The sequence below is a fragment of the Lepus europaeus genome, chromosome 10 (genome assembly GCF_033115175.1).
Source record: "Lepus europaeus isolate LE1 chromosome 10, mLepTim1.pri, whole genome shotgun sequence".
Lineage (NCBI taxonomy): Eukaryota > Metazoa > Chordata > Mammalia > Lagomorpha > Leporidae > Lepus > Lepus europaeus.
In genome coordinates this window covers 31,697,744-32,274,459 of record NC_084836.1, presented here as the reverse complement: position 1 = coordinate 32,274,459, position 576,716 = coordinate 31,697,744, and the positions used below count along the sequence as shown (strand labels likewise).

The 576,716-nt window shown below is 40.5% G+C and overlaps 1 long non-coding RNA gene and 2 pseudogenes across 3 annotated transcripts; 1 reads left to right on the top strand and 2 right to left on the bottom strand.

Annotated features, from left to right (window-relative positions):
* Positions 1-84,642: 84,642 nt before the first annotated feature.
* LOC133768007 (protein lin-28 homolog A-like) lies at positions 84,643-86,145 on the top strand (annotated as a pseudogene).
* A 67,219-nt stretch (positions 86,146-153,364) lies between these two features.
* Positions 153,365-524,443, bottom strand: LOC133767603 (uncharacterized). 3 transcript variants are annotated; one of them, XR_009866897.1, is made up of 8 exons: positions 524,402-524,443; positions 523,194-523,273; positions 428,725-428,947; positions 428,499-428,643; positions 365,090-365,216; positions 158,982-159,123; positions 156,505-156,630; positions 153,365-154,900 (listed from the first exon to the last, which is right to left on the bottom strand). It is a non-coding gene; the product is annotated as an uncharacterized LOC133767603 (long non-coding RNA). The 3 variants fall into 3 exon arrangements; XR_009866899.1 differs by having other exon boundaries at positions 428,824-428,947; XR_009866898.1 differs by lacking the exon at positions 365,090-365,216.
* Positions 422,854-424,340, bottom strand: LOC133767430 (Y-box-binding protein 1-like; annotated as a pseudogene).
* Positions 524,444-576,716: the final 52,273 nt, after the last annotated feature.

Below are 576,716 nucleotides of genomic sequence, written 5' to 3'. Positions count from 1 at the left end.
CCAGTACCCATATGGGATGCCGGTGCTTCAGGCCAGGGCGTTAACCCTCTGTGCCACAGTGTCGGCAACCATTAGCCAATTTTAATCATTCGTGTTTCTCAAGAAAACCAACCATTTCATTGAGATTTTATATTTGCTTGTAAGCATAATGTAGATAATCTTAAAAACCTTAAATTTTATTTTCAGCTGTTTGCATAGTTTCTTTCTTATTTTTCAAAGATTTCTTTATTTGAAAGTCAGAGTTAGAGAGGAAGAGGCACAGAGAGAGGTCTTCCGTTTACTGATTCATTCCCCAGATGGCCACAGCGGCCCAGGCTGAGTCAGGCCAAAGCCAGGAGCCTCTTCAGAGTCTCTTTCTGGGTGCAAGACTCAAAGCACTTAGGCCATCTTACACTGCTTTCTGAGGTCCATTAGCAGGGACCTGGATTGGAAGTGGAGCACTCAAGACTCAAACTGGTGCCCCAAAAGGATGCCAGCATTGCAAGTGGCGGCTTTATCTGCTACACCACAACGCTAGTCCACCTTTCTTATTTTTAAAGTTATTATTTCCTCATCCTTAGATTTATTGTTTGTTCATCCTTAAATCTGAGAGATTAATCAATTTTACTGTGTTTCTTTCAAAATACCAGCTGTGTATTTTAAATTTATCTTTTGTTTGCATTTTAACTTTTGCTTTTGTGTTTGTTATGGCTTCTGCTTACTTTCCTTGGGCCATTTTTTCTTTTTAAAAATTATTGAATTACATACTGTTTTTTCTGCTAGTTTTTTTTCTACTTTAAAATAACAGACTATGAATACTATTAATACTAGTTAATCTTTAATAGCATGAAATTATAATTAGTTTACTGTATTTCTTAGATTTGATGTGTGGCATTTTCATTTTTAATTTTTAAGAAGCTTTTTATTGATAAAATAACGTGAATTTTTAAATCTATAAGCAACTGAATTTTAAAACTATTAAGTTAGGGGCCAGTGTTGGGCATAGAAGGTAAAACCCCCACATGTAATGCCACATCCCATATGGATGCCAAGTCATGTCCTGGCTGCTAGACTTCTGATCCAGATCCTTGCTAAGGCCCTGGGAAAAGCAGCAGAAGATGAGACATGTGCGTGGGCCACTGCTACTTTTGTGGAAGACCTGGAAGAAGCTCCTGGGTTCTGCCTGGCCCAGCACTGGCTGTTGCAACCATCTGGGGAGTAAACCAGCAGATGGAAGATCTCTGTTTGTCTCTCCTTGTCTCTCTGTAATGGCTTTCACATAAATGAAAATTAAGAAAAATATTACTAAACCTATGTAAAATTTTTATTTTATAAAATATATAATTTTTTGCCACCAAACACTTGATCATTGTTTATAATTCTGATACTTGAGATGTAGGTATATTTTTAGCTGCTAAAATAGCATAATATTGAAATATGTTTTATTTGTAATTTAGTAGCAGATTTTCTCTATATTCTGATTTAAATTTTGTTCATGTAGACTGGTAATGGATGGTAGAATTTTATATTGTCATTGTGTTCATATTTACTTCTCTTATGTCTAAAATTGTTTTTTGAGTGTATTTTGGTACTATATTGATCTATAGTCACGAATCTATTATTCACTCCTCAGTTTAGATGTTGCCTTTAATCAATCAAGTGTGACCTTAATTTAATGATGTTTGCCATATGCTTGACTTTGAGCAATGTCAATATTGTTATTTCTGCTTTATTTGGAAGTACAATTGTTTACTACTATACTTCTTGGACTTTTAGGATCATTCTTCCAAATTATAGTAGGAGTGTTTTTCCTTTTAGTTTAATGAGTTTTCTCCATGCTTAATATAACTCATTCACTGAAGAACAAAAATGCTACCATGAGTGCAAGCTTTTCACATGCTAGGTTATTAAACATGCCATTTCTGAATATACCTAGACCTTGATTTCAATCTCGGCACCTTTCCAACTGTTTTCCTGTCAACAGCCTAATATTTTGGATTTTGATTAATTAAAAGATTAATATTGGGGGGAATAGTTAATTAAAAACATTTACTCACAAAAGTCCTTTGGTTCTTTGACCATTTTCTTCTTGGTCTTGAAGTAAAACAACCTTCATGACAAAATTTCTTACTGTTTTCTTTTCATGCATGTGTGAAAAATGACCATTTTGGAAGCTAAAGAACTCCTAGTGTCTTGAAATAAAAAGAAGGAAACACCCTTGAAAGGCAAGAGCTGCCCTGAAAACACAGAAGGATTAAGATGGGAGTTAACAGCTTATCCTACCCCCATCTGCTTTCCAAATGTGTGGATCACCCATTGAGGTCTGCATAATGGAAAACAAGTGGGCAAGAAGGGAGGCTGAGTTTTGATTGGAAAACCTGTATTACACTTGTCAGTAAGAGCTGTAACCAGGCCAACCATTGAGAGAGGCTATTTCTTTTCCTTATTTCCAAGTTGCGGCTATTTAATTGGATTTTTCCTTTTTCTTTTCTTTCCTTTCTTTCTTTTACAACTTGATCAATGGTCATGTGATTTCTCAGTACTAAATCAATTCTATGTTTAATTTTTCTGTCTAAATTGGAAGAAATATGATACAGATCTTCCTTAACTAATCCATATATGGGAGGTATTCTCTGTGCAACCTATAACATGCTTTGGTTTAATTCTTAATGGGTTTCACGTTCACTCTAAGAAGCTTCCTCAGGTGAGCCAGAGATTCAAGTTCTCCAACATGACAACAAGAAAGCATTGACTCATTCTAGCATTTCATCCCTTGCTAGCTCTTAGGTCTTTGTTTTTGACCTTTTGGGACTCTCTTGCCAGACTAGTCTTATTCATAGGACAACTAAAGAGGGATGATTGTCCTAAAGAATCACAAAAGAAATGATTTTATTAGAAAATACCCACAGTTTTTGTGTATGGCTAATTTTACTTACATTTAATATACTCTTACTGGTAAACAAAATTTTAGACCAATGTCCTCAGATTTTAATTTCCTAGAAATTGTCCGTATCTCCTAACAACCTAGAGTTGAATGTTTCTCAAGGCTGTGTTGGAGCTGAACTACGGATAAAGGATGACATTCCTGTCATTACTAAAGCTCTGTGTGTAGAGAGAGGTCACAGAATGATAGAGTGAGCTTCAGAAAATAGACATAGGTCACACATAGAATGAGATGGTGTCAGGAAAACAATTAGCAACAGCAGCACAGGATCATTACGTTGGAACTTAAAAACATACAGCTAAGAGCTCTTCAAGGATCTGAAGAAAATACCAGAGCCGAGACATAGAATTAGTGTGCTTGTTACAGAAATGATGAGAGATCTTGTTTGACATCATTTCAGGTTTGTTGACCATTAATGTTCACTTGTCTCAAATTGCTTAGTTTCTAGCAATGTGGTGTTAATTAGGCCAAGGTCACAGGTTTGATCTCTGGGTGGGTTAGCCGGTGTAGTGTGTCGGTTCAGACAGCAGTAGGGCTTTCCAAAGGCATACCTTCCAGTACCATAACTGTGTTTATTAGGCAAAATACTTCGGAGAAATTTGTTAAATTCTCTGAGCCTTGAAGTTCCACATTTGCAACCCAGAGGAAATAGTCCCTTATTTTTCTATATAGGAGTGTGAAGGACAGGGGGATGAGGTGGCTGTATGTTCTCTAAAATCCTAAACAGTGGGGTGAGCACCTGGCTTAGCCATTGAGACCCCAGTTGGGACACCTACATTGCATATCGGAGGTCCTGGGTTCAAGTCCCAGCTCTGCTCCCAATTCCAGCTTCCTGCTAATACACTCCTAGAGGGGCACAAAGTGATGACCCAAGTGAGTGGGTTCCTGCACACACATGGGAGATGTGCATCCCTGCTGAATCGGTGCTGGGCCATTCCAGGTATGTGGGAAGTGAACCAGTGGTTGTAAGTGAGCAATCACTCGCTCGCTCTCTCTCTCGTGTGTGTGTCCAGAACTACCTCTGCCAACTCGCTCTGCCTTTCAAAAAGAAAAAAGCAGTCATAAACCACTTTATGTTGCTAACAAGTTCAATGTTTGATTCATTAAATCTCTGGAAAATGACACAAATGTAAATTATGATTAGCACTATCCTAGTCATTCATGACAATTTTCTTGTAAACCATGCCTTTAATTTAGAAGGATGACCAACTCAGTTTATCTCGGACTTGATCGAGTTTCAGTGTGAAAATTCACAGCTTTCTCAGAAACTCTGTTCTGGGCAAACGGGGGTGTTGGTCATACTACAGTGAATAGAAGACCATAGTTCATAGCATATCTAATTTTCAGCTCTGTGGTGGTTTTCCTCTTGAATAGCATGTTCATTAACATATTCAACATAACTTTTGGAGTCCCCATAATGCAACTGTACTTGTTGAGGCAATGAGCATATGACTATAAACAACAACAACAACAACAAACTTTTCTCTACCCTTAGAGAAAAGCCATTGTATTCCGTGAGAGAGAAATTAAAATTGAGTAAGCTTGCGAATAAGAATATAGTTACAAGTTGGAAAAAATGAACTGAAGAAAGAGCAAGTGTCTATAAGATGCCATAGAAGATAAGACCATCTTTCTGGAAGGGAAGAGGGGACCATGATACATAACACTGAGGTGTGAGGGGTTCAGAAGGGTCAGCTGGAGAAATGTAGGAGTGTGGTGCTGGTGGGCAGAGGAAGTCACAGATGAAGGTTGGGTTTTCCTTCTCCATTTTGCAACCTTGGTATAGCACAGTACCTGGCATAAAGTGGGAAGGTGCTCAGGAGTAATTTGTTGAATGAATAAATGAATGAATGATTCCAGGAGTACTAGTCTTAATATTTAGTAAGTAATTCTAGAGTTTCAGATTTCTGACCCTGTAATGGGAGGGAGATTTGGGGGGCATAGCCACTTCGACTGTTGTTCCCTACATCACACTGATAGGAGGGAGAGTCTTCTGTCTTTACCATCCTTAACACTGTGAATGACCCGAGGATTTGGACACCCTACCCTAAGCCAGCTCTGTTGGTTGGCTGCCTTGAAGGCCTGACCTGGATGTCCCATAGCTTACTAGGACATATCACTCTGACCACAACTCTGGCTAGTGATAAAAAAGCCTTTTTTTTTTTTCATTTTAAGGAATGAACAGATTTTGTACACTGATACTATGCTATGATTAATATCATTCTATTTTATTTCCCCCTGCGTTTTTGCCTTGTACACCAAAAATTGTAGATTTTCTATTACAAGTGTGATTTCTGGTCTATTAAACATGTTATCCTTGTAATTAAAGAAAAAGTTGCAACTCCATGCTCCTATCTGTCTTGAAATCATTTTCCATTTATTATGTAATATTTCGTTACTCATTACCTTATACCTTTCAATGCCAGGCTTACTTCTGGACTTCTGTAAAGTGTGATGGGACCTCTTTAAATTGTCGCCATTTCTTTCTCTGCTTCTCTTTGGATAATCAGTACAGTTTGGCAGTTATGTGTACATATGGCATGAAGCACCTGAAGCACATGATTGATATTTGTTTTTACTTTTTATTAAGTTCCTCTTCTCAATCTTCGCTCTTACCTCTGCCTGATACGCTGGTACCAACTATGTCAATATTTGCTAAGTAAAAATATGCTTTCAGTTGATATGAAATAAAAATGAAATCTTGAATAGAAGCAGAGCATTAAACTTGGGGAAAAATAGGTGAGGCCTCTAATGGATAAAATGTAGATGCAGACCTTTTTGCAGCACAGAGTTTAGCAAGAGACTGGTAACTGAGATAGAGGAAATGATGGCCATGAATAAGTCAGCAGTCTCACTTATCACAAGAGAAGGAAGTTGCCAAGTCTATAAGAGGACTTGAAATCGGGTCAAATTGTTCCAGTAGTTCTGGAGTGCTCCTGTTTGAATTTATCTTAGAATTAAAACTGGCAAATCTTAGATTCGCAGAAAGAGCAAGTGTTATTGTACCTCTTGGTGACATTCCCCTTGAGCCTGCCTCCCCAGTGGACTAGCATCTACAGGAGCTGAATTACTCTGTGCAGGCAGGTGCCAGCAGCAGTAATTGAAAGGGTGGAGTTAACAAAACCGTAGGCTCTAACGTCTTGGAGGTCAGCATATGGGTTATTCCCTCTAATTTGCCTGTGCATCTAATCATATCGGGTGCCTGTGCACCTAATAACTGAAGTGTATGCTGCAGTCAGATGATAATATCTAAGAGTGGAAAATTTTGTCTTAATTTTGCTTTTATAGATTGCAAGAAATGCTGGAGTAGCTCCTTCTTGCTTGGATTGCTAACTTTGCTGATAGGTGGCTGGGACAGTCCCTTTAGTTACAGCTTAATTTACAATCTCTGCAGGCCTCCAGATCTTTCATGCCATAGGATTAGGACTTTCTTTGAGAAAAGAAACAAAGGATCCAGAAAACAATTAAGGAAATGGCACAAGGAAGTCCTTACCTATCAATAATTACTAGAATGTAAACAGATTAAATTCCCTAATCAAGAGGCAGAATGGCTGAACAGACTAGAAAATAAAAAGACCCAGCTATACTCCTATGCTGTCTACAATAGACTCAACACAGAAAGTGAAGGGATGGAAAAAGATATTCCATGCAAGTGGAAAGTTAAAGCAGAGTTGTATATATTTAAATCAGGATTAAAACTTTCTACTGCATTGTGGAGATTTTCTTTCCACAATATGCACTTCTCTAATATATGATTATATTTTATAATAAGCAAACATTACATATTTTGAACATTTCTCAAAATATTAGGTATTTTTTAAATTGTAGACTGCATATGGAGCAATTAATGAGCTTGCATTATTATAAAGAGAACTAGATTTTTACAGACAGGAATTTATCACTAGGGAATAATTTTTTGGACTAACCTATGATTCTGCAATGTTTTGCAGCCATCTTTTACTCTTTCCTCCTTTTGAAGAACTCCTATTTAGGAAAAGTCTTGACACTATCTGATAATAAGGTATTTTTCCATTGTTTATTAACTTCACATACACAAATCAAACTCTGGAAAGCATGAGATATCTAGAGTTGCCGTTAAATTGCCATAGTTCTAGCCAATGGTAAGAAACAGTCCCATGACACATGTCAACAAGTATTTTTAGTTGGATATCTGGGTACAAAAATAATTTCAGTAAATGTATTGTGTCATTTTAAATTCTCTTAAGGAAAAAAGTATTCTATACAAGCAGCCATATTATTTTAAATAATACTCTTACTTAATCTGACATCATTTTAGAGCCCACAAACTATCATCAGCCAGTTATATTTTTCCATGAATTAGATTAGAATTACATGTTGGGCATGTAAGGTGTAAGAGCACAGGATGAAGGAGCAAGAACGTCCTGAGGTGAGAAGGAGCACCGCTGATCCAAGAGGCTTGTTGTTTTGAGAGATCAGATGTAACCACAGGAAAAAAAAAATACATCCATTTAGAAGGCAGTAAGAGCACAAGTAGACAAACTAAATACCTACCTAATTGCCATGAGCATTGAGAATAAAGCAGACTAGAGTAAATGAAATTTAACTGGACATATTTCCTAGAGTATGTTCTTAATCTCCAAATTTCCCTTTGTGACTATCTCAGCTAAAACTGGCCTCCTGGGGATTGGGCTATTATTGCTCTCCGGATTCCTTGACAGGTCTGATAACTCAGTCTGGCTTGGTGGCCAAGGGCTTCAGTGTGAGTCGAGTGACTTCATTTTGGTTTGGGCTTCTGCGGCTAGAGCAGAAGCTCAGTCTAAACCAATAGCTGCCTCTAAATTTACCAGAAGAAAACACTGATGCACTCCTCCCATCTGGTATTGCGGATCTCATATTGATACGGAGTTCAGTTGTGTTCAACCATGATGCAGCCACCAATGGACTGAATATTACTCTTTTAGCACTATAAAAGTGACTATAAATATGCTAAACATCATTTGACCAACTGCTTACTTTCCCCACTTCATTAGAGAAGAAAATTACCCCATTCATAGAATGTTTAATTTCCTTTTCTACAGAGCCAATTACTAAAGCATAATCTTGCTGACAAGGAAAATTATTTCAGAACAATAGGAGGAAAACCACTAGCGTGCTATCTTAACTATTCTTACAAAATCAAGTTATAGGTCAAAAGTAGGGTAAATCATATCCCAGATGTCAGGAGAGATCAAGGCTTTTATACAATGATATCATGGGAAGGTGCTAGAAGGTGACCTGGGCTCAGACTTTGTCCTGCCTTTCTTGGCCACATGCCATGATGAGTTTAAGTAAAGTGATATCTGAAGTTAAGCTCACTTGTTTCTGATGTTCCTTTCTCTAATCGCCGGCCTCCTAGTTTTTGGTTGGTTATCAGTGTGCTCTGTGTGACAGCAAACTCTAATCATTTAGTGCGATTGATGGTAGTAGTTCCTGGGTGGGAACAGTTAAGAAAACAGACTTTGGAAAGGATAAGTAGTAAATTCCTGGGGGTTTCCAATTACAAACTGTGAACTCAGTTAAAATTTTCAACTTCTGTGAGCCCTAATGACCTCATCTGTAATTTGGGGTTAATGATTGAACCATGTTCGTAGGGTGGTGGGAATAGTTAAATGAGATAATGCACTTAAAATAGGATACATATATTAACTAAAAAATACCAAGTATGACAAGAGTACTTTAAAAAGTTCTTAGAAATGGAATTAAATGATAAGTTTGCTTTTTCGAAAATACTTTGTAGTTCTTGCATAGTTTTCTCATAATATGCATGTTCCTAAACTTTCTGAAGATCTCTTGTATGAACAGATAAATTTATTTGGGGGCAAAAATGTTAATCTTTTAATTACATTTTCTATGAACTTTTTGAAATAACCTTGTTTTAAGTTTGAAAAGCTATTCAAAGTTTCAGATATTTTGAATTTGTGTGTTACATGCCCATTTCTGTTAACCTTGAATGAAAAGTAAAATTCAGTGAGTTGGGGGGGGAGGGGTTGGAGCTGTGACTCAGCGGGTTAATGCCCTGGCCTGAAGCGCCAGCATCCCATATGGGGGCCGATTCTAGTCTCGGCTGCTCCTCTTCTTTTTTTTTTTTTTTTTCTTTTTTTTGACAGGCAGAGTGGACAGTGAGAGAGAGACAGAGAGAAAGGTCTTCCTTTTGCCGTTGGTTCACCCTCCAATGGCCGCCACGGTAGGCGCGCTGCGGCCGGCGCACCGCGCTGATCCGATGGCAGGAGCCAGGTGCTTCTCCTGGTCTCCCATGGGGTGCAGGGCCCAAGCACTTGGGCCATCCTCCACTGCACTCCCTGGCCACAGCAGAGAGTTGGCCTGGAAGATCAGCAACCGGGACAGGATCGGTGCCCCAACGGGGACTAGAACCCGGTGTGCCGGCGCCGCAAGGCGGAGGATTAGCCTAGTGAGCCGCGGCGCTGGTGGCTGCTCCTCCTCTGATCCAGCTCTCTGCTGTGGCCTGGGAAAGCAGTGGAGGATGGAAGAAGCTCCTGGCTCCTGGCTTTGTTTTTTTATTTTTAACTTTTATTTAATGAATATAAATTTCCAGTGTACAGCTTATGGATTACAATGGCTTCCCCCCCTCATAACTTCCCTCCCACCCGCAACCCTCCCCTCTCCCGCTCCCTCTCCCCTTCCATTCACACACATCTCCGCCCATTGCAGTCATCTGGGGAGTGAACCATCGGATGGAAGACCTCTCTCCCTCTCTCTGCATCTCCTATCTATGTGTAACTCTGACTTTTGAATACATAAATAATAAGTAAATAATAAATAAAAATAATCTTTAAAAAATTTAGTGAGTCAATAACAAGAGCCAGACATGCAGTCTAATTGCTATATAAACATGTATATACACTGAGATCCCAATTAACTAGAGTTGAACACCTGTGAAGTATTGAATCTCTACTAATTATTGGTAGAACAGTTGGATATATCAGAGTGTACTGTTGAGTAAATGATGTTTTCTTTCAGCTGATTCATTCAGGTGTCATTAAGATGGGCAGACAGGTTGTCACCCAACTTATAAGATTTCAAGATGGTGGTCATTTATTGCAAATGGCAAACTATAGACACTCTTAAAAATCAATGTGTGGGCTTTGTTGCTTTGCCAAATTATGTTACCCTGATGGATGCTTTTTTTCACTTTTTCTGTAACTTCCTTGTGCCTTTGACTTTGTCCTAAGGAGATGGTGCTCTTTTGCATTAGTGCCCTTACACCCCCACCCCCACCCCCCTGTGATTCCTTCAGGAACCACTTGTTGTTTTGGTAAAGGCAGTCCACAATCCTGACACAATTTTACAGATTGCATCAGGGTGATGGTTTCCTAAATGGTGTAGAGGACTGTAAATGCTACACAAGATAGATGACCAAAGTCTCTTGGGTGCTAGTTAGTATGAACATCGAAGGATGTCAGAGGCTGGTGATACAATTGGAATTCCTTCTATGCACCAGGTACTTTATACATGTTCTTTATTATTCACAACTACAACTCTGATTAGTTAAGTTGTATACAGTTTTATTTTGATGTGTGTTATTGAAAGTCATATAAATATAACTTGCCACAGATCACACAGAAAAATAATCAAGCAGGGTTTTGAATGCAAGTTAATTTTTTCAGAAAGTGTGATGTTTCCAACATACCATGGCAAATATGCACTCATGGATAAGCACCTTCCTAAATGTGTAACTTTAAAATAACTCTATAAAATAGCTATTACTATTCCCCAAAAAATGAACATAAGGAAACATTGTGAGAAGAGACATTTAATCTAAAAGCAGTTAAATGTTTCAAAGCCAAGTTTTAAAGTGAACCAAATGATAGATACTCAGCTAAAGAAGGGTTTTGTGCATTCGTTGGGAACTCTGTGCTACAGGCTTACTCTGCACCACACACTGAGCTGTGTGCTGGAGGTAGTGGAAAAGCAAAAGCCGGAATGGTCTTTGTATTCTGCAATCGGTGAAAGGAATGAATGTAAATTTAGGGGAAGGCTACCAGCTTCGCTGTTAGAAAGAAGATGTGGCTTGGGAAGCCTGAATCTCCTATTGGAGTACCTGGGCTCCCAATTCTAGCTTCCTGTTAACCCACACCGTGGCAGGCAGCTGATGGTGGCTTAAGAACTTGGACCCTTGCCGTGCACATGGGAGACATGGATTGAATTCCTGGCTCCTGGTCCTGGCCTGTCTCATCCTGGCTGTTGTAGGCATTTGGGTGAGTGAACAAGCAGATGGGAGACATCTCTCCCTCCCTCCCTCGCTTCTCTTTTTCTCTCACAAATAAAATTTTAAAAATTAAATTAAAATAAAATTTAAAAAAAACACAATGATTTCTAACAAATAAAATGAAATGAAAAATTGCATTTGATATATACTTACTATTTTCCATTTTTAAAGATTTATATATTTGAAAGGCAGAGTGAGACAGGGAGAGACATAGACCAAGGTCTTCCATCTGCTGGTTCACTGCCCAAATGGATGCAAAGACCAGACTGGGCCAGGTTGAGGATAGGTGCCTGGAACTTCAGGGTCTCCCAAGTGGGTAGCAAGGGCTCAAGCACTTGGGCCATTTCTGCTGCTTTTCCATGTACATTAGCAGAGAGATGGATTAGAAGGAGAGCAGCTTGGACTCCAATTGTCACTCTGATATGTGATGCCTACATCACTGATAGAAGTTCAACCTACTTACAAGAATGGAAGCTCTGTGATCATGCTTTAATGGCAAAGCATAGAGAACTATGATGGTTATAATACAGAGAGATGGGGGGCCAGCACTGTGGTGCAGTGGGTTAGAGCCCTGACCCTGGGTGCTGGTATCCCATATGGGCGCTGGTTCTAGTCATGGCTGCTCCACTTCGGATCCAGCTCTCTGCTGTGGCCTGGGAGAGCAGTAGAGGATGGTCCAAGTCCTTGGGCACCTGCACCCGTGTGGGAGACCTGGAGGAGGCTTGTGGCTCCTGGCTTCAGATCGGCGAAGCTCTGGCCATTGTGGCCATCTGAGGAGTGAACCAGCGGATGGAGGACTTCTCTCTCTACCTCTCTGTAACTCTGTCTTTTAAATAAATAAAATAAATCTTTAAAAACATACAGAGATATGGACAGACACTTGTTATAGGAGAACAAATTCAAAGTCACCATGAAAACCCAGGGTATGTTACACTGTTAAGTATATTTGAATAATCAGATTTCTCATGATGTAATAATGATACAGATATGCTCATATAATTGGGCTGTCTTTTTTAATCATAGTTAAATATTACTTAATTTCATTTGTGATTGACTAAAATAGCAAAATCGTGGCCTTTTTTTTTTTTTGTTTACAATTTTTAAAATGTGTGTTTGGGGCTGGCGTTGTGGTGTAGCAGGTAAAGCTGCCGCTTGGGATGCTGGTTTAAGTCCTGGCTGTTCCACTTCCAATCCAGCGCCCTGCTAATGGTCTGAGAAAAGCAGTAGAAATGGCCCAAATGCTTGGGCCTTTGTTAGCTTTTTGTGAAAACTCGAAGAAGCTCCTGGCTCCAGCCTGGCCCCAGAGCTGGCTGCTGCAGCCATCTGGGGAATGAACCAGCAGATGGAAAAGCTCGTCTCTCCCTCTTTCTCTAACTCTGACTTTCAAATAAATGAATCTTTTAAAATACGTGTTAACAACATTTTAAAAATGTTATAGACTTTTTGAGACCCATTAAACCAAAGTTTAGTGAGAAAAAACAATTACTTCCCAAAATCATTGCCTATGAATTCTGACAGTTTTGAGAAGCACTGTGAGGGGTGTGTGTGTGTGTAGAATGTTTTTTCCTCCTCTCATTTTTAGCTAAATGATCTTTATAGTCTTGATAAGTCTGATCTTCAGTTGTAGAGATGAGGGCTTATACCTGACACTCACCTGCAAAGATCTCCTTTCCTCATTTCGGGGTCACAGATTTGATTAAAAGGAAAATTGAAAACATATCTAACCTTGAAGTGATGTCTACAAGATTAAGGCAAGGCTACAGAACTCCAGCTTCCAGGGCACCAGCTCATTTCTGCTTTCACTGAGCAATCAGAATGCAAAATGGAAATGAAAATTATTTTGTTGATCATATATTTGCATTCTTATCAGCCCAGGATTGGAAGCAATTTTGTGTAAGACATACAGTAATACACTTTATACATGTATGGTCATAAAAATGTACATACAGGGAATCTTCAAAGTTATGGAAAATGCATTATGAAAACATGCATGGATTTCAAATTTTTGCTCCAAAATATATATATTAGTTCCATTTTCTGTGAACTTTCTGAAGCACCCATATATACATTTATAGCTGTATATGAACATATTATTTCATCTTTCTTTCTGAAGAACCATCAATCTAAAAAATGTTTTATTTCCATTTCTTAGTAGAGAATTGATACTTGTAACATACTTATTATATGAATTCTATAAAATGTGAGAAAAATCCAGTAGTTTATAATTCATGGCAGAGATAAATGATATTTTTCTATTTTTTATATTTCCTGATATTCATCTTGTTCCACCATATGTTCTATATAAATATACATAATACATACACATCTACTTGCCTTACAAATATAAGACAGTATTTTAAGATTTTATTTTTTTTGATATTTTTCAATCTTTTAACAGATGTAGAAACATCCAGTCATATCAATGTCCTGTATTGATTAATTAATATCTTAGTGATATTCATGAGTTTTCCACTTCTCACTGGTAAACACTGGTACAGTGCCATGGTAAACATCTTTATGGAAAAATCTGTAAGTCACTAATTTGAAACCAGAATTTTGATTTAGTTGCATAAAAATGTAATTATTGAAATACATGGGATAGAAAAAAAGGTTTCCCACATCCTCCCTTTCCATATATACACCTGACTTGAATTAGTCAAACAATGTACAAAATCAACAGGATCTTAAATGGAAATTATATAGCTACTGAGGATTTGACTTAGAGATGTATTTTCTTCCTTCCTTATACTGCCGAGGGTATAACTGATGTTACAAGAATACAAATAAAGCTGATTTGTTCTTGAACACTCTATGACTTCCATGAAATTACTACTAATATACTATACTGTCGAAAAATTAAGCTAGAACATGAGCAGTAGAGAATTGTTAATATTCCTGTGTTTTAATGATAAAGGCATAATGAATGCCAGCTTCATCTGTCCATCATTCTACATTCTCTTCTGTCTCTGTCATATTGTATGGACTAGGATTACTGACTTAGAAGTAATAGTTATTTCTCTGGTGTGGTGGTGTTTTGTGTGACTATAGATATAAATCTACAGTAAATTGTTCAATCTGCAAAAGTTACATTCAGGGAGATTCCAAAGTAAGTTTTGATATGTGTGACATTAGATAATTGAGAGCTGATTAACAAGAGCTCTGCCCCTCTTTGTTTACACATCTTTGATGGAATTAATATACTGGGCCAGGGTTAACAAGTGTTATAGGCCAAATAATGATAGCCTGAGGCAAGAGAAACTGGGAGCTGACGTCCTGACATTTATTTTCAAAATAGCTGAACATTTTCCAGGCACATTTTGTCAGTTCTACAGACAAAAGTTCTTCTGTTAGCCATCTAGAATGAAATTCTTCTCCACATGACATAATTGAAGATCCACCTTCAGACACTTTGAAAAAATAAAGACTTTAAAATGCAGACTAGCTTTCAGTGGCTCTGTTTTTACTTTATGAAGATAGTGAAGTTGAAATAAAAATAGTTCAGAATTGTTGTGAGTGTAAAAACTTATAGCTGCAGAATACATCACTTGTAAGATATTTAAAATTTTTGAATAAACTCCATGAGAAACTACTCATTTTTAAATATTCATGCTGTGCAATGTGTTAATATTTTATATTTTGTACTGATAAATTATCAGCTGGCAATAGCAGTTAAGAAAAAAGGTCACAGGGTTTAGACTTAAATAATTGACCTTTTTTAGCTGAGAGCAATCTTGAGACATTTAGATAGCAAACTAGAACAAAGGTTTTTCTAAAAGAGATCCTGGGGTATAGGCAGGGACATCCTAGCAGAGGGTCATATAAAGCACACAAGGGAAGATCAAGGGGTCTGTGCACTAGGCTGAGGGCCAAAGAGTCCATGAATGGCTTGGCCTTAATGAAGTCACAGCATCAGATTGTAAGGAGGGTGAGATGATACACACCTAGTAGGCGAGATAAACTAAGCAACTGGGACACTGTAGGTAAGAAAAATAATCAAAGGTTCTAAAATAGTTTAGAACAGAAGTAGAACTAATGCATGTCTAGATTTTTTAAATTTGTTAAAATGAGAAGTGGGATTTAGGGGCGCTTAAATGTTAAAATGGACACAGGATCCAAATAATTCTTTTGCATTTTGTATAACATAGACCAGATTTGCCTTGACTTTTTTATCATATAGCAAAAACCCCTTTTAAATACATTTTATTCTTTTAATTTACCAACAATCCTTACAGTATTGAAATTTACAGCAGAATTTGGATGAAGTATTGTAATCTATCAACTTGGGACAAGATAGAGAAATGATACATGTATCCTGGGACCTTTCCTAATACACATACTATTTAACCACTTACTTCCAGTGTAATTTTAAGTCATTTAGTGTATATTATTTAGTGAGCAATGTTTATTACCAGAAGAAAACATAACACAAAAAAAGCATATGTCCAATGAGCAGTACCCACTCCCTTTTTGTAAATTGATGTGATTTATTATCCTAATTTCTTTTATATTGACGATCACTTCTAAGTTTTTCTGTTCTTTTGGATTACTTTTAAAGCACAGCTATTTCCTAAGAAAAACCATGTGTGAATATAGACCTAAATGCAGGTATGTCTTTGATAAGTTCATTATTTGGCCCCTCCTTCATAATGTCCAGCACAAAATCATGACTGACAACTTTCTTGGTGACATCATCCCTTCATTAAAATCCCTTATGAAAAAACCTGTCCTTGAAGGCACCTCCATGAGCTTGGAAAAAAACCAAAAAGATTGTGATGCTTAAATAATGAAGCAAGGTCACCCTTTGCTTCCTTAGAAAATATTTTTATTACTCTGAAAGGAACTTTGGAATTAAATCAAAAAATGAATGCCAGTCCCTCCCTGTCTAGAAGTTGTATGTAGATTATTAATAAAGATTTGGCTGGTGTTAGTGAAATTAAAGTGAGGAATATACAATACCATTTCAATTTAATATCTATATAAGCTTTCATAAGTCATACATTAATATTTATTTGTATATCTTTAAGATTCTATTCCATTACATATGAATAGAGTAATAAGGCATTAAAAAGTGATCTAGCTTCAATAACTGTGGAAGAATCAGTAGATCGTAGTAAAAATGATTCAATCGTGTCTACTTACTCAGTCTTATTTTCAACAGTCTCCTTTTAATAGTATCAAGTATTTTGAAAATTACATTGTAATCATATACAAAGTAAAGTCACAATGCTACCAATTTAACTATTTCTAACTGCTATTACTTTTGATGTAATTTTTATTAGATGAATGTCTGGAAAATGTAAAATTTGTATGTATCCTATGTTAATGCAAAGTAAATTCACTGAAAATATTCCAGACAGTCAAAAACTAAAATCATTATTCTTGGAGAAAAAGGTACCCAGAGAGTTACAGAATTACTTATTTTCCCTCTTGCTCATTCTCTTCCTTTTGTTTTCACATAACTGTCTTCTCAATGACTGTCCTACTTTACTCTGGCTTTGAAAATTAGCTTCAGACACATTCCAAAATAATTCACTCAAATAATCATTAACAAATGTTACCCTATCCTGACCTTTCTGGTCAGACAGCCACCAAGAGATAAATGTTTTATGAGGTTTCACCTTTAAACGAGATTACATCTGCCCTCCAGGCAATTATAACTGTGGAATCCTTCTTTTTGAAAAAAATCTGTCTTCTTTGCATTGCAAGCCAAATAATTTATGTTAACTTAAAGGTTTTTCCAAACTCTGGTACCACCATAGCCCTGGTGTGATAATTCTCCATTGCCTGGTGTGATAATTGTCTATTTCAAAATATAAAGCTCAAAATTCCCCCTGACACAGCAGGAAGCTGGAAAAAGACATGTACTAGGACTTAGTCTTATTCACACAAACTCCTCACCTGTGTTTTGTGAATCTCAATTATACCCAAGTCTGTCTCTTGAGTTCCAAAGGGCATAGATCATATGAATCTTTCATTTTCTTCAAGGCATGTTTATTGTAGTGCTTTGCATAAATTAAATGTTCAGCTTTCATTGTCACGACTGGTATGAATTTTTCTGAATCTATGAACTGGGGTTATCTATTTAATTCTTATTTATCTGAAAGGTAGAGAGCTCTTCCATTGGCTGGTTTACTCCCCAAATGCCCACAACAGCCAGGGGTGGAACAGACCAATGCCGGGAGCTAGGAACTCAATTTGTGACTCCCATGGAGTTGACAGGGACCTGAGTATTCGAGACACAACCTGCTGCCTTCCAACATATACATTAGCAGGAAGCCAGAATCAGAAGTAGAACTGGTAGTTGAACTCGGGCACGCCAATATGGGAAGTGCGTATCTCAAGCTGTGTCTTAACTGCTATGACAAACACCCAGTACTGGAGTTAGAGATGTGTAATAAGATTGATGGAAGGGAGTCAAAGAGAACATAAAGTATTTAATTCAGATCTTGGTATACAAACAGAATAGTTTTGTTACCAAAAGCATGGCCCTTGTCCCCTATGCCAAATCAAAATAATAAGGACAAGGTCTGAGGATAAAGGAAAGACAATTTAACTTATTGATGAGTGAGGACAATAGCACACTTTGAGTCTCAAGATCTACTGTCCCACTGAATGTGAGTGTTTTGAGATTTTTAAAGAAGAGGGAGTTTGGTGAAACTGCAAAGCCACTGCAAGCTTCTGGGGTCCAGACTCAGTCTTGTCAGTGGACCCGTGGCAATGCATGCCTGCTTGCTTCTGTCCTGGTGGTCCTTGCCCTCCACAGGTGGTGAGATTAGACTTAGCCTGATCGGGTCATTCTGTTCTGTTTTTCCGTAACAGGTGTTGAGATAAGAAACAAGGCCAATGTGAGCCTTAGGACATGGGTAAGAGGGAAACCAACAATCCAGCCCTGAAAATCAAGAGGCTCCGCCTGAGCTGCCTTCACAAGGTTACCTGGTTTGGAATCTAATCTACAAGATCAGAGCAATTGCCTGCTTTACATTTAAACCTGGTTACATATTCCTCACTGTCAAGTATAACTTTCCATTTCTGTGGGACATTGGGAGACGACTTATCTCACTTCTTTAAGCTGAGTCCCGGCGTTAATGGAGATTTTCGAAGTGGAAAGTTTTCTGTCTCGTGATACAGTTAGTCTGTATACAATGCATTGATTTCACAGCAACAATGAAGGTAACAACACACCAGCATTTGTATACCTACAATGAAAGCCAGAAAAATTGATTTTTCACCAGAAACTTCGAGTTCCAAACCAGAAGTAGAGCCATTGATTAAGACTTAGTGTGAAATCAGACATAGCATTAATGTGGCTGGATATACCTTGAAGAGGTAGGGAGATGTTTCCAGAATTGTCAGTGATGTGTGTGTATCACTCTGTCTTAATCAAGGCACAGGTTTCCATTTGGGCAGCTGTAAGGACATCCAAAGCCATCCAGTTTTGGAGAACTGGTTTCTTCAGTGTGTAAACTTTGGTATTTAACAAGGGCAGTCCTCTGGCACTGCTGTTTGAAGACATTTTGACCATAATTGGCCAGGATTTCAGTGTGCCAAGTTATATTTTCCAACCAAATCTTTTGAACAAAGATGGCAGTGATTGTACCAGGGAACACAGATTGAGCCCATGGGTGAAGCAAGTTTGAGAAATTGGTAAGCTCTGTATTTTTCCCATCTTTCTAAAATCTGAGGAAGACCTAAATGATACCTTTCTATCTATCCCAGAGGAAGCCAAGGCCATCAGTATTCTTACCTTTCTTAGAATTGGTGGGACTGTTCACTCTCTTACCTCCTCTACAGTAGAAGGCACAGGTGAGGTCTTCGATTTTATCCCTCTGGGCCAAAGTATCTGGTGACAATGTTATTGCTTTCAAAGTTTCCTAGAGTTACTACTGCATATCCAACCTTTGACTTTTCTGGTCCATGAAGGTGTTTTTATCCATGAAGAGTTCCAGATCTGTAACCTGTAAATGGTCATCAGTCAGGTGCAGCCTGCTGGGACACACTTGCTTAATAACCTATGATCAGTCACCTATAGATTCCCCAGAGGGATCTGGGGGTAAGGTGGCTAGATTAAACAATGATACAGCTTTAGAGGAACACTTCAGATATCAAAAAGTAAGCCTTGGTGATTTCTGACCCCTAGGGCCGGAAGTGAGCCTGTGGCGTCTTGTCCCAGAAGTGGCAGCACAGCGAGCTGTGCGCGCTGCGATAGGCTGCCCGAGCGTGAACTCGCCTGTCTCCTGCAGCACATCTCACGGGGCTGTTACTTTCAGACATAGCAGCCAGCCTTAGGTAACAATGTCCAGATTTTTGAAATGTATACCATGAATCATTGTATATTTTCCAGATTTTGAGTCATTATTCCCAGTCCCAATCCTTTGGCAATTACTATCAGGCAATCCTGAATGAGAACCCTTCTTTATAACCTCTCAGCTTTACCTGATTTTGTTTAGGGTTGACGCCAGTGAGTGCATCTTGATTTTTATTCTGTTCTTGGGGTCAAGGTCTGTTTTTCTGAGCACCCTGTTGATCAGTCATCCTGTAGCTAGGTTTTATCTGTTCCTTGTTGCAAGATTGGATTTGGCCTGATTGTTGATCTGGTCCCACGTCAGGGGGGACGACTTGGTTGAGCAGCAGACACTGTCAATAACCCTTTCTGCCTCATCAGAGCAACAAAGAGGTTTTAGAGGGAGTGCTTCTTAGGCCAACGTTACCTGAAGTCCAGTGTGAACTTCGTCTGTGCTGTAGGTGCAAATCATCATCTCAAAGTGTCAGTCCAGCATTTTCCTGCTGGGAATTATGCTTCTGTAGAATTCTCATAGGCAATAGGCACTGCCAAAGAAGAGAAAATATTTAACAAAACCAAAAAGAACATAGCAAATCAAGTCTGCATCTTAAAAACAATGGACAGAATTAGAATCTAATAGTAGACTATGATCATCTACTTATGTAAGTCCAACAGGAAAAGCTGGTTGACAATTCAGTAACCTCAGACTCATAAAACTCTCAAATTTACCATGCATATAAATAACAGATTTATAATCTAAAAGCAGTTGTATTATACTTTATTGATCTTCTATTTCCTTTGGGTACAGTAACAAAAGTTGCCTTGCCTTTTAATAATCTTGGATTTGGAAAACTCAAAATTAAGAGGCCAATCGAAGACAGTTTTTTTTAAACTATAGTGACTGCTAATAAATGTCACTGCTGTGTACTCACTACCAGGCTAGGAACCCTTGAAGCCAGCTGTGCATAACTTTTAGATATGCCAATGTTTCCAACTGTAGCAACATTATGTTGCTGTTATGATGAGAAAAGATTCTTACTGAATGCATGCAAAAACTCAAATTGCCATGAAAAATCAAAAATCCTCATAAAAGTTTTTGAATCTTAGAGAAATTAAGTATGATGAGGGGAGGCACACACTTCTGTCTCTGTTTACAAAACTATACTTTACCAAAGCATTGCAAACCATAGCAAAACTTTTCCTGACCATAGAAGTTGAAACATTTAAATCAGAACAAGCAATATTTTAAATGAAAGACTTAGAAATCCACAGATTTCCAGTTTACTTAGTGTTATATAACTAATTTTTGTCTTGTTTTCTATTAGCCATTTTGTGGATTTTCCAGGCTTTGTTCTCCAGAATTTTGGACATTTTCATCTAGACTATTGATATTTTTAAAAGATTTATTTTATTTATTTGAAAGGCAGAGTTAGAGACAGAGAAATCTTCCATCTGCTGGTTCACTCCTCAAATGGCTACAATGACCCATGTTGAACTAGGCCAAAGCCAGGAGTCAGGAGCGAGTTTCTTCAGGTCTCCCACTTGGGTGCAGGGGCCTAAGCAGGTTGCTTTCCCAGGTACATTAACAAGGAGCTGTATTGGAAGTGGAACATCTAAATTGGAACTAGTGCCATTATCGGATGCCAGAGCTGCAGGCTCGGGCTTTAACCCACTGTGCCAAAGTGCTGGCCCTAAGTCCATTGACCTTAAAGCAGTCAAAAAACTATTATTCAAGAACATTTGTTAGTCTTCTCCATCAATCTGACTGCAAATATTTTCAGAGACGAATCAGAACTGTGAATGACAAGAGTTAAAATAGCCATGGTTAAAACAAACCTCAGACATTTAGGAGGGCCGATTACTTTCACTTCTTATGTTCATTGTTTTGGAAAATACACAAAGGGTTTGCAAAACTGTGCCCTTGAGGCCTCTGGGACTGTGATGGGAAGGACTGTGAAAGGCCTCTGGGTTCTCTTGTTAACAAGATAAGGGTCATAACTGATGACAGCACAACAAGACAACCAGAATTATACATTTTTATCATCTCTAGAACATCTCTAATAACTTACCTATATAAATAATTCCTAAAGTTCCATATCCTTTCCAGGCTTGCCAATGTTTTCCATATAATCTAAGGAGCCTAATTAGCTATCATCTCTATTACATGAGAGATCTATCCTTTGATAACTCCAGGGAACCAAGTGAAAAACCTCAAAGGCAAGCTTAGAATCTTGACTCTGAGGAACTCTATTAGAGATGCCAAAGGAACTTAGAATATTTGGTTAAAGTGAAATAATATCAATTTGTTTGATCAGAGTAGTTTAGCCAGTTACACACCAGATTTAATCATAGTTATAAACGGATCACTCATATTTCAAAATAATTATATTCAAAAAATAAATCTTCACTCCCTTAACACTCAGCTCTTTCCAATCAGAACTTAACAAAGACAGAAAAGAATGGTAGAGATTACCTTAATAACATACCACCTAGGCTCTTGAGATAGCCATTTAGTGTCCAATCCTACTAGAGTCCAAACTGGGAAGGAAAAGAAGTTATATGAACTGACTGTAAAATGAAGGACTGTACTCACCGGTTAACCACAAACTGTGAAAAGGAAAACTGTGGTTCAAATATGGTCAGAAGATTTAAAGAGAAGCAGATTAAAAGCTCAAAACTTTTTTGCAAACTTTTCACTAACAGAAAACATTAACAGAAGATCAGATTCTAATTTTATATTAATGTTCAATTTTTAGAAACTGCTGTAAACAATTTTTAGAACAGTCAACGTAATTATATTTTCCTTATAGTATTTATTCCTTTGAAGCCTTCTGTAACTTGCTCATACTTGCTACAACTTACTTAGACCAAATTGTATCCTATCTTTTCCTTACCAGGATAATCCAGTCATCTTGCTTTTCAACAAAAATTCTTACAAACAATGACCTTTTTTTATCCCCACCCCCATTCTTATTTTTCTCAATCTTCTTAAACAGGAAGCTTCTTTATTTTTTTCTCTCTGTTTATTGGTGTTTTTCTGTGTTTATTTCTTTTTTTTAAAAAAAGATCTGTTTATTTGAATGGCAGAGTTAGAGAGGAAGAGGCAGAGAGAGATCTTCCATCCGCTGGTTCATTCTCCAACTGGCTGCAATGGCTGGAGCTGTGCTGTTCCGAAGCTGGGAGCCTGGAGCTTCTTGGTCTCCCACATGGGATGCAGGAACCCAAGGATTTGGGGCACCTTTGACTGTTTTCCCAGGCCATAGAAGAGAGCAGGATTGGAAGTAGAGCCGCCGGGACTCAAACTGGTGCCCATATGGGATGCCAACACTGCAGGCGGCGGCTTTACCTGCTATGCCACAGTACCAGCCCATGTTTTCTTTTCTTTCTTTTTTTTTAAATATATTTACTCAATTATTTTTAATGATTTTATTTAGGTAACTTAAGAAGACTGACATATTAGGCAACACAGCCATCATTTAAAAGCTAAATCATTATGCCTAACATAAAGAATATTTCCATTTGGTCCCAAGTCAAATTTATTCATAATCCTAAACATCCAATAGACATACATATTACCCTGCCTGACCAGCAAACCCAAACACAAATGTTTTACCTGATGGAGTTACGAGATTGTATCTTTAACAATGTAGACACAGCATATCTATTACATGTCTTGCGAGACAGAAAACAAAGCCGTTTCCATTATAGCTTATTGCATTGTTTTTGTGACTCTTCTTCCACACTGTCAGTTTTATCAGGACTTTGGGGAATTACAATTGGATTTAGGAGATCAAGGGGAGCCCCTAGGCTGGCTAGCTGAATGGCTTGCCTGCTTATCTATTTACTTATTTTTAGAATTTATTACATAAACCATGCAGGATTACCATTTTTTCTTTTTTCTTTTAAAAAGGTTTGTTTATTTGGATGGCAGAGTTACAGGAAAAAAATCTTCTATCCACTGGTTTATTCCTCAAATGACTGCAACAGCCAGGGCTGGGCCAGGCCAAAGCCAGAAGCCTCTTCCAGGTCTCCCACATGGGTGCAGGGGCCCAAGCATTTGGATCATTTTACGCTACTGCTGCTTTCTCAGGCGCATTACTAGGGGGCTGTATTGAAAGTAGAGCAGCCGAAACTTGAACTGGCACCCATGTGGGGTGCTGGTGCTGCAGATGGCAGCTTAACTCACTAGCCCACCCATTTTTTTTCTTAGTCATATGCTTATATCTCTAAGTTGGCCAAAATTCTACCAAGGGGACTCTCAAGTGTAGAAATGGTGCATTTCCATCAAAGATAGAATAACACAACAATGAAAATAACAACAGCCATGCTATATAAGCCAATACTTAATGGATCATCACTGGCAAACATTTGAGGCAGGAGCTCCAGAACCATACAAACAAAGGGGAACAGAATCCATAGATGCCTGGAAACAGAACCATAGAGGAGTGAAAACCCTGGCACCAAATCAGAGGAGGAATCAGATCATAGCTCCCAGTCTCTCTCAACCATAATTACCACTAACAGCGGATGCTCTATAACATGATGGAAGAGTCATAACCATCCCAGATAGTGTAGAATTGGGGCTTGAGATGTGCATGTCTAGGAAATTACCCAAAGAACCATCTGATCAGTATTGTACTCCAGAAAGTGTTTACTTCAAGCAGATTGGGTACTATATCCTTTCAGGGAGAGAATAAGAGCTTCCTTGAAGCTAAAAGTAGCTCTGGTAGCTGCTGGAACTCACTCTGTGTCTCCCGAGGAAGTATCCCCTCCACAGGCAGGGGCCACAACACGAGTCAGGGAGGCTCCTCTCTGTTCCAGCAGCTTGACTGGGTAAACCCTGGTGCACTGCTGTGGCCACTTGCTCTGTTCACTGAAAGCCAGTAGCTGAGTGCACACTGTCAATGGTAGGAGCAGTCCTGCCCTGGTCACCAAAATGCATTGCTCAAAGTTCAGTCCCTGTCCTCGGTGCTGAATCAAAATAATGAGGATGAGACATGAGGGTAAAAGAATGAGAAAGTTTAATCTATCAATAGATGAGGGTGATAGCACACTTGCTGCATCTCAAGAACTTCTGTCCCACTGAATGCAGATGTTTTGGGTTTTTTAAGGAGGCAATGAGGAAGAGGGAACTAGTCTGGTGAAATCCAAAAGGAGCCACAAGCCTCTGTGTCTGGGTTCTCAGGCTTATCTCTAGATCAATGGCAATACATTCCCGTTCTGTATGGTCACGGTGGTCCATGAGCTCCACTGGCGGTGGGATTAGACTTACTGATTCTACTCTGGTTGATCTGAGAAAGAAGTTTAGGTAAAGCCCATGTGTGCCTTAGGACTTGGATAAAGGGATAATCCAGCAGTCCTGCCCTGAACTATCAACAAGATGCTCTGTGTGAGCTGCCATCACACTGTTTCCTGCTTGTAATCTAATCTATAAGAACAGAGCAACAGTTTTACTTTACATTTATACCTGGTTACAATTATGCTATTACTTCTGTTGTCGTTGTTATATCCCTCTTAAGCATGATCATAAATATCTACATCACCAAACCTTTCAGGAAACCCATTGTTAAGGCACCAGGAATAGAAAAAAAAGTTAGTGTAAGCTCTGGGCTCTGCCATATCAGTGTAAGAATTTATGAAAGTAATACTCATTTACAAAAAAACACTCATTTCTTTTCTCATAGTTTTGCAAGGCAGGGTGACCGGATTCTTTGTCCAGGAACACGGAAGACTAAAAGTATGGTAACTGTGTTGGGCTCTGCACTTAGAAGCATAGGGGAGAATCTTCTTCCAGGCTCATTCAGGATACTGGCAGAATTCAGTTCCTTGCAGCTATACAGCCGAGGTCCTTTTCCCTGCTGACTGTGATCTAGAGTTCACTTTCTGCACCTAGAGGTCACCCATGTTCATGTCATATGGCCTCCTCCAACTTCAAGGGCAGCAACAGTGCACTGAGGCCTTCTCATGATCTAAATCTTCCTGCCTATTCTGCCACTAGCCTGATATAATAATGTGATATAGGCTCACATAATTAGATTAGATCCTGTTGGATAAACTTCCTTGATTACATCTGCTATGTTGGGTCACGTAATCATGAGAGTATCACTAAGAGACAAAGGTAAAAGGAGCCATCTAGAATTCTTCCAACAGTCACCCTCACAATGTTGTATAGGATTGTGAAAGAAAGTTAACAAATTTGTGGAGACCCTTCAAGAAATATTTTAGCAATTTGAGCTAAGGTGCTAAAGTTCTAGCTATCTAATAATGATAGCTTGCTATATCCTAGGTCCTGTTTATAGTTTTAACTCATGGAGTCTGTACAATAACTTGATTCTGTAGGTGCCATTGTTACTTTCATTTGAAAGTTAAAGAAATTAAAGCTTAACAAAATTAGGAAACATGTTCAACTTTACGCAGTTTATGGCTTGTTATTTAGACCTAAACTGGTTCCAGAGCTGAGGATCTCAACCATTGTACAATCTCCCTTAGTTGTATGGCTGGAGACAATATAGCGAAAGTGAATTCTATGCAACAGTTGGTCTTTTGGTTCTGTTGAAATCATCTTCATGTCAGAAATTTCCACTCTGTTTTACTTTGTGCATGTAACATACACTCAATGTTTTATTTTGCTGGGTAGTTTTGATGTACGGTATCTATCCTACCTCTTTCATTTCTCACAATGCTAGAATTTTTTTCAATTTTAGGGAAAAGAAAGCTGAGGTTTCAGTTTCAAGCCTTGTTTCAGATCTCAGAGCCGTAGAATAGCAGAGACAGAATTTGAATGCCAACTTCCCTAACGTTGAAGAAATTTCTGCTTTGCTTCATGGTTAACTTCAAATCAGACATCAGAGAATAATGAAAGATTTAAAAAGCAGATGGGTATAGTAACTCTATGGGGTTCCAGTTCTACTACTTATCTCTGGCCTCAGTTTTTTAATTTTTAAATGGGAGGATATGACTTATTTTGTTGGACCTATAGTGAAAATGATGGCTTATTACAGGTAAAAGTTCTTAGAATAGTGTCTAGTACATGGTAAGTACTAGAAAGCTGTTAGCATTAGAAAGGTCTGAGAGAAACACATTGTATAGATAAGTATGAATTAGTTTTGTCTGTTCTTTGTGTTATTTGCAGGATTAAAAATGGGTGGTACTAGGGAATAGGGTTTGGTTGAATGATATAGTGATGTTTCTCAGAGGAACTGGTTAATTAGGCTAGTGGTAAGGAAAAACTTAATTTTGAGATGAGTTTTGAAAACCTGGAGGGCATATAGAAGAGGCAGAAGGTAAGAGGAAGGAAGCTCTGTATTAGGCCATTTGCGAGAAGGATCACAGAAGGCATCATTTAATTGGGACAAATTAGGTAGATCTTCCTGTTTGGATTGTGGAAGACAGTGAATAGCATATCGTAATTCATGTCAGGCTATAAAGGTTAAAGCAATGAACATATTGAAAGGAACGTCTATCTGTATCTGTTCATTCATCCAATTATTTATACATTTGATAAACTGTCCTATACCTCCAACATGTAAATTGTTAAAAAATGTGAAGGTAAATCATAAATCTTGCCTTCAAAGTACTGATAAGCTAATAGAGGAAGTAAGACATGCAAATATTTACAACTGAAAGTGGAACGTTGCATGAGTCACACTGGAGCATGAATGAATTTCTGATGACATTCAGAGGAGGGAGACATGGGTTGAAGCCAAGACGAAATGGGCAAAGTTGGTGGGAGTAATTGCAAACTGAAGAAAGGAAGTTGATGAAATGTTTGAAATAAGAATTGAAAGCTGGGGAGGGGTTATGCCTGGGCCCACTAGATGTGAGGGCAACCTCAAACCATCATAAAGACTTAACTGATAATGGAGTTTTTAAAAACACATAATAAAGACATTGGAAATGAGATGATTGAAGTTGATAACCAAATAGATTTTGGCATGAAGAAGAAAGAAGTAAAAATTAACTAAGGTGAGCTTCAATGACTAAGGAGTTGATGGATTAGCAGAAATACTGAACACAGAAGGAGAACATTGATAGGAAAAGTGATGGATTACTTTTTGCTTTGCATAAACTCTATTTTCCTTGTTAGAAACCTCAATTGTCTCTGGTGCAATACAGCCTGGTGAACTGGTGCTGTTGGTAGAACACTGTAGCTACTGCCAGCAGCAAAGCATAAGAAGAGATAGCACAGTAAGAGATGCGTGGCAGTGGACTTCTAGACCAGCAGTTTTCACAAGTGATCTGTGAGTTCTTCGGTTATATGGCAGTGCCTCAGAGGCATAGTGGCCGTGCAGTCTCTAAGTTAAAGGGGAAACAGTTAACGATTATGCCAGAGCAATGTTATAAACCAGGACTTTCCTAAGGCAACTGAGGCCCAGGTTGACTCTGCAGGCACCCAGGGAGGAGGTTGAAAGTAGTGGAGTCCTGGGCTATCCCACCTGCAGGGCTTCAGATTCTCTGTTCCAAGCAGAGCAGCTCTGCTCTCATCTGTGAGAGGCGTATAGTGACACAGAATATAGCATTTGAAAAGTAGTTTCGAGTGCCATAAGAAAGTTGTAAACCATTGGCCTAGACAAATATTTTAAGCTTCACAAACAAAAAGGTAGAAATAAAAGATGAATTTTTTTTCTGGGGGGAAAAAAGACTGCATTTTTTTCTCTTCTCTACTTTCCAAAGCAAGGGGTGTTAAAATATTATGGTGGCACGTGTATGTCTTAAATTGCAGCTGTATTTTTAAACAAACCATTTGTTGGTGATGCAACTGTGAAAGGCATCTAAAATTATCATGTCTATATTTGATTCATAGAATTGCAGGCTATAAACGAATGAGTAGATTCTTCCAGGCTCTGTTTAAAATTCACTTGTGACTTGTGACTTTGTAAGCCAGGTTTCATCCTAGATCACATTTTTTTTTCTAATGCTGTGAAAATGAACCATTTTAACAATAGCAGCAAATATGGTGTGAAAATCAGTTTCTGAGAGCCTAAGCTTCCTTTTATAGTTCAGTACTGTTGACAAGGAAGAAACATTGTCCATATAACATGTAAATGCCAATAAAAACACCTTAAAATATCCATTGTATATAATAAAAAATTCAACAAATTAGCTTGAAAAACTATTTTCTGCTATAATACAGAAAATTCTTGGAATTCTGATTTTTTTAACATCTAATTCCCAGCATCAGGTGTTTTTCTTACATGAAATTACATTGAAATTTGGAATTTGTATCACAAATTTCTTCATTTGCATCATTTTAACCCTTTATATTATATTTGATTGTTGAAATGACACTTGAAGTACAAATAATTTTATTAAACACTTTGGAGTTTTAAATTTTGGATTTCTAAAGAAATTAGAAACTTAAATTATGAAAATAATATTGTGCATATTTCTCCTTTTTCTATTTTGTCTTCTCATTTGAACATTCACTGAATTTGGTATGTGTTTGGGAACTGACCTGGATGGATTTTTCTTTTTCAAGTCTAACTATTGCAAAATATAAAAGTTCCTCTTTCCCAAAGTAACAGGCTTTTCATGGCAAGAGTTCTTGTCTAAATACTTTTGGTGAAATTTCCTTTTCTCATAACCTTAGCCCATGAATCAATATTCTCTCAGGTGAGTCAGGCTGTCTCTTCAAGCCAGAGAAACCATTCAGAGTTATGTTCATTCACAATGTAGGACTTCCTTATGTCAAGAAAACTATGGGGAGGTTTGAGAGTTAAGATCGTCTTTTTTTTTTTTTTCTTTTTGGTTAGTTGCACCAGTGGTTTATCAGTTTTGTTAATTTTGTCAAAAGAACAGTTCCTCATTACACTAATATTTCATAATGTTTTTTGTTTATTTCTTCTCTAATTTTAATTATTTCTTTCCTCCAACTAATTTTAGGTTTTGTTTTTCTAGGTTTGTGATATGCATTGATAGTTCATTTATTTGATACGTTTGTGATATCTTGATGAAGGAACTGATTGCTATAAGATTGCCTCTTAACACTGCATTTGTTTTATCTCATAAATTTTGATATGATATGTTATCGCCTTCATTTGTTTCCAGAAATTTTTTTATTTCTATTTTGATTTTTTCTTTTTTTATAGTTACTATTTTTTTTATTTAATAAATGTGAATTTACAAAGTGCAGCTTTTGTATTGTTGTGGCTTCCCCCCACCCCAACCTCCCTCCCTCCCGTGGCCCTCCCCTCTCCCACTCCCTCTCCCATCCTGCCCTTCATCGAGTTTCATTTTCAATTACCTTCTTATACTAAGATCAACTTAGTATATACTAAGCAAGGATTTCAACAGGCTGCACTCACACAACCGCACAAGGTATAGGGTATTGTTCGACTAGTAGTGTTCTTAAGTTTCATAGTAAAACACATTAAGGACAGAGGTCCTACGTGGGGAGCATGTACCCAGTGACTCCCGTTGTTGATTTAACAATTGGCACTCTTATTTATGACGTCAGCAATCACCCGAGACTCTTGGTATGAGCTGTCTAGGCTATGGAAGCCCCTTGAGTTCACAGACTCTGAACTTGTTTAGTCAAGGCCATGTCACAGTGGAGGTTCCTTCCTCCCTTCAGAGAAAGGCGCCTCTCTCCTTGTTGGCCTGTTTCTTCTGCTGGGGTCTTGTTCACCAGGATCTTTCATTTAGATTGTTTTTTGCCACCGTGTCATGGCTTTCCATGCCTGTGAGACCAGAGAGCTCTTTACTTCTGGAGAAGCTGGGAACTCTGGTGCCTGGCATTTTGTCTCTTTAAATGTGCCCCACTCCCTTGGAAATAGTTCCTCTGGGAAACTGCAAGGTTGCAGGCCATAGCACCTCCTCTGTGTGGGCCTCTTGGGCCTCTTCCCTTTCTCAGTCTTTGAGAATCAATCTTGGCATCTCAGAGCTCCCCCAGTGCTCTCTTGATTTCCTTCTCCCTCCATGGCTAATACTGATTACGTTTGCTTTGGCTCTGCTCAAATCATTGCGGCCACAACTGCAATGCCCGTTTGCCTACTAGAAATGAGGAAGGAGGAAATATATAGGCAAAACAGGCAGAACATACAGAATTTAACTTTTCCAATAAATTATCTTGGCATTAAGGCCATGGTCCATGAACAGCATTAGGAGGAGCGCAGACCCTATTTACAAAATAGGGAAAGTATTGGGGTACCCTGGCACTTATGGTCATTCGTGCAATGCATATACCATTACGCTTGCAGCCTTTAGCTGTCCTAGTACAGGTGCCTATGGGCTGCCTGCTGCTGCTTCAAAGTATGTACTCCAAATGCCCAATTCTTTTTCTCTTTCAAATTGGCAGCCACAGGACTTTTGATTCACCACTTCATAGTCTTCTTCAAAGTTGGTCCATGTGTTGTCCAGGTGCCCTACATTTTGAGAGCAGAGCTAGATTGTGCACATGCCCACAGTCAGAAGCATACAGCCTGTGTCCCTGCTGTCAAGGAGACATGACTTTTTCCACCAGAATTGTTGTCATTATTGACTCTCAGTATTATTAATAGAATTTTCCACTCTACAGCAATTAAGGCTTTAAAGCTTTTTTGCTCTATTATCCCATTTGATCCTCATGAGAACCCTGAAAACTAGGACACATGTGATTATCTATGCCCCCTATTGTCTTGATAAGAACCCTTAAAATGCAGTAGACTGACTGAAGACTTGTTGATAGAAATTTAAGTTGCTAAAAGCATACTCCAGATAGCCAGAATGAATTGTACCCGAGGCTTTCTGTCTTATTTCAGCTGAGGACGAATCATTGCATGGTACGTGAGGCATTCTCATTCTGTTCAGAGTATTATTGGAATTGTCACAGGTTTTGAAGGACATTAGTCATACACTACACCCCGAATCAGATGGTATCCCTTTAATGGCAGTTAACATCTTCCTGGAGAAGTTGGTGTCAGTGTATCTACTGTATCACTGTAATTTCTTTCCTTTCCTTTCTTCCTTTCATTTCTCTTCCTCTTTTTCTTGTCCTTTTCCTCTCCCACCCTCCTTCCCTTCTTACCCTCCCCTTCCTTTTCTCCCTCCCCTCCTCTCAAGAACATGCAAAAAAGACCATTTTCTACCTCCAGTGATCAAAAAGGGAAACATTGAGCAAAAAAAAAAAAAATTCACTTAAGAGCTCAAGGATTGGCATGAATTAACTTAACCAAATAAACAGCAAGTACTATACTTATGGATTTGGAGCTTAGTACATGGAATAGAATTTTTGTTTATTGGTCACACATTATGTGTCAGGTACTGTGATAAATTGTTGCATATATTTTGTCATTTAAACCTCAAAACCACGCTTTGAAATAGATACCAGTGCACTCAGTGAAACTGAATGTGTTTGCTAAAACCTTATAGCTAAAAAAATAAATGAGCCAGGATGAAAATCAGTTCTTGAGATACTCCAAGGTCAATACAGTATCATTTCAGCACTAGGTATGAAAAATGATTGAATTCAATATTTGAAGCGGGAGCATGGAACCTTAGAATAGAGAGTAGCTTCAGAGGCCTCCTTTAATGCAAAATGCTACCCTCTAAAATTCTCAGTTTCCCTTAGAACAGATCTAGTATGGGGGTTAGATTACTTTCTTTCAAAGTTCTTCTGTGGTTTGAGCCAAATTATGCTTCTGTCTTTTTCTCTAGAGTGACCCTCTGTCCTCATTTTTTAAGGACAGTCTCGGTTTATATAATCTTGTTGTCCCCACAAACTCATTAATAATGTCTCCCTTTAACTTTCCTCCTTTTGGATGACAAATGTTACATCTACTCATTATGAGGCCACATAGATTTTGACAGTTTTCCAAAATGTTTCAGGAGAGTTATCACATCACATTTTTAAAGATTTGTTTACTTCAAAGTTACAGAGAGGAAGAAACAGAGAGGGAGAGAGCTTCCATCTACTGGTGTACTCCCCCAAATGGCTGGGTCAGGCCAAAGCCAAGAGTCTGGAATTCCATCAGGGTCCCCCAAGTGGATGGCAGGGGCCCAAGCACTTTGGCCATATTGTGCTGCCTTCCCAGGCACATTAGCAGGGAGCTGGATCAGAAATGGAGCATCTGGGACACAAACCAGCACCTATATGGATGCCAACATTGCCACAAAGCCGGCCCTGACATCACTTGTTTTTTCTATGTAGGCTAAATATCCTTGATTGTTTTTTTTTATTTATTTATCTGAAAGGGAGAGTTATGGGGGCTGGGGGGAAGAGTGAGTGAATCTTCCATCTGCTAGTTCATTCCCCAAATGGCCACGACCAGGGCTGGGCCACACCAAAGCCAGGAGCCAGGAGTTTATCTTGGAAGTGGAGAAGCTGGCACATGAACTGGCACCTCTATGGGATGCTGATATTGCAGGCAGCAGCTTCACCTGCTGCACCACAGTGCTGGCCCCTCCTCGTTGATCTTTACCACAAATAACACAGATGCAAATTTCTCTCAGTTCCCACACACTTAGGACCATGGGCCCCTGGATGTTTTTAACTGAGTTGTTCTTAAACTAGGCTTCATAGACACTTGGGGTGTCCATGGATAGGATTTGAAGTTTGACGTGACATACCACATGTTAAAGTTTGTGTTTGCGTCCTCAGGCTGCTGTAGCAAAGTACTACACCAGATCGCCCAAATCCATACGTATTCGTGACCTTACAATGCTGGAGGGCAGGAGTCTGCAATTGCAGGGTACACAGGGCTGCTCCTCTGGAGGCTCTGAGGCTGAATCGGTTCCGTGCTTCTCTGCAGACGTCCTTGGCATTCCCTGGCTCACGACAGTGTTCCTCTGGTCTCTGCCTCCACCAGAGCCTGATGTTCTCTCTGCCTCTCCTTTTCCATCAGTTCTTAGATGAACATTCAGCATTGGAGTTACAGCCCTCCCCTTATTCAAGATGACCTCATCTCAGTATCCTAAACTTAATCACATCTATAAAGATTCTAAGGTCACATTCATAGGTGGTGGAAGGTGAGACTGGGATATATCTTATGGAAGGACTCCATTCAATCCACTACAAGTATGCATGCAAGCAACCCATAGGTGGTATTATCCCACAGAAATATCTGTGCTCTCCCCAAAAATATAATAACCGCTAAGCCAATTTGTCATTTATTTGGAATACAATAATTCAGAAATCTTCAAGGGCAGTTTTTGCTAAAGCTGCAGTACCTTATCCAAGGTAGGCATTTATAAATATTTAACAAGTGATTGACTTGAATGAATTGATTATTTTGTGGAACAATTACCTCTGGGCGCCGGATTCTATCCCGGTTTCTCCTCTTCCAGGCCAGCTCTCTGCTATGGCCCAGGAAGGCAGTGGAGGATGGCCCAAGTCCTTGGGCCCTGCACCCGCATGGGAGACCAGGAGGAAGCACCTGGCTCCTGGCTTCAGATCAGCTCAGCGCGCCAGCTGTAGCGGCCATTTGGGGGGTGAACCAATGGAAAAGGAAAACCTTTCTCTGTAACTCTGCCTGTCAAAAAAAATTTGCATTTCTTATAGAAGCCATATATATGGATATATGAATTTCTGAAGGGCAAATGATAATTGAAATTGAACTGGTTTGTGATTATACCTGCTTGGAGTCACATGTACCTTTCAGGCAGCAGAACAATAGGAGAATCCTCTTGCAAGTGAGACTTAGTACTCTCCAATTTATGTGGTTTAGACAGAAAATTACAAATGAGATTTGCCTTTGCAAAACAGATTAGGTTTGCTGGAAAGTCTGGATTCCATGAGAAACAGGCATCTCTCTCTCTCCCTCTCTCTCTCTCTCTTACTTAAATCTCTGTGAGCATAAGCCACAGATACTTTGGGCTCCTTTGTTATTTTTTAAAGTTTTGAGAAGAAGTATTTAATGCTGCTGTTCCATTACACAGCAAGGACCTTGGGTAAAATATCACTCCTGGGTCCAGCATTGTAGTGTAGCAGGGAAAGCAGCAGCATGCAACACTGGCTTCCCATATGGGTTCCGGTTCACATGCTGGCTGCTCCACTTCCGATCCAGCTCCCTGTTGATGGCCCAGGAAAGCAGCAGCAGATGGCCCAAGTGAAGACTAACGATAAGACTCCCTGGCCTTGGCCTGGCCCAGAGCTGGCTGTTGAAGCCATCTGGGGAGTGAACCAGCAGATGGAAGATCAATCAGTGTCTCTCCTTCCTTCTCCTTCTGTAACTCTTTCAAATAGAACTAAATCTTTAAAGAGCAAATCACTCCTTTTGATGGAGCCTATGTAGTCAACTTCTTCTCTAATTTCCATACCCATCCACCCTCACTTTCCCCCTAATGTAATCCCTTTTCAAAACCTCATCCTGCACTTAGCTTAGATCCCCAAGCTAAGTCGTCTTTTTTTTTTTTAACTTATTTGTTGAATTCTTTACTTAGAGGAGAGCTAAACTTATGATTATAAAATAAACTGAAAGTGTGTCATTGTAAAAATTAAAAGAATGAGAAAGGAAGAAGGGCAGGAGTGTGGGCAGAGGGGCGATGGGGCGGGAAGCATCACTATGCTCCTAAATCTGTATATATCAATACAGGAAATTCATTCACCTTCTATAAACAAAAATATATTAAAATCCATCAGAAACCTTTCCTATAATTCATGGTATGTTTCAAATTTGCACAACCTCAGAATGATGGCAATGCCTATAGACTTTCCTTTTAAAATGATGAATTAGCACTTTTGTCCCAACAAGCGAAGCTGGGATAGTTCTGGTAAAAACATTCAACAGACAGTTCCACCCCAATTCACCCTGCTCTGCACGAGACATCCTTTAGACTGGGCGTGGAGTATTGTGTCTCCAGTATCCAAGACTGCTCTGTTGAAACGAGACTGAAAAGAAACCTGACTTCAGTAATTCATTTTTTTCTCTGATATTTAATAGTTTGTCTTCAGGAAAACTGGATTTGAGAAAAAATAATTTCAGTTTTTTCTCCTACAGAGGAAGATCAGGAAAGGTAGAAATAAGGGCAGAGTAGCTATTTTAGCCTCAGTTATCAAGGAATTCTTGCCCCTCTCCTGATAATGTTATAAAATTTCTTTTTTTAAATTTATTTGACAGAGATATAGACAGTGAGAGGGAGAGACCAAGAGAAAGGTCTTCCTTCCGTTGGTTCACTCCCCAAATGGCTGCTATGGCTGGTGCTGTGCCTATCCAAAGCCAGGAGCCAGGTGCTTCCTCCTGGTCTCCCATGCGGGTGCAGGGACCCAAGCACTTGGGCCATCCTCTGCTGCCCTCCTGGGCCACAGCAGAGAGCTGGACTGGAAAAGTAGCAACCGGGACTAGAACCCAGCGCCCATATGGGATGCCGGCGCCACAGGTGGAGGATTAACCAAGTGAGCCACGGCACCAACCCTGCTTTAATTTATTCTTAAAAGTTTGCCAGGCATGCACACACATACAGAGATACAGAGGAAGTTCTTCCATCCATTGGTTCACTCCCCAATTTCCATGACCTTTTGGAAGACCCCTACCTAGTATTCCTGTGGGAAGAAGAGCATTGCCGAGGGGGAAGAGGTTCCTGCATTTCTCGGGATTCATTTCCTCACACCTCCAGAACAAGATCTAGGTAAGGCAAAGCCCCCAAAGCAGGCTCTGCCACATGACCAGAAGTCTTCCTTCATCTTGGTGGGCAATGCTGACTGGGGCTGAGGGCCACGTTGTAGTCCTCACTGACTTTTCAGCAAGCCCCGGAATGTGTCCCTGCACCCTCTGAGCCTTAAGCTGTCCATTGGAAGTGTCACATCCCTCAAACTGCCCAGCTGGGCAGGGGCCCAAGGGGAAGGACCCAAGGTCTCTGAGGTGGTGATACCTTACAGAGATGGCTGTAAGAGTTAGTAGAATGACTGACCAACGTGGGGAACAAATTGTGTTTCTTCTCCGCTCTCCCCACTCCCCTACCTTTTAATCTTTTTGCTTCCTATGTCTTGGCTGCAGAGGCCTTTGCTCACTGATAAGGCCTCCTTTAGAGATGGACAATGAACTTATTTTATCATGAACTAGAGGGTGGCTACTACAGATGACATGCTAGACCACATGAGGCTACCAAAGGCTTACCACAGTAGAGGTTAAGTTTCTTTTATCTTGACGTGGCACTCTGCCCTCAGGCAGTGAGAAGGTTCACAAATGTGAGCTCTGGTGGTTTTGATCATCCCAGGAGCTCACAGAATGGAAGACAGGCTACGGGAAGCTGTTCCAGATACGATCCTTGCTCTATGGGAGTCTGGGATCGGCTCTGGGCCTTGGCTTTGTAAACATTATTCACCACCTCAAGAGCTGTGATTTTAGGAGTCGGATAGATGGTGCGTGGGAAAGCATTGAGTGCCACTTTCCAGGGAGAGTGGGAGAAGAAATTTCTGGAGATGACCTGGGATTGCTCATCTGTCCTGTGTGCTATTCTACCCCTCTCCAGAAGAGTAGGAGAGTCAAGCTCAGAATAGGTTTCCACATGGTTGGGGCAGAGGGAGTGAGATTGCAGAAAGAGAGGATGTGAAGTGGGCCAGCTGAGACATAATTTACCCTCACAAGTCTGCCCAAGGCCTGTCCAGCTACCACTTGTGGTTTTTTTTTTTTTTTTTAAGTGGGTATTGTACAGGGTTTGGAATGGCGACTTCCTCACTCAGCTCTAAATCCTCAGGCTCCAGTCCCCACATTTTGGTGGGCAAATGGAAGAATGCTCTTAGGGCAGGTGCAAGGCATGCCCCTGCTTGTCTTGATGGAACTCCCAAATAAGATGGATGTAAAATTCCTTAATGTTTATACCCTTCTGCCAAGGTTCCTATTGTTTGTTTAGATGTATGGCTACAATTCAACAATTCTATGAATTCCATTTAGTCCAAGTATCCGACAGATGAAATAAATATTGTTGTGGACTTGAATGCCAGGGCCGAGGGCAGAGTTTCCAGAGCCCTACCTGGACTCCTTTTCAAGTGGCGGGATTGTTTCCCTGTGGGTCATTCTTCTAAGTGCAATGTTCTTGTTCAAATCAGTTCCCCTCCCCTCCTTGGGTTAATCCAGAGTTACAAAGAAAACTTTACTGACATTGCCTTTTTTAGTGACTCCCTACATTAGCACCATCCTTGATAGGATTCCTGTTCCTCATCCTATTCTGGGGAACCAGAATGCTAAGTCTGATAAGTTGTAATGAAAGGGCCTCCAGATTTAAAAATAGTCTTTACGCTCTGCAGAGTTCCCTGAATCTCTTCCTTTGCCTGTGAGGATGGCTTCCTTTCTTATTTTCTATCAACAAATTGGCCCTCTGAAATTAAGTCTTACTGGTCCTGTTACATTAATTTTAAGACACAGTTTGACAGAGCTCACCAGGATGTTAATAATCCTGACTATTTGAGCAAGTTGTTATAGAAAATGCTTGTGAAAAGCTACTTGGCAGTCTAATAAAAATTAAATTGTCTGAACTTTATCACTTTTCAGCAATGCAGTTATAATAGATTTCTTTAGTTATTCCTGGATTCATCTGTAAGAAAAATAAGGAGTGCCAATTTAGGGAATTAAGTACCTACTGGATGGGTTTGTTGAGAGAAGTTACAAAAAAAATTCCAATAAACATCTGGGAGAGACTTATTTTTCCCAGCTGCATTGTTCTATGGAAGTAGCTAGAACTTTATAAATACTGGGTCATGCCACAGTGAACCATGAAAGCATTAGAAGGCAGGAGCCAGGAACTCAGTCTGGGTCTCCCAAGTGGGTAGCACCTGCCAGCTTACCACCTGCCAGCATGTGTATTAGCGTGAAGCTAAACTCCTGTGTTTTGGCAAAAATATTGTCTCACTGTGTATACATTCTTACAAACTAATTCTTTTAAATGATTTTTGATCTAATTATAAGCTTATTTTAATTTTACTTAGTTTCTGACTAGCTATTTCTGTAAACATTATAACACCAGAGGCTGGTCCCCTGTGGGATGTAGGGAGAAGGACATGAGTTTCCACCCAGTTCAGTGGGAAGTAATGCCTAGGTTCAACCCTCTTACAAGATATGCTTTATCTACTCTGATATTGTGGCTGTGTAACAAATGCCCCACTGCTTAGTGGATTAAGACAGTAAACTTCTGTTATCTCACATCTTCTGTGGATCCCAGGAGTCTGGGAATGGCTTAGCTCAGTGCATCTGTCTCAAGGACTCACCCAAAGATGCAATCAAGTACGTTACCAAGAGCTGTGGTCTCATCTGAAGTTTCAACTGAAACTGCTTCACAATGGAAGCCTCACCTAGATCCTGGCCCTGTGGCCTCTCTCTGAGGCTACTTAGTGTTTTCCATCAAAGTGAGAAAATAAGAGAGGATCAAATTCAGTCATTTCTCGTATAATCTTTGAAGTGGTATCCCATGCCATAGTCTCCTTAGAATCCTTTTACTAGGCTCAGGCCACAGTCAAAGTCGGTGGGGGCAGGGCAGGGGGAGGAGATCATCCAAGAGTGCTTTGGGCAGTGATCATTGGCATCGATCTGAGAGCATGCCTGCCATACTTGCTACTACCGTAAGCTGTAAGTCCCAAGGAATACATGAACACAAGGAAAGATAAGAATCTGGAGTGCAAGAAAAAAAAATTAATACAAAGAGCTTATTCCACAAGAAAAACATCTAATATATCAGAACAAGGGTTCAAAATAAGGTTAGTATCATTAGAGGAGTAAAGGAAGGTCTTGGTAATAGGAAGTAGCAAACATTTACTAGAGAACTTCAAAAATTTCATGGAAAATGTGTATTATGAAAATATCCAAGAATTTCAAATCCTTTTCACTTGAATACATTTATCTTTTAATTCCATTTCCCATAAACTTTTTAAGAAAAGTTTTATTTAATATAAATTTCAGAAGTACAACTTTTGGATTATAGCAGTTTTTCCCCCATAACCACCCTCCCACCCACAAACCATCCCACCTCTTACTCCCTCTCCCATCCCAATCTTAAGATTCATTTTTAATTATCTTTATATACAAAAGGTCAACTCAGTATATACTAAATAAAGATTTCAAAGGTTTGCACCCACACAGACACACAAAGTATAAAATACTGTTTGAATATTAGTTTTACCATTAATTTGCATAGTATAACACGTTAAGGGCAGAGATCCTACATGGGGAGTAGGACTCCCGTTGTTGATTTAATAGTTAACACTTTTATTTATGTCGTAATTACCTGAGGCTCTTGTCATGAGCTGCCAAGGCTATGGAAGCCTTTTGAGTTCACCAACTCCGACCTTATTTAAACAAGGTCATAGTCAAAGTGGAAGTTCTCTCCTCCCTTCAGAGAAAGGTACCTCCTTCTTTGATGGCCCATTCTTTACACTGGGATCTCACTCCCAGAGATCTTTCATTTAGGTCATTTTTTTTCCAGAGTGTCTTGGCTTTCCATGCCTGAGAAACTCTCAACCCATAAACTTTTTAAAGTACTCTTGTATAGAAAGGGCTAGTTGATTTTGAAAGGTTTGATAGTTGAAAAAAATATCACATAGGATGTATATCAAAATGGATACAGCTAAAATTGAATATTGATGGAAGGAGCTATCAAATGACATTACGAAATGACAAGAATGGGAAACAAAAGGAGCTCAGGCAATTTTAAAAAGGTGTCCATGCATTGTAGTTTAGCCTAGAGGCTAAGGAGCCAGTTAAGGTACTCACATCCCACATTGGAACACCTGGGTTCAGTTCTCAGCTCCAGCTCCTCCTCAGTGCAGACTCTGGGAGGTGATAGTGAGGACTCAAGTACTGGAGTCCCTGCTGTACATGGAGGAGACCCGGATTAAGCTTCCACATTCTGTGTCTGGCCCTGGCCATTGCAAGCATTGGGAGACTGAACCAGTAGAAGTGAGCTCTCTCTGTGTCTCTTTTTCTCTCTGTTTTCCTGCCTTTCAAGAAAATGATTAACAATTTAAAAATAAAAATTTCACTAGTCCAAGTGATCAATCTCAGTTCACAGTTGATGGCTCTGATAGGTCTAAGAGCCAAAGGGATCACACAAACAAGACTAGTGTCTGCTAATACTAACTGATAGAATCAAAAAGGGAGAGAATGATCCAACATGGGAAGTGGAAGACACAGCAGACTCATAGAATGGCAGATGTCCTAAATAGCACTCTGGCTTCAGAATCAGCCCTTAAGGCATTCGGATCTGGCTGAAGAGCCCATGAGAGTATTTTAGGCATGGAAAGCCAAGACACCCTGGGGGGGAAAAAAAAAAAAAACTAAATGAAAGATCTCTGCGAGTGAGATCCCAGTGGAAAGAACGGGGCCATCAAAAAAGGAGGTACCTTTCTCTGAAAGGAGAAGAGAACTTCCACTTTGACTATGACCCTGTCGGAATAAGATCGAAGTCGGCGAACCTTAAAGGTTTCCATAGCCTTGGCAACTCATGACTAGAGCCTAGGGAGATTACTGATGCCATAAATAAGAGTGTCAAATTGTTAAGTCAGCAACAGGAGTCACTGTGTACTTTCGTCTCATGTGGGATCTGTCCTTAATGTGTTGTCTAATGTGAAGTGATGCTATAACTAGTACTAAAATAGTATTTTTACACTTTGTGTTTCTGTGTGGGTGCAAACTGATGAAATCTTTACTTAGTATATACTGAATTGATCTTCTGTATATAAAGATAATTGAAAATGAAAAAAAAAACCTGTGTTAAATTGGAAAATGCATAGAAAATTAATTTTTAAAAATATCATGTAGGATCTCTGTCCTTAATGTGCTGTACACTGTTATTTAATGCTATAACTAGTATTCCAACAGTATTTTTCACTTTGTGTTGCTATGTGGGGGCAAACTGTTGAAATCTTTGCTTAATATATACTGTACTGATCTTCTATTTATAAAGAGAATTGAAAATGAATCTTGATGCAAATGGAAGGGGAGAGGGAGCGGGAGAGGGGAGGGTTGCGGGTGGGAGGGAAGTTATGGGGGGGGGGGGGGAAGCCATTGTAATCCATAAGCTGTACACTGGAAATTTATATTCATTAAATAAAAGTTAAAAAAAAATAAAAATTTCAAGAAGTATCCATATTTGAATAAGAAAGTATAAATAGAATAAATATTTGAAGACACAACAATTAAGAATTCCCCTGAATTGTTTCTAAAAATTAACATACAGTGTTTCTGTAGCCCTTCTGATGGGTCTATAAACCATTTAAAACTTCGTAATTAATGCTTGTGCTCTGACACGAGCTAAAAAGAATTTTGCTCTTTATAACTTACCATAGCTAACATTATGTTACCAGTGGAATACAATAGAATTTATAACTTTAAAATCAGTAAAAGAAAAATAACCTATCCAGTGGAAGAGAGCGGAAAATGGAACACAGAAAGCACAAAACAAGATGGAAGAAATGACACAATTCTTGAAATAACAGAGTATATGAAAGACATGAACTTGCGTCACTAGAAAGAGCTATGTAGCAGTGTATGAAATTACATGTGCATGCACCTTGTCATCTAGAAATCTTACTCCATGGAGCATATAACAAATGTCACACTGATAGAGAAGCACATAGAAGAATGTGTGTCACAGTATGGTTTGAGTGTCTAGAGATATAAAAATACATGGTAGCTTGAAAATCAATCTTGAAGAATGGGATGGAGAGGGAGTGAGAGATGGAATAGTTGTGGCTGGGTGGGAGGTTTTGGAGGGAAAAGCTGCTATAATCCAAAAGTTACTTTCGAAATTTATATTTATTAAATAAAAGTTGAAAAAAAAATACATGGTAGTTATAATTTTGGCACTCAGAAGCAAGAATTTGATTTTTTTTTTAAAGATCACCATTTTTTTTTTTTAATTTGACAGGTAGAGTTATACACAGAGACAGAGAGAAAGGTCTTCCTTCCGTTGGTTCACCCCCAAAATGGCCGCCATGAAGCCAGGAACCAGGTGCCTCCTCCTGGTCTCCCATGCAGGTGCAGGGCCCGAGCACTTGGGCCATCCTCCACTGCCTTTCTGGGCCACAGCAGAGAGCTGGACTGAAAGAGGAGCAACCGGGACTGGAACCCGGAGCCCATACAGGATGCTGGCACTGCAGGTGAAGGATTAACCAAGTGAGCCATGGCACTGGCCCAAGAACTAGATTTTCAGACGAGATCGGGCGCGTTCAGGATGGTATGGCCGTAGACCAAGAACTAGATTTTCAAAGAACAATATAGATGGATCTTAAAAACAGAATTTTTAAAAAGTAGATCTATAGTATAATTCCGATATTGATATAAATTTAAAAGAACTTAGATAAAACTATGCTAAATGACAAATAATAAAGCAGCATATTTGTAATAGCATATTGTCATGGTTATCTATTACTGAATGTTTATTACTGAATAACAAACTATACCAAAACATAATGACCTAAAACAATAGCCATTCATTATCTCACAGTTGTGTGGGCCAGGGATTTGGGCGAGGATCCGTTGATAGACTCTTCTCTTAAAAAAAAAAGATTTATTTATTTGAAAGGCAGGGTGACCAAAAAAAGAGGGGGGGGGAGAGAGAGAGATCAACCTTCCATTTACTGGTTCACTTGCCAAGTGGCCCCAACAGCCAGAGCCTAACCAGGCCAAAGCTAGGAGCCAGGAATTTCACCCAGGTATCCCACCTGGGTGGCAGGCACCCAAACACTCAGGCTATCATCTACTGCTCTCCCAGACCATCACCAGGGAGCTAGATCAGAAGCAGAGCAGCTGGGACACAAACTGGCATCGGTATAGGATGCCAGCCTCCCAGGTGGGGACTGTTACCCACAATACCACAATGCCAGCCCCAATTCTCTTCTGCTACAAAGCACTGACTAGGGTCACTAACTGGTGTTTGTAGTGGAAAAGCTGATCTGCCGCAGACATGTTGGTTGCACTCACCTGCTTAGTGTCTAGGCAGAGATGGTTAAGGGACTGGACTGAATGGGGCCTGTTCAGTAGAGTGGTTGCAGCATTGCTGTTTTGGGGGAGGTGGACATCTTACATGAGGTTTCAGGACTCCCAGAGATCATGTTTCAAGGGGCCGAGAATAGATGCTGCCAGTTTCTTAAGACCTGGACTCTGAAATTAGCAGATTGTCAGTTCTGCTATATCATTCTCCAAAGCATTCACAGTATAAGAATGAAGGAAAAGTACTTAGGTTAGGGGACAAAGGAGAAAATAAAATAATACAAAGTTAGAGGGGCTTGTGTATGTAAATGATGATGTATGCTATGGACTTCAAAATATCTATTGGAGGGAAGAACAATTTTAAAAAGTTATAGTAATTCCTGTCTTAAAATAGCGAGCTGTATCTTTGTGTCATTCTAGGGCTATATTAATTGTATTTAAAATTGTATCCACTTATAAATTTATTTGCATACTTAAATTTGTAGTTATTCTCTTTATAATGCCATTGAAGAAAATGTTCTGTTTTCATTTTCATATTTTTCCATTTGGAAAATTTGAGTCACTTAGAGGAAGTGTGAAAGATTTGTATATGAGTACATGTGTGAATAGTATGGGTGTGACCTGGAATTTCTTGTTCCTGAATTGTAGACTTGGCATAAAAATCTGCCAAGGTTGCTTCAGGGTGAGACTCTACCAGCTGTTGAAAGGCAAGAAAAGCTTCCCATTTCTACTTTAATTTTTATATACCATTTTGGAATTTGGCTATAAAATTCAATGTTTCTAGTTCCCTAAGTCTAAAGAGATAGCTCTTGTATTTCAGAAATAAAGTTTAAGGCTTTAAATGTCAAATGTGGACAAAGTTATCAAGTAGAAACATTTATTTCTATTGTTTGCATGTTCATATCTAAGGAAGAAAACTGTGGAAAAGTTGAACAAGATTTTAAAGCAAGGCCATCTGTGAATTAAATCAACAAAGTAAGTGGGAATTTGTTCATCAATAATTTGTCAGTTATTGCATGCTCAGTCTCTTAGAAAGAAGGGAAATGAAATTGCCTCTCACAGTCAAGCAGTTAGGCCCACACCAGGGAGCTATGAAAAGATACTTTGAAGAGGAAAAAAATGAAATCTGCATATGCAAAATTGGACTATAAAAAACTGAAAATATCAATGTAGTGAAAAAGACATGCCATTCAGCTGGGAGTTGGTCAGATGCAAAAGCACAGAGAAAGGAGGCCCACAAAGGCTGACATAAGAACATGGTGAAAGAGGAAGCAGCAAATTATAGTGAATAGCATGTCTTTAGCATGTGTGTCCTTGATTAATAAGAGCCATGATATAAAGTTGAAAATCTTAGTCATGTATCAAAGCAAAACTATACAATCTTACATGATTAAACTTAGGAAGAACTTCAGAGGCATCTGGTCTACCTTTTCCTTAAAATAATTTCCTTCCAGGAGCATCCAGGGTATTTTTGAGCAGCTTTGGTTTTTGTTCTTTGGCTAACAGGCTGGCTATCCATTCCTCTTTGGAACCAAAATGTCAATGTGCCATCATTTCTGTTAATTCACTTCTGGTCCACCGAAAAACAATATATAAAAAAAATCTGCTACTTACTCACTAGATAGATTCTTTTCATAGATGAGGAAGTAGTTTGTGTAGACAGATTTTGGAAGCAGAGGTTATTTCCAGAAATGTACCTGGAATCTATTTGGATGGGCACTTGGGGGAGAATGGGTTAATTCTCTGGCACTGACTAGCTTTTTCATTGATCTTTTCCTTGTGCCACATGTTATGGCAATGTAGGAAGGCACTAGTGTTGATGAAGTGTTAAGGATCCACCCCACCACAGAAGGTTATATCAGCCTAATCGTCATTTGTTTGCCATCAACTCCATTAGAAACATGGTACGACCTGTTTTTCATAACCATGTCATGTGATTCCTATAACATGTCTTTGAGTCAATTTTATGGTCAGACAGTTTTAGCGATGTTAAGGAACTTGTCCATAGCTATAATTTGAAGGTTGGGTTTGAACACAGGTCCACCTGGCTCCAAACGTTAGGGATCGCATTGGCTGCCATGGCAACATTCTCCTCCTCAGGGTCTTTGCACTAATGCTTGCCTCTCCTCTCACTTTGTACTTGCATCCTCCCACAATCTCCTAATTCTTTTCTTCATGTAAAATCTATTACAGTTCATGTTTTTAAAATGCATGTATTCATTATATATTCATTGTAGAAAAATTAGGTAACATAAACACTGAAAACAAAATAAAACTTGATTGAACCCGAATTCTACTACACACTAATAATCATTATTGGCATCTGTGATACTGATACAACTTTGAATTGATTCCATTTTAAAAAATATATTAATAAGTGATATAATATTTTTAATAATTCTACTTATTTATTTGCGAACCAGAGAGAGAGAGAGACAGAGACAGATAGGGCTCCCATCTGTAGGATCACTGTGAGAAGCCGAAGCAAGGGCCAGGAACCCAACTCGGTTATTTCATTTGTGGCGGCCAGGACTCAACTGCCTTAGCCATCACTTGCTGCCTTGCAAGTGTGCATTAGCAGGAATGTGTGATCAGAAGCAGGGCTGGGACTTAGACCAGGCACCTTGATATGGGATGGAAGCATCCCATGGGGTGGCTCAACAGCCTCCTAACTCCAGCTTCATGCTAATTCAGACCCCCTAGGCAACAGTAATGGTTCCAATGGTTAGGTTCCTGCCACCCATGCAGGAGACCTGAACTGGGTTCACAGTTCTCAGTTTCGGCCTGACCCACACAGCCTCACCTATTGCTAGAACTGGGGAGTGAACCAGGGGATGGAAGCACAGGCTCTCTCTGACTCCTCTGGCTCATTCGCTCTCTACCTTGCGAATGAATAAATATAAATAAGTATAGTAAATACATAAGGAGGTAAAACTCTTATAGTTGGGTAAATATCTAATTATTTATTCACTTCTTTCAAAGTAGTTCTGTTATAGGTTGATTTTTGTGAAGATTTTTTCTGAAGTATTTATCTGAAAGGCAGAGTTACAGAGACAGAGACACAGAGAGACCTTCTGTATGCTGGTTCACTCCCCAAATGACTGTAATAGCCAGAGCTGGGCCAGGCTGAAGCCAGGGATCTGAAATTTCATCCAGGTCTCCCACATGGGGGACAGGAACCCAAGTGCCTGCACCATCTTCCACTGCTTCCCCAGGTCCATTAGCAAGGGAAATGGATCAGCTGGGACTTGAACCAGTGCTCATTTGCAATGTTGGTGTTACAAGTGGTGACTTACCCTGCTACACCATGGTGCTGGCCCCTGAGGATTCCTTTATGTTAACAGATACTCCAGTCATTTGAGAATTTAGATATGTATATATGATAGAAAAGATGTGTGGTGGTATTTTTATCTTCTAATTAGGTAAAAAAAAACTCACTTATTTTGTATAAGTAGAGATTATGCTTGTACAAAAATCTTTTTTTGGTTAGCATGCAACAGTAAATAGAGCATTAATTAAGAATTAATGCTTTTTAGCCCAGTGTATCTTAAATTATTAGCTTTTATTTTCTATTTAAAGTTACATACTGTGCAACACTTTTCAACCTCTTAATTTTTAATTGTGCTATATCAGATCTTTTATAAGCAAAGCACTATTCTGGAACAACACTGAAACATATAGCTCTAAATTTAGAAATGATATGTACTATAGAAATATAATACGAGCTGCAATGGAAGTCACATTTGCACTTTAAATTTTCTAGTACCTCTACCTTCATTAAAACAGTAAAATTAAGCAGATGGAATAACCAATTTTAATAGTATATTTTATTATAACACAATGTATTCAAAATATTATGCCCGGGGGCTGATGTTGTGGCCTAGTGGGACTGGCATCCTGTGTGGGCACCGATTTAGTCCCAGCTGGTGTGCTCAGAGAGCAGCTGAGGATGGCTCGGGTGCTTGGACCCCTACACTCTCACTGGGGACTTGATGGAGGCTCCTCCTGGCTTTGGCCTGGCCCAGCCGTGGCTGTTGTTGCCATCTGGGGAGTGCACCAGCGGATGGAGGACCTCTCTCTGTATCTCGCTCTGTAACTCTGCCTTTCAAATTATATATATATATATATATATATATATATATATACATACACATACATATGCACACACATATATGTATATACATATATGTGTGTGCATATGTATATATATTTATGTATAAAATGCCAATCTGTGAATAGAAACAAATCTGTGCTAACCTTGAATTTAAATCTAGTGTATGTTTTGCACTTACAGCACATATGAATTTGCAATGAACTATATTTCAAGTTCTCAATAGCTATATAAGGCTAGTGCCTACTATAATGGGATCGTCAAAAGTCAAGGAATGTGTGTCATGAAAAAAATTATGCACAGATTCCAAAACATTTTTGTACCAATCACACATCTTTAATTTATTTTCCATGAACTTTTTGAAGAGCCCTTGAATATTAGAAGGAGTAGTTCTAGACATTAACTATTGTGATAATAACTATCCACTCAAGTGTGTTTGTGTGTGTGTGTGTGTGTGTGTGTGAAGACCTGGGGCTCACACTGTGCCACAGCAAGCTAAGTTGCTACCTGCAATGCCAGCATCCCATAAGGGTGCCTGTTCAAGTCCCAGCTGCTCCACTTCCAATCTGTCTCCCTGCTAGTGTGTCTGGGAAAGCAGCAGGGGATGGCCTGAGTGCTTGAGTCCCTGCCTCCCACATGGTAGACCAGATGAAGTTCCAGGCTCCTGGCTTCAGCCTGCCCCAGCCCCTACCATTGTGGCCATTTGGGGAGTGAACCAGCTGGTAGAAGAGCTTTCTGTCTCACCCTCTGTAAATCTGCCTTTCAAATAAATAAGTCCTTAAAGAAAATACAAACTTGTGAAGACTAATAATAGATTTTTGAACCTAATCAAATTTGACTTCAAACATCTAGAGGAAAGCAATGATTTATCCTGTTTTACCATGGATATGCATTTATGAGAAAAATGGCTGTAGTTAGAAGTCCAAGATAAGGCCAAGATAAACAGAAGAGTTGCTAATTGGTCTCTGACGAATTAACCTACATAATGAGTTAGCAACTAAGTCTAGTGCCAAATTCGTAGGTTTTTTTTTTCCCCACATGTTATTTGATTAATTGGAATTACAAAGCTTTCTTTAAATATTCTGCTCTGATTCACCCAGCTACTCCTAGATACATTGCCAGTAGGATACTCAAAGACTTTGGTAAACTGATTGTGTGGGTTTACCATTTTTAGTTAGGAAACAACAGCTTGGCAAAGATATGGTGTATAATACAAAGATATGGTGTATAAATAGAAGACCTGAAGAATGTAACAGCCTAAGGATTTCACTGGATTTTTCATTTCATCAGAAAGACACCTGAGGACTGGATGGAGGGCAATGGGGAAGTGAGCATTTGGTTTTATTATGGGACTCAGTGGTTTCATTGATAGGATTTATAATTCTTTACTATTTACTCAAATGATGACACATTTCTTGTGGTAACTCAGTGTGCCTTTTATTCATCTTTGTATCTATATATTTGGGAAGGAATGAATAATGTAAATAATTCATATTGTGATGAACACAAATCTTATACATTAAAGATCTGACTTCCAATAATGAAGATGGAAAGATTAAAAAAAAAAAAGATGGACACACACACATAAACACAATCCCGCTCAAGGGAGAGAAAGTAATATGAGAATAATGCTCCAAATATTCCCTCCCTAAAAAACACATTCCCCAGAGAAAAGGATAAAAACTGATTTCAATTGAAAAATGTTTATAGTCAGACTGTGCACAAAGTTGGTGTTCTGATGTTAAACAAGTCCATACATGATTCAGACTGAACTGCTTGACTTAATCATGTATAGCTTTATATAAGGTTTTTTTTCTTTTAAGAAAGCTAGAATATTTCACTGAGAATATTTCAGAGCCTTGGGTTTAACATAATCAAACAAGTTATTAAAATTGTTTCATCTCTGATGAAACCAAAATACTAAAGCACCAACATTAATGAGAGCATTTTCCTTAATAGAGAAGTTGAGGCATATTTATTTACTATTTATTACACTGTTTATCCATAACAAACATTTCTCTGCTATTTAGCTCATTAAGAAAAATGTGATTTGATTTTTATCCTGCACACATTAAGCTGCTGCTCCCACTTATTTCAGATGATGAAAGATCATGTCTACTGGCTGGCTGAAGCAAATGAATCTTTCATTTTTATGTTTTATAGTTACAGCTTTATGATTAGAGGAAGAGAAAGAAATAGGAAAACACAAAACACTATCTTGCAGGGCTCAAAGGGAAAATAGCTCTTAAAATCCAGGAACAGAAATTTTAGAACAAAATGTTAAATTATAAGGAATTTAGAAGTAATGTAAATACTTAGGAATCATAAAACAGAGTGTTGGTTGTATTTCGTTTTGTTGCTGGTAAAGATGTTATATTTTAGTAGTTTTTCATTCTCTTTTTTTTTCTTTCTCTGTGTATGATCTATATAGTACACACCAAAGATACAGTTTGCAAATTATCTTTTACGAATAGTTCTGCTAAAATGTTACTTCAAGTTGTACAAAATAATGACTTTAAATTTGGAATGCAAAATAAGCGATCACTTATACAATTTCGTGCTGCAGAACAATACTATCATTAAGTACTCTGAGGGAAAAAAAGACTGCATGGTAAAATTCTCAAGAAAAGCTACATTTATATCTCTCTTGGGGATTTGCAATAGATTTTTCCACATTAAGATTCATATAAATCCTTCAGTAAAAACTTTGTATAACCTAATATTCCCCAAATTTGTTTTAAAAAGAAAGACTTATTTTAAACTTAACATCTTGGAGAGCAATTAAGGAAAACTTATTTCGGGAAATGCTACTGTAGACCCATATTACTTACATGGGTTATAGCTTCAGACCTTTGTGAATTCCAACTTTATAAAACCCAGAAATGAACAAATTAAGCAACAAATGTTTGGGGATAAACTAGACTAGCTAAATAATTTGCTCATCAAAACCAGCATCACAGCCCGTGAGATTCAAATCTGCTCCAGATGTTTTCATTATGAGATGTTTGTTTCTATGTGTGTCTATATACCCAAACAGCCTTATGGTGATAATGTATCTTATTTTCATTATAATTTTCTGTATCATGGGGTTTTTGTGGTAGCTCATAAATGGTTGAAACTGTAAATGATGAATCTACAATGGTCAAATACAAGAGATATAGCGTAGTGACTAAATAACTACATGAAATAGCTATTTAACATTTCTATTTCTTGGTTTCCACATCTATAACTTGGATTATAATAATTCCTACCTGGTAGAGTTCCTATAAAATCTAAAGCAGTTAATACTTGCTAAGTTTCTGTCACATAGTAAATACTACCCACATATTGCTAAATTAAAATCTTTTCTCCATTGTCTTATGCCCTAATGTAAGAAGGCATTGATTTGGATTTTGTACAATATGGAAAGCAGTTCTCTCCCCATATGTTTTAGGAACAGATGGGGTGTGGCAAGAGAAAGAAGTCGAAAGAATATCTGTCTTAGCTGTTACAGCAAATGTGATTGCTCCATATCCACTAATTTAAAATGGTTTTTTTATCTGTTGGATTTGGGTTTATTTGTTTGAATGCAAGTTATCTTAAGACCATCTGCAACAGAATAAAAGCTGGGATTCCTAAGCTGCCACTTAGATGACTGAAATAAGAACCAAAATCTGATAGAAGCAGGCATGGTGATGCCCTGTGATGTTAAGCTATCCTTTGGTATGCCTGCCTCTCATATTGGGGTGCCTAGGTCCAAGTCCTTGCTCCACTTCTGATCCAGCTTCCTGCTGATGTGCCTGGGAAGGCAGTAGATGATGACCAAAGTCCTTGGGTTCCTCCCACCACATCAGAGACCCAAAGGAGTTCTTGGCCCCTGGCTGTAACCCGGCACAGCCCTGGCTGTGGCAGGCATTTGGAGAGTAAACCAGCAGATGGAAAATATTTATTTGTGTCTTTTCTTCTTCCTCTGTCACTGCATTTCAAATAAACAAACTTCTAGCCTATTCACTCCATCCCTTCGTGCAAGTAACCAATACTGAAAAACAATGGCTTAACTAATTAAGGCAGATCCTTTGAGCAATGAGAAGTCTCACAGCATGCAGGTAACTCTGTTTGTCTATCTCAGGGTATGAGCTTCTTCATCTTTCTACTCAGCTGTCCCAATCAGTTTTGGGTTACACTGCCACTGTCCACCCTTACTTGCAGGGAAGGTTGGCCTCAGAAGTTGGCTTATAGTAACTTATAAATATTTGTTGAAGGGCCAGTGTTGTGGTGTAGAGGGTAAAGCCATCATTTGCAACACCAGCATCCTATATGGACACAGGTTTAAGTCTCAGCTACTCCACTTCCAACCCAGTTCCCCTGCTAATGGTCTAGGAAAAGCAGTATAAGGTGAACCAAGTGCTTGTCTCCCTAACACCCACATGGGACACCTAGAAGAAGCTCCTAGATTCTGCTCCTGCCTGGATCAGTACTGGACATTGCAGCCACTTGGGGAGTGACCCAGTGGATGGAAGATCTCTCTCTCTTTCTCTCTCTGTAACTCTGACTTTCAACTAAGTAAAAATAAATCTTAAAATTTGAATAAAATATTGAATGAATAAGTGAATATATAAAAAATTGAAAAAAGAAATGAGCATATGAATGATAGAGAATCTTTTGCATGAAATAATATCTTCACTTTGTTCTTTCCCACTTAGAACAACATCTGTCATATACTTAGGAAGCCATTATATTATAAAATTATTTGTTTATTTTGAAAACAGGGCAAGCAGGTAAGCAAGAGAGCACACCATCATCCACAGATTAATTCCGCAAATGCCAGCAGCAGCTGGGGCTGGGCCAGGATGAAGTCCAGAGCTAAGAACTCAATCCAGGGCTCTCACCTGAGTGTCAGGGACCTAACTAATTGAACCATCACCTCTTGTTTCCCAGGATGCACATTAACTAGAAGCTAGAATTGGACATATAGCTAGAACTTGAACCCAGTACTCCCCTATGAGATGCAGGAATCTGAACTGGTAGGCCCAATAATGACCTTATATTGTGAAATTAAATGAAAGGAGAAAGATAGTACAAAGCCAAGTATACAAAACATATGTGAGTTCCTCTGGTTGAGAACCCATGTTTATTATCTGTCTTGCTTCACCCCATGAAAGGCTTGGCTTGGAGCAGGTTTTGGATAAATGCTGAATGAATTAACATTGAATTAAACAGGAAAATAGGAAATGTTAAGGAGTTACCAGGCTGTTTTGCTCTCTTAAAATTCCAAGCAGTATATTATTAATGTCATTGTTCAGAGTGAATAATTTTAGGGTATAATGGATAGGCAATTAACAGTAACAGTAATTATTGCTCAAAATGATACTATGTAGGAAGCTAGTATTTTTAACCTCTTCTAAGAAAATGAGGTAACTGCGTTGATCATTAATGCTTAAGCTTTGCATCTTATAGCCACACATATGACATATGACCATAGAATTGTGAGGAATAATTTCATAGCTACCTACTACTAGTATCTAGCTATAGAAAACGCTGCCTTCACCAGAAGTGTATTTTGTAAGGAATTTTGTCAATAAAATGAAGAGGTATTCTTTCTAATTTGTATGTATCCCACATATTTATACTGTGAATATTAAAATGATGGATCTCAATTTTCTCTATAAAATCTGGTTTGGGGCAAGAAAAGGCTAAGACTTGGCCTTTTTGTAAAATAATAGTGATGAGAGGCTGGTTTTATGTGTAGGGAAGATGTGTTCTCAATGAACACATCTAGGGATAAAACTGGGATCTGTAGGTCTCACAGTATCTATTGTTGCAATCAAGAAAGCAGAGGATGGATTGAGAAAAAAGCTTGCCTTTTTTATACTCAATGAGTAGTAGAAAGAAGAAAATAAAGCTCAGAAGTAGAAAGTCAATCCTTCCTCTCTTTTCTGGAGGGGACTGAAAGCAATGTGGGTGCTAGAAGTTAAGGGGAAGGGTGAGGCAGATGCTCTTCCCTGTCGCCTATTTTGGGACACTGGAGAGAACCACCTTGGTGGTGGTCATTGCAGTAACCCGGCATGGCAGCCTTCACTTTCTTGAGGATCAGAGTTGCCAAGTCACCCTCAGTTCCACGTATCCAGACCCTGAGGCGGGGGCCACTGTAACCAGGCTGAAGAGGGTATAAGAGAACAGCCAGGTCAGTGAACCAAGTGCAAGGTCCTGCAGAGACTCGGCGGCTGTTTCTGGCCATGTTTACTTATGGGGCCAAGAGGAACAGAGAAGGGAGTAAAGGAAGAGGCAGAGGATATCGTACCTGAGAAATCCTGTTATTTACCTCCTACAAGCCTCTCCCCTCCTGTGCCATGACTCTCAAGGCAATGTCAGCCAGCACAGAGCATCTGTAACCAACTAAGAGAACACTTGTTAAAGACACTGTTTACATTTTTGAATCATACAAAGTATTCCATTTGGATTATTTATCTTCTCTGCCAAGCCAATCAGCTTGAGAGGTTCAGGAGCAATATTACTTATTGTCTCTGAAGATTTAATTCTGGTAGGAATTAAATTAGCAACCTTCAAACCACCCTACATACTGTGCCACTCCCCACACCCCACACACTCAGGTTTACATAATACACTACTTTCAAATGTCAAGGCAGAAAAATATAAAAGTATAGGGAACACTACCAGATTTAAATTTCACCAGGAATAATCCTGATCAGGAAGTGTGCATTTATGGATCCGCTGTGCACAGAAAAGTAAACTCTGTCCTGAATTGGGTAAAGATTTGGAACACCAAGAGAGCACTAACACTACCTACTTGGGTACCTACTTATGAGTTAAAAGCTGTTACTTTTTTTGACCTTTTTGCTTTCTAGTGGCTGCTAAAGGGAGCTTAGGCTGGAGTGGAATAGAAAGATTTTGATGGGAATAGATTCATCTGAATTACATTTCAGTTCTATACTCTGTATCCTCAATGAATTAATATCTTCAAGGAGTTAATCTTGCTAAACAAACTCGCTTAAAAATACACCTGTAATAGTGGTGGTGCTTACTGATCTGTCAAGCACTACATGGAAGATTGTTAGTTCAGAGCAGAGTTCAGAATTGGGGAAGGCTCTTAAAGATTATATAGTACTTGATCAGAAGAAACATGTGGAAAAGTGTATAGTGGACATTCTTGACCGTGCATGTAGCATTTGCAAAATGCTGGTTTTGGAGTGTCTTGGAAATTGTAGCACTGTAGTTGGGCATAGTAGGAAATAACAGAAGGGAGATAGATGTAGATCAAACTAGTGCTTAAAAGTTAGAGGAGTTTATTGTTTTGGAGAGAAATGCTGAGTATTCATGTACTTCCTTGGGCATGGGAGTAGCACTTGGAACAGAGTTGCAGGTATGCTTACCTTTGTTGCGTAAGAAATGAAGGCAGAGGGGCAGACAAGTGGCAGGAATGTGAGAAGAGTGCTGTAGAGCTCAGTATTTGGGATAGGGACAGAAGCAATGAAAACAAAGGAAAATGAAGGGAGTTAAATTAATTAACAATGCAATGGCAGGTTAAATAGGGTGACTGTTAGCCCTGCTTTCCACCCAGTTTATATCTGCTGTATTTAATAGGATTATTGATAGGATTCCTTTTACTTGGATGATAAATGATATAGTCATCTCATGTACATAGAACAACAGTTCCTAGCTCAGGCAGCTGTGATGATGAAATTGCTTTGCAGCACCCTGAACGTGGAAGATGGCCATCCACCCAGAATGGGGAAGAATTTTATGTTGGACCTGTCTAGAGGGAGGAGAAAGATTTCAGAGTGTAAATGCTGGAGACAGTTGAGATAAAAGACAAACAGAGCTACATTCTAAAACTTTGATTTTGCAGTTATCTGGATACTTCTTTGTAAAAGCTAGTTTGTGGCAAGCTCTGCATTTTGATTCTGAATATGAGGCAATGAATTGAACAGGAATATTAACATCTAACACAATCTCCTGTAAATCAAGTATATCATCAAAGACATGGAAGACTACTGTCCAGAGTAAATTTGCAGTAAAACTTTGACTGAAGGAGTCCCATACTTGCCTCAGTCTACCATTCCAGCCACATAGAACTATTCCCTTTCATACATATTTACCCGTATCCCAGCTAATGTAGTCCCTGTCTAGAATTGAGGTTGGTTGCGCTCTCTTCTTGGCACTTGCCTCTGTTAACACAACCTGTTCCCAACCTCATGTCCCACCAAAAGCCTTACCCTGGCTTCTCCCACTGCCCCTTTTCTGCTTCAATAATTCCTTAATTTCTAACTTCATCTTGAAGACTTTTTCACAACACCAACACACAACACATACACATACATAGTAACCTATGATCTCATAGCATTTAATGGCTTTACCACTAATTCAGTTCTCATGTGTTTGCTTTATGCCATTCATTTTTCTATAGTCTTGTATATTCTGCCACTCTCATTTAGCTCTTAATGTACATATATTTAATATCCTCCAGGTTATATGTCCTCCAATGGTGAGGCTACGATATTTGTATACCTGACAGCTCTTGACTTGGTGTTATTCCATTATTTCTCAACAACAAACAGAACATTTTAATTCTTTATATGTTGGTGAGTGAATTCAAATCCTAATACTATTACTAATGCACTTTAAGGAAGTTAATTTTTATTTTAACCTATGTTAATTGTATCCCTTACCATACTTAGTAGAATCATAATAATATTGACACAAAATATGACTTACTGTCGTAAGGAAGACTTTTTTTCTGGAAGTATTATAGTACTATTCATTAAATTTAAAAATCTTATTTAATGTGTTATTTAATGTCATAGAGTACAGTGTAATAAAGTAAAGAGAAAACATTCAATTTCCAAATTTAGAACACATATATCACCAAATTAACAAGGAAATGATTGGGTTCACATTTTCAAGGTGGCAATAGCACTGGGTCAGGGTGTTATTTCCTTTCCTATTCCTTCTAAATGTATCAGTGAGACTTAATTACTTAGTCACTAAACAAATGTAAGATCTTTGTCTCTCTGCAAAATCTGCTGTTACAAATGGACTAGCGGCCTCATAAGTTGTTATATAGAATGTCATCTCTCTATAACATGGGAGTTTTACATAGAAATTGTGTTTATGATTAATTTATGATGAATTTTTTTCATTTTTATTTAATGAATATAAATTTCCAAAGTACAGCTTATGGATTACAATGGCTTTTTCCCCCCTATAACTTCCCTCCCACCTGCAGCCCTCCCATCTCCTGCTCCTTCTCCCATTCCGTTTACATCAAGATTCATTTTCAATTCTCTTTATATACAGGGGATCAATTTAGTATATATTAAGTAAAGAGATGAATGTTTATAATGCATTGAAAGCCAGGATTTGGACCATAATATATATTATTCATATCATTGAGAAGTTAACTACTGTGGAATTCCATTTGAATTTTCAGATATCTCTCAAATTCTGAATGTAAATATTTCTTGTATCATCCTTTTTTAAAAGATTTATTTATTTGAAAGGCAGAGAGAGAGAGAGACAGACAGATAAAGAAATAAAGGCAGAAAGAGATCTTTTATCTGTGGTTCACTCCCCAAATGCCCACAATACCCTTGTTTGCATCAGGCTGAAGCCAGGAACCCAGAACTCAATCTGGATCTCTGATGTGAGTTCCAGCAACCCAAGTCCTAGAACAATCACCTGCTGCCTCCTAAGGTGTGCATTATCAGGACACTCGAATCAGAAGTACAGCTGGAACTTGAACCCAGGCAGTATGATATGGGATGCAGGCATGCCAAAACAGATTCTTAACTGCAGCGCTACATACCTGCCCTACATCATCTGTTTAAGCTTCAGAATATAGAGTGTATCATGGGCAATAGCATAGATTGATCAAAAAATTAACCTTCCCGAGTTCATCAACTGCATCTTCCTTCAGAGTAAATGTAACTTACTGAGCATTTATCCATCTCCTCCAGAAACATGAGTAATGTTCTTAGATTTTTAATTTGTACTTAGTGTGTATGTTAAAAAGCCTGTGTAAATAGCTAGAAATTAAATGAGTAGACATGTGTTCTTGAAATTCAAATTGTGGCATGGGAAAATATTTTTACTATAATAAATGCATCTCTGATGTCTTCGGGGGAAATTGAATAGTATTTTATTGACTAAGATCAAACAATCTCTAATTAACACCCAAAGGCACAAAGTAAAATTGCAGCAAGTAGAGGCAGCATTGGGTTGCAACACATAGAGAGGCACTATTCTGGTATATGCCCAGACATTTCCTTGAGGAGCTTTATGTAAGGAAATAAATAATTTTCCTCCCTTCAGGAAGTGCCCGGGCATATACTAGGAGAATATTTACTGTAAATCCATCACAGCAGGGCACTGTATGGCAAAGTCTTATCTGCCTTTCCCTACCGTCTCTGAGTTTGTTTCTTCATATATTTGAAGTCTTCAACAAATCCTCAAATAACTAGAAAACAAAAAAATAAGCAGTTCAGTTTAGGAGAAAAGAACTGATTTTTTTTTTCTCTGCAACTTTTTATAAATTATTTATAAAATCTTTCAATCCATTATCTACATTAGCAAGTACAATATCCTGAATATGCATGAGTCCTTTGGGGCATGAGCCTTACAGTCTAAATATTTTATTCTCCTACATGCAAGCCATCAAGATGTTTCCATTCCCTGCTGGCTAAAATGCACAAGTCTGGCCCTTTGATGGAAGTGCTTCCTGCAGGATCTGACTCCAGCCTGCATTTCCTGTGACTGCCCACCACAGGCCTTAGAAACTTGGGCCTTACACAATTTCCTTCAATTCCTGAGTGTGCCTTGCGTTCCCCATTTCTATGGCTCCGCCCATGGAGCTCGAGTGATTTCTCAGACTACAAATCCATTGTTTGTCTTTCTAAACCCTTCAGTGGCTTCACTGTTATTGCCTGAAAGCCTTCCTGCACCTGCCCTGTCTACCTTGGTAGCACCATTGTAGCTCTTGCCACCTCCATGGTGTATGTGTAAACCACATTCATCTTCAGACGTAGCTGATTACCCCTTGGACCCATTCAATATGGCATTGCCTTTGTGTCTTTAAAAGTTTCCTCCTCCTCTATACGCTACTTAGACAAGTTAGCTCTGCTGTCATCCTGCAAGTTTAACTTAAATGTCACTTCCTCAGGAAGAACCCTGCTTCCCCCTTTTCCTCCATCCTCAAGTTCATTCTCTTACCAAACATTGTCCCTGTACTTCTAAAAGGCAAAGGACCTGTGGTTAACCCTTCAAATTCCCCACTAGAAAAAAGATGCACAGGACAGAAACCTCATCTCTCTCTGTACACTCTTGCACTACAGGTCAAAGAATGTGGCAGGTCAAGGAGACTTCAGTGATTGACCCATATAGTTGTTGTATACATTTTCATCCCCTGGAGAAATAATCATTTTCCAAGATACAACTCCACCGTTACCTTTTTAGAGAAACTACTCACGCTAACCCCTTTATAATTTGGGTCTACTTTTTGGCCAGAAGCACATTATAAACAGGTTATCATGTGCTGTGATAGGCTTCACATGCATCATGCAGGCTATTTGTTTTCATGTCAATCTCCTTCAATCTGTATCTTTGAGTACGTGGATTGTGATTCGTTCACTTCACATTACAAGAACCTAGTCTGGTGTATATAGGCAATGAACAGTCAAAAGCTATGCTAACTAATAAATAAGTTCTTTAGTTTCTCAATCTTATCAGCAATTCTTTCTCTTTGAGAAAATGGAATAAAAGAGGAGAGAAAACAATGGTAATGGATGATTTGCATTTAGTTGGAGCTTTGTCACTAAGTGACCAATGGAAAAAAGCTTCTCGAAATTCAGCTTCCTTATCTACTTGGGGACTTCCAAAAACTCAAGGAGATTTTTCATTATCTTCAATTCCTTTTTCCATGAACTTTGTGAAGCTTCCCTTACTAAGCAAGGAAGATGCCATTGATAATTTCTGAAGTTTATTCTAGGATTTAAAAAACTGTAGCTCAATAGTAAATTTAGGAGTTGGCATTTGGTTAAGAAGTCACTTGGGATGCCCACGCCAGAGTGCCTGTGTTCAAGTCCCAGCTCTGCTCATGATTTCACCTTCCTGCTGATACATATCGTAGGATGAAGTAGGTAATAGCTACTGCCTAGTAATAATAGCTGGGTTAATAATAATAATAATAATAGAAGTAGTAGTAGTAGTAGTAGATGGTGGGTTCCTGCCACCTACGTGGAAGACCTACATTGCATTTGGGGCTCCTGGTTTGGGCCTGGCTGAGCCTCAGCTGTTACAGGCATTTTGGGAGTAAACCATCAGATGGAAGATTGGTCTGTTTCTGTCTCTGCTCATCAAATAAATAAAGTAATAAGTTATTTTAAAAATTAAGAAGTATAGAATATAAGACTGATAAATATACACGATGTATTTCAACTTTTGTAACTCAATTCTTAACAATTAGTTTATATTTTTCCTAGCTTTATTGAGATATGGTTGGAAAATTGTGTATATATTTAAGGTGTTTTTTTTATTAAATATTTGATTGATTGACTTGCAAGGCAGAGTGAAAGAGACAGAAGTCTTCCATCCATTGGTTCACTTCCCATACGGCTACAACATTCAAGGTTAGGCCAAACTAAAACCAGCAGCCAGGAACTCCTTCTAGGTCTCTCACATGTGTGTCAGGAAATGAAGCATTTAGGTCATCATTTGCTATCTCCAGGGACATTATGAGGGAGCTGGATAGGAAGTATGGAGCAGCCTAGACTCAAGCTAGGCACTATACCATGAAATGTGGGTGTCCCAAGCAGTGGCTTAATCTGCTGCACACAATGCCCACTTTGAAAAAAAGTTTACTTTTTAAAAGCCCCTTTTTAGAGGAACATTTAGGGGAAAGAATTGATCGTTTGGAATTTGAGGATTACTTGAATAAAACAAGTCAGCACAATTCTCAGAAAAATCAGTATATATTAAAGTACTGAATTAAACAGTGGAGTAAAAAAAAATGGGTACTTCTGGTTTCCAGTGTGGCTTGTAAGAAGTTTGGAGGTCACTACTCCATCCTAACAACAAATAAAGAGCTGAACAAATTGAAAATTCAACTACTCTTCTTAGATTTCTAGTAAGTTCACAGGGCAAAATGCTGCCCCCAAATAGGAGACAGTCATGAATAAGGAGAACTGAAGCTTACCCAAGCAGAAATGAATGAGAAAAATCTGCAACGTAATTGATGGGTTGCCTGGGGGCTCTGTGTGGGTAGGTCTGAGAGTTAAGATCTTCTGGAGAGTCAGCTACAGGGGGCCCTCACACTTTCAGGAGTTTACCTCATGTAGTTTTATGAGAATTTTACAGTGAGTATTGGGGGAAATATTGTGACTTCCAGTAGAGGAAAAATAAAAAATCATTTTAAAATTTTTATTGATTTTATTTATTTGATAGTCAGATAGAGACAGAGAGCTCTGATCCTCTGATTCAGTCTTCAAATGCCTGAAACTGATGGGGCTGTTCCAGGCCAAGACCAGGAGTCCCAAACTCAAACAGTGTCAGCTAAGACACTTGTGTCCCACATCAGAGTATCTGATTTGAATTCTCAGCTCTGGCTCCTGATTACAGCTTCCTGCTAAGGTAGACCCTGGATTTTGGCTTCCACCATCCATGTGGGAGACCCAGACTGAGTGCTCTGCTCTCAGCTTAGCTGACCTGAACCAACAGGTTGGAGCTCTCTCTCTCTCTCTCTATATATATATATATATAGAGAGAGAGAGAGAGAGAGATCTCCTCCCTACCTTCATTCCTCCCTCCCTCTCAAATGAATAAAGATATGGTAGGTAGAAATCCAACTATATCAATAATCACTTTGAATGCCTATATCCATTGTGCACCAATTAAAAGAGATTACCAAAGTTAATAAAAAAGAAAACCCAACTGTATATTATCTGTAGGAAACTCAGTTTAAATATAAAGACTCATATAGATGAAACCTGAATGTTGAGAAGAATAGATAATGCTAAAACTGATAGAAGCAAAGTGCTGTATGGATTTCAAGCAGAATAGACTTCAGAATAAGCATAATTATCAGGAATAGAAAAGGAATTACATAATGATAAAGGGTCCAGTTTTCCAAGAAGATATAACCATCCTTAATGTGCACATGCCTATAATATACAGCAAAATGCATGATAGAAAAACTGGTAGAGAAGTCTGAATCTACTGCCAGCGTTGTAGACTTCAATGTGCTTCTATCAGAAATGCATGTAGCCAGCAGGTAGGACATCAGTGAGGACACAGTTAACTGAACCAACACCAATCAGCTGGACACAGTGGACATTTTCGGATCACATCATCTAAGAACAGGAGAATGTACATTCCTTTCAAGTTCACGTGGAACATTCACTAAGATCACATTCTTGGTCATAAAGCATACCTAAACAAATTAAAAATATAATACATACACTGCTTTCAGACAATAGTGAAATTAAACCAGAAATTAATAACAGAAACCTAGAAAATATCAAAATACTTGGAAATTAAATTACTACAATTCTAAATAACACATGGGTAAAGGAAAAACAGAAACTAAGCAATATTTTGAACTAAATGACAAAACACAGCTTATCAAAAGTTGTAGTATGCAAATTTATAGCATTGGCTGCAAATATAAAATCAATCATAAATTATTCATCTTAGGATCCTAGTAACATAAAAGTCAAATATAAACTAAGCAGAAACAAAGAAAAATTAGAATGCAAATCAATGACATTGAAAATGAAATAGAGAACGTCAATGAAACTGAGATGGTTCTTTGAAAAGGTTAATGAAATGATTAAGCTCCCACACAAGCTAAGAAAAAATAGAGCATAACTTATTAATATTGGATGGAGAAGATCATTACAGTTCCCATGAACATGAAATGGATAACAAATGAATACTCTACACAACTATTTTCACAAACTTGATGTAATTGAAAAAGACCAATCACTTGAAAGACATAATCTGCCAAAACTCACACAAGAAGAAATGGACAATTTAATGGGCCTATATTTGCTGAAGAAATTGAACAGAATTCCAAACAAAAAGCAATAGACTCATATGGGTTCACAGGTGAATTCTACAAAACATGTAAGGAAGAAATCATGCAAATCCTCCATAATTCCTTTCAGGAGATGGAAGCAAAAGGAATACTTTTTAACTCTAGTGTCAAAACCAAGTATGTTGTAAGAATACAAAAGTATATCCCAGTGTCCCTCATGAACATAAATGCAAGTATTCTCAACAAAATATTGGTAAATCAAAGATGTCAAAAATTATATGCATAAGCAAGTACATTTGTCCTATGTATGCAAACATGGTTCAACTTTTGAAAATTGATTAATATACCACATTTATACACTGAAAGTCATAGAATCATATCAATAGATGCAGAAAGAACATTTGACAAAATCCAACACTCATTCATGATTCTAAGAAGATCTCAGTGAATGAATAGAGAACTCCTTTAATTTTATAAAGAATCTCTACAAAAATGCTATGACTAGCATCATACTTAATGATGAAAAACTTGAGGATTTCCCATTAAGATCCAGGAACAAGGCAAAATGTCGCCATTCACTGTTACTTTTTTTTTTTTTTTTTTTTTTTGGACAGGCAGAATGGACAGTGAGAGAGACAGAGAGAAAGGTCTTCCTTTACCGTTGGTTCACCCTCCAATGGCCGCTGCAGCCGGCGCACCGCGCTGATCCGAAGGCAGGAGCCAGGTGCTTACTCCTGGTCTCCCATGCAGGTGCAGGGCCCAAGCACTTGGGCCATCCTCCACTTCACTCCAGGCCACAGCAGAGAGCTGGCCTGGAGGAGGGGCAACCGGGACAGAATCCGGCACCCCGACCGGGACTAGAACCCCGTGTGACGGCACCACAGGCAGAGGATTAGCCTGTTGAGCCATGGCGCCGGCCCACTGTTACTTTCTAACATCACAGTGGAAGCCTGGCTGATGCAATAAAGCAGGAAATGAAATGAAATTGTATAGAAAAGAATCTTCTGGAAGGAATAAGTGATCACAGCAAGATTGTAGGATACAAGCTTAATAGTGTGATCGGAAGTTAATTGCTCTCATACAACAGAAAAGAGCAAGTGGAATTTGAAATTAAAAACATTACTATTTTCATTAACAACTCTCAAAGTGAAATACTTACATATGAATCTAGCAAATTATATACAAGATTTATTGAGGAAAATACAAAATTCTGATGCCAGAAACCAAGAACTAAGTAAATGGATATGTCTCCATGTTCATGGAAAGGAAGACTGAGTACTGTCAACATGTCAGTTATTCATAATATGTTCTATAGATTCTATACACTATCATTCTTGTCAAGATTATTTGGTAAATGTATACAAACTGATTCTAAAGGTTTTTTTTGGTCACAATTGCTTTATGCAATTGTCTTTTTTAATTTTTTTTAAACTTTATTTAATGAATATAAATTTCCAAAGTACAGCTTATGGATTACAATGCCCCCCCCCCATAACTTCCCTCCCACCCGCAACCCTCCCCTTTCCCGCTCCCTCTCCCCTTCCATTCACGTCAGGATTCATTTTCAATTCTCTTTATATACAGAAGATCAGTTTAGCATATATTAAGTAAAGATTTCAACAGTTTGCCCCCACATAGTGAAAAAATACTGTTGGAGTACTAGTTATAGCATTAAATAACAGTGTACAGCACATTAAAGACAGAGATCCTACATGATATTTTTTAAAAATTGGAAAAAAAAAACCTAGTGTTAAATTGGAAATTGAATCTAAAGTTAATGTGTCAAGGTAAAAGACCAAGAATAGCTAAACAATATTGAAAAAGAACAAAGGAGACTGATACAACCTGGCAAGATTTATCTTATAGCTAATAGTAATCGGGGAAAAAAAATAGACAAATTGACGATTGGTTCCATGGATTAGAAAACGCAGAAACAGACCCACATGAATAGAATCAGTTGATCTTTGAAAAAGGAACAAGCCCAATAAAATTGAAAAAAGTCTTTTTATCAATGTTGCAGGAATAACTGGAAATTCACAAGCAAAAAAAATTAATCTAGACATGGACCTTACATCTTTCCAAAAACTAACAAAAATGTATTACATATCTAAATGTAAAATATAGTTCCAAGAAGATAACATGAAAAAAATCTAAATGACCTTTAGTTTGGAGATAACTACTTAAGCAGAGTATCAAAGGCACAATCCATGAAAAGAACAATTAACAAGCTGAACATCATCAAAATAAAATTTATGCTTTGAGAAATGCTCTGTAAAATGATTGAAATGACAAGTCACAGACCAGAATAAAAAATTTGCAGAAGACATATTTGCTGAAGAATTTTTAACACAGACAACCTGATTTTAAAAATAGCCAAAGATGGCCAGCGCCGTGGCTTAACAGGCTAATCCTCCACCTTGCGGTGCCAGCACACCGGGTTCTAGTCCTGGTTGGGGCGCCAGATTCTATCTCAGTTGCCCCCTTCCAGGCCAGCTCTCTGCTATGGCCTGGGAAGGCAGTGGAGGATGGCCCAAGTGCTTGGGTCCTGCACCCGCATGGGAGACCAGGAGAAGCACCTGGTTCCTGGCTTCGGATCAGCGCGATGTGCCGGCTGCAGCGGCCATTGGAGGATGAACCAACGGCAAAAAGGAAGACCTTTCTCTCTGTCTCTGTCTCTGTCTCTGTCTCTCTCTCTCTCTCTCACTATCCACTCTGCCTGTCAAAAGCAGCAGAAACCTTAAAAAAAAAAATTGCCAAAGACCTTAGGAGACACCTTACCACAGAACATATATAAATTGGCAAATAAGCATATTATTAGATTCTCCCCATAACCTGTCCTTGGGAAAATGTAAATTAAGATAAGGAAGATAGCCAAAATCCAGAACACTGACAATCTCAAATGCTAACAAGAATGTGAGCGACACAATTTTTATTCATTGCTGGTGGAAATGCCAAGTGATATATGTTTTGGAAGATAATTTTATAGTTTCTTGAAAAACTAAAAATGTTCTTACTGCACACTTCAGAAATCATTCTCCTTGCCAAAGGAGTTGAAAATTTGTCCATATAAAAGCCTTCATATGTATGTTTATAGCAGCTTTATTCATAATTGCCAAAACTTGAAGGGAACCAAAATGTCCTAGAGTGTAACATTCTAAAATTGGAATGGATAAACAAGCTGTGGCTCATCTAAACAATGGAATATTATTCAATGCTGTAAAGAAATGAGCCATCAAGCCATGAGGAAAACTTAAATGCACATTGCTGTGTGAAATCTGAAAATGGTACATGCTATGATTCCAATTATGTAACATTCTAGAAAAGACCAAACTATGGAGTAAGTAAAAAGATGAGTGATTTCCAGAGGTTAAGAATGGGATGGGTGGCAGGAATGAATGTCTGGAGCGTGGAAGATTTTTAGGACAGTGGAATAACTCTGTATGACACCATAATGGTGGTCATATGTCATTTACAGGTATCCAGTCCTATAGAATGTACAATACCACCAGTGAACGCTCATGTAAACTCTGGTATTTGAATGATAACAATGTGTAAATGTAGTTCCTCCATTGTAACAAACGTACTACCACCCAGGTGGCAGATGTTGGTAATGGGAGAGGCAACATGGATATGGTAGCAAAGTGTACCTGGGAAATCTCTGCACTCTCCTTTCAATTTTGCTTAAAACTGCTCCAAAAATAAACTATCAAAAAAGAGAAGACATGGCTCCCTACCCTTTAAGACCTAACGATCTCATGGGAGAAGTAGATATCTAAATGAGTAAATGAAAAGTAATAGCTATAGGAATTACTATGGAGCAGACATGGTTCAAAGAACTGTACAATCATTACTTTTCATTCTTCAAAACGTGCCTAGGAAGATGGTATATTTAGCCTTCTTCTGATAAATAAATGATGCGAAAACAAGTTGCTGTCTTGCAAGAAGTTGCAGTGGTGAGGTATGAACCTAAGCAGTCTGGCTCCAGAAGCTCTGCCCTTCAGTATCATACTGCAAGGCATCATCTTTGCCCACACATCAGTGTGACACATGAAAGAATGGATGCATGCAAAAGTGCATAAAATATTAGAGTAGTGTTGAGACAGTAGTGCTGGGAGAAGGTGTGGGTGAAGGGTAAGCACCTGAGACCAGAGACAGTAACATACATGGAAGAATGAACCGGAAATGCGCTCTCTCTCCCATAACCTGCCACGTGACTGTGGACCAGTTACTTAACCTGAGTCTGAAATTTCATCTTTAAAATGAAGACAAGAAACCTACTTTATAATTATACATCTGTAATCCAAAAATAAAAATTTCAAAGTGTTACAAATCTGAAATTTTGGGAGTGCAGTGGAGGATGGCCCAGGTGCTTGGGCCCTGCACCCAAGTGGGAGATCAGGAAGAAGCACCTGGCTCTTGGCTTCAGATCGGTGCAGTGCCAGCTGTGGCGGCCATTTGGGAAGTGAACCAATGGAAGGAAGACCTTTCTCTCTGTTTCTCTCTCTCACTGTCTAACTCTACCTGTCAAATAAAAAATCTGAATTTTTTTTGAGCTTCAGTATAACATATCATAAAACTAGACTCTTGCATGAAATATTTCTAAAAATTATGTAAAATTGCTTTTAGGCTATGTGTATAAGGCGTTATATGAAACAAGTAAATTTTATGTTTAGGCTTTGGCTTCATCCCCGAGATATCTCATTATGTGTATGCAAAAATCCAAAATCAGAAAAAAAACTTAACACTTCCGATCACAAATATTTCAGATGGGGGCTACTTAATAGCCTGCATTGTGAAGATTAAATCATAAAATGAGAGATTACTTCAAAAAGTTTATATAAAAATAAGTTTATTTTGATACAAAGTAGTTGAAATCCATGCACCATATTTTAAAGATTTTTAAAAATTTTTATATGAAAGGCAGAGTTAGAACTTCTTTCCACTAGTTCATTCCCCAAATGGTCACAATGGCTGGAACTGGGCTGATTTGAAGCCAGGAGCCAGGAGCTTCCTCTGAGTCTCCCACAGGGGTGCAGGGGCCCAAGGACTTGGGCCATCTTCTGCTGCCTTCCCAGGCACATTAGCAGGGAGCTGGATCAAAAGTGGAGCATCCAGGACTTGAACCGTTGCCTGAATGGGATGCTGGTACCACAGGCAGCAGCCTTATGCACTGTACCACAGCACTAGCCCCGTGCACAAAATTTTAGTAATGTCTTTCCCATTAACTATTCTGAGACCCTCCACATATTTTCCCCAAATGGCTGCTACAACGTTCTGACTCTCACATGTGCTTCCAGACACTTGAAGTGAGATGGAGTCAATGTCTCCCCTCCAACCTGGCCAGGTCTCTAAGACTGCCTTGGCCAGGAGATTATTGTGGAAGTGCTGCTGTGTGCCTTTGAAGGCAAGTTATAAAAAATAATTCAGCTCCCAGCTGGCTGTTTCCTGACATGCTTGATCTTGAGACCCAGCCAGCCCAGGCCGATGGAGTCAGTCATATGACGAGGAACTGCGGCTCCTGGTCCTTACACCCTGGCCACCAAGAACTTCCCAGCACATGACTGAGTCACCTTGAAAGGAGATGCTTTGTATCTCAACTGAGCTGACACTGGTGTAGCAGAGCTCGGCCCCAATGGCAGATTCATGAACAAAATAAATAAACCCTTATTGCTTTAAGTCATTAAGTTGTGGTATGAAGCAAGAGATAACTGGGACTTTTAAATCAGATAATACATATACAGTACGTAAAACAGTGTGTGACTTATAACCCATGTTTAATTAAAGGTGGCTATTACAGTAGGGATGGTATAAAGTGGAGGTTGAGATCACAGATCGGGGAGTCAGACTGTCTGTGTTTAAATCCGAGATCTGCCACTTTTTAGCTAGGTAACAAGGTGAGTTGCTTAACAGCTGTAGGCCTCAGTTTCTCATTTGAAATGGAGATAATGACCGTGACCACTTCATAGGGTTTGTGGTCAGAGTTACGGGAGCTGTAGGTCTGCACATGGGCTGTGGCCCTCATCATGACCAAGCCTTTGTAGTAGAGGTTCCTGAGCCTCACCGCTCTGTGTGCAAGTCTCGGCTTCACTTGTCCAGCTTCTAGGAATATTTGACCTTCGAAGTTTGGACAGGCCTTTCAGGTGCTCCACAGACTGCACGTGGACACCTGGTTGATGCTTGCACTGGCCATGGCTTTGTTCCCGTAGAACTCTGCTATGTGCCCAGAGCCACAGTTAATGCGTCTGTCACTGCCACTGATGCACTGGACCTGTTCAAAACTCAAGATTCCAAGGGAGAGAAGGGCCTTTCATCTTACCCCCTCCGCCCCCCATACTCCCACCCATTCCTTCCCTCCCTTCCTTCGTTTCTTTATGTTTCCTTTCTTTTCCATATGCATGCACTGTCTTGAAGAGAGCTTAAAACAATGCTGCTTATGACTCAACATCATGCCAGGGTCCTGAGAATCTGTCCTTTCAAGTTTCACATGCAGGGGTGAGGATGAGCCATGCATCCATGGAGGTTGGTTTGGTCTGGCAGATAGCTAGAATGGGAGACTAGCCCGATGTCTTCAGTCGCCTCTCTCTGGCATCATCTGCTCTGCTGCTGCCTTAAGCTTGTTTCCCAAACTTGTTTTTGCTCAAGGTGAATTAACTCTAAAGGGATTTGCAAATCCTTCATGGAAAGAAATGTCTGGGGCCGACACTGTGGCGTAGCAGGTTAAGCCCCTGCCTGCGGCACAACCGGCATCCCATATAGGTACCTGTTTGAGTGCTGGTTATTCCCCTTCCGATCCAGCTCCCTACTAATACACCTGGGAAAGCAGTGGAAGATGGCCCGGAGGCTTGGGCCCCTGCCCCACCTAGGAAACCTAGAAGCTCCTGGCTCCTGGCTTTGGATCAGCCTAACTCTGACCTTTGTAGCTATTTGGGGCATGAACCAGCAGATGGAAGACCTTTCTCTCTGGCTCTCCCTCTCTCTATATAACTCTACTTCTCAAATAAATAAATCTTAAAAAAGAAATGTCTGGAGAATCCATTCCAGCATTTCAATGACATGATTTTCATTAAATCTCAGCAATATGTATACCCTTGGTTAAAGCTGGAATCTCTACTGTGTCAATGAATGAGAAAAAAAAAATCTCCATATTCTATGGACTCTGTATGTTTTTAAGGTTGGAGTATATTTAAATTTCTTACATTGTGATAATATCAATTTTAAAAAATTGATATTTTGTTTTATTTGAAAGACTAAGAGAGTGATAAAGAGCAACCTCCCATGTGCTGGTTCACTCCCCAAATGTTTGGCCTGGAGCTTGGAACTCAAACTTTTGAAGGTGTTAGGGAGCAGCAGATGAGCCAACGCATTCTGCCTCCCCACAGTGTGCACTTGCAGGAAGCTGGGATCAGAAGGGGAATCTACACTTGAAGTAGGCAGCCCAGTACAGGATGTGGATATTCTAAGCAATGTTCTAACTATCGTGCCCAAACACCTGCTGCCTATTATTCCTTTAAGCAAAGTGTAGTCTTACAATGCAGGAAGCAAATAAGCCAGTGGCCAAAAAAAAAAAAAAAAAAAAAAAAAAAAAAAAAAAAAAAGAAAAAACAGAAGTTGGCACTACCAGAAAGAGTGAATATACTGCCAAGAATGGCTGTAATAAAAGTCAGGAAATAGTCCCCAAGATAGTAAAAGCTCAGCCAGTTACTAGAACTTAACATGAAATATAGCCTTCCAGTTTGCGGAAAACTCTCTTAAGGTTTCTGGTATTTGAATGAAAATGTTCCCTGGTTTCATTGCATTTTAAAACTTCAGCTAAAACTCATTATAAAAAAAAAGTAGCCCAAAATTGACGTAGTGAAGATTAAATGTCCGGATAGTGTGCAATGCAGTTCACATTCAGTTTTGCCTTTCATGGCCATGGGCCATGACTCCATTCAACTTCATTCATTGATTGGCTCAATTAGTATTTATTGTGAACTCACCTTGTACAAGTCAGAAAAGTCACAGTTAAGGCATAATGAGGAAATACTAAAATACAGTGAAGCATAACAATAGATGAATCTACAAGAGAGATTAGAGGGGAAATGCTAATGTGCTTGGCTGAATGAGAGTTTTTTATGTACCAGACGCTGTTCTAAACACTTCATTGTATTAACGACGTTAGTCTTCATAGAAAATCTAGGAGATGGCTGCTATCACCATCTCCATTATACTGGCAGGGAAATTAAGGCAAAGAGAAGCCCAGGTACAAGCTCGTTTTTAAAGAACATTTTTGCTGTGTGACCTACATGGTAGTCAAGAGTAAGTGGTTTGCTCCCAGAATGACAGTTTTCTAGAGGAAGGCCCTAAAGGCAAGCACCTGGAAGAGACTGCATTAGAGCAGGGATCAGCAGTCTTTTTTCTGTAAAAGGCCAGATAATAAATATTTTAGCTTTAAGTGTTGGGTATTCCCTGTTGCAACTCAGCTCTGCTAGTGTAGTGCAAAAGCAGCCACCGGCAATATGTAAACAAATAAGCATGGCTGTGTTCTTTTTTTAAAAAAAGTATTACCGCATTTCTGTAAATTTATATATTTTTTAAAGATTTATTTATTTGAAAGGCAGAGTTACAGAGAGGCAGAGGCAAAGAGAGAAGTTTTCCATCTGCTGGTTTACTCCTCAAATGGCTGCAGTGGCCAGAGCTGGGCCAATTTGAAGCCAGAAGCTTCTTCTGGGTCTTCCCTGTGGGTGCAGGGCCCCAAGCACTTGGACCATCTACCACTGATTTTCCAGGCCATAGCAGAGAGTTGGATAGGACATAGAGCAACCAGGGCCCATATGGGATGCCAGCATCGCATGGTGGCTTTATCTGCCACACCACAGCAGTGGCCCCAGCATGGCTGTGTTCTTCAAAAAACAAACAAGCAAGCAAACAAAAACCCACAGCATTTATGGGCATTAAAATTTGGGTTCAATTTAATTTTCATACATTCTAAAAATCCTTTAGATTTTTTATTTTAACCTTTTTATTTTAACCTCTAATAACTTTTTTATTTTAACCTTTAATCTTTTTATTTTAACCTCTAATATGTAGAATTGTATCTACATGTCACATTGAATCTGTTAAAAATATTTTTATTTTAAATTAGTTTTATCAGGCAGAGGATTGGGCTTGGCTTGCCAAACTCTGATTTAGAGAATGTGGACCATAAATTTCGTTATAGGGTGAGTGGGAGTTTTCCAGGTAGAGGGCATTGTTGATGAAAGAAATAGCAGTTGGCAAAGACTTAAGTTGGTGAACAGGCATGACTCTCCTGAAGAGCAGTAAACAATGTCATTGGCATTTAGGGTTTGTTGAGAATTTGACCTTACTGTATAGGCAGTTGTGAAATATTGTAGAATGTATGATAAGATGATGTTTGCATTCTTGTAAAGTCCTCTTGAGATGGGAAACTCATGAGAATAATCCAAGGGAGATAGAAAGAAAACACTCAATTTTGTAGCTTAGCTACAGACTACACAGATGTGAACTGATCATCTTACCTCCATGGAATTGTCTATTTTCTCCACACACGTTACTGCCTTTTCTTGACTTTGGACCATTGTAGATGCTGTTCCTTTGTTCTGGATTTTTTCCCCTCTCTTTCATCTCCTAATTGCTTTCCATCCTTTAGATTTTGGTCTTGATGTCATTTCCCCAGATAAGCCTTTACTAACCCCTTAAATAAGTAGTCACAGCTTTGCGATCCATAACAATTGCACTTGCACTTCTCTGTAGCAATGACCACACCCAGGGCGTTTACCTCATGTCTGCTTTCTGTGCCAGACTGTAAGCCACATGTCCATCAACATAAGCCGCAGCCCAACACAATGCCTGCTTAAGAGTGGATACCCAGTGACTCTCTGCAGTGAACATGGATTGGGAAGAAAGGACATTCATGGAGCAGAATTGATTGGGAGTTTGTGACTGAATGACTGTAATGAGGGGCAAGAGAGGGTTAAAGATAATCCTTAGATTTTTGTGACACAATCGTTGGGGGTACAAGGAAACAACATAGAATGGAAGTCAGATCTGAAGCAGTGGTAGACATGTAGATTTGGAAGTACCTGTGGGACTTCTGAGGAGATACAGCAGGAGACGTTCTTTTCTGCTTCCCTCTTGGCTAAGATGATCATTTTTCACTTATGATTTGCCTGGTCATCATGATTTCTACTTCAAACTCTTTCCATCCAACATAGGCCAAGATTTAGAACTCATTTCCCAAACCGTTACTTCACTATGTTACCTCCTGCTTCAAAGACTGGTAGAAGGTAAATCTGAAGCCATGTTTTCTCAGCCTACAATGTAAGCCCCCTTCAACTGATTTCATTTCACCATTTTGGCCTTGTTTCCTATGACTTCCCAACATGAATCTTCCCTGGTCAAACTAGTCATTTTCCTCCACTTTCCCTGTTTCTCCTTATTTCTTCACTTGTTCAGCCCCTTCTTCCTGAAATTCTCTCTTTGGTTAATCTAACACTGTTTTCCACTAAAGGCGATCTCATTTGCATCCCTTCTTTGGAAGATTGAATATATGCTATGCTCCCTTCCTTGAATTTCCTACAGAAATTTCATGTGGAGTGGGGTTCTGATGACAATAATGCCATCCATTTCGGTGAAGTGTGAATCGGTCTATCCTGTGACCTTATGTCATCCATGCCACAGCCCTCTGAGGTAGTCACTTATTTTTTGAAATAGGGAGACTCTTAAACTTAGTATAATTTTCACCTCACCAAAGACACAATTGGTTAATAGTGGTTCAAGGTTTGACTACAAGCCCATACTCTACTATGTTGTAGAGAAGGAAGCATTTATTAATTTAGACTCATGAGATATGATTATCTCACTAAATTCTTTCTCCTAATGTGATGGGCTTTGGACTCAGAAGCCGATATTTTGACCTCCGTTTCCCAAGTGAGTAACACTGAGGGAGTCAAGGAGCCTTCCCTTGATCTTATCTGCTTGCCTAAAACACGTGAAAACAGACGGTTTTAAGTAAAAAACATAGACAATTATGTAATATACTAACACTTTAAAAATTATGAATCAGACATTATATAAGTATCATGGTTGTTATCTAAAAAGATCTTGAGTAGGATTTTAATGTAAATAAAAAATTCAAAACTCATAGATAAAAATGAAGCTAAGAGGATTAAGATATTTTCAGCTTAAACATTCATCAAAGAAAGTAATTTATGTATTCATTGAGCATTAGCAATGCTAATTGGATTCAGATGATTTTAAAAAAATGCTCAGTCTATGCTTTCCAGAAAATGTCTTTCCTAAGGCAAATATAGTATGTATTGTATATAATTCTGATTTTGTGTGTATGTGTGTGTGTCTACCTTGTCAATTTTCAGCATTTTGCTGGCCTAGCACCTGGTAAAGAATTGATGAATTGACTATATATGTGCATGTCCCTGGTTTCATCATTGGAGTGCTGGCAGCTAACTGATCTAACTGAAGCCTTATATGTCAATTAATTAATGAGGAAGGGAGAAAAGGATGAAGGAGAAGGAAGCAGGGAGAGGGGACAGGAAGGACAAGAGAAGGACAGAATACCTAGCGCTCTGTGTGAACGTTCAATTTCCCCTTGGCAAATATTCTCAACTGAAGACAGTTTTCAAATTCTAGCGTCACAACGATCATGTGTCTACAAGTCTTCCTGTTTTCCTGTGCGCAGATTTTAGCACCTCCTTACCTCCAGATCATCTTACCTAGGACTTTTTTCTAGTTCCTTTCTTTGTCCAGTTTGTACTTTAGCAGATTCATCTCCTAAATCAGTGACCAAGATCTTTATTTAATAGTCAAATAAAAATGCATTGAATAAATAATTGGGAGCACCATAGTAGCCAAATTTCAAGGTATGTTTCCCTGACTCTGAAAATATTTACATAAACCTTGGCAGGCAGCCCTAAACATGTGATCTAGAAAAAAAGAAGAGAGCTGTGACAACAGAGTCTTGATTTGGAACACTCTTCCTCTGCTTCCTCTATCTGCGGCTTTTGGTATATCACTCAGTTTCTATGAATCTTAGTATCTCATCTATAAAACCAAGTAATAAATTCTGCTTAGAATAGATTTGGAGGAAGGTTAGAAATGCTATGTAGAAAATATCTAGCATAATACCTGGCTTATGGAAGGAAAGCAAAGGTAGTATGCAAAAAGCATTTTTCAAGTATACAGATAATAAACCACCTAGTAATTTAGAAAAAAATATATACAATTAGCTACCAGCAGTGCCTGAGACCATGCTCAAGAGATAGAAAATATTGATCAATTGACTGAGCAGTAGATATTGAATACATTCTCAAAACACATGAAATGGTTAGTAAATATTAACTGGTGATGCACCTGTTTCTTTCTAAGCTTTGCATCTGATCCATTTTATTGATGGGAAGAGTGAAGTAGTGACACGTTGTGATGTTAAACATGGCCAGTCATACTACTGAAAAACCAGTCTGAGGATCTGAGAAAACCACTACATGTCACCCAACCTATTCAATAAGTGTGAGTAAATTCTTGTGAAATGATTTTATTACATATAGTTCTAATTGGGCTATTATTGTAAAATCATGTACATTCTGTGATATATCAACATTGTTAGGCCTGAGTAAAAAAAGAAAAGTGAGCACACACATAAGCTGGAAATTGACATAATAGAAGATTCTCAGACAACACTGCTCAACCTCACATGAATTCTGTGCAAGAAAGGTTGAGGGCAAAAAGTAATTTTTTCTCTTAGAAAATGACCCTTGCTCCCCAGAAAGAAAAAGCCATGTTTTGTATTTGCCTGTTTAGTGTGTATATGCATTTGACTACTGACTTCCTGAACACACTCTGAAAAATAGTGACTCTGGGAACTCATAATGAATACTAGAAATCATTCATTATTCATGAAATTATTTTAATGAAGATACTCAAAGGAATTCTTAAAGCATGTCTACTCCACTCAGACAATAGGCTACTTACCTTATAAAATCTTAAAAATCTCTCTTGCACGGCATTCAGATTGGTGCGACACCTGTGTGAAAGTGTTCCCGACCACAACTGTGTGCCCAGCATTGCTTCTGCTTGTGTGTGCTGGTTTTCACTTGGCCTGCTGCCTGTGCTCAGTGCAGTTCATCCTCATTGCAGTGCAAGCTATAGGATTGCTGAGCTTAAAACTCTGTCTTTAACTGGAAGGCTAAACCTGTCAGGGTTCTTTTTGTGACTCCAAACAGGGATAGATTACAGAAATGGAATAAAACAGATCTTATTGCACATGTTGGCTGCATTCCATTGGTGTTATATAGAGACCTCCAAATCCAGTCATAGGATTTCGATGAACTGAGCATTCACATATATTTGTTAGATCCTAGGCTTAGGCCACCTGAAAGTATCTGATATCTCTCTTTGGCAAGTTTACACATTTTCTTACAAATAGAATAGAGCTACTTTTCATTCCTTCTGCTATGTAAGTTCATGTGAGGATAGACATTCATTACCACACCTTTATGGAGATTTTAAAGGCTGTAGATGCATACCTTGTTCACAGGATTGATGGTATCAAATGTTTTTATAAGATGGATTTGTATTTATGTATGCCTTGATATTATAATTTGAATGCTTAAGCCACTGTTTTAGGTTTTCCCCAACCCTGAGTGACAATACCTGTGACCTGTCATGCCATATTGAGCTATAAAAATCTATAGTCATATTACAAGCTAGGAATGTGTGCTTGATATATTGTTTTCCTGGGAGCCTCAAAGGTTTAGCTAAGCTGTACCAATTGGTTTGCCATTCATACCTCTCTCTTTCCTTCTGTTTTTACTTCCCCCAACTCAAACATGACGTTGACTCCCATTGGTGAATAGTCAAGAATGTTTGCTTTTAGGAAAGTGGTTTCCAGTCTTTCACTTCCTTTCCCAACAAAATTTCACGTGTGTACAGCTTTATTCTAACGAGTCTTTCGAGGTTAATGGGGATAGAGTAAGGAAAAGCAGTTCCAGGACTGAAGAACTAAGAATTTTGAGGAAGTTGGCAAATCAAAAAACAAAAAGAAGCAAGCAGTTTTCTGCCCCATCACTTGCCTGAAACATCTGTAGTACAGACTATGACACCCAATCAGAAACAAAGCAGCAGCCCAGTGTCAGCGTCACTGGTACACGTACCTGTCCTCTGTTTAAGTCATCTTACCGAGGGCAGGGTAACTAGTCCCACTTGTGTCTTCATCTGAGAAGGTTTGTTGGGTGCTAGAGCTGAAAAATCTTGGAAAAGTTAAATGTGAAAAATGTAAATCTTTCCAAAAATCCAAAGCATTTCCTTGTGAATACTATTGTCTGCTTTGGAACTAGAATAAAGCAAATACATGAGCAATAAAAAGAACACTTGTAACAATATTAGTAATAATGGCACTGAGTAAAATGAGTTTGCTCCTTGCCAGTCTCTGTGCTAAGCATTTTGCATATACTTTCTCTTCTAGTCCTTATATCTGAGATATTATTTACATTTTACATATAAGAAAACTGAAAGACTGAGCAGCTAATTAGTAATAATTATAGTAATAATAGTAGTTAGACTAGTAACAACAATAGTAATAAATACTATTTTAAGGACTTCACATGTGGTACCTAATTTAGTCATCAATACTAAGTCAATATATGCCACAATGCTGGGCCCAAGTTTCTATAATTAGAAGCTCCACACAAGGAAACAAAGAAATTAAATATTCTTCCAAGGGCACTGTGAAAACAAATGATGGTGCCAAGGTTTGGACTTGGGTACCTAAGTGTTAGAATCAAGTTTTATGAGGATTTTGCTGCAGATCTCTCCAAAAGCAAAGTATAAACATTATAGACACTGCATATCAAAACCCAGCTTATGGCAGCTCCTCTTTAGTCAATTTCATTCATAGAACCAAGTGATGTAAAAGTGGATATGAGTACACCCCTGGTTGCTTATGCTCTCCAAACATGACATAAATGAGTCAGCTAAAGAGATCAACATATGTCAATTTTCTCAATTTCCATAGTTTCAGCATGGACAGTCACGCATTTCTGGAAACTCTTTAGTGTGGGACATGTGGTAATGGTAGTATGGATGATGAATGTTGCTTAATTTGATATTCCTAGTCCCACCCAGTTATCAATTCCAACTAGAAGTTACCAAGCAAAGAATTAAGTCATCCATCATAGAAAATCCAGCAAATACAAGGGTACTGAAAACATTCAAGGAAAAATGGAATCAAGTTTATTTTATTGCAAAGCAGTTTTGAAATACAGGCCTAGATTTTTTTTTCATAATATGAGGACTCCAGAAAGCTCATAGTAAATGTGGATTATGAAAACAAACTATACATTAGTTATATTTTTTCATTAAAATGAGCTTATCTTTGTTTTTGAAAGATTTTATTTATTTATTCAAAAGGTAGTTACAGAGAGGCAGAGAAAAAGAGAAGAGGGTGTGTCTTCCATCTGCTGGTTCACTCCTTAGATGGCCGCAATGGCCGGAGCTGCGCTGATCTGAAGCCAGGAGCCAGGAGCTTCCTCTGGGTCGCCCATGCAGATGCAGGGGCCCAAGCACTTGGATCATCTGCTGCCGCTTTCCCAGGCAATAGCAGAGAGCTGGATTGGAAGTTCAGGACTTAAATAGGTGCCCATATGGGATGCCGGCTGCTGCAGGTGGAGGTGTAACCCACTATGCCATAGTGCTGGCCCCTGAGCTTATCTTTTAATTCCATTTTCCCTAATTTTTTTTCTTTTTTTTTTAACTTTTATTTAATGAATATAAATTTCCAGTGTACAACTTATGGATTACAATGGCTTCCCCCCCCCCCATAACTTCCCTCCCACCCACAACCCTCCCCTCTCCCGCTCCCTCTCCCCTTCCATTTGCATCAAGATTCATTTTCAATTCTCTTTATATACAGAAGATCAATTTAGTATAAAGATTTCAACAGTTTGCACCCACATAGAAACACAAAGTGAAACATACTGTTTGAGTACTAGTTATAGCATTAAATCACAATGTACAGCACATTAAGGACAGAGATCCCACATGAGGAGCAACTGCACAGTGGCTCCTGTTGTTGACCCAACAAATTGACACTCTAGTTTATGGCGCCAGTAACCATCCTAGGCTGTCGTCATGAGTTGCCAAGGCTATGGAAGCCTTCCAAGTTTGCCGACTCTGATCATATTTAGACAAGGTCATAAAAGACAGAGTGAGGATAGTAACCAATGATCCTAAGAGTGGCATTTACCAGGTTTGAACAATTATACAGCATTAAGTGGGGAAGAGGACCATCAGTACACACAGGTTGGGAGTAGAGCCATTGGTGGTAGAGTAGAGGTTATGATTACAAAGGAATGAGGCCCAAGTGCACTAGACAGGGCCTAGAACAAAGGACAGAGTCATTATTAGAGGAGCTAAGAAAGGTGCTGTCTAAGCTACAATGAAGTTTTCTGATTGAGAGGCAAATAGAACCTGATAGAAGGGGCTTGATAATAATCTGGTGGGCTTTAGGCCTTGTAAATTCAGAGGCCCAGACCTATCTATCTCTTCACATGGGGTATATCCTAAGGGAGGTGTGAACCTCCTAGGGGAAGGCACTCTGTTGACTTTCATTACTTGGCTGGCCTGGGAGGAGAGCTGGCCAGGTAAAGGCAGGTGGCATCTCTAACAAGAAATTCACAGTTATATATGATCTGCTGCTCATAAAACTAAAGCGTTGTTGGTCCTGTGTTTAGCTGTCCTCCTATAGGTTCCTATGGACTTTTTCCAGCCACTTTTATTGTATTCAGTACTTTGGGATGGCTCTGTAAACAGATGAAGCCAATAATGTATTAACAGTACCCACTGAGAGAAAGTATGGTTAACTGAGGTTACTAAAAACAAAAAGCAATTCAAATCAATTGGCAATCTACAAAAAGAGTTAAAGATTTTAAAAGCTATTATTAAAATTGCTATATTGGTCTATTATGCTATATTATATGTGTGTGCATATTGTATGTCCACAAGGGGAAATTTTATTAAGAGTTTTATTTTAAATGGCTTATAGATAAGATTGTCCATAAATTTAAGCTGCTAAAATCAATCAAAGATACATTTTAATTTGTGTGACCTGAATCTCTGCATCATATCTTTTAAACTTGTTGGTAGAAAGAAACTAAAAACATTTTAGATGGTTGTGCTTAAGTTTACTGGCTAAACAAACTACACCATGTTAGATATTTAAGAGGTGTTTTCAAATACATGATTCTTAAAATTTATAGAAGGCATTGGACCTTCTGGTAAATGTTTTCTTAAGTTGTTATCTAATGGTTGAAACGGTTTGCTAAGTATTCATGTGATATTGCTATTGTCAGCAAGCGATCTAGGACTTGCTCCCTCATTTCTCTATTCTAAGCCCAACTTGTTCTTTCATTTCTCTATTCTCTTCAAGGTAGGAAACTAATTCTATTATGAAGGAATCAGTAGGATGCACAATTTAATCTTTAGACCTTATAAAAGAGATGGCTAACATTTTTCTGCAATAGCATAGCCAAAATAAGAACTCAAATAATAATCTCATAGCTAGATTCACTTCGCCAACAGCGAAGTATACAGTAAGTAGAAAAAAAACCTCCCTTTCAGACCAAAGGGAAAGAAAGTTTTAAAGTGAGAATATAATTTTCCTCATGGGCATTGTCTACCTTAGAAAAACTACTACAGAACATGCCTGTGACTATAGACTTGTAGTTCAGGCCACCGAAGATTAGAGATGGGACTTGGGCACTCCCTTGACTTGCATCCTCTGGTCTGCTTTAACACAAACCAGGAGGAAAAGAAAGCTCGGCATCAGAAGCAATGGGTGGCAGGCCTATTAATGGCTGATCTGTACAGTGATCTGCCCTCAAGGAGACCCAACAGGCCAGTCCACTGCAGTGGCTTTCAATGTGGTAAGCCTGGGCTTCAGCAGAAGTCAGCTTGTGAAGAGCCCTGGCAGCTCTGCCAAGAGTTGGATCACTGGAAATGGACCTGCCCTGGAGTCGAAGGATGCCCAGGTCAGAGCCACAGATCTTATTGGCTCCAAGCTGAAAAGCCCTTCACTCAGCCCAACTTCCAAAGTGACCACTGCAGCTGAGGGGATGGTCAAGTAGGGTCAGCAACATTGCAGGCAGAACTCTAAATTTCTTGTTAGAGATGCCACCTGGCATTTTCCCTAATTTTTAAAATAGCTTCATGCACATTTTTGATGAACTATTTGAAGACCTCTTAGATGTTTCAAAAGTTAACAACTTTGTGACTTTCAACACCCCATACTTTGATTCCCATCTAAATGGCATGAGATTTTGACTCATTGTCAAGCAATGACTCATTGTCAAACTGTGGAAAACTGTTGTCCAAAACAAAAATAATTATTGAGTGGTAATGTTTTACATTTTTGCAAATCTCTTTCACTTCCAATTTAAATATAGCTGGTTCTAATATCTGCTCTGCAGGCAGAATATGAGATGTTGTTTTGGTTGAATTTGACCTGTCTGTCATGCATCGGGCTGTGTGCTAGACAGCAGAAAGGTAAACAAATGTGATCCTTGTCTTCATGGATCCCAGCGTCCACTGAACACAGCCCAGCCATCCTGGTTACAGCAGTAACTTCATTCTTGTCCCTGTACAGCACTCTAAAGGGAAAGTAGACAAAAGCAAACATCAACAATTACTGTTGATAACAAGTATTCATATTTGTGTCAAGAATATAATGGACATACCATAATGGTTTTATTAATGATAATGCTAATAAGTAGTATCTGTTGTTCCAGATAACATGGTATAAACTTCACTGAGATTTTGCTTTCTCATCTAAATGGTATGAGAATACAGGATTCCTTTTCATCAAGAAAAAAATATATATCACATGTACCACTGGATTCTTTTGTTTTTTTAAACTTTTATTTAATGAATATAAATTTCCAAAGTATAGCTTATGGATTACAATGGCTCCCCCCCATAACTTCCCTCCCACCTGCAACCCTCCCCTTTCCTGCTCCCTCTCCCCTTCCATTCACATCAAGATTCATTTTCAATTCTCCTTATATACAGAAGATCAGTTTAGTATATATAAAGTAAAGATTTCAACAGTTTGCCCCCACATAGCAACACAAAGTGAAAAAATACTGTTGGAGTACTAGTTATAGCATTAAATAACAGTGTACAGCACATTAAGGACAGAGATCCTACATGATATTTTTTAAAAATTAATTTTCTATGCAATTTCCAATTTAACACCAGGTTTTTTTTTATTTTCAATTATCTTTATATACAGAAGATTGATTCAGTATATATTAAGTAAAGATTTCATCAGTTTGCACCCACACAAACACAAAGTGTAAAAATACTGTTTCAGTACTAGTTATAGTATCACTGCACATTAGACAACACTTTAAGGACAGATCCCACATGAGACCTAAGTACACAGTGACTCCTGTTGTTGACTTAACAATTTGACACTCTTGTTTATGGCATCAGTAATCTCCCTAGGCTCTAGTGATGAGTTGCCAAGGCTATGGAAGCCTTTAGGGTTCGCCGACTTTGATCTTATTGCAATAGGGTCATAGTCAAAGTGGAAGTTCTCTCCTTCCTTCAGAGAAAGGTACCTCCTTCTTTGATGGCCCCGTTCTTTCCACTGGGATCACACTCACTGAGATATTTCATTTGGGTCTTCTTTTTTTTTTTTTCTTTTGCCAGAGTGTCTTGGCTTTCCATGCCTAAAATATTCTCATGGGCTCTTCAGCCAGATCTGAATGCCTTAAGGGCTGATTCTGAGGCCAGAATGCTGTTTAGGACATCTGCCATTCTGTGAGTCTGCTGTGTATCCCACTGTACTGCTGGATTCTTACCAACTGTTTTCTTCTGCTGACGCACACGACAAAGGTAGCCCCCCAGCTCATCATTTGGGTCCCAAATGTTGTGACCTTCATTAAAGTATGGCCCAGGAGTCAGCAACATCTTTCTGCCCAGCGACCCACAGAATTGCCCTCTTCTCCCTGGACAGTCTGTGAGAATAGCATCTGCAATGAAATTTTTTATATTCCACAGGCATTAAAAATATGTTCTTATTTCTAGTCTTTGAGCAAGCCAGTCCTGGCAGCAAATGTTGGAAAACACAAAGATTCAATGGCGCATCTCCAAATGATGAGTCTGGCAGGGAAAAAGATGGGTACATTTAGCCATATCAGTAAAAATCCTTTGTAAACAAAGATCTACCATCCTGGAAAATGAAACTAAAATAACTTTAAAATAGTGCATGAAAATTCATATTATTTTAAAAGCAAAGCTAACTCACAGGTTCTCACAATAATCATTTTCTGAGTGCCCATTAGAGTCTGAACATGGCTCTAGGAGTTTGGAAGGCATATAAATCCATAAGACAAAATATGAAGTAGTTTTATGATCCAGTTTCTATAAGATGCAGAATAACCCTGACATGGAAGCCTTGAAGTAGGAACTGAACATGGTAGGAGAAGAAGAGCCTTCCAGGCAGAGCAAATGTCAAATGCAAAGGTAAGGGGATCAAATCCCTTTGATGTTCTGACTGCATCTCAGTGTTTTGTACTAAGGTAGAGCATGAGAGAGAGGGTCAAGAGGGAATACTGGAAAGACCCTCATAGCTTTTAGAGTTACTTTTGAAAAAAATCACTGTTGATAACAGGTATTCATATTTGTGTCAAGAATATAATGGGCATACTGTAATGGTTTTATTAATGATAATGCTAATATTTATTGAGGATTCACTGTTCCAGATTCTGTGCTATAAGCTTTCTCTGGTTGGTAAAATCCACCTATTACTGTGGAAAAATCTTTTCCAAAACAAAAATAGTTATTGAGTGGTAATGTTTTACATTTTTGCAGATTTTAATTTCCAATTTAAATATAGCTGTTACTAATACCTGCTTTGCATGCAGAATATGAGCGGCTTTGGTTGAATCTGACCTGCTTGTCATGCATCAGGCTGTGTGCTAGACAGCAGACAAATGTGATCCTTGTCTTATGGAGCCCAGCGTCCACTGAAGAACGCAGCCCAGCCATCCTGGTTACAGCAGTAACTTCATTCCTGTCCCTGTGCAGCGCTCTAAAGGGAAAGTAGACAATACAGTGAAAGTGTCTGACTGGGGGAATGGTCCAGGATGAATCTGAGATTGAGGGGTTTGCAGATAGGACCCCACAACATGACTTTGAGCAATAGAGAGAAGTACAGGGCCGATGCTGGGGCATGGCAGGAAAAGCCACCATCTGCGATGCTGGCATCCCATACAGGTGCCGGTTCCTGTCCTGGGTGCTCCACTTCCGATCCAGCTCCCTACTGATAACCCAGGGAAAGCAGCAGAAGATGTCACAAGTGTTTGGCCCACTGCCAACCATGGCCGGGGTGTGGGGGAGACCTAGATAAAGCTCCTGGCTCCTCGCTTCAGTGTGGCCCAGTCCTTTCTATTACAGCGATCTGGGGGATGAACCAGCAGATAGAGAACTCACTCTCTCTCTTGCTCTCTCTGTCTCTGTCTCTTCCTCTATCTCTGTAAGTCTGACTTTCAAAAAATGAAAAAATAGGTCTTTTTAATAAGTTTTTTTTAAAAAAGCATATCTTCATGGTGTTAATTTAAAATATGTACTTTTAAAAATTCATTATTAGTAAAATCACACTGAAACAATCAGCTAACAGATGGAAGCTCTGGACTCAGAACAGATTCTTGTCTATCAGTTACCAATTAGATGTTGTGAAAGCGTATTCCTAAGCCATGATGTGTCAAAGATTTGCAGTTTTTAAAGCAGCACTGTCAAGCTACAAAATTTATAGGCTTATGTAGGTTTTTTTTTTATTACTGACTTTGATTTATATGTCCCCAAAAGCACAGTTTAGAATTTTTCTCATTTTAGTTATTGTAGTCATGGGAGAAAATTGAAAACATAACATATTTTTACCTTCTTAAAATCATGTTAGAGTCTTTCAAGTGGGCCCAACTTTATTAATATATTCTCTCTGGGGCACCAAATGTTCTGCTGTCTTAGTGGCAGTAATAACAATGAAAGAGTGTGTTGGGATTTTGGATTCTAGTCAAGCGTCTTTCTGGATTCTGAACCAGGAGCTGGGAGTAAGTGAAGAGCCCTATAATGTTCAACTGGCAGGCACAGTGTAAACCAGGAGGTTAGGAAAGGTCTCTACGGCTTCCTCCCTCAGACCTAAACCGATGAGTCACTGGCATCAGCGCCTCGCCACGGCGGAGACCCAGCTTGCCTGGTAGGCCAGGGGCAGGGCCAGTTCCTGAGAAGCCCAGTGGTGCCCGAGCCCAGCGAGTCACATGACCCTCCCTCAGTTCACCTGTTGTACTTCCCTCCCGCTCCATCTCCATTTCCCCATCCCTCTTCTTTTCCTTCTGTGGGAGGGGGAGTGAACAGAAAGGCCTGAGGAAGGAACTTCGGAGAATGGAGAAAACATCTGTTCCCACCCATAGGGCAGAGCTAACCATCAGCTCTAGAAATGCATGTACGTAGGAGTGATTTCTGGTCTCGGATGCCTTTATTGTTTGTGTCTTTCATACTGAGTGTGCTTAATTTAGAAGTATAGGAATACAAAGGAATCTGTCCAAGAAGAATCTAATCACCTCTCTTCCCTCCGTGACTCCTAACCAGCACAGTGACTCTGTTCTGGCTTGAAAAGCTGACTTATTAATAAGCAATCTGGATTTCCAGAGTCATCTGCAAAACCAGCCCCAAAGATAATTTACTAAAAAAAAATAAAAATGAAAAGTTCAGTAGAGTACAGGGTATAAAGGGCTTTCTACCTATGTGTCCCCCAGCTTAGCAACCTTCTGAAAACAGCTTCTTCACATATACAGTCTAGGGGAAGGAAGATTAAATCGTAGCCCCCAAATCAAGCAAGCTCAATGAGAGAATACCCATGCAAGCACTATTCAAATAAAGCATTCACACAAGTGTTTGGCCCTTTCTCATTGATTACAACTTTATTTGAAAGTGAGGGCCTCTGGACTTCTCTGGGACCAGCACCTACCCAACTAGGGGCCTGGGGCCGCGGGCTCTGCGGACAACCACGGGCTCTGTTTCCAACCAGCAGTTTGCAGGCGGCTGCACCGCACCAATGTGGCGGAGAAGGCGCCTGAGGAAGCGCCGGAGGACGCGGCCCGGGCGGCGGACGAGCCGCAGCTGCTGCACAGGGCGGGTAACTGTAAGTGGTTCAACGTGCACATAGAGTTCAGCTTCCTGTCCATGATCGCCCACGCCGGGTTTGCGCTTGACCCCACCCCTTCCACCGTGGACATCTTTGTGCACCAGAGTAAGCTGCACATGGAGGGCTTCCGGAGCCTGAAGGACGGTGAAGCAGTGGAATTCACCTTCAAGAAGTCCGCCAAGGGCCTGGAATCCATCCGTGTCAGGGGGCCTGGTGGGGTGTTCTGTATTGGGAGTGAGAGGCGGCCAAAGGGAAGAGCATGCGAAAGTGCGGATCTAAAGGAGACAGGTGCTACGACTGTGGAGGTCTAGACCATCATGCCAAGGAGTGCAAGCTGCTACCCCAGCCCAAGAAGTGCCACTTCTGCCAGAGCATCAGCCATATGGTGGCCTCGTGCCCCCTGAAGGCCCAGCAGGCCCCCAGCTCCCAGGGAAAGCCAGCCTACTTCCGGGAGGATGAGGAGGCGATCCACAGCCCTGCCACGCTCCCCGAGGCCCAGAATTGAGCCGTGGTGGGTGGGGACTGGTTTTTTGGCTACCAGGAAGTTTCAAGGAGCAGGCATCAACTGCAGAGTGGAGAAAGCAGGGACAGGGTGGGTTGGGGGGGAGCTGGCATTGCCATGTATCCCAGGCTGGGGTTCACAGCATCACCCCTTTTTCCCTCTTGTCGGGAGGAAGGAGTGAGGCAGGGAATTCCAACCATGCTGTATCCAAATGCAATTAAGGGGCTTGGGGGGATATCACCCTGTAACCTGCATGCTTTATCTGAGGCCCCGCGTGCCAAATCTCTAGCTTTGGAAATTTGCCTGGATAGGGGAGGTTTTCCCTTGAAAATGGAATAATACTTCCCTCGCTGGGATGAGAAGATTGGTTGTGGGACCAGATTCCTGGACCCAACCCCCAAACCACTACATCCTGTGGGGGGGACTCTCTTGGGAATAAGGCAGGGTTTTCCACATCTTGTTTGCTCATAACTTGATCCTGGGACAGGGTGCTGGGAACTGTCCCAAGTGATGGGTTGTGACGATCAGCAAAAAGGGTGGCTGGGGAAACACTCACAGACCTGCTGCTCCTGAGCTCCCTCCTGACCCCATTCTGGGCCAATGTGATTTATTTTTTGCTCCCTTGGATAACTGCACCTTGGGTCCCACTTTGTCCAGGATGCTAACTGCACTAACTGTGTGCGAATGACGTATCTTGTGTGTTTGAACTGGGTTCAAATGTCTGAGTTTGTATTTTTGTATATTTTAATCAAAGGCCCTCATTCCTGCACTGTGTTCTCAGGTACATGAGCAGTCCCAGGGCTAAGTCCGCAGCAGCTCCAGGTCTGCACAGCAGGAAGGCTTGTTGTTGTTTTTATCACCATGGAGAGCAACTATTTGGAGTGCACAGCCTATTGAACTACCTCATTTTGCCAATTGGAGCTGGCTTTTTTGCCACAGTGTCCTCTTGAAACCCCCTCCACCTTGAAAATGTTTCAGGGAGATGAAGTGTTAATGGGGTTGCCCCCTGATTGAGCTCCTCCTCCCGGAAGATTGAAAATTAGTCTGGACAGGAAAAGATGGTGCAGAGAACTCAGACCAAGCCAGGTGAAAGGCCCAGAGAGGAAGCCATGGTCAGGACTGCCTGATCCTAGGACACAGGACTTTTGCTTCACTTAGCAGAGCCATCCTTCACCAGCCAGATTTAGGTGGGGCCCACTATGCACAACAGGGTGTGTGTGTGTGTGTGTGTGTGTGAGAGAGAAATGGGAGCTGGTAAGGATGAGTTGAAGACCAATACCCCTGTACCCATCCTGTGCTGTCCAGGGGTGAAACATGAAGCAAGGACTACACAATCCTTAACCTTCCCAAATTCTTGGCTTCCAGGGAGACCCATAAGTGAGGGCCTCGGTGGTGGTGTCTGGAGCCAGTGTCCTGCCCTGTGACTGTAATGATGACTGTGTCATGGTAACTAAAGGAGAAGGGAGTTTCATTTTCATGCTGAGAGATCACCACAAACCTACCTCACTGTGTTGAAACGGGACAAATGCAATAGAACGCATTGGGCGATGTGTGTCTGGTCCTGGGTTCCTGTCTCCCCCAGATGCTGCCCCCTTTAGTTATTGTATTTGTCTGGGCCTTGTAGGACTTCACTGTGTCTCTGAGTTGGTGATTGCTAGGTGGCCTAGTTTGTGTAAATATAATGTGTTGGTCTTTCTCCATGTTCTTCGGGGGTTTTATTGTTTACAAACTTCTTTCTGTTTTGAGAGAAAAATAGCCCAAGCATCTTTGATAGAAGGTACTGCACCAGTCAGAAGGATCTGAAACACAGGAGGCTCTCTTCTTGATGCAGGGATCTTAAACTGTCTTTTGTGTTCCCCTTCCCCTATCCTATTCTGGATTTTCTGTCCTTAAAATTTGACTCCTAACCTACCCTCTTCTCCATTCCCCCATCCACAAAAGGAAACCTGCACCCCCACACGTAAACATTTGATCCTGGGTGTCTCCACACATCTAAAGGATTCCTACAGAAATTCTGAACAAAATAGGGAGCCTCCACCCCTTGTTCCCAACCTCCTGGGTCAAGACCATTTCCTGATGTGACTCATGCCAAAGACTTAAGACACTGATGTATTTGGATGGGTCAGACCTCAATGTGTATCCTAAAGAAGAGAAGCTACTTGGCACCTTCTGTGTAGACACTGGGGTTTGGAGACAGAGAAGGGGACTATGAATGTACATCCAAGTCACTCAGGAACTTTTATGCAGGTGCAAGAAACTTATGTCAAAGTGGCCACAAGATTGTTTGATAGGAGACGGACGAATGTAACTCCATGTTTACTGCTAGAAACCAAAGCTTTGTGTGGAATCTTGAATTTATGGGAGGGAGGGTGAGTGGGAAAGCTTGTGTCTGTTCTGTCGCTGATCCCCTCCCCTCATTCCTGAACTGCAGAAGACTATGCCCCCTTGGGGTTTGGTGACCCCATCACTGGGGTGTGTGTATTTGAAGGTTGATTTTTGCTGTTCTGGGTTCCTCCTTTCCAATTTTCTAATTGCTTTGTAACACATATACTGACTCTCCCCATCCTTTCTCCTTTACCTGTGGAAATACAATGAATAAATAAAGACTTATTGGTACTGAAAAAAAAAGTAAGAAGTCCAATGTCACCATTTATGGTAGAGGATAAAATTTTTTCATTTTCCTTGCAGAATTTTCAGTAAAGTTTGTAGGGACAAATATGTCTAAGGATATTCCCATGTGTCTGCTCTCTCTCTATCCCTCTCTAGTTCCTTCTCTCTGTCTCTCCCTTCCTTCCTCTCCTTGTGAGGGAATTGTCTAAAGATGATGCTCTTCTGTGCCAAGTGATGGCATAATTTCAAAATTCCTTTGGGAATAGATTCTTTGTTGCATCTATTTATGAGGGAAAATGTTGTGTTATTTACAAAATGCTCAGTTAAGGCCTAATTTATCATCATTCAGCTTACCATCAGACTTAGAAATGCATGGACTAATCTGTGTATTTTCAGTTTAGGACTTACCTAAATTACTAATACCACTCCTAATTGAAGTTTTTTTTTAAAACAATCTGACACTGATTTATTACACATCAGATATCACTGCAAGGGAGGAATATATATAACAAAGTAAAGTAAACTCAAGTCCTAAGTCCTCAGGAAATGATTACCCTGCTTAATAAGTGCCATCATTTCTAAACATGCACACACTGAGTGTGTGTCTGAGAGAGGTGTGTGCATATAATTTTAGAAAATTTATTTTTAAAATATTTATTTTAAAATGTTACAGAGAAAAGGAAGGGGGGGAAAGCACGAGAGCGTGCTTCCATCTTCTGGTTCATTCCCCAGATGGCCAGAGTGGACAGGGCTGGGTCAGGCCAGAGCCAGGAGTGTCATGCAGGTCTCTGAAATGGATGGCAGGAGCCCAAGTCTGTGGGCCATCCTCTGCTGCCCTTCCCACGGAGCTGGATTGGAAGTGGAGCAGCCAGTACATGAACTGCAGTCCACATGGATTGCAGGCATTGTAGGTGACAGCTTAACCTACTGCACCACAACACTAGCCCCAGAAAATTCTTGTAGCTGTAACATTTTTGTATTTTCCTTAAAATGTCACTGTGATTTTAATATACTCCCAGTTTATTACGAGTTTCATAAATTCATTAATTGCACTTTAATTGTACAATTGTGATACTAGCTTAAAATTGAACCAATTTAATAAGGGAATATACACACAAGTGTTCTAATAAATCATCTCACATAAATATTGAATTAGTTATGCTTTATTACAGTATCATTTGAAGGTGATAAATAATTGTGCTTTAAAAGTAATTTATTTCTGTATTGAACTGGCTCTATCAGCTTTCCTTTATTCCTATTTCATCCTTCTTATCTTCTATTGCATCTTCCTCCTCCACTTTCTTAATTTTATTTCTTAAAATGATTTATTTATTTACTATTTATTTTAAAGGCAGAGAGTTGTAGGGAGAGAAGGAGGGAAAGAAAGAGGAAAGAGTGATCTTCCATCTTCTGGTTACTCCCCAAATGTTCCCAAAGGCCAGAGCTGGGTAAAACTGAAGTCAGGATCCAGGAACTCCAGCTTGGTCTTGCACAGGGGTGGCAGGAGCTCAAGTACTTGGGCCATCTTCTGCTGCTTTCTTAGGGGCATTAGTAGTGACCTCAATTAGAAATGGGACAGCCGGGGCCGGCACTGTGGCACAGCAGGTTAAAGCCGCTGCCTGCAGCGCCGGAGTCCCATATGGGCGACGGTTCAAGTTCCTGCTGCTCCACTTCAATCCAGCTCTCTGCTATGGGCTGGGAAAGCAGTGGAGGATGACCCAAGTGCTTGGGCCCCTGCACCCACGTGAGAGACCCAGAAGAGGCTCCTGGCTCCTGGCTTTGGATCAGCATAGCTCTGGCTGTTGCAGTCATTTGGGGAGTGGACCCATGGATGGAGGACCCCCCCCCCATCAATCTACCTCTCTCTGTAACCCTGTCTTTCAAGTAAATAAAATGGATCTTAAAAAAAAAAAAAAAAAAGAAATGGAACAGCCAGCACTAGAATTTGTGCTCATATGGGATGATGCTGTACCACAATGCCACCCTCTCCCCTATTTTTTAAAAGTCTTATTCTGTACATTTTCCTTCACTTTTGGTTAGATTGCATTAAATATTCAAAATACTAGGGAAAAAGGGCAGGCATATGAATATGAAGCTAACGAAAGTCAGTGTAGGTGTAGGAGGAAGAGGTGATGTGTTTCTCCATTGTCCCTAAACACTGCCTTCTGATTTTCATTCATAGAACCAATGAGTCTCAATCCTTGCAACAATAATAAGTTCTTCCTTTATAACAAGTTCACTTTTAGGAAGGAAGTGAATTCTCGTTTCTCAATTTTAATTATTGGTTAGTAGAGCCTGAGACACCACACACTATTGACTGATCTGCAGTATTTCTGAATAGAAAGTTGCTCCCAACTGAAAAATATTTTTTACTGTTTTCTCATGTAAGGATCTAGTCCAAAACTTTGGTAGTAGGGGAATTCTGCTTTTGTGCCTACCCAGAAAATAGCTCTAGCTTAATTACCAAGACAATTGCATTTCAGCATCCACAGCACCAATTAGTGCATTCAATATGGTCTTACTGCTTTGTAGCTCTTCCTCTCATGCTCTTCCACCCCGTCAGAGAGAGGCAGATGTTGCACTTTCCTATTGTGCATCACATCTGGATTGGGACAGGCTGGAAAATAATTAGTCTGGATATTTTGCCTCCATAATTTATCTTCTGTTCTCATTGCTGTGCTCCTAATGTGGATAATAGCTCTGTCAAATTCTTTGTATCTGTTTTCTTGTTTTACTTAATGGATTAAAAACCTCTGAGCTCTTATATGTATTTGTGAGGATTGTTCATAGCTGTTAAGGGTCTAGCGTACTGATGCTATCTGTTATATATAAAATGGAGCAGCATGGTATGCTTGTGTAATTTAAATAAATTCAATTACACATGTGCAGGGGCACAAAGAAAAGGAGATCAATTGAATTTATTCACTGTGCAGCATGAGTTCAGGGAGCTAAGAGTGGGAAATGAAAGACACAAATCCGTCACACCTCTGGTTATCACAGTTGCTGACTGCTGGAGTGTGAGCATGTTACATCACCAAGTACACTCTTCATTTTTTTAATAGATTTTATTTATTTGAGAGTTAGAGTTATAGACAGTGAGAGGGAGAGGCAGAGAGATCCTCTATCCACTGGTTCACTCCCCAAATGGCCACCGTGGCCGGAGCTGGACTGACCTGAACCCAGGAGTTTCTTCCAGGTCTCCTACGTGGGTGCAGGGGCCCAAGGACTTGGGCCATCTTCTACTGCTTTCCAAGGTCACAGCAGAGAGCTGGATCAGAAAAGGAGCAGCCGGGACTAGAAGTGGTGCCCATTACCACCTTCATTTTTAAACATATGGTAAATGTTTATTCTGTAACATAGTCCCTAAGTGCCTTCCATGCAAGGCAGCTCTAATTTGGTTCTTAACCAAAAAGAAGCAGAGCTCTGTTCTAAGGAGAGAGGAAAAATTGTTTTGGACCTTAATGAAAGATAGTACCATATTGTTCTTGAAGGTCATTTTCAGGGGCATTATTTTTATCTTTGTTTTAAAAACTAACTTTAAATCTCGTTCTCATGTGAGCTGCTTCTGTGCTGTAGATCCAGCACAGACTGAATCATAATTTAGCTTAATGTAATCCACAATTTTGTGATGTAGATGTGGAGAAAATCATTGACAGAGGGCAAGGAAGCTTTGTTGTTATAATTAAGGTGCTGGTGAATATTTCAGTTTCCATTTTATAGTCCAAGTAAGATGTTGGAGAGATCTGCTAAGTTGAGATGAGGCTCCAGTGCAAATCTGGAATCTGAATCAGGAGTACTTGGGATTTTGTTTGGTAAAAGTGCTAAGAATGAGTGCATGTGTTATAAATTCTATGGCTACTTACAGAAATTTAAGTTACTAGAGCCATATTATTTAATTGGACAAAGTATGTAAGTCTCCTTACTTTTCTGTTTTTCTCTTTTGCATTTTGTTACTAATTAATAATACTCAAATAATATACTGGAATAAGTATAAGAATTTAATTTGAATGTTACCGAGAAAAAACTTTTTAAAGAAAGTCCATTGTCATTTATTATTAAAATTTACTATTTACATATATTAATGAACTATGAAAAAATGTTAAGATACAACAGCAGTAGAGGTAAACATTGAACACTTTGTATATGATTGGCATTGTGATAAATGCTTGCCATACATAATGTATCTTAATGTTCAGAGCATGTTTATTTAGTAGGCATTATTTTTATTGGCCATCATTACCAATGAGAAGAGATATAAAGACATCTGATAATTTTTCTTAAAGCCACAACTAGGAAGTGTGAGCACTTCTCTCTAGTCCCAAAGCCAACTGGATGAACCACTAAACCATCCTGACACAGACAAGGAAATTAGACACTCAAATATAGTATATAAAATTTAGTGATGATGCCCATCCAATTAGAAAATAATCTGGTTCATCAGAAATGCTTGCAACCCATTACTTCAAGTCAGATATTGTTTTCATTCTTCAAAAAACTGTTAATTGTTTTCATTTTATTTGAAAGTCAGAGACTGCAGAAGGGTGGAGAAAGAAAAGAGAGAAGGGGAGGGGAGTGATCTCCCATCTGCTGGTTCATTTCCCCAAATGCTTGCAACATCCGGGGCTAGGCCAATACAAAGCCAGGAGCCCAGAAATCAACCCAGGACTCCTTGACTTGCAGCTACTCAATTACTTGAATCGCCATCTGCTGTCTCCCAGGGTACACATTAGTAGGAAGCTGGATTGGAAGACGAGGAGCTGGGACTCCAACTAGGCACACCCATAGGGTACACGGGCATCCCATGCAGGGTCTTAACTGCTGCACCAAATGCCTGCCCCTTGCTCTTTCATTCTTAGGCCCTGTCTCATATTCTTTCAGCCCTGCTGCTTTAAAAATCACCGTGGCCTTTGTTTCAGTCTTGCGTCCATCTGTTTTTGTTGCTGTGATTAGGAATGGTGTCAGCTTCTTCAGCTTCACAGTGAGACACCAGGGTTGCACTGCACTAGTGCAGAGATAGTGCGAGGAGGGGAGAAGGAAGTAGTTGTTAGTGCTGCCACCATTTTTTCTGACTCCATCAGTGGTCAAGTTGACTTGTTCCTAGAATAATGTGACTGCAATGGTGTATCATCTCGGAGCTCACTTCTTCACAGTTAAAAGAGTTGTCGATACTCTCGGCCTTCAAAGTTTCCTTGCTTTTGAGCTGTGGCACTCCGTTCTGTCTTCTAACTGACGGTGATAGTGAACTTTCCTGGCCAAGGTCTCAAATCATCACATTGTTCTTAAAGCACACGTGTACTTTATATTCTTCTCTCAGTACACCTAGCACGAACATTAGCCACCAATGACCATTTCCTCCTGCTTGGATCTGCTCTCTTCTCGGTCTCATTGTTGCCATAATATTTCTGCCATTCACTTTCTCTTCAGTCTTCCCATGCTCATCCTTTAATTAAATGCCTGCTAAATAAACATGCTCTGAAGATTAAGTTATCACATATTAAGGGGAGCATTTAAATCCAGTGCCAAGCACATACGAAGTATGTAATCAGTATTTATTATGACTGCTGTTGTTATTACATCTCTTTAAAATTAAGCCCCTTTTCAGTGTTCATTGACAAATAGATCTAAATGATAAGCTTTGGTTGACAATAAATAATGACAGACTATGTTAAAAAAAAAAAGTTAGTGAGGCCAGTGCCGCAGCTCAATAGGCTAATCCTCCACCTGCAGTGCCGGCACCCTGGGTTCTAGTCCCGGTCGGGGCGCCGGATTCTGTTCCGGCTGCTCCTTTTCCAGTCCAGCTCTCTGCTGTGGCCCGGGAGGGCAGTGGAGGATGGCCCAAGTACTTGGGCCCTGCACCTGCATGGAAGACCAGGAGGAAGCACCTGGCTCCTGGCTTCAGATCTGCACAGCGCCAGCCATGGTGGCCATTTGGGGGGTGAACCAATGGAAGGAAGACCTTTCTCTCTCTCTCTCTCTCTGTCTAACTCTGCCTGTCAAAAAATAAATAAAAATAAATAAATTAGTGAAACATTTTTCTCGATTTGTCATGCAAATTAAATTTTTGTACTTATATCCCAATATATTATTTGAATATTACTAATGTCCCTTTCGATAGATCACTTCGTACTCATCAAAGAATTGAATTAAGGAAGTCAGAACATTCTCTGCAAGTTGCCTAAAAGCATAGTAATATGAATAGGTATCTACATAACATTAGATCATGATAGTAGACAACTGTCATAGCTTTACATATTTACTTTTTATCATCAGAGTGTATTCTTTCTGGAAGGTGTCCGGCGCGTAATAAATCTTCCCAGGCAGATGAATCAATTAATTCACAAGCTTTTATTGGGATTCCGCTCCCGGGCAAGGTTCACCAGTCCCAACAGAGCGTGCGCCAGGGAAGTTGAGCGTCACAGGTTGGGAGGGCTCCTTTTATAGATACAGGGCGTGGGGGTTAAAGGTTGAGGCAGGTCTGATCCTCATTGGTTGACCTTTAGACACCCGTGGGGACCTTGACAAGGATTTTCTGTCCCTGGAAGTGTGGGTAGGGACTCTCCATTCCAGGAAGTGTAGACCTTCTCTCCTTGCAGATCCCAAAGCTACCACCTTCTACTTAAAAATTTCACTGTAAAATAGTACACCTACTCCTTCAGCAGTCTCATACATTTTGTTTTTATCAAGTTTCTTGATTGCATAAATTTCTCTTGTGCTTGACTAAATCTCGTGTCATTTTGTTCATCATGGCTTTTGGAGAAATAGGCTTGTGTGTGTGCGCATGTGTGTATGTGACACACATGTGCCATATCGACCAGATGTGTAGATTTTATCATCTACTTTTGGGTAAGTTCACGCTATGATATTTGCACAATGATGAAAGTTATCTAGTAATTTATTTCTCAGATTCTGTGTTGTTAAACAACATAGTACCATACTTTACTCCACTGCTACACCTGGCAGAATTCTACACATTAATAAGAAAGCTTCTCTTCTCCAAGTCTCCACTCTTCTAGGAGAACTTCCATGACTGAATTGAGTGACCTCTTTGGGCTTGTCTAGCCCCTAGGCCATGTTTACCCGTTGCAATCATAAGCACCTATTTATGTTGTAATTTCCAATGTATAGCACCCACCGTGAATGAAAACCACTTGAGAACAAGGATCTCAGTGCCTAGAACTGTGCTGCTTTATAATAACTGTGTAAATGAGTAGATGAACAGTAAGCAGATGTTTTAGTGAGCTTTTGATCACTGTATCAAAATACCTGACACAGGCTACAAATGAAGGAGAGCTTGATTTAACTCACAGATTTGGAGGTTCAGGACATGGTACCTGCATCAGCTCAGTTCTGGTGATGTCCCCAAAGTAGGTGGTGGATGGCAGATGGCAATGGTAGGCATATGCACTGGAGCAAGTTATCACAATTCAAGCCAGGAAGCAGAGATAGGAGGAGCCAGGCCAGTTGCTTTTTTTCTCATGAGAAATCAAAGAATTATATGTGAACTTCCTCAAGTTCCCAATGACCTAAGGACCTCCCACTAGGCCCCATCTCCTAAAGGTTCCAACCCTTATGAACCCAGCTGCAATCACGTGGACCCTTAGAGAATACTCAAATCATGCTGCAAATATATCACTGAACAATCAGCCATGCGTAGATTGAGTTTTTGGCTTATATACATATATAGGCATCCCTTCAATATCATGAGCAGCTTAGGCAGGAGAAAACATTTTAAAATAAAAAAGAGCAGAGTTTTTTGATAAAATAATTTAAAATCTTGAAAGTTTTTCAGTTCTCAAACTCATTTGATTGATGTTACACTTAAAATTAGGAAAAGGTTTGTATCAGAAAATGAGGGCATGCCCTTAGCTTTGCAAATTCATTTTCTTATTAAACCACAGACCCTTTGACTCTGGTTTACATATTCATTTTAATCTTAAAATAATGAAATTATACAAGAGATAGGTTGATAGTTCATGAAAATCTGGCTGCTCTGTGATAACTGATGAGGGGTTTCACAACAAACATCACAGTTGAGAAGTTGCTCGGACAGGCCCTGGTGCGTGTGGCCGGAGATCCTGGAACCGGGGACGACGGCGACCGCAGCAAGGGGAGAAGGAAAGGGTATGCTAGAGAGGGAGCAGCTTTCTCGTTAGAATAAGACAGTCTCCTGGTTTGTCCTGACGGCTGCTCACACACACACACACACACACGCACAGCCATTGTAACCTGTTAGTCCTTAGTTACTGTCCCAGTATGTTTTCTGTTCTACTAACAGAATACCTGAGAGTGGGTAATTGATAAAGGACACAGGTTTGTTTTGCTTATTGTTGTGCAAGCTGTGAAATCACAGGTTGGCGGCCACATCCGGTTGAGGGCCTTGTACAGCTCCCAGTCCTGGTGGGAAGCAGAAGGGCAAGTGAGCTCCTTTGCGGGAGAAGGAAAAGGAAGGAAGGTGAATTCTGTAATCGCTCATTATTTCCGGTGAAGATGCATTTATCCATTCACGCAGGCTCTGCCTCTTGACCCAGTCACTTGTCACTGTACTCTACCTCCCAGCACTGCCACAATGACAAGCAAATTTTAGCAGGAGTTCAGGAGGGAACAAGCAGTATTCAAACGATAGCCATTACCACATATTATTTCAGCGATCAAGATTCTTGGCAAAATCGAGTGCCAACCATAAAGAGAAAATTCACACACTGCAAGAGCCTCCTGTCTTCCTTCAATCTACTTTTCCTCCCTTCATATCTATTCTTAAGAAAGTCAGCGGGGCATTCTAAGAATTGAAGGCTGATCAGAGTCGCCTTCAAATCCTCCAGCATCTTCCCATTCTATTTGGGATAGAACCCCTGGTGCACAATCAGTCTCACTTTCTCAAAGATGTCCCTGAGCTATCACAGTGGGTGACTTCACTCTCACCTTTGCCACTACTTTCCAATGACCTTGACCTTTTTGGAAGTGCTCATCACCCTTATCACTTCCCCCATTAAAATATAAACCAGATAAAGATAAAGCATATATATATGTATATATATATATATGATTATTTTTATTACATTTCTCTTCCTTTTTTTTTTTTTTTTTTTTTGACAGGCAGAGTGGATAGCGAGAGAGAGAGACAGAGAGAAAGGTCTTCCTTTTTGCCACTGGTTCACCCTCCAATGGCCGCTGCGGCTAGCGCATTGCGCTGATCCGAAGCCAGGAGCCAGGTGCTTCTCCTGGTCTCCCATGCGGGTGCAGGGCCCAAGGACTTGGGCCATCCTCCACTGCCTTCCTGGGCCATAGCAGAGAGCTGGCCTGGAAGAGGGGCAACCGGGACAGAATCTGGCACCCCGACCGGGACTAGAACCTGGTGTGCCGGCGCCACAAGGTGGAGAATTAGCCTGTTGAGCCATGGCGCCGGCCTACATCTCTCTTAACTGGCACAGTGCCCAATGACTACTGGTGGTTAATAAATGTTTGTTGAAGGAATAAGCCATGTAATCAGGGGAAAGCTATAGATATAAATATAATTCCCCTATCAACTGAGGCTACTTGAAATGTTTTGTCATCAGTTGTTTTGGCAGGAACCAGGTGTTAATTGCTTAAACTGTGCTGGTAGCATCTTGACTCCTAACTAAAGAAGTTTCTTGTATCTTACAGGCACATTTGGCCATCTTTTTCCCCGTGTTAGTAAATATTCTTCATCTGAAAGCTTACATACACTGACAAATTTGAGATCATGTGAAATCACTCACCCTGGATGCTGCAAAGCTTCTGTATTCATGATTCTTCGGCTGATCTCAGAGGGATGTCAGTTTTCTTCTATTTTGTTGGCATTTTCTGACCACAGTGCACAATGTTCCCCACCTATCTGCTCCGTCATTCTGTTCAGTATTCCTAGTTTCTGATAGCATGTAGCCCCAAACCGTGGTCTCGTACTCACTTGAATACCAACTTCACCGGGGAAGTTTAGAGAGAATCTTGTCTCTGAAGATGTACTGAGAGAGTAGTACCCCTTAGCCAGCCTCCTACACACCATCCTCTCTTCAAGGCAGGAGTCTAGTTTCTTAAGAAGTTGCAACTCTCATCCTCAGTACCCAACCCTGTTCTTCTCATTTTGCGATTGTTGGCTGCCCACACATCTTTGTATCTTTGTTTCACACAACACCTGCCATTTTGATAAGATTTCTCTCCCCAACCTTGCCAGTCTTCGATAATCACTATCATCCATTTAGTTAAACTTTTTAAAGTTCCAAATATGGAAACATGACATTGAGCTTTTAAAATATGTTTGTCAATGATTTGTATTTCTTCCTTTGAAAAATATCTGTTCAGACTATATGGTCATTTTTAAATGGATCCTTTGTGGAGGTGTTTATTGTATTTTGAGTTCCTTATATATTCTGGATATCAATTCTTTTTTTGAAAAAAGATTTATTTATTTATTTGAAAGTCAGAGTTACACAGAGAGAGAGGAGAGGCAGAGAGAGACAGGGGTGGGGGGGGGGTCCTTCCATCCGATGGTTCACTCCCCAATTGGCTGCAATGGCCGTAACTGCGCCGATCCGAAGCCAGGAGCCAGGAGCTTCTTCGAGGTATCCCACACAGGTGCAGGAGCCCAAGGACTTGGGCCATCTTCTACTGCTTTCCCAGGCCATAGCTGAGAGCTGGATGGGAAGTGGAGCAGCTGGGTCTTGAACCAGCACCCATATGGGATGCTGGCGCTTCAGGCCGGGGCATTACCCTGTCAGGTGAGTAGTTGGCAATATTTTTTCCTATTCAGTTGGTTGACATTCATCTTTTTAAAAGCTGAAATGCTGATTGGGAAGTCAGTGTAAGGATTTGTCCCCTTCTGGGCTTCGTCATAGTGATCTGGTTGGTCAGCTTCCTGAGGGACCAATACTCAAGACCAACTGACTGAAGACTGTCAGTCTCTGCAGACTCCTTTGCTTGTGTGGGTCAGTTTCTAGAAAGAAAATGCAATGTCCTGCCTGGAGGGAGAAAGAGAACATAAGAGGGAAAAGGAGAAGTGCATCTCGGATGTGAGCTGCTATTTACACAGATTCTAGAGAATAAATAAACCTCCTGTTTTCAAATCCACTTGTGTCCTACCTCACTTTTGTGTGACCATTGTTGCCAGGTCCGGAGCTTTGCTGCATTTCCGCACTGCTACTAGCTTGCTGCATGGCTCCCACCATGCGGGTCAAAGCTTCAACTTTCTCTACTCTCTAAACTCAGTTACCACTTACCCATTTGACAGCTTCTCAAACTTCATCATCACTTTTCTTCTGGATATATTGTCCTTATTTGCTGTAATCATTTTTGACATCATTTTTTCATCAGTTAAATGTAGTTACATAGAAAACACATGAGTTTGGTCAATCCACCAGATTTTGTCATAACTTTATAACTTGATTCATTACAAGAGTTTCCTAAGGCTGGTGCTGCGGCTCACTTGGCTAATCCTCCACCTGCGGTGCCGGCACCCTGGGTTCTAGTCCTGGTTGGGGTGCTGGATTCTGTCCCGGCTGCTCCTCTTCCAGGCCAGCTCTCTGCTGTGGCCCGCAAGTACAGTGGAGGATGGCCCAAGTGCTTGGGCCTTGCACCCGCATGGGAGACCAGGAGGAAGCACCTGGCTCCTGGCTTCAGATGGGCGCAGCACGCCAGCCATAGCAGCCATTTGGAGGGTGAACCAACAGAAGGAAGACCTTTCTCTTTGTCTCTCTCTCTCACTGTCTAACTCTGCCTGCCAAGAAAAAAAAAGTTTCCTAGACTTACACCTATAAATTTACTTAATTCTTGGTATAGTAGGGTTCACTTAAAATATTCTGATTCCAAAAGTCAGTAATGAAAATCTCATATTTAATAATTTCCTCAAAGTAATGGTGTCACAGCACCATCATCACCTTTCCAGATCAAACTATGCATCCCACCATCATACCTGAAGCACTGAGAAACTAAATATACTTCTAAATAACCCATGGATCAAAGAGGCAATCCCAAAAGAAATAAAAACAAAAACAATGAACTGAATGAAAGTACAAGAGACTGCAATTAATTGGGGGTTGTACTTAATTTGTGGGGAAATTACACATAGCATTAAATTCTTGTGATCTAAAAGAGGAACAGACAGAAATTATCAATCTGAGATTACCACATCAGGAAACTAGAAAAAGAGCAAGATAAATACAAATCAAGCAGATGGAAGAACACAGTAAATATAGGGGCAGAAATCAGTGAAGCTGAAAACTGATAAACAATAGGGAAATCAATTAAACAAAAGCTATTTCTTTAAAAACATCAATAAAACTGGCAAAACTCTTGTAAGAGTGACAACAAGAGAAAGAAACATCTAACCAGTATCGGGAGTCAAATGGGATCCTGCTGCTATCAAGATGATGCTATGGGAACTGTATAAACAACGTTCCCCACATACATACATCTGAAAACATGCTCCTCACAAAGCACTATTCATCACAGTTTACCTCATAAGAATTAAATAATTTGACTATCCCAGCAACTATTAAGAAATTTGTGCTTATAATTTCATTTTTTTAAAGATTATTTTCTGAAAGGCAGAATGACAGTGAGAGGGAAGAGAGAGAGAGAGAGAAATTGTCCATCCCACTGGTTCACTCCCTAAATGTCTCAACAGCTAGGGTTGTACTTGGCTGAGCCAGGAGCTAGGAAGTCCATCTGGGTATCCAACATGAGTGGCAGGGGCCCAAATAGTTGTGCCATCTTCTGTTGATTTCCCAGGTGCATTAGTAGGGAGCCAGCTGGGAAGCCAAGCAGCTGGGACTGGAACCAGCACCACAAAATTGGATGCCAGTGTTGCAGGCAATGGCTTAACCATATTGATAATTTTAATCTCCCCCAAAAGAAATCCCTAGACTCAGACAGTTTCACTAAAGAATTCTAGCAAGCAGTCAATGAAGAAATAACACCAATTCCACACAATATTTTCCAGAAAATAGAAGAGGAGAAACATTTATCATTTAGTTTTTGAAACCAGTGTTGTTCTGAAAACAAAATCAGTGATAGTACAACAAAGAGAAATGAAATCATAAAAATCTTATAAATTCATATTCTCTGAAAATTGGAAATAATTCAAATACCCAATAACTAGTGAATAAATGAATTATCATATAAGCATACTTTGGAATAAATACTCAGAAATAAATAGGAACATTTTAATGGTATATACAATAACCTTGATGAATCTCAAACACTATAACCAATGAAATAAGCCAGACATAAACACTATGTGATGTATGTTTCCATGTATCTCCACTGGGAGATGGGATATACTGTAAAGGAAAGAGGGAAATTTTATTCAGGTGTCAGAAATATTCTACACCATGAAGTTCATGGTAGTTATGTGACTGTATTTAGTTTCAAAATCCATCAAACTATACATTGAATATCAATGAGTTGTATTGCATTTACATTACACTGTAGTTACCTACACAAATACACGCTATGTTCTTCTGATAGCAGTGTGTAGGGTGCATGGAGAGAAGACTAAAGGCAGAGAAGTCATCTATTAGGTCATACTTCTCCCAAAGTGGCACAGTTGTAGAGGGAATGGAGAACATGAAACAGGTATTAGAGATGTTTCAGAATTTGAACCATTCCATAGAATTTTCTAGCTCCTTGTCCTCTTCCCCTTCCTGATGTAACTAGGAAATCGATTTCTTCAGCTTTGTCTCAGGCACTCTGACCTCCTATGCAAGGAACACACAAGGAAGAAGGAGTGTGGATATCTACAGGCCTCACATGGCCTTTCTCAGCTCAAGGTGTGAGAAGGGGGAGGGAGTGAAGGTTGGACACGGTACCTGCAAGGTTTTTTCAAGTTACACTCACGTCACTCACCTGCCCCCTGGGAATTCTGGCACAGATTATGTAGTAAGGAGTGGGTTTGAAAATGTCCCTACACGATTGTGATTCCATCTCACTTTTGAAACAACACCAACATCCTTTTCCAAAGCTTGAGTTGAGAACCACTGATAGAAAATCTGATAAGAAATATCCAGGTGAAATAATAAGACACATTTTTAGATATGCTGGGCTTGTGGGGGCTCCAGTTGGCTTGTCCAGCAGGAAATTAAAAATGAAGATATGGAGCTCAGGAAATTGATGGGAAGGTGACATTGAAGTGGAAGCTTTCAGTAGAGGGAGGCTACTTTAAACCATAGGCGTCCACGAGATCATCAGGAAAAGCAAAATAAAATAAAATAAAATAAAGCTGAGGATTGAATCGAATAAATGATCTACAACAAAAGGAAGAAATAACTGCAAAAAGAAAAAGTTACAGTGATAAGAGGAGAGATTCAAAACTGTATAATAAAATTGAGAGAGAGCTAAACTCATGTAGTTAGGTGAACATATCTACAGGGCAAATCATTTGTACCTACATGAGCGTATTTAGAGGGTTTGACTCACATAGACTTCCATGACTTGCCAGGAAAGATCTCCTCTACTGACCTCTGTCAAGGTGAAAGATATCTGGAGGTTCATAAGAACCACATTGGACAGAGTTGAGTGTGTACTGTGAAAGAATTATGGTGCTTCAAAAGGACATACAAACAGATATTTATGTACTCAGCCCAATGTATATAATTCATTTCCCAGAATATGGCTGCTTATTTTTAAGAGAGAAAAACCTTGTCAGGTTCATATTCAGATGTCTGAATTTGAACTTCATTTTAATCTTAAACTGCTGTTATAGCATGTCCAAACCAGTTTATGAAGCATAACTTTGACAATTACATAATAGTTCCTATCAATCATTTCTTTTACAGTTGTTCAATCTCAAAATTATAATACATTCAGTAGCCTTTTCAGCTAAGTTGATTTATAGTTATTTGCTTATTCTTAGTTGTTAGAAAGGGAGAGAAAAAGGGAATATTTTCCATCTACTATTTCAGTCCCCAAATGTGCAGAACAGCCAAAGCTTGGTCCAGCTGAAGCCAGGATCCAGGAACTAAATCCAGGTCTCCCCCATGGATGGCAAGGATCCAACCACTTGAGCCATCACTGCTACCTCCCAAGGGTGCACATTAGGAAGCCTGAACCAACAGCAGAACCAGGACTTGAACTCAAGCATTGCAGTATGGGGTGCCAGTGTCCCAAGTGGCGTCTTAACCACAGCACCAAACATCTTCTCCCCAGTTAAGTGGAGCTAAGTAAAACTCAGGCTATCAAGAGTAAAAAAAACCTCTGGAAGCCCTTTTTTAAAGACTTATTTTTGGTTATTTGAAAGTCACAGTTACAGAAATACCAGGAGAGACAGAGACAGAGACAGAGGGAGAAAGATCGATCTTCTATCCTCTGGTTCACTCCCCACATGGCTGCAATGGCTAAGACTGGGCCAGACCAAAGCTAAGAGCCAGGAGCTTCCTTTGGGTCTCCCATGTAGGTGCAGGGGCCCAAGGACTTGGCCCATCTAGAAGCCTTTTTAATTGTGCATATATACTAGAGTCCAAATCATAAAGAATCATAAAGAACCAAAATCAAAAGAACCAGCCTGAATGATCTTCCTGGCCACACTGAAAGCATTAATATTCAATTCTGTCTAATAAACGTTTATGTAACACACAATGCCAGGCAGCATACTTGGTTAAAAAGAGAAAACGCCATCTCTTTCTCCAAGTAGCTCACACAGTTCTCTAGTGAGTAAAACAAATAACTCAGTAAGTTCATTATTTGAAGTTTGTTTCTTTGTCTTTATACATTTTTAGCTCTGTGAATTTGAAACAGTAAGTTTTTGTTTAAAGTCTGGTGCCACTAAGATGGCAAATATTATAACAAAAATAAAATTTTAAAATTTATTGATGATATCTCCCTTTATCTCTTTTCCATTTTCCTGATTGTTTCAGCTGTGTTTATTCTACTTGCTAGTTTCTAGAATATTTTCACCAAGTTTTAATTTATCTTCTTTTAATTTTTTGTTTTATAAGGATTATCTTTCTTCCTCTCCATAGTCTTATTATCATTTTGTGTACACTGTATGGCTCTTTCATACTTCTAAATTTTTTCCCTCTTTTAAGATTATCATCACATCAGGTAGAACTACATGAACTTATTATTCTTGTGTTTCTCTGCTGTGTTTTGTTCATGTTCCTTTCTTCTTACTTGCTTTCAGTCTAGTTTCTATCCCTCTCTTTTTCTGTCATGCATAGTTACTCTCTTTCTGAATATTACTGATGCTTGAATGGTGGTTGAGCCTTCTGAGCAGTCGGGATTTATTGCAAATACCATTCTCATCACATAAATTATTTTTTTCCACCCTGGGAGGAAATGCCCTCTTAGATTATTAAGTGTAGAAACCTGGACCTAAAAGTATTTTCTAAAAGTCTTCAAACTCTCTTTCCATGGGTTTATGTCCTTTGGAAAGGAAACCAAAAAATAGAATTGGCATATGGACCACCATGCTTTTTTTTCCTTCAATACTCTCTATTTTGTAATTCTTGGCTATGAAAATCAGCCTGACAGGACAGTCTAATTAAAAAAAATTCATATGCCCTTTGGAATGTGACAATTTCAGGAGTGTGGTAGGGTTTATTTGCAATATAAGATCCAGAGCAGCAAGTGTTGATACTAAACATGTTCTTTTCTCTCAATCTAGATGCGCTTTACAGTGTGACATTAGGAGTCATAGCAATTTCCTAGAGTTAATGAGGATTTTCTTTTTACTTGCCCATCATTTTTTTGTTATTTTTGATGATTTTTTAAAAGATTTATTTGAAAGAGATTGGTTTTCCATCCACTAGCTCACTCCCCAGATGGCTGCAATGGCCAGAGCGGTGCCAGTCAGAAGCCAGGAGCTTCTTCCAGGTCTCCCACATGGGTAGCAGAGGCCCAAGTACTTGGACCATCTTCTACTGCTATCTCAGATACACTAGCAGGGAACTGGAATAGGAAGTGGAGCATCTGGGACTTGAACTGGTGCCCATATGGGTTTGTGGCATCCCAGGCAGTGGCTTTACTCATTATGCCATGGTGCTGCCCTCTTTTGATAGGTTCTGAAGTAGAAAGATGAGTAAAATGCTTTCAATTCACTGCCTGAGTTATTTTCATTCTTCTATTTTTTATATTAATTTATTCCTAAACAGCAACCTTTTAGAATGCAGAAATGTTCATCTATTCTTCATCTTTTTGTCTTCTGCACTAAACATAGTGGATTATCAAAAACTATTTTTGAATTGAGCTGAATTTTAATTGATTTTCGTACATTATCTGCTATTGTTCATGAGGGAGACTGGGCAAGTACAGAGATACAGTATGTCTCAGGATATCAACACTTTCAGAAAGTGATATCCAAGCATTTGTGTTAGTTGAAAACAGGACCAACAACTTTTGGGGCAGAACTGTTGTAATTCAATTTCTAGTGCTTGTAATAAACTTCTTTCACTTCTAGGCAATTGGAAAATAGAAGCGTTAGAAGATATTTTATTCTGTTACATGAAAGTCTATTACTTCATGTCCACAACTACAAGAAATTAATGTAACATGTACTCATATATCTATATCACAGTCTTCAACATTTGTGATGGTTAACCCACTCACCTCTACAGGTGGTTCAGACATGCTGAAGATGTTGGAGAGTGCCTCTTTTGTCTGATGTATTAGGATTTCCAGAGATATAGAATAACATGATTCTGTTGTATACAACATATATATGTATATATGGAGAAACCTCCCCCCCCAAACACACACACAGAGAGACCAGACAGAGAGAGAGACAGACAGACAGACAATGCAGAGAGATTGAAATTTTAAAGAATTGACTTAAGTGATTGTAGGGATTGGCATGTCCAAAATCTGCAAGATGGAGAGTTGACATTTCAGTCTGATGTCTAAAAATAGACTGGAGCTACAATTCTGTCTCCCTTGAGTAGTCTTGTTTTTTTTGTTTGTTTGTTTGTTTTTTCCCTCTTAAAGCTTTCAACTGATTGGATGAGGTTCACCCACATTATAAAAGGTAATTTGCTTAAAGTGATTTAAATATTTATCAGACCTAAAAAAATTCCTTTCATTGCAACATCCAAAACTGGGTATACCATGGGTTAACCAAGTCAACACATAACATTAACTACCACACCTGGCATGCTTAGAATTGTAGATTAGCATCAAGAGACTTGGACCTAACTCAAGTGCCAGTGTGCCACATTAAGTGGCCAAGAGGCAGCTATACTATTTTATACTGCACAAATTGTCCCCAAGGGAGCAATACAGAAGTCAAAGTCTCAAGTGGTAGTCTCTGTTGTGCTATCCAGATTTCTTCTGCTGGACAAATATGTTATTGTGAAAGAAATTCTTGGTAGCTTAAGACTTTCAGAAAGTAGCACATTTATAGAAAATGGTAACATCACCACTGGCACTGAGCTGCCTTCTTTGTCCCAATTCCCGCACTTCACATGAGGGATAATTTGGAATTTATTTTTGTGTATGCTTTGGCTAAATTTTGCAATTTATAATGTTTCATAATCAACCTGCAAAAGGAGTCCCAATTTCACTTGAGTTGAATGAGGACTAAAATTCAAGCAACAAATACTAGGATTATCCTTCCATTTACACCCCCTTTGAAAAATGACTCCTTGCTGCCATATGAAGGGTTCTCTAAGCTTTAATCCTGAGCAGAGATTTAAAAGGATTAACATCAACCACCTTCCAGTAAACACACAAAATGCATTTTAACATCTAGTATTTCATCCTTGGTTGAGTACTTTGAAATTGTAATGCTGTGGCCACGTAAAAAGATGGGCTGGCATTGTCCATTACTGTCTTCCCAAGTTATTCGCCGTTCCCCACTGACCTTTTTTCAGCAAGTTTTTCAGATCTTTTGTTTCGGCTGCTGTTCTGCGTCTTGCTGACGTTAGTCAGTCAGATTTATGGTGCTGTGAGCAGGGGTTCCCACCATGCATGACATTATTACTAATGCTTCTCCCTTTAGCAACCTGTGTTTATAACTTAGCCATTTAGTTGCTTTGCCCAACTCTTTGAATTCCTAGGACTTACACCTCACTGGAATAGCACTTCTAATTGCCAAGGTACTTTGTAAAACACTTGACTCTATTTTCATGTACAGCTATTTTTAGAGCCAACGGTGGACTTGAACAGACCTGTTCCTTGATTGTTTATTTTTGCCCAGACATTTATTTGGAAGATGTTAGTTCTCTTTGGGCTTCTACATATGCCCCATTTGTTCATTCAATATCTTCTAGTGCACCAAATATGGACATGATCAGCGTGCTCACAGACGAACTGAAAGTTAACACTTTGTTATCATGAAAATAGTTGCAGTGCTGGTCTGTTAAATGTGACCTTTTGCTTTTAGCTCTCCCCAGTTATGTAGGATACTATTCCTGCCTTCCAGTGAACATGTATTTCTCATAACTTGTAAATGGATGGCAAAGATGGACACAGACAAGTATGAAATTATCCTGTTATATTTAAAAAATGATGACAGATGATAATGCCATGGCACAGTTTAATGGGCTATCACTGATACAGAAAGATTTGATGGACACTGAAAACATATCAGCTCCAATATTTCTCCCCATGGATCAGTACTGGAGCTTAAAATACCAACTGTTCATATAGCATTGTGTATTGGTTGACGTGATAAAAATATGTATTCAGAAACTACAAGGAGATGATTTTATCATGGGTGAATATATTAACTTTTATGCCCTGACTTCACAAAATATTCCACAATATCTTTGACTTCTTAAAATCATTTCAGTTACCTATCTAATTTTATGGAACTTATTACTCAAGTTCAAGTTTTTGTGTTTACCTTTATTATGTCTGCCATTCAATTTGACCATACAGTTCTCAAGGGTGAGGTGAGTGTCTGCAATTTCCTTTAATATGCCACATAGCAAAGTCAATAAATATTGTAGATGTGTAAAAAATGAGTATGTAAAAATGACTTCATTAAATTTGTTAACTTATCAGTTTAGCTAAGCAAAGTATACAGGTAAGTGTTGTTAAAGAAAGATATGGGCCGGTGCCGCGGCTCAACAGGCTAATCCTCAGCCTTGAGGCACTGGCACACCGGGTTCTAGTCCTGGTCGGGGCACCGGTCCTGTCCCGGTTGCCCCTCTTCCAGGCCAGCTCTCTGCTGTGGCCAGGGAGTGCAGTGGAGGATGGCCCAAGTGCTTGGGCCCTGCACCCCATGGGAGGCCAGGAGAAGCACCTGGCTCCTGCCATCGGATAAGCGCGGTGCGCCGGCCGCAGCGCGCCTACTGTGGCGGCCATTGGAGGGTGAACCAACGGCAAAAGGAAGACCTTTCTCTCTGTCTCTCTCTCACTGTCCACTCTGCCTGTCAAAAAAAAAAAAAAAGAAAGAAAGAAAGATATGGTTTGCTGTTATAAATTTAAGTTCACAAGAAAAGTGATAAAAATAATTGCTTGAGGTTGAACTTCTAGAATGGCAGAATGAGGTTCTTGCAAAAGATCCTCCATTAAAAACAAAGAAAATCATAGCAAAATTATTAAAATCATTTTAGAACTTTCAGAATTAAAATCAAAAGCATGCAGCAAAGTAGAGAATGTTTAAGGGAAACTCTTGAACTTTCGTAATGAAAGTGGGGTCTGTGACGATTTTTTTTGGAGATGCTCTTATCCCCAGCTGGCTCCATGGCATGGTCATAGCAGTGACAATTAGCAGCTTTGCAGCCTTCGAAAGTGTGTTTTGGAGCTCTTCAAAAAGTCCTACTCTCCAGAATGATGTCATTGTTTGACCAGACTTGAAGTTTCCTAGAAAAGCCTTATTTCCAGAGCATTTTTGTTCTTTAACCTGACTTCAAGATGTTTGGTCCAGTAAAAAAAAAAAAAAAGAAAAGAAAGAAACTCTATTTTCATGTCTTTGTCAAAAATGTGTACACTTAACTGCAATAGTTAATATGAAAACAATTAAGACGTTATCCAAAAATTTGAAAGGAAAATCTGTAGATTGATAGAATCCTAAGAGTTTTGAAAAGCTGGGATCTATTCCTGGATATCCAGAAGTCCAAGTGCAGGTACACTTGTGCACACACTCAGGAAAGATTAGGTGGAGCCACATTTACTTATTCATATCTCACTGACATTGGCAACTTGTGCAAGCAGGTAATGAAAGATAATGCAGACAGGTGAACTGGCTAAACTTTGCAAGTGTGCTTCCATGCACACTGACTCTCTTAGAAAATTGTGGAAGATTTATTGGATCAGAAAATATTTTGACCAAATCATTGACCAATAGGCTATAATGACTTAGGTCAAAACCTACAAACATGAGCTTACACATACAGACAATAGGGGCAGGCATTTGGCACAGAGGTTAAGACACTTCTTGGGATATTCATATCCCGTATCTGAGTGCTTGGTTTGAGTCTCAGCTCTTCAGATCCCAATCCGGCTTCCAGCTAATGGGCATCCTAGGAGCCAAGTGATGATGGTTCAAGTGTTCGGGTTCCCATGTGGGGACACATATTGAGTTCCAGCCATGCTCCTGGATTCAGTCTGGTCCAGCCATGGTTATTGCAGGCAGTAAACCAGCAGATGGAAGATCTCTCTCTCTCTCTTTCTCTCTCTCTCTCTCTCATAAGTAATCTTAAAAGATATATAGCTACATAATAATAAAAGGTGGAAATATTTTGGGCTTCAAGATAGTTACACTGGGCTGGCGCCATGGCTCACTTGCCTGCGGCGCCGGCACCCTGGGTTGTAGTCTTGGCTGGGGCACCGGGTTCTGTCCCAGTTGTTCCTCTTCCAGTCCAGCTCTCTGCTGTGGCCTGGGAAGGCAGTGGAGGATGGTCCAAGTGTGGGTCACTGTACCCGCATGGGAGACCGGGAGGAAGTACCCGGCTCCTGGCTTCGGATCAGCACAGCGCCAGCCGTAGCCGCCATTTGGGGAGTGAACCAACGGAAGGAAGACCTTTCTCTCTCTCTCTTACTGTCCATAACTCTCTCTCTGTCTCTTTCACTGTCTAACTCTGCCTGGTAAAAAAATTTAAAAATTAAAAAAATTTTTAAAAAGATAGTTAAACTAATTTCTGTGGTGATGCCTGTTTTTCTGATATAATTTTTCAATTCAAAATGATACCTAAAGTGTAAAAGCACATACCAGAAAATATGGAAAAGACTGAAAAGAAATGACCACAATTCCACAAATTTTGACTGATTTTAATAAATCTTCAATATACTTCTTTGTGACCAGATATATACATATGTAAGTATTTTTAGAATAAATTCTGGAGTCAGCACTGTGGTGCAGTGAGTAAAGCCACCATCTGCAGTGCTGCCGTCCCATATGGGCTCTGGTAAATTTCCGGCTGCTCCACTTCTAAACCAGCTCCCCACTAATGTGCCTGGGAAAACAGTGGAAGATGACCCAAGTGCTTTGGCCCCTGTACCCATTTGAGGGCTCCTGACTCTTGACTTTGACCTGGCCCAGTCCTAGCTGTTGCAGCCATTTGGGGAGTGGACTAGCAGATGGAAGATCTCTCTCTGTCTCTCCTTCTCTCTCTGTAATTCTAACTTTCAAATAAAATAAATCTTAAAAAAATTTTTAAAAAAATATGTTTCTAGAAATAAGGTTGTTAAAGCAATAGATATGCCCTTTAATTTTTTTGATAAATGAAAGCAAACTGTCTTCCAGAAATAATGAATCATATACCCCACCATCATATTATAAAAATCTGTTTACTGATTAAAGAATTTATTGGGGCTAGCATTGCGGTGTAGCGGGTAAAGCTACTACCTGCAACAGCAACATCCCATTTGAACACCAGTTAGTGTCCCAGCTACTCCACTTCCAATCCAGCTCCCTACTAATGTCCTGGGAAAAGCACTGGAAGATGGTTCAAGTGTTTGGGCCCTAGCCATTCACATGGTGAAACCTAGAAGAAGCTCCTGGCTCTTGGCTTTGGCCTGGCCCAGCCCTGGTCATCGCAGCCATCTAGGGAGTGAATCAGCAGATGGAAGATCTCTCTCTTTGTCTCTCTCTGTAACTCTGACTTTCAAATAAATCTTAAAAAAGGAATTTGTGATAGTCAACTGAATGGGCTATTCAGTAATTTAACTGTTATACTATAGTGGAATGTTCCAATCATTTGTTTAATAAAAATAAATTGTAGAATACCTGTTATGTCAAGACAGTACATAGGATGATTTTTATTTTAAAGATTTTATTTATTTGAGAGGGAGAGTTACAGATAGAGTGAGCAACAGAAAGAAAGGTCTTCCATCAGCTGGTTCACTCCCCAGTTGGCCACAATGGCCAGAGATGGGCCCATCCAAAACCAGTAGCCAGGACCTTCTCCAGGGTTTTCCACATGGGTGCAGGGGCCCAAGCACTTGGGCCATCTTCCACTGCTTTTCGAGGCCATAAGCAGAGAGCTGGATTGGAAGAGGAGCAACCGGGCGTGAATTGTGGGTACCGCAGATGGAGGCTTAGCATACTATGCCGCAGTGCCGGCCACCGTAGGATGATTTACAAATAAATATGACCTTTATTCTTCTGAACTATGCATCCTTATACCACTCTACTAAGTTTATGATGACTTTCTCCAAGTATATCCCTTTCTGCACATTTGGATTTTATAAAGAAACCCCAAAAGTGAGAATGCATTTTCTACCACTTCTAATGCCTGCAAACACTCTTCATTGGAAATCCTATGAATACTGACAAGACTCCAGAAGGCAAACACAGGAATGACTTGATTTGCTGAGACTAGGGTAAAGAAATTTGGTTCGTGCTTATTTTGAGAAAATCCCCAAATGAAAGGTGGCTTGATATATTCGTCTGGAGTGGAACAGTCATACACTTTCAGAGCTAAACTGATCTTAGAAATCTTCTTCTAACTCTTTGCGTTTTCTCCAGTTTGAGGACAAAATTTTTAAAGGTAATCCTTTTTATAGTCTCATGGCTGAAAATTTTAGGAAAGTAATTTAAATGATGAGAGTAACTAGAACTTGAAATTTTATTGAATATTCACTGTACTATGTTTCTGTGTTGAATGATTTATAGTCTGATAATTTTTGATCCTTAAAGAAATTTTATTCTGAATTACAGAAACTATTTTTTTTAACTTTTATTTAATGAATATAAATTTCCAGACAGCTTATGGATTACAATGGCTTCCCCCTCCCATAACTTCCCTCCCACCCGCAACCCTCCCCTCTCCCGCTCCCTCTCCCCTTCCATTTGCATCAAGATTCATTTTCAATTCTCTTTATATACAGAAGATCAATTTAGTATAAAGATTTCAACGGTTTGCACCCACATAGAAACACAAAGTGAAACATACTGTTTGAGTACTAGTTATAGCATTAAATCACAATGTACAGCACATTAAGGACAGAGATCCCACAGGAGGAGCAAGTGCACAGTGGCTCCTGTTGTTGACCCAACAAATTGACACTCTAGTTTATGGTGCCAGTAACTACCCTAGGCTGTCGTCATGAGTTGCCAAGGCTATGGAAGCCTTCCAAGTTTGCCGACTCTGATCATACTTAGACAAGTTCATAAAAGACAGAGTGAGGATAGTAACCAATGATCCTAAGAGTGGCATTTACCAGGTTTGAACAATTATACAGCATTAAGTGGAGAAGAGGACCATCAGTACACACAGGTTGGGAGTAGAGCCATTGGTGGTAGAGTAGAGGTTATGATTACAAAGGAATGAGGCCCAAGTGCACTAGACAGGGTCTAGAACAAAGGACAGAGTCATTATTAGAGGAGCTAAGAACTATAACATACACATCAAAATAATTTTACTTTTTCCTATCTAATTATTAACTGATTAAAAACTAAGACTAACATGTTACAACATTCAAATCTCTCCTTGTTGGTCTCTTCCAGGGAGAATGCAGGGAAGGTGAAAGAGCAGGCCCCAGTGGCCTTATTCTGACATTGTCCACACCATAAAAAAATCAGTACTTGGTTAGGGTCCACATGAATATTACAACTTCACATATCCCCTAAAGAATTTAGAAAAATAGCTTTGAAGAATCAAGATTCTTTTTTGGCTTTTGAAAGACATTTTCCTTTTATGTTTTGGTATAGACTTTGTGTCTTATAATTGAAAGTAGTAACTTAGAAGAGGGTTGGAGACCTCAATATGAATGAAATTTCACCATTGACCACTAGTAATAAGCAATAACACAGATAGTTACTTCCATGACTTGATTTACAACTTATGATGCAGTACTAAGGAAGCAAATCAACACCTAGTAAAGAAACATTTTTGGTCATCAAAGTCACTATACCTACATTTATCTGCATAAAACAATTGATTAACAGAAACTGCAAATAAAGTAAATCATTTTAAAAAGCAGTAGTAGGGAAGATCCTTGGTGCAGCCATTAAGACACAGATTGGAACAACTGTGTCCCATATCCAACTGCCTGGGTTCAAGTCTCAGTTCATCTGTTTCAGCTTGCTGCTGAAGTAATCCATGGGAGGCTGCAGGTGATGGCTTACCTACTTGGGTCCCCGTCATCCTTGTAAGAGACCTGTATTGAATTTCCAGCTCCTGGTTTCAGCCTGGTCTAGACCCAGCAGATTAGAATTATTGCTGTAAGTGTGTCTGTCTCTGTCTCTCTCTGTACTTCAAATAAATTTAGATATAAATAAACAAGAATTTTAAAATGTAATAAAAAGCAGTATGATACAGTAAACATTAAAAAACACTAAAATCTAAATAATGTTGTGATATCGCAAACTCTCCAGAAGATAAGTTTCACTTATTAAATCCTTAGTGAAGTAAGAATTGAATGGCCAAAGATCAAAACCTACAAAACCTTAAAGTAACATAAAAAATAACTCTTACTGGCTTCAGTATGGAAAAACCCTTACAGGCCAAGATTATTAGAGTACACAAATATGCCTCAGAAATATTAATGACCTCAGTTTTTCTTGCAAAGAACATGTCCTGTTGTAAAAAATAAGTAAATAAAGTGAAAAAAAATCTTAGAAATCATAGAGACCCAAACCTTGATTGTTTAATCTTGATGGGAACTTTGACAATATTTGCCAACAACCAGTCTTTGTCTTTACCAAATAAACCTTTTTTACATGAAATATCTAATATAAAAAAAGTGAAAAAGTCTTTGGCCTTATGGGAAGGAAGTTTCCAATATTATCTATTTACCTAAGTGTCCATTGCTACTAGTTACAATATGGCTCAATGAGAAGTGTCTTCAGGAAGTTTAACAAACATTGTTTTTGCTACTCATCTTATATTTGAATAACCATGTATTAGTGTTTTTCTGGGGTATTTACAGTAATCATTAGGCTATTTCTCAGACAATGGTATGATTGAACTCTTGGACTTCTTGTGGTTGAATAGTACCATATGACCAGTTCTGGTCAATGACTTATGAAGAAAAGTAATGTGTATAATTCCTGGACTAAGCATGTAATAGTTAATTTTGGATCTTCTGCAACTCTTTTTTTCCCAATAAACATTCCAGATGCTGTCTGCTCTTTCAACCTGGTTCCTTGAGCACCCACAATGACAATAGGAGGATGCAAGGGAAAACAGGTGCTAAAAAATATTATCAGTCATTTTTTATACAAAGTAGTGACACTGAGTTTATGCAAATTTGCTACATTTGGAAATAACCGATTATTTAGTCAGCTTCTCAAATAAAAGAATTATATCATTTCAAGAGTATATTCACTTAATTTTGCACACACTGATACTTTTTTTAAGGATTGTATTCAAGCTAATGATATAAAAGATAAAAGTGACCCAAATATAAAATATATAAATGTAATATAAAAGATAAAAGAGGCCGGCGCCGTGGCTCAACAGGCTAATCCTCCGCCTTGCGGCGCCGGCACACCGGGTTCTAGTCCCGGTCGGGGCACCGATCCTGTCCCGGTTGCCCCTCTTCCAGGCCAGCTCTCTGCTGTGGCCAGGGAGTGCAGTGGAGGATGGCCCAAGTTCTTGGGCCCTGCACCCCATGGGAGGCCAGGAGAAGCACCTGGCTCCTGCCATCGGAACAGCGCGGTGCGCCGGCCGCAGCGCGCTACCGCGGCGGCCATTGGAGGGTGAACCAACGGCAAAGGAAGACCTTTCTCTCTGTCTCTCTCTCTCTTTCACTGTCCACTCTGCCTGTCAAAAAAAAAAAAAAAAAGATAAAAGAGACACAAATATAGGTAGTTCACAATGCAAATAAAACAGAGGCTTTTATATTGTCCATTTAGTTTCAACTTCATGTGGTTCTCTGCTGGAACTTTCTGGTGATGATCTGCTCCTGTTCTGGCCATTGCTAAGGACTATTCCAACCATTGTTAAGGAATATTCTGTTTGTGGAAAATTTTGATTGCAGCAAATTAAAAAAAATACTAAGCAATATATCTGGGGTGAGTATAACTGGAAGGAACTCAAACTAATTTGAAGGACTGCTTCTTATCTGTATGGTTGAAGTGCAAATTCATTTCCAACATGCTTTTCTGTTTCTTAGGAAGTTGGTTAATTTTTAAATTAGTATAGGGAGTTGGTAGACATTCTTCTTCTAGTTCCCTTTCTCAGAACTCACCAAACAAAAACTAAATGAAAACAGAAGGAACTTTTATATTATCAATGGACCGAGAAACAGATACTAAAATACATAAACTACTACTTGCTAAAATACATATACTACTCTGGCCAAGTAAGTTGAAATTGGACCAAACTCTACAAAGCTGAAAACTGGCATATGATTTCTCAGTTTTTAAGAAGGAAACTCATTCTACCCAAAAATCTTCAGTCAAGTCAGGGGATTTTGAGGTGGCCTAGATCTTGGCAGTAGTAGGGAGCATCACTACATGAACTCAGTAGGACACGGGGTAAGAGAAAAGAATGTAGAGCCAAAAGAGAAACTGTTGGCTTCTCAATTTCATTGTCCATGGATTATAAACCGAGACAGAGGAAGCTTCCAAAGGAAAAGCAGGGTACATTCTGGAAGTGGGGCTGTAATTGCTATCAATTGCTAGTAGTATCAAAAATCCAGTGAGGGAAGGGCTCCCATATTGGAGCACCCCTACTTCCCATCCAAATTCCTGCTAACGCATCCTGGGAGGCAGCAAACGTGATTGGCCCAGCTCAAGTGCTTAGGCTCTGCCACCCACATAGGAGACCCAGATGGAATTCTAAGCTCCTGGCTTCAGTCCAGCCCTGCCCTGTCTGTTGCAGGAATTTGAGAAGTAAACCAGTATATGGAAGATCTATCTATCTCTCTCTTTCTCACACATGGACTAGCACCAATACAGGATGCTGGCATCACAAGCAACTGCTGTAGCTACTACGCCACAGCGCTGGCTCTCCGGTTACTCTCGATGACACCTTCATGCTCCATCCCATCAGGGCTGTTGTCTCTGGACCAGGAATTGTGACTACCAGATGGGATCCTTAGATACTTGCTAGAGTATTTTTGTCTTTTTTTTTTTTTATAAGAAAGTGTACCTGTTTTAAGTGCTCAGTTTTATACCTTTTGACAAATATATACACTAATGTAAATTCAACAAGATTCTGTGATATTTAGCAACTGATCATCTAACCTGCTCCTTGTGACTACTATTATGCTCCTTTTATTTTATTAATAAAATTTGTCTTTACTACAGTTTCAGATGGAAAAAAATTGAGTTGAATCTATAGATAAGTTGAGGGAAATCAACATCTTAATCATATTAAATCTTTCAATTCGTAAATGTGGCATATCTCTGCATTTACGTTGGTCTCCTTAATTTTAATTTTGGCAATGTTTTATGTTTTTTATTAGAAATATAGTTTATTTAACTGTAAATTATTGTGGTTTAATTTTTAATAAGACAGTAGCAACAACTGGGTTGCAAAGTTTCAGAAAATAGGCTGGCGCCGTGGCTCAACAGGCTAATCCTCCACCTTGCGGCGCCGGCACACCGGGTTCTAGTCCCGGTCGGGGCACCGATCCTGTCCCGGTTGCCCCTCTTCCAGGCCAGCTCTCTGCTGTGGCCAGGGAGTGCAGCAGAGGATGGCCCAAGTGCTTGGGCTCAGCACCCCATGGGAGACCAGGATAAGCACCTGGCTCCTGCCATCGGAACAGCGCGGTGCGCCGGCCGCAGCGCGCTACCGCGGCAGCCATTGGAGGGTGAACCAACGGCAAAAGGAAGACCTTTCTCTCTGTCTCTCTCTCTCACTGTCCACTCTGCCTGTCAAAAAAAAAAAAAAGTTTCAGAAAATAAAACAGTTTACTCTCTTGAGTTGGTACAAACTGGTCCCAGCATACCACTGGATGACTTGTTTTCAATTTGTTTTGTTTCGTATTTTAATATACATATTTCTAGTTGACAGTAAGAGGCATATCTATGGGGTACAGAATAAAATTTTAATACATGTATACCATGTGCAATGATTAGATCAAGGTGATTGGCATATCTATTACATCAGACATTTCTTCCTGTTGGAAATATTCAAAATCTTTCCTATTAGATATTTTGAAATATTTACTTCATTGTTGTCAAGGGTAGTTTTTCTACTGTGCCACTGGACATCAGAAGTTATTCCTCCTGTTCAATTATACAACTCTATTCATTCACCATTCTCTCTCCAACCCTCTCCCCACTTCCCCACTTACTTCCTAGGCCCTAGTAACCACCTATTCTATTCACTTCTCTGAGATCAGCTTTAGATTTCACATGTAACTATGAGCATGCAGAACTTCTCCTGTTGTGCCTGACTTATTTCACTTAACACAATGGCCTCCAGCTCCATCTATGTTGCTGCCGATGACAGAATTCCATTCTTGTTATGACTGAATAATATTTGATTGTTATATACAACATTGGGCACCTAGATTTATTCCCTATCTTGGTTGTTGTGACTAGCACTGCAATAAACCTGTGAGTACAAATGTGTCTTTGGCACACTGACTTCAGTTCCTTTAGATGTATATTCAGTAGTGGCATTGTGGACTGTGTGGTAGTTCTATTTCTGGTTTTCTGAGGAATCTCCATACTCTTTACCATAATGGCTGCACTAATTTACATTCCCAGCAATCAGTGTATAAGGGTCTCCTTTTCTCTGCATCTTCACTGGCATTTGCTATTTCTTATTTTTCTGATGATAATCGTTGCAGCTGGGATAAGGCTATAGCTATCTCAGTGTGGTTCTGATTTGCATGTCCCTGATGATTAGCGATGCTGTACATTTTTATATACTTGGTCATTTGTATACCTATTTTTTTTTTATTTTTGACAGGCAGAGTGGACAGTGAGAGAGAGAGAGAGACAGAGAGAAAGGTCTTCCTTTGCCGTTGGTTCACGCTGTTCCGATGGCAGGAGCCAGGTGCTTCTCCTGGTCTCCCATGGGGTGCAGGGCCCAAGCACTTGGGCCATCCTCCACTGCACTCCCTGGCCACAGCAGAGAGCTGGCCTGGAAGAGGGGCAACCGGGACAGGATCGGTGCCCCGACCGGGACTAGAACCCGGTGTGCCGGCGCCGCAAGGCAGAGGATTAGCCTGTTGAGCCACGGCGCCGGCTCATTTGTATACCTATTATGAGAGATGTCTATTCAAGTCACTCATTTTTAAATCATTATCTATAGTTTTGCTGTTGAGTTTGAGTTATGTTCTAGAAATTAATCTCTTGTTAGATGACTAGTTTAAGAATATTTTCTTCTATTTTGTAGGTTACCTATTATATATTTTTTATTCCTTTATTCCACAGTAGCTTTTCCCTTGGTATGATTCCCCTTGTCAAGTGTTTGCTTTTGTTGCCTATCATTTTGGGGATACTTCTAAAGTATCTTTGCTGAGACCAATGAGCTAGAGTATTTTCCCTATATCTTCTTCCAGTAGAATCAAAAGTTGGGTCCTAAATTTAAGTATTTGAGTAATTTTTAATTGATTTTTACATCTGAAGAGAAATAGGGTATAGTTACTTTCTCCTGCAAATGAAGATACGGTTTTCTTGTACATTGACTTTGCTTTCTCCAACGTATATACTTGCTGCCTTTGTCAAATCAGTTGACTATAAATATAAGGACTTATTTCTGGGTTCTATGATCAGTTCTACTGGTCTTTGTAGCTTTTTTAATGCTAGTACCATGCTGCTTTGGTTACTTCCAGCTTTGTAATTTTTTTTAAAGATTTATTTATTTGAAAGTCAGAGTTACACAGAGAGAAGGAGAGGCAGAGAGAAAGAGAGAGAGAGAGAGAGAGAGAGAGAGAGAGTGTGTGTGTCAGTCTTCCATCTGCTGGTTCACTCCCCAATTTGCCACAACAGCCAGAGCTGCGCTGATCTGAAGCCAGGAACTTCTTCTAGGTCTCCCACATGGGTGCAGGGGCCCAAGGACTTGGGCTATCTTCTACTGTTTTCCCAGGCCATAGAAGAGAGCTGGATCAGAAGTGGAGCAGCTGGGACTCTAACTGGTGCCCATATGGGATACTTGTACTGCAGGTGGTGGCTTTACCTGCTACACCACAACACTGGCCCCTGTGTTACCTTTTGAAGTTAGGTATTGTAATGCTTCCAGCTTTGTTTTTCTTGCTTAAGATTGCTTTGACAATTCAAGGTTTTTCATGTTGAACATGAACTTATGATTGTTTACTAGTTCTGTGAAGATAGTCATTGGTGTTTCAACAGGAATTACATTTAATTAGCCAATTGCTTTTCATAGTATGGACATTTTAACAATATTAATTTTTCTAATCCCTAAATTTGGAATGTCTTTCTATTTTTTGTGTCCTCTTCAATTTCTTTACTTAGCATTTTATAATTTTTATAATGATCATTTATTTCCTTGGTAAAACTTACTCCTTGTGAATGGGATGCTTTCTTGATTTCTTTCTCAGAAATTTCATAGTTTATAAAAAGCTGCCGATTTTTATGTGCTGACTTGCTATTCTACAAACTTACTGAAGTTGTTTCAAAGTTCTAACAGATATTTGGTGGAGTCTCTAGGTTTTTTCTATATATGAAATTGTATTTTCCACAAACAGATATATTTTGACTACCTCTTTTCCTTTCTGGATACCTTTTTACTTTCTCATGTCTAATTACTGTGGCTAAGACTTCCAGTACTATGTTGAATAAAAGTTGTAAAAGTGGACATCCTTGTCTTATTTCTGATCATAGAAAATAATTTCAGCTTTTCCTGTTCAGTATAATGTAGGCTATCGATTTTTCATCTATAACCCTTACAGTGTTGAGGTTATATTTAATTTTTTAAGAGTATGGGTTTTTTGTTTGTTCTACCTGAAAAGATGTTGAATTTTACTGAATGCCTCTCTGCAGTGTATTGAGCTGTTCACATGATTTTTTACTTCATTCTTCTGATAGTTTGAAAAGAACTATCAGGGCCGGCACTGTGGTGCAGTGGCTTAATGCCCTGGTCTGAAGCACCAGCATCCCATATGGGCTCCAGTTCAAGACTTGGCTGCTCCACTTCCAATCCAGCTCTCTGCTATGGCCTGGGAAAGCAGTAGAAGATAGCCCAAGCCCTTGGGACCCTGCACCTGCATGGGAGACCCAGAAGTAGCTCCTGGCTTCAGATTGGCGCAGCTCCAGCCATTATAGCCAATTGGGGAGTGAACCAGCAGATGGAAGACCTCCCTCTCTCCCTCCCTCCCTCCCTCCCTCTCTCTCTCTCTCTCTCTCTCTCTCTCTCTCTCTCTGCCTCTCCTCTCTCTGTGTAACTCTGACTTTCAAATAAACTAAAAAAAATTTAAAAACAAAAGAATTGTAGGCAGTTCTTTTAAAAAGTTTGGTACAATTCATCAGTGAAGCAGTCTAATCCTAGGATTTTCTTTTGGTGATTTATTACCTATTCAATTTTGTTACTTGCTATTTTTCTGTTGAGAGTTTCTGTGCCCTCGTGGCTCAATTATGGTAGATTGTATATGCCCAGAAATTTACCCATTTCTTTGTGGTTTTCCAATTTATTGGTGCATACTTTTTTATTATAGTCCATAATGATTCAAAATATTTCAGTGTCATCGGTTGTAATGTCTCCTTTTTCATCTGTGGTTTTATTTGTTTGGGTCTTTCCCCTTTCTTTGTTAGTCTAGATAAATCTTTGTTAATTTTATCTTTTCAAAACACCATCTCTTCATTGATCTTTTGTATTGTTTTTAATCCCATTTTTAATATAAAGAGAACATGTTTCATGTAGCTCATAGATACAATTGCAGGAATATAATGACATATTCCTTCCTCCATCCCTGCCTTCTTCCTCCCTCCTGCTTTCTTTCTCGTGAACTTTTGAGATAACATATTTTTAACTTACTTCATAGTCAAAAGTCTTAATACTCCATTAAACAAAGAGTTCAACAAGTAAAAAGACCCATGTTCAGCAGGAATATAGATAAGGGCTATAAACTAATAAATGAAAAGATGTCAATTTCACTCATAAACAGTACGTTTTCATGCTCTTTCCATATTAACTACCACATATCAAAGAAAAATGTAATATTTGTCTTTTGGGGTCTGGCTGTATTACTTTTTAGTAAATATTTTGTTAATTTATGCTTTGAGGTTGTAATTTCTTTCCTCTACTAATTTTAGGTATGAGTCATTCTTATTTTTTCAATGTTTTTTTTTAATATATATGTATATATTTTTTTGACAGGCAGAGTGGATAGTGAGAGAGAGAGAGAGAGACAGAGAGAAAGGCTTCCTTTTTGCCGTTGGTTCACCCTCCAATGGCCGCCACAGCCAGCGCACCACGCTGATCCGAAGCCAGGAGCCAGGTGCTTCTCCTGGTCTCCCATGCGGGTGCAGGGCCCAAGCACTTGGGCCATCCTCCACTGCCTTCCAGGGCCATAGCAGAGAGCTGGCCTGAAAGAGGGGCAACCGGGATAGAATCCGGCGCCCCAACCGGGACTAGAACCCGGTGTGCCGGCGCCACAAGGTGGAGGATTAGCCTGTTAAGCCACGGCACTGGCTATTTTTTCAATTTTCTTAAGTGCATAATTATTTATTGTGATTATTTATTTTGAAATCTATTTTTATATAGACACTATTATAAACTTCCATGTTAGTACTGCTTTTTCTCAATCCTATAGGCTTTGATATGTTGTATTTTCCTTTTCTGTCTTTGATTTCTTTGTTGACTTATTGGTTGTTTAATAGAATATTGTTTAACTCCCACGTATTTGTACAGTTTCTTAGATTTCCCTAAGTCTATGTCTAGTTTTATTTTTGTGTGGTCAGAGAAGATACATGCTACTATTTCATTTTTTGTTTGATTCACTGAGTCTTATTTTATGGCTTAATATATGATGTACCCTGGAGAATGTTCCATAGGCTAATTAGAAGAATGTGTATTCTGTGTCTGCTGGATGAAAAGCTCTGTAAATGTCTATTTGGATCACTTGGTCCAAATTATATTTTAACGCTGATAGTTTTGTTGAAATTTTGTCTGCGTGATGTGTCCATTGGTGAAATTGAGTGGAAAAATTCCTACCTATTATTATTTTAGAATCTACCTGTCCTTTTAGATTTAAAAATGATTACTTTCTATAATTGGGTACTCTAGTGTTGAGTTTATAAATATTTATAATTTTTTTTCTTGTTGAATTGACTCATTTATCATTTATCTCTTTTTAAGTTTTTAAAAATTGTCTCTTTTTTAACTTTTGTGTTTAAAGAGTTTAATTATTTGAAAGGCAGAGTTGAACAAAGAGAGGACAAGGCAGAAGAGAGATTGATTGATTGATTTTCCATTTGCTGGTTCTCTCCCCCAATAGATTGCAGTGACCAGAAACCAGCAACTACATCCAGGTCTCCCACTTGGGTGGTAGGGGCCCAGATACTTGTGTTTTCTCAGGCACATTAGCAGGGAGCTGATGGGAAATACATCACCTGGGACTTGAACCAGTGCTTGTATGAGATGCTGGCATCATAGATAGCAGTTTAACCTGCTGTGCCACAGTGCCAGCCCCTTCACATCTATTTTTTGAGACTGACTTATTTATCTGAAAGACAGAGTTGCAGAGGCAGAGAGAGAGAGAGAGAGAGAGAGAGAGAGAGAGAGAGAAGGGTGGAGGGAGAGGGGGGTCTTCCATTAGCTGGTTCACTCCCTAGATGGCCACAACCTCCAGAGCGGAGCCAATCCAAAGCCAGGAGCCTGGAGCTTCTTACAAGTCTCCCACGTTGGTGCAGGGGCCCAGGACTTGGGCCATCTTTCTCTGCTTTCCATTGCATAGCAGACAGCTGGATTAGAAGTGGAGCTGCCTGAACTTGAATAATTGCCCATATGGGATGCTGGCACTGCAGACGGTGGCTTTACCCACTATGCCACAGCATCAGCCCATGTATCTTTTTTATATTACATACATACAAATATTTCTGATGATTTTTGTTTTTCATTTGCATGACATTTTTTCCAAAGAAACCTTTTATTTAATGAATACAAATTTCATAAATACAAATTTAAGAATACAGTTATTCTTACCACCATACCTGCCCTCCCACCCATACTTCCATCCCATCCTCCTCCTCCCTTCCCCCTTCCCAGTCCCATTCTCCATTAAGATAAATTTTCAATTAACTTTGTACACAGAACAACTCTATACTAAATTAAGATTTCAACAATTTGTATGCACACACACACACACACAAACTGAGAACAAATTTTACAGTTAATTCTCATAATACAACTCATTAAAGACAGAGGTCCTACATGGGAAGTTAGTGCCCAGAGACTCCCTCGTGTTTGTTGATTTCTGTATGATAGCCATTCTAACTGGGGTGAGGTGAAACCTCATTGTGGTTTTGATTTGCATTTCGCTGATGGCTAGTGATCCTGAGCATTTTTTCATGTATCTGTTGGCCATTTGGATTTCCTCTTTTGAAAAATATTTAAGTCCTTAACTGGGTTGTTTGTTTTGTTGTTGTGAAGTTTCTTGATCTCTTTGTAGATTCTGTTTCTTAATCCTTTATCTGTTACATAGCTTGCAAATAATTTTTCCCATTGTGTCAGCTGCCTCGTCACTTTCCTCACTGTTTCCTTTGCAGTACAGAAACTTCTCATTTGATGTAATTCCATTTGTTAATTTTGGCTTTGATTGCCTGTACCTCTGGGGTCTTTTCCAAGAACTATGCCTGTGCCAATGTCTTGCAGGGTTTCTCTAATAATTTGATGATGTCAGGTCATAGATTTAGATCTTTAGGTGTAAGGTAAGGGTCCTGCTTCATACTTCATGTGGAAATCCAGTTTTTCCAGTACTATTTGTTGAATAGACTGTCCTTGCTCCAGGGATTGGTTTCAGCTCCTTGATCAAAACTACGTTGGTTTTAGATGCTTGGATTGATTTCTGTTCCATTGGTCTAGCCATCTGTTTCTCAGCCAGTACCAGGCTGTTTTGATTATAACTGCGATGTCGTATGTCTTGAAATCTGGTATTGCTTCCAGCTTGATTTTGTTGTACAAGATTGCTGTAGCTATTTGAGGTCTCCTGTGCCTCCATATGAATTTCAGCATCATTCTTCCTACAACTGAGAAGAATGTCTTTGGTATTTTGATTGGAATTGCATTGAATCTATAAATTGTTTTTCAAAGAATGGACATTTTGATGATATTGATTCTTCCAATCCATGAACATGGAAGATTTTTGTTGTTCTTTGTGTCTCCTTCTATTTCTTTCTTTAATGTTTTGTAATTCTCATCATATAAATCTTTGACATACTTGGTTAAATTTATTCCAAGGTATTTGGTTTATTTTAGCTATTGAGAATGGTATTAATCTTAGGAGTTCTTTCTTGGGGCCAGTGCTGTGGTGCAGTGGGTTAATTCCCTGTTCTGAAGCACCAGCATCCTATATGGGCACTGGTTCAAGACCCAGCTGCTCCACTTCCAATCCAGCTCTCTACTATGGCCTGGAAAAGCAGTAGAAGATGGCCCAAGTCCTTGGGCCCCTGCCCCCGCATGGGAGACTCGGAGGAAGCTCCTGGCTCCTGGCTTCGGATCGGCATAGCTCCAGCCGTTGTAGCCAATTGGGGAGTGAACCAGCGGATAGAAGACCTCTCTCTGCCTCTCCTCTCTCTGTAACTCTGACTTTCAAATAAATAAATAAATCTTAAAAAAAGTTTTTCTGAGTCGTGGCATTGTCTGTGTATACAAAGGCTGTTGATTTTTGTGTCTTGATTTTATATCCTGCTGCTTTACCAAACTCTTCTATGCATTCCAATAGCCTCTTGGTGGAGTCTTTTGGATCTCCTATATAGCATCATGTTATCTGCAAATAGGGATGTTTGACTTCCTCTTTACCAGTTTGAATCTCTTTCGTTTCTTTTTCTTGCCTAATGGCTCTAGCTAAAATTTCCAGGACAATATTGAATAGCAGTGGTGAGAGTGGGCATCCTTGTCTGGTTCCAGATCTCAGTGAGAAAGCTTCCAACTTTTTGCCATTCAGTAGGACACTGGCCATAGGTTTGTCATAAATTTCCTTGATTGTGTTGAGGAATGTTCTTCTATACCCAATTTGCTTAAAATTTTCATTATGAAAGGGTGTTGTATATTATTAAATGCTTTCTCTGCATCTATTGAGATAATCATATGGTTCTTGTGCTTCAATTTGTTAGCATGATGTATCACATTTCTTGATTTGCAGATATTGAATTATCCCTGCATAGCTGAGGTATATCCCACTTGGTCTGGGTGGATGATCTTTCTGACATGTTGTTGGATTTAATTGGGCAGAATTTTGTTGAGGATTTTTGCATATATGTTCATCAGGGAAATTGGTTGTAATTCTCTTTCTCTGTTGCATCTTTTTCAGCTTTTGTAATTAAGGTGATGCTTGCTTTTTAGAAAAGAATTAGGGAGGATTCCCTCTCTTTCAATTGTTTTGAATAACTTGAGAAGATTGGAGTGAGTTCTTTAAATGTCAGGTAGAATTCAGCAGTGAAGCCATCTTGTCCTGGGCTTTTCTTTGTTGGGAGGATCTTTATTACTGATTCAGTTTCCATTTTGGTTATGGGTATGTTTAGGTTTTCTGTGTCTTCATGGCTCAATTTAGTTAAGTTGTATGTGTCTAGAATCGATCCATTTCTTCTAGGTTTCCTAGTATGTTGGCATATAGCTCTTCGTAGTAATTTCTGATGATTCTTTTTATTTCTGTGGTATCTGTTGTTACATTTCCTTTTCACCTCTAATTTTATTGATTTGAGTCTTCTTTGTTTTTTTTGGTTAGTTGGGGCAATGGTGTGTCAATCTTGTTTATTTTTTTTCAAAAAACCAGGTCTTTGTTTTACTGATCTTTTGTAATTTTTTTTGTTTCAATTCTGTTGATCCCTTTTCTAATTTTAATTATTTCATTTCTCCTACTTTTGGGTCTGGTTTGCTGCAGTTTTTCTAGATCCTTGAGATACATTGATAGCTCATTTATATGGTGCCTTTCCACTTTCTTGATGTAGGCACCAATTGCTATAAACTTTCCTCTTAACACTGCTTTTGCTGTATCCCGTAAGTTTTGATATGTTGTATTGTCATCTTCATTTCTTTCCAGAAATTGTTCTATGTCTGTTTTGATTTCTATCACTTCTCGGCCTTTTGGCTGCGACCAAGTGTTTTGATTTCTTCTGTGATCCCTTGTTTGTTCAAGAGCATATTGTTAGTTTCTATGTGTTTGCATATGTTAATGGGATTCCTGAGTTGTTGATTTCCAGCTTCATTGCATTGTGATTTGAGTAGATGCATGGCATGATTTGATTTTTTTTTAATTTTCTGAGACTTGCTTTATGGCTTAGTATGTGGTCAATCCTAAAAAAAGTTCCATGCACTGCTGAGAAGAATGTATATTCTGCAACTGTAAGATGAAAAGTTCTGTAGATATCTTAGGACGATTTGGTCTCTGTGTTAATTAACTTGTTTCCTTGCTGATTTTCTGTTTGGTTGATCTGTCCATTGCTGAAATGGGGTACTGAAGTCTGGCATTACTGTTGTATTTGAGTCTATGTCTCCCTTTAGATCCCTTAACATTTTATGTTATTATAAATATTTTAATTTAGACATCTAATCTTCATTTCTAGTATTCAAGTCTAGCATTCAGCTGACTTTATGTTTTAACACATCCTCTGACCTTGCTAAATATACTCATTTCTTGTCCTTGTAGGATTCCAACTCTGCTTTATAAGAGTGCTTGGTATTGTCCCACAGGTCATTATATTCTGTATGTTGTTTTTAAAATTCTAGTGCTATATCTACATAGTCTAATTTTTGTTTATCCTATCCTATGAATTTTTTACTTCACATACCCTGCCTTTCATCTACATTTCATTTCCCTCTGATCTGTACCTTTCATTTCTCTCATCATTTCCTTTTCTTTACAAATCTCTAAGCATATTTGGCATATTTAGTACAGTTGTTTTAATGTCCTTATCTACTAGGCCATCATCTCAGACACATCTTCATCTATTTGTAGTTATTTTTCTTCTGCTTACACACTATAATGTCCTGCTTTTTTGCATGTGTAGTAATTTTTTTATTAATCACTAGATGCTGTGAAGTGACATGGGTTATCCTTCAAGCCGATGCCTTACTTTGTAGAGTGTGCTTTGTTCTGGTAGGCGGTTAACTTGCTTGATGATTAGTTTGATCCATTTAACTCATGTTGTAAACACTGTTAGGACACGTTTGAGTATCTTTCATGCCGGCATCCTTCAGTTCCTTTACCAAGGTATGACCCCTCTTAGGTCTCTACTGAATGGCTCAGTGGTAACTAACGATCTAGGCACAGGCTACTCAGAGGTGACATGTTTTCCCACATCATGCAAGATCTGAGAGTTGTACAGTATTGCCAGGCTTCATTGAGTTTTACCCTACACATGTACAATCTGCTACTCAGCAAGTGCTCCAGGGGCTCATTGATAATTTCTGAAGCTCATTTTTTAATAGCCCTTTCTTCTGTGAAATTCTTATAATTTACAATAATTTCATCCTTTTCTGATAATTGATGTTATTTTTTGACCCTAAAATATGTATATTATATATTTTGTTATATATGTATGTAATATATACTGTAAGTTTGTTTCATTGTATGTACTTTTTAAATGGCATCTTAAAATTTATTAGCATGAATGTCCTATTAGTTAAGTCCTTTACCATGGATAGAATTCAGGTCCTATAGCACATATTACCCATTGACTTTCAGTCTGTTTCAAGTACCTGGATTATCCTTGAGTGAATGACAGAAGCTGAAAAGTTGCAGGCTACTTTTTTCAGAATCCCTTGTAGGTCACGTTCCAAATGGGCTTAGTTTTCACTGAGCAGACATACTCATATATTGTGAATGCAGCCTGACACTTTCTCTGCTTCTGATAATGAGTAGTTTATAGAAGTATTTTGTTTTCTGAAATAGCAGTTACTGGGTCTATGCATGGTGTCTAGCTTCACAATACGTCGCATTTCTTGCCTAACTTCAGAATAGTCTCATTTCTAATGACTCAGCATTAAAGTTGCATGTTTAGCCCTTCCAATCATTTTGAAGGTCACAATTTCCTGTACTAGGTACTTTCTTATACTAGATAGAATACTTACTGTTATCTATAACTAAACACTGTGTGCAAAGGAATTCGGACTGCAAATTAAAGGCTGCATGTGACAAAACCTACATATTTGGCATTGGTGTAGCAATCACGCAGAGTATGGGAAAGACGCAGATGCTGCACACTGCGAAAACGATGACATTTGTTATTTCATAATAAAAACTAACACAGTTGTCCCCTGTGGTGCCTTGGAAGAATGAATACATTCTAACCACAGCTGTAGCATTTGGGGGAAATGAGAGAAATGATGAATAAGATCAGTTTATACTGACTGCTTTTTTCTTCTTTCTCTTTAAAACAAGTTTTGTTTTATTTATTTCCATTTTATTTAGAAGGCAGGGGGAAACAGACAGACATAGATCTTCCAACTATTGGTTCATTCCCCAAATGCCTGTACCAGCTGGGATTGGCCAGGGCCAATGTCAGGAGCATGGAACTCAATCTGGCTCTCCCGTATGGGTGACAGGGACCCAAGCATTTGAGGTGTCACCACTGTCTCCCATGGTGCATGTTAGCAGCAAGCTGGAACTGGAATCCAGGCACTCTGGTGTGGAATGCAGGCATCCCAAGTATCTCCACTGCTGGATCAAACACCTACCCCCTTTTTTCACTTTTAAACAAAATTCTGTAGGAATGTTCACAAACACAATCTAAATGTAGCCAGTCTACAAGCAGAGATGGAAGGAAATACAGTTCCAATCAAGAGAAGCCATCACTCTCGTTCTATAATCTAGGTTGTTTCGGGGTTATTAACAGGAATCCAAAGCAGCACACATAGCAAGAGATAAAAGTAAGAGGAGCCATAGAAGAAGGCCGAGAACTTGTTCTTGGGGAGGATTTTATCAACGCTGATGGTGACTAAGATTCTCATTTTCCAAATGAGACCTTTTAATTTGCTTATCCTGTTATGGGATATGTTTGGAGTAGCTTGCTTTTTATTGTAGCATACCATAACTGCATATGATCTACAGACACTTCAAGACTCACTGTGTGAGACTTTGGAACCATATATTGGAAGAGGTATGATGTGGCTGCACATGTCCGACAAAGGGTATGAGTGAATATTTTGGTAGGGGAAATGGTTAGACTGTGGGAGAGACTACCAGTTGTCCCACGAAATCAATTTCCCCCACTTGCTTAGGTTAGATTTTCAAATATGGTTGAGGACGTGATCTTTAAGAACAGTAAATAAATACTATGGTTTCCCTTGAACCTAGATGTGGCCATGTGACTGTGCATAAGTTCTGGCCAATGACACTTAAGTGGAGGTGATGAGAGGAACAATACAAAAGATGTTCTCAAAGTAGTGAGGGCATGTAGTCTCTTCCTTTCTTTCACTATCTTAAATATGGTTTAGGTGACTGGAACTGGAGCAATGACACTGGACCACAGGTTGCAGATGATGGACCAACAATATAGAAAGATCTCTGATGCTCAAGGGATCTTCATGCCAGGCATTTACATGAAGGAGAGACAAACTTCTTTTTTTTTTTGTTGACAGGCAGAGTGGACAGTGAGAGAGAAACAAACTTCTAACATGTTTAAACTATGTTATTTTGGGTTGCTCTATCAATGATAGCTGATACCATCCCTATCTTACCAAAAATGTTTTCCAGATTTTTAGTCCTACCAAAAAAGTGCTTCAACAAAAAGTGATGATTTTCTAGAAGTTCATGCATGCACATTTTATAAACAGTATTGGTTTAGATTCCTACAAGTGGAATTCTTGAGTAAATAATATGTGCTATTTTGATTTTGAAATATATTTCCTAATTGCCCTGCAGAAAGGCTTTGCAAATTTACGGCTCCACAAAGATTACATGAGAGGAACTGATTTTTTTTTCCTACCCTCCGTACCTCTATTCAGATTTTCACTGATTTTTAAATTGAATATATAACTTTCTAAATGAACAGATATTTTGGTATACATATCTTTGAATATAAGTCTGAGAATCTTTTTGTTAATGTAGCTTGGGACCATTTATTCTGTTCTTCTTTTTCTTGTTTATTTGTAGGAATTATTTATGCATTTGGATATTAATGATTTTTATGTAACTTTATGGTGTCTTTAATTAAAGAGATATTTATGTTTAGGCAAAAGTGACAATATTTTCCTTTTTGGCTTTTGAATTTTGTATCTTGGCTAAGAAACCTTTATCATCCTAAAGATTTTAACATTATTTTCTGTATTTTCTCTAATATACTTATCAATTAAAAGTGTGTAACTGTTTAATCCATCTGGAATGGATTTATGCAAAGTATGAAATAGGAGTATACCAATCCCTTCTTTTAAATAAATATACAATTTTCCAAGTGCCATTTATTTAATAGGATTCCTGCTTCTTACTGATTTGAAATATAAGCTTTGCTATGATGAAATTATAAAATTTGGTGCCACCGCTGTGGCACAGCAGGGTAATGCCCTGGCCTGAAGCGCCAGCATCCCATATGGGCGCTGGTTCTAGTCCTGGCTGCTCCACTTCTGATCCAGCTCTCTGCTATGGCCTGAAGCAGTAGAAGATGGCCTAAGTCCTTGGGCCCTTGCGCCCACGTGGGAGACCAGGAAGAAGCTCCTGACTCCTGGCTTTGGATCGGCTCAGCTCTGGCCATGGCAGCTAATTGGAGAGTGAACCAGCGGATGGAAGACTCACTGTCTCTCTCTCTCTGCCTCTCTCTGCCTCTCTCTTTCTCTCTCTCTGCCTCTTCTCTCTGTGTGTACCTGTGACTTTCAAATAAATAAATAAATCTTTTAAAAAAAAGAAATTCTGAAATTTGAACAGGCTGTTTCATGTTTATCCTGTTTTACAGATAATTTATTCCTGGGTCAATGTCATCCTTTGTAAATGCCTCAAGTTTGTAGGACATTGAGATGGCCAGATGATGCGTCCTTTTTGTTTCAAAATAAACTTTTGATGCAAATTTCCATCAGCTCAGTTGCAGTAAACTTTTTAAAATATTGCAGCTATCATGTAACTTTTAGAAAATAGTCTTTTAAAAAATGATTATATTAACTGTGATATTGACATTAAAAAAACTATGTACAGTGTACTTTAGAGAAAGGATACTGTACGAATGCATATAATGTCAATGTTTATATAAATATCTCTTTTGTCCATCCATTAACAACCCTTGAAAAGAATAACTTTTTCATTTTATTTTTCCAAAGAAAAGAAAATATTCCTCTCCCCAAGCCTTAGTTAGTTCCATATTTAGAAAAATAATTAATCCAACACCAATTCTCTTTGTCATAAATCCAGATGTTTTGTTGTATGTCAAATGAGTTACCAAATAGCAATGTCCTCAGTTTTCTTTAACAAGAAATGCAGAAATGAAAATTTCTGGTTTATTCTAAATCTGTTCAGTGAATATATTGGTAGTGTGAAATAATCGGCTACAGATATTGTGATTTAATATTTCTGTGGGTAAACTATGACCTTGAGTTTATATGGTTTTATACTAACGGGAGATGTGTATAGAATTGTTGGTAAAAGTCAGTGAGAAATACATACCCTGACTACTCTTTGTCTCCCATCACCTTTGTGATAGCCACAGGCTCTGTTCAGACAGCTCTGGTTGAACATGTGCTTTATTTCACACTATTGAGTCTTTTTATTCCTCACCATTGTGTGGGCCCAGAATGGTTGAAGTCAGAAAACCATCTGAACTTTGCTACATGCTAGAGCACAAAGTCACCTGTCATGACCTCTGAGAAGCTGAGCACAGGTCAATAATCCAAACCCATTCTTCCCTCAGGGGGATTCTGCCTTCCAATCTCTTACCACAGACTTGTTGGAAAGAGCTCAGTGCTGTTCACAGCAACTGAATTCCTAAAATGGAGCTCTTGTAATCCCAAAACAGCCTTAAAAGCTCAAAGACCTCAGAAACAGAGGGATTGATTAGCTTGACCAATATCACGTAGTGAGCAAGTGGGAAGGAAGAACAGTGTGATAGGAAGGACAGAAGGCAGGATGACTCCTGTGTACTATGGGGTCTGTCCTAATTACTGCTCCACTGCTGCTCAAAAGTACCAGAGAAAAGAACTTTGGAGAAGATGCCTTGTGGACGTAGAGCTACAAACAGGCTGCGTTCCTCTTCAGGACTGTGGCCATCACTAACTCCCTGTACTTCGGGTGTTATAATAACTAATTAAAAGATTTAAAAGTGACAATGTGATATGATTCAGGAAATATGTGAAGGCATTATAAAGTCTTATAAAACGTAAAAAAGTCCATAAATAATAATACAAAGATTCATCTTGGAAGTCTACATTCCAGAAGAGCACTTGTTTCCTGTGTACGTTTGAGTTTATCAATGACTGCTAATCTGAACCCACAAAGATTATCCAATACCAACAATGGAAACTGAATTTTCTCTTGGGAATAATCTGTGACTTTATATTCAGACAACCCTTAGGCAATCCCTATAGGGAATATCTCACATTAATTCAAGGTGAGGCAGACAGGTTCACCCTATACTTAGGATTTCCATGAGGTTTCAATAGGTTTCCTTTTTAAAAATATATTTAAATATCATTTTTAAAAATATTTTTATTTATATAAGTTGAACAAATATCATGTATTTCATATGTACAGATTTAGAAGCATAGTGATATTTCTTACCTACCTCCTTCCCATGCTCCTACTCTCTCTCCATTTTTTATTCTTTTATTTTTCCCATGACATACTTTCAATTTATTTTATGATCATAAGCTTAACCTTCTAAGAATTCAACAAATAGTAAAAACAAAACAAAACAAAACAAAAAAAAACTGTTCCTCAACAGTAGAGCTGTAAAAAATAATGAAATCAGAAAATGTAAATTTTGCTCATGTACATTACATTTTTTATATTCTGTTATCACAGTTCAGGGAAAACAAATGGTATTTGCCTTTTTTGGACTGGCTAATTATACTAAGTATAATTGTTTCTAATTGTATGCATTTTGTTGCAAAAGACAGGATTTCTTTTCTTTCTTTTTTTTTTTTTTTTTTTTTTTTTTTTTTTGACAGGCAGAGTGGATAGTGAGAGAGAGAAACAGAGAGAAAGGTCTTCCTTTTGCCGTTGGTTCACCCTCCAGTGGCCGGCACACTGCGCTGATCCAAAGCCAGAAGCCAGGTGTTTCTCCTGGTCTCCCATGCGGGTGCAGGGCCCACGGTCTTGGGCCATCCTCCACTGCACTCTCAGGCCACAGCAGAGAGCTGGCCTGGAAGAGGGGCAACCAGGACAGAATCCGGTGCCCCAACCGGGACTAGAACCTGGTGTGCCAGCGCCGCAAGGCGGAGAATTAGCCTATTGAGCCGAAGCACCGGCCTCTTTTCCTTTTTTAGGCTGAGTAGTATTCCATTGTATATACCACATTTTCTTTATCTAGTCATCAGTTGATGGACATCTGGGTTGATTCCATATCTTAGCTATTGTGAATTGAGCTGTAATAAACATGGAGGTACAGATCACTCTTTCATATGCTGATTTCATTTCATCTAAGTAAATTCCCAGGAGTGAGATGGCTGGGTCATATGGTAGATCTATTTTCAGATATCTGAGGAATCTCCATACTTTGTTCCACAATGGCTGGACCAGTTTACATTCCCACTAACAGTGGATCAGGGTACCTTTTCTCCCCACGTTTTCACCAGCATTTGTTGTTTGTTGATTTCTGTATGATGGCCATTCTAACTGGGGTGAGGTGAAACCTCATTGCAGTTTTGATTTGCATTTCCCTGATGGCTAGTGATCCTGAGCATTTTTTTTAATGTGTCTGTTGATCATTTGAATTACTTCTCTTGATAAATGTCTGTTCAAGTCCTTTGCCCATTTCTTAACTGGATTGTTTTGTTATCATTGAGTTTCTTGAGCTCTTTATTGATTCTGGATATTAATCATTTATCAGCTGCATAGTTTGCAAATATTTTCCCCGATTCTGTCTGGTTGCCTTTACATTTTGTTGAGTGTTTCCTTTGCAATACATAAGCTTCTTAGCTTTTTGTAATCCCATTTGTTTATTTTTGCTTCGATTGCCTTTGCTTCTGGGTTCTATCACAAGAAGTATTTGCCTATGGCAATATCTTGCAGAGTTTCCACAATGTTCTTTAGTAAATTGATTGTAATAGATCATAGATTTAGATCCTTCATCCATTTTGAGTTGATTTTTGTATAGGCTGAAGGGTAGAGGTCTTGCTTCATACTTCAGCACAGAGATCCAATTTTCCTGGCACCATTTGTTGAAGAGATTGTCCTTTTGCAGGGAATTGATTTTTAACTCCTTGGTCAAACATTAGTTTGTTGATTTCTGGGCTTTCTATTCTGCTCTATTGGTCTACATATCTATTTTTATGTAGGTACAAGGCTGTTTTCATTATAACTGTTCTGTAGTATGTCTTGAAATCTGGTATCGTGATACCTCCAGCTTTGTTTTTGTTGTTTAATATTGTTTTAGCTATTTGGGGTTTCTTGTGTTTCCATATGAATTTTAGCATCATTTTTTCTGAGAAGAATGCCATTGGTATTTTGAGTGGGATCACATTGAATCTTTAAATTGCTTTTGATAGTATGGACATTTTGATATTCTTCCAATCCACAAACATGGAAGATTTTTCCATTTTTTGTCTTCTATTTCTTTAATGTTTTGTAATTATAATTGCAGAGGTCTTTTAACTCACTGTAGAGATTTTTAAAATTTTGTAGCTACTATGAATAGGACTGATCTTACAATTTCTTTCTGTAGAGGTTTTTAATTTATGGCCTAAAACTTTAACATGATTTTAAAAAATAATCTATTGCTTAGAAATTTCTGCTCATAGATCCAATAGAAAATTGGGGAGCATGAGTCCAGCTAGGTCACTGCTTTATTTCGCTTTACTTAATAAGAAACATGCAGGCAGTTCATAATGGAAGAAACTTGGATTTCCAGACCTGTGTTGTGGTTCAGCAGGTTAAGCTGAAGCTTGCAACAACAGCATTCCATATTGGAGTGCCACTTCTAGCTCTGACAGCTGCACATCCAATCCACCTCCCTTCTAATGTGCCTGGGAGGGCAGAGGATGATGGCTCAAGAAATTGAGCCCCTGCCATCCACGTGGGAGACCCAAATGGAGGTTTTTAACAAGTTGATTTTGGTTAAATAAAAACTCATTAGTATGCACACCTCATGTAATTATTGTAGAAACCCACATGGTCAGGATCATAACACCCTTTTCCTAAAGGAAGTATTTATAGTAAAAATTCCCCTTTTGCCTTAGATACCTATGGGAAAGAAATGCTAAGTATTGCATTTGTTTTGGCTCAAAGGCAAATTGTGGGTAATCTGAATCTCTTTTCAGTTTCACAATTCTCTGTAGATTAGCTCTGTTTCCTCAGCAAATTGTCCTTGATCAAAATGGAAATTTGGCCAAAAAATGTGTTTGTATTTTCCACCAGTAAAATAATATTATCTAAATGTCCACTCTGTGGTATTCAGGCAACTATGCTTGTGTTCTACCACTTGTAGTTTGCGCTAGAACATGCATCAGGCTATAATATTTGGGCTGCTTCTGAGCTCATTCTTGGGTACTTTGTTCAGATCAAAAGCCACAGTGGGACTGAATTGGTCACAAATTACAAAAGAAAAAAACTCTCTTGGCAATATTTTAGCATAGTTCAGTACCACAACCAACTTCTGTAACCCAGCTAGGGAGCACTAGGGAGCAATGTGGTCCTTTATGTGACCTGGTAGCAAAAATAACCATTGAAAGAAATATCTCTTCTTTTGCATGTATGTAGGTCCTCTCTTCTGCTTTCTCCTCCACCTACGATTTTTTCTTCTTTCTGCTCTTTTCCTTCAATATTTTAAATATTTTTCTATTTTATCCTCCATATTAATTATTCCTTCTATATTTAAGTTCCTCCAAGGAGGAAACTATATACATTTAAAATATATAAATATATAAACATATATTCACAATATATATTTTTGAAGCCCTTCGTAATTCAGATGATTTAGAACAGAGATCCACCATTATTTTCTGAGCCAAGCTCTAAGCAAATTTTTCCAAGCGTATTACAGAGAGGAAGTAAGTTTTTAAAAGAGTTAAAGAACATTGTTAAACTTATGCAAATTAGGAAATTTTAGAGAAATATTGGATTTCTAGGACTGCAAATGACAGTCATTGAATAACTTCCATATACCAGGTATAAAATCATGCATTCCTTGTAAATCTGTTTTAGAATTATCTCCACATAACTTAGATAAATCAATATTTATTACTGAAATTTGCATTAACAACAAATCCTTTTTATTAATTTTTTTAATATAAGGGGAACAAATTTCATGTATTTCGCCTATACAATTTTAAGAGCATAATATTTCCCACCCTACCTTTACTCTCTCCTTCTTATTCCTTTCTTACTTTTAATTTTCATAAAACAAACCTGTTATTAAAGATTTACTTATTTATTTGAAAGGCAGAGTGAGAGAGGAGAGACTCCCTCACACAGACACACAGATATAGTCCATCTACTGATTCACTTCTCAAATGCCTGCAGCAGGTGGAAGGCAGGAACCAGGAACTCCATCAGGGTCTCCCATGCGGATGGCAGGAACCCATGTTCTTTGGTCATTATCCCAGGTGCTTTAGCAGGAAGCCGAATTGGAAGCACAGAGTAGCTGAATCTCAAACCAGCTCTCCCATAGGGGAATTAGGCATCCAAGAGACTGCTTAATCCATTGTTCCACAAAATCCAGCTCTATAAACATGCCCTATGCTAAGAAAAAACCCATTTATTTTACCAATGAAACATGACTTGGTACTGTCTCTCATAACAACATCAGACAAAGATATTTGGAGTGTGACATTTCTGATTAAAAGTTTAGCCTACTATTTATTGCTTGATAATTTCAGAGCAGGATCTGTGATGGAATATAGGTAGTATCATAGTTTGTATGATAAAATTGCTTAATTCTTTTGAAAGGCAGAGAGAAAAGGAGAGAGAGACCTTACGTTCTCTGATTCATTCCCCAAATGCATGCAACCAGCAAGACTGGACTAGGCCCAAGCTAGGAGCTGGGAACTTGGTCTAAATCTCACAAGTGGGTGGCAAGGACCCAACTTCTTGAGCAACTATCTGCGGACTCTCAGGGCCCACGGAGATATTGTTTAAAAAATTACAAACAACATAGGCTACTCTTGATTTGGCTTCACTGTTTTTTAATTAACTTAGTAGAAATGAGCTATAGAAGCTGACAGCTGGGAGCTTAAAGCCAACAGCCTCTTTTTAAACACCACTCCCATGATGATGATCTAGAAATGTGTGTCTCTGGCCTTGACTTCTCCCCTGACCTCGGTGTCTCATGTAATCAATTGCCAGACATCTCCACCTGCTTGCTAATCAGCCTCTGCAGTGCTGCACAACAGAAAAAAAATTCTTGATTCCCCACACCTGATTAATAAGGAAAAAAACTTTGTTCCAGTCTGGGTTCTCTGTCTCAATCAAGGGTCCCATCTTCTATAAAGGGTTTTCAAAATTTATGGGACATGCATACTGTGAAAGGGCTATGCATGGATTTAGAAATTATTTTGTGCCAAAATATATCCATCCCAACTTGTTATAACCAGGCTAAACAGGATGTAATGTATGTAGTGTGAGATACTAAGGAGGATAGTTTGAAAATAACCCCTCTTAGAACAACAGGAACTTTGCTAGAATTGAAGCAAGAACATCAGATTTATGGTGAAGCTTTGGGGGAAGAATACTGAAATCATGGATGCTTCATGAAAAGCCTGGGGGCAATGCCCAAAGAAATCAGCAGCTTACAAATGCATAAGGATCGAATGTCATGGCAACAGCGTTTTGGGATGCTCTGAGGTTTGCTTGTTGAGTTTCTGGAGGAACAAAGACTGATAACATTTGTTTCTTTGAAAGAGTGTCCTGAGAAGGTTAGCAAAGCTTAGAAGAGGACCATCCAAGAAGCTTCAGCAGAGTGTATTTCAACATCACAAAAATGGTCCTGCTCATCCTTTTCATCAAGAGAAATTATGTTAAGAGTTTCATTGAGAAATCCTTAGGCATCCACCTTTTAGTCCTTATTTGGTTCCTATTGACTTTTTTTCCCTAATCTTAAAATCTCTTGAAAGGGCAACCAGTCTTCTTGAGCTGGTAATATAAAAGCGCCTGTGTGAACATTGTTGAATTTCCCGGAGCCTCAGTTCTGCAGGGATGGACTAAATGGCTGGTATCCTCACCAACAGAAGTAACTTGTGTTGGGAGACAACATTGATTTTGCTTACTTTTATCTTTTAATTCCATTTTCCCTCTAAACATTTTGAAGTCCCCTCATATCTAATTTCTGAACTCAAAAGCTGGAGGGAGCCTTGGTTCCTTCCTTCCTCTTATCCCTTCCACCTAACCAAGTAATTCTAAATATTCCAAGCTACTTCTCTGATTATTCCACCTAATTCCATTCTCCCCACAACACCACAGCCTACCGCAGCTTCATTTCTATGATGGACTCCTGTTTCCAAGTTGTTTCCCCTCTTGCCTGCATCCCAGTCATCCAGCGGTCATTTTAAAACACCCACTGGGGGAGCCGGCACCGTGGCTCACTTGGCTAATCCTCCACCTACGGCGCCAGCATCCCATATGGGTGCCGGGTTCTAGTCCCAGCTGCTCCTCTTCCAGTCTAGCTCTCTACTAATGGCCTGGGAAAGTAATAGAGCATGGCCCAAGTGCTTGAGCCCCTGCACCCACTTGGGAGACCAGGAGGAAGCTCCTGGCTTCAGATCGGCGCAGCACCAGCCATGGCAGCCATTTGGAGAGTGAACCAGTGGAAGGAAGACCTGTCTCTCTCACTGTCTGTAACTCTACCTGTCAAATAAAAAACATAAAAACACCAAATCCCATCATTCTCGTGTTTAGAACCATTGAATGGCTTTTCATTGCAGTTCTAAGAAAATCCAAATGCTTCCCACAAGGTCCATCATCTGGATGCCGGCGTCTCCATCTGTGCTCCTTCACCCCACTCCCCACTTGTTTCTTACACTTTGTCCTAGCCTACATCTTTTCCGTCCCTGGAGGAACCAGGTTCTTTACCGATTTGCGATCCTTGAGCCTGCTGTTGCCTCTGCCTGGTGTGTCTCACATAGCTCTCCACATGGCTGATGCATACTCATTCTTAGGTTTCATCTTCAGTTCTCAGAAAGACTTTCTATGCGCACACAGAGCAGGTTATTTCTCTCTAATCTCCACACTCGCCCAGCAGCCTACTTGTTGTCTCTGTATTGCTTCCCACAACTGTAATTCTCCAGTTACTCATTAGCTTGCCTATGATCTCTCCAAGAGACTATAAACTGTGGGAGAATGACCCCTCCTGCTCTGTTCATGTCTACATACCCAGTGTCTATTACAGTGCCTTGTATGTGCAAGGCTACTTCCAAAAAAATTCATGTCGACTAGCCTTGTGGTGCAGCAGGTTAAGCCACCACCTGCATCCTATATAGGAGCTAGTTCACGTCCCAGATGCTCTCGTTCTGATCCAGCTCCCTGCTAATGCACCTGGGAAAGCAGTGGAGGATGACTCAAGTGCTTGGGCCCCTGCACCCACATGGGAGACCCAGGAGAAACTCCTGGCAGCTGGCTTCAACCTGGCTCAACACTGGCTGTTGCAGCCATTTGGGGAGTGAACCAGCAGATGGAAGCTTTCTCTCCCTCTCTGTAAGTCAGCCTTTCAAATAAATAAATAAGTAACTTTTAAAAAATTCATGGAAGATGGGTTTAAAAGATGAGTTTATTTTGCTTTTTAAAAAATTTGAAATCCATGCATAGTTTTTTCATAGGGTGAATATTTCATGAATTTTTTGAAGGTTTCCCATAGACATAGATGCTCACTCCCTTTTATTTGCTAAATAAATAAATTAAAAGGGGGAACACAGGAATTGCCAGGGGTTAGAAGTGAAATAGTCACAAATGACAGGATGTTATAAGACAAAGCCACTTTGAAGACGATCTGAGCAAACCTACTTAACCTTCCTGATAAGACAAACCAAAGGGCTCAAGTTGTCTAAGCGGAGGGAAACCAGTAGCTGGATTCTGGGTTTCCTCAAACAGTGGCTGGCAGTGCCTGCAGTAAATAAGCGGGTTACGAACTTGGTCCTTGATCAGGCTTTCCCTGGGTTGTGTTAGAATGAAGAAAACGAGATCCCTGTTCCACGTGGTTATGTATGTATGGCTCACCGTCCTCTCTGTGAGCGTTTCGTTCATGTGCTTCCTTCTTTCATGCCTTCCATGTCTTGTCTTCTATAAAATGCTACTTTTTTATTAAACTTTTATTTAATGAATATAAATTTCCAAAGTACAGCTTATGGGTTACAATGGCTTCCCCCCTCCCATAACTTCCCTCCCGCCCGCAACCCTCCCCTTTCCCGCTCCCTTTCCCCTTCCATTCATGTAAAGATTCATTTTCAATTCTCTTTGTATACAGAAGATCAGTTTAGTATATATTAGGTAAAGATTTCAACATTTTGCCCATATAGCAACACAAAGTGAAAAAACTACCATTGGATTACTAATTATAGCATTAAATAGCAATGTACAGCACATTAAAGACAGAGAACCTACATAATTTTTTTTCAAATTAATTAATTTTCTATGCCATTTCCATTTTAACACCAGGTTGTTTTTTTTTTTTTCATTTCCAATTCTCTTTATATACAGAGGATCACTTCAGTATATAATTAGTAAAGACCTCATCAGTTTGTGCCCACACAGAAACGCAAAGTATAAAAATACTGTTTCAGTACCAGTCATAGCATCACTTGGCTTTAGACGACACATTAGGGACAGATCCCACATGGGGTGTAAGTACACAGTGACTCCTGTTGCTGACTTAACAATTTGACACTCCTGTTCATGGCGTCAGTAATCTCCCTAGGCTCTAGTCATGAGTTGCCAGGGCTATGGAAGCCTTTAGAGTTCGCTGACTTTGATCTTATTCCAATAGGGTCATAGTCAAAGTGGAAGTTCTCTCCTCCCTTCGGAGAAGGGTACCTCCTTCTTTGATGGCCCCGTTCTTTCCACTGGGATCTCACTCACAGAGATCATTCATTTAGGTCTTTTTTTTTTTTCCCATGATATCTTGGCTTTCCATACCTGCTATACTCTCATGGGCTCTTCAGCCAGATCTGAATGCCTTGAGGGCTGATTCTGAGGCCAGAGTTTAGGACATCTGCCATTCTATGAGTCTGCTGTGTTTGGAACATGCTCAATCGGACTGGCCGCAAATGGTGGAGTTAGAAATGTGCCAGGGGATTCCAACACAATCCCATCAAGATGGCATGTACCAATGCCATTGCACTAGTCCAAGTGATCAATTTCAGCTCACAATTGATAGCTCTGATAGGTCTAAGAGTCAAAGAGATCACACAAACAAGGCAAGTATCTGCTAATACTAACTGATAGAATCAAAAAGGGAGAGAAAGATCCAACATGGGAAGTGGGATACACAGCAGACTCATAGAATGGCAGATGTCCTATAAAATGCTACTTTTATAACATGTAGTAGTTTTTATATGTTCCTTTGGCTAAAGAAAATGTTAGCAACTGTAGACCAATCTCTCCGTGACTCCGTTCCTCTGTTTTTCATTAAGAAGTTGAGTTTCCAAAATCTGAAAACCAAGCATCTCTAAACAAATCGAATCATTCTAAATAAGTGATCCAGTGGAGGCTAATCCTTTATTTCAGTCCTACTCCATTGAGGGATCCAATAAAACAGCTTGTTGCAATGTTTCATGACTTTCTCCATGCTTGTGCAAATGTGCTCCTGCATACACAGCTTTGATTTTAATTTAATATTAAGGATTTTATTATGCACAATATCTTAAAATTTGCTTTTTCCTTTAATAGTAAATCTAAAACAAGGCATCTAGCTCTGATTGTCTTCATTTAAGGTAATACAACAGATGCATGTGCCATCATGTATTCAGTTGTTTACCTACTGGGAGATGTTCTCAATTTTCCAGGATTTTCTTTTGTCCATTACAGATGGGCTGCTTCATTAGCTCTCTGTATTTATTTCCACAGATTAAGATCAGAATCTCCAACTCCATCTTCCCCCACATTGACACCTTTCTTCACATACTAGTGCTTTGGCTTCTTTCGGATACATTTTCAGTAGCAGTGCTGCTGGTGTATATACCTCTGATTTTAATCTGTTCCACTAAGTGTCAGCAATTTATCCGGCATGGCCCATCACTGTGTTTTGCTCCCAGACACAGATTTTGCTCTTTGAAACCCCTGCTGTTGGAGGTTTAGCCTTGCCCTCCAGAGCACACAAGCTATCATTAACTGTCTCTATTTCATTCTGCTATTTGTCACCTCGAGACAGGTTAGGGGCTGAATTACCCAAGGGACGATATATCTTCGGATGAAATGAAACTTTGCATCCAAGAAAATGCCCCTACCACATTCCCAACCAATTTCCCCACACAATACTTATATCATTGATGGCTTTCTTTGTCTTGAGTCAGTAAGGGTGTTACTGTACCCTGGGACTAAGGATTTGTGGAATATTTGATAAGGAATAGCCACATTCTCCATAAATAAGTTAATGTTTTCTTTTAATTTTAAATATTGATATAAAGTCTGAGATTTACCTTCAATGTCCTCTTTGAACACAAAAGATTTATACACATTATAAAACTGAGTAGTGTAACTACCCAGCTTTCCAGGTCATCTAAGTGTTCAATAACACGTTGATAACCTCACTCTTTTGGCAACCCACTATAATTCCCTCAAATCAGCCCTGATTAAGTTTACTTTCTGTAGAACAGGAATGGGGGATGTCCGTTCTGCAGGCTGCATAGGACCCAGGAAATCACTTGGTCTGGCCCTCCAAGGCAACTGCAGGTGGACTCGAAACTCAACAAATCTTTATCACACTAGTTTTTTTTTAAAGATTTATTTATTTGAAAGGCAGAGTTAGAGAGACAGAGACAGAGACAGAGACAGAGAGAGAGAGAGAGAGAGAGAGTCAGAGTCTTCCATTTGCTGGTTTACTCCCCAAATGGCTGCAGTGGCTGGAGCTGCGCTAATTGAAAGCCAGGAGCCAGGAGCTTCTTCTGTAGGTCTCTCTTGCAAGTTCAGGGTTCCAAGGGCTTGGGCCATCTTCTGCTTTCCCAAGCCATAGCAGAGAGCTGGATCAGAAGCGGAGCAGCCAGGACTCAATCCAGCACCCACTTGGGATGCCGACATTGCAGCATCACCCCACTAGCCCCAAGGCTAGTTTTAAGTTGATAACTTTATGTTCTGCAAGTGTTGTTATAAATATCCAAATGGACCTTGGCAGAAGAAAGGTTCCCCACCCCAGCTATAGAGGATCCTAGCAGACAGTTCATAAGCACTCTATAAAAAGCATTAGCTTTGTATCCCGAGATAGTAGTTTAGTGTTGACGTATGTTGCAAAGGAAGGCTAAATGATGAAGTCACTTGAAATACAGTCACCATGAACATCTATACCAATTTTAAATTGTGGGAAGTTTGCTTATTAAAAATGCATAAAACCAGCCAAGATCCTCGTCTAGTATTTTTGGTCTTCATGGTTAAGGAGGAGAGTGAGACATTGGAAACCTGACCTCTGCACCTTAGAGAGTAGAGGCTGGGACTGACTGATTCTAACTGCTTTGTGATCTCACAGATGATGTACATGCGCAGTCAATGAGGGTGAATTTGCTGCCAAGCCAACCGCAGCCTACAGTTCTTTATGACTCCTCAGGCTAAAGCCTCTAATTGATAACCTTTATGCCAGTCCCCAAAAATGTCAACTGCCTCTAGAGTGTCAGAATTAAATCACGAATCCACTTACAAACTAAAACCATCTGCCCTTTCTTTCCATAGGGGATTTCACTACAGAACTTCAGGAAGCTGTAGGTTTTCTGCCTTGAGAACAGAAACAGGATCATAATACGTCTTTTGGTGAACATTGCTAAGGGGTAACCTGCCTGGTATCTAGGACAGCAAAATTCTGATTGCTTTAGGGAACCCTGTAATTTCTCCTTTCACTCTGTATGTGCACACATATGCATGCAGACACATGCAGGCATGCATACCATGGGTCCACATAGAAAGAGAATAGTGAAGGTGACTTTCTGGCTACAGAAAAGGGGAAAATTACCTACAAGATAAACCTCCAATGAAGTATTTTGCAATATAACAAATGGATTGAAATTTTGACAAAAAAAATCACCATGGATTCTAAAATATTCAATGTGAGTGAAGTCTAATCAGAAATCTGCTCTTGTGTCAGTACAAGCTACAGAAGACAGCCAATTTTTTTTCTTATAAATGAATTTGAAGTTTGTTTGATTCTCTAAGTTAAATAGCTCCCATATTGGAGGAAGGTTTAAATGTTTACTTACTGTGAATAGTTAGGAAGTTTGCTTCATAAATGCTAATTCAGGAAAAGCAGTCTCTTATACAGAACGTGCTCAGGTTATATAAACAGTCTGTGCTGCATTTGGTATGGGGCAAATTAAGATATGAGTCTACTGGCAGCATTTTGTATAAACAATATATGTCAGGCAAAAGTTCAACAAACTGTGCTATTAATCTGCTGCCCAAATTCCTTAACTGCAAAAGTTCTTCAAATTGTTTTTTGTGTTTGCTAAGTGTTTTGTTAACATGGAAATATTTCTGCTTTACTTTCCTAAGAAGATCCACATTTGTTTTTTTTGTTTTTGTTTTTTTTTTTTTAAACTGGCTCACTTTGCCACACAAAGAAACTGCATTATTCTTTTTATGGCTTGAGTTAGTGTGCATAATGATAAAAATAATACATTTACATATCTACAGGATGCGTCAGGAATTAAATAAACCAGCTAGGTATCTGTTTTCTAAAGCATGACATAAAAACCCTAAAGGTAGATATTTCACTGAACTGGTGCATTGGATAGCATCAATTTTCTCTTCACAGGGAGCTGAGTATAAGTGGTTGGCTACACTTAAGAGTGAAAAGCAGTTTGTTTTTCTCATTTACTTACACTTAAAATATGTTCAGTCACCAAAATTTCTACAAAATGCAAGGGGTGCCCAAGTCCCATTTTTATTCCTGATTGGAATAGACAAGGAACTCCACTCGTACCTTAGCTAGGTATAATTTCCTTTTTCATCAGTGATGAGTTAAACACCACAGACTATTTTAAATTAACAGACTAAAACTAAGAAACTCATTTCAGATATTCAAAAAATATATGCAGAAAGTAGGAGAAATGATTATAGATTAAACAGCACTACTGTAATACAAAGTAGCAGTTCAGTTGAGCATGGCAATAATCGCTAAGGAAGGATCCAAAAGTAGATACAATCACTCCAGCTTAATCCCCCATTAAATAAAGAATTCAAGTAGCAAGTAGACAAACCACTGTTCCTCAAGAGTGTAGATAAGAGCTATAAACAGTAGATTATGAAAAAATTTTAAAGCATTTCATTATAAAAATTAAAAGAAAAATAAGAAAAGGAAGATGGTGAGGATGGCAGGAGGGTACAATGGGAAGTATCATTATGCTCTTAACACTGAAATACATGAAATTTGTTTCCTTTATAAAATTTTAAAAAGTAAAATAATTATGATATCTTAAAAAAGTACATATAACACACTCGAATATACATGTACAGCTATTACACTGTACCCCACTACTATATACAATTAAAATTTTACATAAAAATTTTTTGTTTTTGTTTTTTTGGTTTGTTTTTCTTTTCATTCAAAGACTGTAGTTCAGCAAGAAAATAGGCAAGGGCTATATACAATTACTCATTGAAATCTTTTTTGGAACCAATAAGCCTTTGACTATAATGCAACTTAAAATGTTATCTCAAAAAAAAGTTTAGAACACAAAATAAAAATGGAAAGATGTATAGAAATTTGTAACAACTAGAACTATTTGGAAATAAAAATCTGTGAAATAAAGCTTATTTAAAAAGTGTACATAACTCTTTTCCTCCTCCTAAGCAAATAAAGAGCAATCAATGATGACCCAGCCCATGCAATTTGGAGACAGACAGGTAGTTTTTGGGGGACATGGGTGGTGGCTATTGCATTCAGAAAGCAAGCAGCAATTTGCTTTGCAAGATGGGAAGTTAAACACGACTTAAATAATCCTAAATCCTTTCTTGGAAGGAATAGAGCCTCCCCCCTAATCATACCTGACAAATGACCTTGTTATCATGTCACAGAAAGGGTGACAGTCATGAGTGACTATTATTTAGATGATTTATAAGCGATCAACCTCAAATACTTCAACATGAAGCATATCTACTTGGTGTTCTTAAACTCTCCCATACCATCCTTCACATCAAATAAGGAGCTTTGAATGAATGGAGTACTTATGTTAAGTTCTATAAACACACTGTCACATTATCTTCCTCAGAGCTATTTGTGATAAAGATTACTATCTTAAATTGACACTGTGAAACATGTCCTCCTTCTCAGTGATATCATAATGCAATCAGCTGAGTAAAACAGAAACTGTTCTGCTCTTCCACATCTCTTTCACTGAATCAGCGACTAAGCCTTGTCAACTTCTCAGATGTGTCTGGAACTCCTCTTCATTAGCTGTCATTGCCAAGTACAAACTTTCACCATTTTTGATTCTTCAGGGTAATAGTTTAATTGGTTTTCCTATTTGTTTCCTTCCACTCTAATTCCTGTGCCAAACTGATATTTTTTCCCTTCCTCTTTCCCCCTCTTAGCAAGCTTCTCAGAATATTCTTCCTTGTAACTGCTGCCCGAGGTTTATCTGCACCAACAGAACCTGTATGTTCCATTAATATGAAACAAATTGAAGCACAGATAGCTGGATGATTTTTCAATATTTATTGATTTATTTGAAAGGCAGTGTTACAGAAAGAGGAGGAGAAAGAGGCCTTCCATTTGCCAATTCACTCCCCAAATGGCCACAACAGTTGGTGCAGGGCCAGGTGGGGCTCCAGTCCATGCTCATATGGGATACCTGAGATGCAGGCTGAGGTTTTAGCCTCTGCATGACAATGCCAGTCCCTGGGTGCTTCTGTTAATAAACTCTCTTCCTAATACAAGTCTCAGAACCTACTTAGCTCAGTAATCATTCTCATTCTTACCTTCATTCACTCAGTCATTAATTTAATATTTATTGATGACTCCCCTTATGCCAGGAAATTCTTTCTGAATAATGATGTCAATGGATGGTAATGATGATAATAGATATAACTTTTGTTGACAGCATATGCAACAGTCTTATGAGGTAGGTATTCGTTTACATATTGCAAACAGGAGAAGCAAGGATACCACTGTCAAGACAAATATCTTGGATCTAAGCCTAGCATGGTGTGGGGCTTAGTAAGTGTAGGTTAAATTTGTTTAGATTTTAAAATTAGCTGTTATATAGCCAGGGCTGGCACCGTGGCTCACTTGGTTAATCCTCTGCCTGCGGTGCCGGTATTCCCATATGGGCACCGGGTTCTGGTCCCAGATGCTCCTCTTCCAGTCCAGCTCTCTGCTGTGGCCCAGGAGGGCAGTGGAGGATGGCCCAAGTGCTTGGGCCCCTGCACCCGCATGGGAGACTGGGGGGAGACACCTGGCTCCTGGCTTCAGATTGGCATAGCTTCGGCCATGGCAGCCGTTTAGGGGGTGAACCAATGGAGGGAGGACCTTTCTCTTTCACTAGCTCTGTCAAATGAAAAAAAAAAAAATAGCCATTATAGGAACCTTTATCACCTAACAAAGTGTACTAGAAATTATATAGCAGTGAGTTGTATACCTCTAGAGTCAGACATATGTAAGAACTGCAGTTTCTGCACCCAATAAACTATCTAACCTCAAATAAGTTATTTCTGTGAAACTCAGTTTAAAAGCTATAAACTAGAGACGAGAAGTATTTGAAAGAGCTGTTATATGAATTAAATATGAAAATACATGGATAATGCTTACTAAGCTATCTGAAAAGCATCAACTACTATAATGACTACAGAATAATATAATACAAGCCAATAGTAAGTTATTCAATGTGAAATGTTAAATTTTCTTGCTAAAATTTCCAATGGCATTATTTTCATATTGTTGCTATTTTTATTTTTGTGGGGACACCAATAAGTAGTACAGTATGGGAATGGCCACTATATAGGATTATCTACTGATTCCTCCAATTTTCATCATGGTAGTATTCAGATATATGAACTATGGGACTTAAGGAAAAATACCTGCTGACCACTGTCATAAAACATTTTAATGAAATGGGGCTAGTTTTAATGATTTCTATTATTTGTCCTTCATAAAATTGCTGCACCAGAAAGATTAACAATGAAGGTAATTACAAGTGGAGAAGTACGTTAATGTCACAGAAAACATTATTTGTGCCCTAACTCAAACATCTCAATTATCATTGAAATAAAGAGCAAAAATATCTTAAAACAATCCTAGAGAAAGTTCTCTCAGGGGAACGAGAACTTTACACATCCCTCACTATAAAAATGGAATTTCTGGAACTTAGTCTTTGGGCTAAAGGATCAATTACCCAGCGCAACATAAATTTGCCTGAGATGTCAATCAACTGCTATGTGGTTTCCATTGTGATGTTAGGAAGCAAAATGGTCCGCTGCCCAGAAGTCAGTATCGTGTGTGGTGGGTGAGTGAGCATGTGGCCCTTCTCCCTTTCCTCCCACCAGTTATTCTCAATTCTTCACTGGTGGTCAGTTTCCCAATGAGTAAATAAGGCATGCTTCTTGACCCACATTCCCCAAGCAAGGCAAATTTTAGAAAATGAAATATCAAATGTGCCAAAAAGAAATTATAGGAGGTTAGGAAGCCACAGAGAGTTGAGACGATGGGGCACTTAGCTGAAAAGCCACTGCAAGCGTTACTCAATCTTCTCTTTTAATAAACATTGTTAGGGTGGAAGTATTAAATATTGGGCCTCTCCAATAATTCCCAAGCAAATATATTGAGCCATTTGTGGTTTATAGTGTAGGACTTTATTTTGCTGTTTCATCTGTGTATGTTTCACTGTTGTGTTTCTTTTGGATAATCTTCCTTCCTCCTGGGAAACAAAATATTCTGCAATAACAAACACTGTCTGTGGTAAGTCCCTAAAACTCCAGCGCAACAGATTGCAAAGCCTGCTGCCCATTCCAAAAATGTTTGCATTGTTTCTCTCTTAAGCTGGTCGTTTTCATTTCTCCAGCTCTTATATCTGTTTTTTTCTGGTTACCCATCACCAATTGTTCCTTGTAAAAGATGTTTCACCATGCACAACAAATGTGTCCCCAAACAAAATCCAAAAACCTGGTCAACTTGACATCCCAGTAATATGAAAACTGTGCCCTTTTTCTCTTGCTGCTTTCCTTATGTTCAACTTTTAAAAAACATTTTCAGTGTATTTTTAATTGTGAAATATTTTGAACTCAAAATCTGTAGAGAAATACAACTATGTAGACCCTGTGTATCATTTTGGGTATACTAATCAGACGTTATTGCAGTTTTACTTAATAATTCTTATGAGAATACTGAACCCCCCCCCCAAATGAACTATTGGATCAAAACCAAGATGCTTCTGAAGAGATCTCTATAGTACCTACAGTTTTAAGTCATGTTATACCTGACTGAGAAGCAAGGGGGAGCAGAACGGAGTTGGACTGTGATGTTTACTCCAATATACATGGGGCAAGGTTTGATTCATGCTTATCATTCTGGCATCAGTATTGATACTACAGCATAATTCTCAAAGTATCTTAGTTTTCTATGTATACACATGTATATGTACATATACGTATATATTATGTGTGTGCATTTATTTATTTATTTAGGGAGACAAAGAAATCGGCAGGAAGATAGGCAGCATTCCCATCACTGGTTCCCCACCCAAATGCCCACAGTGGCTAGGTGAATGAAGTAGAGAAGTGGAAACTCAATATGAGTCTCCCACATTGGTGGCAGAGATCGAACAACTTGAGATGTGAGTGCTGCCTCCCAGCATCTGCATTAGCGGGAAGCTGGTGGTACCTGAAGTGGAAGTCAGGACTTGAAAGAGGCACTCTGGTGTGGGTACAAACACATTAACTGGCATCTTACTGCCTTAAATGCATGCCCCCAATATCCTGGTTTTGACAACAAATCATATGGTTACCTAATTGGTGGGTAATTTTCTGCCTAAAGAAAGAAGCTTCTGATTGATTCTGGCCATTTGTTATCATGGAGCAATGAGGAGTGCTTTTCAGGAGAAGCCAGATCTATACTTTAGGCCCAGTGTTCCAATAGTTATATTGGTGTTACTGCCTTATTTTCCTTGTGTTAATGTGTCTGAATGACACATTTCTTTGCATATTTCCATGTGCAGTTTTGCTTTTTTTTTTTTTTAACTTCTACAGTTGGGGAGCTTCTACACTACCTATTTGTTTGTTTCATCACTTGGGATATCTGACTCCTCTGAGATCTCCTGTGTATACCACAGTTCAGAAAATGCAGGTCCTGTTGGAATGCTTCTAAAGGAGGCACCCGTCATCAGTAAGAAACCGACCAAAGGATTGGGAACAGACTGAATGATAAACTCAGACCTAATAAGCTGATTGGCTACCATCTGCATTTAAATCACTTTCCATTGCTAAAAATACCATTCACTGAGTAACTGCTATGTTCCAGGCACTTGTCCAAGCTTTTAATCTACAATATCTTGATGCTATTCATCATGAAACTGAAGTGGAATTGGCACCATTATTTCAATGTTAAGTGAAATTAGATTAAAGTTCAGTAAATTTATGTGGTTTGACCAAGATCACACAGCTAATAAATGCTAATCCTGGATCAATCATTTAAGTTTGGCTCCAAATACTGTTTTCCATCCATTGTATTCAAATCCCTTGCTAAAGAAAAATTAGCAGCTTCAGCATGTAGCTTTTCCCTTTATATACATAGGCTGCCCCAAACTAACTTTTCTTTTCTGATGAACATAACCATAAGCAAAATAAATTCAAATAAACAACTGTTAGTAAATGACCACGGGGCCGGTGCCGTGGCTTAACAGGCTAATCCTCTGCCTTGCAGCACCAGCACACCGGGTTCTAGTCCCAGTTGGGGTGCCGGATTCTATCCCAGTTGCCCCTCTTCCAGGCCAGCTCTCTGCTATGGCCTAGGAAGGCAGTGGAGGATGGCCCAAGTTCTTGGGCTCTGCACCTGCATGGGAGACCAGGAGAAGCTCCTGGCTTCAGATCTGCACAATGCGCTGGCCGCAGTGGCCATTGTAGGGTGAACCAGTGGCAAAAAGGAAGACCTCTCTCTCTCTCTCACTATTCACTCTGCCTGTCAAAAAAAAAAAAAAAAATGACCACGGATGCCTTTCTAGCAATGTCAAGGTGGATACTTCTGAAAAACATGACCCTTTTACTGAAAATTTCAAATTGTAGATAACAATGAGACACATTTAGACAATCATGTACAACTGATTGTATTTGATTAGGTTCTTTAAAAGAATAGGATAAGATAGAGATTCCTATGCTGGTAATTCTTAAAGGAACTGCTACTATGGGAAAATTCTAAGGATACATGGAGAGCAAGATAAACAGCAAGACAAAGATGAGCTTTCACGATGTCTCATCTTCTGATATTTTTGGGAGTGCTGGAGCTTAGAGTGTATCACAGAGCTTCTCCCTGGCTAGAGGCAAGAGGGCTGAGCTATATCACACCTTGTAGCATCAGTGTATGGCTACCAGCCTCCCAGGAATTTCCTGGAGAAGTCATTCCCATCAATCAAGGTCATGCCTTCAAAAGACTCTAGTGTAAGTCCTTAGCAACTAATACATGATCAAGTAAATGGCAACTGTGGGGCAGTGGAGGTGAGAGGGGGAGTGGGAGGTAGAGTGATGGCAGTACCATGGACAGCGTCTATAACATCTGTCATGTAGCAGAGACCGAGGTAAATTTTTCTTTTCATTTAAAGACACTTTATTTTCTCTGCAAGGTAACATTTCCCTCCCTGAAAGAGAGGTTTTCAACGTTCACTATTTCTTAACGTCTTTTATTGTCTCCGGTGGCCAAATCATCTTTTCTTCCACCCATTTTAGTGTCAGGGATGTACATCACAGCTAAGTAACATGCCAAATGAAAAGACAGACTGTTATTCCTTCTCTTGAATCAGTATTTATTAAAAGACACAACAGTACAATAAGTCAGTCAGTCCCTTGGAGATTGTTATTCTTGGTTATGCCATATTTTACAAGTGAACGAATTACCATCCAACTCAGGGAAAATTATTCCCCATTTCTCTTAGGAAAGTTTTTTGAAAACTAATCCTACAAGAATGTATTTTATGGTTATCAAAAAAATAATGCTAACAGTTATACAACCTTCACTATGAAGAGTAGTTTGTTACATGCTTCATGAATTATCAAACATGCTTATTGTATCAATACGTGTTCAGCTTTGAGACTATTTGTAGTACTTAGAGCATATAAAAAGCAGCACTAGACTACTAAAGTTCACATTTGAGAAACAGATTTAATTATGCTACAATTTACCAATTTAACATTATAGCTAACATAGTATATTGATACCTTTCAAATGAATGCAACCTTTGATGTAGGTGTTTTGCTATGCCTCAGTGTCTGAGGATGAATTAATTAAGCTCTTTGGTAATGAAGATACTTCTTTTGTTGTTGTTGCATATTTTCGTGTTTAAATGTGAAGTTTTTACATCTTTACTATTGTTAAGCATAATTTGTTCAGTAGTTACAACATGGTTGTGAAGAAACTTGAACAGCCTCATTTATGTAGCTGCTTAAGTAAAAACATTTTGCGTTCTGTGTTCATATACTTTTAACCTGTATTTCTGTTTAAATACAAGAAATATTTAGGCCTTGTATCATTGATTAAATTAAGGAATGTATCATTCTGAAGAGATTTGTATTCTATAAATTAAAATTGGTTGAAACCAAAGAAAGACAAAAAATGCATGTTATAATGACCATGAGTTTTTAAAATTCATATTACAACTGATGCATAATTTTTTCCTCAATAGAAAGCAAAGAAGCAGATGGTCAATAAGTGCTTTTGCTATATTTTGACAAGCCAAAAAAAAAAAAAAAAGCCAACACAATCTGATCCAAAATATTTGTTTGTTTTTTTTTCAGATTGTCACCAAATGCCCTGCTAACATTAAACCTTTGAATTGGAGGTCAGCATGACTGCTGGAGATTCAGAAGCCATTGTGGAGACCTGACCATCTGCATTCAGTCTGTATTTGATGGTACAGGTAAAACAGATGCTTTTCACGAAGAGCAGATGGAGACAGCCTCTCAGTGGGAGAGTAGTTTGTATCATAACCCACTAAGGCTGAGGGATTTTTCTGATATTATTCACTTGTGGGATGCAAGAATTCTCACTTGAGATCTTTCCTTCCTGAAGCAACTTATTCAGATATTTCAGTTCTTGTCAAATAGATGCAGGGTTTTGGAGATACAATCTGCATGACAATGTTTTCAAGTGCAACCTTACAAATAAGCTTGATACCAATAACCTTTTAGATTTTAGTCCTTATCAAAGACTAAGAACATGTAACTTTCACTTCATGGAAATTTAGTTTCAGCTTTCTTATTCACTAGATGACCCACTGACTTTTAAAGGCAGTTTTGTGTATCCTCAGTGTCACAGTTTGGAAGAGTACCTGTAAAGCTTAAGAAGGAAAATAAAAATTTGTGTCATGATTCAAACACACTCTAAGAATCATCCCCTTAACTATGTAATTCCCATTTTAACATAACCCATAGAATACCAAGTTTCCAGTGAGTAGCTATATCTTCTGCTACAAGATTTGTTTCTCTTCATATTAATCTTAATAACCTTCATCCGTTCCATTATGATTTAGGGACAAATCCACATCCTCAGAATCAATCATATCAGTGCAGAAGGATGTGTGATTCTGGAGTTTCAATTGTTCACACCATAAAGGCATTTTGTATAGTTTTTCAAATTCAAAGTATAATATTTTGTTAGATTTCCAAGTTGCAAATGCCCTCCCCAAGTTTACAAATGGAAAACATTTTTATCAAAATGTAGATGTGGCTATTTAATAATAAAGTGAATACTACCACAATTTCCTTATTGAAGAAACTGGAGAATTTGAGATGCAGAAGCAACACAAGCCAGCTTTTCAGAAAGGGGAATCCTGTAGCTGAGATAGATGGATGGATTTTCTGAGAGCATCAAGGATGATAAACAGAACTCCTGGTTTGTCTGCCAGGCAGGTTTCTAATTTCATCCAATTTGTAATGTCTGTGGTTACAATGGGAAAGATGAGGGAACGAGGATCAAGAATTAGATGAGAAAGTAGATTTATTTATTTGAAAGTCAGAGTTACGCAGAGAGAGGGGTCTTCCATCCACTGGTTCATTCCAAAATTTGCCGCAATGGCTGGAGTTGCGCTGATCCAAAGCCAGGAGCTTCCTCCATGTCTCCCATGTGGGTGCAGGGGCCCAATGACCTGGGCCATCTTCTACTGCTTTCCCAGGCCATAGCAGAGAGCTGGATTGGAAGAGGAGCAGCTGGGACTAGAACCAGCGCCCATATGGGATACCAGCACTTAAGGCTAGGGTGTTAAACTTTCAGTATCAGTGCAGCAGGTTAATTTTTTAAAAGAATGAAGCTTGGTATGTCTACATAAAAACAGGTCAAAGTATCTGTGGTATAGAAATTAGTTTTGGCATAATGGTCAGGTTAAAATGGTCTTGTTATAAGGCTATGTAACCTAGATTAGAGAGAGGTGGTTTGGAAACCAAAATGATCTCTATCTTATCAACCTAACTAATCCTGTGTATTTGTACACAATGGAAATACATACTCTCATTTGGATTTTTGAAGACAAGTGTTCAATTCAAAGTGTAGCATGAGGTAGGAATTTTGTAGTTGATAACAATTATAATTATGGCTATTATAACTCTGAGAATAAAATATTCCAAGCATTCTCTGGCCAAAGTTTTCTTTAATCATGTTGTATCTGTTGCCTGGAATGCTCCCTTCTTACTGTTGTTCCTTCCTTTGGTGGTCTTCTATATTTTTTCATTCCAGCTTAGACATTATTCTTCCAGTAAGACTTCTCTGAGTACCAATGTGGAATACTGACTCCCTTCTATGATTCCTAGACTTATTGTCTACTCATAAAATATGTAGACTTCATTGTTTCAAGCATCATAATAAGTATTTTTGAATGATGTGTAGAAATTATTGGTGCCATAAAATATTGGCAGGCTGAAAGTAAACCAAATTATTAAGCAACTCACCCTAGGAACTGGTTCTGGGGAATTATTTTCCATTCTTGTATAGCTTCTCACATCTCATCTCGGCTTTCACGTTTGGTCATTGCCTTCCCAGTCTGGCATATGCCAGTTAACTCAGCTTCTTTGACCCTGTATGTCAAGCACCAAATGAATCATGGACCCCATTCAATAGTTACTCATAATCTCTCTAGATACAGCAAGATTTCCATCCTGTTCATTACTGCTTGCCACCATTGAGAGAGGTCCTGTCTATATTATCTATTCATCTGAATTATTTCCTATCATCTCATTTACTGTGATTTCTAAGATTTTTTTCTTTTGGCTTTTGATAAGTCATCCTGAAATGCCTGTGGTTTGCTAGATCCTTCTCAACCATGGTTGCCTTGTTCATATCTTCTGTCATTTTTTCCCTTTATTCCTGTAGTTGTTATATAAACTACTTCATAGAATTTTAACTCTTGGCATTGACTCATAATTCTTAATATATCCATTGAAATTGTGACTTTTTCTTTGCCATTTATACACAGAACTGTTTTTTATACAAGTAGTTGGTAATCAAATATCAAATTGATTGTGTGGAAGAAGATAGCCAAAATACCTTTTCCCATTTTTTATATTTCAGAATAGTTGAATTTACAAAACTAAGATTTTGAAGTAGTACTAGAGAGCTCCCATATACTGCTCGCCCATTTCCCCTATTAACATTTCATGCTAGTATATTTGTCACAATCAGTAAGTCAAACCCAGCTTCCCGTATTGTTTTTTATCCAAACTCCTTTTATCCCTCCAACCTCTAATAGTCAGCATTTTGTGTTCATATAGAGGTCTTCGAGGGAGAACATTCCCCGTTTGTCTTATTGTGTCTGACTTATTTCATGCAACATGATGTCCTCAAGTTCCATCCATTTTGCTGAAAATTATAATATTTCATACTTTTTATGTCTAAAGAGTATTCCACTGTGTATATATGCCACATTTTCTCTGTTCATTTAATGATGGACACCTTGGTTGATAGCGTATCTTGGCTATTGTGACTAGTGCTGTGATAAATGTGGTGGAGCAGGTATTATGATAAAATTACTTTGTCTTTTGGATATATAGATTGCTGGATCATATGGCAGGTCTATTTTTTTTCCTCACTGAGCACACTAATTTACATACCTACCAACAATGTATAAGAATTTCCTTTCTTCACATCTTTGACAGCGTTGATTACTGTCTTTTAGATAACACCCATTCTGACAGGGAAAAAGTGATATCTTATTGTGGTTTTCATTTTTCTGAGGACTAGTGATATGGAGTTTTTTTTTTTTTTCATACACTGCTTGGCCACTTGTGTTTCTTATTTTGAGTATGATGGTCTGTCTTGGTAGATTTGATACTTTGTCCATGAAAAAGAGGTGGAGTCTATCTTCCAGTAAATTTGAGCTGGTCTAGAACTTTATTTGACCAAATAATGCAGTGAAAATGATGATAGAGACCTTCTCAAGGAGAGTCTTGGAACACTACAGGGAAATCATCATCTGAAGAATCCTAACCTAGCCACTGAAGGATGCAAGATCTTATGGAGCAAGAAGAATCCTCTCTGCTGAGACCCCTAGACCAAATGGCTGACAGCCAACACCAACCACCATGAATCAAGGCAGCTCATACCATCTAGGCCTAGATGAGTTATCAGGTGTTCTCAGTAGCATGAATAACTCCAGGAGAGAACAGCTCACCCACAAAAATGTGAAGAAAAAAATTAAGGCACATCATATTGCTATGATTTGAACAGGACTTGACTGCATTAAATCCCAAGGTGTTATGTTGATGGCTAATGGATTAAGGGTACAGACTTGATCTAATCACAACTTCCATGCAGTGGACCTAGAGGGAGGTCTTCAGTGCACTGGGGACTTGCCCCTAGAACATAGTTCTCATGGAGGGTTGCTTCTTAAAGCCCAGTCAGTCTGCTTCTCGGATTATCATGATTGTCCATTTGGCTTCACTGGGTGCCTAGACAATGAACCCCCAAACTGATGGCTGCAATAAATATGCTTCCCTCTTGCATGGCTTCTCACAGGTAGTTTAATGAAAACAAAGCTAATAGATACTTTCACGGATTATAGATAACAGACATCACAATTTTCTAAAATAATTTGTATGTATTTTAATCAAATCCAGAAATAGATTATGGTATTCCTTAATTAATGTCTCACTCATTCAACATTTGTGGAATGTGTTAAAGTTCACAATGTACTTTTTTTATCTGTTCTTTCAATCCTGGCATTTACTCTGTCACAGCAGGTGTTATAGTCATTCTCGTTACCTGGACAAAGTTATTGTACTCTGCCTAACTATAAAAATGGCACATGGTAGTAGAGGCCAAGGTTAGGATTATGACTCAATACTCTTTTAAAATACATTGAGTTATTTGATCTGTTTCAGAGCAGGACAGACAGACCTCCCAACCACTGCTTTGCTCTCCAAGTACTTACAGCAGCCAGAGTTGGGTGGCAGGAATCCCAGAACTTGAGCCATCATCTGCTGCTTTCCAGAATGCACAGTAGCAGGGAGCTGGAATCGTAAGTGGAACTGGGACTCGATCCCAGGCAAATCAGCATAGGTATTTCAGCATGCCTAAACAAGATGTTATGATCAAGTCAGACATTTCAAAAATTATCCTCGTGTTCTTTAAGTAAACTTTATCTCTAAAGTTTCATTTTTAATCAAAATAATTGTTTGATGTTCAATAATGGCTTTGAACCATTAGCCATTTTATACCTTTTACCTTTGAATCATCCAGTCATATCTTGCCAAGGGCACTCAAAATTACATTTCACATTTTTTGTTTCAGGTTCAAAAGGCAATGTGTAACTAGGTATAGTGTTATTCCTTTCAGCAAAGAAATACATTGATTGTATCCTTTGCAAACTGGATTTTCCCCAAAAGACAAAATTTATTTCATATACATTTTTACTGCTATTTCACGTTACTACAAAATGGGATTCGGGGAACTCATTTGATTCTAACAAAATGATTATTTATGAAATATGAACATAGGCATCATTATAAATACTAACTTGGGGAAGGACATACTAAGAATGATATCTTAAGTAAATCTCAGGGGTCCAGCAGAACAGAACTTGTATTACTTTTGTAAAAAGTATTATCATAGCTTAACTTATCAGTGAAACATATTTCATTGTTTTATTGAAAGAGAATGAACTATTTGTTTCATCTATTCACATTTAGATAATACAGATCATATTGACTTAATATCTTATGTGCCTAGAATATTTCTTGTTACGTGTTTTCTGCTTAATCTTAATGCTCACTGTGTATGAGCTTGTTATCCCTGGTTTACAAACCAGGAGACTTAATTTAGAATTTCTAGTGCATGGACCTGTACTCTGTCAGGAACCCCAAGATGGATATTAAAATGACTTACATGAACTCTATGTAAAGGATTATATCAAGTTGAACAAATTTATGTAAAAGAGTATGATATCCATATTGCTGTCATCATTACATTTTTTCCAATGAAATCATTGGTCAAGTCAAAATGTTTTGGAGTAAAACTCTCTGAGAAATGACAAAACTTAATTCCGTTAGTAAGGCATATAATGGATCTTATATTGAGGAAGCTGCTGGCATTTACAGCCTGAGCCTGTGGCCGCTACCTCAGACTTGGGAAGAATGTCACTATAGAGTGACAAATTCCTGTGCTGAGGAGCAGTGTGCTAATTTCTAATAGAAATTAAGAAATCAAATGTTTTTATTTAAAGAGGTTCATTTATATTTAATTGAAATACATAATATTGAAATATATAATATTTACAATATTCTAAAATGTTGATGAGAACAGATAAATGATAACAGCTATTATTAACAAATATTGGATCACTTACACTTCATAATAAAAAACCTTTTTAAATGGGTGGTATATATATCTATATTTTCCAGTTGTAGAAATTAAAGCAAAAACACATTATGTCTTATGGTCAGATAGTAAATGACAAAATTAAACCTAGATAATCTGGTCTAACAAAATAAGTTATCTAACTTCTTTGCTGTTTGTAGACTCAAGATTCTGATGAGACAAACTTCATATTGTATATAAAGGATTTTGCAAATCATTATACATAACTCCAATGACAGTTACTGATTTGACTCAAAAAGCAAAAGAGTCAAGAGAGGGTTTAAAAGCACAGAGCAGGAAATTATGTGAACTTCTTATCCTGGGACTGTACCTACTAAACCAAAAAAAAAAACATTTTTGAAAAACAAGGAAAAGTATGAGACAGAAGACCATAGACTTTAAACATTTTTTGGGGTAATTTTCTGTGCTTCCTTCCTTCCAAGTGCTTATTAGATGCATGGTAGAAGGATATTTATGAGATTAATTGTAAGGCTAATTTAGATGGTGCTACTTTGAAGACCACAGTTAAGCATATAACTTGGAGTAATTTTTCTTTCTCATCTTTGCTTCCATAATAGTTTTTCTCTATCTTTCTTGTTTTATATGGCTTACTTTTCATAATGTTAGACTACTCACACCTATGAAAAGTTCATTCTACTAGTAGTAGCATCAGCCCTTCTGGATCAAATAGCAGTTGGATTTTATAAGTCCCTAAATAGCACAGGAAGTAAATACTAATGAAGTCACTTCTAAAACTTTATGGTTCAATAAAACCGTGTCATTTCAGAGGGATACAGCATTTGAATAATCATCATAACTGTGCGTTTGGAAGCCAAGGTAAGGCAAAAGAGTTTAGTATTTGGAATTAACATCCTTAATTCAACCACAACCACCTCTCCAACATGAGGCAAATTATTGAACAGTCAATCTCATTTTCTTCACCAGAAACTTGGGTTTAATGGATATATATATATATATATATATATGCAGATTTTTAGCCTCCTTTTTCTTCTTCTTGTTTCCATTTTCTGCTTCTTTCACCTCTGGATAACTGTCAGCGAGAACAAAAATACTTAGGCTTACAATGATATATAATATCTTAGAGACTTAATGATAGGTTTAGCCATAAGGGTACATTTCAATAGATGTCTTGAAAGAATTTAGTTGGCCTTTCCTTGTCTTCTGTGTATCTCTATTTTCATAAAAAATGACTATAGAATTGTGTAATAGGAAGTGAAATTCAAGAGAAAATAGATGAGTGCTTACAAATGATCAAAAGTTATAAGTACTCTACTATGAGACAACATGATCTCTGTTCTGATGACATTTATATTTGGGGGTAGGCAGGTACACAACATTCAGTTTCACTCCAATCTTGTTTAAAAGAAAGAGTACATATGGACTGATTAGTCAAAGAAAATCTATCCATAAATTTTTTATTTAAGGAAACTCTTAACCCTGGGAAGGAGTGAAATGTATAGATAGTGGGAAGAGGAATCATAGACAGAAAATGGCATGGTAAAGACATTAGGAGAGAATGATCTTGGCTTCTTTGGGGAACCAAAGATAATGTCAGTGAGGGATAGGAAAACAAAGAGTGATAAGCTATGAACTAGGGAAAAATCGTGTAGGGTTTTGGAGACTGTGTCAAGTTGTTTGAATTTTCTATGTGATGGGGAGCCCTTCGGAAGATTTTGACCAGGAGGGTGACAGATCCCATTTACAAATTTAAAAGGTAAATTTGGTGCTGTGTGAACAGTGGGTAAAGAATCAGGAAGGTATTTCTGTACTATAGAATAAATAGAGTAGTGATTTGGATTGAGTTGGACAGGAGAGAACTGAAGAACACATTTGTGACTCTATAATTAGAACTTTGGCAAATGTTTGAGGGTCACATGAATTCAGCATTGGACTTAGTAAAATGGAAATTATTATTAAACAGTCAAGCAAAATGTCAAATAGCCAATTCCATACATGATATTTGTTCGGGAGAGCAGCTAGGACTGTGGAGCATACAGATGGTTTGTAATGCTATTAACCTGCGAAGGTTCATCTAAGAGACTAAAGCTAGAAAAGTGGTAACACCAGAAAAACTCTAACATTTATTGTTGTAGAAGGAAAGCCAGGCAAGACACTCAATTAAATAGATATTTATAAATCAATATAAATCAGAGCTACATCAGCGTGGAAGGTCAGTATTATAAAAAAAAAACTGCTGAATTTTTAATGACTTTGTCAAATTGAGACAGTCTGTCTCTGATGAGTATTATTTTAAAAGCCTAGCACAAAACTTGAAATTCTGAAAAGGACTTGCAAAAGAAAAGGAAGGGAGAGATAAGAGTTCATGCAACTTCATTTCTACTCAGTAGAAAGACCCCCCAGGCCAATATTAATATCTTCTTCCTGACAGTTCTTAGATTGTCTGTTTCTTCTTACAAGCCAAAATATGGGAACAGAAGTTCTAGATCGTAATACATACGTCTAAGTAATACATAAAGCATGTAATCTTCTAAGTCATTAGAGTTGAACTTTAAAAATATATAATTACCCCATCAAGGTTCAACTGATGCCCTTACTGAAGTGATTGATTTCCTTTGGTTTTCCTATTGTGCAACCACTACCCATGTAAGAATGGAGACACATTCATAGCCTTAAAGGAGTGTCTTAGGACATCAAAGTCCCAAATAGATTCCTTCAGAAAATTGCTGACGAAATACAATTGTCTGGCACTGAGCAATCCACTTGAAAGAGAATTATATGCTGAACTCTGATAAGTATACTTAAGAACATCTTAGATTGAGTTAGACCATGAAGCATTGGCTTTGTAGACAAGCAAAGGTTGGTTAATTTTTGACCTCCATCATTTTTGGTAGTTTGATATTAGGCAAATTAAAGGATCTTTCTTTGTAAACCTCAGTTTCCTTTCCTGAATTAGGCATAATGATAATATCATCTACCTAAAAGGGTGCTGTGAGAATTAGATGATACAATGTGTGTGTTTTGAGGTTGGGGGGTGGGGAATGTCAACAGAAAGAATTGGTGCTGTATCTGATGTATTAAATAGATCATACTACAGGTGCTGGCACTGGGGCATAGTGGGTGAAGGTGGCCCAAGCACTTGGGCCTCTAAACCTATGTGGGAGATTCAGAAGAGGCTCTGTTGCAGCCATTTGGGAAGTGTACCAAGTGGATGGAAGATCTCTATCTGTAACTCTTTCAAATATTTAAAAAAAAAAACAGAAAAAAGATCATAATACAATATGAGTAAATAACATTTACCACAGGAGGTAGGGCTAACAGGACTCTTACAGGAAGTACACTGTGGCCCTTACCTAATGGGATTTGCCCCTCAGTCTCTCCCAGGCATTCTCCAACTCTCTCCAGGACCCAAACTAAGTAAGGAGTCTGGAAATTCATGGTTCCTTCCCCAACGTGCCTCAAACACCCTTGCCCCTTTAAATATCATGAATTCCACATGACATGCATATAATGGCTCTGTTTGACCATTCAGTTCTTGTCCCATCAAAATCAAATCTTTATACTCCTTTCTTGCCAATTTCTCAGCTTGTTCTGGTCAAGTCAGGCAGTCCCCTTTTTATACCCCACATCTATTGCTCAGACCTGCTCAATACCTTTACTTACATTGCCCAGAGCTTTCCCTTTCTCTCATTGTCCATTCAACAGAAAACCCTGCTAACACTAAATGCAGTGTGGTATCCTGGATTGGACCAGAGAGCAGAAAAAGTACACTCTTGGAAAAATAGGAGTAAAGTGCCAAGGTTAGTTTCAACTCTGCAAATATAACATGGTAATTCAAGAGAAGGCTATAGTAGAACTCTAATTTATATTGGTAGCTTTTCTCTAAAAATTATTCCAAAATAGTTCACACCCAAACCTTTCTTGACCACTTCCCTGCCTGTAACTCTTTGCCCCCTACTCCATTACTTGGATACATTGCTTAACCCTGTGCTTTAGTTTCTTCATCTGTAAAATTATGGGAATGTGCATAAGCCACAATTAAGAGGAGGCATAGGCTGAGAATTATGCTTGGTATGTAGTTGTGTACACATATGTGAGGGTTGGGGGGATGTGGTGATAGAGACCTGGGAAGCTAATGAATAACAAAGCTGGCATTTACTCTGAGGTTCAAGATTCTTCTCTTAACTTCTGTCGAAGACATTTGTATAGTCTACATAAGCAATGACTGCAAGGAAACAAATCTAGCAGCAGGAATTATCTCCAAGCTATGTCATTATGAGTGATTTTATATTTATATTCCTTTTCTTCATTTCACAAATGTTCTGCAACAACCCTTTATTCCTTGTGCTGAGGAATTAATAGTTATACACAGCAAATATGTACTAGTGGGTACCTCTTGAGACCGAGTAACATAAATGGTAAGGGCTCAGGAGTGTGCATGCATTTAAGAATAAAAAGCAGCTATCATAATAAAAAATCAAGGAGTATGTCTTCTGACCACAGGACAGGGCAAAACTTAGGGGACATAAGCAAAAACAAACCAAAAAACCCCTCTTTTTGTTACACTAGCCCTCTTTTTATTTTTAAATGAAGTCAAAACAGATTAAACTAGCCAAATTGTAATTCTTCACATAGTAGAGATTTTAGTACCTGTCCTAAAATATCAAATTCTGCCAAAAATATTTACTCAATGTCCACAGTTTGCTTGCTGATAGGCAATAAAAACCTAACAAGTAAATTGGCTGTGCCAAAAGTGCTGCTTCCACTCATGTTCGAACTGTAATAGTGCATCCTTTGTTCTAAAAATGTGTTCCCAATGAGCTTTTCAACTGTTACAGCACTGGGAGCAGCCATACTAACTTCAGCTACCCTCAGATATGAAAAAGAACAAAGGACAGACCACATTTGCAGGGGTCTGTCTTATGGAAAAGTGAAAAGAACAACAAAGATTCCATGGGAGGACAGAGATGCCATTCCCTGCTGTGGCCGGCTGGGCTGCAGTGCCAGCTTCAGACTGGAGCCACTATCTTAAGACAGGAAGAAATCGCCATGCATCCTACCACCTGCAGCTTTAGCCGAGCGAGAATTCCATAGTCAGCCAGGGACTTTCATTTCAGCCTTGGGAGTTGAATGGGGTCTGAGCCATGGCTTGGTTGCAGGGAGGGTAAACCACATTGCCTCCCTCCCCCACCTCTACCCCCGCAGAGCAGCAGACTGTGCTGAAAAAAAAAAAAAAAAAAAAAAAGGTCAGATCTGTGTTTCGCTGCTACCAGAAGTAACCAGAGTCAGGGCAATTTTGTGGGGTAGAGGATAGATCTGCATCCACAATTAGGGAAGTTTTTTTGGGCATTGCACCCAGAACTACACTTGCTCTATGTGAGCCAGGGGGTTCCCTTAGCTTGTAGGGAATAGCTCCAGCAGCAGCCCATAAAAAAATCTGTTCCACCCTGGGAGGTCTTGGAAATGACCCCACTGTATATGCAAACACTAAGACTCTATCAATTAGTTCCATTTTCTTCATCCCACTGCAATCAACCTAGTGGACCTTGGAAAGAACCTGCCTGCAGTCCACCTCGTTGGATTCTTGCCGGCCAGAACAAAATCTTGTGTACCCTGTAGTCACCCCACAGGACTGGAGCAGGGTTCAGTTCACAGCACTCAGTCGCAGAACTAGGGCTGTTAGCATTATAAACCACAGAACCAGCTGGACTCTCCTAGTAGGACCTGAGGAAGGGCTCATCCACCTCTCACCATCCTGGTGCCAGCAGTCAGTGCCACAAGCACCAGCATCACTCAGGCTTGCCAGTGGGATAGCCACCTTTGTCACCTTCAGCACCAAGAACAAGGCTTTGGTATTAGGCACGCTGGGTTTTGTGATAGCCAAAGTCTCTGTGAACTGAAGATACACATCTTAGGAAACCCACATTCACCTCAAAGTCAAACTTTGTCCCCATGAGCTGCAGATTAGACCACTGTGTCACTTACAGATACAACGGACATTGACTAAGACAAAAGAAATCACTCTTCCTACTCTCAAGGGCTCACCAAGAACCAAAGCAACAGGCCAAGTGAAACCTTGCATTCCATCAAAACAATAAACTCTATTCCAATAAAACCTACTCCATATTGAAGGGACAGATGTACAGATATCAATTTAGGAACAAAGCAGACATGATGAAGTAAAGTAATACGGTGACTCCAAAATAACAAAATAGTCTCCCAGACTTAGATCCTGAAATGAAGGAAATTATGAAATGCCAAAATAGAATTCAAAATAATGATTGTAAGGAAATTCAATGCAAGAGAATACAGACAGACAATATAGACATGGATAAAGAAATGAGGAAATCAATCAATGACCTGAATGAAAATCTTACTGGGGAAATAGAAATCATTAAGAAGAACCTAATAGAAGTTTTGGAGAGGAAATCATCAATCAGTGAAATAGACTACAATTGAGAGCTTTACCAGTAGATTAAACCAAATGAAGGAAAGAATCTCTAACACTGACGATAAGACTCTTGAAATAAAATAAAGGAAAAAAGTTAAAAAGAATGAAGAAAGTTTGTCATTTAATGGTATCCCACATTTCACACAAACTACTCATATTGTAGGTATTCCTGAAGGAGAAGAGAAGGGGAAAGCCATTGAGAACCAACTAAATGAAATAGTTGAAAATGTCTCAGGTCTTGAAAGAGACGTGGACATCCAGTTACAATCAGCTCAAAGGACCCCAAGCAGACTCAACCATAAAGAGTCATCATCAAGGCATAGTATAGTCAAATTTAACAGTTTAGGACAAGGAGAGAATCCTAAAGAAATTAAGGGAAAAGCATCATCATATATAAAGGAAAATCTGTTAGACTAGCATCAGACTTCTCAGCAGAACCCCTACAAGCCAAAGGAGAGGGGGATGATATAGTCAAGGTTTTAAAAGAAAAAGACTTTCAACAAAAAAACATATACAGCAAAGTTATCCTTTAAAAGGATAAATGAGTTATTTCTGAGATAAGCAAAAACAGAATTCACCACCAAATGAACTTAAATTCTGAAGAGCATCCTGGATTAGAAGTAAACATTATGAAAACACATGACAGTAGATATAATCAATCACCAGGTATAATCATCATTCAACAAAACAACAGGTATCAGTTCTTGACTTAGGTTGGCTGGATTTTTAAAAAATGACTAAATGCTGCCTATAAGAGATTCACTTTGCAAAGATATACACAGATTCTGAAAGTAAAGAGATGGAAAAGGATATACCAGGCAAATGGAAACTTCGCATGAGCAGCCTTTCTGATAGATAAAAATCAAAGACTATAAAAAGAGACAAAGGAGGATATTACATTTAGATAAAAGTCTTGATTTAATAAGCAGAGATAACAATCATAAATGTATATGCCCCCAACACAAGACCACCCAAACATATTCAGCAAATACTATTAGCCCTAAAGGGAAAGACAGACTTCAATACAGTAATAGTGGGTGACTTCAACAGAACATCCAGACAGAAAATCCACAAAGACACGCTGGAGTTGAAAGATACTCCAGAGCAAATGGGCTTAGCAGACATTGACAGGACATTTCACCCAACAGCTACAGAATACGCATTCTTCTCATCAACACATGGAACATTTTCTCAGATACACCATATATTAGGCTGCAAATCAAGTCTGAATAAATTTTTAAAAATTGAAGATCATACCATGTATCTTCTCAGACCACAGAGGAATAAAACTAGAAGTCAATAAGAACAATAGAACACTCATAAATACATGGAAATTAATCAAATTAAAAAGGAAATAAACAAGAATGAAAACTTCTCAAATTCTGTGGGGTACAGCAAAAGCAGTATTAAGATTGAAGTTTATATCATTAAGGTCTTAAAGAAATGTCTCAATGCTCCAATGATGTTTCTCTAAGACCTAGAAAGACAACAAATCAAAACTCAAAATCAGCGATAAGAAATAAGGATCAGAGCAGAAATAAGTGAAACTGAAACCAAAAAAACCCAAAAAGTTGGAAATTGGCTTTTTTGAGAAGATAAAACAAAATAGATAAACCTCCGTCAGAGTAAAAAGAAAAAAGACAAACTCCAGTAAATAAAATTAGAGTTGAAAAAGAAGACATTACAACTGATACCACTGAACTACAAAGGATAAGAAACTACTATGAAAAACTATATGCTAATAAACTGGAACACTTCCAAGAAATGTATACATTCCTAGATACAGATAACCTTCCGAGATTAAATCAACAAGAAACAGACAACCTAAACAGACCCCTAACCAGCAATGAGATGAAGCAGTACTCAAAAATCTTCTATCAAGGACAAGTCCAGGACTTAAGGCTTTACCACTGAATTCTACAACACATTTAAAGAGGAACTAACTCCAATGTTTTTCAAACTATTTGTAAATACTGAACACGATTAAATCCTGTCAAATTCTTTTTGAGGCCAGCACCACTTTGATACCAAAATCAAAGACATGGCATGAAAAGAAAATTGTAGGCCTAAGTCCTTGATTAACATAGATACAAAGATTCAACAAAATACTAGCAAATCCAAACCAAAACCATATCAAAAGGTTCATACGTCGTGATCAAGTGGGATATATCCCAGAAATGCAAAGGAGTTTCAAAATATGAAAGTTAATACCATAAGTCACATCAACCTAATGGAGAACAAAAATCCATATAATCATCTCAGTGGATGCAGAGGAAGTACTTGGTAAGATTCAACACCCCTTCATGATAAAAACACTCTACAATTTAGGTATAGAGGAACATAACTCAAAATTATAAAGGCAACATGACAAACCAGCGGCCAATATTGTACTGCATAGGGAAAAGCTGAAATAATTTCTCCTCAGATTAGAACAAGAAAAGGATGTTAGAACTGATAAGCCAATATGGCGAAGTAGCAGGTTACAAAATAAAACTGGGAGCTCCTTTTACACACTAGTGACTCACCAAAAGAGAAATAAAAAATGAAATTGCATGGTACTGGTACAGAAACAGATGGATAGACCAATGGAACAGAATAGAAACACCAGAAATCAATCCAAACATCTACAGCCAACTTATATTTGACCAAAGATCCAAATCTAATCCCTGGAATAAGGACAGTCTATTCAATAAATGGTGCTGGGAAAATTGGATTTCCACGTGCAGAAGCTTGAAGCAAGACCCATACCTTTCACCTTACACAAAAATTCACTCCACGTGGATTAAAGACTTAAATCTACGACCCGAAACCATCAAATTATTAGAGAGCATTGGAGAAACCCTGCAAGATATAGGCACAGGCAAAGACTTCCTGGAAAATACTCCAACAGCACAGGCAGTCAAAACCAAAATTAACATTTGGGATTGCATCAAATTGAGAAGTTTCTGTACTTCAAAAGAAACAGTCAGGAAAGTGAAGAGGCAACCAACAGAATGGGAAAAAATATTTGCAAACTATACTACAGATAAAGGATTGATAACCAGAATCCACAAAGAAATCAAGAAAATCCACAACAACAAAACAAACAACCCACTTAAGAGATGGGCCAAGGACCTCAACAGACATTTTTCAAAAGAGGAAATCCAAATGGCCAACAGACACATGAAAAAATGTTCAAGATCACTAGCAATCAGAGAAATGCAAATCAAAACCACAATGAGGTTTCACCTCACCCCGGTGAGAATGGCTCACATTCAGAAATCTACCAACAATAGATGCTGGAGAGGATGTGGGGAAAAAGGGACACTAACCCACTGTTGGTGGGAATGCAAACTGGTTAAGCCACTATGGAAGTCAGTCTGGAGATGCCTCAGAAACCTGAATATAACCCTACCATACAACCCAGCCATCCACTCCTTGGAATTTACCCAAAGGAAATTAATTTGGCAAACAAAAAAGCCATCTGCACATTAATGTTTATTGCAGCTCAATTCACAATAGGTAAGACCTGGAACCAACCCAAATGCCCATCAACAGTAGACTGGATAAAGAAATTATGGGACATGTACTCCATAGAATACTATACAGCAGTAAGAAACAACGAAACCCAGTCATTTGCAACAAGATGGAGCAATCTGGAAAACATCATGCTGAGTGAATTAAGCCAGTCCCAAAGAGAAAAATATCATTTGTTTTCCCTGATCGGTGACAACTGAGCGCCAAAGGGGAAACCTGTTAAGTGAAATGGACACTATAAGCAACAATGAACTGATCAGCTCCTGTCCTGACTTTAGATGTACAATGTAATACTTTATCCTTTTTAGTATTTATTATTGTTGTTGTTGTTCTAGTACTATTGGTTGAACTCAGTAATTAACACACAATTATTCTTAGGTGTTTAATTTTTAACTGAAAAGTGATCCCTGTTAAATCTAAGAGTGGAAAAAGAGAGGGAGGAGATGAACAATTTGGAACATGCTCAATCGGACTGGCCGCAAATGGTGGAGTTAGAAATGTGCCAGGGGATTCCAACACAATCCCATCAAGATGGCATGTACCAATGCCATCGCACTAGTCCAAGTGATCAATTTCAGCTCACAATTGATAGCTCTGATAGCTCTAAGAGTCAAAGAGATCACACAAACAAGACAAGTATCTGCTAATACTAACTGATAGAATCAAAAAGGGAGAGAAAGATCCAACATGGGAAGTGGGATACACAGCAGACTCATAGGATGACAGATGTCCTAAACAACACTCTGGCCTCAGAATCAGCCCTCAAGGCATTCAGATCTGGCTGAAGAGCCCATGAGAGTATAGCAGGCATGGAAAGCCAAGATATCATGGGAAAAAAAAAAAAAGACCTAAATGAATGATCTCTGTGAGTGAGATCCCAGTGGAAAGAACGGGGCCATCAAAGAAGGAGGTACCCTTCTCCGAAGGGAGGAGAGAACTTCCACTTTGACTATGACCCTATCGGAATAAGATCAAAGTCAGCGAACTCTAAAGGCTTCCATAGCCCTGGCAACTCATGACTAGAGCCTAGGGAGATTACTGACGCCATGAACAGGAGTGTCAAATTGTTAAATCAGCAACAGGAGTCACTGTGTACTTACACCCCATGTGGGATCTGTCCCTAATGTGTCGTCTAAAGCCAAGTGATGCTATAACTAGTACTGAAACAGTATTTTTATACTTTGCGTTTCTGTGTGGGCACAAACTGATGAGGTCTTTACTAATTATATACTGAAGTGATCTTCTGTATATAAAGAGAATTGGAAATGAAAAAAAAAAAAACCTGGTGTTAAAATGGAAATGGCATAGAAAATTAATTAATTTGAAAAAAAAATTATGTAGGATCTCTGTCTTTAATGTGCTGTACATTGCTATTTAATGCTATAATTAGTAATCCAATGGTAGTTTTTTCACTTTATGTTGCTATATGGGTAAAATGTTGAAATCTTTACCTAATATATACTAAACTGGTCTTCTGTATACAAAGAGAATTGAAAATGAATCTTTACATGAATGGAAGGGGAAAGGGAGCAGGAAAGGGGAGGGTTGCGGGCGGGAGGGAAGTTATGGGAGGGGGGAAGCCATTGTAACCCATAAGCTATACTTTGGAAATTTATATTCATTAAATAAAAGTTTAATAAAAAAAATTCCAATCACAATAGCCACAAAAAAATCTAATATTTTGGAATAAATTTAAGCAAAGAAGTGAAAGATCTCTACAATGAAAATTATCAAACATTGATAATGGAAATCATCCAGGATACAAAAAAAAGTGAAGATATTCTTCGCTCATGGATTGAAAGAATATCATTAAAATGTCTATACTACCTACTGCAGCAGATTCAATACAATCCCTATCAAAATACCAACTGCATTATTTATAGAATTAGAAAAAAATCGATGATAAAATTTATATGAAATCACAAAAGACCCAGCATAGCCAACATAATCCAGAGCAAGAAATATCAAGCACCACAATAGTTGACTTTAAAGTATGCTACAGGGGCCAGCGCTGTGGCGTAGCGGGTAAGGCCTCCTGCAGTGCCAGCATCCCATATGGACATTGGGTCAAGTCCCAGCTGCTCCACTTCCAATCCAGCTCTCTGCTATGCCCTGGGAAAGCGTGGAAGATGGCCCAAGTCCTTGGGTCCCTGCACCCATGTGGGAGACCCAGAAGAAGCTCCTGGCTCCTGATCAGCATAGTTCCAGCCATTGTGGCCATCTGGGATGTGAACCAGTGGATGGAAGACCTCTCTGTTACTCTGCCTTTCAAATAAATACATAAATCTTTTTTAAAAAAAAGTTGCTACAAAGCTATGATAATTAAAATGTGTGATACTGGCATAAAAATCAACATAGATCAATGGAACAGAAAGAAGCACAGAAATTAATCCACATACATACAGCCAACTAATTTTTTGACAAAAGTGCCCAGACTGTACATCAGAGAAAGGATAATTTCTTCAATAAATGATGCTGGCAAACTAGATATTCATAAATAGAAGATTGAAATTAGATCTCTACCTCTCACCATATTAAAAAGAAAACAACAACTTGAGATGAATCAAAGTCCTAAACTGAAGGCCTGAGACTATGAAGTTGCTAGAATAAAATGCAATGAAAACACTTCAAGACACTGGTGTCGTTGGTGACTTCTTACCTAAGAACCCCAAATCACAGGCAACGAAAGCAAAACAAGACAAATGGGATTATATCAAACTGAGATGCTTCTGCACAGCACAGAAAACAATCAGAGAGAGGAGACATCTAACAGAATGGGAAAAAAAGTATTTGTATGCAGCCTATCCAACAAAGAGCAATGGTGATATATTTATATAATACTACAGAACCATGTCAGAAAAATCTGAGCACCTATTAGGAAAATATAAATCTGTTAAGTAAGAGAGATCAGACGTAAATTACATAATGCCATTTATATGAAGTTCAAACTTCAGCAAAATTCCTAGAGGATACAAATCAGAATGATAGTCACTTTTTGGAGAACACCGAGAGTGCCTATAGGATGAGGAAAATGTTCCATCATTTGCCCAAGATGATATACCTACATTCAAATGAAGAAATTCATAGAGCAGTATATTTAATATTTGTGCACTTATATAAACTATACTTTATGTAAAAGGAAATAATTTATCACCTCTCTCAAGTTTATATGACCATGTCATATGTATTCGATAAAGACTAATGGAGCCAGAGTTTTAGATCAGTTTATTTTCAATATTCTTAATTATTTCATGTTGCTATTTGTAATTTTCTGAGTCATCCACAATTCTGTTTAGGACATAGCTTAAAAATTATGTATTAATTCCAAACATTCCTAAATTAGACATCAGGAAATAAAATCACAGGACTCATTTTCATTTTTATTCTGATTCTGCTTACTATGAATACAACTTAGAAAAATTAATGAAGGTGATATCTACTTCATGTAGTTGTTGAAAGAATTAAATAATATACCTAAAAGAATTTTTAAATCAAATAGTGATATATAAAATAGGAGTATAGTTGGAAGCACCCAATATTAATTCAGGAACATGAGCTCTAACATTAAGCAATAAAACAAAAACTGTCTTAGAAAAGAAATTAAGGCTATAATTTCTGTGTTCCCTGAGATTATTCAGAATTACTTAAAAAATATTTGGCATCCTTGCTTAGCTTCTGTCCAGCGACCCAACATGAGTTCACACAGCTGAGAATTTTCTGGAATTTTTCAGATCAACTCTGTTAACTTATCAGAGAACATATTTGCCCATTAAAAACAGTTCTTTCAGCCATGCAAAATACTTTGAGTAGGAATGTAAATCTACACCATACTGAAAATCAAATCAATTTTCTAAAGTAAATTCAGTAAAATGAAGTCTACATTAGCCAGTGTTTATAAGGAAAAGTAAAAGGAGTCAGATGAATATAAGAAATGTTTTCATCTTTCTTCATGTAGCTCTACAGTCGATGGGGACACAAAGGGTGTTCTGAGAGCTCCCGAATGTAAATATGTTAACTTTCATGTTTTAGGATATGAGCTATACCAAATGATTTTCTCGAGTTTCTTTCCAACTTAGCAAGTTCCTCAAGATATTTCAAATGGCTTCTGCCTCTATCACACTGAGATCATTTTCACCCAAATAACCTGTGACCCTCAATTGCTAGGTCCAATACACATATTCCTTACTTTGTGGTCCCACACTCTACTTGACTTTCATTCTATCAGTAGCAGCTACTTCTCAATGTCAAAAGGAATTTTACTTTGGCCCACCTGGTAGGATTTGGTGGCCTCCCTATCATCTGACTGCAAACATTATTACTAAGGCTGACTGTCAAGCCTCCGACTTCAGCCTCTAAAAATTATTGTTCAAGTGATTTTTCCATGCATGAAAATTGTTTGTGTATCTTGATTGGGATGGAATACATAACATTTTCCCTTAATGGAAAAGAAATTTTGTTCCTTAATTTAATGACTTTTTCACTTAGCACAGGATTTTCAAGAACAAATCAAAATTAAGGGATGGTCAGTTGTATTCTCATTACCTTCAAGATAAACTCTAAATTCCTTAATATGATTTGAAAAGTCCATGACCTAATTCCTGCTTCATCTGACACCAATCCTCACTTTATATTTCACCTTCTAGTCATATGCAACTTAGAAACTTGGAACCAGTTTGGGAGCTTCATCGTTTAAAAGCACTCACCTTGGCAGGATTAAGGCTAACATGATTAAGTATGTTCTCAAAGATTAAATATCTGGCATTTAATCCATGTTTTTAAATGAATACTTGAATTTGTGTAGCCAGCTATCCATTTATTAGATGTACCTGGCAGAGCCAAGCTGAAACAAAGTAAGGAAATGCTAAAAATTCAGGAAGACATTTTACACACACACACATTTTAAAAAGCATCTGCTCCTGGAATAAACTGCATCAACAAGTGACTACTCCCTTAACCATCATCTTGACCTCTTCCTAAAACCTCAGAGTTGTATTTTGATATAACAAGTTAGGATGTTTATGTGTTTTGTTATAATGATTACTTTCATTTGAAATTTGCACCGCAGCCCTTATTAGTTTCAAACTTGATCAAGTTGCTCATAAATGTTGATTTCTGAAGACCTGCGTCATTCATCCTCTGTCTTGTGGATTAGAAAGCTTACCTTATCTTTAATGTAGTATTTCTTATTTAACTGACACTAGTCTCTAGCACATTTGAATGGATACAGTAGCTATAGATTTCCTCAAAGGATCTTCTTGGATGAAATGGTATCAATCAGCTGGGCTGTAATAAGAACATCTTTCTGGCCACTTTGTACTGAATGGATGCAATGCACAAGAATGGAAGACCAAAAATTAGCATAAAAGCTATCAGAAAAAAATCCAAGTGAAATATAACAGTATCTAGTCAAGGCCAGTGGCAAGGATTTGGAGTGAAGTCGTTTATGAAGGTTTTAGAGCGAGTCAGTGAAATGTGCAAGACCAGGAAAGGAGAAGGTTCCTAGGGTAGGGAAGCAGAATAGGTAAGTAATCAAGGACTCTGTCCTGGACATATTGCTTGACTTGTCTATTAGACATGCAAGTAGAGATCTTTGGTCATCAATGGAGAGTTTGAGGAAGGAGATGTAACTTTGGAAGTGATTTCCGTATGTCAATGAAACTAGCCGAGATCCTAAGGGAAAGGATGCAGCTAGCCAAGAAAGCTTTCATATTCAGATCAGCCAGAAGAATTAAATGAGAAACAGTCCCCATGATGGATCAAATTCCCAAATAAAACAGGATTGTATTCCAGACTTCCTCCTTTTCAGCCTACTCTTGAAACATTTCTATACCATTTTCAAATGTCTTCAAGAATGAATGAGCCATAAATAAATGTTATGGGATGTATGCCTTTTTGCCATGCCAAATAGGAAGTTAAACATTCTTAGCTTCACCAATATCATGCAATCAGAATAGATATCTAGAAGTGGCCATAAGTAGCATATCAATCTGAATTTATCAGATTCAATATTATGTTTAGTAAAACAAAAAGTATTATCTATTTTGACATAAGAAGGATAATTCTAAGTGATTTCATTCCAAAAAAATTATTTCAGTTGTCTTCTAGGATATTTACTGGCAACATATTTTAAAAATATACAAGTTCTCTATTCAAAATAAGATGTTCTAGAGATTTCTACCTTCATGTATTTCTAGAAGACACATCCTTTGATATTCTGGAGCCAGAGCGCTTATTCAGTATTTTCACCAAAAACCTCAGGAACTTTGTTTTTAAATACTCCTAACTAGAACCTTAGTCTTAGCGATTCAGATTTGGTGAGTTTGTGAAGGAAGTGTTTTTGGAAATTTTACAAAAGTGATTTAGCTGCAGACCCCTAGATGGGAACAACTGATAGATAATAAATCCTTCTGGGGTTTCAAGGAAGTGAGCAGTTGAGCTCTAGAAAGGTTTGTAGAAAGCCTTTTTGCCCTGTTTGGCCTGCCTGCTTGCAATTCACCTATGAAAGTTAATTTGCATAAGAACACAAGTCTAGTTCTTTTTCATAACTTTGTCAAATATGAACTTAGCATTTCATCTAAAACAGGTAGATTGGGGCTGGTGTGATGGCATAGCCGCTAAAGCCACCTCACCTGTGACACTAGACTCCCATATGGGTGCTGTTTCATGTCCTAGCTGCTCCATTTCTGATAAAGCTCCTTGTTAATGCTCTGGAAAAGGCAGTGGAAGATGGCCCAAGTACTTAGGCTCCTGCACCCATGGGGGAGTCCTGGATTCTGCCCCTGGCTCCTGGCTTCAGCCCTGGCCTTTGCAACCATCTGGGGAGTAAACCAGCATATTGAAGACCTCTCTCTGAATTGCAAGTAAATAAATTATTTTTGAAAAAGCAGGTGGATTCCCTTTAATAATTAAGCATAACTATATGCACATATGGTGATGTCCATCTCAAGTTGATTACTCTTCTAGATGTGGATAAAATCTGTTCATCAATAAGTATACAACATGGACTATTCTGTATAAGTGCTATTCTCAGTCAGTCAAAGCTTCTGCTTGGATTAACAGAAAGCCAATTCCTGGACTGTATTACTTAAATTACTTTTTCCCCCTCAGTGGAAATAGCCTCAAAGAACCTAAATTTTAAACACTACACCCCTACATTTTAGGAAGATTTACATAAGGAGTAGATTATCTAATAAAATTGGACACTATCTACACACATAATTTCACTTCAAAGTGAAGACCTAGGGAAAATGTAATGAATATAAATGATACCCTTCATTTTATTTATAAAGAAAGTGATTCCTGCAAGGAACTACTGCAGGAAGTTGTTTGACACTACAGTAATCATCCTGAATCAAGGTTTTTTGGCTCAGCCTCTTCCAAAACCATGTGACCTTCATCCTTTATTCTTTGTTTTAATGGAAATGTAGGGACCCAAGTTGGCAGGAGTGCAGCCATTTTGGACTTGACCACCTTCTTACCCTTTAAGAAACTCTCAGATTCATCCCAAATGCTATGATAGGGTAAACAAAGTAGTTAAGATAACTACTTGTCCTGCCCTCTGGAATGTCCCTCATCTAATCCTGGAATGTTCGTGTTCCTTGAGAAAGTCGAGGACATTCCAGATTAACCACAGGCCACCTCTGTCTATAAAATCAGTTTTCTCCAGACTCAATGCAGGAACCCATTATAGAGCAGCCTCCGAAACCACACTTCTTTTCCTAAGTCTCCCCAGTAAGTTACACTCTATATAACCTTGAGTTTGCCCTCTTCCTTTGGTCTCACAGCATCTTGTGCTAGGTCTTGTACATCAGATTCTTCCAAAGTAGGTGGTATGCCACCTTCTATTGTACTCAAATTATTTCATATCTTTTTCAAAATGTGTTATTAATAAAATCTATCCTGGGTTCATTTGTTCATAAAATTAATATTTATTTTTAGTTTTTTGGAGATCATCTCCAATAAGTCTGATGTGATAACTGCCTACAGTAAATAATTCAAAACCTTTTTTTTTTAACTTTTTAAGATATATTTTCCATAGCAAGAGGTTTTCTTTTAGAATGTTATATTAATGGTCGAAGATCATGAGTGTCCTTTTATGATTTGAAATAGAACTTTGTGTGTCAATGCTTATCTGATTCTCATAACAAAGTTAAAGCTGCGCCTAATGACTTAGCTATTTTAGAGGAGGATTATTTATTTATTTGAAAGAGATTTCACCTGCTGATTCACTCATCAAATGCTGCCAAGAATGAGGGCTAAAGCTGGGAGTTCAATCCAGGTTTCCCACATGGGTAGCAGGAATGAAACTATATGAACCATCACTGCTGTCTTTAGAATATGCATTTGATGGGAAATTAGAACTAGAAGCCAAACCTGAACATCAAACTCAGGTCCTCTAGTATAGAACATGACATCCTAACCAACATCTTAACACTAGACCAAACATCTGACCTCAACATATGTTTTTACATACGTGAACTTGTGCAACCAAATATTCAGTTACCAGCTTTAGTTCTGACTGAGACTAGGAGACATGAGATAAAGAAATGCATCTCTCCAGATGCAAAAATAAACTACTGCCTGATATTCTCAGGAGCTCTCTGAAACCTTTTTTTTTCTAATTTGCAGGGAGATTAAGAGTCTTTGTTCTTGCCCTTTTACATGGGGCTCCAGACAGAAGAACCCTGGGATGTGTTGGGGTCAGCTACTTAACGTGAACTTTGACTTTTCTCTTTCCTGTGTTATTTATGTTTTTAAAATAATGTGTTAGGGGCAATGACAGGTACCAATTGACAAAAAGGTAGATACAAAGATCTAAGTGACAAGGGATGGTGGCCAGCATTTACTTGGCTGACAAACTGTGCCATGTCCCAAGAAATGAGTCTCTCGTAGTACTGTTTCTTTTGCATGTGGAGAGTTAGCCATTGTCTACTTCTTATGAGTGAAGTGCTTTATTTATAAATTTATTCATCCAGTAAGTTTTCTGTGGCAACACTGGATTGGAACCCAGGAAACCGGGTATTTGGGTTTGTTTTGGTGATATGGATTGCAGATAATTCATTTAAGTGCTGAAGGCCTCTCCCAACTCCAGAAGTCTACAAAGTTACTAATTTCTCCAAAGTACAGTATCAAGTGACTACAGAGATAAAGTTTTGGTTTATATAATCGTCTCTGATCTGGAGGAAAATAATTTGAAATCAACACACAAAAGTAAGAACAAGCTTTTTACAACACAAAGATAAACTTGGACATCATCTATTCACGTTTCTCATGTAATCATTCATAAAGATTTCTTTCATTACTACTCATTTCCTTAATTGCTTTTAGATAAGGACATCTGGGGGAGATGAGATCAAAATAATCATTGATGAATTTCCTTTAAAATAAATGTAAAATTTGCTTCCTGGTGTATCATACCCTAAGTGAGGTCATTTTTTCCAAGTTACCACACATCTTAACACAATGTATTTATTTATCTAAGATTATAATTGTGGAGTGCTCTCTAAATCTATAAATATTTAACAACATATTTCCCTACAGATGTTTAAGGAAAACAAACCTTTCCTTTCTCTAGCTCCCCGGTTCAATGAATCATATCTGTCCAGAGACATTTGGCCATCACGTGGCCCCAAGCCCAGGGAAATCTTTGTCTTAAAGGCAACACCAAAAAGAAATCAGAGCCCCAACTGAATTGTTATTATATTACCCCTAAAAATAACTTTCTATTATCCCTATTTTTCAAAGTATTAACCTTTATTTCCTTGTGGTTTACACACAGCTATGCTTCTTTTAAGTTTTGTATTTACCTTCCCAAAGCCATCCCTCTGCAAATCTTTCCTTATTCCAAAACTGGCAATAAGCCAAGTCCCACTTTTTTCTAACTTAATTTTTCCAGACTTCTTAATGGCTATGTCAGTTTCCTATCATTGTTCTCCTATAGGATTTCCTTAGTCTCCTCCTAATGCCTTTGGCGGGTACACATTTAGACGGACACTGGTGAAGGTGGGGAAAAGTCATCAGCACAGTCAGGAGAAGAGACTGATTCATCATGATGTCACTAAGCTGAAAAGCACATTTTAGTGGACTATTTTGGTAGCATGACTTGAGACTCAGAAGGTGCACGTTTTAGTACCCGGAAACGATTGCTTTTAAATGTCATTCCCAAGGTCAGGAAGGAAGCATGACATCACTGAGGAGCAGCTGCCGGAGGCTGTAAAAAGGGGCTTCAAGAAACTCCTGTGTTTAAAGGTACATTGACCGTGATCATCCCGTTGACGAAAACACAAGCACCCTGAGGCTTACGAGAAAATTCAGAAAAACTCAAGGAAAGGGAAGTTTGGAACTTTGTTTTAATAACCAGCAGAGTCTTAACCATTTCCAGAATACTTCCTACTAAGCATCATTGTTTTGTTTCCGTCTGTAAAGAAAGTGTTGCCCTTTTCTTCACCTGTGAGGTCAAGAGTGGTCCAGATTCCAAAGTGAACTCTAGGCAGGCAGAGAACACAGACACCAAGTTCACACACGCTGTGTCTTAAGTCACACGAGGATTTGGATGGAAAAGAAAAAAATATTGGCCAAAAACATGTTTTCCGTTCACACTATTTGTTGAACTCTTTACTTAGTGTAGGCTTAATCTTTTTTTTTTTTAAATTTGACAGAGTTAGACAGTAAGAGAGACAGAGAAAGGAGTTCCTTCCGTTGGTTTCACCACACAAATGGCCGCTACGGCCGATCCAAAGCCAGGAGCCAGGTGCTTCCTGCTGGTCTGCCATGCCGGTGCAGGGCCCAAGCACTTGGCCCATCTTCCACTACCCTCCTGGGCCACAGCAGAGAGCTGGCTGGAAGAAGAGCAACTGGGACTAGAACCCAGCGCCCATATGGGATGCTATAGGTGCCACAGGTGGAGGATTAACTAAGTGAGCCACAGTGCCTTCCCCAGGTTTAATCTTATGAGTATAAAGTTAACTGAAAATAGAGCTTTGTAAGGACCTCAATAGACATTTTTCAAAAGAGGAAATCCAAATGGCCAACAGACACATGAAAAAATGTTCAAGATCACTAGCAATCAGAGAAATGCAAATCAAAACCACAATGAGGTTTCACCTCACCCCGGTGAGAATGGCTCACATTCAGAAATCTACCAACAATAGATGCTGGAGAGGATGTGGGGAAAAAGGGACACTAACCCACTGTTGGTGGGAATGCAAACTGGTTACGCCACTATGGAAGTCTGTCTGGAGATGCCTCAGAAACCTGAATATAACCCTACCATACAACCCAGCCATCCACTCCTTGGAATTTACCCAAAGGAAATTAATTTGGCAAACAAAAAAGCCATCTGCACATTAATGTTTATTGCAGCTCAATTCACAATAGGTAAGACCTGGAACCAACCCAAATGCCCATCAACAGTAGACTGGATAAAGAAATTATGGGACATGTACTCTATAGAATACTATACAGCAGTAAGAAACAACGAAACCCGGTCATTTGCAACGAGATGGAGGAATCTGGAAAACATCATGCTGAGTGAATTAAGCCAGTCCCAAAGAGACAAATATCATTTGCTTTCCCTGATCGGTGACAACTGAGCACCAAAGGGGAAACCTGTTGAAGTGAAATGGACACTATAAGAAACAATGACCTGATCAGCTCTTGTCCTGACTCTTGATGTACAATGAAATACTTTATCCTTTTTAGTATTTTGTTGTTGTTGTTGTTCTAGTACTATTGGTTGAACTCTGTAATTAACACACAATTATTCTTAGGTGTTTAAATTTTAACTGAAAAGTGATCCCTCTTAAATTTAAGAGTGAGAAAAAGAGGGAGGAGATGTACAATTTGGGACATGCTCAATCGGACTTGCCCCAGATGGTGGAGTTGGAAACGTGCCAGGGGATTCCAATGCAATCCCATCAAGGTGGCATGTACCAATGCCATCTCACTAGTCCAAGTGATCAATTTCAGTTCACAATTGATGACTCTGATAGGTCTAAGAGTCAGAGGGATCACACAAACAAGACTAGTGTCTGCTAATACTAACTGATAGAATAAAAAAGGGAGAGAATGATCCATCATGGGAAGTGGGATACACAGCAGACTCATAGGATGGCAGATGTCCTAAATAGCACTCTTGCCTCAGAATCAGCCCTTAAGGCATTCAGATCTGGCTGAAGAGCCCATGAGAGTATTTTAGGCATGGAAAGCCAAGACACTCTGGGAAAAAAAAAAAAAGACCTAAATGAAAGATCTCTGTGAGTGAGATCCCAGTGGAAAGAATGGGGCCATCAAAGAAGGCAGTACCTCTCTCTGAAGGGAGGAGAGAACTTCCACTTTGACTATGACCCTGTGTGAATAAGATCGGAGTTGGTGAACCCTAAAGGCTTCCATAGCCTTGGCAACTCATGACTAGAGCCTAGGGAGATTACTGACGCCATAAACAAGAGTATCAAATTGTTAAGTCAGCAACAGGAGTCACTGTGTACTTACATCTCATGTGGGATCTGTCCTTAATGTGTTGTCCAATGTGCAGTGATGCTATAACTAGTACTGAAACAGTATTTTTACACTTTGTGTTTCTGTGTGGGTGCAAACTGATGAAATCTTTACTTAGTATATACTGAATCAATCTTCTGTATATAAAGATAATTGAAAATGAAAAACAGAAAACCTGGTGTTAAATTGAAAATTGCATAGAAAATTAATTTTTAAAAAATATATCATGTGGTATCTCTGTCCTTAATGTGCTGTACACTGTTATTTAATGCTATAACTAGTACTCCAACAGTGTTTTTTCACTTTGTGTCGCTATGTGGGGGCAAACTGTTGAAATCTTTGCTTGATATGTGCTAAACTGATCTTCTGTATATAAAGAGAATTGAAAATGAATCTTGATGTGAATGGAAGGGGAGAGGGAACGAGAAAGGGGAGGGTTGCAGGTGGGAGGGAAGTTGTGGGGGGGGAAGCCATTGTAATCAATAAGCTGTACTTTGGAAATTTGTATTCATTAAATAAAAGTTAAAAAAATAAAATTAAAAAAATAAAATAGAGCTTTGTAAAAAATAAGAATGGGATAGGAGAGGGAGGAGGAAGAACGTTGGAAGCATGGGAGGGAAGGGTAGAAAGTATCACTATGTTCCTGAATCTGTATAGCTTAATTAAAATTTTTAAAAATAAAGAATATTCACAAGACCTTTAAGGAATCCAAAGAGCTCAATGTTTCAGCATACTGTTAAGAGTTTTAGTCACTGCCAAGGAAGACAAAATTTTATTAGTGTGAGTCTCATTCCTTAAGACAAATAAAATTCATCTGTTTATTTTCATCTGGAATCTACATTAACTGCATGTTATCAATTAATGAACACTGATAATATATGCTGAGTACCAACAAAGATACTCATGAAATATGGTTGCTCTAAAACTTCAGTGTTGTTTAACATCCCATCTCATGGGTAGAGTATAATGGTTTCCTATTGCTCTGTCACAAATGACCACAAACTTACTTCTTTATAGTGAAAGGGTGAGAAGCAGAGAATCCAAGTGTCATCAGGACTTCCTTCCATCTAGAGATTTCAGGGGACATTCACGTTCTCTCATTTTTCTGTTTCTAAAGGCTGCTTGCACTTTTTGGCTCTTGACTCTCCATTTGAGTCTGTCATTCATCCCCTGCTCCTCCCTCTCATCTCTTCTGTGTCTCTCATAAGACATTTGTGATTACATCAGGACCACCTACATAATGCAGAATACCCTATCCATCTCAAAAATTCTTCTCAATAAATAAATTCCTTTATTTGAAAGACACAATGACAGGGGGAGGTTGGGGAGAGGGTTGAAGGGATGGGAGGAAGACAAAGCCAGGAGCCAAGAATTCTGTCCTGGTCTCCCACATGGGTGGCAGGGAAGCAAATACTTGGGCAATCTTCTGCTGCCTTCCCAGAAGCATTAGGAGGGAATTGGAACAGAAGTGGTACAGCCAGACTGGAACCATTGCTCCTTTATGGGACCCAAGAATCTCAAGTGGTGGTTTAACCCACTGTGCCACAATGCCAGCCCCTCATCTCAAAATCCTTAATCCATCCACAAAGTGGCTTTTGCCACTTAATAAGATTAGATTCACAGATTTGAGGGATTAAGATGTGGCTATCTTTGGGGACCATTTTCAATTTACAGTAAGATGGATTTACCCAGAAGTCCTGCAGTCTTACTGAAATAAGACAGTTAAAATTCAGCTAAGATATATTTATAACTAGGAGTAAAACAAAGGTTCTATATGGTGACAACATTCTAAAAAATGGTAACACTAGGAATTAATATATAACTGGAAAACTTACTATAGCAGTTAAACATCAATCTATCAACTTAAAGATAAAATGGTAAAGAAATGTGAAATGTAATGAATTCATGACTAATCATAGAGCTTATAATTTCAAGCTCTGATCTGATATAGACTTGGCTTGTTGTAATGAAGGAAGTAACCACCTATAGATGGATAAAGAAATTATAATATATACCATAGAATCCTATTCACCCACAAAAAGGAACCAAATGCATGCTACAACATGGATGAACCTTATAAACATGCTAGGTCAAGAAAGCCAGATACCACAGATCACATATATGATTCTTTTCACATTAAATTTCTAGAATAGACAATCCAAAGACACAGAAAACCTATCAGTGCCTGCCAGAGGGTGTTGGGTATAGAGACTAAGGAGTGATTACTCAGTAGATATAGGACATTTTGGGAGGATTATGAAAAAGTTTTGGAAGCAGAGAGTGATAGTTTTAACAGAATTGTGAATGCTCTAAATCCCATGGAATTGTATACTTTCAAATGGTTAATTATATGTTACATGAATTCCACATCCTGAACAAAAATTAAAAAGTAGAATCATCATGTTGAGATATCTTAACGGAGTTTATATAATCTGTTCAAAAGTAGAATCTAGAAGGACCAGAAGAAATATACAAATCATTCCTAAGAAATACTTCACCATATGATGAGTGATCTCTACTTTAATTTCAATTAAACCACAAATTAGCCATGTCACTTTGGGATAAATCACAGTATGTCTGGACTTCTCTATTCATAAACTGAGTAAATAAGATAATTTCTGAAATTGAACTTAAATTCTTTCATTCTGTATAATTTTTTTCTTTCAACACTGAACTAGTTTTTTAGGGTAATGAATAGTTTAAAAGAAATCTATGACCTGGGGCTGGCACTGTGGAGCAGAGGGTTAAAGCCCTGGCTTGAAGCGCCAGCATTCCATATGGGCACCAGTTTAAGTCCCGGCTGCTCCACTTCTGATCCATCTTTCTGCTATGGCCTGGGAAAACAGGGGAACATGGCCCAAGTGCTTGGGCCCCTGTACCCACATGGGAGACCCAGAGGAAGCTCCTAGCTTTGGATTGGCACAGCTCCAGCTGTTGCAGCCATCTGGGGAGTGAGCCAGCAGATGGAAGACCTCTCTATCTACCTTTCTCCCTGTCTCTCTCTGTAGCTCTGTCATTCAAATAAATAAATATAAATCTTAAAAGAAATCTATGACCCGACACCATCAAATTATTAGAGAACATCGGAGAAACCCTGCAAGATATAGGCACAGGCAAAGACTTCATGGAAAAAACCCCAGAGGCACAGGCAGTCAAAGCAAAAATTAACAATTGGGATTACATCAAACTGAGAAGTTTCTGTACTGCAAAATAAACAGGAAAGTGAAAAGGCAACTGACAGAATTATTTACGAACTATGCAACTGAAATTAAAGGATTAATAACCAGAATCTACAAAGAGATCAAGAAACTCCACAACAACAAAACAACCAACCCACTTAAGAGATGGGCCAAGGACCTAAACATTCATTTTTGAAAACAGGAAACCAAATGGCCAACAGACACATGAAAAAATGTTCAAGATCACTAGCAATCAGGGAAATGCAAATCAAAACCACAATGAGGTTTCACCTCACCCCGGTCAGAATGGCTTTCATTCAGAAATCAACAAAAAATGAATGCTGGCCAGGATGTGGGGAAAAAGGCACACTTATCCACTGTTGTTGTGGGAATGCAAACTGGTAAAGCCTCTATGGAAGACAGTTTGGAGATACCTCAGAAATCAAATATAGCCCTATCATATGACCCAGCCATCCCACTCCTTGGAATTTACCCAAGGGAAATTAAATCGGCAAATTAAAGAGCTGTCTGCACTTCCATGTTTATTACAGCTCAAGTCACAATAGCTAAGTCATGGAATCAACCTAAGTGCCCATCAATGGAAGACTGGATAAAGAAATTATGGGATATGCACTCTGTGGAGTACTACACAGCAGTAAAAAAAAAAAAATGAAATCCGGTCATTTGCAACAAAATGGAGGCATCTAGAAAACATACTGAGTAAAATAAGCCAGTCCCAAAGGGACAGATATAATATGTTCTCCCTTATCTGTGACAACTAACTGAGCACCAAAAAGGAAACCTGTTAAAGTGAAATGGACACTATGAGAAGCAATGACTTGATCAGCCCTTGTCCTGACTGTCGAGGAACAGCTTACAATTTTATCCTTTTTATTATTTTCTTTTTCTATTTAATACCATTGAACACTTTACTTAACAAAATTATTCTTAGGTGTTTAAGTCCAATTGAAAATTGGTCCCTGTTAAAAATAAGAGTGGGAATAAGGGAGGAGATGTACAGTTTGGCACACATTCCCTCACACATACCCCTAAGGGTAAAGCTAAAATCTTGCCATGGGACTCCAAATCCCACTAAGTTGGCAGGTACCAATACCATCTTACTAGTTACATTCATTGGTTTAAGTGCATAACTGATCATAAAGAATAACTGTCAAAGGGATCACATAAATAAGACCAAATGTCTGCTAATAATAGAATTAAAAAGGAGAGAATGATCCAACATGGGAAGCAGGTCACACAAATGCCCTAAACAGCACTCTGGCCTCAGAATCAGCCCTTAAGGCATTAGAATCTGGCTAAAAAGCCCATGAGAGTTTCTCGGGCATGGAAAGCCAAGACACTGGCCAAAAATGACCTACATGAAATATCTCTGAGTGAGATCCCAGTCAAAAGGAGGAGCCAAAGAAGATACCTTTCTCTGAAGGGAGGAGAAAAATTCCAATTTGATTGTGGCCCTGTCTAAATAATGTCAGAGTTTGTGGACTCAACAGGCTTCCATAGCCTTGGCAGCTCATGACAAGATCCTCAGGTGATCACTGACATCATATATAAGAATGTCTATTGTTAAATCAATAACGGAAGTCACTGTGTACTTGCTCCCCATGTAAGACCTCTGTCCTTAAAGAGTTGTACTATGAGAATTAACAGTAAAACTTGTCTTCAAACAGTACTCTATACTTTGTGTGTCTGTGTGGGTACAAACTGTTGAAATCTTTACTTAGTATAGAGTTGGTCTTCTGTATATAAAGATAGTTAAAAATAAATCTTAATGAAGAATGGGATGGAAGAGGGAGTAGGAGGTGGGATGGTTTCGGGGTGGGAGGGTGGGTATGGGGGGAAGAACCACTATAATCCAAAAGCTGCACCTATGAAATTTAAAAAAAAATTATAGTTGATAAGATTTTGGATCAACTGAAAATAAAAAAGTATGACTTTTAAAATCTCAAAAAAATTCTCTCTCCAGTTTACATCTAGTTTAGTTTAAAAACTGAATAGTTTATGGACAGTTTTTTTCTATAATCAGAGAGAAAGAGAAGAACACACAGAAAAAAATGTGTAGGGAGAAGAAAGTGTGGGCATCTTTGTTGCTATTATTATCTTCCCACTTTTAAGAAAGATCCTCTGAGGGAAGCACCCACTCTGATAGATGTTAAGTCTTCACTCGGGACACCAGTATCTCATAGCAGAGTCCTTCACTTTGAATCCAGTTTCCTGCTCATACACATCTAATGCACACCCTGAGAAGCAGAGGATGATGGATTAAGTACTTGGTTCCTCGGCACCCAAGAGAGACTAAATGGAGTTCCTGGTCCAGCTCTAACTGTCGTGGGCATTTAGGCAGTGAACCAGCAGATGGAAGACTGATCAATCAATCTCTACCTTTCAAATTATTTTTAATTTAAAAATGTGAGCTGTTACATCCATGTTTTAACATTAAAATATGACTAAACCTGCAATTATTATCACAGTAATCTGAATAACCAGTAATATTTTCAAAAGTTGTAACGAAAAGTTGTTTTAAATTTCACTAAATGTTAATCATGCTGAATTATTTGATCCTAAAGCAATAGGTCAACAAGATGTACTTTAGAAGATAGTCATTGCAGTATTACTTATATTTCTACATTGAAAGTTACCTCAAGGTCCCAAAAGAGGATTAGTTTAATAAAAAAAATCCTTTATCTTAAAAATTATAAATTATTAAAAATGAAATATTGTAAATGTGTTGATCTGAATAATATTTTATAGTATACTCTTCAGGGAAAAACAAAATCATATTGCATGCTGCTACATTAGATTTCTGAGATCTCAGCTTCTTTCTTCTTCAGAACATCAAGTTTACTCCCAACCCACATCCTAAAGTCTGTAACACCCTCCCCATGACTTCTTTACATGATTGGCATCTGCCCATTCATTCAGAATCAGCCAAATGGGCAGCTCTTCAGAAGGTGCTTCCCTGATCACCCAAAATAACACCTAAACTCTTTATTATGTCACCCTTTCGATTGTTTTTATATTAACTATCATTATCTAAAATTGTTTTGTTAATTTATCTGCTTAGCTCTTACTGTCTGGCTCTTTCCACTGGGATAAAAGGTCACAGAGAAGGCATTTTGCTGAGTGATCACCACCACCTTATGCTTAGGGTCTGAAATTGTATACAGCATTCATAGTAAATTCTCCATCAATGTGTTTTTAAAAAATAGACAATACGTACACCTGAGAAAATGTTTCTCAATATAAAATAATGAAATAATATTGGGTAGATGAGATTCTGTGTATTTTTCAAGTTTAGTATTTAAACATACTTCCAGGCCGGCGCCGTGGCTCAACAGGCTAATCCTCCACCTTGCGGCACCGGCACACCGGGTTCTAGCCCCGGTTGGGGCCCCAGATTCTATCCCGGTTGCCCCTCTTCCAGGCCAGCTCTCTGCTATGGCCTGGGAAGGCAGTGGAGGATGGCCCAAGTGCTTGGGCCCTGCACCCACATGGGAGACCAGGAGAAGCACCTGGCTCCTGGCTTCGGATCAGCAAAGTGCACCGGCTGCAGCGCGGCGGCCATTGGAGGGTGAACCAACGGCAAAAAGGAAGACCTTTCTCTTTGTCTCTCTCTCTCTCACTATCCACTCTGCCTGTCCAAAAAAAAAAAAATACTTCCTGTATTTTATGATAAGTTTAAGCTCTATTGGGGTGTTTGCCATAGTATTCGTTGTGACCCTGGTTGACTGTTATTCCACATCTAGTTTAAATATTAGTCTTGTAACCATAATTATTCATATTCCTTTTTAGATCTGCCCTCATTTATTTCACAAACAAGCAAAGTATTGCACAGCAACAACACACAGTAACTGGACTTCTCAATACGTCATGAACACCCCATTAGGTTGGTGCAGGAACTAAGTGAGACAATACTGGACTCAGGACAGTTCTCGATACATTATAAATCATACAATAAATTATTAGTTTTACTACCATTATCAGTGCCTTATAAATCTTCTAATTGATGTTGACTCCTGTTTTTTGTCCTTGGAGAAGAACAGAAACATGATTATTATGTATTCCCATTGTTCAGTTCTCATTCTCTCAAGGTCCTTTGCTTTAGCACTAGTATAGATTGGCATGAACAATGACATACTACTCTGACATCCAAAAGACATAGTAATGAGCTTATTAAGCACAGAGTTTAAAATATGGCAAGGCTGGGGCCAGCATTGTGGCATAGCAGGCAAAGTTGCCATCTGCATCCCACCTGGGCACAAGTTTGTGTCCCAGCTGCTCCATTTCTGTTCAGCCCCCTGATAATGGCCTGGGAAAGCAGCAGAAGATGGCCCAAGTGCTTGGGTACCTTCCACCCACATGGGAGACCAAGATAAAACTCCTGGCTACTCACTTTGTCCTGGCTCAGCCCTGGCCATAGCAGCCAGCTTGGAAGTAAATCAACTGATTGAAGAGTTCGCTGTCTCTCTAACTTTCAAATAAATTATATCTGTTTGGGGGGAGAGGGAGAGTATGGTCTGCTGTTATAGTAGAGCAGATAAAGCCACCACTTGCAATGCCAGCATCCCATATGGGCTCCAGTTGGTAACCCGGTTACTCCACTTTGGATCCAGCTCCCTGTTAATGGCCTGGGAAAGCTGTTGAAGATGGCTCAAGTACTTGTGCCTCTGCCATCCATGCCATAGACCCAGGTGAAGCTCCTGGCCCAGCCCTGGCCATTGTGGCAATCTGGGGAATGAACCAATGGGGAAAACCAATTGGTTTTCAAAACAAAAATCTTAAAAATATATAGCTAAGATATGTGACTCAGAGCACCCCGTCTACATATGTCCTGGTACGTGAATTCAGATACCTTTACTAGGAACCAAAATACCACTAGCCCATTGTTTGAACACTTTTTACCTGAATGAAAGAACCACTAAAACTCAGTATGTTTATATAGAGTTATAGACATGTATGGACCCATTTATCCTAGTTGATCGATAAGACATATAGAAAGGAAAAAAGCATTTTTCCTAAGATCATCCACTTAGTGTTAAAGTTTAGAGGGTAAGCCCAGCTCTAGACTCAGATCAAAGCTCATCACCATATAACTAGAACTCAATCTTTACCGGATACCTTGAGAATAAAAACAGAAAAAAAATTCAATTAGTTCAGCCAGTCACTTGGAAAAAGATCAATACCATGAGCTGTGTGACCTAAAAACCACTAAGCACATTATTATGAAATTTGTTAAGCGGCCAACATGATTCATTATGAAAACATAATAATGTTTAAGTGTTGGGGAAAAAACTTTGCAATTTCATTTCAGCATCTTCTGCTATACTTATTGTAATTTTTTCAGAGGTTAGACTTATTGCTTTCTTGACTCTGTTAAAATGCTCTATAAGTATACACCTATGGGCTTCAATGGTGGGTGACCATATGTCGCCCCTGTCCATTCATCACCAGTCTACAGGGAGTTCTTTTAAAAACTAACCTCAAACTCATCTTCTGAGTTGGTGGTCATCCTGAAAAGAAAATCCAGGGAATTTCATATTCCTGAGCTTTTCTCTGGGGCAATTATATTTGTAAGTAGGTCATTAAGAGCAAAGAGGTAGTTATGAAACATTATAATGAACATAATAGCATGCAATTAGCCAAGCAGACAACTTGCTCCTCCACCAAAGTACTCTGGCTCTTCTCATTAAGGAATTTGCTAGTGTGACTCTAACATCATAGTACACACTTAAAAGTACAGAATCTGTCCAAAGAAAGGGTCTCTAGGCATATCTATGACAGACAACACCGAGTTCTTACGTGATTTCAAACACTCAGTTGGCAAATTGAAGAGAAGCAAAATTCTGTAATTACTTTTTTTCTTGAACCAAGGCCAAATTCCGATTTTTGTCATTGAATAAATTCTGCAAGTATGTTCTTGGGCTCACGTTAGTATTTCCAGAGAATACTCCATTGTGACTATAGTTTCTCAGCTCACAAAAATATTTATGTATGCTGTTATAGACAAAACCACGGTAGTCTATTATTTTCTTGAATGTTTATAACCCTCTTACACAATATCGACCGCTGCAACTGAATTAGTTTCATTAAGGAAGCTGTGTCCTCTGTTCATTTTTGTTAATTTCATGCTTTTCCTTATGTATTTTCCCTACTGCAGACATCTTGAGTTGATCCTACATTTTTTGTAAGAAACAACATTTGTCAGTGTTGATTACTTTAGGTGATGGGGAAGACCTAGTTTCAACACAATATATTTTAATTCATAGCAGTTTCAAATGAAATCTCTCTAAATTTCTAAATTTCTAATCAGTATTTCCAATGAAGCCTTTTATTTCTGTGCAAAGGAAGAGAAAAGTTCTCTTAAGTATATTTATATGTAATCCAGTTTTGTAACACTCCATGCTAATTCCTGTTGAAGCAAAATGTTCAACATTCTTAATTGTATTAAAATGCTTGGCAAGTCAAGTTCCATGTTCCTCAATGGGGTATGACCATCACTGTTTGACATTTATGGGATTGAAATGTATCCATGGAATGCTTAAAGATTCATAATTATTTACAAAAGCTGAACTCATGTTAAGTATCAGGCAAAAATATAGTTCCTATGCAATCCATAGGGTGTTAGACGTTATTCAAAATTGCATCTTTTGTTGATGTGTAAGAGCAGACTCACAATTTTCCCAGGATATCACTTAAAAGTTACAACGAATCTACTGCTCAATACAAATTTAATGTGTACAACAAGCCAGTAACAGTGGTAGGCTAAGATATTACTTGGGATACCCACATTGCATATTAGTGTCCTAGGTTTGAGTCTCAACTGTGCTAATGATTCCAGCTTCCTATTAACATAACACTCTGGGAGGCTACTGGTGATGGCTCAAGTGTTTGGCCCCTTGCCACCTGTTTGGGAGACCTCAGTTTAATTCTTGGCTTCTGGCCTTATCCTGATCTAGCCCCAGGTGGTGTGGGCATTTGGGGAATGAACAAGCAGATGGGAGATATCTCTTTCCTTCTCTTGTCTTTTTTCCTCTCTATTCCTTTCAAATAATTTTTTAAAATTAAAAACTAAGGCAGAATCAAGAATTGACTAATTAAATTCTTTGTTTCATTATTTCTGAATAATTTGGACAGCATTATCAGGACAATAAAAAAGTGAAATGTGGGCACCACTCTCAGGTATGCATTTTAGGAAGGCCATATCAAGTGACAGAGAGGAAGCAGAAGGAAACACAAGGTACGCTGCAAAGCTGACAAGTACTGAATGCCACATCTGACAGACATGGGTAGTGTCAGGGAATGAACAGCTCCAAGAAGCACCGTTCCATTGAAAGTATGGTGCCCAGTACAAAGGGACATCAAGTTCATAGCCTAGAACTACTCCTTCTTCAGGGAAAACTAAAATACTTATTACTAGTTCCATTTTGGGGGAACTAGTTGCATTTTTGGAGATAAAGACATCTTGGCTTTTCATCACCAGGCGACTGGGGGCCACAAATGAAGATACACAAAAATACAGCCATGTGGAAAAAAAAGGGTGATGCAAAATACTAGAGAATATTTATAATTTTTTGGAATTATATTGTTAGTATTCCTGAAATTTAGGGACAATAAAATTATAGGACCAATTTGGTTTTATTAAAAAGGAAACATTCTAATTGAGTCCCATAAAAAAGATATATTCTTAGAAATGCATTATTTAGAGCCTCAATATTTCTGTTCAAGGGAAGAATTATTTCCATTTTATATATGAGGAAATCATGTTTCAAGAAGATGAAGTGGGTTGTCCAAGCTGTCTCAAGTTAATAGGATTAATGGCAGAAATGGGCTAGTATTAGTTCATCCCATTCAACCACAACTAAATGATTACTGTGTTCAAGGAACCATGAAAGGCACTGAAGATACAAAACTAAGATGTAGATTTCTGCTCTTCCCCATCTTCAGTGTGCTTCACGTTTGTATGCTTATTTCTCTGCTTTACCCCAGCTAGGCAAGGCAGTCCAATCCCAGGACAGCACAAAGGACCACTACCATCCCATACAGCAAGGGGGTCCACAGTTGTTTCACTCTGTGGTTGGCTCGTTGAATACCTGGCTAAGATAGGACTTGGCACAGGGTCCAATCACTCACATGATGATGCCCTCCAACCCACAGCTTCTCAGAAAAAAATTCCAAGTGTTTCTGGAGATTTTTATTGCACTGTTTCAATCACAATGCCTTGTATGACATCAAAGTTGCAATGAAAATTCATTAGGTAGATCTTGGGTTGCCCATCACTGATCTATCCTCTGAGAACAGAATGTAAACCTTACTATTTTTGCTGGGGTCTTTCCTTCAAATGGAAGCATGCCTAGTCAGGCATTGCTTCAAGTGAACAATGTGCAATATGTAAGAACTGGAAGGATTTTATATACACCTAAAATAAAAATCTTACTATGATCATAGCAAAGGCGTCATGTGATAAGATAAATACACCATCTCTTTAAAATTCACTCTACTTAAAAATTACTGAGATACAGCATCCCATATGAACACCAGTTCATGTCCCAGCTGCTTCTCTTCCAATCTAACTCTCTGCTCATGGTCTGGGAAAGCAGTGGAAGATGGCCCAAGTCCTGTGTCCCTGCACCCACTTAAGAGACCCAGAAGAAGCTCCCGTCTCCTGGCTTAAGATCAGCCCAGCTCTGGCCATTGCAGCCATTTGGGGAGTGAACCAGCAGATGGAAGACCTTTCTCTCTGTCTCTCCCTCTCACTGTCTATAATTCTGCCTCTCAACTAAATAAATAAAATCTTTAAACCAAAAAAAAAAAAAAAGTGACTGAGCTATAGCTAACAATTTTAAAGCAGGTTAATTTTTCAGCAAAGTAGATTTTAAATAGATCAAAGATTGTCAAGATTCAGCACCAGCCACAACATAAAATTAATTTTATAAAAGTAACCCACTGAAAAAATTTAAATAGCATTTTGGATTCAAGAACTTGTCACAGAATATGTCAGTGGCTTTTTTCTAAGAATGTAGTATAATAGAGAAACAAAATCAAGTTCTAGTTTTCATCTGGCAATCACTTTGTCCTCAGAGTCTGTGAAATACCAAGAAACTGAGGTTTAAAGCATAGACTTTCTGGGGCTAGGACGTACTAAAGTTAGCAAACTACGTCTTCATATCTTTGTAGCGAGAACCAAAAATGACAAAATCTGCTCTGTGATAATCTTTCACTTTTCCATTATTCCCTAAAGATCGAAATATCTGTCATTCTAGCAGTGCTCGGATCTTTTCACCCAAGTAAAACGAGGAAAATTATCTGTGTCCCAGTTTCCACTTTATAAAATTGTACCTGTCAATCAGACTCAACCCACTACCACAAATAAATTAATTGGATTTTACAAAATGAATTTAGTCTTTCAGATAAGAACCAATAAAAATATATGTAAAATTCCAACACAAATGTATCTTCAGGGTGTTCATACTGGAAATTCCTTCTGATCCTACATGGTAGGGCGTCAGACCAGTAAAAATCTAGTCAGAACGTTTCAAAGTAGCAGTGTTTTCTGGTTGATTTACCTTCATTGTCAGAACTAGCATTGGCTTTCATACTAAATCTTCTTGATTGTTTTAATATAGCTGTTACATCTTAAAACTTATTGCCAATGTTACAGTTATGACAACATTTAAAGAATGAGGAAAAACACTTAAAGTGTTAGATTGGTTAGATGTCTGAATCAATAATGCTAATGAGTAATTAAGGAACCCAGTAAAATGAAAGGAAAATAAGGAATTATATTCAGCTAAATTTTTCATATTCTATATTTGTAGTTACTTTTCTGAAAGATGTAGAATATGTACAAAGTCAGTTTGTGAAAAATTCAGGATGGGGAATTATCAGGTTTGCGACATGTACACGGCTCAGAAACAAAGAAAATATTCAGAAATTATATTTAAATAAAATTAAATATCTTTAGCTTTATTATATTAAGCATTAAATATAGTAAAGCTAAATGTATAGTAATATGGTAACTATAGTAAAGCTACAGCTTTGAGGAACTTTCTACTCTATCTTGAGAAAATGGGGTAAGAAATAGGAAAACAAACTTTGTATCAGCAGGTTACTTGGAGAGAGGTAACAGAAGTACATAAATACTCTTTGATTTACATCAGGTGACATCCTCTTAAGCACATCACAAGTTGAAAATATTATCAGACGGGACTGGCGCTGTGGCGTAGGGGGCTAAGCCTCTGCCTGCAGTGCCACATCCCATATGGGCACCAGTTCGAGTCCTGGCTGCTCCACTTCCAATCCAGCTCCCTGCTAATGGCATGGGAAAGCAGTAGAAGATGGCCCAAGTCCTTGGACCCCTGCACCCATGTGGGAGACCTGGAGGAAGCTCCTGGCTCCTGGCTCTGGATAGGTTCAGCTCTGGGGGTTGCGCCATTTGGGGAGTGAACCAGCGGATGCAAGACCTCCCTCTCTGTCTCTTCCTCTCTCTGTAACTCTCTCAAATTTAAAAAAAAAAAATTAAAAAAAAATCAGACAAAAATGCGTTTAATACAGCTAGCCTCCTAAACATAATAACAAAGTGACATAATACCAGAGACCTTTGGTTTTTTTACCCTCCTTTTAGCATGGTTGACCAGGAGCTATGGCTCATTGCCAATGCCCAGCATCACAGGAGTTTCCTAGTGCTTATTGCTAGCTGGGAGGCTGGAGGCAGAGGGTGGGGGGTGGGCAGCCAAAATTCAAAATGTGAAGTAGTGGGGCCAGCGCTGTAGTAAAGCCACCACCTGCAGTGCTGACATCCTCTGTGGGTACCAGTTCCAGTCCCAGCTGCTCCACTTTCAATCCAGTTCCCTGCTGATGCACCTGGAAAACCAGTGGATGGCCCCTCACCCATGTGGGAGATCAGGAAGAAGCTCCCAGCTTCCGATCGGCCCAGCTCCAACACTTGCAGCCACCTGAGTGAACTAGCAGATGGAGGATTCTCTCTCTCTGCCTTTCAAATAAATCTTTTTTTTTAAATGTGAAGTACTTCCAACTGAATATGTCTTTCTTTTGCACCATCATAAAGAAAAACAAAAAAAGTTGTAAGTATAAATGTAATATGTTGGGGACCATCTGTAGCTTAAATTTTAAAAGTTGTCACTAAAATATAAACAAATTTAAATGCTCAGCAAGTAAGCCTGCTTCAGTTTCACTACGTCATACACAGGTGGGATAGATTTAAATGTCAAAAATTTTAAGGCAGAAGTAAAACCCAAAATGCGAAAAACCAAACTTTCTAGCTGAGTACTATACGAGAGATGGAGTAGATGTTGGAAGCTGGGAGCATTAAGTAAGAAAAGAAAGTCAACACATAGTCAAGCCAAGTGTTAAAATACTGAAGTTGAGTTAACAGGTGAGTATTTATGCAATGATTGTTATGTGCTAGGTGCTTTCAGACATTATTTTATTGAAGAATAAATATACTAGGGGCAGCCATTTATCCTAGCAGCTAAGGTACCCATGTCTCACATCACAGCGCCTGGGTTTCATAACTGGTTCAGACTCCTGACTCCAGCTTTCTCCAAATATAGACCGAGGTAGGAAGCAGTGATGCCTCAAATTTTTAATTTCTATGGCACACCTAGGTTGAGTTTCTGACTCCTGACTCTAACCCCAGTCCAGCCCCAGCTGCTGCAGGCATTTGGAGAATGAACCAGTGAATGGGAACTAGGCTTGTCTGTGTCTTAATTTAAAAAAAAAAAAAAAGAATATGCTAAACTTCTGCTTTCAAGCATCAAAGTATTTCACAATATAAATTGTTTCTATTGTTCAAGTATAATGAGGACAACAAACTATTGTTGTTATTGAAAAGATAGTTAATCACAGTTCCCAAGAGAAGGGCACATACCATACCATATAAAGGGCCACACACCAGGGGTGGACAAAAAGCGAGAAGAAAACATGGCTAAGGTATAGGAATGTGCAAAGCAAGATAATATGGTTTGGGATTAGCGACTGAGTAATTCTGGGGGGATGTGGTGTGTAGGGGCTGTCTCTAGCTGTAAAGTGTCTGGTCCTGTGATGACTAGGGCAGGGGGATCATCTTGTGTAAGAGGCTGATAAAGGAGAAGCCTGGGGTATGGGTTTCGAGATAAGTTGGTTTGCGTAAGAAAAGATTGCTCTTAAATGTTTCTCATCTGTAGACATCAGCTAGCCCTAGAAAGACCAGTCCCTTCAGTACCATCAAGGCTCCAGATGTGAAAACATCAGGATAAAAAGGCATTCATAATACACAAACATTACATATTATAGTATTTCCCTTCCCACCAAAAACAACTACAAACTCAGACAATATATATAAAAGGATGGGGCCAGTGCAGTGGCACAGGTTAATCCTCCTCCTGCGGTACAGGCATCCCATATGGGCGCCAGTTCTAGTCCTGGCAGCTCCTCTTCTAATCCAACTCTCTGCTATGGCCTGGGAAAGCAGCAGAGGATGGCCCAAGTCCTTGGGCTCCTGCACCCACGTGGGAGTCCAGGAAGAAGCACCAGGATCCTAGCTTCCGATCGGCGCAGCTCCGGCCGTTGCAGCCATCTGGGGAGTGAACCAACGGAAGGAAGACCTCTCTCTGTCTCTCCCTCTCACTGTCTGTAACTCTACCTCTCAAATAAATAAAATCTTAATATATATATATATATATGTATATATATATATATATATATATATATATATATATATATATAAAATGACTTGATTAGCCATTGGATGACAATACAGGATTATGGTCTCCTGGGAAAATGGGAGCAAACAAGAGGAATCCCCAATCACACCAACATAATTCTTGGAGGCAATTTCCAGTCCGCAAGGCAAAGAAGGCAGCAGAGCCCTGCATTGCTGTTGAGTGAACAGAGTTATTTCAGAGTTTGGGAAGTCACATCTGTTAGAATTTGTGGAGCAGAATACTACAGTCAGAGAGAGAGATTATGAATGAGAGAGAACAAGAATGGTTAGTGAGAACACCTGCAAAGGGTTATCAAATCCATGGATGATCTGTTCATATATGGAGTCAAACTCCACGAGGCCGTAGGGAAAATATGGAGAGAATGAACGGTTCCTGGACATTGCTCAGGGATGGAATTCATTTACATTCACACCAGCTCCAGTAGAATAATCTCATCATACACAGGCCACAGGGTAGAGTAAGAAGAGGCCAACCAGAAAAATGGGGCTAATTTAGTCTTGGAGTAATTGCTATTCTGAGTAAATCTCAAAAGAAGTAAATAATTGATCTCAAGTAACCACATTTTAGAAGAAATTCCAATATGATTTAAGAATATGATAAAAAAAAAAAAACTACCATCTGACAAAGTAAGAGTCACAATGCCTGGCAAATAATCAAAAGCTACAAAGCATACAAAGTAGAAAAATAGAAAATCATAGAAAAAGCTAATTCAAAGAATCATGATCATAATGATAGTAATATAGTTAGCAGACAAGAACATTAAAACAGTCACCTTCAATAGCATAAAAATTCAGCAAAGTAGAAGAAATATGAACACAAGGAAGACATAGAAAAAAAGATCAAACTGAACTTGTAGAAATGAAAGTATACTTTAACAATCACTCGATAAAAACCAACTGCATATTACATACTGATGAAAAAATCAACAAACTTGAAGACATTAGAATTAATAATTTTGAAAATCAAGACTAAAGACATTACCATGACCATTGTCAAGTGTGTTATAATATCAAACCGTATGGCTTACAGGTATAGTTGGAGTTCCAGCAAGGAAGGTGAGTGAACAAAAAAAAAATTTAAGAAATGATGGAGATAAAAATTTTCCGAAAGTATGACAGTTATACATCCACATAGTCAAGAATCCCAAGAAAACCTAAGCAGAATAAATGTTTTGAAAATCATGTCAAGGCACATTACAAGAATATTTTTGAAGATAATTAACTCAAAGAAAAAGTTTTAAAACAGCTGTAGAAGAAATAAAATTATATTCAGCAGAAAAGACAAAATCAAATCAGACTCCTCATAAGAAATTATACAGGTTAGAAAACAGTGACAACCCAGAATACCTTACCCAAAATAAATTCTGTCAGAAAGTATTAAAAATAAACACTGCATTATGAAAAGTGTCAAAGAAATTATTTAGACAAACAGAAAATTATACCAGAAGGAAATTTGTGCATATACCACAAATGATTAATATGGGAAATCAAAAGATTTTAACTTTTTAAAAATTTCTTCAAAACTTAATTGATCACATAAATTCAAAACAACATTGTATGATTTATAGCATGTGACAGAAAAATGCAAGACGACTTTAGCACTAGGAATGGGAGTACAAAGTATAAATTTTCTGTTTTAACGTCCTTACAATATACACGAATGGTTGTAAATTTAAAGTTATACAGTGAGAGCTTAAATATATGCTGTAATCCTTGAGCAATCACCAAAAAATGGGCATAGTTAATAAGCTAATAATGGAATCTGAAAGAATCTAAGTAATCCAAAGAAAGAGGTAAAGAGGTAAAGAAATGTTAGGAAAAAACAGATGGAACTAGTACAAATATTAAGATTATAGATTTAAGCTCATCACATCAATACACAAATGTCAGTGGCTGAATATTTTTATTATAAGGAAGTCATTTTATTTGGGCAAGCCACCTTATCAATACACTGTCAAAAAGAAACTGGTACACAAAGGCATACATATATAGGGTAAATGTAAATAAAGATGTAGGATCCAGAATACAATGTAATTCAGAGTATAACAAGGAATGCTACTAGGGATAAAGAGTAACTTTATGATATTTGGGTCTATTAATCTAAAGAACATGAAATTCCTAAATATGCAAGCAATAACAAGGCTTTCAAAATAAATGGAGAATCCAATAAAATTAAAAGCAGTAACATGCATACTGATAGTCATAACTGCTAATGTCAAACCTAATCAATAACTCACAGTACAAAGAAATGGGAAATTGATAAGAGTATTGAAGATTTAGGAGCCATCATGGGACAGAGCTGGTACATGGATGAGACCACCAGCAACCTGCAGAGGCCCCACGACCCTAAACCTGGCCACTCAGCGGCCCTGGAGCATCGTTCTGGCTCGGGGAGCTCTACTGAAAGCTTGGTGCTATCAAGTAGGAGAATGATCCAGAATTAGAAAAGGTTCAAAGAGAGAATCCACTTCTGGAAAGACATCATAACCATACGCAAGGGTAAACTACCAGATTACTAAGAAAAGATGAAGGTATTTTATGAGAAGCAGTTACACCTGGAGGAAGACATCAGCTACAAGCTGGAGAGCAGCAGTAACTTGATGTGAGAGATGAGGAGGACAAGTGCATCTGGATTTCACAGAGAAAACAGACTTTGTCACTCTTCCTGTGGGAACTCATCACCACAGCACACTGGGTGAGCAGTACTATGTAGGAGTCATGCAGCTGTTCGTAGGAGAAACAGCATGGACAGTGTACGGGCAGCCAGCTGACCCTTCCGACCCTGCAGCCAGCAAAGCACTGCTCCTGGGGAGCCATCCCCTGCCTTGGAGAAGTCTAAAATACAATAACCAAGCAGAAAAATTCCCTTTTTTATCTTTGCTTTTATATTGTGCACATGAGGCTTGTTTATCTTTCCTTTGCAGGATTATTTGGTCACAATATTTCCTAATGAAAGAGGCTATCGCACTGACTTATTTTTACATGGGAGCAGTGTGGAAATGCAAACATGTCACCTTCATTTTCTCTAATTCAATCCAGGGTAATGGAAGAGGGGCCTGTGTTAGTGTGTGCATCTATCTTTAACCAAATGAATGTCATCTCCCAAAATGTCAGCTCACAAATGATCTGTCTGAGCAGGATGTCCTTCCTCCCTCCTCGATGCAGTAGCAGATACCTAACCTAATAGGAGTTCTCACATGAGCAGGCATGCTCTCCATTGCTGACACCAGTTCTTGTTCAAAATAATCTGTTAAAATAACAAAAAAGGATACAGAAGATACAGTATTATCTACCAAATTGACCGAACTGAGATTTCAGAACACTGTTCCCAACAAATGCAATATATTGTTTTCAAAAATGCATATAAAAATGTTCACCGAGATAGACTATAAATCTCAATATATTTAAAAAGACTAAAATCTTTCTAGTCTATTGCATGACTACAAGGACATAAAACTAGCAGTCAGTTAACAGAAAGACCTCTATAAGAGGCCTAAATATTTAGATATTGAAGAAGATATTTCTGTGGCAAGCAATTGGCCTAGTGGTTCATATGCCTGTTAAGACATTTGAGTCTCATATCTCAGGCCCTGGGTTGGGGACCTGACTCCAACTTCCTCCTAATGCAAACCCTGGGAAGTAGTGGTAACAGTTAAAGTAATTGGGTTTCTGCTGCACATGTGGGAAGCCTAGACTGAGTTCCCAGTGCTGACTTTGGCCTCAGCGTAGGCCCAACCCCAGCCATTGTAGGCATTTGGGAAGTACACCAATGGACAGAATGCCCCTGGCTGTTTCTCAATCTCTTAAATGGACAATAGTTGGATGATTTCATAAATTAATAGAGGATATTTCTGAACTTTTAGATCTAAGGGAAATATGAGAAATTAAAAATGATTTGAGGCCGGCGCCGCGGCTCACTAGGCTAATCCTCTGCCTTGCAGCGCCGGCACACCGGGTTCTAATCCCGGTCGGGGCACTGATCCTGTCCCGGTTGCCCCTCTTCCAGGCCAGCTCTCTGCTGTGGCCAGGGAGTGCAGTGGAGGATGGCCCAAGTGCTTGGGCCCTGCACCCGCATGGGAGACCAGGAGAAGCACCTGGCTCCTGCCATCGGATCAGCGCGGTGCGCCAGCCGCAGCGCGCTACCGCGGCGGCCACTGGAGGGTGAACCAACAGCAAAAAGGAAGACCTTTCTCTCTGTCTCTCTCTCACTGTCCACTCTGCCTGTCAAAAATTAAAAAAAATAAATTAAAAAAAATGATTTGAAATAAATGAAAATAAAAACAAAACAAAGTTTTTAACTAAAAATAAAAACAATACATTAAAAACTTTGGGGTAAAAATAAAGCAAAACATAGTGCAAATCTTATGACATTAAATATTTATTAGGAACTTAGGAATTAGAAAAGGAATGAATCCTCTCAGCTTCCAGTTTTAAGAAATTGGAAAAAGATGATCAACCCAGATAAGACACAAGGTAAGAAATAGTAAAGAGGGGCCAGCGCTGGGGCATAGTAGGTAAAAAAAGCCACAGCCTGAAGTGCCGGCATCCCATATGGGCACCAGTTTGAGTCCTGGCCACTCCACTTCTGATCCAGCTCTCTGCTATGGCCTGGGAAAGCAGTAGAGGATGGCCCAAGTCCTTGGGCCCCTGCACCCACGTGGGAGACCTGGAAAAAGCTCCAGGCTCCTGACTTCAGATCAGCCCACCTCTGACTGTTGTGGCCATTTGGGTGTGAACCAGCAGATGGAAGACCTCTCCTCTCTCTAGCTCTGCCTTTCAGATAAAATATTTTAAAAAATAAGAATTAAGAATATAAGTAAATAAAATAGAAAGTCAATAATAGAGCAAAATCAAAATAAACTGGCTTTCTGACAAATTCAATAAAATTGATAAATTCTATATGAAATGCTCAAGGAAAATTGTTATAAATTATAAGTACTAAAAATGAAAGAAAGGATCTCTTTACAGATTTTATAAATTTTTAAAATATAATGAAACACTTGATAGTAAAACATCACAACTAAAACAGAAATGGCTAAGTTCCTTCAAAGATATAAACTACCTGTGTTTACTCAAGGGAGGATAAAACAACAGATAACCTGGAGAGTCTTATGTCTACTGAAGAAAAATAGATCATATTATAAAATGTTAACAGAAGAACTCCAAGTCCAGATGATTTCTCTGCTGAATTCTACCTAACAGTCATGGACGAAGAAAAAATAGTAGTAAACATACAAAATCTTCCAGGAAACGAGAAGACACTACTTCACAGTTCACTTCATGATGCCAGTGTTATCCCAATACCAAAATCAGAGAAGAGATTACAACACTACGCTCATAAACTTCATAAACATGGCTGTGGATCCTTTCAAAATTTTTAGCAAATAAAATTTAGCAATATATGATAAAGGGCTGTCTGTCTTAAAAATGCTATGTTGGTTTAACTTCAAAATTACTGTAAATGTCTACTTTAAAGGACAGAATAAAAACATGGTAATTTTATAGATACAGAAATAACATTTGACAAAGTTTAAGACCCAATCAGATAAAAATGCTAAGGATGTTAGAAGTGAGCTTTTCACTCATGCTCAAAAAAATAAAAATAAAAAAATTAAAAATTAAAAGCTAACCCTGCAGCTGACATCATAGTAAATGGTGAAAAAAATTAATGCTTTCTCCTAATACTGGAAACAAGTCAAAGATTTCTTTTTTCTCTCCTATTATTCAATGTTGTGCCTGAGATCAACTAGTATAATATGCTATTAAAAAATCAAAGGAGCAGGTTGGGCCACTGCCTGCAATACTGGCATCCTATGTGGGTGCCAGTTCTGGTCTGGCTATTCCACTTCTGATCCAGCTCCCTGTAACGTGCCTGGGCAATCAGCAGAGGAGAGCCCAGTGCTTAGGCCCCTGCATCCAAGTGAGAGACCTAGATGAAGCTCCTGGCTTTGGCCTGGCCCAGCCCTGGTCATTGCAGCCATCAGGGGAGTTAACCAGCAGAAGGAAGACTTGTCTCTGCCTTTCCTTCTCTAACTTTGCCTTTCAAATAAATAAATAAATCTTTTTTAAAAATTTGAGAATAACTATTACCTAAGGATCTCTGAGATCTTCTAACATGAAATGTTAGATTAATGATACTTAAAATACTGTGAAGAAGTCTTAAAAAAAGAAACCTCAGAAATCATAAAAGGCAGACTATAAAAATGTGAGACAATAAAAAAATCACAGAATCAAAAAATTTAAAATGGGAAATAAAGAAGTTGAAATTTTGGGCACCATCTTTAGAATGTAGGACATTCAAATAAGAGAGAAGAGCAAAACTAAACTAGGGTTGGACTGGCACTGTGGCACAGCAGGTTGAAGCCCCAACCTGCAGTTCTAAGATCTCATATGGGTACTGGTTCAAGTCACAACTGCTCCTCTTCCAATCCTGCTCTCTGCTATGGCCTGGGAGAGCAGTAGAAGATGGCCCAAGTCCTTGGGCCCATGTACCCTCATGGAAGATCCAGATGAATCTCCTGGCCTTGAATCAGCTCAGCTCTGGCCGTTGCAGTCATTTGGGGAGTGAACTAGTGAACTAGTGCAATGGAAGATATCTCTCTCTCTCTCTCTCTCTCTCTCTCTCTCTCTCTCTCTGGCTCTACCTCTCTACCTCTTTCAAATAAATAAATCTTTTAAAAATTTTAAAAAGAAAACTAAATCAGGGAAACAGAGAAAAGGCAAAGTGAATGTGCGAGACCCAGATATTACCACTGAGTGACTGGTGTTTCTCTAAGTTTCTCTAAGCTCATTTTTTTTAAAGATTTATTTATTTGAAAGAGTTACAGAAGGAGGGAGAAACAGGAGGAGAGAGATCTTCCTCCTACTATTTCCCTCCCCTAATGGCCACAACTATTAGCACTGGGCAAGGCTGAAGCCAGGAGCTTCTTCCAGGTCTCCCATGTAGGTAGCAGGGGCCCAAACACTTGAGCCATCCTCTACTGCTTTTCCCAGCCTATCAGCAGGAGCTGGAGTGGATCAGCTGGGATAGGAACCAGTGCCCATAAGGAAGGCTGGCATCACAGGCAGTGGTTCACCTGCTATGCCGCAATACCAGCCCCAGTGCTCATTTTCTGGCATGTGAATTATGTATGGATCCCACAGGGAGAATGTGGATCCCGTGGTGTGGACAGTTCTTGCAATTCCCTGAAACAGGGCAGAAGAGAGGCAAAGCTTGAACAATGCCCGACTGTTTCACAGTTGAATGGGGTTTGTGAGTGTTTTAGAATTAAAGGCAAGAAATCACTGAAAAGCAAGCTTCAAATTCCACCAACCTGTGTGTAGAAACTAAAAGAATGGAATGGTTGGTTAGCCAAGGAGAAAAGATTTTCAAGAGTGGAAATAAACAATTTCAACATTGGATGTGGTGAAGGGAACGGTTAGGATGGAAGGGCACATTAACAAGATTATAAAGGAAAATGGGAAAATATTTTGTAAAGCGATTCCAAAGGAGGTCTATATTTCCAAAATAAAGATAATTGGTCTCAGGGATGAGCTCATTAAAAAGATCCTTAACAAGTTTCTGGAAATAGAAACCTCAGGATAGAGTGAAGAAGTCATGATGACTGTCTCATGTGAACTTGCAAAGCAGAGGTGAAGGGGAGGTAGGGAAGGGATTGGGGGAGGAGGCAGGACCAACAATAACATTTAATCTCGGAACGACTACAGTAAAAGACTTGTCACAATATGGGCACCAGGGACAGGTGAGGAAGCGGGAAGCCAGCCCGACAGCTACAGTGAGACAGCGTTCCCCAGTTCACATTGTTTCCTGTGGCACGTAGGCACATTGCATTCTCCCCACCCAGGGTTCGCAAGCTCACAACCCCCCAGCTCCTTCCCATCCCTCAGTGTTCTGTTGAGCCTCACCCAGACTCACTCACATGTGTTTGCCCCTTGCCACTTGTCATCCAGCCCTTGGTTTTGTAGACATTTCCTTCTTGGTTGTCACTTCTTTGGAGAAGACTTCCCAGGTGTGCTATGCCAATTCTGTTGGACATTTATGTTCTCAGATTGTAGCTGGAGCTTTAGACGTGCTATTCCTAACCCGCAGCCCTGTAAACACGCCGTACTCTTTATTTTGCAGATAGACACAGATAGGGCACAGGGAGCATTGTAAATTGCCTCAGGCCACACATTTGGTAATTGTTGCCAATGGAGCCCAGAACTCTGTGGCTCTAGAGGATGCGTTCTTATCCATGGCACTGGGCTACTTTTCTCACCTTGGCCCTAGTCTTCCACACTGTAATTATCATTATGACACCTCTGTGTTCCTTACTAGACTAAGAATTTTTCTAGGCTGGGAATAATTCCTCTTTGTCTAATGGCAGATACAGAACATAGTGTTTAATGTTTGATAATATATGAATGGGCAAATGAATGATATGAATTAATAACTGAGGAGTCTCCATGGTGAGCATGATAACAAAACAGAGGGTGTCAGTTATCGAACTACACAATAGGAGCAAGCCCGAAAATCCTACCTCGATGTTTAACGCTTTTTAAAAACCAATTTAAAAGTATACCACATAAATGTGATATATATATAGAGAGACAGACAGACATAGATATATAGATGTCAAACTCCAAAGCAATGTAAGCCACTCTCATTTTCCTGCCAGGGTGACTTGTTTTGACTCAGACCTTGGCAGAAGATTTCTCCTGCCATGCATGTGCCTACATTTGAACTCCACTATAAATGTGTCATTGGTTTTGACGATAACCGCTTTGAAGATTGACTTGGTATTTCTACATCTATGGAAATCCCAACGTAGCTCTAACTGACAGTGACAGCGGAGTGAATTACCGGGGCAATGAATCAGCAGATTAGGAAAATAGGGTGACATGATTTATTCAGGAAAACTAGCAATAGTCCTTCACTAGATTTGTCCCAATGGGCAACACACAGTAGAGTTCAGTAGTCATTATTTACAGTACTAACCTCCTCTTCCCCATTAAGAAAATTATATATGTTGACTTCTTGCTGTTCTCCATGGAGTTGTTATCTATTTCCCTGCCTTCTATTAATTTTTTTAGAAAAGCAGATAGATAGATTCTCCATCCACTGGTTCACTCCCCAAAAGCCCACAATCACCAGGGCTGGGCCAAGCTAAGCTGAGAAGCCAGAACTCCATGAAAGTCTCCCATGTGGGTGACAGAGACCTGTGTGCTTGAGCCATCGTCTGCTTCCTTGCAGGGTGCACAGTAGCAGGAAGCTATGTCAGAAGTAGAGAAGTTGGAACTCACACCAGGCACTCTGATATGGGATCGAGGCAGCCCAAGTACCAGTTAACTGCTGTATTGATTGCCTGTCCCTCCTCTGCTGTCAAAAAGACATCAGACTTGGCCATGAGACTTGCTTTAGTCAGTGACCTGGGAGTAGACATGCTGTTGGCTACACTGGAGCAGAAGCTATTGGAGACAGCACTTGCTTCTTCCAGCTCTCTTGCTTTTCCCTCACTGTTATGAAAATGACGCATCCCACACAGAGACTGAAATAAGAAGGCACACTGGAGTCACTATCCAACAGGATGTATAGCTCAAACTTGTGCAAGAAACAAATGCTTTTTTTGTGAAACTCCAAGATTCAGGGGTGTTTGTTACTGCATGAAATCTGACTAATAGATACGAATTTAAGGGAACTGAATGAGCATGATGGCCTGGTTTACCGAAGAGGGAAGACTGGACTGCTCCCCCTAGGACTGCATGGAATTTTGCCTTTGGGTCCCAAAGGAACACTCTGTATCAGAGTCTCAGAGGAATCACTGTAGCCCAGAACTTTATGCCCCTTCCAGAGCAAACTGACTTCCAGCTTCTTCCTTGTTCTCCAATGACAGTGCTCAGAAATCAAAACCAAAGCAAATGTAAAACCTCCTCCTTTCACACCTTACCCGAAAATGCCAACACATACCAATTTATGTAAGTAGAAACCAGGACTGACCATTGAAACCTATCCCACAAACAGCTGAATTCTGAACGGAGATGACAGACTCCTTTCCCTACCCCCTTTTTAATGGATGAGGAAACTGAATCCCAAAGTGATGGCTGTGGTAAGTTTCCCAAGTCAAAATTCAGTTATGGGCTAAGTGGTGCTCTCTCACATTCCTATGTTGAAGCCTTCTTCCTCAGTATGTCAGAAAGTGACTGTAGTTAGAGGCAGGGCTATGAAAGTGGTGACCAAGTTAAACTGAGGCAGCTAGGTTGAGCCCTGCTCCAATCGCACTGGTTTATCAGAAAAAAATCTGAATCCAGAGAAACGCCAAGGAAAGACCATATGAAGATGGCAAAAAGGTAGCCGTCTACCAGCCCAGGAGAAACACGGAGGAATCCTAACCTGCTGACAACTTGATTTTGGACTTCCAACCTCCAGAACGGTGAGAAAAGATATTTCTAGTTTTAAGCCACCCTGCCGGTGGTATTTTATTATGGCATTCTTGTCCAACTAATAGAGCCACAGCATTAGTAAGCAGCTGAAGTGAATTTCAAGTTTAATCTGCAAAGTGCAGAGCTTTGCTCTTTCTACACAGGTAATTGCCTGGACTTTCTTATCTAGTAATTTGTTATTTGTGTGTATTTATACATAGATGGCTGCCTACTGATAGTAATCCCTAACCAAGCCTTTCCTGGGCATGTACTGGGAGCCTGCAAGGGGATTTGCATGCAAACAGGCTGGCTCTTACTATGAGAAGCTAGTGAACTCATAAATAAGGGAAGCCAACTGTCCTTCCCAGTCCTACTCATGACTCCAGACAACGATTGACTCAAGTCAACGATCATGCGCTCACCTGAATGCCCCTTCTAAGATTTCCTATAGGGTACTGTGTTTATTTCTATCATTACTCACCATGTTTTGAATTATTTACACCTGTGCTTCTACTGGATACCAATTCCTCCCCCCCCCCCAAGATTTTATCTATTTGAGAGGCAGAGCCACAGGGAGAGGGAGAGACAGAGACAAATGGCTATAACAGCCAGAGCTGAGCCAACTCGAAGCAAGGAGTCTCCTCCAGGTCTCTCATGCCCATGCACTTGGACCATCTTCCACTGCTTTCCCAGGCCATAAGCAGAGAACTGGATAGGAAGAGCAGCAGCCAGGACAGGAACTGGCACCCACATAGGACGACAGCGCCACAGGCGGAGGCCCAGCCCACCCGGCCCTGTACCAGCCCCTACTGATTTCTTAGATATTAGCAACTGCTTTTCTTTTTGTTACTCTCATTACCTTGCAGAGTGCCTAGCACATTATAAGCACTACATATTTATGTTGTTTTTGAATTGATACTCTGTAGCTTTGTTACCTTTGAAAACTGTTGATAAAAGATGATCTCATGGTCTTGAAATTTTTCTTCATTAAATGTATTATCCTAGAGTGAAAAAAACTCTCCCTTGGAAGGAGCTAAGCCCACTTCATCATGTGCCAAACATTTTACAGCAATTTTCAGGAAATATTTGCAGAAATAAAAAAAGGTATGAGTCAGAACAAAAATCTTATTTTTACTGCATTTTTGCCATCTGCAGACTTTTTTTTAATACCAGTTTTATTTCCATGTAAAAATCTAAAATCACTTCTCCTAATTGGGAAACAAGGAGTTGGTGGAGGTAGACTCCCACCCTGACCCGTTAAGGTTAAAAGGAACGACATACATAAGGAGTCATCCTTTTATAAAAATTTGAATAAATAAATAGAGGTAAATATAAAGCACTCCTAAATTCTCCTTAGCTACCATAACCCCCTCTATCGATCACCCCATTTGTCTACTTCCCTTCACAGAAGGTATTCTTAAGTGCCCCATTCACTGCCTCCACTCAACCATCTCCTAGACTTTTTCCTCACTTCCAACTTCACCACTGTGCAGACACTTCTCTTATCAAGCTATCAAAGACTGTGTATGGCAAAACCCAAAGTGTACCTCACTACCTGCATCTTTCTCCACTTTTCAATGACTTTTGGCACAGCTGCCCAGTCCACTGTTCTCAAAATATCTTCTCTCTAGGCTTCTATTGTAGTCATGTCTCTTCCGGTTTCAAATAATAGGAACACAAATCAACCTAAACACAAAAGGAATTTATTGGCCCTTTTATCCAGGAAGCTCAAGGAATGATGCTACCTTAAGGCACCACTGGAACTAGAGGTTCAAACAATATTATCAGAAATCTGTTTATTTTTCTCTCTCTGCTCACATTCCCACTGCTATCTTGTTTGTTAGGAAGGTTCACAGCCCAAAGATGGCTATTGGCAGTTCTAGATTTATATCAACAATGCTTCTATTTACTGGTATCAGGCTAGAAGCCAGGCCTCTCCCCTGTGTCAGAAGTTATGGGAAGGCATCAGTTGAGCAAACCTGGTGTCATGTCTGATCTAGAAATTGGGGTGTGGGGAAGGTCTGTGTGTTAGGAGCATAAGCTCTATCTGAATTGCATGGGTTAAGATGCAAGAGAAGTATATTCAGCCTACAAGAAAAAAGGAAAGAAGAAGATAACACATACATGCTACATGCAAATAACACTCTTCTCTCCCTGTCTTTATGTCCCTGCCTGCTCTTTGTCAGTCTACATTTTTAACTTCGACTCTAAGAGTTGGAGGAACTCTAATCTTTGTTCAAAGACTTTTCTTCTCCATTCATTTCTTCTTCCTCCCTATTAACCAGGTTACTTCTAGAACCACAGCTTGAATTAGGAAGCTGATGACTGATAGATTTATCTCTATAAGCAATCTCTTCCATTGATAACAGATACAGACTTCTAACTGCTTATTTGACATGCTCACGTTGATATTTATGTGCATCTCATATTTAACATGGTGCTCCTGTCCCCCCAACCTTGTTTTCCCCCAAACCTATTCTTTTACACAGTTAACAGTTCTTTAAGTTGTATCAGATTCAGTGATTGGGATTTAGCAGCCTGCATTTTTGGATTACACAAAGTGTAGAAAATAACCTTATCTCCATGCTTTCCTTCCATATTCCCAGGTCTAGTTCATCAGCAAATCACACAATGCATCATTCCAAAATACATCTCAAGTCCATAATTTATTCATCCATCTATGTTGCCAACACCCTATAAAAGCCAGCCTAATTTCTCAGTCATATAACAGTAAAGACCTATTAAATTAAGTATATTTCTTGTTTCTACTCTGCTCCCTTCTCTAATCCAGTTTTCTACCCAGCAACTGGCTTGCTGTTTCTAAATTCTCATACCTCATCTCCTTACGTTTCCACCTGCTTGGCTATACTGGAGCCATGCTCACCTCCCCCTGTCCCTCCCATAGGCCAAACCATTTCTTTCCTACCACCAGGAATGTTCTTCTCCCAGCTCTTTGCATTTTCTAGTTCTTAGCTTAAATACCCTCTCTTTAGAAGTAACTTCCATTGCCTTTTATTCTAATGTGGCTACCATAACAAAATACCATAAACTGGGTGTCTTATGAACAGTAGAAACATATCTCAGTTCTGGAGGCTGGGAAGCTCAAGATCATGGCACTAACGATCTGGTCTCTGTAGAGTGCCTGTTTCTTGGTGTATATAAGAATTGCAAAGGGAGCAAGGGATCTCCGAGTCTCATTTCATAAGATCATTAGTACCATTCTTGAGGACTTTGCCCCTGTGACCTAATTCACTTAACTAAGTTCTTACCCTCAAATAGTAGCACATTGGGCAGAATGTTACACGATGTAGATTTGGAGGGAATATATCCAGTCTGTAGTATCATACTATCTAACTTTATTCATCTTTAACTCTCTAAATTCATCACCCAATGGAAAGAATGAGATCTCCACTGTTTTATGTATTGCTGAGTTGTCAGAACTTGGGCACTAAAAAACTATTTGGGTAAAGATTGCTACCTAATTCCCTCATAACATTTATTACAATTTGTCAATTCCTTTCTTTCTTACTTGTTTACTTGTCCAATGACTATTTCTTCCACTAGAATGCAATCTCTAAGAGGACATAGAGATCTCACTTATAATGCAGTATTTGATTTGGTAGACATTGTACTTAGTAGATATTTAATATATACTAGTTGAGTGAATAGTTGAATCAACGTTCATCAGTAATTGCTTCCTGAACTTCTGCAGAGACCATGACTACAAATGCTTTCTTCTTGACTCCCATTTGAAAAAAAGAAATTAAATCACATTAATTAGATCATAAAAGAGATACTTATGTGTTGGTCAATGTTTGCCAGTTTGAAATAGGGATCTGGTGTGTTAATCACTAACACTACATTTGGATATGATTAGGTGCGCATTCCATAGATGGGCATACAAAGACCTTTACAAGCAGATTCCTGCCTTCTTAGTCTCTACACTCTTGTACACACTCTGTGTGACTGTACTCCTGTAACACAACCTTCTACTGTTCCTTGGACTTGTACACATCAGTGCCTTTTTTCATTTTGTCTTTTGTTTTATGTCACACTTTCCTCCTTTCTCTTCCTAGAGAATTCCTATTTACCTTAAGCATCAATGTCTGTTGTACTGAAGCCTTCCTCACATTGTTTTTCCTCTTTGCTTTCATAATATTTTTACATATTTTTTAAATGATCATGGTGTTATACATATATATATATATATGTATCTTTCCTCTTACACGCTGAGATTCTCCAGTTCTGGATCCCTGGCTTATTTATTTTACTTTCAATAACTATGGTGTCATTGGCATATAGTTGGTATCAAGTATAATTGAATGAACAATTAGTGACTAAAATTTTATCCAAAATGGATGTTATTTGTCAGTCAAACTTGAAGAACATTGATTTATATTTTTACAACATTTATATTTTTTCAAGTGTTTCTATATCAAGTCCCTCATTTTGTCCTCATAGCATATATAATCAATTCTTTCCTATCAAAGTCAAGTCATTGATCCATGATCAGCAATAATTTTCATTAAAGAAAAAATCTTTGGTTTCTTAACCACAAAACCTTCCAACTGTACCATGCCTTTGTTTAACTTTGTTTCAAGACAGAATCATTAGCACTGCATTGATATTATAGTGATTCTAAAATGAAACTGGTTACCAAACAGGAAAAAATGTCTCAAATGGCATAGTAATCAAAGAAAAAAAATGTAGTTTTTGCTTACTAAATGAGCATTAAAATAACATTGTTATGGAAAGGTATTGCAAAATGAGTATTCTCTTTTACTTGTAAAAATAGCAAATGATTTAAAATATGCTTTGGAAATAATTTGGCTCTTTTTATTAAGAAACTTAGATTACTTAAACACCTCATAAACACTCTTCTTGGAAAAAACATATACATATATATGTATACATATACATATATACTTATATATATGATGGTAATAATATAAGGAATTATTTATTATAGATCATATAGCATTGTTTACAACAAGTAAAATTTTCTGAACCTAAATAATGCAACAATAAGGAATGGTTACAATATTTGAAGTGTGAAAGAATGTCACGGTGGCAATATAACATATACAACTCAATTTTAGTAACACAAAAATGCTTACTTTATAATGCTAATTTTTAGAAGATTTACTTGTTTATTTGAAAGGCCGAATGATAAACAGTAAGGGAGAGAAAGACCTTCCATCTGCTGGTTCATTCTTCAAATGGCTGCAATGGCCAGGGCTGGTTCTGGCAAAAGCCAGGAGCCCACAACCCTATCCAGATCTCCTACTTGGGTAGCAGAGGTTCAGCACTTGGGCCATCCTCCACTATTTCTCCAGGAGCATTAGCAGGGAGCCTAACTGGAAGCCAAGAGTCATTATTTGAACCAGTGCTCATATGGGATGCGAGCTTTGCAGGCGACAGCATAACCCAATATGCCACAATAGCAGCCCCATGATATTAATTTTTAGTAAGGTATAAAGTTATTTCATAATTCCATACTTCGAGAAATACTCATGGAAATGAAACGAAAGTACTTGAAGATACACATGGTATAGGGTATAGGGGAAAAAAAACTGATGTACAAAATATGCTATAAAGTATTACAGTGGCTTAACCACTACAACCACAACCAATTTTGAAATTTTAATCTCCCTTTGAGAAATTCATTTGCCCTTTGAAATTGCAGTTATTTCGATGGGAAAAAGATGGGTCAAATTATGAGTCTTACTCAGACACAAGGAGGCCTGAGGCCATGAAAGAAGCAGATAAGACTAATTTCCATGTTGCAGAAGACAAGCTTGTATTTTCCCAATGACCTAACATGACTCTCAGATTATAATTTTCCAACTGAATTACAGAACATTCTATGCCCCTTTCCTTGTAACATTGCCCTTTCTCTTACGCTTATAGGTCTCAAACCTCCTAAGCTTTCTATTTAGGTCAGCTTTGCAACTTTCCCATCACACAATAAAGTTTGTCAGTTTATTGAATTGAATTTACCTAACTCAATTCAATACTTAGCTAGTACATACCTAAAATCCAATAACAATGAAAAGCAACAGAGACTAATGATGAAAGCATATACTTACAAAGGTAGACATGTTGGCTATGCATTATATATTCCAAGATCAGTAAATTCAGGGAGGCCAGGTCTACAAAGGATGGATGAATCCAGGCTACATTGGTATCGACATGAAGGGCAGCAGGAATATGGGGCCAGTGAAAAAAGAGGTTGTGTGAGGGCTGGAGCACAAGTCCTGGGAGCCCACTGAGGCAAGGCTAAGTGTTTACCCTTAAGTTGCCAGACTGTTGAGGCAGAAGTGTTTCAACCTTCCAAGTTAGTATAGTTTTAAGAAGGTACACCAGCTACTATCTGCTGTAGACAGAGCATAACTGCCAAGATCACTTAGGAAAAGTGAGTTAGGAGAACAAAGCAATGGATTAGAAAATGATGAGTGGCCAGTGTAGTGGCACAACAGGTAAAACCACAGCCTGCATTGCCAGCATCCCATATGGGTGCCGGTTAGAGTCTCAGCTGCTCCACTTCTGATCCAGCTTCCTGCTAATGTACCTAGGAAAGCAGTGGAAGATGGCCCAAGTACATGGGCCCCTGCACCCACAGGGGAGACTCAGAGGAAGCTCCTGGCTTCATATCTGCCCAGCTGTAGCCTTTGCAGCCATTTGGGGAGTGAACCAGAGGATGAAAGATCTCTAAGGAAAAAAAAATCTTCTCATTTGCTGTGGAGAATTTTGTCCCTTTATCAAGAAGATAACATTTTATTGTAAAGCAAAAATAGAGGGTCTGGCACTGTAGCATAGTAGGTGAAGCCACTGCTTGCAGTGCCAGCATCCCATATGGATGCTGGTTCAAGACCCAGCTGCTCCGCTTCCGATCCAGCTCTGTGCTATGGCCTAGAAAAGCAGAAGATGACCCAAGTGCTTGGGCCCCCACACCCATGTAGGAGACCCAAAAGAAGCTCCTGGCTTCGGATCAGCACAGCTCCAGGCATTGTGGCCAATTTGGAAGTGAACGAGCGATGGAAGACCTCTCTCTCTCTCTGCTTCTCCTTCTCTGTGTAACTCTTTCAAAGATATAAATAAATCTTAAAAAAAAAGGATTGTTTTAGATATTCTTAAGTTTGAGTGAGAAAGTTTGAGTGAGAAAGGGTTATCTATGTGACACTAGTCAAAAGAAAGTTAGAAATATATCATGTAAGTGAGGGATTAAACTTACTGAAATAGAGTAACTTATAGCCAAATTCTAGGGAAGCCAATAGAGTGATCTGCAAGAAAATGAAAGCAGAAGAGAGATCTTGTAGAAGATGTCACAGAAAGCTCATATCAGGAGCATTTGGGTATTTGTTTATCTTTCTGGAACTGTCTTTCCACAGGTTCTGCAACTACCATGTCATTTCTTCTATAAATGGGGAAAATACCTACTTTTGAAATGGTTTGATTTTCACCAAACACATTGTAAAGGGCAATATATTTCAAAGTGTGATCCAAATTACAGCACTAGCTATTTAAAATTGTTATCTTTTTCTCTAGTTCTAGACCTGATGAGTCAGGATCAGATGGTGCCTAGGAATTTGCATTTTCCACAAACATACCAGAGCATTCCTGTGCGCACCAAAGTTCATGAGCCAGTGACCCAGAGCACAGCAGCAGAACCCTAGAAACATTTCCTTATCTCTCTTTGCACTGATGCCAATCAGTGTGCATTGCTTCCCTCTGCAGAGGGAGGCCTTCCTCAGCTTCACTGAGCATAGCGCTTTCTCGAGTTCCTAAATTCTTTTAAGCATTTCTACTGTGGTCCTGCTGGGGAGAGAGATTACTCAGTAAACCATCTTAGTTAATGTGTTTCAGGTAAACTTAGATAAATCAACTGGTTCATTCAAATGTTTTACTTTCTTTAGGAGTTTTCGGCTTCTTTGGTTTATTTGTTTTTTGACCATTAGCTTTTTTCTTAAGTTTCATCTTGGCACAAACTAACACATTTATTCTTCTGTTGTTCATAAAAGCAAGGCCAGTACCCAGAAGTTTGCATCACTACAATGAGATGACCTTATAGTTGCGTCATGTCTACCTGACTTTGAAAAAAATTGCCAGTGTTTAAGGTTTAAGGACTTTACTTACACACACACACACACACACCACCCAGTCTTAATGGAGATAACCTCATACTAACATAGCGGGGGGTGGGGGGTGGGGGGTGGATTTTTTTCCTACTAATATGGTAAATCACCAAAAGACATAATTCCTACTTAGAGGGAAAAAGATTTAAATTCAGATTTTTTGAGAGGTCATTAAGATGCATGAAACCATTCTGAGAGAAAGCATTGGGGAGATGGTGATTCAAATGTAGATATCCTCTTGAAGATTAAAACACTTTTTGAAACAGTATAGCAGGAGCTAAAGGGCAGTATTGAAATCACACATCCAGCTATGCCAGGAAATAATGTTAAGGGTTATTTTCTCACATCGATGCCCTGTAGCATGATCAGAGATGAGGTTACGCATTTCCAAATGGAGCCAGCGAGCTGCAGGATCCAGCGAGCTGCAGGATCCAGCATGTGGTACTAATGAGGCTCAGGTCAGGGTTCAGTTCCAAAACAAAATGGTTAGTGTGACAAGAGCAATGGCCTCACCAACCTAGGATTTCTATTTTCTGGTGTTTGCATGATGAATTTCTATGCCTTGTCACACACCAACCAAATCAGAATTTCTGGGAGTAGGACAAGGAATCTGTATTTTTGAAGAAGTTTGTAGATAACATTTTATACCAATTGGGATTTTGGAACCAATGACCTCAAAGGAACCACTCCAAGCTAGAGGTTACCCAGTGTGACAGCTTCCTGGTGTCTGCAGTTCAAAAATGCATAATCCTAACGTTGTGTCAATTGAGAATCCTCAGAATCTCCAGGGATTGTGTCCTTCTTCATTCATAGCTTGGATTCCTTTGGACAATCTATGGATTCTAGAATATTTCAACTTTTAACACAACATTTCATGCCTGGCCCCTAAAAATAGCCCTTCTCTCTGCCTTGTTTTATGGGCACTTCACTGAGCTTTGAAATATTGACTGACAGATTTCACCTTCCCCCACAAACACAAAGACACAAAGGAGAGAGCCCTCTTATCCTGGAAAATGAATATTGGTTGCAAGTTCCTCCCTGTGGAATTCTCAGCTCTGAACATCAGGATCTTTCACCCTTCCTGTACACAGTTCTGCTTCTGGAAGGGCTCTTGGCAGGTGGCCACCACATTTACAGACCCCAGAATCCGTCCCTGGCCAGGATCAGATGAAACAACAACACTGTGGTCCTGAGGACCATTGACTGAAACCAAACCACATGATCAATCTATGCCTCTGATGAGAATTGTTATTGAACAGAGCGGAGGGTTCGGAGGCCCTGTGAAAGTGATAGGAAAACAGCAGGTGTGTGAAATCAAAAGCCTAAAAAACTGGTAAATGGAGTGAAAAAACAGAACACAAGCCGAGTTCATGAATTTTTCATGTTCTAACCAGCTGTGCTGGTATAGAATATATACAATCTGACTGGGTCTGCTGTATTTCCAAGTCAAATAGGTAACAAAGAGCTCTCTGGGTTATACACAAATGCATTGAGATAGAGAAACTCAGTTCAAGACACAAAACAAAATTTAGGTTTGCTTTTCATTTTTAAACCAATGTGTATTTTCTCAGTTTAGCATTGGAAAAGCTCAATTTTAAGCTTTGTCTCACCTTTGATGCTTGACATTAACCTCCTTTCTGTCAGAAACTGGATGTGTGAACTCCTCACCAACACAATCTTCAGACCAAACCCAAATGGCTCAGCAAACACTTAAGTGCATATATCATACCCATTTCCGTTGTCATCCAGCATGCCAAATCCAAAGCCAATGAGATCTGAGATCTGCCTTTGCAAATTTTGACAGTACTTGAAATTTATCTACCACCCCATCTGTTACATATTAGGATATTTTTTTAAACATTGACCTTTTTGCAATAACTCCTGTTCTAAATATGCTACAAAAATGGAATGGGCCTGAGAAGAAGGGGCCAAAGCTGGCACACAATACAGTTCCACATTTTGGAAGGTGCCAGATATCTTTGCTTCTCGAGAGTCAATACTGGTGGCTGCCAACTAATGATGGCTTTTTGTTAACGTCACTGTGACGTCGAAGTGTACCCATGGGATCATTCTATTTTGTGTTTACTTCAGTGCACTGTTTAACTTTTTATTATAAAACAGATTTTATGTTAGGAGATTGTTCCCAACTGTAGGCCGATGAAAGAGTTCTTATTACAGTAAGATAGATTGAGCAAAGCTATGATGTTTGATAGATTACAAACATGCATTTCCCCTTGGCAATATGTTCAGTTTATGATAGGTTTGTTGGGATGCAACTCCATGGTAAGTCAAGGGACATGTGTACTTTTAAAACATCATCCTTTTCTGCATCACCTAAACATTAAAGGAGTTCTTGCTCTGTCATTAGAGCAAAATGATGGCATAAAATCATCTCGTTCCTGAATTCAGCACAGTCCTCAACTACAAAGAGAGGAGGTTGGTTACTGTCTTTTTGAGCCAGTCAGCCAAACGGTTTTACAAAGAGGAAACTGTGGGTAGATGAAAGTTGTGCCTATAAACTAGCTGTTACTGCAGTGCATTGTGGTTATATTATGTATGCCCAAAGGATAGAGAATTCAGGTGTGAAATGCCGTGGCAAGAGTTACAAGTTAAATAAGATCTGTATGTGGGGTTTTTCCTTTAGTGTGCTGCAACAACATGCCCGTGGCTCCAGGGAATTTCATGATTAAGTCAGAATGAAGCAGTCATCCCCCACGTTAAATGTAGCAGAGAAGAGGTTATTAAATATTTCTTGCCAATTAATTACCTGAGCTACGCCCTTTTTTCGCAGCTTAGGTTTCAGGGATGTGGGAGAATTGAAAACATCTAATTGCATCTAATTTGTTGCTGTAGTTTAATCATAAGCCTAAGCATTGTGCTGAGGTCTGTAATCTGTGTGAAGAATTTGCAAGGGGCTTCACTGTGACACCCCCAGAAAAGAATTTTTTTCTTTTTTTGCACAATAATCATCCCTGACCTTTGACCCACTTTTTTTGAAATTAGCAAATTACAAAAACCTATGCAATAGATGTAGTACAATTTGGAAGGCCTACTCTGTCTTTCCTTAGACACAGCGATTTTCTACACCTCCATCAACTTATTGGCCCAGATACCAAGAGAAATTCCTTCCCAAATAGGAACTAAAAGAGATTGAGGGTAATCATTCATTTGCATCTGGTCCATTTCACTGTGTTCTGTAGACCACTGTGTTACATCACCTGAGATCTGATTGCTTTGCCCAATCTTACCGACTTCTTGTTTTCCAGATCTCTAATTTAACCATTACATCCAAGTATCTTTATTTCCTACCTTCAAGATCGTCATCTTCTCAGATCTTCTCTATTTTCCTTCAGAGTTCTTAGCTCTAAAATCACACTATCAGGGCCATCATTGCTGCACAGCAGGTTAAGCCTCTGCCTGCAACACCAGCATCCCATATGGGATGTTCCACTTCTGATCCAGAACCCTACTAATGCACCTGGGAAAGCAGAAGATAGTTAAGTCCTCTTTCCTTATCCCTCCCCTCCACCTCTCCCTCTAACTCTTGCAGGTAAATAATATTTAAAATCAAATTATTTATATTTTTAATGTCAGCTATTTTTTGTCTTTTTTCTTTCACTGGAAACTCTAGAAAAGGAAGGATATTTGTCAGTATTGCTCACTGCTAGATTCCAATATCTATTACAGAGCCTGGTAGTGAGTTGTAAATATTGATGGATGATGGATGGATGGATGCCTCACATTTTCTAGGCTCTATCCTGGATTGTTCACATTCCTGAACAATTCCAGTGTAGTGTTTTCCATGTAAACCAAAATACATGCCCTATTTTAGGCACTTTGCCAAGGGATTTGAGTGTATAGTATAGGCAAAAAAAGGGGGGAATTAAAGAACTTAGAATCTGTCATGAAAGCTTAAGATGAACAATGAGAATGGTGGCAACTGAGGAAACATATTGAGGACCATGAATTTCAGGAGAGCAAGCTACTCATTAGAGTTGCCCCTAATGTTATTACCCCATACACATAGATTATGTTGAATTATATCAACTCCATGGTACATATAAATGCAGTCAATGAAGGATCATGTGTAAATAAGAAGAAAACAGCAACCATATGTTAAGACCAAAGCTTTATCTGGATATAAGCATACATATAAATACAGAAAGATGATGAATGGCTCTTGCAGCTAGAAAAAATTGTCAAGAGGATAATGCTCAATTTGATACAAAACTAAAGCTTAATGATGCTTATTAACCAATTCCAGGTCACACAGTGATAAATACACGACTATACTCAAATACATTCTGTTTTTACTATATTATTTTACTTTCAGTTCTGATTGAAAGTAAGTCAATTCAACAGCCTCAAGACCAGTGTTGAGAAGTATAGCCAAACAAGGATTCTTAAAGTTATCTGGAAGGCCAATAGATATAATGAAATTATGGGAAAAGCAATGTATAAGGAAGTGGTGGGCAAAGGGGTGCTCACACAGGGAAAATATGTTGAACACATTCAGCCTTGAAAGCGTGCCTAAGTTGAGCCATGAAGGACATTACAAACATGTACAAATCATACCAATATTGTTTTTCTTGATGAATCCATCATTTCTATTTCTAATGATAATCTCTTGCTCATTGTTTGCTACCAGTCACCCTTCTACTGGGAGTAGGCAGTCTTGCTGCTCAAAGTGTCAGGCAGGTAACATACATAATAGAGTCTGCCCAGCAGAGCACACCCTGTCTACATTAGTCAGCCTTCCACTAATCCCTGCTGATTCTTGCCACATGGGAATGCATGCCCCAAGTTGCCGGATTATCTTATTATTAAGGATAATTTTTAAGCATTCATTTTTACAGAGTGAGGAAGAGAAATCATTATATTCTTAGAATTGTGTCTATGAACTACATTAAATCTGTTCTCTTTGTATTAGTATCATTAACATGAGAATTGAGGAACATTGTGTTAATTATCAGGCATTTGCTCTGGCCCTGAGATTTAATGTATTAATAAATTCCTAAAAAAACTTTAACATATTATTAGATTTAATTAAGCACGATATACCAGAATGTGAATCAAATAAACAAACAAAACCTGCAGACATGGTTCTTTCCATGAGCTACCACTTTGAAATCTCAAGGTTACTCCCACTCTGCTGACTTTAATGTGTTCTGCACACTATGCCAGACCTGTCACCTCACGCTCTTACTCTAAAGTTGTCTGCTCTGCTAGTCACTCTAATGAGTTAACTCTGTTTAGATTTTTTATTATTATTATTTTATTTGATAGGCAGAGTTGAGACACAGATTCCACCAGCTGGTTCACTCCCTAAATGGTTGCAAAGGCTAGGACGTGGCCAGACCAAAGCCAAGAACTGGGAGCTTCTTCCAAGTCTCCCACATGGGTGCATTGGCCCAAGAACTTGGGCCATGCTCTGCTGTTTTCCCGGGAGCATTAGCAGGGAGATGGATCAGAAGTGGAGCAGCCAGGGCTGGAACTGGCACCAATATAGGATGGCTGCACTGCAGAGAGTGGCTTTACCCACTATGCCACAGCACCAGCCCCAATGAGTTAAGTCTTAAAGTCCTAGCCTAACTTTCAACCTTGTCAGTTCTTTAGTCTCTACCTACCCTGCCAGCATTATCTTCCTGACACCCTGTGAAGGTTAGTAGCTTTAGGCATCTAACAGAACATCCTACCCACAATTTTCCCAATAAATATTTGTACAATGATAGAACAAATGATTCTTTAAGGAGTACCATATTAGCAGGTCTGGGTATGGGAGTTAAGGGAAAATCGACATGCCAGATGGGATTTAAACTGGGCAGAATGTGGAATAAAGATCCTAAGAGTTCAGACACCATTCTATAGGCAAAATGTGTAGTGGAAAGCATAGAACATGAAGAATCAGAAGCCTGGGTTTAAATCTAGCTCTTCCATTTTTAAATTGTGTGACTAAGTCACTATTACTCAATTTAAATTTTGTTTATAAAGTGAAGGGGTTGGAGGGTTTTGCTTTTGTTGTAATTCGGTGAAAAGCAATGGAAGGGAGGGAGGTGTTCTCAAAATGCTCTACTTAGAGGAATTTGAGAAGCAGGCATTGGAGTTCAGCAGGTTAAGTCACTGCCTGAGACACCTGCATCCCACATTGGAGTACAGTTCAAGCTCCCCACTTCTGATCTAGCTTCCTGCTCGTGCATCCTGTAGGGCACCAGGGAATAGCTCAGGTGCTTGGCTGCTACCATCCACGTGGCAGACCCAGATGGAACTCCTGGCTTTTGCCTGGCCCAGCTCTAGCAGTTCTAACAGTTGTGAGCATCTGGGAAGTGAACAATCAGATGGAAGATCTGCGTGTGTGTGTGTGTATCCCTTTCTGTCATTCTGCCTTCGATAAATAAGTAAATCTAAGAAAAAGAGGAATTGGATAACCAAACAAGATGGGAAGAAAAATTAGTCTCAACGTAACAATATCATTTGATAGGTCATTCACTAGTCAAATTATTCAGTGACCAAGTTGGGTACGCAGGCAGCATAATAAAACAGAATGGGCCAGCACTGTGGTGCAGCAGGTTAACGCCTGGCCTGAAGTGCTGGCATCCCATATGGGCACCAGTTCAAGACCCAGCTGCTCCACTTCTGATCCAGCTCTCTGCTATGGCCTGGGAAAGCAGTAGAGGATGGCCCAAGTCCTTAGGCTTGCACCCACGTGGGAGACACAGAGGAAGCTCCTGGCTCCGGATCAGCACAGCTCGGCCGTTACGGTCAATTGGGGAGTGAACCATCGGATGGAAGACTTCTGTCTCTCTCTATCTGCCTCTCTTCTCTGTGTAGCTCTTTCAAATAAATAAATAAAATTTTTTAAAAAAGGAAAAAACAAGAGGAGGTGAGTAATTCATAAATAAAGATTTATAGGATTCGGTATGCAATTGGAGAGAGAAAAAGCAAAGGAAAGACAAAAGAACATTCTGGTTTTGAGTTTAGGAGACAAGGAATACCTTAAAAACAAAGACTAGTGTATGGTTAATCAATATTATGTTGAGATATTTGCTAATAATCATACATGATTAAATGAAAGCAATAAATGAAAAGGAAGCTGAAAATTGTAACCTTCATTACACCCCTGGAGAGCATTGCTAAGCAAAATAAAGGAATGGTCAGATCTTTCAACATGCTTCCATTGCTATCCAGGTTAGATAACATCTATTAATTAAGTATTCTCCAGATCTTTGTTTCAGTTATAAACACATCATTCCTGTAAGCCTAGGCAAACATGCCTGTCAGGTATACTTGGGGTTTTTCACATCAGAAAGCCATCAAAAACAAAATGTTGTAACTGCATAATTTTTTGGGGGGTGGGGGAGGAGGGGAAGGTAAGGTTTCCAGTTTCTTATAGCTGCTGACCCTTCTCCCTCCTCCAACCTCTACCTGACTTCTAACCAGCTGGATTCGAGTAGTGCTGTGGTTTGGATACGGCCTGAGTATTTACCCCAAGAGTTCTTTGTAGAAGCTTGGTACCCAAGGTATTGGACAGTTGTAGACCTCTAAGAGGTAGAGCCCAGTGAGAAGTCTTAAGGTCATTAGCGGTGCTGTAGTCGGGAGGCATTAAGGAAGTTCTTATGGAATCCTGATTTTGTTCTCCCAAAAGTGAGCTATTAAAGGGCAAGCCTGACCCGTGCATCATGTCTGGCTTCCTGTCTGGCCATGTGGTCTCTTTTGCTCACATGTGTTCCCACCATGAGGCTATCGACCTTAGGGCCCTCATCAGAGCTGAGCTGATGTCAAGGGCACACCCTGGAACCTCTACAACTGTAAGCTAAATAAACCTCTTTTCTTTATAAAGTCACCCTACCTTGGGTATAGTATAGTAATCGAAAATCTGCTAATACAGCAGCAAAAAAATTGTAAAGGGAAAACAAATGAGAGAAGACTTCTGAATTCAATGTTATTTTATAGTTTATGAAATCTTTGCTTAAGGTTCTCTGTAACTGCATTGTTCAATAGTCATTAGCCATATGTAGCCACTGAGCAACTGGAATGTGGTTCATCCACATTAAGATGTCACATAAAGTACAAAACCCACACAAGGTTTCTGACACTTTTAAAAAATATAAAATACGCTGTGAATAATTGTGTTTTATTTATGTCAAAATGATAGTTGAAATACATTGGATTAAACAAAATAATTTAAAATTTTACCTATATTTCCTTTAATTTTTCTTAACATGACTATGACAAAAATGTAAGTCACATGTACAGCTTATATTTATGGCTTATAGTATGGCTTACATTTCCTATCTACTGGATGGATTATTCAGAGTTGAGGGCCAATTTTCCTAAGGGAGATGCCATGCACAAAAATTTCCTAAAATTCTGTCAACCAAATCATTTCTGCCTTTGATTTCCTATCTAATGAATGCCCATAGCCTAGGGTCTAATATTACAATGAGAAAATGGGTATTGGTATCACACAGCAAGTTCTACTTTGAGCATTCTGAGTGTAGAGCAGCATACTCAGGGAGAATGTCTAAGAAGACATTGGAGGCCTTTGACTGACACTCAGGACTGAAGGCTGGCCTCAGATGTCTAAGTAAACAAAAGCAAAAAGGCAGAGGACCACCTAAGCTTATGTTTACATGCCCACACTTCCCCACACTGGACACTTGGCTGATCAATTAGTGTCCAATTGCAGAGGCTCATTTTCATGGTAAGAGCATGCGAATAAGGCTTTCTATCCCTCCGTATATACCACTGAACTGCTGTCAAATGCCAAGTGTTGCTTAGATGCTAAAGACACAACTAGGAACAGCGCGGTTGGGTTATATAAACAAAAACCATCCAGCCTGCAAAAACCTAGAATATTTACCATATGGCCCTTTACAGAAGAAAAGTTTTCCAATCCTTACATAGACTATTGTTGAATTTCAAATGCCAAAATTGCTATTGAACCAAGTTCAGGTGGGAATCTGAAGACAGTGCTATACCCATGAGTATTCTTCCTCTTGGCTAATCCTGAATCCACATTAGAACAGAATGAGCTTTGTTGTCAGTAACTACATTGTTCTTTAAGGACCTCCTTTATCTCAGAGACCTAAATGCTCAAGAAACTTGCCAGAATGGGACACTGAGCAGTGATAATCTACCTTCAGTTTTTAGCACTGGAAATTTAACAATATCTGAAAAATAGGCCATAGAGCACACACGGCAAAAGCTATTTTTGCCTGGCCAATTCCTGCCTTCACATTCAAAATCAAACTATGGCTTCAGCAGTTCTAGGAAGCCCTTCTAGAAGCACCCCTGGCACCTTTAAATATGTCTTCATGGAAGGCTCTCCTTAAGACCATGAGATCCTTAAGGGGTCATCTTTCTATTCTTGGCCCACAACACAGTGCTTAGCATGGCATACAAGAACAATACTTTTAAACCAATTAAACTGAACAGATGGGAATCAGGTAGACAAAGAAATCTTAGCTTGAGTTTTGCAGTGGTGCCAAACAAATTTGGAATCTTTTGTTGAAAAGCAGGGAATAAATACTAACTTTCCCAGATATTTTATTCTAACTACACCTCGTCACTTTTTGCACAGCTAACAAAATAATAATTAAGTCTGGCAAAGGTCAAGTATTTGCTGAGTACTCTGTGCAAGGCAAATGGCAGTAGACACAATTTCCTTCTGTCCTCTAATATAGCTTTTTCTCCTCCACTATTCCCTTGAGGTGAGTGAAGAGCATCGCTTATGCTGAGGAAGTGGGACCTTCCTTGAGTGGCATGGCCAGATGAAGGTGTGGACTGAACACTAGTAAGGGGCAGGAGACAATCAGGATCCACATCATGCAGCCTTCACCCAAGGAATCAGGGTAAAACTGCAGTTCCCCTAAGTTGGCTGGGTGAAGTGTGTAACAATTAATATTGGACCAACTGATTCAGATAAAAGCTTGTAATTAATGAATTATTAAGGCACACACTTTAGGAACACAGAAAAACCATCAGGCAAGCAGCATGCCCAGAAGCAATCTTTCAGTTATGTGGCTGTGCCTTAATGCAATGCTAATTTTTGAGGGCCTGTAATAGCACTGAAATGAATCACCATGAATTTATGAATGTGATTTTGCATCGCCCATTACACAAGCCCTCCCCTGGGGAAGTGAACTGTCCTGAGAGCAACTCCTAATAAGCAGAAATTAAGTGTTACTGTCCCTTGCCACTAGGAGGGGGAAAATAATGTATGTTAGGAGGGAGGGGAAGAAGGAATAGTTTTGCTGCACATAAATAGTATGAAGGGAGAAAGATGGGCATCTATTTTTAGTCTTTGTGGCCTGGGAAACCACATTCCCTGTGCTCAAAACCAGGAGCCCTCTTACACAATAAATAATTCAGAACCCCCACAATGAGTGCCTGGCTAGGAGAACCGCTTCCTGAAAGGTGCCTCTTCTGCTAATCTTAGAAAAAGCCATGGATCACCCTGCAGCTCAGACTGAACTCTTGCTTCCCACCTAAGGAATATGATCAAGGCCCTCAGCCAAGGTGCGTCAGGAGGAAACCAACACAATCCTGTCATTGTTTGTGTTATTCATAGCTTATTGTTTGAAAAAATTGGAAGTGACTGGACTCTTAGTGGCAAACTTAAAATCTTGTACATGAACTTGGCAGGCGCTTTTACTGCAGCAGATCTTAAAAACAAATTCAAGATATTGTATGCTGTTCAAGGGAAATATGGCACACCAGAAGGCTATTATTTCTGATATTCTTTTCTCCTGTGTCCCTCCAGTTTCTTTTTTGATATTGACCTGGAATAATTTTGATGAAAGGCCAGCCCAACTGGCTTTTTTTCAACTAACCCTCCATTTTTTCTACAGAAAATCCAATACACAATGCATAGAATAATGCAAAAACTATCAAATGTCATCTAATGCTACTTTGTGACTCAAGAGCAAGGAATCCATGCCAAGTCAACCAAAGCAACAATTTTGAGTAGAAGGCTTTATGTTTATTTCTCAAATCTCAGTCCATGATATCTCAAAATCTTTTAGAATGTGTTATCAATAAAGGACACTGATAAAAGTGACAGGAAACATGGACAAACTGGGGTTCCTCCAAGAAGTTCAAGTCACTCTAGCAGATGCATTTTAGTGTGGGGGAAGTTTGTGCAAACTTTCAAAACTATCAAAGGTCACTCACATCCACAACTGAATGCCAGCATGCTGTCCCATTATTTGCTGTATAATAGACATAAGATCAGATTCCTCTGGAGCCTGAAAATGCATGCCCCACCTGAAATGCCTCCAGAGATCTGCCAGTAGACTCCAGGTGTTCCTACCTGTTGCTTTCACTCTTCCACATGCCACCTTGAGAAGAACAAGCTGGAAATGTCCTTGTTTATACTTATATTTACTGGTTCTGCCAAATGCTTACTTGCCTCTAGGGGGCATTTCTAAAGCTTGCAAAGGAAAACCATTCAACTAGTATGGTTGTCAAATGAGATGGCTCAGGAGTAGGCATTAGAACTAATGATAAAAAAGGAAAAAAATTTTTTTCACTTTGGTCAAGTAAGTTTTTATTATCGTGAACAGAGAAAGGTCAAACTGTTTTTTAAATTGAATTCAACTGGGGGTGGGAAAAATTGACTTAATTTTTTAAAATTATTTTTCTGCGAGCCAACACTGTGGTATACTGGATAAAGCTGCCACCTGCAATGCTGGTATCCCATATGGGCGCCAGTTGAGTCCCAGCTACTCCACTTCCAATCCTGCTCTCTGCTATGGCCTAGGGAAAGCAGAAGATGGCCCAAGTCCTTGGGCCCCTGCACCCATGTAGGAGAGACCCAGAAGAAGCTCCTGGCTTTGGATTGATTCAGCTCTAGCTGTTGAGGCCATCTGGGGAGTGAACCAGCAGATGGAAGAACTCTTTCTCTCTCTCTCTCTCTGCCTCTCTGTAACTGCCTTTCAAATAAAGAAACCTTTAAAAAACATTAGTTTTCTGGATAGACTCTGATCTTTATTCTAGAATAAATGCCTCAGCAATAAATATCATGAAAATGACACTCAACATCTGACATCAATGGTAAGAATTACAAAGGTCCTATTAATTCATAGAATAGCATGGGAGAGACTCAGCTTTGATTGAGATAATCGCCTTCTATTTTTAAGGTGAGCATTCATTTAGAAAAGAAGGAAGGCATTGCAACACTCAGAAATTAACTGTTATATATCAAAAGAGCACTCTTTTGAATGGACTCTTCAAAACCCAGAATCAATGTTATGATTTAGTATTACTCCAACTTTATTATTCTCCAGGTTCTGTTACTCAATCTACCTATTAGTTCTATTGCATTCTCCACCATTTTTAACATCTTACTTTGTTCTTTTAACATACTTTATATTTCCACAATGCCTTTTATCTTCCAGTATATTGCAAACATCAATTAACTATGCTACCCAACATCCCTGTGTGGGTAGAAGTATCCTATTATCTTAATTTGGAAGCTGGGAAATATAGGTTAAGTGAGGTGAGGATACTCACCAAGCCCAGCTAGTGGCAAAGGCAGAAAGGGTCTCAGCACGTGATGCCTACTGATCTGCTTTACCTGAAAATGATGACCTCCCACTGCTAATCTTCTCATTGCTCTATATTATGTACAATGAGGACATCAATGCTGGTTCATGTGTGGAACGATGCAAATTTTCTCAGTGAAGTCACCTCTGCTTCTATGACAATCACAAAAAAAAATTTAAAGTTTTTTTTTTTTTTTTGAGAGGTAGAGTTACAGACAGACAGGGAGAGACAGATAAAAAGGTATCCCATCCATTGGTTCACTCCAAAAATGGCCTTAATGGCATGAGCAGGCAGATCAGAAGCCAGGAGCTTCTTTCAAGTCTCACACATGGTTGCAGGGACCCAAGCACGTGGGCCATCTTCTACTGCTTTCCCAGGCCATAGCAGAGAGATGGATCGGAAGTGGAGCAGCCAGACTCCAACCAGCGCCCATATGGGATGCCAGCGCAACAGGCAGAGAATTAAGCTACTGCACCACAGCACCAGCCCTACAAAAATTTTCATTGAGAAACTTTGATAACTCCTTCCAGTTGTATCAACCTTAACTTATTTCTCAACAAGCATCATAGTACCCAAAACTAATTGCTGACAACAAAATTGCTTTATTCAAAACTGTCACAGTCAAAAACAAATGATTTTTTTTTTACAGGCAGTTAGACAGTGAGAGAGACAGACAGAGAGAAAGGTCTTCCTTCCATTGGTTCACCCCCCAAATGGCTGCCACAGCCAGCATGCTGCGGCCGGCGTGCTGCGCTGATCCAAAGCCAGGAGCCAGGTCCTTCCTCCTGTCTCCTAGGCAGGTGCAGGGGCCAAGCACTTGGGCCATCCTCCACTGCCCTCCCAGGCCACAGCGGAGAGCTGGACTGGAAGAGGAGCAACCGGGACAGAATCTGGCATCCCAACCGGGACTAGAACCCGGGGTGCTGGCACCGCAGGCAGAGGATTAGCCAAGTGAGCTGTGGCACTGGCAAGAAATGAAGTTTTTCAAGCACCAGATGAATTAAAACTAACTTATGCTAATACTACTACTAATAAATAGCATTCATGGAGCACCTCTCAGGAGCTGGTACCTCTGTGCATTTTCTCATCTAGTGCTAACAAGTCCATGGAGTGGAGGGCTATTCTTATTTCCACTTAAGAAAGTTAAAGCACGTAGAGGTTGAAGTGAGTTGTCCAAGGTCAGATAAATAGTAAGCAAGACAGTGGGACTCAAATTCAGAATTCTGTCTCCAGAGTCCACACTCTGGACATCTTCACAGTAATGACCCCATTGTTGGGGTGAGATGTCTCTTCTCTTTTCTTCCACATTTGCAATTACACACACACTCTGACCCATGCAGTCAGTGAGAGCAAGCATTGCCTCTGCATCATACATGGCATTCAGGGGCTCTAAGGAACCAAAAAGTGAGACATACTCTTTCTCCTCAGTGATGGAATGCCTTTTCCTGGATGAGGGATTAATTTTTTAAAATACCTGTTGAAGTAAAATGGACACTATGAGAAACAGTGACTTGATCAGCCCTTGTCCTGACTGTTGATGTACAATTTAATACTTGATCCCTTTTAGCATTTTTTTTTTTGTTCTAGAACTATTGGTTGAACTCTGTAATTAACACACAATTATTCTTAGGTGTTTAAATTTTAACTGAAAAGGGATCCCTGTTAAATATAAGAGTGGGAATAAGAGAGGGAGGAGATGTACAATTTGGGACATGCTCAATCGGACTTGCCCCAAATGGTGGAGTTAGAAACGTGCCAGGGGATTCCAATACAATCCCATCAAGGTGGCATGTACCAATGCCATCTCACTAGTCCAAGTGATCAATTTCAGTTCACAATTGATCACACTGATAGGTCTAAGAGTCAGAGGGATCACACAAACAAGACTAGTGTCTGCTAATGCTAACTGATAGAATCACAAAGGGAGAGAATGATCCAGCATGGGAAGCAGGATACACAGCAGACTCATAGAATGGCAGATGTCCTAAATAGCATTCTGGCCTCAGAATCAGCCTTAAGGCATTCGAATCTGGCTGAAGAGCCCATGAGAGAAATGTAGGCATGGAAAGCCAAGACACTCTGGAAAGAAAAAAAAAGAAGACGACCTAAATGAAAGATCTCTGCGAGTGAGATCCCAGTGGAAAGAACGGGGCCATCAAAGAAGGAGGTACCTTTCTCTGAAGGGAGGAGAGAACTTCCACTTTGACTATGACCCTGTTGGAATAAGATTGGAGTAAGCTAACTCAAAAGGCTTCCATAGCCTTGGCAACTCATGACTAGAGCCTAGGGAGATTACTGACGCCATAAACAAGAGTGTCAAATTGTTAAGTCAACAACAGGAGTCACTGTGTACTTACTTCTCGTGTGGGATCTGTCCTTAATGTGTTGTCCAATGTGAAGTAATGCTATAACTAGTACTGAAACAGTATTTTACACTTTGTAATTCTGTGTGGGTGCAAACTGATGAAATCTTTACTTCATATATACTGAATCGACCTTCTGTATATAAAGAGAATTGAAAATGAATCTTGTGCTTGCTTCGGCAGCACATATACTAAAATGAATCTTGATGTGAATGGAATGGGAGAGGGAGTGGGTGATGGGAGGAGTGTGAGTGGGAGGGAAATTATGGGGGAGGAAAGCCATTATAATCCATAAACTGTACTTTGGGAATTTTTATTTACTAAATAAAAAAAAAAAGTAGGGCAAACCAAGAGATAGTGGGAATTTAAAAGTCCAAAGAGAAGTATGCTTTGAGCAGGAGTAACACAGTCAAAAGCCAGAATGGTCATGCGTGTTAAGTACTGAGATAACAATATGTTGGGAAATGGCAAGGAGACTTCCGTGTATGTAGATAATATTTCTATTAGTGATTCTATAAGTAAAAGATAATGCAGTTCAGTTGGGTAAATATCTACTGTTTAAACACTACAGAACTATGCAGGATGCTGACCTCTGCTCACAGTGTCATAAGCCTTCTCATGATGACACTTCAGGTTGCCAGTGACAGTCAACTAGAGCTGGCACAGGGGCTTCTACAAAGTCTCTTAACCTTCTATTCACTTCTATTCACAAAGAACATAACAACAGATTATCATAAAAATATATCTAGGAAAAGATTATGGGAAACATTCAAGTCTAACTGAGAGGGTTAAATTGTGATTTCAGAGATGCAACACTAGGATGGGGTTGACCTATTCAATAAGCAGCAAGATTGCTTATATTCTGTCCTTAGGAAAACATGTTTAATGAAAAATATGGAAGAAGGTTGGTTTGGGAGTACTACTGAGGAATGGAAACCAACACTGAGAGTGAAAACCAAGAGTTTTGTCAAAGTCAGGAGCCCTGTTTAATGATAGCTAGATAAGACAATGTGACTACAAGATCATACATTAATATAATTTATATGTTAATGTGTTAGGGTCAATTAGATTCTCATGTAATATCTATTTGGTAATTCTAGAGTTTGAGGTAGATAACTAAATAAAAAGAAAAAAATGTAAAAAAAAATTAAATTTCTGATTTTTCCACAAGAAAAAAAAATATTACTCCCATACTTTTAAATGTATTTCTTCTTGAAAAGCAGAAAGACACAGAGATACTGTCTATTCACTGTTCACTCCCCAACTGCCTGCAACAGTCCCATGTAGGCAGTCTGGCTTCCAGGGCCCTAACTCTTTGAGCCATAACCTGCTACCTGCCAGAGTACACTTTAGCAAGGAGCTGGAATCAGGAGCAGAGCTGAGACTTGAACTTGGGCTTTCTAGAATGCAGGCATCCCAGCCCTGTGTGCAATTTTTGAGGCAAGTTCGTATATAGCTTCCTTCCTTCAATCCCCTAAAAAAATTATACATAGTACCAGACACACAGTAATAAGTTTTGTTCAATTTGACTAGATTTGATGATTTCTTAGTTGCTACTAACGTCCCTCTAAAAGATCCAGAAATTCTGAGTGCTTTGTTTTTGTCACCTATAGGGACACTGGCAAATAGGAGGCCTCATGATTAAGTTCAAATTTCTGTGCCTCCTGGGAGCCCTGTGGCATCTGTGTGTGTGGGTAGGAAGGCCAGCGACACGGGCAAAGTTATCCAAACTGCACCAGCATAACTGAGGCCAGTGAGATGCATGGACTGTCGCTTCTTTCTTTTCCATTCCTCTATTTCAATGGCCGAAATAATTGCCATCTTTTATGGAGTCCTTATATTGACTTTGGCACTGTGGTCAGTACCTTACTTACACCTCCCCCGGAACCCTGTAACACAAGAGTATTATTCTCAAGTAGGAGAAAACCAAGCCAAAGAGGCATTAAACAACTTTCCAAGGATGGCACAACTCTAAGTACTGGCACAGACATCTGACCCGGTAATGGAACACCAGAACCCAGGAGTATAATCTGTCCATTATTGCCTCTCCACCCTCAGATTCCTGGGAAATATTCTACTGATGAAGACATTTATGCACAAAAGTCTTTTCTGCAATAGCATAGTAGTATGGGCGTTTTACAAATAGTATCTAAAACAAATACTAAAAAAAATAGCTTCTGAAAGAGCACCAGGTTGTCTTTTATAACAAAAGTCACTGGGCTGAGTTCTGTTTGTAGCTGGGGAGTGGATGCACCGAATCCCACAGCACGTGTGCAGAACGGGAGGGCAATTAGGTCACCTTGGCTGGCACCTCAGGAATGACCACACGCAGGACTGTGTGCATCTTCCATTCTGAAAATTGTTTCTAAACTCTTTATAAATAGAACTCACTTTCTGACACAGGTTTTTAATGAGAAGAGATGATTAAATTCTATATATCCAAGATTTGTGGGCTTAGTCAATTAGCAGCTAAAAGAGATGGCCTTTCGGGCACCAGGGGAGGTTTGCGCTCAGCCTTGGTTGTCTTTTTCCCTGAATAGCAATATCAGCTCCTGCGGTGCAGATGAAAGCTGCTTCAGGAGACAAAGGCACAGGAGTTGCTTCTTTTCTCCTACAGATGGAAGAAAAGGAACTGCAGAAATCCTTTGTAGTTAACTATTAAAATTGCGCATTCCTTTTGACTTTTTTTTTTTTTTAGCTTCTTTAACCTCAATCTCTCAGAGCAATCAAGCAATAAAATTCTCCCTGGGTGAGCAGCAAGCAGCAAGGTGGCTCACCTTCTTCCCTCTTCTGCTAAAGCCAGCATTGGCTACAACAGCTTAAAAGAGGACAAGCTTGCATTCACTCACCAAAAAGCTCTCAGGACTGCAATATGTTTTCCGTGTTGGTGTCTGACCTTGAAACACAAGGGATTCTTTAGGGTCTGTAGAAAAGCAGCGAAGTACAAGATGTCTACGCTGCTTCATCCCCTCTCCCAGGACCATGTCCACTGCTAGAAGCCTGAAAATTCGGATGGAATTACTTGGGGCAACAGAAGAGATGAGGAATAGGATACAAGTTGTGGAACACAGCACCAAATGCAAACAGCCAAGTGGAAAGGAAAATAGGGGAAGAAACAATACAGAACTTAGGAGAGGAGCAAGAATAGAAAAGGCAGAAAGAGAAGAGAATTAAGATACCTTGGATGGCAGTTCGCTTTTTTTTTTTTTTTTTGACAGTGAGAGAGAAAGAGAAAGGTCTTCCTTCCATTGGTTCACCCCCAAAATGACCACTACAGCCAGAGCTACGCGGTTCCGAAGCCAGGAGCCAGGTGCTTCTTCCTGGTCTCCGATGCGGGTACAGGGCCCAAGCACTTGGGCCCCTCCTCCACTGCCTTCCCGGGCCACAGCAGAGAGCTGGACTGGAAGAGAAGCAACCGGGACCAGAACCTGGCACCCATATGGGATGCCGGCGCCGCAAGGGAGGACTAACCAAGTGAGCCATGGTGCCAGCCCCGGCAGTTCGCTATTTTCAACAGTTTGTCCAGGCCAATAGGCCAAAAGATTGCTGTCCAGGAAACATGCTAAACCCTGGGAGTTCAAAGATGAGTGGAACATAACCCTAACCCTACAGAATTTGCAGTTAGAGAGATAAACACGTAGGATTAAATAAATATATACATACATTATTGTCACTCTTAGTGACATTGTTTCCTGTTGATATGGGACAAATCAGGGAGACAGGATTAGGCCCATAAGCTAGAGGGCATATCCCCTTGCTCCTCCGGGATCTCACCTGTATCCATCCACCTGTCAATCCAACTATGTAACCACTCCCCTTTTGGAAGTGAAGAAGATGCTGGAGAGTGCTGAATCCCCCCACCACGTGTTTTGCCTCTGCTGCCCACTGTCTCACCCACGCACCCTCTCACTTGCATTCTCTGGTCTGCTCCCTGGAGAAGGCTGGTTTGGAACTCCCCATTTACTTTGACCCACTCTCCCTTACAGAAGCCCCCATGTTCCTGTGTATTTCTCTTACTCTCTAAATCTGAAGCCTTACCTTGTTGCATGTCCTGTTTGAGCCAGTACTTAGAATTCTTAACTAAGTAAATAGCAAGAACCCAAAATATTACATTTTGGCTCAAGCTAACCCGTAACCCTCTCATTCCTCAAATGCAGCAAACTTGATTCTGTGCTCAGGATTTGCATTTATTTGCTTCTGCATGAAACGCTCTCCCTGTGGATCTCCACATGACTGGGTGCTTCCCATTAATCAGGTAGCATCTCCAACCAACCTTGGTGAGGCAGCACACTCAGCCCCTCTCTACACTAGCCCATTGTATCCTCTCCAGAGGTCATTTGAATTCTAAAATTTTTATTTCCCCACAGGTTTAAAATTCTATCTTCTTCCACTAGGACATACATTCCTCGAAGGAGGAGACTCAGTGAACAGTCATTGATAATATGTATGGATTATTTGATCAACAAATTGACATATTATAAAAGAGATAAGCATATAATCCCATGGTGCTACAAAGGGACAGGCAAACAATTCTATTGTAAGACTATTAATGAAAGCTTCCACAAGAGACGATTTGGTTATGACTGGTGTTGAATATTTTTTTTTAATTATTTTTTTGACAGGCAGAGTGGACAGTGAGAGAGAGACAGAGAGAAAGGTCTTCCTTTTGCCGTTGGTTCACCCTCCAATGGCCGCCGCAGTAGGCGCGCTGCGGCCGGCGCACCACGCTTATCCGATGGCAGGAGCCAGGTGCTTCTCCTGGTCTCCCATGGGGTGCAGGGCCCAAGCACTTGGGCCATCCTCCACTGCACTCCCTGGCCACAGCAGAGAGCTGGCCTGGAAGAGGGGCAACCGGGACAGGACCGGTGCCCCGATCGGGACTAGAACCCGGTGTGCCGGCGCCGCAAGGCGGAGGATTAGCCTAGTGAGCCGCGGCGCCGGCCCTGGTATTGAATATTTAAAGCTGAGGAAGTATTTACAAATGGGCAAGGGATGTGGAGCAGCCAGACTATGAATATATAGCGACTGGGCCATAGCACTACGCTGCTCATTCTCAGGAATGCATTGCATTTAGTGTGTCTGGAATAAGGGACAAGGCTGGAAGAACATAGCAATCACAACAGAGTAGCTGAAATCACCTGTTTTGAAATTAGACCTTCTGTGAATAAACCTTAGTTCTTTCATGGGTATTAGGTGACTGGAGGTAAATTATCAGTTGCCTCTGCACCTCAGCTCCTTCATCTGTGACATGGGAGTCCATTCAGCTCATGTCATATGTGCCTCATGGGATTCTTGGGAAGACAAAGTCAGAAAACACATGTGAAATATTTAAAATTACGTGCTCAGTAATGTACCTGTGATCATTAATGGCAGGTGGTGATGTGAAAAATAACATTATATGACAGCTCCATTTTTCTCAACACTATGTAGACTGATTAAAATAATACATGCTGGGCTGGCGCCGTGGCTTAACAGGCTAATCCTCCGCTTTGCGGCGCCGGCACACCGGGTTCTAGTCCCGGTTGGGGCGCTGGATTCTATCCCGGTTGCCCCTCTTCCAGGCCAGCTCTCTGCTATGGCCCAGGAAGGCAAAGGAGGATGGCCCAAGTGCTTGGGCCCTGCACCCGCATGGGAGACCAGGAGAAGCGCCTGGCTCCTGGCTTCGGATCAGCGAGATGCGCTGGCCGCAGCGGCCATTGGAGGGTGAACCAATGGCAAAAAGGAAGACCTTCCTCTCTGTCTCTTTCTCTCACTATCCACTCTGCCTGTCAAAAAAAAAATAATAATACATGCTTATGAAATAAGGAACTATCATCGTCTCCATCATGCAGATAAGGACACAGAGACAGGTTAAAAAATGTGCCCAAGGTCACACAGCAGTTAATAGCAAAGCTGGAATCTTAAACTAGGTAGTGAGGCATTTGATTCTGGCTCTTCACCACCTTTCTCAACAATTTATAGAGATCTTGGAAGGGATAATAAAGTCAAGAACACAAGAGGTTCACTAGAGGGTCTAGCTCACAAAAGGGTCTTCAAAAAGTTCGTGAAAAATAGAATGAAAACATTGTGCATGGTTTCAAAAAGTTTTTACAGCAAACTATGGATCTTTTAATGCCATTTCCCATGAACTTTTTGAAATAACTTCAGATTAAACAATACGTATTTTCTTTAATGTCTAGAAGATAATACAGCTAGAATTAGGACTGATTAATATTTAGCAAGTGCAGTTTTGAAGGATTTACGTGAAGACCCAACAGACCCCGGAGAAGACCATCGAGGAGCATTTCAGCAGTAATTGGCTGGGTGAATTACTGCTGCGTGGGCAGCTGAGAGGCCGAGCGGCCACAATCACAGGCTCGACCTTGGATTCTGATGGGAGGACTAACGACCTGTGCATTAATCTCTGCCCAGCTGCACTTCTCAATTAATTAATTTTTTTCAAAATTTAAGTCAATTAATTATAAAGTAGTGGATTGTCACTTCCAGCTGCCAATGTATATACATTACAAACCATAGCCAATTAGTTAGCTTATTCAGTCTTTCTTTGGAAACATACCATTTGCCTATTTACCTATGAATAAAGAGTTTATATATTACTATGTAGCAAATTCTGAAACTAGGTTTTTCTTTTGGGGACATTCATCATAAAAAGCACAGAATGACAGAGGGAAAGTGCCTTTTTAATCAAGTTAATTTTAAAAAATCTTTAAAAATATGATAAAAAAAGTTTTTAAAAATCAAGCAAAAACCCTAAAAATAATTCCATAATAAGATAGATGGCTTTAAAATACTATGGGAAGCCAGCCAAACACCTGGTGACCTGATGTTGTCAAGAGACTATTGACCTTGAGGAAGATGTTGTCAAAGCAGCAAAAAGGTGCACTCCACGTATCCCGTGGAAAGGGTTAGGCAGCTTTAACACCAGTGTCAAGAGATGTCTTTTCTTTCAGAAGGAAGTTATTGTTTTTGTCCCATCCGTCCTTTCTTCCCTTCTGTCTTAACAGAAGAGGTAGCCCCCTTATCCAAGGCTACAACCTCCATAGAGGCCGTTAATCTCCTTCCCTCCCTCTTCTTGAGACTTTGCTGCCTAAACAACTCCCTGTTTCCTTTCGTATTATCAATTCCTGCCTCTCCTGCTCCTTTCTCAGTTCTCCTGCTACTGAAATCAGGCTTCCTTATCACTTGGCACTGTCCCCATTGCTATATGCTTGCCAGTTTCTTCATGGCATGAAGCAGCTCCAGTCTCGTGTCCACTTCTACTACATGAAATCACTCTTGGAATATAAACTGTTGTACTCTGCGTGGACTCACCACCTTATCATAATTCACAAAATGCCTGTGCCACAGTAAATGCCGAACAAGTATTGGTGGTTATGGTTATTGTTCCTGTCATTTTGAGCAGTGGAATAGCATAGTATTTCAGGGTGTGTGATCTGAAATACGACACGACAGATCAAATCGCAGTTCTACCTCCTTTTAACTGTATGACTTTAACTGTATGACTTTAACTGTATGACTTTAACTGTATGACTTTAACTGTATGACTTCTTTGAAATTTTGGCTTCCTAAATATCAATTGTAGCCACCTAATAAAGTTAAGAGAAATAATTAAATGAGGTAAGGCATGTAAGTGCTAAGCACTCATCCAGAAAATGGATAAACTGTGTATTTACAAAGTATACTTGAGTATAACACTATAAGTGCACGTTTTAATTAATTCCTCTTCCTTCTGATAAGAACAAGGATTTCCCAGGGCTAGCATTGTAGTGTATTGGGTGAGCCACCACCTGTGATGCCAGTATCCGAAATGAGCACAGGTTTCAGTCCCAGCTGCTTCACTTCTGATCCAATTCCCTGCTAATGGTCTGGGAAAAGCAGAACATGGTCCAAGTGTTTGGGTCACTGACACACATGTAGGAGACTTGGAGGAAGCTCCTGGCTCCCAGCTTTGGCCTAGTTCAGCCCTATCCATTGCAGCCATCTGGAGAATCAAACAGTGGATAGATGATCTCTCTCATTCTCTGTCTCTCCCTCTTTCTGTAACTTAAATTTCAAATACATGAATCTTAAAAGAAAAAATAACAAACCAGAATTTCTCCATGTGGAATAACTGCTCAATGCTCAATTCAGCCTCTGACTGTAGAAGTGAAACATGTGACTCAAGTTCTGGCCAGTAAGATCACTGAATTCTCTTTTGGGCCACTTGACTGAAGCCTGACCAGTCAGAGCACCAAATCCCTTTCTGAGGTCACGTGATCCACCTTCACCAATCGACATAATCCTGCTGCTTTGTTTCAAATTCAGTTCACAAAAGGGATTATGCTAGGTTGTTTCCATCAGAAGGAATCTCAGGATTTTTGCACATATTATCAATAGAGAGGTTCTTTCTTATCCAAGAGGAAGTGATATGGAGGTTTTGGAACCATCTTGCCATCACAGGAGTCTGAGGGGGAAGTCAACCTGCATAGGGGAGCAGGGCTAATTCCAAATATTTGACATCATTCAAGTCCCTGAATCTAGCCATTTCTCAGACCATCCCTGTCTATGTCAATAAATTCATTCCTTGGTCAACACATTTATGTTTGGCTTAAGTTAGTTTGTATTTTCTGTCATTTGCAGCCAAACTTGGTGTAAATGCTTATTATGGCTTAGCACAGCTAACTGTAGAAGATAAAGACATCTCTTGCATGCCTTATTCTGGGGCTATTGTAGGGCTCAGTGATGCTCAAACTGTTGAACTGCTGGACACAGGTGAAAATATTGTTTATAGACCTGAAGAGGGAACTTCTACACCCAAGATTCTTATCTTGCTCACTTTTTAGTCACAAGTTGATGCAAAGGCCAACCTAAAATGATGACAGCAGAAAGCTGTCAAGAAAAATATTCCTTTGCCAGTCTGTAACTTCCCTGGGCTCAGGAAATTATTATTATTATTATTATTATTATTTTTGCAATTGACATCCCACCTCTTTTGCTGCTAAAGAAGAAAACAAATAGTTATTTAAAAGTACTTCGAGCAGAATAGATGACTATGTCAACAAGAAATTTCAAACAAAATAATACCTCCCTTGACAAAAGGAGAATTGCATGGTTCTGGTTTCAAAATTACTTTCTCGGTTACTTTTTTAAATTATCTTTCAGGATTATTTTTCTATAAAAGCAAGCTTTTCCCAAGTTTATAATGAAAACCAGTGGCATGAAAGAAGCAATGGAAAATTCACTTTCAGTCAACTTCTAAAATTTCTCTCATGGAAATTGATAGATAGCTATAAGGCGGTCTCATCTAGCTAACCTGTGGCTACAAACTCAGTAATTCTATGAAAGGAGACAAATTTCCATTCCCTCTGCTGGATATAAGGATGAAGCAGGAAGAAGAGGGAACCATGGAGGGGTAAAGAGAACAAGGGATTCAAAGAAAATATGTATTTAATTGAAAAACCTGGGGGTAGCTAAGGGGAGCTTGAAAGTGAGGCACATTCAACAATTTATCTGAACTGTTTATGTGGATCAAGGGTATTCAAACTAAATGTTAAAAATGTTATTTTGGCCAGCGCTGTGGCTTAACAGGCTAATCCTCCACCTTGCGGCGCCGGTACACCAGGTTCTAGTCCCGGTTGGGGCACCGGATTCTATCCCGGTTGCCCCTCTTCCAGGCCAGCTCTCTGCTATGGCCCAGGAAGGCAGTGGAGGATGGCCCAAGTCCTTGGGCGCTGCACCTGCATGGGAGACCAGGAGAAGCACCTGGCTCCTGGCTTCGGATCAGCGAGATGCGCCGGCCGCAGCGGCCATTGGAGGGTGAACCAATGGCAAAAAGGAAGACCTTTCTCTCTGTCTCTCTCTCTCACTGTCCACTCTGCCTGTCAAAAAAAAAAATTAAAAAAAAAATGTTATTTTGATGCAGATGGCAACAGAAACAAATTCTAAGAAAAACTCGGTGGCTCCAGCAAAGCCCTGTAGGCATATTCCTTTGCCTTCTGCCGCTTTTGCAGCACAGAGAACACAACAAAGAGTTGCTGGAGTCAACTCTGAAATCAGGCAGCCAGCGTAACTGCCACGGACAGGCCCCTCTGACATTTGGCACGTGCTCCAGGTCTAAGAGGGCTTTTGTTAGTGGAAGGGCTGCTGAGAAAAGTTGCTGCCTCTTCAAATAGGCATGTGCACCTGCTGCTCCTTGGAGTCTTTATTCATCAGGGCCTCTCTTTCTTGTGAAAACTGGCACTATTTTAATTATTTTTGCAAATTTTGCCCCCCATTAGCTATACCATGCTGAGATATAAAGGAGAAAAAAACAGCCTAATTTGAGGATTCATTAAGCAGCTGTTACTTATTTGATGCCGTTGATGCTGGAAATTTGCTGGTTCGCTGGATTGGTATAAGAAATAATAATATCCCAGCCAGACTGGGGTTTGGTTGTTTTACTCTGAGTTCAAGCCAGTAGAGAACATAGCCATTTCTCTGGAGGATAAAACATTTTTCTCTTCTCAGAAGGGCAGTCATTCAGTCAGTCAGTCAATAAATGTTATTGAAAATCTAGTCTATAAAAGTGTTCTTCGAATACCATCTAGTTGCCATTTCATGGACAAAGGTTTGCAGTGAGAAAATATTTTCTCTAGGATAAATGGAAAAAAGGCTAGGAGTTGGCCCATCTTAAAATGTTTTTTGATTTATAATCTATGTATTTACATTCTATCTTTTTGTTTTTCTTCCTAGATTTTAGCAAGGACAGAAGGGAAAGTAAGTAATTCTTGCAAACTGCAGTACAGCACAATATCATATCCACTCTGTCTGCTGTGTAGAAATTCACATGTGAGCCAAGAAGATAGCTTCTGGAATGTGTGAAATCAGACAACAACCCTTCACCACTACTCCAGAGTCCTGTTTGCCATGAGTACCCACAATCCCTGCTCAGGCAAACTTCCCCATTCCCTCTACATAAAGGCAGGGGAATTCTTTGCCAAAGAGTCAATCAGAAAACATTGCCCTCTGCCCCTCACTCAAGCTCTATGTGTCACAAATAAGTTGAGCAATAGTCTTTTTGGTCAATTTTTAAATGTTTAGTGAATGTTTATTTATTTTTGTACTATTTGAAAGGTAGGGACACAGGGCCAGCACTGTGGCATAGTTGGTAAAGTTACCCCTGCAGTGCAGGCAGTCCCAGCTGCTCCCCTTTCAATCTAGCTCCCTGCTAAGGTGCCTGGGAAAGCAGCCAAGGATGGCCCAAATCCTTGGGCCCCTGCACCCACATGGGAGACTGGGAAGAAGCTCCTGGCTCCTGGCTTTGCATCAACTCAGCTGCAGCCACTGCAGCAATTTGGAGAGTGAACCAGCGGATGGAAGATCTCTCTCTCTCTCTCTCTGCCCCTGCCTGTCTCTAATTCTGCCTTTCAAATAAATCAATCAATCTTGGAAAAAAAAAGAAAGGTAGACACACAAAGAGTGAGAGATGGAAATGTATCACTTACTGGTTCACTCCCAAATGCCCACACACCCAGGTCTGCAACAGGCCAAAATCAGGAGCTGGGAACTCAGTCCAGGTCTCCTACATGGGTGGTAGGAACCCAAATATTTGGGCCATCACCTAGTGCCTTCCAGGGTGCACGTTAGTGGGCAGTTGGTATCAGAGCAGCACTGGAAATTGAACCCCAGGACTCAAGTGGAATGGGAGAAACCCAAGTAATATCTTAACGGTTGGGTCAAATGTTTTTAACATTGATTGATTGATTGGTTGGTTGGTTGGATAAGGCAGAGTTACAGAGAGAAAGGGAGAGAAAGAGATCTTCCATCTCCTGGTTCATTTTCCAAATGGCCTCACCAGCCAAAACGGGGCCAGGCTAAAACCAGGAGCTAGGAATTTCATTTGGGTCTCCCATGTGGGTGTCAGGGTGTCAGCAGCATCTTCGGCTGCTTTCCCAGACATATGTTAGCAGAGAGCTGGATCAAAAGTGGAGCATCTGGGACATGAACCAGTGCTCATACGGAATACCATCATCCCAGGTAGAAGCTTAGGCAGCTATGCCACAATGTCAGTTCCTGGTCAATTTTTAAATGAAAAAGAAATCTAAGCCCTAAATGCCAGCTTTCTACAAATAGATTCATTAGTAAAGGAACAAATGGCATGAGGGAGCTGCCCAGGTAAAAGCTGAACCACACCCAGTGCATGTTCATTTTCCTCATAGGATTTTCCCTTCCATTTTCCACATCCACGAAGTGACCACCCCTGCAAAAGTCAGCGCAATGAGGATCAACCAGGAAGCTAGAACTCTCTCCATTGGTGAGAAATTGGCACCAACTACAAGCTGCAGGGGGAAAAAAAAAATTCTTCTACAGTTCCTGTCCCCAAAGTTCACTCCTGGCCACATTTTGTCTCTGAAGACAGAGAACTGAAATATTATTTGTTCTCATGAATTATCTTTTGTCCCTTTATTGAAATTCAGGAGATTAAAAATAACCGCTGCCCATTATCCCTTGCCTGTCAGCTCTACCTGGGTTGAGGTGGAGGGAAAGGACAGGAAGAGCTGCTACAGATGTTCAAGAGAAGAAAGCCCTTTTTGGAATGTGTTTGCATGACTCACAAAGAACAGTTATTCTTAGCTTTCCTGTCACAAGAGATAAAGCTCTTTGTCCTATAATACAGCCGTCTACTTAAAAGGAAAATTCAAGGTCCATTCAAAGCCACAGCCCAGTAATAAGCTCTCATTATAGTACCTGCCCCAAACCCCTGGAGTTATATTGTATCACTCTTTGCAAGGCTAGAATGTAATGCAAAATTTTCTTCTGCATGGCTTTTTAATTTGTCAAGGTTGTGCCACCTGGAAGAAACACAGGATTTCTTAATGTAGTACAGTGACTTTAATTCAGTTACAGGAATCATTCATTTAGGAGTATAATTTAATACAACTTAATATGCTATGTTATATTGAAAATGTACCACCTTTACAGATCACCTTGGTAGAATTGGATCTTATAATCAAACTTCAATTTAATATTGATCATGTTATGGATAAACCTATCTTGATTCTTGGAACCAATAAACCAATAACATTTTGAAGCAATTTTCTAAATGATAGCACCACTCATTGATGGATTAAGTAGTGAAAGGTCAATGGAAACTAAAAGGATTTTCTTGGAATTAAAACATATCTTCCTTCCAGTTTGCTCCTAAACTAACTTCTTGCATGTTCTCAGATTCCTCTCCTTTTGGAGATTTTCAACCCAACAATGCACATTTTTCCTACAGTCATTCTACCTAATATTTTTATTCTTTAAACATTCATTGCATGTTTTTTGTATACTTTGTGCCTGTTTTTATGCTAAGCATTATGAGGAAAATGATGGAAGTCCTCAACAAGCTCTTAGTCTAGAAGGGAAGACAAATAAGGAAAATGTTCTAATACATAGCACTAAGTTGCAGATGGGAAGCCCACAGGGTGCTGTGAACTTAAAGCACTGGTGTCCGGATTTGTCTTGGACCACAAGGTACCTTTAGGAAAGAATTCCAATGTAGATCACAGAAAAGTTGGGTGCCATATATCTGTTGAGCCCCAGGTGAGTAGGTGACAAGAAAGTGATCATTACATAAGCTCTTACTTCTCACTGAAAAACTGCCTCCCACCCACCCAAATCCTGCTCATCTCAGACCTCAGGAAGCCTTCCCTGACTACTTCTTTCCAATCTAATCCCAAACTCTGAACTGAGGACAGTTTCCTAACGTGCCTCCAGTATCACTCTGAATTTGTTTTTCTAGGATTTCTAACAGGGTCAAAACTGAGTAAATACACCAAAACACTTAGGAGCTTCCAAAATAAATTTTATATTGCCAACACTGGAATCCCTATATCACTGATCTGGGTTGGAGGGGAAGACATTTGCCAATTATCAATAATTCAGCCTCTTTCCATTTAAAATTTTCATTTTAAAAATTTTATTTATTTCAAAGGCATAATGACAGAGAGGGGCAAGTGGGAGGAGAGAGAGAGAGAGAGAGATCAATCTTCAATTTGCTAATTCACTCACCAAAAGGTCAAAACAGTCAAGACTAGGCCTGGCTAAACCAGGAATCTAGATCTGAAACTCCATTCGCATCTCCTATATGGGTGGCGGGTCCCTAGCACTTGGGCTATCTTCCGTTGCCTTCCCTGGCACATTAGCAGGGTGCAGGTTCACAAGCCAAGCAGCTGGGACTCAAATTGGCACTCAGCAGAGGCCTAACCCACTGTACCACAATGCCAACCCCTAAAGAAGTTTTCTTTACAAAAACTCTTCTGATGGGGCCAGTGCTGTGGCAAAGTAAGTTAAGTCACCACCTGCACAGCTAGCATTCCATATGGATGTGGTTCAAATCCTGGCTGCTCCCCTTCTAATCCAGCTCCATAATATGCCTGGGAAAGTAGTGGAAAATAGCCCTACTATAGACCTGGATGAAGTTTCTGACTCCTGACTTTGGCCTGGCCCAGCCCTGGCCTTTGTGGGCATCTGGGGAGTGAACCAGCTGCTAGAAGATTTCTTTACCTCTGCCTCTCCTCCTCTGTAACTCTGTCGTTCAAATAAATCAATCTTTTTAAAACTTTTAAACACTATTCTGGCAATTTATGGCTCGAGTTATCCATTAGGGCTCTCTTCCAGCCCAAGAAGGGGTTGCCCTCTCTCTATCTTCCCAAAGATGGTATCTTGGGGAAGGGGAATCTCATTTTGCTTATAGTTTCAGGGTAGAGCTCTCGTCCTCTTGTCCTCCAAGTGTACATCGGCCTTAAAGAGATGACTATCATCTCATCAGACAATCAGGTTCACCTACTGATATCCCCTAAGGAGTGGCTAATTCCTCTGCATCTTGAATTCTTCACTCTTGTTTTACAGTACAGTATTGAATACATATGAAGGTATATATATTATACATTATAATACATTATTATATGTTATATATATGTACTTACATATATATATATATATATATATCTCCATACACCAAATGATCCACCTACTCAATTTACCAATTACCCAGATGAATAAAAAATTTTTCCTGTCTTTTCCGTTACTGTGCTTTTCATGTTACCCAGATCTCTCCCTGCGCAGGGAGAACATAATCCTGAGTTCTGTTTTCATGACTCTCTTGCTTTCCTTTATAGTTTTACCATAAATGTTGGCATCCTCAAGCTTGTTGTTTAAATAAACATTATGTTCCTGAATTCATCCAAATTCCTGTGACTTTATTATTTTTTTCTTAAACACACAGTGTTTTGTTCCATAAAGATATCAGAATTTGTTTATAACTTCTGTTAATGGACATATGGTTAGATTCTAGATTTTTTTGTTGTTGCTATTTGTTTTTATATTTATAAACAGTATCTTCTACTTAACATATGCAAGAATTTTTCTACAATATGTACCAAAGTGTGAAATTTCTACAATACAATGTGTAAATTTCCATCCTTCTATAAAATTGTTAATATTTTCCCCAAAGTTATTATACTCACTAATAGTCCCACTATTAGTGCTCAGGTGTTCCAGTTATTCCTTCAGCAAAATGACATAGTTAAGCATTTTCCCAGTTGGTAAGCAAGAAATAACTTATTATGGTTTGATTTATAGTTCCCTGATTGCTAACAAGGATGAACATTATTGGCATTCATGATTCCCATTGTATAAAGTCAAGTTTTGTTTTTGTCTTTGCCAACTTTCCTTTCGTCACATTTTTGGAGGGTGGGGAGCAAAAGGATGGGTAGCAGCTCTTTCTCTCTCTAGTATACATCCATTTTGCATTTTATCTATTTTTTGTCAACACATTTTCAAATCTATGCCTTTTTGCATTTTTGTGGTATGTTTTCATAGATATAACCTGTACTTGTAAAACACTTAGCTTGCCCATATTTAAATTTGGTGGGAAAAATTTTAATGTTTTAATATGTATTTAACATATACAGTATATTATCTGTTAAATTTTTTATTGTTTTGACTTTCAAATTTAAATCCTTAATTCAGGGTATATAGCAAGATGCTAGCTGAATAAGATGCTTAGATGAACATTTATCCACAGACATATAAATTTGAACAGCTTTTCACATATCAAGTCACCTTCACAACCATCACTAACAATAGGTATGACACCATAATGCCTGGTTTTAGGGAAAATGTAAGAGGCATTGAAGAAAACAGGAAGGAAAGTGTTGTCTGCATTGCTGTTCCACCAACTCCAAGTAGCACAGAATGAACCACTTAAGAGAGAATGAATGAAGTTCAGATCTGTGACTTGAAACTCCCTATCAGGCCAGACAAAAGAAAAACCAGTGCTCATAGAGCCGCATGGCCCCTCCTCCCAGGCCCATATCTGCAGACTGAGATTTTTGATCTGCCTTTAGCCAAGAAATTTCCTCTATCACATCTCCTTCACCTTCTAATAGATAGCAGAGTAAGACTCCAGCCACAGGGAAGTAAAGGAGGAAAGGGAAACTGGGGCTTTGCCATGGAGCTCACAGCTGGAGCCTCTACAGTAAGTTCCAGTACCTGATAAAGACCAAAAGCCTCTATCCCCAGACAACCACAGAGAGTGATGCTATAGTTACCCCAATTTCAGGTGGAAACCTGTACCCCAATGTCACAGATTGTTTCTGCTGTATCTCTACCAGCCCTACATGGGCCAACCAGCCCCATATACACCTCTGAGATTGTACAGGGCCTGGTGACTACGAAACTTTAGTGTGGAACCCGAGTGTTGCCTGAGGAGCCAAGGACTGCCCAACACTTTTCCTCTCCTCTTGATTCACTAGCAAGGAACTACAGAACCGTGTCTTGAAACTTATGACTAGGATAATAAAAACCAACATTGGGCAAATCCAAGTATAGTCCTGTGACCCCAGTTGATTGGACTTACATTCCAGCAAATATGACTTTGCCTCAGGTTTTGAGTCCAAGATAACAGTAGACAGACCATAGCACCACAGCCTTTGGTCCTGCTCTCATGCTTCACTGATCTTTGTAGGCAGTGGGCTCTGGATGCCATCTAGCTTTATAGCACTGGTAGCCACAGGACTGGGAATAGGTACCTGCCCCAGACCTAGCAGGAAGTTTATAGAGACAGAATACCTCTTTTTGGAAGCTTGTCAAGTTCATTCTGAGAGGCATGCCGAGTAAAGATTTTGAGCAAATCTGAGCTCAGGGATCCTTTGGGACGGAGGCAATGACAGTATGTTGACATTGGACTTACGGCAATGTTCAGTGCTGAAGTAGCAGAGTAGCTACTGGCTCAGAGAAATTAAGTAGACTACTTAGATTTTCTAGAAGAACAACCACAAATGAAGCCATAAAATCATGGAGGGAAAGAGCATCCTTCAATGCACAGGTGGTATTATATGCCAACAAGTGTCAACAACTCTCAGGGAACTATGATATCATCCACCAAAAAAATAAGGTATTAGCAATCACCTACAGTATGACATCCTTAAATGCTTGAAGAATTCAAAACACTGTTTTAAGGAAACTCAACATAGAATGAAGGCAGAGAATTTAATACACTAACAGAAAAATTAGAAATCTTTCAACTGAACAGTATGCTAAGTGAAATTAAAAGCATAATAGAATGAATGGTTGGAATAGATTGAAAAGAACTATCAGTGAACTCAAGAATAGGCCATTTGAAGAAAGATCTCTGTGAGTGAGATCCCAGCAGAAAGAACAGGACAAAGAAGGCAGTACCTTTCGCTGAAGGGAGGAGAGAACTTCCACTTTGAATATGGCCTTGTCTAAACAATATCAGAACTGGTGAACTCAAGAGGATTCCATGGCCTTGGCAGCTCATGACAGGAGCCTCAGGTGATTACTGATGTCATAAACAAGAGTGTCAATTGTTAAATCAACAACAGGAATCACTGTGCACCTGCTCCCCATGTAGGACCTCTGTCCCTAATGTGTTGTACTATGCAAATTAATGGTAAAACTACTACCCAAACAGTACTCTACTTTGTGTGTATTTGTGGATGCAGTATGTTGAAATCTTTACTTAGTATATACTAAGTTGATCTTCTGTATATAAGGATAATTGAAAAAAAATCGTGATGAAGGATGGGATGGGAGAGGGAATGGGAGATGGAATGGTTGCTGGTGGGAGGGAGGTTATGGGGGGAAAGCTGCTATAATTCACAAGTTGTACTTTGGAAATTTATATTTCTTAAATAAATGTTTAAAAAAATGAAAAAAGGGAAAAAAAGGACATTTGAAAATGCAATTGGAAAAGAAAGTCAAGAAGAATGAAGAAAGCTTATGGGAACTTTGTGACAGCATAAAAATAGCAAATATCCAAGAATTTGAGGTTCAAGAGGAACTTGAGAATGTCAAATGGGTGGAAGAGATATTCAGAGATATAATAACAGAAAACTTCCCTAGAGAAAGTACAACTACCCAGACATAGGAATATCAGAAGTCACCAAATTCAACTCAGTCAAGTTTACATTAAGACATATTGTAATCGTGTTTTCGAAGATTAATGATAAGGAGAGAATTCTCAAAGTTGCAAGAGAAAAGGAACAAAGAACACATAAAAGAGTGCCAATTCAGCTGATTTTAGATTTCTCAGAGGAAACTTTTCAGGACAGGAGAGAGTGAGATAAAATTTTGTCAGTGCTGAAAGTGGAAAAAACTGCCAGCCAAGAACACTGTACTTAACATAACATGGGAAGGAAAGGAGTGCAAATGTAGACTTCTTTATCAGCATTTCTTATCCTTTTCCTGTTTTATTTCTTTTCCAACATTTATGATCAGTGTCAAATTGTTATCATTTTAAAATAGCTTGTTATGCACAACCAATAATGGTTTTTGTAAACCTCATGGTAACCATAATACAAAATTTATAAAAGAGTTACAAAAAATTAAGGAATTAAAACATCCAGGAAAGTAGGGGAGGGAGAGGGAGGAGAGGAAGATTAAAAAACTACAAACCAGGTATCAAAATGCTAATAGTAAGATATCACCTATCAATAATTACCTTAAATGGAAATCAAATAAATCATCCAATTAAAAGACACAGAGTGACTGCACAGTTGCATAATATAAAAATCAATGTACAGGAGGCATAACAGGGAAAGCCTCTGCCTGCAGTGCTGGCATCCCATATGGGTGCTGGTTTGAGACCTGGCTGCTCCACTTCCAATCCAGCTCTCTGCTATGTCCTGGGAAAGCAGTAGAAAATGGCCCAAGTCCTTGGGCCCCTGCACCTATGTGGGAGACCTGGAAGAAACTCCTGGCTCCTGGCTTCGGATCGGTAAAGTGCCGGCCATGGTGGCCATTTGGGGAGTGAACCAAGGGAAGGAAGACCTTTCTTTCTGTCTCTGTCTATAACTCTACCTGTCAAATTTATTTAAAAAAAAAAAAGGCCCAAGTTCTTGGGCCCCTGCACCTACGTAGGAGACCAGGAAGACTCTCCTGGCTTCAGATAGGCGCAGCTCTGGCCATTGCAGCCAACTGGGGAGTGAACCAATGGATGGAAGACTTCTCTCTCTCTCTCTCTGCCTCGCCTCTAACTCTGACTTTCAAATAAATAATCTTTAAAAAAAATAGAAATTGAAGACACAAAGAAATGGAAAGATATCAGATTTTCATTTATTAGAACAATCCATTTTGTAAAATGTCTGTACTACCCAAAGACGTTTACAGAGTCAATGTGGTTCCTATCAAAATACCAGTGACTTTTTTCACAGAATGAGAAATACTACTAAAATTGGTGAGGAACTACAAAAGATTCAGAATATCAAAACAATCTGGACTACAAGGAACAAAGCAGGAGGCTTACACTACCTGATTTTAAAAATGTATCACAAAGCGAGAAAGAGCGGCAAGATGGCGGAATAGGAAGGGAGCACACTGATAGTCTGGGAAGAGACAGTTTAATAAAAGTGGAGATACTGTAGGTTCAAGGAAGAGTAGGGGAAGAAACAGCAGAGGAAACTCTTCCAGAACTAGTGATTCATGGTGGACCTGCATGGAGAGTGTGGGAGCCCACGGCTCGGAACACCAGCAGCAGAATCAATGCACTAGCACTGGAACACGAGGTGAGCTGAACCTCAATAGCCTGAGACACCAGTGGGAAAGCGCAAAGAGGAGACTAGAGGGAACAAGGCTTGAAACCCCATGGGGAAAAGTTCACCAGGCTAACTACAAGAGAGAGGGGAAAAAAAAAGTGACCGATACGGACACGAGTTTCTCTCTCTCCGCTCACCCCTCAAAGGCAAGCAAGACAAAGAGCAGGCGCCATTTTGGACATACAAAATGAGCGGCGCGACCTCAGGGCTGCACCTGCCCTCAGCCAAGCAGAAAAACCTGACTCTGGGGGAAGGGGTGAAATAACAGGAGATTAGGACCTAGTGAATGTGTGGTGCTAATGAACTGAGACTGTAAAAAAGAGACGGTGGGTGAGAGAACTCACAAAATTCACATGAGTACTCTCCAGAGACACTACAATTCAGTAACCTTGGCAACCCAGTGGGAGACTGCAGGAGAATTTGAGCCCACACTCAGGGCAGCACAGATTCCCTGTGTGGTCCTTAGGAAAGAGCTTCCAATCTCTGGCTCCTGTGGGTATATCATTTGCCTGCTAACTACCTCCAATTCTGCTCAGCTATGCAGAATTACTTCCCTTCTGAATAAAAAAAAAAAAAGAGAGAGAGAGATTTACCATGCCTAACCTAGGAGTGTCACCGTTAGGAATACCCTTAACCCTGAGGAACCAAACAGAGCTCTCAGGCCACACCCATCTCAAGCCTCTACGGCTCCATCAAAAGCAGACAGTCCACTTAATACAGTCATAGTATAACAACAAAAAAACACCACAGTGAGGGAAGAATCCAAAGAATATCTCCACAATGCCAAGCAACAAACACAGAAACTGAGGAAACAAGAACAAGGAAGACATTATGGCACCCCCAAATGGACAAGATACACCAAGCCAAGCTTATGAAGATGAGATGGAAGAAATGCAAGATACAGATTTCAAAAAATTTATAATAAGAACAATTAGAAGTTTTCAAAAACAAATGCTTGAGGTACGGTATTCCTTACTGGACAGGATAGAAAATCTCTCTCATGAAAATGAAATATTAAGAAGGAATCAAAATGAAATTAAACAACTAGTAGAACATGAAGCTGTTAGAGTGACGAGAAATCATAATGAAATGAAGAACTCAATAGATCAAATGACAAACACATTAGAGAGCCTTAAAAACAGAGTCAGTGAAACAGAAGAGAATATCGGACTTAGAGCACAGGAAAGTATACAGTCAAACCAAAGAAAAGAGGAAATTAGAAATCTAAAAAATATTGTTGGGAATCTACAGGATACTATTAAAAAAACCAACATTTGGGTTTGAAGGCATGGAGAGAGACAAAGGATTAGAAGGCATTTTTAGTGAGATACTTGCAGAGAACTTCCCGGGTTTGGAGAAGGACAGAGACATCCTAGTACAGGAAGCTCATGGAACCCCTAGTAAACATGACCAAAAGAGATCCTCACCACGACATGTTGTAATCAAACTCACCACAGTGAAACATAAAGAAAAGATCCTAAAATGTGCGAGAGAGAAACGTCAGATTACTCTCAGAGGATCTCCAATTAGACTCAGAGCAGATTTCTCATCAGAAACCCTACAGGCTAGGAGGGAATGGCAAGACATAGCCCAGAGAAAAACTTCCAGCCCAGAATATTATATCCTGCAAAGCTCTCATTTGTGAATGAAGGTGAAATAAAGACCTTTCATAGCAAACAGAAATTGAAAGAATTTGTCGACACTCGTCCAGCCCTGCAAAAGATGCTTCAAGATGTGTTACACACAGAAACACAGAAACGTGGTCATCAATATCAAAGAAGGTAAAGGAAGGAAACCTCACAGCAAAAGATCACAGGAAGTTCAAAACATATAGTAGAAAATATCTTTTGGAAATGGCAGAGCAAAGTTACTACTTATCAATAGTCACACTGAACGTTAATGGCCTGAACTGTCCAGTTAAAAGACACCGATTGGCTGATTGGGTTAAGGAACAAAACCCATCTTTTTGCTGCTTACAAGAAACTCATCTTTCCAACAATGATGCATACAGACTGAAAGTGAATGGTTGGAAACAGATATACCATGCCAACAAAAATGAAAAAAAGAGCAGGTGTAGCCATCTTAATATCAGACAACATAACAGTGTTTGTGTTAAAGTTTAAGAGAGACAAAGAGGGGCACTATATAATGATTAAGGGACCCATTCAACAGGAAGATAAAATGATTATCAATGTATATGCACCTAATTACAGAGCACCAGTTTATTTAAAAGATTTGTTAAGGGGCTTAAAGGGAGACTTAGACTCCAATACAATAGTACTGGGAGACTTCAATACTCCACTCTCAGAAATAGACAGATCTACAGGACAGAAGATCAACAAGGAGATAGTAGATTCAAAAGACACTATAGCACAAATAGATCTAACATATCTACAGAACTTTTCATCCTGCACATAAAGTATTTACATTCTTCTCAGCAGTACATGGAACCTTCTCTAGGATTGACCACATACTAGGCCATAAAGCAAGTCTCAGCAAATTCAAAAGAATTAGAATCATACCATGCAGCTTCTCAGACCACAAAGGAATAAAATTGGAAATTGGCAACTCAGCAATCCCTAGAACATATGCAAACACATGGAGATTAAACAACATGCTCCTGAATGAATAATGGGTCATAGAAGAAATCAAAAGAGAAATCAAAAACTATCTGGAAGTAAATAAGGATAACAGCACAACATACCAAAACTTATGGGATACAGCAAAAGCAGTGTTAAGAGTAAAGTTTATAACAATAGGCGCCTACATCAAGTAATTGGAAAGGCACCAAATAAATGAGCTTTCAATGCATCTCAAGGATCTAGAAAATCCGCAGCAAACCAGACCCAAATCTAGTAGGAGAAGAGAAATAATTAAGATCAGAGAAGAAATCATCAGGATTGAATAAAAAAAATTACAAAAAATCAGCCAAACAAGGAGCTGGTTTTTTGAAAAAATAAACAAAATTGACACCTCATTGGCCCAACTAACTAAAAAATAAGAGAAAAGACTCAAATCAATAAAATCAGAGATGAAAACGGAAATGTAACAGACACCACAGGAATAAAAAAGAATCCTCAGAAATTACTACAAGGACTTGTATGCCAGCAAACAGGGAAATCTATCAGAAATGGACAGATTCCTGGACACAAACAAACTACCTAAATTGAGCCAGGAAAACATAGAAAACCTAAACAGACCCATAACTGAGACAGAAATTGAAACAGTAATAAAGGTCCTCCCAACAAAGAAAAGCCCAGGACCAGATGGCTTTGAAAAACCCAAGGGACTCTTACTCTGGTGTTTGGTGTGCTTTGTGACAAGTGTGGCTAAGAGCTAACTGCAGATCTTTTGCTTCTGTACACATTAGCTTTGCTTGCTAACGCCTAAGGATAAATCTTGTAACATTTTAGAAACTGGGATTTGAAAAGCCGGCACGCGTGGGAACAAGTGCTAGATGTCCCTTCCCCCAAGATAAGCTAACACACTCTAAGTTTCGAGTTCCTGAGAGTTTCGGTTCTCCGAATGTTTCGGTTTCCCCCAGAAAAGAAACTAATTGTAACTCCCGCCCTGGGCAGCCTCTCCCCATCTAAAAGGACCCAACGAGTACTCATGGCAACCTTTAAACTAGCCAGGCAAGCCGAAGCCCGTGAAATATGTTAATCTTGTGGGTTTTGCCTTTAAAAGTTGCTTGTAACTGAGGCTCGGGGCTTCTCTTCGCCTCAAGAGACAGGGAGCCCATTTGCGCAAACGCCTAATAAAAATCCTCTTGCTTTTGCATCTACTGGTCTGGAGTTTGGGTCTTTGGGCGACCACCCAAGTGCATTGGATTCCCAAACTTGGGGTCCTTCAGATTCACTGCTGAATTCTACCAGACATTTAAAGAACTAACTCCAATTCTTCTCAAACTATTCAGAACAATCGAAAAAGAGGGAATCCTCCAAAACTCTTTCTATGAAGCCAGCATCACCTTAATTCCTAAGCCTGAAAAAGATGCAGCTGAGAAAGAGAATTACAGACCAATATCCCTGATGAACATGGATGCAAAAATACTCAATAAAATTCTGGCCAATAGAATATAGCAACACATCAGAAAGATCATCCACCCAGACCAAGTGGGATTTATCCCTGGTATGCAGGGATGGTTCAATGTTTGCAAACCAATCAATGTGATACACCACATTAACAACCTGCAGAAGAAAAACCATTTGATTCTCTCAATAGATGCAGAGAAAGCACTTGATAAAATACAACACCCTTTCATGATGAAAACCCTAAGCAAACTGGGTATGGAAGGAACATTCCTCAATACAATCAAAGCAAGTTATGAAAAACCCACAGCCAACATCCTATTGAATGGGGAAGAGTTGGAAGCATTGCCCCTTAGATCTGGTACCAGACAGGGATGCCCACTCTCACCACTGCTATTCAATATAGTTCTGGAAGTTTTAGCCAGAGCTATTAGGCAAGAAAAAGAAATTAAAGGGATACAAATTAGGAAGGAAGAACTCAAACTATCCCTCTTTGCAGATGATATGATTCTTTATTTAGGGGATCCAAAGAACTCTACTAAGAGACTATTGGAACTCATAGAATAGTTTGTCAAAGTAGCAGGATATAAAATCAATGCACGAAAATCAACAGCCTTTGTATACACAGGCAATGCCACAGCTGAGAAAGAACTTCTAAGATCAATCCCATTTACAAAAGGGGAAACCTGTTGAAGTGAAATGAACACTATGAGATACAGTGACTTGATCAGCCCTTGTCCTGACTGTTGATGTACAATTTAATACTTGATCCCTTTTAGCATTTTTTTTTTGTTCTAGAACTATTGGTTGAACTCTGTAATTAACACACAATTATTTGTTGGTGTTTAAATTTTAACTGAAAAGTGATCCCTGTTAAATGTAAGAGTGGGAATAAGAGAGGGAGGAGATGTACAATTTGGGACATGCTTAATCGGACTTGCCCCAAATGGTGGAGTTAGAAACGTGTCAGGGGATTCCAATACAATCCCATCAAGATGGCATGTACCAATGCCATCTCACTAGTCCAAGTGATCAATTTCAGTTCACAATTGATCACACTGATAGGTCTAAGAGTCAGAGGGATCACACAAATAAGACTAGTGTCTGCTAATGCTAACTGATAGAATCACAAAGGGAGAGAATGATCCATCATGGGAAGCGGGATTCACAGCAGACTCATAGAATGGCAGATGTCCTAAACAGCACTCTGGCCTCAGAATCAGCCCTTAAGGCATTTGAATCTGGCTGTAGAGCCCATGAGAGTATTTTAGGCATGGAAAGCCAAGACACTCTGGGGGGGGGGGGAGAATACCTAAATGAGGGATCTCTGTGAGTGAGATCCCAGTGGAAAAAACAGGGCCATCGAAGAAGAAGGTACCTTTCTCTGAAGGGAGGAGAGAACTTCCAGCTTGACTATGACCTTGTCTAAATAAGATTGGAGTAAGCTAACTCAAAAGGCTTCCATAGCCTTGGCAACTCATGACTAGAGCCTAGGGAGATTACTGACACCATAAACAAGAGTGTCAAATTGTTAAGTCAACAACAGGAGTCACTGTGTACTTACTTCTCGTGTGGGATCTGTTGTCCAATGTGAAGTAATGCTATAACTAGTACTGAAACAGTATTTTACACTCTCTTTCTGTGTGGGTGCAAACTGATGAAATCTTTACTTAATATATACTAAATCGATCTTCTGTATATAAAGATAATTGAAAATGAATCTTGATGTGAATGGAATGGGAGAGGGAGTGGGTGATGGGAGGGTTGCAGGTGGGAGGGAAGTTATGTGGGGGGGGGGAGCCACTGTAATCCAAAAGCTGTATTTTGGAAATTTATATTTACTAAATAAAAGTTAAAATAAATGTATCACAAAGCTACAGGAAATTAAATGCAAAATATTGGCATAAAAACAAAGACCAATGGAACAGAATATAAACCCTAAGAATACACCTGTACATCTATAGTCAACTGATCTTTGTCAAAGATGCTAAAAACATGAAATGCAAAAAAAATTTTTCAATAATTGGGATAAGAAAATTGGATAGTCACATATGGAAGAATGAAACTAGACACCCTCTCTCTCACCATGGATTAAAGTCCTATATTTTAGCCCTGAAACTTTGAAATTACTGGAACAAAGGGGCATGCTTCCAGGCATTAGAATGAGCAAAAATTTTCTGCATGAAATACCAAAAGCAAGAATTAACCATGAGATTTCATCAAATCAAAGAGCTTCTTCTCACCCAAAGAAGCAACTAACACAATGAAGAGTTTGTTTACAGAATGGGCAAAAATTCTTACTAGGTTTGTCTCTGACAAAGGATTAGTAAACAGAACATAAGGAAGTCAAACATCTCAATGGCAAACTGCCAACTACTATTTAAAATTGGGGGGCAGTGGCCAGTCCTGTGGTGCTGTCGGTTGTTGTTGCTTGGGGTGCTAGCATCCCATTATCAGTGGAGTGTCAATTTGAGTCCTGGCTGCTGTATTTCCCATCCAGATCCTTGTTAACATGCCTGGGAAGGTGGAGAAGATAGCCCAAGTGTTTGGACCCCTGCTACCCATATGGAAGACCAGATTATAGTTCCTGCCTCCTAGCTTCATTCTGGCCCAGCCCCAGCTCTTAAGGCTATTTGGGGAATGAACCAGCAGTTGAAATCTCTCAATCTCTCTGATATCTCCCCCCTACCCCCGCCCACCCCATCTCTGTGGAAAGGAGTTAATCCACTACTTGTAATGCCAGCATCATATATCAGAGTGTGGGTTGGAGTCTCAGCTGCTCTGCTTCCAATTCAGCTCCCTGCCAATATGCCTACGTAGGCAGCAGAGGATGGTCCACACTTGGGCCCCTGCCACCCACCTGGAAAACTTGGCTGGAGTTCTAGGCTCCCAGCTTCAACATGGCCCAACCCTGGCCATTGTGGCCATTTGGGAAATGAACCAATGTTTTGAAGATTTCAGTCTCTATGTTTCTTTCTCTCACTCTGCCTTTCAAACAGATTTTTTTTTAAAAAAGGCAGTAGGTACAGAAATTGTGGCACAGAAGATTAACCTACCACAAAGGACATCCCTGGCCCATATATCAGAGTGATGGTTCGATTTCTGGCTGCTCTGCTTCTGATCCAACTTCCTCATAACATGCCTGCGAAGTCAAGAGACAATTGCCCTACTATCTGGGATCCTGCCCTTTACATGGGCTGTTACAGGCATTTGGGGAATAATCAAGCAATAGAAGATCTACTCCCTGTCCTCTTCCCTCTCCCTCACTCTAATAAATCTTGAACAAAATGGGGACAGATTTAAGCAGGTATTTTTCTTAAAGGAAGACATACCAACGACCAAAAGGAACATGAGAAAGCAGTCATCACTAACTCCAGGGAAATGCAAGTTAAAACCACACTGAGCTATTACCTTATTCCATTAAATTGGCCATTATCCAAAAAGACAAAAGATAGCAAGTGTTGTCTAGGATGTACAGAAAAAGAAACCTTCACAAACTATTAGCAGGTATGTCAATTACGATAGCCATTATGGAAAATAGTATGGAGGTTCTTCAAAGAAAACTAAAAATACAACTACCATATGATCCAGCAATCCCATTACTGGGTATATAACCAAGGGAAATCAAATCACTTTGTTTATTGCAGCACTCTTCACAGTAACCAAGAAACAGAACCAATGTAAGTACCAATGACAGGTGAATGGATCCAGAACATGTGGTACACAATGGAATACTCTATCAGAGATAATTTGTAACAATGTGGATGGAACTTGAAGTCATTCTATTAGGTGAAATAATGTAGTACAGAAATACCAATACCACATGATACCAATCATATGTAGAAGATTTAAAAAAAAAAGTTGATCTTATAGAACTTAAAGAGTATAATGGTTTTTACAAGAGACTAGGGAGACTTGGTGGGGAGAGTGGAAATGGATGGGCAAAGGTTGATTAATAGGTCCCTAAGTTATAGTTACATCAGAGTAAGAAGTTCTAGTGTTCTATTGCACAGCAGGGTTGATGGAACAAGGACTTGAGCCTCAGCCATTCTCCCTCATCGCCCAAAAGATAGATAAACACTGAAATGTATTCCTTGTCCTTGAATCTCAGTTGGGTCTCACACCATATTGCCTTCCTACCCCACCCTGCATTCTTTTCCAGGTTCCCAAGGCCCTGCCCAGTTCCAGGAATTCCCCTCTGCCTGCTACCCCGTACCTACCCCCCCCCCAGCCCCAGCCCTCCTTCTGCCACGTGTTCCATCATTGTGCACACGGGCAGTTGGTCACGCGGCTCTACAAATTTATTTTCTCTGAATAAATTCAGTCTGGCTGTAAATTCGTACACTGCCTCCTCTCTATTTTGCACTTCTTTTCCTATCAAGGGTGACTACGGAGAATGTACTATGTATCTCCCCTATCTCCTCCCCCACCCCTAGAAAAAAAGAATTTTGAATGTTCTTGAAGTAAGCAGGCATACAGGCTAAAACCCATTAGGTTTGTGAGCTGGAAGACCACGCCTTCGCCATGCCCCTGTGTGACCACACACCCTACCTGATACCCTCATCACGCCCCCAGGTGACATTTGGCTCTACCCGACCATACCTGAGCACCCACCTGCCCACAAGCCACTCCCCTGTGAAAAATATATAAAAGGCAAGGAGCATCCCAAAAGGCGCTCTGCCTCTGCATATAACTAGTACTCAAACAGTATTTTACACTTTGTTCTGTGTGGGTGCAAACTGATGAAATCTTTACTTAATATATACTAAATTGATCTTCTGTATATAAAGAGACTTGAAAATGAATCTTGATGTGAATGGAATGGGAGAGAGAGCGGGAGATGGGAGGGGTGCAGGTGGGTGGGAAGTTATAGGGGGGGAAAAGCCATTGTAATCCATAAACTACTTTGGAAATTTATATTTACTAAATAAAAGTTAAAAAAAAATTAACTTGCCAACTGTAACAAAAACACCTGTGGGGATTTTTCCAAAATATGATATTGAGGGTCTGAATTCAATGAAGTATTATCTCTCTCTATGCAAGTCTCTTTAGTATCTTTTAGCAAAAATTGTTTGCCTATTATGATCTGCTACATCCAAATATTTTATTTCTAGGTACTTAATATTTCAGGGGAATATTTAAAATGGCATATTATCATCACACTATTATTGTTCCTTTTCTAGTTGACTTTTTCATCTGACTTTGTACCCAATGACATTGCTAAACTTTGTTTCAAATGATTTTTAATTTTTATTTAAAGAGAACAGAGTTCATGTATCTCATATATATAGTTCTAAGCCCATAAGGATGCTTCCCACCAGTCCTCCATCTTTTTTCCCTTTTATTTTTTACAATACATACTTTCAACTCACTCTATAGACACAGGCTTAATCCTCTACTAAGTAGATAATTTAGCAAGTAACAAAGGCCAGTGTTCCACAGAAATGTAGACAAGGGCTGTGAACAATAATCAAATCAAGATGTCAATTTACTCATGATTTTTCTTCCTTTGCAGTCCTTATACCTTGTCCCTCTATTGTTTTCTCATTTCCTAGGAACAAAATTGAAGAGAATTGGTGCTGGAAAGTAGTCTTATTTATAATCCGAAGGGGAAACTATTTAATATATTACTATAAAATATTTTCTGAAGTTCAGTTAATCAGTTAAGAACTTTTTATTTTCATCAATGTTGAATTTTACCAAATATTTTTATATCTCCATTGAGAAAACACTTATCATTTAAACTTTTTTTGCATTAAGAACTACACAGTAATTGATTTTCTAATGTTAAAAAAGAATGACAGCACTCGAATACATTAACCTTTCAATATATTCTTGCATGCTTTGCTAATATTATCCACAGGATTTTTGTGGTCATGTCCACAAATAAGACACTTCTATAATTTTTGTTTCCATCCTGTGTCAGATTATGCTATCTAAGGTTAATTTCTCATTGGATTAGCTCTTGATAGTTTTTTGTTTCTCTTGTAGTCTCCACACTATTTTGGCTTAAGTTGACTGTTACAAAATGATGCTACTTGGACAAAACGGGCAGACAGAATGCAGTAGTCTTCCTGAAACCTTGTTGCTCAGATTTATAAATAAGTCTTCAGTGAAAGGCACCTCACCAAAGAGGACTGTAGGTATTTGCACATGTTGCTGATTGAAAGCACATTTTTTTTTTACAACCATGTTTCTACACCATTATAATGCCAGAAGTTCCAATAACCCAGATTAAGAGATTAACTACTAAGGCATAATACCACCTTTGGCATCCAACTTTCTAGATGGCAGGAGCAGGCTTAAGCTGCTCAGTTGCTTGAGGTATGTGTTATTCAACTTACTTGAGATGTGGCCAAATAGGATAATAGAAAAACAGGTCTGGAGCGAAGAGCTCACATCATGAGAAATGATGGCCTTGTAAAATAAGAGTCCACTCACCCAAATTGTGTTTTGTAGCCTCTTTCCAATGGGCATGTAAGTTGCAGTTATTGTTCACTTTCCCAGGATTAAAAGAAAATCACTCCCATCAAATATTAAAGTTTATTTTTATTGATTTGAAAGGCAGAAGGGGGGGAGGGGGAGAGAGAGGGGAAGAGAGAGAGGGAGAGAGAGGAGGGAAGGGAGGGAGAAGCGGAGAGAGAAGGAGAGAGAGAGAAGGAGGGGGGAGAGAGGGGGGATGGGGGTAAGAGAGGGGGGAGAGGGAGGAAAGAGAGAGGGGAGAGGGGGAAGAGAGAGGGGAGAGGGAGGAGGGGGAAGAGAGGGGGAAGGGAGGGGGGAGGGAGGGAGAGGGGGGAGAGGGGGGAGGGAGGGAGAGGGGAGAGTGGGGGAATCTTCTATGTGCTAGTCATACCCCAAATGCCTGCAACAGTCAGGACTGTAAAAGGTTGAAGCCATGAACCAGGAACACTATTCAGGGCTCCCATGTAGGTATCCTGAACACAAGTACTCAAACCATCAATTGCTGTCTCCTAGGAAGACGCTGGGTCAAAAGGAGAGTTTGGAGGCCAGCACTGTGGCATGGCAGGCTAAGGCTCTGCCTGTAGCACCAGTATCCCACATAGGCGATAGTTTTCGTCCTGGCACTCCACTTCTGATCCAGCTCTCTGCTGTGGCCTGGGAAAGCAGTGGAGGATGGCCCAAGTGCTTGGGCCTCCACACCCACGTGGGAGACCTGGAAGAAGCTCCTGGCTTTGGATCAACGCAGCTCTGGCTGTCGTGGCCATCTGGGGAGTGAACCAGCAGATGGAAGACCTTTCTCCCTGTCTTTTCCTCTTTTTGTAACTTTACCTCGCAAATAAATAAATCTTTAAAAATAAAAATTAAAAAAAAAAAGAGTTTGGACTCCATCTAGAGCACTCCAAAATGGGATGCAGTCATCCCAAGCAGTGAGCCACAAAGCTTGCCTAGGAATGCTTTTCTATGTGATAAATTTCCAAATCTTCATTCAAGAGAGAAACTATCATGAGACCTTGGGCTTTGAGTTTGATGCCGAGATTGGATGAGATATATAAGGTTTCCCCCATAAGGGTAGAAGTGGAGATATTTTGATGGTAAGAAAGAAGCAAACAAAATATTTTTTAAATCATAGTGACTGACAGTAGTTTATTTTATTTGAAAGATAGAAATCTTGGGGCCAGCACTGTGGCACAGCAGGTTAATGCCCTGGCCTGAAGCACTGGCATACCATATGGGCACCAGTTCGAGACCCAGTTGCTCCATTTCCCATCCAGCTCTCTGCTATGGCCTGGGAAAGCAGTGGAAGATGACCCAAGTCCTTGGGCCCCTGCACCCACATGGGAGACCTGGAGGAAGCTCCTGGCTCCTGTCTTCGGATCAGCACAGCTCTGGCTGTTGTGGCCAGTTGGGGAGTGAACCATCAGATGGAAGACTCTCTCTGCCTCTCCTTCTCTCTGTGTAACTCTTACTTTCAAATAAATAAATCTTTAAAAAAAAAGAGATCTTGTATCCATTGCATCTTTTCCCAAATGCCCACAATGGCCCATCCTACCCGGGCTGTGTCAAAACCAGGAGCCAACAATTCAGTCCATGCTTCCCAGGTGAATGGCAGATACTACTTCAACAATCGCCTGCTCCATTCAAGGGTACACATTAACAAAGGTGGCATCAGAAGAGGTTGTCAGATTCTATCCCAGGCACTCCGAGATGTGAGCCTCCCAAGCAGTATCTTAACTGCTACACCAAATGCTCACCCCACAGTCTATTTCTTTGTCATATATCTCAAAGCCAGTGACTCTGGCATTGAGTCTAGACTTGTTTTGAAAGTGTGTCAATTCTGTGTAGAAGCTTTAAGGTCAAATGAGTTTCCACCAGCTCTTGTTCTTCACCTCGCCCTTAAGAACAGGAACAGACTGGTCCCCACGGAGCTCCCTCAGCCTGGGTCTTGGAACAAGAAGATACATGGAGCAAAGCCACCAGCTAAAGCACCTTTGGGGCATAGTAGTAGCTGACTCACATTATATTGGATTGTTGTAATATACTGTGATTCACAGTTGTGTATTACTGCAGGAAAGCTGAATGAAGAGATGCTTAATTATTTTACATAATAACTTTGCCTAAACAAATTAAAGTTATAACATTTTCTGGGTAATGTATTAATTGCATTCCACTAAGTTGATCTGTAATGCATTCATAAACATTCAATTCTAAACTTGCTCTCATTTCCATTGATGTGAATTGTCCTGTGCCTAATTTAAATTTCCCTAATGTTCAAATATTTGGAATAGTTCTAGCTATTTTCTTCTTATTGATTTACTGATTTCTAAATCAATTGTAATTTAGTAAGAAAGCTAGTCCTTAGTATATTGATCCTTTGAAATGTATTGAAGTTTACATCAAGACCTAATTGGAATCAATTTCAATAAATATTCTAAGTACAGTGGAAAAGAATATATGTTCTCAGTTTTTACACATAGCCTTCAGGATATTTCTGTAAGGCCAAGAGCTGTGATTGTCATGTTCTTATCTTTTGTGTTTTTACTTGTTTTTTCTGTTGATTTATCATTACTGAACTCTAATAATTACTCCATGGTGAAGGAATCTAAACTGGAAGCATTCACTTCCCCTGTTCCATTTTCCTTGTGCTTTGGTGCACAGGTTGAGAATCAGGTAGATCAGTACAGTGGTGGGGATTGTCTCACTGGTCAGTGAATGGGAGCAAAAGACTCCAACAATTCCATGAACTTGGGATTAGAGAGGAAGGCAGAGGGCTAGTGCAAGGAGTGGAAAAGCACAGGGGACTGAGTCACCAGGGGAAGTGACATCACTGTTCCCTCTCCTCTTTGTAAAGGATGTTTCAGATGAAAAAGACCCCAAATTAAAAGACCTAGAGAGGCCGGCACTGTGGTGTAGCAGGTAAAACCGCCACCTGCAGTGCCAGCATCCCATATGGACACCAGTTCCAGTCCCAGCTGCTCTATTTCCAATCCAGCTCTCTACTATGGCCTGGGTAAGCAGTAGAAAATAGCTCAAGTCCTTAGGCTACTACACCTGCATGGGAGACCCAGTAGAAGCTCCTGGCTCCTGGTTTCAGATCGGCCCAGCTGATGGACTTGGGCCGTCTTCTGCTGCATTCCCAGGCCACAGCAGAGAGACGGATCTGAAGTGGAGCAGCCGGGACTTGAACCAGGGCCCATATGGGATGCCGGCACTGCAGGCAGCAGCTTTCACCAGTGTTGGCCCCTGCGCCACTACTGATCCAGCTACCTGCTAATGTGCCTGGAAAAGCAGCAAAACATGGCTCAAGAACTTAGGGCTCTGCACCCATATGGGAGACCTGGAAGAAACTCATGGCTCCTGGCTTTGGCCGGGCCCGGTTCTGGATGTTGTAGCCATTTGTGGAGTGAACCAGCACATGGAAGAATTGTCTGTTTCTGCCTCTTGATCTCTCTAATTCTGCCTTTCCAACAAATGGAATAAAAATCTTAAGAAATGAATTCCTTCTTTCCCATTCCCCACCACTTCTACTACATGACTCATTAGATGGAAGCCCAAAGTGGCAGGAGTCAGCAAGATGTGATAAAATTCATGGCAGATGCTCCCACTTCCTTACCTCTGCAAAGCTGCGTAAGACCTGCTCTCCCAGTACAGGCTGCAGTTCTCTGTGTGCACGGGGAGGCAGCCTGTTGCGTTTCCCCAACTCGACAATAAACCTTTTCCTTTAAAAAAAATTCATGGCAGAAATTTCTACACCTGCATTTTGCTTCTGAAAATTCTTTCTCAATGTTTTTCGCAGAGAAGAAGTGAAAAGTCTAATTCAAAATCCAAAACCAAACAATGGCTTATTGGATTTGTCCTCCCCTTGTAATGAATAAAAACAAAGAATATCTAGAACTAAAATTCTTTGCTTCACACCTGATAAATACTCTAGCTTAGTCACATGCTTATATGTGTTGTTTACATAGTATATTAGAGTCGTTCATCTATTGACTGTGTATCCCATTAGGCTCTAATCATCTTGAATATAAGAACTTTAACCTGTTGTTAACTGCTGCAACCCTAAAAGCACAATGCTTCATTATATGTCGTCAGAACTCAATATATATTTATTAAATGTATCAACAAGTCTTTGGAAAGGCCAATTCGCAATTTTATAGAAGTATGATGAAAAGAAGCAGAAGGGTAGGAATGTAGATGGTGGGAGCAGGAGAGACTGGGAAAGCATGGAGGAAGGCAGCAAACACTAACTGACCAAATCACAACACGAGTGTTCTGAAACCAAGTATCTCTTCAAGACGCAACTTTAGCAATGTGTCTATTTTATTTTCTAACTCTGACTCACCTAATGAAAAAAAAAAAATAGGGAGAAAAAAACCTAGAAGACTTTACTCAAAATATAAAGACGATGCTGGTGAAGATGCCAAAGCCAAACAAGCATACAAAAAACAAAAATACTCTGTACCCTGAGAGTGATTGATAAAGTACTTAGGTGCATTTTCCCATGTGCACCTGGGAAAGTTTAATCTAGAACAAGTATCTAGAAAAACTCTGCTAAGAGACCAGTTTGATGATAAATCATATTTAATCTAGGGCCGAGTTTGAGAGAGAGGAGATTGTTGAGAATACTGTTGGCCTATGCAAAGCACACACGCTTATGAGAACGCAGTACAGATCCGGACGTGTTCCCCCGTCCCTCCACCACCCACCACACTTCCCCCTCTAATTCCAATACTGCCAGTCAGACGCAGGAAGCAATCACATGTGTATCCTTCCTTGCTTCTCTCCTTTCCACTCTTCAGTCATTCACTGAACACCTACTATACACCAGGCACTATGGTGAATGTACAGATGAATGAGTCAGCCTCCACCTTCAAACCCTTTCCTGCACATTCAAAGACACAACTACACAGTAACAAAAAGGAAGGTACAATGTGTTACAGAACAAACGAGAAGCCAGTCAGAATGGGGCAGACAGAGGAAGGGTAGGGCGTATCCTAATGTTTGGCATACTAATTAATTTGGGCCTGTAAGAAAATGATTAATTTCCCTAATCAGAATACAAAAAACATCAGAAATACAATTAAGGTTACCAGTGAGTGCATTAGTTTCCTAGGGGAAAGGACAGTTGCAGTCTCAGTTTTTTGCACCTGTCAATTCTGTAAGATTTCCTCTTGATGATTACATAAGTTTATGTCATTGCAGTCAAGATAACATTATGTAGGTCCTATTAGTCAGACAATAACTAGTCAGATGCAGTCACTTTCCAAGCTGTTAGCATTTCCTTACTAACTTTTTCCTGTGATGTTCTGATATCACGAAGCAGGAAATGGGAAATATTTTAATCCCATAGGATTCTAGGGGCTCTGAGGTTGTCCCTTCATTAAGAAAAAGACATGATTATATTCAAGTTACATAAAATCCAAGTACAATTCAATTCTGTTTAGGTACAAACACTTCTCTACGGCATTTTCAATGTTGTTAATAAAGGCGTGAAGAGCTTTGTTCCTGTGTCACTCAGGAAAACTTCTAGGGGAATCTATCACTCTTTAATTAGAGTAAGAGCCAAAAGTTATTTCCAAACAATGAAGTTTACTCACTTCTTTATGGGAAAACGGGTTTAATTATTTTAGAGAATAAAACAATAAAATGCTCTTGAAACAATTGAGATGACTGACATGTTAATTCTTTAATGTTTGATACATCTTTTCAGTTTTGCAGTTATTACATTTATTGAATTTGCACAAGAGATATTTACTGAACACCCAAAGGCCTTTGTGAATGAAAAAAAAAAAAAAATCAATGTCTCCAAGGGTTACATAGTATCTTAGGTCCTAGGAACTACTGACACTCTAATCAAATATTGGTTGATTTGTTTTCTATTCCACGAAAACATATAATAAATATCTGTGTTATTTATAAAAACCCTTTCTAATATATAATGTGGGCCCTGTATTTAATATGAAACTCTAGCTTTTTTTAAAAAAATTGATATTCGTTTAGATGTTTTCCTTACCTTAATATATCTCAATTGTTTTAAGCATGTTATCTAAATAAAAATATTCAGATATTTTACACTCTTCTACTAAGTGTGCCTGAAATTCAGTGTGTATTTTACATATACAGCAGGCCTCAAGTCATGCTAGCCACATTTTGAGTATTCAGTTGCAATGTAGAACTAGCAGCTAGCATAGCAGACAGTTCAGGTAACAAATAAGAGATCCCTTTAAGAAGCTGCCTCAAACTTGTTTACAAGGGGATTGCTTTTGTTTTTAATTTACGTCAGTGAGTTTTAAATTATCTTGTTTATGGAGCGGAGAGTTCTTAATATAATAAGTTATCGCAAATACCAAGTGCAATGACTGTTTGGCCTTGCACAGAGGAAATGCTACACTCTCTGGGCTCCTGGACTTAAGGGTGGGGCCTTGTTATTCTGCAGAAGCAGCCAATGAAAGCAGTCAAGTCTGAATTCAGAGCCAGGAGGAAAATAATGCCCGAGCTGAACTTCATTGTTTGGATGAGGCGTTGGAGACTCACGCACAATCCAATCACAAACCGCTTTTACTGAGAACCTAACAAAGGTACCGTTACTCCCTGGAATTAGTAGTTTCAGTTACTCGAACCTGTTTTCAAACCACTAGCTAAAACATTCCAGGAGCTGTCAGTTTCATTTTAGGGAGAACTCAATGCCAACAATAAATCAAGTCCCTTTGTGGTAAGGATCACATCAGCCTTTAATGAATGCAAAATTGTTGGGAAACGATGAGTCGATGGGGATGAGGGAAATGTAACCTTCTGATCTCTGTGCTATGAATTTTTAAGCAAAGTCACCCTGGTAACTCAAGATATCAGAAAATACTGGAACATATAACAGAGGGGTCAGACCTAGGGACGTTGATTTATGTGAGCTGTGTGACAAGGAGCATTTAAATTCAAATTGTTGAGCTTTAAATCAATAATACCAGCCTATCTCTGGCCATTCTTATTTACACCTTCAAGTCTACCTGAGCCAGTATTTTTCATGCTCAAGATATTGTCTTCATTAGTTGTTCTATCTCTCATGTACTAAATATAAGCTTTAATATTCGGTCTTCCAGAAAAACAAAAACACTGCGTCCAAACAACAACTGGCTGCTGAAACACAACTTCAGCATCTAATTTTCAGCCATCCTCCTGGTGCTGCCTGGCTCATAGATTCAAGAATGGAACTTTGGAGATCAAAGATTCCAATGCATTCCAGTTTTCTAAGTGACAGTTCCTGATAGAATATTGGCGCAACATTGCTAAATTTTCCTGTGCCCTGAATAGAGCAGAATGTGAGAAAATTGCCAAAGTCATCTGCATGGTCCCCAGCGAGCCTTAATTAAATGCCAAAATCCAGAGGTCGTGTGCTAAGTAGGTAAAAGGTAAATGTCATTATCTCATCCACTTGGGGGACTCCCCAGGATTCTATGACACATTGGTCGTGTTTGAATTGTTATCAATGACAACACACAAAACAGAACCTTATGCAGCACAAGATGTCCTTCCAAGCGACAGGCAATGAGCAATTTGTAAAGTGAGGCCAGCCTTACACCAACCACTCTCCCTCACTAATTATTCCTCAAGCTTATTTCCCAATATGACTTCTCATTTCCATAACCTATTTTCCTCTTCACCTTTCTACCTCTCTGCTCTAGTTTTTAATTTTTTCCCTTTATTACTCTGTAATGTGAAAGTACATTATGTCCCTAGATAGCACATTTTATATATTCAGGTTAATATTAGTAGACTCAAACATTCGTCTTTAACCACCATTGATCCCTGAAGCAATCCTAAAATAGCAATCCATTTCAGCCGAACTCTAGTCTAGATGCAAAGCCAAGGATCCCTTAGCTATAAAAGGACTAGTCACTGTATTTCCTATTACTCATTTTAGAGACTACCAAACCTCAACTATATTCATAGTGTCAGAGAACATGTAATCAAAAAGACTATCTCTTCCTTTGCACTTATGGTGAACGGAATACTTAAGGAAGGTAGTATCCTTGAGCAGGGATCATGTTCTCAGGTTCAAGTCTCTAACTTGATATTGACTGTGGGATCATCCATCATTTATTTATTCAGCTTCACAAAACCTATGTTTATCTGTAAGTTGAGGATAATTACCTGCAATACCATCACAGGGAGAGTAAATGAGGTAATACACAGTTCCTTGCACATGATGATTCAAGAAACTAGTCGTGTTGTTATTAACAATACATTGGCATTATCATATGTAAGTGTTCACCAATTGGAAAACAGGTCTCCACAAAATCCATCTGTATCCAAACTATAGTCTCCAAAAATGATCAGAGGATAGATGTGTGGCTGGGAGTGCTCTTGGTTATCCCAGTTCAAATAGGAAACACAAAGAAACGCTCAATTTTTTCCCTTACTTGCCAGTTCAGTGCATTGAATTGAGTTGATGAGTCCTGAAAGTCTATGTTTATCAGTCATCTCCTCCATTATATCCTCTTGATATTTGCCAAGAAGGCTGAGCCATTGATCTTTAGAGGTCTTCAGAATTTTCCTCAGTTGGGATTTTGCTAATTGCATCCCTGCGGTGTTGTGAGGAGGGTCCTGGGTTATCTATTTTTTCTGTCAGTTGTTGGAGCTAAAGCATAATCACACTCAGATTTGATTTTATTGACAACCCTGCTGTATAGATGATGGTTCTATCATTATATCCAAGACATACTCTCTTTTTACAAACTGCCATTGCTGCCCAGGGTCTTGATCCCTAATGGGGATCAGTGGGGAGGGTGAAAAGATGTTGCCATTCTATTTCTCGGTTTTCCTCCAAACTTTCTAGAAAGAGAAAGTCTCCTAATCTATTATTTGGTTACTCAGCGACACAATATAAAAAAGCTAGGGTAAATGCTTAATCTACTCTTCTTTCCTATTTGTTTCCCCATTTTTAAAAATCATGAGGCGATTTTCTACCATTCTGGATTAAGTACATTTTGTTAATGGTGGTTTTCTTGTGTTTTTTGTCCCCCCCCCCCAAATATTATGAACTGGTGGTGCTGTAATCCAATTATCCCTGTGTCCTTGAGATTGTCATCCTTAGGCTACAATAAAGGAGATACAGATACACAATAGAAGATGTTATGTAAAAATCCTGCAGTCTTGAATTTAAATGAGACAATAGAACTCTTGATGTAATTCATCTTCAAAATAATTTCTAACTTTAGTCCAATGAAAATACCTAAAAACCATGATAATCACAAGGACAATAAACCCTCTATAACCCAGACTTTCATTCTGAAATACCATTTGGCACTAAAACAAAATTGCCTAGGATAAGAAATGTGCGAGAGGAGCTTGGTAGTTTGCCACATTAAGAAAGTCAAACACTGCTAAGATCATGTTAGAAGGATTCAGGAATCAACCTAAACATTCCACTGACAACAGATGAAACAACTGCAATTGAACTAGACAAAAAACATGTTCTGTAGTTGTTTGAACAATATGTTATATAAAGAACTATGTAATTGGTTAGTCATCATTTTATAGGCTTTATATTTGCCAATTTTTGTCCAAGTGTTTTTCAATTACTGGTTATGTAGCCATACATTGTAATATATATAAATAAAATTATATAAAAATTAATGTTGAAACAATGTGGCAATATATAATTTTTAAATCCATTTTTTAATGTAAGATTTATTATTTATGTTAATATAAAGAATAAATTTCATGTATTTCATTGATACAGTTCTAGGAAGATAACCCTACTTCCCTCTCTCCTGCTTTTCCTCCCCCCAAACACCCCCTTTTCCTCCCTTTTTTTTTTTAAACTTTTATTTAATGAATATGAATTTCCAAAGTACAGCTTATGGATTACAATGGCTTCCCCCCCCCCATAACTTCCCTCCCACCCGCAACCCTCCCCTTTCCCGCTCCCTCTCCCCTTCCATTCACATCAAGATTCATTTTCAATTCTCTTTATATACAGAAGATCGGTTTAGTATATATTAAGGAAAGATTTCAACAGTTAAATCCATTTTTGTCTGCTAAATATCCAGAGCCTCGAACATTGCTCATCATGCATTTGACACTCAGATACTAATTGAGTTAATGAATGAGTTTGATTGTCATTTACATGCTGATTACTTCCAAATTCAACACCTCCAACCTAAAACACTCATTGAGCTCTATATAGATATATTCTACTTCCCACAGTATGTCTTCATGTAGATGATCAAGGGAAACCTGTTATGAAATCAAAACTAAATATATGGCCCACATCTTCCTCATCTTCCTGTGTTCTCCTTTTCAAAGATTTCCATCACTATCCAAACAAGAAACTTAACCTATGCTTGATCCTTCTCTTTTACCTTCTGTATCTAATTAGACATTATTGATTCAGCTCAAAAACAGATTTTTAAACTTTTTCACTTAATACATTTTACCCAGTTATGGTTACCTTTTTTTTTGTTATTTCAATAGCTTTAACGCCTAATGATGTTGTACCTCCAAGTCCATTCTCCACACTACAATTCAAATAGCAAAAATGGAAATCTAATAGTATTGCTCCAATGGTTTTATAAAAAACACTGTAAAAGCCTTTAATGGTTTTGTATCATTCAGGATAGGATAAGCTAATGCTTCTATTCCAAAATCAAAATCTCAGTAACTTATGACAGAGATAATCTCTCATTCACACCTAGATCAAGAACTCTCATCACAATCCATATTGGGTCAGTTTCATGACTCTGTCATTACAGGGCTTCCACCGAATGCAGAGGTCCTCAGACAAACTCGCTATCTCAGTATATGTGTTAGTCTCCTATGGCTGCTATAACAAATTCCCACAGGCACAGTGACAGGACAACATGACATTATCCTATAGTTATGGAGATCAAGGACACACTGGGCTAAAAGCTAGCCCCCAGAAGTTAAGGGGAAACCATCCCACCCACCCAAGACTCACATAGATTCAGTGTAGCTTCAGAGCTAATACCCTAAAACCCGCACAGTTACAGGGTGCTGGCTGTGTGTTTGTCATATATTACCAGGTGTCAACTGGTTCCTTTTGTAGGTTCTAACAGATAATCTACCACGTTGCCTTTTGTAGCTTCTGGAGACTTCCTACAACCCTTAACTCAGGGCCCATTCCTCAGTCTGCATAGCCGGAAATACGTCCTCAAATCACATGGAATCTGTTCACCTTATTTAAGTAGATACACGAAAATGATAATTTAACAAATAGACAACTCAGGTTCTCTGTTTCCTCTCAACTACCACGCGAGATCTCTGAATGATTAAATCATCACACCTGATGTCTTGCCATTGCTTCCACCAGTGCCTCCGAATTATTAAAAAGTTGTAACCTTGGATGAACAGAAGTTGCCTCAAGTGCATATTTGGAAAAAATACTCATGGAACACACTTACATGCCACAAACCACGGGGTTGGTGTGTGATATAGATGGGAAAGCCACCCACCCATAACAGCAGTCATCCCATATGGGCACCAAGTTCAAATCCCAGCTGTTCCACTTCTGATCCACAGGTCCCTGCTAACGGCCTGAGGAAAGCAGAGGAAGATAGTCCAAGTGCTTGGGGCCCTATTACCCACGGGGAAAACCCAGATGAAGCTCCTGGGTTTCACTTGGCCCAACCCCAGCTGTTGCAGCCATCTACAGAGTGAACCGGCGATGGAAGACTACTGTGTCTCTGCTGGTCGGTTTTTTGGTCTCTCTCCAACTCTGACTTTCAGATGAATAAGTCTTAAAAAAAATCTCATAAGTCAGCCATATTTTTCAAAAATAATATTATAATAAGAATCTAATCTTATCAAATGTGGTTTTTAAACTAAAACTTCTAATTGGTACCAAATATCTGACCAATAAAAACAGAAAAATGTCAAAGTTACTCTTCCATCCTTATGGCCATCGACAAACTTTTGCTGTTTGGTAATAGAGTACAGTGGTTAGAGCTGTATAGATTCAAGTGCTGGCTCTATTCCTCCCAACTCTGTCTTCTGGTGCTCCTCTCAGGTCTTTAGTTCCTCCACGGGCAACATGGGAAGAGTAACTGTTCCTCACAGGCTCTCATTCTTATTAGATAAACCAGTTTAGTAAAACACCAACATGGTGCCTGATACAAAGGAAGCCAATAAACACTAAATACAAATTATTAGTGTATATTATCTATACTAACAAGTTTATCATGTATACTAATATGAGCTATGTAGTTACACTATAGTATAATTGAATGTTATAAAATCCTTATGGTATTCATATCCTATATACCTGTACTATGCAGATATTTATAGCTTACACACATTTTTATATAATTACATATAACATTATACTGTAATATATAGTCCCTTATTATATATGCAGTTGCCCCTCAGTATCTGTAGAATTGGTTCTAGGACTCCTCCAAGACACCAAAATCTATTATGCTCAAGTTCCTTATACAAAATGGTGTAATATTTGTAACTTTTGCACATCCTTCTGTCTACTTTTAGTCATCTCTAGACTACTTGTAATCCAATACCAAATTAATGCTATGTAAATAGTTTCCATACTGTATCTCTTAAGGAATGTGAAAAATAAAATTTGAATATTCATTGTCATGTATTATATAGTATTTATATATAGTACTATATATTATCTATGTAATTATAGTATATTCAATTTATAATATATATTACTATAGCTATAATAATTATGACTCTTCAATACTCCTGTATGAGGGTACTTCAAAAGGTCCCTCTCTCCCTCTCTTTCAAGTAAATATTTTTTTTAAAATGTGTAATTTTTTTTCATAATACACTTGTTTCATGAACTATTTGAAAACTGCTTATAGGCATACATCTCAAATGTACCAAAATATTTAATTCCATTTTCCATAAACTTTTTGAAGTGTCCTCATATCAGCTACTATGACAGGAAGAGGACCACCTGTCAATTTGACTCGAATTAGGTACTACCAGAATTAATGAAGCCGTAAATTCTAGAGGACTCTTTCATCCAGCGTCCTCCTTTCAACCCAAGCACAGGTGCAGTATGTTGTAGCCTTGTTCTTATATGAATGGGAATTGTTTTTTGCTCGAGACCACCACAGAGACAAGTCATTTTTTGCTGCTGGGAGTTGAGGAATCCACAGCATCTGAAAATGGACGTGTGAGTACAGCCCATTATTGGGTGTCTGTCCTTCACTCTCCAAGCTGCGCATCTGGCTGTGGCCATTTCTAGTCACAAAAGTGGAAAACTGGGCCTCTGCCCACACAGGCAGCTGACGTGGACTCCAACCCCTTCGCCTTACAGTCTTTCCTTGCATAGAAGCCCACAAAGGTGGACACAGGCATTTCTAAGGGACGCCAGCATTTTTTATAACCCCTCTCTTTACAAAGCGCAACTCCCCTGTGTCAAACCGCCACCCAAGATCCGCAGACTTGCAGGGGGAGGCTGATGAAAACTCCCCACCCTGAGGAAGAGTTAATGGCTAGATACATGGCAAGGCCATCACTTATCCCAAAATGTCACTTTCTTCATGATACAAAACTCTATCCACAAAAGACGCTTAGTATAAATAGGATAGTACTGGGAAAACAAAGGCCGAGCATCCTGAAGGCACAGCGTCTCCCAGGTTAGATACAGGGCCAACAGACCTAAAGCGCTGCACTGACTCCCATCTGCTGCACAAGAAGGACGACTAGTGGTCAAACAACATACTCCTCACCTAATTTCTCAGGTTCCGAATTCACGGAACCAGGTTTACAATTCATAGTGACTTCGTGTAGATTTATCACGGAGAAAAATAAGGCCATAAAAAGAAGTGAATTATTTGTTCAAGGTTTCCTGGAGATTACATGGTAGAACCAAGTATCCTTTGAATACATCACCTCTTAGTTGTCATTTTCTTTAGCTGTGAACACACGATGTAAAATACTTAGCTCACATAGCTTTGCTGTAGTTTGCAAGAATGTGGTTCTTGGTGCAAAGTGTAACCACTACGCTCGAAAAATGGTAACCTTGCAAATTATTCCTTCTAAAGAATTTTTGTAGAGATTTGCCTTAGCTTATGACTGGTTTTGAACCCTCTGAAAAGTAGTGATTTATATATTGATTGGGTTCATATGCACTGAAATTTTTTTCAATGGAATTACTGCAGAAGTAGCAGAGGAAGACTTGGAATGCTGGCCCAAGCCTAAGTTCCTCATTTTTCTATCCCCAGACTGAAACATCTCCAGAACCTGAAGATCAAAGCCTTTCATTCCTCCGGCCATGACTGAATGTTGACATTTTTGCCCGACTGTGTGTCTACAACTAAATGTGTAGCAACAAGTTCGTAATTCTTACCCAAATTTAATTGTGCTTTGCAAACTTGGAAGTAGGTAATGAGTATGTCTGGAGGTAATTGTTTTCAATTCAGAGCTGAAACAAAGACTTCTGCAAATCACCCCAGCATTTACTTTTCATCACTCTATCAATGTATTTAATTTTAACACAAAATGCTCCTGTGGGCAGAAGACTCCCACACAGGAGGAACATAAAATCTTCCAAGAGCTGATGAATATAATAGCACAGGACTAAAAAGGAAGAGTGTCTAAGAAATTTCCACTTAAAGGTGAACTGAATGAGCAGAATTAATAGCCAAGAAATGTGTGGAAGCTCAGAAAGCACAGGATTTCTGGCCTCCTACTCAAATTTAAGAGGTTCCAAACGTCATGATTTCTTGTATACACCCTGGCTCAATATTACTCCCCCCAGAAATTATACTCTGGTAAGACCAACACGTGAAAACATTTCAGAAGAGGAGTGCTTATACTCAACTTTGAAGACCGATCTCCTAAGATGTAAGCAGACAGGAGGCAAAGGACCGCCTCAGGAAAGGTCCATCGCGTGAGTGAAGTTCATGGCGGCAGCAGCACTGTAGCTCCGCCACTTCTGTAAGGGTATTTCATGGCATACTCCACTGAAAGCTTTTCCCTTATTTGAATTAGCAACCTCTGCCAAATCTGTCCAGCACAGAAGGAGCGAATGTTCTGCCACAGATGAAGCTGTGCAGATGCTAAGTGGTGGTGGTGTGCGCTTATTCAACACTCATTAAGCACATAGGGTGTACCATCAACTATGCTTGGTGTCGAAATCACTGCAGGTCTAATTTTTAAATTCCGAGATAGTGATATGTTCTCTGGTAATGCACATGTATCAATACTTTGGTATGTATCCAGGAACCAAACATTTATTGATAGGAATATTGTGTTCTGGTTTGCCTACCTAACACCTGTTGTATACCAATGGAATGATTAATACCATCCAGGTTTGGACAATAAATTATACAGTTATCCTATTTATTCAGCAATATACGTATGCTCTAAGAGATATGAGCGTGTGCCCTTACAGAGTTAAATATATAGTAGACAGCTGAATAAACATTTTAATATGTGTGTTAAGTGTTACATATTATAGATGTGGAGGTACTTCAAAAAAATCACGGGAAGACAAAATTAAAACTTACAGATTTTGATAATAAGTGCTGAAATCTATGCATATGTGGGTTCTTCAAAAAGTTCACGTTGTATTATAAAAAGCCTACACATGTATTTCACAACCTTTTGCACTAAAGTTGACAAAATTTAATTATATTTCCATGAACTTTCTGAAGTACCCTCCCATACACATCGAAGGTCCTCAAAGTTTATTCAAAATCTATCTGATCTGCACTGAGTGTAAGAAGTACTTTCAGAGTCCAAAGCACGTATGATAGGTAGTCTTATTTTCCCCTTAATGGTTAGCTAAGTAAAGAAAGAATGTTCCAAACCAAAAGAGGTATTGTTGCCAAGGCAGAGGAAAAAGTCTAAATTGTCAGGAACCAAAAGCAGTGGAAGCATCTAGAGCATCGCCTGCAAGCAGGGCAGGATGAACGTTGCAGCTGGATCATGAAGCAGCTCACGTGCCGATTTAAAGTCTGAATTCCAAACGTTAGGGAATTATTGATATCTGAAACACTGATTGCCTTAGCTACAGTGTGAAGCATCAAAAAGGAGGCAAGACTACAGCAAAATGTAAGCAGAAGTTTTGGGGTGGGTTTTATATAAAACATTATTAAATAAGCTTAATTTAGCTTGAGTTCCACCCCCCACCCTTTATCACTTTCTCTTGGAATAAATGTCATGACTGAATTCCAGCATCTTGGACCTTGAGAAAGGGGATGGCAATATAGTGAGCAAGCCATAAGTAATGAGGCTGGATTCCTATGAATTTGTATTTATCCTACTAGTTACAGTTCACCTACATTTGCACTACCATGTCCCTGGTTCTTTCCTTCCTCAGAATTCACTTATCACTCTAGAAGTACTTTTTTTATTGTAGTTTATTTATAAAAACAAGTTCATTTTGTGTTATATTGGTTACAGTACATACTAAACTGCTATACCAAAGAAACTCCAAACTACAGTGGTTCCAAAATCCTGTGGTTCAAGCAAGGAGTCAGGTGATAGGTGAACAATCCAGAGCAGATTTCTCTGTTCACAAGGCTACAGAGGATATATGTTCCTTTTCTTGTTGCTGCATTATCACCTTAACAGTCTTCATCATTGTTATTGACCCCCTAAAATATGATACTGGAATGTGGCCCGCTGAAAATCTTCCAAAAGTCCCATCTGGGTAGCCATATATATCGGAATTTGGGGTGCCATATGATATCACAATATGCTTAATAAATTTCCAGTATTAATAAGTCCATGTGGGTTCTTGCCTAATATTCAGAGAGGAATTCTGAATACTGGCATAAGTGAATGGGCAGCATGGTACATTTTAAGCTTTTATGTAGTGTGAAAGATGCATAGGAGAGTGAGGGCCCTGTCTAAAGGGGAGGTAAATCTGGGTTCATACCAAGTACCAGGAACCAGCCATGTGGAGGAACATCTAAGCCAGGAAGTATGGGCAGGTGGCTCAGGGGCCACAGCAAGCCCCATGCTGGCAAGAGGCCAAGGCAAGGAAGAGGCAGACACACCGTGTCCCAGACTTTTAATCCACTTCCAAAGGGGAATGGTTAATTAACCTGATTTCACAGGTGTGGCCAGGTAGGGGCATGAAGTCACACAGGGGCATGGTGAAGGTGTGGTCTTCCAGCTCACAAACCTAATCAATTTTAACCTGTATGCCTGCCTACATCATCATTGAAGCTGACATTTTTGCATTCTAGCCATTGGAGAGGGAAACAGACATGATGGTGGGCATGCCATTCCCTTTCACATTTAAGCATGAAGCGCTGAACTTATCCACACGATTCTGCCTACATCATATTGGGCAGAATTTCACTCACAGCTGTACCTAGCTTCAAGCGAAGCTGGAAAAATATTTAGCAACATGGCCATGTACTTTGCTAAATCTTAGTTAAGAGCTGTTCTGTTATTCAAAGAAGGGTAGATTGGATCCTTGAGCAATAATTAGTCACTTGCAGATTTTAAAACTTGATATAAATTGATACTGTACGTATCCTTTTGTATTTTTTATACTCAATAATACATTTAGATCTATATTGTTACATTAAATAGGTTTTAGTCTTTATAACAACTTTATAACAACTGCAGAGATCTCATAGGAGTAACCACATTTTATCCATTCATCTACTAATCGATATCCATTTATCTACAAATTCATCTACTATTGAGATATAAACATCTAGTAAATAAAAGCTATCTTCTCTCAGTGTTGAATCAGTTGAGAATCAGTTTTAGCACGTGGAAAATTACCTTTAAAAACTGGGAACCACCAAGTAAGTCATTTCAAAAATCCTAAGTACAGAGAGGCTCATAGGCCAAGTCAAGATGCTCAAGTCAGTTTTGTTTTTTTGAACTTTTATTTATTTTTTTTGACAGGCAGAGTGGACAGCGAGAGACAGAGAGAAAGGTCTTCCTTTGCCGTTGGTTCACCCTCCAATGGCCGCCGCAGCTGGCACATCACACTGATCCGAAGGCAGGAGCCAGGTGCTTCTCCTGGTCTCCCATGCGGGTGCAGGGCCCAAGCACTTGGGCCATCCTCCACTGCCTTCCCGGGTCACAGCAGAGAGCTGGCCTGGAAGAGGGGCAACCGGGACAGAGTCTGGCGCCCCAATCGGGACTAGAACCCGGTGTGCCAGCGCCACAAGGTGGAGGATTAGCCTATTGAGCCGTGGTGCTGGCCTATTTTTTTGAACTTTTATTTAATAAATTTCCAAAGTACAACTTTTGGGTTATAGTGAATTCCCCCCCCCCAATAACCTCCCTCCCACCCACAACCATCCCATCTCCCACCCCCTCTCCCATCCCATTCTTCATCAAGATTCATTTTCAATTATCTTTATACACAGAAGATCTACTTAGTATTTACTAAGTAAAGATTTCAACAGTTTGTACCCACAGACGCACAAAATATTCAGTACTGTTTTAGTAGTAGTTTTACCGTTAATTCACATAGTACAACACATTAAGGACAGAGATCCTACAAGTCACAGTTAAGTTACTATGAAAGGCAATAAGAGGCAAAAAAAAAAAAAAAAAGCTAGGAGTAGGTTAATATAGTTAAGACTGAACACTGGATGTGATCGCATGGAAAGGCCACATAAGCTGAATCCTGTCTGTGGCCTTTAGCCTTCGACACTGATGTAATTGTAAGGATCAGCACTGAGTTTTGAGCAAAGGGGCTCCAGAGATAGACTGAGCCAACAACACACACTCATTCTGTTGAGAAGCCTAGAGGCACTTAACCCGATGAGAAACCATAGATGTTCACAGCATTTCCCGACTTGCACACCATTCACTGCAGACAACATGGGCGGGGGGACCTACTGTCAACAATAGGCAGATGTTTGAGCATCCCATGGCTCTTAACTGCTTGCTGCTTGCTGCTTTGGGTGTATTGTGAACCCTGGAAAAAGCTGAACCTTTAGATCATTCGTGAAGCGCTAACTGGGCTTAAAATTCAAATTGGAGCCAAGAAGAAATTTGCTGACTATAGATCATACGTGTACTGAGCTATGATCTGTGTTTCTGGAAAAATTACTTCACAGCCTTCGTCCAGCCGTGTTCTTGTTGCAACTGTCTGGATAAATAGTCTGGAAAGCTCCCATTCCACCACTGGGACCTGGCCAAGGAACTGTGACTTGAGGTGCATTTTAAAGATTTTAAGGATTATCAATTAGGACTGAGCACTTTCCTGCAAGCTTGTTTCCCTCTCTTGCAACATGGGCAGGAACTTCGTCTATATAAATAGCTTCTGAGTTCCTTCTGAGCTCATTTTCATTTTATACTACAGTTTGAAAACTGCCTGATAGATCATCTCCCTTTTATTCTACATTCTTTTCTAGCAAATTTTCACTGTCAATGTCATCAATATTTGATGCTTCAGTGCCTCATGTATATTTAATGGATTATGAATATTTAGATCCTGGTGGTGCCTCTTCCCACTTGAGTTGAGCACTCTCCTGCTATATACACTTCATCCGTGTTTATCACGCCTTGCAGGTTACTAATTTACTTTTAGGATTGATTTTTTTTTTATTTTAAAGACAGTTACAGAGAGAGGTAGAGCACGCAAGAGGTCCTCCATTCACTGGTTCACTCCCCAAAAGACCACAACGGCCAGAGCTGAGCTGATCTGAAACCAGGAGCTTCTTCCGGGTCTCTCAAGTGGGTGCAGGGGCCCAAGGACTTGGGCCATCTTCCACTGCTTTCCCAGGCCACAGCAGAGAGCTGGATTGGAAGTGGAGCAGCCAGGACTCAAACCGGCACCCAAATGGGATGCCAGCGCTGCAGGCTGGGACTTCAACCCGCTGTGCCACAGTGCCAGCCCCACTAATTTACTAATTTAAGTTAGCCATTCCCTTTGTTTTTCTTGACCTCTATGGCAAAACTGAATATTCTAAGATGATATAGAAACATATATTAGGTTGAGGCAGGTATCCCTTAAAGGAATGGAGTCTTGACCACTAAGTTAATGACTTGGCTAAATGAAATAGTCAGACCTGTTTCTAAAGTGGACAATGAAGACACACCTCATTTCTTTTTCTGAAGCTATCATTAAGATAAGTCACTTTACCTTTCTACTTGGTAAGTGAAGGGAATATGAAGAGGACAGGAATGTTACACAGATGTGATCATTCACTGAAAAAGAAACATCCGGAGTGTGGAGTATTTCCCTTAAACTAGACTAGAATTACAGGTGAAGAGACAAATGTCACCACTGGCCGGCACCCGCGGCTCAATAGGCTAATCCTCCGCCTGCCATGCCAGCACCCCGGGTTCTAGTCCTGGTCGGGGCGCCGGATTCTGTCCCGGTTGCCCCTCTTCCAGGCCAGCTCTCTGCTGTGGCCAGGGAGTGCAGTGGAGGATGGCCCAAGTGCTTGAGCCCTGCACCCCATGGGAGACCAGGAGAAGCACCTGGCTCCTGGCTTCAGATCAGCATGGTGCGCCACCCACAGTGCGCCGGCCATTGAGCGGTGAACCAACGGCAAAGGAAGACCTTTCTCTCTGTCTCTCACTGTCCACTCTGCCTGTCAAAAACAAACAAACAAAAAATGTCACCACTATAATATACAAAGCTGGTATCAAGAAATAGATTCTACTTTCCAGAGACGTGGTTTCCATCATACTGAACCCCAGATTTAACCTAATTTATAGTTACAACTAAATCAAAACAAGCTTCACCTATGAGGGCAACACTTTGACCATTCAACTCACTCGTGATCTTGAGAGCAATTGGGAGCATGCCAATTCCCCAGAGATGGGCATGCCCAGATCCAGATCCCCTTTCAACAATCAGGTTATTCATTCCTCATGGGGAGGAGTGTGTGAGGATGGGTGGAAATTAAGCCTCTAGAGTAGAAGAATTATCTTCCTAGTAGTTTCTTGTAACCTACTGGGTCTAATCATTAAGCATATAATCAACAAGGAAGAAAGCATCATCGTATTAGAGTAGACCCTTTCCTACCTCTAAAAGGCCTCTTAATACCATCCACTACTCTTTTGAGTTCTTAGAACTCCTGACAATGAAGAACATCTCCAAAGTCAAGTGCAGAGTGTCCTCCAAAAAGTTTCTGAACATATCACAGCACATTAGTTACACTGACTCCAAGATCACTCCATACAAAGGCCAAAATTCACTATTTTATTTCCCATTAAAAATTTTGGCCAGTATATTTATCCATTATGATTCATGAGAAATTAAAATTCAATGATCAATGGTTTCAAAGTCAAAAAATCAAATGCTAGTGCCACAACTATTTGAAGTAGAAAGAAATGAAGAGAATCTAAAAGTCAACTCGCCTAGAGTTGTTGGTAGCTCTGGAAATGCACTCAGAGGAACTAAGTGTCTTCAACATCTCAATTTGAATTTTAATGATGTGCCTCACTTATTAAATGAACCAAGGGATTAATAAGCCATTATCCCAGCACCTGTCTCATACCTATAAGATTCAGGAAAAAAGTACCTCCCAAAGTAGTTACCCCAGGTAAAATTAGACTCCAAGCTGACTATCTTCATGATGTAGTCATGAACATAAACTTCTCAATGATATCTGAGGTAAGAAAAATTGACAGAAAAACTTGATTTGACCTCATCAGTATGCCAGTTCAGCAGTCTATGTGATACATTCAGTGTCTACAAACCGAATTCCAACTCAAATGGAAAAGACCTCCCAGCAGGTGTTTAATCTTGATCTATGAAGTTCCCAGTTTTTCTTAGAATCTAGCAGTGGGGAAGCTTGGTAGGGAAAAATCCATCCACGCATTTTTGTTGTTTGTCAAACTATGACATTTGAGACATCAAAGCCTTCTTACAATGCCTGGAAAATTTTTGGTGGCAGCCTTTGCATTTAATTTGCAAAGCCTTCTATTTTTGTCCAAAAATATCCAGTTACTTTTGTTTCATCTTTGACCTGTAATTTGAGGGTGGCCTCAGAAGCATAGCAAAAGACCCACTCAGTCTTGTGAACAGACATCATTCCAGTGTCCTCATGACATTTTTCTATTGCCACTTGCTATATAATTGCCCAAGTCTGCGATATTGGCCTCCAAGGGAAGATTTTCTCCACCACTCTGAATTTATTCATCCAGAGAATTTACCTTCAGCAGATCTCCAAATTGAAGCTGTTGCCCATTTCTGAATAGTGTGCCTGGGGCACAGCAAGGCCCAGTAACTTTAAGGATTCTTGGGAAATTGTCCATTCTCAGTATTTAAGTGTTATAGCCTTCAGTAGCATTTCTTTCCACTCAATGTGTGTGTGTATTCCAACAGTGGGATAATCCTCTAATATTTGCTTATTTTTTGATTATTTGATTTTAATTTGATTATTTAATTTGATTATTCTTCTTCATCTCTCAGGAAGGTTCTACCTGTTTTGTAAACTGTTTATCCTGATCCTTAATTTACTCCCTTCCTTCTCTACTTTCAAAAAGACCACAATTTTGCTGTCACCGAATGTCCTGTTTCTTTAAGCTAACTTTCATTTTTGGCTCAGATGCTCAGATTTCTAACACCTTCCTACAGAGTGTTTGGCATTTTTGCCAAAATTATCCACTGCTGAAAAACAGAAAAACCTTCTCTTTTACTTTTCTTCATTAAAGAATTGCAGCTAGAAGACTCCTTCAATCAGCCTTTAAGCTTATTCAAGGCTCAGTTCATTATTACACTATTACTCCTTTAATATTTCATCTTTGCTCTACTTCCCTTAGAACTTTTAACTCCCTAACTTTGTCAGGGCATGTTCCCTCTTAGACAAGCAATTCCTACATTCTGTATGTGAGAGCCTTGAAGTCCCAGTTTCCGCGTAATCATTATTTGACTGTGGTGCTGATTTTTCTCATTTTCTCATTGATATTTGTCCCAATTTTTCTACCTCTGCCATAGGGAGCAGTCTCATTCTTCAGAGATCCATTCTTTAAACTTCCGAAGGCAGACTTTGTTTAATAAAGCTTTTATTTAATATAAATTTCATAGGTACAGCTTTAGGAACATAGTGGTTCTTTCCCCCATACCCGCCTTCTCATCCTCACTCCTGTCCCACCTCCTACTCCCTCTCCCATTCTATTCTTCATTAAGATTCATTTTTAATTATCGTTATATACAGAAGACCAATTCTATACTAAGTAAAGATTTCACCAGTTTGCACCCACACAGACACACAAAGTATAAAGTACTGTTTGAAGACTAGTTTTACCGTTAATTCTCATAGTACAACTCATTAAGGACAGAGGTCCTACATGGGGAGCAAGTGCACAGTAACTTCTGTTGTTGATTTAACAATTGACACTTTTATTTATAATGTCAGTGATCACCCATGGCTCTTGTTAGGAGCTGCCAAGGATTTGGAAGCCTTCCGAGTCCACAAATTCTGTTAGTATTTAGACAGAGCCATAATCAAAGTGGAAGTTCTCTCCTCCCTTCAGAGAAGGGAAACTCCTTCTTTGATGGCCCCTTCTTTCCACCGGGATCTCACTCACAGAGATCCTTCATGTAGATCATTTTTTACCACAGGGTCTTGGCTTTCCATGCCTCAAATATTCTCATGGGCTTTTCAGCCAGATCTGAATACTTTAAGGTCTGATTGTGAGGCCAGAGTGCTGTTTAGGGCATTTATCATTAGTATGCTGTGTGGTCTGCTTCCCATGTTGGATCATTCTCTGTTTTTTAGTTCTATCTATTGTTATTAGCAGACACTTGGTGTTATTCATGTGATCCCTTTGACACTTGTTCCCATCTATATGATCAGTTACACACTTACAATGATCACTTTAACTAGCAAGATGGCATAAGTACCATCCAGCTTAATGGGATTTGGATTCCCATGGCAAGTTTCTAGCTTTACCCTTAGGGGTAAGTCCAAGGCAACCTTTCAAACTTAGTTCCTCTAAGTCTGGGATGTGAGACATCCACCTAGGGCTTCCTGTAGAAGCCTACTCTTAAAAGTCTAAGGCTCAAGAAGAAAAGTGGGAGAACTGCATTCCCAGGAGAGAGTTGGAGAAAGTCTGCAGTGGAAGTTCTACAGAAAGAAGAGAGACACCATGGAGCAGTACAGACCAGTACACACACACACAGCAGCAAGCAACGAGACCACCTGCTACTCCCACAGCTGGTGGCTAGAGACAACACCAGCTTCTGAGAGTGAGGCGAGAGCAGACTGCAGCAGCCCATGCCACAGCTAATGTTGCCTGAGGGAGAAGCTTGTGGACATTGAACCTGAGCCCGGCCTGGAGCCCTGGTGAGGAGCAGGGCACCCATCTAACTCGATGAAGGAAAAGCAGCCTTCGTTCTTCCCATCCCTCAACAAGGGCACCTGGGGATCAGCAGTGAAAAAGCGCTATCTTAACACCAGTAGAGGCCACAATGTTGTTTTCAGAGGGATAAATCTGCATTCCCCACTGACTGAGTCTGGCATGGAGTGCTCACAGGAGGCTGGGCACCCACTTACGATTGTGAGGCCCTCCCATCCCCCCACCCTATCACAGGCTACCGGGCTCAAACTGCCAAGGCAGAGCTCCCACAGGCTGCCGACTCTGGGAATGCCTCTGCTCTCTATGTATGGGGCAGGTTTGTAGGGCTTAGAGTAGATCTCCCTACCCTGTGACTGTGGGAGACTTGCATACCCTAAATGGGGGAATCCTTTGACTGAACGACAGGGTGTGTGGTATAACTGGGTCTCTGGGCAGTCACTGTATCTTGCTTCAGAGCCTCAGAACTTCCTGACTGCCTGGGTGGATCACTGCCGAAGGTTCCATGCTCAAACTAAGTACTGCAATGACCCTTCATGCTGTTCATATACCTATGGGGGTAAGGATGATAGCCACTGCAGGCTAATCCCAGGCACTAATCCCCTTGGAAGAGAAGAGGTGAGGCCGAGATTATGCCAGCAGACATGATTGTACTCTCCCCACCCTGCCCACAGAGAGGAGATCCTCCATGCCCACTTGGCCCCACCCTCAAGAACTGACCAGAGCTCTGTGGTCCTACTCAATACATGCCTCTCAATATCCACAAAAGAACAGAAACTCTACTAAGCCACAGAGGCATTGTTCATTCAGCAAAAAATCTCCCATGCCCATAGGCCTAGCATAGTATCTCCAAAGCATTGACTTTTCCATCCTGCCAGTACTAAGAGCCTCTCTATTCTTTTTTTTTTTTAAATTTTGAAAGTGGTACAGAGGAGGAGAGGAAAAGGCAGTGAGAGAGAGAGAGAGAGAGTATGTGAGAGAGAGAGAGAGAGTATGTGAGAGAGAGAGTATGTGAGAGAGAGAGTATGTGAGAGAGAGAGAGAGAGTATGTGAGAGAGTATGTGAGAGAGTATGTGAGAGAGTATGTGAGAGAGTATGTGAGAGAGAGAGAGTATGTGAGAGAGAGAGAGTATGTGAGAGAGTATGTGAGAGAGTATGTGAGAGAGTATGTGAGAGAGAGGGAGTATGTGAGAGTATGTGAGAGAGAGAGAGTATGTGAGAGTATGTGAGAGAGAGAGAGTATGTGAGAGTATGTGAGAGAGAGAGAGTATGTGAGAGTATGTGAGAGAGAGAGAGTATGTGAGAGTATGTGAGAGAGAGAGAGTATGTGAGAGTATGTGAGAGAGAGTATGTGAGAGTATGTGAGAGAGAGTATGTGAGAGAGTATGAGAGAGAGAGAGAGAGTATGAGAGAGAGAGAGAGAGTATGTGAGAGAGAGAGAGTATGTGAGAGAGAGAGTATGTGAGAGAGAGAGAGTATGTGAGAGAGTATGTGAGAGAGAGAGAGTATGTGAGAGTATGTGAGAGAGAGAGAGTATGTGAGAGAGAGAGAGAGTATGTGAGAGAGAGAGAGTATGTGAGAGTATGTGAGAGAGAGAGAGTATGTGAGAGTATGTGAGAGAGAGAGTATGTGAGAGTATGTGAGAGAGAGAGAGTATGTGAGAGTATGTGAGAGAGAGAGAGTATGTGAGAGTATGTGAGAGAGAGAGAGAATGTGAGAGTATGTGAGAGAGAGTATGTGAGAGTATGTGAGAGAGAGTATGTGAGAGAGTATGAGAGAGAGAGAGAGTATGAGAGAGAGAGAGAGAGTATGTGAGAGAGAGAGAGTATGTGAGAGAGAGAGTATGTGAGAGAGAGAGTATGTGAGAGAGTATGTGAGAGAGAGAGTATGTGAGAGAGAGAGAGTATGTGAGAGAGAGAGAGAGTATGTGAGAGAGAGAGAGTATGTGAGAGTATGTGAGAGAGAGAGAGTATGTGAGAGTATGTGAGAGAGAGAGAGTATGTGAGAGAGTATGTGAGAGTATGTGAGAGAGAGAGAGTATGTGAGAGTATGTGAGAGAGAGAGTATGTGAGAGTATGTGAGAGAGAGAGTATGTGAGAGAGAGAGAGAGTATGTGAGAGAGAGAGAGAGTATGTGAGAGAGAGAGAGAGTATGTGAGAGAGAGAGAGAGAGTATGTGAGAGCGAGAGAGAGTATGTGAGAGCGAGAGAGAGTATGTGAGAGCGAGAGAGTATGTGAGAGTATGTGAGAGAGAGAGAGTATGTGAGAGAGAGAGAGTATGTGAGAGTATGTGAGAGAGAGTATGTGAGAGTATGTGAGAGAGAGAGAGAGTATGTGAGAGAGAGAGAGTATGTGAGAGTAGGTGAGAGTATGTGAGAGAGAGAGAGTATGTGAGAGTATGTGAGAGAGAGAGTATGTGAGAGTATGTGAGAGAGAGAGAGTATGTGAGAGTATGTGAGAGAGAGAGAGAGTATGTGAGAGTATGTGAGAGAGAGAGAGTATGTGAGAGTATGTGAGAGAGAGAGAGAGTATGTGAGAGTATGTGAGAGAGAGAGAGTATGTGAGAGTATGTGAGAGAGAGAGAGAGTATGTGAGAGTATGTGAGGGGGGGAGTATGTGAGAGTATGTGAGGGGGGGAGTATGTGAGGGGGGGAGTATGTGAGGGGGGGAGTATGTGAGGGGGGGAGTATGTGAGGGGGGAGTATGTGAGGGGGAGAGTATGTGAGGGGGAGAGTATGTGAGGGGGAGAGTATGTGAGGGGGAGAGTATGTGAGGGGGAGAGTATGTGAGGGGGAGACAGGGAGAGGGAGACAGGGAGAGGGAGACAGGGAGAGGGAGACAGGGAGAGGGAGACAGGGAGAGGGAGACAGGGAGAGGGAGACAGGGAGAGGGAGAGGTCTTCCATCCATTGGTTCACTCCCCAGTTGGCTGCAACAGCCGGAGCTACCCTAATCCGAAGCCAGGAGCTTCTTCCCGGTGTCCCACATGGGTGCAGGGGCCCAAGGACTCGAGCCATCTTTCACTGCTTTCCCAGGCCACAGCAGAGAGCTGGATCGGAAGAGGAGCAGCTGAGTCTCAAACCAGCACCCATATGGGATGCCGGCACTGGAGTTCAGCAGCTTTACCCAGTATGCCACAGCACTGGCCCTGAGCCTCTCTATTCTCTATGTTCTTGGCTTCTCCGAATTATATTTCATTCTTTTTCCTCAATGTTGAGAATTAAGGATCCCAATAAACAGCATACAACTAGAGTGACCCATCTGAGAAATGAGGCAAAAGGAAGTAACAGGTGGACATCAAAATATCACCTTTTAACTATCAAGTTCTGAATTGGAGGATATGGGTTATATCTTTGGGTAAATATGCTTCCTACTTCTGAACTCTAAGACTTGAATTGTAGCTGGAGATTACTTAGGGCACTCCTCTCCTCTCAAACAGGGCAAGACCACCCATATATATATGTATATGTATATATAATAAAAAACCTTCTAGAAATGGGCAAAGCATGAAATGCACTTCTTGCACGATGACACACCCAAGAAAAAGAAAGAAGCAAAATCACGCAACTTCCTTTCCTTATATCAAACTCACCAATAATTTACACCTCTTCCTGTGGAGATGTTCACTAATTTATGTCCTTCTATTGGAGAAAGATATTATCATAGGGATTTTAACTTACTAAACAAGGTGTTGCTTTCAAGTTTCCCACTATTAAAAACAATACTGGGGACAATGCTGTGGCACAGCAGGTTAAGTCTCCCCTTGGGATGTCCACACCCCATATTTGAGTGCATGGCTACGTCAGACTTTCAATCCAGCTTCCTGCTAATGGGCCTGGGAGAGACATCAGGTGATAGTCAAGTACTTGGGTTCCTGCCACCCACATGGGAAACCTGGATGGAATTCCTGGTTCCAGACTTTAGCCTGGCCATAGCCCCAGGTATTGTGGAAATTTGGGGAGTGAACCAGCAGATGGAAGGTCTTTTTCTCCCCTGCTCCCTTCCTCTCAAATAAAAAAAAAAAAAACAGCTACAGGGGTGCCTGTGTGGCCCAGTGATTAGATGCCCACATTTTGGGGTTGGGTGGGGTGGTTTCCCCTTAGCTTCTGCGGGCTAGCACCACCAGCAGCCCATAAAATATCCACTGCCATCCTCAAAGATCTGGGTAAAGACCCCACTGTATCCTGCAACACCAGAACTTTAACAATTAGTTCCAATTTCCTTAACCTCACTGGAGTCTACCTGGTGGTCCTAGCAAAGAACCTACCCACATTGCACCTCTCTGGACTCATACCTGCTATAGCAAAATCTCCTGTACACCTTGCAGTCATCCTGTAGGGCTGGAGCAGTGTTCAGTTCACTTCCTCAAGTTCCAGGACTATGACTGTTGGTGTTACAAGCCACTGCAACAGTTGTACCCTCCTAGCAGGACCTGAGAAAGGGCTTATCTCTATCAAATAGTCTTAGAGTCACAGAAATTGGTGCCACAAGCCCAGCATCACTCATTCTTACCAGTGGGACAAGGGGACAGCCACCTTTGCCTTTCTCAGCACCAAGGACAAGGCCCTGACGATCACAATCACCAGGGTCACTCACATGGAATTCTCTGTGGATGGTGGATACACACCCTAGTAAACCCACATTCATCTTGAAGCCTTACTTCTAACCTTAAACCCACATTCATCTTGAAGCCTTACTTCTAACCCTATGAACTGCAGCAGACTAGGCAATTGTGTCACTTGTGGACCCAACTGACATCAATTAAAGCAAAAGAGGAGCCAGTGCTGTGGTGTAGTGGGTAAAGCCACCACCTGCAGTACCAGCATCCCATATGGGTGCCAGTTCAACACCCGGTTGCTCCTCTTCCAATCCAGCTCTCTGATATGGCCTGGGAAAGCAGTAGAAGATGGCTCAAGTGCTTGGGCCCCTGCACCTGCGTGGGAGACCTGGAAGAAGCTCCTGGCTCCTGGCTTTGGATTGACACAGCTCCGGCCATTGTGTCCAATTGGGGAGTGAACCAGTGGATGGAAGACCTCCGTCTGCCTCTCCTTCTCTGTGTAACTTCCTTTCAAATAAATTCAAAAAAAAAAAAAAAGAATCACTTTGATTATATATGGGTTCACCCAGGATCAAAGCAAAAGCAACAAGCCAAGTGATACCCTGCATTAAATCTAAACCATAAACTCTTTTCCAATAAAATCTAACCCCAGAAAAGGGAGAACTACACAAGATGTACAGATACCAATGTATGGACACAGGAGATATAAAGAAGCAAGGTAGCATGACACATCCAAAAGAAAACCATAGTTCTCCAGAATTAGATCCTGAACTGATTTCACAACAATTCAGAATAATGGCTGGAAAGAAATGCAGTGCAATGCAAGGAAACACAGATTAAACGAGGAAATTAATGAGATGAATCAAAATATTATCAGCAATCATTAATAACCAAATAGAAATTTCAGAAATGAATCTTCAATTACTGAAATCAAAAGTATGATTGAGGACTTTAACAGAATAGATCAAATGAAGCAAAGAATTTCTAACCTCAAGGATAAGACTCAAACTCAAAAGCTTCTTTGTAAAGGAAGCTATCGATAGTGAAGAGACATCCAACAGAATGGGAAATATTTGCAACTTCCCTATCCAACAAAAGATTAATATACAGAATGTATCAGCAACTTAAACTCAACAACACATCCAGTTAAGAAATGGGCAAAGGACCTCAAGAGACAGTTCTCTAATGAAGAAATACAAATGGCCATGAAATAGATAAAACAAATGCTCAACATCATTGGCCACCAGAGAAATGCAAATCAAAACTACAATGAGTTATCGCCTTACTCCTGTCAAAATGGCTAAAATCCAAGACAGAGATTAACAAATGCTGGTGAGTAGGCAGAGAAAGGGGAATACTTATATTCTGTTAGTAGGAGTGTAAATTAGCCCAACCATTGTAGAAGACAGTATGTAGTTTTTTTAGAAATTAGACTCCCAACATGATCTAGCAATGCCACTTCTGAGTATATACCCTAAAGACATGAACACATTGCATCAGAGAGATAACCTGCACCACCATGTTTATAGCAGCACTGTTCACAATAGCCAAAATATGGAATCAACCAAAGTTTCCATCATCAGATGAATGGATAAAGAAAATATGGCATATATATACAACAGATTATTCAGCTATAAAAATTAATGAAATTCTACCATTTGCAGGAAAATGGATACAACTGGAGGACATCACGTTGACTGAACTAAGTTGAACACAGAAAGACAATTACTGCATGATCTCCCTTAATATGGGGGAGCCGAAGTTAAATGAGAAAAATTTAAAAAAGCCCATGTGTATCAGTATTGCTGAAAATACAGTTCTGTCAAATTTTGTTTCATACCTTTGTCAGATCAAAAGTTAAAAATGTTATACTAATGTAGTTTTAATGTAGTGATTACTTTGAAACTCATTGTATGTGGGTGAAATGATAATCTTTCCATTTGATTATTATTTATAGCCCTTGCCTGTGTTTACACTGAACTAGGATCTTTTTGATTTATTACTTGTTGAACTCTGGGTGGAGCATTAATCCCTTGATGGTAATGTAAATTAAAAATTAGTGGAAAGAAAGAAGATAGGAGGGGACAAGGGAGGAAGGAAGTATCATATTCTTAGAATTCTATCTATGATCCTAAACAGCACTCTAGCCTCAAAATCAGCCCTTAAGGCATTCAGATCTGGCTGAAAAGCCCATGAGAGTATTTCAGGCATGGAAAGCCAAGACACTCAGGCCAAAAAACAAAAAAACAAAAACAAACAAAACAAAAAACAAAAAACAACCCTAAATGAAAGATCTCTGCGAGTAAGATCACAGTGGAAAGAACAGTCATCAAAGAAGGAGGTACCTTTCTCTGAAGGGAGGAGAGAACATCCACTTTGACTATGACCTTGTCTAAATAAGATCAGAGTCGGCGAACTCAAAAGGCCTCTATAGCCTTGGCAACTCATGACAAGAGCCTAGGGTGATTACTGACTCCATAAACAAGAGTGTCAATTTGTTAAGTCAACAACAGGAGTCACTGTGCACTTACTCCTCATGTAGGATCTGTCCTAAATGTGCTGTACATTGTGATTTAATGCTATAGCTAGTACTCAAACAGTATGTTACACTTTGTGTTTCTGTGTGGGTGCATATTGTTTACTTAATACATGCTAAACTGATCTTCTGTATATAATGAGAATTGAAAATGAATCTTGATGTGAATGGAAGGGGAGCAGGAATGGGAGAGGGGAGAGTTTCAGGCGGGAGGGAAGTTAAGGGAGGGGGAAGCCATTGCAATCCATAAGCTGTACTTTGGAAATTTATATTCATTAAATAAAACTTAAAAAAAAGAATTTTATCTATGAACTATATTGATTCTATTAAAAATTCAAAATTTTTAAAAAATGGCTTCCTGTGTTTCCTTTTTTATTGCTGAACTTTCATTTTTATTCTTCATTCTTATTTCTTTCCATGATTCCCATATTTTTGTTCATGAGTACTTATACTAAGATTTTTTCATTTTAGAATTCTGAACACAAATTTAAAAGCTGTGATATTTATTTTAATCGTCTCTCCTTTTTTGTGTTTTTCTATTTTTCTTCCTATGCTACATTTTTTGGTTTCTTTCTTAGGGCAGGAAGTAGGGGAAGAATAGAGTTCTACTGTCCTGTGAACTATTTCTTTTCCCACACCTAACCTATTAAATACATCAATCAGATTTTAAACGTCAGCCAGAAAATTTCACAGGATTGAGAAGCTTTATATACTTTTAAAGATTTATTTAATTTTCAAGGCAGAATTACAGAGAGGCATAAACAGAGCTGGGGGAAGTGGGAGTCTTTTATCCCCTGGTTCACTCCCCAAATGGCCACAACAACCAGAGCTGAGCCAATCTGAAGACAGGAGCCAGGAGTTTCTTCCAGGTCTCCCACGTGGGTGCAGGGACCCCAGAACTTAGGCCATCTCCTACTGCTTTCCCAGGCCATCACAGAGAGCTGGACCAGAAGTGGAGCAGCTGAGATTTGAACTGGTGCCCACATGGGATGTCCGTACTGCAGGCGGCAGCTTTACCTGCTACACCACAGCACCAGCCCCAAAAAACTTTATATTGAATGCATGCCTTGCAACCAACTTTATAAACATCCCCTTTTGACTTAAATGCTTCAACCTTCTACAGTTACACGACCTTTTGTCTAGTGCTTTCAATTCTTCACTCACTCAACCTCTCCTCATATTCTCTAATACCCAAGGAGTCTCTAATATCCTAAGGAGTTCATCTCTGTCCCCTGACTCACTGCATCCTTTCTGAAAAGCAGCCTTGAAGTCAACTCAACTCTTGGAGGACAGTTTCATGGCCATCCCCCTACTCCCGAGCAGCATCTCAAACATTCTCTTAACACAATGGCATTCCTGCTGTGGGGTGGTCAACAGCAAATTGATCTGAGCTTGACCAATAGTAAGGTCATCCCAGTGCTAACAAAGGAGAAGTCCTAAGTCTGAACAAGTTTGTTAAACTGTTCTGCTACTAATGAAAATGTTATATATTTCTTCCATAATGGTGTACCTACTAACTTTTCTTAGATAAGTTTCTAGATGTAGAATCACTAGGTACAAGTGAAACCATCGCTTAAGGTTTTTCACAAAGTAACCCTCTAATATAACAATCTCTCTGAATTCCATAGGCAGTATCATTTATTTACAGGTTTTTTTTTTTTTTCATGAACTAGAACCACTCAGCATCAGATAGCGACAGCACCTTAGAGATTATTACTCTCAACAGATGGGAAAAAAGGACTGTTCATAGGCTATTTTTTTGACAGGCAGAGTGGATAGTGAGAGAGAGACAGAGAGAAAGGTTTTCCTTTGCCGTTGGTTCATCCCACAATGGCTGCCGCGGCTGGCACACCACGCTGATCTGAAGCCAGGAGCCAGGTGCTTCTCCTGGTCTCCCATGCGGGTGCAGGGCCCAAGCACTTGGGCCATCCTCCACTGCCTTCCCGGGCCACAGCAGAGAGCTGGCCTGGAAGAGGGGCAACCAGGAGAGAATCCGGCACCCCGACCGGGACTAGAACCCGGGGTGCCAGCTCCGCAGGCAGAGGATTAGCCTAGTGAGCCGCAGCACCGGCCTGTTCATAGGCTATTGAACATTTTTGTTCCATGGGCAGAGCCCACCCAAACCCATGTCACACACATCACACTTGTCTCCATGGGTTAAAAGCAATACCTCTGGGGTAGGTATTTGGCCTGGCAACTAAAATATCTCTTAGGATGCCCACATCTGCTATCAGGATGTTTGAGTTCAAAGTCCAAATCTGCTCCCAATTTCAGCTTCTTTCCAGTGTGCTTCCTGGCAGGTAACAGGTCACAACTGATACACTTGGGTTCCGCACACCCATGTGTGAGACCAGGATTGAGTTCCAAGCTTAGGCTTGGCCCAACCTGTGCCACTGTAGGCATTTGGGTGTGAACCCGTGATTAGGAGCTCTCTATACCTCTCTCTCAAATAATTTTTAAAGAGGCATAATGTCTATAGGAACATCTGTAGTATGCAAAGATACTTATTTGCCAGTTATTCCATATGGAATGCTGTTTTCATCATCATAGATCGCCAACGAACCAGAAAAAGTCACTGTCTTCAAATCTTTGTCTATGTGGAGGGGACAACCATACTCATACAAACAGCACTTAATACAGTCTCAGCTTTCAATGACCATACATTTTTAGCACTAGGAAAATAGAAGCAAATAGTTTTCCCTTATAATACTTTATTATGCGTATTTATATTCTAGTTCCAACTCTTAAATTTATTTCCTAGAAGTTGTATTCATGCATTTTTCACTACTGTAATAAAATACACGAGGCATGCTATCATAACCAAGAAAGGATGTTCATTAGCTCATAGTTATGGAGGTTCAAAGGCATGGCACTGGCTTAGCTCTGGTGAGGGGCCGCCTAGCTAGGTAGCAGATTGCATCCTAGCAGGAACACTGTGCAAGAGATTTCACCCCAAGGCAGGACATCAGAAAGGCTAGAGTCCCACAGTCCTCTCTGAGGACACACCCTGAAGGACCCTAGGACCTACAGTTAGGCTCCACCTCGTAAAGGTCCAGAACTCTACCACCACACTGAGGATCAAGTCTCCAACACCGAAACCCCTGGGGAACCAAACCCTTCCAAGCCATAGCAGTTGTGGTTTGCCCTACTGGGTAAGTTTCCCTTATCTGACATGCTTGGTACCAGAAGTATTTCTAATTATAGCACTTTTAAGGTATTTGAGTATTTGCATAGATTGTACAAGTTGAGCATTCCCTGATTGGATTTTTGATGAAGGAAGTCCACCTATACTAGTAATTGTTATATGCAGGAGCCGGCGCTGTGGTGCAGCAGGTAAAGCAGCTGCCTACAGTGCCAGCATCCCATGTGGGCACCATATCAGGTCCCAGCTGCTCCACTTCTGATCCAGCTCTCTGCTGTGGCCTGAGAAAGCAGTAGAAGGTGGCCCAAGTCCTTGGGCCCCTGCACCCATGTGGGATACCTCAAAGCAGCTCCTGGCTTCAGATTGGTGCAGCTCTGGCTATTGCAGCCAAATGGGGAATGAACCAGAGGATAGAAGACCTCTCTTGCTCTCTTGCTCTCTTGCTCTCCTGTTCTCTTCTCTTTAACTCTTTCAAATAAATAAATCTTTGGAAAAAAAAAAGTAATTGTTATATCCATTGTGAATCTACCTCCCAATAAACTCTACTTCAAATAGGAAGCTGACTTTTTAAACACAACATCCATTCCACCCAAAAATCATCTCTGTGGGGTAGCTGATAATGTTATAGTGGTCAACCATGTGCTTTTTATTAAAGCAATGACTTTCATAGTTATGAAGGCTTGTTATAAACCAGATAAAGCAAATCTGACTGCATCTCACATTTCAACGTGGTCAGATCAAAGATTTCACAATGAGCATCTCTGTGGGTCTCACACAGTAGTATAGAAATTGCCAACACAAGTTTTTTAAAGGTACATAAAGGAGTAAAAATGCTTTAAAACTGGTGGGTTTTAAAGTGGGGAAAAAAACAGTGCATATAACTTATATAGACCTTGACATCAATTTCAGCTTCTTGCCAATGTGAAGTGTTAGATACATTTCCATCTTCCTTGTCCTTTTCCTTTAATCTGGAGCTGCCTGGAAGGCAGGTTTCCCCAACTGACCCAGAGTACCCCTCACCTCAAGGATGTGCTCACTGGAAAGGTAGATACCAGTTGAACATTCTAACTGGGAGTTACTGATATTTGTATTTCAACTCTTGCAGTTGCAATAGTTGTAAAATATGCTACTTCCTTTCTTGTGAGGACGAACAGCCTTTCTGAACACAATTGTGTCTGTCTTTGATGCTTCTGAAGTTTGGTGCCTCGGGGACATCCTGAGAAACAAGTTTTCTTTAAGCCAGACCATAGCTATGAAGGTGTGGGAAGCTGGCCTTGACCGAATCCTTTATACTGGATTGTTTTCTCAGGTTTGCCTGTGTTCTTTACAAAGAGGCACACACAGAGTCAACTGTTTACAGGCAATAAATCATGGTCCATTTAAACCGAGTATTTCGTAAGACCAAGTTATTCTGGACTCTATTCTTTTTAGCTTCTATTCCGTCACAGGCATCACCTTTGTTAAGGAATTAGCCCGTCTAATCTCAGCCACCCACTTCTCTCCTAATATGGCCATTTGCTTTGCAAAAGTAGAGCCTAGACTCAACTATGGGTATTATTCACACACATCCATCTTTGCTGAAAAGAAACTAACAGCTCAATGAGCATGTACTTCTTAGGCCTTTTGAACATATCAAAGATTCTATTAAATATTTGCCGTCTGCCTGGCACTAAGCCACTAGATAAACAATTTAGTCCAACCAACATTTATCAAATTCTAACCTAACCTACCCCAGCAAACACTTACCATTTATTCTGTGTCTGAGGGAACTGAGACATTAAATTGCAGGCCAGTTCTATAGCCTTAACGGGCTGTATCCCCTGGACAAGAGAAACCAAGTGGATCAATAGTCCGAGTCCAGGCACGGCTTTATTGCTTATCTGTAGGGATGTACCAAAATCCATCCAAAAGCAACTTCTCTCCTCCCTGATACAAAATTCCTACCAAGTCCACCCTCCTAGAATGGTCAATAAACACACACCCCTTGAATTTATCTGTTTCTCTAATTAAATTGTATGCTGCAACCATCACAAGTGTTTGCCTGATGAATCAGTAGAGCTGTTTGAATAAGATTACCTCTAGAAGATCCTGCTACAATGTTACTTGAGAAGTGAGAGGAACTGTAAGGCTCACAGCCCTGTCTTTCTCCCACTACAATTTGGAATGTTTAACATCTCACAGCCTGAGAACCACATGATGCCTGTTTGTCATTTGAATCCATATCTTCCCCATAACAGACACATCAACTATTTCCAAAGGCTGGAATAAGAGACCACCATGGGCAAAAACTGACACAAACCAATTCTCTTCTTCACCTTCTAGTCTCCTGCCAAAGGTTTTCAAATTCTTTAAAACCAATGGACAGAGGAGCAATCTATTTAGCCAAGTCACGGGATGGACACTTCCCCTGTATAAGGTATAGTTTTAAGATTCTATTCATTTTATGGAAAATCCTGGTAATAATTTAGGAATGAAGATACTGGTCTCACTCTACCCCTCAGAAACATGGAGGCCCAGAGAATGCTTTACTCGCTTCCAGAGAGCAAGCTAGAGAGTCAGGCTTTAAACCCAAGACTGGCTGACCCCAAAGTACTTTGCACTTTGTCATTTGGGATCAATGCCTTTTCTAAACCTAGTGTAAGCTGTACCTTGACAACTTTGTATCATGACCTTGAGTTTTGTTCCTGCCAATGAATCTTTTAGGATCTAATATCTCCTTCGCCAGCATGCTAGTAACTATTTTTTCAGGAGAAAAATAAGTGCTAGAGAAATGAATTGACCTGCTCATGTCCAGTGGGCAGCCTGTTGCAGCCCCAGGACCAGAGCCAGGTTCCATTACCCTCTCCCAGATGGTTTAACCATTCACATCCTTATCCTTGCCTCCCAGGTCCTGATCTTTCTGGCTTCTGAGTGCCATTTTCCCTCGGTTCCTTTCATTCTTGGAATACTGGAAATACCAGCTCCCTTCCACTTGTGTACACATACAGTCCTTCTCTCCACCTGGGCTCCCCTTGGCCTCTTTACACCCCACACTTGTGAACCTGGATAACACAACTCAGCCTTAAGTTCCTGGTTGAGATGTCACTTCCTAAGAGTGGCCTCCCTTTACCCCCTTCCCCAGTCCCATGCATAGCATTGCCAGACAAAATGTACCAAGTTTCAGATAAATAATGAATGACCTTTCTGTAGGTCTCAAATATTGTATGAGAAATAGTTACAGAAGCCAATTATATACCTTAAGTCAAATCCAACCACTGTCCTGTATTTTTATCTGCCTAGTACATCAACTTTACAAACACTTCTTCCAGGTAAGATCTGTTTCTCTTATTTAACACTTGAGAATACCATGGGCTTCTCCCTCACAAAACTTGACAAAATTCTAGTAAAGATTTTTATCATTCTTTATTTACAAGTGGCCTTTATGGCACTCTGGACTCCAGTTTTCTTGACTATGCCTGCTTCGATAGCCTCTGTTTTCCCTGCATTTAGCAGAGTGTGTGCCACATAGTCAGTGTCCACTGCATAGCTGCTTCCCAAAAAGGGAGGGAGAAAGAGTAAGCGGGGGAGGTGATGGGGAAATACCAAGTATTCCTGTTAGCATTGGGAGAGCTCACACTGGTATGTGTTTAACATCACAATAGGAATAAGTCACTGTAGTTATTTATCGAACTAGGACCCAGGATCGCTCATATGTACAATACCTTCATTCCTCCTCCATTCTCTCTCTCCCTCCCCTCACCTCACCCTACGGTCTATTCACCCCTGTTCATATATTTGGATTTTATTTTTAAGGGACAAAAGGAATTTTGATGCAGAGATACAATGCTTTGTAAATATTTTGTTTCTTCATGATCAGAGCTCTCCAATGAACTCTGGCACCTGCATTTGGGATGATTGCATATGAAGAGGTTCAGTCCATTTGGGTGCTAAAAAACCTACCATAGACTTGTCTTATAAAGAACAACACTTATTTCTCGTAGTTATGGAGACCAAGAAGACCGAAGAGTAAGGCACCAACAGATTCAGTGTCTGAGATCCTGCTCCCCACTTCATAGATAGTAGCTTCTTACTGTGTCTACACACAGTGGAAAGACAAACTCCAGTGGCCTATTTTACAAATGTGCCAATTCCATTCCAGAGGGCTCTGCTCACTTTCGAACACTCCCAATTTGGGGGTTAAAGCTTTAGCATATAGATTTTTGGGAGGATACAAACATTCATATGTAAAAATAGACACCCTCGAATTTTCCCTCTGGACTCATTTGTTCACATTCCAGAGTTGTGACCTAGAAACTCTCCCCTCCTCTCTACACAGCTAATTTCTTTCTGTTGGAAAGCAAGGTTTGGCTTGCATTCTCCCTTCAAGGGGAAAAAGAGGCAAATATCAACTCCTCTATGAGCTCCAAGTTTCATATTTTCATGGTTCCTTTTCTGTGGTACCAACCCCACTGCACGTGCAGGTAACACTAGACTCTCACTGTGTTGCTTTATTAGGAGTTGGAGCATGGCAAGACAGCTTTCGCAGAATTTTATATTTATGTATTACGCATATATCATACACACGCCTACATACATAATATGTATACAAACATACACATATTATAGAAGGCTGGCTTGTTAAGCTGACTTGTTAGCTTTCAAGTAGGGTAACATCACAAGCCCTTCACAGCTGACATCTAATTTGCTATGCACCAGGCTAAGAAGGTTGTGTGGATTGGTACGATTCTATTTCCTGTTCAGACACTTGGAAGTCAGAAGTCACAGTCAACCAAACTGTCCAGAGGCAACATGGCGAGACCTCAGGCACGTGTCAAGCAGCATTTTCCAAGGAGTCCCACTTATGACAGAGTAGCAAAAGATGCCATTCTCCATAGTTCTATACAGAATCCAAACAACTCTGGTTACTTAACATGGGATAATGGCAGCACCACCAACGCTGCCAGTTCAAAGTAGCCATTTCCATGGAGCTTAATGAGCAATGGACCTGGACAAGTGGGAGCCAGTTCATAAGAGGAAGAGCTAAAAGGCAAAGGAGCCGACTATAGCAGAATATGTAGGCACATAAAGGAAATGAGGATTCTGGGGGTGGGGCCAACTTGAGGCAAACCATCTTACAGTCTTAAAAGGGAAGTGCAACAATAAATAAATAGGAAGTTTAAAGAAGTTTAAAGTTTCCCTGTGTGAGGAAAGCTCAGGAGAACTCCTTCTACTTGAGCTATTGGCAAAAATACAATATCTAGCATTTTCTAGGTATTCTTCCTACCATCTTCAGGTTTAGTCCGTTGAAGTTACCTAATTACGAAGAACAATTCTCTCTTCACAACTAGATTGGCAGGAGATTGGGTCATGTTTTTCCTCCATATCCTCTGAAATTTCAAAGCAAACTCAACTCCACTAAACTAGAACCTACAGATATATTACTTTTCTTGCATATTTTAAACCACCACTTCCCTCTGGAATTTATCTATTAGCCAAATCTATTCATGTATAATCTCTAATCCTTTCACTGCCTGATTTTCTCCTCCCTGCCTCCGGCACACACGATAAGTTTGCCAAAACAAATACAATTACCATTACTCTCTCACATAACCAAACCAAGATGCCTCAAGAGAATCTGGGCTTTTTTTTTAAATTGGGAGAGAGATTCCAAGAGACTAATGCAGCAAGAAAAAAAAAAATAGGAGAATGCCCACTAAAATCGAATGTTACTGTTCCAATTACACCTTGAGCTGCCCATTTCCCTTTTGTCCACCTGGGAGGCCAAATACAGTCAGTAATTCCTCTATTGTTTCCCTCAGGCCCAGCCCCAACTCAGCTTAAGAAGTTAATTGACTCCATGGCAATCAGGAAAACAAAGTCCAAGGAAGACTTGGCAAAGTTCAACCCAACAGAAGCTGTGCCAAGCAAACACCAGGTATTTGCAAAAGCCTTTTCTTCTGCTCAGCGACTTCCTGTGTACATTTTCCTAGAACAGTGATCTCTTCACCTCCTCCAGTACTCTTCCTGTGTCCCATTGCAAATGGACCTTCAGTATTATAGATTGCAAAACTCTGATCTACACAACATTAGCATCGGCTGAAACATGTGAATGTATACTCCATGTTGGAAAAGTGATTCTATGATCAAAGATAATGAGAAACGCAGTCTTGGGAGGTTCACAAGGCATTTTAGCCCACTGAGCAATCTGAAGAGACTTTCAGAAAAAAAAAAAATTGCCCAACTTCACAGTGTCCATACTAACTAGATCCATAGAACTCTTCTGTTCCAGATATTTTCAGAGATTTTACCCTGAGGTATCTTATTCACTTCCTCTATCTGCTGTAACAAAGTCTCACAGACCTGGTGACTTACCATGGTAGGTATTTATCTCCCATGGTTCTAGAGGCCAGAAGTTCAACACTAAGGAGTCAGCGAGGCTATACCTTCTTCCAAAGCTCTAGGAAAGAGTCCCTTCACTTCTTCCAGCTACCAAGGGCTCCAGGTGTTCTTTGGCTGGTGGTTGCACTGCTGCCATCTTGGCCTTGTCTTCCGTTTCTCTCCACTTATCACAGTACATGCAACTACAGTTAGAGTCCTCCCAGGTAATCCAGGATAGATTCCTCCTTTTGAGTTCTACATAAGGTAATATTTACTCTTATAAAAGGAGGCAATATTCACAGCTTCCAGGAATTAGGATCTAGATAAACTTTTAAAATGTTTTGTTTGAAAGTCAGTAACAGAGATAATGAAAGTGACAGTATCTTCCATCTGTAAATTCATTCCCCAAATGCCCACATGGCTTAAGGCTGGGCTAGGCTCAAGATAGGAGTCCAGAACTCAGTTGAGGTCTCCCACATGGATGTCAGGGACGCAAGACCTTGAGCCATCATTTATTGCCTCCCAAGATGGGCATCAGCAGGAAACTGGATCAGAACTGGAGGCAGGGGCTGGCACTGTGGCACAGCGGGTAAAGCCACTGCCTGCAGTGCCAGCATCCCATGTGGGCGTCGGTTCAAGTTCCAGCTGCTCCACTTCTGATTCAGCTCTCTGCTGTGGCCTGGGAAGGCAGTGGAAGACGGCCCAGGTCCTTGGGCACCTTCACCCGCATGGGAGAACCAGAGGAGGCTCCTGGCTTCAGTTCAGCTCAGCTCTGGCTGTTGCGTCCAATTGGGGAGTGAACCTGTGGATGGAAGATTCTCTCTCTCACTCTCTGCAATTCTGACTTTCAAATAAATAAATCTTAAAAGGAAAAAAAAAAAAACTGGAGGCAGGACCCAATCCTAGGCACTCTGATGTGGGATACCAGTGTCCCAAAAAGCAGTTTAACCTGTTGTACCACATCACCTACCCCTTGAACACACATTTGGGATAACCACCATTCAAACAAATTCCTAATGTTCATTGAAAAGCATTAAAATGTTACCCTATCAAGTTAATTCTATTCAGTGATCATCCCATGACTTTGATCATAAAATGATTCAATTCCTGGTTATTATCCTTCAGCAATTCATGTCCCAACCTGGGAGACAGATATGACGGTGGATATATACAATGTACAATGACAGGTGCAACATGAGAATTATCAAAGCAGAATGGAGAAGTGGATTAGCTCTTCCTGGCAAACGGAGATTTGCAGAGGAGGAGACTGTTTAGCTGGTATATGAATGAGGACTAGACATTCCACCAGTCAAAAGAAGGGATTTCCACGTTGAGGGAATACTATAGTCAAGCATACATGGCATGCTGCTTTGGGAAATTTGTGAAGATCATCTCAGTACCTGGTACTCAGCACTGGTGAATGCTTTTCCTGGAAAGAAAAGGAGGGGAGCAGGAGCTCGGTCTATAGATACAGACAGACAAGAGACAGAACGCACTGGACACTGCTTGCTATGTCCCTCTGCTCAGTTTGGGCCTCATCTCAGGTCAAAGACAATGGAAAACCATTACAAAGTTGTAATCCTCTGTGAACAATTATTAGCAGGACTGTTCATGCTTGATCAAATATATACAAGTAGAAAGGCTCAAAATTCCTATTTGAACATGTACTTTAGATTTGTATTTTAATGGCAAGATTTGCTAGTATAAAGTGACAGAACAAGAGAAAAGTAATAGTGTTCAACAATCTCCATCGAGACAACCATATCTGTGGCTGCTTAGAAGCAGCACCTTGCCTTCAGGATATTTGATGAGCATCTGAAAGCCTCATCACCACACATCACAAATTTTTTCCTTTGAGAGCCTGAGGCCCATATTTCTTCAGATCCATACACCTTAGATGTGAGCACCCACTAGCCTAGAACTAGCACAATGATATAGCTCATCTACTATGAGAAATGGACAGTGACTTACAACTTTGCACCAAGTATAGGTACGATCAAGGAGTGTGAATTTGTCTTTGTGTGTTCATATGAACACAAAACAGGGCTGGGATAGAAGAGTCTAGCAAAGCTTTTGTAGGAATGTTTTGGAAAATTAAAGATTGATTGACGTCAAATAGTTATTTTGAGAAAAAAAATGTAGTCAGTAGCTAGATGGCTGTTTGAATGTTTAAAAATAACACATGGAGCCGGCGCCATGGCTTGCTTGGTTAATCCTCCGCCTGCAGCACTGACATCCCATGTGGGCGCCGGGTTCTAGTCCTGGTTGCTCCTCTTCCAGTCCAGCTCTCTGCTGTGACCCAGGAGGGTAGTGGAGGATGGCCCAAGTGCTTGGGCCATGCACCTGCATGGGAGACCAGGAGGAAGCTCCTGGCTTTGGACCAGCGCAGCTCCGGCTGCAGCAGCCAATTGGGGAGTGAACCAACAGAAGAAAGACCTTTCTCTCTGTATAACTTTCAAATAAATTTTAAAAATTAAAATAATACACACATACACTTCCCTAATAATTGAGGAGCAATTGCAAAAATTGAATGGGGCTTCATTTTTTGGCCACTGCCTCAACACATGCCTGCAAAAGCCTCATTGATCAGTGCTCTTCCCAGTGTTGAGAGTCCAGCACTTGAAGCAGCCCCCATTAGAAGCCCTCTTACTTGTGAGGGGCTCCTCCTGGACTAAGGGCCTCATGTGAATGACATAGGCATGTTGACGGAGGCTGTACTGTGGAATGATCGCCAACCCCTGCTAACAGTGAAGCCTTTCTCTCACGATCTTCATCTTCAAGGGCTGGGAGTTCACCAAGTTGGATTTTGCTGTGACTCACACAGCTCAATGTCTATGGAGATGACCGAGTTTTCTCACAAGGCTCCTTGCTAGACTGTTGGAGTCTCAGTTCCAATTTTGCTTCCTCACACAGGTCTTTACCCCATTTACAATAGCCTTCCCTCATCCCCACACGTCCGCCTCGGCACTCAGTGCCTTCCCCAAGCGCCTCCTCTCAGACCCTGATGCCCTGCTCATTCACGTTTCCATGTGTTCATTCTCACTTTCGTATCGTTCACTACAATGGTAAATTCCCTGAGCCTAGGAACTGCTCTGTCTTGTGCAATGTCCTGTCTCTAACACATACAAAGCACCTAGCATAGTTGTTCGTCCATAAATATTTCTTCAGTCAGTGAATCCATGAAGGGTGAAGTAAAGGAATAAATGAACTGTTCAAGAGGCCAAAAAAAAAAAAAAATCAATGATACCAGGCAGTAAAAGGTCGTGAATTATTCCCTCTTAGGATATGGATTAATCAGTGCCAAATGAGTCACTCAGCACAGGAGAACATTAGAGGTAAATGGTCACCAGTGGAGTGAACACTCCTACATGAACTTTTCAAGAGTTCCTCCCAGTAACTTGAACATTGACAAATGTCCACATTCTGGACATTTGGAATTTTTCATACAAAGAAAACCCAGATGTGATTTCCATGATGCAAATAAAATTACTTTTTCTTCTTACTTGCAAAAATGACCGACTAATCAGTATTGCTTAACTCTGTTTTTCATACTTATTAAAACTTGAACAGAGTACATTCTAAATTGATGGCCCTAATAAACAGGGAAGCAGTCAGCACTTCGAAATATGCCCAAGTTTCTGACCCAGAGGAATTAGTCTCTAGGAGACTGACATTTTTGAGTGACTGCTTTAGCATTTAACCACAGCTGCAGATCAAAGCTACACAAGGGAGAATTAAAGAAATGGCAATCCTGCCCTGGGGAAGGTAACTTATTCCAAAGAAAATTCTAGAAGATTATACATAACATAGTTTATGGGTATCCCAAACATGAAATGGTGGCTAGTTGAAGCCGGTAAAGATTAAACAAAAGCAAAGTCATACAAGATGTATTTCATTAGTATTTTTAAGAGATACTATGTCCCTTTGATACTGTTTAAAGCCACTCAGACCCTCTCTCCTCCTCACAGGCCCAGTGGCTGCTATACTCCTGACCAAGTACAACAACTTGAGACAATCATACCAGGAAATCAAGCATCTTGTTTATAGATTTTCTGCAAGACATTTCATGACTTCCATGCATCGTTTTGGCAAAATTAAGGTATGTCAACTGTTGGTATTTGCTGGGATTTGAGTAAATCTGAAGATAAACATATTCTGTATCAAAACATGGAGAGGTCTATAGTCTAGAACCTCAGGATTCTGCACTTTGCACTCTTCAATACAGTCTTTCTAATGAGCGCATTCATCAAGACAAAAGAAGGCATGCTTATCAACTTTGCAGAGAGCAAGCTAGAATGATTTCTGGGGTTATCGGAATTCAGAAAACAATCCAATGCTTTAGCTCAGGAAAAATGTTGAGCTGCAGGGTTAAAGAATAGAAAAATTCTGACCAGGCAGTGGTTGTTAGAAATAATGACAGTTCTAATTGACAGAAAATTTGATATGAATTAGAAACAGGGTTTCCAGAAAGCATCTCACATTCATAACTATTAACAGAATAGATAAATCCATAGAGGCAGAACACAGATTACCCCAACTGTAGGGGAGGGGACAGCATAGGAAATTGCTTAATAGGTAGTTTTACTTTGAAACGTAAATGTATAGAGATAGGTGGTGTTTACACTGGATTTTTTTACTTTTAAATGGTTCATTTTATGTGAATTCAGTTTCAATAGATGATTTTTTTTGGATGATTTTTTAATATCATGGATAATCCTTCTATCATAAATAGCATGCTGCAGCCAGCAGGTGGTGCTGAAGTTTCAGTTGTTGCAGTCTCTGTTCATCCCAAGCAAATAAAAAGAGGTAGCTAGCAAAATTAACCAGTGCTTCTAAATTCCCCCTAGAAATTACTTGCAACCAAACTGAACATACAGCGATTATCAGAAGTCACCCATGAGAATACTTAAGAAGTGTAACTGTCCTTGCCGTTTAGCTCACAAAGAGAAGTTTTATAAGCAGACAGGCCTGGTTTCTAATGCAATTCTACCATCTGCCAACTGTGCATCCTTGAGCTGCTCTCTCTTCTATAAAACATTGATCATAATACCTACCTCTGAAGGTTGTTGTGACAGTTATGGATAACGCATTTGTCACATGCATTGCAGAACATTTATTTTACAATAAGTACTAAATAAGCTAACTATTCTAACGAGTAACAAACAGAAAACATCAACACTCAGGTTGAATTGGTCTGCCTTGGATCATAAATATTTAACCGAGTTTGAAGCACCACAGATAGATTTGTTAATTCCAGAGTTGACTGAAAGTTTCAAATCCTTGTGCTTTCTCTGAACCAAAATTGAGGAGATAGCACGGTAATATGGTCAAAAGTTCATAATACCTTTTTAGGTAGGGAACACAACAGGTTGCAAAAGAATATTATAGTGTAAGCCCAACTTTACTTAAAAAGCAGTATATATCTCAAAATAAAAGCCAAAATGTTAATGTTAGTTATTGCTAGGATGTGAAACTATAGCTCATTTCAATGTTCTGAATATTTTCCTACAGTTTTAAAATACTTCCTATAAGGAATTCTCATTTCTAATCACACAATAAAAGTCCACCTTTTACAACTAATGCTACCAAAACCCAGCATATATCAAACATCAGTATTTGTGAGCCAATGAGTCCTTGGAGGGACACTCATGGAGGGCAGACACGGTGCTCCAAAGCCCTCCATCCTGGATAGAAGCCTCCATACAAAGAAAAGGGCAAAGAAAAGCAAGTCCTGCTATGCTTCCTTGTGATAGTTTCTCAGGCCGGCGCACGTATATAGACAGTGTCTACAAGGGGCATCTTCAATATCGAAGATCATGTCCTCTGCTTCCTAGAAATGAAAATATATTGATTTTGGGGCTGGCGCTGTGGCATAGAGGGTAAAGCCACTGCCTGCAGTGCCGGCATCCCGGTTCGAGTTTCAGCTGCTCCACTTTCCACCCAGCTCTCTGCTATGGCCTGGGAAAGCAGAAGATGACCCAAGTCCTTGGGCCATTGCATCCGCATGGGAGACTTGCAGGAAGCACCTGGCTCCTTGCTTTGGATTGGCACAGCTCCGGCCATTGCAGCCAATTGGGGGAGTGAACCAGTGGATGGAAGACCCCCCCACCTCTCTCTCTCTCTGCGTAACCCTTTCAAATAAATATTTTTTTAAAAAAATACCGATTTGAATATTTACCATCACCCTTAGCACATGAGACAAGGCTTTTGCAATGGTTTATGATAAATTTGGGAGCATTATTCTAGAAAGTTTAAACACACACACTCTGACCGATGACCCCATTTCTTGGACTCTGGCCTATACAAAGACACAGTCAGGGGCACCAAGATTCATGGTCAAGGATCTTAAAGGGCAGAATTGGTTTTAAGATTCATTTTATTTATTTGAAAGAGTTACAGAAAGAGGTCAAGCCAGAGAGAGAGAGAGAGAAAGAAAGAGAAAGAGAGAGAGAGAGAGAGAGAGAGAGAGAGAGAGATATCCTCTATTCCTCTGGTTCACTCCCCAGATGATCACAATGGCCAGAGCTGAGGTGATCCAAAGCCAGGAGCTTCTTCCAGGTCTCCCACGTGGGTGCAGGGTCCCAAGGACTTGGACCATCTTCTGTTGTCTTCCCAGGACACAGCAGAGAGCTGGGTAAGAGGAGCAGCCGGGACTCAAACCAGCGCCCATATGGGATGTCAGCACTGCAGGTTGGGGCTTTAGCCCACTGTGCCACAATGCCAGATCTCAATTGTTTTTAAGAACAAAATTGGGAATTGTTTTATTTATTTGAAAGGAAGGAATACAGAGACACAGAGGGAGAGACAGATGGACACATCTCCCTCATGCTGGTTTACTCCCCCAATTTTTATTTATTTATTTTTTTGACAGGCAGAGTTAGTGAGAGAGAGAGAAAGAAAGGTCTTCCTTCTGTTGGTTCACCCCCCAAATGGCTGCTACGGCCGGCACACTGCGCCAATCTGAAGCCAGGAGCCAGGTGCTTCCTCCTGGTCTCCCATGCAGGTACAGGGTCCAAGGACCTGAGCCATCCTCCACTGCCTTCCCGGGCCACAGCAGAGAGCTGGACTGGAAGAGGAGCAACCAGGACAGAACCAGTGCCCCAACCGGGACTAGAACCCTATGTGCTGGTGCTGCAGGCAGAAGATTAGCCAAGTGAGCCACGGCGCCAGCCTCCCCAAATGCTTTCTACAGCTGAGGCTGGGACAGCCAAAGCCAGGAGCCTGGAAACCAATCTGAGCCTCCTACATGGCTGGCAGGAATCCAATTCACTCAGCCATAACCTGCTGTCTTCCAGGGTGGACGTTAGTATTAAGCCGGAATTGGGAGTAGATCCAGGACTGGAACTCAGCACTCTAATATTAAACAGGGGTGTCCCAAGAAACATCTTAAGTACTATGCCAGACACTCACCCCAGGAAGTTATTTTAACATTGAGACAATCATACTATGGAATGATCTAAATCTACTAAATGAAGTGTTGTAAATTTAAACATGGACATGGTACGATAACTCCATACATACTAAGTACAAAAAAAGATAAGTATTACCAATGAAAAATAGCATTTATGAAAACCTGACATGTATACATGTAGATATTTATGTTCATGTATATTATTTACATAGTTTAAATATAGAAATAATGGAAGAGTTTAGAAAAATAAATATCTACTTATCAATTATGATCATGTCTACAGAAGGTTATTTTGGAAGACATTGTTTTCTTGGGTAGGGGTATTTAGGTATCTTGTGCAGTGGTCAGACTACCTCCTGGAGCGCACACATCCCCTATCAGAGGGCCTGGGCTGGAGTCCCAGCTTCACTTTCGCCTCCAGCTTTCTGCCAAGTGTGCACCTTCGGAAGTAGCAGTGATGGCTCAATACTTATATTTCTCCCATCCATGTGAGACCCAGATTGGTTTCCAGACTCTTGGCTTTGGCCTGGCCCAGCCCCAAGTGTTGCAGATGGACCATCTGACTGTCCTTCTCAATTTCCAATAAACTTTTAAAATAAAACTTTACATTCTGAATCATTTTACTTCTTACCCATATATACACTTTCATTTCTTTTCATGGAAAATTTACATTATCTTCTAATTCCATTTGTCTACAAACTTTTCAAATAAAATAAATGAAAAATTTAAAGTCAAAGAAGCAGAAACAAAGATCTTCAATCTGCTGGTTCACTCTCCAAACACCAGCAACAGTCAGCAAAAGCTGGAGCCAGGAATTCAATGTAGGTCTCCACGCAGCAGGTGTTTCCAGGGTAGACACCAACAGGAAGCTAGAATCAGAAGCGAAGCCTGGACTTGAACTCAGGGATACAGGCATCCCAAGCAGAAAATCATTAATTGCTGTACTAAAAGCCTACCCTGTCCACAAACTTTGACAGCCCCATACATTTCTCTTTATAGTTGTTTTGATGTGGGGGGATTTTACCTTCATGAAATATATCCACAGGGTTAGCCATAGGAGGTGGGTCAAGGTGGAGTGGGGAGTCAGGAGAAAAAAATGAACCAAAGCAAATCCAAATGTACAGAACACAAATGAGATAGTATACACTTTGATTTATAGAGTTGAATTCAACTCAGCTCTCAGCTGGGATGGGAGACATAGTGTCTACCTGACCACAATGGCTACAACAGACAGCTCAGATGGGTAAGAGAAAAATCAGTTCACCCATTCAACATTAATCAAGTTCTTACAAGGTGGCAAGCCTATGCTAGAAACCATGGGTGTAAAAATGCAAGCAGTTAACACATAGGCCTCAGAGAGTTTCCAAGACGATATAGAGAACCTTAAGAAAACAAGCTTTCACTATTCCTTTATCCTCCATGGTTTTGCTACTTATTAGAAATAGTGGTTTTTTTCATGTCCTTGACAAAAACAGGCAGTAATAAATCATTAACAAATGAATTGACAAGGACTGTTCGATCAACTATAGGATTTACAACTCTAGCATTTGGAGACTTGATTCTGCCTCCACCTCACAACGTAGACGACTGGCTTATTCCATCCCCCAAGCCCATCACTGATGCCAGGAGCTCCTTATCGTGAGTCGCAAGGAAGCCGGAGGAAGGACACCAGTTTGTCAAATCTAAATCCAAAATCACCCCGAGCCAATTCATTTGAGTGCAGCAACAGGAATGAACACCAGGTGGCAGCATATGAATTCGTGTGCCTACAGGAAACTATAAGCTGGGAGTCCTGAATTGCAAGAATCACCACAGCCCTGCCATGGAAGTGGGGGCACCAACATATCACAGTGGGCTCAGAGCTAAGGCGCCCTCTTGTGCTAGTCTACATCTCTTTAGTGAGAACTACTACATAGGACACTATCTTGAGGGGTGGGGGAAACATGTTCATCTCTTGACACCCAAGATGTATATTTACACTCATCTAAATCAATCCCTTTTTCCTGGTTCAGTAGGCAAGATTCAGGAGTACAGCTCTATAAATAGATAAGAAAAGAAAAAAAAGTCCAGCAGATTTAAGGAGGGGCTAGGGAATGGCAAAAGGCAGGTGGATCGAGGTCTGATGGGACCAAGAAGCACCACAATCACCACAGGTATCCCACCACTAAGTAAAGGCCCTTTTCATAGGGCAAGGGGCAAGGGTTGAGACATCATTTCTATTACAGTTATATGGGTGGGAGTGGGGGTGTGTATCTAAGAACTCATTTTAGGATTATGATTATAAAAGATGCTCACTGAAAACATTTATGAATTATGAAAGGGAAAAATAACTACATAGAAAGCCAAAAGTGTAAATCCCCTGACAGTGTATCTATGCATGTAAATGGATACTATACTCCTATTTAGTGTTCTCGAGGCCAGTCTTGTAGAACTGAAGCAAATAAAGTATCAATGTAACTTATGACCCAGGCCTTTCAGTGCTGTGGATCTATCTCAAACAGGTCCACGTACACAGTGATGGCAGTGGGGTTTGTAGAGCACAGGAGCTGAGGGAACTCACAAGTCCCTCACCAGGAGAGTAGGTAATACATTGTGGCCGATTTTCCATCACACATGAAAAGGCAAATGGTCAGGCAGTGGAGCACTGCTGGCCAGGGGCCCTTCAGGGAGACAGCAGGAGCAGGCCTCTGGGACCTGCACTGCTGCCCTGTCACTGTGTTTGACAGTACACAGCAATCTGGCAGGGCCAGGCTCCTGACCCTGGGAAAAGGATCTTCAACCTTCATCTAGGATGTTTGAAAGCTACTCGTTTGAGGCAGTATTAACCTCTTTCACAACTACAAAATATCAACTGGATTGTGAGGAAATTGAGAACTTGTTTCTATAGTAATTTACATGGAAAGTCAAAGTCCCAAGAATAGCCAAGATGTCACTAAGTTTAAAAAATATAATACTAACTTATTCAAACTCTTGTTCAGATTTATGATGAAATTAGGACAATACTATGTGGTACAGAGATACCCTTATTGAAAGAATAGAGATAAGAGCACGTGAATAAGACAAAATGTCTGGATTTCCATCTGTAGGCCATACAGACAGGAAATGACTGCAATCCAATTATGTTGGGGTCAGGTGTTGATCCTAGTGGACAGGGCACTGTTTGAGAACTTCATTCATATCCATTCCCGATTCGTTTCCTGCTAATGCACACCCTCTATAGCAGCAGTTGGTAGCTCAAGTATTTGTTACCAGCCACCCATGTAGGAAAACTAGACCGAGTTTCCTACCCCTGGCTTCATCTGGCCCAGTCTTGGTCACGGCAGGCATTTGGAGAACAAAGTAGCAGATGGGAGATTGGTGCTTGTGTGTGAATGTGTGCACATGCAGACACATGCACATGTACTGTATCTCTCTCCAATAAGTAAAACTTTAAGATAAAGGATTTTTATATCTAGTTGCTTAAATTGAAGGAAAAAGATCCTGTTTCCTTTCCCATATAAAGGCCACTTTCAGATGAATTATAGAGTAAAATAAAAGACGTGAAACTTTGACATGTTTAGAGAAAAAAAAAACAGTATTCAGTGTACTTTTCTTTAAAATGACAAAGCTACAAGCCACAAAGAAAATTATTGATGCACTGGTCTATGTTACAGTTTAAAAGCTACTTTTAAAAGCGTCAGGAAGAAAGTGAAAAGGAAATGTTATAAACTTGAAGAAATTCACAACATATTAAAGAGCTGTGACACAGATGAAAGAATAAAATCCAGAATCCATGTTAATACCAACTACAAGTCATTAAGCACAAAAGAAAAAAATGGGCCAAAGACATAAATAGGTATCTCATAGAATAGGGTTCTTAAAGACAGAATATCACGTTAAAAGATGTCCTACCGCACCAGTAATCACAGAATTGTAAAGCCCACAATGATACATGATTTTATAACCATTAAGTATGCAAAAAAACCACAGAAACATAACAGTACCAAATACTGTAAAGATTTGGCTCAGTGGGTATGTATACACAGCTGTTCAGAATGTGATGGATTCAATCACTTTGGAAGGGTTAGTGCTGTGATATCACATTAAATATCCTATACCCAAAATCCAAGCAACTCCAAGGTGAGGCAGATACCCTAGCACCCTAGAAAACATTCTTGGACGCGGACACCAAGGAAAATGAGGAACATTTATCACAGCATCATTCATATCAGCAAAGAAATGGGAATTCAAATTTCCAGCAACAGGAGTACATTCCAAAGACAGAACGTGGCATGACATAGGCAAGCCACATGACACAACGTAAAGCATGATATACACTTTACAATGTTCAGACCCAAGCAAAATCATGCGGTCTATTCTTTCCAGCATACATTTCCCTTAAAATCAACTACTGAACTTCTAAAAGCTATAAGGAGACCATAAGCAAGAGATTCCGGAGAGTAGTTCTATTGGAGAAGGGAAGTGTTGGGACAGGAATGATGGGATTCTCCCCAAACCTAAAAACTGATCAAGATCCAGTCCTTAATGGCAATGGCAGAGTCACAGCATTCATTTTGTTTCTATTCCATATGGCTTATATGAATGTTACCATCATCTTCATACAATGATTACATCCTAAAATTTTCCCCTTTTAGTAAATACGTTAAAATACAATCCAAACATCAAATAGGCACGTGTAGCAATACGCTTTTCTCCTGCACTTTATTTCCTTCAGCGATTCCTTACATATACAAATACTAAGCATCAGGCCCTTCACATTTTTCTTGTGGGGAGGTATCCTGTCAAAATAAAGGGCCGGCTAGGAGAAGAGCAAAATCAAAGAATACTTTCAGGGACAACAAGGTCCTGAAGAGACCACTTTTGATTGTCGGTAGCTGGACAAGGGAACCTTACTTTGAAAGCTACCATATACGCAAGTTCCCAGTTATTCCAACTATCCCACCATTTTGAGGGTCAGATATGAGACTCTGCCTTCCCTAAATCTTTAGCTTGCCCTGAAATAGCTCTACTAACCTACAGTGCAGAACATTCTGGAGCATATGTTAGAGTTAGTGTTTATAATTACTGCTTTCTAAAATTTAACAGAACTCATTTAAGATGTTGACAGATTAACCAAAACATGCTCATCTTTGGAAAATTGAGAATGCAAATTCAACCTTTAGGTATTTAGTAGATCCATTGTTTAAGCATAAGAACCAAGAATTTATACAAACACCCTTCTGAACCTGAAACAAAAGTTGAGCTAAGGCCGCATTTAGTATGGTGTCATCCTTAGTCACATTTATTTTTTTTTTTTAAGATTTATGTATTTTAAAGAGTTACACAGAGAAAGGAGAGACAGACAGACAGAGAGACAGAGAGGTCTTCCGTCCGATGGTTCACTCCCCAGATGACAGCAACGGTCGGAGCTGCGCTTATCCGAAGCCAGGAGCCAGGAGCTTTTTCTGGGTCTCCCACGTGGGTGCAGGGGCCCAAGGACTTGGACCATCTTCTACTGTTTTCCCAGGCCACAGCAGAGAGCTGGATTGGAAGAGGAGCAGCCAGGACTAGAATCGGTGCCCATACGGGATGCGGGCACTACAGGCCAGGGCGCTAACCCGCTGCGCCACAGCATTAGCCCCCATTTTGTCTTTCTTACATCACATCTTCCCCCTTCAATGCCAGACAGCTTCAGTAGATTTTGAAGAATGAAGGCTTGGCATAAAGAACTCAGGAGTTGGATATTAAGGCACAAGTTCAATCTAGTTTATTTACTAAGTCAAATTATCTAACCATTCTGGGCTTCAGTTTAGCAGTCTGGAAAATGAAGAAAATAATTGTACCAGTAAAGACAGTTTGCCGTTTCATTCAATGTGCAAATTCAACATTGCTCAAAGAGCAACATCAGGACTTCACAGTGCTGGAACTTCTGAAGTCAAAACAATCGGGTCCAGAACATCCCAAGTCTCCTTCCCCATGCTCTTCTCTGCCTCCCTCCAGGTATTCCACTCTACAAACACTCTCATCATTTGGTGGTAAGAACTAGTTCCTGCTGACTAAGAACACATTCTTCCAGTTTACCAAGTTCAATCAAGGAAAAAAAAAAAAAAAGAGCTAATTATCTCACCCAACATCTGATTGGCTTAGGAGTGGTACCAATCACTGCTCCATTTCTCATGCTGTTTTAACTGGTCAATGGAATCTTCTGGTCTTCTCCAGAGAACCAAGGAGCACACGCAGCCATCGATAGATTGGCCATACCTACTTCCTTTAGACAAGAGTAGATCCCCACAGCCGGCAGAGTAGTGAATAGACAAAAATGTCAACTTCCCTCTGCAAGATTAACTCCTCTAGGCCAGCGCCATGGCTCACTAGGCTAATCCTCCATCTGCGGCGCCGGCACCATGGGTTCTAGTCCTGGTTGGGGTGCCAGATTCTGTCCCAGTTGCTCCTCTTCCAGTCCAGCTCTCTGCTGTGGCCCAGGAAGGCAGTAGAGGATGGCCCAAGTGCTTGGGCCCTCATCCGCATGGGAGACCAGGAGGAAGCACTTGGATCCTGGCTTCAGATCGGCGCCAACACACCGGCTGCGGCAGCCACTTGGGGGGTGAACCAACAGAAAAAGGAAGACCTTTCTCTGTCTCTAACTCTGCCTGTCAAAAAGATTAATTCCTCTAGCTACAGTATTATGAAGGCTGAGAATTAGGGACATAAGGATTTATATGGTATAAAATACAGTAATTTTTGTTAAAGTGTTTTTTATTAAAAAAAAAAGTATGAAGAGATTGAGAGAGGAACATAATGGGACATCTGTTCAAAACAAGTCATTATAAACTTGTTATATATTCTTTACAAAGCAAATTATCTACAAAATGAAGGAAATAAATATTAGTTCTATGTGCAATATAGATTTTTCTTTAGAAATGAGAACCATAATGATATCTCCAATGCCTTCATGTGCCCACAATAAGCTAAATACCTCATTTTCTGTTGAGAACTGAATGCGCTCCGGGGTGTGAACATGTCATGATTGCTTAGCTTAATGTGCATGAGCTAGATGCGCCATTTTCTAGAGGGAAATTTTTTCTTCTGCAGATCACTGCAACATTTACGGAAATGGGCACATTTTTTATAAAATTGAATGGTTGGAAGTGACCTCAAAGTTCTTCAAATCTTTGCCATGGCTTTAGAATGACAGTCACAACACTCCAGGGAAATAACGGTCTTGAAATAGATTTTTTTAAATGTCTTCGAGGGAGAGCTTCTCTGGGGAATCGCTGTTTTGCACTATAAATCAAGGTGTACCTTCACCTCTTCCCTTCAGGCTGCCAGAAGATAATTGGATTATGCCACAGCTCCCCCGGCAGTGGTTTCTAATCATGGCAGTTCAGCAGAACCACTAGGGAAACTTTCTCAAATACAGACTTCCAATCCTACTCGAGACATACCAGACTAGGGCCCAGGAATCAGTATTTTTAAAAGCTTCCCCTGGGTATCTTTCTACAGCTGATCCTTTGATCCATGTACTGCTATGGGAAAAAAAGAAACCACAAAATTCAGAATCAGGATGTGCTAAATTAAGCTGTCCTTGCTAAGAGACATGTCTCTGCTGTGACATCAGCAATGGGAGTAAAACAAGCAAACTTCAAAAATCTCGTTGCATAAAGCAAACTTATGCTTCTACATTTTCTAACATTTTAGCATGTTGATGTTGATATTTTGAATATTCACTATCAAAATATTGATGTCAGTACCAGTTTTAAAATCCCTGTATTCAATAGGTTCCCTATTGCATGCTCTGGATGGTACTACGTGCTGCTAAAAGAGATGAGGAAGAGAAGATGAGTAAGTGGAGAGGCTTCCCTTATTTTGCATTAGCAAGAATTTTCTGATTTTATTAAGCATTTCAGAAAGACAGGAACTGCTCTTAACAGTTTACCTCCAAATGATGAACTCAAAGCATACTTCTGAAAAAATTTTAGAGGTCAACTATGTAAGGATGTTTCATCCTATTCTGCTCTACTTGCATTACATCATGAACATCTGCTGTGTAGCTGCAATTCTTCACATACATGTTGGTGCCTTGGTTTATGCTGTATGCCTCCAGACTTCATGTGTTAAAATGTTATCCCCAATACAAGGCATTGAGAGGGTTGAAACTTAATCCCACTCTGATATTTAGGGGTGGTGCTTTTGTTGAGGGGCGATTAACATTAAATAAGGTCATTAGGAGAAGCCCCCATCATCAAGTCCTGCTAGCTTTATAAGAGACACTTCAAAAGAAATCCAGACATGCACACTTCCTGTCTCTTGCCATGCAATGCCCTGAGCCACCTTGGCACAGCTTCAGCATCACTTGATCTGTATCTTTGACCTTGGACTTTCAGAACCATGACCCAAAATAGGTCTCACTTTATAATATGTCCAGTCTGTGACAGTGACACTATGTTAGTAGCAACAGAAAACACTCATATACTTGGCATGTACATGACATATATATATTCATAGATATACACTCTGTAAATAAGTGCACCAAAATGCTACTAATAGTGGAGTTATAGAATGATATTTTTTAAAAGACTTACTTATTTGAAAGTCAGAGTCACACAGAGAGGTCTTCCATCTGCTGGTTCACTCCCCAGTTGGCTTCAATGGCTGAAGTTGGGCTGATCTGAAGCCTGGATGTTCTTCCGGGTCTCCCACACAGGTGCAGGGGCCCAAAGACTTGGGCCTTCTCCTGCTTTCCCAGGCTGCAGCAGAGAGCTAGATCGGAAGTGGAGCAGCTGGGAGTTGAGCTGGTGCCCATTTGGGATGCTGTTACTGCAGGCAGTGGCTTTTACCCACTATACCACAGTGCCAGGCCCTTGTTATGTGTTTTGAATTTTGTTCAAAAATACATATGAAGAGTTAGGGAAAAGTACATGCTTTATGGCATGGATTTAATATGCTTTAGAAAGAATAGGCTTTGCATTTTTATCAAGGTTCATAACACAAAGCTGAAATAGCTTAAACATGGAAAAATATCGATCTTCAACTAATAGGGAAATATTCTAGGAGAAATTAGGAAGAACCATTTTCTATTTATAATTGGAATTTACCTATCTTCAATCCTCACTCTCCTGTAGTCATTTTCTAATACTTCTAAAGGAATGCACTGCTTTTATAAATAAAAATGTGAAAAAAACCTGAAAATTCAACCTGTACACTAGAAGTAATTGTTTTGTGCTGTATTCTTCTGTTACCGGATATGCCAAACAGAGCTATCTTTGGCTGTGACTTTAGAAAACTTTTAATTTCCAAAGTACCATTTTTGGATTATAGCGTTTTTCCCCCCATAATCACCCTCCCACCCGCAAACCATCCCATCTCCTACTCCCTCTCCCACCCCATTCTTAAGATTCATTTTCAATTATCTTTATTTACAGATTAACTTAGTATGTACCAAGATTAACAGTTTGCACCCACAGACACAAAGTATAAAGTACTGTTTGAAGATGATTTTTACCATTAATTGTCATAGTATAACACATTAAGGACAGAGATCCTACATGGGGATTAAGTGCACAGTGACTCCTGTTGTCGATTTAACAATAGACACTCTTGTTTATGGCGTCAGTAATCTCCCTGGGTTCTTGTCATGAGCTGTTTGGCTGTGACTTACAGCATTTTGATATGGTTCTTACATTTTGCTGTTTTTCCTATTATGGGCTTCTTTTGTTTAGAATTTTGACATGATTTTAAAGGGGTCTGCCATAGAAAATAACTCTTTGTCTCACATTCAGTACTATATATCCTCATCAACTTGATCCAGATAATCTAAGAGGCAAGTTCCTACCTCACCACTTGCCTGGAGAATTAAGGAACAGGTCTTATTCCTGAGGAACAACCAGCAGCCTCCTTGTATCTCACCTTGGGGCAACCAAGGAGCTAGTTACTTAGAGCTCTACCACTGGGAACCCTCCAAGAGGCCCAGATTCACACTGAATGTTCCACGTGAGACATGGCTTTTGGGAAATGGTTATAACCACACTCAAAGAAGGTATCATTACATCATCACCAACATCAACACCATCATTTGTTTTGCACGTGACTACACTCAAGTGTCAAGAATAATTCTTAGCCATAATAGGCCCTCAAAAGTGCTTTCAGGAATGAGTGGATGAACCACAGGTATTCGAAATTGAAAATAGAGAAGTATTTCCTCTTCACAAAGTCTGTTTTCATGATTTCATGCAACGACCCACTGCCTATTTTATAAAAAAAAGCAATTGGTATGGAGTAAAGTAGGAAGAACCGGTTTGCTCATATTTCTTAGTTTTTCTGAATACTTTGTGTTTACTATATCACTTACCAATTAACTGGAAAGAAAAGGAGAAACCAAGAAAGACAGCCGTAACAGGCAGGTTGGGACATAAAATAAACCAGGGAGATATTTCAAGTGTTTAGAAGAGGAAATTGGCCCAAGTCTGAACCACTGCCATTGTTCCCTGTAATGACTGGGACCATTGTCTCCAGAGACTCAGCCTAGGATCCCTCACCACATCGTTGAAGATTTTCAAGCAGCTCAACAACTTGGAACAAAGATTAGATGCTCTGCTTATCTGAGAGCAAACTTCCACCAAAATCCCAACAGTAACAGAAGAGTACACAACTAAGAAGCAGGAACAGGTGCCTGGCCTTGTGATTAAGACACCCAAGTCCATTATCAGAGTGTCTGGAATTGCTATCTAATTTCGCTCCCGACTCCAGCTTCCTGCTAATGCAGATGCTGGGGTGAAAGAATGATGGCTTAAGGGACCAAGTTTGTGCCACCAACCTGGATTGAGAGACCTGGACAGAGTTCCAGGCATTTGCCACATTATGTGCATTTTGAGAGACAGTAAATAGAACTATTCCCTCTTGGCCTCTCAAATGAATACTTAAGGAAAAAAAAATTTTTAAAAATAAACCATGGGAAGCATCCTCCTGTGCAGATTAAAAACAAGTTCCTCATGCCTGATGCACCAACGTGAGAAACAAAGCTACCTGGCTTGGCTAAACGTTAACCAGGCTTTTGAGCGTCTCCTCAGCCCACCCTTTCTTTCCAAAGTTTTGGAAAAGAAACCTGCTCTAGCAGAGTTGGTTAAGAACCCTGACCCTAGCTATCTGATCACCCTCCTATCTGACCAGGTTCCTCATCCTCCGACACCCCCCCCCCCCCAGGGGAAGTCTGCTCACCCTGTCCTGTCTTTAGCCAGAATCCTGCTGGGTTGGTTTAGTGGGAATCCTCCCTTTACTCTTATCCCTTCTCCTTCACTGACCCCGCCCCCATATCCTGCCCTGTAGCTACAATTCCCACTGTATTTGGAATCCAGGCCTCTCTTTTTACCTCAATACAAGATGCCATCAGTGTCCCCATTGTCTATCTCAATGGTCCCAACTAAGGCCCTCCATACCGTGCTTTAGGAACTGTAATTAAATAATTTCCTTTAATAAAACTGACATAAATAGAAGGAGGGGGCAGTTCTCGAGGGTAATCGAGTCTTCCTGTTGGTGACCAGACACAGTATAGTGAGCATTTTCATGCTGATTTCTGAAGTGTAGGAAAGTAGAGAGGACTCAGGAATTCGTGCATGTGATATATGGCTCTCAGGAGACATCGAGAACCAAATTGTCTGTTTAAGGCTAGGAAAAAAAGCATCTAGTCAAAAATTTTTAAAACCTCTACTAAGAAATAAAAAGCGATGTAACAATTGAGATCGATTAATTCATGGAATCAGATTATCCATGTTCCCATCTGGGACTTTTAGGAGGGGTTTTTGGATTTTTTTGGAAATGTTTTCACAACTTATTAATCCATTGAGATACATTGCATATGATCACAAAGTCATCACTTTCATGAGTCTATGCCTTTTCATATGTACCCCCAGAAGTCAGAAATGCCATTATCACTCATTCTTACCTGCTAGTCATCAGCACAGAAGGCTATTTGTGCTGCAGCTGACTTGTAACAACATGTTCAAAGTCATGTTTACTAGACTGTATTATGATTAGATATGTGTCTACCACTCAGATGGTCAGTATGTTAGAGTGTAAGGAACATAGACTTTGAATTCAGAATGTTTTTGTTCTTTTATTTACTTCCTGTGTACTTTTATTTAATGAATGTAAATTTCCAAAGTACAGTTTATGGATTACAATGGCTTCCCCCCAATAACTTCCCTCCCACCCGCAACCCTCCCCTCTCCCGCTCCCACTCCCCCTCCCCTTCCATTCACATCAAGATTCATTTTCAATTATCTTTATATACAGAAGATCGATTTAGCATATATTAAGTAAAGATTTCATCAGTTTGCACCCACACAGAAACACAAAGTGCAAAATACTTTTAGGATTTCTATCAAGAAACCTGAGCTCCAAGAGCACTCTCAGTGTAGGAAAACTTGATTATCTCACTGAGGGTAGCTCGGTTTTAAGTTCTAGAAGTTCAGAAATGAGACACTGAATTCCGAGTTTAAAAATGGGATTAATGAGGAATAGACAAATCTGGGATAAACTTCATTTCCTATAGAAAACTAAGTTGAAACTCACCAAAAAGAGTGGGATTCATAGAAGCGGGGCAAAAGAAGAAATTCCATGCTAAGGAAGGAGTAAGTGAAGACCTGCAATCAGAAGTCTTCCCATTCTGTCCAGGAAACTTTCCGTGAGGGGAAATGATGGTCAACTTAAGTTGCAAATTTCAGTACTTAGAATGCAAAGCCCCAGATACCAGATACAACTTCTGTGGGTCCCTACTGCCTGGAAGAGAGCCATCATCATTTTTAGCTCTTTAACACCATGCTGTGTTAGCTCAGTAATATTGAGGAGAAACTTGGGAAGTCAGGAGTTTTCATTTGGAGGCAAAGCAAGATTTCCCCTCGCTGAATAAAATAAACAATGGTGAAAGAACATTGCCTCAAATCTCCAGAGCATTAAATTCACCTTCTACTTCTTTCCAATCATAATCATTTTTCTCCACCTCCTATATTTGTAAGTCTCACATATTTATAAATGATAAATGTTAGTCCATCCTCTAAATTCAGATCTACATCCATAATCTGGTCTAGCTTGTCCATAACAACCTAACAGCTGTCGTTAATGAATTCAAGTCTTCTGTGAGAAGCACAAGCTTTGGAGTCAGGCAAGTCTTATCCTCAAGTCTTAGCTCTGTCAGTCACTGTGGGACCTCGGGCAATTTATTAAAACTGAGCCTTAGCTTTCCCATTGGTAAGGTAACCATGTTAGTGCCTCCCTGCCTTCATTCATTCAACCGGTATTCTCATTTGAGGAGTGACTAAACAAACTACAACATTTTGCTTAAATAAGAAACAAAAGTATGCGAGAAACTCCCTCCCTGGTCTCTTAGTGGACAGGAGGATTGGGACAAACACTAATTCCAGCACAAGAAAGAACTATGCCCCATCTCAACTCAACGTGCTGTGAGCAAGATATCCTGTACTAGAGAACATTCCAAAAGGAACCTCTGAGCTACAGAACTCAATGTGTGCCAGGTTCGCACATCAGCAAATAGGCTGGGAAGAAACAACAGCTCCTTAAAGCTCCATCAGTGATTGTGGAAGAGATGAATCCATCCAAAACTACATCCACACAACCACAATAGCGTAGAACGCCGAGAAATAAGATGGTGGGAATTTTGCTAAATTGCTCTTCTTTCCTAGAGTTGATGCTTCTGCCAGCCATTCTGAGAACCTCTTTGGAAAGGCAGTCAATGACTCAATTGAGATGATGGTTTAATGAGCTGGTAATCTCAGGGAAGCAATTTTTGTGGCAGGGTAAACAGGATAGGTACTTTCTGTTGGATCAAATTCCAATCAGGGATCAAAGGCTGGGTAATTTAGCATAATAATGATAATTCTTTCAGTAACTTTCACATTGCTATTATGTTACATACTATCATTGGCACAATAGTAGCCCCCCAAAATGTCTACCTCCAATTCCGGAACCTATGAATGTAATACCTTACATGGTAAAAGGGACTTGCATATGTGATCAAGTCTATAGACCTGGAGGTCAGGAGAGTATCACAGATTAGCTACCCCAGCCCAACCTAATCCCATAAATCCTTAGAAAAGGAGCTTTCCCAGCTGTGATCAGCACAAAAGGGTTTAAAAGATGCAACCATAACTTTGAAGGAGTCAAAGAGTCAAGGAATGTGGGTAGCTTCTAGAAGTTGAACAAAACACGTTTTTCCCTCTAGAGCCTCCAGCAGGGGGAGCACAGTCCTGCTGATGCCTTTTTTTTGACAGGCAGAGTGGACAGTGAGAGACAGAGAAGGTCTTCCTTTTGCCATTGGTTCACCCTCCAATGGCCGCCGCGGCCGGCGCACTGTGCTGATCCGAAGCCAGGAGCCAGGTGCTTCCTCCTGGTCTCCCATGCGGGTGCAGGGCCCAAGGACTTGGGCCACCCTCCACTGCACTCCCGGGCCATAGCAGAGAGCTGGCCTGGTGAGGGGCAACTGGGATAGAACCCGGTGTGCCGGTGCCACAAGGCGGAGGATTAGCCTATTAAGCTGCGGCACCGGCCCTGCAGATGCCTTGATTTTAGCCCACTGAACCCGCTGTTGGGCTTTGAACCTACTGACAATGTAAGGCAACATATCTCTATTGTTCACTTCATGCAGTTTTCATCACTGGTTATAACAGTAGGAAACCATATACATACCGAATAGTTTTTCTTGCACTCTGCTCTCCAGTACAAATTCTATCCAGAAGACTAACACTTTCCAAACCCTGTGTATAAATGGCTTTTTAACTTGTATTAATACATGTTTCATTGGGATGTTTTATCATGTAAAATAGGAAGACTATGGGTAAGTATTTTCATTTAATAGATGAGGGTACTGAGGATTTTAAAGAGCCTCACTCAAGGTTGCTGAACTGGTAAGCAAGTGGTGCCTAGGATGGGAAGTCTTGTCCTCCACCTCCTCTGATCTTTTCCCACAACACCAATCTTGTCTCTAGCATTATTGCATATGGTCCCTGTGCCACTTGTTTAGGCAGAAAGAACAGGTGCAGATGCCATTATCTCTATTTTATGGATGCAGAAACTCATTGCAGAGGTGTTCTGTGATTGATAGTGAAGTCAGGATGAGGACTCTTCACTTGTAACTGTAGTGCAGAACTCATTCTGATGTGTACCATCACCCAGAAGCTATGATGTCAACGTTCAGGTGTATGGTATGCAGGATAGGGTTTAGATGAAACCAAACTTGATTTTTAACAGTAGTGATGTAACAAGTTAGCCAACTTGAATCTCAGTTCTTTTATGAAACATGAATAGCAACGACAACCACAAGTGCTGTTTCTCCTAGAGACAGAGATTCCTCATTCCCAAGTTCTCCAAAGTCATTGCATCTTGGCTCCAACCAAGCTAATAAGTTTAACTTCAAGAATGAAGAGGGAGACTAGATATCTCCTTTAGTACCATGGGTAAGTTAACACATACTGATTCCTTTACTATCTTCAGCCCAAAAAGAAAACTTACATGAATGTAAAGGTTGGATTTCATCTTCCAGGCTCCTATTAAAGATCCAAGAAAACATGAACTCTACCTGCACCAAACCTTTCTGAAAGAAATTGCTTTTCTGTTCAGATCTGTGCTGCTGCTATGGTTCCTACCAAATCCAAATTGGTAGCCACACAGCACCCTTACACTGAATAGAGAGCCCCTAAAAGGCAGATCAATTCACACATTTGAAATAGTGCACTGTTTTACATAATTCTATAAAAGAAATGTCAAGCTCAATACAGTTATGTAAATACGTAGAATATTATGTAAGCAAAAAGCGTTTTTAAGAAAATGACCTTAGAAAGGAGATGGAAAATTGCGTTTCATTGTGAGGTTCTGGCTACTTTGGGCATCATTTGCATTCTTATAATGAAGAATAGTTATCTCTCTTAAAGGAATTCTGGAGAGAACCTATTTCTTTAACCCAAATAATTCTTCAGAGAATATTTCAGATAATGAGAACTGGGGCAAAGTATTCTTTGAAGAGCTATCCAAATGATTCCTTCTCTTACTCTACAGGTTTTCCTCTGTTAGAAGTTACACAAAAATGAGACATACATGAGTTATTTCAGCTCCTTCATTGTACAAATCGTGAAATGCAGCTTCTACTTTCCCCACCCACTACACATTGAAAATAGGATACTAAAATAGACACATTGATCATGTCCACTAGCCACTTCTCATGTGCTCGATTCCACACGATATACTCATCTTTGAGTAGATACAAAATGCCACATCACTGAAATAAGCTCAGTATAAAAATCAAGGCCTCCCAGCCAGATAGAAGCTTCAGCCCTCGTGAATGTCTGCACCTGGACACACTAAACACTATTCTAATCCTGCAAGCCCCAAGCTGAACCAAGTATCCCCCTCCACCTCCCTCTAACCTATTCCTCCTCCCACAGTTTTCTCCTTTGGGATAACCACCCTACCTCTTCACACTGGTGATGAAGCTGGGGGTGGGCCTTTACTTCTCTCTGACCCCTCCCTGCTCTCCTCAGAATCAGAAAATCCCTACACCCTGACAAGCTACACTGTAAATATCCCTGAACTTCACAAAGACCACCACCACCCAGGGTCAGGCACTCAGCGTCTGTTACCTGGATACAGGACACATTTTCTTAGCTAGTCCCCTAAGCTTTTCTCCATCTTTTTCTTCCTTTAGACACCCAGTTTCTTAAATGTCACTCATGAGACTGCTGTGTTGTTGTATCCTGTTCTATCTCACTCCCTATGTGGTAAACACCACCCACCTGAGGATGGTATAAGATACCTTTCTTGCATGGCTCAACAGCAACCTAGTGTGTTCCTGGCTGTGCGCAGGTATCCTGCATTTGGGCATTCTGAACCCTTGAACCTCTGTCTCAGATATGGTCGCACCTGCGCCATGACTCTCTTTACCGATAGAAGTTGCACTCCCAACCCAGCTGATAAGAAAATCCTGCTTGTTCTTTCCACGGCTCTCCTTGGGTACCTTTCCTCAAGAAGCTCCGCTTTGCTCGACAGAGCCACGTCTTTCTCTGCCTGGGCAGCATCCATGACACTTGTTCTAACTTTACTTGTCCGTCTCCCTATTATGCCATAAGATCTTGGTTGGCTTCCTGTTCATCTCATGGAACCTCTTCCTGTTCAAAACATTCAATAATTGCTTTCTGGATGACTGAACGAAACTAGGCTAACCTTTTCTCTTGTCACAGGAGGCGATTTAGTGCCAGAGAAGTTAAGCACTTGCCGAGGCCAGAAAGTTGGCTAAGAGCCAATAAAGGCAATTGCCATCGGCCTCCACATTCCAGCCCACTTAACTACTCTCTGCTTTCCTCTTTGACACAATCATGTCTTACAGCAACACTTTTCCTTGAGTTCAGTCTTTTAGGGGGCTTTTCTTTTTGAGTTTACATTTCTTTGCACCGATAACCTGATATTCCCTTGAAGAACTGCTTGTTATGTATGCTCAGGGCCCATGATTAAAACGGGGCTAGCCTCATACCCTGACTTCAAGAGAAGATAAGCAACCCGATGGTACCCCCCGAGAATGCTCTGCCACTCCCAGATAAACCAGAGACAACGAGTGTCACTTCAGGACTTCCTAGAACTATCGAGAAAGGGATGTTCTTTTTCTGCTGGGTTTATGCAGATGAACAGAGAGGAGCCTCTTTGAGAAAGTCAAAAGAGAAACAGAATTGAAACATTTCTCATGACCCGGAGCACCTCCAGCCACTCATTCCATACGCCAGTCCGGAGTGGCTTTTTGATGTATTGACCTGGCTAAGCCGCATTGTCGCTCCCAGAATCCCTCCATCTCTTTCAGGTCGGAGTGAAATACAAAACACAATTTGCACAGGAGTAAATGTTGAAACGAAGGCCACTGTGTTATTTTCATGCCTGAAAGGGCCAGGCCAGAGCACAAACTATCACCGCCATAGCACACCGTCACTCACCTGCTGGCTCGCCTTCGTTGCCGGGGGCAGCAGCCTGTGAACGCTCTTACCAGTTTTTCCCAATCGCTGGACAAGGGGCACCAGCTTTATATTCTGCAGGAAACAGTGCGGTGTGGAGGTGGCCAGAGACTGACCTGGGTCCCGGTCCCGCTCACCGACTTCAGCTCGCATTCACAGGTGCCACGCTATCTTCACGCCTCCCCTCCCCTTTTCATGTAGCTTCCCCACCTGCCAGCTATCTCTGACGTCTTTAAGCTTCAGCATCAGAAATGAGGACTACAGGTTTTTTAAATTATTTGAAAGAAACTAACAGAGATTTCCCACCTGTTGGTTCACTCCCCAGATGCCTGCAATGGTAGAGATTGAGCCAGGCTGAAACCGAGCGCCAGGATCTCAGTCTGGGTCCCCTACATGGCGGCAGGGACCCAACCATTTGAGTTGTTACCTGCCACCTCTGAGGGTATGCATTAGCCAGCAGCTAATCAGGAGTAGAGCCAGGACACAAACCCAGGCATCCCAAGCGGCTCCTAAACTTCTATGCAAACTGCCTTCCCCAAGGACAATGGTGTTCCATTGCTGGCTAACCAGCTTTCATACCACACAGGCCAGAGTCTTCTGCTTCTTGTGAGTGTGCATGTGTGTGTGTGTGTAACACACCTTTGATTGCCTGAACCCTTCCCTGATTGGACCCTGACTGATACACACACAATACTAACTCTGGGTTTTTCCATTACACACTGAATGTTTTAGTCAATGTGAATCTGATTTCTGTCACTTGGCACTAAAAAAGGACAGGTATACAAGGTTATCCTATCTTGACTAAGTACCTCGATTTCCTTAGGACAGGATTCAGGCTTCACTCGCCCTCCTATGCCCAGCACCCAGTAGAAAAGCCAGGCACAGAGCAGGCCCTTGAGAAACACATGCTGAATGAACTGACAACAGATGCTACCGAAGACAAGTGCTCTCGCGGGGGCCCCGGGCTTAAAGCCTCACACCATGTGAATCACGCGGAAGACAAAATGCAGGGCAAGAGGGAACTTCAGGCCTCTGGAGAAAGCCATGAAGAGCCCGGGGTCTGAGGCGCAGCTGAGCCGGCCACCTGGCAGCCTGGGGGGAGGGCGGCACATGGCTGCCATCTCATTTTCCCAGCCAGCACGACAGGTGGCCTGGAGCAGCCAGCCCTGGATCGGAAGTGAGCTTCCTGCCACTGCCAACGGGGATTCGCTAGATGTACATAACAGAAGTGGTACAGGAAGGTCTTTTTTAAATAGAAAATTTGAAAGCATATCAGGTTCCTAGAAAAGGAAGCTTCTAAGAAAGCTGATTTCACAGTAAGCAACTTCATGAATCATCTGAAAAAATTCTATCTGCAAGGAAACATAAATGCTAACCATTTTGTGCATCCGCCCAGAACACTTGAACGGATCCTGAAGAAGCAAGTAGTTCATGGGATTCGCAAAGAACAGAAATTTTCTAAGCGGTTTGCTTTCCAGTATAAGTGGATCAGAAAATGAAGCATTTGTTTCCATCAACACGTAACCTTCCCAGAGAACAACGTCGGACATACACATCGAGCGGTACACAGAAATGCTGGAAGGATGTGTCAGGCTGATAACAGCCCCCGAAGACGTGGCGTCTGATCCTGGAACCTATTAGTAGACTCTTTGGAAGAAGCCTCTGCCTTTCCAGGGTTTAACACTGTGTCTGAAACAGGAATGATTCTCCACAACTCTGAGTCAAAGAAATCCTGGCCTATACCAGACACGTCATGCATATACCCCAACCATCCCCAACTCTCTCTTTTTTTATAAAAATTTTTTTATTAATGTTTCCTCTCTTTCTCCTGCTTTCTTTCTTCTCCTCTTCCAATCTGTCCTTCCAGCCAAAGAAACCTTTGAGTCTCTTTAGCTGAGACCGTGTCTTAACAGTCTAAACTGAGGCAGTGCCTGGGCCCACCTGAGAGTGCCTGCGTACCCAAAGAGCACCCCATGATTTCCTTCTCCTGTGATCCAAATGTTTCCATTGAACCAGTCCATCACTGACTCGTTCGCAAGCACAGAACACCTGCCACTGATGCAGTCTATCAGAACGACGGGTGAAGGGTGCAGAGACTCACCCTTGCTAGGTGGAGTGAGAGATCAACAAATTCAACAGCTGATGGCAACACAACCCTCTTCATCTGAGGGCCAACAGGCACAGCTAATGAGGTAGAGCTTACAGGCTGCCACAAACACCTTACAAAATGCTCCAATAAGACAAGGAGCATCCAGGAAGAGAAACTCGGTATCTGATGAGCACTTGCTTATGGTGCACCAGTACGAGGCTATAATTTGTTGCACCCAGTATTTTATTTAAACAAAAAGATCACTGAACACTGAAGTGTAGTTAGCTGTGAACAGAACTGATTTTTGGGGTCGCCTCTATGGCACAGGGGGTTAAAGTCACAGCCTGTGGCGCCTGCATCGCATGTGAGCACAGGTTCAAGTCCCAGGTTCTCTACTTCCGTAGGTGTAGCTCCCTGCTAATGTTCCTGGGAAAACAGCAAAGGATGGCTCAAGTCCTTGGGCCCCTACACCCATGTGGGAGACCCAGAGGAAGCTCCTGGCTCCTGGCTTTGACCTGGTCAGGTCCTGTCATTGAGGCCATTTGGAGAGTGAACCACAGGATGGAAGCGCTCTCTCTCTGTCTCTCCTCTCTAACTCTACCTTTAAAAAATTTATTTCCACAGTTTTTTTCTTTAGGAATATTCATTTATGCACAATAATACATGAAAAGTTCATGAGATTATTGTTTGGAAACTGGGGAATTAGAAATAATTGATATGTCTATGTTAACAGTATACTCAAATTATAATAGGAACTGTTGGAAAAGCGCAAAGTGCCTCCATACGGATTGCCATGAAAAGATATCTGAGATACCCTGGGGGAAAATGCAGAACAATATGAATTTCCATTTATATAAACAATTGAAATAAATAAGTATGTTTATAAAAATGCATAGGAAATCTTATGGAAGGATTCACATCAAAGAGTTGATAGTGACTATAGAAGAGGAAAAACCAGGGAAATGAGAAGGAGGGAGGGCTGCTGGAGACGGGGCGGGAAAGAAATGATATTTACTTTTCCTATTTATGAGCATCTTCAAAAGGTTCATGGAAATGGAATCAAAAGATAAATTAATTTTGAAGCAACTTTTTAAAATTATATATACAAAAAGTCTTTGAACGTTTCTTGGGAATGTATATTCTGAAAAAACTAAGACTGGACTTCAAAAATTTTTGAACCAAAATAATACCTTTTAATTTTACTTTCCATGAACTTTTTAAAATATTCACATACATTCCTAGTTTGCTCAAATCTGCCACAGGAAGCTTATATTTCTTGATAAGGCTCAATACTTAAAGGTGTTACTTTGGAAACTAGTGTGAAATCAACTCCATTGCTCATCTTCAGCATGCACTTTATCTTTCTGCCTATCGTATTTCTCCAGTAAATATGTAAAATAATAATTATACCTTCTCTTGGTATGGGCGTAGGAGATGACCTGTGTAAAACTTTAAGCCCTGTTCCTTATACTACCAAAATTTATCTGTATAGATGAACCATCACTATGTAACAAAGCATGCTAAAATTAGTAGTTTAAAACAACCACCATTTATGATTTGTGTAGTGGTGGCTTTGCTGGGGTCAGCTGGTTGGGCTTCTCCGCCAAGTTCAGTTCTGCTCCGCACACACTCAAAGCTTTTCTAGAGCAGTGGTCATCTGTGGTAGCTTGGCTTTTAAGTCGGCCAAACAACATCAGATCCTCCCAAATTCTCCAGCACCAGATTATTTTCCTCAACTAAAAAGGAATTGAAGATGCTTCTGTATCAAGAGATGTAGCATCAGGCAGATGATTAAGGGAGATTCTTGAAGTTTAAGGCTCTCTCAACCCAAATTCTAAGCACATTTGACAGAGAATAAAATGAATCTCCCTGAAACCAAGGCGAATCCCTAAGATCAACCTCTTTTCATTCCAGGAAAAACACTTTGCTTTTAACAGAGCCTCACCAAGGAGAGCTTGTTTGACTTTTAGTCATTTGTTTGTGTGTGGTCATTAATATTCATTTAGGCCCCCTAAGCTTTACCGATCACTTTCAAATGCCCAAATCTGTGGTGAGTGGTTGTCTATGCTGTGTGAATCCAAGGCGCTCTGCCTGTTGTTTCCTTACTCCCTGTACTTGCCTCTTCCTGTCTAGATGGTACATTTTTCATCGGAAGGCAGGCCCCAACTTGGTAAGATCAGTGCCCAGACACAAGTCACAAAGAATGATTCCTCACTTTTCATAACTATTTTCTTCATCTGAAATATACCAGACAAGAAATTTTATTGAAGTCCACAAGCATTTAAAAAAATGTTAAAGTCAGGAAATACCAAATGGGATGTTAAAATACCCACAGACAATATAAAGCAAAAATAGACAAATAAGATTACATCAAACTAAGAAGCTTCTGTACAGTGAAGGAAACAATGAACAAAGTGAAGAGTCAGCCAATAGAATGTGAGAAAATATTTGCAAAGTGTGCATCTGATAAAGGATTAATATCCAGAGTATGTAAGGAGCGCAAGAAACTCAACAACAAAAAACCAACAACCCAGTTTGGAAATGGGCAAAGGAAATGAATAGACTTTTCTAAAAAAATATAAATTGCTGACAGACAAGAACGTGCCCAGGACCACTAGCCATCAGCGAAACACAAATAAAAACCAAAATGAGGGATCATCTCACTCCAGTTAAGATGAATATTACCCAATATTCAAAAAACAATAAATGCTAGCAAGGCTGTGAAGAATAGGGTACCCTAATGCACTATTGGTACGAATGTCAATTACTGCAACCATATGGAAACCAGTAGAGAGATTCCCCAAAAAACTAAAAAGGAATCTACCATATGACTCAATTATTCCACTTCTGGGAGTATATCCAAAGGAAGTAAAGTCACTATTTGAAAAATGGAATAATATTCAGCCATAAAAAGAATTAAATTCTGACATTTGCAACACAATAGATGGAAATGGAGATCTTTGTCCTCAGTGAAATAAACCAGAGAAAGACAAATATCACATGTTTTCTCTTTATATGTCAGAGTTAATATAGAAAGCATAAAGATGTCATATTGTTTGGTATATAGATGGTTATAAATAATGTCCTCACCAAATTGTATCATCTACATGACAATATCCCTTTTCCACTCTGATCATTGTCCTGAATTCCACATTTTGTGATATCCCCCATTTTTTGTTTTCACGAAAAATAGTACATGTGTATGTATTTAATATCAACATGTGAAGTGGCAAAATGTTTTTAAAATATTAAATATTCATAATAAAAAGCAGAAGGAAGAAAAATATCTTGGGGTCATTTCATTTGAACTTGGAAGAGGAAAAGGGTGGGAGTGCTGATGGTTGGGCGGGTGGGGAGGGAAGAATCACTATGTTCCTAAATTTTTATTTATGAAAGCATGAACTTTGTCTACCTTAAATATATGGTTAAAAGGTAAAAAAATAAAATAAAAATAAAATACTGAAACAAAGCCATCATAATATGTTAATGAAAACATGTTCAATTAAGAGTCAGTTGGGAGTTGGAGGAGCAACAAAGCCAGCAAAATCAATTAAAGAGTAAGTGGCCATTGGGGCAAACATCTAGCCATTAAGCTCTCCACAAACTCCAACCCAAATGCTGCTAACAGGTGATTTAACCTGCTTAGGGCCCTTTCAATGACCAAGAACATGTAGCTTAGACAGGTTGCGTTACTTACAATCAATAATTTTAGAGTCCCATCAATCAGCTTTGTCCCCCTGTACCCAGCTGAAGTAAGCAGAGGGAGCTGGAGTGGAAAGGCCCCTTTAGCTGCTCACATTCCCTCCCAGATGGCTGCTCGCCCCTCCCTCGCATATTTGCACAGCCCCCTAGGTCTGCACACACCACCTGCTCTCAAAGACCACGTGCAGCCATTTCATCTCAAGAGTTAAGATGTCATTAATCACCTGGGGCTGACAGACACCGACAGCGTCTACACTCAGCCCGAGATTCCAGTGCAGCTGAGCACCCGGGACATTCCCAGGTCACCAACGGTGAGGGCGCAGAGCAGGCTGGCCCTGGAGAGGAGCCGCCTAGCAGTCCTGCTTTTGATCTGTGGCTGCGCGCCTCATCTGCTTACATTCTTGTTTTAATTCGATGAGGCAGGCGGTTGAAAAGCATGCCATTTCAGGAAGATATAAAAAGGCCTGGGGCAAATAAGCATCAACAGGGCTTCTGCCTCCAGCCTTTCCTGAAATGTCTCCTACGGTGTCCTGGTATCACGACAAAGCAGGACAGCACGCTTGGGGGACAGTATCAGTCAGCCGCGACATTCTCTGAGAAGGTTACAGCACTCTCGTATTTTTAGAACAGGCTGACTAATAAACGCGGAAGAGATAAGGCAAAGTGATAATGAGCCCTCAGATTTTCAAATCATCAAAGGAATTTTTAAGAAATGTAAGCCAAATATCTACCTTCAATTAAAAGATACTGAGGGAATACGAAAGCAAGAAAAATCTATTTTGCCCTAGAATGGGTCTCCAGAGATGTCAGGCAATTTTTTTTCCTTAATCTGAGCATTGATTAATGACTTGGGAAAAGGGGCTGTCTAGGGAGTTAGCGACACGTAACTTTATTTCCCGCTGGGAGTAGAAAGTGCCAGAAGACAGCCTCCTGAGTAATTAGAATTGGAAGATGAGGAGGAGAGAAAATGAACTCTATTTAAGGACTCTTAGAGGAGGGATGGGACCCCGTAAAGTGACGTCCTCATAGAGGGGAGAATGATAACCAGCTGTTGTTACCGAGGGCTTCCTGTGTGCCAGGAACTCCCGAGTCCACGCTAACCTGAGGCGCAGGCACTACCACCCATTCCATCAATTCTAAAACACGCTTACACCCCACACACATACCCTGGACATGACATTTTAACCCAGGACTGATGTCACTTTACAGTCACCGTGGGCCGACGGGCAGACATGACGCGGCTCTGCCAGTGTCCAGAATGTGTGCACTGGTATTTCCGCCAATCCGGTTCACTTGTGCACATCAGCGGCACCGCGTGTCCCGAGTCTCACTGCATCCAGAACCTTTCACACTCTGATCCACACTACTGACGACTGTACAAGCATAAAACCGAGCAGAGAGGCAGGTGTAAATTTGCTATTCATAAAGCAAATATTCATCATGGCGGGGGTGGTGGGGGAGCCCATCTTTTCTACCAAAACAACAACCAAATGCTTTATGGGGCTCTGAGAAATCAAGCTATCAACAAATAGACGCTGTTATGTTTCATTTTTATTGTGGAGAGTTTTGTAAGCTAATGGCCCACTTTGTGACAAGCCATGCAAGTAAGGGCAAAGATCACTGAAACCCCAGGAATAGATTGATGGCATTTCCAACACAGAGAGCCAGATCCTACTGACGTGTATATGACTGGCAGGCTTTTGTTTTGTCTTTTCTTACTGGTCCATGAATAATTGTGCATCTCTTGATGACAGATTCAATTAATGAGGATATGGCCACATCTTCTGAAGAGGAGACAGGGGCTTTTCTTTTAGAAAAAAGACTTTTCTTTTCTTTTTGATTACTTTTTCCATAGTCCACAGAAAGTGAGATTTTAGAAATATCATTTAGGGACCAGCTCTGTGGTGTAGTAGATTAAGTCTCTACCTGCAGTGCCAGCTCCCATATGGGTGCCAGTTTGAGTCCTGGCCACTCCACTTCCAATCCAGCTCCCTGCTGATGGCCAGAGAAAGCAGGGGAAGGTGACCCAAGTGCTTGGGCCCCTGCAACTGCGTGGAAGACCTGGAAGAGGCTCCTGGCTCCTGGCTTCAGATCGGCCCAGCTAAGCCGTTGCAAGCATTTGGGGGAGTGAACCAGTGGATGGAAAACCTTTCTCTCTCTCTCTCTTTCTCTCTCTCTAACTCTGCCTCTCAAATAAATAAGTAGATTTTTAAAAAATATTATCATTTAAAATTAAGTCAATCTGATTCTAGAATTTATGGCCTTGGCAGGCCATTGTGATAAACATTCCAAAAACGGGGAAAGAATATTGGCATAATCCTTTAACGAATTAAGTCTGATTGTAGCACTTCTCATTCCAATAAAGTTTCATCTCTCCAGAGTAAACATGGAATTCCTTCCAAGGATGGAGCAATCCTTAAGAATCTGTAGCCCCCTATCCCCCCACCCCCTCTATCATCTGCTACTTACCCTCCACTCCCGTGCTAGTTCCACTAACTCCTTGCTTTTCCCTTACCGTGGTTGAAAACTTGCTTCTACTTCAAATAGGCTGCTACCTCAGGACCTTTTCACCTCCTCTCCTCACTTCCTAGGAGCATTGTCCTACCAATCTCCACCTTCCCTCCTTCATTGTCACCATATCAGAGAGGTCGTCCCTGACCATGCTACGTAAAACAGCAGCCCTCTGCTCCATCGCCTGCCTCTAGCTCCTTTCACATATTCTATTTTCTCCACAGCATCACTATATGAAATATTATAATCACTTTGTTCATTTACTTATTGCTTGCAACAATGCAAGTAAGCTTCAGAGGGCAGAAGCTTCATTTTATGTATTTCTGGAGCTGTATAGACCATGGGCACTCATTAAGTGAGTAAACTCCAGACAGAATCTTCCTCTGACAATGTCAGTCCACTATGTTTTCCTTCTGTGTTATTGCCTATTCAGAAAATGACATAACTTGGCATCTGCAGTTATTATTATTCATAAATCAGAAATTCTGTTCTCTACTCCATTTGGAAGATCAGCGAGGGGTGGCGCTGTACCGTAAGCGCTTCCGGTACATTGCAGATCCACACTGCCTAGATCTTAACGGTGGCCCCACTGCCTGCCTATGTGACCCTGGGTGTCAATCAGCTCCTCCCATCTTTGTCTTTCTCATCCAGAAGGTGACATTGGGAGGGTAAAAGTCAATGGTTTACTTTTGAGAATTCTTAGAAAGACTAACTTAAATCACATAGCACCTGACACATACTAAGTAATCAATAAAATATGTATTATTGTTAGCAAATAATTTTGAATTAACCTCACAGGAACCCTTAAGAACAAGATGGTTCTCAACCAGGGGAAATGTTTTGTCCAAGGAGGATATTTGGCAATGCTGCAAACACTCCTAGTTGTGGTTATCACAGCTAGGGAGAGCTATGAGGTGCTAATGGCATCTGATAAGTGAGAAGCTAGGAACACTGCTAAGCATCCTACAGTGCGGAGAGTTATCTAGCCCAAAACATCAATAATGGCGCTGATGAGAAACCTCGATAGACAACATTTGTTTCAACACGCTGCAGACTCTAATACTCCAGGAGAAGAGATTTAAAGAGGAGATGTTTAAACCACTACCTCTCTCTTCGCCATGACTATAAAACCATCTTAGGGGTAGGGGCGGCACTGTGGCGTAGTGGGTAAAGCCACTGCCTGCAGTGCTGGCATCTCATATGGGTGCCAGTTCGAGCCCCAGCTGCTCCACTTCCAATCCAGCTTTTTGCTGTGGCCTGGGAAAGCAGGAGAAGATGGCCCAAGTCTTTTGGGCCTTGCACCCACATGGGAGACTCAGAAAAAGCTCCTGGCTCCTGGCTTCAGATCGGCACAGCTCCGGCCGTTGCAGCCATCTGGAGAGACCTCTCTCTCTGCCTCTGCCTCTGCCTCTCTGTAACCCTGCCTTTCAAATAGAATAAAATAAATATTTTCAAATTATTAAAAAGAAAAAAAAATAAATAGTTACAATTTTCAAAGTAACTTTAAAAAAAACAGCTTAGGGACGAAAACTCTTGCTGCAAAGCCAAACAGATGCCTGCTTACTGTTGGGACCTCAGGATTCCTAGGCAATTGTCCCTGAAGATCCTTGTGTTGGCCTTTTCAGTTCTACATCAGACCACTAGAGGGCAGAGAAACACCATCAATGATTTAGTATTTGCATGTCAGACTCGGCTTTCAGTGAGGCAAATCTTAAAATGCTAATTGTTCCTATGGAGTCACTGTGTACTTACATCTCATGTGGGATCTGTCCTTAATGTGTTGTCTAATGTGCAGTGATGCTATAACTAGTACTGAAACAGTATCTTTACACTTTGTGTTTCTGTGTGGGTGCAAACTGATGAGATCTTCACTAATTATATACAGAATCGATCTTCTGTATATAAAGATAATTGGAAATGAAAAAAAAAAACCTGGTGTTAAATTGGAAATGGCATAGAAAATTAATTAATTTTAATTAAAAAAATATCATGTAGGATCTCTGTCTTTAATGTGCTGTACACTGTTATTTAATGCTATAACTAGTACTCAAACAGTATTTTTTCCACTTTGTGTTGCTATGTGGGGGCAAACTGTTGAAATCATTACTTAATATATACTGAACTGATCTTCTGTATATAAAGAGAATTGAAAATGAATCTTGATGCAAATGGAAGGGGAGAGGGAGCGGGAAAGGGGAGGGTTGCGGGTGGGAGGGAAGTTATGGGAGGGGAGAAGCCATTGTAATCCATAAGCTGTACACTGGAAATTTATATTCATCAAATAAAAGTTAAATAAATGTAAAAAATGCTAATTGTTTCTATCCATAAAACTCCCCAGAAAAGATTTATTACACAATTCAAGAGGCTGATTCAAGCCTTTTGCCCTACTTGTCTTCACTTCCTAACTGTAAAGCATGCTACTAACAATGTCGTGTGTTTACATGGAGACCTAACAAATGACCAGCGCCGTTAGTTATGACTATCAGGATGCTATTATGATGATATAATATGATGACTCTATCAGTAAAACCTTATGATGAAGATCTGATTATTCTGTGAGTTAAATCATCTCATTTATGTGATCGGACTCAAAAGGTATTAAGCGAAAAATACAGCATGAGCTAAAGTGTAAAAATACACTTTTAGAATAGCATTATTTTGCTGAATCCTGAGATCAATACAATCTAAAAATTAATGTTCATTTTCCTAGAAATATTGCATAAAGTTGATTTTGAATGGCAAAAAAAATCCAATATCAACATTAAATATTTAAACTTGTATCTCAACTCCCCACACTCAGGTTTGAAATAAAGGCTCTGAGAAAAAGTTAAAGGGAAACTTTGGAGAAAAAAAGATTAAAGAACAATTAACGTGCTTGGGTGCTCTCCTTTTCAAATACAATGAACGAATGTGTGGAGACAGAGGTTGCATAAGGGATTCCAAAAGCTGTCCTTGTGGTAGTACAAGTTGTGCACAATTATCACTAAAGATACTGTGAAATTATTTAAAATCTATTTTGATTTTCTTTAACTTCAATACACATTCACACATACACAAAAATAAATTTTTTAAAAACCCTGTATTTTGTCTCAGAACTGAAGGACTGAGCGATGCTGTCAAAATCCAGTAAATAACAGGAATCAATGACTGAAAATGGGTTGAATGTCCCATTAGATAACTTCAGACTTTATGAGACTGCATAAAATAGTCATTAGCTATACACAATCTGCTATCAGATTATCTGGACTTTAAAAACTGTCTCTACAGTTAATAGCTTTGAAGCACTGGGGAAGTTATGTTATACCTCTGTACCTCAATTGTTAGCTGTCCGTATCATAGTATACATGAGTGAATATAGGGGTAGCATTTAGAACATGGCACATAATAACTCCATGTAAACGTTTTCTATAATAATTGTCATTTCTTTGAATAGGTAAACCACCCAAGAGATGATATATGAACATCCTCTATTAATCATGGCTTCTGTTTTGAAAGTGTAACTAAAATCTTTGTATCCATCAGTACAAGCAATGGATTGCACATACGGGACAACATGGGATTTGAGAAGTATTGAAAACTTGGCTCACTTTCTGAGCCATCCCACTGCAATTGTCACAGTGGAGGCGGCCCCTGATTCGTGGCCTTTCCTTTCCATTCCCCCACGACCTGCCCTCTCCACCTAATTGTTTAGGTAAGAAGCAAGTGCAAATGAGGGAGGGAGAAAACATAATCATTCTTTTTTTCTTTTTCCATTTCACCACCAACAGAAAAGCGGGCAAGAGGGCAGTCATAATGTACAACAGGAAATAAACGAAAACCTCTGAAAGCCATTGTGAGAGTCCCTTTGGAAAGGGCAAGTACGTTAATAGGAATTTTTCCCCATTTATCAGGTTCTAGAAACTTGCACTGGATGCTGTCCATGTGCTTTTCCTCCTATAAAGTCTAATTATTGTTAACTTGTAATAAGGCTAGTGGCAAGAGGAAGGAGGTACGCCAAAGGCAAGAACAATGTAGGGCAAAGCCAGAATCAAAATCTTCTCATCAGTCAGCCCTGCAAGAGTTAATGCCTTGACCTGTTTCCATGGAAACAAGACCTCTAGGCCTAGGTGACAGGAATTTCAGGGACATAGAATACATCTCACTTCGCACTTCATTCAACTTCAGTCAACTGCATTTCATTCAGAAAAATTTTCATTTTGAGAGAGGTAACTCCCAAATTCTAAAAGAGCCAAAATGTCAGTCGCCCAATATATTAAGGTCTAATTCCATTAGTGAAAACTCAGTAATCAATGTCACCAGCGGTCCTATATCACATCAGTATATTATCCCGCGATGGCAAGGTGAGTGACTCAGAAATGCAAAAATTAAATATGCATGAAACTAACAATAGGCACTTCAATGTTATGTTAATATTAATCCTTTGGATTTCCACATCTTTAAATTCCATTCAACAGGACCTCTCTAACTGAAAATCTCTGTAAAAGGCTGGTGTGGTGGCTTAGCATGTAGAGCCTGCAATGCTGGCATCCCATAGGGTGCTAGTTCGAGTGCCGGCTGCTCCACTTCCAATCCAGCTCCCTGACAATGGCCTGGGGAAAGCATCAGAAGATGGCCCAAATCTTTGGGCCCCTGCACCCATGTGGGAGACCCGGATAAAGCTCCTGGCTTCTGGCTTCAACCTGGCCCAGCCCTAGCTTTACCACCAGTTGGGGAGTAAACCAGCAGATAGAAGATTTTCTCTCTCTCTCTCTCTCTCTCTCTCTTTCAAATCAATCCATCCATCTTTAAAAAAAAAAAAAAATCCCTGCAAATATTTCTTTATTTCACAGAGGATACTTGTGAATTGATAAGACTTTAAGAACAGATAAGGAGGCCGGTGCCGTGGCTCAACAGGCTAATCCTCCACCTTGTGGCGCCAGCACACCAGGTTCTAGTCCTGGTCGGGGCACCGGATTCTCTCCTGGTTGCCCCTCTTCCAGGCCAGCTCTCTGCTATGCCCCGGGAGTGCAGTGGAGGATGGCCCAAGTGCTTGGGCCCTGCACCCTGTGGGAGTCCAGGAGAAGCACCTGGCTCCTGCCTTCGGATCAGTGGGTGCACCAGCCGCAGCGCGCCGGCCGCAGCGGCCATTGGAGGATGAACCAACGGCAAAAGAAGACCTTTCTCTCTGTCTCTCTCTCTCACTGTCCACTCTGCCTGTCAAAAATAAAAATTAAAAAAATTTTTTTTAATTTAAAAAAAAGATTTATTTTTTTAAAAAAAAAGAACAGATAAGGGCCCACGTTATGGCCTAGCAGGTTAAGCCCCTTCCTGTGACACCCATCAGCATACTCTCTGAGTGCCAGTTCTAGGCTCTGCTGCTCCACTTCCAGTCCCAGCTCCCTGCTCACGTGCCTAAGGAAGCAGACGATGATGACCCAAGTACTTGGGCCCCTCCCACCCACATGGGAGACCTGGATGGAGATCCAGACTCCTGGCTTCAGCCTGGCCCAGCACTGGCCCTGGTAGTCATTTACAGAGTGAATCAACGGATGGAAGATCTCTTTCTTTCTCTTTGTCTCTCTATCTCACCTTCTCTCTGACAGTCTGCCTTTCAAATAAATAAAATAAATCTTAAATATAATATATATAAAATAACCCATAAATGGAATTTTAATCCTTGCCTTGCATAACTTCAGTCTAAATCCCTAATTCTCTATGCCTCCATTTTCTCATTTGTAAAATAAAGATAATAAGAGTCCCTACCATATAAGATCACCGTGAGGAATGAATGAGTTAATATACACAAGATACTCCATGCCTGCCACATTGCCAGCACTCTCTATTGGGGGTTTGCTATAATAAAGCTAATTATTTTATTATAGTTACAGTTATTTGATGTAGCAAAATTTTATATTGCCTTTGGACATTCAGTTTTATCTTAATTAACATTGAAAAGACCTATTTTTAATGCTCTAAGCACTAAAACATTACACTGCTGTAGTATGCATTGGTTAAACAGAACAGAATGTTAGAAGGAAAAGGGAACTCAGGAGGATTTTCTCTTTTATTCATTTTGTTTCTTGGACTCTGTGCAAAGCCTTTCGCTGCATCCAGTCACAGTTTATGACAAGCCCTAATGAATGAATCAGTGGTGAACAAAACAGTTTCCTGGCCAACCGGCAGCCAAGCCCATTCATTCTAATTGTGGGACTGGATTGGAAATTACTTAGCAACCACTTGAGTAAATGATGGGGAAAAGTCTGCAGCGCAGTTTCATAATCGTAATCAAGCAAACATCATTAAAGCCTTTCTCCTGCCCATATTTCCTGAGCCCTGCTTATCTGCAAGACATCAGAATAAACATGTCCAATTAAGGAAAACAGCGGCACCTATGCCCCGCATCATAGATGCCTACAAATACGTGGGCTCAAAGCCCTTGGGCCCATGTTTGACAGACCGTTTGGCTCATGTGAAGACAAAGACAACATATGGAATATTTTGGATCAGAACTCTTCACCAGGACTTGGAGTGAGTACCTCGTGCAAGCATGTACAAGGGTATTTCAAAAAGTTCAATATGGAATTAAAGTTCATTTGGGCACCAAAAAAATGAAATCCATATACAGAAGGGGTCTTCAACAAATGCATGGAAATATGTATTATGAAAAAATGGCATAAATTTCCATTATTTGCACCAAAATGAACTTACTTTGCAGATCCCTTTTTTCTATGAACTTTTTGAAGTACACTCATACAGTCATATAAGAAACGTTATACCCAGTTTAGGAGAAACATGTAACTCACCTTGGAAGAATGAAGACTTCCTAAAGGAAGGAGATCGCTGATGAGACACTGTTTGAAAGATGAACACAAATATGAGTCCATTGGATGATGGAGGAGGAAGGAGATTCCTGGGCAAGGGGGCAAATCATAGGCCAGTACAACCCTTAGACCCTGCATGTGTGCCACTGGTCTAGTGTTCCTGCATACATGTCCCTCCCCATGACACAGAGTTTGTAGGACCAAAGGGTTATGTCCAACAAGACACCAACCAACCCCTTGTATTCCAGACCCTGCTCTGGAAACAGACTCCAGAAGTGCTGGCCCAATGGCCCCAAGCCCCCTGCAGGATCTGCCAGGGCTTCCTCCCCCAATCCATCCTATCAATGATGGGCCAAGGTGCTGTGAGTTTGCTGCTTCTTAAAGTCACTATGAGATGTGTGATGGCACCTGGGTGTGCAAGCTGGGCTGTCCACACCCACATGCAAAGCCTTTTGTAGTGCAGGACAGATTGAGGGGTGGGAAGAGGAGGAGGCTGGTGGACTGAGATTCTGGAAATATTCTCCTGATGTGTAAATCTCAAGAATCTGAGAATTAAAAACTCAAACCTAGCTTTCCAGGTTGTTATAACGACACTTTTGTCACAGGTGAGATAGGACATTTTTATGTAACGGTGTGTTAGCTTACTGTATACAAATGAAGAATTTAGAAATAGGACCTGTGACCTCTGTTTGTATTCAACACAAGCCCTGCCAACGTTAGAGGTGAGCCTGCTGTGTCTGAGACATAAAGCGGACAAGCAAAGCTTATTTGGGAAACTAAAAGTAGATTGGAAAAGCTTGAGCCTACACTGTGAAGCAAGGAGTGCAGAAAAGTGCTTGTCTACCTAACGTTTTGAACTTATTTCTGAAAGTGGTGCGGATCACGAGGGACTTTGAGCTGGAAAGCAAGCAAGCACTGGTTTTGGAGCACTCACACCACTGTGCGTCAATCTGCACAGTTCCCAAAAGAAACAGCAGATATTTTTATTCCCTTTTCTTCCCTGTGGCTCTATCTAGAAGCAGGAAAGAGAAAGAATGATGAAGTCCATTATGACCTGGGAGTCCAACGCAAAGCCTGGTGCAGGGAGAGTTACAAACATCTAGGAGAAAAAACACAGCAATCGTGGCGTTGTTTTCTGGCCGACTCAAGGAGAGGGCGCCTGAAATCAACGACCTGGAGAAGTCAAACAGCTGAGCTGGAGCTCAAGTCAAGGATAGGGCAAGGAAATAGGTCAGAGCTGAGTAAGTAACCAAAGAGCTAAGGTAGACCTAATGCACAAGACATATGGAACCCCTGGAATGAGGCTCTCTGCTCCAGCAAGTGTCATTACCCTCCTGGGTGAAGAAGCAGACTGATAATCTCTCTCTCCCTCTCTCCCTCTCTCCCTCTCTCCCTCTCCCTCCCTCCCTTCTGTATGTATGTATTTGAGAAAAGGAGAGAAAGAAAGAGCTCCCATCTGCAGGTTCACTCCCCAAATGCCCACAAAGATCTGAGCTGGGCCAATCCAAAGCAGTCGAGGTCTCCCACATGGCTGGCAGCGAGCCAATTACTTGAGATATCAACAGCTACCTCCTAGGGTCTGCAATGGCAGGAAGCCAGGAGCAGGGAATCAAATCCAGGCATTCAGATATGGGATGTACGTGTCTTTTTTTTAACCTAGAAATCTTTGATTTAAGGTATACAAACTTCTTGCGTTTCATATATACAAATTTAGGAACATATTGATTCTTTCCACCCTTCCTCCTCCCTCTCCTATTCCCATTCTTATTTTTTACAAAGATATATTTCTAATTAACTTTATACATGTAAGATTAACCCTACACTAAGAGTTCAACAAATAGTATAAAGGAAAAAAAAAAAAACTATTCCCCAACAGTAGAGCAAGACAAGGGCTGTTCAAAATCATAGCATCTCAAAGTATCAGTTTCACTTCTATGGATTACCTTTTAGGTACCCTGTTACCACAGATCAGAGAGAACATTTGTCTTTTTAGGACTGGCTTACTCAGTAAGTATAAATAATGGTTTCCAGTTGCATCCATTTTGTTGCAAACAACAGGATTTCATTGTTTTAACTGCTGTATACTACTCCATGATGTACATATGTCATAATTTCTTTATCCAGTCTCAGTTCATGGAAATTTGGGTTGATTCCACATCTTGGGGCTGGTGCTGTGGCATAGCAGGTAAAGCTGCCGGCTGTAGTGTTGGCATCCCATATGGGCACCAGTTTGAGTCCCAGCTGCTCCATTTCTGATCCAGCTGTCTGCTATGGCCTGGGAAAGTACTAGAAGATGGCCCAAGTGCTTGGGTCCCTGCACCTACGTGGGAAACCCAGAAGAGGCTCCTGGCTCCTGGCTTCGGATGGGCAGAGCTCTGGCCATTGTGGCCACCTGGGGAGTGAACCAGCAGATGGATGAAAGACCTCTGTCTCTGCCTCTCTATAACTCTGCCTTTCAAATAAATGAATCTTAAAAAAAATCCATATCTTAGCTATTGTGAATTGAACTGCAATAAACATAGGGGTATAGATCAGTCTTTCATACGCTGATTTCATTTCTAAGAGATGTCTTAGCAAGTTTACCAAATGCCTGCCCCAACGCTGATTTCATTTCTAAGAGGTGTCTTAGCAAGTTTACCGAATGCCTGCCCCAACTCTCAGTTAATGATTGGCTTCCCAGAGCAAGCCCAGGTGGGCTGGGCATTAAGGTCTGCAGGGTTGGCCTCACAGTACTATCCACGCAAGGCTGAATCTGCCCATAACTGATGGACACCAAACAGAATCTTCCTGCTGTAGATTTCTGTAGTAGCAATGCCTTAAGCTTTCTTGCCAAAAATAACCTGATTTCCTCATGGTTAATTATCCTGTATGTGATGTTGAGAAACAACACAACAAATTCCAACCACATTTTCCATCAACAGAACAGAGCTTCTGCCTACTGTCCCATCCCACCTTACAGCCAGGTGGTGGTGATGTAACTCAATCTAACGCTATCAAACACTCACATGGAGACTTGAAGAGTCAGTGAGGCAAGAATATGAGAACAGTTGGGGTACAAGTGATGGCTGCTGAGCATCTGGGGTATCCAGAAGCACTGCTGTGGGTGGAGGTGGGGAGAAAGCTGGGGCAGCCTCCAGGCCAGATGGTACCAGGAGAATGATCTGCCAGGTGGAAGCCCATGCGGACCCTTTTCCCAAGCACACATCCGTAGCCTCCTGTGAGCTCCCTCCATCATGCCAATAAATCCCTAAGTCCTTCCACAAAACCCTCCAGCTGCCCTGGTATGTCAGGAGTAGTTCTTCCCTGCACGCTGGCAAGTGAGGTTGCAGCCTTGGAAGCTGCTGCTCAAAATTATTTATGAAGATACAGATTTTCAAGTAATCGCAGTTTACATTTAGAAACCCGGGGCTGCTCCAGTTTGCACTAAGTGCATTTAGCACCGTGCTACATTATTATGCGCCTAGGCTCTCTCCTTAAACTCCAGGGTCCGCTCATGGTTACACACGCACTTAGTTATCAGCTCACTCTAGGACAAGGGTCCCCGAAGGAAGGGGAATTATTTTGTATTTCCTGGAGCCCAGGGATTCCTGACAGTATGGTGAAGAGGAAGGGAGTGCTGGCACAGGAGTCAATTTGCTGAGGCAGAGCGGGAATGGCCTCCTGGTCCTTCCTTCTACACAGACCAGCTAGGCAGGAAGCAACAGGAAGGCTGAGAGTGGATGGGGTGGATGTGGTGGGCCAGGGCTCTCTAGCTACTGGCTACTGATCACATTTGTGCAGATAGGTTGCACTACACATGTCTTTTTGAACATTAGAGAAGCATAGGCACACAGGCGACTAGCCAGATGTTCCTATTCCTCCCCCTCTTCCTTCTGCAGTACTCACAGGAAACACATGTCTGTGTTGTCCTAAGTCCAGTTACTAATTAGCACGTTTCAGTAGCACATTTCACGGAGGATAGGGAGGATTTCAAAGGGATGCCTTCCTTTTAAGTTGAGACAGCTGGTGCTAATTACCAAGCAGGAAAAGAATGTGCAAACAGACCATGGAGAAGCCATCAGCAGAGTGGGAGGCCGACAGGGTCTTGGGTCCTGTTGTGGAAAGCCCCTGGGAGAGTTCGAAGGGGCTGCTGCATCTCCACCTTACCTCCCAGGAACCAGCTGTCCAGTTTCATCAGCTTGCAAGTAGGTGGAAGACACAGTTCGCCCACAGGAACTCAGAGTTCACTTCATAGCGTGCACAGTGAGCATGTACATCGAGCGTGTACATTTCACAGAGCTCTGGTGGTAAACCATTTCATTCTTAAAGACACACAGCCCAAGAGAAGCCCAGCATGGCCTTTCCCTTCATAAGCCAACATAAGGTTTACTGATTCACAGTTCATTTTTTTAATTGTTGTCCAGAAATGAGGGTAGTCCAGATACCCCAGATGACACCTGATAAGGAAAAACACAATCTGAACTCTGGTTCAGTGACATCCCTTATGGAAAGAACACCAGACAGGAATTAAGAGATGTCTGATGCATACTAATGACAAGACTTGGGGAAAGTACACACTTTTTCTAGGCCTTGGGTTTTCATCTACAAAACGGGAACAAGGGGCTCTACCTTATAAGACTATATGAAAGACTATTATGGAAGTACAGTATATATTCCATTTAAACTTCCAAGTTTAGGTAAAATTTGGGGGCATCTTGAGAATATGATTTCCAGCCAAAGCCAACCCAACTCATCCTCCCAGACCCATGGAACTATGTGAGCACCCTGTACAGAAGGAGCTGATTATCCTGGGTTCTAAGGATACCCAGAGAAGACAGACAGCTTGTCATATGACTGACTGGGTGTTTGGAACTGGTTCCACGATTAGGAAAAATTATACAAACAGTGCAGCAGAACCGTTAAAGGTGAAGATTCTGGAATCACACTGCCTGGTTTCAAATGCTTCTGTGCCACTGTGCATCTGTGTGAACCATGCAAATCACTTGACCCCCAACTGTCAGTCAGGGTAACAGTCACTACACTAACTCGTGGATGGCGCAAGGTAAAATGTAATGTATGCATAATGCCTAACAAAGCACCACTTTCATCTCAAAAAATCATTGTTGTTTCACCAAGACAGTATTAGTATTATAACTAAAGGGCTGAGTACCACATTTGTTGTACTTAATGATTTTTATTTTAATGCTTATTACCATTGGCTAATTTGTATACAGTACTTGCATGTACAGATTTTATCCATCCTGACTCAATGAATCCTCCTAACAACCCCCTGAGGTATACTGTCAAGCACCAGGGCTCAGATGTAAACCCAGGCAAGACCTTGTTTTTAACTGCTACACAAATGAATGTGGGCCAGTGATTGAGGTTGGAAGAGCAGAAGAGTGAACGACCAGCCACAACGATCATGCATTTGTATGGCTTGATTTGAACAGGAAAATGTTACACATGATTAATGGCAGAGCGCTCGGCTCACACATCATGGGGACGATACATTTAGCTGCCTGAGCATTATAGATCGCTCATGCCTTAACTAATCCAAAGCAGTACCACTTTCTCTTTTTTCTCCTTCATTATTTCTGTTTTCAGGAAACTGGAAACATCCTGAAAAACAAAGGAAGTGTTCCTCCATTCCAAATATTCGACTTTGCAAGACAAAAGTAATAACTCAGGATGCTGGCAAGATAAATTTGATGAATCAAATACCACTGAAAACCCACTTACCGCCCACACTCACTGTGTGTTTGAAAAGTTTCAAGTTCTCTCATTTTTTAAAGCCTAAAGATTTCATTCAGCCTTTTTTAGATCAAAGAAAAGGAAACTTCTATTTCTTTTAAGATTTATTTATTATTTAGTTGAAAGTCAGAGTTACAGAGAGAGGAGGAGACACAGAGAGATAGAAAAAGAAAGATCATCCAACCACTGCTTCACTCCCCCGATGACTGCACAAGTCAAGGTTGGGTCAGGTCAAAGTCAGGAGCTAGGAGCTTCTTCCAGATCTCCCACATGGGTGCAGGGTCCCAAGCACTTGGGCCATCTTTCTGCTGCTTTCCCAGGCCATTAGCAAAGAGCTAATTCAGAAGTGGAGCAGCCAGGTCTTTGAACCAGTGTCATAAGGGATGCCAGCGTCACCTGCAGCACCAGCATCCCATATGGGTGCCGGTTTTGAGTCTCGGCTGTTCTACTTCCGATCCAGCTCTCTGCTATGGCCTGAGAAAGCAGTAGAAGATGGCCCAAGTCCTTGGGCCCCTGCACCCACATGGGAGATCCAGAAGAAGCTCCTGGCTTCAGATTGGCGCAGCTCTGGCCCTTGTGGCCAATTGGGGAGTGAACCAGCAGAAGGAAAACTCTCTCACTCTCTCTCTCTCTCTCCCTCTCCCTCTCCCTCTCTCTCCCCTTGTCCTGTTTAAACAAATAATTAAAAAGAATATAGATTTATTTATCCTCCTTTTATTTGACACACAGATACATTTAGAAAGCCCAAGGATGACACAAGAATAGTAAACAAGATTATAAAATCATAAACTGTGTGGGATGATCTAAAGAAGACAGATTCTATGCACCGCTTGAGGCCATGTCAGCTTCCCCAAAAACCTGCTCCCCTCCCTCTTCGATCTCTGACTCCCTGTCTCAATTCCAGTTCTGGGCATGGCCATCATTGGCCAGCCAAGTTGCTGCATCCTGCATCTGGAATTGGAATTCCCTTCCAACTTTTCTTCTTTCTCTAATGATCTGTGCTTACAATTTTTAGACACCTGATCAAAAGTTATGGCTTATGGCTTTTTTGCATTCAGTTGACCCTTCCACACTGAACCTATGCCATTCCTTTGTGATTAAGTGGTTGCTATTGAATTTCTCACCAGCTCTTCCACACTCAGCATCATTTTTCCCTCACAGAATTTCTTGAGCACAGGGTCCATGATTCCCACATCTTTTCTATTTGACAGTGATTTGCACACCCAGTAGAGATTCCATTCATGTGGTTAATTATCGGCAAGCCCACTGCCTTCAGCTTTTCTATCTCAGGGAGATGTTGCTATGAAAAGAGGTATATTTAGATTTTGGTATCACGGCAAGTAATTGCAGAACCATCAGTAAGTACTGGCTCTGCAAAAATCTACAGATAACGGCTGCTTAAATCCTTGAGGCAGATAGACCACTACATTATTGTAGTTAATGCAAGCAAGCTCAGCTAATGTAGTGGCTGTGAGCAGGCTTTGGGTATCCAACAGCCCATCTGTGACTTTCTATTTGCTACGCTATTAACCTCCGAAATCTTTTCTCTTATAAAAGATGAAGGTAATAACATTCTAGCAATCACCTGGTCTTTATAAAGATGAAGAAAATACAGCTGGTGCCGCCGTAGCTCACTAGGATAATCCTCCGGCTGTGGCGCTGGCACACTGGGTTCTAGTCCTGGTCGGGGTACCGGATTCTGTCCCAGTTGCTACTCTTCCTGTCCAGCTCTCTGCTGTAGCCCGGGAGTGCAGTGGAGGATGGCCCAAGTGCTTGGGCCCTGCACCCCATGGGAGACCAGGAGAAGCACCTGGCTCCTGGCTTCGGATCAGTGTGGTGTGCCGGCCATAGCGCGCCGGCCACAGCAGCCATTGGGGGGTGAACCAACGGCAATAGGAAGACCTTTCTCTCTGTCTCTCTCTCTCACTGTCCACTCTGCCTGTCAAAAAAAAAAAATATGAAGAAAATACAGGTAGCACAACACCTGGCACAAAGAAGGCCCTAAATGAATACATGCTATTAATATTGTGATTAAAGTTACCAAGAACTCGAATACATTCTAAAGATGTAGTGGGCCATACTAGTAGTGATAAACAATGTATACAGATTTGAGGTCTAGTTTTTATGAATACATATATTGACTATTTAAGTTACTTAGAATTAACTGTCCTGAATTTTGAAAGAAGTGTGGCATCCATGTATCACCATGATTTTAAGGCCATTGAGACATAAGTTAAAATTGCATCTTTCAGACAAGTGAAATGGCTCAGGACAAACTGACTAATTTATATAAGTTTCAGTCTCCTCATCTGACGCAAGAAAAAGAGTTAATTCTTACTTGGCAAAATATTTGTAATTGCATGCATGTCCCCCAGCAATCAATGACTGGCAGCTGTCATGACTCTGGCTCCTCTCTTTCTGATTCTCCTAGAGGGCAGCTGCCGTACAATTTTTTAAGTTAAATCTGTAGCACAAAGCCACACTTCAGGCCACTTTGTACAGCTCTGCTCTTCATCTCCCCCACGGTATTCTTTCAGAATTAATAGGCAACCACTGTATCTTTGTGAACAGGCTGATTTGGGAGAACTCGGAGTAAGCAATTTGTGAACTCAGTTTCTAGAGTGTTGGCAGAATGTGTGTTGTCATCACAGGATGGATCTTGTCTTGCTTCCTACCGTCTTACAATTGCCATTCTATCACGGTGTTATTTTCATCTTCCTGATGGGCTGATTATAAGGTAAGACTGCACTTCCTGACCGATGTGCCAGGTGTCTGCTCTAATAACTCCCGGTGGTATTACTTTACTTTTTTAAAAAGCAGAGATGTGGTGCGAAAACAAGGAGCAACCAACCCATAAACACTTCAAATCAGACCACAAAGAGACCAGATGTTGCTAGACTGTGTTTTGTTTGGACAAGTTCTACTTAATCTGTCCTAGGATCAAGTGAAGAATTTAGCCAATGCCTGCCCAAGGCAGTAAAGTTAACAGTTATTTAGCAACATCTGGAACCGTGGGCAGTTCTTCTTTTCTCTACTGAGGGGCAATGAAAAGGCAGAGAAGAGGTAGGCAGAGCCAAACAAAGACCACACCAAGCATCTAAATAGTTCAATTCATTTTTCTCAATCTATAAAGCATAGAATTGGAGCCATTCATTCACTAACCCAACCTGTGCCAAGAACCATGAAAAATTCACGATATGCAATTATGACCACGACAATTTTATATATATATATATATATATATATATATATTACTTGACCTTGCAAAAAAGACAAAAATATTAATTACATTTTGATCCTGCTTACACAGGAGAGAGAATGAGAGCAAAAATGCAGTTATTCCACAAAGAGGCACACAGAAGAGTTATCATTCAAGGTGCGATGTGAAGAATGGTGGCAGGATAAATGTTTCAGGCTGGGGAAAGAGGATGTGCGGAGACCTGGAAGCAGGAGGGAGCCGAGTGTAATAAAGAGCCCGAGGGAAGCATCACTACAGGAGAATGAGTAATGGGAAAGTGTCAAGAGGGTGGAAAAATAATCAAGGGACAGCTCATGCCCGGCCTGCAGGTCATGACTCACGTCGTTAGCAGAAAAGAAGCCCCTGCACAGCCTTCAGAAGAAGAAAGACAAGATTTAGACAACCTAGCATAACAAAGGACAGAATCTTAGGACAATACTGAGGTTGACTCTTAGCTCAACCATGTATTACTGGGTGACTTTGTGTTTCTTTGCAAGGATCAATAATCATAGCACCTACTCCATTGTTTTGAGGTTTTAATGAATTATTTCATGGAAAAGCCATTAGCAATAGCTAAGACAGGGTAAGTACTCAATAAAAGTTATTTACATATAAAAATACATGTGCAATCAGTATATTTATATAAGTGTGTAACAATTATATGTATTGTATTTTTTTGTTATTTTAAGGTATTGCTCTTGCTGCTGTATGGATACAGAATTGGAACACGAGAGAATGTGGAGTCCGGAAGAAACATCAAGGAGAGTATGTTGACTGAGATCAAATGGAAATTCTGAAGGCCTGAAACAGCAGGGCAACCTGGGGATGGTGAGAAGGAGATGGGTGGATCAATATATATTCTGGAATGAGTCACTGGACATCCTGATAGACTGGATATGAAAGTAAGGAGAAGGGAGATCAAGAACAAATTTTCAACTATACAGCTTATTTATAAGGTTGAAACAATCCAATGTGTTTCCATCAAATTGTGGTGTTTGTAGACAGCCCTCCACATCCATGGGTTCTACATCCTCTGATTGAACCAACCACGAATTTAAGAAAAAAAATGTCCAAAACCTTTTGCTTGGCATTGTATCCTAAACAATACAGGATAACAACTATTTGCATAGCATTTACACCTGCCTAATCAGGTATTGTAAGTAATCTGGAAATTATGGGAAGCATGCATGAAGATGTGTGGAGATTATATGCAAAATTACTATCCCATTTTTAATAAGGTATTTGAGCACTGCAGACTTTGGTATCTGCAAGTGATTTGTTCCAGAATCCTCTCTCAGATAACTGTAGGTGACTGTATATACCATGGAATAATATTCTGTCACAAAAAGAAATTAAATACTAAAATATCCTGCAACATGGGTGAACCTCCAAACATTACAGTAAATGAAGGAAGTCAAATGCAATAGATCACATATTAGATGATTCCATTTATGTGAAATACCATACCCAGAATAAGTAAATCCATGCAAAGAGAGAACAGCCATATTGATGGCCAGGGTTTAGGGGGAGAAGTAAATGAGGAGTCAATATTTAATTGATACAGTGTTTCCATTAGGGTGGATGAAAATATTTTGGAACCAATTAGAGAAGTGACATTGTGATTTTACTAAATGTCATTGAATTGTTCACTTTAAAGTGGTTCATTTTATCATGTTAGGTGACTTTCATGTCAATAACATTTAAAAAAAAAAAAGCAATGGATCTTAAATTTTTGTCCTCATCAACTGGATGAAGAGTTTCTCAAGTCCAGTGAAGGCAAAGAGTTCAGTGCTCCCTTTTAGGCATTTGATGATGTGATATTCATCTTTATATAGGTGAAGCTACAAGAAATAGGTCAAGTGTACAAATTTGAAGCTCTGTAGAGATGTAAGAATTGGAAGTGTAAATTTTTAAATAGTGGAAGTGGATGACATAAGGAAAGAATTTAGACTAAGGATAAGGGAAAAATTTAGGACAAGCTTTTTGAAATGCCAACATGTGAGAACCCAACAAAGGAGACTGAGAAGTAAACAGCAATTTTTTAAAGCATTCTAGAAGCCAATAGATAAGCATTCTTCAAGCAGATAGAATGTCGACTTTGACTAATACTGATGAGAAATCAAGTAAGGTGAGTGAGGGAGAAGTTCATGAGATTTGGCAACCTGAAGATCAATGTTGATGTCAACAAAGGGTGTTCCAGTGGGTAGACATAGGTGGAAAAGCACTCTTTGTGAAGAATGGAAGGAAGACAAGGAGGTAGAGGCAGTCTGTTTAGATAGTCAGGATTTTGATTATAAAGGAAAACAAAAATAGGGCAGGAAGTGAAGTAGTGTGTGACTATGTGAGAACATTCCTTAAAAGACAAGAACTACTACAGGCTGCTTGCATGTTAACAGTGAGATGCTACTGTTCAAGGAAAGCAGCGATAACTTAAGCAGCAAACTCTTTGAAAAGCAAAGAAGTAATGGAGATCCAGAACAAGGCACTTCCTTCATTGTGGAAGGAGGAGAATTGGGCCGCAGATGCACCGCGTTGGCAGGTTTTGTGGTGGGAAGATGAGTGAGTTCATTTCCAGTGACTTCTATTTTCTCAATGAAGTATGAGTCTAGGTCATCAGGAGGAGGAGGATGTGTGGGAGGTTTGAGGGAAAAGGAGATGATATGGTACAGTCATCCCATAGAGATGGAGAAATTTAATAGGATTACTGAGTAGGGTTGAGAGCCCGCTTGAGGTTTCCGAATTCTGAATCAGTCATCTTGGCTTTGTGATTTTCACCAACAAAGTTGCTCTTGCTTTGAGCAAAGGAAAAACAGGGAAGAATCCTGCAATCTTAGAATAGCCTGTATGATTCATCCCAAACCTATCATATTCCTCTTCCTGCTCACTGGCTACTGGGCAGTGAACAAAGTTTAGCAGGCCCATCTGTTAAATATAGAAGAGAAGAAACATCAGCCTCAAGATATTTTGTGCCTGGACAGCTGCCAGTGATAACAAAGCTAAGTCCAGTCCTTGGGCTCCAACTGTCCTATAGCATCCAGTAGGAAGCCCAGTCTCATAGCCACATTTGCCCTGATCATTGGCTGCTGTGGAAATGGCCATGTTACAAAAGCCAAAGTTGTTTCAGGAGCTGAAGAGCAACCGTACTAAATCAGTGTGAGATCTATGTGAATTAAAGGATGAATGAGAGAATAAATGGGCAAAATGCAGTTGTGTTTCTTGGCAAGTCCACTGTGATCCATCCACTTGAGCCTGAATTATGCCAAATCAGTTCTAAATTAGCAGATCTGGGGAAAGGAGAAAAGAAAAAGAGCCTCCTAGGTCTCCCTGAAATAGCCAACATTCAAAGTAGGGAAAAGAAAGGCTGGATTTCCATGGTGTCAGAAAGGGCTTTCACTTGAATTAAGAAGGAAATTGGAGCAACTGCCATTCTGGTTGTGAGACCAGAAGAATCCTCTGACTGTGCTTTGGGAGTTTCTGGTTTCTTCCTTTGGTCACATTCACATCGTTGAACCAGGCTCACATATCCTCCCCTGCTCCTCGCCATCTGTCCACACCTACTTCACCTTCAGGAAGCCACTATCTTCTCGTCACACATCAGGTACTGCTTTAAGAAACTCTCCAGGAAGGCCATCTCATATCCCACTCAGCCTTGGCTTTGTCCTCCCATTTACAGACAGTGCTTTCTGGAGAATACTTGCTAGTATTATAAGTATGTCTTGGGGCAGAATTCCTTAATAACTTTCTGTTTTTGTCCAATACTGCATTTCCAGTTTTTTGCATGTATTATGGTAGTTCAAAAAGTTAGTAGGAAAATGGAATTAAAAGATAAATTTATGGACAGAACAGCTTAACCACAGGCCTGGTGGTTAAGCTGTCACTTGAGACATCAGCATACCATATCCAAGTGCCTAGATTCCAGTCCTGGGTCTTCTCCCAATTCCAGCTACTTGTTAACGTGCACACGGGGAGGCAGCAAGTGATGGCTCAAGTAGTTGGGTTCTTGCCACCCATGTGAAGACTTAGACTGAGTTCCTAGCTTTGACCCTTCCCAGTCTCAGCTGTTGGGAGCACTTGGAGAGTGAATCAGCAGACAGGAGGTCTGTCTGTCTGTCTGTCTGTCTCTCTCTCTCTCTCTCTCTCTCTCCCTCTCTCCCTCTCTCCCTCTCTCTTCCTTTCAAATAAAAATAAATAGCTTATTTTGGTGCAAAAATTTTGAAATCCATGCATAATTTTTTCATAATATGCATTTTCCATGAATTATCGGAAGGCCCCTTGTATGCATGCATTTCAAAAATTTTTACATCAAAATAAATTTACCTTTTAATTCCATTTTCCACAAAGTTTTTTAGAGTGTCATTGTGTGCAGACACTCAGAGACAAGAATATAATAATGGGAGCAAAAGAGTGGAGGAAAAACAGGAGAGGGAATGTAAGAAAGGGGCAGAGAAATAACCAAAAGAAAGGAAAGGACATTGCTCAACCTACAAAGGTTTTCTCCTTCCTTTGAACTCATAGGATATTGTTGCTGTGCCCTGCATTTAATATTTACATATACACTGCTCTGCTACTTCTCATGAATTTTATCGTGCAAAAACTGCACACATGGTGGCCACTGAGTAATTATATAAGCACATAGGATTCATGTCATTCATGTAGAAATGCAAGATGAGAGTGACATCAAACATGCCCTTCAAACATGCTAAAGATTCATCATGAATTGTTAGGGTTTCATGTGAAATATCAATGCGTGGGTACCTTCATACAAAACAAAACAGTCCTGAAATATCCTAAGTTTCCATGGGGCTCCTATTTATCTCTCTTCACCCTCATTCCCATCACCCATTGCTTCTCATTTTAAACTCTCTCAATTGTGAACAATCCAAAATTCCTTGGAGGACTTTCCTTTCTTCTAACTACACTGTTTTCTTCTCAGGAAAACATTCTACTCATGCCTAATTCACGACATGAGATTCCTCCAGGAATCCTTTCAGTATTCCACTAGCACCTCTGTCCTACCTGACGGCTCCTCAGCTCGCTGTATATGTTTTATTTTCATATTCTCAGGTCTTGGCCATGGGTTAAACTTCACTATCTACTCAACGAACATCTATAGACCTGACCTACTCTTCACTACGAAGCTATGTCCTTCATGATTTCACGAACTCATTCTAGTGCTCCTGACGAGTTTTCCCAGGCCAGTTAGCACAGTCTTTAAGATCACATTAAGAGAGGCATAATACCTACCAGAGGTAGATTTTTCCCATTAAACCATTCTCTCTGTAACTTCACTAGGTGACACAAACTTGTATCGGGTGTTTCTACACAATTATCCATTCCTATAAAATTACATTCAAGCATATCACACAAAATTCATCCACAGAAAGCAGTTTCAGTGTCACTCATATAATTAAAAATCGGTATCAAGTAGACCTCTTAAAGACAAGAATGCAAGCTTTTAGGACGAGTTAGGCCAATGTATTTTATTTCCTGCCATTCTTCTCTTTCCTCCTTATCCCATCCCTTCTATCCTACCATTTCCCTTCTTTTATCTCGCCCCATCTTTCCCTGTGCTTTCCATTCACCAGGAACAATGAGGACTTGCTAGACACACTTAGAACAACCACGTATATTAATTTTGCTGACTCCTTCTCCAGCATAACGATTTAGGCAGCAGGGAGTAAAGACTTGCACATGACATAAAATCTGGGAAGAATTTCATTTGTGAACTTGAACACAGAATTTCTTTTTCTTTTTTAATTTGACAAATCAAAAATGTTCCTATTTATGGTGGATAACATGATACTCTGATACCTTCATATGTGTATGCTATGGAATGGCTAAATCAAGCAGACATTCTTTATTGTTCAATAACCCCCTGTGCCATCCTCAGTCCCAAATGCCAAAGGATGGGGGAGGTAAAGGCAAGAGAAGAAGAACAATTTTCCCTAGGAAAATTTTCTGTAGGAACATCCCAAGTAGCATGAAGCAACAGTGAATTAAATTTCAGTGATAAATGAAATTTTAGTGCCAAGTCCACTAAGGAAAAGATGGGAGAAGGTAAGGGAGGGCTGTGCAGATCCAGCAACAAAAGGCAGGGTGCCCTGCATCTGTTTGCACGGTGCAGGCTGACAGCCAGTCCTGAGGAGAAGCCATCCTCGGGGATGCTTCTGTGACTTAGGGACCCTGCCAGCAGTGATGTGCGGGCAAAGCAAAGAATTATAGGAAAGAAAATTACCCCCCCAGAATGTGGTGGTCACTGCAGCACTTGCACTTACTGGCACCTGTAGTCAAAAAAAAAAAAAAAAAAAAACAGAAAAAACAAAACTCATTCACCTTTTAAAGGGTTATTTATGATGTACTTACTCTATATAAATCATTGTCCCTAAATAAGCATCTTCTTTTAGATTGTCATAGCCTCCTATTTAGAGTGCTCCTACATGGTCTCCTTGTCTCTAGTCTCTTCCCCTGTTCCAGTCTATCCCCCCCCACACACACACACACAAAGGCCAGGAAATTCTTCCTCCCACACAAGAGTGATTATAAGCACAGTTTCTGAAGTTAGACTTCCTGGATTCAAATTCTGACTCCACAACTTAGCCCTGTGATCTTCTGCAAGTTACCTAACCACTCTGAGTCCTACAGCTTAGGCTAAACAGCAGAATCAGAAAACATCAGCATCTCCATAGCTTTCACAATAACGCTGTGGTTTTTGCTCAAGTCCACGTCCACCATGACTCTGAGGCTACTACTCGGCAGTGTGACCACTGTCAAAGGCACAGGCCTGTTCGGAATCATGCTGAACAGTGGCAGGGGAAAAGCATGCGGCTCTGGTAAGGGTTTTGACTTGGAAATGTCACATGCCACTTCTGCTCACATTTCATTTGTGACAGCAAAGAGGCAGAACTGGGAGGGAGGGGCAGAAATTACCTGGACAGTTTCATCAACTATAGATGATGGCTAGAGATTTTGTCTGAAAATAACTTTCTTACACTTTCCTCCTTAATTCCATACTCACATCCCTCTCAATTCAGTCCAACAAAACTAAAATATTATTTGCCATGTTCTGCTCCATAACTACATTTGATGTTGGTTTTATAAGTTGCTCAATAAATACAGAGTAATGGATCTACCCAGCAAAGACAGGGCTCTCTACTCCCCCCCAAAAAGTTTTGCTTGTAAAACGGTACTAAGACCTCAAGCCCTCATGGTTACCCTGACAGGAAACAATTTACCTACAACACAAGAATGATGCGGAGGAAAAACTACTTAAGAACCTTTGTTTCTCAGTAGAAATACCCACATGTCTTGACACACCCTCCCATTTCCAAACACCTCCATAGCCTAGTGTCTTACCATAGAATATAGCAAAGTACAACATCATCAAAGCTATTTCATTTGTGAAGATGATGGATTAAAAATGGAAACTGTCACACAGATAAGAATGGCAGCCAGCATATGGCATATAAAAGAACTGTTATAACATATAACCCAAAAATCAGTAGCTTAATATAGTCAATGCTTATGTTTTGATCTCATTGTAGTCTATCCAGTGTGGGTCGGTACTGGTGAGGGGGGTGGGGCTAGAACTTCTGCTCCACATACTCACCCAGGAACCCAGGCTTCTTCTATCTTACCATTCCATTATTTTCTATGTCCTTGGAGTCCAATCCATTCAGCAGTGAGGTAGGAAAAGAAAGTACAAGTCTGCTTTTGGGAGGGTTTTAAGGCCTGGCCTAGAAAAGATGTATATCACTTCCATCAAGTTCACTGACCACAATTCAGATGCAAGGCTACGAAGCAGGCTGGGAAATGTAGTCTAACTATGTGTCAAAAGGAAATAATAGGCCGGCACTGCGGCTCACTAGGCTAATCCTCCGCCTGCGGCGCTGGCACACCGGGTTCTAGTCCAGGTTGGTGCGCTGGATTCTGTCCCGGTTGCCCCTCTTCCAGGCCAGCTCTCTGCTGTAGCCCGGGAGTGCAGTGGAGGATGGCCCAAGTGCTTGGGCCCTGCACCCGCATGGGAGACCAGGAGAAGCACCTGGCTCCTGCCTTCGGATCAGTGCAGTGCGCCGGCTGCAGCGCGCCAGCCGCGGCTGCCATTGGAGGGCGAACCAACGGCAAAGGAAGACCTTTCTTGCTGTCTCTCTGTCTCTCTGTCCACTCTGTCAAAAAAAAAAAAAAAGGAAATAATAATTATTCTGTAATTAACCCATACAACAGTGACTAGGCTCAGTTGTTGTCTAGGTGACCTGATCTAGTACACAAATCCTAAAGCCAATGATTCAAATATGCTAATTTATGAGATCATAAATGACAACATGCCAGGTCCATTTGGCCCTATGTGTCAGGTACCTCTGGGAATGACAAAGGGCTGTGTTGCTATGATAAAGTACCTCTTCCATACAAATTGCTGACTCATTCTGTGAAAACTAAGGAGTCTGATCAATGGATTAAGCTATTGAGGCTCTTCACTGGATCAAGCTAAAAGGTGAAAGAGAATAGCAAAACACACATAGAATAGCACAGAAACACAGAGCAATGTAATTCAGTGGTTTGTGCGAACACACAAACGCCTCCCATAGAGGATGACATAACAGAGAAAAAAGGAAGAGAAAGGATATGTACACAGGAACTAAACCAAACCAAATGTTTTTGGATATGCGTGACTACCTGCCCTGATAAAATGAATGCAGAAAATTTTCCTGCCCTCACAGCCAATAACTGATAAAATTATCAGGCCCACGTTGGAATGACATCATGCAGGGCAAATGAAGATCATTTCCTTCTACATTGATTGGCATTCGGGTTTAGTTTATAGCTCAGCTGCCTGAGCCTTATTGTAAGTAACCAGATATCGCAGATATTGTAGGTTCAAAACAGGCTTTCCATATGTAGAGGTAGACAATAAGTGCAGCCAACAGGAAGCCCAGTGATTCAGGTAACTTGTTTTAACTGAAATCAATACCAATGCAAGTAAAACTGCTTGGAATGGCAGCGCTATGCTCCGATGGAATGTTTCATGGTCTCTGCCAATGGCATCCGTTATCAAAAATGAACTATTAACTTCAGTGATGACTCATAGTGCTTTCCAAGAGGAAGAAAAAAGTTTTTGGACCAGTGAAAGTTTCCAATCAGGAAAAAAAAAAAAAAAAAAAAACTTCCTTAGGTATCTATTAAATTTCAATCACAGACTCAAACTTAATTTCAGTTCAAGTTTCCATTGAATGGAACCCTGGTCCTTCCTCTATAAACTCTTTCCCATCCTTTCCTTTCCATTCTCACTTTACATGAGCACTGGTGAAAAAAAAAGAATAATTATAATATAAATGTGTCCTGATCATCGCCAAAATACAGAGTCATATTCTAGTCCTGGAGTCAACAAAATCAACAAACCTTTTTTTCAAATACCAGACAATAAATATTTTAGGCTTTATAAGCCATAGGGTATTGAGTGTGATTAGTTAGTTTTGCTAACGTAACCCAAAGCAGACATAGACAATATACAGTGAATCTGTGCCGCAATGAAACTTTGTTTACGAAACAGTTACAGGCTGGATTGGCTATAGAACCCTATTCCCGGTTTTTCATATGCTATCATATATATTACTACTATTATTACCATTTTTCTTTTATGGGTGAGGTCAATTGATTCCCACAGGGCTTCTCTAGTACTGGGTGAAGCTGTGTCTTGACACCAAAGACTATTCTTCTACCCTACATGACTATTCAGCCACTCTACATGGCTGAAAAAGGAAGCAAGGATGCGTGGGAAATAGCAGAAGCTGCACCCCTTGACCTGATTATCTGCAAATACAATGGCTAAAGATTTGGCCAACTCTTCCCTCTTGGTGAGCCATGTTGCAGCACAACCAAATTTTTCATGATGCAAGATGTATAAGGAATCAGATGCCCCCTAAAATAAGCAGCCTGAACACATAAACTCCTAAAATATATGAGCACCTTTGGACCCTGGGGCTTCCAGTTCACATAAAAGGTAAACCGTGTGTCATATTTGAAGGAAACTGATTTGATATCTCACAAATATCACATTTATAATATCCATATGCTAATACCGACCCCAAGAACAGAGAGTACGTGTATCTATATCATTCATGGCCTTGCATAGCACCTAACACATAGGAAGTTCTCAACAAGTATTTGTGCCATGTTTTAATGGAACATCAATGTAATAAAAATAAGATATTATCTCTGCTCTCTGTAAGCAGGCACTCTATCAAAAAAGAAAATAACAAAGACAGATACACACAAATACTACAGTTTGTCCTGAGATAGTGCTTCAATTCAAAAGAGAAGTTAAAAGTGCTATAGTTGGCCGGCGCTGCAGCTCACTAGGCTAATCCTCTGCCTGCAGTGCTGGCACCCTGGGTTCTAGTCCCATTTGGGGCTCCGGTTCTGTTGCGGTTGCTCCTCTTCCAGTCCAGCTCTCTACTGTGGCCCGGGAAGGCAGTGGAGGATGGCCCAAGTGCTTGGTCCCTGCGCCCGCATGGGAGACCAGGAGAAGGCACCTGGCTCCTGGCTTCGGATTGGTACAGCTCAGGCCGTAGCGGCCATTTGGGGAGTGAACCAACGGAAGGAAGACCTTTCTCTTTGTCTCTCTCTCTCTCTCTCTCTCACTGTCTAACTCTGCCTGTAAAAAAAAAAAGTGCTATAGTCATTCAGAAAAAAGTGTGATTGTAGGCACATCTTCAAAAAAGACACAACATTATAGCTGGCTCTTAGAATATGAGTGGGATCAGGTAGGTGAGGCTGATGGAGATGGGGCATCTCAGGAAAGGAGCCCTGGAAAGTAAAAACAGAGGCAGGAGGAGTGGGCCTCTTCATAGAAAAGAAGCAACTTGGTTTGACTAACATGTTAAGCAGGAGAAAACGAGTAATGAAAGACAAAAGCAGGTTGGGAGAAAGAATGACTTGAATCATCACAGAGAGGTTTTGAAATAAAAAATAATTAAGTAGAAATATATTTTAAGACAGAGAATATTTCTAAGTTTTCCATTTTATCTAAAATGCAGAATTATTCTTCCTTTTTTTAAAAAAGATTTCTTTATTTATTTGAAAGGCAGAGTTACAGAGAGGCAGAAGCAGAGGCAGAGAGAGAGAGAGAGAGAGAGAGAGAAAGGTCTTCCATTCACTGGTCCACTCCCTAGTTGGCCACAATGGCCGGAGCTGCATTAATCCAAAGCCAGGAACCAGGAGCGTCTTCCAGATCTCCCATGTGGATGCAGGTGCCCAGGGACTTAGGCCATCTTCTTCTGCTTTCCCAGGCCTTAATAGAGAGCTGGATCAGAAGTGGAGCAACTAGGACTCGAACTGGCACCCCTATGGGATGCCAGTGCCGCAGGTGGTGGCTTTACCTGCTAAGCCACCACACCGCCCCCTAGAATTATTTTCTTAATCCAAAAGAAGTTCCAAGGAAAACAAAGATGGTGAATTTTAATAAAGTAGAAAAAAATTAGTTTTAAGTAAATGATGTCTACACAATCATCTGTAAGGTTATTGTATCTTAATTTTTAGATGTGTGAGTTTATACAGTTTTAATTTAAATTAGCATATTTTATGCCTCAGGAGGTATTATAACCTCAAGAAGTAGGAATGGAATCTATTTTTTCTCACCATTTTACTGATATTCCCAGATCCTAGCACAGTGCCAGTTATATGGTGGAAGCTCAATAAATGTTTAATGAAGAAATGAATGAAGTAGAAGATATGAATGAAATAGCACTATCATTCACAACAATAACAATGAGCCATCTGGTTAATTTTTGCTCATCTCTTGGTCTGGGTAAACATATGTTAAGGTAGTAAGCGTATTGGATATTCCCAATAAAATTTTGTTTAAAACACAATGAAATAATAAACATTAGTTAAGATTTATGCCTTAATTTTAGAGTTCATTTATAAAGAACCAAATGAACATGGATTCCTACTTTAAAAATCATGATCCTTGGAACTTAGCCATATTTCAGAGGTTCATATACTTCATTATTTTTGATGGCTAAAAATGTCTTAACACAGCAAGAATCTTGCTTACACAAAACACTAATGAGCAGGCTCCTAATTGTTCTTCCATCCCAGCACCATCACCATCTCTGACTCTTGTCTGGCTTACTCGTCTCCAATTTCCTTCCGGGTTTGAGGATCATCACGCTTTCAGAGTTCTGTAAGATGATGCAGATTAATGGGACATTAAAAATTTTTACTTTTTGCAGAATCTTATTAGCAAGATCCTAGTAGGAGCATTATGGCAGTCCAAGGTAAATTATGACCTGCAGTTGGGAGAGTTTTCATGGGGATTCCTGTGTCTGTCTGGACTTGCCTTTGGAGTCTGGTCCAAGGGAAATCATTGCTTGCATTTCCTAATCACTGAAGCTAAAGCGGGATTTCCTCGCCAAGTAGGCAAAGCATAATCTTCAGAGACACACTTGCCCCAGAGGAAGATGATGAAACCCCAGGTGGAGGCTTGTTATGTCCATAGAGCTCAGAAAAGTGGACAATGTCAACCAGTCATGAAATCAAGGCATGAGAACGGGCCAGAGCAAGGCGGGGTGGTGTGCTTTCTTTTTCTTCTTGTTCTCTCTCCCTTTCCTCTTTCTCCCTCTCCTCCTGTCCTTCTCTCTGTGTCATTAGTTATTACGGCTCATTGAAGAAAACATTTCTCACTGGTAGCGGGTGATGGAATGTTATCCCAGCGCACTGCAAGCAGCTGCTAGCGCCTGAGGCTATTACAGCAGCTCTGGCTGAGCAGCATGGCTTCCAAGAGTGGAGGTGGAAAGCAAATGGCATTTACATAGCAGAGCTGTAGAGATAATTAGTAATTTGACACACAGCCATTCAGGGCAAGGTCAACAACTGGAGTCACCAAACCCTCATATGATAATTGTGTGATGGGCTGTGTGAAAAGAGTGGGTGGTCGCGGCTCAGGCAGTGCTTCCCACAGCACTGCATACAAGAGTCATATGTGCTGCTCCCCCTGGGTAGCCTTAGCTGAAATTGCCTTTAGGCTCGAGGTTGAAGCTCCTTCTGGATAAATAAGTCATTCAATGAAGCTGCAAATCTGTGACATTTTAAGTGCACTGACCTAACTAAATTATACTAGTTGGTAACATTTTTCAACTTGAAACTTTTTTTTTTTGCATTTCTTTGCCACAACCTTATGAAAAAGTTAAACAGAGTGGTGCTTACCATGGGGGAAAGAGGGTATTTAGACAGCAGAAGGGCAAAAAGGCTTCATGCTGAAGTTTTGTAAGCAGGAAAAATTGAAAATGATCTTTATTTCATGAGAAATGCTCCCAAGGGTCCCGTCACCAGTCTATCGAGTGACCCACAACCATTTCTAGTTAGGGACTTTTCATCTCTACTGGATTTGTGAAAATGTCTGCTTTTGATGGTACCAACATTTTTGTTGACAATATAGATAGGGCCCTCTTCCATGTTCTGGGCAAACAAATTAAATCAGCAGAAAATAGCAAAGAATTACATCATGTTATGCTAAGATTTACTGATAGCATATTTCAATCCCAATGCTTTGTAGATATTTAATTGAATAAATATGTGTCGCTACTGTGTGCACTATTGCATGAACCACTCCCCATACACCCCAGGCTCCATCTAAAGGGAGCCCAAGTGTAGGTCAACATACGGATATATTTTAAATTCTTTAGATCAGGGGTCAGCAAAGTTTTCTTAGAAAGGGCCAAATTGTAAATGCTGTTGGCATCATGGGCCAGATATCAACCTCTTTCACAACTACTCAATTCTGCCAATAGAGAGTAAACGCAGCCATGGAATGTGTATGACTATGTTCCAACAAAACTTAATGTAAAAGCAGACAGCAGAGCCTATGGGCTGTACTTAGCTGGGTCCCTCTCTAGAACATATAAAGTCAATTGAAAACCAAATGAGAGAGAACAAAAGGAAGAACCAAAGTAAACTTTTTTTTTCAACTATGATCTGATTTCTCCCCATCCTGGCACTGGAGACTCGGATTAATCCCCTTAGCCAGATGCAGAAGCAGCTTCGCTGCCAGAGTACTTCAGTAATTCATGATTTATGCTTCATCTGCTTCCAAAAAGAATCTAAAGTAGCTGTCACCGAATATGCACACATAAAGGCTTTCCTACGTGCTAGGATCGAAGCGTCTTCCCCAACCAATCCAATGCTAGGTAGCCTTACATGTCACCAATTAGAAACTCCTTAGAGATGGATGTTTGCCTTCCTCTAACACTGAAATAAGAAGCGAGGTGACAAGCTACAATAGAAAAAAATAGCAAGAAAAGAGGACTTGTCAGGAAATGTCCAAAGTAGGTCACAACCCAGTAGGGAAAATACTTTTGGGGATGGAGTATGAACTGAATTTAGAGTTAGTGTTAAATCACACCACTACTCATTACAGGGAGACAATGGGGCCAGCGTGTGGTGCAGCATGTTAAGCTGCCTGTTGCAATGACATCCCAGACGAGAGTCCTGGCTACTCTGTGGCCAACACAGCTCCCAGCTGATGCACCTGGGAAGGAAGCAGAAGATGCTTCAAGTTCTTGGACCCCTGCCATTCATGTGGGAGACCAGGATGGAATTCTTGGCTCCTGGCACCTAGCTTTGGCCTGGCCCAGACCTGGTTGTTGCAGTCATTTGCGGAGGGGACCAGTGCATGGTAGATATTTCACTCTCTCTGTTATTCTTTTGAATGAATGAATGAATGTTTTAAAAATAATAATAGAGACTGGAAGAAAAAGAGCATTAGCATTTTTAGAGAATTTATTATTTCCAAGCATGCTACTAAGTACTTTAAAATAAGTATCCATTTAATATTGTCCCTTTTTCTTATGTTTGTTTATTCTTTTAAAAGTTTTACTTATTGATCTTTATTTATCTGAAAGGCGGAGCGACAGAAAGAGAAAGTGCTCTTCTATCCACAGATTCAGTCCCCAAATGTCTGCAATGTCTAGGACTGAACCACACCAAAGCCAGGAGCCCAGAACTCCTTCCAGGTCTTCCATGACAGGGGCAGAGACCCAAGTGCTTGACCCATCAGCTGCTGCATCCCAGGGTGTACATTAACAGAGAACTAGATTAGAAGTGATGGTGGGACTCAGACAGGCACTCCAATATGGAGTGCATGCAAGCAGAAACTTAACCATTGTGTCAATGTCTGTCCCCGTTCTTTTTGTTTGTTTAATAAACTCCACTGTGTATATTTGAGGTTTATAACAATGCTATGGGATACATATAAAGTGTGATTACTATAGTGAAGTACATTTATATTAACTGTCAGCTCTCAATTATTTTTTGTGACAAAATCAGGTAAAGATTTACAGATTTAACAAAAACCATATATTTTTTACCTATTTTTTATTTATTTTTAACTTTTATTTAGTAAATATAATTTTCCAAAGTACAGTTTATGGATACAATGGCTTCCACCCCCCCATAACTTCCCATATATTACAGAAAATTTAAAAATTGAAAGCATTCCTAACTTGCACAAGTAGGAGATTCAGGAACTGAGATCTGAACCCAGATCTCTGTTTCCACAGTACACAGGTTTCTGCTAAACAGCACGAACTTTTCAGTGCCAAATATCAAAACTTTGTTCATCCGCAGTCAAGTTCTTACTTCTTCTTAATTCCTCTTACCTATTGTATCCTCTTATTCTCTGCTCATTGTTGAATTGAATTATGATCAATGTGACCTTAAAAATGCACCCCCTCTGACTGGTGTTTGATGCAGAAGTTTACACATCATGAGTAAATCCCACATCACGTATGAGAGCGCCTGGGCTCAAGGAATAGGACATATGTCAAGACTATTTCCTCGATTTTCTCACTCAGTTAACCAGGGCTGCTTTCCAAATACTCCATAACTTTCATGCATTTACCTACAAACCAGGCCTGATCATATAATTATAGTAAAAATAGCTAATAGTTACTAGGTACTAAGTATGTGGCAATCAGTAATGGCATTCAATAATCCTTTGGTAATCCTATAACACAAGGGGAAAATGAAATTAAAAGACATTTATATTATTACAAAAAATATCTGAAACCCATGCATAGTTTTTTCATAATATACATTTTCATGAATTTCAAATATTTTTGCACCAAAATATGTTCCATTCCATTCATTCCCATTTCATTGAACTTTTGATGTCCCCTCATAGCTCCATTTTATGGAAACTGTCTCTCACCAAGAGTATAATTTGCTCTGGGTCACCTGACTAGAATGTAGCAGAGCTGTTGATGTAGACCCATATCTGATTAAATTATTTATAAGCCCAGACCTTGGGGGAAAATCATGGAGATATTTTTCCTGCTTAGCAACAGTAACACCCCAATGCGGTAACTACCATGTTTTGTTTTTTTTTAATAACCATCTGAGGAAAGGAAACGAAGGCAGACGAAGCTGCCCTGTCACTGCCTCCCTGTTATTCCACTGTCTCAAGCCCTTGTGGAAACTGGGAACCAAAGCAGCAAAGTAAGAAGGAAAGAGGGCATTTACGAGGGAGAAACGAGAACATGTTCATAAAGTCCTTCCTTGGGGAACTAAAGTGTATATATGCCTTGGTTCAAAAACGATCACAACTACAATTCAAATACTGTCCTTGCCCAGTATCCCATACTGACATGGAGGTCAGCATGGTGTAACATACAGAAGAAGTGTATATGAGTTCTTTCCTTTTTTCCTTTGCAACAGCCAGCCTACGGTGATGGGTTTTCCAATACTGCAAACCTGGAAACCCATGACTTTTACTGAATCTCAGAAAGCCCCACATTCTGTGTGAATGAATCCAAGGCAGGGAATCAAATGACAAGCTGTGCATTTCATTCCCAGGTAGAAACAATCCAGTCTTTCTGACATCGTCACACATACGTTGTCCTTTGGCTCTGTCCTTACAACAGAGTGTAGTGATAAATCGCTTTGCCTATATGGAATCGAGATCTGATTCTTAAACAACAAAGGCTGTAATTGTATTAGCAGCACAATGAGTCACCCTATCACTTATATCCTGAATAAATGTGACACGCATCTGCTGAAATGGAATCCGTGGGCTCCCTTTTAATGGGCTAGATGTCTCTAAGGACAGAATCGTGGGAGGAAGCCATCCAGCTGCTCAGACTGCAAATCTTTTGTCCTTGAAAGAAAATCAGGAAAGCATCAAGGAAAAAAAAAAAAAAGAAAACAAATGTACACACTTTACCTTGGGAAAAGATGAACAAAGCTTAGTTAGAACACTGATCAGTTGACTGCCCACATTTCTATTTATTTCTCATAGGAGCCTGGAAAGAGTGGAATTTTTCCCTGGTGTATTCTTCAAATTGTTATTTTCAGTGCTTTTGAAGGCTGCTTTAGGGAGGCAAGAGATCATATAACCTACCTGATCTACCTAGTTCACCTGCCATCCAAAAGAAAGAGGAAAGAGAGGAGAGAGAGAGAGAGAGAGAGAGAGACAAAGAGGGAGGGAGAGGGAGAGGGGGAGGGAGGGAGGGAGGGAGGGAGGGAGGGGGAGAGAGAGAGAGAGAGAGAGAGAGAGAGAGAGAGAGAGAGAAAACCTCATGGAATGAGTGGGAAAAAGAGCGCTGTTGCTGAAAAGGCACCAAGGACAGATAAGCCATAGTTGTACGTTTCTTAGCATCAAAAACAAACACATAGGATAAAACTTACTGCATACAGTGGGGGCATCTCTACAATCTAAAACTTCTCAGGGGATCAGATGTCTGGTGCAGCACATAAGACACCACTTGCGACACCCAAGTTCCATATCACAGTGCCTGGATTTAAGTCCTTGCTCTGCTTCTGATCCCAGCTTCCTGTTAATTAGGCAGCAGATGGTGACTCAAGGAGCTGGGTCTTAGTTGGCTTCCTGGTACCCACATGGAAGATATGCATAAGAGATCTGGGCTCCTGACTTAGCCTGGCTCAGCCTGGGCTCTTGTGGCCATGTAGGAGATGACTAGAGGGGGCCAGCACTGTGGCATAGTGCATGAAGCTGCTGCCTGCAGCACTGGCATCCCATATGGGCACCAGTTCTAGTCCCGGCTGTTCCACTTCCCAATCCAGCTCTTTGCTATGGCCTGGGAAAGTAGTAGAAGATGGCCCAGGTCATTGGGCCCCTGCACCTACATGGCAGACCAGGAAGAAGCTCCTGGCTCCTGGCTTCGTATCAGCCCATCTCCGGCCATTGCAGCCATTCGGGTAGCGAACCAGTGGATGGAAGACCCCCCCCCCCCTTTCTGCCTCTGCCTCTCTATAACTCTGCCTTTCAAATAAATAATAAATAAATCTTTTTTTTTTTAAAGGAGATGACTAGAGGATAGAAAATCTTTTTCTTTCTTGCTCTATCTCAGTACAATGAAAATAAATTTTTTAAAAATTTTAAATAAATAAATAAAACTGCTCAGAGTCTCTGAAATGCTTTGGAGGGCAGTCAGATGTCCTTGAACAAGGGCAAGGCTACTTTGTTAAGGGCAAAGAAGACTTTCTTCCTGAGAGAAAGCTGACCCATTGGCTGGGGGAGAGGATGCTGTGATGTGGAAAGAGAGCTTGCACCATAGTTGTCCCTAGTCCCCTGGGCACATCTCTCCTTGTCAATCACACTGCCCCCAGTATCACTGATGCAAGGCCAGAGGGACACAATCTAGAATCTCTGAGAAGACTTTGGCCTTGCTTGCCTCAGCCCTCCCATGTGTGCCCTAGAGGCAGGTACTTCAAAGCTCAAAGGAAGCGTCAGGAAAACTGTGCCTCATAGACCATGCATTCCTCACTGTCTGAGATGAGTACAGGAAAGAACTTAGGGAGTTCAGGCTGAATTTCTTTGTCTTTTGCCAAAGGTGGTAAAAGAGGAAAGATCTCAATCCAAGGAAATGACAAGGAGGTCACTGAGGACAGACAGGACAGAAAAGGCCTTGGCCATTGATGAATGTGCAACAGAGCTGCGTATGTTGGAGCTACCAGCAAACAAATAAACACAGGCAAGCTGAGCTCCAGGAAGCAGTGGCAAGCAGGGCGAAGAGCAAGGCAGTAAGAGACACTGAAGAAAGTGTGCAGATGAAGGCATCTCAGGCACTGCTCTCTCTCTGCTGAGTAAAGAACGTGTGTGATGCTTCCCCTAGACACTGTGCCACTGAATTAGCCACCCAGAGAGCCAAGTGGAAACCTCTGGGGAGTTGCGTTAACAGGAAGAAGTTCTTTAGCAGCAGCATCGTACTGAATATTTACTGGACATTTGCTTTGGTCCAGGCATTGAGCCTCTGCACCCATTCTCTCTCCCGTCCCCACAATGACGGTACTTCCCTCGAGAGGCATGGGTTTTTACAGACGAGGAAAGGGAGCACCTTGGAAGGTTCAGAACCTTGTCCCAGATCACACAGCTGTCACCTGGCAGAGTGAGGACAGGTCCCAGGTCTGTCTCACTCCAAAGCTGGACTCTTTAAACAATGCTGGGTTGCTCCCTGCCGTGGCTCTTTCAGGGTTTTCCTGCATATTTGGTCACCAATTCACCCAGGCAACAAGGATTTCGGAGGGCCTTCGATGTGGCAGCCCCAGAGTTCAGCACTGGAGAAGCATTCATGGCAAAAATTAACAGCGTTCCAGCCCTTCTGGAACTTTCAGTGTAGCAAAGGAAACAGGCATTATTATACAAATAGATGTGGCATTACTGCTGTGGTAACTGCAACGCAGGATTTAAAAGCAGATTATAGAGGTGTTTGCTAAGTCTGAGGATCCCCTACAAAAGGGACTAGTGAGTTGACAGTAGAACAATTAGTAGAAAATAACTAGGTAAAGAGGCGTGTTGAGAACAGCATTGAATCTTGTACTAAAGGCCTAGGGAGGGGGTGAGGGAACAGGAATTTTTGGAGAGAATAACAGAACTGCAAGGAGGTAATATTGTGGCTACAAAAAGAGGTAAAGGCTCTATTGGGGTTTTAAAAAGTAGGAGACTCTTGGCCAGTGCCGTGGCTTAACAGGCTAATCCTCCACCTTGTGGCGCCGGCACACCGGGTTCTAGTCCCGGTCGGGGCACCGATCCTGTCTTGGTTGCCCCTCTTCCAGGCCAGCTCTCTGCTGTGGCCTGGGAGTGCAGTGGAGGATGGCCCAAGTGCTTGGGCCCTGCACCCCATGGGAGACCAGGAGAAGCACCTGGCTCCTGCCATCGGATCAGCGCCGTGTGCCAGCCGCAACGCGCCTACCGCGGCGGCCATTGGAGGGTGAACCAATGGCAAAAAGGAAGACCTTTCTCTCTGTCTCCCTCTACTGTCCACTCTGCCTGTCAAAAATTAAAAAAAAAAAATAGGAGACTCTTAAAACACAGGAGAGTTTTGAATGTGCTTTAAATATTGATAGAGAGGATTGAGAGGTAATAATATCCAACACATATCTTGTTGGTCATACAGATGCATATTCCTTACATATCATATGAGGCTTTGAGAAATAGGTACTCTTATCCTTATTTTACAAATAAGGAAATAAAAACACAGAGTTTAAGTAACTTGTCCAGCTAGTAAATGTCAGAGCTCCAAGGTCCTTGATCTTAACCCATACAGAATCCTACCTCTATCACATATAGAGAAAAGGGTGAATATATTTTCAAAGGATAATCAATGAGTTCAAGTGACAGTTCTTAGATACCAGTATACACAGGAACCAACAAGTATGCTCATTAATTCAGCTTCCCATGCCCTACCAAACCTCTGAGTTTCTTTATATATATTATATTGATATATTATATATATACTTATATAGAGACAGACAGAGACAGAGAGAATGCTCCCCTCTGCTGGTTCTCTCCTCCAATGCCCAAAATGGACAGGGCTGGTCCAGGCTGAAGCTAGGAGCTGGGAACTCAATCCAGGTTTCTAATGCCGGAGGCAGGGACGCAACTACTGGAACCATCACCTTCTGCCTCCCAGAGTCTACATTAGTAGGAAGTTGGAATTGGGAGCCACAACTGGGTACTGTGATGTGGGCATCTTTACTGATGCCTTAACTGCTATGTCAAATGCCCGTACCTCTCCCCCAGTTTTCGGAACCCATAAGTTTAGCCTTTTTAAAACAACATTTACTAAACACCACTTAGTATCTTTACTGAAGGGAGAAGGGAGAAAGAGTGCTCCCATTCGCTGGTTCAAACCCCCATTAGCAGCCTCTGCAATGCCTAGGACCGGGCCAGGTGGAAGCCAGGTGGGAGCAACTCCATTCAGGTCTCCCACATAGATGGCAGGGACCTAAGCGTTTGAGTCACCACTGCTGCCTCCAAGGGTTTGCATTGGCAGGAAGGTTGAATTGGCGTGGAGCTGGAACTCAAACAGGTGCTCTGATATAGGACACGGGCATCCTAACTGGCATCTCTACTACTATGCCAAATGCCTGCCTCAATCCAGCCTTTTTCAGCACCTCAACTAGGTAAGTCATCTACAGGTGCTCAGAGAAAATACTTCGAGAAATACTGTTTTGCTCTAACAACTGGGAAGAGCATGGGAGCAGGCACAGGCAAGTTGGTATGTTTGGTGGGAAGTTAAGGGTGTTTTTGTCTAATGGCTTCTATTTGTTCTATGAGTATCATACAGTCACACAAATACTATGGGAAAAGCTTGGCTATCACTGATGGACTCTTTCCAACTAGGAAAGAACAGAGTGCAACCCAACCCTGGTTTTGAGAACCACAAGCTCAGTGGGGTGCTATGTAACGTGTCCACTCCTGAGGCCAGGTAAGTCTCTAAGTCTGTCCATCAAGCCATTGCAGGAAGGGATGTATATCCTACACCAGTGATGGGAAGTCCAGGTGATTGAGGAAGGACTCGATGGAGTGTGGAGATAAACTAAGTCTGCCAAGCCTGCTGCAGCTTAGAAGCCCTATAAGAAGGTACTAGTATGATCTGCAAGAGGAAAAGATGTATTTATGGCTGAAAGGGAAGTACACAGGACACTTGGTTTATTTACAGTGTCCTTGTGTTTGCAAAGGGCATTGTTTAAGACTTGTTTTATCCCAGAATTATTTCCCAGAACTTCCTACCAGGCCTCTGAGAACATTTAGATTCACATCTAAAAACTAGTGCGCAACGGGCAACATCTGCGGTCTTCAGCTCACACAGTTAATGGCCTTTCCCCGACTTTTACATCACCAGGGACCACAAGCCAACACATGCTGTAAGGATGTAGCCAGCTGTAGGGAAAATATTCCTTATCAAAAACTGTCCAACTCTTGTGTATTCAGCTATGCAGGAAAAAATTCTGCTTCATGAAAACATCAAAAGTTGATTCTTCTTAGTCTCCCATAGTTGATTCTCATTGCCTATTTCAACCACCCCTAAGTAGAAAATCTACAACTGGAGTCCGATTTGAAGTTCAGGGATCTCTTAATCTCTGTTCATTTAGCAATTTGTAGTCCACATGTAAGCCAAATGCTTCATGGAGCCAGTGATTTCTACAGCCTTCTCCTGACCCATAAATAACTTTCCCAGCACATTTTATGGAGAAAGATGCTTTCTTGAGTTTAAGCTCCTTTCAACCTACCACCATGGACAGAAATAATCCACATTCAGTTGTAAAGACAAGAAAGGGACCTCTATTAGGCCAAGAAAGTGAGCTAGGTGCATAAGGTAGCATCCCCACCTCCTCATGAGTTTGAGGCAAGAAGGCGTGGCTTACTTAGTAAACTGAACTGAAGCTGAACTTCTCTGCATAATGTGGGGACAAATACCCATGAACTCAGGCCAAGCCAGAGCCACTGTTTCCAGCCCTGTGGGCAGCCAGCCCACCCTTTCGGAAGTTTCTCAGACAGGACTCTTGTGTTTCTCCAGTGAGGAAGCTTCCTGTGGGTCACAGTGTCTCCTGCCTTGCATTCCAGAAAATAGCCAGAGCTCAGTCATCTGTCTCCCTCATCCTGTTAGAAGGAAGAGTCAGAGAGTTCCCATGTTAACAATCTCAGTGCAGTTGATAGAAAAATAGGATAAAAACAAGGAAAACTACAGGAGAGTCCAAAGATTCGTAGGAAATCGTACACATCACAGATACTCAGTCATCAGAAAGCTCATGAGGAATGGACTTAAAGAATTTAAAGAATACTGTGCATTTCCCATCAACCTTCTCATAACATTTATTTTTTTTTTTATAAGGCAGAGACAAAGACAGACAGAATTCTTCCATCTACTGGTTCACTCCCACAAATACCTGCAACAGCAGGAGCTGGGCCAGGCCAGTCCAAACCCTGAGCCGAGAACTCCAAACCCTGCCCCGTGGGTATCAGGGATTCCAACACTTGCATCACCACCTGCTACCTCCTGGAGCGCATATCAGCAGGAAACTGGAATCAAAAGCAGAGTGGGACTCAAACCCAGGCACTCCGACATGGTATGTAGGCGTTTCCAGCAGGGTCCCAACCATGCATCAAACACCTACCTCCTCCATTAACTTTTTGAAGCCCTTTGCTGTGTGTGTGTGCCTGTGTGTGTGTGAAGACAAACATACAGATAATAATAATGTATATACACATATAGTATATATGTATAATAACATGTGCAGTTTATAAGCATATGCAATATACATATGTCTATATGTGAGCATGTATATATACGTGCATGTGTATATAGTTGATACATATTATACACATATATATTTATGTAGATATAAACATGTAAAATATCACCCTTCCTTCCTCCCTGGCCCCAATTTCATAGAGCCTGAAAGCATAACTGAAAGACTCAAGAGAATTAAAATTAAAAGCACAAAGCAGATTTCCAACAGGATGGCTTGTTGTTGTCGAAACTTGATTTGCAAGGCCAGGCTTAAAAGCTGATCCTGCCCACGGTGGACGGGTGCCTGCCTGAGGAAAGAAATGATTTGGCAATCGCTTCCAACATCCTTCCATCTCTAAACAGACAAGTTCAACAACCCACGCTGTTCCCGTCCTCCTCCTCCAAATGGGAAGAAACACTGCTGGTGCGACATCTGTTTTAGCTCGGGAATGCCCTTAGAATACCCCACCCGCCTAGGACCTGCCCACAGGGAGAGGCCAGCCTGGAGAGGGACATGCTGGACACCACTCAGGTGGCAGGCAGTGCCTTCCGGACCCAAGGGCACCTGGCTTTTGAAGTTCAGAAAACTTCATCCACAGCACATTGATTTGCATGCTCTTTGATTCTTTAAGACATTAAGAGATAGAAGAAGATAAATTTTCCTCCCTGAAGGGAAACGGAGAGCCAAGGCTGTTACGAATGTGCACATTTTTCTGTCACCACAAATAACCTCCCAATAATCGGAGAAGTCTGTAGCAAAGTACTTTAGGCGTGCTGCTGAAGAGAGAAGAGTCTTCTTTCTTTATGATAATAATGCTACCAAAGGAAGCATGTTTGTGAAGTGCAAGTGAGCGGCAGGATGCTACTGCCTGTCCCAAAGCAAACTCGACAAGCACACGGTGGTTTTCTGCTAGCTGTTTTTGTTATCTTCTGTCTCAGAGGAGGGCAACCTGGCTTTGCCCTTACTAGATACACTGTTGTCGAACTTTTAGAACATATATTAAGTAAAGGTAAAAATCACCAATGCAAATCATGGGTATTTAAGCAATTCTCAAGCCACAGGTCTCCCCATGGGGTTGTATGTTAGAAGCTCAATATGACACAGCCGAAGCCAGCTCTGAAAAGACAGAATACGTGGTTCTTCACTACTGGAGTGTCGTGAGGGCCCCTGACCAGCATGTGAGACTATAAGCCACCTGCCTCCATCTGCCTTCCAAGACACCACGCCCCGTCTCCTCCAGCCATGTCAAGCTGCTTCTTGCCTCCTCGTTCAGGATGAATGTATTGTCCTCTGGCTTTTCTTGGCCTATCTCCCTGCCCTTACCACTGGGATCCTAAGCAGCTCCAAGAACCTGGCTCCTTGTGAACTTCAGAATTCAGACCACCGGGCACCAGCACTTATTCTACTGGTTGAGATCCCTGAATTCTATATTGGAGTGCTTGTGTTCAAGTCCTGACTTGCTCCCAATTCTAGCTTCCTGTTGATATGCACCCTGGGAGGCAGCAGATGATGACTAAGTACTTGGTCTGTGACACTCACGTGGGAGGGCTGCACTGAGTTCCCAGATCTTACCTTTGGCCCGGCCCAGTCCTGGTTGTTGCAGACATTTAAGGAATGGACAAGAAAATGAGATCTCTCTCTTCCCCTCTCTCTCTCTCTCTCTCTCTCTCTCTCTCTCTCCCCCCCCTTCCCCTCCCAAATAAATAAAACAGATTTTAAAAACAATTCTCTTGGATTCTCTTTTCTCTAAGCTCTATTGTATTCCATCTTGCATACAATTAATTGCCCATCAAACTACTCTGCTCCCTAGTTATATTAAACAAGCAATTATTTTCCCAAATATATGAAAATAAATATGTAAATATGTTTTAAAACATTATATGTGGTATGGAAAAAAACAAAACATGGTAATGATGAAGACCAGGGTAAATGTTTAGAAAGGTGATGTGGGAAGACATCTTTAAGGAGGATACATTTGAAATGAACAAAGGGAGCCAAAGAGCTCAAGGGAGAGAGTGTGCACAATTGTAGAGAGTGAGTGAAAAAAGCCAGAGAGGAAACTGGCTCGTGCTTTAGGAGCAAAAAGAAATCCGGCACAAAATGGAGATGGTGAGGATGATGAGTTCAGAGAGAAAGGCAATGGGAGATGAGGAAGGTCCTTGTAGGCTGGTTAAGGACTGGGGTTCATTCTAAAAGCAATGGCAAACCTCTGGAGGACTTCGGTCAAGAAAGTGATATAAGCAGTTATAAAAGAACTCTCCATGTGTAGTAGAGACAAGACTACAGGCAGAGCAAACCAAAGGCCCCAGGCCAACCTGGTGCAATTCCAGGTAGAAGCTGAGGAAGGCTTACCTGAGGATGGTAGCAGTAGAGATGAGAAGGTGTCCAACTATCATACTCTGAAGACAGAGTTAGCAATTTATGATGGAGCAATAGCAACAGGGCGGTCTTCCCTGTGCTCTGCGGGCTTTGCAGAAAAACAAAGTGGAGAAGTTACACTCGCAGGGAAAACTGCAGTGGGAGATCTTGCCAAAGCAGTATAAGCAGCCTGGATGCACGGTGAGTAAGGTGCATGGAGTAGGAACACAGCAACAAAAGAGCCGGCAGCCCAGGATCGCCAGAACCCACCCAGGGTTGCAAGGTGAGGTCAGACTGCACCAGCCCGCGCCACTGTTGGTATAGCTAGAGGGATAGTCTAGTATCCTACACCATGTTTGGGTCCAGCCCAGAACCCTCAGGGGAGCTGGGAGACTGCTTGCCCAGAGTGGGGGAAAGAGGCAGCCCACCTCTTTATCCACTTCTTTCCCTGCCACACCAGTGCCCTGCAGCTAACTAGCTGGGAGAAAGAGGGCGCCATTTTGGACATAAACAGGAGCAGGGGCCCCACCGTCTCCATGCATACCCAGAAGCTAGTGAGGACTGTTGTTAGGGGTACAACAACAGTTCAAATTAAGGGGTAGTGGTGGTGCGGCTGCGCCCACCCCACAACAGGCAGGAAGGAGGAGTCGTCTCCTCCGAAGGGAAGTTCTGCCTGCGGAGACTCTTGTACCAGCCCTGCACAATTCTGAAAGCAGTAGGGCCGCCGGTGGCAATTGTGCCTGCTTGTGACCTAGGGATTCTACCAGGGGTAAAAAATCTTGCTCGCCCCTCCTCAAGCTGGCCACACTCACCCCAAGGCACCCCAGGGGTTCCCAGACTCCTGAAGAGCTCCTCCCACCACGGGCCACTGCCCCTGGGTGGCCTTCACATGCCTGTCCCCACTCCAGCTGCGCCCACCTCAAGGCTACCCAGACGCCAATGAATTCCCAGTTTTCTGTGGACTTTGAGTCTGACTGGGGGATCAGACTCAATCTACCAGAGGCAGAACACACACAGGCAGCGGCTCTGGGAACCCCTCAGCCTCTCTGTGGACAGGACAGCCTAATGGGGTGGAGTGGACTCTCTTGCATTCCTTATCTGTGGGAGCCCCAGGTGCTGAGACTGTGAAAGCACTGTGGCTGTGTGAGAGGCAGCAGGGTGTAGCTGCGGCTCTGGGAAAGCTCTGGGTGCAGAGTCACACTCTCGGAACCCCTCTGTGGCCAGAGCAGCTCACTGCAGCTGGAAACTTGTGCACAGGGAGGGCTGCGCTAATCACTCACGCAGATGAGTGTTGAACACACTGGGGACTAACATCCAGGCATTGCTCAGCTTAAAGGAGAGGAAGGGAGGGAGCGATCACACCAGCAAATGTGACCATCCCCCGCTTCTGAGAATAGGAGGAGAGCTACCACCCTCAACTCTGGTGACACCCTGGATACTCACTCCACCCCAGAGCACTGGCAGAGCTCCCTGACCACACCTAGCACATGCTTCTGGTATTCACTAAAAGAGCCGACACTCCACTGAGCCACAGAGGCACAGTTCAAAGATAAAAGCCATCATGGGGGACGGACCCAAAGAGTTTCTCCATAAACACCAGAAAATAAATGCAGCAATCCAAGAAGCAAAAATAAAGAAGTCAACGTGATGCCTCCAAAGGAACATAACATTTCAATACTAGAATGCAAAGATGAAATTATCAATGAAACGCTGGAAACAGAACTCAAAAGGTTAATCATAGGACTACTCAGAAGCAAATCAATGAACTAAATAAAGCCATACATGACATGAATGAAAATTTTTCCCATGAAATTGAGATTTTAAAGAGAAACCAAAATGAAATATTAGGAATGAAAAACTCAATAGATCAAATAAAAAATGCAGTCAAAAGCCTTAACAGCTGACTCCACAAGGCAGCAGAAAGAATATCTGAAATAGAAGCTAAATCTTTGGAAATCCAATAGTCAGACCAAAGAACAGAACAAGAAAATAGAAAACGTAAAGGCAGTGTTGGAGATCTATAGGATACCATCAAATGACACAACACACAGGTCTTAGAAGTTCCTGAAGGCTTGGAAAGAGAAAATGGACTAAAAGGTTTATTTACTAAAATATTTACAGAAAACTTCCCAAACGTGGAGAAAGAAAAGGATATCCAATTAGAGGAAGCACATAGAACTCTTAACAGACATGACCAGAAAAGATCTTCAGTACGACACACTATAGTCAAACTCTCCGAAATAAAAAGTAAAGAAGAGATTCTAAAATGTACAGGAGAGAAACACCAGATTACTTTCAGAGGATGGTGAGATATAGTCCAAATCTTTAAAAAAAAAAAAAAAAACTGTAAACCCAGAATACTATACCCTGCAAAGCTCTCATTTATTAATGAAGGTGAAATAAAGACCTTCCATAAAAAACAGGAATTGAAAGAATTTGTTGCCACTCATCCAGCCTTACAAAAGATATTTAAGGATGTGCTACACACAGAAATATGCTCATCATTAGAAAAGAGAAAGCAGAAAGTCTCCCAGTAAAAACACAAAGAAAATCCAAAGTAAAAAATAAGAATATTGATGGAAAAATGTAAGGGCAAAGTCATTATTTATCAATAGTCACCTTGAATGTAAATGGCCTCAACTCTCCAGTCAGATTGGCTGAATGAATTAAAAACAAAACTCATCGATTTGCTTCTTAGAAGAAATACATCCCACCAACAATGATACACGTAGACTAGAAGTGAAAGGATGGAAAAAGACAATCCATGCTAAAAGAAACCAAAAAAGAGCTGGTGTAACCATAGTAATATCAGACCAAAAAAAAAAACTTTAAAACAAAAATTCTTTTTTTTTTTTTCTGGTTGAAATAAGATTTCTTAAAATCATGACATAACATAGACCAAATTTGATCATTGTTACAAGGTGATTATTCAAATTTTTGAAAAAAGCACATATTTAAATAACCCATAGCTCTTAATAAAAATTCAGCTGTTTTTGAACAATTAGAATTTAACAGACATCAAGAGAACATAATATATTACTTTAACACATTGCTTTAACAGAGCATCAGAGTTTAATTCTATGTCAAAGAGAAATTGAGCTTCCTGTGATCTTTTGCTGTGAGGTTTCCTTCCTTTACCTTCTTTCATATTGGTGACCATGTTTCTGTGTTTCTGTGTGTAAGACATCTTTAAGCATCTTTTGCAGGGTAGGACAAGTGGCAACAAATTCTTTCAGTTTCTGTTTGCTATGAAAAGTCTTAATTTCACCTTCATTCACAAATGAGAGCTTTGCAGGATATAATATTCTGGGCTGGCATAAAACAAAAATTCTTAAAAGAGACAAAGAAAGGATCAATAAAACAGGAAGATGTAACGCTTATAAATGTATATGCACCTAATTACAGGGCAACTGGCTATTTAAAAGAAATGTTAATAGATCTAAAGGGAGACATAGACTCTAATACAATAGTAATGGGGGACTTCAGTACCTCACTTTCAGCAATGGACAGATCAATCAGACAGAAAATCAGCAAGGAAACAACAGAGTTAATCAACACCACAGACCGAATGGACCTAATGGATATCTACAGAACTTTCCATCCTACAGTTGCAGAATACACATTCTTCTTACCAATGCATGGAACTTTCTCTTGGATTGTCCACACAGTAGGCCATAAAGCAAGTTGAAAAAAATCAAAATCATACCATGCATCTTCTCTGACCCCAATGGAATGAAGCTGGTAATCAAGAACACAGGAATCTCCAGAACATATGTAAACATATGGAGACTGAACAACATGCTTTTGAACGAACAGTGGATCATTGAAGAAACCAAAAGAGACATCAAAAAAATTTCTGGAAACAAATGAAGATGACAGTACAACATAGCAAAATTTATAGGATATAGCAAAAGCAGTGTTAAGAGGAAAGTTTATAGAATTTGGTACCTACATCAAGAAATTAGAAAGGCACCAAATAAATGAGTTACCAATGCATCTCATGGATCTAGAAAAATAATAGCAAACCAAACTCAAAACTAGTAGGAGAAAAGAAATAATTAATATTAAAGAATAAACAAAATTGAAACCAATAAAAACAATACAAAAGATCAGTAAAATGAAGAGCTGATTTTTTTGAAAAAAATAAACAAAATTGACATGCCATTGGCCCACCTAACTAAAAAAAGGAGAGAAAAGACCCAAATTAATAAAACTAGAGATGAAAAAGGAAATGTAACAACAGACACAACAGAAATAAAAAGAATCATCTGAAATTACTACAAAGAGCTGTATGCCAAGAAATCAGGATATCTAGAAAAAATGGATAGATTCCTGGACACATACGACCTACCTAAAATGAGTCATGAAGACACAGAAAACCTAAAACAACCAATAACCAAGACAGAAATAAAATCAGTAATAAAGACCATCCAAACAAACAAAAGTCCAAGACCGAATGGCTTCACCACTGAATTCTAGCAGACATTTAAAGAACTAACTCCAATTCTCCAGCTATTCAAAACAATTGAAAGGAAAGGAATCCTTCCAAATTCTTTCTACAAAACCAGCAACACTTTAATTCCTAATCCTGAAGAGATGTAATAGAGAAAGAGAACTACAGGCCAATTACCTTGATGAACATAGATGTAAAAATCCTCAACAAAACACTAGCCAATCAAATCCAACAGCACATCAGAAAGATCAATCACCTGGACCAAGCAGGATTTATCCCTGGTGTGAAGGGTTGGTTCAACATTCACAAACCAATCATAAGATATATCACATTAACAAACTGCTGAACAAAAACCATATGATTATCTCAATAGACGCAAAGAAAGTATTTGGCAAAAACAACACCCTTTCATGATGAAACTCTAAGCAAATCAAGGAAATTTATGAAAAATGCACAGCCAATGTCCTATTGAACAGGGAAAAGTTGGAAGCATTCTCACTGAGATCTGGAACCAGACAAGGATGCCCACTGTCACCATTAGTATTCAATATAGTCCTAAAAGTTTTAGCCAGATCCATCAGGCAAGAAAAATAAATCAAAGGGATAAAGATTGGGAAGGAGGAAGTTAAACTATCCCTATTTGGCTATGATATGATTCTATATATAGGGGATCCAAAAGACTCCACTAAGAGACTATTGGAACTCATAGAAGCATTTGGTAAAGTAGCAGGATATAAAATCAACACACAAAAATCAATAGTCTTTGTATACAAAGACAATGCCATGGCTGAGAAAGAGCTATGAAGATCAATCCCATTCACAATATCTACCAAAAAAAAATCAAATGCCTTAGAATAAATTTAACCAAGGATGTCAAAGATCTCTACGATGAGAATTACAAAACACTAAAGAAAGAAATAGAAGAAAATACAAAAAATGGAAAAATTTTCCATGTTTATGGATTGGAAGAATCAATATCATCAAAATGTCCATTCTCCTGAAAACAATTTATGGATTCAATGCAATACCAATCAAAATATGAAAGATGTTCTTAGATATAGAAATAATGATGCTGAAATTCATATGGAAACACAGAAGAGCTCAAATAGCTAAAGCAACCTAATACAACAAAAACAAAGCTGGAGGCATCCTGATACCAGATTTCAAGACATACTACAGGGTAGTTATAATCAAAACAGCCTAGTACTGGTACAAAAACAGATGGATAGACCAATAGAACAGAATGGGAATGCAGAAATCAATCCCTGGCGCAAGGACAGTCTCTTCAACAAATGGTGCCAAGAAAACTGGATTTCCTCATGCAGAAGCATGAATCAAGACCTCTACCTTACAGCTTTCTCTAAAATCCACTAAAAATGGACTAAAGACCTAAATCCATTGAACTGAAACCATCAAATTTTTAGAGAACATTGGGGAAACCCTACAAGACACTAGCATAGACAAAGAGTTCTTGGAAAAGACCACAGAAGTACAGGCAATCAAAACTAAATGAAAAATGGGATTACATCAATCTGAGAAGCTTCTGCACTGCAAAAGAAACAATCAGCTGGGGACAGTGCTGTGGCTTAGCAGGTAAAGCTGCTACCTGCACTGCTGACATCCCATATGGGCGCTGATTTGAGTCCTAGCTGCTCCACTTCCAACCCATTTCTCTGCTATGGCCTGGGAAAGAAGAAGATGGCCCAAGTCTTTTGGTCCCTGCACTGGCATTGGAGACCTGGAAGAAGCTCCTGGCTCCTGGCTTCGGATCAGCACAGCTCCAGCCATTGTGGCCAATTTGGGAGTGAACCAGCAGATGGAAGACCTCTCTCTCTCTCTCTCTCTGCCTCTCCTTCTCTCTGTGTGTAACTCTGACTTTCAAATAAATAAATAAATCTTTAAAAGAAAGAAGGGGCTGATGCTGTGGTGCAGTAGGTTAATCCTCTGACTGTGGCACCAGCATCCCATGTGAGCACCAGTTCTGGTCCCAGCTGCTCCTCTTCCAATCCAGCTCTCTGCTGTGGCCTGGGAAAGTAGAAGATAGCCCAGGTGCTTGGGCCCCTGCACCCATGTGGGAGACCTGGAAGAAGCACCTGGCTCCTGGCTTTGGATCTGCCCAACTCCAGCCATTGCAGCCATTTGGGGAGTGAACCAATGGAAGGAAGATCTTTCTGTCTCTACCTCTCACTGTCTGTAACTCTACCTCTCAAATAAATAAATAAAATCCTTTAAAAATAAAATAAAGAAACAATCAGCAAAGTGAAGAGGCAACAACAGAATGAGAGAAATTATTTGCAAACAATACAAACAATCCGGCCGGCGCCGCGGCTCAATAGGCTAATCCTCCGCCTTGTGGCGCCGGCACACCAGGTTCTAGTCCTGGTCGGGGCACCGATCCTGTCCCAGTTGCCCCTCTTCCAGGCCAGCTCTCTGCTGTGGCCAGGGAGTGCAGTGGAGGATGGCCCAAGTGCTTGGGCTGCACCTCATGGGAGACCAGGAGAAGCACCTGGCTCCTGCCATCAGATCAGCGCGGTGCGCCGGCCGCAGCGCGCCTACCGCGGCGGCCATTGGAGGGTGAACCAATGGCAAAAAGGAAGACCTTTCTCTCTATCTCTCTCTCTCACTGTCCACTCTGCCTGTCAAAAAAATTAAAAAAAAAAAATACAAACAATCCAGTTAAGAAATGGGCAAAGGACTTAAACAGACATTTTTCAAAAGAGGAAATCCAAATGGCCAACAGACACATGAAAAAATACTCAGGATCATTAGCCATAAGAGAAATGCAAATCAAAACCACAATGAGAGTTCATCTCACCTCCATTAGAATGGCCTTAATACTGAAATCAGTAAACAACAAATGCTGGCATTTGGGGATGTGGGGAAAAGGGTAACCTAATCCACTGTTGGTGGGAATGTAAGCTGGTAAAACCACTATGGAAGACTGTACGGTGAAACCTCAGAGGTCTGAAAATAGACCTACTATATGACTCAGCCATCCCACTCCTGGGAATCTACCCAAGGGAAATGAAATCAGCATATGAAAGAGCTATCTGCACCCCCGTGTTTACTGCAGCTGAATTCACAATAGCTAAGACATCAATCAACCCAAATGCTGGTCAACTGAAGATTGGATAAGGAAATTATGGGATATGTACACCATGGAATACTAAATAGCAGTAAAAAAAAAAAAAAAAAAAAGAAAACCAAAGTATGGTCATTTGCAACAAAATGGATGAAGATGGAAAACATCATACCTAGTGAAATAAGCCAGTCCCAAAGGAAATACCATGTGTTCTCCCTAATCTGTGGTAACTAATAGATTACCTAAAAGGCAATCTGTAGAAGTGAAACTATCACTTTGAGAAGCAATGACTTTGAACAGCCCTTCTCTTGACTGTTGAGGAACAGTTTTATTATTATTATTACTATTATTATTATATTTCTTTTATCTGATTTTACTTTTCTTTTTTTCTTTCATAGTAATCGTTGAACTCTTTACTTAATATAGAGTTAACCGTATGTGTATAAAGTTAACTGAAAATAGATCTTAGAAATAAATAAGAATGAGAATAAGAGAAGGAAGAGAAAGGGGAAGTGGAAGGGTGGGAGAATTACCGTGATCCTAAAGTTGTAACTCTGAAATGTATGAAGTTTGTAACTATAAAGCTGTATAGTTCTGCATACATTCCTACAGACTTACTTTTAAGGGTATAGTTTTAAAAATTGCCATGGGACCCCAAATCCCCTTAAACTGGGTGGTAAAAATACCATTTTAAGTATTATAGAGAGCATATGGATAAGATTAAGTGTTAAAGTGGCCATATAGATAGGATCAAGTGTCAAAGTGATCATATAAATAGGACCAGGTGTTTGGTAACAATGATAGAATTAAAAAGGAGCGAATGCTCCAACACAGGAAGCAATCCATATAGCTGACTCATAAAATGACAATTGCCTTAAGTAGCACTATGGCCTCACAATCAGCCCTTAAGGCATTCTGGTCTGGCTGAAAAGCCCAAGGGGGGAGGGGGGGAGTATTTCAGGCATGGAAAGCCAAGATACTATGGCAAAAAATGTTCTACTTCAAAGACCTCTGTGGGTGAGACCCCAGGGGAAAGAAGTGGTCATCAAAGAAGGATGTATTTTTCTCTGATGAGAGAACTTCTACTTTGCTTATGGCCTTGTCCAAATACTGATGGAGTTTGTGGATTCAAAAGGCTTCCATAGCCTAGGCAGCTCATGTAAAGAGCCTCAGGTGGTCACTGACATCATACAAAAGAGCTTTAGTTGTTAAATAAACAACAGGAGTCATTGTGCACTAACTTCCCATGTAGAACCTCTGTCCTCAAAGAGTTGTCTTATGAAACTTAACCGTAAAACTTGATCTCAAAGAATTACTTTAAGTGTATTAAGTGAAGGATATTCTTATGTCTCATAAGAGACAATTAAATCTAAGTGCTTGCAAAAGATGTATCATTCTTGGGTTCTTATTTAAAGATAATTAAGTTCCTAAAAAAAAAGAAAAAAGCTAAATTACCTTCGAGATGCGATGGTTTTGAACAGCCCTTGTCTGGACTGTTCTTTTTTTCCCCTTTTTCTTTTTCTTTCTCATACAACGTTTTGAACTCTTTACCTAGAATAGAGTTAATATTCTGTGTATAAAGTTAAATGAAAATAGATCTTAGTAAATAAAGTAGACTGGGAACAGGAGAGGGAAGTGGAAGAGGAGTGGGGGTGTGAGTGGAAGGGTGGGTGTGGTAGGAAGAATTACTATATTCCTAAAGCTATATTTATGAAATATATAATAAATAATTTAAAACATTATCATCTTTCCATTGTGGGACAATTATTATATGTTGTGTATGTTTAAGCCATTGTTTGCAATTATTGTTACATAAGCCTATGAGGTCTTTGATCAGGATTTAAAAGATGAGGGAAATGAGTTTTAAGAAATTAATTTGCACAAAATCATACAACTAAACCAAGTTTCAAACTGTGGCAAGTAGGACTTCAAAACCTACACTATCTTAATTCAATTCCAGCACCTTTCAGCAGTGCATTGACTGCTAGATATATATTAACATCCAAGTTCACCCGTCTACTGTGTAGGTACCTAGACAAAAGAAACCAGAAGTGAACTTCACTTCTCTCTGGAAGGGGGCATTACATAAAATATTTTAGTCTTTACACATGTGTGGGATGGCTCCTTAGCTTACTGGGGTTTTTTTATTTTTGTTTTCTATGTGGAAAATTGAAGAATCTAAAGCCAGTCTAGAGACAACCTATGTTCAAACATCAATTCTCACCTGTGAGAATTATGACTTGGATTATAACTTGAAAGGCATAGAGAGAGGCAGCCAGGCAGAGATCTCCTATCTGCTGGTTTACTCACCAAATGCCCACCCCGGCCAAAGCCAGCAGCCAGAAACTCAGTCCAGGTCTCACAGATGAATGGCAGGAACCAACTACTTGAGCCATCACCTGCTGCCTCCCAAAGTGTGCATTAACAGGAAGCTGGAATTGGGAGCACATCTGGCAGTCAAACCCAGACACTCTGATATGGGATATGGAAATTTCCAGTAGTATCTTAAATGCTATGCCAAATGCTAGCCCAGCACTACATTGTAATAGCTGTTTATCCTTCAGCAGATTTCTAGCTGCTCAAAGTGTTAATTTCCTTGCCCATACAGTATATTTAATAATATTTATCTTGGAGAATGGAATGAAAGTTAAATGAGAAATGTAGAAAGCACTTAACATAATGTCTCACAAGAAGAAAGCTCTTCATAAATAAATGGTGCCTATCTTAATTACAGCTTCCAAGAATGGACACCAGGACACAATTATTTAAGTGAGTATTTTATTTTCTGTAATTTATTTCTTTCTCAGTAGGTGAGGCAACTCAGACGAAAGAGAAAGTGACTTGCTTAATAGCTAAGATAAATTAGAATCAGGACAAGAATTCTTATTTCCCAATTCCCTGAACGCATCCACTAAATCACCAAGTCTCTTGATTTCATGTGTTTTTTTAAACTGCTACCCAGTTGATTGCTCCTGGGTTCTGTAGTTGTCCAAACCACAGCTGCCACAGACTAGCCATTTAAATGAATAAACTATAGTCACATAGGCATGCTCAGGGAAAACTCCTGTATCAGATTTCTGCTAAGAATACACACTGCTGAAAAATCTATTGAAAGCAGGAAAATGTCAATATGGTCTGAGGCACTTTTTCATTTGAGAGATCTGCAGTTATTTAATCTGTGTGTCTTGAAAGAAATACATTTTTAAAAATATGCTCTATCAAGTCACATAACTTAAGGAAGTCTGAGATCTGCAACACAGAGATTCCTTCCCCTTAAGGATAGAACTATTTCCTTAGGTCAATTGCTAGAATGGAAAATTGTTCTGATGGCTAGTTGATTATTAAAATTATCAACTTCCTCATCTCCAAATTCTCAAGGATCCTGATCCAAGAAGTCTGGGGTGCAGTATGGGAATAAATATTTTTTTAAAAGGTATTCATGGGGCCATGGCCATGGCATAGCAGGTAAAGACACTGCCTGTGAGGCCGGCATCCCATATGGGTGCCAGTTCCCGGCTGCTGGCTGCTCCACTTCTGATCCAGCTCTCTGCTATGGCCTGGGAAAGCAGTAAAAGATGGCCCAAGTCCTTGGGCCCCTGCATCCACGTGGAAGACCTAGAATAAGTTCCTGGCTCCTGGATTTGGATCAACCCAGCTGCAGCTGTTGTGGTCATTTTGGGAGTAAACCAGTAGATGGAAGACCTCCGTCTCTCTTCCTCTGCGTCTGCCTCTCTGTAACTCTGCCTTTCAAATAAATAAATAGGGCCCAGCACCAATGGCTCACTTGGTTAATCCTCCACCTGTGGCGCCGGCATCCCATATGGCGCAGGGTTCTAGTCCCGGTTGCTCCTCTTCCAGGCCAGCTCTCTGCCATGGCCTGGGAAGGCAGTGGAGGATGGCCCAAGTGCTTGGGCCCTGCACCCCATGGGAGACCAGGAGAAGCACCTGGCTCCTGGCTTCAGATCAACACGATGAGCCAGCCACAGTGACCATTGGAGGGTGAACCAACGGCAAAAAGGAAGACCTTTCTCTCTGTCTCTCTCTCACTATCCACTCTGCCTGTCCAAAAAAATAAAAAATAAAAAAAAATCTCCTTAGTATGTCATAAGTTTTAAGCAATTGCTGGAATCTCACTGGAGAACATAAAAATGTTTCTTCATTTAGTGATGCTAAAAAAAAAATGACAATGTTAACCCAAAAGTCAAAGTAGAGGCAGAGAGGTGCAGATAGAGGTAGGCAGAGTTGGGAGAAAAGTGGATCTTTGCATACTCTGGCATGTAATGTAAAGCTCTGACGTTTTGTTTGTCTTCAGTTGTTTTAATGAAAAATTTGTGATTTTTAAAAGATTTCTTTGTTTGGTTATTTGAAAGGAAGAGTTATAGAGAAGCGGAGGCAGAGCCAGAGAGAGAGAATTCTTCCGTCCGCTAGTTCACTCCCCAAATGGCTGCAACACCTGCAGCTGTGCCAATCTGAAGCCAGGAGCCAGGAGCTTCTTCTGGGTCTCCCAAGCAGGTGCAGGGGCCCAAGGACTTGGGCCATCCTCTACTGCTTTCCCAGGCCATAGCAGAGAGCTGGATCAGAAGATTTACTTCATTTATTTGAAAACCAGATTTACAGAGAGAGGTAGAGGCAGAGAGACAGGTCTTCCATCAGCTGGTTCACTCCCCAGATGGCTGCAATGGCCGGAGCTCCGGCAGGTAAATATGTCTCCTGCAATGACAGCATCCCCTGTGGACACTGGTTCATGTCCCAGCTGTTCCACTTCCAATACAGCTCCCTGCTAATGGCCTGGGAAAGTAGCATCAGGTGGCGCAGGTGCTTGGGCCCCTGACATCCACATGGGAGACCCAGAAGATGTCCCTAGCTCTTGGCTTCAGCCTGGTCCAGCCCTGGCCATCGTGGCCATCTGAGGAAATGGACCAGCACATGGAACACCCCTCTTTCTCTGTAGCTCTGACTTTCAAATAAATAAATAATTTTTAAAAAATCTTAAGAAAGAGAATAGCTGGCTGTGTCAAACAGACAAAATATTTATTAATAAAACTGGCTGTCACAGGTTGAATTATGAGCCCGCAATATTCATGTGGCTAAGACCTAATGCAGTTACCCCAGTGGCCTTATTTGGAAATGGAGTTGTTGTATTTGTAATTATTGCATTGAAATGAGGTCATATTAGAGTAGGCTGGGGTCCTACAGTAATGACTAGTGTCTTCACAAAAAGGGGAAATCGGGACCCTGACAAGCACACAGAGAAAATGCACTGTGAAAATAAAGCCAGAGATGTAGGAGACACTTGTCCAAGTCAAGCAATGCCAAAGATGACCAGCAAAATCACCGGAAGCCAGGTGACAAGCAGAACAGATTTTCCCTCACTGCCTCAACAGGAAACAGCCCTGCTAACACCTTGATCTTGGTGTTCTACCAACAAGAACTGTGGGACATAAAAACCTGTTGTGTAAGTCCCCCAGTTTGTAGCACTGATCTGGTAGCCCTAGTAAAGGAACATGGTGCCAAATGAATGGCTTGGTAGTAAACAATGCAGGCAAATGGTTTTACATATTTAGCATGATTTAAAACCACACAGAGGGCATCTTGCACCATAGATGGGTAGGACTTGAGACACCTGCATCCCATATCAGAATGGCTGGTTGTAGGTCCCAGCCCTGCTCTCAAAGCCAGTTTCCTGCCGGTGTAGCTCTTGAGAAGCACTAGAGGATGACGTATGTGGTTGGGTGCCTGCTACCATATGGGAGCCCTGAGTGAAGTTCCTGGCTCCAAGCTTTCACTAGCCCCTGGCCATTGTAGACATTTTAGAAGTGAACCAGCAGATGGAGGAAATCTCTCTCTCTCTCCCTCTCTCTGTCCTTCCTTCCTTCTGCTCTCAAACAAACTTAAATAAATAAGATTAAAACTCAAACATAGATAGCTGGGTCCCACCCCATATTTTCTGGAGCGTGGGCTGGAGTATCCGGATTGCTTATAAACTCCTGGGTCATGTTCAGGCTGCTATTGCTGGGAACATTTTGAGAAACCTTGGTCTAGGTTTTCAGGAGCTGTCCCTGGAGGCTGTTGAGTAGGGTCGGCCAGCTGCCAGCAGCAGGAAAACACAGAGTCTAAAGCCCTGGCCCTTCAGCAAATCTCCATGTCTCCCCACCTTCAGCCCATGCCATCCCTACAGCAGACTGAAGAATCTAGCCTATGCTTAACCACTGACCTGTTTTCTGCCTTATTTATGGATCCATCTTTATCACATATTCCAAAATTTAAAAAAAAATATCTGAAACACTTTGGGTCCCAAGCATTTCAGATAAGGGCTACTTACTCTATAGTGATAATAATATTAAATATGTAAGTGGCAAGAGGATGTGATTGAGAATGCACATGGGAAACAGGCAATGGTTTTCAGAGAAAAGTGAGTTTTAAGCTGCTGTCATAAAGAGAAATAAAATTCAACTGTATATTATCCCAGACTAGAAATTTGCAAGATCGTTAACAGTAACTACCCAGGGAAAGAAGGTAGAAAATTAAGACTTCTAAAGAGTTTCATTCCATATATAGATGTCATTACAATCACCCCTGGTAACTTGTGCCTCAAATTTGCATTTTATAGTAAATTAAACTGATCAGGATTAGCGGACAAAGAGGCAGAGACAGGTTGTTTTTAGGCAGGCAGCTACCATACTTTTACTATTCACCTGAATATGTACAGGCTGGACCTATCCAACAGATGGATTAAAATATCTATGGGATTCTTTACATGCAGATTTCTCCAATCACAGCAGTTTAATCCTGTTTGAATACCATCCATCAAGTCATAGTTTGGGAAATACTGCAATTTCCCAAATATTGAGCTTAGTGGTCTCTCCTAGATTACATAAGAAAATACTCATATATGGTGCACACCTAGCATTAGCCACATGTAAAACAGCTAGGAAAAGACAATTGTAGGGGCTGACACTGTGATTCAGCAGGTTAAAGACCCAGCCTGTAGTGCCAGCATCCCAGCTGTTCCAGTCCCTGGATGCTCCACTTCCAATCTAGTTCTCTACTATGGTCTGGGAAAGCAGCAGAGGGTGGCCCAAGTCCTTGGGCCCCTGCACCCACATGGGAGACCCAGAAAAAGATCCTGGCTCTTGACTTCAGATCAGCTCAGTGCCAGCCCTTGTGGCCATTTGGGGAGTGAACCAGGGGATGGAAGACCTCTCTTTCCCTGTCTCTACCTCTCTAACTCTGCCGCCTTTCAAAGTATTAAAAATAAATCTTTAAAAACAAAAGACAATTGTGAAGACAGTTATTCACCAGGGAAGACTCCTATGTTAAGAAACAAGCACAGGGCCTTATTGTGGTGTAGTAAGTTAAGCCACCACGTGCAGTGCTGGCATCCCTTTTGGGTACCAGTTCAAGTCCTGGCTGCTCTGCCTCCAATGCAGCTCCCTTCTAATGTACCTGGGGAAGCAGCAGAATATGGCCCAAATCTTTGGGCCCCAGTACCCATGTGGGAGACCCAGATGGAGTTTCAGGCTCCTGGCTTCAACCTGACCCAGCCCTGGTCATTGCCATTGTTTAGGGAGTGAACCAGCAGATGAAATATCTTTGTCTGTCTGTCCCTCTCTCTGCAGCTCTGGTTTTCAAATGAATAAATAAATCTATAAAAAAAGAAAGAAGGAAGCAGGGATGGGCAGTTGGTATAGTAAGTAAGTTGCCTCTTGGAACACCTGCATCCCATATCAGAATGCCTCGTTCCAATCCAGCTCCTCCACTTCCGATCCAGCTTCCTGTTAATGCACATCCTGGAAGGCAGAAGATGAGGCTGAAGTACTTGGGTCCCTGCCACCCTTAGGAAACCTGGATTGAGTGCTGAGTTCCTGGCTTTAGCCTAATCTGGCCCAGGTGGTTGTGGGCATTTAGGAAATGAGTCAACAAATGGAAGATTCTCTCTCTCTGCCTTTTAAATGAAATGAAAATAAACAAATACAATTAAAACAAATGAAGCAATGTAGCACAAACAAAAGGAGTTGAAGGGTAGAGAAGAGACACGGGCGATGTCAATGATTTTCCACCTTTGCCTAGAGCGCCCTCTGCAGGGAAGTGGTTGAGGAATCCAAATTTGCTGTTTTTACCTTTTCTCAAACAGCTTCCTTTTTTAAATTATTTTAATTTGTAATTAGTTTTTAACAAATTCAGTGTGCTTTGCAGATAACAATTTTAAGAACATAATGATAGTTGCTTCTTCACTTCCTCCCACCCCTTCTCTCCCTCCCATCCTGCTTCCTTTTCAAGTTTTTTAGTTTTAGAGATATTTTAAATCTACATTATAGTAAAAAGGCTTAATATTTCACCAAATAAGAAGCTTAACCAGTAAAAAGCAAAAAGACCCTAGTTTAGTGGGAATATAGACAATGTTTAAAAGCAATAATTGATTAAAAAATGAGTAAATTTTAAAGTAATTACAGATCATTAAAACTATGTAGCATAGGGCCAGCACTGTGACTCACTTGGTTAATCCTCTGCCTGTGGTGCTGGCATGCCATATGGGCGCCGGTTCTAATCCTGGTTGCTCCTCTTCCAGTCCACCTCTCTGCTGTGGCCCAGGAGGGCAGAGGATGATGGCCTGAGTGCTTGGGTGCCTGCACCCACATGGGAGACCAGGAGGAAGCATCTGGCTCCTGGCTTCGGATCTACACAGCACCGGCTATAGTGGCCATTTGGGGAGTGAACCAACGGAAGGAAGACCTTTCTCTTTGTCTCTCTCTCTTACTGTCTTTATCTCTACCTGTCCAAAAAAAAAAAAAAAAAAAAAAAAAAAAAAAAAAACTATAGTAGTATAAATTCTTATTGGTTCCACAAAGGTACAAAACAAAGTTTTACAAAACTATACATGCAGCAATACTGATACATACAGACATTTCTTTTTTCTTTCTTTTTTTTTTTTTTTTTGGTTATTTAGATTTTAGGGAGAACATGTGGTATTTGTCTTTCTGAGTCTGGCTTATTTCACACAACATGATGTCCTCCAGTTGCATCCATTTTGCTGCAATATATAGAATTGCATTCGTTTTTATAGCTGAATAATATTCTATTGTGTATATATCATACATTCGCTTTATCTGTTCATCTGATGATTCATTTCAATTTTGGCTACTGTGAACAGAGCTGCTATGAACTAGGTGGTACAGGTATCTCTCTGATACATTGTGTTCCTGTCTTTCGGGTACATAGCCAGTTGTAGTTTGCTGGATCATATGGCAAGTCTCTTTCTAGCTCTCTCTAAGAAATCTCCACACTGTTTTCCACAGTGGTTGCCATAATTTACATTCCCACCAACAGTGTGTAAGTGTTCCCCCTTTGTCCACTTCCTCCCCAGCATTTGTTATTCTCTGTGTTTGGGGTTTTATCCATTCTGATAGGGGTGAGGTGATACCTCATTGTGGTTTTGATTTGCATTTCCCTGATGGCTAGTGTTGTTGAGCATTTTTCATATGCTGGTTGGCCATTTGTATTTCTTCTTTTGAGATAAGTCTTTTGAAGTCTTTTGCCCAATTCTCAAGTGGATTGGTTGGGTTTTTGTTGAGATTTTTGTTGCTGATATATTTGAGATATTAATCCTTTGTCAGATAGGTGGTTTACAAATATTTTTGCCATTCTATTGGATGTCTCTTCACTCTATTGATCATTTCCTTTGCCATGCCAAAGCTTCCGAGTTTGATACAGTCCCGTTTGTTTAGTTTTGTTTTTGTTGTCTGTGCTTTGGGGGTCTTTTCCAAGAAGTTGTCCCCTACACTAGTGTCTTGGAGTGTTTCGTCTGTGTTCTTGCAACTTCATAATCTCAGGTCTTAAATTCAGGTCTTTGATCCATTTTGAGTTGATTTTCATATATGGTGAGAGGTATGAATCTAATTTCATTCTTCTACATGTATACCATCCAGTTTGCCAGTACGATTTGTTAAAGACTTCTTTACTCCACTGTGTAGTCTGAGCACTTTCGTCAAAAATCAATTGGCTGTATGTATGTGAATTAATTTCTGGGCTTTCAATTCTGTTCCATTGATCTATGTATCAGTTTTTATGCCATGCTGTTTTAATTACTATAGCTTTGTAGAATGCTTTGAAGTCAGGTACTGTGATACCTCCAGCTTGACTTCTCTTGTTCAGGATCACTTTGACTATTCTAGGTCTTGTGATTCCATATGAATTTTAGGATTGCTGTCTCTAATTCTGTAAAGAATGTCATGGTTTTAATAGAGATTGCATTGAATCTGTAGATTACTTTAGGTAGTATAGACATGTTAATGATACTGAGTCTTCCAATCCATGAGCAAGAAATATATTTCCCTTTTTTGTGTCCCTGATGATTTCTTTCATCAATGTTTGATAATTTGCATTGTAGAGATCTTTCACTTCTTTGGATAAATTTATTCTTAAATATTTGATTATTTTTTGTGGCTACTGTGATTGGGATTTCTTTCTTGATTTCTCTGTGAGTTCAACATTAGTGCATTTTGTATGTTTATTTTGTAACCTACAACCTTACTGTACTGGTTTATCTATTCCAACAGCTTTTTGGTGGAGTGTTTAGGTTTTTCCAAGTACAACATCATGGCATCTGCAAACATGGATAATTTGACCTCCTCTTCTCCAATTTTGATGCCTTTTATGTCTTTCTCCTTCCTTATTGCTCTTGCTGAAACTTCCAGTACTATATTGAATAAAAGTGGCAAAAGTGGACATCCTTGAAGTGCTTTCAGCTTTTCTCCATTCAGTATGATACTGGCTGTTGATATGTCACATATAGCCTTTATAATTTTGAGAAATATTCCTTCACTATCTAATTTGTGGAGGGTTTTTATCAGGAAGGGGTGTTGAGTCTTACCCAACGCTTTCTCTGCATCTATTAAGCTGACCCTATGGTTTTTGTTGTTCATTCTATTGATGTGATTTATGATGCTTAATTATATGCAAATGTTGAAACACCTTTGCATTTCTGGGATAAATCCCACTTCATCGTGATGTGTGATGTTTTGGATGTATGTGTTTTTTTTTTAAAAGATTTTATTTGACAGGCAGAGTTACAGTGAGAGGGAGAGACAGAGAGAAAGGTCTTCCCTCCGTCAGTTCACTCCCCAGATGGCCACAACGGCTGGAGCTGCACCGATCTGAAGCCAGGAGCCAGGTATTCCTTCCCAGTCTCTCATGTGGGTGCAGGGACCCAAGCACTTGGGCCATCTTCCACTGCCTTCCCAGGCCACAGCAGAGAACTGGACTGGAAGAGGGACAGCCAGGACTAGAACTGGTGCCCATATGGTTTGCAGGCGCCACAGGCAGAGGATTAACCTACTGCACCACGGAGCCATTCTGGATGTGGGTTTCGATTCTGTTTGCTAGTATCGTGTTGAGAATCATTGCATCTATGTTCATGAAGGACATAGGTCTGTAGTTTCCTTTTCCTGTCATATTTTTGTTTGGTTAGGTAACAAAGTAATACTGGCATCATAAAAAGACTTTGGCAGAGGTCCATCTTAGTCAATATTTTGGAATAGTATGAAGAGTACTGGAGTTACTTCCTCTATGAATGTTTTGTGGATTCAGTAGTAAAGCCCTCAGGTCCCAGATTTTTCCTTGATGGAAGACTTGATTACTGCTTCAATCTCATTGCTTGTATGGATGTCTAGTAGCTTCTTGGTTCCGGGAAGGACAAGAGAGAGCCTCGGAAGGTACAAACTCTGAAACTGGACTGAGTAAATGAACAGTTTCAGGGCAAATTTGTGCATCTCCATTTGTTCCCCAGCTGCCAACAAGAGTTCTCTTGAACCCAACTATAAAACACTCTGCAGCAGAACTCACATGGGTTTGATTCTTGGTGCTGTCGTTCACTCTCTGCTATGAGCAACTTCTCAAAATCTCCACATCCCTATCACCACGAGGGTGTTCATTCACTCAACAAATGCTATTTTGAGGGCTTACTTCGTGCTGAGTAATGTTCAAAGCCCTGGGAAGATAGCTGTGAACAAAGGAGTCAAAATCTTCAGCCTCTGAAATTTATATTCCAGATCCAGACTCAGAGGCAAAGTGGCTTACAAGGTAGCCTAGATCTGTTGCAGAACCTTCTTTTCTTCTGGACTCCACTTACAAACAGCAGATTTAAAGGGGGGGGGGGGGCACTGTGTAGTAGCACAGCACCCTCAAAGCGGTATGTGTTGCCTTCAAAGTCCAAAATGTTGGATAGCTATCCTGGTTGTGGAAATGACCTGATGCAACAACCTATCCTTTACAACTTAGGATATTTGCCATGTCTCAGACCACTGGACACAGAAGTTTCTATTAGGCAGAAGGCCACTAAATTTTTGTGAGACCTGTTTCTCACCCTGATGTGAGCAGACAGATAGGATTAAATGAATGAGATTTGTGAGCTGTCGACCATGCCCCAACCCCACCCTCGTGATCTCATGCCCCCATGGGATCCCACCTGTATATGCCCATCTGTTAATCAGACTACTAACCCCTCCCCTTCTGGAAGCAGAATAAAAAGCGTGGAGCGTCCAGGGTCTACCCGTTTGCCCTCCACGCACCGTGCTGTTTTGTGGTCATTCCCACCTGCGGGGTTTTCTCTGTGTGGCTCTGACCTGTGAACTCTCACATGTGGGCCCTGATCTGCTTTCTGCCTGGTATGGAACTCCCGGTTCCTTTTTCTGATCACCTTCTCCCTTAGATAAAGCCTTTATATGCCTCTGTATTTCTCTCACTCTCTAAATAAGTGTTAAACCTTATCATGCCACCTGCTTCATTTCAGCTGGTATTTAGAATTCTCAACTAAATAGATGGCAAGGGCCCTCGAAATATTAATTTAGAATAATTAATACTTTTTAAATATGCAAAATGATATCACCTCTAGCAGGCAAATGCCTTAGTAATGTGGCCTTAGTAATTGGTACTTCATGTTTACCATGGCCAATCAGCATATTACTACCAATAGTATCAGTGTATTTCCCCTGGTAAGAGATCTAGGTTGCATTGTGTTGTTGGGAGTGAATAAAGGTGCTTCATGCAATTCTGCGCCTGAGCTACTCCTCAACAAATATCACCATTGTTGTTCTGCTCAGAACGCACCCTGGACATCAGGATGCTGGCCAGAGGCAGGCAGGCAGAGGCAAGCTGCTCATGGAAGGGACTCCTTTTCTACAAACATCTTGGATTTTACTCTCTGTTTACCATCAAATTGTTGCTCCCAAAGATTTGAATGAACGTTTTTTGCCACACTTCAATAAGTATTTCGCAAATTAAAGCATGACTTAATTGCATTTCGGCAATGCTCCCTTGTGACCAAGGCATTAAGCTTCATGAATAATTCATAGGCTTCCCCCAGTACATTCTGCAGTGATGAAGGAGGAAGAACAAGGCAGTGCTTGCTTTGGGGTCCCCATCAAAAGGCGGGGTGGAGGCAGGGCAAGCAGGTGTTGCAAGGGGTGGCTCTTACTAGTGGATCAAGCTTAAGCCCTGATCCTATACCCAGCCCCCATCTGCCTTGGCACAGGAAGGCTCTTTGGAAGCCTCTGCCTTCTTTGGCACTGGATTAGCTGCTGCTTCTTGGGTGCCGTGTGCAGCACAGGGTGAAAAATAGACCTCCCCTCTTGGGCACCAGAGACATTTTTCAAAGACTCTCATGCAAAGGGTTGACAGCTTGGGATCCACAGCCTGCTGAAATGCTCTTTCCCATGAAGGTCTGCTGAAGTCCAAGAAATTCAATCCACTATGTCTTCCTTCCCCTCCCCCCCAAAAGAAAGCCCTTGGAACCTGTCTGTAGGGCCCAGGATGTAAACCAGATAAAGAAGGCATTGGTTGCTTCTTCATATCAGTCCCTGCCTATACTTCCATATTTAAATCATCTTAGTCCTTATTTTCACAAGGTTAACTATGTGTCTGCATTTCATCAAATATCCATGAGATAGATACTATGATCACCACTGAACAGATAAAGAGTTGGAGGCTTGCAGTGGTGAGCCAACTTGCCTATGGCCACATACTTAGAAAGTCAGGAGGCTGGAACTAGAACTCAGGTCATCTGATTCTAGAACCAGAACTCTCCAATATATTCTTCCTACTCCACCCCTTTCTTTGATAGGTATCTTCTCTTTTCAATTAATTTCTTTTTAAATATTGACCCCAGTTTGGTCTTTGACCTATGCAAAAGACAAGCCCTGTGTCATTGTTCTTTCAATGATAACAACGAATGCATGGGGATTCCCTAGACTTTGTTCTCTTATTCATTTAGGATAACCTGGTTTTTGAATCTTAGAGTTATTTGAGATATGATCACTGCTATGGTTTAAATATGTTTTGAATGTGTTCCTCAAAGCTTCGTGGGTTAGAAGCTGGATCTCCAAGGTATGAAGAAGTGGTAGAACCTTCAGAGGTAGGGCCTAGCGGAAGGTGATGAGGTCATGGGGATGAGACACCTGGAAGGGATTCATGTAGTTTTCACAGACCTGGGTTCTCACAAGCAAGTAGTTATAAATCAAGGCCACCCTACACGCTTGGCTTTGCCCCATGTGGCCCATAACACTTTTCTGCCACATTGGGATACAACCAAGTGGAACTGCACCAGATGCTGGTGCTATGCTATTTGGACTTTCCAGTCACTAGAATCCTGAGCCAAATAAACTTCTTTGTGTATTACCCAGTTTCAAGCATTCTGTTTTCTAACCAAGACAACAGCACAAAAACTACTATGGTCTCGATTGGCAAGAAACCCAGCAAGACTATATGCCCAAAGTAGTGGATCCAGGTGATACCCCAGAAGCCACTAACTTGAAGTCAGAGTACCTGGCTTTTAACACTGCCTCTGCTCCCTGTTCTCTGGTTGACCCCAGAAAAATCATTTGACTCTCAGAGCTTAGTTTGATCAAATAAATGGAGAAAGCTATAATGTCTACTGTGAAGATTAGGTTGGGTAAGGTTTATGATGTTGGTGTCCTTTGCTGCCTGTATAACTCTCCATTCTGCCGCTGTCATCAACACTGTGGAACAGGGGAGGGAGGCGACTGTCGGAAGGGGGAGGGGAAATCAGAAAGCTCAAACTGCTGCCAAGAAAAGCAGCAGAACAGCCCTTAGGGAAAGGTAATATTTTTCCCTTCCTCTGGGAATCTCCTGAAAGCCAACCCATATTTCCAGGACTCGCGCTGCCTCCCAGCTGGCCCTTCTCCCTCTCAGCTCTCCCGAAGGCTCCCACTTGGGGGGGAAGTCATATTTTGGTTACCCCAGTTTCAGAAGTCAGCTCTAAATCGTAACCTATCTGCTTCATTTCTTTGCCACAAGCAGCCTACAAAAGAGCAGTAGAAATGCCCCCTGTCAGTTCAGCAGTGACATGAAAGGCAAGAAAATGCGCTCCAGGCCACGCAGGTAGAAAGTTCTCGTGTGCTCCTCCCCTCCTCCTCCAGACCATAACCAGAAATGAAGACACACATGAAATCCTGCCTTCCTAGTTTGTGGTACGTAGATTGAAAAAAAGAATAAGAAAAAAAAAAAGACACTTGCAACTTCTGGAAATGATTATAGTCCAAGAGGATGGATGGCTTTTTGCTCAGTGTGCCTCTGGGGGACAACTTTGACCTTTGCGTCTTCATCACACTCCTTACTCCCTGCAGGAGAATCATGGCATTGTCCTGGAAATCAATGCAATGCTGAGCAGCCAGCAGCCGGTCCTCCTCCATTCGCGCGTTGTAGCGACTTGTGTGGCAGCCCAGCTGCATCTGTCTCCCCACGCCTGGCTCTGCGTAGGCATACTTCATGCTTCTCCCTATTGCAAAGCCTCCCCCGTGTCAAGATGAGTTTCCTGGTGTCTCTCAAATAAGCAGAAACATCAAGAGTTTATTAGCACCCTCCACACTGACAGGGAGACTAGAGATTTCTTTTTTTTTTTTAATGGGGGAGGCAGGCATAGGGAGGGGCATGGATTTCTTTTTAGACAAGGGGAAGGCAGAGAAGACAACAGGCAAGTGTATGACAATTAACACAGACTGCCATGAACAGGGATGTGGAAAAGAAAGCCCCAGGCCACGGTTTGGAATAGATTACTGAGGCTTAAACAGAAACATCCCAAACTTCCACACAGCCTGCAGGAAAATGGTGCATCTCCAGATTCCTGATCCCTGAGAAGGGAGAAGTAGAGCAGGGTGGGGGGGAGTGGAGAGCAGAGGAGGGCAAAGCTGCCTCTGATAAAGATGGGGCACAGGACTGGGGCTCCTGGGGGTGCAAGGAAGGAGTCTATACATTGTTTTTTACACAGGTAGGGACAGGAATACTAGGGCAGGAAACAGCAACTGCAGGGGCTGGTCTCTGCTAAGAACACTGCCTGCTGACCCAGACCCAAAGATTTCATCTTGCATGCTGGGCCCGACCCTCCTGAGACGTGTATTTGTGGTGACTAAAACGGACAGATTAGGGTACCAAAGACTTTTGTAGACTGGTTAATGCAGATACCTAAACATACTATGTAACACATCTTACAGAAACACATGTACATAGAGAGGGAGGAGGAAGAGGGGTGGAGGCGGGACCTGGAGGTAGGGTAGGGTGGGAAGTATCACTATGTTCCTGATTCTGTATATAGGAAATACGTGAAATTTGTAGACTTTAAATAAAATTAAAAAAAAAAGAAATGAAAAGAATGCAGGAGCAAGCATTTGGCATAGCAATTAACACGCCACTTGGGACAACCTCATCCCGTATCAGAGTGCTTAGGTTCAAGTCCCAAGTCCACTTCCATTCCAGCTTCCAGCAAATGTGCAGCCTGGGACCAGCAGGTGATGACTCAAGTACTTGAATCCCTGACACCCATGTGAGAGACCTGGATTGAGTTCCTGGCTCCTGGATGTTTAGCCTGGGCCACTCATGGTCACTGTGGGCATTTGGTGATTGAATTATCACTTGGAAGATCTTTCTCTGCACCTGTCTCTCTCCCTTTCAAATACATGAATTTTCAAAAATTACAAAAGAAAACATGATGAAAGCTGTCCTAGAAAAATATGTAGCATGGGTAAGTTATACTCCTACTTGTAATCACTGCGGCTCTTCAGACATGTGCTTGTGCACGTGTGTATACACACACACATACACACACACACTTAAGTACACACACATGGTGGCTTTGTGGTTTTATAAAATCTCTATGCTGATCAATACATTTTGTTGGTGTCCTGCTAGAGAAAACATTAATTAACCCAAAGAAGGTCCTGACCAGTTGGGAAGACAGTCATGATCCCCACTGCTCCGCACCTGCGCCCACATGGGAGTACTTAAGGAAGCCTCTGGCTCTTGACTTCAGATTGGCTCAGCTCCAGCTTTTACAGCCATTTGGGGAGTGACCCAGCAGATGGAAGATCTCTCTCTGCCTCTGCTTCTCTGTAACTCTGCCTTCCAAACAAATAAATAAATCTTAAAAAAAAAAGATTTGAATTAACTATCCTTATTTTCTTATATCCATGCTACTGGAAGACAATCTAATTCAACTATGAGTGTCTTATCCAGGATAGAATAAATCCAAGAAATTTTATTTCAGGTATTTGATATACGAGTAGAGAAAGATGAGAGGTTTTTTCGATTCAGTATTTGTACCCTAGACAGGAAACACCTTATCTAAAAATTAGGAAGCTATTGCTTCTCTTTTTAGAGAACGTAAATCCAGAAAAACGTGGGAGAATTCTTAGTTTACACCAGACTTCTGCTCTTGGCAAGTAGCTTGAAAAACAGGAAAAACCCCACTGAAAACAACTATAAAAGCAAATGAGGGCTGGCACCATGGTTCACCAGGTTAATCCTCCACCTGCAACACCTACATCCCATATGGGCGCCGGTTCTCCGGTTGCCCCTCTTCCAGGCCAGCTCTCTGCTGTGGCCAGGGAGTGCAGTGGAGGATGGCCCAAGTCCTTGGGCCCTGTACCCGCATGGGAGACCAGGAGGAAGCACCTGGCTCCTGGCTTTGGATCTGTGCAGCTCCGTCCATCGCGGCCATTTGGGGAGTGAACCAACGAGAGGAAGACCTTTCTCTCTGTCTCTCTCTCTCTCTCTATTACTCTGTCAAATAAATTTTTAAAAAAGCAAATGAAATACTGCCTATCTATATGTATGTATGTATGTATCTATCTATCTATCCATTCATTTATCACTCCATCCATCCAACATCTAGTTCCACATCCTGGTTAGGCAAAAGAAAAAGTGTACAAGAAAACATTCACAGGGTTTTATCTGGATGGTATGATTATCCCGAATACAGTAGGCCCCATTAACCACAAGAGATACACACCAAGACCTCTAGCACATGCCTGAAACTAGAACTCTTTGTATGCTGTTTTTCCTATACATAGAATCCCTTGAATAAAGTTGAACATATAAATTAGATGCAGTAAGAGATCAGTAACAATAACTAATATTAAAATAGAACAGAGGTAGATGTTCAGCCTAATGGTTAGGACATTGGTTAAGACACCCACATCCTACATCTAAGTATCTGGGTTGGATAACTGGCTCTCACTTCTGATTCCAGTTTTCTGTTATTGCTGACCCTAGGAGCTGCCACAGTGATTGCCCAAGGAAACAGGCTCCTGCCACTCCCATGGGGACCTAGATTGAGTTCCTGGCTCCCAGCTTCAGCCAGGTCCAGTTTTGGCCACTGTGGGCATCTGAGGAGTGCACCAGATAAGGGACTACACACAACCTCCCCCACCCCTCCACCTCCCAGTCCTCCTTCTGGGGCTGAGAATGGTGAGGCACAGGATCGTGCCAGAGCTGCTGTCACATTGTCTTCCAAGTTCCGCTTTTTTGTTTTTGTTTTTTAATGCAATATTTTGTTTTTCATTTATTTATTTTTATTTGAAAGGCAGAATGATGCAGTAGGGGTGGGAGTGCCCTCATCCATTTACTGGTTCTCTTTCCAAATGCCTACAATGGTCAGAACTGGGTCAGCCAATGGCAGGAGCTAGAAATGCCATCTGGTTCTCCCATGTGAGTGGCAGGGACCCAAGCACTTAAGCCATCACCTGCTGCCTCTCAGGGTACACATCAGCAGGAAGCGGGACTGGAAGCAGAGGCAGGACTTCATCCCAGGAGCACCCATATGGGAGGTGGGTATCCTAAATGGCAGCTTAACCTATTGACCACCACATTTGTCCATAAGAACTTTTTAACATCAAGACTCTCTGGCATTTTGGCAATATCACATGCTAAAGAAAAAATAAAATCATTTTAAAAATAAAGCTATTTTAATGAATTTGCACTAGTATAGCTTCCTTACTCCACGTACAGCCAGTCAAGCTCCTAAGTACATGAACCTAGCTCATCAAAGGTGGCCAATCCTCCTGGAGCCAACTCATGTCAGAGCTGCAGGAACACTGGCTTCTAAGGGCTGCTTTATATGAAAGCACTTTGGTAATACTGCATGCCAAGCACCAAGATAGTAACTGGGGATTTAATTCCACAAATTCAACAGTGATCGATTTGTGATCCATGAATTGGTTCTTCAACTTGGGAGCTAGATCAGAAGTGAAACAACACCCCTGTGAGATTCCCCACATTGCAGGTGGTGGCCCAAACTGCTATGCCCCAACTCCGGCCCCCACAATTCTCTTTCTAATCTTAATCCACTATACTTGAACATAGCACCCAGCTGCCTATACCGTTATCAGCCTAACTTTACAGTCAAAGTAAGGCTCCTAGAGGCCACATTTTTCCGGGACCCTCTCAGCAAATTTGTCCTAGGATACACCTTCTTATCATTTTGACAAGAACCCTTACAATGTCTTCTATCTGATACTGTCAGTGGAAATAAATAGCATCTTTAAAAAGGTTAATGTAAGGTTTATTCGGGGTGGAATATCAGTGACCTAGGCCCTAGAGCCACAAGCCCAACGATTCAATGAGTCTTGGGAAGAGTTCCAAATTCTGATGAGAATTTATGCTTCACACAGTGAGCATACATTGGCTTGGCCATAAAGGTAGGCTTTAGGTAAGGGGAAGGAGTTGAAATTCTCACTCCTTGGATTCTACTTTCTTAGCCTATGATTGGCTACAAGTACGTCAGAGATGGCAGAGGTGTTATCTGTTTTTGAAAAGAAGGCTGCAGATTAATTTCACAGAGGATTTTTCTGGGAATAGATAGAAAATGAAGAGATAAAGAACAAAGGATTGCTCAAGGTGGTTCCAGATGGTTAAGACAAAACAGACCCCATGTACACATTACCCAAGTCAAATTGACCTGGCAGATAAGATTAATGGCTCTGCCCTGGCCACTGCTCAGGCAAGTCTGAGTGGGTGTTTCTTTCAAGTACTTGTGGGCTTTTTTAGGGGCAGTTTGTTCTCAGTATGAAAGTACATGGTTTAGAGTAGAATGTTACTTTGTCTAACAAATGCACTTCCCTCAACATATAAGGGGTCTTTACAAAGCTTATGGAAAAATTCATGAAACAGTATATGGAATTCGAATTATTTTTGTACCAAAATAAACTTATCTTTTATTTTTACTTATTTATTTAAAAGGCAGAAGAAGAGAGACAGATCTTCCACCCTCTGGTTCAAATGCCCATAACAGCCAGGGTTGGGCCAGGCCTAAGGCAGCGACATAGAACTCAGTCTGGGTTTCCCACAGGGACCCAAAGTACTTGAACCATCATCTGCTGTCCCACAGGGTGTGCCTTAGCCGGAAGCTGGAGTCAGGCACGGAGCCAGGACTTGCCCAGACCTAACATTCCAATCTGGGATATGGACACTAAATACCTTCTGTACCAAACACCTGCCATATAAGCTTATCTTTTAATTCTATTTTCCCATGAACTTTTAAAGTGCCCTTGTATAAATGTATCTCTAACAGCCAGATACAAACATCCTTGGACTTTTGTATCTAAAGGCTGTTCAAATGAAATCAGCAACAAACTCAAAACAACTATCTCTGCATCATAACAACAACAACAACAACAAAAAATAGCAGTATTTCTAATGTCTTCTGATCCTGCTACAATGGTTTGGACATGATTTGAGCGTGTTACCTAGAAACACATGTTGGAAGCGTGGTTCTCAGTGTGGTCACATGGGGAGGTGGTAGGCCCTTTAAAAGTTGGGGCTTGCCGGCGCCGTGGCTCAACAGGCTAATCCTCCACCTTGCGGCGCCGGCACACCGGGTTCTAGTCCCGGTCGGGGCACCGATCCTGTCCCGGTTGCCCCTCTTCCAGGCCAGCTCTCTGCTGTGGCCAGGGAGTGCAGTGGAGGATGGCCCAAGTTCTTGGGCCCTGCACCCCATGGGAGACCAGGATAAGCACCTGGCTCCTGCCATCGGAACAGCGCGGTGTGCCGGCCGCAGCGCGCTACCGCGGCGGCCATTGGAGGGTGAACCAACGGCAAAAAGGAAGACCTTTCTCCCTGTCTCTCTCTCACTATCCACTCTGCCTGTCAAAAAAAAAAAAAAAAAAAAAAAAAAAAAAAAAAAAAAAGTTGGGGCTTAACACTAGGCAGTTAGTTCATTTGGGACACCACCCTTGGAAGGAATGAATGCAGTTCTCAGGGGACCCTGCTTATTTTTTAGAGGAGAGGAACTATAAAAGAGCAAGACTTGGCCGGCGCTGTGGCTCCACAGGCTAATCCTCCACCTTGCGGCGCCAGCACACCGGGTTCTAGTCCTGGTCAGGGCACCAGATTCTGTCCCGGTTGCCCCTCTTCCAGGCCAGCTCTCTGCTGTGGCCCAGGAGGGCAGTGGAGGATGGCCCAAGTGCTTGGGCTCCTGCCCTGCACCCGCATGGGAGACCAGGAGGAAGCACCTGGCTCCTGGCTCCAGATCAGCAGAGCACCGGCCGTGGCGGCCATTTGGGGAGTGAACCAACGGAAGGAAGACCTTTCTCTCTGTCTCTCTCTCACACTGTCTATAACTCTACCTGTCAAAAAAAGGGGGAAAAAAGAGCAAGACTGCCTCCTGTCCCATTTTCTGGCTTCCTGGCTGCCAGGTGATCTCCCGCTCTTGTGCCCACTCGTGCCATGACACTATCTACCTCCAGGCCTTCACCAGACACTGAGCAAGTGAGGCTGCCCAGTCTTGAGCTGCCGGTCTCCAGAACTGTGAGAACATGATTCTCTTTTCTTATATGTACCCAATGGAAGGCATTTTGTTATAGCATTAGGAAGTGATTAATATACCTGTTATCACCTCAACACGCACAGAACAGATAAGAAAAAAGGCATTCTCTAGCCTTTTTTAGGAACACGAGATAGTATTGATCACTATGCAGCAAAATTGTTGTTTACTTGGCTATCTGCACAACTAGAATGTAATTTCCATTAAGCCAAGCAATGTGCTGTTTTTATATTCAGCCCCCACCGACATTAAAAAGTTGAGTAATAGTGAATAAGTTTCCTAGAATTTTTAAGATCCAAGGTGATAAGTTGAATTCAAAGGCTATCAGTGGCAAAAACAAGTATTTATCATGAGGTCTCCTCCAAGAGGCTCAGAATAGCATCAACCTGGTCCATACCTGGCTATTGTGACCATTAGGGGAAGGAACCAGGAGGTGAAGATCTGTGTGTGTGTGTATGTATGTATGCATGTATGTGTGTGTGTACCTTTATCTCTATTGCTCTTTCAGATAAACAAATCTCTTAAAAATACATTCTTATTATTCAGGAAATTCTAAGGGTTCTAGGAGCATTATGCTACAAACTGGGGACAAAGACCAACCCTCAAATATAAGCTGTAAGTACATCTCACAAAAGGCAAAACTGAAAATGTATGTTCTACCATCTCCGTGTTCTATGATGGTTAATTTTATGTGTCTACCTGACTGAGCTAAGTGTGGTCCAGGTGGCTGGAAAAACATTATTGTTGGTTGTGTCTGTGAGAGTGTGTCTGAAAGAGACTAGCCTTTGAATCAGCAAACTGATAAAGATGATCATCCCCACCAATGGAGTGGGGTCATCCAATACGTTAAGGGCCTAGCTGGGGAAAAGACAGAGAAAGGGGAATCCACTCTATTTGAGCTTGGACATCCGTCTTCTCTTGACCTTGGATGTAGGAGCACCGGCTTCGCAGGCCTTTAGCCTCAGACTGAATGACACCCCCGGCTTTTCTCATTCTCCAAATGAGAAAAGCTTGCCAACGGCAGATCTGGGTACTTCTCAGCCTCCCTAATCACAGGGGACAGTTCTTATAATAAATAGGTAATGATAGATGATAGAGAGATGACATTATTTGCTCTGCTTCTCTGATGAATCCTGATTAATACAGTCCTCTTCCATTGACATCATTTTATTAAATAGCAGGCCTTCATGTAATTACGTATGTTGGTTTGATTTGCTAAAAAATAATTCCCTCTGAATTTTAACTTGTAGAGAAAAGACACCTTCAGAGTTATTGTCATTCCATCAGTTCTTCCATGCTGAATACCTACTGTAAGAAAGAGAGCAGAGGTTTCTTTCCTTCTTTTCTTTTCTATCCATCTCAAGGCCGAATGCGAGCTGTGTGTTAGGGTTATCTCCTGGGACAGAATACGTGGCATGTGATAATGAACATGTGCCCAGTCTGAATCTTGGAATTTGTGTCTGTATCAAGACCGAGACAAAATCAGCATTCAGAGTAGAGTTATGAGGAAAAACCTGAGAAAATGATTATATGCTGAGGAATTAATGTGATTACAGTTGCACAATCTTGCGGCAGCAACTGTCAGAAAGGTGGTGATAAGCACGTATCAGCAGAAAGATCTGGAATCTTCAGTACCTGTATGCACCGCACAGTCTGCTTGTCTGATTGTGACAGGCACGTGGTAGTTTCTGGGATCAAACAAAATCCAAACAAGGAAAGTAAGTTCCCCTGGAGCCACCAACTAGCCCCGACCCCTTTCCTCCCTCTCCTTTCCCCTCCACTGGCAACTTGTTCAGAGTTTGATTTCTATTATTTCAGAGCTTTCTATAATTCTCTTTATGTATTACTTGATTATATAATCATTATATATAATTTTTATTATTAATTTTCACATTTGTAGTTTTGTACATTTGAAATATATTTCACATGTGGTAAGGTATAAAAAGTCTTCAGAATTCAGCTCAATGTATCTTTTTATACATGTTACCACCATGCCAATTAAGATTTCCAAACTTTCCACACCTGGAAGAGTTCTTCATGTCCTCCATATCAACACCCTCCAACCCCAAAAGGAACCACTATTCTCATTTCTATTTTCATAGTTCAGTTTTACCTGAAGTCAGATCCTAATTTGGGGCCTCAGGGACCCCTTCATTGGTACCATGATGTGTTTTCTAAGTGCTAGAATATGAACAGTAAAATAGACTTTTTGTAAAATTATATAGGATATTTTTGGTGATTCCAGAATCTTTCCTGTCCTTCAGGGTCAAAGTGGTGAGGACAACAGAGAATTCCTGAAACACTGAACCCCTCACCCTCTGAGCCACAAATGTGGAGCCAGTTGGCCTAACATGAAATACAGAGGAAAAGGTTCTGTAGGATGGAGCAATCTGGTGTCACGGGTGTGGGGAGAGTGACCGGCCTAGGAACTCTCCATCACCTGTATCATCACTAATTCAAAAGTGGGGCTTGGGTTTTCTAGGCTGAACTATGACGTGTAGAGCATCAGAGTCAGAGCATGGATATCCCCATAAACTCTAATGGATAACAGAAGACACATGACACATACCCAGTGATCAACCACACTCTGACCCCATTCCAAACACCTGGGAATATTTAAGCCATGTCCACTTGGGATATTACCATTGCAACAACAGTTAGCATTTACAGAGCATCTGATGTGGGTGAGGCACAGGGAGCTGCGTTATAAACAAAATCAGCAATCTTGGTTTTAGTTTTTGGGAGATGGACTAACTTTATATAGAAAGGTTTATGTTGGGAGTCACTGTGTACTTCTCATGTGGGAATCTGTCCTTAATGTGTTGTCCAATGTGAAGTAATGCTGTAACTAGTACTGAAACACTGTGTGTTTCTGTGTGGGTGCAAACTGTTGAAATCTTTACTTAATATATACTAAATCGATCTTCTGTATATAAAGATGATTGAAAATGAATCTTGATGTGAATGGAATGGGAGAAGGAGCGGGAGATGGGGGAGGGTGCGAGTGGGAGGGAAATTATGGAGGTGGGGAAGCCATTGTAATCCATAAACTGTACTTTGGAAATTTATAGTTACTAAATAAAAAAAAAATTCCTTCTCCCTAGGGTTAACCCTGAGAGCTGAGGACAATGCATGCATTTTCTGCTTTTCATTATAAGCTCTTTATAATGTGTTTAACTGTGTGTGCCTCAGTTTACCATGTGCAATTTTGCCATGCAAAAATTGTCAGTCTAGTGTGGGCAACTCTGCCAGGGCCCCAGGCAATGAATTTCTTTCGATGGTGTGTTGAGTATCCCACTCCAGAAAAAGAAAAATAAAGAAAGGTTTATGTTGGCTCACGATTTTTCAGCCTCATAGTCCAAAGTCAGGCACATCCCACCAGCTCTGCCTCTGAGGACAGCCTTGTTGCTCACAGAGTTCCTGGTTGGCGAGAGACAGAGCGCATGTCTGATTGTCTATGTTTCTCCTCATAAAGCTACCAGGATTCAATTAGGGGAGCTCTGTCCTAACAAACTAATCCAAGCTAATCACTTCCCAAAGGCCATACATCTAAGTACTGTAATGCACTAAGTTAGTACGATTAACATAGATTTGGAGAACTAAACTGCATGAGTTCAAAGGTTAAATCATACTAAACTAGAGCAATCTTCAATAACTACCTCATGTAGTAGGTATTATGATGATTACAACCCTCAGTTTACAGATTAAAAAAAGTCACGAATCAAAAACGTTAGGTAGTTAATACAAAAATCACATATTGTAAGTGTTGGTTGGCCCTGGACCCAGGTCTTCCAAACTCCCAGTTTGGGATTAAATGTTGCCTGTGGTAAATTAATTGTAATAATGACTCCAAATTCACCAGCCCCTTCCTAGGTTTATGTCATTGCCATTTATGGTTCCCACTTACTCTAACTGCTCTCAGTCATGTGACTTGTGCTGGCCAACAGAATGAAACGGACTTGATAAGCACTTTCACAACTGACTGTGCCCGCCTTTACTCCTATATCATGGCCTGAGACCGTGAGTGAGCCAAACAGGAACAGTGCAGCCAGCAGCCAGCCAACTCCCAAACATGCGAGTCCATCCCAGATCAGCTGAGCCCTATAAAATCATGAGCTAACCAAATGCTTCTTATTATAAACCACTGAAGTTATGTGGCTGTGCAAAACTGTTGTGACAATAGACAGGTGACACTTTACACCACCCTTCTCTCTAGTCAGACTCCCAGGATTTCTATCTTAGCTCCAACATCTCATTGGGTTCTCTCAGGAAATTAGTCTCTCTGAGCTCTAGTTTCCACATCTGTGGATAATAATAGTATCTATCTCATGGGGTTCTTCTAAAATGCTAAGAGCTTTGTTATTCTAACAGTTTGTTATGGTATTACATGAAATGCATTGCAAAGGGGCAGGCATTGTGACACGACACATTGTACACATCTCATATCGGAGTGCCTGATTCCAGTCCCAGCCACTGCTCTTCCAATCTGCTTCCTGCTAACGAAATCCTGGGAAGCAGTAGGTGATGACTCAGTGGTTAAGTATCTGTCACCCATGTGGGAGACCTGGATAGAGCTCCTGGTTCCTGGCTTCAGCCTGACCCAGCCCTGGCTGTTGCAAGTATTTGGGGAGTGAACCAGCAAATGGAATATTTGATCTCACTCACTCAGCCTTTCAAACACACAAAATACATAAACTTTAAAAATACATTGCACAAATATTTTAGGTATATTTTGATAGTTTCCACATACTAATGCATATATATATATATATATATATATACATATAGCTACTGTCAAGATCAAAATATTTTCAGATCTCCAAAATGTCCTCTTGACATCTTTCAATTAATTCCTCAAAAGTAAGCCCTCTTCTAATAGCCACCATTATACATTAATTTGGTCTGGTCTTGAAATTCATATAAATGGAATACAATATGGACTCTTGTACTACCTGGTTGTATGTAATATATCTGTGAGATCATCCATATGTGCATAGTGGTGGTTTTGTCTTTATCATTGCTATCTAATATTACATTGTATGAATATACACATATACAATATAATTCTCTCTACTAGTAATGGGCATTTGTGTTAATTCCAGTTTGCAGCTTTTATAAATAAAGTATTACAAACATTCTAGTACACATCTTTTAGGGGATATAAGATCTAATTTATGTTCCACTCATATTCCTAGTAATAGAACTGCTGGATCTTAAAGTATACATATGTTTAGGTTTATAAGTACTGTCAAAACAATTTTCTAAAGTGATGCAAATTACAATCTCCTTGGCAACGTACGAGTGTTCCGGTTAATTTACATTTTTGTCAACATTAAGAGGTTGAAAAGTCAAGCCACAGACTGGAGAAGATTTTGTAATTTCATATGACTGGCAAAGAACTTTCTGGAGAAAGAACTACAAATCAATGCTCTAATCAAAAACAACAAAAGAGATAACACCATCCAATTAAAATTAGGCAAAAAGAACTGATCGGTCTTCAAAAAAAATTCAGATGGCATGTAAACAGGTTATCATACCTTGGTTATTAAAAAGATGAAAATTAAATGGAAATGAGACATTACCCCTAAGAATGCTAAAACTGAAAGGGCTGGCAACACCTAGTGTTTTGTTTTTAACAAATGGCATGCTACTCTACCCAATGTTCAGCAACTTGAGTCATTCGTTTAACAAATAGACTTAGAGATCTGACCGTGCTGCTTGCAAATATAACTAAGTCAACCCTTTCAACTTCTCCTTAGAATTCTATAATGTAAAAACCAGTTCATTTAAAGATTTCCCTTTCAATGAACATTTAGGTTATTTCTGATTTTTTCACTATTACAATGAACAGCCTTATATGTGCCTCCTTACACACATGTGTGAATGTTTCTCCAGGGCAGATAGCAGGAGTTAAAATGCATGTGCCATGGGGAATGTGCATTTTTAGCCTTACTAGGTACTGAAAAAATCACCTTCCTTATAAGCTATACTCATTTCACTCCAGCTAGTCGGATATGTAAACCACCTCCTAACCAGTCTTGGATATCATCGATTTTTAATTTTTTAAAAACTCATGTTTTAAATGGCACTCAACTTAACATTTGTATCTCTGATCACTAATGAAGCATCCTTTCATGAGTTATTGTCCACTTGTGTCTACTTCTATGAATTATTTCTTTATAACTTTTGTCCTTTTTCTGTCATTTTTCTTACTAGCATATTCTTTAAAATTTTATTTATTTGACTGGCAGAGTTACAGAGAGAGAGAGAGACAGAGAGAAAGGTCTTCCATCCACTGGTTCACTCCCCAAATGGCTGCAGTGGGTGGAGTTGGGCCAATCTGAAGCCAGGTGCCAGGAGCTTCTTCCACATCTCCCACATGGGTGCAGGGGTCCATGGACTTGGGCCATCTTCCACTGCTTTCGAAGGCACATTAGCAGGGAGCTGGATCAGAAGAGGAGCAGCCAGGACATGAATCGTTGCCCATATGGGATGCCAGTACTACAGGCAGAGGCTTAGCCTACTATGCCACAGCACCGGCCCCACTAACTTTTTTTTTTAATACAAATCCTCAATCTATGATATATTTTTCAAAAATGCTCTTTCAGTCTACTAATTGCATTCTAATGTTTACATTGAACTTCTTTGTACAAGGGTTTATAATTATAGTTCAACAAAATTTAGCAATATTTTCCTTTATGGTTTTTATCTTATTTTTTATTTTTATTTTGTTCCTCATTGATGAACTCCTCTAATTAAATAACTCATCTAGCTTTTTTGTAATATACATCAATATTTTTGTTTTGTTTTTAATCCACCTGAAATTTATGGTGTGAATAGAAGTCTGGTATTTTTACCCAAATGGATAATTATTTAATTGAATAAGTATCCTTTCAGCTCTGATTTAAATACCAGAACCATAATATACAATCAAATTAATAAGTAAGAACATATATATTTCTAACTTCTATTGTATTTCACTGACCTATCTATTCCTGCATCAATAACACAGTATTTAAATTAAAAATGCTACTTATTTTCTAGCAAGTGCTATTACCAACCTCCTGCTCTGTAACTCATTTCAAAATTCCCTTGCATAAAATTTTTAGAATCATCTTGTTACATTCCTCTTAAAGGGGCCAGCACTGTGGCATAGCAGGTAAGTCACCACCTGCAGTGCCAGTATCCCATATGGGCACCAGTTCAAGTCCCAGCTGCTCCACTTCTGATCCAGCTCCCTGCTAATGCACCTGGGAAAGCAGCAGAGGAGGCCCAAGTACTTGGGCCCCAGCACCCACATGAGAGACCCAGAAGAACACCATGCCTCCTGGATTTGGATTGGCCCAGCTCTGGCCATTGAAGCCAATTGGTGGGTGAACCAGCAGATAGAAGATCTCTGTGTCTCTCTTTTTGTAACTCTGCCTTTCAAAGAAATAAATAAATCTTTTAAAAAAAAATCCCACTTAAAAACCTACTGATAGTTTACAATTAGGATTAAACTGAATTTGAAGATTATTTGAAAGAGAATTAACTTTTTAAAATATTAGGTATTTCTATCCATGAACATGGTTAGTATTGCCATTTATTAGTGTTTTTGTTATGTCCTCCCATAAAGTATTTTTTTATCCATAAAAGTCTTATGGAGACTCTGGGTGTTACTTTAACTTTTCAATGGGATCTTTTTTTCCTATTGTATTTTCTAATGAGATATTACTGATGTATAGGTATAGATTTTTGTTTTGTTTTGGTTTGGTTTGATGCTTGTTTTCTAGTAAATGTCTTAATATGCTCTTTTTTCCTGATATTACCAGTACTGGTGAGAAATTTATGCCAACCAGCAGTACTCTGCAAAATCAACTACCTGTTGAGAATTCATGAAAATATGTGTTATAAATCAGTTCAGTCTCCATTAAACCCTGTTCAGGAAATATAGCTCCAGAATATGACATTGTAATGCAAATATTATCACCAATAAAGTTCTCTAAAACAACATTCCACCCACCATACCACCTCTAGCTATGCTACGCTTCTAAATGAGTAGTGGCTATCACTGCTTCCTTATTCTTTTCCTACTCATTTTTCCACAATGCCTCATCTCAATTTCCTATCCCTTCTGCGCACACCTCTGCTTTCTGTTTCCCATAACCCAGTGGTCCCATTAATCTAATAAGAACCCTCATATCTTCAGACAGGAAAAAGAAAACAGAAAGGCTGCATTTGCTCCTTCCAAGCCTAACAACACCTAAATACTGGCTGCTTTTAGGGAATTTGTAAAATAGGAGAGTAGAGACAGTCAGAAATATAAGATAGTTTAAATATCCTATCTTCTTGATTTCCTCTGGTTTCTTCTGCAGAGGGGGGAAAAAAAAAAAACCAGCAACCATAATAATTGGCATTTTATTGAGCACTGACTGAGTGCTGTACCCTGTGTGCAGCACTTCACATTTTACTCTTTTACTTAAGGAGCCCAAAACCTATAAAGTAGGCAATACAGTCATTCCCCAGTATCCACTAAGGATTTGTTCCAGGACCACCCGTGCACACCACAATAAGTAGAGGCTCAAGTCTTTATATAAAATGTGCTTTATATAAGATTTTATATAACTTTTTTTGTTTTGTTTTCTGTTTTTTTTTTTACTTTTATTTAGTAAATATAAATTTCCAAAGTACAGTTTATGGATTACAATGGCTTCCCCACCTCCATAACTTCCCTCCCACCCGCAACCCTCCCATCTCCCACTCCCACTCCCTCTCCCATTCCATTCACATCAAGATTCATTTTCAATTATCTTGGTATACAGAAGATCAATTTAGTATATATTAAGTAAAGATTTCATCAGCATATATATATTTGTATATAACTTATACACTCCTCTATAAGGCTTTGAAGCATGTCTAAATTATTTTTAATACCTAACACAATGTAAATGCTGTGTAGATAAATGTTATATTGTATTACTTAGAAATAAAGACTACACATTCATTTCAGAGGCAACCTTTTTAAACTACTTTCAATCCCTAGTTGACTGAACCCGCAGTTACAGAGGGACAGCTATAGATTATCCCGGTTAAGCAGAAAAGGAAACCTAGCTCCGTGAAGATTAATAGCTTTCCAAGTTGCATGACTGATAAATTCAACTACCTTAACCAAAAGTTTGAAGCAGTCCATGTTCTTATACCCCACTCTAACCCAGTAACAGTGAGAGAAAAAAACGTGGGGGGATGATTATTCTGACACTATGCATTTGAAATAAAATATTTTATACATTTCACCGATTGGAACAGTAATCAATTTTTTAAAGATTTTTATTTATTAAAAGGCAGAGTGACAATGAGGGTGGGGGGAGAGGAACAGGCCTTCCATCTGCTATTTTACTCCCCCAAATAACTATAATGACCAGGGCTGAGCCAGGCAGAAGCCAGGACCCCCATACTCCATCCAGGTGTCCACGTGGGTAGCAGGGACCCAGGTCCGGGGGCCATATTCCACTGCCTTCCTAGGTGTACTAGCAGGGAGCCAAAGCAGAGGCAGAGCAGCCAGGACTAGAATTGGTATTCTGAAATGGTATACGAATGTTGTAAGCAATGGCTGAACCTGTTGTGCCACAATGCCAGCTCCAGTAATAACTGTTCTAACCGTGAAGTACCATATTTTGGATGAACTGCAGGGCAGAAAATACAGCCTCTTAGTTATACAGAATGTCACTTAATTACCCTTCATATCTCTCAGTTATCTGCTAAGGTTGCTGATAATATTAAATGACTACATTTATGGTGCTCAGAGAGTGATTAGGACATTATAAACACCACATAAGAGTCCCCAACATCTTTAGATCCTTCATCATTTAGGGTGGCCAGCTCAGATGCGCTGTTATCCCAACATCTCTAATTGGCCCCTACTTGGGAAAGTGCTATGGAAATCCAAATATTTGGGGTTTTCCAAAGCTCTTCGAAGTTTGTCCTTTTCTGTCAGACCCATGCGTTGTTCAAAGACAGCGTAATGTATGTTTCTGATTCACTGAAATGAGTATTTATTTTGCTTCATTTCCCCCTTCCCCAGCTGAAAGTCACTCACTACACAAGGTCTACTATGAAACTTATAGGAAAATAAACACTTTTAAAGGGTTTTCTTTTGAAGTAGAACATGATGTTTTGGTCAAGTACAAATCTTCATCCGGGGCGGCGCTGTGGCACAGTGGGTTAATGCCATGGCCTGAAGCACCGGCATCCCATATGGGCGCCAGTTCACGCCTAGCTGCTCTACTTCCGATCCAGCTCTCTGCTATGGCCCAGGTCCTTGAGCCCCTGCACCTGTGTAGGAGACCCAGAAGAAGCTCCTGGCTCCTGGCTTCGGATCGGCGCAGCTCCAGCCGTTGTGGCCAACTGGGGAGCGAACCATTGGATGGAAGACCTCTCTCTCTCTCTCTCTCTCTCTCTCTCTCTCTCTCTCTCTGCCTCTCTCTCTGTGTAACTCTTTCAAATAAATAAATAAATCTTTAAAAAAAATCTTCAGCCACGTTTCTGAGGCTGGCCTCCTGTGACCGAGGGGTTTTGCTACTGCAGCTGATGCACTGCGCATTGGACTAAACTTCTGTTCTAGTCTGCCTCTAAGTCTCACCTGCCCGGGCTGCACCAGCCCTGCTGCCCTGCTGTGACAGACTCCTACCACACCACCTCTGGGGCAAACCTCAGGAGCGCAAACAGGACGCCTATTCAGAGATCGGGTTTCCTCGATACCAATCTCTCCTCTGCCCTGCCTGCCTGATCCCTCACCCACCTTTCATTCTCCTACTCCCCGAGGTCTTATCTTGACTCTCACTCATTGACTTTGGGTGTCCTTGAACTGATCTCTAATGTCAGTCGATTGCTGGCTTTCCAAGGCCTATTCTGCTAGGCAACGAACGCTCGGCTGCCCCAGTTGCCTCCTGTCCTAAGGAGTAACTTCAGTCATCTGCATGCCAGGGCTGACACACCCAACATCCAACCTTTTCCTTGGATGTCCCTGTGAGATGCGTTGGCATCCTAGCCAAGGGAGGCTCCCTGGATAAAGAGGCTTAAAGACTTGTTTGCACTCCCAGGATATGAGCGATGCATCGTGGCCTTGTAGAGCCAGCGCAAACACATCAGAGAGCTGTTGATTGTCTGCCTGATGTGAGTGTGCTGGAGTTGCTGAAACCCAAGCATGCAATTTTCAAACAATTTTTTGAGGGAATGAATTCAGAGGGTCTATACTCATTAGTGAATGATGGCTCCTAGTTCCAGGAGTACTATATGTGATGAAAGGACTGAAAACCAACATAATCTAAAGACTGATTTTCACATCACTTTTGTAGCACCAGTTATGTGACATTGGGCAAGTCCTTTAAGTCTCCCGAAATCCAATTTCCACAGATATAAAACTGGAACCAAAAATATCCACGAAGCTATAGTCTTTGAGATTACAGGACATGTCTGGTTTTTATGAGTCTTCCCCAACACTGTCCCAGAGAATTCTCCAATGTACTGATTTCAAAAAGCTGATAAAAGCCTCAAATAGAGTGACATAGGCATGATCACTCTGAACATTACAAATCAGTATACAATTGTGTTTGTTATTATAAGTGAGAAGTATGGCATTCCAAACATATTTTTGCAAAAATTCATGTGACAATTTCCTTTTGCTTCAAGTTTCCAACAGGATGTGGCTTGAGACCTTTGAACTGTAAACTTCCTGTGAACAAAGTCACATGGTCCTTGTAGTGGTCATTGTGCCTGTTCATAATATATAAGGCAATTAACATGCCAGGCTTCACCGTGAGTGTTTTACATACATTAACTCACTTTGTACTTATAAAATCCTATTACGAAGTATTACAATTACACTTGTTCTATAAATATGGAAACAGGTACAGCAAGATTAAATGACCTCCCCAAGAACATAGAGCCAGTGAGTGGCAGAGCTAGGATTTGAACCCAGATAGACTAATTCCAGGGTCCATAATGTCAACTACATCATATTGTTTTAGTTGGATGGATAGATAGGTGAACGCATGGGTAACTCATACATTTATAATTTGTCTTTTTTTATGCCTAGTTGTGGATAAAGCATTAATGTATAAAAATTATGAAGTTCATAATTAAAGATTCATGAGATATCAAAATAGAGCACTCAATCTACAAATGCTTTCAGTGCAAATCAAAACCTGTGATTATCTAGTTGAGACAGTTTTTCCATTGCCATCGACAAAAAATGTTATTTGCCATGTATAAATAGCAATTATTTGCCATACTTAAATATATTTTTTCATGTCTTAAAGTAGAATATTGGGACTGGAACTGTGACATAGTGGGTAAAGCTACCATTTGCAGCACTAGCATCCCATATGGGCATTGCTTTGTGTCCTGGCTGCACCACTTCTGATCCAGCTCTTGGCTAATGCACCTGGGAAAGCAGCAGAAGATGGCTCAAGTCCTTTAGCCCCTGCACCTATGTGGGAGACCTGGAAGAAGCTCCTGACTCCTGGATTCAGTCTGGCCCAGCTCTGGCCATTGCAACCATTTGGGGAGTGAAACAGCAGGTGGAGGATCAATCTCTCTGTCTCTCCTTCTCTCTCACTCTGCATTTCAAATAGATAAATAAATCTTAAAAAAAAAAACCATAAAATTGTGGTGGGCATTGTGATGCAACAGGTTAAATCTCCACTTGCACTGTTCACAACCTGTATTGAAGTATCTGGTTCAAGTTCCGGCTTCTCCACTTCTAATACAGCTCCCTGCTAATGTGCCTGCAAGGTAGCACCTGATGACACACAATTTGGGTTTCTGCCAGCATATGGGAAACCTGGATGGAATTTCTGGTTCCTGGCTTCTGCCTGGCCCAGTTCACAGCATTTAAGCAGTGAACCAAGGGATGGAATGTTTCTTGCTCGCTCACTCTCTCTCTCTCTACCTCCTTCCCTCCCTGTCACTGCAGCTTTCAAGTAAATAAATTGCTTTAAAAATGGAATGTTAAATTTCCTATGGAACACATTTTAAATATATACATTTACATGCTATACTCATATTCAGAGGAGGGGACTATGAAGGGATCATACATGTGACAGGGAAGGAGGTCCGAAGGGATTATATTTCCCTCTTCTCCATTTCTCTGAGGGAGCCAGCACTGTGGCACAGAGGGTTAAGCTGCTGCCTACGGTGTCAGCATCCCATAAGGGCACCGGTTTGAGTCCCAGCTGCTCTACTTCAAATGCAGCTCCTTGCTATTGTGCCTGGGAAAGCAACAGAAGATGGTCCAAGTTCTTGATTTCTCGCACCCACTTGAGAGACCCAGATGAAGCTCCTGGCTCCTGGCTTCAGCCTGGCTTGGTCCTGGCCATTTGTTGAGTGAACCAGTGGATGGAAGATTCCTCTCTCTCTGTAATTTTGCCTTCAAACAAAAAAATAATTTTAAAACTTTTTTCTATGACAAGTAGGTGTGCCAGAAGTCTGTCTCCTTCAAGCTAAAGTTTTGAACCCTACCTTAACATGTTCCCCAAGGGACTCTAATGGTCTTGGAAACTACAACTCTAAAGCAAAAAGAACTCCTGCCAACAAAGCAGCAAAGACACATTCATCCTTCCACCCTGCCCGCTTACACAACCCCTACCCTAACCCCGGTCCCTAGGTGCCCACTGACTATGAACCAGATACACCATCAGTCCAAGTGGGTTGGTTTGCTGTGTTCTGGTCCCACAAAGTACATCATTCTGTCCTGTGGTTTCTAATGTCCTCAAAAAAATCAAATCATACAGTTTTTTCAGTTTAGTTCTCTATAATGAACTTCCCATCAGACATTTTGAGTTGGATTTTAAAAAAAAGATTTATCTATTTGAAAGTCAGGGTACAGAAAGAGAGAGGAGAAAGAGAATCTTCCATTTGTTGGTTCACTCCCCAAATAGCCACAGTGACCAGGGCTGGGCCAGGCCAATGCCGGGAGACAGTTTCATCTGGATTTCCCACATGGGTGCAGGAGCCCAAGCACTTTCCGCTGCTTTCACAGGCATATTAACAGGGAGCTGAATTGGAAGGGGAGCAGCCAGGTCTCTAATCGGCACCCATATCGGATGCCAGCACTGCATGCTGTGGCTTTACCAGCTGCACCACAGCACCGGCCCCAGTGCACGTAGTTCTAACAACCCAGTCAATGGGCGAAAAGCAGCACTTAAGTTCTTTAGCTCCAAGCTTTTGTTTATTTCTTATCGCAGGAATTTCATGTTCATTATGTCCTGTTGGATAACTAAACCTGATGATGGTAGAGCTGTTATGTAGCATCTACTCAGCCCCGCCCTGCTCAGTCTCTGGAGCCAAGGAATGCTCAGCTGGCAGGTGGGCTGCTTTGTCTTTGTGCCATGTTGTGGTTTAGGGTTATCTGAGCATCTGAGTGGATAACTGAAGCTGCACAGCACTGACCTTGAGGTGGCTGCTGACCTTGGGTCTCAACTCCTTGATTTTCCTTATCTTCTTCACTGCCGTCCTCACTAGGTCTTTGGTGAACAGGACCTCTATGAGATCATGGTCTATAACCACAGTACAAACTCTGTCATACTGGTCTACCTTGTCTCCTGAAGCCTTGCTGATATATCAGCACCTTCCATCGCCTCTCCTTGCATGGGAGGGTTGGGGTACTGTAGTGATATCCACGGGGTCCCTGCATGCAGTAGGGTGGGAGTCTTCACCTGCAGCAGTGCCAAGTGGTTGGGCCTGGCCTTGGGGAGTGCTCGCCAATGCCTCATTCTTTTCCCCACTCTCACTACTGTGGGAATTCTGCTGGTCATTGCGTGGAGGACGCCTACCACGTGGATAGTGTCTACTGCCTTATATTGGAGCTCCACCAGGACAACAGTTTCTGTCTCCTCACACACTTTTCATCTTCAACAGCATCAAACTCCACAGTCTCTCCATGTCTTACATGGCAAAGCCATTTCTGGAGTTATTCTTCATGACAGTATGGTGTACTAATACGTCTCCCTTGGTGTCATTCCTATTAATGAAAATATAGCCATTTATGAAACTGAACCATATTACTGTCCTCAACACCTTTGTTGTCATGACCTTCTTGTCCTCATTGGCAGGTGCCACCGATTTGAGGCCACGAGGGCTCCCCGCACCCTGCCTGTGGTGCTAGGGTTGGTCTCCACAGTGCAGGTTCTCAGCCATGCGGCTAACAGTTGGGGAGATGGTGACCAGGACTGGCTGGGCAGCTGTGGCTCCTCTCTGGTGGATGTGATGGTTACTAGGCTGGGGGCAGCAGTGGAGCTGCTTGGGAATCTCTGAGGTCTGCTAGTCCTCTCACTATCCATCAAACACCCACCTTTACCTCTTATACCCACTCAGTGATTCACAAAGCCCAACAATAATTCTGTTAAGTATCTTTTTAAAAAAAAATTATTTGAGAGGTAGAGTTACAGACAGAGAGAGGAAGAGACAGAGAGAAAGGTCTTCTGTCTGTTGGTTCACTCCCCAGTGGCCGTAACAGCCAAGCTGCGCCAATCCAAAGCTAGGAACCAGGCACTTATTCACTATCTCCCATGCAAGTGCTGGGGCCCAAGGGTCTGGGCCATCTTCCACTGCTTTCCCAGGCCACAGCAGAGAGCTGGTTCCAAGTGGAGCAGCCGGGACTAGAACTGGCGCCTATATGAGATGCCGGCACCACAGGTGGAGGATTAACCCACTGTACCATGGTGCCAGCCCCACTGTTAAGTATCTTAAAGCTCCACACCACTCCTTCTGACCAGAGTATTCCAAGCTACTGCACGCATCTTCATCTGGACACCTCTAGGAGCCTCCTAACTGCATTGTTCCAGGCTATTCTAACTGAACAAATTCAAAAGGAAAATCATTTTCCTGCTTACGTCCTTCCAAATGTATTGGGAACAAAAGACAAAATCTTTTCTGTGGCTCACAAAACCCTGAGTGGCTCTGCTCCCACCTACTTATGCCACTTTATGTCACTGATGTCCCTCTTCCCACAGCTGATTAATCTTCAGTGTAGATGGGCTTTTCCTGAATTCACTGAATGTGCCGAGTTCTTTGCTATTGCTTTTAGTCTTTTGCATGTGTTGTTCCCCCTGTTTAGAACTCTCTCTTTAGCATCTACTATCTATCTACTCAATCCCTCATCATCTTTTTGGACCCTAGCTTAAATTCCATTTCAGTAACAAAGCAATGCATGGCCACTACACCAGCAGACTTGGTTAAATCTCCTCACTATATGTCTTCAGTCCACAGTACATCTTTCTTTCACTATAGCATTCTCTCCTGTTGCCCTTTTCACAGTTTAGTTTGTGCACAATTATTTGTTTTGGTCTATTTCTTCTGATAGACTGTAAGTTCCATGAGGTTAAAGACAAGTTTTTTTTTCAAATGAATGAATGAAACAACAAATGAACTAATGATATTCTGGTATTTTAGAAAATAACAGCAACGTTAGACGTTTGAGATACATTTTTCATTTTGTCTTCATTACAATTTTGCTGGAAGATATTATTATCATTACTCTTTGATAGTGAGCAAGCTTGTGCTCACGGAGGTGATGTTAGTTGTCCAGGTTGCACATGGGATAGGGCTGGTATATAACCAGGTCTGTGCGCAACAGTTCAGTTTCACCAAGCAATCTGCCTCTTGCTTGCTTGTTTTTTATTTCAAAGATAGAGAAAGAGAGCTACACAGACTGACGGAGGGATACCTCCCATCCACTAGTTCCCTCCCCTTTTGTCTTCAACAAGCCAGGAGCCTGGAATTCAATCCAGGTAATCCATGCAGATGACAGGGGTCCAGTTGCTTTCACTATCACCTGCTGCCTGCCAGGGTTCACATCAGCAGGAAGCTGGAATTCAAAGTGGACCTGGCCTCAAATCCTGGCACTCCAATATGGGGTGCAGGTGTGGCATGTCTTTTATTCTACGTTTGGAAGACTAACTAACTGCCTACTTATAAATTTCCCCAGCTCCTCTCTCCTTTGTAAATGTTAACTAGTATTAATATCTCTTTGGCAGCTTCAGGAAGTTCTTTTGTATAAGAAAAACCAGTTCCCACCACTTCTCATTTAGGACAAAACCCACTCAAATCTTTAGGAAAAGTCCTGACAAATTCAGTAGCGCTTCGAACTCATTGAAATGGCAAAAACTGAGAAAGGAGCTGCAAGGATGAATGCAAGTTAGGTAGAAAAAAGAAGTTGGTGTGGTAGGGTTAAGGGAAACAAGAGAAAACTACAAGAACACAAGGAAATAAAGGAGGAGAAGTAAACTTGTCAAGTCCTTGGGAGAGTCGAGAAGAGCACACAGGAAGGAAGATGTGGTTTAGACTTTAAACAAAAATAGTGTTATTTCTGGGGCACCATGGGTTTAGTAGCAAACAACCAGAGCATCTGATTACATAGAATTCTCAATGCAAGATTGTAGAATAGTTGGGGCAATCACAATTAAGAGAACATTTCCTTTTTGCTCCTAAGACTTTGCAACATGGATCAAAATGAGAGGAAGCTGGGGGAATAGAATTTCCTCCTCCATTACAGGCTAAAACATTCAGTGTGTCACCTCCCACTATGCTGGATTCCCCCTCTGGCACAAGACTGAGGTTTGCCCTGACCCCACAACTGGGATGTTCCATGGAATGGCCAGGAGCAGACCACCTTCCTCCGTGGAATGTCTTTCCATATGTATATAGTAGACATAATCATTCTTGGTTGGATTTTTTTTATTGCGCATAGAATCTTGAAAATGTGAAGGACTTGAAGGGAGAACTTATCCATCCCAGCCACTATCCTTTACTTGTCCCCCCACCATCCCCACCCCCAAAAGTTTTCTTAATTCCAACACTTTAAATTTTACACTTCTATGATTACTTACTATCTGAAATGATTTTTCTGAAATTATATTTGTATAAATGGAAAGATGTCAAGGTCGTTCAAAATTAAGATGCTACAGTTTCTATGTTAGGTGTTACATACAAGAACATATAAATGAAGGATAAGTGAAAATGACAACCTCAAGCTTGAAAGATATTTTTTAAGTAAATCTATGTTGCTAATGTTGTCTTGATTTCCAAAGGGGAAAAAAGCAAGTCCTAAGGGACATCATCCCTTTATATCAGTGATTCCCAATGTGAGATGCCCGAGTCAACAGCATCAAAATCATCTGGTCATTTGTCATAAATTCAAAATTTCTGTCCCACCCCAGACCTATGTAATGTTGTAGGGGCCAAGTGGTCCAGGTTCTTATCTCTGACACACAAAAGACATTGAGGCCAAGACATAAAGGCTGGCAGAGGGGTACAATTTATTAGCAAACCAAAAGTATATACTCAGAGGGAGTGTGGGCACACTCTACCATGAGGTGCAATCCACAAAGTTTTGGGCCATCCCATTTTGTGATCTGGAGGCATAGAGAGTAGTGCTTTGGACAGAGTTTTCCAGATAATGGTGGAGATTCCCAGTAATTTGGTAACTGCCCATTTCCTGGTTTTCTAAGGAATTCTCAGAAGTATCATGGCATTGGGGCATCATGGGAATAGGAGTGTCATAGTAACCTTATTATAATGCTATTAAAATAGGATATGGGTTATCACAAGATTACAGACAGCAACCATGTAGAAAATGTTGGCCAGTGCCAGTTCTGGGTGGTGGTTTTGCTACAGTAGAGACTTCAAGTTACAGGCCATGAGAGGAGTTTCAGAGGTAGGCCTGGAGGAGTCTATGATGACATATTTCCTCTTTCTCTGATCCCTGCCTGCTAATCTATGGTACACTGACTCAAACTCTAAGGTTGAAAGACAAGCAATCTGATTCTTGGTAAGCCCTTCTCCTTGAAGTCTGAGAAATACTGCTTTATACTATGAAGTAGAAAGCTCAGCCTAGGGAAAACACACAGGTGCAAAGTATATGTCATTAAGTTTTCAACATTAAAAACTAGGATCAGAGATGGACATTTGACCCAGCAGTTAAGATGGTGATTAAGATGCCCTTATCCCATATCAAAGTCCCTGGATTTGATACCTTCCTCTGGCTTCTGGCTCCTGCTTCCTGCTCACAAAAACTCTGGGACACAGCAGTGATGGTTCAAGTAATTGGGTTCCTGAAATCCTTATGGGAGACCTGGGTTGAGTTCCCAGCTCCCAGCTCCCAGCTCCCAGCTCCCAGCTCCCAGCTCCCAGCTCCCAGCTTCAGCCCAGCCCAGCCCAGCCCCGCCCCAGCTGTAGAGGGAACTTGGAGAATGAAATGGCAAATAGGAACTTTCTCTCTCCTCTCTCTCTTTCCCTCCACTAATTTTTTTAAGGATCACATTACATTGAACATATGATATTGCCAGCTGGTTTTGACTTACATAAAAATGCAACATATAATTCCACGCAACATATACTCTTACTGTAAGCATAGCATCATCAATGTGGAAAAAAATACTTACACAGAGTCTGATATATGAATGCTCAGTAAATGTTTTCTTTTCTTCCTTTTAGCTAATGCTGTTGAACAAACTTTAGATCAGAGCCTTCAGTCTCAGAAATAAGTTGGAAAGCAATTATCAGATACACTCTCTACTGCCCAACAGACATCGGTGGCAGGCAGCTTACCCTCACACTTGGAAGGAAGAAATCAGGTTGTTGGATGAAGACTGCGTCACCACCTTACTCCCCTTGTAAGAAAATAAGTAGCTGTCCCTCTTTGATAATTAAGACAATAAGATAATACAATGTCTAAGTATTTGCTACACATACTCAAAATAGCTAGCAATTAAATATACTCCCACCACCTGCTTCATTCAGGTACTTGTGTATGCCTACAAATTTCAAAATACCCTCCCCTTCCATCTACTTTCCTAAAGCTAAGTAGAAGGAAGGGGAGGGTATTTTGAAATTCCTAAAGTTACATTCTTGTAAAAACAACTGGCCTCCAGGAGGGATAATATGAGCACAGGACTCACCAATAGTTCTGAAGCAAGCTATGGTCATGAAACTAAGACTCTTGGCTGAAGTCAACACAAGTGAAGAGCAAATCTCGTGTTTCTCTTGTCTCTTTACTGTTCTTATCAGTAAATATGGTATGGTAGTTGTGTTATTGGAAATGACCTAGAAAGAAAAACACACACCTAACCAATCTATGTTAATTAGATGAGTAATGCTGAATCAGGATGATTTGACAAAATGTACCTTACAAGACCTCTTGGAGTTCTTCAGAGGGAGAAGATGATGATCCAGGTAGGGAATGTGGAGAAAAGAGAATGCGGGTAGGTGAGCAGAACGCTTTACCTGGGTGTAGAAGCCCTCTTCTCAACTTGAAGTCAAAGTGTTTGGAGGACCAGAATCCTGTCACGGTGCTTTGAAGCACACTCTCCCACAGAAGCGCAGCCACCGTCACAGAGGCAGGCAGTGCCTAGGCGTGAACGCAAAGACAAAAACGCAGGGGAGACCTACAGATTTTCATTTAGAATTTGGAAGAGGGGTGCTTTTTTAGTCACCTAAATTAGTGAAGACTCCTTAGTCATTCAGATTCTAAGATAATGCCCATCCTTACCCGCTTCCTTCTACCCCTAATCAATGATATTATCATCAAAACGTCTGCTGATACTGTAAATAGCCCAGGCACTCAGGGGAACACATTTCTGTGGAATGTTAATGTCCTTTTTGCTGGCTTTCATTGACTTGTTTGGGGAAATGGATTCATCCTCCTCCGTCCATTCCCTGAGCACACTGTCGGATTCATAGTCAATTCAAACTCAAGGTTACAGTGCACTTGAAGAATTTGAATTTGTGCTTTTTTTTTTTCCCTAATGACTTTCTTAGTCTTGGCTCCTAGTCCAAGGCATTTGACTTCAATCTTTTGAATTTGGTTCCTGACAGTTGAGGGCAGTGTCACTTTGCAATCAAACTCCAGTATGGCATGAGCAGGACAGTTTATCAAGATTGGAAACTAGGTAAAGTCAATATAGTACATATTCTCTTTTTCCTTCATTATTCCTGGATGCCCTACATTACAGAAAGCAAGTGATTTTGCCTTGAACATATGAGATTATTTTTAAAAATTTATAGAAAATGTACATATGGTCATAAGCAAGGGAAATAAAGGGGTTTGTTATTTGTTGTGAAGCAAAGATACAGTCACCTGTTCAGTTTTCTCTGTCACCTAAATATTAAAATTATATTCTATTGTAAATAAGAACTATTTTGTTTTCAGTAGAGAAGCCTAAGAGTGCTTAATACTTTTCTTTTCAACCTGGCCTTTCTGATATAAAAAAAGATAAAAAGGATGAAAAATTTCTTAAAGTAGCAGCAAGTCAGTCTAATGATTTATGCACGTTTGCAGTCTTTATTTCTCCCAAGAGGATACAATGGCTTCTTTCTTCATTTTCCCCTTACTCTTCACTATCATGTACAGACCCCAACAGAGCAACCAGCCCAAAAGACAGCAGAAAAGAAGGATTTTGTCAGAGAGGTTCAAGAGAGTACAGCCCCTTTCTTTTTTCTTTTTAAGCTTTATTTATTTATTTGAAAGGCAGAGTTATAAGGGGAAAGACAGAGAGAGAGAGAAATAGAGAGAGAAAATGAGACCTTCCATCTGCTGATTTACCCCCCAAATGGCAGCAACAGCCAGGGCTGGGTGAGGCTGAAAACAAGAACCTAGAACTCCATCTGTTTCTCCCACATGGTGGCAGGGACCCAACTCCTTGGGCCATCGTCCCCAGCTTTACAAGGCACATTAGCAGGGAGCTGGATTGGAAGTGGAGCAGCCAGGAGTTGAACTGGTGCCCATATGGCTTGCTGGCATTGCAGGCTGTAGCTTAACCTGCTATGCCATAGTGCCAGTCCCTACATCCTCTTTCTTGCATGCCTCAACAACCCAGATGTCCTTGTCTCTGCTTGGGCCAAAATTATTCACGTATAAATGCTTTTAGTTTTCTTTTTAGTCCTACCCTAGTGTGAGTTTGCCAGGGCTCCCATAATGCAGTACCACACACTGGGTGGCTTGACAAGGAAAATGTTTTTCTTCTTAGTTCTGGAGGCTGGGAAGTCCAAGAAGAAAGTATCAGCAGAGCTAGGTTCTTCTAAGGGCCTCTCTCCTTGATTTACAGATGATCATCTCTGCCTACATCTTCATACGGTCCTCTTCTATGTGTGCCTGGGTCTAAATTCCCTCTTCCATCCAAGTCAACTTTGATGGAGGCCCACCCTAATGACCTCATTTTACCTCCATCACCCTTTTATTTTTTTCAAAAGATGTATTTCTTTATTTGTAAGTCAGAGTCACAAAGAGCAGGAGAGACAAAGAAAGAGAGATATTCCAGCCATTGGTTTACTCTCCAGATAGCCACAATGACCAGTGCTGTGCCAGGCTAAAGCCAGGAGCCAAGAGTTCCACTGCTTTTTCCAGGACATCAGCAAGGACGTAGATAGGAAGTGGAGCTGCCAGGACTTGAACCAACACCCCTATGGAATGACAGTGTTGAAGGTGGCAGCTTTATCTGCTATACCACAACACTGGCCTGTTCATCACCTCTTAAAAGTCACACAATACAGAATTGAGGATTGAACTTTCATGTGTGAATCTGGGGGAAAACAATTCAGCCTACAACACTTCCTTACAGAAACGAAGAGGGAAAATGGGTAGATAAAGGACACAGGACTCCAAGGGAGCGGAGTGGAACAAAAGAATTCTTGTGTTTAGGGAAAAATGATGTTCTGGGGCCGGGAACAACATGAGGAGAGAAGGAACAGAAGAATGGGCCATTTTCTCACTAGACACTAGGGACACTGTGCCTTGGCCTTATAGACTTTTCAACAGTCTGCAAAAACTCCTGAGAGCTCAAATTCAATAGGTTCCAAATATGAAAAGAAAATAAAGATAATAACAACTAATAGTAATGTAATATCTAATGAACTGGACATCTTGCCTCTCGCCTTATCATTTCATCTGCCAAAGTGTCACCTACTATCTTTGTAAAACACAGATCCAATAAGGGCAGTTACATGCTCTACTTGCTCCTCCCTATTTACAGGATGAAGATTCCAGTTGTTGGGAGGGCATAAAACACCACATTTTATTTTTTGCACACTCAACACTGAATCATAGCACCCTCCTCATTCTTCTCCAAGCACACATATTCTCTCCTGCCTCTGTGCCCTTGAACTTGGTGCTTCTTCCAAGAAAACCCTTTACCTCTTGAATGTGTCAGTAAAAACCCTTCATCTTTCAAATCCCAGCTGCAATGTCCCCGCTGCTGTAAAGTCTTCACTCTGACGCCATGGTCACCACCTTTCTGTGTTCCAGAACACATTTTTAAATATATAATCTAAATAATTATTGGATTAGAATTAGAATTTTTCAAACTTGTGCAAACTCTACACTTGCTCAAGACTTTAATCTCCCCATACCACAATAATCACTTGTAGAAGCAATGTTTATGGTGCCACCCCAGAGAATATTAGAGCAGGCAAGTAGCTTAGATAATATTTAACTCAGTCCTGTCAATCCAGGACTCAGAGGAAAAGAAACCAATTTATTGATCCAACCACCTCCACATATGTATCCCTTCTTCAATTTTCACATAAAATATACATCTCAGATATTGTGAATTTTTCAATTAAGAAAATATGCTTTAGAGGGGTTAATATCTTCCATAATCACACAGGCTTCAAACCCTGTCCTGCTCATAGCAAAGCCCATGTCTTTCCAATACATCTCTCACCTCTTTTTCCTCCTCAATTACTATGCAGAGATAATAAAAACTTCCACTACCAATGTCACATTCGACTTTTCAATTAATCTTGATTTCTATCCTATTTGAAAAGAGGTTATAGGACTTGAGAGAAGTAAGGATTTGAATAAAGTTGTGATAGTTGCAAAGAAAATGGACAACAGGGGGCAAGAGAGAAGACAGGTTTGGAACCACATAGACGTGAGATCAATTCCTAACTTCACATTTGACTTGGAGTGTCATCCTGACCTAATTCCTAAATGGCCAAGAGTGAGGGTACCCAACAAGACCATGATGAATATCAATTGTAGTTATTTTTATAGGCACCTAGCACCTATAATAGTGGTTCTATCAACACTATTTTCCTGATTTTTTTCTTGAAATCTGAGCACACTGACTCCACCAGCCATATTTCCTAGGTAAGCAGAAAATGTATCATATCTTATAGATGAAATAAGGTCGGTGAAAACAGAGTGGGAGTTTGGCTCAGCAGCTTCGGTCACTGCTCGGGATGCCCACAAGGAGTGCCTGGTTCAAATTTTGTCTCCTCCATTTTGATCCAGCTTCCTTCTAAATCTGTATCCAGGAAGATAGTAGATGATGGCGTAAGTACTTGGGTCCCTGCTACCACATGGGAGACCCAGTGGAGTTCCAGGCTCCAGGCTTCAGTATGACCCAGCCCTGGCTTTGTGGGCATTTGGGGAACAAACCAGCATATGGAAGATCTTTCCTTGTCTTTCTATCTGTTGTCTCTCTTCTCCCCTCCCCCATGTCTTTCTTTCTTTCTTTTTTTTTTTTTTTTTTTTTACAGGCAGAGTTAGTGACAGTGAAAGAGAGAGAGACAAAGAGAAAGGTCTTCCTTCTGTTGGTTCACCCCCTAAATGGCCGCTACAGCCAACGCGCTGCGCTGATACGAAGCCAGGAGCCAGGTGCTTCCTCCTGGTCTCCCATGCGGGTGCAGGGCCCAAGCACTTGGGCCATCCTCCACTGCTTTTCTGGGCCACAGCAGAGAGCTGGACTGGAAGAGGAGCAACCAGGACAGAATCCGGTGCCCCGACCGGGACTAGAACCCAGGGTGCCAGTGCCATAGGTGGAGGATTAGCCTAGTGAGTCACAGCGCCGGCCTCTCACATGTCTTTCAAATAATATTAAAATAATTTTTTTAAATATAAAAATTTTTCCTACTATATGTATTTTAAAATGATCCTCTTATGTAGATTTGAATTTCATTTTGTAACAGAGAAGACCATGCATTCTCAAAGAAGTTTGAACTATAATTTGAATATTCATAATAGATGAGAGAAGCAGCAACTTGTCCTTGTGTAGTTGGTAAAACACCGAAAGGCCAGCTATCAACAAGCGAAGGGTATTGCTAATACCACAGGTCTTTATAGAAAGGAATGAGAAATAGGTAAATATCCTAGATGGATGGATGGATGGAAAGATGGACATGACATCAGATAACCTAAACTGCAGCTGAATAGTTCTGATCAAGAAGGAAAACTTGAAGTGGTGCTGTGGTGGAGTGGGTGATGCTGCCACCTACAGCACTTACATTCCTCATGAGCATTGGTCCGATTTCTAGCTACTCTACTTTCAATCCTGCTGCCAGCTAATGTGCCTGGAAAAGCAGCAGAAAATTGCCCAAGTGCTTGTGTCCCTATCAGCCTTGTGGGAGACCAGATGGAGTTCATGGCTCCTGGCTTCTAGCTTTAGCCTGACCCAGCCCTGGCTGTTGTGGGCATTTGGGGAATGAACCAGCAGACAGAAGATCTTAATATCTATCTATCTCTATCCTTCCTTCCTCCCTCCCTCTCTATCCTTCTAACTTACTAACTAATAAATACACAAATATTTTAAAAAGAAAAAGTAACTTCTACCTGAAACTTTCCCAGAAAAGTCATAGAAAATATATAATAGCCCTTCCATCCACAGATTCACAGAAAAATGGTCAATAACTTGAAAATGACCAATACCAATAATATGCCCATCAACACTCTCAGAAAACAGCCAATTGCTCTTACGACAGAAGGATAATAGAATTTGATAATTCCAAGTAGCAAAGGAACTGCTAAAATGCACAGAATTTCCCAGAACTCATGTATTCAAGTTTTCAAATAAATGCTTTATCATTTTGTCATGTAAAATGTCACTCATTTTCATGGTAGCCACTTCTATACTATTTGCTTACGCAAGTTTAATATCTTTAAAGCAGTAGACTAACAAGAGTGTGGGAAATGTTCCCCCAGCTCCCTTCTTGTTATCCAAAAGCAGAAAAGAAAGTTATGGAAAAAAAATCACAGTTCTCTATAAAAAGAAATGGCAAATAAATGTAGATCGTGGATGGATGGATGGATATGGACACGGCACCAGGTAAGCTATAACTGAATGATAAAACAGAGGTTAAGTAAACTGGGTAGAAAGTTTTCTGCAATTCTGAGCAGAAAGGCATGGCCAGTCAAACCAGGGAATCAAACTGAAAACTACATGTCCATGATCTTCTCATGCCAATACTAATGGAAGAGATTAGCTTGGCATAAAGCAAAAATTCTGCTTGATTTTCCCATTTTCTTTTTCTCCTTTTTCCTTTATATACCATTCTCTTCTCCTTCTCCTTCTTCCTCATCATGTCTTTTTTTGCTATCCTTTTCTCTTTCCTTTCTGTCTCCTATTTTTAAAAAACTTTCATCAGTTTTCCTTTATTTGTCAATTTTTGCCTTTCAAAGGGGCAACTGGATCTCCATGCAATGCCACAGACTCAAAAAACTAAAAATGTGCCAGCTACTGGGGAAAAAAAGCACTGAAGAATTCTTATTCCACAAATGGCAGACAGTAGACCCTCCTCTAGGAAAAGCAGCACTCAAATCCTCCACCAAGTAGAACCAACTACGTAACCTTCCATCAATGAAAACAGTGTTCCTATCTTGTTACACTGGTGGTTGGCTTCTCAAAGAATTTCTAAGTGCATTCATTAGGAGCTGCAGTCTTGGGTTTTTCCACCCTCAAAATAATAATTAACAACTAATGTTTTCCATTATTGAATGGAAATTTATGTGCCTTAAGATGCTCAACCAGAAAAGGACAATCACTAATGAAAGATGCTTTGAAAGGCATCTGTTATAAAGATTGTGATAAAGTGCTGCTTAGGGGTCTTCCAAGTCTGGAAATGTATCTATTGCCTCACACCTCATGAAACCTACACAATAACAAGAGCAGAGCAGACAGTGCAAATGTCACCCAAACTGACATGTAAGAGGGCATTTATCCATTGACCATTGGGATATGTTCCAGATTTCCAGATGCCTTGTCACCTGTTCTATTTCACCTGAATAATATATTTAAGTATTATTTTACAGTGACTGAGAAAGCATCAATGAACAGCGGTGATGAAAATGCGGACTTGAAGCGTAAACAGAAATCAAAGCTTTCCAGTGCAATGGAGTTGAGGAATTTGAGTGCAGGACCCAGCGATCATTTTCCCCAGTCAGAACGAAAACTGCTGGGCTGAAACTAATGAGATTGTGAAATTCTCTGGTGATGTTGATGACATTTCACCCCATCCAAAGATTAACTCAGTGAATGGTGTAACAAAAAGAATGTGACTTGAGGACATGCCTCACAAATACTGAAATGCAGTGTTTTCAAATAGATTAATCCTAACAGTGAGGGTAAACATAAGTCCAATTAACAGAAAGAAGTTAATCCAGAAGATCCTCTTGATTAGATTGGCCATTACATGCAAAACGTCACAATGGCCATCAGAAAAGGAATCTCCTAAATGAACAATGAGTAAGGGTGTTAGAAGTAAATTGGTTTACTCAAAGAGCCTAGTGAATAATATAGTCCTCAGTGAGAGGACATGATGGGGTGTCTTTAAGGGCTTCTAAAAGTTGAACCAAGGATGGGAAATAGCTTTTGCAGCTTCTTCCTTACATTTCTACCACCCCAATGGCAATTTATCCTCTCTCCTATATCCTACAGTCAGGAACAATCCAGAACCCATGACACAGAGGAAACAATCATCACCCCAAGGATTGCACCAATCAAATCTGCTCTGGTATTAACCTCAGGTAAATAGGCCTATAATAGCAGGAAGTGAGTATGTTTCCATTACATATAAAAATTAGTAGAGCACTTAAATAAACATTATTCTAGAATAAAGTTAGATAGTTCTTAATGTACATCAATGGGTGAGGGAATGAGGGCAGATAAAAGCCAAGGGAGAAGACTATAAAATGAAGAAAAATGGGGTCAGCATTGTATAGCAGGTCAAGCTGCCAGCTGTGATGCCAGCATTCCATATGAGCTCTGGTTCATGTCCCAGCTGCTCCACTTCCAATCCAGCTCCTTGTTAATGGCCTGGGAAAAGTAGCAGAAAATGGTACAAGAGTTTGGGTCCCTGACACCCACATGGGAGACCCAGCTGAAGCTCCTGGCTTTGTCCTGGCTAGCCCTGCCTGGCTGTTACAGCCATCTGGGGAGTAAACCAGTAGATGGAAGCTTGATATCTCTCTCTCACCCTGTAACTCTTTCAAATAAAGTAAATAAATCTTCCAAAAAAAGAAAATGAAAAAGAAGAATACCTAATCATGAAAACAGAATACTACATTCAAGTTCAGAGGAACAAATACTTTGGTTGTTTTATAAAAATGATGAATATGAAGGATATTTGAGCCAATGAAAATATCAAAGATGACAAAAAATAAAGCATTCGGCAATGAAATTACAAGAAGTTTCCAATCTGAAACTAAGTATTGGCTCCAAGGTAATTTGATAGACAACTCCATAGAGTTCAGAATATATGTTCCCATAGAAACAGTGTTGAAAATATAAATTAAGTTCCAAGATTATCTGTGAATTCTATTTAAACCAAATAGGTAGCCAAAACACTATTAATCTGTATTGTGCTTCTGTAGGAAAAAAAAAAAAAGAAAGAAAGAAAGAAAACTATTACATTGGAAAAAGAATTAGTTATAAGAAGATGAGAAAACTGAAAAAAAAAATTACTTAGAGCTCCTGATAAGTGGTTGTAGGGAATATCAAGGAGTTTCGAAGGTACCAGATACTTTTTAAGTCTAATTTCACCTCTTTCTTCTCTAGGTACACCCCCTTAGTGATCCAATCCGGTTTGTGACTTCATATACACCTGTATACTGAGAGGTCTCAAATTTCTAACTCCAGCTCAGATCCCTCCCCTGAGAGGCAGTCTAGCACATATAATGGCTTCTGATCTGACAGAAACCTCCAACCCAACTTGGCCCATGCTGAATTCCCCATCTTCCCACCCCGCACCAAGTCGGCCCCTCCCAGCCTCTCCTCTGTGTCAGTTCATGGCAGCCCTCTCCTCCCCGGGCTGCCTCTTCATTCTTCTTACGCTGTCAGTCCAATCCTTAGCATATCCCATCAGCTCTACCTTGAACCATACCTCCAGAGTCCTGCTATGACCCCTCACCTTCCCTGTTCCTACCACCCTGAGCCAGCACAGCACAATCCTAGTGACACTCCTGAAGATTCCTCCTAGGTGACACCCCTGACTCACTCGCGCCTCCATTCTTCACACAGCAGCCAGAGAAATCCTGTTCAATTGTGAGTAAGATCATTTCTCTCCTCTGCTGAGAACCCTCCAACCAGTCCCATCTCTCTCAGCGCAACACAAACATGCTCACATTGCCCTAGGAGCCCAGGAGGCCCCAGTGCCCTGGACCTCATCCCCAAGCTCTCTGAGCTTACTGCTTATTATTTTCCTCACTGGCCCCTTTACTCTTCCATAAACTCCAGTTCTGATGCTTTCTCACAGTCTTTGGTCCTGTTGTTCCCATGAAATGTTTTCTCTAGGGACATTTGTAGTTAACTCCTACGCTGCACATTTGGTGAGACATCACCTCCTTGGACCTTTGACGGCCAGCACATCATTTTTAAAAATTTAATCTCTGTTGCAAAATTTTGGGTACCCCATCACTTTTTTTTGTCTTAGTCATTATGACCATTTAACACACTAGTCATTTTACTTTTGTTTACCATCTCCCCTATTTTAGAAAGTAACCTCCATGCAGGCAATGGCTTTGCCCTCCAGGACGAAGAGCCAATGTAGGCACATAGTAGGCCTTCAACTATTTGTTGAATTAACTGAATGAATCAATGAAATAAATATTTGTTGAATAAATGAATGGTTCTCCTTTTTTTAATTCACAAGTGTTCTGTTGGCACTGGTCTTTCCCCTATCACCCATCACAGAAATACATTCTTTTCCGATGACTGATGAAGAGAAAATTCAAAGGCAATAAATTCATACTTACACTCTCCATTTTGAGTCTTGTCACTCTCCAATCAATTGTCCACCCAATTCCAAAGCTCAAACCTGCTGAAGCCATATCTGTGGAATGTCATGACTTTGAAAATGAAGCCCAGCATTTCATCTAGCTTATAAGACCCTCATGGGTCTACGTAGCTTCCTCATGAGTTAAGTGCACCTCTGACAGGGAGGAAATGAAGTAGTGGAGAGGTTTAGACTCAGGCTGTTGGTGGTGGATCAGAGTAGCTTGCTGACTGTTGGGATTACTTTATAAGTTGATCACCTGCTGTTGCTGCATACAAGGAGATCCCTAAGTTGCTGTTCATTACTCATAAAGTCCTTGCACATCTTAAGACTCTTGTGCAGGGGGATTATTTCATTTTACTAAGTCTTACACAAAACCCTAGAATAAAACAATGTCTTTTTAGAGAAGCTGTTCTACTGAAGGAAATAGGCACTGGTTATGTGTAAAGATCAAGCCCTGACCATGTTCCCCCTCGCTCTGGCATGGTCCCTGAAGTCCCCTTGAGCTACCCCTGCTAGCAAGATGCCAAGACACAAGAGTGACAAGCAGCCTCACCACTGCCAACACGGAAGAAGAAAGCCTTTCCAAACAGCCACCTCGATCAGTTCTTGTTCTAAAAATTGCCCAAGTAACTGAAATGCACTCTGCCGTCCTCCCCTGTGTAGTGTGTGACAACAGCAACATCTCCAAGTGGCCGCAAACAACGAGACAAGAAAGCTGTGGGCATCTGCCTGGTGCAGGAGATGGAACGTTATGCAGGTTCCTGTAGGATGATTGGCTCTCCAGGGAGTAATTGGGATTTGGCGCACTTCTTCCTGGCGCTACCCCGGTGTCTCTGCCAAAGGATTCTGAGAAAAGGTTTGTTGTTTCAGCTTCAAAATTGCATTTTAGACCGGCTCTTTGAATAGAGTGCATGTAGGGACAAATGGCACAAAGGTTTAGCCAGTGGTGTTTGTATTCATGTCCCGCCTCAGAGCCCGAGGTCCAAGACAGGTTTATTTTTCAGGAGTCTAATAAGAAAATATTAAAAAAAAAAAAAATTTCAAAGTGGAGCTTCTAACAGCCAGAAAGCATAGTTTTTCAGATACTCGGATGAAGGAGCTTCAAAGGAGGCTGTGGAGGTTTCTTTGTTATGCTGTTTGCGGGTGGCCAAGCTTCTTTTCAGATTAAGAAAGGATGCCCTGTCAATTTGGAAGACCCAATGTGTGCCAGATAAACCCAACCTGAAGTACCGTGCACTTGGAGGAGGGCTATGGCCAGTACAAATGGAATCGTGTCTCAAATCGGCAGCGAAACACAGATCTGAGCACAAATCAATGATTAATTCCTGATTTTTGAAACTTTCTCCAGTGCCCTCCCCTTCTTCTACTCCCCGGCAACAGGAGCCAGCTCCTTGGAGGCCGAGGGGGCCGAGGAAGCCTGTTAGAATGAATGGCGAGGCATTCCTGTCTGCAACCTACTGTGACTTTGGGAGAACCAAGAAAAAGGATCAGAGCTATTTCTGGGGTACTATTATATTCAGCTTATTTCAAGACAGAATTAATGACAATGGTTCTGAATAGCCCTTCATTCTGTCTGGGACTAGTAAAGGATAAATGACTATTTGTGACTGTACCACATACCCCTTTCTGTCTCTCCTTCTCTCTGTCACAGTGCTGCAATGTGTGCATGCCACCACACACACGGATCACACATACACCATACACACACCAAACCCAAACAAATCACACACAAGCCAACAAGAGATGCCACACATACTTACCACATGCAAACACCTACATAACACGCAAACTGTACATATAATTCCACACACATGCACATAGCACATGGATATACCACACATAAATACAAGGGTACTTCCAAAAGTTTGAGGGACATGGAGTTCAGTTTCTATGAACCTGAAGAACTCTCCTACACATACCACATAAACACATCATATACACATATGCATGAAACATACACCCGACACTGCCCAGGGATACCACATATAAATTCACCACACACTTTCATACACCATTTCAAATTCAAATGCACAACCCAAATGCAAATAGACACACATATACATCCTAAATATCCATACATCACAAACATATGTAGACATAATGTGCATAAACATATTCCATACCCACAAGTGCATACCCCCTACCATCTCCCCATGCATGCCAGGTTACCTCAAAGAGTTTGTGGAAAATGGAATTAAATGTTTATTTTCATGCAAAAATGTTTTAAATCCATTTATATGAAGGGTCTTCAAAAAATTCATGAAAATATGCTATGAAAAACTACGCATGAATTTCAACATTGATTGTACTAAAATAAACACCTTTTAATTCCATTTTCCACAAACTTTTTGAAGTACCTTCATATACATATCACCTACAAATTTTCCATACATACATATATCACATACTCATTCATTGCATATGCATATAAACCACATAAGCACATTTTCATACACATATACACATACATACTACATACAGCCACATAACACACACACATGCAAATGCACATATACACATCACATTTACCAACTACATACAAATATACACCATACACATCATATACCCGTATGTCCCACAAATACAAACCACACAAACATACCCTATATAGATACATCATGATACCACACAACACACATAGGTACACTCAGATATACACACCCTCAAACCACTTACAAATACACATCACACACATACAAACCATAATGCAACAGCACACAACACACGTGCACACATCACATACAAATTCAACTTCATCTTCTAGCAGAGATTCTACACAAGGGAATTAGGACTCTGGGCGCCAGGGTGGGAGTTGGGTCGAACCTGAGTTTCTTGATTTTACTTTTGTAATTTTAATTTGGAAATCAGGTTCAGGTCTTTCAACATACTCTGTGAACCAAAACCTACCAGCAGCTACTGGCTCACATTTCTTCACTGCCTTTTATGTTGAGGTAATGTACCAGTAGAGAAAGTTTAGAAAAATGAAGATATTTTAATTTTTTCCATAATATCAATCTTTACAGTACTTTTTAAAGCAGTTATTAATTTCAAAGTATTGTTCAGTGCCAGTGTTGTGGCACTGCCTACAGTGCCAGCATCCCATATGTGCGGCTGATTCGAGTCCTGGCTGCCCCTCTTCCAATCCATCTCTTTGCTATGACCTAGGAAAGCAGTGAAAGGTGGCCCAAGTCCTTGGGCCCCTGCACCCACATGGGAGACCAGGAGGAAGCTCCTGACTCCTGGCTTCTGATGGGCCCAGCTCCAGCTGTTGCAGCCATTTGGGGAGTGGATCAGTGGATAAAAGATCTCGCTCTCTGCCTCTGCAACTCTGCCTTTCAAATAAATAAATAAATCTTTTTTAAAAAGTATTGTTCAATCTGTAATCAATCATTTCTTTTTGTAAGATTTACTTATGTGTTTGAAAGTCAGTGTTACTGAGGGAGAGAGGGAGAGACAGAGAGCGGGATCTTCCATCTGCTGGTTCACTCCCCAGATGGCCACAACAGTCAGGGCTGGGCCAGGCCAAAGCCAGGAGTAAGAAGGTTCTTCTGGGTCTTCCACATGGGTGGCAGGGGCCCAAGGACTTGGACCACACTCTGCTGCTTTTCCCAGGCCATTAGCAGGGATTCAGATGGGAAACAAATCATTTCTGAGACACCCATCTTATTCCCTGACTTTCACAGACTGTTTCAAGACCTTAACACATGGAGACAATTACTGCAGGTGCTTGGTTCTGGGCCATTCAGTTTTCATGTAACAGCACTCAAAATTATACCTTTTACCCATAATGAATAATCCTAGAACCAGCAGATAGGGAGTGTGTTGATGTGAAAAGGATGAATCTCCATCTGACATAATGATTTCGAGTGCGAAGGGGATGATTGACCCAGATACGTGCTACAGGGAGGCAGTGTTCATGCTGATGGTTCATTGTGGTGGTTCTGAAGCCAGCCCACCAGGGAGAACCCACATGGCACTGACACGCGGCATGCCGGCCAGCCGGGTGTCCTCAAACAAGCCACTTAATCTCTGACCGTCGCTGTTTTACACCAGTCACATGAAAATATAGTTCATGGGATCAGAATGAGAATTACACTAGATAAAATGCTCATAATGGTGGCTGGCAAAAAACTAAGCTCACAATAATCTGCAGGTGCAATTAATAAGATAAGAGGATTTTGAGTTTCTTTTATCAGCAAGAATATTGAGATGTTCACGTTCATTAGGCATCTTTGCAAAGTGGCTTTGGCCTTCAACAATCCTGTATTAGGTGTTTTTATCTTGATTATTATCTTGATGTTGAGAGAAGTTACCATAACATTCCTTGCTCTGGGGAGCTGAGGTCCTGTCATTCCAGCTCACCCCTGCCTTCCTAGGCAGCTTCTTACCACCTCTGTGTCCTTCCCAAGGCACCAGTTCCGTGCCTCTGCAGCCATCAAAGAAGAGGAAGCTTGTGTTTCAGACAAAGGACAGGGCTGAGTCCACTGTGGCCTCTGGCAGCCCTCTCGCACAGGTGGGAAATGTGAAAATTGAACCAAGGGTGGAATAATTCCAAAACCCTCTTTCTTTCCATTCCTCTACTGTGTTAGCAAGTTCTGAAAAGCTTTTTCTAGTTACCTTACACAAGCATTATCCTACCTCTTAAGGGGCATGCTAATAATATTACTTCACTTTTAGAAAAATAGACTCAGTCTAGTGTGGAGTCACACTGTATCAGAATGATATGGGCGAAGGACCCAGGGCCATCATGGTGTGGAGATGTAAGCTCCACTCTAGAGGAGAGCCTTGCAGGTTGTATAGGTTCTGAACTATCCCATAAAATCATATTTGTCTCAAGATTATTCTGAAATATGGCAGTAATTCTACAAGACAAGAGAGATCTTTCTTGATGCCTTGTGCAGGAGGACAAAGGAAAATTTGAGAGAAGTGTACAGAAAGGAAGCAAGAGAAGAGAGGCGGGGAGGAACAAGGGAAATTGGGATGGGAGAGCTGGGCAAGAAAGACAGAAAGGACTCATTTCAACTCAAAAGCATTGCAAGGAAACAAAGATCCTGTATATCTATATGGTATATCCAAGGCTGTTGGGAAGGGAATCAACAAGTTCTGGAAGTTAACATGTCGACGAACTTCACCCAGCCTGAAAACACAGTACCAAAGCCTCTTCTTTCTTCTCTATCATTTAACCAACCCAGAGTGCAAACCTTGAAATATCAGGCCTCTTAGGGGAATAATGAGAGACCACTTCCTGGACGTCAAAAAGATAAGCTAAGAGCTGCCAGAGGTCATGGTGAGACATCGCCTCTCCTCCTTGGTCCAGCAAAGGGTTCTACGTCTTGCAGAGCTGCAGAAGCACAGGCCTGGTGAGAGCTTCAGGAGGGGAAAGGTGGTGAGAAGATTGCTAGGAAGGCCAGAGGGTCGCTGAGGTGACAGGACCAACTCCCAGCAGCACTGCAATCCCAGGCGGTGGGACCCTGGGACTCAGGTGCCTTCCCTGGCTCTGCAGACCACAGGCACTTCATGCTCTTATGTGTTAGGATGCTTGTCTTCATTTCCAGAGCCCCCAGGGCTCTTCCTGGGTACATTTTCCAATAAATAAGGTGAAATTGTAGTGACAGTTCCACATCCACACTTTTGGAAGAGAGGCACCGCTTTTTAGGAGTCAGGGAAAAAATAACATGGGGAAATATTGTTTAAATGATTAAAATACAGAGAAAGAGAGAGAGGAGAGAGGAGAGTAAGAGAGTACAAAGATTTAACCCTCTGGGCATGGAACTGGGCCAATAGTCAAAGAACAAGACTGCTGATAGCCAAGAAGGTAAGCTCACCGGCAGAACAGATAAGAGCTATTGTTTAGTTCTTCATTGTTCTCTGTTTTGACCTAAGACTGCCTCTCCTATCACTTTCTTCCTTGCCACAATCTCTCATTGTCAACATGGAGACTGCAGAAAATTGTTCATTCTTCGTAAGAGCAATGCACTCCCCTCCTTTGTCTTCTTTCTGGGGATTAGTAGTTCATGTTCCATCTACTGGAATGTTTTGCTTTATCTCATTCCTATAAGTGAAGTGGGAATGTCAATGCCGTAATTTAGAATTATTCTGTCCAATTCATCTTAAATGGATTTTGTTCTCACTGCAAAATTTATCTCTTGACCTCACTAACGATATTACTCAAGCTCACCTACAGGCCCGCAGTTGTCCTCTCTTCAGAGCTGAGGTTCTTCTAAACATAATGGAATGTGACAGCTTTTTGAATTAGCCTCTAGAAACTGTCACTTTTATGGCCAAATGGATTCCTTGTCCTTTTGGAAGCCAATCTCCACATTGTTTTATAATTTGTTTTACAGAAGGACTTAGAAATCTGACTTTTCTAAAGACATAACACTTGCTTATTGTTCCAGAACTGTCTTAGAGAGATTTATCACTGTTCTGCTATTTGTTTGAAACTTGAAGTCTAAAAATAACATCTAGTCTTCAGTTGAAAGCTTCAGTGCAGTGTTTCACTGTAGAAGCACCAAGGATGAGGATGTACACTAACAACGCAGGCCGCGGGTGCAACTTTTTACCATGCGTGATTCAGTTTTAAGATAAATTTATAGAGCTATAAGTTGGGTGAACTTCTTCTAGCCTGCACAACACCTGAATAGGCTTTTTACAACTGATACAGGTTTGGATTGGTTAGAATGTATTCTATGCCAATGGTTCAGAGACTTGCAGCCTAGTTTAATTCCTTATTCCAAAAATAGGCCAACTTTCAATGAACCTAAGTTATTTTCCCAGATGCATATAGATAGTAGATAGCCAAGAATAGGTTATGCCATTTGAATTCCATGTCAATACCCTTTTCACTAACTTGTATGATCATTCAAATATGTGTAACCATGAACTGTGTTCTAACAAGACTCCACTGTTTCAACAGATGAAAGGGGGTCTTACAAATCAATATACTAGCTCAATTATTCTACAGTAGTTAACAGGACTCTAAAAATACATAGATTATTATCGCTTATAATAAACACAAATACCTTTTCTCTGACCATAGCCTGACAGAAATGAAACTCAGAAGGATTTATCAAGAAAGAGTAGAAGGAAAATTAAATTCACCAGTTCCCTGGATTCTAGTACTGATTGTCACAATAATTCTGTAACTTTGTGCAAGTTTTTAATTTTCACATGTAAAACTGGGAAAATCTAAAAGATTGGTGCTTTGGTTAAGATTCTCAAATGAGTAGTTGACCTAGGTGACAATTGAGATCCCTTTCAACACTGACAGTCTATCATAATCTGAAGTATTTACCAGGAAATCAATTTAAGAAACTGCTCACTGAACTTTCCAAGGTTCTAACACAAATGGTCACTGTTGAGGCCAGTGCTGTGGTGCATCAGGTTAAACCACAGCCTGCAGCGCCAGCATCTCACATGAGCACCAATTCAAGTCCCAGCCACTCCACTTCTGATCCAGCTCCCTGATAATGTGCCTGGGAAAGCAGTGGAAGACAGCCCCAAGTGCTTGGGCCCCTGTCACCATGTGGGAGATCCAGATGAAGCTCCTGGATCCTGTTTTCAGCCTGCCCATTGCAGACATTTGGACAATGAAACAGCAGATGGGAGATTTCTCTCTCTCTGCCTCTGCCTCTCTCCCTCTAACTCTGCCTTTCAACTAAATCTTTAAAAAAAAAAAAAAAGGAGAAGGACACCACTGTTGAGTCTGCCCACGAAAGTAGCTCTGATATAGGGAAAACCAACTCAATTTTTGAGAAGCCATCATAGCACAAACTGCTAGCCTTCCACAACTATCCATTCACATCTTGTTTTTAGTAACAGAATTCCCCGCCCAGATATTCACTAAGTTCCAGATACAGATGACAATTCCTGCCCTTCCATGTAACCAGGAATGGCTGTGTGAATAAGTTCTGACTAGCAGCAACATAGGAGTCAGAATTTATATATATATATATATTTATATATATATAAATATATATAAAATATATATATTATATATATTTTATATATATTTATTTATATTTATATATAATTTATATATATAATTTATATATATAATATAATATACATAATATATAATTTATATATATAATTTATATATATAATATAATATATATAATATATATAATATATATATAATGTGTGTATATATATATATAAAATGTATATATAAACATCTATGTTTTACCCTTAACTAGAAGAGTAGCTTCTTTTTTTTCCTTTCCATGGTCCAGAGAAAAGTAGCTATAGTCAATGTGTGCACAGAGATGAGCACTACACATTAGATATAGCTGAGTCAATATACCAGTCCTGTATTGCCTATTCTGGACAGGCACATGAGAGAGAAATAAACTCTCATTCTATTTAAGCCACTACATCATGAGTCTCTTTAACAATTTAGATGTTAAGCATGATAGCACAGCCACCAAAATGCTCTCATGGGAAAAACATGAGGAATCCAAGCAGGATGCTTCAGTCCTGAGTTCTACTCTGTTTTATCCAGCCCACTGCCTTCCAGCTCCCTTTGCAAAGAAACAGTTTTATTTTAAAAATATTTATTTTATTTATTTGAAAGACAGAATTACAGAGAGAGAGAGAGAGAGAGAGAGAGAGAGAGAGAGGTCTTCCATCTGTTGGTTCACTCCCCAAATGGCCGCAATGGCTAGAGCTGCACCGACCTGAAGCCAGGAGCTTCTTCCGGGTCTCCCATGTGGGTGCAGAGGCCCAAGCACTTGGGTCTGGCATCGTGGTGGAGCAAGTTAAGCCACCACTAGGAGCACCCGCATCCCCTGAGTGCTGCTTTGAGTGTTGGTTACTCGACTACCAATCCAACATCCTGCTAGTAATGTACCTATCAAGGCAGCAAATGATGGCCCAAATATCTGGGCCTCTGCCACCCACGTGAGAGACATTGGTGGAGTTCTTGGCTCTAGCTTCAGCCTGGCCCATCCCTTGTAGACATTTGGGGAGTGAACCAAGATGACATTCGTTCTCCTTCTCTGTCTCTCTCACACAGTCTCTGTGCATGTGTGTGTATGAGAGAGACTCTCTTCAAATAAATAAATCTTTAAAAAAATAAAAATACTCATTTCACCAGTAATAAAGTAATCAGTATTGAGTTGCGATAACCATCAAATTTCCTTCAGAAAAGGATTTCTTTAAATGGAGGACTTCGTGAGTTCTGAAATTTCAGGAATGCAGCATCACTAACATTTTTCGCCAGTGTATTAGTAGAACGGTTCACTAAATTTTCACTTTATTGGTCGATTCACTTCAACGTCTGTCACACAACAATATCCCAATTTACAAATACAACAACCATTCCCATGTCCTGGTTGCATACCTTCCTATGGAATGCAAGCTGGAAAGTCAAATTCCAAATTCAGATTCCCCAGAGAATTCTGCGTGGCACTTGGATCCCTATAAGTCCATTCATATTCTGTAAGTTCTCCGACACCTTACATTTCTGTTTCTACTGGCTCACCTGGATTCCATTATTGCAACTAAGAATTCTGACTGTTGGAGTTATTCTTTAATTCTCTGCTTTGCTAAAGTTTGGAGACATGTGGAAGCTCATGGAACATATTTTTGTGGCTGTCTTCATATCATTGGCACTTATAACATTATTTTGTTGAGGGAAAGAGAAAGCAGGCTAGGGCTTGGGAGCTGTCAGTGCTAATCAGAAGTGCTAAATAGCTACTGTCTTATTCCAGGCTGACTCACTACCATCTGCACAGACACACAGTCATTATCACCCTGGTCTCCACATGGCAGCCAAGGTTACAGGAATACACAGGGCAACTGAGCCATTGGAGGGAGTATATAGTGAATAATTTAATACATGAGGGGTTTTCAAAAAATCATGGAAAATAAATATTAGGGCAAAATCATGTATGGATTTCAAAAAACAATTTGCACCAAAATAACTTTATCAACAGGAAAAAAGATAAAGGCATTACAAAGCCTGTCAATAGAGTTGGGTAAGCCTGCTACAGGGAGGCATGCAGTTTTTTTTGTTTTGTTTTGTTTTTTTTTTTTGACAGGCAGAGTGGATAGTGAGAGAAAGAGACAGAGAGGAAGGTCTTCCTTTTTGCCGTTGGTTCACCCTCCAATGGCCGCTGCGGCCGGCACATCTCGCTGATCCGAAGCCAGGAGCCAGGTGCTTCTCCTGGTCTCCCATGCGGGTGCAGGGCCCAAGCACTTGGGCCATCCTCCACTGCCTTCCCGGGCCATAGCAGAGAGCTGGCCTGGAAGAGGGGCAACCGGGATAGAATCCGGCGCCCCAACCGGGACTAGAACCCGGTGTGCCGGTGCCGCAAGGCGGAGGATTAGCCTGTTAAGCCACGGCGCCGGCCTATTTTTTTTTTTTTTTTTTGACAGGCAGAGTGGACAGTGAGAGAGAGAGAGACAGAAAGAAAGGTCTTCCTTTGCCGTTGGTTCACCCTCCAATGGCTGCCGTGGCCAGCGCGCTGCGGCCGGCGCACCGCGCTGATCCGAAGCCAGGAGCCAGGTGCTTCTCCTGGTCTCCCATGCGGGTGCAGGGCCCAAGCACTTGGGCCATCCTCCACTGCCTTCCCGGGCCATAGCAGAGAGCTGGCCTGGAAGAGGGGCAACTGGGGTAGAATCCGGCGCCCCAACCGGGACTAGAACCCGGTGTGCCGGCGCCGCAAGGCAGAGGATTAGCCTGTTGAGCCACGGCACCGGCTGGCATGCAGTTCTTAGCATCATCAGGATCTTAGTGTCACCTAGATACTTCTTTTTAATTTTTATTTTTATTTATTTTTAAATAATCATTTTAAAAGATTTATTTGAAAGGCATAGCTACCGAGAGGCAGAGGCAGAGAGAGAGAAGTCTTCCATCCACTGGTTCACTCCCCAATTGGCTGCAATGGCTGGAGCCGGGCTGATCCGAAGGCAGGAGCCAGGAGTTTCTCCCAGGTCTCCAACATGGGTGCAGAGGCCCAAACAGTTGGCCATCTTCCACTGCTTTCCCATGTTCATTAGCAGAGAGCTGGATCACAAGTGGAACAGCCAAGACTCAAACTGGCACCCACATGGGATGCTGGCACTATAGGCAGTGGCTTTACCTGCTATGCCACAGTGCTGGTCCCTCTTTTTCATTTTTAAGAATATAATTTGATTTTATATGAAAGACAGAGACATAGAAGCAAGGTTTCCCATCCTCTGGGTCACTCACCAAATACCCATAACAGCAAGGACTAGGACAGCAAAGCCAGGAGTCAGGAACTTAACTTAGGTCTCCCACATGAGCGGCAGGGAACCAACCACCACGGCCTCCCCAGAATTCAGAAGGGGAGGAGCCAGGAGCCAGGTTCTAATATGGGACGTGGGCACAAGCAATATCACTGCTGTGCTAAATGCTCACCCTAGGACTTATTGACCCTGGCCACACAAATGAGAACTACTGAACCAGAAATTCTGAGTGTTGGACCCAGCAGTCTGTTTTAGCCCTGCTTCCGAGTGACTGATGCGTGCTACAGTTTGAGGAACACGCATGAAGGTCTTATGGCCCTAGTTGATTAAATGGAATTTAAGATGGACAATGGTACATTGGAATAGAGAGAAGACAGGTGAAGAAACAGACCTTTGACTTAAAAGAATACCCATGCTCGAAATAGAAAGACTACAAATGTGATCTCGCTCATGTATGAAATAAAAAGAGTTTAGTAAAAAGAGCATTGTGCTGGGGATTTGAATAATTCGATTTGAATCTTGGATGTTTAACAAATAATCTTAAGCAACTTTGAGCAAATCACTTAATATTCCAAGGATTGTATTTCCTTATTTGTAAAATGAAAGAATGGGATAAAAATCCACCAGTACTCACAAGTTCTATTTTCTTTAGCTTCCTTCAGCTCTTGTGAAACCCACCAGATATCTGAAACACGCAATAGAACATTTAAAATACATCAAGAATTATCAGTATTCTAGAAACACATGCTAATTACATACGTATCTTTCATGTTATTGATGGTTTTGAAAATACAAGACTTGATGTTAAAAACTAGACTGTGTTTGTATATGTGTGTGTGTGAGAGAGAGAGAGAGAGAGAGAAAGAGAGAGATAACTAATGCTTTTATCTCCTTCCAATATTTAAGAATTGAGACTCACTGGCATCCAGCCAAGACTGAGGCATTACATTTAGGGGGAAAAAAAAATCACAAAATTACATCCTATAACAATGTGGAAACCTTGCAACACTGACAGGAGACTATGTCCACTCAGTGAATTTGGGAATTTTAGAAAAGAAGAAAAAAGTCATCATTTATAAGATTGGAATGTGTGCAAAATAGCACAAAGGAGGGCATGGCCTATCTGTAAAGCAGCAGGGAAGATCTGTTCAAGGATCTGCTGAAGATGGAAATGTAAACACATTGCAGAGCTCTAATATAACAAGTTAATTCAGAAGCTAAAGGAAAGTACAACAAAAATCTATGCCCCTTAGAGTTGAAACTATAGCTTTCTTCCCACTCCATATCTTGGCGGATACTTAATAAATATTTAGGACTGAATCAATGAATAAAGCTTAAGGATGAGACATTTTAACTCTCTGCATATAATCAGAAAGGCAAGAAAGGTTTTAGCTGTATTTCAAGCAGGAGCAAGTTGCTTTACTTTTCATAAACCTTAAATATCCTGTCTTCTTCTAAACGTTTGCAATACCAGTGGAGTGGACATGAAAATTTCATGAGGTTTTCTTACATCAAACCTTATGAAATTACAAAACATTCACTGCTTTAAGCCTACAAAAAGGGCAAATTCAAATGGCTCAAGCTGTTATATTCTTTGCTCTAGGAAACACCATCTACACTTTAAAAATTGATTAGTACTCTATAAACACTGAGCCACAAAAGAGCTAAGACAGGCACTAAAGGAGAGGGAGCCAATATATCCTATCAAGACGCAGTTTACACCAGATATTTATACAGGTAATTTCAGGCCATACATTTACAAACAAAAATGAAACGGCATTGTTGTAGAGCCACTGGAATAACACAAGTAGGAAAGGGTCTTGCCAGCAGTGCTGTGGAGCAGCAGGTTAAGCCACCGCCTGGGACGCCCTGCATCCTAAATAGGAGTGCCCGGAATTAATCCCACCTACACCTCTGCTTCCTGTCCAGCTTCTTATCCAGCACCTAGGCAGGCAGCTGATATGATGGTTCAAGTACCTGGACTCCTGCCACCCACATGGGAGACCCAGATGAAGTTCCTGGCTTCTGGCTTCTGAGCCTGTGCCAGCCCTGGCTATTGTGAACATTGTGGGAATGAACCAGCAGATGGAAGTTCTCTCTCCATCTGTCTCCTCCTCTCCCTCTGTCACCTGCCTTTCAAATAAATAAATAAATAAATAAATAAAGCCTTAAAAATACATTGGAAAACTGGGGACTACAGTTGAAAAATTCGGTGAATATACTAAATAAAACCCACCAAATTGTTTACCTTAAAAAAAGTGAGTTTTCTGATATACATATTATATCTCAATAAAGATTTTAAAATAAAAATAGAAGGGAATAGAGCTCCAGAGAATGGAAACACGAATGTGCTATCTGGATCATTCTTGAGCTCCAAGGAGGAGGAAGAGCTCATCACTGCCAAACCCAGACATCTGCCTGGTTGCCAGCCAACCTCCCCAGTATGATCTCTGCGAAGATTGCAAGTTGCAGCTCACACCCTTGCCAAGCCATGAGCGTAAAAATACATGCAGTATTAATAGCCTCTGGTATTTCCAGCATGATGCTTGAGTTCTCGAAAGGGATCCCCTGAACATCCCTAAATTGGACCGTGGTTAGAACTGTCATCTTGTGAAATGCCATTTGAGTATTTGTGGGAAGGATCTTTCTCAAATCTCACTTGTGCAGTGGTTCTAGGACACAGAATAAAGGTGGAGTCAGCCACAAGTAGAGATGCTTAACTAGAGCAGAGGGTCCTGAATCCCAGATGAAAGGTCCAGAAAGATCAAGAAAGTGTGCCTACGTACAGACCCAGCCTTAAATTCACCATCAAGGGTCCCCGAGGCCTTTGAATTCCTTCCATGGGCACTGTATCAGCAATTCCTAGCCTATATTCTATATAGTACATCTCCTCACATTCTGTTAGACTATTTCAGCAATATTTAATATTGAAAACTAAATAAGATTTGTAAAATGCCATCTTTTTTCCTTTATTTCCATAAATCATGATGTTTAATTCCTTGACTTACAGCTTTTTTTTCCCCTAAGATTTACCTCATTTACTGGAAAAGGAGCAGAGCCAGAGAGAGAGAGAGAGAGAGAGAGAGAGAGAGAGAGTCCTTCATCTACTGGTTCACTCCCCAAGAGACCACAGTGGCTGGACTTAGCAAAATTAAGAAAGCATAACCCTTGTATATAAGTTGCTTACACGTAAGTTTATGGTTCCTAAATGAGGAGTAAGAAAAGGTTGCTTTATTTCTTCTTACCCGAAGTTCAACAGGAAGCATCAGAGGAGAAATCTGTTCTTGCAAGATTTTCAACCAGAAACAAAAACATTTCCATTAGAAAGAGAGCAAATAGGACTGTCCTCCTGAGACTTCTAACCTAATCAGTCATACAAAAACATCTTTCAGATATTCCTCTGGTCGTGTATTTGGAGATGATTTAAAAAAAAAAAAAAAGCACTGAACATATTTTCTCCTTTACCAGCTATGGAAAACAGTCTATGTCGCTTGAGGTAAAAGGAGGCTGAGAAAAACAAATGTGCAGGTCATTTAGATAGAAATACAGCTGGCATGAAAATAAAGAGTCCTGGCCACATCTCAGAGATTCCCAGCCAGTTTTCTTCCAAGATGATAATGCCCACTGGTTCTTAACCCTAAACCAAGTTGCAGTAAGACTGAGTAGTTATGGGAACAAATGAAGTTAGTTGAATCAAACAGAATTGTATTGAAGGGGCTTTTTGTGTGTTAACAACTCAATCCTACATCACAGACAAGCAACAGTGTAGGCATGAAGGAGAGCCACCGTGGCTCCTGTACACGTTGTGGTCATAGCTGCCAGCCTTCTAAGAAGATAGGCTCATTTTAGCATATTAGGCTCTGGAGAGCCATGTGCCATGGACAATGGTCTCAGAATTTCTGCACAGGTCTGTGTGTTTTACCTTCTGTTGAACCATATAACACGAACATCAAAAAGTACATAAAATATACATGGGCTTTCTGACAACTATTTAAATAAGTACATTTCACGTCAAGAAATAAAATTCTACCAAATGCCAGAAACCCATTATGTATTTCTCTCTCTTAGAAATAACTATTATCCTTGTTAGTATTATTTGTTATCTTTCTTTTCTTTGTAAGTGCAATTATTTATGTTTGTATTCATAAGCAATAGTTTGATTTTGCCTGTTTCTGAATTTCTTAGAGACTGAATCATAATGTATAACAATCTTTTGTGGCATGATTCTTTGTTTAGCTTTACAATTGTGACAATTTCCAATTTACAGTTGCCTACGACTGTTATTTCTTCATTTACATTATTGTTTAGTATTCCTACTCATGTTTCCATTATGCATAGATCAGAGAATCATATGCAAATATTTCTCTAGATTACTCCTGGAATTTCTGGGTCAAATGGTACAAATATCTTCAGGTTTCCTCAATAATACTAAGCTTCCTTTAGATGTAATTTTCCACTTAATTTTAGCCAACCTGGCCAATGCATCATTGTCATTTCAATTTCCATATTCTAGTTGCTAATGAGGTTGAACACCTTTTTCTATTCTACTGGCCCCAACAATCCTTCCCCCCCATTAGGCTTCTTCGTATGCTGTTCTCTTAGGTAGCAAGCGGCCTTTCCACTCAGTCTGGAGTAATTTCACTAGTGTGATGATGAAACTCTCTTATCAACTGTGCTTCAATTCTTAACACTCATTGAAACAATCTGTAAATGATGGGATGCTTTTTTGTTAAATCTACCACTTGATGGTCCAAAGAAATATCTATAAATCCCAGCCTAATCTAGTCCATAAATTAATCATGGTGAAGTCATATCAGGATAAAAGGTAAAACTTGGGGTCAGTGTTGTAGCACAGATGGTGAATGTGCTGCTCAGGATGTACACAACCCCTGTTGGAGTACCAGTTCAAGTCCTAGTTACTCCACTTCTGATCTAGCTTCCTTCTAATGCCTCCTGGGAGGAAACAGGTAATGTCTCTAGTGTTTGGACCCCTGCCACCCATGGTGGGAATCCAGATGGAGTTTCAGAATATTGAGTCAACGTGGCTTAGCCCTGCCACTTGTGGGCATTTGGAAAGTGAATCAATGGATAAAAGACTCCCCAACCCAGTCTTTCTCTCTCTCCAGACCTTCCTCCCTCTCCCTCCTGCTGTGTTGTCCTGCCTCTTTCTCTCTCTGTTGTTCTGCCTTTCAAGTACCTAAAACTAAGCATTCTTTAAGAAAAGATGAAATGAACTATTTCTTTTTTTTTTTAATTTATTTTCCCCCCAAAGAAACTTTTGTTTAAGGAACAGAGACGTCATGCATTTCGTAAGTACCACTTTAGGAATATAGTGATTCTTCCCACCATACCCGCCTCCCACCTACCCTCCCACCCCTCCTCCTCCTCCCTCTCCCATCATTCTCCACTAAGATCCATTTAACTTGAACTATTTCTACCACAAAAAAAAAAAAAAAAAAAAAAGAACGTTTAATACAGAAATCGAGGACCTAACATTCATCAATGCAGGGTGTTATGTTAGCACATTATTAAATTGGTTTCTGTTTTCTTAGCGGAGTTACAGACTTTGCTATTTAAGGAAATACTAAGATTTTCTCTTCTAACTGAAAGAGCCCTACAGTGTCAGAGTGAGGAAGATGTAATACGCTATTCTGTTTCATGCAGAGGCATTCATCTCACAGCCATTTATCTTACATGTCCCAAACTGTCAAAGGCAAGCTACTTTCTCTTTCATAGAAAGCATTTCCTGAAAGAGCCTCTATTTTGTACAATGCAGACTGCTCTGCATATCCTTGGGTGTGCAGGACTGAGGGCCTCCTGATGCTTGGCATTATTCTTTTAATCCTCTTAGTCATTTGGTTTATTGTCCTAAGCTACCTAGTTTTCATTGTCCTTCTATTCGAAATCAAATGATGAGAAATATTCTTTTAAGTCATACAATTTCCTAGTCTCTTTTCTCACCTTTCTTTTAAAAAAAAATATTCTATTTATTTGAAAGACAGACTGTCAGAGGGAGAAGGATATACAGAGGGGCAGAAAGAGATTCTTCATACTGGTTCACTCCACAAATGGCCACAACAGCCAGAGCTGGGCCAGATTCAAGCCAGGAACCAGGAACTCCATCTGGATCTCCACGTGGGTAGCAGGCGCCCAAGTACATGAACCATCTTCCACTACTTTCCTAGGAGCATTAGCAGGAAGCTGGAACAGAGCAAAGGAGCTGGGACTCCCACCAATGCTCTGACGTAGGATGCTGGCATCTCAAACAGTACAGTACAGCTTAACCTGCTGTACCCAAATGCCAACCCCCAAGAAATTTTTATAAAGGATATTTATACTACCAATTTTGGTGGATAAAAACTTAATAAAACTTTATTTTCATCTCTGTCAAATCCCATGAATATACATCCATCTTCTAGTTCTTTCTCTTTTATAAAAACCATATTTCCAAGATCTATCCACAAAATAAGTATACTTCTTTAAATACCTAACTACAGAGAAACCACATAAATAAGAAGTTACTCAAAATGCATAATTGCACAAAAGGTAGAGAAACCATTCAAAGGACTGTATCTTCCTGAGGCTCTTTGATTACTTCGCATTTTGTGGTTATTTTTCTTTTAAGAGTGAATACCAGATTTACCAAGAAGCAATAAATTCAGTACATGAAGGAAAACTGATCTGTGTGACATATGTTGTGAAAAGAGCTGGCCAATTGTTTAGCTGAATAGCAAATATAGTCAGGAAAGATGCCTCATTGGGACATTTCCTTAATCTCTTCAAAAAGGATATTAGAAATGTATAATTGCCTCAAATTGTTAACACATTTACACTTCATCAGAGATGTCTGTTGGAGGAAATTTTCCAAATTGGATAACTTCTAGATTTCAAGCCAAAGTTTCAGACAACAAAATTTTTTCTCAGTTGGCTATCACAATATAAATTCAATCCATCATATTTTTCTATGCGATATTACATAGAATCTTCAAAAAGTTCATGGGAAGTGAACAAAATAAACTCATATTGACTTGTCACAACATGTCTGAACGGGTTCCAGAAGGATAAGACATCAGTTTGAAAGGTACCCCTATTGGTGCTGACCCTGTGGTGCAGCAGGTTAAAGCCCTGGCTTGCAGCGCCAGCATCCCATATGGGTGCCGGTTCAAGTCCCAGCTGCTCCACTTCTGATCCAGCTCCCTGCTGATGTGCCTGGGAAAGCAGCAGAGGATGGTCCAAGTTCTCTTGGCCTCTGCACCCATGTGGGAGACCTGGAAGAAGCTCCTGGCTCCAGGCTTCAGATCAGCTCAGCTCTGGCCATAACAGCCATCTGGAGAGTGAACCATCAGGTGGAAGACCTCTGTCTCTACCTGTCTGTTACTCTATCTTTCAAATAAATTTGAAACAAATGAATCTTTAAGCTATCAAATAGAGTACAGTAAGACAGGATCATATTTTAACATTATATGGAAACATGAATGATGTAGAAATATGTTCCAATGTATACTGTGAATAAAAAGCAAATTGTAGGACAAAATATACAGTTTTTTCTGCCGTGCGCAAAAAACTTTATATGTGTTTATATCTTCCCCTTTTATCTGGAAAGAAAGCCTGGAAGATAGTAACCAATCTATTAGTAGTAATTTATTACAATCAACAACTGGTTACGAGCATTTGGGGAAAAAAGTACATATTCAAGGTTATATTGCTTGAAGTTTTACAATATGCTTAGTATTGTTTTATGGGTATTACTATATGCATACACACTTGTAGAGAAAGAAGAGAGAAATAAAACTTGTACACACAATTTCCTTAACAAAAATAAGACTTGGAAAGCAATTATTCAGCATAAAAATTAAAAAGTGGCTTATTTTTCAGTGACTACTTTGGTCTTCCATGAACAGTAACAGAATAATCTCTGCCTTATTATGCTTTCCTCAATAACTAAACCCACTGAAATGCAAGTACCACTTTTTCCCAGAGAAGATTAGTTCATTCAGGTTTACCAGATATGGAAGGAATTAGCTCTAAAAGATTTCTCTACAATTGCAATCCAATCTGCCTTTTGTTTGCTTGTTTTGCCCATTGCCCTTCAGGTAGACACAATCATTTGATGCTGTAAATATTTATGTTTTATCAGACCATTTTATGTTTACATCATTTGCTTTTCCATCTAAATCTTCAGTCTGCTCAGAATCAAGTTCTGGGTTCTTGGTTCTCTCACAGTACATAGAGCCCAGAAAAGGAATTAACTTGGTAAAACCTTAGCTCACAGCCATTGTGGACATCAAACAAAGAGAGGTCATCAGTATACATGCAATCAGTATTTCATGAAACAGCACTCAGTATGTTGGTCCCAAGTCTCAAATTTAGTCCTTAGGAACCTGTACTGTTCCCATGAAACTCCTAATCCAATGTCAAATCTTTGGCTCAATTAAAAAAAATAAGACTTTCCATATAGAATTTGACCCACATGTCAAGAAAAATATCCTAAACATGAGTACACCGTTGTGTACTGCCTAATGAATCTTCATTGAACAGGGCATTTTTTCACAATAGTAACATGGGGCTTAAAGGAGCCTGACCATTCAGATTCCTCCAAGCTCAGACTACAGAGGAAGAAATTACATCAACTTCAAAAGCAACTGCAGTATTATTCCCCGCCTCTTGCCGGTAGGTCTACATTAATCATTCAGATCAGACTGACCAAAATCTTATCTTTATCAGTATTTTACTAGTAGTACATAGTTTTTAAAATCCTTAATTACTTCTCTGTTTCTCTCTCTCTCACTGTCTATAACTTTATCTCTCATAAGGGCGCCGGTTAGAGACCCTGCTGCTCCTCTTCCGATCCAACTCTCTGCTATGGCTGGGAGAGCAGTAGAACATGGCCCAAGCATTTGGGCCCCTGCACCCACATGGGAAGCCCAGAAGAAGCTCCTGGCTCCTGGCTCCTGGCTTCGGATCAGCCCAGCTCCAGGCATTGCGGCCAACTGGGGAGTGAACCAATGAATGGAAAACCTCTCTCTCTCTGTTCCACTCACTGTCTGTAATTTTACCTCTCAAATAATAAATAAAATCTTTTTAAAAATTCTTAATTTCTTCATGAAAAAGGGTATTTTTACAATTATTTTCCAGACTATCTCCTTATATATTAAATGAAATTTAGTATTCAGGTTATCTTCCTAAATTCTAAGCAGTTATCTGAACTTGACTAGTGAAGGAACAAACTCTAACAAGTGTTTAAAAAAATTCAGAGTTGGGCATTGAGCACAGCAGTTAAGACATTGCTTGGCATGGCTGCATCCTATAACAGAGAGCTTGGGCTCAAGTCCCAGCTCCACTCCCAATTCCTGCTTCTTGCTACTGTGCATCCTGAGAGGCATTTGGGAAGTGAGCCAATGGATGGGAGACATTTGTCTATCTTTCTGCCTTTCAAATTAATTAAAAATTTAAAAATAAATTTTAAAAATCAAAGTATCTTGAGTCAATGACCTATAATAAGGTTTAGTAACTAGGATTCCTGATAGCCTACAAATGAAAAGGTTTCATTTCTTAGGCATGATACCATGTCTGTATAGTGGTACAAAGGAAAGAGATTCAATGACTCAGTTTTGTAAAATGCAAATATATGAATAAGTAGAGTACCAGGATATCAAGACAGACCTCCAAACTTTTCTATTTCCAAAAAGCAGCAACGTTAGGAAATGGAAGCTAAGTAACATATCTTTCAGAGAAGGCTTCGAACTCTTTAACCTTTTAGATATTGATGAAATAATGTATTAAGTAACATGATAGCAAAGTTGCAATTATAAACCCTGAAATGGAGATATTGAGGAAACATGGACAAAACAAGTAAACCCTCAATAGAATATTAAGAAGAAAATGTGTTTAACTTCATGCTTCCGTAGAGTAGCTTCAAATCTTCTCTTCTAATCAAATTTGAATTAATTGAAATCAAATTTAATTTATGTTTCCTGAGCCATTGAAAACAGGGAGAAGTGGCTTAGAACATCCTATTGGCCAAAGGGATTGCATCTTAACCAAGGGCAAGCAACACCCAGAGAATCTGAAGTTCAATTTAACATAAATTCTATTTTTGGAGAAATCTAACATTCATGACTAACAGAACCCAAAATCCAAAGGCAGCAGCATCATCTTCTTTTGCTCCCACTACTTGAAAATGAACTGGAGGATGGCTAAGCCTCAAAGCAGTGAGTTGCTAATCATCTTGGCTCTCATGCCTCTTTTGGAGGAAATGAGATTTAATCCAATGCCTGCATGTAATGCCTTTTCAGGAAATTGCTCATCTGTCTAATTAAGCTCTTCTTTCTTCACAGGTCTGCAGATACATTCAGCAGACATATGGCTTCCAGAAAACTTTCTGTTTCTGTTGGTCATTGGGAATTTATGATATGGTCATTGGAAATCTTCATTTTAAGATCATCATTGACTCTTAGTCACCAGCTAAACTTCATTGACTCAGCTAGAGAGTGTCATTTTCTACTGGGAAGCACTTTTGAAAAAAACCTAAGTTAAAAGACCTTCAGAGACTATACAGGTAGGTTGATGACCTTGTCACTAGTATAAAGCATTTAACTGTTCACAGATGCCAAGTATACATGTGGTTGTTTATTTGTTTTTCCAGTGGAAAGCCATGGCAATTTAGCCTCTGCCCCTTTCATAATTCACTTCAGGGAACCTGCTCTCTCTACTGACTTCCACCAATTAATTCTGTTTTCTTTCCTGTCCCTGTAAAGCTAGGACAACCCACCTCACTTCCACCACAATCATTTATCATTCCCTCCCTTCTATACCTGGTTCTTCAGCTCCACCTCAGTTGAAGAAAAATAGAACAGAGAGTTATGGAGTCCTGTCAGACCCTAGGACATGAAATAAAATAAGACTAGAGTTTTGCCTTCAAGAAGTGTGTAATCCAGTGGAAAGAAAAAATATAATCAAAAATCCCATATCCAATTACAATAGCAAAAAAATCTTGTTTAACAGCATGCTAAAGAAATGAGCAAGTAGCAAATGTCACTTTTCTATCTATGAAAAGAAATCTAGTAATTATTTATTTGAAATGCTTTTCTATTTTGCAAATAATGCTAATCAAATACATAGACATACATGATAAGCAAGGAAAGTTTATCAAGCATGTCTATTCTTTTCTACTAACCTATGCTATTTCAAAAAGCTAATTCTTAAATTATATTCACATGGAATACAATTATAAATGAAATTTAAATAAACAAATGTGATGATAACAAACTCTACTGAAGCTAAGTGACCCTCCTACCTCTTCTAAAAGCAGAATACAACAAGAACAGAATAGACCTAGACCCTACGTGTCATTCAGTTTTGCCATTCTCCAGCCCACCTCTCAGATTTGTTGAGAAAGGCATCACATTGTAAGTCTTCAAGCCAGTCTCTGAATTCAAGATTTTGCATTCTAGTTGTAAGAATTCAGCTCTATTCACGCACACCAAAATGGTTGGTAAAGGCTGATGCTCATCAGTGTGATGCCCAAAGCCTGTAGGCTCCTAACTTCTCCTACATGCATATGTTGAAAACATATTGAAGCAAAGTCAGTTCTATGCAATTCAATAAGGCTTGAGTCCAGGGAGTCCTTATGTGAACACGCATTATGCTCACCCCACAATTACATGGTGGCTGAGCGAAGGCAAAGGCACCATTTGCAAAGGGACTGACTGCTTACTGTCAGTACTTATCCTACTCCACTTCACACTAGCTTGTCTGTCCACCCATCGCATGGCAATCCACCCATCCACCCATGGTGTGGATGCTGTAATACATGACATCAAACAATGCAAATGCAATGCAACAGGCCACCAAGCAAAATGGCAAACATTGCAAAAATCACAGGATTCTATATGGCCAATGAAAATGGTGTTGGAAAACTTCTTGGCCCACTAAGAGGCCAAAGAAGGAGCTGATACAGGTAGACTTTTTTTTTTTTAATCATTTATTTTATTTTATTTGAAAGGCAGAGCTACAGAAAGGGAGAGACATCTTCCATCTGATGGTTTACTCCTCAAATGGCAGCAACAACCAGGGCCAGGCCAAACGGAACCTATGAGCCAGAGGCTTCTTCCAGATCTCCCACATGGACGCAGAGGCCCAAGCACCTGGGTGATGTTCCAATGCTTTCCCAGGAGCATTAGCAGGGAGCTGGACTGGAAGTGAAGTAGCTGGGACTTGAATCAGCACCCATATAGGATGCCGCACTGCAGGCAGAGGCCTAATCCACTATACCACGGCACTGACTCCACAGGTAGACCTTTTATTTATTTATTTTTATATAGTATCATTTTATTTTTTTAACTTTTATTTAATAAATATAAATTTTCAAAGTACAGCTTTTGGATTACAGTAGATTTCCCCCCCCCCCCATAAATTCCCTCCCACCCGCAACCCTCCCATCTCCCGCTCGCTTTCCCATCCCATTCACATCAAGATTCATTTTCAATTATCTTTATATACAGAAGATTAATTTAGTATATATATTAAGTAAAGATTTCAACAGTTTACACCCACACAGAAACACAAAGTGTAAAGTACTGCTTGATTACTAGTTATACCATTGATTCACATAGTACAACACATTAAGGACAGAGATCCTACATGGGGAGAAAGTACACAGTGACTCTTTGTAGATTCTGGTTATTACCCTTTTATCTGTTGCACAGTTTGCAAATATTTTTTCCCATTCTGTCGGTTGCCTCTTCACTTTCCTGTTTCTTTTGCCATACAGAAACTTCTCAATTTGATGCAATCCCAATTGTTAATTTTGGCTTTGACTGCCTGTGCTTCCAGGGTCTTTTCCAAGAAGTCTTTGCCAGTGCCAATATCTTGCAGGGTTTCTCCAATGCTCTCTAATAATTTGATGGCGCCAGGTCATAGATTTAGGTCTTTAATCCATGTTGAGTGGATTTTTGTGTAAGGTGTAAGGTAGGGGTCTTGCTTCATGCTTCTGGACGTGGAAATCCAATTTTCCCAGCACCATTTATTGAATAGACTGTCCTTGCTCCAGGAATTGATTTTAGATCCTTGATCAAATATAAGTTGTCTGTAGATGTTTGGATTGATTTCTGGTGTTTCTATGTTCTATTGGTCTATCCATCTGTTTCTGTACCAGTACCATGCTGTTTTGATTATAACTGCCCTGTAGTATGTCCTGAATCTGGTATTGTGATGCCTCTGGCTTTGTTTTTCTGGTACAAGATTGCTTTAGCTATTCGAGGTCTCCTGTGTCTCCATATGAATTTCAGAATCATTTTTTCTAGATCTGAGAAGAATGTCTTTGGTATTTTTATTGGTATCGCATTGTAGACCTTTTAAAAAAACTAATGCCAGGGATGGCATTACAGATGCAGGTTCAAGTCCAGGCTGCGCCTCTTCTGATCTGGCTCCCTGCCAACGGTCTGAGAAAGCAGCAAAGGTGGCCCAAATGCTGGGGCCCCTGCACCAATGTGGGAGACCTGAGAGAATCTCCTGGCTCCTGACTTTGGATCAGTCCAGCTCCAGCCATTGTGGCCACTAGGGGAGTAAACCAGTGGATGCAGGACCTCTCTCTCTATCTTTCCTTCTCTCTGTCTGTAACTCTGCCTCTCAAATAAATAAATCTTTAAAAATAATTAATACCAAACCAGCAAGGGTGCAGATGTAATAGGCATGACAAAAAAAAAAAAAGAAGTATTTAAATAAAATTAAAAGAGGCTCTTGAGAAAAATGAAAAAAAATTCTTAATGCAAAAATAACCTTCATTACAACATTGTAAAAGCTGTAAATATATCAAGAGAATACCTCAATATCTCTTTTTGAAGATTTTTAAAAATATATCTATTTGAAAAACAGAGTGATAGCAGAAAAAGAGGGAGAGACAGACAGAGAAAGATATTTTTCATTCATTGGTTTACTCCCCAAATGGCTGCAATACCCAGAGTTCGGCGATGCTGAAGTCAGAAGACAGGAACTCCCTCTGGGTCTCCCACATAGGTGGCAGGGACCCAAGGATTTGGGCCATTATCTAGCTTTCCCAAGTGCATTAGCAAAGAGGTGGATTGGAAGCAGGGCAGCCAGGACTCAAAGGAGCACTCCAATATGGGATGCTAGTGTCATAGGCAGCAGTTTAACCCACTGCACCACAACGCTGGCCCCAGAAGATTTCAATATTTCTATCATATGATTTTATTAGAAAAATTAGATCAAAAAGAATGATCAGCATGATTAATCTGTGTCCATTTTCTTAAAGTGATACATATTTTAAAAAACGCTAAATTTATTTAAATACAAGAATAAACTATCACCAAGAAATTTAGTTTCCCTTTGAGGATACAGACCCAATCACAGATATTTTAATAATTTTTCAAATATTTTACATGAATTCATTTTCAGGAACTTTACAAATTTATGTACACACACATGTATATGAAAGAATATTTCAAAAAATTCATGGAAAATGAAATTCAAAGCTATGTCTAAAGGCATGATTGAGGTAGCAGTCAAACCACCTCTTGGGATGTATACATCCCCTATATGAGTCCCTGGGTTCAAGTCCCAGCTTCACACCCAATTCCAGCTTCCTGCTAACGTGCACCTTGGAAGGCAGGGTGCTCATGTAGTTGGGTCCCAGTCACCTACGTGAGAGACCTGGATAGAATCTGTGGCTTCTGGCTCCAGCCTAGCCTGGTCCTGGTTATTTTGAGCTTTTGAGGAGTGAACCAGTGGGATGGCAGTGTTCCTTCAGTCTTCCCCCTCCTACTCCACTACTTTGCTTTTCAAATGCAATAAATATTTTTATAGGATGAAAGTTGTCTATTATGATGCAAAAAATTTGAAATCTATACAAACAAGGGATCAAAGAGTTCATGCAAATACATATTAGGAAAAAAAACTACATATGGGCTCCAAGAGACTTTACTAAAATATAAACTTATCTTTTAATTCCATCTTTCCGTGAGCTTTTTGAGGCCCCATCATATATACATATACACACACACACACACACATATATATATATAATTTTTCCTCATACAATGTAAAACCAAATACTCATCTACATGATCCTTGCCCCAAAGAAGCTCCTAAAGTCTTAACAGGCTGTATTACCAATTAAGCAAGTTATAGGTGAAATCTATGATATCAACCAGTGCAGAGGGATTCACCTGAATCCCCATACACACATACTCATGGGTCAATTAACTTGATGCTGTTGGGAAGATTTTGCTCCTTATTTTCAACCAGGCTTGTCATTTGATTAAAAGCAAGAGCTTAGCACACTAAATTCATTTTCCCAGAACGATGAAACAGCAGTCATCAAAGAAAAAAGCCTCCAAGTACTGAATACTTGGTTATATACCTCAAATGGCTAGGGATGCTTAGTTGAAGAGGTCAATTGCACACATAAGCATGCAAGGATCCTACCCCAAATCAGTCTTCCAGACAGAGGAAATATAGCCTCCTCTACCCCAAATGTGCCAGCCCCCCAATTATGACCAGTTTGATGGGGCATCATGAGAAAAGCACTGCTCTCTCTACCTTAAGATCCAAAGTCCTCCCAGGGAAATACTTCTATCTCTTCCAATTCCTTCTGAGGAGCTAATGCACAACAATTTTGGAAGCCCAGATGGTTTGGAGTCAGGTCAAGCTACAAATGCTCCCCCTACCCTTTGTATTTATAAAGTTCATGATTTTTTCCAAAGCCTCAGTTTCAATCTCTGTGATATAATAAAAACTGCCTATTGCCAAGAGATGACACATGAAGCAATGACTCAAGAATGCCCAATAATGTGCAAGCTTTGTAATAGGCACACACAAAAAATGTTAGTTCCCATCACTTCCCCTTTGCCAAGAACACAAAGGGGAAGCAGTACCCCACTGGCACCTGATGGGAAAGGAGGAACTGAAAGTGGATGAGGGGAGTGTAAGAGGAAATGGAGAGAGGGTGACACAGACTCACTTCATCAGCACCACGTTCTGCTACCACTTCACCCAGGGCTGTTCTGGATCTCACATGGAATTGAGGGATAAGGTATCCATGTGTCAGACAGAAAAAACGAATTCAGTGCATGTGACTCAGAAACTGGGCAAAGCTGCCCTGACTAGATAATAAATATAATCACCCTAATTCTAACTGATAGGGAGACCTTAGGGTGTAGTCACTTCCAGCTGAGAGATTCTTCTGTCATTTGAAGGAAGCCTGCTCTGGCCTACATGTGACAATGGCTGATGGTTTTCTAAGTTAATGCCAAATAAGATCTTCATATGAATCAGTTTTGTTTTTTTTTTCTTTTAGGATGGTGTATGAAAAGAAGTTTCTGTGAGTACTTTGAAAAACAGAGATAGTCGACCAAAATCTGGTCAACATTTACATTGGTCTTCATTTACAAGGCCTGAGCAGTTTCAGCTATAATCAGTCAACAAATATTTATTAAGGCTGAAAATATTTGCTGTGTCAGGCACCGTGGGTGATAGAGAAGAGGTGGAGTATACAGAGCCCACTCTCAAGGAACTTGTCACCAGCCAAGGTGCACAAGACCTACCTATATGAAAGAATCATCTCATGAAACAAAGCAAAGAACATCTAAGCTCACGTGACAATGTGTAAGAATGCCTCCCGCCTCAGAGAGTTGTCATGGAGTTCAAGCACAATGACACACAGAAAGCTCCCAGCAGGGAATTCGACATGTGTGTTTAACAAGTCCATTCTCCCTGTCTCCTTGGGACACAAACTAGAGAAGAACAATCTCAAAACCACAGCAGCAGGATGTTAGAAGGAGGAGGTGATCAACAGCAAATGCTGTGGAGAAATCATGATAAAAAAGGAAGTCCCTACTGACCTTTAGAGAACTATTTCTTGGGTATGATGAAGATCAAAGCCAGTTAATTGAGAAGAATCAGGAAATGAATACACGTCTAACATTGTAGTCAGTAGGTCTCACCTCCACGTCAGAGGCTTGGGAGGGAGAAGGATGAGAGAAACCTGAGGATCTGGTGAAGATCATTCTTTTTAAGTTTTTAGGACATGGAGTTCTGTGGAAATAGCAGGTTTCTCTACAAAACGGGGAAATGCCTACAATTAAAATATTCTAGAACCATCTGCAGCTCTAGCCAGAGATCAACAAGACAACCACATGGCCTCCTGCCTCCAAGAAATTCAAAGATAAGTGAAATTGATTCTTATATATGTTTTTAATCAAATAGTTCTGAATCAAAAAAATAAAGTAGCTTCCCTGAAATTTTTTAAATAAATAATTTTACCCCATAAAAATTCTACAAAAATAAAATGGAGATTGGTTACTTTTATCTGCTGGAAAGAATGTTAAAGTACTATTACTAAATGGGCTTGCTAATCCTCATTAAAATTATTAAGAGTTACTTTATACTTGAAGTCAATAAACACTGATTTATTATAGCAACATATTTCCCCTCTCATATAACCGTGTAAATGTTACAGGAAATGTAAAAGCAGGCATGACAAGTCCTCTGTCCTCAAGAGATTTTGACCCAATATGTTGAGAAGATGAAAATATATAAATAACATGCATAAAAAGACTCTGTAATCAAGTTAATAAAGGACTGAAGACCTTCATTAGAGAAGGGGAGAGGGGAAAAGGCCAATTCTAGACTGGGCAGCTTAGAAGATATTTTTGGCAGAAACATGGACTTCGAAGTAAGCATTAGCTTTTTCAAGGCAGGTAGGACATGGTTAAGGAGGGAGCTACAGTTCCTTCTGTGGCCAGAAAGGAGGAACCATTGAGCAAGATCAAGGGTAAAGACAACTGTCATAAAGAAGAGACCTTCCCAGCCTAAAGAGATAGTCAGTGCACCCAACTGGACTTCACTAAGCCAAGCCCCTTAGATGGAGGATGTTTGCCTTTAGGCCTTTCTAATTCCTTACTGTGTTATTACTCATGCCACTGTTTCCTAACCAGTATTTCAGCCCTAGGACTTATTTTTTTTTCCCATTGTACTCATACTGCAGAAAGAGGAAATAACTCATCCAAGGGGGTGGGGGGGATTTCTCAGCAGGGTTTTTGGAGAGAGGTGCTGGGGGTGGCTGACTCTGCTGAAATGTTTCCTTTTTTCTCTTGCTGTTTGTCAGATATTGTATTGAGCAACCCTAGTGTCATCAACATGCAACCTCATCTGATTTATCTTCCTTTACTCATTCAAACTCAGCCCTTTGCCTCTTCATTCTCTGGCTCATTGAGAGTTTTGCAATCTCTTACCTTTAATTGCTGAGTAAGTATAAATCATGTGTGTATCCGGCATCAGGTACTATAACCTCCAAGAAAAAATGCTCACAGACAGTGTGGCTGCCTAATGTGCGTCAATATTTTGCTTCGCCATAATTTCATTTAAAAATTCCCTTTCATTTTTTCTCACAGATTTACCTTCAAAGCAATAAATGTTCAGGTTGTCTTTTCCTTGAAGGCTGTCCCTTTCTGAAGTGTGGGTGATCACAGTAAACAGTCTCATGAACTCCAGAGTTCAGTCTCCTCCAGAGAACCATTGAAAAAAATTCCACACCAATAAACCATTGCTCCAAGGAGGGGCCGTGGACTATTTGGGTCTCGCGGGATCCTCAAACAGACTTGCAACTACACAGACAGAGGAAAATATTAAGATGGGGCCACCGTGGTTCTTCTCCACCCCACTAGCACACACAGGGGCCTGTAACATTTAGCCCCAAATCCACCTGATTTCTCGAATCAGCTAAGAAAACATTCCTCCTCAGTCTCTCCTCTCTGCATCCATCTCAACAAGAAGAAAAATAGTTTGGGCTTTGGTGGAGGCTGCAAGAGCAAGACTCAAGATTTGCTTGTTAAGTAAAATTTGTGCTTAGTGAAGGACATGAGTGCTCAAAATGGCTCAATAAAGCAGGTGAAAAATAATCTCAATGAGTGTGTTGCTGCTTTCAATAGACTATCCACTTACAGACTCTACCACTCCCAGCCTGTGAAGGCACTCAAAAATTTTGAAGCAACAAGCATTTTTAAACGTTCATTTGAACCAGGCGGGACTGTAAACACAGCAAAAAAATAAAAACTTTGGAAGACCTGCCTTCATTCCCTGGGTACACTGGCCACTCCACCTATTATCTTTTTTATGTATATAGCGTCTCCTGCCCACAACTACTGAAAAGGGTCAGCTCTTGGGAAGTTACTGGTTGGCTCTGTCAACACACAAAGGAAGCACCTGCTGGAAGATGTTTCCTGTCTAAAGCCATCTTCTCTTCCAAGTTTGTTGCTGTATATGCAAAGCTTTCAATAGTGCCTAGGGCTTGGTAGGAGCTCAGTAAATGCTTGTTGAATATTGAATGAATCAACAAATGAAAAGTTCTCATTGTGAGTGAGGTGCTCTCAATGGCTTACCTTGTCACAAATGAGCCTTAACCGTTGGTCACTATTCTCTCTGAATCATTGTTATTTGTTTCCATATAGGTTCCCAAATATTTCCAGGCTATGGTATGGAATCTCTGCCTGCATTTGGCCGCTAGGCACCAATCAGATTAACATAGTTCTCATAATCCTAAATTGCAGAGCTACTGTGAGAGAAGACCATGTATGCTGTGATGCTATCAAAGGCTAAACATTTGGGGAAGTATTAAATTAACATTAATATATGTCCCAAGACCTCTGCAGCCTGATAGCCATGTCCTATGTAATCCCCTCCCCTTAAATGTGGGCTGGTCTCACTGTTCCCCATTGACAATTTGAATACAGTAAAAGTGACACAATATATCACTTCCAAATTCAAGTCTCCCTGGCTGCCCCTCACCATCTCCCCCTCCCCGTCCCTCCTTGAGATCACCTGCTCTGTGGGAAGTAGCTGTCATGTGGAGCAGCCCCAAGGTGAGACCCCCATGGCATGGAACTGAGGCCTCGAGCCAAGAGCCAGTGAGGAGCTGAAGCCTGCCAACAACCACCTGTGTGATCCTGAAAATGGATTCTTCAGCCCCAGATCAGAATGTGGGGTGAACGCAGACCTGGCCAACAACTCAACTGCAACCTCACAAGAGACCGTGAGCCAGAAGCACTCAGCTGCAGTGGGCCAGATCTCTAAGCCACAAACACTGTGAGGTTTTGTCTTGTGGGGGTGTGTTGCGGTTTTTAAGCTTTCAGACTTTGGAGTGATTTGCTACATAGCAATAGATAACGAGTACGGCAAGCTCCGGGTTGGCATGTACCTTCTTCACGGACCCAATAGTGAATATGTTGGGATTTGCAGGCCATATGGTATCTCTTCCACTCTTCGATGCTGCCACTGTGGCTCAAAAGCAGCCAGAGACCATATGCAAATGAATGGACACGGCCATGTTTCTGTGACACTTTATTTATGAAGGCAGCCAGCCAGCTTGGGGGCTGGAATATGCTGACACTTGCACTAAACCAATGCATTTTTAGTCTTTATAATTTCTAATGTTTTTTGTCTGCAGAGACAAGCATAACCAACTCAGACTTCACAATTTCTCTTACAGGATACCCTTCCCACTATAGCTTTTAATTAATACTAAAAAATGAGGTTGGTGCTCTACAGAAAAGAAAGGTGCAGATGAAGATCCTTCCAGAGTTGAAATAAAAATCCAGAGTTTTTATCCAAGAAGGAGAATCAAGAGGCCAGCAGAGGGTCGGATGGCTGGTTCTACGCGCCCTAAACAAACATCCTGCAGCGATAGAGAAAAATGCTCTAGCTTTAGCCAGATAGCAACAGAAATCCTAAGAACTTCCAAGCTAATAGCCCAGTTGCCTGGCTCTAGTGGGAAGCCAGAAACCTCCAGGAGAAATTCTGAGACATTTGGGCCAAAATGATGCAAGATTACTAGTACACGTGGAGGCCGGTGTTGTGGTGCTGCAGGCTAACCCGCTGCTCACGACGCTAGTATCCTATAGGAGTGCCCGTTTGAGTCCTGGCTGCTCCACTTCCATTTCAGCTCCCTGATCATCCTGATAATGCCCCTGGGGAGGCAGTAGATGATGGCTTAAGTTCTTGGGATCCTGCCACCCATGTGGGAGATCCAGATGGAGTCCCAGGCTCCTGGCTTCTACCTGGGCCAGCCCTGGACATTTTATTCATTCGGGGAATGAACCAGTGGACAGAAGATTGATATTTGACATTCCCATTCTCTCTCTCTCTCCCTCTGGATATGTGTGTAATTCTGACTTTCAAATAAACACATAAATATTTAACTTGAAAAATAGAACACATGGGTTAAAGGAGCCTGAAGTAAAACAGCCTCCAGTGAATTGGGCACAGCATACAGAAGACAGCAAAATTCCTCACTGCCCTTCAGATGTCACAGAACTGCTAAGGAGATCAGCTGACCAGCAGGGTGCAAGGGAGGGGCCTCAAGGACCAAAGGCAATGGCAGAGTCTGGAGTCTGGGTTGAGCCACAAATGGCAAGACCAGACTTTTTTTTTTAAAAAAAGATTGATTGATTGATTTGAAAGTCAGAGTTACACAAAGAGAGAAGCAGAAGCAGAGAGAGCAAGAGAGCACGAGAGTGAGAGAGAGAGGTCTTCCATCTGCTGGTTCACTCCCCAACTGGCTGTAATGGCCAGAGCTGCACTGATCCGAAGCCAGGAGCCAGGTGCCTCCTTTTGGTCTCTCATGTTGGTGCAGGGGCCCGAGGAGTTGGGCCATCTTCTACTGCTTTCCCAGGCCACAGCAGAGCGCTGGATCAGAAGTGGAGCAGCCGGAACTCAAACCGGCGCCCATATGGGATGCCAGCACCGAAGACTTTACCTGCTATACCACAGCATCACCCTAAGACCAGACTTTTACTTCTTTGTTTTCCCTCTCACTGGAAGAGATTCTGCATCTTATTTTGATGCCACAGAATCACCACTCTCATAAGACATGCCCAAAAGTCAGTCACAACACTAACGCATTTATCAGGGGCCAACAAGCAAAGAGAATTGGAAATAGGCCCATTTCGGGAGCTGTTCATGGAACAAACCCTTTTCACACATTCCCAGGACAAAAGTGTGAGTCCCTTTCTACCCTGTGTCCTTGTGAACCATCTTTGGCAGGACGCAGGAAGGGAAAGAAAATCTGAGAGAACAAATATTTGCTGTGCCCTGCACACAAGCTGTTTGAAATAGAAGGGCTTGAAATATTTTCGGTTGATAAGTGCACATTGTTTTCTCTAATAGCCAGAGAGATGGAGGCTCAGAGAAGGTTTATCACAGCTATTGTATTACTTTTCTATTGCAGCCATAATGAATTACTGCAAATATAGTGGCTTAAAACAATACAAACGCATTGTCTCATGGTTCTGTATGTGAAAATTCACTCCAATTTGTACTGGGATGAAATCAAGGTGTTGGCAGGGCTTCCTCACTTGGGGGTTCTAAAGGAGACAGGCTTGCTTTCTCTTTTCCATCTCCTAGAGAAGACACATATTATTTGGCTCATGGCCCACTTCTCCAGTATCCAAGTCAAAAATACACTATCTCTGCCCATGCTCCACTGTCACAACTCGTTCTCTTACCCAGGCTGCAAAAGTTCTCCACTTCTAAAAGTTAGATGGAACCAACCTGCCAATTAAGGCTACCTACAGGCTTCAAGAGTGAAGGCGTGGACATCTCAGTTGGGGGAGGGGCCAAATGTTCTGTTCACCACAGTTACAGTTCAATTCCTGGTATTTTAGGACCCTGATAATAATGACTAACATTTAAGTATAATTTATATTTTGCATGTTTTATAATGAATACTTTCTTTTTCTTTAACCTTTATTCAGTAAATATAAATTTCCAAAGTACAGTTTATGGATTACAATGGCTTTCCCCCCACCATAACTTCCCTCCCACTCGCACCCCTCCCATCTCCCACTCCCTCTCCCATTCCATTCACATCAAGATTCATTTTCAATTATCTTTATATACAGAAGATCGATTTAGTATATATTAAGTAAAGATTTCATCAGTTTGCACCCACACAGAAACAGAGAGTGTAAAATACTGTTGCAGTACTAGTTATAGCGTTAATTCACATTGGACAACACATTAAGGACAGATCCCACATGAGAAGTAAGTACACAGGGACTCCTATTGTTGACTTAACAATTTGACACTCTTGTTTATGGCGTCAGTAATCTCCCTAGGCTCTAGTCATGAGTTGCTAAGGCTATGGAAGCCTTTTGAGTTCCCCGACTTCGATCTTATTCAGACAGGGTCATAGTCAAAGTGGAAGTTCTTTCCTCCCTTCAGAGAAAGGAACCTCCTTCTTTGATGGTCCCGTTCTTTCCACTGGGATCTCACTCACAGAGATCTTTCATTTAGGTCTTTTTTTTTTTTCTTTTGCCAGAGGGTCTTGGCTTTCCATGCCTAAAATACTCTCATGGGCTCTTCAGCCAGATCCGAATGCCTTCAGGGCTGATTCTGAGGCCAGAGTGCTATTTAGGACATCTGCCATTCTACGAGTCTGCTGTGTATCCCGCTTCCCATGTTGGATCATTCTCCCCCTTTTTGATTCTATTAGTTAGTATTAGCAGACGCTAGTCTTGTTTGTGTGATCCCTTGGACTCTTAGATCTATCAGTGTGATCAATTGTGAACTGAAATTGGTTACACACCTTCATGGGATTGTATGGGAATCCCCTGGCACATTTCTAACTCCACCATTTGGGGCAAGTCCGATTGAGCATGCACCGAACTGTACATCTCCTCCCTCTCTTATTCCCACTCTTATATTTAACAGGGATCACTTTTCAGTTAAATTTAAACACCTAAGAATAATTGTGTGTTAATTACAGAGTTCAACCAATAGTTCTAGAACAAAAAAAAAATGCTAAAAGGGATAAAGTATTAAATTGTACATCAATAGTCAGGACAAGGGCTGATCAAGTCACTGTTTCTCATAGTGTCCATTTCACTTCAACATGTTTCCCCTTTGGTGCTCAGTTAGTTGTTGCTGATCAGGGAGAACACAGGATATTTGTCCCTTTGGGACTGGCTTAATTCTCTCAGAAATCTACCAAAAATAGATGCTGGAGAGGATGTGGGGAAAAAGGGACACTAACCCACTGTTGGTGGGAACGCAAACTGGTTAAGCCACTATGGAAGTCAGTCTGGAGATTCCTCAGAAACCTGAATATAACTCTACCATACAACCCAGCCATCCCACTCCTTGGAATTTACCCAAAGGAAATTAATTTGGCAAACAAAAAAGCTGTCTGCACATTAATGTTCATTGCAGCTCGTAATGAATACTTTCTAAATACAACAGATTCTACATTGGTAACTAATTCCTTAAACTTAACTTTGAATTTAAAATTCAGAAAAAAATTGCACAAACTATTTAAGGGAGCAACCTCACCCAAGAAAATTTCAAGGGCTCTCACAAATGTTCACCTAACCAAAAGCACATTTCCAAGCAGAATTAAATAACAAGAAAGGCATGAACCTTGTGCAAACAATAAGGGATAGGTAAGACTCTTCGGTGAGAGGGTCTTAAAACCCCCTTGAATCCTGGATTTTTTAAATAGAACTTAACAAACCAGTATGATTTCTCATTACATCAAACAGCCTAATTCATTACTTCAAAGCATCAATCAGCTAAATAACATTGGAGAACCTTACCAAATTAAGAATAACACTTGCTTTGAATTATGCATGTTCTGAAATAACTAGTAGCACCATTACACATGTTGGTACGTATTGCTTGAGAATCTGTATTAGTTTCATTGTTGTTGGGGTGCTTGTCCTTTTGTTTTAGGAAGAGGTGTTTTTTTTTTTTTTTAGTTTTGAAATAAAGAATATTATCCAAATTGAAGTTGTGGCATAAGAATTATCATTTGTTATTCTGTCAGGCCATCTCTTATTGCTAGGACTTTTAGAAAAAGATGTTTGATAATCATATGCTCAATAATTGATTCAAAGAAAACATATTCATGCTGTATACAGCTGTCTTATCTCAAATAAATTTTTAAATACAGGATTTATCACATGATAGACAAGGTATTCTTAATTATGTTCCACAAAAAGAAAAAAAAAAAGAAAGAAAACAACATATTTGGAATTCCTTTGGAGAATTTATATGTTTGGGGTTTCTATTTGTTGTGGTTATCATTGAAGTTATCATTGATGTCAAATAGTAACATAATCATACTTAGTTGAGGTCTTATAGCCACTGAAAATAAGCTCTCTGTTTATTACAAAATATTCCTTATAATGCAGTTGCATGAAGGGCTAGGCCCAATGTCTTCCTAAGCACTAAAGGAAATTCCTTACAGTCTTTCTCCAAAGCATTCTTTGCAGGCAAGACTTTATATATTTCATAGAAACTGCCCATTCTACATAAACCTCCTCAAAAGTAAAGAAAGGACTAAAACATTACAGTTTTAATTATTACCCACCTTGCTGTAGATATTCAGTGCAGTCATACTCTGACATAAAGACAACACCACAATCAAGCCATTCAATAAAACTAACCACCTACAATAAATGAATTGACATTGGGTAGACCCTTACTTTGCATAAGGTAACTCAAAGAGCTACATCAAACAAGGGCATGATCAAAGAGCAAGATTATAAGGAACATAAGAAATGTAAATTTGAGTGTTTTGGACAGGTCAAGGAAGAAGAGAAGGCCCAACCAGGCAATGAAGGAAAAGTCTTAAATGTAAGGACGTAGCATTTGGACTGAGTCATTAAGAGCCAGGAGGTGGTAGTAATTTGGGGTAGGGATTCACCAGTCATCAGGACAAGCAATAAGAATTCTTGATTCTTCAGAGAAAGAGAAACAACATACAGAAGTCCCAAACCTTAGGAAATTGTAACAGATGTAAGTCTTAGAACACACAGAGTGGTGGGAAGAGCACACGCCTGGAATATAAAAAAGACATGAGGACCAGGGATTGAGGTCCAGCCGTTATGTGGTCACTCATTGTGTTACTGCCCTGGGGAAATTATTGAACCTGTCTAAGCCTCAGCGCAATCTTCCATAAACATGGAGAATGACAAAACACATGGCCAGGGTTGTTTGTCTTCATAACCAGAGTGCATAGCTCCCGGTATTGTTATCTTCAAAATAAATGAAAATTACTTCATTATATTATTACTATAATATATAGATTATCCCTGGCAAAAATAGCACAGCCCTAAGTACTTCCTTATATGTAGATACATTTCCTCTTTGAAGAGTACCCTGCATCTTAACTTCTAAATTCTCTTTCTAAAATTAACTCTGGGATCTAGAGACTAGAATAATAGAAACTCCACATGACTTTTTTCCAGGAGCAAGCTACTGAAAACCTGCCAAATATAGAATATACAAAGAGAAGGAAAATGGAAAATTATGGACGTATAGGAAAACCATAGCTATAAAATTTCAAAGAAGATGTACTGCAAAACTTGAAATGCTGGAATTTCCTATGAAGTTTCATTATATTTATTTCGGAGAGAATTACTTTGGAATGCTGGTTTTGAGACGCTCCCCACATTTTAGCCCAATACTCCCAATTAGGCTGGAACTTCACCATCAGTCCTCACACTAGACAGGAATCATTATCAAAACAATCATTTCCATTTCACAGAAATCCCAGGACTGTTTTTTTGAACAATTCAACCAAAACAGTACTGTTCCCATGGTTACAAAGAATTCTAATTTCAGTTCCTCAATATGCATTTTATCATGTAAGATTGGCAATGCTTCAGACTAGGCCGTGCTTAGTTCCTCGTTCTTCTTTCTATTTTTCTCCAAGTTTCTCACACCCAATCCTCCCTGAAACTTCCTGTTTTGCTCATTTTTTTTGACAAAAGTTTGTGTACCCAACCTCTAGAGTGACTCTGTTTTTACATAATAAAATCGGGCCCACGGAGCAAAGTGAAGGTGCAGAGGGTGGGCAAAGAGTGGAAGAATGGACGTTTTATCATGCTCCACGGTCCCAGAGGCAGGGCCATCATGACAAAGAGGGAAGAGCCATGTGAATTCCCAGCTCTGGTCCACAGGGACTGAGTGATCCCATTGTATCTCAATTCAAATTTATCTACAACAAATTGGAAATTGGGAAACTTACAGATCTGGAAAGTGTTCTCCTCTAGAGATTGGGGTCCTAACACCAGGGGCCACAGAATGGGCCTCAGCAGAACTCATCAAAAGCCAGAAACTATGTGTGGAGCTGTGCATGTGAGTGTGGGTTAGGGTGTGTGTGAGACTCCATGTGGCTAAGGGTATTCACTTTAATAAAAGGCCCATAACCTTGACAGATTCTCAGAGACATCTGTAAACCAAAGATGGTTTTAAAACACTCCTCTTGCAAAAAAAAATTTGTATTTTAGGAAAGAATTTTAAAGGGCCAAATTGTTCCTATAAATAGCTTTTGATGAAATGAGTATTATATCCTCAGTCATTGAGGGGAATACTAACATCTGGCACAAAATTTTTAGAAAATCAACATGGAAACATGCAACAGGACCTGTCAAGATATTTTTCATTTTGGATACAGTCATTGCATTATAAGAAGTATATCATCATTAGAAAACAGGTTAAGAAAGGCAAAAATGTAAAGAAATGTTCATTTTAACATTATGAATAGCAGGGGAAAATTTGAACCCAACAGAATTGTTTGAGTAAATATTGTGACATCAACACAATAAATCATTTTAAGGCCAAAACTACAAATACTTTGTAGGAAAATAGGAAATTTTATCATGAAATAGTAAGCCATAAAATAAATATGAGTATGTGTAATATGAGTAAAGGTATGACAAATGTGTAAATATTTGAAAAATAATTCACAAAAAAATCCTGATTTTTAATATACTATTCCATAAATGTTGAATTAAAATTAGAAGAGACTTCTGTTACACATGGAAATTTGAACATACATTTTAATCTTAATTTCCGTCCAACAATCCACTAAAATGACACTAGAGATATGACAGATAGAAATCTATAAGGAATATGGAGACAGGGAAGGAAAGGACAGCATCAAAAATTCAGAATCTATGAAGCCCACAAATAGGGATAACTAACTTATCAAAAAAGGGAAATAGTTAACAGCAAATTATGTTACAGAATAAGCTTATTTACACCAAAGAACTCTAAAAAGCTTCAAACTCAAAGACGTGCTTTACCTCGAAGAGGTAAGCGTGCAGTTGAAAAGATGCGTTTTTGATAGCACACTCTGGATCAGAAGCCAAAGGCAGCTTTGCCCAGTTCTACCTCTCCTAACCCACTCAGTCAGAGAACCGCCCCTTCCTCACAGAACCAGAAAACACTCTGGGGATGTTGAGGCAGAGGGACCTTAGAGAGAGTGAAGTCAGAAAGGACACAGTGAAATGAGGCATTCAGATGATGGTTGACATATGAAGAGTGGGACTTTGCTTTCTGTAGCAGCGGCCAGGTGAGACCCCTAGCAAGGAAGTCTTCGGATGGCCATCCTGTCAGAAGATACGTACAGATACTGAGAGTCTGGGTCCTCCAGTGAAACACTGAATCTAATCCTGTTGGGACGAAGATCATTGGATTTCCTAATGAGCCTTTAGTGCAACAGACTTCAGAATGAGCGGCTGTCCAGAGAGCATGTTTCAGGAAAGCTTCCAACCTGAGAGACAGCAACCAAAGCAAAGAGTGAGGACATGGAGAGGTACGAGACAGAGAAACTCTTCCTCAAATGAACTGATAACCCCAGAGAGATAAGAGGATATAGTTCAGTTATGGAACAAGAAGTGAAATACTATTTTTAACAGAATATGAAGAGCTCTTGAAATTCAAAATATGATATCAGAAAGTTAAAGTGCAATGAAAGGATTGGAGGGTACGATAGAGATGCCAATCAAGAAAGTAATGAAAGAGAGTGAGAGGACAAGGAAAACAGCATGTCCATCATCTAACTGATACAATTTCTAGATAAAAATGAAAACAAGGTCAAGACTTTTGTCAAAGAAATAATCCAAGAAAGTTTCTAAGAATTGAGCTTAAATGTGGCCACTAAATTCTCATTACAATGAACAAAGAAAAATCCACACCAACACATAAAATCATGACTTCAAAACAACAAGAGTTGAAAAGGTCTTAGATTTACCAGATCAAGTGAGAGAAGCACAGATCATATAGCGGGAGAGGGGAGGGTTGCGGGTAGGAGGGAAGTTATGGGAAGGGGAAGCCATTGTAATCCATAAGCTGTATACTGGAAATTTATATTCATTAAATAAAAGTTAAAAAAAAAAAAGAAAATTTAAAAAAAAAAATGTCTTCAAAAAAGTTCATGAAAATGTTTACTAAGAAAAAACTGTGTAATTCAAAATTTCATTGCATCAAAATAAATTCACAGGGGCCGGCACTGTGGCTTAGCAGATAAAGCCGCCGCCTGCTGAGCATCCCATGTGGGCGCCAGTTGTAGTCCCGGATACTCCACTTCCGATCCAATTCTCTACTATGGCCTGGGAAAACAGTAGAAGATGGCCCAAGCCCTTGGGCCCCTGCACCCACATGGGAAGAACTGGAGGATGCTCCTGGCTCCTGGCTTTGGATCATCACAGCTCTGGCCATTGTGGCCAATTAGGGAGTGAACCAGCAGTTGGAAGACCTCTCTCTCTCTGCCTCTCCTTCTCTCTGTGTGCGTAATTCTGACATTCAAATAAATAAATAAATCTTGTTTTTAAAAAAATTCATATTTGAATTCTAGTTCCCACTAATTTTTTGAAGTACCCTCAAGCATGAATGCAAGCAGCAAAATGACATCATATTTGATTTTTAACTTAAGGTAAACAAATTTCATGTATTTCATATATATAGATTTAGGAACACAGTGATACTTCCCACCTTACCCTTCTTCCCACCCATGTTTTCATCCTTCCTTCCCCTTCCACTCCTATTCCCACTCTTAATTTTTGCAATAATCTACTTTCAGTTTACTTTATACTCATAAGATTAACCCTACACTAAGAAAAGAGTTCAGCAAATAGCATGAAGAAAAAAAACACTGTTCATCAACAGTGTCAACAGTAGAGACAAGGGCTATAAGCAATCATCAAATCTCAACATGTCCATTTTCACTCCTAAATATTACATTTTTGGTACTCTATTAGTTACCACAAATCAGGGAAAATATATGATATTTGTTGTTTTGAGATTGGCTAATTTCACTAAATATAATGGCTTTCAGTAATTTCCATTTTATTGCAAAAGACAGGACTTCATTTTTTTTGTACTGCTGAGTAGTATTATATAGCGTATATATGCCATATTGTCTTTATCCAGTCATCAGTTGATGGACATCTGGGTTGATTCCATACCTTAGCTATTGTGAATTGAGCTGCAATAAACATGGGGTATAAATAACTCTTTGATATGCTCATTTCATTTCCCTTGGGTAAATTCCCAGGAGAGGGATTGCTGGGTCATATGGTAGGACTGTTATCAGATTTCTGAGGTATCTCCATGGTGTCCTCCATAGTGGCTTTGCCAGTTTACATTCCCACCAACAATGGATTAGGGGACCTTTCCCCCCCACATCCCCACCAGCATTTGTTGTTTGTTGATTTCTGTATGACAGCCATTCTAACTGGGGTGAGGTAAAACCTCACTGCAAATTTGATTTGTATTTCTCTGATGGCTAGTGATCCTGAGCATTTTTTAAATCATAATCCTGGTAGTGACCTACTGCTTTAAAATTCTGGGGAGAAAATGGCATTCAATATTGAATCCATCAAGAGAGAGAACAAATCACAGTGTTTCAGATATGAAAAAATAAATAAAATAAAACCCAACTTTCCCAGCTCCCCTTCTCTGGAACTGGTGGAGAGTAAACCCAGAGAGAGGAGGAACCAGGGGATGGGCACCAGGAAACTAGGTGAGCTCTACAGGAGGGAGCTGAAGGGGATTTCCACGATGGTAATGAAGGCAGATGCTAAGGAAACAACAGTGAGACCAGTCTAAAGAGCACGAAATCCACCCATCTACAGGGATAACCCCAATGCTTTTGAATGAACTTCAGAGATTATCTGATATATTTTAATGCACTAAGAGAAGATTTCTAATTCTAGTAAAAAGCGTGAAATTCTGGTAGGTACCCCGAAAATTAGAAGAATAAAAACTAGACAATGAAGACTCCAAGGAAAATAGAATTTGTTTTAGGAAATAGATCGGAGAACACAACATAATTCATCTTTAAATAAAGTTTATACAGTTGCAAAAATATAAATGTTGAGTGTTGATTTAATTAATGAGCATAAAAATATTCTATTTGAAAAAGGGGACAAAAAAAGTGTTTCTGTGGGAAGGAGACAAAGGTATATATTCAGAATTAAATCCTTGGTTTCAGAGTAAGAAGTTAGTAGATAATATCTTAAACTGAAAAAAGTCAGTGTAACCATGAGAAATATGGATGCAAATACTAAAAGAAACAAGTGGAAGAATTTAAAATAGAAATGAAAATTGAGGACAGAAAGGGATTAGGATGGTGACTGCAGTTTTTAAAAATAAGTCTTATAAACTCTTTTCAGATCATTTTAGATCCATCTACATGTATAGGATGAATAGAATGAAGATAACTCAAAAGAAGAAAACAATTACAAAATGGGTAAAATACAAGAAAAGCAAACCTCAGTGTCTTCCTATATTAAAATTTGTTTTAAAAGTTGAAGGTTGAGTATTCAAAATAGCATTTAAATTACAACATTGCAACTCCTATTAATGCTGTAAAGAAAAAAACAGAAAAAAAAAAAAAAAAGCTAGGACTAAAGAACTTGAGTATAGGAAAATCAGGGCTGGTTGCTGTGGCATAGTGGTAAAGCCGCCACCTGCAGTGCCAGAATCCCATATGTGCACTGGTTCTAGTCCCGGCTGCTCCACTTCTGATCCAGTTCTCTGCTGTGGCCTGGGAGAGCAGTAGAAGATGGCCCAAGTCCTTGGGTCCCTGCACCCATGTGGGAGACCTGGAAGAAGCACCTGGCTCCTAGCTTTGGATCGGCACAGCTCTGGCCCTTGTGGCCAACTGGGGAGTGAACCAACAGATGGAAGACCCCTCCCTCCCTCTCTCTTTTTCTCCTCTCTGTCTGTAGCTCTTTCAAGTAAATAAATAAATCTTACAAAAAAAAAAAAATCTTGGGACTGGGGCTGTGGTGTAACGGGTAAAGCTGCTGCCTGTAGTCTCTACATCCCTATGGGCACCGGTTCAAGTCCTGGCTGCTCCACTTCTGATCCAGCTCTCTGCAATGGCCTGGGAAAGCACTAGAAGATGGCCCAAGTCCTTGGACACTACCCCCCAACCCAGATGGGAGACCCAGAAGAAACTCCTGGCTCCTGGCTTTGGATTGGCCCAGCTCCAGCCATTATGGCCATTTGGGGGTGACCCAGTGGATGGAAGACCTCTCTCTCTCTCTCCCTCTCCCTCTTTTTGTCTGCCTCTGCCTCTCTGTAACTCTGCCTTTCAAATAGATAAATAAATCATTTAAAAAACAAAGAGAGAAAGAAAATCTATTTGTCCAAGTTCCTTGGACAAAAAGAATGAAAAGCACTCCAATTTAAGCATAGCATTGTGAAATTTTAGAGCACAAAACACACACACAAAAAGATTCCTAAAAGTTTTAGATAGCAAAAAACACAAATACCACTAAGACTAGTACTAAATTTCACATATGTTATTCTGATTGTGTTTTAAATTCTGTTCTTAGATCTACTTGGATTTTTCCCCTAATGCTGATATAAATGATTTTTTAAAGATTTATTTATTTATTTATTTGAAAGTCAGAGTTACGCAGAGAAAGAAGGAGAGGCAGAGAGAGAGAGAGAGGTCTTCCATCTGCTGGCTCACTCCCCAGATGGCCGCAACGGCCAGAGCTGCACCCATCCAAAGCCAGGAGCCAGGAGCTTCTTCTAGGTTTCCCATGCAGGTACAGGGGCCCAAGGACTAGGGCCATCTTCTACTGCTTTCCCAGGCCATAGCAGAGAGCTGGATTGGATGTGGAGCAGCCAGGACTCAAACCGGTGCCCATAAGGGATGCCTGCGCTGCCAGCAGTGGCTTCATCCTCTACGCCTCAGTGCTGGCCCCATATAATCTTTGTTTCTCAGTAATGAAAACATTGTGAAACTATGAATGTAAATAAATTAAAAAGCAAATAGTTAGTAAGACTTTAGGAACAGATATTTAAGCCTAGTGTTCAAGACATCTGAAGCACACATCCAAGTACCTGGTTCAGTTTCTGACTCCACCTTCCAGCTAGACCGTTGGGGGCAGCAGTGACATCTCAAGCAACTGGGTTCCTGCCACCCACATGGGGGACCTGTCATGCATTCCAAACTCCTGGTTTGATTCCAGGCCAGCCCAGCCCCAGTCTTATAGGCATTTGTGGAGCAAACCAACAGATGGGAACACTTTCTCTCTTTCTCTCCCCCTCCCTCCCTCAGCTTAATTAATTTAAAAAATTTTAAAGACTACAAAAAAAGCACTCACAATGAAAGAAATGGCTTTAAAGTTAAGAGAAATAAGTTTAAACCTATAGTTCTATATCTACCCAAATTATCAAATATAATATCGAGTGAGAACATTTCAGACACCCAAAGATTCACAATACAAAGATTCAGAATGTTTATTTCCCACACACCTTCACTTGGGAATTAACTTAAGGATGCTTTCCAGGAAAAGAGGGGAGGAAACCAAGAAAGCACACTGCAAGCCGAGAAGTGGGGGCCCTGCCAGAAAAACAATTATCTTCAGTCGCTCAATGAAAACAGCAGAGTTCAAAAGAACAATCAGTCCAAATGGAGCAAATAGACACCAAAAATAAATAAATAAGGACTTCTTAAATTCGACACAACAGAGAGAATTTAAGAACTTAACAAAGGGAGACCATGTAAATTAGAAGGCGGCAAGAGATACTCAAGAAATCATAGAAGGTGAAGAATGGAAATCACCATACGATTTGGTATGTTATTAACCCAATTTTCATATCACAAAAAAATACACAGCATTAATTTTTGACAAATTTTAGACATACGTACACCTGGAAGTCACAGATTGGTACCTCAATGGGCTACATCCCAGCTCACAAAGAGTTCTGTTTGGCCTGCTGGGTATGTCTGTATGTGTGTATTTAGACTGAATGAGTTTCAAGTATTTCTTAAAAAAAAAATTTCACATAAAAGTCTGGATTGTCAGACTTCTCTGAGAATGCTAGAAGAGGCCGGCGCCGTGGCTCACTAGGCTAATCCTCTGCCTGTGGTGCCAGCACCCCGGGTTCTAGTCCCGGGTGGGGTGCGAGATTCTGTCCCAGTTGCTCCTCTTCCAGTCCAGCTCTCTGCTGTGGCCCCGAAAGGCAGTAGAGGATGCCCCAGGTCCTTGGGCCCCGCACCTGCATGGGAGACCAGGAGGAAGCACCTGGCTCCTGATCGGCACAGTGCGCCGGCCGTAGCGGCCATTTGGGGGGTGAACCAATGGAAAAGGAAGACCTTTTTCTCTGTCTCTCTAACTCTGCCTGTCAAAAAATTAAAAAATAAATAAATAAATAAAAGGCCGGCTCCGCGGCTCACTGGGCTGATCCTCCACCTGTGGCGCTGGCACCCTGGGTTCTAGTCCCGGTTGGGGCGCCAGATTCTGTCCTGGTTGCTCCTCTTCCAGTCCAGCTCTCTGCTGTGGCCCGGGAGTGCAGTGGAGGATGGCCCAAGTGCTTGGGCCCTGCACCCGCATGGGAGACCAGGAGAAGCACCTGGCTCCTGGCTTCGTATCAGCGCAGCGTGCCAGCCACAACGCGCTGGCCGTAGTGGCCACTTGGGGAGTGAACCAATGGAAAAGGAAGACCTTTCTGTCTCTCTCTCTCTCTAACTCTGCTTGTCAAAACAAAAAATAAATAAATAAATAAATTTTAAAAAAAGAAAATGCTAGAAGATTTTACATCAATAGGTCCGCATTCAAGCAGGCAAGATTCACTGTGCACTGGCCAGTATACCAGAGAAATGTCCATTCTTTTTGTTATTTTATTTCATTTTATTTTATTTTATTTTATTTGAAAGTCAGAGTTATATAGAGAAGGAGAGAGGCAGAGAGGGTCTTCCATCTGCTAGTTCACTCCTCAATTGGCCGCAATGGACGGAGCTGTGCTGGTCCGAAGCCCAGAGCCCAAGGACTTGGACCATCTTCTACTGCTTTCCCAGGCCGTAGCCGAGAGCTGGATCAGAAGAGTAGCAGCCAGGACTAGAACCGGCACCCATATGGGATGCTGGCGGTGCAGGCTGGAGCTTTAATCCACTGCACCACAGCACTGGACCCCTAAATATAGTATTTTAATAGTGTGTAAAACACATAGAAGAATCAATAGAATATTTAGATATTTTAGAAAAAAATATGGGGCCAGTGCAGTGACACAGTAGGTTAACCCTCCACCTGCAGCACTGGCATCCCATATAGGTGCCTGTTGGCATCCCAGCTGCTCCTCTTCTGATCTAGTTCTCTGCTGGTGGCCTGGAAAAGCAGTGGGAGATGGCCCAAAAGTGCTTGAGCCCCTACACCCCAACAGGAGACCCAGAAGAAGCTCCTGACTCCCGGCTTCAGATTGGCCCAGCTCCGGCCATTGTGGCCATTTGGGGAGTGAACCAGCAGATGGAAGACCTTTCTCTCTGTCTCTCCCTCTGTCTGTAACTCTACCTCTCAAATAAATAAAATATTTTAAGAAAAAATATGATTGCACAATTAAAATAGTGTAGTTGCATAGCACTGACACAAAAATCAAAATGCAAATCAATGTAACAAAAACACCAGCAGAGGAGTAATGAAATAGAATTTTTAAGTACAACTTTTTATGCTATACCAGTTTCACCTTAAGCAATACAATTCAGTCAAACTACACCAGTGACCACCAAAACTACTGTGCAAAAGGATTTCCAAAGGTTGCCATCCCAAACCAATTCCCTGATCAGACATTGCAAAGCAGATGACAAAGAAATCAGTTGAGGGAAATGGGGAGGATTCCCTAGGGAATAATGTTGCTAGTGTGCTATGGTGTTAGACCAGGTGAGTTGAATGTATTTGTCTTTTTTCTATTAGATTAAGATGTTTATTTTATCAAATAAATAGTTTCTTATCTATGAAACTTCTTTAAGGCAGGAGCTGAAATGGATGCTTAACATGCAGTCCAATGTTACATCAAACATCCAAACTTTTGTCAAATATGAAATTTGGTTCCACGTGGGCTTAGGCCTGAATTAGGTTGTGAAACCAGTGGAGAGGACCTGGAACCTGGTCACATTTTTCTTTTTCTGAGTCTTCAGGATAAGACACAACATGAGGATTTAGGAGAAAAGGGCTCAGTCTTCCTAAGGTGGCTGAAGACTAACTTCTGGAGAACTTACAGAAAAAGAGCTAGCAAAGGTGATGTGTACAGGGGTAGAGCAAAGAGAGCGCTATATGTCCATTGCCAGTGGATTCAAAACAGGAGTCTTCCAGAGTGTGGTGGTGGTACACAATGTCGATCCCGTTGGGCTGGGGGGCACTGAGGGGAACAACTGGCCACGACCATCCTGAAATGGGCTGTGCTGGGGGATGTCTGAATGGGGGGAATCACCCCCCCAGGGTGACATGCAGGCGCTGAGGCACGAGGTAGGTCAAAAGCAGGCAACTGAAGCTTTTCCCAAGTCAACAGAAATAGAATTGAGTTTCCCAACAGTAAGAGTCCTGAAGAAACCCATAAAACTTATCCACAAGAAATACTGTTATACAACCTTTTTTTTTTTTAGCATCTTCGAAGTGTCAAGTCCTGTTCTGAACACAACTGCATATGTACCTTCATTTACTCTTCACAAGAACCTAATATGGGAATGGGAGTCTATTACTCCCACATAATAATGATAAAATTAAAGCACTTAGGGGTTAAGCAACTTAGCCAAAGACACAAAGGCAGCTGCTAATAGTGTTGCGATTTGAATACAGGAACTCTAGCTGTAAGGTCTTGGCTTTTAATGACAATGCTAAGGTACGTTGAAAAATACATCATTGCTTCATCAGCCACTTAAAGGCCAATGTACAGCCATCCCCCCAAAATTTGTGTATAGTTCCTCTTATTTCCTATGTATTTTCCAGACATATCCATGACAGTCTGCTAGAGAATCAAAGCAGTCCAGTTACCTAATTACCTCCAGCCAATAGTCAGCCAAGTGCCACATGCGAACAGGTTTAACAGAGACCACAAAAACCACTCCAATGAAGCCACTGGCTCACAGACTCATGAGTTAACTAAATGCTTAATGCTTCAAGCCACCACATTTTGGGGTGGTTTATAGTAATAGGTAATTAACACTCTCTAAAGTCATGATTTCCTCCTGCAGTCACCAAGGGAATCAGCAAACACTCAGCTAATGAGTGGGAGTGATGACAAAGAGAAGCTGTCCAGAGTAGCTAGTGATACCACAGGGGCCAGGGGTGTGCCCACAGGACAAAGGATCCACAGGGTGGCCAAAAAGTCACAAGTGCCAACAGGGCTTCCTGAAGGAGGAAAGTAGCAGGCTCTGTTGTGGACTTTAGACCATGATCCACAGTGAAGGTGCTGAACATGAAAATGTTTAGCCAGACTTAGCAGATGGTCAGTTAGATAATCAGTCTCCAATCCAATGCTTACAGGCAAGAATTTAAATTATATCTTAAATGTCAACCAGCCTGGGAAGATATGCCCCAGATGATGTTCTTGAAGGTTGAGTAAATAGGGACAGATAACCTATTTGGAAACGATGTAGTGATGTATCAAGAACTACAAGCACAGTCATAGCCAATGAACCAAAATCTCAATTCAGAAATTATTCTAAGGAAATGTAAAGACATTCTAACTTTTGAATCATATACAAAAACTCTGAACTATATATAGCAGAATCAGGATACCCAAGCAAGCATAGTCCATTACCAGACAGAGAACCTTCTCATTCTCTGTTGACTGCATCATAAATGCCCCAGAGAGAGAGGGCAGAGCAACTTTTGTCGTATGATCTTTTCAGTAGACAGCATCCTATCAACCAGCAAGTCCTTCCATCTGCCTCCCTTCTTTCTTATTTATCCTTAAATCACCCTTCCTAACCTCCATATACTTCCCAACGTCCCAACTCCATTCTGGTGGCATTCTAGGAGGTCAAGGCCATGAGGTCCTTTGCCTCAAACTTCATCCTACAAGAATAGAAGTGGAAACTCGCCACTGTCCTCCATAGGAATAGGCTTAGGACCTCAAAGTGAAGCACCCACAAGAAAACCACACTGATTCCACATTAATCAAATCATCCCATGTGGGCTAATAATCATCATTTAATAAATTATGTTTTCCCAGGGTACATTGGGTTAAAATTGCTTGGGGGAGAGGGGGTGCTGTGGCATAGTGGGTAAAGCATCTGCCTGCAGTGCTGGCATCCCATATGGGCACCAGTTCAAGACCTTGCTGCTCCACTTCCCATCCAGCTTTCTGCTATGACCTGGGAAAGCAGTAGGAAATGGCCCAACTCCTCGGGCCCCTGCACCAGCGTGGGAGACCTGGAAGAAGCTCCTGGCTCCTGGCTTCAGATCAGCACAGCTCCAATCATTGCAGCCAACTGGGGAGTGAACTAGTGCATGGAAGACCTCTCACTCTCTGCCTCTCCTTCTCTGTGTAACTCTTTCAACTAAATAAATTAATCTTTTTTTTAAAAAAATCGCTTGGGATGCCAACATCTCACATCAGAGTGCCTGGAAACAGGTCTCTTCCTGTTAATGTGCACCTTGAGAGGCAGCAGATGATGGCTCAAGTTCTTGGTTCCCTGCCACCTTGTGGGAGACCTGGGCTGACTTCCTGTCTTTCAGCTTCAGCTGGTTCAGCCCTTGTTGTTGCATTTTTGTCCCCATCATTTCATTTATAAATAAAAATAAATACACATTTTAAAAAGAAAATAAAGCATATCCTTCCCCTTTGCAGGTAAGAACAAAGATCATGTGTTTTACATTATTGTTTATATTAAAAATGTACGAATAACAATTTCTCAATCATAGAGGAATTATAAATAAATAATTTCTCTTCCCTGCAGGCTCCACATGCTGGCTCCTGACCATTCTTTAGAAAACCCTTCCCTCATCAATGGACAGATCAGCTGGCAAAACACCAACAAAGAAGTAACACTATCAACCAATCAATAGCTATAGAACATTTCCTTCCACAGTCGCAAAATACATATTCTTTCATCAATACATGGAACATTCTCCAAGATGGACCTTATGATAGGCCATAAAACAAGCCTCAACAAACTCAGATAACCTGAAATCATATCGTGTATCTTTTCTGACCACAATGGAATGAAGCTGGAAATTAATAGCATAAGAAACTCTAGAAAACATACAAACAAATGGAGACTGAACAACACGTTCCTGAGTGAACAGTGGGTCATAGAAGAAATCAAAAAGCAAAGTAAAAAACTCCTTGAAGCAAATGAAGATGACAATGCAACATATCAAAACTTGTGGGATATAGCAAAAGCAATGTTAAGAGGAAAGTTTACAGCAATTAGTGCCTAAATCAAGAAATTGGAAAGATCTCAAATAAATGATCTAACAATGTATCTCGAGGATCTAGAATAACAAGAACAACCCAAACCCAACATTACTAGGAAGAAAGAAATAATAAAAATTGTAGAAGAAATAAACAAAATAAATACAAAGAATCAGTGATGTGAAGAACTGAGTTTCTTCAAAAGATAAACAAAATTGATACACCATTGAACCAATTAATCAAAAAAAAATGGAAAAGACCCAAATTAATAAACTTAGATACAAAAAGGTGTTGCTACAACTGATGTCACTAAAATAAAAAGAATGATGAGGAATTATTATAAAGTCTTAAGACAACAAATTGTAAAATCTAGAAGAAATAGATAGATTTCTAGACACATACGATTACTAAAATTGAGCCATAAAGACATAGAAAACCTAAATAGACCAATAAACGAGACAGAGATTGAATCAGTAATAAAGACCCTAACAAGCTAGAAAAGCCCAGGACCAGATGACTTCACTGCTTGATTCTACCAAGCTTTTAAAAAGACCTAATCACAATTCTTCTTAAACTACTCAAAAAAATTGAAAGGGAGGGAATCCTCACAAATTCCTTCTATGAGGCCAGCATCACATTAATTTTAAAACTAGAAAAATTTACAGCAAAGAAAGAGAAATACAGACTGATATTCTTGAGGAAAAGTGATATAAAAATCCTCAGCAAGATACTAGCTAACCAAATCCTACAACAAATCAAAAAAATCACCCATCCAGTCCAAATGGGATTTATCCCAGGGATACAAGGATGGTTCAATGTATGCAAATAAACAAACATGATACATTACATTAGCAAATTGACAAAGAAAAATCATATAATTATCTCATTAGTTTAATAAAATACAATATCCTTTCATAATAAAAAAAAGAAAGAAACTTAGCACAATCAAGGCAATATATAAAAAACCCAAAGCCACCATCATATTGAATGGGGAAAAAGTGGGAGCATTTCCACTGAGATCTGAAACCAGACAAGGATGCCACTTTCACCATTACTATTCAATATAGTGCTGAAAGTTTTAGCCAAAGCCATTAGGTAAGAAAAGAAATCAAAGATATTCAAATTAGAAGGAAGAATTCAAATTATCTCTGCTTGTAGATGACATGATCGTATATATATGGAAACCAAAAGACTTCACTAAGAGACTACTTAGAACTCATAACAGAGTTTGACAATGTTGCAGGAGAAAAAATCCACACACAAAAATCAATACCATTTTTATCTGTGAAAAACACTAGAGCTGAGAAAGAACTTGTAAGATCAGTTCCATTCACAATAGCTGCAAAAAAAAATTTAAATACCCTCAAATAAATTTAATCAAGGACGTGAAAGATCTCTACAATGAAAATTACAGAACATCAAGGAAAGAAATAGAAGACACAAAAAAATGAAAAAAAAATTCTTGCATGTTTGTGGATTCCAAGAATTGATAAAATCAAAATGCTGATATTATCCAAAGTAATTTACATATTCAATGTGATCCCAATCAAAATAGTAAAGACATTCTTCTCAGAGCTAGAAAAAAATTATGCTAAAATCCATATGGAAACACAAAAGACCCCAAGTAGCTAAAGCAATTTCAAACAACAAAAACAAAGCTAGAGTCATAACAATACCAGATTTCAAGACTTACTACAGGGCAATTCTAACCAAAACAACCTGTTACTGGCATGTAGACTAACAGAACCGAATAAAAACCCCAGAAATTAATCTACACATCTACAACAAACTAAACTTTGACAAACGAGCTAAATTCAATCCCTGCATAAAGGACAGTCTCTTCAATAAATGATATTGAGAGAACTGGGCCTCTGCGTGTGGAAATATGAAATAAGACCTTACACCTTATACAAAAATCAACAACAATGAATCAAGGATCTAAATCTATGACCTGATACCATCAAATTACTAGAGAAAAACATTGAGGAAACTGTGCAAGACATTGGCATAGGCAAAGACATCTTGCAAAAGACCCCAGAAGAACAAGCAATAAAAGAAAAAATAAACAAATGAGATTACATCAAGTTAAGAAGCGTCTACACTGCAAAGGGAACACAACAAAGTGAAAAGCCAACAGACAGAACTGGAGAAAATATTTGCAAATTAAGCAAGTGACAAAGGATTAATGTCCAGAATCTATAAATAGCTCAGGAAACTCAACAACAAAACATACAATCCAGTTAAGAAATGGGCAAAGGACACAAATAGACATTTTTCAAAGGATGAAATACATATTAGAAATAAACATGAAAAAATGCTCAGGATCACTAGTCATCAGGGAAATACAAATAAAAATCACAATGAGATTTCACCCCAACCTAGTTAGAATGGTTATCATGCAAAAATCAAAAAATGATAAATGGCGGTGAGGGTGTGAACAAAAATGATATCCCCTCACAAATCTGAAAATAGATCTACCGCAGGACCCAGCCATCCCAAACAAAATAAAATAAGCATATGAAAGAGCTATATGTAGCCCCACGTTTATTGCAGCTCAATTCACAATAGCGAAGGTATTGCATAAAGAAAATGTGGTATATGTACACTAGGGAATACTATTTTTTGTAAACAAAGAATGAAATCCTGTCTTTTGCAACAAAATGTTTGTAGGTGGAGACCATTATGCTTAGTGAAATAACCCAGTCCCCAAAAGACAAATATCATATGTTTTTCTAATATGTGGTAGTTAATAGAGAATACAAAAATTGTGTAAGAATGAAACTGATATGGTTTGAGTATTGGTTTTAGCTCTTATCTATACTTCTGTGAGGCAATGGTCTTTATACTTTTTACTTGTTGGACATTATGGCTAGTGGTATATTAAGCCTGCGATTATAAAGTAAATTAAAATCATGGTAATGCAAAAGTTAAAGGAAAAATAGAAGGAAGGAAGAAGATTAAGAGAGGGACAGAGGAAGGAAAGGAGGTACAATTATTTTCTTGGAATTATACCTATGAAATACATGAAACCTGTTTTCTTTATATTAATAATAATCCTAAAAAGAACAAAAAAGGCCTTCAAGGATTCCCACACACCACCTTCTTCCACTAGTTTCTTATTATTACATTCCTATGTTTTATTTTTATCACAATCTCAAATCAGTTAAACATGTATTTTAAGAATTTTTATATTTTATATTTTTGTTTATTTGAAAGGCAGGGAGAAACAGAAGTCTTCCATCTGCTTCACTCCACAGATATCCACAGTAGCCAGGACAGGACTATGCTGAAGCTAGTATCCAGGGACTTAATTTCAACTCTCACATGGGTGGCAGGAATATACTACTTAAGTCATCACCTGCTGCCTCCCAGAATGCACAAGAGCAAGAAGCTGGAATTGGAAGCAGAGCCAGGACTTGAATTCAGGAACTTTGATATAGAACGTGGGCACCATAAGTGCCATCTTATCTAGTTTTCCAAATACCCACCAAGACTTTGTTTCTGTTTACTGTCTACCTTCTTCCATAAGGATATAACCCATAGGCCAAAGAACAGAACCTGGCATATAACAGGTGCTTGATAAATATTTGCTAATATATTATTGAATAGCTTTTAGATCTTAAAATTGTAAATATAAAAATATATAGCTTGATAGAAAATATTGTTGTAATTACCTAATATTAATAACATAGACATGGTTTTAATGGTTGAATCATTTTGCATATGAAGCAAAGAAGCAATCATAAGTGTTTAATTTACTGAAACAGAATGATTATGAGTAATAATTTTTCTTACTTTTATTATTAGCTACTTTAATGTCACTGAAATACTGTTTGTGAATCTTAATCATCAGGTCTAATCTCACCTTGGTTTCCCTGGTGAAAAGGTTAGTGGATTGTAATATAAACTTAAATCCTTGAGATACTCACAGATTAATTTAGATACAAGGGTTAAACTGATGCCCTTAACAAAGCTTGGTGGAAATTAACATGTTTTTCTAAAAGGTAGACCTTGAGATCTGAATTCATCACAGAAGGGTTTTTTGAGCTTGTAAATGAAACATGAGTATCATCTTATTTATATGCCTTCAAGTTTTTCCATGGGAAGTAATGACTGTCCACAAAGATTTGTTTTTGCCTAGCTGGCCTTAGCATGCCAATGAGGAAGATGATACAACAGCATCTTTTCTTATAAACTCAAGCTCCAGGCTACATGGTATGCACCTTCATTATAACTAATATCTTGTTGTTGTATCATTACTTGTTTACATGTCTGTCTTCCCTATCAGACTGGGAACTCCTTGAGGCTAGGAGAATAGATATTCATAAAGTTGTTGAATGCAAATAATTTAATAATCTAAGGTTGAAACTAAAACACTCTAGATGCAGAGATTTGATTTTCAGATATAAAAGGCTCGTTTTATGTGTATATTCTTAAACATGATCCGCAAGAATTTGAATCACTTTCCAGTAAATAAATACAAAAGGGAATAGTGAATCCTAACTCAAAAATCTTAAAGCCAAAGGAACCTTAATTTGAATTTTTAATCAAAACAAGGGTAATTATAGGAAAAAGAAGAGAATATCACCTCTGCAGATGGTAACTGGTGGCCCTGTTGCTCTATCTGAACCTCAAACTTGGTGTTGATATTTCTGGTAGCCAAAGACAAAAGGACATAGTCAGATGTAATTTTTATTTTTATTTATTGCTCTCATTAATAGTTTTAATGTTTGTTTATTTTCATTTAAAAGGCAGAGAGACAGAGGTAGGAAGGGAGGGAGGGAGGGAGGAAGGAAGGAAGGAAGGAAGATAGGAAGATAGGCATTTTCCATCTACTGGTTCACGCACCAAATTCCCACAACAGCCGAGACCAGGCCAGGCTGAAGCCAGGAGCCAAAAACTCACTCCCAATCTCCCACACGGGTGGGAGGGATCCAGACACTTGAGCCATCACCTGATTCCTCCTAAGATGTGTATGAGCAGGAATCTGAACTCAGAGTGGAGCCAGGACTGAAACCCAAGCACTGTGATATGAGATGTGGGCATCCAAATCAGTGTCTTACCCACTGTGCCAAATACTCACCCCAACAATCATTTTTAATAGTCAAAGCAATCAATTAGGTAGATGAAGAATAAAGTTATTTCTAGATCTTAACTCTGAAAGAAATACTCATTGATCATATCAATAATATACTTAGTTATAACCCCAGAGAAAATGTAATAAACATTTTCCTAAGGATGTTTATTGATTTCTTGCCCCCAAAGAAAGCCCAGAGCCATTCAAGAAAGGCAATATATTAAAATTTGTACCAAGACAATATCATCTGAGGATATAGTTCTCTAAACTTGAAGCCAGGGGTGAGCAAACTGTGGATCCTGTGTCAAAGCCGACCCACAGTCTACTCATATCAAAAAGCTTTATTGGGGCCGATGCTGTGGTACAGCGGGTTAACACCCTGGCCTGAAGCACCGGCATCCCATATGGGTGCTGGTTCGAGACCAGGCTGCTCCACTTCCAATCCAGCTCTCTGCTATGGCCTAGGAAAGCAGTACAAGATGGCCCAAGACCTTGGAATCCTGCACCTGTGTGGAAGACCCGGAAGAAGCTCCTGGCTCCTGGTTTCAGATAGGCACAGCTCCAGCCATTGCGGCCAACTGGGGAGTGAACCATCGATGGAAGACCTCTCTCCCTCTCCTTCTCCCTCTCCCTCTCCTTCTCCCTCTCCCTCTGTGTAACTCTGACTTTCAAATAAATAAATCTTTTTAAAAAGTTTTACTGGAACACAGCTACTCATATTCATTTACTTAGTGTCAGTGGCTGCTTTCATTCTACAACATTAGTGTTGAGTAATTTTTATAGAATGTATGGCCCACCGAGCCTAAAATATTTACTGTCTGACCCTTTACAAAAAAAATTTGGGCCGGCGCCGCGGCTCACTAGGCTAATCCTCCGCCTTGCGGCGCCGGCACACCGGGTTCTAGTCCCGGTCGGGGCACCGATCCTGTCCCGGTTGCCCCTCTTCCAGGCCAGCTCTCTGCTGTGGCCAGGGAGTGCAGTGGAGGATGGCCCAAGTGCTTGGGCCCTGCACCCCATGGGAGACCAGGAGAAGCACCTGGCTCCTGCCATCGGATCAGCGCGGTGCGCGGGCCGCAGCGCGCTACCGCGGCGGCCATTGGAGGGTGAACCAACGGCAAAAGGAAGACCTTTCTCTCTGTCTCTCTCTCACTGTCCACTCTGCCTGTCAAAAATAAAAAAAAAATAATAAAAAATAAAAATAAAAAAAAATTTGTTGATATTTGATTTAAACTAAGCCTCCATTATTATTTCTCTTATCTATAGGCTTTCTAAAATAAGAATTGGGAAGTAAACAATTCGGTGATTTGAGATGGACTCATACATTGGAGGAATCAATGAGATTTCTAATTTTAGAAATCATTTTACCTAAAAAAGGCCAATTTTCTGTGGTTCACTCTAACACTTAAAAATAGAGTGAAAATTTTGAATCAAAATCAAGACAGAAAATTTTGCTATGTAAATTAAACAATCAAATAAGTCTTTTTACTCAGATGAGTAAACCACTCACAAACAGGAATGAGACATGAAATACTGTTAAGAAAAGCCAGGATATTTCTAACCAAGCAATTTTAACCTCCCTACAGCAGAAAACCAGACGTAAATGTCACCATGTGCTACCCTTCCAAATAAGAGGAGAAAATACCAACCATGTGTATTAAAAGCTCAATTTAATGATAAATTCAGCTATGACAACTATCCACTGATGTCACAGCTTCTACCGAATAACTGCTTGCATTTATAAAATGTGGAAGAGTTACACTAAAGACCAATCATTTCATCCATAAAATTATCCTTGTCCTAGGGAATAGTGGGTCTCTGGGTACATCTATGGGTACATCTTCAGCTCATTAATAGTAAAAAAAAATTGTTTTGTAAGATTTTCAACAAAAATGTGGGTAAATTAACCAATGCTCTGAAAATGGTAGAGTCAGAATGTTCAACAGAATGCTTTGCCTCGAGTAAATTACTAACAGGTATTTGAGAATAAGTTCATGTCGTTCTTAAATGCAGAATCAATATGCTAGCAATTCCCTACTATGTGCACAGCATATTAGAAAAACATGTCTCAGTTCCTCTAAGCGAGGGACTTTAAATCTAGCTGATGAAAGACATTAAAAACATAGAGCATCAGCCTACAAAATACATCCTAACAAAATGCTAAATAAAACTGACAGTCAACGTACCATTACCTGTGGTGTTAAATTCATTCTCCATGAAAATCAAACAAGAAATGCATCAACAAGTCCAGATTCCAGGCCTGTGACATTTCCTCACGAGAATGTAAATTATTTAACAGTGCTGACATTGTTTATTTTGCTGGATTACACATTCTTCAGCTCTGTTTTTTTTAAAGGTTTGTTTGTTTGTTTGTTTGTTTGTAAGTTAGAGTTACAGAGAAAGGGAGAGACAGAGAGAGATCTTCCATCCACTGGTTCACTCCCCAGGTGGCTGCAATAGCCAGGGTGGGGCCAGGCTGAAGCCAGAAGCCAGGAGCTTCTTCCAAACCTCCTACATAAGTGCAGGGACCCAAGCACCTAGTTTGTCTTTCACTGCTTTCCCAGGCCATTAATTAGCAAGGAGCTGGATCGGATGTGGAGCAGCCAGGACTCAAACTGGTGCCTATATGGAACGCCGGCATGGCAGGCAGTGGCTTTAGCTGCTATGTCACAGCCCTGGTTCCATTCTTCAGTTCTTGAAAAGCCTGAAACAACTATGACACTACCACTAATGACATGTAGTTTGTAATTTTTTTTAATATTTTTATTCGGAAGGCAAAGAAGGAGAAAGATCATCCACCTGCTGTTTCCTTCCCCAAATGTCCGTAATAGCCAGGGCTGGATCAGGCAGAAGTCAGCAGCCCTGAACTCCATCTGGGTCTCCCACATGGGGGACAGGGGTCCAACCACCTGCACTATAACCTGTTGTCTCCAAAGATGCACATTAGCAGGCAGCTGCCCTGGACACAGAGCCAAGAACAGAACCCAGAGATCCTGATACGGGATGTGCACATCCCAAACAATGTCTTAACCACTGTACCAAATGCCAGCCCCAGTAGTGCTCTTCCATGTCCAGGGTACTTGTGGAAGAGCTTTTGTGGACATTGATCTCAATTTGCACCTTGAGGTTTTCAAAAATATTTTAAATGTCACAGTACTTAAAACACTCCAAGGAGTGCTACGCCAGATGTCAACATATTGGAAACTACCAATCCATTCATGTAAGTTTTCAATTTGACTCAATTTTTGAGTGTTCCTCAGAAGAATGACTTGGACAAGAAAATCCTGATAAGTAATCTGCTATAGACCTCCTGCTTGCAATTAGTTTTCAAGATGAATTAGGATTTTTTCATAGAGTATAAACATAAAAACAGACTAAAATAAATTAGATGCTAAGAATTACACCAAAATTACAAGTCACAGTTGCTCTGATTCCAAGTTTTTATATCAAAACAATCTCATTGGTTTCATTAATAAACTATATGATAGGGTACATTTCTTCAGTGTGAGTTAATAAGGTTATTTTTACAATAAAATATCCTCTATTTTTATAGTAGATTTCCATTTGAGATTTCATTTAAAGGAAGTTATCTCTGCTTTAAACAAATTCACTAGCAAAGACAGTCTGGAAAATCTTTTCCAAATCAAGAAGTATATGATTCTCTGAGCAAAATTCTGCTTCACAGCATAAATATAAAATGATTATCTTGTGTCCTGAAATTTTTATAACACACACCAGGCATACCAGGCATATTGAAGACAACTACCACAATCTGATTACTAGTTAAAAATATTTACTCTTGCCCCTTGGTTTGACACAACACCTGCAATTGAATCAGGATGTGTTCGGGCGTGCCTACACTTCCCTGTCCACATTTCAGCTTTGGGCAAATGCCAGCCTGTAAGAGATTTGCATCTTAAGGCTGTTTCCCTTGTTGCAACATCGGTTGCATTGTTGCCAAAAACACCAACCTATTGAGGGAACATCCCCTTTTACTCACTCCCAGCATTTCTGGATGCGAATAATAAACACTGAGTCCTATATAAGAATCAAGGGTGTTTTTTCCTCCCTTCCATTAGTGAGTCACCTAAAACAGTCCTCATTAACCTCGTGGATTCAGGCTCTGTAACGTGTTCTTATAACCTAAGTACTAAGCTACTCCCCGCCCCCTCACTATTTTTTTTTTTTCTTTTTTCTTTTGGTTTGCTTTAAGTCAAAGAAGATTCACAAGATTTGAGACGACTAAAATATCCATCATCCGGAGAGAACTCAGCTCTTTAATCCTATACAGGAATAGCAGTGTCATTTCTGCTTCTACCCACTATGGTATTTTCAAATGTTAACCTCAAAAGATGCTCCATATCATATGTTATCAAAGAAATGTTAATTAAAACAAGACGCAACTATACCCCTATGAGAATGGCCAAGATCCAAAAAAACTGACGATACTAAATACTGACAGGGAAAATGGAACACAGAAACTCATTCATTGCTGTAGGAGCGCAAAATGGTAACGTGGGTATACGTGACAGTTTGGCAGTCTCATAAAACTTAACACTCTTATTTACCATATGATCCAACAGTCAGGTTCATTGGTTTTTTACCCAAAGGACATGATATTTTCTGACCTCAAAAACACCTGCACCTGATTATTTACAACAGCCTGGGGCATAATAGCCACAATTTGGAAGCAACCAAGCGTCCGTCAGTAGTTAAATGGAAGAATAAACTGTAGTAAAACCGGAGGACAGAATATTACTCAGTGATAAGACGAAACGACCTCTCCAGCCATGTAACTACATGGAGGAAACTTAAGTGCATATTACGAAGTCAAAGAAGTCAGTCTTAAAGTGTGCTATAGGATTCCAAATACACAATATTCTGGAAAAGGCAAAAATATGGAGAAAGTAAAAAGATTATGGTTGTCAGAGTCTAAGGCAGAGAGAGAAAAGGAATAGCTGTAGGCAGAGTTTTATGGCCAGGGAACCCTCTGTATGATGCTATTGCAGTGGGTTCATGTCACTACATATGTGTCCAAACCCATAGACTGTACAACAGAAGTGAATCCTAAGGTAAACTGGGGACTTTTGGGTGATGATGTGTCAATGTAGGTCCATAATGGTAACAAATGGAGCATGCTGGTGGCAGATTTTGGTAATGGGGAGGTTACCTTTGTAGGGGAAGAGAGAGGAAATGGGAAATCTCTGTACCTTCCTCTTAATTTTGCTGTGAATCTAAAAATAAAATACTCTTTTTAAAAATTTTTTTTTATTTGACAAATAGAGTTAGACAGTGAGAGAGAGAGAGACAGAGAGGAAGGTCTTCCTTCCGTTGGTTCACACCCCCCCCCAAATGGCCGCCAATGCTGGCACTGCGCTGATCCAAAGCCAGGAGCCAGGTGCTTCCTCCTGGTCTCCCATGCGGGTGCAGGTGCCCAAGCACTTGGGCCATCCTCCACTGCCTTCCTGGGCCACAGCAGAGAGCTGGACTGGAAGAGGAGCAACCTGGACCAGAACTTGGCGCCCATACGGGATGCTGGCGCTGCAGGTGGAGGATTAACCAAGTGAGCCACAGCGCCAGCCCCAAAATAAAATATTCTTAAAAAATAGTTAGCCCTGGGGCCTACACTATGGAGTAGCAGGTAAAGTTACCCCCTGCAGTGCTGGTATCTCATATGGGCACCAGTTCGAGTCCTGGCCACTCCTCTCCATATCCAGCTCTCTGCTATGGCCTGAGAAAGCAGTAGAAGATGGTTCAAGTCCTTGGGCCCCTGCACCCACTGGAGAGACCCAGAAGAAGCTCCTGGCTCTTAGCTTCGGATGGGCCCAGCTGTGGTCATTGCAGCCATTTGGGGAGTGAACTGGTGGTTGAAAGATATTTCTCTCTCTCTCTCTCTTTCTCACTCTCTCCCTATGTAACTCTGCCTTTCAAATAAATAACTATTTCTAAAAATCAGTTTGCCCCTTTGGTATCTACATACCAACAAAGAGCTTTGGCCTTTCGAACATGGTGAGCATTCCTTGTTAAGTGTGATGACACCTCAGAGCCAATTTCCAGTGAATTGAAATACTGGGGAAGACAGTTCTTACCACCATCGATGACTCCACATGTTAAACTGGCAAACCTCAACTGCAAAGATCCCATGGAAAAGAGTGTCCTGAGAAAGGAGGGGATGGCCAAAACACTGTATGCAGTGCCTGTATTCTGTTAGGAAAACTTGTTTCCCATCACTATTGCATTTTTAATATCAGGGCAAACTATGATTGCTCAAATTGCTCAAAGATGTTAAATATTTATACTTTCTCGGAAGTCTTACGATCAAAAGAAAGATGCACCTAATAGAAACAATCTGTTGAAGTGGTCAGGAGGCCTGGTTTGAACTGTGCTGGATAATATTTTCAATCTGGTGAATTATTTAGACTTAGATATCTTAAGAGTAGACATATAGCTAAATTCTGTCACACGCAATAATTACTTGTATAATTTTGAGTATACTAGGAATTTGTAAACTCTTGATTCTCTTCTGGTATTCAAAGGTCTGTTGCATAGAGTACAAATCAGGAGCAAGTTCACCTTCAAATAGGTAAACTGCAACCACGAATGAAATGAACAAGTTCTGAGACTACAGAATAAAAGGCAACTCTCCTATGGCCTCTAATAACCCCTCATCCTCAGAGCCTTTTCCCCTAATCACTGCACACAAGCCACTCAGGACCCCCTTCAGTCCCTCAGCACACCTGGCTTCATGTCTGCTTGACAATTTCCTCCCGGCCCTTCCTTGTTCTGGAATCCCTCCTCAGTTCTTCACGGGACTGAACCACAAGAGTTGAGATATTTATTGGGAGCTTGCGTCTCAGGGCGTGGTGCACTGATATACATAATTGGCTGCAATAAAATAAAGTGTTTGGTTACTACAATGCTTGATTGGGTTATGCTTCTACCATTTCTGTTCTCAACTCACATGCTGCCCAGCCACAGAAAGAAACCTCAGCTTAAAGTTCACAGTAGGATTTCTCCTGCCACCTTCTTTCGCGGCCACTGTCTTGTCACCTCCTTTTTATTTTCCTCCATGCAAATTAGAGTTGCCTAATAAGCATCACTTCCTGGAAAACTTGAACTCTAGAGGCTCTAGCTTTGTGTTTAACAGTCAGACATGCCGTCGGCAGGTTCTATAGCTAAAAAACACATTAAGCCTGTCCCAATGAAGGTGACAAGAAGTCAGCATTTACTTTTGAGTAGAATGACAGCCTCCGTGGGCTTATTTGCACCGTGGTGTGTTGTTTGTGAAAAGGGGGCCAGACTAAGGAAATGTGAGAGTGTGTCTAACAGACTGAATTCTTCAGGCAACTCAAGGCACCAGTATCTCCCGGAGACAGTGGCTGGAAGAACAATAGGAAGACTACTCATGGGTTCTAATTGAAGACAGTTACATTGAGTAATTAATATTAAATTGATGTGGGAAGGATGAGTTAAGAAGAGCCTTTATTTTTGTAGATTTATTTATTTATTTGTTTTGAGAGCCAGGGTTACACAGAGAGAGAGGGATCACTTGAGAGAGAGGGATCTTCCATCCACAGGTTCATTACTGAGATGGCTGCAATGGCCAATGCTGGGCCAGGCTGAAGCCAGGAGCTTCATCAGGGTCTCTCATGTGGGTGGCAGAGCCCCAAACACTGGAGCCATCTCCCACTGCTTTTCCCAGGTCATTAGCAGGAAGCTGGCTCAGACAGGGAGCAGCCAGGACACTAACTGGCACCCAGATGGGATGCTGGTGTCACAGGCAGCAGCTCTACCCACTACCACAACATCAGCCTCAAGAAGAGTTTTGGGGGCCGGCACTGTGGCATAGCGGATAAAGTCACCGCCTGCAGTGCCGACTTCCCATATTGGCACTGGTTCCAGTCCCAGCTGCTCCACTTCTGATCCAGCTCTCTGCTATGGCCTGGGAAAGCAGAAGATGGCCCAAGTGCTTAGGCCCTTGCATCCGAGTGGTAGACTCAGAAGAAGCTCCTGGCTCCTGGCTCTGGATTGGCTCAGCTCAGCTCTAGCTGTTGCGGCCATTTGGGGAGTGAACCAGCGGATGGAAGACCCCTCTCTCTCTCTCTCTCTCTCTCTCTCTCTCTGCCTCTGCCTCTGCCTCTCTGTAACTCTGCCTTTCAAATAAATATATAAATCTTTTTTCTTAAAAGAGTTCTGAGATATTCCAACCCTCCTCTCTTTTTCCTCTTTCTTCTCTTCCTAGAAAATTATAATAAGTTTACCTTATAAATTTACTGCTCAAAAATATTACATTGGTTGAAAACATAAATATATTCCAGAAGATGCTAGACTATTTCCTGCACAAGAGATTTTGTGAATCATTAAATATAATGTTTATCCCCTAACTTCTGAAAATTTTCTTTCTTGCAGATAAATTAGGAAGCTATTGTCCTTTGCTATCCAGATGAGAGAAGTCCTGAAGAAGACCTCTGATGCTTTCTACTGTAAGCATGCCATCCCCAACGTGAACATCCTACTCTACTGATAGTCGTTCTTCCCATCCTTTCTCGGGGCATTTATTTTATTCCTCCCCAAGCGTGGTTCAAACAAGAGAGGGAATATTGCCAAAGGAAGGTGGATTTGGCTCAAAATAGTTTGAAAGAATTGAAAGAATATTCGTTTCTCCTCCCAGACTATAATCTCCAAGCTAAACTCACCCTAGTGGAGATGTGAAGAGTCCACATCTCTTGATTCTCCTGACAGTGAACTTCCCACGAAATCTTTTTCTAGTACTTCTCTCCCCATAACAGCTCGAGTCACCACCCAACTTCTCATTTCACAATCATGTGTTTTACAAACACAACACCTAAAGGCAAGAGTAAAAAAAAAAAAACTTCTCAGGTTTATTCCAAATCAGTAAAACAGATGCTATTGACACTCACGCCCAATAAATTTCCTGACTCATGCATGAAGTGCGAGACAAGTTGCTGCCTTTCATGCTTTGGAATAACCAAGCATTTAGCCTCAACTTGACTCTTCTAAGAGCTCCTAGGATGAAGAGCAGCCTGACTCTTGCGTAAGCATGTAGAGTGGGAGAAAGGGAAAGTTATGTCCTGTGAGGGTGGGTGGGAGGCAATTAGGAGGGAGAGGGATGGGTGGAGTGGGTGAGAGGCTAACCACGGAAGGGTGCTACACGGGTTGTGGAGAAACAGTGGGTCCCTGGGCTGACGGGTCTGACTCAGTCCCAGGAAACAGATCATCATCACCAACTTTGTCTGCAGAGGAGAGGTTGGAGCCACAGATGACTATGCAAGCACTTGTTAGACGACTGGAATAGATTCTCATATTTTTATATACATATGTATATGTTTTATTCAACACTTCCATGTATAACACTCTGAATAATTTTATCATTTAATTCTTAGAACTATCCTAGAATGAAGGCATCACTACCTTCATTTTAGGACTGATACAAATAAGGCTCAGAGAGACTGAGTAACTTGCTTGCCTAAGATCACAGTTACTACTTGGAGAAATCAGCCTACCAACGGAGATCATCTGACTCCTCTTAAATACAGAGAGCTAAGCTTCCCCTGGGGAAAAGAATCCACTCCTCCCATAAAGAAAAACTGTGTTTCTGTGCACGCAGGCTTCACCACCACAAACTCTTTGCTTTGTTTTCATCTCTATGTCTTCAAAGCTGCTATCTCAAATCCTAGCATGCATATTCAATAAATGCATGTTTGGTTTCTATGCAAATGCTCACATTAGCAAGGGGCTACTTATGAAAAAAAAATGCTAAAAAGATACGGATGACATTTGGGCACACTGGTTAAGATGCCACTTGGGATGCCAGCACACCACAGTGAAGTGCTAGGGTTCAATTGCCAACTACACTTCCAAATCTACTTTCTTACTAATGGACACCTTAGCAGGCAGCCTGTGATGACTCAGGTACTTGAGTCTCAGCTACCCATATGGGAGACGCAGACTGAGTTCCAAGCATCTGGCTTCCGCCTGATCCAGCCTTGGCGTTGGCAAGAATTTAGAGAGTAAACCAGAGGGAGGGAGCATGCCTGCTCTCACTCAATCTCTATGGTTTTCAAATAAAATGAAAATAAATACTTAAAAAAAAAGAACTGACATTGGGCCGGCATTATGGCATAGTGGCTAATGCCTCCACCTGCAAGGCCACCATCCCATATGGGTGCCATTTCATGTCCCAGCTGCTCTACTTCTGATTCAGCCCCCTGCTAAAGCAGCAGCAGATGGCCCCAAGTACTTGGGCCCCCGCACCCACTTGGAAGACCCAAACGAAGCTCCTGGCTCCTGGATTTGGCCTGGCCTGGCCTTGAACCAGCACGTGGAAAATCTTTCTTGCTTACTCAGTCTGTCCCTCCCCATAACTCTAACAATCAATCAATCAATAGCTGAGTGGTCAGCACTGTGGTGCAGTAGACCAAACCTCTGCCTGTGGCGTTGGCATCCCATATGGGATGTGTCCTGGACACTCCTCTTCTGATCCATCGCAGTGATTAGAGCCTGAGAAAGCAGTAGAAGATGGCCCAAGTGCTTACCCTCCACACCTGTATGGGAGACCTGGAAGAAGCTCCTGGCTCCTGGCTTCAGATAGATGCAGCTCCTGCCACTGAGGCCAACTGGGGAGTGAACCAGCAAGATGGAAGACCTTTGTCTCTGTCTCCCCCTCTCTCTGTCTGTAACTCTACCTCTCAAATAAATAAATAAAATCCTAAAAAAAAAAAAAAAAGAGTTGATAGATAAGTGGCAGCAGTGGAGCAGTGGGATCTCTTGCCTCTACCATCACTCAAATGTCTCCAGAGGACTGTGGGCCAAAGAAACGAAATAAAGAATCTTCTAGAACACTCTGAGATGCAGGAGCAGTCAGAGAAAGATTCCATCTAAAAGCCACAGGGTCCACCTGCCCAATCCTCCGTTCACCATTAACCATGTATTGTGGAAGGTAGCCAGCGTGGGCTATATGACCACTCGCAACCCTGTTGGCCTTCTCAGGTCACAGAACTTTCCATATACAGGGGAACTTCAAAAAAGACAAGGATAATACAATTAAAATATGTTTATTTGGGTGCAAAAGAATTTTTGAAATCCTTGCAGTTTTGAAATCCTACACATGTTCCATGAAATTTTTGAAGACCTATCATATCACATAAAACCATGTTGTGTACATAGTTAAGTTAGTCTTCTTTCTTTTTTTCTTTTTTATTTTTTTTTTTATTTGACAGGTAGAGTCATAGACAGTGAGAGAGAGACAGAGAGAAAGGTCTTCCTTCCATTGGTTCACTCCCCAAATGGCCGCCAATGCTGGCACTGCGCCAATCTGAAGCCAGGAGCCGGGTGCTTCCTCCTGGTCTCCCACGCAGATGCAGGGCCCAAGCACCTGGGCCATCCTCTACTGCCCTCCAGGGCCACAGCAGAGAGCTGGACTGGAAGAGGAGCAACCGGGACTAGAACCCGGCGCCCACATGGGATGCTAGTGCCACAGATGGAGGATAACCAAGTGAGCCACAGTCCTCTTTCAATCCCCTCTTCCTATTCCCATGACTACCGTGTTCCCCAAAATGCTACCAGCAGCTTTCATTTTTGAGAGGGACAGTTAGACTGAAAAAGAAATGCGTTGAATTTCCTTAATCTCTCTTTATTAAACTTACATACTAAAATAAGTTATATCCACCACCAATTATTCTGTAGTTCTTTCTAGGCTGTCCTCACAAAGGCTTCTCAGCTATTAGCTTACAAATTATTTGATCTACTGGACTTTATCCTCAATGACCAGAATATGATACAAGAAATTACTATCGATAACATGCTATCTTCAAAGTTTCTCTCAAAATGATAACCTTTCCAAAGATTAAGTAGTCAAAAATATTTGCAGAGTACCAAACTCTACTAGTATTTGTGCTATTTACCAAAAAAAATAATAATAATAAAAATCACTGTGTACCAAACTACTAAATGATTTTAGGAATTAAAAGAAATATTAGAAAAAGCACTCATTGTTACTTTAAAATCTAGGTAGAAAGAAAAAGCACATATCAATCAAGTTAAGCAAGATTAGAACACTCATGTGCCAACTTCACACGAGGAGCAAGAGCTACAGAAGAGGAAAGGAGACAATCAACTGACTTCTGCCTGCAGGCAGAGAAGTTCTCACCCAGAAGATACAACAGGTTCTAGAACTGAAGGGTTACTTAACATGGAAAAAGCAATTACCTATTAAGTGTACTTAGTATTTATACCATGCTCTGTTTCTTCCCTCTCGATACTTTTCTCAAATCTCTTCTTTCCCTCTGAAAACTAGAAGTTACCTGTGATGCCTCACTATCCCTCACTTCCCTACATTCAATTGGTCAATGAGTTCTCCTGGTTTCTCTTACAAATGAACCTCAAATGCAACATTTCCTCCATTTTCATTGCCAAGCCCCTAGCCATAAAGCCATCACATTAGCCTCCTACTTCATCACAAGGTGTCCTCTCTGTAATAGTTGTCTCTCCAAACCTTTCTCCTCATAGTAGTCAGTGCAATTTTCTGTTGAACGCAAATAGAATCATTTCTTGGCTAATATTTTTCAACAGGGCATAGAATAAAGTATGATGACTTTAATATGCTCCTCACAGCTGTGCCTGTTTCTGGTCCTTACTAACTTCTGCAACCTCACACTCAACCATTCTCTCCTAGGAACAAACACCAACCCATCTATCGCTGTTGAATTTACGGAGCATTCCCTGGCTAAAATATTTGAATATTCTTCCCTCAATATTTACTTAGTTGATTTCTAGTCAGCCTTTATATTTTAGCTGAAATATCCTTTTACAAGAAAGACTTCCTCACACTCCAATCTTAACTACCAATCCTTCCTCCACCATTTCTGATAATCTCTATGCTCTAGGCTTTAAATTATGTATATATGATTTCACTAAGTACTGTTTCTCCATTGGCCCCTGGGCTCAACGTTAGCAAGAACCCAATATATTATATTCACCACTGGATTCTCACTATTCAGTCCCCCAACAAAAATCTAAATGAAAAAAAGAATTGCCCAATTTCAACATTCAAATTAGTTTCCATTCTTTTCCACCTACACTGTCCCACAGTTTACTGCATGTGGCAAAGCAAATACCATGCTCAAATGTTCTAAAAGTTTTCCAATATGCAGGGATTTTATATATTTTCTTAGTCAATGCCACAAGCTCTGATCTTCCTTTCCACCCAAAGCTAAAGAGGTTAAAAAAAAAAAAACTCTCAGGGTCGGCATTGTGGCATAGCAGGGAAACCCACCGCCTGCAGTGCCGGCATCCCATATGGGCGCCGGTTCAAGTCCCAGCTGCCCCACTACCTATCCAGCTCTCTGCCATGGCCTGGGAAAGCAGTACAAGATGGCCTATGTCCTTGGGCCCCTGCATCCATGTGGGAGACCTGGAAGGAGCTCCAGGCTCCTGGCTTTGTATTGGCGCAGCTCTGGCCGTTGTGGCCAATTGGGGAGTGAACCAGCAGATGGAAGACCTCTCTCTCTGCCTCCGCCTCTCTGTAACTCTGTCTTGCAAATAAATAAATAAATCTTAAAAAAAAAAAAAAAACTCTCATGCTTCATGTAGCTTTAAAAGAGATTCACTCCTAATGTCTTTTTTGTTAATTATTATTTTTTTCTGGTTTTATTTCTAAATGCGTTCCCAATAAGCAAAATTGAATCACAAAGCAAGATTAGCTACCTTGTTTTGGTTTCATCTCCAGAAGAAAAAGAAGCAAAAATTCTCAGAATCCTTAGAAGGGAAGACAAAGCACGGAGAACCCCTAACCCCAGAGGTGTGGAGAGAAGTGGGAGTAGCTCCCTCTGGAGGCCAGACCCTACCCATATGGGGGTCTTCTGTTCCCAGGGTACAAACCATAGACTCTCCTCCCCCTGACAAGACTCTGAATATATCATTTTAAAAGTTCATAGGTTATAACAATTCCATGGAACTACAAAAGCAAGAAAAACCTTGTATCTTCTCTGAAAATGTACCCCAAGATTATTTTTAAAATTGAAACAACAATAGTGATTTGAAAGCTTACAAGCCAGTCACTTTTCTAAGTGTTTTACATATATCAAAGTATCCAATTATCCCCCATGAACCCTATACAGTAAGAATTATTATCATAATTCTGTGGAAACCAGACCCAAAGATGGTAAGTAACTTGCTTAGCCTAACAAAGCTATTAAACAGTAGAGTCACACTACATGCTCATGCTTGTACCATATTGCCCTTATAACCTACACCAGGCATTGACAAGAAGACTCACTGGGTAACTTTTGCAGGTATGGGTTTGTTCAGCACGGTGCTGGACATTGAAGATTAAAGAATACGTAAATAATTGCCCTTGTTCTAATGCTTACAGCAGATAACATAAGAGACCAGTTTACCACATGACTGACATCAGAGTTCCTAGGAGTCTAGGGACAGCTCCTAAGGGAAAGGCCCACCTAAATTGGATAATTACAAGTAATAGTGAACAGGATAATTGGAACATTGGTCGTACATACTTACTTCTGAGTAACCCCTTTAAAATTACATAAATATTTAAACCAACTTTAAAACCAACAGGACAAAGAGAATCGGTGAGGAAGTATGAGATGGAAAGAATTCGTAGGATTGTTGAACATGTGAACAGAGGGAAGGCTGAACCCTCCAGGCCTGTGTGATAAGTGCACTTGCTCCACAGAACCTTAACAAGATTCAGACACCAGAGCCACTAGGCACCTCTAGAAGCCCAAGTGCAGTCCAGAGCTGAGGACAGGACTGGTTAAATTCCCAGATGGAGATCTGAGACAGCCCCCCTCCCTTGCCTGAGTCTGCAGAACCGGGGAACTGAAACTATCCTGCCTAAACTTGGTGCAGAACACAGAAAGCTTACTCCAAAAAAAGCTGAACCTGAAAGGTTCAACCCAGCAGGGTTCAGGGTAGGGCAAGGTGTCACACAGGGCAAGGCAAGGAGATGAATGAAAGCCTACCCGCTGGAGGGTGAGTCTCCGTGACTCGTTCCCCAAAGTCGGGAAGTACAGCCCCTATGATAGGAAACTACCAGATTCGTCTCTTGGGGATGGTGCTTGATGCCACGGTTAAGACACTCTAGGGGATGCCTGCCTCCATGGAGGAGTAACTGGGGTCAACACCCAGCTCTGCTCCAGATTCCAGCTTCCTGCTTGCGTGCACCCTGGGAGGCAACAAGCTGTGGCTCAAGTGCTTGGGTCCCTGCCACCCATGGGAGAAACACAGATTAAGCTCCAGCTCCCAGTATTGGCTTGGTCAGCCCCAGCTGTTGTGGACATTTGGGGAGTGAACCAACAGATAAGACATGAGACATCTCTCTCTCTCTCTTTTTTTTTTTTTTTTTTTTTTTTTTTTGCTATCTCTCTGCCTTTCAAGTAAATTAAAAAAAAATAAGTAGAAGTTTTAAAGTTAAAAAAAAAAGATTCTTCTCTGAGAAAACAGAATATTTCAACAGGAGAGTCCTACAGATAGTAATCTTTGGATGTCTCACATGAGACGTTGGGTTCCAGCCTACTGAAGGCTGCCACCAGCCAGTGCTGTCCAGGCACAACAGACTTCCCACCAGCTCTTTAAGACCTGCCACTCTTAAAACTACACATGGATATGCGAGGAGCTGCACACACTCGAGGAAGTCCTCTGACATGAAGACAGTCTGGAGCAAACAGGAAAAGACGGAGGCGTGAATCAGAAGAACTGGAGCTCAATGCAGTAAGCAGGAAAAAGCTGGAGGGGGGAAAACTGAATGATAATAAATGCCTCTACAGAGATGGGAAGATACTCCATTTACACAGCAAAGCGGGCAAACAACTTTTTAAATGTCATATTTAAGTAAAAGGATTCTATGGTATTATCCTTTGTACAAGTTTGCATATTTTAAATATCCTCAATATTTTTTGAAAAAAAAAAACGCTAAGTAGAACAAAATTTAAAAATATAAATAAAAAATTTTCACAATTTTCATAGAACTTATGATAAATGAAGAACAAGGGCAATAAAGTTCACTGTTTATATGAAAAAGGAACAATAAGAAATTTTAAGGTCTTCAGGTTAAAATAGCTGTGAAAAAGTAAACAGAAGGGATTTAAGACAAAACAATAGAGTTCAAAATAATGTATGCTGTGTACAGAACTGGAAGAGAGGAGATGGTAGGTTCCAAACACAAAGACAAAAAAAATGGAGATGCTGATTGCCTGATTTGATTACCCAACAGTACATATGTATTGAAATAGTGATTGGTACCATAAAAATGTAAAGTATTACATGTTAATCAAAAAATTTTTAAACAAAAAAATTAAAGACAAAATCAGGGATTCTCTCAGCATGTGGAAAAGGAAGAATTAGAAAGTATAAAAGAAATCCATCTAGAATATCTGATATCTTAATAACTAGTTTCCAAAATATGTTAACCCTCCAGCTATCATCTCACTTCTGTTCTTCCCTGTTTAGCATAGTCCCTTAAAAGAGAGGACTAAACCTACTCTTTCCCAATTTCTCCCCTCTTAATCCTTTCCAATCTGATATTCAGCTCATTACTCCATAATCATTTCCCTCATTTCTAGATGTGGGCAATGCCTCTACATACAGTTCTTAGATCTCTTGGTAATCTACACTCATTCCCTTGGAGTATCTTCTCTAGTCTCATGGTCATATGGACCACCTCTTCGTTACTGACTTCCACATCTATAGCTCCAGCCCAAATGTGCCCCCTAAATATACAGACACAAATGTCACACTGCCAATTTACATCTCAAGTTGAGATGTTATGGGCAACTCATACTCCCAATTCCCTGTTCTAAACTTCTGACTTACCCTTCTCACTTCCTTTCCCTTCCCTCCCCTAATAAAAACTTTCTCCTCCTGTACTTATCTCTTTTATTGTTTTTTTGGCAACATTTTTTTAGGCTTGAGCCAAAACTTTGATGCCATCTTTCCTCCCCTTTTACCTTGCTCCCTAGATATGATCTGTCAACAAATATAACACCTCTATGTTCAAAACATATAAAGAATTCAATTGTATCCCACAGTCCTTACTATCTAACCTTCAACAGTATGAGTTTGAGATACTGTTTGATTTTTTAAAAGTCAGAAAAGTTACAGTTAGCTAGACAAATTGCTAGAGAAAGAAAAACAGAAAATACTCAAATGGCAACTCCAGTTGCCCTTGGAAAATATTCTTTTTCATGAGGGACAGAGCAAACTCCCATTTAGCATGGGCTTTGATCAATATACATTTATGTATTAAAAATTACAATTAAGTTTGAAGTGGAATGATTGACAACCGTGTATGCAAAATAAGAGCAATGGTATCTTAGCAAAAATGGGACAGCAGGTGTGTAGAGGGTGAGCACGTAGATGAGAAAGGGTGGGAAAGTAGTTTGATGGTAGATTATAAGTCACGCAAACGACTTTGGACTTGATACTGTGGGACTTGAGGAGTCAACTAAGAGTTTAAAGCAGGAGAGAGGTGTGTTGCACTACAGAGAACACTTTAAACGGGGAAAGCCCTGGCCAAGGGGCAGGGAGTTCTTTTAGGAAACCAATGGAAAAGTCAAGTAGAAAGAAAGAAGCTCTGAACAAAGTATAGTAGAAACAGGGGAAAGAAAACAGACGCATTATTTGTTCATTGAAACCAATCTCCAGCATGAGCCGCAGGGGAGAGGTGAAGGACAAGAGGAGCAGGAAGAAGCCAATTGTCCCTCTTGGATACTGAGCATATGGCATCACTCTTGGGAACAGGCTACCCAGGTTCTGTGTAATCAGGTCTGAAACTCTCCAGAACAGGCTTCTGTCCCGATGACAAACCCATCACGCTGTCTACCAACTCTGGTCACTGGTACTTCTTGAATATTTTCAGTGAACATTTATGATTACAATTATACTTTTTAAAATCACTCTGTGGGTGTAAGTTCCTGTGAAAGTGACCTCTTACAGGAAGAAATAAGTATTCTTAAATACTAACTCCTCCTTACATGACATTTCTTGCCTATTAGAAACTTGTGCTCTTGCCCGTACGGAGAGGTTGTTTCTGGCCTTCGCATCTACAGCTAGACATCATTTCCCCTCTTCCATATTCAGCACTCAGTTTCTTCTCCTTTCATTCCACCACCTACACTGCCAGAAACCTTCTCTTCTCAAACTCCATTTTAATGTTATTCATCAATCAAAGATCTTCAAACTTTTCCTACTCTATAGAAAACAAAAAATAGATGTACTCTGTGTAGTACATCTCCTACATCATTCCCATTAGTCTTTTAGCAATCTAGAAAGGAAAGTAGCATCATTGTTCTCAGCCTATGTATAAAAGGGTCAGAGGGAAAATAGCAATTTCTGAATCAAAATTAAATATTTTCCTTCCTTTTTAGCTTCTATTTAGTCTGTTATCTAAGGCTCTTCAAAATCAGCACACTTCCCATTAATCTCTACTGAAATACTACTTTTAAGGGAAAGATTCTGAACCCCACTGAGGTCTACTCTGATTTCCTAAGTAGCATATGTGTACCTAAATTCCCACAAATGTTTATAACATTTTGCATCTATGCTTATGTGGGTTTTTTGAAAGGGAATTCAAAATATATATCAAATTATTGAAAGTATCTATAGCCTTAGGAAAGTTAAGAATTCTACTCTGCAGGAAAACTTCTCTGGGAGATGGAACCACTCTCCCCACTCTGCTCCTCCCTGAGTCCTTCCATAATCTTTGGATGACTTCCCCACAAGTCAACTTTCTCACACCAGGTGACATCTCTCTTCCTCCATGTAGCCTTCACAAGCCACAGTGACCAATTTCTTCTCCAATCATTGAGCACTCTTTTCCTCTAGTCACTAATGACAGACCACCTGGTAACATTGCTTGGGTCTCTATATTCCTGATTACTAGGTAACTCTGTCTGCTACTTGCTTCATCATTTAGATTTTAAGGATCTAGGGTCTTAGACTTCCTTATACTCTGTGTGGCATGTTGCCCAGAGCACCACATAGCATGGATGCTCAATAAATAATCAGTGATTTGGTTTCAGACTAACATCTTACATTTCATAAATGTGCAAGCACCATTGAATGTTTATTAAATGCCTACAATATGCCAAAGCCTACCATGGAGGTAGACACTTGGGAGTGCTCCTCACCCAAGAAAGAGTACCAAAACTGACCATGGCTCAATACTCACAAGAATGTAAGAGCAAACCACATGAGGGAAGGCCCATTTACCAGATGTTTAACACATTTAAAAGATATGACTTAATGCCCCACTGATTAAGGATACTAAGGGAATGAGAGCTGAGGGTACCAGGAATAGAGAAAGTAGTTGCCCCACAGAAGAATCAGTCGTGTGATGAGAATTTAGAGTGCCTTCTTTGAATCCTGGTTAGAATCCACCTCCAATCCAGCCTCTTGGTAATGCACACTCTGAGAGGCAGCAGATGATGACTCAAGTAATTGGGTCCCTGCCACCCACATGAGAGACCTGGATTGAGTTCTGAGCTCCTGGATTTGGCCTGGTCCCTTTCTGACTGTTGTAGGCATTTGAGGATTGAACCAGCACATTTTCTCTTTCTCTCTTCCTTTCAAATAAAAAAATGAAAATAAATAAATTTTAAAGAATAGTCACATAGGGGAGGTGACACAAATCAGCCTTCCCTTTATTATACAGACAGATCTCAAAATCTGTACATGCATTAGCTTGCAATAGCACAACAAACACCTGCGTGAGATGTATCATGAGGCATAAAGACACTAATAGGACTGCAAATTTAAAACATTACAATAACAGACTGGCAATTTTTAAAAAAATGTAAAATGGACTTCTCCATTTTAACCTCTTCATGACCACATCAAATTTCTGGGTATATCCTATACTATGCTAGTAATTGGGGAAAGAATGCTATATACTACTTACCTTCAAGATACTTTAAATCCAGTTGGTGAAGCAAAGTTAGATACATAAACATGGACCAAAAAGGTAATAGATATCAGAGGGCTACATGAAAAAAAAAATACAAAGGCTCTAATTATCTGAGTGTATTTGATATTCATGAGTAATTAAAAAGACTTTAATGATATAAAAATAATACTACAAACTCCAATACATACATGTATTAGCCAGCTTTTTTGTTACTGGACCAAAATACTGAGAGAAGCTAACTTAAAAAACAATAAAGTTTTATTTAGCTCACAGTTTTGGAGATTCAAGTCCAAGATCAGGTGGTGCCATTGGTTCAACCTTTGAGGAGTGTGACAATGCTAGAGCATGAATCAGGGGAGGAAGAAGGATCATGTAGCAAGATAGGAAGAAGAGAGAGTCTCGGCCCCACCCAGGCTTTTACAACCAACCCTATTGTGAGAACTAACCCCTGAGGACCCACCCTCTGTGACCTAGAGATCTCCCACTAGGCCCATCTCTTTTTTATTTTAATTTTATTTTTTAAAAAAGCTTTTATATAATGAATACAAATTTCACAGGTATAGCTTTAGGAATATAAAAGTTCTTCCTCCCATACCAGTCTTCCCACTTCCACTCCCATCCCACTTGCTACTCTCTCTCCCATCCCATTCTTCATTAAGATTCATTTTTAATTATCTTTATATACAAAAGACCAACTCTATACTAAGTACAGATTTCAACAATTTGCACACACACACAAGGTATAAAGTACTGTTTGAAAACAAGTTTTACAGTTAATTCTCATAGTACAACTCATTAAAGACAGAGGTCCTACATGGGGAGTAAGTGCACAGTGCCTTCTGTTATTGATTTAAAAATTAACACTTATTTATGATGTCAGTAATCACCGAGGCTCTTGTCATGAGCTGCCAAGGCTGTGGAAGCCTTTTGAATCCACAAACTCCGTCACTATTTAGACAAGGACATAAGCAAAGTGGAAGTTCTCCCCTCCATCCAGAGAAAGGTATCTCCTTCTTTGACGGCCCCTTCTTTCCACTGGGATCTCACTCACAGAGATCCTTCGTGTAGAACATTTTTTGCCACAGTGTCTTGGCTTTCCTTGCCTGAAATGCTCTCATGGGCTCTTCAGCCAGATCTGAATGCCTTAAGTAGGCCCATCTCTTAAACACCATAACCAGATTAAGTTGCCACCTCTTCTAATTATACCACCCTGGAGACAAAGTCTTAAACACGTCGGCCTTTGGAGAATGTTCAACATCCAAATATCCAAACCACAGTATTCCACCCCAGGCCAACAAAAGTTCCTGTCCATCTCATGATGCAAAATGCATTCGTTTCATCCCCAAGAGAGCACTGCTCAAAATTCCAAAGTTCAAAGTCTCATGTGAGACTTAAGGCATTCCTCCAGCTGTGAGCCATAAAGAAAAACACAATGTACACACTGTATATACTTCTAAGATACAATGGTGGGACAGGCACAGGGTATACATTTCCATTCTGCAAGAGGGTAATAGGCAAGTGGAAAAGATTAATTGGACCAAAGCAAGACCAAAACCCAGCAGGGCAACCATTAAATGCTAAAGTACCATGTATAACATCCTGGACTCACTGTGGTAGGCAACCCTCCCAGAGCCTAGGCAGCCCTATCCCTGTGCCTCTGCGGATCATGGCCCATGCTTTAGTTCTGCAGCTCCACTAAACATTGTCCTGGTAGAGACTCTGCAGCAGCTCTGAGCCCACTGGTCCACTTGGCATTGCCCCAGTGGGGGTGTTCTATGACAGGTCTCTACGTGGGCTGTCAGGTTATGAGACATCTTTTGAAATCACAGTAGAGACCTCTATTTCTCTCCAGCTTTGTCTGTCTCTGCTGTTTTGTGAGTCTGCACATAGATGTCTTCAGTTTTCCCAGAAGGATGTAGCACAGGGCTGGTCACTTCACTCCCTAGGGTCTCCACACTGGTTCCACTCTCACAGCTTCACTGCACCTTACCCCACAACCCTGTCATACAACTCCACCTGGCCTCCTGAAGGCTTGCCTTTGAAATCTCGGTGGAAGCTGTCATGACCCTAGAACTTTGACATTCTGAGCGCGTGAAAAACCTACACCATGTGGACGATGCCAAGGTCTGCTGTCAGCACCTGAACACACTTTGCTCTGACTGCAGCCATGGAGTGAGAGCCGCACTGGCTGAACACGGGGAGATGAATTGGGAGGCAGTCTTGGGCAAGCTCCTGGAAAGTGCCTGGGGATTTCAAAGACACAGTTTTGCCCTTCCAGGCCTTTGGACCTCTGAAGGGAAGGGCAGCCTCAAAGATCTCTGAACTGTCTAAAGTTTTTCTCCAGTTGGTTTGCCCACTAAAACATGGTTCCCTCTTACCTGCGCTATTCTATCCAGCAAAAATGGTTTCTCCACCACGCTCTCCCATCCTAAACATGTGTTTTTATTCACTCCTTCTCCAACCACACTATGTATTTTCCACATCTTTCTGCTCTGCTCCCTTTTGCTGCAGAGTTTCTTCACAAAACTGACAGAAGCAGCTAATAATACCCATGCTACGGTCTGAAGACTTTGCTGTTTTGAAATCTTCCCTGCCACATAATCCATCATCTTCAAGTTTGGCCTTCCACAAAGTCTCAGGACATGGACACAATACAGACAAGTTCTTTGTCATGGTCTAGAAAAAGTAGCCTTTAGTCCAGTTTCCAATAGGAAACTCATCTGAATTAGAGACTTCATCACCTTTCCATCAGCGTTTTACTCGCAACCACTTAGACAATCCCTAAGACATTCCAGCTCTTTCCTAGGCTTTTAGCCATCTTCCAAGTCCTCCCCAGAATCACCTGTAACTCCTGCTTACAGCACTTAAAGCTGCTACCGTAAACTCTTTTTACCTTTTGCAGTATCTCAATTCCAAAGTTCCTTCACATCTTCAGGCACAATTAGAGTAATGGTTTCACTCCCCATAGCAATTTTCTGTATTAGCTTTCTATCACTATAATGAAATACTCAGGAGAAGCTACCTTTACAAAGAAAAAACTTTTATTAAGCTCACAGTTTTCAAGGCTCAAATCCAAGACCACGTGATCCCATTGGTTTGGCCTCTGACTAGAGTAGCAATGGTGGGATATGAAGTGTGGGCACATGGTGAGCCAGGACACAAAGAGATTAGCAGGAACCAATCAGGGTTTTAATAACCAACCCACTTGCGGCCGGCGCCGCGGCTCACTAGGCTAATCCTCCGCCTTGCGGCGCCGGCACACCGGGTTCTAGTCCCGGTCGGGGCACCGGTCCTGTCCCGGATGCCCCTCTTCCAGGCCAGCTCTCTGCTGTGGCCAGGGAGTGCAGTGGAGGATGGCCCAAGTACTTGGGTCCTGCACCCTATGGGAGACCAGGATAAGCACCTGGCTCCTGCCATCGGATCAGCGCGGTGCGCCGGCCACAGCGCACTGGCCACGGCGGCCATTGGAGGGTGAACCAACGGCCAAGGAAGACCTTTCTCTCTGTCTCTCTCTCTCACTGTCCACTCTGCCTGTCAAAAAAAAATAAAAAATAAAAAAAAATTAAAAAAAAATAACCAACCCACTTGCAAGAATTAACTTCCAAAGATAAATTACTATGATCTAAAGACTCACCTCCTCAACCCCATGGGTTAAGTTTCCTCTTTCCCAAAATGCCTTTACACAAGGGCCCTTGGGAGACATTCAATATCTAATACCTAAACCATTGCAATGGATTCTGTCATGCTACATATATATTCTTTTCTAGATTATATCAGAGGAGAGAATCATAAGAAGCATTGGCCACTGATAAGCATCTCCTGAATCCCCTAAGTCAAATGGCCCTAGGATGAAAACCAGTGTCCAATCAGGACAGAATGCCTTCATTCTGGACAATATTTAACATAAGTTATTAATACTGAAGTTTATAAAAAATTATAATATTCATGGGGCTAATTTAAGTTGTATTTCAGGTTACACAAACTTTTAGAAAGTTTCCTAAAGCAGTGTTTTCATTGTGTTAGAACCAGGAACATATAATTAGATGGACTAATTTCACTGGAAGTATTTCAAATGGCCTTATATGAATAGCTCTTTAATTTATTACCATTTATTAAAGCTAGCTTTTCAGAAAAAGCTTTCCTGTTGCAGGCAGACTCTCACCAACTGATTTTCTTTAGATAAAAACACCTTTTTATTCTTAAAAAGTAACACATGTTCATGGTAAAAACTTTTAAAATGGCCCAAAGGCATCAGCATATAGTAAAATGCTTCCCTCCCCTCCTCATCCCATCACTGCCACCCAAACACATCTCCCTAGAAATAACCAAGGTTATTGTCTATCCACAGATAGATGAGTGAACTCCAAAAGGCTCACAGAAAAATGGGAAAGATAAGTTTACTAAAGTACAAAACTTTTTTGAAATCTATTCATATGGGGCCAGTGCTGTGGCAACAGCAGGTAAAGCCACTGTCTGCAGTGCCAACATCCCACATGGGCATTGGTTTCAGTTCTGGCTGCTACACTTCCAGTCCAACTCCCTGCTAATGGCGTGGGAAATCAGTGGAGGATGGCCCAAGTGCTTGGGCCCTGCAGCCATGTGGGAGACATGGATGAAGCTCCCGGCCTCAGATCAGTCTAGCTTTGGCCACTGAGGCCATTTGGGGAGGAAACCAGTGGATGGAAGCTCTCTCTGTCTCTCTTTCTCTGTAGCTCTGTAACTCTGCCTTTCAAATAATCTTTTTTAAAAAGGAATCCATTTGTATTTTTCAATAATATACATAAAATATATTTTCATATAATGAATATTTTGAAGACCCCTCATACTATTTATGCAAATACAAACATAAATAGGTATATTCTTTCATTCTACATGAATGGGATTGTATTGTGTGTATTTTTTATAATTTCATCTTTCCAACTACCAATATGTCATGGTCACCTTTCCATTTCAGGGACATAGAGCTGTCTCACTTTCAGTGGTTACTTAGTATTCCATTATTTGAAGTAGCATGATTATTTAACTAGTCTCCTATTAATAGACATTTATTTTTCATTTTCTCTAGTACATTAACAAAGCAAAAACAAATCTTGTCCAATATCTGTGCATGTGTACACATTTTAAGGGTAATTTATAGAAGTGAATTTATGGGGCCGGCTCCGTGCTACAGTGGGTTAATCCTCCACCTGCAGCGCTGGCATCCCATGTGGGCACAGTTCTAGTTGTGGCTGCCCTTCTTCCGATACAGCTCTCTGCTGTGGCCTGTGAAAGCAGTGGAAGATGGCCCAAGTCCTTGGGCCCCTACACCCATGTGGGAGACCAGGAGGAAATACCTGGCTCCTGGCTTCTGATGGGCCCAGCTCCAGCCGTTGCAACCATCTAGGGAGTGAACCAATGGAAGGAAGACCTTTCTCTCTGTCTCTCCCTCTCACTGTAACTCTACCTATCAAATAAATAATTTTTTTAAAAAAAAAGAAATGAATTTACTATAAAATACCTATGTATACATTTTAAATTTTGTTAGGTTATTCTCACCAAGGTTATTGTGCCATTTTTCAATCCCACTAATAAAATAAGAGAGGTCCTTAAAAACACAAGTCCAGTAGCATAGCTGAAAAATCTTCAAATCTTGCCTGTTTTCTATAGAATAGGTTCAAAATCCATACCATAAGGTTTATAGCCCTCTCTAGTTTCACTTCAATTTAATTTTTGAAAATTATTATCACCTCCCATTTGACTGAGTTGAACTTCAGGAGAAACACGAACCTTATGCAAATGTTAACTGTTCCCTAGGGGAAAATGCACTTATTCTTATAGCCATTCCAATTCAAGAAAGTGCCATAATTTGATGCCTTCCTGGCTTTGCCTGCACTATGTCACTTCTGTATCATTCATTCTTTGTTACAAATCTGCAGGTTGTCTGGTGGCTGGACACCTCTCCAACATCATTGTTTTTCTTTCTGTTCTACAGCACATCAAACACACTCCCGTTTCCTCACCCTTGGACTCGTCCTGCCCTGAGCTTAGAACTTTCTTCCCTCGACAGCCACATAACTCACTCTCTCACTTCACGCACATCTCAGCTGAAATGTTTCCTCCTTAGACCTTCTCTGACCAGATTCATCAATCAGACTGGAAAAAGAGGACCACAGTATTAATAAGTGAAGTTTACAAGAAATTGGTTTTGTCATTTGTTGCTGACTTGCAAGGTTTTCAGGAAGTGGTACAAAGCCAAAATATTAGATCATGCTAAGGAAGTTGGATTCAGTGGACAGAGAAAATATTGAAAAACTGTTACCCTCACAACTATAGTACTTACACCTGAGGAACTCATTCAAGTCAATGGTTATCTTGGTTATTGAAAGGAAAGAAGCTTTAAGTACTCAATATCAACATTTTAACAGATTTTAGATCATGCAAATGACATAATTGCCACTGCAAGTGAATGTAGTCATGACCTTGAAGATCAGTTACAAGCACAGTTGCAAGGTCTCAGGAACTGGATGTGCCAACTGATGGCATTTCAAGCTTGTGCTATCTCATTGATTTACCCAAGGCTTAAAATGGCAGTGTACAGTCATTCAGAGCTTCAGGTGGCAATAAGAGAAGCCTGTCCAGTAATTTCCTGGGCTTGAGTGAGGATAATTGGTCATTTTCTGTTCCACTCATACTCACAAGGACAGTCTCCTTTCCCTTTTATGAACTACCCATAACAGCAATAGTGACCACAAGTCCATTTTTCTCCTCTCCTCTCACTCCCAACCTCACTCAAGCAATCTTCAAGCAGTAAATGCTTTGTTTAATATGTTTGAACTCATTATCTAACATATTTCATTATTTCTCTATACAACAGTATGTGTCTACTACAGAAGTAAATTATAATTAGTGCCTGATACTGCACATTACAATTGCATTCTGCATTCAAAGAAATATACTAATGAGTGCATTATTAAATAATTAGATTGTTGGTTTTATAAATGCTTTATATCATGCCAAATATCCCTTAGGGATAACTATACAAGTATGTAAAGCTGCTATAGTATTATTTGGAGAAATGGGATACACTGGTAATGCATTATTTTTTGTATTTAAAACAATGAAATATATGCCATGTTTACCAAAAACTTACATGACCCACCAACATACATCCGTTTAGATTACAGACACCCACATATATATGATTTATATGCATGTGTGTCTATACATGTATTTTGTGTATGCATGCATATATGTGCATATACATACACATACATGTATAGACACATATACATACATAATCCATATACATACACACATAATGAAATATGTTACATAATGAGTTCAAACATACTAAACAAAGCATTTACTGCTTGAAGATTGCTTGAGTGAGGTTGGGTGTGAGAGGGGAGGAGACACACATACATGCGTAGTCCATATACATACACACACACATCTCCTTTGCAGTATCGTGGTATAGAAAAAAATCAAAGCAATTTCATCTCTTCACAGACTCTCAACTTCATAAGTGATAAAATGGCTATTCAAGGCTGGGTGTTTGGCCTAGCATTTAAGATGCCACTTGGAACACTTGTATCCCACATCAGAGTCCTTGGGTTCAAGTTCTGCCTCTACTTCAGATTCCAACTTCTTGTTGATATGCACCTAGGAGACAGAAGGTAATGGTTCAAATATTTGGCTCTCTGCCACACACGTTAGAGACTTAGATTGAGTTCCTGGCTCCCAGCTTTGGTCCAACCCAGCCCCAGCTGTTGCAGGCATTTGGAAAGCAAACCAGTGGAAGGAAATGCATACTCTCTCTCTCTCCCTCTCGAACAAATTTTCCAAAAATGGCTATTTCACATAATATCTACCTGATGCTTTTTCCAGAGATTACAAGTAGTAAAGCACACAGATGCCCTAGCAATGGGACTAGCATATAGTTGCTGGTCAAAGCATTTCTACTTCCTCCTAATGCTCACTACTAACTCTTTCCCACTAACTGTGAATTCCTGAGTCCAGGATCAGGGCACACCCATCTCATGTTCTCAGAACTTGTCAAATCCTAAGCACTTAGTCAATGCTTGTTGAATTCAAAGGAATTAAGACAAGGGCTCTTAAAAACTAAAGTACTAGTCATTGGGCTTCTAAGAGTTTTCTGATTTGCTTCCCATTACGTCTAAAATTGATGTAAGAACCTTATTTTTTAGGTTGCTTGAGATATTTTCAAGAAGATGTCACAGAGAAAAGATCTACTTTTCTTTGATTTTTCAAATGTATTTTGTACATGACAATCTTCTAAATAGAAGGTGTTGTTCTTAGTGGCAGTTTTATTTTGGAGTGGCAATTTCTATAATATCCCTTTACAGGTACAAATTTGTTTTATATTTCCCCAAGAATAGAATAAAATATGGATAATGTAGAATACAGATTAGAACTAAATTTCTAAATTAGAAACTAAATGTAATCTTTTATCTTTTCAATTTGCTTATAGGAAAAATCTTTTATTTTCATTTACAACTCAAAATTTTTATCAGCCTTCATCATTGTAATTTTTTTTAATTAAACCTTTCATTCCTTTATTATTCACTAGTCTTTGGTGCATCTAGCTTTCACATTTTAAAGCAGTACTTGTTAAGAAAATAGGCAGAGGATACCATAGCACTATCATATGTTTCCCAAACTTAGACCTTAATTTCAATTACACCCATGCAAGGACAAAATATAACCCTAGAAAATGTGAAACATATGATCATTATAGTTCCAAGATTGGCCAGATCGCAATCAACTGGAACTTCCTTCTACCTAATTTAAATTCCATTTAGAATTACCCATGATAATTTGACCCAGGTCTCTTCACAAAGTACCATTATCTTAGAGTTTACAATTTCATTAACCTCTGTGATTAGAAAAGAGAGGATTTCAAGCCTCCAGCTTGATTACCATGAGCTATGATGGCTTCCTTTGCATGGGCTAAACTTATTCTCCTTGTACTCCAAATTCAGTGCAACTTCACACAATACCTTCACAGAAAAAATATCATGAAGAAATCTTAGTTAAATCAGATTCTGTAGCAGACTGGCAGAATGTTGATTTTTTTTTTTTTAAATCAAAACTACTAAGTCACAGAGATTATTTTGAGCAAATTCAGATAGAATTGATAAATTAACTAAAAATCATTCTAAACCACATAATACTGACTTATCTGATTGAATAAATCTTAAAAACTCACTTTCTTATAATCAGAGAAAGAAAAACATTAAAGCTGGTAGTAACTTCTAAAATATGAGCTCAAGCTTGGAATAATGAAGTGAGAAGTTTTAAATACTCACGAGGGATAGCAAAATTGCAAAATCTAAGATAATATGAAGAGATTTAGTTCAAACTATCAATATGGAATTCAAATTTCAGGCTCGGATTGCATTCTGGTAACCCATTATGGATTGCAGTACATCTAAATTCGCCATGTGTGATTTTAAATCTGACATTGTTTCGCTCATCAGGATGAGAAGAAATATTTAAGACATGGAGTCCAACCACTGGAAAGATATTTAGAATTCTTTGCTTTTGCAGGTAGAATATCAGCTTCTAATTTTGCCTTAACTACTTTTTGAAAATAGTAATGATAATCAAAAGTTTTCTAAAATTTTAAAATATAATAGGGAGATATTTTGAATTCCCATACCTGAGTATTATTTTTTTAAAATCTCACCTTTTAGCAATTTTAGAATATCTACTCTGTAATTCTTAGAACAGCCCCAAGGAAGCAAAAATGGTATCTATCTTACTTCTGGTTCTATCTCCAGCAACCAGAGTAATGGATAATGCTGGCTAATATTATGTGTCTAAAACATTTGTTGAATGAATGAATAATCATATACATGTACCAACATAATAGATCCCAGTCATTCACTAATAATGGATCCCATTTGTTCAAGAAAAAGAACTAGATGAGATGATGGACATGTTAATTTGCTTGACTGTAATAATTACTTCATTATATCAAGATAAGAATACCATGTTGCACACCTTAAATATATACAATAAAAGAAAAAAAAATGAACTAATACTTGTTGGATACTTATGTGTATCCTACAAGACTATAGTCCTAGGCCACAGGGATTCAGCTATGAAGAAAAGGAAACCCTTACCCATTACAGTTGGTCTTCTAGCTGGGTGAGACAATCAAGCACCACAATCAAGCAAAACAGAGGGAGGGTTGGTTGGTAACAAATGCCTGGTAGAAAATTAAACAGGGAAGGCAGATAATGGGTGTCAGGTCGAGGGAGAACCTTGAAATGTTTACGGTAAGGGGAGGGGAAGGTCAGTGTGACTGCAGCACACAGAGTCAAGGAGAGAGAAGACAGGAAACAAACGGCTACTGGGAAGATTTTACTCAGCGAAACTGGGAGCCATTGCAGAGCTTTGGGCAGAGACCCAACTGCGTCCAGAGCAGAATGAGCAGAGCTGCAGCCAGAACAAGGAGATCGGTAAAGAGGCAAGCTATCTCCAGCACTCAGTAAGGATGACGTGCTTGTGTGTAGAGTTCATCCTGTGCCAGGCAGTGCCAGGCTGCTGTGTGTATTTAATATTTCTACATTCTAGTATCTAATTATGATGTAAATATGGTTTTTGCCATCTTATAGATCAGGCCACTGAGGCTAGTGATATTAAGCTAACTTGCTCAGAATTACTTCATCAACCCATAGCAGATGCAGACTCAAATGTAAGTCTATTAACTTCCCCACTGTAATGCCATTCTGCATTTTCATACATATTTATTTGTTAAATCTAGCATGAATATGTATATCTAGAGATTATGACAGTATCCACTTTAGGGTTGATGTGGCAATTATAACAAGAAACTAACCTATTATTCTAGCTCTGTTCTCTTTCTCATTAGGCCATGAACCTATATACTAACAAAATCAACTAATTGTTTCTTAAACATGTCTGAATTTGGACCCGCTTCCATGGCTCACTTGGCTAATCCTCTGCCTGCGGTGCCAGCATCCCATATGGACACCAGGTTCTAGTCCCGGTTGCTCCTCTTCCAGCCCAGCTCTCTGCTGTGGCCCAGGAAGGCAGTGGAGGATGGCACTTGTGGGAGACCAGGAGGAAGCACCTGGCTCCTGGCTTCAGATCGGCGCAGCGCCGGCCCTAGCGGCCATTTGGGGTGTGAACCAACGGAAGGAAGACCTTTCTCCCCTCTCTCTCTCTCTCTCTCTCTCTCTGTAATTCTACCTGTCAAATATATTTAAAAAAAAAAAATCTTTAAAAAAAATGTCTGAATTTTTCCAACTATCTCCTAATTATAGGTTTTTAGAATTAAAAGAGAACTTAACCAACCTGACATTCAAGACAGGAGCTCTGTCTATACCTTGCCTGATAATAGGTCATTTGATCTCTGGATATTTTCAAGTGACCAAAAGAGTGCTCATTGTTGGCTAAACCTGTTCAGGTGCTCACATGAGACCTTGCCTGGGGATTCCCAGACTGTTGCAATAGATCTTGCAAGGAGCTGGCCACATTACAAGTTTGGGCCCAGGGCAGTAACGTTCACATTATAGAATTTAGTCCATCAGCCAGGCCTCTTCATGATAAAGAAATGTAATACTAACAAAAACTGGGACTTAGAATGCAAAAACAAAATTCTGCTCCTGTTGCATTAGGATTATTAGGTATATAACTTAATATGCTTTAGATTGCAACTAATTCTCACTTTCCTCTATCACTCATGGAGAAATTCACTGTTGGAAGGACGGACACATGGAATCATGAGTTGTAAGATTAGAATCTCGGCCGGCGCCGCGAGTCACTAGGCTAATCCTCTGCCTGCGGCGCCGGCACCCCAGGTTCTAGGCCTAGTCAGGGTGCTGGATTCTGTCCCAGTCGCTCCTCTTCCAGTCCAGCTCTCTGCTGTGGCCTGGGAGTGCAAAGGAGGATGGCCCAAGTCCTTGGGCCCTGCACCCGCATGGGAGACCAGGAGGAAGCACCTAGCACCTGGCTTCAGATTGGCAGCCACTTGGGGGGTAAACCAATGAAAAAAGGAAGACCTTTCTGTCTCTCTCACTGTCCACTCTGTCAAAAAAAAAAGATTAGAATCTCAGCCTGTATTTACTGCAATTTAGGTTTGAGTTCAGAAAATGGCTCTCAGCCAGATCATATTACCACTGGGAGCAATAGCTCTCTTCTATGTCATGACACTTTCAGTTCAACCCGGGGGTGGGGTTGTGGAGGTGGACTATAGGCTAGAGAGGAGAGGAGAGGAAAGAACAGTGTAGGTAGACACTATGGAAGCTCTGATTATATTGTTATATTGTATACTGTTATGTTATATTACTACAGTCAAGTACTTGAAGCAAATAAATTCATAAAGAGAAGATATTTATTTCATCTCGTGATTTTGGAGGTCCATAATGCAACATCAGATGGGATCCTTGGTTCAGCCCCTGTGATGAGGTTCTTGCTTGGCAAGGACCCAAGGTCATACAGAACATTGCAAGGGAGGAAGGAGTTTGCCTCTCTGTGTGTGCGGTCTCTTGCAAAGTCATCAGGGTTTAATCCCAGGAGCGCCATCCTGATGATCCAATCCAATGCGATCACTTCCCAAAGGCTCCACTTCCAAACACCATAATTGAATAAAGTACCCACGTTGGTTAATGTAAGACTGCTGGGCCCAAACCTTCAACACATGGGCCTCTGGGGAACATTCAACACCCAAACTAACATCCAACCATAGCACCTGGCATTGTGGCACTCTGTGGTGGTCTCAAGATAGAGACCACCATCCCAGAGTTTGGTAAGAACATAATACAAAAAGACTTCCAAAGAATATATAAAACAAAATTCAAATTTGTTCATTTTGTCACGAAAACTTTGTAAAATATATGCAATTTTTTTTTCATGACATGCATTGTCCACGAACTTTTTGAAGACTCATCATTCTAAAGGCCGGAGACAGAAGACAGGCTGCTGCTATCAGTTCTGTGATTTTTCATAGAACTTCAGACAACAAAGTCATGACTGTAAAAGTCCCTCATTTCCTTAACTCTCCATCTTCCTCAATTCCTTGGCTCCAAAGCTTGGGCACCAGAAGTTTAAGAAGAACAAGATGAGAGCACAATGAACAGGTAATGTTTATAACCCACACACACACACACACACCCCAAAACCAGAACACCTGTGGCCACCTGAGACACATCAAGTGACTTCAGGAAAGCCAGTCAGCCACCCATTGTCTTAAGATCTTCAGATAAACCAGGCATCTTCCAAAAGTCCATGAAAAATCTGTTAGGAAAAAGCTTTGCCTGGACATCAATTCCTTGGCACAGAACAAAACATCTTGTATTCCCCTTTTTTTTTTTTCCATGAATTTCATGAAATCTCTTCCTACAATTAAAATTAAAAGCACATCTTCTTTTACCCAAAGATCTTTGAAATTCCGTTTTTGCACTCTCCCTGTGTTTTAGCAGGAAATCTTTTTGGCATATTAACTTCAAAACAACGGAACAGAATTGAGAGTTCCGACTACAAATCTGCATTACTGAAGGAAAGAGCTCTGCATGGTAGCTTCTCACACTGTTATTACACAATGTCATGTAACAGCTCTCTGCTTAAAACCTCACCCCAGACTACGGCCTGAGTCACAGGAAAAACACGGGGAGGGGACGGTCCTCGGCTACCTCCGAGGCCGGGGCTATGGAACAGGATGTGCCTCTTCCTTGAGGTGACAGGTTACATACTGAGAGGTTTTTTTTTTTTTCATCCCTATTGAAAACATCTCCTTCGCTGCCAAACTATATGCAAGGGAAAGAAGCAAGGTCTGCCCTCCAAGGCTCCTTGGAGACTGAAACCAGAGAATAGCCGGACGTACACGCAGTCTGAAAAGTCTAAATTAAACAATGGCTTTACAAGAGCACCTTCCCATGTGACTTTGAATCAGAGCAAAGGGAAGTTCACAAAAATCAAAGCAGTAAAAGGGATCTTTATTTGGAAAGTACTCATTAACTGGGCAAAGCCGAGCTTTGAGAACTGGATCTGTAAGGAAAATCCTCCTGGCAATGGAACCAGGGCTTTGATTTCTACTGGCTCATAAAATAAATAATTATATCCACTTACAGTTCCGTATTACCTTTCCGTTCACAAAGTGCTTTCTCGTATATTCTTTTACTTTATCTTCACAGCATTCTTCCTCGGTACTGAGGCCTGATTATCCCCTGGCATGGGTTAGGAAATTGAGGCTCGAAAGGCAGACAGGATTTCCTCAAGGTCACATAGCTATTGAGCAGCAGAGCCCAAACTGAATTGTGGTCTCCAGACTCCCACTTAGGAGCCCTTCCCTCTGCTGCGTCTCTAAAGTTAGTAAGCCATAATTCCGGATTATCGTATCTAGTTATATGCTCATTGGGAAAATTCTAAAAAGCCCCTGGTTACCCAAGAGCTTGAAAAAGAGGCCAGACTTGGAAGGAGGCAGACTTCAAGCTGTTTTCATATGTTCTCTGTGACAATGGCAAGACTCCAAGGTACATCTTGAAGATAAACAAAATTTAAATAAACTTTATTTTTGACTTGCATAATAGCAATATCAGAGCCTGAAGCCACTGCATATCAAGAAGCTCTGTCAATGAAAAACAAAACAATCTAGTTCCCCAGTCAATTTGTAAACTTGAAATAAGCTTTTTTCCAAGTTCCTCTCTCAACTGAATTAAATATTGGAAATTGACATGCTAAAAATAGTTGAAACCTTCTTGTCGTTCCTGGAGTTGGATTTTCTTTATTTGTACAAATGTGAGCTATGCGAAAGCAGAAAGCTCTGTGGGAGGGTCACCGCTTTGGTGGCCAGAGATGCTGTGAATTGTGGCTCTAGCCAAGTGACCTATGGAACAAACTATTTATTTACTGAGTGCTTTATGCAAACAACACTATCACTGCCTGTTTTCCACCCTAGCACAGAGGAAGAGGCAACCTGGAAACATCTAGACTTTAGAAAGAAAAAAAAAAAAATCAGTATCTTTAAGGAGAAGCTCAGAAGAATGTAGACTCTTGGAACCCAGAAGTCCTCATTCCCTGCAGTTGATCACAATCTATCAGGCGGCCTTTTTCAAACAAGCAAGAACACTGACTGATGCTAGGGGAGAAAGCCTGTTTGAGATGTCAGTCATGCCTACCGCCCACAACCTATCTTCAGAGTTCATCATTCCATTTGTACCAAATGACACCTACCACCTAACCCGATGGGAATATAGCAGCCTATGGAGGATCCATCCATAATTCAGCAAATCGGATTCTCTAGCCTGGGAATGTAGACTATATGGTCAGCAATTGAGATACCCTAGTAGGATGGGAATTATTTGTGGCTACAGCTGATAGGGACACACTAATAAATATAGAATCAATGACAGGACAGGACCCATTCAAGAAAAAGCTACCTCCAAGCAGAGCAGCCATGAGGAAAGTACTAAATATGAAAAACACAGCTTAACAGACTAGCAGGAAAAAATAGTCAGGAGACCAGTAGCTCAGTGAGAGAAGGAAGTGGATTTAGGTCCTGTTTTGCAATCCCACTGCCTCCCCTGTGGTGCTGTATTTCAAAGAATTGAATGTAATAAACATATATAAAAAAGAGACCAAAGATTAGTTACATAAATAAAAATCAGTATCAAAAATCCAAAAAACAAACTACAAGTAATATGAGTGAGGACTGAGAGAAAGCAGAGAATGGGCAGGAAATCAGACATGAGTGAGGATAACTGGAGAACTCCTCCAAAAGAAATCAACTAAATCAAGTTTGGGAAGAAGGGAGATATGATGGTTGCTGGGAGAAAGGTGTTTATCTAGAAAAAACATCTTTAAGGAAACAGCAAAATTCATGACCACTGAATGTGCCTTCAAAAACAAGCTAGTAAAATAGTCTAATCTTTCAAAGAAATGAGAAAGGTTTTAAAATAAACTCATTTTACATCATTTTTAGTCTGATGAAGATTTTTAAATTATTAGATTGCTTTGAAACATTTTTCCAATAAAAGAAGTAATTTTTCACTAGTTTTGCTGCTTTTGAGTCCAAAAATCAAATGTGTTCCTGGCATCTGGCTCACCACAATCATTTTTCAGTGAATTGTGTCTTAACATGTTCAAGTTCTGCTTTTGGGACTCAACATAGACATGCTTGTTTACAGCTTAACCACAAAAGAAAAAAATTTTTCTTATGACAAAGATTCAACTAGTTATAATGCATGACAACCATTTAATTTGATATTAGCTTTCCTAACTTTTTTTTTTTATTTGAAAGGCAGAGAGAGAGAGAGAGAGAGATGTCTTCCATCTGCTGGTTCACTCCCCAGATGGCTGCAATGGCAGGAGCTGCACCAATTTGAAGCCAGGAGCTTCTTCCAGGTCTCCCATGTAGCTGCAGGGGCCCAAGGAGTTGAGCCATCTTCTACTGCTTTCCCAGGCCATAGCAGAGAGCTGGATGGGAAGTGGAGCAGCTGGGACTCAAACTGGCACCCATATTGGGATACCAGCGCCACAGGTGGTTTACCTGCTACGCCATGGGGCCGGCTCCCTAACATCTATTTTGAAACACCTTCACAAAAATACATATATTGTCTTAAATTCCATTGTTTGCTTTTGCCTTAGGAAGAAGATACACATCTCATAATATTAAGGCTATGTCACATGATTTATACAAAACCATAGGAGAGTCTTAAAGCACTGACCATGTTGGACGTCTATGTTATGCTACACCCCCAGCGTAAGAGGAATTGTCAAATCAATCAAGAGTTCCCGGCCAAGTAAGAACAGGTGATTCTAATGGGAAGCACAAAAAAATCGATGAGGACAGCTGTTGTAAGACAGAGTCTTCTTTTAGGGTTGCTAGAAAAAGACATCATAAAAGCCCTAGTGAAACCCCAATGCAACTTCTAATATCTTACTACCGTTTTGTGAGGGGTTAGAGGGAGTTCAAACTTACTGCATAGGTACTTGAGGCCATCCCTCTGCTCCATATTTATGGAGCCTCTATGATGTGCCAAGTTCAGTATCCATTGCTGAGTAAGAAGCCCTTTTTGTGGCATTTACCATCTAGGGAGGGATGAGGTCTTTTACATACAATTGCTTCCTTGCATCATCCTCATTCACATCCCTGTGCCTTCTAAAATGCTGCTGTTCCTCCACTCAGGATGGTCCCCCACACACAAACCACATATGCGCACGCACAGGGGCACACACACAAGCATAGCTTCTTTGCCTAGTTAGTTCTAATTCCTCAAACCTCAGTACAACTATTACCTACCCTCGCAAGCTCATTCCTAATACCCTGCTTCTGATTCTGTACCCCACCCCAGGCTCCATATGCCCTGTTCACGCTTCTGTCAAAAAACTTGTCATAACGTATAATCTGTGATAATAACGACTTATTGTGGACCTCCCCTAAACTGGCAGGGACCTGGATCTAGCACAGTACTTGACACACAATAGGTGCTCAGTAACTATTCCTTAAGTGAAAAAAATAAATGAACTAGTAAGAAGCACTGGGGGGCAGACAAGCTACAAAAAAAGAAACAATATTGGACCTTGAAAACACTAGTTTTAGTTAAAAAAAAGACTAATTGGCAAACAGGAAGAAAGGATTATTCATCTCACATTGTCCTAGGAGTTTGGGGATCAAGTCTATTTAAGATTTGAGTCTCTTAGGAACATTACAGACTGCCCTTCACCAACTCAGCACTTTGATTTTGCCTGGGAGTATAGTCAGTATCTTTTGACGATCACTAATGTGCATACACACACACACACACACACGCAGAGTTCCTAATCTTTTCCTTAGATGAATTTTTGGGGAACATAACACACACACAAGGTATCACTCAGCAGATGTTCTATTGAGGAATTAAAAAAATAAATAAAACCTTTAGTTTCAGGGGAAAGATCCATTTTAATCATTACATAAGTGTGAAATTTTAGCAGATGGTGCTAAATAACTTATCATTTCTCCCAGACCTGGCTTATGCCACCTCATGTTGGTCCACAGCTGAACAGTCTGGCCTCCTCTTTTAAATGCAACCCAGAGATATATTTGGCATTTCTTTGACATTGAGGGAAAGGCTTTAGTTCACGCTCAAGTTGCTGTCATACAACCTGAACTACAAATGAGCAAAAGACCATGCAGCACTCTGTCACTGTCACCAGAGGCACATGTCAAGTAGAGAAACTAGAAGAAAGTGCTGCTTTTCCATCTTAATGGGCCCTAGCACACTCCAAGTCATTTGGATTTGGATCTGTGTGAAAGAGATAGAGGAAGTACTGGCATGGGGGCATGGGTTAAGCTGCCACCTGCGGCACCAGTTAGAGTCCCAGCTGCTCCGTTTCCAATCCCCTCCCTGCTGCTGCACCGCAAAGAGCAGTGGAAGATGGCCCACCCATGTGGGAGACCAGGGTGGAGTTCCTGGCTATTGACTTTGGCCTGGCCCAGCTCCAACCACTGTGGCCATTTGGGGAGTAAAAGAGTGGATGGTAGATCTGTTTCTTCCTGTCATTTTGCCTCTCAAATAAGTAACATAAATCTTGAAAGGGAGGGAGGGAGGCAGAGGAGACTGGGAAAGTGTCTCTGGGTAACTGGAAGCAAGCAGGGAAGAGTCCAAAGGTACAAGTCTCTGACAGAGTTTTGAAGATGGGACATGCAATGAGCTTACTACACCTGGACTTCTTTCTCATGTACTGAATCATCAGAAATATGACTAGCACAGAATAGGACTTGTGCCACCTACAATCTGAGTCCAGTTACATCCGACCAACCTGATTGCTAGCCTGATCAATGGACAAGTTCACTGACAAACTGCCATAAAATCTCTCATCTCTGAGCTTGTTTTCCTGAAGGCAGATGTCAGTCCAATGCCAATCTGTGATCACATTTTCAGTAATTCTCATCTGAAACTCGGTTTCTTTCTTTTTTTTTTTTTTTTTTTTTGGCTCACTTTAGGGGCCAAGCAAGTGGCTGAAATTAACTAGTGATGATTTGTTCATAGTCTGCTGGCAATGGTCAGCTTCTTGTATTTTGCACAAAATATGCTGAGGACAAAAGATAGTTCAACAAGTGACTGACCTTCACCCCAGTTAGAATGGCTCAGGGAGTGCAGTGGAGGATGGCCCAAATCCTTGGACCCTGCACCCCATGGGAGACCAGGAGAAGCACCTGGCTCCTGCCATCGGATCAGCGCGGTGCACAGGCTGCAGCGTGAGCCGCGGCAGCCATTGGAGGGTGAACCAACGGCAAAGGAAGACCTTTCTCTCTGCCTCTCTCTCTCTCACTGTCCACTCTGCCTGTCAAAAAAAAAAAGAAAGAAAGAAAGAATGGCTCTCATCCAAAAGACAAACCACGATAAATGCTGGAGAGAATGTGGGGGGAAGAGGTACCCTAAATGCACTGTTGCTGGGAATGTGAACTAGTACAACCATTATGGAAGACAGTATGGAGATTCCTCAGAAATCTGAAAATAGACCTCCCATATGGCCCACCCATCCCGCTCCCGGGAATTTACCCAAACAAAATGAAATCAGTATATGAAAGAGTCATCTGTACCCCCATGTTCATTACAACACAATTCTCAATAGCTAAGATGGAATTAACCCAGATGTCCATCAGTTGAAGACTGGATAAAGAAAATGTGGTAGGGGCAGGCGCTGTGGTGCAGCAGATTAAAGCCCCAGCCTGCAGTGCCAGCATCCCACATGTGCACCAGTTCAAGTCCTGGCTGTTCCTCTTCTGATCCAGCTCTCTGCTATGGCCTGAGAAAGCAGTACAAGCCGGCTCAAGTCCTTGGGCCCCTGCACCCACATGGGAGACACAAAGAAGTTCCTGGCTCCTGGCTTTGGATCAGCTCAGCATTGGCCGTTTGCAGTCATTTGGGGAGTGAACCAGCAGAATGGAAGACCTCTCTCTCTCTGGCTCTACCACTCTCTGTAACTCTGTCCTTCAAATAAATAAAATAATTCTTTAAAAAAGAAAGGAAGAAAAAAAGAAAATGTGGTATATATACACTATGGACTACTATTCAGCTGTAAAAAAAAGAATGAAATGCTATCTTTCTCAACAAAATGGATACAACTGAAAACTATTAGCTTAGTGAAATAAGCCAGTCCCAAAAAGACAAATACCATATGTTTTCCCTGATTTGTGGTAACTAATAGAGTACAAAAAAAAAAAATGTAGCGTGTGTGAGTGAAATTGCCAGAGATTTGATCAGTTTATAGCTTATGCCTATACTCTTGAGGAACCGTGGTTTTTCTACTTACTACTTGTTGAATTCTTTATTTAATGGAGGGTTAAGCTTGTTGTCATAAAATAAACTCAAAGTATGCCATTGTAAATATTAAAAGAAAAAATAAAAAAGGAAGGAGGAGGGAGGGAGGGATGGGAAGTATCAGTATGCTCTTAAATCTATATACGTAAAATTGTTCATCTTACATAAATTCAAAAATTTTTTAAAAAGAAAAGGATTGCAGGGCCTGTGCCATGGTGTGGTAAGTTAATCCTCTGCCTGTGGTGCTGGCATCCCATATGGGCGCCAGTTTTAGTCCCGGCTGCTCCACTTCTGATCCAGCTCTCTGCTATGGCCTGGGAAAACAGAAAATGGCCCAAGTCCTTGGGCCCCTGCACCCACGTGGGAGACCTGGAAGAAGCTCTTGGCTCCTGGCTTCAGATCGGTGCAGCTCTAGCCATTGCGGCCAATTGGGGAGTGAACCAACAGAAGGAAGACCTTTCTCTCTGTTTCTCCCTCTCACTGTCTGTAACTCTACCTCTCTAATAAATAAATAAAATTAAAAAAAAAAAAAAAGGATTGCTTAGGGACGGGCACTGCGGTGTAGTGTATTAAGCCACACCCTGTGAAGCCAGCATTCCATATGGGCACCAGTTGGAGTCCCGGCTTCTCCACTTCTGATCCAGCTCCAGCAGCACAAAATGGCCTACATGTTTGGGCCTCTGTCACCCACATGGAAGATTTGGATGAAGCTCTGCCAACCCTGTCTGCTGTAGCCATCTTGGGAGTGAACCGCAGATGGAAGATTCTCTCTCTCTCTCTCTCTCTCTCCCTCCCTCCCTCCCTCTCTCCCTCCCTCTCTCTGGAACTCTGACTTTCAAATAAATGAATAAATCTTAGAAAAATTGAATTGCTTAGAACTCCTTGATGGTGAGCAAAGCAGACCCACCTATTTGCTATAGCAATAGCTGTATTTTAAGGGCATTTGTCTAGGAAATTATTAAGAAGAAAAATACAAAACCAGTTGGGAAACCATGCCTACCAAGATGTGTAACAGCTACAGGGACTATGTCAGGAGTAGCAGGATAGGACATTTATCCTGCCCCCTTAGCTGTTTATTTTTTCTTACGTGTGCACAGTCATGTACACTCTGTACCTTGAGTTTCCCAAACTTAAATGTCCTGGATAATAATTAGTAATTCACAAAATTTGAGGAAATATTTATGCAGATAATAAATTTAAAATGCTTTTTCCAGTCTATCCTAATTCTTTAATAAAATACCTAGGATGACAGAAAATGACTGACAACAAAAATGATTTTGCTCGTGCCTCCATAAACTAAAACTGGCAACCTATTACAGAACCTTTGTGGATTTCTACTTTATAACAATGGAGCTAGGTTTTAGAAACTTAGGTCTACCCATGCTTTATGTGTTCAAACATGATCTCTAATCCACTTAAACATCTGAAGATGAAAACGTAGCAGTCCCTCAGTTCTCTGCCTACTCTCTCCTTACTGATGGACTATAGTCCTGCTCCTATCTGGCATCTGAGATAGCTAGAATGCATGTGCTCTTTACCCTGGAGCATCCTAAAACCATTCAGAGACCAACTGCAAGGAAAAGTAACTAACCACTCCAGAAATTGATGGGTTCCATTCTGGCCATTCATGCCTGGCACTGTACCATCCAAGAACTCTGCTTTATAATAGGGTTTTCAAAAGATCACCAAAGAGTAGCACCATGAAGTGGTTTTCAAAGAGATGTTGTGAAAACAGAAGGGGAAAGATTCATGGCCCTTCCTTGGATGTTCACAGTGCTTGCAGCAATTCTGGATAATTCTGCAGGAGGGAATTACATATAAATGTTTTATCCATCATTGCGTAAATCCTCTTGCCTTGAAAATAGATTTCTCTCCTAACAACTTAATATCTCACATAACAAACATCTTGCAGAAAACTCATTGAGAAAATCTTGTTCAGAGGAGCAAGAGTAGGGCTGAGACCAGGTCTCTTTACTGTACAGAGTGTTGCCCTAGACAAGAGCTATCTGACCCTAAGGTGTGGACAGGGGGATCTGCCCATCAATTACCTAATACAATCAAATTGTCATCCAATTTTCATCTGAGGACAGAATTCATCTAGCACTAGATGTGCCAGTGAGAGAAGCCAAAGTCTATAAACCCTCTCTGATCACAAATAATGTTTAGAAAAAGAGATTTCCCTGTATTATAGAATAAAGGAAAAACATAAATTCTATAAACTATTGAATAAATAGGGGAAAGCAACATCACCTAGAAGACTCCAAATGAGGCCATTCTCTAGAAATGATTCTATCTGCCACTCGGTGTTTTAAGTCTTAGAATTTCAATAAAAGATGCAATGTCTATCACATGATAATATGAAACTTACAAACAGCTTAGAGTTCATAGACCTGAAATTAATTGAAATGTTTACTATATAAAAACTAGTTCTACTAAAAAACAAAATCTCCAGAGTAAACCTATTATATGGTTCATTCTTTTAAGAAATAGATACTTGCCACATTGTATCAACAAATCTAAAATATGTAGAAATCTTCCTCATTTACTTTGCAAGGCTGGAATAATCCTGACACTAAAACCACATAAAGTGCACACATGAGCATATGCACACCAGCTATTGCTATTGATACACAATATTGACAAACGTCAGTAATAAGCATGATGTAAAACTCCTAAATAGCATTCAAGTGTGTAATAAAAGTATAATCCACCATGAAAAAGTGGGCTTTATCCCAGGAACACAAAGATGGTTGTAGCACTTATACCCAGTGCTTGGCACAGAGAAGTAAATTAAAATTCTAGTAGCGAGTGTAAAGTGTGAGATAATACACACAATTCCACCCTGTATCAAAACGACTGTTAAGGCCCTGGTGATTCGCGCCTTTCTTCAGAGATGGCAGAAGCTGTCTGTAGACAAGCTGATTTTTGTTAAGTTCCCAGAAGGAAAGATGGTAGACTTCTCAGAGGCAGAGATGGAGGAGAAAGGCCCTCAAGGGTAGCGATTGAAGGAAGATACTGATCGCTTTATACTGGGAGGAAGACAGAAGTCAATGGGGCCGAAGTCGTGGGGGCCGGCACACCACCTGCCACTGGTGGTTCTCCCGGGAGACAGCTAGATTAAAGGGAAGTAGGGAACGCATAGGAAATCTGAGTCCTTGGCGACTGCTGGGCAGGAAAAGTAAAATGAAAGCAGCAGATCCCTGAAGAAACCACGCCAGCTAGGACAGTCTGGAGTACGTTGAGGACAAAACCGGAACATTCTCCAAGCGCTGGCATTGCAGGAAGATTTGCTGCCATCCTTCACCAGGCCTGTAGTGAGAAAGCAAGGGCCACGGGAGACAAGTCCATTCCATTAAGAATCAAATGCATTCCTTTGCTACAAGTAGAGTCATGTGACTATTAACAACATTTCAGTCAAACAACCATGACATTTCAGTCAACAACAACGTCCATTTGGACATTTCAGGACCAAGTGGGTCCCCTAAGATTTTTACCACATAGTGATGTTGTACTTTCTTTGTGGGAGTTCACCCTGCAAAGTTCACACTATGACAAAATCAGTTAACAACACATAGCTCAAAACACATGCCCATTGCTGAGCTATGTGTAACCGAATGTATCACGTGCCAGCCACTGCTCCAGGTGCTGGGGAATCAGCAGTATTAAACAGACAAATATCCAGCCCTCAACAGTTTATATTCTAGATGAGGACATAGCAATTAACAATTAGCACAATGAGGAAGTGAATTATATAGTATATTAGAAGGTGTAAAATGCTATACCATAAAGAATAAAGATGCATTAAAAGGTTATTGTAATCTGGTCAAGAAAATACAGTGCTGGCAGTAAAGGGGATGAGAAAGGGGCAGATCCTGGATGTATTTTGAAGGTCAGGTCACCACTATTTCCTGACAGGTTGTTTGTGGGCTGTAAAGAAAAGAGAGTAGTCAAGAATGACTCCAGCCTTTTCCACTGGAGTAACTGGAAGGACAGAATTGCCACCAGCGAAGGGAACTGCTCTAGGAAAGACTGGAGTTACATCAAGTTGGGAAACAGCTGGAGGGACCTAGACCCCTTTTTTGAGAAAACACTAATAATGGCCAGCACCGCAGCTCACTAGGCTAATCCCAAGTGCTTGGGCCCTGCACCCACATGGGAGACCAGGAGGAAGCACCTGGCTCCTGGCTTCAGATTGGCGCAGGCCGTGATGGCTATTTTGAGGGGTGGACCAACGGAAAAGGAAGACCTTTCTCTCTCTCTCACTCTGCCTGGCAAAAAAAAAAAAAACACTGATACCGAGCTTTCTATTAAACATCAAAGTGGGAATATCAAGTATAAATTCAATTTAAAAGGCAGGACTTTTGCCGGCGCTGTGGCTCAACAGGCTAATCCTCCGCCTTGCGGCACCAGCACACCGGGTTCTAGTCCCGGTTGGGGCGCCGGATTCTGTCCCGGTTGCCCCTCTTCCAGGCCAGCTCTCTGCTATGGCCCGGGAAGGCAGTGGAGGATGGCCCAAGTGCTTGGGCCCTGCGCCCGCATGGGAGACCAGGAGAAGCACCTGGCTCCTGGCTTCAGATCAGTGAGATGCACCGGCCACAGCGGCCATTGGAGGGTGAGCCAACGGCAAAAAGGAAGACCTTTCTCTCTGTCTCTCTCTCTCTCTCTCACTATCCACTCTGCCTGTCAAAAAAAAAAAAAAAAAAAAAGGCAGGACTTTTGGTTTAAGTCAACTTTTAAGAAAATGGAATAAAGGCAAGAACAGAGGAAGAAATGTCTTTTATACAAAAAAAGTATTGGAACCAAAATTTAATTCCATTGCATTATTTTCATCAACTTGCAGAGTGATATTCTAAGCTCTGTATAGAATTTAATTTAGACTGGGAGATGCTGGGAGCAATTGAGGAGATTTTGTAGAAAAAGGATCAATTAAACTGGGGTTAGTAGGATGTATATGAGCTTACTAGGCTGTCAAAGAAGACAGAGGTAAGAAAGAGCAGACAGTAACCAGGAGACTACCCCACAGAGTAATGGCGAGCATCCTGCTGGCCTGGACCTCTGATGGGTGGCGTGATGGGACTGCTCATGAAGCCGGGTCAGCCGATGAAGGCTCAGGAATTCAAATCTACCTCGCGGAAATTTGTGTAACAGCAACTGAGAAGAGAAATAGAAAAGACTGTAGCACTGGAAACAGAATTGTTGAGATTTTAATAGGTAGAACAGAATAAGGCTGGGTATTAGAGCCAAAGTAATTGCACATAGACTAAGCAGCTACTGCAATTATGCCTACTTATTGTACACTTAACCAGTTCAGAAATAGTGACAGCAAAGGAAAAATACAGCCAGGACAGAAAACAGACATTATTCTAGCCAAAACTTCCTGATGATTTGACTCCTGTGCTAGGGAAAAACAATGGGGAGAATACCCCAGGCTTGTGTTCCAGTTCTACCTACAATTCATTGTAATTTACTCAATGTACAGTCACTCTTCAGTGTCTTAGGGAGATCAGTTCCAGGTTCCCATGAATGTCACAAACCTCAGATGTCTGAGTCTCTTACATGATAAAGAAGTTGTAGTATTTGCATATAACCTATGAGTTATTTAAAAACATCTCTAGATTACTTACACTACAATGTAAATGCTATGTAATAATGGTTATATTACATTGGTTTTGGAATAATAACAAGAAAACATGTTCACACATGTTAAGTGTTTTTTTATATTTTAAATCTGTAGTTAGCATCTAAATGCCTTTGATTGTTATTAAAGGTGCTTAAACCAGAAAAATTCAATTGATGCCTGCATTCAAGTAAAATGTTGAATAGACCAACTAAGCAAGCTCCTAATGAAGAGATAATTTATATCCAGGATATGCACAAATTGTATCAGCCCTTTAAACCCACAGACCCTAAAACTGTAAAGGTCACCGCCCAGCTTGCCAAGTATCTCTTTTGTCCTATAACTTCAGAAAACTTAGACAACCAGACCCATTTTCTCTTATCTCATCAGAAAGAAATGAGGATTAACTTGCCCTTCCATGTTGATCCCAGACTTCGCAACTGGACATCTCACATAAAGCCATGACTATACTCCAGAGGCCTGGTGCAAAGGCCGGGGACATGCAGGCTGCCTCCTATCCTGAGCGTGACCTCACAGCAACTCAACTCCAATGCTCTCTGGGGCTTCTGATTTACTGGTGCATGTCAGACACTGGTATGCTCTGCTCTCCACTTTTCTATCCAAGATGCCAAATCTCCCAAACACCCTTAAGATCGCTCTCACCCCTGGACATGGATATTTTCCAGAACCAGTTAACTTAATGCTTCACATAACTTTCTTCTGTCCTTTTACCTAGTCCTCTACTCCCACTTAAAAACCTGATCTTGACATCTTCTTTTTCAGTGGAATTAATTAGGGAATATTTTTAGACCAAAGATATCTATTAAAACATAAAGATCAAACAAGTAGTAAACAGCAAACAGAGAAAACAATGAAATGAAATGAAATGAAATGAAATATGGCCCACTAGAAGGCACAGTTTTAAGTATCCTACAAACTGATGAAATTCATCACATTTTTATAAAAGTCGTTGTGACTGACACTTCTAAAAATAGAGCCAGCTTCAGAAAACTAAGAGCTGTGTAGCTTAGAGGTTTTCCTTTTGGGGGCATTCGAAGTCTTCTGGATTTAACCCAAAGCTTGTACTTAGTCATCAGAGATTTGTACTTTTTTCAAATGAAATCAGACAAATTACTCCCTCTGGGGACTCTGAGGTTTGATTGTGGGGAGACATAGCGTTTTTTGTTTTTTATCTCGTTGTGAAATGAACATGCAGTGCTATCTATTACCTCCCGCAGAAAAGGTTAATAGTTTAAGCAGAGACTGCTAGTCTTAAATGTATACCATCAACTCTCGGTTAATCATTGTTTACTTATGTACATTACGGATTTTCCAGTACCAACCTCAACTAAAATTACTCTTTTATAATCTCCATCTTGGTTAATTTTATGTAACAACCATACTGAAATAAGAAATGCCCAGATATCTGATAAAACATTATTTCCCGGTGTGCCTGTGAGGATATTTCCAAAAGATACACTACCATTTGAATCAACAGACTGAGAAAAGCAAATGTCTTCATCAGTGTTGATAGGCATGATCCAATCCATGAACGGCCTCAGTGGAACGAAAAAGATGAAGAGAAGCAAATTTGCTATCCCTGCTTGAGTGTTTTCTCCTGCCCTCAGATATGGGTGCTCCTGGTTCTCTGACCTTTGGACTCGAACAGGTACCTACAATATTACCCTCCTCTTTCCACCCCCTGTTCTCAGGCCTTCATATTCAAACTGGGACTTACACCTGTGGCTCTCCCAGTTCGCCATCTTATAGATATCAGATTATGAGATGTTTGGCATCCATAATAAATGTATGTGTCATCTCTATCCTATTTGTTCTGTTTCTCCGGAGAACCCTAGCTAATACAGACCACTGTATGTCTGTGATGAATACGGATTGTTTTATCTTCCCAGAAACCTTCCCATTTTCAGCATAGCCCCACCTCACTCCTATTCCATCTTATTCCTCCCTCTCATCCCGGTGTGGTTCAGGTAAGAGCTGCCACATCACAGGAACTCATTCACCGGTCAGAGAAGCTGCCTGTGACCAATCTAGACCCTCCTGATCATCTATAAAGGAGAATTTCAAGAAAAGGGAAAATGCCTTTCTAATGTCAAGCATTGGGATTTGAGTCTAAAAGCATGGGAGCAGAAAGTGGCCTGTATAGTCCCAAAGGGACAAATACTATATGTTCTCCCTGATCTGTGATAACTAACTGAGCATCTAAAAGAAAATCTGTAGAAGTAAAACTGACACTATGAAAATCAATGACTTGAACAGCCCTTGTCTTGACTGTCAAGGAACACCTTATTATTTTATTTTTTTAATTTTTTTCTTTTTAATTCCATTGTTGAACTCTTTACTTAACATAGAATTAATCATAGGTGTATTAAGTCAATTGAAAATAGATCCCAGTAAAAAAATAAGAGTGGGAATAAGAGAGGGAGGAGCTGTACATTACACATTCCCATGGACTTACATCTAAGGGTAAAGCTAAAGACTTGCCATGGGACTCTAAATCCCATTAAGTTGGGTGGTAATAATGCCATCTTAATTGTTTAAATGATTATATTAAGTATCTAGTTGATCATGTAGATAGGATTAAGTGTCAAAAGGATCACATAAATAAGACCAAGTGTCTGCTAATAACAATAGATAGAATTAAAAAGAAGAGAATGTTCCAACATAGGAAGCAGTCTACACAGCAGACTCATAGAATGGCAAATGCCCTAAATAGCACTCTGACCTCAGCATTAGCCCTTAAGGCATTTGGATCTGGCTGAAAAGCCCATGAGAGCATTTCAGGCAAGGAAAGCAAAGACACTGTGGCAAAAAATGTTCTACACGAAGGATCTCTGTGAGTGAGATCCCAGTGCAAAGAAGGGGCCATCAAAGAAGGAGATACCTTTCTCTGGATGGAGGGGAGGACTTCCACTTTGCTTATGTCCTTGTCTAAATACTGACGGAGTTTGTGGATTCAAAAGGCTTCCATAGCCTTGGCAGCTCATGACAAGAGCCTCAGTGATTACTGACATCATAAATAAGAGTGTTAATTGTTAAATCAATAACAGAAGGCACTGTGCACTTACTCCCCATGTAGGACCTCTGTCCTTAATGAGTTGTACTATGAGAATTAACTGTAAAACTTGTTTGCAAACAGTACTTTATACCTTGTGTGTGTGCAAATTGTTGAAATCTGTACTTAGTACTTAGTATAGAGTTGGTCTTCTGTATATAAAGATAATTAAAAATGAATCTTAATGAAGAATGAGATGGGAGAGAGAGTAGCAAGTGGGATGGGAGTGGAGGTGGGAAGGTGGGTATGGGAGGAAGAACTGCTATATTCCTAAAGCTGTACTTATGAAATTTGTATTCATTATATAAAAGCTTTTTTAAAAATTAAAATTAAAATAAAAAAGAGATGGGCCTAGTGGGAGATCTCAAGGTCACTGAGGGTGGGTCCTCAGGGGTTAGTTCTCACAATAGGGTTGGTTGTAAAAGCCTGGGTGGGGCCAAGACTCACTCTTCTAGGTACTCACTGACATCATAAATAAGAGTGTTAATTGTTAAATTAACAACAGGAGTCACTGTGCACTTACTCCCCATGTAGGACCTCTGTCCTTCATGAGTTGTACTATGAGAATTAACTGTAAAACTTGTTCTCAAACAGTGCTTTATACTTTGTGTATGTAAATTATTGAAATCATTACTTAGTGTAGAGTTGGTCTTCTGTATATAAAGTTAATTAAAAATTAATCTTAATGAAGAATGGGATGGGAGAGGGAGTAGGAGGTGGAACGGGAGTGGAGGAGAAAGGTGGGTATGGCGGGGAAGAACCATTATATTCCTAAAGCTGTACCTATGGAATTTGTGTTCATTAAATAAAAGCCTTCTTTAAAAAAAAAAAAGAAGTGGCCTGGAGAGAAAACATGTTGAAAAGTAACAAAAGCTAGAAGGTTTCTATCTGTCCCCAGTGACCTTGGAGACCCTCTTTGCCCTTCCTTTTGCCTAAGGTTGTGTTCTGTCACTGGTATTAAAAGCTTATTAATAAAGCTTTATTAATAAAAACATTCCCTCAAATCCCTTCACTAAGGGTGAAATAAGTGATAAAATCCCAGCCCAGTCCTTTTTCATTTGATTAGCACTTCTGGTTTAAAGACGAATCGAAACTTAGTCTAGGAAAATCTGAACCTTCGGCCAATTAATATTAGGGACACAAGGTGGACGGTGAAGATGTCCACACAGTTCTACCACACTAGACAGACCAGGTGTTGGCGCCAACCAGAAGGCAGCACTGGGTGCACCCACAGACAGATCTTCACATGCCAAAGCTCTCTTGACTGAGGAATGCAGTGAGTTCACCAGCTTGATCTCACTGCAGAGAGCATTGAGATGAAAGGAAGTGGGGTGGAGGTGAGTCAAGGGCAGAGGTTAGACTCCCTCCTCTCAAGTCAAGTTGCTAAGCAAAGAAAGGCAAAGAGGGAAAAGATTCCAAAACCAGCTCGCTCTTCAGGCGGAACCGATGGCTTGGCTCCCCGTGGAAGCTTTGCCTTGAGGCTTTGTAGCCGGCTCCACAAACAGCTCAGCCACGCCCACAACCAGCACTCATATTTTCCTGCTGCAATAACAGCCACTCCTTTCTCTGGTTTGGGTCCAACAGACAATCCATCCCTTCTCCTCTAATACCAGCGTCTCTGGAGTGAGCTCATGCTCTCTCCTCCTCTCCCTCTGACTCACAGTGCTCAAAGCTTTAAGAAATAAAAACCTATTGGATCAGCCAGACAGGAATCATCAACTTCCAGTGGGTCTGTCCTTCTGTGAAAGGGAATCTCACTTTCATTGTTAGCAACAAGGCTCTGCGTTACTTAACTTGGTCATGAAAAGCCCAAATCCCAACTCATTCTCTCACCAGCAAGAACAATAGAGTTATGTGTCTTAAAAAGGAAAAGAGAATATACATTTAGTAAAACAAAATTACTCTGGCATTTCAACATCTCAAAAAAAGATGTCATCCACATTATAAGTTTTAAATCAATGCGATGAGATTACCCCTTCTTCCTTGGATTGTGTTTTGGGAAGGGAGGGGGCTAAAATGCAAAATGTTTTAAGGGAGACAAATTCAAAAACATAAGCACTGAGGCGTCCATTGCTGTGCAGTGGGTTAAGCCACATCCCATATCTAAATGCTGGTTCCAGTCCTAGGTGCTCTGAGCTTCTGATCCAGCTTCCTACTTTTTGTGAGTAGCAGCGGATGATGACCCAAGTAGTTGGATTCCTGTCACCCAGTGACCTTGGAGACCCCCTTTGGGAGTCCCAGATGGAGTTCCTGGCTCCCAGATTTCGCCTGGCCCAGCCCCGGCTGTTACAGGCATTTGGGGGATCAACCATCAGATGGAAGATATATCTCTTCTGTCACTCTACCTCTGTCACTCTTTCAAGTAAATAAATATATCTTCTTAAAAATGTAATAGTCATTGATAGAATGAATTTGATCACATTTATCTTTATAGCCAAAAGACCAAGCTCAATGTCAAATATTTAAATGTTTCAATAAATACTTGTAGAATTTATCATAAAGTAGTTTTCCAATAGAGAGATAAAAATCCAAAATAAAAATTAGTCACTAAACATTTTGAGTGTAAAGGAATCACTATTTTCCAAATTGAAATAATTTTTTAGACCTCAAATTTCTCTTAATTTTTCATACAAACCTAGAGTCTTAATTACCTTTGCAGACCAAAAAATATATATATATATATTGCCTTAGGTATAAGGATTTAAAAAATTTGTGTGGGTTCTTTATCCCTCTTCTCTGAGGAGTACCTTTAATATCAAGTTAATATCTACCTCTCCCAGACCAAGAATGATTGAATCAAGCAATTCTTGACAAAGACCTGGGTCAAGCTCATTTTGCTTCTGACCCAGTAGTGATGTTCTTTTGAGACCTTGACACATACTACGTGTGATAAATGTTCTTAGATTTGCTCAAGGGTACAAAGGACAATAATTTATTGGAGGAAAATTTCTTGGCCCTAGATTTAAACCAGCATTACTCATCTGGCAGTCCATAAAACTAAGCATCATCAAATAAATTAGGAATAGCAATATTTTTCAGCATTACTGTCCAAGTTGGCCAGCAAGTTTGTGGATGGTTTTAAGTGGTTTGGCTAGTCTTTTCCGTAGAGTAGTTACCCATGAAGAAAAGCTCAGCTTTCAATTACATGTAATGAATGCTCACTGGAGTTCCTTGGCCCCAGAGCCTTTCTCTTCCTCCTTACTCAACCTCTCACACAATTAACCGTCTGTATACTAGCCTAGTACTCAACCAAAAAAAAAAAAAAAATATGACAAGGAAACACAATCGTATGGCTAACTCCTGGGATTTTGGTGAGTTTTTGGGAAAAACATTCCCACCAAGTGTGATTGAAAATGCCCTGGCAGCCTCCAACTACGGAAAAGTCCAGAGAAAATTAGGGTTCGTAACAAACCTGGAATCTAAAAATAAAGATGTAGAAATGCAATAGAGCAGCCAACTTACGGTCACACTCTTTTGTATTTTGAACTGAGAGGCAGCAGGTTATTGCATCAGCTTCAGAGCTTTAACATCCTCTGGCATAGTCCTTCCAGAGTTGGTTCACTTAGGACAACGCTCCTTAGAAAGCAAACCTAACTACAATCAAAATCGAGAATCAGAGAAGTCAGCGTACTGAAGCAAGAGTCATTCTAGGGTTAACGTACTAAAATAAGTTTGCATCGCTAGGCAATGACCCAGATGGGACTTCAAACCCAATGCTTTCTGAGCTCAGGAACCCACATGCTAATTTGTTGTTCTGCCTCTCATAACATAATGTGAATCAAATGCAGAAACAGCTCTTGGAGAATAGAATACAAAATAAGTTTATTTGGGGACAAAAAATTCTTGAACTCCATGTCTATGAGGGACTTTCAAAAGTTCATGGCAAATGCATACTATTAAAAACTATGCTTGGATTTCAAAATATTTTTGCACCAAATTAAACTTATCTACAATGTCTCTAAGTTTTTTTAATATCTGACTTTTTCAACTAGTAAGCATCTCTATAGCCATGGCTGAGTGTTCAAGTCAAGGACACATTATAATCTTTTATGAGAATTTAAGTAAACTAGTTTCCATCATTCCCCTCTTAAAGTGGCAAAAGTCTGACAATCCTTTCTATTCGTCTCTGGAATGTGTTTTTGTGTTTTGAGAACAAGTGCTTCTCATGTTCCAGTAATTCACACCACCCAAAATGTTTTCAATGAAGCCCAGCTACAAAGGAATTCGAGAGGAAGTAGAAAAGCACCCATAATTGCTCCCTAGTCATCCCAGCTCACTCGGCTCCACACACAGCTGTCTGGAACATAAAGCACCATCTCATATTCAGTGTAACATTCATTTTAAAGACTCTTTCATGTCTTATCAACATCTAGCTGGATAGAATATGGGCTTTTAATTTCCTCTTCTAAAATTTTACACGATCTCAGAAATTAGATCAAAATGTTTCTTCAGAGTCTTCAGGTCTCTCTCTTTTTTTAATTTAATGAAGCCAGCAGCTTGAATCCACTCAGAAAAGTGGCAAAAACAAGATGTGGAATGCATCTAACTGGTATTTATACATAGCATCACCACACGAGCTGTGGCTTTGAAGGCGGCTGAAGGCTACAATCTCAGTGAGCATTGCCAGCTGCGTTCAGATTTTCCAATAAAACTTTTCTCTATGTGATCGTCTGTCTTTTGAAAGGAAAAGAATACTTCAACCCCAAGAAAGTGTTAACTTAAAATATTTACATGTAACACTCTAAGAGGATAAAAGCAGAGAATATCACGCGACAATTAAAGGGAACAAATGGCTGACACACACACAATCCCTTGGGAGGATCTCACAGACACTGGGAGCAGGTCTTTAGCTCAGTGGTTAAAATCCCTGCACCCCACATCAGTACCTGAGTTCAGTTCCTGGCTTTCACTCCTGACTCCAGCTTCCTGCCAGTGTGGAGTCCGGGAGGTAGCAGGTGATGGTCTCAGTAACCGGTTTCCATCACCCTTGTAGGAGACCTGAATTCAGTTAGAGGTTCACAGCTTCAGTCCTCACCAGTCCCAAACACTGCAGGCATTTGGGAGTGAATTAGCAAATGGGTATGTTCTCAGTCTCTTTCTCCCTCCTCTGCCAGACAGACATCTAAATAGATAGGCAGACAGCCAAAAGAATCTCACAGACATTATGCTGGGTGAAAGAAGCTAGTCACAAAATAGCATATACTATATGATTCTATTTTTAACCCCATTCATAGAATTCAAAACTGGCTATTGGTCTGGGACTGGGAGAGGTAATAACTCAGAAGGAACCCAAGCAAACTTCTGGGTGCCAGCAGGATTCTGTATCTCTATGTGGGCGGTGCCTATATGGGGATATATAACATATATAAGGATATTTCAAAAAGCTTGTGAAAATGCATTCTAAAATATTTTTGTGCCAAAAATAAATTTATCTTTTAACTTCCTTCTCCCATGAACATTTTTAAGTACCCTCATATGGATAATTGTTATAAACTGAATGTATATTTGACATTGGTGCTCTTTTCTTTAAAAATTCTTTATTTTTATTATCTGAAAGGAGAAAAAGAGAGAAAGAGAGAGGGAGAATCTCCCATCCACTGGCTCACTCCCCCAAATGTTGGCAACAGCTACAGTGAGCCTAGTAGAAACTAGGATCCCAGAACTTAAGCCTGGTTTCCCACACAGGTGGCAGGGACTCAACTACTTGAGTAGTCACCTGCTATCTGCCAAGGTACACATTAACCAGAAGTTGTAATCCAGAGCAGAGCTGGGACTTGAACCCAGGCACTCCAAAATGGGATACAGATGTCCTAAAGCAATATCCTAAACTCCATTTTAAAATTCTACTCCAAGATCAGTGCTCTTAAGGGTCTTTACTTAAAATTTGCTATACTTTATTAAAAAAAAAAAAATTAAAGCTCAGCCAACTACTCTATACAAGAGAAATGTGAACTGGCTCATGCATTGAATATTCTGACAGTGCTATTTTCTGTGGTGCACAGACTTTTTAAAATGGTACTTATAGATCCACAATTTCTTATCTACAATTATGAAATCCAAAAAGCTTTGAAAACCAAAAGCTTTCAGTCTCACAGGAGATTATTCAACATCTCCATGTATTCCACATTCTACCTAGTTCAAATATTCCTATGCCGCACAGTGGAAATGTTTAGTGTTTGATTATGGACTGTTAACCGTGCTTCCTAAGAGGTGCTATATAGTATACTTTGGTACTTTAAAAAGTTTGCAGGAAAATAAAATTAAAAGATGAATTTATGTTGGTGCCAAAATTTAAAAAAATACACACATAGCTTTTTCATAATATGCATTTCTAAGAACTTCTGGAAAACCCCACCTGTTGTACATGTACTTTATTGCCTCTGTAAAATCCAGCATGTTCCAGATTGGAAAATACATCTGGCCCCAATGTTTGCAGCTGACAACACTGTTAAGCTTTGGCCTTTTTTTTTTTTTTTTTTTTTTTGAAGGTGCATTTGAAAAGGTCTAACCAGCACACTAAGTCTGTGAGGCTAAATGGTTTTAATTAAACTGTTGGTTGAATGATCACCACCAACAACAAAAAGTAAATAGTATGGTTTGCAGTCATAACTGGAGAAGTAGTACAAGAAATACTGAAGTCTAACAAATATCTGGTGCTGGCATTGTGGCACAAGTTAACTCACTGACTGCGACACTGGCATCCCACATCAGAGTGCCAGTTGAAGTCCTGGCTACTCCACTTCGGATCCAGCTTACTTCTAAGCACCTAGCAAAGCAGCAGATGATGGTCCAAGTTCTTGGGCTCCTGCCACCTGTGTGGGAGACCCTGATGGAGTTCCTAGGTCATTGAGGCCATTTGAGGAATCAACCAAGAGATGGAAAATGGATTGCTTTCTCCCTCTCTGTCACTCTGTGTTTCAATTTTAAAAAGGAAGGAAGGAAGGAAGGAAGGAAGGAAGGAAGGAAGGAAGGAAGGAAGGAAGGGAGGAAGGGAGGGAGGGAGGGAGGGAGGGAGGGAGGGAGGGGGGGAGGGGAGGGGAGGGGGAGGGGGAGGGGGAGGGGGAGGGGGAGGAGAGAGAAGGAAGAAAGGAAGGGAAGGAAGGAAGGAAGGAAGGAAGGAAGGAAGGAAGGACAGACGGACGGACGGAATATCTCCTTGGCATGTTCAGAAAGATTTCAACGTGTCCACTAGAGAGCCAAACAACTGCATAAAACAAATCGCAAGGACAGTAGCTTTGAGTCTTTCTTAGTGTCACATGTGGCCTTGAATGTGGTCATACTCCATGAAGCTTTGCTGGGTTGAAATTGACTTCTATTACACATAATCTCTCTCTCAATTTTTTTTTTTTAATTTATTTGACAGAGTTAGACAGTGAGAGAGACAGAGAGAAAGGTTTTCCTTCCGTTGGTTCACTCCCAAATGGCCGCTATGGCTGGTGCTGTGCTGATCTCAAGCCAGGAGCCAGGTGCTTCCTCCGGGTCTCCCATGTGGGTGCGGGTGCCCAAGCACTTGGGCCATCCTCCACTGCCTTCCTGGGCCACAGCAGAGAGCTGGACTGGAAGAGGAGCAACCGGGATAGAATCCAGTGCCCCAACCAGAACTAGAACCCGGGTGCCGGCACTGCAGGCAGAGGATTAACCATGCATGCTACGGCGCTGGCCCCACACAATCTCTTAAAAGGAAAAATGATCATTGTTTTTATAAAAAAAAAAAATTCAAGGTCTTTGTTAATATCACTTTAGCTTCTTTTAGTTGAGTGTAAGAACAGAAAAAGAAAAAAAAGGACTACATCTTGGTTTTTACCTTTTAACTTTGGAAAATGTCTCTATTGGAAGCCTTCAAAGACTCAGATAAATCACTAACTCCCTACTGTTTATGCTGCTCCTCCAAGAACAGAAATCTTACAAACAAACCACATGAAATTCACCACTAACTCTGGCTTATTCCGGGAAAAGATTTGCTTTTTTTGTGTTGATTCCACATTGCACCATAACTTCTGAACAACTCCTTTCATATTTCTTCTCTTTATTCTTTTATATTTTCCCCAAGGAAAAGAACTCATTGTCTCTATTCTGCCCAAATATATTCCGGAAACACTCTAAGTGGTTGCCTCATGCTTCTGTATCAGTTTCGGGATGATCATAAATCAACAGCCTGTGGACCAAGGTGCTCAGCCCAAAACCTGCCTTTGAAAACCACATAGCACTGCTCTCCGGGAGCAGCTGCAGACTTTTATTAATGGCTCAGGAGCCTTTCACACCTCCTTTTAAATCCAGTGCATTTGAAGTCATAAAACAGAGAGCAGTTTATAGGCAGGAAATATTAAGATATTTAATTGCTTTTTTTCTCTTGGCACAAGCAGACAGCCTCAAGCTTTCTGAAACACATGAAAAAGGACACCTGCCCATGCTTGAATGGACATGAAACAGGGGATTGCCAAATTGGATACATCTGTGACTAAACCTCTGCTTTTAAACCCACATCAAGTCCACTTTTTTTTTATTAGTTCTAACCATTTCCCTTCAATTACTTTTCATTTTCTTCTTCGTTCTCCTTGCATAGAGTAGAGTAAAACACAAAAGAGGGTAAATTGATATCCTGCCAGGCCAATTCCCTAGCCTATCCTAAATACAAAGGGCACGCAGTTTGGACCTAGAAGTTATTCCTGTTGTCCAGTCCTAAGGTTAACAATCTCGCCCATCAAACTCTTCTTGGAGAAACTGGTAATTGTGAAAAGTCCTGATGGGATCACTAATCCTTCGGGCTAGTCCATCTGCGTGGCAGAGTAAGACGGCCTGTGGTCAAGTCCCAGCTTAGCTGGATCACCAACTTGAGACAAATTACTCAGCTTTTCTGAATTTCAGTTTTCCCCTCTATAAAATAGAGACAGAAGTGACCCTCACATGAGGCAGTTGTGGACATTAAATGAGATACCAATGGCCAAGTGTTTGATGTGCTTTGACCCTCAGTAGAGCCTACTGTTAGTTATCCCTTTATTATGATTCAATCTAAAAATAATTGTGTTAAGCAAAAAAGAAACATAACCAGCATCCTTCCATGAAAAACTAAAAGTATACAAGGTGCCTGAGATTCCTTGACAAAACGTATATTTTTTTATGGTTACATAGCAACTATCCACAAACAGCTTCTTAAGACCACACCCATTGATCAGCTCACAGTTACACGAAGTGCAGCATGGCATGACGTGGTTATCATCTCATAGCACCGCAAGCCTGAATTCCAGGTGGCAGCAGAGCCTGAGTTCTCAACATTCCCAGGAGGAATCCGCCTCCATGCTCAGGTGGTGAGTGGATGAATTTATTCCTTGTGGTTGTAGAACTGTGGATCCTGTTTCCTTGCTGGCTGCCACCAACAAGGCCTCTCTTAGCTCTGAGAGACCATTCTCAGTCCCTTTTCATGTGAAGTTCTTTGTCTTCAAAGTCAACAACAAAGCTCCTTCAATCCTCTGATGTTTCAACTTGCTCTCCGACGTCTACCAAAAGAAATCTCTACTTTTAAGGCCATGTGATGAGCTAAATGCAACCCTCATTTAAGGTAGTTAGTAACCTTCATTTCAACTGTAAAAATCTCTTGCCATGCAGCATATCAGAATTGTGGAGTAACACCTAGGGAGCTTCAGTCATGGAGGACATCTTAGAATTCTGGTGACCATAAAATCTCAATAATGGGAGTTGGGGTGAAAACATACATCCTTTTCTAAGGCAGGACCAGGAAGGAATGTATCCAACCACTCTTTCTAGTGACCATTCTTGCTGCCCTCAAATTCAACCTTCATAGAGCTGCCTTGTAAGCTCCTCACTACCTACAAAATCAAGTTTGAGTCTCTCAGCCTGATCCACATGCTCCCCATGATTTGGCTAGTGCCTTAAACTACCTCTCAAGCCTCTTGCCAATTTTGTATTTATACATTGAGTCCCAGACACACAAAACCACACCTAGTGTCCCTCATTTACTGTGAAATGTCTCACAGTAAATGAGTTCTGCCTAAGCTATGCTCTTTACCTGGAACACTATGTTTTTACCAACCCTTTGTGTAGGTAACTGCCTGTTCACCCTTTATCTCTGCTCAAGTGTCACTTCATTTACTCATCCAATCATCAAATAAATGACTACTGAATCCACTCTATGCCAGAAACTAGGGTATAAAGATAAAGCGGACTCGCACAATCTTTGCCTTCAGAAAGCATACATTGTAGCTGGGTACACAGACAACTGAATAAATTCACACAGTCCAGTGATAAGGACAATTTCTGGAGAAGGGCTGGAGTAGCTACAAGAGGCACTTAACCCAAGTCAGAAGTTTTATAGAAGAAGTGCTATCCAAGCCAAAACCCAGAGCATGTGTAGGAGTTAGGAAGGGAGGGGAAGTTCCAGTCAAAGGGAATAGTATCATGATCTACAAACACATACATGTCAGAAAGAACATAGTCCCTTGGAGAGACTCAAAATATCTCAGACTGATGCGTGGAAGGCTGAGGGCAGGGTCTTTCCCTCGGGCAATAAAGAAAAGCCATGGAAAAGTTGAAGGTAAGACTTCTGTTTTAGAGAGAACTCCCCTTGCTGGCCTGCAGATAATAGATTGGAGGAGGGTCTGACAAGAGGGGAGGAAAGTAACAGTCCAGGCAGTTGTCCAGGTCAGAGATGAGAGTCGCTGGCTTTACACAGAGGCAGCAGAGAATGAGGGAGATGGGCAGGTTTGAGAGAAGATGCCACCTACAGGGACGTGGTGACGAATAAGATACTGGGGAGGCGGGAGGGTGATACCCATATTTCTGGCTTGGGCAACAGGGTGAATGTCCTTGCCTGTCACTGACAGGGAGAACATGGGTGGAGGAGTGGTTTTGTGGGGGAAGATAATTGTTGCCAAATGGCTTCTGGGATAGCCAGTAATTTACAGAGACTATTTTCATTCTTCCTAGCCCACCTGGATGATTCAACTGCATTAAGCAAGAAAAGAAACCCAGTTGTTGATTGTAAAAGCAAGAAGGGAAAATTTAGAAATGGTACCAGTCACTTCTTCCTCTAATTATCCACACTGGGTCCCAGGGTGGAAGAGTCTCATCATTTGGAATTTCCTTCTCAGCCTAAGTGAGGTGGATGGGGAATGGTGGTCGTGTCCATTCACACTTGAGTTCTTCCCCTAGATATCTCCTAACACACTGCCTCCATCTCTGTATTCTGGTCTTAGTTAAATGTCATCTGATTAGAGGAGGTACATGACCAACCTTCATAAAGAATCAGCTCTTCCATTAACATGCAAATACTCTGTCACTTGCTTTATTGTTGCTTCCTAGCACTTTTAATCCTATAACAGAGGAAGGGAGGGAGGGAGGAAGGGAAAATAAGTAGATATATTGGAATACAAATTCCAGAGTCAAGGGCTTGTTCACTGTTGAATCTCTGACTCACATTTAGTACGGTGGGCACTAACAATGTTTATTAAATTGATTAACTGAATGCAAGAATAAAGTCTGATGCTCAGAAGATCGATCTTAGGTGGAGAAAATTATGTAGGAATCATCAGTATAAAATATAGTATTAGAGGGGCCGGCGCTGTGGCACAGCAGGTTAACGATCTGGCCTGAAGTGCTGGCATCCCATCCCATATGGGCACCAGTTCTAGTCCCGGCTGCTCCTCTTCCAATTCAGCTCTCTGCTATGGCCTGGGAAAACAGTAGAAGATGGCCCAAGTCCTTGGGCCCCTGCACCCACATGGGAGGGCCGGAAGAGGCTGCTGGCTCCTAGCTTCATATCGGTGCAGCTCCAGCCATTGAGGCCAATTGGGGAGTGAACCATCGGATGGAAGATCTCTCTCGCTTGCTCACTCGCTCTCGCTCTCACTCTCTGCCTCTCCTCTCTCTAACTCTTTCAAATAAATAAGTAAATTTTTAAAAAATAAATAGTATTAGAGCCAATTAACAAGTTTTTTGAAGAGTAAAATAGAGTTATAAGAGATCCCTGAAAGGACCATCATTTACCAACCTTTAAGTGATAAGCTGTAGAAGGAAAATCTGCAAACATTGAGAAGGAACCATCAAGGAAGTAGAAGGAAAATTGGATGCCAAGAGAAGAGGGTGATCATGAAGGAAGTGTCCTCAGTGGCAAATTTAATCCAGGAGACAAATATGAAAAAGACTAGAAAGTTCTGTGGCATTTAGCAATCAAGATGTCATGACAGAACTTGATTGAGAGTAACCAGGGGACAAGAACCAGATTTCAGTGGACTTTGTAATAAAAGACAAAAGAGAAGGATAAGAAAAATAATAGGTGAAGAAGACAACTGGAGGCATGCAAGTCTGAGAAAATACGTTTTTCCTAAATGATGGAGGCTTGGAGGCAGGCACCTGGCACAGAGATTAATATGCTGGTTGGGATGAACGCTGGTGCCCCATATCAAAGTGCCTGGGTTTGAGTCTTGGCTCCACTCCCAATTTCAGCTTCCTACTAATGCATAAAACAGATGATGACTCAAGTACTTGGGTCCCTGCCACCCACATATTTGGGAAACCTGGACTGAGTTCCTAGCTTCAGGCTTCAGGCTAGCCCCACCTCAACCAAATCAGATATTTGGGTAGTAAACCAATTGATGCTCGCTCGCTCGCTCTCTTTCCCTCTCTTTCTCTCTCTCTCTGCCTCTTGAATAAATAAAGTTTTTAAAAAAAAAAAAAAAAAGAAAGAAAGATACAGGCATTTGGCATAGCAGTTAAGAAACATTTGGATACCTGAATCTCATATTGGAGTATCTTGTTTGAGTCCCAGCTATTCTGCTTCTAATTCGGTTTCCTGCTAATGAACATCCTGGAAAGCAGCAGATGATGGCCCAAGTACTTTGGTCCCTGCGACTCACTTGGGAGACCTAGGTGGAGCTCCCCGCTCCTGAGTTCAGATTAGCCTAGCCCTGGCTGCTGTGGGCATTTGGAGAGTGAGCCAGCAGGTGGGAAATTAATCTCTTTTTTTCCTTTTCTCTCTCCCTCCCTCCCTCTCTGTCTTTCAGACCAAAATAAATAAATAAATAAATAAATAAATTTTTTTAATGACACAGAAGAGAGGAAGAGGTTTAAGATAAGAGAAAGCAGAAAGATAATCAATTCCGGATGTCTCTAAAGTACAGGAAGGGAGGTTTCCTTCTTCCCAAGCCTCCTGTGACCTCTCCTTGTCCTTCAGCACTCCAGCCTCCACACTCCAGCCCACGGCAAGCATGCACAGGTCTGCTATTGTGCTTATCTGGAGGAACTGTAACTTTGTTTATGTCAGTGTCATGGCACCGGGTTATGAGCTTTATTAGAGAAGTGACAATGTCTGATTCATCGTCTTCTCCCCTGCAGCTAGCACAGAATAAAATAAAAATACTTTAGAAATATTTGTTCATTGAATGAATGGTAGAATGAGTGAATAAGTCACTGGATAAGTATCCACATGGACAGATGAACTCAGTAAATATATATATATGTGTGTGTGTGTGTATATATATATATATATATATATATATATATATATAGAGAGAGAGAGAGAGAGAGAGAGAGAGAGAGAGAGAGAGAGAATACCTAATATGTACTAGGTCTTGCTATGACCTCTGGTAATTGAGCAGTAAATAAAACAAAGCCCACAATCAAGGAAATTCAGAAAAGGGCATGAAAACATGGAGGCAAACTTCAGTCAAAAGAAACATGAACCAGCATTTTACAAATTTAAGAATGTTGATTTTAGATGAAACCCCACAGCTCTTCCCAGCTGATTTCTTTCTCATGTGGAAGAGAAGGATTTACTACCATTTACAAAGATTGATTATAGCCTTGCTCCCTCATTTCCTGTTTTTCGTGATACTTGTAATCTATGAATCACTTGCTTCCTCCATAAGATCTCAAACATGGATTGCATTGGTTGGTCAGTTCTTCACCAAAAGACTGACATAGACCCAAACCCCTAGGGATTATTTCATTGTGCATTCCCACTCAGGACCTCTGTCTTCATTATGTTCTCCTGCTAGGATCAAATGGAAGAGACGGGAATGGAAGTGGGGAAAACCTATATAGACATTCCCTTGCAGGTAACCAACCACAAAAGGTAGATATTCAGGAGATACTGCTCAAACATTCTCAAATAGCAGTGTGAGTTTTAATCACTAGTGCACATCCAGGAACATCCCAGTCACCAAAGACGGAAGGAACTGACATCAGTGATGCCAAGAAGCCATTCTAGGTCACTTATCCATGTGGCAGAAAATTACCCCATGAACATATAAAGAAACATGGCAGTCGTTGTGAGCCCTTAAGAACTCACATCCTAAAGGCTCTTGGATATCAGCTGCTAATCAGGCACTTGTCTTCTCTTTATTTATTTCCCTTTCTATGGTCATATTTTCAAACATCAGAATGACATCCTTTGTTGGTTCTTCTTACTCTGAAAAACCCAGTTCCTAATCTTGGCTTGAACCTTGGCTCTTGTCTAATTGTGCTTTTCCCCCAATAATATTATCCAATTGAGCAATCACTTCTACATGGATTGCTCCTAGTTCTTTGGCATGCGCTCAGACCTGCATTGTAATCTTCTAACCGGATATCTGGATGTCCCTCCAACACCACAAAGCAAACATGTTCTAACCAAATCCATCCTCTTCCTCCACAAACCAGTTCTTCCACTTGACCTCCCAGCTTCTATCAATGGTACCACTGTTCTTCTGGATAGAAACCTCAGACAGTGTTGATCCCTTCCTCTCTTTCATCTTCCCTGCCATACAATCCTAAATTCCATAGCAAAGTTTTCTAAGACCCATTTCCAACTTATCATTCCTGGTAATCTTCCTCCGTACACAACTTCTTTTCTTCTCATTGCCTCCATTCTAGTTGAAGCTCTTGTATCTTCTCTGTACTAGTTCTAGCATTATTAATGGGAAAAGAAAAATTCACTAACCTGATAATTTGTATTCAACCACTGGTTTTATCTTTTTCTAATTGTGTGATCTTGAGAAATTTTTCCAAACTTTCTAAGCCTCTATTTACTCCTTAAAATAGTAGGGGCCAGTATTGTTGCACAGTGAGTGAGATAAGCCATCAGTTGCAATGCCAGCATTCCATTTGGGAGTACCAGTCTGAGTCCCTCTTGCTCTGCTTCCAACCCAGCTTCCTGCTAGTGCACCTAGGAAGGCAGCAGAGGATAGCCCCCAACTACTCAGATCCCTGGTACCCATGTGGGAGACCAGAATGGAGTTCTTGTCTCCTGACTTTGGCCTGGCCCAGACCTGATTATTAAAGTCATTTGAGGAGTGAACCAGCAGATGTAAGATATAAATATTTACATATTTATATCTGTGATTATATATGCACATTACACACTTATTTCATGAGTATACAAGATGATGTAAATTAAAGTGCATAGAATATAATTGCTCAAAGGATCAATTATTCTTCCCCAAAAAGAGTTTGCCAATCATGTTTTTTCTACATTAATAAGCTTATATCTCAAATAACTTTACTTTCCTGGAAACACAAGACCCAGACATTTATTTACCCTCTACAATAATACCCAAATGATTCCCCATGCTCTATCCTTTGTATTGGCTTTCTCAGTATTCCTCAAATACATCTCTGTGTTGACCAGGCTATGTTCCACCTGAAATGACTTTCACATTCATCTCCATCAGACAAAATTCTACCATCCTTTAAATAAATAATTCAAATGTCACTCCTATGCATCACAATTCTAATAATCAAATAAGATATCTTCTATTTCTGAATCCCAACTTCACTTTCTTAATACGGAGTCCTGGAGCTAGCACTGTGTTATAGCAGGTAAAGCTGTCGCCTGCAATGCCAGCATCCCATATGGGCACCGGTTCTAGTCCCAGCTGCTCCACTTCCGATCCAGCTCTCTGTTGTGGCCTGGGAGAGCAGCAGAAGGAGGCCCAAGTCCTTGGGCCCCTGCACCTGTGTGGGAGAACTGGAAGAAGCACCTGGCTCCTGGCTTCAGATAAGCACAGTTCCGGCTGTTGCAGCCAATTGGGGAGTGAACCAGCGGATGAAAGACCTCTCTCTCTCACTCTCTGGCTCTCCTTCTCTCTCTGCGTAACTCTGACTTTCAAATAAATAAATAAATTTTAAAAATATGGAGTCCAATGGAGTTTATTATTAATTTGTCTTCATGCTATCCTCTAATGTGTCTTTGTCTTATTCTAGACAGAAGACTGAACTAACCTCTTCTTTATCCCTAAACTCTAGTACTTATCACAGCTCAACACACAGGAAATGAACTGAATGGAGTTTAAGAACATGTCCCCAGAGGAATAGCATTTATCTGTTAGAACGCAAACTTGAGGATGGCAATCAAGTTTGTCTACGTTAATCAATGATATGATATCTTGGAACACCCAGGACAGTGCTTTGACCTCAGAACCAGCCCTTAAAAGGAAGGGTCTTCAAAGGAGACACTCTTCTCTGAAGGGAGAGGAGAACATCCTCTTTACTTACGGCCGTGTCCAGATAACGACGGAGTCTATGGTCACAAAAGCCTCCATAGCCCTGGCAGCTCACGACAAGAGCCTCGGATGATCACTGATGTCATAAAAAAAGAGTGTTAATTGTTAAAGGAACAACAGTAGTCAATGTGCACTTGCTCCCCAGGTAGCACCTCTGTCTCTATTGAATTGCAATAAGAGAATTGACTGCAAATTCTCTCCCCAAACTGTACTCTATATATTGTGTGTGGGCATGGGGGCAAATTGTTGAACTCTATGATCAGCATAGAGATGATCCTCTATATATAAAGTCATACTAAAAATGATCCATAATGAAGAAGTAGATGGGCGAGGGAATGGGAGGTGGGAAGGGAGTGGGGTGGGGGGAATGAGCGAAAGAACCACTGTATTCCTAAAGTTGTATCTATATAAAAATGCATTCATTAAATAAAAAAAAGAATAATAAAAAAAGAAAAAAAAAGAACCAGCCCTTAAGTCATCTTGGTCTGGTTCAAAAGCCCATTAGAGAATTCCAAGCATGGAAAGCCAAGTACTATGGCAAAAAATGTTCCATATGAAGGATCTCTGTGAGTGAGACTCCAGTGGAAAGAAGTGGCCATCAAAGAAAGATATACTTTTCTCTGCAGGGAGAACTTCCACTTTGCTTATGGCCTTGTCTAACTACTGATGGAGTTTGTGGATTCAAAGGGCTTCCATAGCCTTGGCAGCTCATGTCAAGAGCTTCAGGTGGTCACTGACATCATATATAAGAGTGTTAACTGTTAAATTAACAACAGGAGTCACTGTGCACTAACTTCCCATGCAAGACCTCTGTCCTCAATGAGTTGTATCATGAGAGTTAACTGTAAAACTTGTTCTCAGTTTTGTGTGTGTGCATATGTGTGTGCGCAAATTGTTTAAATCTTTACTTAGTATCGAGTTGGTTTTCTGTGTACAAAGTTAATTGAAAATGAATCTTTAATGGATAATGGAACTGGGAAGGAGAGAGGGAGGAGAAGGAAGGGTAGGAATGTGGGTAGGAGGATGGGTATGGTGGGAAGAATCACTATATTCCTAAAGTTGTACTTACGAAATTTGTATGCATTAAATAAAGAGTTTCTTTGGGAAAAAAAATAGTGGGTACTCATTAACTAAGTATTGAATGGCTTTATAATCCAACATTACTCTTTAAACCAAGAAAAATCCCATATAACCCAATGTGTGAAAGTTATGCCAGTTAGCAATACTGATGTTGTACATGGCCTCGGTGTTTCCTATCAGGGACATCATATTATGTATCACTGACAGGAAGTAGACAACCAGCAGGCCACTCAGGAAGAGCGCCCAGAGAAAGAGATCCCTGGCCAGAACTGCCCTTACGGGCTGTCACCCAGACTTCTCTACAGCTGCCTGATGCCCTCCCGTCTGCACTTGTCTCTCTGGCCTAGACACTGGGTCTGCAGTGTGGCAGGGCCATAAATTAAAACAACAATCACAGGAACGCTGGCCTCTGAAGTCAAGGCCAGCCAGCAGCATGATTCAGGCACTGACTATCACCACCCTTTGCTTCAGACAGAATCCTGAAAGCAATCCCGTGCCAGACCAGCCAAAGTCAGAAAAACACCACCAGGCTGTCGGCCAGGCTCCCCAGGAAGGCCACAGGCACCATTTTGCCACTCCCACAAAGCTTTCAACCGTGCCTGTGCATCCAGGCTGAGAGCAAATAGAGTGGAGAAACCAAAAGCTTCAAGTCAGACAGACCTGGCTGTGAATGCTGGTGCCCTCGCTGACAGGCAATATGCTCTGGACATGTTATCAGTTCCCTGGGCTGCCAATTTCTTACCTCTACCATAGTTTCTCCCCTATAGCATTGTTTTAAGAATTAGTGCTAATATATGTGAAGTACAAGACCCCTAGCTATTACTGGTGGCATTATTACTGTTAGAGATCAAAGAGAATGCCCAGAAAGCAAGCCAGCATTCCCAACACAATCTGAGAATTCATCCTAATTCTCTTGACTATAGCTTATTTTATCCCTTTGAAGAATAATAACATATTTCTAAAAAAAAAAAAAAAGTGTTGCTGCTAAGCATTCTAAAGCCCAACTGACAATAAAATCTACCAGATGAGTTTTCTGTACTCTCCCAGAGAGTTCACTGACTTGACCTCAATTTCCCTCATCCCTCAAATCTCAAGACTCTTAGTGTGCTCGAGGCCTCTGCATGTCAAGTCCCTGCCACCTACAAGGGGTCCCCCGGTTAGCGATCTGCCTGCTCTTCTCCACATGCATTCATTACCCTTCTCTCCCCACCCCCTCCCTAACATGCACTGCAGACTCCCTAACCCACCCTACTCCATCCTCAGTCTTACTAAACGCCCTTCATGACCTTACCTTCATTCTCATGGATTCCAGGACCCAGGAAGAGCAGAGAGGGCCACAAAATTGGACAGCAACCATGATTTGCCCAAAATGTCAACAAATTTGCCAATCACAGCAACTACACACTCAACTATCACCCAACGTTCTCACTCTAATGAGTAAAAAAGCAAAATCCCTGGTCTGATTGCATCTGAAATGCATACTTTCTAAGGCTTATTTATTTTAAGATTTATGTTATTTATTTGAAAGGCAGCGTTGCAGGGAGATGGGGGGGAGAGGGAGAAGGAGAGGGGGAGGGGGAGGGGAAAGGGAAGGGGAGGGAGAACGGGAGGGAGAGGTCTTCCATCCACAGGTTCACTGTGCAAATGGTCGCAATAGTCAGGGCTGGGCCAGGCTGAAGCCAAGAGCTTCCTCCAGATCTCCCACATGAGTGCAGGGGCCCAAGCACTCATTAGCAGGGAGCTTGACCAGAAGTGGAGCTGCCAGGACTTGAACCATGTGGGATGCCGGCATTGCAGGCGGCAGCTTAACCCATAATGCAACTGCACTGGCTCCTCTCAGGTTTATCTTGCACCTTTTATCTTACTACCTACATAAATCTCATCAATTACTAAGTGCTACTGTTGCCTCCTTGGGGGTATTCTGGTGACGTAGTCATTTGCTCAATTGTCTGATTTTCTTTTGGGTTCCTAACATGATTTTCTGATTCCAAACTCATACTGGCTCTGAAACATTCTCCCCATGCTACTTTTAAAGGCTTTTCAATACTATGACCTGAAGTCTATTGGAGCTACCTCTGGGACTTAAGACTGAAGTGGAGGAATTTCTGATAATTGCCTTTTCCATTGTGTCTTACAGCAGCCACCTTATTTGATCATTCCCAACTTTCACGGGAATTCAGACGTCTTCTCCTAGCCAGGACCATTTCTCATCTGTCTGTCATGATCATCTCTAAATTCTTTTTTCTGCCTTCAGGCCAACCCTACTTCAGCCCTATTCTCTTCCAATATGCTTTTCTTAGCCAAGCGATTATTCCGGACAGCTATTCTTCTTAAAGCACTGCATGGCTCACGCTCCGTCTGTGACTATCACTGGCTCATAAAATCTCAGAGGAGTGGCACCTGGAACCCTCTGGGATCTCGTCTTCCCCAGCCTCATCCCTTGCCACAAGCTCACTGTATCCTAAGCTAAGTATCAAAGACATCATGCTGCTACATGTCTTCATCCCCCTCATCACGGTGTTCTCCCTTGCCTGGAAAAGAAACATCCTTCTTCACCCACCTTCTAGACCTGGAAATCTCTTAGTCCTCTTTGAAGAATCTGCTTAGACCCGACCTCACCAGGTACACTTGCCACCTGTCCCCTTCCTGCTCACTTTTCCTCATTCTCTTATTTGTTCTATGTGTATACCATACTGAATGGCTTTTGTTTGTTTCTGCCTCACCTGCTGGACTTGAGCTCTTTGATGACAAGAGCTACGTCTCCTTGACATTTCACTCCCATGCAAAATGCCTGATGTGGTGAGGGCTCTATCAATGCTTATGGCATTGAGCTTCCCCAGATCCTTTAGGGAGCCTTTCAACAAGAACCTGTCCTAAAACTACATCAGCTGGAAAAGATCAACATGAATGATTTCTTGGGGGGAACAGCACCATGGCATAACGAGCTAAGCTTCCACCTACAGTTTCAGCATCCCATATAGGCACTGGTTCGTGTCCCAGCTGCTTCTCTTCCAATCCAGCTCTCTTCTTATGGCCTGGCAAAACAGTGAAAGATGGCCCCAGTGCTTGGGCCCCTACACCCATATGGGGGACCTAGACGAAGCTCCTGGCTTCTGGCTTTGAATCAGCTCAGCTCCGGCCATTGGAGCATTGCAACCATTTGGGGAGTGAAGCAGCAGATAGAAGATCTTTCTGTCTCTCCCTCTCTCTGTCTGCAACTCTGTCTCTCAAATAGATAAAATCTTTAAAAATTTTTTTCATCCTCTATTAATTGGTTGGAATACCATCTCATATTCCAGGAATCTCGGAAATACCTTCAAGATTTTTTTTTCTTAGAAAGTCCTCTCATTTTGCCATTTTGAACAAGCCTGGAAACTTTGATGTTTGTTTTGAAACTGAAAAATGCCTTAAGAGGCACTTTGTGCTCTTGGACAGGGTTGAGAAGAGACCCATAGAGATGATTAAAGGCTGGAGAGCAAACTAGGAGAACTGGAAGGGAAAGCTAAAGGCAATTTAGAAATCGACGTCAAGCATGTGAAAGGTTGTTATTACCAAGGAGGGTGACGAGCCCATGGCGTCCATACCCTCTACAGGGAGAGCAACAGGAAATGAGGTGAACTGTGGTGTAGAAGACTTAGGTTAGGCAGGAGGGAACTGAGTTGGCAGAAAACCTTGCTAAATACTGAAGGTTCCAACCAGAACATCTCAGAGAAATTGAACTCAACTCCTAAATTTTTTACTAAACATTTATTAAGGCCCTTTTGTAGGCCAGCCCTTATGTTAGGTACCATCACAATGACAAAGTCATAGTTTGTACTCAGAGAAAAGAGAGTCCCTTATAGGACTGTTGAGCCTCAGCTCTCAGAATTTCTCTCAACAATGCGCATGTACACACAACTACAAAGCAACCAAGAAAGCCACTTGCATTTCCTCTCAATGACACCTGTCCCCAGCTACTCTAACCTCCAAGTCTTGGCATTTGCTATTTCCTCTACCTGCAATGCCCATCCCCCACTTTGCTACTTAGGAAACCCCTTCCAGGCCTTAAAGACATCACTCTGGTGTTACCTCTTCTAAGCTGACTTATCTCAGCCATGAGTCCCTCCACCTCCACTCTAGAGTATTATTTTTATTTCAAGACTCCTGACTGCAAACGAGAAACTGACTCAAAATAAATCTAAGAGAAAAGAAGTCATTGGAAGTACAGCAGAGGCTAGACAGTAGCTAGAGGAAGAGAATTAACATCAAGAACGAAAGGGCACTGTTGTCTCATATCCAAAAGCGTTGGAGCTGGATGATTCTCTCACTTGAAGTCATGAACGTCCTAACAATATTCACTCCATCCTAGTGAACTCCATCAAAGTTCTAGACGATGGTCTCCCTGGCTAACATCAGTTATTATGACCAGCCTGTAGCTGCCCTAGGGTAGAAGGAAATTTTCTCCCTGCAATCTCCCTAGTGGGAACTGATCACCAAAAATTACCCTCCCACTCACATACCAAACAAGAAATTGGAATACAATGGAAGAGGAAATGCATGCTAGGCAGTTCTCTCTTACACTCCCCCACATCGTGGTGCAATCTTTAGTTTTTCTGTCTGTTTCCTTAGCAAGACTCCATGCTCCCTGAGGGCAGGAACTGTGTCTTTCATCCCTGTCTCATACTCTGTTGAGTCAGTTATCAGCAACCTTTAACAGACTAGGCTCCCGGTCAGTATTTGTTTAATGATGTCAGAAAACTAAGACAGCATTCATCGTTGTGTCTACCAACTCCACATTTACTTAGCACTTTTACTACTACAATTTACTACTATATTCAATTTTAATCCAGTCATCAGCGTCTTTTTTAAAAAGGAAAAGATTCTCTATTTATTTATTTATTTATTTGAAAGGCAGAGTGAGAGACAGACAGACAGACAGAGGGAGAGGAACTCAGAGAAAGGGAAATCTTCCGTCCAGGGGTTCACTCCTCAAATGGCCACAACAGTCAGGCTGAAGTCAGGGGCCAAGAACTCTATCCAGGTCTCCCACATAGGTAGCCGGGTTCTATGTGGCTGAGAAGTTTCCTCTTGCCTTCCCAGGTACATTAGCAGAAAGACAGACTGGAAACAGAGTAGCTAGAACTCCAACCAGCACTCTGATATTGGGGTGAGGGCACCCCAATCAGTGGCTTAACCAACGCTGCATCACAATGTTGGCCCCCAGTCATCAGTTTCTTAATCTAAGGAATATGTTGTTGTTTCTCTTAGTATATTAAAATTGGCATACTAAGTCTTAGTTACAGTTTGCCCAACCATTAAAAAATTCTCAAAATATTCATAGATTTGAAGTCTATATGGGGCAAACATTGTTTGTAGGCATCCACTTATCTTTGAGTCAAATCATGTCATCTCAGACAATACTACCCACAGACTTCGATTTTTACTTTAGTTAATGGTGACTATAAGCGGAGAAAATAATAATTTAAAATATCAGGAGGTTCGAAATAAGCTGTGACATCATAAACAACCAAGTATAGTAAACCAGTGTGTGAGTGCTTCCGTGGTCACCATCACACCAGTCAGCCGGACTGGCCTGGTACGTCCATTTCAATGCCACTAGTGTCCACTGACAGTGACTATGCCATTCAAACCTGTGGCTTTGCATAGTTTGTTTAGTCCAATTTCAATTTAATTTTGTGCCATAACTGGCCATGCACTGAGTATTGCTGCACTGAGATGAATAAGTAGATCTCGTTCATGAGGAAAAAGAGTCTTTAGGTATTCACTGACAGAATCTCAACAGTTCAGGATTTAGATCTTACAGATGACTGGAGGTAAGTTGATCTTTCTTCAGAGACACATTGTCATGCACATTTTAGTTAGGTCCTTGGCAATGAATTAAAAATGCATTTGGCCTTATGTAGTATCTACTGCCTCAGTTTAAATTCTTCAAGCTTATATTAAAGAAAAAATTAGCTTTGGACTCCTAACTTATATATCTGTATCTATTTAGAAGTGGCCCATGAATCAGGCTCCAATTTCTTCTTCACTAAATATTTTGCATGAGACTTACACATATGTATACCTTTTTTTTAAGATTTATTTATTTATTTGAAAGTCAGAGTTACACAGTTATGAGAGGCAGAGAGAGAGGTCTTCCATCCGATGGTTCACTCCCCAGTTGGCCACAATGGCCGGAGATGTGCCGATCCAAAGCCAGGAGCCAGGAACTTCTTCCGGGTCTCCCATGTGGGTGCAGGAGCCCAAGGACTTGGGCCATCTTCTACTGCTTTCCCAGGCCATAGTAGGGAGCTGGATTGGAAGTGGAGCAACCAGGTCTCGAACTGGTACCCATATGGGATGCCGGCACTGCAGGCCAGGGCGTTAACCCACTGCACCACAGCACCGGCCCCAATGTATACCTTTTTATATCACTAAAAAAGACAAGTAATCTAGCAATATTTTTGTATATTCAATATGCTGGATTTAATTCATGTATCTGCAGAAATACTGTTTGTTAAAATTGAACAGTAAGATATTAGCAAGACTGTTATATAAGATCTTCAAAGGACTTGCCAATTAAGATATATTTTATATTCACTAAGATCAAATTAGAATATAGTAACAATGTTTCCTGTTTATACCAAATAGCTTCTTTTACACTGCATAGAAATCCATTTAAAAAGCAGGAGAAGGGGCAGGCATTGCAGTAAGCAGGTTAGACTGCCCCTTGGGATGCCCAGTTCCATACTGGAGTGCCTAATTCTGATCCTGGCACTTCCACTTCTGATCCAGCTTCCTGTTTTTTGTTTGTTTGCTTGTTTTTTGTTGTTGTTGTTGTTGTTGTTTTTATTTGACAGGTAGAGTTATAGACAGTGAGAGAGAGACAGAGAGAAAGGTCTTCCTTCCGTTAGTTCACTCCCAAATGGCTGCTATGGCCAGCACTGCGCTGATCCAAAGCCAGGAGCCAGATGCTTCCTCCTGGTCTCCCACACAGGTGCAGGAGCCCAAGCACTTGGGCCATCCTCCACTGCCCTCCCAGGCTTCAGCAGAGAGCTAGACTAGAAGAGGTGCAACCGGGACTAGAACCCGGCGCCCATATGGGATGCCAATGCCACAGGCTGAGGATTAACCAAGTGAGCCACGACGTCAGCCCCCATGATCCAGCTTCCTGTTAATGCATCCTGGGAGGCAGCAGATGAAGGCTCCAATGCTTGGGCCTCTGCCACCTACATGGGAGACCTGGATGGAGTTTTTTACTCCTGGCTTTGGTCTGGCCCAGCATGACTGTTGTGGGCATTTGGGGGAGTGAACCAGAGGAGAGAAAATCTATCTCCTCCCTTCCTTCCCTTCCTTCCCCTCTCCCCTTCTCTCCTCTTTCCTCTCTCCTCTCTCCTCTCTCCTCTCTCTTCTTCTCTCCTCTCTCCTCTTCTCTCTCTCTCTCAAGTAGATGAAAATAAACAGATAAACTTAAAAAAAAAAAAGAGAGTTAGATCTCACCGGCCCAAACCTGGCTTTACAGGTTAGGTGCCTGGTGGATATAAAAGGACTTGAAAGAAACTGTCAACTACTCTGAAAGTGTTTTGAAGTTGTTTTGGTGATGTGCATCTAGAATGGTGAACCCGTTTGGCAACCCTGAATTGTTTTTACTGCAGCTGTGGATTACCTGTGGTTTCAAATGAACTACTGTGTATGCTTTATTTATTTTATCCCTTCTTTCTGTTGGAATAACAGCTGGAGAACAGATATCCTGCTGTTCAGTGCCTCAGGCCCTAGAATACTAACAGGAAGCCACAATAAGCATCTTCATTACTTCACCTGTGGCATAAACGGCAGAGAGACTGGCGTTCATCAAGAGGAACTGATTTAAAACAGAATGAAGCAGTGTGTCGACCATATGTCTGAAGATCCAAGCAAATGCCACTGGCCCAACAATCTGATTTTCTTCAGGGAGAGTTCAGTTGAGGGAGGGGAAAAGTCAGGTTCCTAAAGCAAGGAGTAAAGGCAGCCTTCAGGAGTCTGTGGCAATAGATGGAATAAACTATTTCATGCATTGGAGCAAGTAGTAGTATCTCATAATTTATATCACTTGCTTTTAGCCAAAGATCTAGGAGTGGATTGTGAGATGAATGGAGAGAGGATGAAGCTAATAGCCTTACAAGACACGTCCATGTGTTTTCCATCATGTATAATTGCTTATCCTTAGACTGGAGGGTTATTGCATAAGCATCATTCCAAATATCTTCCCAGTTTGGGGGGAGGGGAAGGAATTGAAGAGAAAGGGGAGAGGAGAAGTAATTATTAATGCCCCTGTTCTCCAAATGAGGAGACAGAGCCAGAGAGGTTATAGGAACTAAGACTCCTTATGTAATTAAAATGGGTCAGAAATATTCCTGGAAGAGGAACTGTCTAGTACAAATTCATCTTCCTCTCTTAAGATGAAGCTATGAGAAAAGAAATTTCTAGAAAAAAGTATTTCCCTTTTAAACATAAACAGAAAGACAAAAGAGGGAATGATAATCTTATCTTTCATTATTGAACAAACCCTGGAACCTTCATTCCACTGTACCTAGTAAACACTTGGATACATATAGGGTACTGAATTTCTTAGAACTTTGCATACATTCTGTCTAACAAGTTTGCAAAATACTCTAAGAAAGAGAATGTAGGGCTGGCGCTGTGGCGTAACAGGTAAAGCCACCACCTTCAGTGCCAGCATCCCATATGGGCGCCTATTCGAGACCCAGCTGCTTCACTTCTGATCCAGCTCTCTGCTATGGCCTGGGAAAGCAGTAGAGGATGGCCCAAGTCCTTGGGCCCCTGCACCCATGTGGGAGACCTGGAAGAAGCTCCTGGCTTCAGATCAGCCTAGCTCTGGCCATTGTGGCCAATTGGAGAGTGAAACGGTGGATGGAAGACCTCTCTCTCTCTCTCTCTCTCCCTGCCTCTCCTCTCTTTGTGTACTTTGACTTTCAAATAAATAAATAAATCTTTAAAAAAAAAAAAAGAATAAGAGAGAGAGAGAATGGAGCAGCACAAACACAGATGCAATTTCTTTGCCAAAGTCCTCAGAACTGGGATTATAGAAATCCATCATACTATGTCATCAGTATGAGCCCATGAGTCAGGCAGATCTGGGCTCATGTCCTAGCTATCCCACTCTGAATGACACAAACTTGGGTAAGATATTATGTATTCCTGAAAATTAAGGAATTCTTCCTTTTTTCAAGAATAAGATAGAAAACATTTCTATCAACTGGAATTTCATAAACGTTTAGGAATGGAGATGAAACATTCAAATATTTATTTATAATAGTTGATCTATTCATTTAAACCTGAAAATATTTAAAATCATGTAAAATATTTTGAATTTTTTTCTCTCATATTTCATGAAATTGTTTTCTTCTAATCCTTTTTTTTAAAAGATTAATTTATTTGAAACTCAGAGTTACAGAGAAAGAGAGACAGAGAGAGCAAGAGCGAGACAGAGTGCACTTCCATACGCTGGTTCACTCCCATAATGGCTGCAACAGCCAGGTCTGGGCCAAGCCAAAGAGCCAGGAGCTTCATCCATGTCTCCCTTGTGGGCACAGGAGCCCAAGGACTTGGGCCATCTTCTGCTGCTTCCCCAGGTGCATTAGCAGGGAGCTGGATCAGAAGTGGTGCAGCAAGGACACAAAGCAACACCCATATGGGATACCAGCAATTCAGACCGCAGCTTTACCCACTGTGCCACAGTGCCAGCCTCTCTTCTAATTCTGCTCCACTTCTGATCCAGCTCCCTGTGCATGGCCAGCTCCCTGCTAAGGGCCCAAGTACTTGTGCTCCTGCTATCCACGTGGGAAATGCCTGGCTCCTGGCTCCTTGCTTCAGTTTGGCTATGGCAGCCATCTGGGGAGTAAACCAGTGGATGAAAGATCTCTCTCTCCTCTCCCCTCACCCCAACTCTGACTTTCAAATAAATAAATAAACAAATCTTTAAAAAAAATAAGTGATTGCTATAAAATGACCCTCTCATTTCCAATGGGTAGATTTGGAAACTATCTCCTCTTATTCTTTAGCACATGCAGTTCTTAATCTCATTAAGTGTCTGTTTCTTCCATTGTAGAACAGAGCTAACTAAAGCACTTGCTCACAGAATAGTGGTGAGGAGTAGATGAGATGACACACCACAATGACACTTAACACAGTGCTGTGCACCTAGAAAGTTAAAGATGATGTCATCTATTGATCCTGCTTCAGTCTGGGGTTCCACACACAAAAAAATGCAAAGCTTGAAGACAACTCACAAAGATGTAAGTTAAAGTGGTTGAAAGCAGGTTAGAGGAACTGCATTATCATTCCAAAGAGGAAAAAAAATAAGTAAAAATAAATTTAAAAAGCTCTTAAACAGAGAATAAATAGTATTTTAGCTCTTCTTCTGCACTCAATAAAGGGGCCAGGATATGCATTTCAATTACAAGACAAAAGACCTATGTGATATAGAAAAAAGGTTGTGGGAAGAAAAATGACTCATTTCTGATAGAGGGACTGTTTGGGTAGAGTTCAGCCTGCAGACAGTGCAATTAAAGAAACGATTTATCAACATCCCAAAGTATCCCTATGTTTCTCTACTTCAAGATGAGCTACAATGAGAGATTAAAGCACAAGAATGTAGCACCAGTAGCAGAGCATTTGAGCTAGGGGAGGACTGAAGACAAAAAAGATGACACGAGTATTTTGGTTATCAATCAGATTTATTTCTTATTGTTCCCAATATTTATTTTGTATTATTCCTCCCACTGATTGTTGCTGCCATTTGAGAAACCATAAGCCTTGGAACTATAAAAACCTGAGAGTTCAAATCCCAGCTTTTCCTCTTACTGTGTACCCCTGAACAGGTGTACTAAACCCTCTGATAGCATGTTGATGCCTGGGGGCATCACTATGGGGCTGCAGTAAGGATTACACGTGATTTTGTGAGATGGCTAAGCTCAGGATCTAGCACCCTACGGATGCTCTAACTTAAATCTCTTCTCCAAATTGTGCCAAAGTCATCACACTTCTTTGTCTGCTGAGACGCTACAACCGAAGAAAATTGCTGAGTACACAACAAGCTACACCACACCTTGTTTTACTTTCAGGTAACAGATTCTCCAAAGGTGGAACTGGACGGAAGTGGACAAGAGTACACGGAATGGTCGTGAAGTCTCCCCTCCAGCGTTACACTAAGAAGGGTCCTGCTGTTGAGATGGGAAGGGAACCTCCTTCTTGCTAACGAGTCTTCCTCACATTGCCTCACAATCCTCTCTACAGCCTCCTCAGCTTCCAGACATGAAGGATCTGGCTGATTCACAGGTTGCTTGAATCATGTTTTCCAACATCTAGAAAGTTATATGAAGTAAGACTAGGCTTAGTGACATAACGAAAAGATCCACAATACAGTGATCTAAGTCACACAGAAATCATTTCTCCCTCACACAACAGTGTAGAGGTTAGTGGCACAGGGCTGACAGGACAGCACTGTCGTCCTCAGACGTGGTTTCCAGCTCTGAGTCCTAGGCTACTGCCCCCCATATGGGAAGGGCAGGCAGAGCCAGGGAGCACGCCATATCCCTTTCAACGTGCACACTCCACAAGTCACACATACTCAGGTCACGACCCATTGGTTAAATTGAACCACGTGGTCACACCAGCTGCAAAGGAAACTGGACATGCAGCCCCATCCCAGAAAACAATGCATCCAGCAACAGTTCAGGAAAGTGGGGATAAAAGGTATGGGGTAGGATATAAAAGTAACTGCTGAGGCCGGCACTGTGGTGCAGCAGGTAAAGCCGCCACCTGTGCTATGGGCATCCCTATGGGCACCAGTTCAAGTCCTGGCTGCTCCACTTCTAATCCAGTTCCCTGCTAATGAGGCTGGGAAAGCAGCAGAGGATGGCCCAAGTGCTCAGACCCCTGCACCCACGTGGGAGACCCAGAAGAAGCTCCTGGCTCCTGGCTTTGGATCAGCCCAGCTTTAGCCACTGTGGCCATTTGGGTAGTGAACCAGCAGATGGACAATCTCTCTGTCTTTCCCCTGCCCTCTCTCTCTGTAACTCTGCCTTTCAAACAAATCTTTAAAAAAAAAAAAAAAAAAAAAAAAAAACTATCTGCTTTACAAAATGAAAAAGGCAAAAATTATCTCAATGGTTTGACTACTTATCAAAGCGCATTTAGTTGGGCCAGCGCTGTACTGTAGCAGGTAAAGTCACCACCTGCAGCGCCAGCATCCCATGCAGGTGCCAGTATGAGTCCCAGCTACTCCACTTCACTTCTGATCCAGCTCTCTGCTATGGCCTGAAAAAGCAGTAGAAGATGGCCCAGGGCCTTGGGCCCCTACATCCACGTGGGAGACCTGGAAGAAGCTCCTGGCTCCTGGCTCCTGGCTTCAGATTGGATCAGCTCTGGCTGTTGTAGCCATTTGGGGAGTGAACCAGCTGATAGAAGACCTCTCTCTCCCTCCCTCCCTCCTTCCCTCCCTCCCTCCCTGCTTCTCTGTAACTGCCTTTTGAATAAATAAGCAAATCTCGCCGGCGCCGCGGCTCAATAGGCTAATCCTCCGCCTAGCGGCACCGGCACACCGGGTTCTAGTCCCGGTCGGGGCACCGATCCTGTCCCGGTTGCCCCTCTTCCAGGCCAGCTCTCTGCTGTGGCCCGGGAGTGCAGTGGAGGATGGCCCAAGCCCTTGGGCCCTGCTCCCCATGGGAGACCAGGATAAGCACCTGGCTCCTGCCATCGGATCAGCGCGGTGCGCCGGCCGCAGCACGCTACCGCGGCGGCCATTGGAGGGTGAACCAACGGCAAAAGGAAGACCTTTCTCTCTGTCTCTGTCTCTCACTGTCCACTCTGCCTGTCAAAAAAAAAAAAAAAAAAAAAAGCAAATCTCTAAAAAAAAAAAAAATAAATAGCATTTAGATTTTTCAAAAGTACAGACAAAATAACTCTTCATCTAAAACCTGAGATGGTAGTTATGGTTAAAATGTATTGAATAAAGACCCTAGCAACATAAATTGAGGCAGTAAGTACAAACCTTCTTGTTTATGTAACAGAAACTTGAGTCATTGAGTCTCACTGAAGCCAAGCTACATCTGGGAAAATCTGAATATGCTGACCCAGGGAAGAGCTGGAGTAGAGAGCTGTTTTGGAACATCGACAGCATTTAGCCTCAATCTTTCAAAAATCCAAAAGTCACAGGGAGGGCCCCCCGAACAAGCCCGGACTAGTCCAAAGAACACCAGAAGAAGAAAGAGCCCCACCCTGATGCTATGGGCTTTGAAACGTAAGTTCAGATGAAGCAACGATATTACCCCTCCCCCCCACTTGCCTATGAGAAAAGAATTCTTTTTTGCAGTCAAGAATGAGTTTACCAGATACCATTTTTGCTGTTTTATGAAAATATTTTTCAACCTAAATTTCATCCTATTCAAGAGACTTTAATGTTACTTTATTTCATTGTTTGAGTTCATGTTTACTTCACACCTGCAGGGAATTGAGAAGATTGTTCCATTTAGTATTCATTCATTAGCTTAGAAAATTTTATCCCAATCTCATGAAAATGTTCATTTACAATTGGTTTTCTTCTCGGACTATACATCTGGGAAAAACCTCCATACTTCATAAAGCTGAGTGTTTCCCCCAATTTTTTTCAACATGCAGAAAATACATTAGAATTTTTAAGTTCCACAAGAATAGAAAGAAAGCCACCAAAATGAGCAAATCAAAGGTTAATCCCAATAGCTTGTTTAAAATTGATGCAACTAAAAGGAAGTCTGTACATCTCTTGAAATGCTCAACAGAGGGGTTGGGGGGAATTTGCTAGGAAATTAAAATAAACAAATCACTGGCCAATTTTGAGAATTCCTAGGGAAACAAAACAACTTCATTTTTTTGGTGGAGCAAACCCTAGATTAAGAAGCCAGAAAATTCAGCCTAGGCTCCAGATCAGCCAACAGCTAATTACATGAATTTGGGCAAATCCCATAAAGTCTTTGGATTTCAAGTTTCTCATTTGTAAAATCAGGAAATTGGAATATTATGTCTAAAGTCTTTTCTAATTTTAATAGTCTATGAGTATGAAACAGCTACTTACTGCGTTTTTTTTTCCTTAATTCAACATCAAAATTGTCACAGAATCATATTTTTCTTGCATATTTCACACCCAAATTTAGTCCATGATAAATTCCCCCTACCATTAGGGGGAATCCAGATTCTGAAGACGTTTTGTCAAGCTAAAATTTGCAAAGGAAAAACTAAACGGTCTGCCAAAGAGCTCTCCAGCCAGCCTTCAGAAACACATATGGCACAGTATTGATTCTTTGAGCCAAAAGGGTATTTGGATAGGGTGGCTGCTCCCTCCAATGTTGGATTATTTCCGATTCATATTCTGCTACCAGTAAAATGTTTATAGCAAGTGATCTCCACCTTAATGTGAATTTCAAAGAATTAAAGCTAATTATAGCTTTGGTCTTGATTACACGTATGCTACGTTAAACTTGCTCTGAATGACATTATAACACGTCTGATTCCAGCCTCATCTCCCCTAGCATCAGCCTTGCACAGGGATACCAGGGCTCTTCCTAAAAGACAGGTGATAAAGTACTTCAGCAGCTCCACAGCCTCATTCCACGCCATACAAACACTGCCCTCCTAGTTCCAAGGCAGAGTCCACGGCTTTGCGAGTGTCATATCCAATAGCTAGTGTTTTTTTCTTAGCTGGGCAGAAACAGTTTAAAATCTCATTAGGCCTGCCCGCAAGGCAGATGCAATCCCAGAAGCCAGGTTGAGAAAGTAGAGGGAAATTTAGTGCAGAGAAAAATGTGCCCCTCGCCTCGTAGCAGGTGGCCAGGAATTTTCCCTCTCCTTTCCCTTTTGCCTGCCTTACAAGTCCTGATCATCTCTACCGACTAAATCTCACCTTCACTGTCTGCCGTAGCAACAGTAGCTTTGTCCTCTATTAGCACATAGGACCCACGCCTACATCTACTACGTCCCATTCCCTCAACACTCAGTTCCCGTTGCATTCTTCATTCCCAGCATATTAGAGCTACTTGTTTACTTATTTCTCCCCAGGAAACTAGCATCCCCTTGCAAGTAAGAAAATCCATCTCTATGCTACTAATCTAGGACAAGGGCTGTTCACTTAAACTACTTAGTTAATGTTTGCTTGATTGCCTTGTTGGTTTTAAAGCAGTTAACAGCATTTAAAATCTGGGGCCAGCGCTGTGGTGCAGTGGGTTAAAGCCCTGGCCTGAAGCCCCGGCATCCCATATGGCCACCAGTTCTAGTCCCGGCTGTTCCACTTCCAATCCAGCTCTCTGCTATGGCCTGGGATAGCAATAGAGGATGGCCCAAGTCCTTGGGCCCCTGCACCCATGTGGGAGACCAGAAGAAGCTCCCGACTCCTGGCTTCAGATTGGCACAGCTCCGGCCATTGCGGCCATCTGGGGAGTGAACCAGCGGATGGAAGACCTCTCTCTCTGTCTCTACCTCTCTCTGTAACTCTGTCTTTCAAATAAACAAAATCTTTAAAAAGAAAAACTATACAACCAGTGCCACCATTGCGGCACAGTGGGTCAAGCCACCTCCTGTCACAGCCTCCCAAATGAGCACAGATTTGAGTCCTGGCTGCTCCACTTCCAATCCCATTCCCTGCTAGTGTACCTGGAAAAGCAGCAGAGCATGACCCAAGTGCTCCTACCCATGTGGGAGACCTGGATAAAGTTCCAGAATCCTGGGTTGGGCCTGGGCCATCCCTGGCTGTTACAGCCATTTGGGGAGTGAACCAGTGAATGGGAGATTTCCGTCTCTTCTTCCCTCTCTGTAATGCTGCTTTTCAAATACATAAATTTTAAAAAATGTTTAAATAAAATCCATATAAGCAAAGACTTCAGCGGTATAAAATGT